Raw genomic sequence first — 474783 nt, 5'->3', positions numbered from 1 at the left:
CATTTTTCTGATCAACTTAAAAAGAGGAAAAAGAGGATTTGGGGTGGAGAGAGAGAATTAAAAGGAAACTTTCTAAGGAAGGGATAGAGACTAGAGGACAGAGATCTCGGAAGCAGGGCATCCAGTAGAACTTTCTATGATAAAGGAAATATTCTGTATCTGTGCAGCCCCTTATGGTAGCCAATTGCCATATGTGCCTATTGTATAAATCCTTGGAATGTGGCTAGTGTGACTGAGGAGTTGAATTTTTATTTAACTTAAATTTAAATATAAATAGTCACCTCATTGATGGTATCACCCTAGAGATTAGGAAAGAAGAAGAGAAAGGAGGGGGAAAGAGGGGTCCTAAAGAATCACTTGGAAGTGGCCTCATATATATATGAAGGGACTCAAATTTAGACTTTTGGCATTGTTCCCGAGAGACAGTCCCAGACAAGGGTATAGTCAGTTTGCAAAAATCGATTATCAAGCTATACACTGATGATATTTCTGTATGTATTCTGATGACTTTTCTATATGTATTTTACACATCAATAAAAATTTAAACAACATTTACCACACTTTGTGTTACCCTCTTTAGGCATTTTTCTGATTTTTAATTTAGCAGAAATCTCATAAAAAACATCGAGGGGGAGGTGACTCACTCTAAACATCTGAGAGCCTATAGAGGGCGCTCATCCTGCGTCACAGACTTTTTAAAGCTTTATTGAGAAAATGTACATAACATAATTCATCCCTTTAAAGTGCACAATTCAGTGGTTTTTAGTCTGTTCACAGAGTTGTGCAACTATCACCACTGTCAATTTTAAAATATTTTCATTACCACAAAAAGAATCTCTGCCTTTTAACTATCACCTTCCTATCTCCCCCTCCACCATCCCCAAGCCACCACTAATCTATTTTCTGTCTCTATATATTTGCCTTTTCTGGACATTTCCTATACGTATAATCATACAATATGTGGCCTTTTTTGTCTGGCTTCTTTCACTCTGCATAATGTTTTCAAAGTTCATCCATGTTTTAGCGTGTGTCAGTGTTTCATTCCTTTTTATGGCTGAATAACATTCCCTTGTATGGATAGACCACATTTTGTTTATCCATTCATCTTTTGATGGACTACATAGGAGAAACCCCTTCACTCCAAGATGCAAACAAGTTCTTTGAGAGGAATCCAGCCACATTCTAGTCATTCAAATCTAGCAAGAAATTATCAGAAGAGTATTTGGGACAGAAGCCATCATTCTTGATGCTCCCAACACTTCAATATTGGGGAGTAGCCAGTCCAGAGCACCTACTCAGGAGTTGGTGAATAATGCTACCACACTCTGCCTCCATAGAGAAAATAATCTCATAGATTTGTGACCTGTCCTTCCAGCTGCATGCCGATATAGATAAGATTTAAACTGCCCCAGATTCTTCTCTAGGGGATAGTCCTGCCTTCCCCTGAAGCAGGGTCTAATTAGAGGCTGTGAAAGGACTCCTTGCAGTGGTAGGACTGAGGCTTATGACTGTGTCTTAGAGAGACAGGCAAGATGACAGCTTTGGACAAAGCCAAAAGCCAAGGGACAGTTTGACCTACCTGGCTGGGGCTGCTGGCCAGGTACCTGAGTAGGAGAGGAAAATGTCATGAGGAAAACCACACAGTGTCAGCAGCATGGCTGGCCAGGGGCAACTCTGGACACTAGCTAGGCAACTCAGGAATTTGGGATTGGAATTTGGAAAGAGCCAATAACTTCTGTGAGTGATTGGAACTGAGGTGATATAAAGGGCAGCCATTTTCCACTTTTTTCATGAGCATGAAAAAAGCCAATTGGCAGAATGAGAACAATGAAGGAGAGACAGAGAGAGGAGGTGGCTCTGCTGTTGACAGCTTCCCAACACTCTTGTATCCTTAATTCATTTCCTTTATTGGATAGTATGAGATGGTGTCTCTGCTTGCAACCAAAAGAAAGTTGGATAAAGCAAGAAGATACATTGTGGAAGTTCTGTGTCCACTAATTACCATCTACTGAGAGAGACACACACACTCTACAGATGAACTACAAATGATATGCTAAGTGTGGAAATCAGAGCAAAATTCCCATTCCAACAAGAGTGACGAGCAAAGCAATAAAGGAGAGCCCATTGGAGCCAAAATTACACCTCAACAAATACGGTATGAATCCACTTATATGAGGCACCCAGAATAGGCAAATTTATAAAGACAGAAAGTACAATAGAAGTTATCAAGGGCTGGCGGACAAGGGAATGGGAAGTTAATTGTTTAATGGGCACATGAATTTCAGTTTGGGATGATGAAAAGTTCTGGAAATGGATAGTGATAATGATTGCACAATATTATAAATGTACGTAATGCCACTGATCTGTACACTTAAAATTGATTAAAATGGTAAATTTTATGCTATGCATGTATTACCACAATAAAAAATAATCACATACACACACAAAAGAAAAAAGAAAGAAAATAAAAATTGCACCTGAGTTCCTTCAGTTTTGAAGCCAAGGCGTTCACACTCCTGTGTCAGTCATTATCCTGTGTCAGTCAGGGCCACCCTGGAGGGCCGTCAGCTCCCAGTCCTTTCCAGTTCTCTGCCCAAACAGTGAAGTGGCTCCAGGAGCTCAGGGACAGTCCTCAGAAGAACTGCAGATGGAAGAAGCAAAGCACATAGAACCCTGCAGATGAGTACACAGAACTGGTAAGAGGGGTTGAAAGGAACAGGATGAGCACCACAGTGTCCACTGTACCCAGTCTCAGGTCACCTGCACCAACTGGTCAGCAAGTTACATGTTTTGGTCAACTGACCACACTACTCCATCAAGCAGAGTCTAGATGGAAAACTGAACTCCATGCCAGATAGTTTGATGAAGAGACGTGAAATGGGGGGAGTTAGTTACAAAGGTGTTGTATGCACCAAAAGAGCTCTAGGAGAGAAGAAAAGTCCTAATGCGAGCAACTGAGGAAGCCATCATCATGCGTAGGACTGGATGGACAGAGAGAGGAGGTTGTGACAGAGCCCAGGGGCCAGACCTGAGCGGCAGGAGATGCCCTGTCTGCCAGAGACACCACCCTCTCTCCTGTCTGCCACTCAGTCTCCTGCCAGTGTCTCCCATTGGATCAATGCAGCTAGAAGACAACAGACCAGAGGCCTGGGAAATGAAGCTGGCAGGAGGCAGCCCATCCCCAACCCCCGCCCTGTCAAGCACAGCAGAGCATGGGAAGGACAGAGAATGGATCTGAGGACAAAAGGCCAATAGCAACACACTTACCATTCTTCTATTCAACAAAGACATAGTAAGTGCATGCTATGTGCCAGGACTGTGCTAGATAGTTGGGGTGCAGCTTGGAATAGCACAGAGAAAGAACACAGTTTGGGCAAGATAAAGTTGCTTCTGTATAGCTGGAGGAAGCCTCCACCCCAGAAAGGCTGCCTCTAGCCCATAGTGTCCATTTGTGCAAATCAGAAAAAGTTGTCCTTACAAGAGGACAACAACCCCTTGGGCACACAGCTTGGCAAGGAGCTGGGGCAAGCTGCATATTCCTGGGCAGGATACTATTAATTTGTCCACAAGTGGGCCTGGCGCTTCTAATTCCTGTAGCAGGAGCCCTCAACCTGAGGACTTGGGACTCCCGGAGCAGGAGTCCTTGAAAAACACATCATTCATTCATTCAACAAATGACTGAGCAAGTGCTAGGTGCCAGGCATTTCTTCTCGGTCCTAGAAAAACAGCAGTGAAAAAACACAAAAACCTCTTTGACTTCATATGTGGTGACATAACCAATAATTTCTGAATATAGGCAGAGGTTATGACAGGTATTCACTGTACTATTAGTTATGTTTTCTTGTGTGTTTAACATTTTTCATTTAAAAGTTGGAAGGAAAAAACCTGCCTTCAAAGAGACAGACAATAAATAAGGGGTGTGTGTGTGTGTGTGTGTGTGTGTGTACAATGATGCTAAATGGTAAAAACATGAAACAAGAATGAGATTGGGAAAAGAGCAAAACAGATTTGCTCGTATATACGGAGATTTCAATTTTAAATAGAGTGATCTAGAAACTCCTTACTGAGGAGGTGATGTTTGAATAGAGTCAGGCTGCTACCTGGAGGAAAAGAAGTCCTGGCAGAGGGTACAGAAGAGGCAAAAGCCCTGAGGCAGGAACATGCCCAGCATTTTCCAGAAAGAAAGCGTGTGGGGCTGGAACAGTGAGACTCCATGCGCTGAGTTAAGGCTCAAGGTCAGAGAGGAAAGGGGAGGGAGGTGGGCAGATGAAACAGGGCTTTCAAGACCACTAGGGCTATGGTTTTTACTCCGAGTGACAAGGGTGTGAGCCCAAGAGGAGTGACTCGGGTCAACTTGTGTGCATCATTCCCGGTTGGAAGGGCTATAAAACTTCCCTCAGATTCTCAAAGGCGTCTAGTAAACCCCTACAAGACTAAGAACCGGTGTGGTGTGGTTTTCCCTTCAAATATTGCCGCTCCGTCTTTGCCTCTAGACAGAACAGCCTTTAACCCTCTCCTGGCCGTTTCGGCCATTGTACTTGCTCTGGGGAACCCCAGACAAGAGAGACGTGGGACAGTAACCTCCCGGGACACACCGTGGCCCACGCTCCGCGGATATCAGGGCTTCCCAGCTCGTCCAGCAGCCTTTGGCCACCAGACGGATGCACCAGCCGGCTCTCGACCTCCACAGGCCGGTAGACGTCCTTCCGCGGACGCCCAAGGATCCGCACCCTTCTCCACGCGCGGTCCCGCGAGCGCACAGTCTGGGCAGGAAGGGGCAGGCACTGCGCGGTGGCCTTGCAGGGGCCCCGCGTTACCATAGCGACCCTGGCCGCGCCCGGGACGCCGGAGCGCGCGCAGCTGGCTGCAATAGAGGCAGGAGGCTGCGACCCCACTGCTTCCGCCCCGAGACTCCGGATCCAGGCTGCGCCCCTCAGGTGAGCGCAGGTGAGGGTGCCAGGGGGCAATGGGCGAGGGCGCGGACGGACCACGAGCCCTGTGGGTGTGCCTGGCCCGTCCACCTTCCATTGTGCTAATTATTGTTATTCAGCATGTAAACAACCTTCGCGGAGTCCGCGCACCGCGTTGCAAGGCTTCCTTTTCTTGTCAGTAGCTCATGTATTAAGACTCTAACCTCCTCTTGAGTATAACCTATGCTCCCGAAAGTGTGGGACAGAGGATGAGTTTGTGTTACGCTGATGGGGCATTAAGTAACACCCAGTAACATCGTAAGAAGGTTATTAGATTCTGGGTTTTCTTACAATCCTGAGTAATTCAAGGAGCAAGTGTCAGTTTGGGCTAATAGGGCATTAAAATCTTTCTGAACACTTGCTAATCTCAATCAAGCTAAGACTTACATTGGTTTCTTTTTAGTATTTTTATTTTTATAGTTACCTTCCCCTTAGGGTACCTGATACTGGTTTTCCATTCATAGTAATTCTACCTGAAGTTTGTTTTTTGGATAAATGTATTGATTTTTAAAAGTGAATTCATTTAAATATCAAGATTCATCATAGTAGAGGTAGTCCTTGGAACTAGGAGAAACAAAGGAAAACACTAAATTTAGGACCTGAGACTGTTTCTTGCCCCTTCCAGATTTTGCCCTTGCTGTTTTTTATTGCCTGGAGTGACCGTCCTTATTTCTAGGTATAATTGTCAAAATATGTACCAGCCAGTATGGCTGGTCAGCCTGGTCAGACTCCTGGAGGCCCCTGCTAGCTCAACAGAAGGCGCACCTCTATGGGTGGGGCCCCGTGCAAAATGAAATGCAGGGCCCTTGCTCAGAAAGGATGAGAATTTCAAACCAGTGACAGATCAGTAAACAAGTATGAGCCCTTCTAAGGGCTGGGCTCTGTGTGACTGCTCAAGTTGCACACCTGGGACGCTCGCCCTGGGTGGGTGGATGCCTGGGACACCACGATCACCTGGAACCTGCTCAGCCTTGAGGTCATTCTGATTGGTCAGGTTCTCTGCATGCTGATGGTCAAATATTTCACTAGCCCCTGCTGCTAGCACTGCTGGTGAGTGTGTGCATGTATGTTCCCCAAACCCATGCACAGGATAATGGTGTGTGCTGCAGGGAGGGGACCCCTCAGCTTTGGAGGGGACCATCTTTATCACCTCGCACACATCCCACGGAGATAGACAGGTGTACATGAATGTCCACACTGGAGATCCTGGGGACAGGAAGAACACAGATGGGGGCTCCCAGACTGGGGAGAGGCCCTAGGTCACCCAAAGTCTCTCTGCAACCCCACCAGGCAGGGTGGGGAGGAGAGCTCTGGTCTGATGGAAAAACCTGGCCAGGTGATGAGGCAGACAGGTGAAGTACTCAGGCAGAGGTGAGAGATCAGAGATAGAAGGCGACCAATCCTCCTGGTGTGCCTGGGACTACCCAAGCTTCAGCACTGAAAATTCCAAGGCCCCAGGAAACCCCTCAGTCCTGGGCACACCGGGACACTTGGTTACCCCAGAGGCAGTATCTTTGGTTGGCTCTCCTGACAGCTTGCAAACCCCTGCAAAACCAGCCCCGGGGCTTTTCCACTACCCCATCTGCCTGACATGTGACAGGACCAAGGGGGCTGGGTGTTGGGCTGCTGTGTGTATAAGGGGGTGTCCTGTGGGCTTTTGCCATAGCCGCTGTCTGCCAGCCCAGAGCAACCAGGCTACCCCTACCCCCATGGCCCTGAGGTGGTTCTCTGCTCACCACCACTGGGAGCTCCAGGCCAAGCTCTAGCCTTAGGGCCAGCATCTACCCTGATTGGTCATACTGGTTATTAAATGTGTGACTGTCACCCGCTGCCCGAGGGCAGATTCTTCCTGATGCCATCACAAACCCAAATGCTCTACTGGTTTCCCTGGGTTCCCAAGCAATTGTGCCATCAGACCCCACCCCCAAGGGTTCCCTGGAGAAGCAAGCAAGGGGAGAGCTGAGGGTCAGTCCAGCACTAAAGGATCCCTTCCAAGGGCAGGTCACCTGCCCCAGGGACTCGGAACACACATGACTTACCCCACTTGAGCTGAGACAGGTGGCTCCCTGGGAAGCCCCAGAACCCTGGCATAACGCGGGGCGCACTGAGCCCCTGATGTCCCCAACCCTTTGCCAGCACCCTCTGGCCCAGCAGAAGCAGGAAACATGCCTGTCTCCAAGTGCCTGAAAAAGTCCGAGCCCCTGTGGAAGGAATGGGAAAAGAAGGCCCAGAAGAACGGACCGAGGCGCCAGGTATATGCGGTCAATGGCGACCGCTATTTGGGAGAATGGAAGGACAACATGAAACATGGTGAGTGAGGGACCATCTGGGCTGAGCAGCAAGTGTGGGGCCTGAGCCAAGGAAGCAGCGTGCAGAGTTCATTGAGGACATAAGATGTGTCCCTGAGGCTCCTCTCGGGGGAATGATGACCTGGACCAGCCAGGGGCCGCCACATGCCGGGGCTCTGGAAAGGAACTCAGCACTGACGTCAGCTGAGAGAAGGTCTCAGGGACCACCAGCAGGGCACAAAGCAGTCTTGAGACTCCAGCCCCAGCCCCAGCTGGGGTTCTGGAGACTTTAGCTCGGTCCCCACCCTCTGAGACCTGTGCTAAGCATGGGGCTGGCTAGCAGGAGGAAAAGGCAGATCCCAGAAACCAGCTTGCAAGGGGGATACTGGTCTTCAGACTCAGCTCTGACGTGGGGTCTGACCAACAGGGGGTGAGGGAGGAGCCCCTCCCTCAAGGAGCTGGGGCTCAGACTTTAACTGGACTGGGTTCTGGGTCTAACTAGCAGGGGGCACAGGGGTCCTTGTGATACAATTTAAGCCCTAGAAAAAAAAAGTTTTAATTTTAAAAAGGCGGCATGACTTCTCACTTCAGTCTTGCAATTCCAGATTCTATTCTTTTTTTAAAAAAGATTTTATTGGGGAAGGGGAACAGGACTTTATTGGGAAACAGTGTGTACTTCCAGGCCTTTTTTCCAAGTCAAGTTGTTGTCCTTTCAGTCTTTGTTGTGGCGGGTGCAGCTCAGCTCCAGGTCCAGTTGCCATTTCTAGTTGCAGGGGATGCAGCCCACCATCCCTTGTGGGACTCGAGGAATTGAACAGGCAACCTTGTGGTTGAGAGGACGCACTCCAACTAACTGAGCCATCCAGGAGCTCAGCGGCAGCTCAACTCAAGGTGCTGTGTTCAATCTTAGTTGCAGGGGGCGCTGCCGACCATCCCTTGCAGGACTCGAGGAATTGAACTGGCAACCTTGTGGTTGAGAGCCCACTGGCCCATGTGGGAATCGAATCGGCAGCCTTCAGAGTTAGGAGCACGGAGCTCCAACCGCCTGAGCCACTGGGCTGGCCCTCCAGATTCTATTCTTAACCACTGTTCTCTCCTGCCTTCCTGCAGGAAGTGCTTTGGAATACATAAACTTGGGTCAGAATCTCAGCTCCACCAGCTATGACCTTGAGTGATCATACACCATTCTAAGCCTCAGTTCCCCATCTATAAAATGGGAATGATACCTATCTGTAAAGATAAGAGATGACATCTGTCAATTATGTAGCCCAGGGTCTGTACGAAAGGGGAATTTCTGGAATATTCTCTGTGGGCTGAGCATGGCAGGGATGCTACTCAGAACCTTCCTGTCCAAGGTGCCCTCCAAAGCTGACCCCACTCAGTGCGTGACACAACATCCACACTCAGCACTCACTTAAAGTCCAGGCTTTATGTGGCTACTTAGAGCTCGGTGTGTGCGCCTGCGTGTGTGCTTCAGTCCTTGGTGGCAGCATGTGGTGTGGACAGAGCCCTGAACTCGGAGTCAGACCCTGAAGTTCTGAGCCTGGCCCTACCATGGAGTAGCTATGTGACTTTGGGTAAGTCATTTCCTATTCTCTGGATCTTGGCTGCTCCACCAGTGATATGACCTTGTGGGTTTTTGTGGCCTTCTGAGCCCTCTTCCTGTATGAGTCCTGCCTCCCTTCAAGCTAATGGGGCTGGGGCTGTAGAAAGCAGGCCTGTTGGAGAATGGAGGCCTACCCCCCACCTCCTTCAAGACACATCTTTTGACCAAGCTGAAGTGAGTTGCTATGGTATACAGAGTAGATTGGAAGATGTTTTAAAAAAAGTCACCATGCAGTGCAAGGAGAGGGTGGCTCCCCAGGGTCTCATTCATTCACTCCACTAACACTGTGCTCCTAGTCCATGCCACACCCTGTGCTGGGCATCTGGCATAATTCCAAGCACAGGGAGCTAACAGTCTCACAGAGAACCTGCACAATAGATAACGTCCCATTTTACAGATGAGGAAACTAGGACTCAGAGAGAGGAAGTGACTTAGTCAAGGTCATACAGCTGAAAGTGGTGGCATCAGACTGTGAACCGGACCAGAGGGGAGACACAAAAGAGGACATAATCAGAGAGGTGAAGTTTGAGCTGAGCCCAGGAGGGTCAGAATGATTATCCAGGCAGAGTGGCATGTCTTCTAGGTAATGGAATCAGAATAGAGGGATGCTTTGAGGTGTTAAGTCTTGTTCACTGGAAGCCAGTGTGGCTGGAGCAGAGAGAGCAAGAGAGAGAGAGTGGGCAGGTCACGAGAGCCAACCATATAGGGACTCACAGGCCATGGTAGGTTCTGCCTTTATGCTGCAGGAAAACAGTCTCATTGGACCAACTTGGTCATATTCCCTTCACTGAACCAATCATGGTAACTGGGTGAGTAGACTTCACTGATTGGCTAGTCTTGCAAGGAAGAGGAGTCAGTCCCATGGCCAACTTCAGGGATTGAGAGTGCCAGAGGGCTGGCAATAAAACTAGAGAAGGATAGGTACAAACAACATGATGTCCCCTACAATATGACTAGGCCCTACCTCAAAGGCAAAAATCATTTATATAAAAATAAAAAAAAATCATTGATATCATCTTTCCTATATGCATGCACTGTTCTAAGTGTTCTACACATATTAATGAATTTAATGATCAGAATAACCCCATGAGATATTCTTATCCCCATTTTAAAGATAAGAAACTTGAGACCCAGGGAGTTAAGTTACTCAACGAAGATCTAAAAGCTCACAGGAAAAATGTTACATTTGTTCCTGAGCTTCCAAGACATGATTGGCCCATGTAGGTAGGTACTGCACAAATATTTTAGTCATCCCTTTGGTCAACAACTATTGGTCATCTACAACATGCCAGGCACTGCTTTTCATTCCTGGGAATAGAGCAGTGAGCAAAGCAGACCAAACTCTGTGCCCTCATGGACTGCATACTCTCCTGGAAGAGACAGACAATACATAGCAAGTGAATTATCTGTTATGTTAGGAGTTGATAAGTGATATGGAAAGAAACAGAGCAAGGTAAGAACATAGGAGAGCCTTGTCATTTTAAATCAGATGGTCAGGGTGGGCCTCGTTGAGAAAATGAGATTTGAGCAAAGACTTGCAGGAGGTAGGGAGTGAGTGAATATTTGGAGAAAAGCGTTCCAGGCCAAGGAATGAACAGATGCAAAGGTCCTGAGGCAGAAGCATATCTGGTGGGTTCCAGGAACAGCATGGAGGCCATGGTGTTTGGAGGGCAGTCTGGCAGGTGGGATTGGAGGGCACAGAAGGGGCTAGAGTAGTACGAGATGGGTCTCCATGTGTGTTCAGGAGAACTGAAGAAATATGCAGAACATTTCCTAGAAAGTGTCAATGAAAGAAACTCCAAACCTAAAGAAAGGTTTAAAGAGTTGATTATGAGCCAAGAGTCTGGAGGCTAGTCTCGGAAGCAAAGTCTTAAAGAATTGAGGTAATGCTCCCGAGAATAGCAGTTTTGCTGCTTATTTTATACGTTAGAATCAAAGCAGAAGACGTAAGGCAGGTACATGAAATTCATTGGTGGTAGATTAGGGAGGCGGGAGAAAGCAAAGGGGGAAATCTCTAAGACTGGATAAAAAAGTAAGAGAGATACGTAGTACTTCTTTACATTGATAGGTGCAGGGTAGTGACATTTCACATACATAGTTTACAGAGGTTGCAGGTAAAAGATAGTGATGAGGAATGTTGAAGCTGTCTTCCCCACATCAGGGTCTGGAGATCATTTTGACATTTTAGTATGTTATTCTAGATGTGCAAAAACAATGGACAGGGCTTGTTCAAGATAGAGATTAATCTATCACACAGGCCTTCGAATGTGACTTACCACAACTTATTCAGTTAGGATTTTTTTTTTAATCAAAACATCCCTTGTGGTTACTTTTAGTTATTGAGCTTGTCAGGCTTGCCAAGATATCCCCTTTTTGTGCACAAAACCCTGGCCATCAGCGTATCCATTCTGTATTATTAAGAGATGAAGCTGAAATGCTGAAGCAGGTTTCTACTTCAGGTTTGCTATGTCAGTCTAGCTTCAGGGCAAACGGCTGGAGAAACACTGTTTATAGAAGTGGAACTTTCTTGGGCTTTTCCTGGGTGTTCGGGGTCTAGAGGCAAGGCACAGAACCTGTCCCAGCCCTCAAGAATCACCAAATCTAGGGGCCCCGGAGGCCCAGGCAGACCCAGCAACTGTCCCCCAGATCCATGGCAGCCATGTCTGCAGTGTTGGCCCATCTGTATGTCATCAGGAAAAGGAACACAGATCTGGAAGAAGAAAGGGGCCATCTATGAGGGAGACTGGAAGTTTGGAAAGCGAGATGGCTATGGCACCCTTAGCCTTCCTGACCAAGAGACGGGAAAGTACAGGAAAGTATACTCGGGCTGGTGGAAAGGCGATAAGAAATCGGTGAGTGGTTCCCATCATGCCCTGGTGCGTGGGCCAGGCTGAAGCAGGATGTGTGTGTGTGTGTGTGTGTGTGTGTGTGTGTGTGTGTGTGTAGGGGGAGCAGTCTGAGAGGTCTGGGAGAAAGGGGAGGTTTGAGGGGAGGAGAACAGGGGTACCTTGTGCATAGGAGAAGGAAGGTGTGGGGGAATCATCAAAGCTTCTCAGAACAGAACCCAGGAAACAGGAAGCCAGAGGAGAGGGCCCAGGGAGGAGCCTGTGAAACTCTGTGGCTATAAGAAGCCAGCCAGGCAGTGTGGGGGTGAAGTCTCCTCCCCCCTCTCCCCTACTCATTTCCTGGCTTTCTTTTCCCTGGGCAGCGCTGTCTGAGAATCCCCCTTCTCTTGGGCCAGGATAAGAGGAGGGTAGGAAAAGTGAGAGCAAGAAAGCTGAGGCCACACCCTAAGTAACAGGACTGGAGAGGAAGGTCCCAGGTGTGGAAGCCAGCCAGGGGCATGTCCTCAACCCATAAACATCTAATCCTTGCCATAGGCCGTGGAGACAGATACAAATCCAGTATCGCTATTGAACAACTGCTATTGCAGCCCTGGAACACGATATGCTGCATGATACATCGTCATCATCACCATCATTGTCATTCCCATTTTATTAATGGGGAAACAAGCTCAGAAAGGTGCAGTGCCTCACCTGGGGTCACACTGCTGGCACGTGGTAGAGCCTAAGATTTCAGAATTTCTGCTCTCAAATTGTTGAATGGCCAGTGGACAGAGAGATCCCAAAATAAATAATTTACATGTAATATGGTGTTAGGATAGAAGTTTGCACAGGCAGCCCAGAGGTAGATCGTTAAACAGTCAGGGCAGGCTTCCTGTAGGAAGTGACACCAAAAGATACAAAGCGGTAACCATGGAGAACAAAAAAGAAGAGGAAGTAGCACAGGAGGCAGAAGTAGCTAAAGGAAGGATATGTCTGCAAGGTGTGTGTGCCCATGGGTGAGGGTGAAGGGACGAGTAGGTGGGGGCCTTGAAGGGTAGATGGGGAACCAAAATTTTGAGGGACGGACTTGGGCTGCTTAACCCAACCTCCTTAGGTGTGATCTGCAGGGAGTCCATGATTCTCTGTGGTTGGACTCTGAATGTGGTGTTGATGAATTCATTCTTCTGGGGAGAAAGTCTATAGCTTTGATCTGATTCTCAGAGGCATCTGTGACTTTTCGTAGGGTAGAATCAGAGTTGGGGAAACCGGACAAACCTGATCAGATGGGCGATGTAAAGATACTTCTAGCTGTTGTATGGAGGATGCATGGGGGCTGGGAGAACGGGAGAGTGGAGGAGGGGACCAGTGAGGAGGGGAGAAATGATGGTGGGCTGCACGAAGGCGATTGCAGAGGGACTGAAGGAATTGGACTGCCTGGGGCAATTTTGCAATACACGCCCATCAGCTTGTGTGTAGAACTGAGGGAGGGAGCAAGCAAGAAGTTCAGGTGTGCGGCTTGCGTGCCAGGGAGGATGGAAGGGCTTTCCTAGTAGTGGCTGCGCGCCGTGAACATGGATACTTTCCTGCTTTCAGGGCTATGGGATCCAGTTTTTCGGACCCAAGGAGTATTACGAGGGTGAGTGGTGCGGCAACCAGCGCAGCGGGTGGGGCCGCACGTACTACAGCAACGGCAACATCTACGAAGGCCAGTGGCGGAACGACAAGCCTGATGGGGAGGGCATGTTGCGCCTGAGTGAGTGCCCCATCCCCCTCAACCGGCCCCGCCCAAATGGCCTGCTGGCCCCTCCCACCCGGCCTGCCCTCGAAGCCGCACTGCTCTTGGCCTTGCGTGGCCACGCCCCCTGGGCACGCCCCCGCAACTCCCCGCTTAAGTGAGGGTTAAGGTAAATGACAGGACCAGATCCCTGCCCTCAGGGTGCTTATACGCTAAAAGGGGAGTCTAACAATAAACAATTAAGACATTTTCTTATGGTCATTAACAATCAAAGCCTACACTTACACAGCCCTGAGCTCATTTAATCCTCACTACAATCCTATAAAATAGGTACTCTTATCATTCCCACTTTACAAATGAACTGAAGCACAGAGATGTTAAGTCACCTGCTCAAGGTCACACAGGAATTCCCCTTAAAAATAGGAAGGTGTGTTGGAGAATGACAAAAGAGTTGGAGATGGGCTATTTAGATTCACTTAGGGTCAGGGGTCAGGGAATACCTCCCTCAGGAAGTGACCTTTGAACTGAGATCTGAGGGAAGATAGGGGGCTGGATATGTACTGAGCTAGTGAAGAACATTGCAGAGGGAAGAGTAATGAGAAACCCCCATTAGTGTCAGAACTTAGTCCATTCTCTACATAGCAACTAGGGTGAACTTTGTAAATTGGACCTCTTCGTCGCTGCCCTAGCTCTGTGACCTTGAGTGCAAATCAAACTCCTTGAGCTTTACAAGCTCCATCTGTAAAATGGAATCCGGCATCCTTCACAGGGCTGTTTTTGTGAGGACTGAGGTCAGAAACATAGCATGGAACCAGACACAGAGTAAGTGCTGAAAAAACATTGCCAATTCATATTATTAGCTATATTATTTTACAAATAGGAAACCATGTTGCTCATTCAAATTCAACTAAGCAGTGGAGGCAAGACATGAACCAGGTGTGACTCTGGAAGTCGCTGACACCCCAGGGCTCTAATGTTTCTAGGTCAGTTGTCCCAGACCCTGCTCCACCCACCAGTGGCAGAAGGCCAGCCCAGGTGTGGTGGAGGGGCCAGCCTGGTGGTCTGGCTTGGGTTGCTATGCCCAGCACCCACACCTCCCTGTCCTTTCTTCCAGAGAATGGGAACCGCTATGAGGGATACTGGCAGCGAGGCTTGAAGAACGGGTCTGGGCGTTTCTTCCACCTGGACCATGGTCAGCTGTTTGAAGGCTTCTGGGTGGACGATGTGGCCAAGTGTGGCACGATGATCGACTTTGGTCGTGATGAGGCCCCTGAGCCCACCCAGTTCCCCATTCCTAAGGTAGGCAGCTCTCACTAAGGGCCCTGTGGCCAAATCCAGAAAGAGATGGCAAACAGCACCCCACCCCACCAGCCACACCTAGCCTGGCCCAGCCCAGCCCAACCAGGAAACAGACAAGGTTTTGTTTTCAGTCTCGCCATCTCCAGGGAGGTAGACAGCACCCCACAAGGCAGGCAGCACCACCCCCACCGAGGCTGGCAACAGCACCCCCAAAAGCAGGCAGCACCTTACAAAATTGGCGGCCTGGGACTTCTGTGCTGCTCAAACCAACCCCTGCTGCTTCCCTCCAGATCAAACTTCTAGATCCCGACAGCGTACTGGAGGAAGCCTTGGCCACGTTCAAGAAGACACAAGAAGATTGATGCCAGGTGAGGGAGTAGGCACGCCTGTCACCCTCTATGTGGACGATGCAGCTCCTGAGGTCTCCTTTGGCTCAGAGACAGGACAGAGAGGGTGGGTTTCTTGCCTCCTGCAGTCCAGCTGGTCCTTTTTAGTTCCTCCCCTTCAAAACTCATTTCCCTGAAGACCGGTTCATTCCAGGCCTGCCCAAATCCTCCCATTTGTACCCTGGGCTTCCAGGGAGCAACACTGCTTGGAGTCCAGTGGCTGGCTCACTTAATATCTTAAGGAAGGTGGTTTGCCTCAGGCCTCCACTTGCACATCTGTCCAGTGGGCCTCCTCCCGTCCTAGCCCCTCCTGGTGTGGGTGTATATAGGGTTCAAGGAGAGGGCGTTGGGACAGTGTCTGAATCGCCAGCTCCTACCAAGCCCTCGCCTCCGCAGAGACTACCAGAACTGCAGGAGAAAGTGAAGCCCACATCACCCAACTGCTCAGACCAGTGCGGCTCCCACTGGAGGAGTGAATGGTGGCTCCAGGCACACCCTTGGCACTCTCAGGACTCAGGCCTCCCAGCACTGGATCATTGCCAATGGGGGGGGCTGGTGCTTCTTCCCCCCGCTGGCCTTGGGGACCCTCTTGTTATGGCTTTCATTCTAGCACCTCATCCCTGAGTGCCTGATAATAAAGAGAACCTGGTGGCATTAGCCTAGGAACTATGGGGTGAGGGTTGGGAAGGATTTCAGGTAGAGAAGAGGGAAAACGTTCCCATGGATTGCATGGATTGACCTTGGGGGAGAGACAGGTGTCTCCAGGTCTCTGAGCTCTGAGGTACTCCAGAGAGGAGAGCAAGCCTGCATCTGGTCACACTGGTCACCAAGATTTGGATGAAAACCTAACCTGGCTTCTCAGTCTAACACGGAGACTCTCAACCTTGGAATCCCGTGGGAGCTTCAAAAGCTACAGACGCCCAGGTCCCACACCCAGTTTCACATCTGTCTGGGGTGAAGCCTGGCCCTTCAGAATTTCCCCAGCTGATTCTAATGTGCAGCTGGGGCCAAGGACCCCTGGCTCACTGGTTTGTGACCCTTAGCAAGTGACCTCCATGCCCACCTGTAAAATGGGACTTAGATCTCACAGGGGTGTTTTGAGGATTTGCGAACAGATGGAATCATAATGAATAACATGTATTGAGGTCAGTTGTGAAGCAGGTATCTGGGAAGGGCTTTGCGTAATTCTAATCTAGACAATATTTCTGCAAGATAAGACAAACTCTTATGTAATGGGTAGAAACATGAGCTGTGCAAACTGCCTGGGTGTGAATCCACTGTGATTTATTAGCTGTGTGTTCTTGAGTACACCACCCAACTTCTCGGTTCTCTAGCTTTCCTCCCCACTAATACGAGACAGTAACGGTACTTACTACCCAGCGTTGTTGTGGTTACAGTGAAGATGAAATATGGAGAAGGTCAAATAAGGCACGGTTCTGAGGATGATTTCATCCCCTCCCTCCCTGGGGACATTTGGGATGTCTGGAAACATTTTTGGCTATGACAGCTGGCAGGCAAGAATGCTACTGGCACCTAGTGCGTAGAGGTTGGGGATCCTGCTAAACATGCTATAATGTGCTCTACAAAATAATGATTCAACCCACTGTCAACAGTGTAACCTTGAAAAACCATGATGTTCGTAAAGGCCTCACCCAGTGCGTGGCCCATAGTAAAGACTCAATAAACGCTCACTGGCACTGCTGAGCTTCTCTCTGCCTTGACATCATAAGGTGGCCTGACTCAAGGCATGGTTCTCGGTCTGTGCCTCTGACACCTGGAAGTGGAAGCCGAGTCTGGCTACCTTGGGATGCAGCATTAACCAGGTAACACTCACTCAGTGCCAGGCCCTGTGCTGACAGCTTTACACGTGTCCTCTTTCATGACTCTATGAGATTTCTTGCTATTCTGAGGGCCATTTTAGAGGAGGAAACCAAGGTTCAGGGAAGTTCACAAGTCACCAAGCTAGAAAGTGACTGTAGTTAAACATAGGTCTATCTGCTCTTTTATTTTTGAGACTTTTCTATTAAATTTATGGGGGAAGGGGTGACAATGGTTAGTAAAATTACATAGGTTTCAAAGTCTATCTGCTCTTAAGGTGCAGAAATGGCAGTGTCTTGACGGCTACCATGTTCCAGAAAAAGTAGGGTGTGTGCTTGTTTATAAAATTTCTCTAGATAGGACCACAATAAACTGGCAAACAATGGTTCTCTGGGGAGAACTGGGAACAAGGGAGGGCAACTTTTCACTGTGTATTTGGAACCATGTGAATGTATTAGCTATTCAAAATATAAATAAAACTGAAATTAAAGAGGCTGTTCTCAACAACCAGTGTTTCCCTAACTTACCTGGGTTTGAGAGTTACCTGGAGCACTTGTTAAAAATACAGAATCCAAACACACCCAGGGGAGGGGCTTGGATATCTGCATTTTACAAGCCAATCTGGTGATTAGAGTCATGTCCAGAAATCATTCGAGCCAGATCCCAGGTCTCTGCAGAAGTCAAGAGGTGGATCTCTTATGGGAATGCATGGAAGGTGCCTTAGTCTTCTCTGGGGAGCAGTGGAGGGTTTCCCACAGGGAGCGGGGGAGGGGTAGGCCCTGGTGCCTGTGACGCAGGATGGGGGCAAGAAGCTGTGAGAGGAAAAAGGCAGGCCCCATTCCCCACTCAGCTCACGAAGCAGCTGTTGGCCATGTCCACATCTGCACAGGACAAGAGCTTAAGGCCACATTTTCCCAGAACCAACTTTCACTTCAGCCAGAGCACTGTGTTCATACAACCACTTTCTGTATTGGATTTCTGGGACAGACAGAGCTCTTAAACTCAAAGGCCCATGGGGGCCAGGCGAGTTAACAACAGACAAAGCTGGCCTGGTGTGACACAAGAGGGAGCAGTGGAGACTGTGGCAAACACGTCCTGAGGGAGAGAGCGGCTGCTACTGAGTTCCTGTCCATTGCTGCTCTGTAAGGTGGGCCCAGTACTGCTGCTGGGTCTTCCTATTTCTTAAGCAAAGCCAGAATCTGCCCATTTAAGATTTCTGTGAGTGCCCAGGCACTGAGCCAGACTTTCCAGGTTCTAATTCTGGCCAATTACTTAACCTCTTTGGACATCAATTTTGTCATCTGAAAAATGGAGATAAACATTCCTGCCAAAATGCACAACCTGATTGTAATAATGATAAAACATCAGAGAAACCAGACTAAGGCAACATTCTACAAAACCACAGGCCTGGTCGCTTCAAAAATGTCAATGTTACAAAGGACAAAGAGAGGCTGTTTCAACTCAATGCAACCCATGATCGCAGATGGAAAAATCACTGCTAGAAAGGACATGATTGGGACAAATCGGAATGTGAACACGAACATTCTATTAGATAGTAGCATGGTATCGATGTCAAGTTTCCTGAATTTGATCACTGAATTGTGGTGATGCAGGGGAATGTCCTTGGTTTTAGGAGGAAGTATTTAGGCACAAAGGGAACTATGCATATGGCTCAGGGAAAAACAGACAGCAACCCTCCTTGTTCATGGTTTCTGTATTTGAGAATTTGCCTGCTTGCTGAGGCTGAACAAGGAGACACACTGCGTTGTATCAGCTCTGGGAATAAGCATCCTTTTCATGGTCTATTTAGTGCCACGTTTTGTGCTTTTTGTTGATTTCATTGTTCAACATGGTCCTCCAGCATAGTGAAGTGCTGTGTAGTGTTCCTGAGTGCAGGAAGGATGTGGTGTGCCTTACAGAAAACAAAAAGTCCATGTCAGGTAGGCAAGCTTCCTTCAGGCACGCGTGACAGTTCTGTTGGCCCTGAGTTCAATGCTAATGACTCAACAACATATATAAGTTGTCTTTAAATAGAAACGTACATAAAACAAGGTAATGTATAGATCAGTTGACAAAAATATTGCGACCAGAGGCTCACAGGAACCTAACACCGTATTTCCCATAGGAGCGATGGTTTAGTATTGGCTACTTCATGTTCACGGTGACTTTCCAGAACAGAACTATTGGGATTAACAAGAACTGACTATATATATTTTAGTGGCTATTCATGCGACATTTTGGTAGGTTTGACATTTCTCAAAATGTTGAAAAAACAATTTGCTGAGAGGCTCACCTGACTGATGGGGGCACCAAGAGAAATAATGCCAGGCAGCCCAGAACCAACAAACAGACACAAGGAGGTGTCCCTTATAAGTATATTTATGTGTTCACACACACGCACACACTCGACGCTGAACAGGGTGGGCAGGTCAAGACGGAAAGGACAGGAAGAATCCAGGTGGCACTGGCATGGGGGAGGAGGAGGGACAAAGGGAGCTTTTGTCCCTGCTCTGGCTCCCACCGGTGGCCTCCTAACAGGAGGTGAACCTGGAGCTGGAAGAACAGGAAGTGCTTATTCTCTTAGAGGAAAGTTTCAAAGTGCAGTCATTTCTCTTTAAAAAGAGCCTCTTCCCTCTACTCTCTGCCCCATGACGAAAGCCTGGCCTCCCGCACAGGCTGTCCTTGAGGCTGGAGCAGGACAAGGTCATGGGGAAGGGCATAAGGCCAAAGCTAGGAAGTGCCCAGGCCTGAGAGGGCTTAGGCATAATGGCTGCCAGGTGTCAGGGGGCGGTCCCCTCTGTGGTCCAGCTGGTTCTGCAAGCGGGCGAACTCAGCCAGCTCGTTGAGCTCCTGGAACTGTCGGTCCGTCTTATGGCTGACCAGCGAGCGGTAGAAGTGGACGGCAAAGACGATAAAGACCAGGCCGAAGGGGACCATGATGGTGGTGGAGGCGATGGCGGCAGCCTGGCCCGGGGTGATGCCGCTACTGCTGACATTGGCAGCGGCGCCGGCGGCTGGGGGCTTGCTGGTGGGCCGTGGCTGGCCCGGCTGCTTCTTGAGGGGCAAGAACTTGACCCAACAGAGCAGCACGACCTCGGCCAGGAAGAGCAGCGTGCCGATGACGGTGGAGAAGGCCCAGGCCAGCTCGATGTGGCGGTGCATGCGCTCGTGGGGCGACTCCTTGACCGAGTTGAGGTTGTGCACGTTGCTCACCGCCTCGATGTTGGGCAGGATGCAGGTGCTGATCATGAGCGCAAACAGGTGCACGGCTACCAGCACCGTCGTGCAGGCACTGAAGGCAATGAGCAGGCCCGGCGGGTAGTCATGGTCAGCATCCAACTGCACCTCCACCATCGCCACCTGGGGGGGGGGAGGGCAGAGGTGGGCTGAGCACCAGGATGGTCACAGCTCACTGGGGCTTTCCTCTGTCAAGCTCTCGGACACTGGGCAAGTCACTTGGCCTCTCGGAGCCTCTGTTTCCACATCTATATAATGGGGATAATAAGACCCACCGACTTGGGGCCGAGAAGTGGAAGAAAGTACAAGTGAAGAAAGCAGGCTTGGAGCCCAGGCTGCCTGCATGTGAATCCTAATTCTGCCACTTACTACCTGGTTTCCTGGGGAAAGGCACTCAACCTCTCTGAGCCTCAACTTCAACTTTCTTATTTGTGAAACAGGGACATTGTATTAATTCATAGGGTTATTTTAACAATTCAGTGAGAGCTCCTGGTACATGGCAAACACCTCCCAAATAGTAACCACTTAGGTTACCACCCAGCCAGGTATTCAAAACCAATCACCACAAATGGTTAAAATGGTGTTGTGTATCTCACTAAAGTTGGCATTTAAAAAAAAAAAAAAGCCCCCACCCCTCTCCCTGTTGGCCCCACACTCCCATTCTCAAGCAGAGGAGTGGTGGGGGAAATGAAGGCCCTCACAGGTCATGTCCAGGCCCTTTCTCAGAACACAGTACACCAACCAACAAGGAACCACAAGAGGTTTCCCAGAAGAGATGGGCTCTCGCCCAGTGTGGTAGGACAGCCCTGGGGCCATCTCCTCCCCGGCTGCTCCCCAGTTCCTGGGGACCTGTGAATCCAGGGTCACCAGGGGCACACTCTGGGCGCACCGCCCGCTGCTTCTCACCTGGGCCTTGCAAATCACCCCCATGAAAAGGAGCCAGCTCATCAGATCTGCACCAGGAGCAGTGGGTGGTGGGCCTACTGCCAGGACCTGCCTAACGGGCCTGGGGCAGCGAGCACCGATGACAATACCATTAAGGGCCGTGACCCTTCATGAAATGTTCACCAAGTACGTGCCAGGCTCTGAGCGCGGGAGGTCTAATGCTGAAATGTGTCCACCAGCCCCAAGTCAGCCTGCCCTGACCCCTCCTTACTCCTGGAGAGGGCGGCGGGCTCCTTCTTTCCCCACCAGCTCTCCTTTTGCCTGGAATACCTGGCCCTGTTTGCTTGCTTCATTTCTTGTTCCTCTGTATCCTCCCTATGGCCTGGAAAGGCAAGGTGGGCCCATGGTTAGGACCCCCGGCTCTGGAGCCAGGCAGCGCGACTGAACCCTGACTCCTCTGCCCTTCTGGGCCTCAGTTTCCTTCTCTGTAAAATGGCAACAATGGCACACGGCTCAGAGGTTTGTGGTGAGGACTGAGTTAATCCCATGTAAAATACTGAGTGCTGGCACAGAGTAAACCCTCAGTGAAAGCTTTATTACTATTATTCAGTTTAGGAAGCTCACTCCCAAACTCACTGTCTATGTGAAATCGTCTGGGGTTTCTACCCTCCTCCAGGAGGGATATGCACAATCTAGAGCTGATTTGGGGTCCGACACCTTTGAGACGCTGGTGACAATAATGGACACCTTCCTTAGAATACCCAGGTATAATATATTCGTAGGACTTTTCAGGCAATTTCAATGGGACTCAGATTTTGCTCTGGATTTCCCACAGTTGATGATTATATGAACTTTTCAGCCTAGGAGTTTACAAAATGTTACAAGTTCCTATAACTCTGGAGCAGTGCCATTAGGATTTTGACTGCTTTTAAGACCACTGGAGGCCTAATGCCAACCCTGAGAATTCTTAGTATATGCTGGTGAGGGATATGGGGCATCAGGGCAGGCCACCAGGGCATGGGAATCAAAGGCCACATCCGGAGGCCCTGTGGTCTGTTCCCAGGGCTGCCCACACTGGAGAAGGGGGGCACACACCCTCTAGCAGTGGTACCTCCTGCCACCTCCCCACCCCCAGCACTTCCTCTTCCTGTTTTGGCCTGCTGCCCCGGAACCTGATCCCAAGAAGGGACAAGCAGGAAAGCCTGCTGCTTAGCTGCCCCAGGTCCACTGGCTACTTACACCCTCACTGGAAATGTCTGAACCCGTTAGGTGTGTCAAGCCCTGGTGGTGGTGAAAGTGGGGGCATATACAGGTAACGCTTCCAATCTGTTCCCTTCCTGGTATCTCCCCCTCTATATAGGTATTCAGCATGAATTGGCTCCTCCACTTACAAAGCTGGTGACCTCGGACAAATATTTCAACCTCTCTGGGCCAGAGCTTCTGCATCTATAAAAATAGGGGCCTACTTCTTATAGTTGTTGAGGCTTCAATGAATCCACAAATATAAAAAGCCCTTAGAATAAGACCTGGCATAAAATAAGCTTAACAAAGTGTCAATGATCATTAGTAACATCATTATTCTTCTTTTACAAATGAGGAAACTGAGGCTCAGAGAGGTGGTTGGCTGTCCCAAAGGGATCTGAACTCAAGTCCACTTGGCTCTGAAGCCTGTGTGCAAAGGGGGTAATGGTGCTTCTCTCACACAGTTGCTACGCTAGACAAAGTTTGTATCCCCTCTAAATGTATGCGTTGCAACCCTAACCCCCAATGTGATGGTGTTAGGAGGTGGGATCTTTGGGGGGGGGGTGATTAGGTCATGAGGGTGGAGACCCCATGATGGGATTAGCGCCCTTATAAGGCAAGACCCCTCGGCTCCCACCATGTGAGGACACAGGCGAGAAGAGGTGACCGTCAGCCAGGAAGCCGGCCTTTGCCAGACACCGATCGAATCTACGGGTGCCTTGATCTGGGACTTGCAGCCTCCAGAGCTGTGAGAAATAAATGTTGTTTATAAGCTACCCAGTCTGTGGTGTTCTGTTATATCTGCCCAGATGGACTAAGACAGTTGCCGGAGAGATTAAATGAGGTCTTGACATGTAAGTGTTTAACACAGGGCCGGCCCACAGGTGGTGCTCAATAAATCTTAGTTAAAAAGACAGGGCTTGAAGCAGAAGAGAAATAGCGCCTGGACACCCTCCGCTCTGGCTGGAGAGAGCTGACCCCATGTGCCCATGGTCACCCCGAGGCCTCATCTGCCCCAGCTACAATCTCTGGGCACAAGGAGAATGTTCCCCCAAACCACACCTGGCCAGACGGCCACATCAACAGGACAGAGACCACTCTTTCCACACCATGTGTCACACCCATAGGCTCATCGGCTGTTGGGACACACCTGGCCTAGGGACACCAGAACTGGCCAGCCTCCTCCGGTTCTTGGGCTGGGTGGCTCAGTCTGTGATGTGGTCCCTCTGAGGAAGAGCAAGGGGCCTGCTGCTGGGCTCCAGAAGAAACCCCATCACCCTCGCTGGACCCTACACTTCCTGGAACTTTCCACGCAGGCTGGTTGTATGTAGCGTTCCCCCACTGGGGACCAAGTTCAGTGCTGTGCTGCGTAAAGAAGTGGTTGGCACAAATCCTGATGGACCCTGATGGAAACTGTTCACGGGAATAAAAGCCACTGCCTTTTCCAGAATGCTTCCGGCTTGGGAACTCTCCCCATGGGAAGGAAGAATAAAGTCAGGGGGGCCCCACGGAATCTGGCAGGTGACTCCCAGGGCCCCAGCTGATTCCCAGAGAAATCAGATCAGATTGCAAGCAGCTTCACAAGGTAAATATAGCCGGAGCCCGTTAACCCAAAATAAACAGCTCCCAGCCAGCCACAGGCCTGCTTCAACCTGGCCACAGGGGTCCCAAAGGGATAGGAAGGGCAAGAGACAGCCAGCCACACCTCACACTGGTCCATGGACCACCCCCACGGGGGACACCGCGATGCCAATTTTCAAGCATGAGCCAAGAAGAAGCCCTTGTGATTCTGCAGGAAAGGGCCTGGCTGGCTTTGCCAGGTGTCTGCCCACTATGTCTCAATGCCAACCACCTCTCCTCACTCCTACTGGGCTCCATGGAGACCCAGGCCACCTGGTGAATGGAAGTCCAGGCCCTTCTGAGGCAGCCCTCCCATGACTGGCTCGACCCCAGCACCCACAGATGGGAGACACAACTCTCCTTTCCCAAGCCTGGGCTTGTTCACTTTGAAGAGGGTGGGTGGCTGCAGCCTGGAACAGGAGGGCCGCCAAGCCGCAGTCACCCAGGGTCACCACAGCTGTCTGAGCCTGCCGGCCCCACCTCAGATGCAAGCCGTCTATTAGGAGAGGATTGAGGCCTAGTCCAGCAGTTTACAAACTCTTTTGACCACTACAGTCCAGTACTCCAAATGTTTCTATAAATAGACACACACACATTTTAACAGAAACAAAAGTTCCACCAAATAATACTTATCCTTAAAAGCATGAATATGGTCTATTCTTACAATACGCGCAATATGCCGTGCACGCTATTTCATTCCATTCTTATTCCATTAAAAAAAAAAGTGCTGGTTGCAACTCACTAAATTGACGTCATAAGCCACTAATAGATGGAACCTGCCGAGCGGGGCGGGGAGGGGGAGAGAACAGGCCTAGACTATTTCTTCATCTGGCTAATCCGACTTCTTTAGATTTTACCTTCCAAGTCACCCATTCCATGGCCTCCCAGGTTAGGACGGGGCCCTTCCTTCATCCACGGAAGATATTTATTGAGAACCAACTATGTGCCTGGAGGGTCTTGTGATTCTGCTGGAGAGAAAGCAGCAAGTACCGTAAGACAGCAACTGCCTGCCCCAGGACAGATGGCAGGCACCAAACATTTAAGCAAAGAAGTATTTTCAGGCAGTGGTTAGTGTCCTTGAATCAATGCTCCTCCATCATCACACTGACCAACATGTTCGGAAGGTATAGAGACATGTCCGGTTTCCTCCACTCCACTCTATTTCTCTCTGTTTCCGCAGCACCCAGCGCCGGGACTGGCCCTCTAGGGGCCTCAGTAAAAGAATGTGGAAGGAATAAATGGAGGTAAGACCCGACCTTCGGGTATTTTGGCCCAAGGCCTCTAAAGTGTCCAACAGACAATCCTATGTGATCATATTAGAACTTCTGATAACATCCACTTGTTAGTGAGCGCATCCTTTCAACTTTTCAGTGTTGTATTTTTATGTATGTTTTCATACACACGGTTTTATTAGAGCACACGTACATAAGCATACCTAAGATGAATGTATAATGCACATAATATGCATACATATTCGTATACGTAAGCATACAAATACTGAGGCTAGCAATTTTTTGAGAGGCGTGTGCACTCAAGTTTGGAGACCACCATTTAGACCAGGGGTCGGCAAACTGTGGCCTGCAGACTACAGTTTTTGTAGTTTTGTTGGCATATAGCCACGCCCACTCACTTACCTATCATCTGAGCTAAAATGGCCAAGTTGAGTAACCAGCACCAAGATCTCATGGGCTGCAAAGCCAAAAATATTTCCTCTCTGGCCCTTTACAGAAAAAGTTGGCTGATTCCTGGGTTAGACCAAGGCTCCCAAAGAGATCTGTCACATCACAGTCCCAGGAGAGTCTCTTCTGAAGAAAAGAGTCTGTGGTCCCATCAGTTTGAGACATCACTTCTGGAGAGTGCATTAGAGGCCCCCAGAAGTCCCACCAGAGAAAAACCGGCTGGCTTCTGTCTAAACTTTCTCACTTTTATTTCTTCAAGGGAACCCCTCACCACACTGATAACCATAGTGCCCCGTTGGGAAGCCCTAGAGTTCTTTACGAGCCCTGGACCCAGCAACCAGCAGAGCTCATTACAGATCCCAACTGAAAATTCCAGAAATGTGCCACAGGCACTTGTGAAGTTTTACAAAAGGCTTCTCAGCTAGGCAAGGAGCGCCGTCCCCTTGGGGCATTCAGCAAAATTCCATTTCTGCACAGCCCCAAACTGGACATCTGGAAGACTTCAAAGGCCCAGTTATCAACCAGCTACAGGGGACGTGAGAGAGGGTAGTTGAGTAGAAAGGCTCCAAGTCAGACAGACCAGGGCCTGCATTCTACTAGCTGGGTAATTATAACCTCTGAGGCTTCGTGTTCCTATCTATGTACATACCTGTAGAGCTGAGGATTAAATTAGCGTGAAAGAAAAAGGCACATGCCTGGTGTTCAGTAAATAGTAACATCATCAACATTATTCTAGAACTCATCATGTGACTCCTCCGCTCCAAAACCATCCATGGCTCCCCAGTGCCTGTACAAGAGTTCAAACTTCCTAACAGCCAGCCAAGGCCCTGCACCATCTTGCCTGGCCAGATTCATCTTTCTCTACAACTTCCTACACACCCTCAACTCCAACCGTACCAGCCCCTCTGCCTTTCCCCGAGACCCTATCATTTCTCATCTTTGTAACTAATTGTCCCTGACACTTCCTCTGACCAGAGGACTCTTCCCCAAGCCCTAACTCTACCCCAAGCCCTAACTCTACCACCCTCAAGGCTTAGCTGGAATCATTCTTCTAAATCAGTGAAGTCTTATAAAAGTAGCCCCAACACCATGGGAACAGGAGTGAATGAGATTCCTGGATACCTGGGCCAGGTATATTCTAAGTGCTTTGCAAATACAGATGCCCCTTGATTTCTGATGGGGTTACATCCCAATAAAACGACTGTAAGTTGAAAATATCGTAAGTCAAAAATGCATTTAATACAACTTAACTACTGAACATCATAGCTTAGCCTTGCCTACCTTAAACGTAGTCTCAGATCACTGACATTAGCCTACATGGATCAAAACCATCTAACATAAAGCCTGTTTTATAATAAAGAGTTGAATATCTCATGTAATTTATCATGTATACCACTTTCACACCATCATAAAGACAAAAAATCCGTTACGTCAAACCTTTTAAGTCGGGGACTATCTGTACAATGAATGAAGTTGGTATTGCTATTATCCCCACAGATAAGGAAACTGAGGCCCAGAGACATTAACTGTCTTCCCCACTATGTGGAAGAGCCAGGATTTGAACCCAAGATGTCTGGCTCCAGAGTCCCTGTTCTTACTTTGCTTGAGCATACCCAAGCCTCCCAGCACTCTGATGCTTCCTCTGTCATAGCAGTGGGGCGACACCACAGACAGAGGACTCTGTAGCTTATCAGCCAGGTAACCTCGGGCAAGTCATTCAACCCTCACCAGGTTGTGTGCCGATCACACGAGAAGGTACAAGTCCAATACTTAGCACAAGCACAACGTCTAGCCTCTCACAAGGACCCAATCAACAACAGCAATGATAACTATTAGTAATTAGCACTATGAGTAGTAAAAGTCATGTCTTACTTATCTCTGTGCCCCTTGCACTCTGAATCCGTCACAAAGGCTCAAAATAATGTCTTATGATTTGAGCCCTTCCTTCCAACTCATTTTCACAGAAATTCCAAGCAACTTTTAAACTCGCTCTGGAACCTGGGAACAAAAGGGTGCTGGCGGGCCGAGAACTTGAGGAGGGAGATAATCCAAAAATAATTGATCCCAGGTCGTGGAAAGCATTTTGTTTACGGCAGCAGGCTGACCTTCCCAATTATCTTCTGCTTAGGCTAACGTTACAGCCTGCCCTCCCCAGCAAACCAACATTGCCATGTGTGCTCGCCACAGTCCTGCAGGGGACAGGGTCAGGCCAAGCCTGGCAGCCTCTCACTGAGGTAAACTGAGGCACAGGTGGTCTGAATCATAGCCCTGGAGAGTACCTTTGGCTCAAGAGCACCTCCAGGATGCTGATCATGTACTACATCCAGGGTCCCTGGCAGGTTTGGAGTATGGATGCTGAGCTCAGACACAGCACCTTGTTTCTAGAAATGCCAGCAGGAGAGGGAATCTTGTCTGCAGAATAGAGGGTCCAGCTAAGGTGTACGTCATCAGATCCTGAAAATTCCTCAACCTTTCATGGGCCCAACTGGGTCTCATAATGAGTCCTCACATACAAGTCCCTGGGATAGCAGGTTGTGTCCTGTTTGTACACATGAAAAAACTGGCCCTAAAGAGTAAAGCCGTTTGTCTGAGGTCCCACGGCCTATCTCCCCAACACATGAGGACACCTGGTCAGGCCCTTCCACCCATGAGGGGGGAGTTTCTCAATCCCTTCCATGCTCTTGGGAGACCCTCCCTCAATCACACCTGGAGACCAGGTGAGTCTGGCATCCCACTCATTTTCCCGCTCCTAGAGATCAAAGGTTGTGTCAGTTCCTCTGGTTTTCCAGGTCTCTAGGAAGTCGTGGGGGCAGGAAATTGGTAGTGCTGACTCACAGGACAAGGGAGAGTAGTCCAGGAAACTCCACTCACTTTGTTTCCATGGTGCTGGGCTGTGTGGCACCCCTTCCTCTCAGAGGCTCACTCACAAGGCTGGGTGTCTGTGGTGGGGTGAGGCACAGGCAGACCTGCCTGCTGAGCCCCCCTCCCCAACCCAACCCCATCTCTCCCATAGATTTCCAGGCACATGACAAACACAGCTACCCTCTTGTAACTGCTTCCCCAGAATGGAGATTGTCACAGGGTTCAGCCCTTGCCGGCCGAACTTTTGGGGATTCCATCAGTGAAGCCAGGAAGCCTTTGCCACACCGACCGTGGAAAATAAGGGTCCCCAGGAGACAGTCTGGGTGAGCCAAGACCCTCCCAATGCGGCTGGCTACCCCTGCCTCCAGACTTCCCTCACTGTTTTTAGCAAGAGGAAGAGGGAGGTGACATTTGATTAGCAGACCAGGCTTCTTCGGAAGAGAGGACTAGAGAAGGCAGGACAGTGTCACCCATGGGATCCTCACTTCTGGAGTGGGATGGGGCCTGAGCAGCTATGCATTTATGACCCCAAGTAAAAGGGGAACAGGCATCCCACCATCTTAAACCCAGAGCACAGCTGTGAAGAGCTGACAATCCCTGGTGTCACTCCCCTCCCCCAAACCGCAACATTTTATTTTGCTGAAAAGAAACTTTTCTGCTCTATTTCTCATTTCCTAAAAGGCCTAGTCCAAACATGTCCCTGGCTGGGCATCAATCAGAGCTCCACACACACAAATGACAAAAGTGCCCAAGAGAGTTCTGGGTGCCAACTGACCTGGGTTCAAATCCCGCTCCAGCAGACTAGCTGTGTGGCCTTGACAAAGTCCCATGACAAAAATCACCTCAAAGGGTGGTTGAGGAGTCAGTACGGAAGTTAGGAAACCTACACAATGCCTAGTGCATAGTGAGTGCTTGGTAAATGCCAGCTCTTCTTAGACATTCTTCAGGCAAAGGCAGAGACTGGTCTCTTATGATCTGGGATTGAAACATCAGAATTTCATCACATCAGCCTAAACTAAAAACTAGTGTCACTCCCTTACACACACACAGTTTCTTTCTTCTTTTCTCAAGGCTCCCTCGATATAATTCTTCAAGTCTGAGAAACTTCTGAGTAGCAGCCTTCATTTACCGATTCAGAAGTCAAGGCCCAGAGACAGTTTTGTCTGAGGTCACATAGGCAGCCAGTGGCAGAGCTGGGAGAGCTCTTCCCACCCCTAATCACCTGGTCTCTGCTCTGTGGCCCCCTGTGTTCTGGGTCTGCTCAGGGGCTTCTAAAAAGTGCAGGCTCCACTGTCTTGGCCCACTTGTTTGCAGAACACAGGGAGAGTACCAGACATACTCCCTTCCCAAGAAAACACAAAGGGTGCAGCCACTCCCTCCCTCAAAGCTAAGGGCTTAGCTCACTCACTGACAAGCAGGAGTACTCCGAGCTAGAGACCTTTTTTTTTGGCAAGGGTGGGGGTGTGTGTGTGGGGATGTGGGCAGATCCCATTCAAGCCGGCAGATAATCACGCATTGTAGTGCCCCGCCCTGGGAGACTTCAAGATTCCAGGCCTGAAGGCATCCCCAGGGCCACTTCCCTGCCCACCCAGCTGCCTCACTTACCCCACCCCTCAGAGGCTCCCTTCTCACTCCAGACCAGCCCTGCACTGGGAGAATAAACCAGGCCTACCCCCCAAATCAAGAAAGAGCCCATTCAACGGGGAACATGTCCCATCCTCCTCCCCCACACCCAGTGACTCAGTGGCAAGTTGCTGGAGAAGAAACTGAGGGTGGGGAGTGGCTGTCAAACCCCCAGGCTTGAAGCTCTCGGAAAATGTGGTAGGAGAAAGGGTGTCAGGAAATCCCCTCAATTAGGTGATAAAAGAACGCAGCCAATACCTCTGATCTCAAGCGTGGGTGCACGACAGACAGCTCTGGGGTCTAGCTCCGCTTTCCCACCTCCTGACACCTGCTCGCAAGATCCCTTTATGTCCTTTCTTTCCCCAAACATATGTGGGATCGTGGTCTTACAAATCTACTTGAAGGATCCTGCTGTTTCTCCCTCCTTGCTGCATCAAGCTTGCCCATCTGAAGGTTCCAGAGCCCCCCCCCCCAACCCCGGACATTTGTATGACACCTAATCGCCCACATCGGGTGTCACTCGTCGCCCACCTCTTCTCACGTCAAGCCCCTCTGGCGCCTTCCAGCGTCCACGACAGCCTTCTCCCAGCTCTTCCCCTCACCCCCGGCCCGCCTAGCTTGCTCCCCTGTGGGCCCCGTCGGGGCTGCGGGCGGGAGCGGCCAGGACAGGAGAGGGGGCAGGGCAGGGCGGCCCAAGCTCACCATGGCGAAGCCGGAGAGCAGAGCCGAGGTCCGGCTGGAGGCTTTGAGCTTGGCGCGACTCAAGTAGAGCTTGCGCCAGGACAGCGCCTGCATCGAGTGCTCGTTGAGGCTCATCACCTCGGAGTAACTCTGACCGATCCAGTCCGGGTAGGTGACGGCAGGCGGCGGCGGCGACCCCGAGGGCTCCCCGTCCCCGCTGCGGCGGCGGCTCCGGCGGCTGCCGCTGGTGGTGCTGCCGCCGCTGAGGGGAAGCTCCGGGCTGTTGCTGCTCGGGGGCGGGGCGGGCTCCGGATGCATGGAGCACGCTGCAAAGGCGCGGGCCCGCCCGGGCGCCCGAGGAGGCAGCGGCCCCCACTCCCCGCCGCACCTCCGCCTCCGCCTGAGGCAGCCGCCGCCTGCCGCTCGTGCGGGCCGGGCCTAACGCGACCAGCCGCGAAGGACTAAGAGGAGGTCGAGGCAGCAGCTGCAGCCTCGGCTCACAGGCCAGCAGAACCGCTTGCAAAAACCCGGGCGGCAGCGACGCGAGCCTGCGCGCGAGCCAGCGTCCCGGATCCCCCGGCCAGAACCCTCGGCGCGCGCCGCGATTGGCCGCCGCCTCAGGTTTATTTGCATGCGCCCCGCCCACCCTAGCACCCCGCCCCACGAGGGGTGGGTGGTGCCGGCGCGAGTCATGTGACCCGCCTCCTTCGACGGCACCACCCACAAACCCTGGCGCGACGCTGCCGGCGTCCGCGCCTCTTCCTGGAAGTGCCCCAGACGCCCCAACCCCGCCACGCTCCGTGTCCCGGCGCCTCCCATCTCCGCAGCTGCTTCGATGGCGCTTCTCCCGGATTTCGGACTCCTTGGTCGGGCTGCCTGAGGTCACCTCTGGGCGCTTCCTGAGGCCCGTTTACCCCTTGGAACAAGGTAGCTCAAGGTCTGAAGGAAAAGGCCAAGACCTTAGAGTTCATTCATTCTGTATTTATTGAGCACCTACTGGGTGCAACACTTCTAGGCGCCGAGGGTAAGATAGTGAACCAGACGGACAAAATCCCCCGCCCTGAGACACAAACACCAAGGAGTAAATTATAATAGTTTAGAGGTGATAAATGTATAGACAAAAATAAGGCAGGGTAAAGGGGGTGGGCCGGGCTTCAATTTTAATGCTCTGGGCGGGGATTTTTTGTCTATTTTGTCCAGTTTGTTCACTTAGAGTTCACCATCTGACACAAACTACACTGGCCGGTACCGGATAACACACAACATTCAGCAAGTGTTTATTGAGCACCTATTAAATGCTAGGCTGAGGGAGTCCAGGAAAATGGTAACTTTCAATGGAATCTTATTTTTCGTGTACAGAGGGGCACATATCTGACTTGGTCATATTTGATCTGAGACCTGAATTAGCAATGCGAAGAGCTAGCGACCTGCTTTCTATGGGGGAAGGGAACAGCAGGTGCAAAGACTCCGAAGCAGCAATCTCTGGCTGTTGGAGTGTTAGGAGGCCAATTTAACTGCAGAAGTGAGGTGGGGGTAGAGTACTGGGCTAGGAAATGTCCCCTCCGGATATCAGCTCCAGGAGGACAGCGATCTTCACTGCCGAACTCAACCCCCAGTATCTAGAATATTGCTTGGTACATACGCGGTGCTCAGTAAATATTTGAATGGATAAGTGTGGGAGAGACAGGAGTGAGTGATGCTCATTAGCCCAGAGTCAAGTCACAAGCAACTGGCGTTCCAGGTCCGCCAGTTGTGAAGTATAACTCTTGTCACCACTAGAGAGCGCCCCTCCACTCACCCATATTATGAAATAAAACTGAAGTCCCGCCTCCCTCCCCCCCAAAAAACTTTCTGGGATTCCCCAGAGGCCTTTCTGTTTTTATGAACACTAGGGTAGAGCACTTGGAATTTGAAATCTCACCCCACTGGACTTGTTTCTTTGGTGGCCTTTGTACTTGCCATCTGTGTCTCAGCTCAAATATCACCTCCAAAGAGAGACCTTCCCTCTTTCACGTTCTGTCACTTCACCCTGTTTTATTTCTTTTATAGCTCTGAGCGCCACAGTATCTAAAGGTATCTAAAGTCACTTTATTTATGTATTGACCTGTTGGTCCGTGCCCCCCCCCAACATGAGCGTCCTGAGAGCCAAGTTCCTGTCTGTTTAAATCATTTTGCTATCACCCCAGGGTCTCTCAGGGTCTCGCACACACCAGAGACTCCCAATGGAAAATGTTCAATGAATAAAATAATGAAATGTCCCTGGTTCCGAAAAGCCCCCAGTTCAGAATTGGGTACACATATTCGGAGGCTGATGGGGCCTGAGGGAGGCCAGCAGGTCTAGAAGGGGAAGACGCTGGAAGCTGGGAGGAGAGATTTGCTGATTAAGTAGAACAAAAGGATGGGGGGGTGGGGGCAGGTGCAACTCAACAGAGAGCTCTGGGGGGATGGGGCCAGGTTTCCTTTCTCCTGCTCCTATATCATGCTCCTCCCCCTCTCCTAATTCTCTGGGGTTTGAATGCCACCATCTGCACAGAGGAAAAAAAAAAAAGTGCTCTCCAGACTTGGGGAAGCTTCTGAACAACTTGTTACCCTCCCTGGGGCCTAGACTGAGCATGTGGTTACTAGCTTTTCCCCACCTTTGTTGAAGTCACCTGGAACAGAGAGATGCACCAACCCCATCCCAAACGCCTATTTAACAGATGGAGAAACTGAGGCCCCAGAGAGAAAGCACCTTACCCAAGGACACCAAACAGGCCAATGGAAAAGGATCCGAAATTGGACCCCTGGTTTCCCACCCCTACAGTGCCTCCAAGCACCGTGTGTGGCTCCCCCTAGTGGCCAGGGAGGTGTATTCTTTTCATTTTGGGGTTTATATCCCAAGAAGCCAAGTAGAATTTTTCAATCAACTCTGCGCATGAAGGTATAAAGATCCAATTGAAAGGGCTGTTGCAACCCGCCCACTGTGATCGATGGGCATAACTCAGGGCTGTTCAAAGATGGCATGAGCTGCCTTGATAGGTAGCAAGCTCATTATTGTATGGGGCGAAAAAAATAATTAACATTTTAATACTTGCAATGACAGGCACTATTCTAAGCTCTTTTTAATAAATAATGTATATATTCACTACAAGTAAATACATACTATAAAATATATTTATTAAATTATGTATCTATTATAATTTATTATATCTAATATAAAATAATTATATATTTATTATTTTATTATATTGAACTCAGAAATTCCTTACAACAGTCCATCTGGTTTTACAGATAAGAAAAATGGACAGAGCCGGTAGGTAGTAGTACAGGACATTAAACTCATTTGGTGGCTCTCCAGAGTTTGGGGCTTAACCACCACCAAAGTCTCCCCGGCCTCTGCATCAGAATCTCCAAAGGTATTTTGTTAAAATGCAAGTTACTACAAACACCCATCCAAGCAGTTTAGTTTTAACAAGTTCTTCCGGTAAAGTTTGAGAACTACCGCCCTAGATGAGCTTGGGTTTTTAAGTACTTTTAGTCTTTACTGTGGTTAAGGTTGGCTGTCCCCTTGGCCACTCAGCTGCAGTATGACGTTAACCTCGCTGAACCCCCACTCCTTTTGAACAAAAATCGAGGTCATTCAGGGCAACAGCCCTTTCAGTTGGATCTTTATTCAGGGACCCTGAATTTGAATACCCAGTCACCCATCCCCAGGCAGATGTTTAGGAGGGGTAAAGCCGGTGCCCAAGTGAAGAGGGACCCCATACCCCTTCCTGCCCAAATCAGGCCTCGAGGAAGTCACTACTTTCACTTCAGTTCAAAACGAGCATTTTGTCAGAGCCCATCTTGGTCGCTTGCCTATTTGCTCCCTTTCTCCATCCATGCCTCCCCTCTGACTGCCCTGAGGTTTGAAACCCCAAATTAATAAGAAGAACCACCATTTCTTGAGCTCGTGCCTTTACAGCACTGTGCTTGTATACCTCTGACGATGGGAAGTTCGTTCCTTCCAGAAGCCATGAATTTCTGTATCGGTTTTTTCCTAGTAGTTCAAAAGTTGTCCTTCTGTGGAGTTGGCATTAGCCTCCCTATGACTCCCTCTATGGGTCACATAGAATGTATGAAATCTCTCAGCTGCCCAGCCTTGCTGCCAACTCCACAGGACATCTGGGAGGCAGCTTTAGCTAGTGATCCACAAGGCTTTCACAGTCAAAGAACTGGGTGAAGGAAGCTGGAAACAGATACGGTCAGGGGACGGGTTGCAAAATTCAGAATTAAGGTTTATGTTGTTCTCAAAATGATTCTCTGGACTTGGAGCTCAGAGATCATGTCTAGGGGAACCCCCGTCTGCCTCCCTGCGCCCCAGTTCCTGGGCTTGTAGGGCTTACTCTTCCCCCTGCTCAAAAACCATTGCTGGGTCTATGGCTTCATGCCCAGGCCTTTTATGGGACTTGCTTTTCGTGTCCTGGCTAAGAAATCCTTCCAAACCCCAAGGTCATGAAGATATTTACCTATGTTTTAAAACCTTAAAACATAGATTTTTAAAAATCTTTAGTGTTTTTACTTGTATGTTTACTTGCATGGTCCACCTCAAACTGATTTTTGAGTGAAATCCATAGGTTTCCCCATTGAAATGCATGGACATTTTTGTCAACACTCAAGTGACTATACACGAGGGTCTGTTTCTTGACTCTATTCTATTCCATTGCTCTCTCTGTCTATTCCTCTGTCAGTATACACCGTCTTGATTACTCAAGCTTTAAAATAAATCTCGCAGCCATGTAGATTAAGTCTTTCAAGTTTGTTCTTTTTCAAAATTGGTTTGGCTATACGAGGTGATTTACATCACTCTCTCTATATATTTTGGAGTGAAACGTTGGGATAAATTTTGTCAATACATACGTGCTTTGGGAATCATTGCAGCTCTTAAAGGGGCGAGGTATCAGCAGAGTTAAATATCTTCCTGGAAGATCTGATCCTCCCTTAGCAAAACAGGACCAACTAGATCACACTGTAGGGACTGAGCACCTGAGATCAGAGATTATTATGGGTTGAATTGTGTTCCCCCAAAAAGATACATTCAAGTCCTAACTCCCATCACCTTAGAATGTGACCCTATTTGGAGACGGTCTTTATAGAGGTACCCAAGTTAAAAAGAGGTCATTAGGGTGAGCTCTAATCCAATATGACTAGTGTGCTTATGAAAAGGGGAAATTTGAACACACAGATACGCCCAAAGAAAAGATGATGTGAAGAGAAACAGGATGAACTGGGGAATGCCTGAGGCTCTCAGAAGCCAGGAAAGAGGCTGGCAATAGATTCTTTCATAGAGCTTTCAGCCAGAACCTGGCCTTGCCGAGACCTTCATTTCAGACTTAGTCCTCCAGAACTGTTAGATAATAACTTTCTAGTGTTTTCAGCCACCCAGTTTGTGATACTTTGTTACAGCAGCCCTAGGAAGCCAACATAAATACTCTGTAGTGAGTTGAGGTAGGGTCTTCAGCCAGCCAAGGAAGTTGAGGTCTAATGCGTTTATCAGGGGGCTTTGGAGCTAGGCCCACCTTGATTTGAATCCTGGCTTTGTCGATCTATAACCATGCCACTTTGGGCAAGCAACCCAACCTCTCTGAGCCCCACCTGTCAAATGGGAATAGTAATGACACTTGGCAGAAAGGGTTGTTATGAGTATTTTGCGAAAAAACATTTGTCTGGCAATTAGCACAATGCTCAAGAAACAGTGGTTACTATTTTCCTTCTTGTTGGATGTTCTGTGCTCAGTGAAAGGGGATCATCTCATTCCAAATCTAATGAATCAGCTAATCTGTGAGTATTTACAAAAGTATTAGTAAGACTCCAAGTAGGTCAAACAGAATAGAGGAATTTATACAGAGAATTGCTTCATAGGTAACGGAAGAAGTGTGGAAGAAGGCAAATGGGAGGGTGACTAACCTACAGATTAACGACGGCAGGAGGGCCACTACCACCCCTGGGGTAGGAGAGACAGCAGGAGGACACCGTGTTACTGGTACCCAGGAAGGACTGGAGTCTCCAGATAGAAGCTGGTCCCACAGTAAATGTAGCTGCTGCTGGAGAGAGGGAGAAATACCCCAGCTTCCTCCTGCCCCCCCCCCCCCCACCTCCCAATGGGCAATGTATGCAGGGAGCCGGTTGATTGGCCTGCAGGGATTGGCCACTCTGTGAAACAGCAAAGCAGAGGAAGGGCGAGGAATGGCTTTGAGGGCAAACACTTGTAAGTGGGGGTTACATTTAATCTCTCTGAAATTGGGGATAATGGTATCTATGAGTGTCTACTCAGAATAGTTGAACACACAAAACTATACAACACAGATAAACGGTGTAGTCCAGTGCCTGGCACACAGTAGGGAAGTACCTGCAAATGTGAAGGAACAATCTAGTTAGCTGTTTTCTGCTCAGAGGATGAAAGGAGGGAATGGGACAGAGGCCTGGGGATAAACTCACGGTACAGGAGCAGTGCTGGTGCTGGTGATATTTTTATCTTAGAAACGTGCCCCCCTGTCCCCTCCCCGTTCTAAGCTGGTGACTCTCAGTCTTCTTTTAGAACTCCTGAGTCAGGGCTGACCACATGAAGTGCGGGGTAGTTGGGAGTTTGGTCTCCACGCTCCTTCAAAAGGATTTCAAATCCACTCAATTTTTATTTGGTGTCTCTGCTTCCAACTGCTGCCAAATTTTCCTTGCCTCCTCCATCCCGGGCTGAGCCGTCTCCAGACTCTCTCTTTGTATAATTAAAAAGAAAAATAGAACAGTCGATGTTGCCAAACATGTGTTTAAAGTGACACCCTGGGTTCAGGGAGGAAAAAATAAAAACGTTTAAGGTTTAGATTAAAAGTCTCCACGCTCAGCTGTCTCCTGACCCTAGGCCACCTTTAATCCCTGGCCCTGGCTTATAAAAGCCTTTTAACTGAGGGCATTTATTTCCTAAAGAATGGTTCCAGCCTAATCACATAAAAATGCCCAGCCTCCCAGGAACAACCTGTCAAGTGCAATGTGGGGTTCTGTGAGGCCCTGGGGAAAGTAGGGAAATTGGGGTGCTGATCACCCTAGGAGTCACCCCTGAGTCCTTGCTTTCCTTCACCTTGCCCTTCCTCCACCACCACCTAATCCATCGGAAACCCTAGTCAATGGCAGTAACCCTTAACATTTTCCTAACATCTGAGCTTGTCTCTCCAGCATCTCTGCTTCCATCTTGTCCAGGCCACCATCATCACTTGCCCAGAAAAGTCTGCACTAACCTGCTCCCCATCATCCTGCTTCTCCTCTTGATCCTTCTCAGGCCGTTCTGTAACAGCAGCCAGAAAACTCTTAACAAATCTGATCCTGTCCCCTCTCTGGTTGTATTAGTTTCCCATTGCTGCTGTAACAAATTATCACAAATGTAGTGACTTAATACACATTTGTTCTCTTACAGTTCTGGAGGTCAGAAGTGCAAAGTGAGTCATGGCGGGGGGCTAAGAGTAAGGTGATGGCAGGGCTGGTTCCTTCTGGAAGCTCTGAGGGTTAATCCGTTGCCTTGCGTTTTTCAGCTTCTAGTGGCTTGAGACCCCTTCCTCCTCCTTCAGAGCTCATCAGTCCAACCTCTGCTTCCATTGTCTCATCTCCTTCCCTCTCTGACCCTCCTGCGCACCTCTTATAAGGACCTTTGTGATTACCTCAGGCTCACCTGGATAATCCAAGACAGTGCCCCCCTCTCAAGATGGTGACTTGATCACATCTGCAAAGCCCCTTCTGCCATCTGAGGTAACATATTCACAGGTCCCAAGGATTAGGGTGTGGACATCTTCAGGGAGTCATTACTCAGCCATCCACACTGCTTAAAGCCCTCCAGTGGCTTTGCATCTGACTTAGAATAAAACCCAAGCTCCTTACCCATGGAGGGAAGGTCTTACCAGGTGTAGCCCCTTCCTGTCTCAAGTACCCCGTGATCCCCGCCTCCCCTCAGCTTATTTGCATAGCAGCTGCTCACTTCCCACTGGCCAAGTCCTCAAGGCCTCTGCACACACATGCTGTTCCCACTGCCTAAATGCTCTTCCTCCAGACCATCACATGGCTAGCTGCTTCTTCCCTTTTAGACCTTAGCTCAATGTCACCTTCTCACAGAGGCCTTTCCCTGATTAATCCGTCTGGCCCACCCCTCCCTGCAGTCTCACACCACCAGGGTTTGCTTAATGTCAACATAAGCCTTTATCATTACCTCCTCGTGTTTTTTTAAATTTGTTTACTTATTTAGTGTCTCTCCCACTAGAATGTGAGCACAGGAGAGAGATAAAGCCGCCCTTGCCTTGTTAACCTCGCATCCCTAGTAACTGGTACCTAGCAGATCCTCGTTAAATGCTTGTTGAATGGGTAGATGGACATCTGGGGTGGTCCCTGGGCTTCAGTGTCCAGGATCCAGGCTCAGGATGGAGGTAGGTCAGAATGGCAGGAGTACTTCCTGTGTGCCAGGCCCTGTGCTAGTCCTCCCTTCATGGAGTTCAACATTTATTGAACACCTACTGTGTGCCAGGCCTGGCCTACTGAATGCTAGGCAGTGTACTTTTAACAAGCATCTACTGTACACCAGCTTCTCAAACCAGTACCTGCATACATAGTAGTTCAATAAATGCCTGAATCAATGCATGCCTTCCAGGAGCCCCAGTATTCCTTCTGGAGTGGCCTGCAAATAAACAAGTCTAACACGCAGAGGCAGAGATGCGGCTCTCATGTGGGCGTGCTCAGAGTACAGTGCCCCTTGTCACCTAGTACTGCCAAGTACATTTCCCAGACTCTTATCTCCTCACCTGGGACCAGCTCTTTGAAGGTCAGGTCGACTTGCCCCTCACATACCTGCCTGTCCGTCCCCTGGGCACCCAGGAAGGACTTTGCCTGCAGCACGTGTTCAGTGTCTGTTGTCTGCGCCCTGCTGCCGGTGAGCCAGAAGTCTCCAACAGACGACTCCTCTCCCATGTGGCCTGACTTTCCCAGCTATGAATGAAGGATTTGGGTCCCCCTCCTTGGTACAACCCCTTGCCTGGATGTCTTGTAAAGATTCAGACAATGCACAGAAGTTGTTAAAGGCTCAAATCCTTACCATAGTCACAAAGCTTTGCCTGATCTGATACTTTCCTTCCTAACCCCCCCCCCTTTTAATTGTGGTAAAATATATATAACATCAAATTTACCACTTGAACCATTTCAAAGTGTACAGTTTGGTAGCATTAAGTACATTGTGTTGTGTGACCAGGGGACTCTTGGGAAGTTATTTACTCATCAGGTGCAGAGTTTCTGTTTGGGATTGTTATGGCCTGAATGTTTGTGTCCTCCCCAAATTCATGTGTTGGGGCCCTAACCCCCAGTGTGATGGTATTTGGAGGTGGAGTCTCGGGGAGATGATTAGGTTTACATTAGGCCTTGACAGTGGCACCCTTAGGAGGGGATTAGTGCCCTTATAAGAGAGAAAGAGAGAGAGGGAGGGAGGGAGGGGGAGAGAGAGAGCGCGAGAGAGCTCTTTGTACACACCCCCAGGAAAGGCCATGTGAGCACACAGGGATAAGGCATCTGTCTACAAACCAAGCCTTCACCAGGAACGGAATCTGCGGGCACCTTGACCTTGGACTTCCCAGCGTCCAGAACTGTGAGAAATAAATGTCTGTTGTTTAAGCCCCCTAGTCTATTTTGTTATATTGTTATAGTAGCCCACGCTAAGACAGGGATGATGAGAAAGTTCTAGAGTTGGATGGTGGTTATGGTTGTACAACAATGTGAATGTACTTAATGCCACTAAACTATAGACCTAAAAAATGGTTAAAATGGTAAATCCTGCCTTATATACCGGGGGCTGCCAAAAAAAATGTATGCTAGTGGACACTTCGGTCAACGTTGCTCAAGCAGTAGTTCGCCGTCATCAGAAGTGTCTGGATGCTGATCGGAACCACTTTGAGCCCCTCTTGTCATTGCAGAAGTCAAACGTGACTTGTATTCATCTTTTGTTATCGGTATATGTTGAGTATTACAATTTTAATACAATTTTCCTTTCTTAAAATGTGTATACATTTTTTTGGCATCCTCTATATATTTGGCCACAATTGAAAAAAATAGTGCTCAATTCAGCAGTACATTTACTAAAATTGGAACAAAACAGAGATTATCATGGCCCAATGCACAGGGGTAACATGCAAAATTGTGCAACATTTCATATTTAATACAACAGCAAAAAACCATTATCAGCACCTTTCTTTGAAATTCTCCGTGGCTCCATCCCAGTCTCCTCCTAACTCCCCAGAAGTTTTGGATTTATCCCTTATTTGTCCCATTGCTTTACTACATATATACTGTTTTCTTTGCCCTGTTTTTGAACTTTATATAAATAAACTTTACTGTGCACCTACTCCTGCAACTTGTTGCATTTCAGTTCGACATTTTTTGGTCAGTCATCCATGTGGATGCATGGCGCTGTATTCTTTTTCACTGCTCTATAGTTTTCCACCTCGCAACATCCATATCCCGGACTTCTTCAGGTCCTCTCAGCCTCCTCTTCTTAGGTCATCTCCCTTGGCCACTTGTTCCATCCTGACCATTACTATGACAACATCCTGTGTGGGCTCTAACCAATTGGCCTCTCTCTGGGGTTTCTCTGTGTGGCTGAGGTGTGCCACACTGAGGAACCTCCCAGGTGCTTACATACGGGGCAAACCTTTGACAGGGAGCCGGTAGATCATTCTTCTCCCTTCTTCTCCTCCCACCCCAGAACTATCCTAAGAATCCATAGTAAACAAGGCCTCTCCTGAGCACCCTCATATTGACTCACCCCCTTGTCCTGCCTCACGCCCACTTTTCCTCCCTCTTGCTTCCTTGGCACTACGATCCCCAACAAAGTACTGCACAAACTTCTGACTCAGATCTGCTTTCTGGGGAACCCAAGAAAGACACTGCAATGTGTCCACTCTCCTGTTGACGAACCTTGGAGTTCTTCCAAGTTTTTGAGATTGCACACAGTGTGTCTAGGGCCGTATCCTTGTTCGTGCTTCCTGGGGCACTTGTTTCTGTTTCTCTAGACTGTTCCTAGCAGTGGGCCTGCTGGATCGTAGGTTGACACTCCTTCAGCTTTAGCAGGTATTGCCCAATGAATTCCCCAAGTGCCTACTTATTTTTCCAGTTTCTTTCACATCTGGCCCCTACCCTCATCTGACTAGGTTCAGTCACACGAGCCTTCTTTCAGTTCCATTAGCACATGGGCTCCCCAGCACAAGGCGTTTGCATCTGCTATTTTGTTCTGCTGAGAACACTTCCCCATACTCAGCCTAGCTCGGCCCCCCTCTTTCCACAGAGCTCAGCGCAGTGCCTAACTTCCTTGGGACAGCTTCATGACTTCCTCCTCAGCCCCAGGCCAGGTCATCCCCTCCCCCCTGCCCATGTTATGTATCTCATGACCTCATATACCTCCCTGTTGTCATACCATCAGGTGCAGTGCTTCATCTACCTGTACAACTATTGGAACAAAGTCTGGCAACTCCGCTAAGTTGCACCAGCCTGAAAGTAGTGACCTCCATAATCGTTGAAGTTTACTGCCATATCGCCAGCACCCAACACTGTGCCTGGCACATAGTAGGCAATTGATATTATTATTCTAATAGCTATTCTATGTTCTTACTCATATTTGAGTTCAGTGTGTACCTTTTCCAGCATTTTTTTTTTTTAATTTTTAAATTTTTTCAGGAGGGCACAGCTCACAGTGGCCCATGTGGGGATTGAACTGGCAACCTTGGTGTTATTTGCACCGCACTCTAACCGACTGAGCTAACTGGTCACCCAATCCCAGCATGTTTTGACATTAATTAGCATTTACTGGGGGCCAAGATCATGACCATGTAAACACAATCTCTTTCTTTGAGGAACTCATAGATAAAGGTCAATAAACATTACTGAGCTCACTGGACCCTGACGTGTTTGAAGTGCTTAGCAACTGTTGAATGGACTCAGAAGTCACCTCTAGTCTGAGCATTGCTATAATGAGTAGTGATGGCTATTGTTTATTGAGCACTTATTATGTGCCTGGCACTCTAAGGGCTTTCTATGTACCATCTCATCCTACCCTCACAATCTATCAAGGAGGTACTATTATTACCTCCATTTTACAGATGAGTAAACAGCCTTTACAGATGAGTAAATAGTCACTTGTTCCAGAGCACACAGCGAGGAAATGGTGCTGACAGGATGTCCCAGCCAAGGCGCCTAACCTTCTATCATGATGCTAAATTTCTCCTGCCCAAATTACACTGCTTTCAGATTCCAGAGACTGAGTTTGTAATCACAATGGTAAATTAATGGTATCTACCACTATGGGGCATTTGTTGGGTCCTAATCACTTTGCACCCATCCATGCATTTATTCAGCAGCATTACTGAGAACCTACCATGTGCCAAGCTGTGTTCGAGGAACACGGGGTTCAGTGGTGAACAAAACAGAATAAAACCCCTGCTTTGGGGAACTGACATCCTAGTGGGACGAGAAAAAAAACAAAACAAAACAAATAAAATATTATTTTGGTAGATGGTGATCAGTGCTACAGAGAAAAATGAAAGCAGAACAAGGAAATACGGAGCTTGATGACTGGGGTTTCTGTGATCTTATTTTATCCTCCTAACAATCTGTTCTCTTTTGCCATTGATAATGAGATTCAGAGAGGTGAAGTCACTTCCTCACAGGCACACAGCTCACAGGCTGAGAAGTCGACTCTGGAAGGACTGAGGATTCCATCCCGCTCATTCCTCTTTGCTGTGTTCCTACCAGGTGTCTAGGATTGTGGAGACAGAAGGAGCATCAAACTTTCTTCCATGAGTTTAAGATTTGACAGACAAGTAAGTTGACCCAGGTGAGTGGAACACACCTACAGCTATACGGAAGTGTCTACGCTGTACCCAGGGGCCATTAGGCGTGATCGCCTATGGGAAATGCTGAGGCTGGAGTCCAGGCTCAGGCGGAGGAATTGATTCCAGAGATAGGAGCAGAGGACTAAGGCTGCCTAGGGCCTGGGGCTGTTGGTGATTCACTGGCCCTCCAGTCCCTGCCCTGCCCCCACAGCCAGCTCTAAGCCTTGTCCCTTTCGGCCTTGATGACCTGCCTCCGGGCCATCAGGCCGAGAGAAAGTGGCTAGTGACCAAGTGATAAGCCCGGGCCCCGCCCTGGGGAAGCCACACTCATATGCAAATAGCGGCCACCCCTCCCCCACCCAGCAAGGGCTGCAAGCGCCCTCCCAGATGGGGTTCTGGGGCGCTGACAGCTGGTCCCCTGCCCCAGGTGGCCCTGCGACTCAGTTTCTGCCCAGCAGAACTCATGAAGGGGGGGAGGGGCAGTGTGGAATAGAGTGGAGGAGAGCCTGGGCGTTGGGGCTGCAAAGGTGGAGAGCAAACCCATCCCTCAGGCACACCACCTGGTCTGTTGCACTTCAGGAGGGCCTCTTAGAACATTTGCATTTCTTTAAAGAGGTACACTTTTAAAGGTTTAGTTCATCAAGCTGAAAACAGATATATTTTGGAGTCTGAGGAATTCATTCATTCAACAAACGTTTGTTGAGTATATTTTATAAGCCAGGCCCTAGGGGCTGAGGATAAGCAATGAAGAAGACCAAGGTCAGTCTCCTCTGGGCCTTTTCCTTTTAATGAGAGAGACAGACATCAGACTATTAACACATGAGTATTTTATAATAATTGTGAAAAGTTTTCTGAATGAGAAAGGGTTTTGTGCTTGGGTAAACTGGGCAAACTCACTTGTTCAGTTTCCAAGGGGTGGTCTCAGTGATTTCTCTCTTCAGACTGGGGTCAAGAGCCAACTGTCCATTTTGTTTGGGAACGTCCTGGCCTCACTAGGGCAAAAGGCCCGCTCTCTGCCCTGAACAGGTGCTGTGGGACGAAGAGGGTTTCCTGTGTTTGAATTTAGGCGGCTTTCAACAAATAACTGATGAATTAATGAATGCCATTTCAAGGAAGGTTAAGGGTGTATGGCCTGTTAAGAAAAAACATCTCAGCACCATTATTCCTAGATTTCTGGAAGAGGAATTTGGGGACTAGGGGAGGCACGGCAAGACTTGGGGGCTGGACTTCCACTCAACAGTAGTTGCTGGCACTGAATGAGACAGGCAGGGTCCCTGCCCTCCTAGGGCTCACAGACTGGTGAGAGCACAGGCAACCATAAGCTAATGCGACAAGCATTCTGAGAGGGCTGGAACGAGAAGATACCTATGCTGGTTCCAGGAGGATAAGAGTCCTTGAGAAGAGGGCTGGCAGGAGACGGGGCTCTGGAGGGAGGGATCAGCATATGCAAAGGCCTGGAGGAGACAAAGCAGGTTTATTCAAGGAACTCAAAATAGTTCAGCCTGTTCAGACTTTGAGGTAGCCCTTTGGGGAAAGGATGTTGGAGAGAAACGCAGGGCTGTTGCACCCATCTCAGGCAGCCTTCCCCCCAGCCTCATTCTTCCCCTTGGGGGACAACTGAATTTCCCCAATCTGCATCTCGTTAGGGTTATGACATCCAGGAGGTCGACTTCATTTGAATGAAGACACATCATTTACTGACCACCCTGTTATACAACATTGGCTCATTCAATCCTCATAGAACTCTGATACCTTCGATAATATGACTCCCATTTTACAGATGGGATGACTGCCCCTCGTCCAAGGTCATACTCGGGGATTTAGAGTGTTCCTTTATGTAAATGCTTCTGTTCTAGCAGTTCTTTTTACATGAGGTAATGCATGTAAAAGCTTTTTTGTAATAGAGCCATGTAAACATGAGGCATTAGTATTAGTTTCGCTGGACTTCTGGCTCTGTCCAGTTCAGCCTGCAGCATTCAGGGAGCCCAGGAAGGGGCAAGAATGAAAGCCAAAAGGCCCAACGGCCTTCTCTTAAAATTCCCCCGCAATTCCCCCGTGTCTATTCTGGTTCCCTCTCTGGGGCACCTCCAGATATTATCTTCTGCCAAATAGAGAGTTTGTTTCTCAGAAGTTGCAAGACGTGGGAGGTTTAAAAAAAAAAAATCAGCAGCATCAACAACTACAAAAACTGCAGCAGCCTGAACACAAAGAGTTTGAATTTTGAACAAAGGGCATGGTGAGACCCGAAAGTAAATGCTGACACATCCTCTCTCCAGCTGTGAACTGGGGGTCTGAGGGCTGCGGCAAAGGTCATCTGTCTCTACATCTTTGGGCAGGAAATGCAATTCAATCCTCTCAGTGACTGATGGTTCTGCAAGATTAATGGGATCGTCTCCAATCCTGGACTCTGTTCTGACAGCACAAAAAGTGAATCAAACTTCTCCCCTCTCCTCTTACTAAGCAAGGTCAGTTGATTCCCCATTTTTAAAAATCCGAAACTTTTCTCCAGGAAATTTGTTGCTGGGTGTTCCTTTGCCAGGCGAAATTCTGCCTTCTGTGGGGAGATCCAAAGGTGGCACTTAAAGATCTGGGGACCTTTCTAGGCTTTTCATCCGTCCTTACTTCGTCTTTCAAAATAAAATTAAAGGGCATGGCCATCCCTGAAAGGGTTAACTGCCAGCCCTGCTCCTCTGGCCCTTGGGGATTGGCAACCAATGATTATTTAGCATGATGAAGTAATGGTTGGGTCTTGATTTCCATTGGTTGACACACTTGTCCATCAATCCAAAGATGCAAGTTTTGAAAGTATCTTTGAACTTTTATGACTTGCCTGATGTTAACCCCTTAATAAACTCACCTGTTATTTTCAAGTTTCCTTCCAATGCTGACAAAGTAAAAGAGATACTAGAAAATGCAGACCTCTAGACATAAACTTGAGTCTTCCCCAAATGACCAAAGCTATGTGTAAGTCTGCTCTTATTCTGATACTTCACTCTACAAGGGACTGAGGAATAGAAAGAAAAACAAAAGGGGTTTTGGGGACTCTGGTCACTTTTAACAGAAGTAGTGGGTCTGTTGTCCCCCAAAGTATTTTTTTAATTGCAAAAGTAACACAAAATATGGCAAAACTACAGTTTATCAAAACTAGGTGCTCAATACACAAGTCTTTCCTGTATTTTTTGGTTATATTTATTTTCTCTGTCTTTATATTTGAAATATTTGATACATTTAAAAGGGCACAAAGATTGTTAAAAATGCAAATAATATTTAAGTAGTCTATAAAACCCTCTAAAAAATTTTCTCCCTCCTCAGAAGGAACAATGATTTGCTGCTCCATTCAAGTTTTTCTTTGTTTTGTATCTAGACATTATGTATATGTAGTTTGTTTTAAGATAAATGGAATCATAACATATACGTTATTTTGTGACTTCCTTTTTGTTTCTTAACCAGTCCTGAAATTCTTCTGTATCACAACATTCAAATTTACCTCATCGTTAAATAATATTTTAGAATGAGGCTGTACTACAAATAGTATATGGACCGATCTCCAAGACCATATTAAATGAAAAAGGGAGGGATAGGACAGTGTGTAGATTTGTGTGACACAATAATAAAAGAAAATATATGTAGATGTTTGTAAATGCATAAACTATTTCTGAGAGGATACCCAAGAGACTTGCTAACGACTTTCTGGGCTGGGGGTGTGTGGAGGGGAGAAACTTGAGTGAGGTGGGGTGGGGGACAAAGACAGAGCAACTTTAAAACAAGTTTTAAATTGTAGACTTTTATAATTGCAATAGAATTTCTAAAATATTGAAGTACAGTTTCAAGAATTGTATTTGGGTGCCCACCGTATAGATTCAGAAAGAAAATTAACCAGTACCTCTGGCTGTTCACATCCTCTAGCTCCAGAGTTGAGTCTTTTCCTGCATTTTGTTTTAATCACTCTTTTGCTTTTATTTCTGTTTTACCACTTATACATATACCTAAACAATATTTATTTGTTTTAGACATGCCTGATTTTGACCTTTAGAGCCTCAAAAAAGATGAATAAAATGAAACTAATTTTTGAATAGGTAATACATCTCCATCATAGAAAATCCCAAATGTACTACAGCATATAAAATGAAATAAGTCTATCAGGTTCAAAATCAGGAAACATGTAAAAATGTCACACTACCAAAGATTAGATTTTCTTCTCTTTTTTAGGTTCTTTTCTACTTTTGACTGTATTTCTTTCCATGAAAATTCTATGCATATAAAAATACATATGTAGATATCGATATATCCCCTTGTTTAACATAAGTGGTCAGCACAATTTTGGAATTAGTATTCTTCACCTTGCTTTGTTTTAAGGATATGAAATCATTCCACATCAGTACATATAGAGCTACCTTATTTTTTCAATGACTTAATAGCATTTCATTGGGCAGACAAATGGTCCAAGAATTATTTAATCAGTTCCCTAACTTTTAGATCGTTGTCCATAGTTTTCTGTTGCAAACAAGGCTACAATAGATTGCATCTTTGTATTTGCGTCTATCAGCGGGACAGACATATAGCAGGAAGTAGTTATCCATTTGTAAGGCTTCCTGCCCCGTCACCACTTACCTGTCCTTGAGGAGTTTGTCAGACAGGACCTGGGCAGCTGGGACAATCTTTTATCCAGCTGGCATCACCGGATGCCTACAGTGCCATGCCCTTGGCAGGCACTCGCAGTGAGTGGTGGAAGGGCTAACACTGCAAACATTCACATTGTCCCAGATGGCTCCTTCTGGGAAACCTGTGCAGCTGTCCGACCCCGTTCCCTCACCTCATCATTACAATACTTCATTTTTCTTCCTTCATTCCACATATATTTCCAGAAGGTTGATTCTGGGGACCTTGTGCCAAATCAGACCGTGAGGTATATATAGCCCGGTAGGTGAGTTATGGCAAATTCTGGAAAACACTCTAAGGTTGCACTGTCCAATCAGATAGACGCTAGTTACATAGAGCTATTTAAATGTAATTACAATTAAGTAAAATTTAACATTCAGTTCCTTAAACCCACTACCCACCTTTCAACTGCTCAATAGCCACATATGGCTAGAGGCTCCTGTATTAGGCAGCGCAGACAGAGAACATTTCCGTCATGTTCTAGGGACATGCAGGGAGGCATTGTGGTAAAAGCCTGGGGGCTCTGGATCCCTACAAGCACTGGGTTCAAGTCCTGTCTTTGCTATTATTTCACAGCTATAAATTTTGGGCAGGTAACCTGACTTCTCTTTGAGCCTCAGTCTAAAAGTGGGACATGACAGACCATCCTCCTTCATAGAACTTGGATGAGGATTCAGACATAATGATGGTGAGTGTCTTTGCTCATAGTAAGCTCTCAAAATCCAGCAGCTATTGTCATTATCTAAAAATATTGCAATAGCTTCAGTTCCTAACAGTTTGAAAATCCTGAAGTCTGAGTGTTCCATCCAGTATCAGCCCATCCTAACCCCCTTGGGAAGCCAGTGGTCCACTCCCTGTCCAGCCTGGAGTATGTCTACAATCTGAGCAGGTTCTTCTAGACCAGGGGTGTCCAAATTGCGACCCGCGGGCCAACTGCGGCCCATGATCCATTGTTAATTGGCCCGTAGCAAATTCCAAAAATATATTTAGTTTACTTAAATAAACCAGGTGAGGCAATACGTACTTCACCTCGAGTGAATGGCCCGGCTGTTTGTGTATTTTACCGCATATGGCCCTTGGTGAAAAACGTTGAAAAAAGTTTGGACACCCCTATTTTAGACTGTCTTAAAGCACAGAGCTGCTCAATCAACCTTTGGTGAATGAAGAAATGAATGAAAGGGACTAACACAGTCAGGATTTGACTGGGCCTTTTGTAAGAAAGAGCAGGAGGGTCCAGAAAGTCATTATGATGATGTTTCCAATACAGCTGCCCTGGTCTTTCTTCCTGCAAGAAAAAGTAGCTCTCTTGGAGAATTACCTTAACCTTCCCTTCCCTTTCTCACCTACTGCCTGCTCCTCTGGGACAATTAGCCAACACCAAGAGCTCTAGGGTCTTGGCCCTTCCCCCTTTGGCCCAAAATAACCTCCTCCCCCACTTTGAGCAAATGCCTGGAATTCTTTCAACAGGAGGACAAAGCCTTTCATCTGCCAATTACTGATAAAGGGAAAATGCAAATATCGCTGGGGAAGGTGATCCATCAAGGGCCCAACATTTATTGAGTGACCACTTAGGACCAGGCGGCAGGGTAGGCATTCTGGGGGAGTCAGAGGGGAACAAACCCTGGCTGGCCCATTCTTCTCTCTGGTCTGTGGTTTCCTTGAGGTTTGTAAAGAGAGGGGATTAAATTAGGTGACTACTCTACCCCTTCCCACTGTGACAGGCCAGGAACTCCCCATCGGAGTGATATATAGACTTAACTGTTTTACCCTAAGGTGGCTGTCATCAGGTATTTTCTTGACACCAGCTTTTGGGGGCACCATGAGGCCACATGAGGAAAGAGAAGGGTCTCTAGGAGGAAAAAATTAAGATTAAGCATTTATTTCACAGTTTTCCTTTATCCCACTTAAGTCACTTTCCAGGACCCTCCCGGGCCATGCGTCCTCCTTTGAACATGTTTATTTAATTATGTGGGAAAAGTAAATATGGTCAGTATCTGAAAAAGAAGCATATAATATCCTAACCAGGCTCTGGTTTGAGCCCCAGCAACCCACCTTATAAGCTTTGCCTTTCTGAGTTGTAGTTTCCTCGTTTGCAAAATGAGGAATAACGAGATTATTTCCCTTAAAGGGTTCTTGTGAGAGAGAAATGAATAAAATGGTCCCTGGTTCCTCAAAATAGTTTTTGAGGTTTGCCAGCTCGTGGACTTGGATGAAAACAAACTTGTAAGAGTAGTCTTTGGTGAAGGTGCAGGGAGAAGACAAAAAGACAGGACAGGAAACTTTAAGGTGAGTGGGGGAAGGTGTCTCATTGGGTGACCAATACGTAGCTGATGGTTCACATCTAATCTCTGATGGGGAAGCCACTTCCTCTCCGCATATCTGTCTGATTGCCGTGTTGATGTGGGGACAACATGAGGGCAGTGCAATCATCCAGATTCATAGCTTCTATGAGCCTCAGTTTCCCTAGCTGCACAATGGCGTGCTCCAACTATCCCACAGGGTTAATGGCAGAAATAAAATGAAAAGAAAAAGCCTGCTATAACCTTCCTTTATTGTAGTCCCAGTGCCATGTCATCTCACTGTGATCTTTACACCCAAGATCAGGCCTAGCTGGGCTACAGGAATGTCAGGGCCGGCTTTTCTCACAACCAAAGTCGACCTGATTGTTCGTGATGGAATTACAAGCCAACACATTGAGGATTCGTTTTGGGGAATGGTCACAGTGAATTAAGTATGTGGACAGGGAAACATACCCAGAGCTACTCCATGTATGTACACAGGGTGCCCATACCTCCACCAGGAAGCCCTATAGGAGTAATCATGGGGCGCCCAGAGTTCCCCACGTCCCGTCCATGAGCGCCTGGCATCTTTCTGCCCACTTTTCTCTTATTAACCGCCGATAAGGGCTTACCCTCCGCCTGTTTGCCAGCTGCGTTAGGAGGCGCCAGATCCAATTCTCTCGGTATTTCACTCTTAAGCATCTATTTCCTCCTCTTGGCGAGCAGAGACCTTTAAAAAATGTCCAACTTCTGTTCCAGGGCTCATCGCTTAGCACAGGACTCCACAGACGCGGGCAGAATGAATGAATGAAAGGCAACGTCTTCCGGTCAGCTCGGATCTGAAGTCTGTGGTCTGGCTGTATTTCCTGTACTTGTGTGTGTGTGTATGTGTGTGTGTGTGTGTGTGTGTATCCATATCTTTGAGTCCCGGAGTTTAAAAGTTAAGCAGTCCATACAGGAATGGAGCTACGCTAATTTCTTCCTGAGCCCCCAAATCCCTCCTCCCTACGGTAGGTCCGCATATGGGAATCTGGGAGGATCGCCCCCTGGAAAAAAAAAAAAAAAGAAAAGAAAAAGAAAAGACATGCAGCAGTAAAGAAAAAATATATATATACAAAATGCTTTGAATTTGGGTGGGCCCCGTAGGTAATGGGTGAGGTGGCTGAAGGAAGAGGAAGAGCAGTAGCTCGTGGGGTCTGTGGGCCATAGGGACAGGGATTGAGCAGGAGGGTCGTTTTCTGGGGGTGCCAAACCCCGGGGCTTTCACGCCAGCATGCTCGGCTTGCATTTCCGCGCCTCCCGCTGAGGCCAGCCGTGCAAATCTGCACCTTCCTCCCCACCCCCTCCTCCTTCCCTCTCCCTGCCCCGCCATCTCCGGGATGCGCCCGCTGCCTGCAACTCAGCCCTCCAAAAGTCAGCTCTGCACACAACTCCCGGGCGGCGGCGGCGCCTGCGTGCAGAGGCGCACTCGTGACCCAACAACAAAACAGCGATGCCAGGGCGCTAACGGCGCCCGGTGCCTCCCGGGCGCCCTCCCCGCCCCACACCTCCTCCGGCCGCCGCCCCCGCCCCCACCCCGGTCCCGGGCCGAGTGCCCCCCCCACCCCCCACTAGCCGGGCCGCGGGCTCTGAGCGCGGTCGGCAACAATGTTTACGTTCCGGGGATTATGACGTCGACGCCTCCCCCCCACAACTGCTGAAAATGGTTTCCTAGGACTTTGCAAACGGATCTGCTTAAGTGTTGGTGCAAAACTTTGTAGATCTCGGCTCTGGCTTGCTTTATTTATTTATTTTTTTGGTTTGTTTTCTTTGGTCTTCTCTCCTTCCCCCCTCCGCCAAAATGCAGGGGGCAGGAGTGTTGACAATTAATTGGTGAACTCTCCTAAAAAAATGGAGGCAGAGAAAGACTCTGGAAGAAGATTGGTGTGTAGCTTTTTTTTTTTTTTTCCAAATCTGTATCTGGTATATGATAGATCTATTTTTTTTGTTGTTTCTTGCTGCCTGTTCTTTCCTTTTCTGTATTTTTCAAGAGGGCCGGAAAAAAATATAATAAATTGCATGCAAAAGGAAGCCAGCAGCTTACTCCTCAGTCCCTTGTGAGGCTCAGAGTCTCAGACACTTAAGTGGGGAGGTGGTAGCCGGGAAAGGCTTGGAAGGGGGCTGAGCGGTCTCGGGGCTCACCCGGAATCTGGGGGGCTGCGGGGCCGAGCGCTGGGCGGTGGAGGGAGGAGGCAGGGGATGCGGGGAGTGGCGGGGGAGTCTCCTTAGGAAGTGAGTGTGCGCGCGCGCTCGTGGGGAGATGAGGCAGCTGCTGGTGCGTTTTGGGGTCTCGGATGGGAGCTTTGTGGCGGGCGGTCTGCCTCTCCCCCTCCCACGCCCCGAACCCCCCCTCCCACCTCTTCTTCTTACACTGGCGGGCGGTCGGCGGGGGCGGCTGGGGTCTCAGCCCTTCCATTTCAGCTTTCCAGCTTCCCCGGTAGGTCGGGGGCAGCTCCAGTCTTAGAAATGCCGCCGGCCTCCGGTTCCGGCTTCCCGGCTCTGCCGCCGCGGCCGCCAGGGCTGCTGTTACCGCCGAGCCGAGAGCTGCGGCGGCTCCTGCCGGGGCCTACAAATGCCCCGCCAGCTTGTCCGCGGAGCCCCCTTCGCGGGTTACATAACCAGGTTCCCGGCCGAGTGGGAAAAACTCAACACCTCTCGGGGGTGGAGGCAAGGGAAAGCCCCCCGATGTCCCTTTCATGGCCTCCAAAGACTCAGGAGGGGAGTGCCCTGTATAGGGCGCAGGCAGATCCTGGGGGTGCGGACCCCTCTCGTTATCCCCATTTTCAGCATCTTTGGCATTTGCGCAAAGTTGCTCAGGTCACAGTGGTGGGGTGCAGGGGGCGCGCAGCTTCTGCACCTGTTCGAGCTGGGCCCAAGGGTGAGAGGCAACCCTCAGTTCCCCCAATAACGTCCCGGGCTATCTGGTTTGGGTCCTCGCAGCGTCCGATTGACCGCCAGAGATACGACGAGAACGAGGACCTGTCGGACGTGGAGGAGATAGTTAGCGTCCGCGGCTTCAGTCTGGAGGAGAAGCTGCGCAGCCAGCTGTACCAGGGGGATTTCGTGCACGCCATGGAGGGCAAAGGTGAGTCGCCCCCTCCTCGGGCTGCCCTATACTCCACGGGCCGAGCGCACGTGGGGAGGGAGCTGCCGGTGGCTGGGTTCGTATTTCGCGCCCGCGTCCCCCATTCCAGGGGATCCGGTGACGAAACGAAGCCGAGCACTGGAGGGGGGTTGGGGGGGTGGGTGGGGTGGCGAGGGAGGAGGGCAGGCGGGAACCGGGGCTGGGCGTGGGCCTAGGCCCGTCCCGCTCCCACCACCAGACTCAGGGTGGTCAGAGCCAGGGGTACAGCGGACAGAGGGATCTGGGGACTGACGGGCAGACGGAGGGAGGGCCGTTGCGCGGCGTTCTACCCCTCCCGGAGCCAGCCCAGCTCCTTGCGCTGCATGAGGTGCGCTGCCTGGCTGTAGCCGACTGGGGTACCCCGTGGGGCATTGAAGTGAGGGACCCCCGGGCCTGAAGCCTCCCAAACCCCGTGTTATTTCGTGCCCTGCCGGTTAGGAGCTGGCACTGGGGGCGCCTGGGGTGCACTGAGTGACTGGCCTCCTCAGGCCTGGGGTCTGTGGAACCCCATCACCTGGTTGGCTGTGCCAGATTGGAACAGGGTCTGGGTGAGCTCCGAGTTGTTGGCGATAGCCCCTAGTTAAGCCTGAGGCCTCTAGCCCTGCAGCCCTGACAGTTTGAAGTGGAGACTGGGGATAAGGGGTACTCCCTCAAGCTTAAAGCGGGGTTCCTTGTCCTCTGGTACTTTGAAGCAAAGACTTGGGGTACTCCTCTGGGACATGGGGTCTCTTACCAGGCCTGAGACCTTGAGAGCTCTGTCCCTCTTGTGGACCCTGCCAGTTTAGAGCAGAAGTTGAGAAAGCCTCTAGGTTTTTAGGGTGCCACCCCAGCCTGAGACCTTCAGGGCCCAAATTTTTCCCTGGCCCTGGTACTAGGAAGGGGTGTGTGTGTGTGTGTCCTCCGGACATTGGGGTGATGCTCTGGCTTGGGTCTGAGGCCTCCAGAGGTCCTGCGTGGCCCCTGGTTCTGCCTGTGGGGTTGGGGTTTTGGAGGTGCTCTGCCTACCTATGCATCTCCTTTTGCCCTTCTGAGGTTTATAAGTTCATATTTTCCCTCAGATATTGGAGTTTTCTTTATATTCTTTTCGATTTTGTGTTCTTCCCCACCCCCCGTGGAAAACCCTTCCATTCCTCAGGGAGCTGATAACCGGGAAGCGCCTCTTGCTTCCAGGTTCCGGTTGAGTGGCTGGGCTGTGGGGTTAGCCCCAAGGAGAGACCATCCAGGCTTTGCATTTTTGAAGTTTCTCTTTTGTGGCCACTGTTTCCTGGGGCGCTGGGCTTCAGTGGTAGGGGGTAGTTGTGGGGGGAGGGAAGAAGAAATTTCTTTTAGCCTGCCTGGTCTTAAGAGCATGGTTGCACAGTCCAGGGGACATTCTCAACTGCATTTAAATTTCCTTAGCACAAATGGGATTTTAATTCCTCTCCTTTCTTCTGGTGGCAGTCAGTGGGCAGATCCTATGAGAAAACAATATGCAGACTCTTCCTAGTCATTTGTGAGGCTTCTCAGCCCAGGATCTCAGAGGAGGAAGTTGAAGCTGAACCCCGGGGGTGGGCTTTGGGTGTGTGTGGAGGGGGTGAGGGTTCCAACAAGGGAAATTCCTTAAATCTTCTGTCCAGGCTCCTTTCAAAGGAGAGGGCCTTAGGATTTTGGTAGTTAATTCTGATCTGGCCCCAAAATTCGAGGGAGGAGCTGAGAAACAGAAGGAGCCCTTAGCTTGGATTCCACATAGAAGCTTCTTAAACTTCTCTGCCTTTAGATCCTTAGGAATCCCCATTCACTGTGAGCCCCTGGGGATCTGAGCTGCTAAGGTCAGGGCTTTCCCCAGCTCTGGTTTTGTTCTCTCCCTCTCCTCTGAGCTGAGCTGCCTTGGCCTCCTCCCCCTCCAAACTCCCCCAGTGAAATGTGCCTGGGGCAGGGGCTTCGGTGGCCTGAGAGCTCTTCTGTCTCCCTTCTGACCAGCCAGGGAGGCCTTGCGCCCGCTCCTGCAGATCGCTTCTGGTACCTGAGGGTTTGGGGATGTGAGGGTTTATCTCAGCCTCCTTTACCTCCATATTTAGGGTTAGGATTTTGTGGCCTACACTAGACAAACCCCAGACGGAAAACTACGCTGTGAATTTTTTTAGGGTCTCACGGTGTCCCCTTTGCCCAGCCTTCCCCTGGGGAGCGGAGCATCCCTGTCGGTTATCCAGTTGGAGCAAGTATTGCAATGGCTGCAGCAGAATTTCAGTATTAAGACAACAAAGCTGTGCCCAGTTCCCTAGTTATTTTGGCACCAAATACACAGTTTCCAGGGAAACAGGCTTTTCCCCCCTCCCCTTCACTGTGCAGGATATTACAATAAGATCTTCCCTGATGTTCGGCTACAATGAGAATCCTCTCCCAGCCTCCTCTCTGGGCCTTCAGATCCTCCCAGGTGGCATTCTTCAATTTTGCAGTCCCTTTACTTTCCGAGTTCAGCCTGGATGTGCGTTTCTGTCTGTCCCTGTTTCCCAGCACTAACTGGGGCTCTTACTGTGTGGGGCTCTTTCATGAGTTTTCCTCCCCAACCCTTGCCAGCCTTGGGCTGGCTGTTCATTGACAAGTTCTGACCCGTGGGGCATGCTGGGAATGACAGAGTAGGCAGAAGAGCTGATAGTTGGCATGGCTTCTCTTGGGCTTTGCCTAATCCATTTCCCTGTCATTTTCCAGGGAGCTTTTGCCCTGGAGCTGGTGCCTGCATCTAGCATCATCCCTTCCCCTTCCTTCATCATTTTTCTTCCCCTAATCAATTGATCGTGATTCATTTGCTCCTTCATGACTTAACGAACTTGTTTAATTCCAATATCCAAACAGATTTCAACTATGAGTATGTGCAGAGAGAAGCGCTCAGGGTTCCCCTGATATTTCGAGAAAAGGATGGACTGGGAATTAAGTAAGTTGCTGAAACTAATAGCTTTTCCCCCTGTCTCCCTACTTAACACAGTTTATAGCTTGGGATGGATTTCTTCCATGCTTTTCCTCACCTCTCATCCCTGAGAAGGATCTTATTATCTGGCGGATAGTATCTTGTTATTCAAGGCATGACAAAAGGGGAAAGACTCTCCAAAGATTGGTATTTTTCAGAGAATTTGGGCAGACAGGATGTAAGGTGCTTAAACAGTGTTGATTTTTCCCCCCTGACCCACCCCAGTTATGTGCAGTGACTTCCTAAAGAGAATTGTGCTCCCCCCAAAATATCAGGAAACTGATGGAGGGCCTGGGCTGGGAAGGGATTGGCCAGAGGCCGGACACCTGGGTATATTTTCTACTCAGACTCCCACTTGTAGGAAATTGGTCCTTTTTCTGTGCAGGGTGTGGTTCCTAGGATGCTAAGCTCCCATGTTACCTCCTTTCTCAGCCTGCCCCAGCCAGCCCCTGCCTCTGCACTGGGTCTTGTTTGCTTTCTGTTCTCTTAGTGATCTGTCAGAGCTCCAGGTGGGGGAGACATCTGGGAGGCAGGCTGGAAGAACAGGTTTCCACCCCTCGGGCAGGGGTGGGGAGGAGGCTGAGGGTGTCATCTCCGCCTGCTGCCTTCTCCAGCATCTACTGCCAGAGTTGCTCAGGAGTCTCATTCCTATGGGTAGAAATTAAACCTTCAGCATCGATGTTAATTAATAATGAATGTCACCACAGTCATTATAGCTGTGTTACATATTCTTGGAGTTGGTGTGATGGATGTCTTTTATTTCCCTCTGAACTTAAAGGGGTCCCTCCCACCCTCCATACAACTCATTACGGAGAGTGTTTTCTAGAGGGAGAGACACAAAAAGAGCTCCCCACCCTAAAAGAAACAGGTGTTTGAATGCCTGGCCCTGGCCCTTATGTTTGACACCACACTTCCGTCTTCCCTGGAAAAGCGGGTGGACACTGGATGTCTCCTCTCTTTACTGTAGCAGTGCTAAGTTCAGGTGTTGGGGAGAGGGTCGGGGTTTGGTTTGCCCATTGGGGTGAGGAAGGGGTTCAGTGGTGACACTCCCTTGAAGCACCAGGTGGTCTGTCACTGTTCCTCTGGGTTAGCTCACGTTGGGTTCTCAAACTGAGAGCGAGGGAACCCTCTTGGAAAAATGGCCCCCGGCCCCCGGAGTTGGGTCTAAGTCCATTGTTTCTGGCTTCTCACCAAACGTCTGTGCTCCTCATTTTCCAGGATGCCTGCTCCTGACTTCACAGTCCGAGATGTCAAACTCTTAGTGGGTAAGTTGTTTGCTGGGTGTGTGGCTCAGAGATGCTGAAGCAGGAAGGAGGAGGAGAAGGCCTATTCCACCTGCCTGATTAGATTTTTCACTGCCTCTGAAAAGAAAGGCCCTGGGGGGTGGAGGCAGGGGCAGGTCTGAGCTGCAACCATGTCATTGTAGAGAATAGGTCAGGTCACAAAGTCCTAAGAAGCTGGAGCCGAGAGTATTTGCCAGGGCAGTTTGGATCCTAGCCTCCAGCTTGGGTGTCAGCGATGCAATCTTAGATCTCTCCTTTGCATTTGTTTGTGGGTTGCTGGGTACACGCTGTGTGCCTTGTGACCCCTGAAAGACTTTCAGACTTTCCAGGGGAGGGATCATTCATTCTTCCTGCTTCCTCAGGGTTCTAGGCAGGTCTAGGGTGGGGCTGGCCACTGAGTGGCCTGCAAATGCTGATTAGCTAGCTGTCTGAACCACCTGCAGAGCCTGGCTGCTCCCTCAGTGCTCCAGGCTTCTGATCAGGTAGCAGGCGGCATTTCAGATTTTATTGGAAGTCTTTTGGTAAATCCATTCTTTCCAGAAGAGTTTCTCAGGTAGCACCTACGTGGCAGGCAAGTTCAGAGCTGTGAACATGACAGACAAGATTCCTGCTCTCTTGGTTAGAGTGACAGGCAACAAAGAAATAAACAGTTTTTAAAAATATGTATCTTTCTGGAGGGTGTTGAGAGCCAGGAAGAAATAAAGCAGGGCCATGAGATGGAGTGTGGTGGAGCTGTATTTTAGGTGGGGTGCTCAGGGGAGGGCCTCAGTAGGGAGAGGGGTTGAGGACATTTGAGTAGAGATCTGACTGGTGAAAAGCTGGCTGTGGGGAAGAACATTCCAGATTGTGGGATGAGCAAGGGCAAAGTTCAGGAGGTGTGGGAGGAGTGGAATGAGTGAGGGGGAAAGTAGTAGGATAGAGGGGAGGTCACATGACCAGGTTCTCGTGGGGCCTGATAGGCTCTGGTAGAGAATTTGGGTTTGACTCTTAGTGTGATGGGAAGTCATTGGGAGTTTTAAAGTGCCGTGAAGGGGGTAATCTGATGATTTTCCTTTGGGAAGGGTGGGTTTAAACATTTTTTAAAAAATTGAGTTAAAATGCATATACCATAAAATTCACCATTTGGCCTTTTTAGTGTTTTTAATATATTCACAATGTTGTGCAATCATCACCACCATCTCATTCCAGAACATTTCTATTACCCCCAAAATAAACCCTGTACCTCTAAATTCCCCTCTGCCTCTATCCCCTGGCAACAACTGATCTGCTTTTTTGCCTCTGGATTTGCCTATTCTGGACATTTCAAGTAACTGGAATCATGTAACATGTGGTCCTTTGTGTCTGGCTTCTTTCACTCAGCATCACATTTTCTAGGTTCATCCATGTTGAAGCATGTGTCAGCGTTTCATTCCTGTTTATCGCTGAATAGTATCCCATTTTATGGATAGACCACGTTTTATCCATTCGTCAGTTGATGGACATTTTGGTTGTTTCTCCTTCTTAGCAATTATGAGTAATGCTATGAATATTCATGTACAGTTTTGTGTGGGCATACATTTTTTTTTTACAACTTTTTTTTTAAAGATTTTTTTTTTTTTTATTGGGGAAGGGGAACAGGACTTTATTGGGGAACAGTGTGTACTTTCAGGACTTTTTTTTTCCAAGTCAAGTTGTTGTCCTTTCAATCTTAGTTGTGGAGGGCGCAGCTCAGCTCCAGGTCCAGTTGCCTTGCTAGTTGCAGGGGGTGCAGCCCACCATCCCTTGTCGGACTCAGGGATTGAACTGGCAGCCTGGTGTTTGACAGCCCACTGGCCCATGTGGGAATCGAACCGGCAGCCTTCAGAGTTAGGGCATGGAGCTCTAACCACCTGAGCCACCGGGCCGGCCCTGGTCATACATTTTTATTTCTCTTGGGTATATAGTGAGGAGTAGAATTGCTAGGTCATACGTTCATTATACAGAGAGTGCCAAAAAAAAAAAAGTATACACATTTTAAGAAAGGAAGACTATTAAAATTGTAATACTCAACATGTACCAATAACAAAAGATGAATACAAGTCATATTTGACTTCCGCAATTACAAAAGGTGCTCAAAGTAGTTCCCATCAGCGTCCAGACACTTCTGATTACGGGCGAACTACTGCTTGAGCAACATTGACCAAAGTGTCCACTTGTATCCATTTTTTTGGCACCTCTGGTATTTAACCTCCTGAGGAACTGCCAGACTGTTTTTCAAAACAGCTGTGCCATTTTACATTCCCATTAGCAATGTATGAGGGTTCCAATTTCTCCACATCCTCGCCAACACTTGTTATTGTCTGTCTTTTTGATGACAGCGATCCTAGTGGGTGTGAAGTAGTGTGATCTGATTTAAGTTTTATAAAAGCCGACTCTGGTGGCTGTGTGGAGAATGAAGACAGCTGACTGGTGGGTGTGTCAGATAATCCAGCTTGAATAATTGGCCCAAAAGTGTGTTAACAGATACTCAGAAGGGTGGACCGATTGACTGTAAGGGGATAGTGCTGATGACAGAAGGATCTCAGTTAATTGGTAAAGACTTGCTCAGGAGATAGATTTTTTTTTTTTTTAAACTGGATTCCAGAAATGCTGAAGGAAGTGAAAAAGCAGAAAGGAGCAAACTTTCCGCCAGTGGGCAGATGGGATGATGGACTCCATAAATCTAGTCTTGGACCAGGCAACTTGCTCTGATGCCTCAACCTAGTCCCAGCCTTTGCTGGTAAACAACTTTAGCTTGAGGCCCGACTCTGCTAGCTACATGAGTGATTTTGGGCAAACTACTTAACCTCCTTAAGCCTCAATCTCCTCATCTGCAAAATGGAACTAATAGCAGAATCCACCTCAAAGAAGGAGCCTATTAGAATGATGAATGCTTTGAATTATGCTGGATGGTGGGTACTCCATGAATGAGCCTCATTATTATTTATTATAATGGAAGGACATGGAAGGAATGAGAGTCTTTTTATGAGCAAAGATTAAACCGGATTCTCAGGAGTGGGGTTCAGGCAACATCACAGTCTTAATAATGTTGCTCGTGGCCCTTTTGAGGAAATTTCAAAGCCTCAGTAGTTTTATTGGGCTTCGGTTGCATCCAAGCCACCTCTTCTTTCCTCGAGCTTCATTCTTCTCGTCATGGGAGCGATTAGATGGTCCCAGTATCCTTGCCAGCTCTCGGAAAGTCTAGGATGGCAAAGAGCAGGAGCAGCAGGACCTGCACTGTCTCTCCCTCGGCATTTCTGTGGTGATCGCAGGGCCTGGTGAATATTAAAGTCCTTTGTGAAGGTATAGCGAGCACTGACGCTGGGAGGGCTGCCTGTCATTGTGGTTAGCCTGGGGTATTATTACGCCCGTTTTAGTCTCTGAGAGTGCACACAGGCTTCCGGAGAGCGGCACAGGGCACCTTCGTTATAGTGACATGAGTGACAAATGGAACTCAAGCTGGCCTAAGCAAAACAGAATTCATTGGCTTACATAATAAGTCCAAGGGGTGATTTCCAGGTACATCTAGATGTAGGTGCGCCTAGAAGATCTCAAGTTGACTCATACTTTTCCTTTCTGCTTCCCTTTTTCGCTTCCTCTTTCTGCTTCATTCTCGGGTAAGCTTCTCCCATGTGGTGGCAAAGGTGGGGAACCAGCAGCTCCAGGCTTCCATCTTCAGCCCAGGGTCCTCCTGAGAGGCTTGGCACACCCCAGCCTCGAGCACGTGCTCTGAGAGTGGGAGGGAGTAATGCTCCAGGGTTGCCATGATGGGAGTTCTGCTTTGGAGGGCAGTGTATGCGGGAGGCTGCACCAACCCCCCAGTTAGTGTGGGGTCTCAGCCTCTGTCATCCTGCCCCCTCCCCAGGCCCTGTATCTTGGGAGGCGACTGTTTGAGAAGGTGGCTGGTGCAACAGCCAGCTCGCTATTCAGGCCACAACTTGGGCTACTGTGTTTCCCAAAAAATAAGACCGGGTCTTACACTGTATTTCCTCAAAAATAAGACTGGGTCTCATATTAATTTTTGCTCCAAAAGACACATTAGGGCATATTTTAACGGGATATCTTATTTTTTCATGTACAACAATCTACGTTTATTCAAATACAGTCATGTCATCTTCTTTTGGAACATCGTCATAACGTACTAAATGTGTCCACCTCGCTGACGATCTTACCTGGGGCGTATTTTGGGGTAGGTCTCATTTTTTTGGAAACTCGGTACAGATTCTTCTCTAATGTCCTAAAACCAGACCTTTCTCTATCAGCCCTATTTACCTGCCTGCTGGGAAGACAGGCATCTAGACTCTATCACTATCTCCCTGCCTTTAAAAAAAGAAAAGGCACTTTCCATTTTTAGGATGCCGTACACTGAATATAAAAACTTTTTATTGAAGTATATATAATATACACATAGAAAGAAAAGTGCACACGTGGTAACCATACAGCTTGATTAATTTTAACAAATTGAACAAACCAGAGTAATCACCAGCAACAGCCCCACCTTGTATTCTCATCCAGCCACTACTCTCCACTGTCATCTTGACTTCTAATAGTGTGAATGAATTTTACCGGTTTGCATACTGTGTGTTAATGGAATCATACAGGGTGTCCCCTTTCGGTTTCAGCTTCTTTCACTCAACTTTGTGTTTACGAGATTCATCCATATTGTTGTGTGTACTTGTAAATGATTTATTTTCATTGCTATATAGTTTTGCACTTTGTGACTATTCACAATTTATTCATTCTATTATTACTGGGCGCTTGAGAAACTGTCAGTTTAGGACTATATGTATAGTACATGCTACGAACACTCTAGAACATGATTTCTGGTGAACAGATGGATGCATTTCCGTTGGACACATACTTAAGAGTGGAATTGCTTGGGTCACAGAAAATGCATATATATGTTCAGTTTTTGTAGATACTGTCAAATAATTGTTCAGAGGGGTTCTCGTTCTGATCGCTTCACATCCTCACCCAGAGTTGGTGTTTTTGTCCTTTTCATTTTAGTCATGCTTCCATGCTGGTGGGAGTACAGTTGAATCTCACTGTGGTTTTAGTTTGCGTTTCTCTAATGACGAATGAAATTGAGCTCCAATTTCATTGTTTATTTACTATTTGGATGTCCCCTTTGTGAAATGTCTGCTCAGGTCTTTTCTCCATTATTTTAAAGGATTGCCTCTTTTTGACTGTAAGATGTATTAGTTTGCTAGGGCCACATCACAGAGTACCATAGGCTGGATGATTTAAACAACAGAAATTTATTTTTTCATAATTCTGGAGCTGGAAGTCAAAGATCATTGTGTCAGCTTGGTTGGTTTCTTCTAAGGTCTCTCTCCTTGGCTTGTAGATTGCCATCTTTTCTTCATGTATTCACATGGTCTTCCCTCTGTATCTGTGTTCTATCTCCTCTTGAGAGTATAGCAGGCTTATTGGATTAGGGCCCACTCCAAAGAACTCATTTTAACTTAATTACCTCTTTAAAGACCTTATCTCCAAATATGGTTACATATTGAGTTTATTGGGGGTTAAAATTTGAACATATGGATTTTTGGGGACACAATTTAGCCCATAACATAAAGATTCTTTCTATATTCTACATATGAGTACACATTCCAGAATCTTCCCCTAACTTTGTGGGTTGCCTTTTCATACTCTTTTTTTCAAAAGTAATTTTATTCGGGAACAGTATGTTTCTCCAGGGCCCATCAGCTTCCAGTCAAGTCGTTGTCCTTCAGTCTAGTTGTGGAGGGCACAGCTCAGCTCCAAGTCCAGTCACCGTTTAATTGCAGCGGGCAAAGCCCATCATCCCATGCGGGAATTGAACCGACAACCCTGTTATTCAGAGCTCGCACTCTCACCAACTGAGCCATCTGGCCACCTCGCCTTTTCATACTCTTAAATGTGTCTTTGAGTAAACAGAAGTTCTTTATTTTAACATAGACCATTTAGGTCATCTTGGTTCATTAGTTCTTTCTGTGTCTTGTTTAAGACATTTTTGCATACTCCAAGGTCACGAAGGTGTTCGTGTATTTTTCTCAAAAACTTTATTGTTTGAACTCTCACATTTGTATCTGTCATTCACCTGGAATTGATTTTTGTATTTGGTATGAGGTAGGGGTCAAGGTCCTTTCTTTTCCTGTATGACTATCCAGTTGATCCAGTACCATTATTGAAAGAGCACCCTCGCCCAATGGCACTGAACTGTTGTCTTTGTGATAAATCAGTTGACTGCATTTGTGTGGGTCTGTTTATGGATGCTCAAATCTGTTTCCCCCACAGGCTCTCTATCCTGGATAGTTCACTTAAAGAGACTGGGATATTTTCACAGCCCTGGGTTGGGAGTTGGGGCATAGGAAGACTGGGGAAGAGATAATTCTACTTGCCGTGAAGATGATTTAAATCCTCAGAAAAAATGTATCCATAAAGTGACTCATTGTTCATATTATGTCACTGAGGATTGGGATGGCCCACGGCTGTGGGGTCTTGAATATTATCTTTTTTTGTAGTTCTCGCTAATGAGGCTACCTCAGCCAACGGATGCTTCCTTTGGCCCCTTTTCTTGAAAAATCTTCATGGCACATGAAGAATACCTCATTCGGTATTCATTTTTTCATCCAATTATAGTAATAACCACCTATCGTTTACTGGATGTTTATCATATAATCTCATTTTGTCCTCACCAATAATCATATAAATTGTTATTGTTCGCTTTTCCAGCTGGGGCATCTGAGGCTCAGGAGAGAACAAGCCACACAGCTTGTGAGCAGTGGAGTTAAGCAATAGGTGTTTCCAAAGCCCGTGCTTTTGCTTTATGCCTTAGTAGCCTAACCCTAAGCTTAACCCTAACCCTCCTCCATTCTTTTTTCACTCACAGATTTAGTAGGTGTCTGTGTTGTGTCTGGTTAAGGAGACTCCTGATACCTAGGCTCTGCCCTTGATGGGCTGTGTTTAGGGAAAAGACTATATAGCATTACTCCTTAGAAATCAACGGTAGCTGACTTGTCCCCAGACCTTAAGTTGGTTTAAAGTCGTAGACTTAAAAATTTTTACACTCTGAAAGAGTTCTTGGAACTCTTGTAGTCTTGCTTTCCCATTTCACAGGTGGAAAAAACTGAGGCCTGGAGAGAAATGACTTGCAAGTTGCCCAGACAATAGATGGCACATCAGATTCAAATGTAGGTTTGAATTTCAGCAATTGGGAGAAGATGATGCTTGTAACAGAACCCTAGAGGAAAAGTAGACGTGTATGTGGGAGGGTGTAGATGAGTTCACTTCTGACCACATTGAATTTGAGCTCAGGAGAGAAGTCAAGGTTGGACAGACCAGGTAGGGGAGGCATCCAACTGGCAGAACAGATAGAAATGCAAGGAGGGAAAGGTGTGTGAGGCCAGGAGAGCTGAGGCTCATAAGCCCCAAGGGAGCAGGGTGTCGGAGTGGGCAGGTTCCATGATGTCCTCAGGTGTTTTCTTTTTAAGAGGAACGCCCATCTCATTGATTTGTTTTATTTTCCTTTTCTTAGAAAGCTAGTGCTCTAAAATCAAAATCTTGATCACACTAGAGGCCATGGGGAACTATGCTCGAGACTGCCTGCTGTTTGCCTAATACGAATCGCTTCCCTGTGGGGTAGCTCCTTTGAATATAAGTAATAGCATTGGCTACTGTTCACTGAGCTCTTATTAATAAGCCAGGGACCTCTCCTATATAATTTTGTCTGATCCACGTAAAACTGTATTTATCACTATCTCCATTTTATAGATGTGAAAACTAAGGCTCAGAGCAACCTGTCCACAGTCCAATAACTAGTGTGTGGTATAGCTGAGATTTGTGCCCATATCTGTCCCAACGTAGAGCTTCTCCTGTACCTTCTGCACAGGACTGTGGCTGGCACTCCCCATGTCCTCATCCAGAAGTGTTTGTTGTTCTTGGCTTGAGTGTCCTTTCCGATTTTCTTGGCTGATTGGGTTCTGCCCCGATTTGTTAGTCTGGGTTTGTATCTTCTTATACCCATCTGTGTATGAGGGTCAGAGTCTTGAGCTCAGGGCATAGGATAGCCTGGCGCTGATCTGTCCTGGGGAGGAGTGGGAAGATTAGTGCTGCTGGAAAACCTGGGGACCTTTGCAAGCATCCTCTTACGTCACATTGAGGAAACTGTGGCCGAGGTCTGGAAAGGGATTTGGCCCTCACTGTCCGACACCCTGCACCTTCAATTTGAGACAGTGTCCTTACTAGGACCCCTGCTTTTAAGTTTATGAATTTCTTTCAATAATTGTGTCAGGTCACTAGGGCAGGTCCTATTATCTCTACTTTACAGATTAGGAAACTGAGGACCAGAGCGGTTCAGGGATATAGCCTGGGCCTCACGGCTAGAAATAGCGGAGTGGGATTTGACCCGTGGCCAGTGTTCTTGCTGATACACACTGCCTCTGTGAGATGGATAAGGATAGACTCCCAAGGAACAGAATGAAAAACCGGTCCAGAAACCTGAGGATGATAGAGAAGGTTCCAGAACGATGATGCGGGGCCGTTGTGTGCACTCTCTGAAGAGCGGGCTCAGGGGAGTTTGGGTCAGGGCCCGTGTGTGCTTCGTATTAGTGTTCAAGGTGACTTTGAGCAGCCTCTCCCCGACTCCGAGCCCGTGACTCTTGGAGCTGACTGATGGGGCCGTCAAAGCAAGGGCCATGGGGCCACGGATTAATTTCTGCAGCTGGAATTTGTTGGATGTGTGTGCAGCCTGTGAGCCCAGAGAACCAATGAGACCGGGAGGGAGGGACGGGGGGAGGAGGGGCCGAGCTGTTGGCCTACTTAGGAACACCAGGCACTGCAGCTCCGATGTGGAAAATTTTTCCTGTCACCCATGGCCTTCAGGGGCCTGAACATTCCAATGCTGTGGGTCCCTTGCAGGCTCCAAACGGCAGCTTGTCCCTGTCACCTGCTCCAGGGGTGGTGGCTGCTCCCCAAAGCTTGGAGTGCCATGTTCCATCTTAGCACTGATCTGTCCCTTCTGTCCCTTTGGGCGCTTGCCTTCTCCCTGGGACTAGGCTTCCTGCTCAGAGACTGGGCACTTGTACCCAGCTCTCCTTTGCCACCAGTGGCAGATCAGACTGGGAACCTGAGAAGATGGAACGCCAACTCTTAATCCCCCAGCTTAGCCCGAAAGAGACTGGCAGGCCCCAAGTGTCCCCAGTGACCCTCAGGTGGGCCTCTGGGTCTCTTTGCCCTCCTCCTTCCCCCAGTTCAGGGATCTGATCTGAGGATTTTAGAACCAGGATAAAAGTCTGTGCCTCGGCCCAGGAAGGGGACATACAAATGACCTAACTTAGTGGTTTTCCAAGGGAAATCCCAAGAATCTGGGTCTGAATTCTTAGCGCTCCTGCCCCCTTCCTGCTTCAGCCTGAGCTGCTTGTTTTTATTTATGCATTTGGCTCTTGTCAAAGCTTCTGTTTGAAGAAAGAGTTGTGGCAGTGGGGGGGTGAGGGGGAGTATAAAGGTCAATTACTTCCTGTCTTTACACATGAGGCAGTTGAGGCCCTAGAGCAGGGTCAGGTGAGGTGGCTGAGACTGGAACTCAGTCCAGGGCTCTTGGCACTGTCCCAGGTGACCTTGAGGCACCCACCGCTCATTCCGTGGCTTCCTGTAGGCTGTCACTGACTGGGGAACAAGTCAGGCGTCTGTACCTCTACCTGGTTCTTCAAGTGAGAGTAAAAGCGCCTGAATGGGGCTGTGGCTTCCGGGTTAGAATTTGGTTGCCAGAGCAGTACACATATGAGAGAGAAGGAGCCCCCCTTTATCTTTCTGTTTGATTGAGACACCTCACTTCATATTCAGAGCCTCATGGTTCTTTCCACAGCCCCAGACTTGCTCAGTGGCTAGTGGCTGAGGGCATTGCAGACCCTACCATGTGCCAGACATCGTGTTAGTCTCTCTTACATTAATGGGCCTGTTTTCAAATAAAGAGCTTCCAAATCTAGAAAGGGTGAGTCCTCTGGAGCCACAGAGCTAGTAACAGAGCTGGAATTTATAAAATACTTTCATTGGAGAGAATTTAAAAAGTAACGGGATTAGACAGAAAGTATAATGAACTCCCATGTACCCATCACCAAGACCCAACACTCATCATCTATGGTCCTTCCCCACCAATTCGCTTTCTGTTCTCCTGCAATATTTGAAGTATTTCCAGACATTGTACCATTTCATTCATAAAGTTTTCAGTATATGGTTCTAAATGAGAAGGGATTCCGCCCCCTTCCTCTGCCCCATACCCCACTCTGGTTCAAGCCATTGTTTCTCAATTTTGTTGTGTGGGACACAGCTCCCTGGCCCACGCTGGTGTTATGAGCCTTGCTAGCCCATGGCAGCACACAGCAGCCCTTGGCAGCACACAGCAGCCATGGCCGCTCATGCTGGCTGCCGGCCACTCACGCTGGCCTCCAGCCACTCACGCTAGCCTCCAGTCGCTCATGGCAGCACAAGGTAGCCCATGGCAGCACACGCCAACTTCCTGTTGCTCTCTGAAGCACAGCTCCAGGGAGAGCGGCTATTCACAATCTTAGCTGTAGAGGGCGCAGCTCACTGGCCCATGTGGGAATCTAACCGGTCACCTTGGCATTAGGAGCATGGCGCTCCAACCACCTGGGCCTCTGGGTCGGCCAAGTAGGGATTTTAAAAAACACAATCACAATGGCATTATCATACCTAATCTTTTAAGAACAATAATTCCTTAACATTAGTAAATATGCGTATTCATTGTTCAAATTTCCAGTTATTTCATACATATCATAAATGTTACCTTTTTTTTTTTTTTGGCAGTGGTATGAGACAGAATGTAAATATGGTCCTTACATTGTGATTGATTGAGATGCCTTTTAAGTCTCTTACAATCTCTGGGTTCTCCCTCCATCTCCCTCCAAACTGAAGAAGTTGGGTAGTTTGACCTGTGAAGTTTTCCATTGTCTGGATTTTACCAAGGCATTTCCTAGGAGTGGTTTGACATGTTCCTCTGGCCTCTGTAGTTCCTGTAAATTGGTAATTGTATGTGGATGACACTTGATCAGATCCAGGGTCTCTCTCTCTCCACATACAATAATGCACACCTGTTCATTCTTTTGCTCATTCATTCATTCATTCATTCATATATTCTGGCAAGACTACATTAGATAGAGTTCTATTTCTCCATCAACAGACACAGGTCATATTCTCTCTCTCTCTCTCTCTCTCTCTCTCTCTCTCTCTCTCTCGTTAGCAGCCATTGATGTTTGAGGTCTAGCGCCATCAGTTTATTAGGGGCTGCAAAGTGGTGATGATCTAATCCTATCATTTATCAGCTGGGTTACATCTACGCGGAGAAGCTCCCTCTCATGTGCTGTTTGACTCAGAGCTGGCCCTTATCTCAGATGTTTCAGACTCCAAAGCCCATGGTCGTTTCTACGAGTATCATTCTGCCTCTTTAGGAAGTGTGCTGTCATCCCTGCATTTCTCACTGCCACACACTCACTGGAACCCAGCAATGTTGAATTTTCTGGTTACTGGTGCATTGTGTTCCCCTGGGAGTTTCTGGAGCCCAGGCACCCAATGGAACTGACTTCCTTACCTCCTGCCTTCTCTCCCACTCTGACCTGTCCTACAGACTGTGGAGCTCCCCGCACGCCAAGGGAGCTATTCTCAGAACCAAGTATCCCAACCTTCTGATCCAGATAGTCACTGGCTCTCCCTCCCTGGGGCTTCTCCCCTGCACATCCTACCCCGCCCCGGGTCCTCCCCTTCAACGCCACCCCAGCTGCTCTCTCACTGCTCTAACCACTCCAAGTCCTGACTTTCCGTTTCATTGGAGGCCGGAGCAGGCTTGGTAGGCGTCAGCTGGGAATCTGTACCTGGTTAAGAGTTGAGGGAAGAGGGGGCACATAAGGAGTCTTGGGTAGCACTCAAAAAAGTAAAAACAGGATTTCTCCACCCATATCCTTCTTTGTTCGGTGGTGGCTGTCCCAGGGGTGGGACTCCTGACTGCTCAGGACGTCTAGGTGTTTTCCAGGTTGGTTGGGGGTTCATCTTCCCTCATGTGGAGAGGGCTACACATACCCACCTCTAGGCGGGTCACCCCACGTCATTTCTTCAGCTGTCATTTATATGTGAAGTCCTGTGTCACGTGCTGGACGGCACATGAAAGTGACTGACACCCAACATGTACTGTTTCATTTCACAAATATTTCCTGCGCTTCTACAATGTGCGGGCTCTCCATTCTAGATAGTCAAGATAGAATAGTGAGCAAGACAGATAAGACTTCTGCCCTCTCAGTGCTTCCTGTCATTCAGGGATGACATTTTCCCCTTTGCAAAGCTACTAGGTAAACTATATAGCTTACGTTACACGGGGTGTTTGCCCTGTGACACCTTGTAGTAGGCACCTTTGGCAGACCTGGGGCACAATAGCCCTTCTCTGCTTTCAGATTTGACATTTATGGAGCCATGGACGTTTACCCAGTATTTCTCTCACCAGCCTTGATGTTCGTTTCTTGGGGCCTTCTGTAACAAAGTATCGCAAACTGGGGGCCTTCAAACCACAGAAGTTAATTCTGGTAGTTCTGGGAGCCAAAAGTCCGATATCAAGGTTTTGGTAGGGCCGGGTTCCCTCTGAAGGCTCTGGAGGAGGGTCCTGCCTCGCCGCTTCTAGCCTCTCTGCTTGCCGGTTTTCTCGGCGTTCCTTGGCTCATACATACATACATCACTCCACTCTGTTTCCGTCCTCACAGGGCTGTTTTCCCTCTGTGTCCCTATCCAAATATCCCTTGTCTTATAAGGACACCAGTCAGTGGCTTAGGGCCCACCCTAATCCAGTATGACCTCATTTTAGCTTGATCACATCTGCAAAGACCCTGTTTCCAAATAAGGTCACAGTCACCGGTACTGGGGTTAGGACTTGCACATTTCTTTTTGGGGAACACAATTCAACCCACAACAACCCTGGAGGTAAGTCTGTTAGCAGCATAGGAGGAACTGAGGTTGGGCCCAGGAGAGGAGGGAGCCAGCTTCTGGGTTGTATCTTCTATTTTATGTCGGTCATCTCAGTTATTCCACAACTGTTTTTTTTTTTTTTTTTAGTTAAAATTAAAATTTTTATTTCCTTATTTTTTAAATTATTACTAAATTTTTTCCCCCAAGACTAGTTTTATGTTTTTAACACCTTGACATTTGCAAGGTAAATATTTTCCGGGTGTTAAGCCACAATTTTGCAAATCATTGCATCCTGAACTGAATGATACTATTAAAGTAGATAATTTTAAAGCTATCCCTCTTTTTCACAAAGTATGATTTGTTGTTTATTCTTGCATTTACCAAAGGATAATGAATCCCACCCAGATGATCTTCATTTTGTCTACGTTTGGACTAAGAATGAAAATGATAATTTATAGATTATTATGCATGCCTGTGGGGGAGGTATATATCCATGGGATTAAATGTGAATTTACAAGTGTTGCATAAGCTATTTTACAAAACGTAAGTATGATGTATGCAAGGTGTACACTTATTTGAAAACACTTTTGTGCCCACATTTTACTCACAATTACATGTGGATAGTTATGTCCTTTAAGGCATGTGTTATGTGTTTAAAAAAATGGCAGTGATTTGTACATTGATGTGTACTGACCATAAATAACTGAATATATGACGTCTAATTTATTGTAAAGAGTTTCTCTGAATGTACATACACATGTATTGCACATATATCTATACTAATGTTTACTTGTATAATATATTTATATAAACATGTGTTACATGCATTATATGTATATCACACATGTATATATAATATATGCTAATAAAAGCAGGTAAATTTACTCTGTTTTAGGGGGATTTTTTAGAACTAGATTTGGGCTGAAGTCTTTTTTTAAATTTATTATTACTTTTTATTTATTAAATTTATTAGGGTGACTTCGGTTAGTAAAATTATATAGGTTTCAAGTGTAAGTTTCTATAATACATAATCTGTATATTGCGTTTTGTGTTCACCACCCAGAGTCAGTTCTCCTTCCATCACCATATATTTGACCCCCTTTCCCCTCTTCCAACACCCTCCCTTCCCCTTCCCCTTTAGTAACCACTAAACTGTTGTCTGTGTCTATTGAGTTTTTGTTTCTTTGTTTGTTTGTCTTGTTCCTTTGTTGCTTTCAGTTTTGTATCCCACATATAAGTGAAGTCATATTGTTCTCGACTTTTTCTGTCTGACTTATTTCACTTAGCATGATAATCCCAAGACCCATCCATGTTGTCATAAATGGCGGTGCTTCATCTTTTCTTATGGCCTAGTGCAATCTTTTTATTATAGTCTTTTTTGAATTGGGTTGTATATAAGTTGGCATCATACATAATACCAACTTTATAGAACACTGAGATGATGACCTACCATTCTGTGGTGATCCTAATTTTATGGTTATTTTGCAAGTTTGGGGATCAGGTTGGTGAGTCAGAATTTTTGGAAAGGGGCTTATGTATACAGTCTTCTTGTTTTAGGTTGACAGGGACGGGAAGCTATGGCTTGCACGCAAATCTTTAACTTCTGTGCAGCGAGATGCTGTGGCACTTTTGGTGTCCTTAATGGCCTTTCATTTGCCTCCAGCATTAGTTGTCTGAATATTAATTTTTTTCACAACTTTTTTTTGAGGTAGATTGTCTTATCTCCATGTTTCTGATGAGGACACTGGGATACCTTGCCTAAAAAATCTTACGCTATAAAGACTGGAATCTGAAACATCTGAGTCCTTTGACCCATTTTTTGGGGGGGAGGATGTATGTTAAATATCTTACATATGCCAGAAAGTTTAAAGGAGAATGGAAATGAGCACCTGCCACCCAGGTTGGAAGCATCGCAATTCCTTAGATGCTCCTGTGTAACTCTTCCTGCTCCAGAGGTCATCATTGTGTTATATTCCTTTCCTGGGGCTGCCACAACAAAGTGCCACACTCTGGGTGGCTTAAAACTACAAACATTTAATTCTGTCATAGTTTCGGAGGCCAGAGTCCAAAATTGAGGTGTTGGCAGCATTACTTCCTCCCAGAGATTCTGAGGAAGAATCTTTCCTTGCCTCTTCCAGTTGGTAGCCCAGGCATTGCCTGGCTTGTAGACACATCACTCTCTCTGCCTCTGTCTTTACATGACCTTCTCACGAGGACATTAGTCATTGGATGTAAGGCCTGCCCTAGGTCCAGGATGATCTCTGGAGATCCTTACCTTAATTACTTCTGCAAAGACCCTTTTCCCAAATATGTTCCTATTCATAGGTTCTGGGTAGATATATTTTTTGGGGGGGTCCACGGTTCTACACTTCCATTCCACTACATTCCTAAATTGTGTTGGTCATTTCCTGGCCTTTCTTTAGCTTTTTCCCTCTGTGCCTACATCCCTAAGCCCTCAGTTAGGATGGTAAGAACCGAGCCCCTGTGCACACCTGGCTGGGGGAGGGAAGGACATTGTGGCCAGTTTGTGGAGCTGAAAGAGTCCATGGTCCAAGTTCCTAGGCCGTGAGGACGGGAAAGACTCACATGACAGAAACAATTAGGTAAAAGGAGAGAAGGAGCAGAAGAAATGAAAACCTGATCTTGTCAGAGTGGAGGAAGTATATGAGATTTAAAATAGTGTCTTACACTGCTTTAAAAAAAAAATTGAGGTGAAATTCACATAACGTAAAATGAACCCTTTTAATGTGTACAGTTCAGTGGCATGTAGTACATTCACAGTGTGTGCGACCATTCCTTCTGCTAGTTGCAGAACATTTTCGTCACCCTGAGAGGTAACTCATACCCATGAGCTATCACTCCATTCCTGCACCCCCAGCCCCTGACAACCACGAATCTCCTTTCTGTGTGGATTTACTTGTTCTGAACATTTCATACAAAGGGCATCATGTAACACGTGACCATTTGTGTCTGGCTTCTGTCACTCGGCGTAATGTTTTTGAGTGTCCTCCATGTTGTAACAAGGATCGGTACGGCATTTCTTTCTATGGTTGAGTAATTTACATTTCTGATTATGTGTGTTTTGAGTTGATAGACTTTGGAAAGAAAACGATACTGGTAGCAAAACCAACTTTGGTCATTTAGTGCCTGAGGTGTTTTTTTTTATTGTTGTTTAGTCACAGCGTTATCTAGATATAATGTACGTATCACGTAATTCACCTATTTAAAATGTACAATTCAGTGGTTTCTGGTCTGTTCACAGATTTGTGCGAACATCACCACAGTCAATTTTAGAACATTTTCATCACCTCCTCTCCATAAAAACCCCTCACCCCTTAGCCATCCTGGGTATGTTTTAGGATCTTAAGAGGTTTAAACCGGCTCTGACTTCCCACTGCCTCCCTTTCTCCACCTGTAATAGAAGGAATTGGTTGATTACTGTGCCAGCCTACATGCAGGCACTTCTCAGGAGTGTCATTTTCACGTGCATTATCTCATTTCAGTCCCGGGACAACCCCGTGGGCTGGCTGCCCCCATGTGACAGATGGGGAAAGAAGTTGAGGGGCTTGAGGCCCAGGAGGGCTTTGAACCCACCAAGTCTTGCTTTGTCACTGCATTGCGCTGATGGGGGCAGAAGGGCTCCAGATCTTCGTTTCTGATTTGCAGAAATGTCTAGGGCTGTGATTCTCGATACCTACATGCCAGCAAACCCCCTTCCACAGGGGACTTCACAGACATGACCTTGAGCAAAGTTAGGGAGGAGAGGCAGGGGGAGGTAGGTGGGAGGCTGGCAGACAGGGAGAGAGGTTTTGGGGCCTGTTCTGCCCTCAGTTCCCAGATTCTAACAGCAGGCTCTCTGCCAGGTGGGCTTTCCGGAAAAGCTGAGCAGAGCCCACCTGTTCCTAGTAAGGAGCCAGCCAGGCCAAAAGCATGCCAGAATTTCCAGCAAAGTTCAGGGGTGCCCCCTGCTGGCTCTGTACTCCCAACGCAGACAAAACTGTTCTCCCATGCTTCCCAGGATCTGTGGGGCCAGGAGCCAGCCACTGAAGAAGGCAGGATCATTTTTCAACCTTCACACGTGATCAGGATTCAGTATTGAGTAGGACAGCATGTGAGTGGGGGTAGGAATGAGCACCTGGGCTCCAGACTGGACATTTTGGAGCAAGTTAGTTGTCCAAGCCTCAGTTTCTCATCCATCAAATGGGTGTAATTGAAGTTGTACCTCACAGAACTGTTCCCACAGTTAACCTGTGTAGAGAGCTTGCCTGTGCTGAAGCGCTCAAGAAACTATTGTAATCCGTAGAAAGAGTATGTTCTGGAGGTCTTGGGCCAATCACATTCGTCTCTAGACCTTGGTTTCCTGATTTGTAAAACAGGGATAGTCTGACTGAGCTCCTGGGGTGGTTGTGAAAATTAGATACTAAACCCCAAAGATAGTAACACCCAAGTTCTTCTACGTGCTTAGGGCATGCCTTTTATTGTCCAGTTCTTACTAGGTGAAAGGCACTGTGTATTTATTCAGCAAATAACTGACCGTGGGCCTGCCACGGGGCAGGGTCTGTGCACAGAGCTGGGCGAGTAGCAGTGAACAGGATGGGAATGGAATATTACTCAACATCAGCATGTAAGCTCCATGAGGATTTTGTCTGATTCAAGGGTCGGCACACTTTCTTTGTGAAGAGGCAGAGAGTAAATATTTCAGGCTTTGCCAGCTATTCAGTCTCCGTCAGCTACTCAGCTTGGCCGTTGTAGCATGGAATCAGCCAGAGAGAGGCATGAGAACCAGTGAGTGTGGCTGTGTGCCAATAAACTTTATATATGGATCCAGAAGTTTGAGTTTCATGTAATTTTTACGTCACAAAATACTATTATTTTGATTTTTTTTTTTTTTTGGCCCCTCCACCATTAAAAACGTAAAAACCATTCTTAGCTGTGGGCCATACAAAAACGGGTGGTAGGCGCACTCATTGCTTAGTTTGTTTTTAATTTTGGGGGTAGCTCACCTGCCACTTGTTCTTTTCTTCTTCTTTTTTTTTCCGGTTTACACATTTCTAAGTCTCCATGGACTGTATATTTGTCACTGAGCTAATGGGGAATTGGGGTCCTACCAGGTGGTGAGCTCTCATCCCAGTCCTAACAGACAGGAATTACCAGCTTTTATCATAAAGCCCCACGAATTTGGCAGTCTGCTTTGTCTGTCTTTGTTTTCTCCCCTTTCAAAGCGCATCCACTGAGCTTCAGTTGTTGCTTCCATCTTGGCTGAAGTGCCAGAGCCATGATGATTCCCATTTTACAGACGGGGAATCAGAGTCTCCAAAAGGGCCATGTTTCCATGAGGGTTTGTTGTCCCAGGGTTAGCACCGAAGGCTCCAGAACTCATTCCCTTCTTTCTGGGAAATAGTCAGAAGCATGGAGTTCACTGCTGAGATGAAGGCTGGACTTTCCTGAGGAGGGACATTCACTCTTTGAAGCTCAGTCATGCATATGAGAGGTCACATGTCACATGCTGTACAGGACAACCAATATTTATTGTTTATTTGTTCCACAGTATTTACTGAGCTCCTACTCTGTGCCCAGTTCCCCAGATACTTGGGGTAAAAGAGTGAGCAAGACAGATAAGTCTCCTGCCCTCATGACGATTACAGAGTAGAAGGAAGAAAGACAACAAAGTAGACAAACGTATTTAGGAGTTGTGACCAGTGTCGGAATAACAGAGGGACCCCATTCATTTACATACCAGCCCCTGTGCTGAGGACTTCTGTAAGCATCGTCTGGTGTACTGCTCACAATTAACCTGTGAGAAGAGATGGCAGGGTGAAGCCAAGTACCTTTCCTGGCCTCACAGACTACTGAATAGCTAATTGTCTGGGGAGAGAAGTCTTATCCTAGTGCTGAGAATAAACACAGAGGCCTTGAGTGCCGTGCAAAGGGACTCTTGTTGGCACTGAGGAGCCCTTGATATTTGAAGCAGAGAGAGGAGTGTCCATGGTTGGGTCTCTGTTTGAGAAAGCTCAGGTGGGCAGCAGTGTGGAGGGCGGGTAGGAGGCATGGTCTGGAGAACCTTAGAAGGCTCTGAGGTCACCGTGGAGGGCAGGCATAGGGGAGTGGACTAGAGTGAAGGCCGTGGTGTTGGAGGAAGCAGGTGGCTCGGCGAGATTCAGTGAGAACTGACAGGACGAGGTAATTGAGCTGACACAGCATAGGGGTGAGGTAAATCGGGAACCCCGGAGAAGGAGGTTTTGGTTTATGGGGGCTCCCAAGTAGGACCTGGATCCCCAGCCGGGAGGAACCAGCAGCGTGTGGATTCTGTCCCCAGGTAGCCGGCGGGTAGTGGACGTGATGGATGTAAACACCCAGAAGGGCACAGAGATGAGCATGTCCCAGTTTGTGCGCTACTACGAGACGCCCGAGGCTCAGCGGGACAAGCTGTACAACGTCATCAGCCTGGAATTCAGCCACACGAAGCTGGAGCACTTGGTCAAGCGTCCGACTGTGGTAGGGCCGGCCGAGGGCCTCCCCCTGACACCTTCTGCCTCCCGGCCTTGCCCTGCCTGCCCTGCTGTCTGTGCCCACCTGGGGAAGGTGGGAGGGAGGGAGGGAGGTGGTGACCGAGCCCAGCTTTGGGCCACCCAGAGACAGGATGTGCTGACGGTGGTCTGGCTTTCAGGTAGATCTGGTGGATTGGGTGGACAACATGTGGCCCCAGCATCTGAAGGAGAAGCAGATGGAAGCCACGAACGCCATTGCAGAGATGAAGTACCCAAAAGTGAAGAAGTAAGATGCCTGGCTGACAGCGGGAGCTGGGAGGGGGTGACTTCCCGCCTTGGGGGCGGGGGCTGGAAGTGAGCCTTGGCTGAGGCCACAGCACCACAGGGATGGGAGGGATGGGGGTCCTTGGTGTGGGCAGGTTGGCAACTTGCTTCCTTGGAATGCAGGGGTTCTGTGTTCTGCTCTGGGGCTGCCGTCTCTTTCCAGATGGTCCTTTGGCCTCCCTGCCAGCTCTCCCCAGGGGATATGACCTGAAGAGGAGGAAGAGTAATGGGGACCGTCTCTGTGCGCGTGTGTGCACACATGTGTGTCTGCACACTTGTCAAACTTTTGTCTGCTATCTCTGAGTGACAGCGTGTCCTGGGAGGGGGTGTTTTCAGGGAGGCTCGCCCACCATCAATGCTGCTTTTGCTGAGGGATGGGTAGGGGCCTCGTGTTTTTTTGGCTTCTTGCTGTCAAGACCCAGGGCCTCTGATCCAGAAGAACCTTTCCCAGAGCAAGCCCAGAGACCACTTCCTCACCAGACATTCTTTAAATGGTGCCCTCTAAGTGGGAGGTTGGTGCTGGGCTGGGTAGGTGGCCATATCCAGTCACAGGGGCATCACTACATGTGGTGTGACCAGCAAGTCCTGAGACCGATTGCTTAACACAGGCAGAGGCATCTCTAAGCCCCTGCATGTTCTAGAATTTGCGTGACGGACCCTTGCGAGGAGGAAGTCAGCTTGGGGCTCCTGCAATCTCAGGCTGTCTGTGTTTCCATTTCCAAATTGGGAAGGAGACGCTGGCTGTCTCTGGCAAGACTGTTGCTCTGGGCTTCCTAGAAGAGTTGGCTTTGATGCCCCAAATCCATTAGCATCTCTGCTCAGCCCCGCTGCCAGGACCGCCCTGAGGACCTTAGAGGCTGTGAACTTTTCATTCAATCCTCCCTTCATTCAGTTCATATTGAATACAGACTCTGTGCCAGATTTTGTAAGGGAGGCCAGCATGCTGGCCCTGGGCTTCTCAAGATTTTGCTTTCAAGCTCTCTCTCTTTCTCTCTCTTTTTAATTATTTCTCAGGCGTTTTTCCTTCCCTGAAAGCTGAAGCCCCGTACACTCCTTGGATCTGGGCTGCATCAAAGGCAACTGGGCTCAAGGAGCCCCTGGGACAGGGAAGTGATGAACAAGGCTAAAAGCCCCTACTCTCTCCAGAGAATGTGCCACGTTAACACAAGGCATAAGGTGTAGCTCTCACCCCAGGCAGAGGGAGACACTACAGGAGGGGAAAGGGACAGCAGGAATCCTTTTCAGCTGGTGGCACCCGGAAGTCCTCTGAGAGGAGCCAGTGAACCTGGGCTTTAAATGGCAGAGGAGATGGGAGGGAAGTGGGGAGGGATGGAGGTAGAGAAATGCCAAGGGCCCTGAAGGAACCAAGAGGATCGAACTTGAGGAAAGAGTGTGGGACTCAGAGGTTAATTAGAGGCAGACCAGGGCTCTCATTGATTGATTGATTCATTCGTTCATTTATTCAGTATACGTACTGAAGAACCGATGGGTGCTGGGCACTGGGCATACAGTGAGGAGAAAACTGGATGAGGTCCCTGCCCTCATGAAAATTACAGTCTATCTGGGAGACAGACGTTAATCCAATAACCAGAGAAACAAAACCTTGCAGCTGTGATGAGGCCACAAGGCAGAGACCCCTGGTGCTACGGGAGCACGTACCAGGGGGTCACTGGTCAGGGAGGGCAGGGCACGCGTCTCTGAGCTGGAGCCTAAAGGAGAGAGGGGTTACTTAGCTGAAGAGGCCTGGGAAGAGCTTTCCTGTCTGTGTGCAGAGAGCCTGGGGGGGCTGGGGCGGGGGGGCGGGAGGACTGCCGGTGAGGCTGGCAGTGCGTGCAGGACGGGTGGGCTAAGCTGAGCAGGGCCTGACAGGCCATAGTGAGGGGTCTGTTTCTCCTAAGCAGTCAGAAACCTCTCTGAGATTTGAATCTGAGAAGGATGTGTTCAGAGTTGCATTCTGCACATTTCCCTCATGCCGAGTGGATTGAAGGAGGTGGAGGTTAAGAAGGGGATGAGGACCAATTGCATTGTCAAGATGAGGGTGAATGATGGGCCAGGGGAGAGGAGAGCAGAGGACGAACTGGACATGTGTCTGGGAAGGTAAAATAGACAGCACTGGATGACAGAGATTTCAGTTAATTTATGCCTCTCTGCCTCCGTGAGACATTCAGGGATGAATTTTGCTTTTTTGAAAGATTTCTCTAAATAAATTCTTTTTTTTTTTAAAAAGATATTATTGGGGAAGGGGAACAGGACTTTATTAGGGAACAGTGTATACTTCCAGAACTTTTTTCCACGTCAATTTGTCCTTTCAATCTTAGTTGTGGAGGGTACTGTTCAGCTTCAAGTTGTTGTCCCTTCAGTCTTAGTTGTGGAGGGCGCCGCTCAGCTCCAGGTCCAGTTGCTGTTGCTAATTGCAGGGGGCACAGCCCACCATCCCTTGCGGGAGTCAAGGAATCGAACTGGCAACCTTTTGGTTGAGAGGATGCGCTCCAACCAAGTGATCCATCCAGGAGCTCAGCGGCAGCTCAGCTCAAGGTGCCGTGTTCAATCTTAGTTGCAGGGGGCAGAGCCCACCATCCCTTGAGGGACTCGAGGAATTGAACTGGCAACCTTGTGGTTGAGAGCCCACTGGCCTATGTGGGAATCGAACCGGCAGCCTTCGGAATTAGGAGCATGGAGCTCTAAAGAGCCATCAGGCCGGCCCATAAATAGTAAATTCTTAATACATCGAGAATCCTATGTAATTATTCAAAAAAGGTTCACACACAATTTTCTAGGACCACATGTCTTCGACCTATTGGTTGGCTTGTGTGGCAAATAGATTTACAAACTCTGTCAGTGGCTGTGGGAACTTGTTATAGGATTTGAACCTTGTTAGGGAGGAATTGTCACCTTGGAACTCGTCCATTTGTTCGGCTGAAAAGAATGCTGATTTCATTTAATAAGCAAGGTAAAAATCCCATGATGATGAAGTCCTCTTGGACTGTAGAATGGTTCTGTGGAGTTTAATTACAATGACACTGTTTCTAGAAGTCACAGAGCTTTCATGCTGGAGCTGCCAGGAGAGTGGAGACAGCTCCCGGGCCACCGGCATTGGGGGTTTGCAGGAGGGAAGACAGAAGTGTTACAAACCATCACTGCCTTCTCCTTGGCTCCAGATTCATACTGCTCAGTCGTCATGAGGGGTTAGGAATTTTAATGGGTTTTGGTTGAGATACTTAAGGTAAGGGGTGGTGACAGTTCTCGAGGGAGTAGTTCCAAGTGTGTAGTCGACAAAAGATTTGTCAAAAGCATGTTAGCTTATTAGTTATCTATTGCTGCATTTATTGAATGCCTTTTATGTGCAAGACACTATTCTAATTAGTTGGTGGACTCCCCGTTTTCATGGAGCTTCTAGTCTGGTAGAAGAGACAGGCAAGCAAACAAGTGAATAGTATACTTTAGGTGATAAGTGTCGTGAAGAAACATAAAGCAGGAGAAAGGGATAGACTGGATGAATGTCAGCTGCACTGTGCATTTCTGTTACTGCTTCCCCTCCATCTCGAGGCTGCAGAAATGGTTTGGCTGGATGGAATTGTCTAGGAAAATTCCTTATAATCATATAAACAATGATGATTATTTGGGAGTGTCCCTGTATTAGTTGTGTATTGCTACATAACAGATTACTCTAGTACTTCACAACTTAAAAAAAGAAAAGTACACCTTAGCAACATAAAACAACAGACATTACCTCACAGTTTGTGTAGATCAGGAATCCAGGAGTGGTGTAGTGTCATGGTTCTGGCTTAGAGGCTCTGATGAGCTTGTGTCAAGACAGGCCCGGGCTGCACTCATATGAAGGCTGGACTGGAGCAGGAGGGCCCACTTCCAAGGTGGCGCACTCACTTGGCTGTTGGCAGGAGGCCTCAGTTCTTCATCATGTGGGCCACTCCACAGGGCTGCTTGAGTATCATTGTGACATGGTAGCTGGTCCCCCTAGAGCAAGTGGTTTGAGAGAGCAAGAAGGAAGCCACAGTGCCTATTAAGGCCTAATTTTGGAAGTTGCATACTGTTTACTTCTGCCATATTCTATTAATTAAAAGTGAGTCATTGCATCTGGCCCACACTTAAGGGGAGGGGAATTTGGCTCTGCCTCTGGAAGGGAGGCGTATCAAAGAATTTTGGACATGTTTTAAAGGCTTCACAATCTCCTAGGTGTATGACATGGGCATACCTTTTTCATTTCGGATCATTATGTATTACAACTCATTCCAGAAGGAAATTAGCAAGTCTTTTCTCTCCTCATGTGCTCCCGGAGCACACAGGGCTGGCAAAAATGAGGTTGCTAGCCTAATGGAAATATGCTGTGGACTGAAAGCGCTCAAAAGCTCAGCAATGTTTGGCTCCCAAATAATTGAGAGCTGACTGTATTTTTCCCCCCGTGTACTTTCTGGGGGTGGCAGGAAGAACTGGGGAAATTTTGAGGTGCAGAGCTGAAACAGGATGAAAATGGGCACAGGATGAGCAAGTTTCAAGGGCTGCCTCTGCTACGCTGGTGGTCACAGCAAGTCTTTTCATCTCTTCTTAGAGACTCAGTTTTACCTTCTGCAAAGTGGGGATTGTATCATCTCTGCCCACACCATGGGGAAGACAGAGCCTGTAGCAGAAGGGGCAAGATACTTGTCCATGTGGCCTGGACACACAGGGCTCCAGCGGCCATTGGAATTCTTACATCCTCTGCTTTTCAATCTCCTCTCCCTCACACTTCCGTAGGGCATGTATCTGCAACCCACATTCACCTTTTCACTCTCATCAGCCGTGTGTACTGACATCGTAAATGATCATCCCTGTGTAACGGATCAGACAGGGACACTGACCTAGAGAGGCTGCTCACGTCACACAGGGAGGAAGCTGTGGATTCCTGGCTTTTCCTCACTACCTTTTTACCTTTAAAAGAGGAACAAATAAAGCCAGCCTTTTCTGTGTGGCCATGTATGGACCCCGGCACTGTGATAGACGCTTAGCGCATCCCTCAGCAGTACTGGAAGCAGGTGTGACTATCCCTCTTGTACAGACAAGAAAACTGGAGGTCATAGAGCTTCAATGCAAGGTAATTGGTGTAGCAACTGAGTGTAAGACAGTAGGGGCTGGTGTGGCTTGTGGATAACTGGAGAGGCAGGCTTTCAAAACAATTTTAAAAAAAAAAACAGTGCTGGCCAAACCAAGCACATCTAGGACTTGATTTGACGCATGAGGACCACCAGTGAGAGGCCCCTGACTAGTTAAACGAATGGGGCCACTGAGTTCCAGATGGGGAAGGATTTAGTCCAGTGTCACACAGCTGATGAGAATCATTATAGGACTGTTGTCAGGTGCTGCAATTACACAGATGAAGGTGACAGAGTTCCTGCCGTCGAGGAGCTGAGGCATTTGTGACTAAAAAAGGAGTGATACTTCTCCCATGTGGACAGCCTGGTCTCGCTTGCAGGCCCTTCTGTCTTAGCTCATTTAACTTCACCTCCGTTGTGTGTGTGGCAAAGCCCTTACTAAAGGATACCTACTCAATGACTGGTGCTCAAATCCAAGAAGAGTGATATAGTTCTGGTAATTACTACTTTTTCTTTTAAATAGGCAAAACCTACCTATGGTGAAAAATCCAACCAGTTCCAAAGAGTTCACAGTCTAACCTCATGGCAGGCCATCCCATAAACACCAGGAAGCAACACTCTGGCCCAGGGTGTTGACCACCTCGGAATGGCTTCAGTGTTCACTTCACTAAAATGGGGGTTATGGGGTTTTTGAAGGGTGAAAAGTTAATGTGCATGTAAACAGCTATTATTATGAGCACTTGATAATTGGATACATTGGTGGGTAGCCCCAGTGGGTGGTGTTTGGTCAAAGAATGGAGAAGCTTGATTTTTGCCCCTGCAGAGGTTATTATACACAGGTCTCCTGCCCCCTTGTGGTTTTGGGGAAGGGTGTGGGGACAGGGTGGGAGGCAGGCAGTGGCCCTGATGAGCATGCCCTGGAGGGTGGGATTTCTGATTTGAGCTGGACCAACTTCTTCAGCCAGAAGTCAGTGGTGGAGGTTTGGCTGTAACTGCAGTCCGATTTTTGAGAGTGTTGGGGTTTACCAGGTAGACCTGGGTAGAAGGGGCTGAGAAATTTCAAGACAGGCTGCTTGGGTAAGGACCACTACTGTAGGGTAGTGACCAGGGCGAGTCACTACCTGTGAGACTCTGCTTTCTTGTCTGTAAAATGGGGACAATCCTGGGAATGACCTCAGAGGGCTGTTGTGAAAATTGTGTTAAATATCAAAGTATCATAGTGCCAGGTAGGTGTTAACATGTATTTCCCACAATAATTCCGTGATGTAGGGTTGTACAGTTACTAAGGGGGCAGGTAGGGGGAGGGGCAGCAAAAAAGCATCTTAGAATGCAGAGTTGAACTTCAGGTCACCTCCCTGCTGTTAGGAGGAGGAAATGGCTCAGAGGGGAAGTTGTCCAAGGTCACATAGTTAGTCTCTCTTAGGGCCAGCGCTGCATCCCAGGTCTCTGGGCTGCCATACCCTGGATCTGACATCTCTCCAGCCCATAGCACTGGTCCTTTCTCTAGCCGTGCCAACATGGGCACATTTAAGGAAGGTGGCTTTGCTGGTCTTCACCTCCAGCAGCAGGACGGGGTCCACGTTCCCTGAAAACGGTTGCGGGGAACCTCGAGCCCCTGCCTGTAGAACGGGGTTGGGGAGAGCTACCCTGTGCCTGCACTCAGCGGGGCGAGGGGGCGGCGGAGTCCCTTGGCTCTGACCGGCGCGCTTGCTTCCCTGTCGCCGCCGTGGCCTCCCTCCGCCTCCTTGGCGGCCGCCGCGCCGCGCCGGTGTTCAGTTTCAGAGCGGGGATGAGCGCAGCCTGCGCCCGGCTTCCCGAGGAAGGAAGGAAGCGAGCGGGGGCTCCACGGTCCTTGGCTTGGGGCCTTGCAGCGCTGTGGAGGGGATTCGGCTCCGGTCGCCAGGGCTGGGCGCGCGTCGAGTCTCTGGCCCCGAAGGGGACACCCGGGACACCCGGGAGCCGCGCCTCCGCCGAGGGTAACCGCGGACGCGCCGGGCGGGGCCGGGCGGGCGTCCCCGAGCTGTGCCCCTCTGACGCCTCCGCTTCTTTGGGGCGCGCCTTTGGGGCGCGCCGGGGCGGGGTGGGGGTGGCCTCCCGCCCGCGGGCTGCACGGTGGTGTCGCGAAGCAGCTCTTTGTGTCTCCCGGGGCTGCGAGTAAGTGTCTAGTGTGTGTGCTCGCGTCGGCGCCTCCAGCCCCGTCACCCAGTGCTAGGCTTCCAGGTCCCCGCGCCAGACCTTTGCTCGAGGGGACGCCGCCTGAGCTGCCCGGGAGTTTAGTGAAGTTGGAAGGAAAAGGGCGGGTTGGGGCCTCCCTGCTCTCCAGGCCTCAGGCAGCACCCCAAAGTTGGTGCGGCAGGTGCAGCACCCCCTCCACGAAGCTCCTCCCCAGTCAGTCCCGGCCTTGGGAGGCGGGAACCCTTTAGAGGCTTAGCTCGGGGCTCCGATTTTCATCCCCCAACTCTCAGAGGGTGCTCTCCGACACAAGCCACTGGACTGTGGGTGGGGGTGTCGAGGGGCGCGGCTTTCCGGCCAGGGGGAGGCCTTGGCGGAAGCCAGGCTGGCTGGCCGGCCGCGGGGAGAGCTTAGCCGCCGTGGCACCGAGCCGGGGTGCCCATGTGACTGCGGTGCGCTTTGGAAGAGGAAGCTGTAGAGGTCAGTGCAAAGGCGTCACGCCAGAGCAAGCGAGAGCAGGAGTGAGGGGGGAGACCCTGAAGGAGCGCCTGGCAGCAGGAGGGCCGGCTGGGGTGACGGTTGGAGGGGCCGCAGGGGCCGGGACAAAGCCACCCTGTCACAGTCACCCTGGTCGTCCTAATGCAGCCTTAATGCATGCAATTGCCAGGCGGGAGGGGCAGCCCAGGCCTGGCGGCCGGGAAATGAGGGACGGAGGAGGAGGGGCCTCTCTAGGAGGCAGGTCTGGCAGTGGCGCCCCCAAGTTCCCAGGGACCTTACAGGATGCTGGAGGGTGACTGGGAGGGCAGATCAGACACAAGCTCAACTTGGAGAACTTTCCCGGCCCACAGCAGCTGCAGCTCACAGGGATTCTGTTTTCCACACGTGCTGGGAGGTTGGGGCTGGGGCAGGAGGTTGGGCTCAGGTGGGCGTTTGGCCTTGTAGGCCTGGGGCCTCGCCCATGTGGGCACCTGGCTGAGCACACAGCTGCAGACTGAAGGAAGTGCATCTCTTGCTCCGCCCCACACACACTTAAATTGTTTCCCTTAGACCATTCTGCTGAGGCCTGGAGGGGGTGGAAACCAAGGTTAGATTTAAAAAAGAAAGAAAAAATCTGAGAGGAAGAGGAGGTGGTTTTAGGAAAATGAGGACTAATATTTTGAAGTGGTGCTTGGAGAGAAGAGGCCAGTGTGGTCTGTGGAGTGGTGGTAAGGTTAGGATTTCAAACTCCCCCTACACCCCCAGTTCCTTGGAGAGAAGAGGATCACCCGGGTCTTCAGAGTGGGGACACGGCTGGGGCTGGGGCTGGGGCTGGAGCGGAGGAGAGAGGGTGTGGAGCCCCAGTCGGAGCTGGGACTAACAACCCCAGCGCCAGCACCGCAGCCCGAGCCCGAGCCTGTCTTCGTGACAGGGCTGCGTCCTGTGCTGTCAACTACACCCCTCCGATGGGGTTGCTAGGCAGCGGGGCTCTGATGTGCGGGAAGGCCTTCTGATTTGTCAGCCTCCTGCAGACACATGGTTAAGGCTCCTTCCAGCCTATCCGGAGGAGGGACACGGGGCACGCTGCCTGCATACTGCCGAGCCCGGGGTCCACCTGAATGTGAGGTGCACAAGGCAGCCAGAGGGAGGAGGCACTTGGAGCCCTCCAGCCTTCTAACCAGCTCAGCCCAGCCCCCACGCCCTTCATTATCTCCACTCCCGCTCGCTGCTGGCTCCTCCCTGCCCGTCCCCGCCCCATTCCTCCCCTCGTCCCCAAACCATGGAAAAGCAAAGTGCACCTGGGAAAAGAGGTCAGTGGGGTAAGCGGTGCGCGGGCCTCCGGAGGTGCCAAGGTGCATGAGCATGAGCCCTGGGGAGGCTGCCCCATCCGTGCCTCCGGTGGCTCTTGTGGGAAGGGGTGGGGAGGAGGGGGGACTCCGGCACCCCTGTCTGTCAGGCCTGGACTTGGAAGCCTGTGCTGTCCCCGCTCCTCCTTAAGGACTGCCCACCTCTAGGAGAGCAGCATGTCCAGGGAGATGGGAGGAGACTGGTGAGTTCCTGTAATGAAGCCAGGTTATCTGGCCCCTTGCTAGAGCTCAGAAGGGGGACTGCTGACTGGTTTCCTTCCCGCCCGAATGCACTCCCCCAGCGTAAGCCTCTGAGGCCCAGACTCTCCCTCTCGCCCTCTCCCCACTTCTGCCTTTCCACCACCCCACTCCCAGGGGCTTCTCTTAATCCCTTTACTATTTTTTAGCTGCTTTGAGATGTAAGTCATATGCCATTCACCCATTTAAAGTGTACAATTGAATGGTTTTTAGTATGTTTACAGAGTTGTGCAACCACAATCAATTTTGGAACATTTTATCACCCCAAAACGGAACCCCGTACTCTTGAGCAGTAGTCACTCCCCACTTCCTCCCAACGTCTTCCCCCCAGTCCCTGGCCATCACTAATGTAATCTACTCTGTCTCTGTCGATTTGCCTACTCTGGACATTTCATAGATGTGGATTCATACGTGGTGTGTTCTTTTGTGGCTGGTACCCCTGTACTTTTAGGTGCTTTGCTTACTTTGCCGTCAGTTGCAGTTGGTCTTGCCATTTAACTTTGCTTGTGCAGTGCTCCAAGAGTGTCCCATCCTGAAGGGCAGGGATCTTTTGCCTCGCTCTGAGCTGGAATGCTGGTTGGCTGTGCAGTTGTTGAATGAATGAGGAGATGAGTGGGGACCAGGAATTGGCAAGCTATGAAGGTGGTTTACAACTGAATTCTAGGGGACCCAGCTGCTGCAAAGGGGCCTGGCAGTGTGGGAGAGCTGCAGGTATAGGAGCTGTGAAGGAGCAGAAAGAAAGCTTCTTTCTTGGATAGGAATGTGAGTTGGCCAAGAGTAGAAACCTTCCTAGAGGAAGGACCCAAGTGGCCTGTGGGTTGCCAGCTCTCTCGTGGGAACCTGAAAACAGAAAAGGCTCCTTCAGCCCTGGGGGGCAGGTGGCCAATGCTTCAGATGGGTCACCTGACCACAGGGGCTTCCCCCATGGGGAACTCCAATTAGATTTGGGTTTAAAAAAAGCAAAGCAAAGAAAATTCCCCAGTGTCAGCGTTGATAAAAGGGCAGAAGATCAAGCATCTCAGAAGCTCTTCATTCACCCCCTGTGATTCAGGCATTGAGTTGTTTTTTTCCTGCTCCCCTGCTTCTGTGCTGCAGGTACTGTCTGATGAGCGTGAAAGGTTGTTTCACTGACTTCCACATCGACTTTGGAGGCACTTCCGTTTGGTACCATGTTTTCCGCGGTGGGAAGGTGAGTTGAGTCTCTTCCATTCTGTACATCTCTGGCTGTTTCTGCGTGGCAGGCTCGATCACCTTCCCTTTCTGCCCCCCTCCTGCAGGCAGCCCCTGGCCTGTGAGTACTCTCAGGGCCACTTGGTCCCCCTGGGGCCATCTCTGTCTTCTGGAGGGAAAGATCAAGGTCACCTCTTTTGCATCACATTTGGTCACCCATTTACACCTGCTCACCCAGTCTGATGTTCTAAGCACCTTAGGCCAAATTAGAGCTCCAGATGTGGCTCCCAAGAAACTCCAGCATTCAGGACACTCCTGCTTCATTTGCTTCATTTGCACATCCGCATGGAGATATAGGCCTCTCTGCAGGGATGTGGGTGCTCCCTGAGAATATATATGTGCCACCCTGCTTGTCTGGCTCTGTGTGTGTGCTTGTTTTAACCAAACATGGTGGAGGAAATTCTGGCTGGGAAGTCATCCCACTTGGTTCCACATGTTTTTCCTCCTTCTCCAGAGTGAGCACAAGCCGGGTTTATTTATTGGGCCATTTTATCATACAAGTTCGGAAATTGCCTTTTCTCTCCTTCCCCCACCTCACCAGCAAAGCCCGTGGCTCAGGAGAAAGAGTGTTCCACCTAGTCCAGGAAGTCTTCCCACCCTGGTGTTTCATCCGTGACAGAGATTCCCTAAAGGCAGGCTAGGGATGTCCCAGAAGGGCGGCACAGCCCTTCCTGCCACACCAGAGTCCCTTTGAGCCTGGTCCTGGTGGGGTTCCCGGGGATGTGTCCTCCCCCTTCCCAGGCAGGTGGAGCTGTGTCCTTGGGTTATGGTCGAGCCTGGAGAAAATCAGAGACTCGGTCTGGATCTTCAGCTGATTGCCTCCTTTTTCTCCCAAGATCTTCTGGCTGATCCCCCCAACCCTGCACAATTTGGCACTGTATGAGGAGTGGGTGCTGTCAGGTAAACAGAGCGACATCTTCCTGGGAGACCGCGTGGAGCGCTGCCAAAGAATTGAGCTGAAACAGGGCTACACGTTTTTCATCCCTTCCGGTAGGTTCCTGGGAGGGTGGCGCTGGGCTTGTGATCAGCTACTGTGTCCCGTGTCCCTGTGGCCTCAGCCAACGTTTTAGGCCAAGCAACTGGGTTTCTCTGGGCCTCCTAGCCATTGGCAATTCCTGAGAGGAGCAGACCTCTAGCTGCAGGGAAAATCATCCCTGTTTTCCTCTCACATCTAACCTGTATCGCTCTACCTGTGGGCTAGAATTCTCTCCTAGGAGAAAGCCTAGGCCCTCCCTAGTTTGAATGCCTTCTCCAGGACTTCCTGCTTGCAGAGGATGGTCCTGTGGGGAGGGAGAGGTAGGTTTACCCTGAGGACTCTGGGTGGCAGGCCCTGGGGGCAGGGGATTTTACAGAGGTGCCCCAAAGCTTGGTTAGAGGGGAATGTGTCATCAGGGAATGATCCAGAGTGACAGCATCCTTCCAGCAGAACAAGATGAAATGTAATTGGGATCAATGTCCATTCCCACACTTGGATTCCCCACTCTAAAACGAAAGTTAACTCCACAACTACAGCAGAGGATAGTAATGAAGGAGCACTCACCCTGGAGCCAGACTGGATGGCCTTAGTTTGAATCTGGCTCTGCTCCCTATAAGCTGTGGCTTCACCGCTCTGTGCCTCAGTGTTCTCATCTCTAAAATGGGAATAAGATTTCCCTTGGTGGTTGTGAGGACTGAGTGAGTGAACACGTACTTGCCTGCAGCTATTTGGAGATGGCCTGAGGGCTTGGGCTGGTTACAGGCTGAGTCACTGGTGGATGTGGCAGGTGACCTAGGAGTCAGGGGCTGCGGTCTTAGGCTGCATTAAGGGAAGCATTTTGTTTGAGATGAGGGAGGTGACAGTCCCACTGTACAGAGTGACTGTACAGGCCACATATAGGAAGTTGTGTTCCTCTTGGTTATTGTACTTTGGAGGGTAGGTTGACCTGGAGAAAGAAGAGTCTGGATACCTCAGGTGAGATGAATTTGGAGGAGGAATTGGGTTGTTTTACCTCGGGAAGTGAAGGTGTCTGGTAACAGCAGTCAGCCAATTGAAGGAGCATCTCCTGGAAGAAGAGGTATAGCCGAGTGGTATTGGAATGATTTGCTCTGCTAGGTAGTGAGCTCCTCATCACTGGAGATATACAAATAGAGGCTATACATGGTTGTGCAAGGAGCCTGCAGGGAATTTGCCACTGTGTGGAAGCTTGGACCTTATGATAAGAGTATCCTTTGAGGCCGCTAAGATTCATGGGGTGAAGCTGGTCATACTTTGGTTTCTGAGAGTTGGGCTGGAAGCTGGCCTTGGGTCTGGACATCAAGCACTAGTGTATGATATCAAGTGAAGTGGGGGTGGTTGTGGTAGCACTTCTCACCTGGGGATGGGATCTGCATACTGGCTCTTCCAGAAAGCTGGACAGAAGGTGGAGACTTCCCTATTAGGGAAGTGGTGGTGGGGTTTAGTGGGGGTGAATTTTACCATGGCCCCAGGTCCATCCTCGAACCTGTTTGACTCGGGGAGGGGAGGCACCCCTGCTTGGGACAGGAAGGGATTGTAGTTGGTGGGGTGTTTATGGTCCAAACCCCGATGATGTGGCATGGACAGTCAGGAAGGAGGTGGTACCCTAATGTGTGTTGGACGATTGGCTGTGGTGGATTCAAAGAAACTGGAATGCTCTTGGCCTTGGTACTAACTCTCTTTGTGACCTTAGACTGGTCTCTTCCCCTCTCTACAAAGGGGGAGGGGGAGGGCTGACCTTTAAGATCCCTCCCAACCCTGTCGCCTGACTGAAGGCCTCCCACCCTCCCTGGAAGGATGGGCCTTCTTCTCTCAGGGCTTCATGCAAAGCTCATATAGGAGGGTGTTAATTTTGGTGACTTAAGCAAGTCTGAAAATGTTTGGAGAAGCAACAGCTGAGCCACAGCAGGGGTGTGACTGGCGCTTGAAGGCAGGAAGTGGATTTGAACTTCAGCAAGCAGGCAACGACTTCTGTCTCTGTCCTTGTCCCTACAGGGTCCTGACTGAGACACCAGGACTTTTCCTGGATTATGGGGAAGTCAAAAAAGGGTCAGTTGGAAGTTGTCACCTTCTCAGACGCCGGGGTACATGTAGTTTCCAGGCACTAATTTCACGGACCAAGAAAATTAAAAAAAAAAAAAAAAGTTGGAAGCTGATACAGGGTTACTAGTAGTTTCGCGAAAGGTGGTCATTAATTTAAAAACAACAACCTGGAATCAACTTTTGCTGATGTTTCATGAAAAGAAGACTATTCTGACACTAAAAATGTCAGAAGTACATAATTTCAAATAAAGGGCAGTACTTTTAATTTGATAGCTTTGAGTTTATGAAAATTTACACCTTCTCCATTCATGGGCTCGGCCTCCCTCTCTGGCTGCACCTACCCAGGTGTACTATGGTTAATAATAATAATAATTGGTATTCCTGGGCAGCAAATACTTTATGTACATTATTTACCTTCTCTACAAGCATGGAAGAAAAATCATATCCCCCCTGCAGCTTTTTTTCAAATAGGGAAGTTTCCTGCGGCCCAGAGAGGTTAACAAACTAGCCCAAGGTCACACAGTTAATATGTGACAGGGTAGGGTGAGAACCCTGGTGTGTCTAGTTTCAAGGCCCACCTGGTTCCCTGTTAGCCTAGGAGTCGGTAGACTTGGGATCTGGTCCCCTTTCTTGGCTGTGTGACTTTGGGAGAGATATTTGCTCATTTAACAAACTTTCTTAAGGGCCCACTTGACAGTCTGGAAGGTGCTGTGGAGGACGTGAGCAAGTCCCTTCGTTCTGAGTGCATGTCCAGCCAGGCAGCAGTCAGGATGGTAGAGCCCAACATAGGGACCTGGGAAGGAACCTGGGGTCAGTGACTCGTGCTGGCCTGGAAGTATTTCCCATACTTACTTTGTAGTAAAATCTACCTAAGACCCAAAATTCATGGTAGCCCCAGGAGTTTCTTAGATGTGGGCAGGTCTGAGAAACTAACCAGTTGTTACTTAGTAATAGTGTAACAAGGCTTGAGCCTCAGATGATCCATCTGTAAAATGGGTACAGAGCAGGGAAACAGTGGCAGTGAAGCAGACTTGAGGTGGAGGGTGGGGGGACTGTGGGAAATGGGGCAACCGCTGCTCAGCTCCAGCCAGTTAGGGCGGGGCGGGAATGGGGCCTGGTGAGCCTGTCTTCTCATTTTTCCAGGGAAGGAAGCAATTCAGATGGTCTTGGCAAATTTTCCCATTTTTGTAACACGGGTGGGTCAAATTAAACACACCCCTGGGCCCCAATGCAGACCATGGCCTGCCAGTTTGGGCCCCTGGTGCCAGCTTCCAGGTCCCAGAGAGGAGAGGCCATCCTTCATCGTGGTAGCTGCAGTGCCCAGCCCCAGGCCTGGCCCGGCATAGGGAGTGAGTGGGTCAGTGCTCGTGAAGGAAGCAGGCTGTGGGCCTCTGTGTGGCACTGAGTCCTGTGCCCTTGGGTTTTACATCTGCAAAGGTGAAAAGATAGCCACAAAAATAGACAAACGTAGGGGCGGGGTAGGGGTAGGGGCCCTGGATTCCGAATCCTGAAGTCTGGGTTGTGGGCGAGACTCCATGGGCCCTTGCTGTCCTTCTGGGGGTGAGGGGGGCTCAGGTTTTGTGGGTTGCCTGCTTTCCTTCCATGACTGGCTCTGTCCCTGGTTGCTTGGCCTGAATAGCCTCTGTTAATGCCTTCATGTCGTTGGTGACTCTGGCCTGGGAGCAGGAAGCAGATGCCAGCCTCCCTAGCCCAGTCATCCACCTGGGACACCTGCTCTCTACTGCTTTCTGGGGTGCGGCAAACGAGATGCCATCTGTCATGCAGGGTGTCATGCAGGGTCTGTGGTCCCACTCCCCACATAAGAACGCAGGACATGGTGAGGCCAGAAAGGAACACCCCTGGAGCCGTAGGTAGGGGAGTCATGCCACTATATTCTCGCTGGCAGCTGGGTTGGAGACACAGGAAGCAGGAGACACACTATCCTCAACCTGCCATCCACTTCTCTCTGCCAACCAACCCCACTTGCTAGCTGCAATCCACCGTGTCAACTGCAATCCGCGCTTGCTAGCTCAGCCACCATCTTCTTGCTAGCCCCCATTTGCTGCTAGCGTAGCCATGGCAGTTATATTAGTGGCCAATGGTTCACTGGTTACAGCTGACGGCCAACTAGCTCATGGCCATCCAATCACAGTTGATGGCCATTTACTACCTGAGCCAGCACCTTTCCACGTGAGGCCGGGACCATGGAAACTGCACTCCTGGCTCTGTCCCCACACCATCGGATGGGGCTTACGAACAATATTAGTTCCCCTCTCTGGTTCTTCTGGAGGGAAGCGTTTATGTAATGGAACAGACATAGGGAGGGCTGGCGGGGTGCAATGTGACAGTGACACTAATCCAAGAAGAGGCTGTCTGACCCACCTGTGAGGCCCTGGCTTGGGGAGGAGAGGAGAACAGGTAGAAGCTTCTAGAACCTCTTGAATGGGAGTATTTATTACTGGGAGTAGATTCCCTGCTGCCCTATTGGCAACAGCACCTGTCTTCTGTTGCCCTCTGTGCTCACACATCAGGGTAACAGATGTAAGTCAGGTGTGTCTGTGTTGCCACCTGACAGGAGAGGAGGAGAGTCCAGGGCTGATAAATGCGAGTCACGTGGGTCCCGTTCTTTCCGAAGCCCTGCAGCAGACAAGGCCTAGGTGGCAGGTGCTTAGGTGGAGTGAGTTCTTGCTCACCAAGTTGTCCACAGGGGGGAAGCGGTCTCCCTCTTTTCACACGGGCACAGGGAGGCCAGGAGAGGGGCAGTGTCGCACCCAGGCCCCCGAACCTGGCCTTTCTGCAGGACGCTAGGGGGGCGCGTGAGGAGCGTGGGAACAGGACCCAGGAATCCTTGTCCCCGTTCAGGCTTCACCTGCCGTGAGCATGTGCATAAACCCGGGGGTCCTAGGTCCAGTCTTAGGAAACGTTGCTTACATACTGCTGATGGTAACAATCATAACAGAGTAGCTCTGCTTGGTGGACACATAAAAACATAGCTGAGGAAATCACGCAGCGCACAGTGGACGCAGAGGCTGAAGCAGATGTGGAAACTGGAGCGTTTAAGGGCAGCCATACTCATCTGCACAGAGGGCGTGAAGGGGGTGGGGACGGAGGTCCAGGTGACTGGACAAGGGCACACCTACTGGCAGAGCGGCTCCCTCTGCCACACCCGAGCCAGTGGCAGTGCAAGCAGATTACATAAAGCCTTCGTTCCTGTGCTCTTGGCTGGTGGGCTTGTCCTGGCCTCCCCCCAGGACCGCCAGCTCTGTCCCACCCAGTGCCTCGAGCCGGGGGAGGACCATTGGCCCAGATGTCTGCAGTGGCCTTGCAGCCTCCGCACTCTCTTCCCAGGTGGCAGCTTTGCTCCAGCAGCCGTGGCCACCCATGGCTGTCTGTGACTCCCGGCTGGCATGTGTTCAGCTCACGGGAGGAAAGAGGGTGGGACTGCTCGGGCGGGAGGAGAAGGGATGGTGGCGCCTGGCTCTGCATCTTGGCTTGTCCCTGCCTGTCCCCTTCCCCCTCTGCTCTTCCTGTGTCTTTCACCACGAGTCTCTCCCCCTCTGCCTGGCCTGTCTTTGCCTCCGTCTCTCGTTTCTCTCTGCGTTTCTCTCTGCCTCCCCTCCGTGTTGGCAGGCCTGCCTCCTGGGACTTGCAAGCCCGTGCTAACCTTTGATGTAGTGGCAACACAGCATAGCGGTTAAAAACGGAGGTGCTGTCACTTACCAGCTGTGACTTCATTCAGCAAGGGACTTAGCTTCTCTCAGCCTCCATTTCAGCATCTGTAAATGGGCGTGGATCAGGAGATTTATTACCTGTCCCCTAGCTCTGCGCTGTCTATGCCGGGAACGGGAGCCTTCTGTAGATATACTGAGTACTTGAAATATGGCCAGTCTGAGAGTCGCTGAAGGAATTAGGTGTCCTGCTTTGTCCCTAAGCTTTATAGACCAAGTGGGGCTGACTCCCTGGGTTCTAATCCTGATAAGTGACTTTACTCTCTCTGCCTCAGTCACCTCATCTGTAAATTGGGGTGAATACAGTATATACTTTTTAGGGATTTTGTGAGAAATAAGTTATGCCCTGCCTGGCACAGGGCAGGACTCAATAATCATTTTCATGGTTACTGTGCCAGGCTTTGGGCTAGGAGCTCAGGAGATGAAAAACCCCAAGGTGCCCCAAGCCATTAAGAAGCTGCATTCGGCACTAGAGAGACTTGTCAGCAGCTGACGGCCTGTATGGCAGAGCTGATGTGGGGTACAAGTGTCATGTGGCCATGGAGACCACCTGAAAATGCGCCTTGCAGGCTTTGATGGCAGAAGGTGGACTCGGACAGAGGAAAGGGGGGCCTGCAGCCCTGGTAAGATGTCACTTCTTAGTTGTGGCCCTGAACAATCCTTTGTGACCCTCCCTGAGATTGAAAGTCCCTGGGATATCCAGCAAAAGGCTCAAGGACATTTGAACAGCCAGAGTGAGGGGTTTCCAGCTTCCCAGCCAGCTTGGGACGGGGGACAGGCCTGCTGCAGCCAGCTCTGAAACAACATGAGGAAACCTTTGTCATCAAGGTCCTCAAGAGGAGGGGCTGGTCAGCTGCTCATCACCCAACTTGAGCTAGCCAGAGACACTGCCTGCAGTGGTCCAGCTGGCTGCCAGCCTGAGTCCTCTAGGCCGGCCAGAGCTCCACTTTCCCTCGGGCATCCCCGAGCACGCTCCGCCCCGGCCCTGGGGCTCATTTGGGCCGCTTATGCCCTCCTGCATGCTGGTATAGGTTGGGCCTATGGCTGACCTTGTCTTTCCCCCCCACACCAGGCTGGATCCATGCAGTCTACACTCCTGTAGACTCTCTGGTATTCGGCGGAAACATCCTGCATAGCTTTAACGTGCCCATGCAGCTGCGGATCTACGAGATCGAGGACAGGACACGGGTAAGGCGGCTTCTTTCTCTCCTCGTGGGCTTGCCGGCCCCTGAGCTCTGCCGAGTGCTCGGGTGTGCAGGCAAGTCACTCTGAAGTCCTTTGATGTCCCCCCTCCCTCCCGCTTCCTGCCTCAAGCCAGGTCTTGGTCCTGGTTCTACGGAGCAGGGGGTGACCACAGGAGCCCCTCCCAAAACCCCGGGAGTTTCTCTTCACCTCCAGGCCGGTGGCAGGTTGGTGGCAGCCAAAATCCCCTTGCCAAAGAGGAAGTGTCTTTTGAGAAAGCACCGTGAGGTGTCATGTACCCTGCATCTTCTTCCTTCTCACGTGGACAAGGGATTCGAGGGAGTGTGGGGAATTTCGTGGTGGCTGTTGCTGTGGTTTGCAGGGGGGCTGAGACCTTGGAAAGAAGGTCATGTCCTGGCCTCGTGTCCTCGGGGATGTGATGGCCCCCAGATGTGATGTAGAGCCCGAGGAGGCCAGTGTCTGTGCTTTTCCCAGGTTCTGCCTCTGAGCTGTCTCAGGTGATGTGTGACTTCCACTGTACTCCATGAGCATCCCCTGAAAAGCACTGGCTACTTGGGAAATTGCCACCCTCTTTCCCATGCTGGAACTTGATCAAGTGTTCCCAGGCATTTGAGACAGGTCCAAGGGTGGGGAAACGGGGGCAAAAAGGGCCCATATCTTTTCCTTTTTTTCTTACTGTTATTCAAATATTTCCTTTTTTCTTACTGAGCTAGAATGCACATACCATACATTTCACCATTGAAAGTGCACAATTCCATGGCATTGAGCACCGTCACTATGTTGTGCAGCCATCATCTCTGTCTACTTCCGGGACATTGTCCTCACCCAAAAAAAAACCCAGTCCCCATTAGCAGTCACTCCCCGCTTCCCCTCCCCCAGCCCCTGGCAATCACTAATTTGCTTTGTCTCTATGGATTTGCCTGTTCTGGACATTTCATATATATAGAATCATAATGGTGGCCTTTTGTGACTGGCTTCTTTCCTATAGCGTGATGACTTTAAGTTTCATCCATGTTTTGACATGTGTCAGTGCTTCGTTCTTTTTCATGGCTGAATAATATTCCACTGTGTGGATGGACAGACCATACCATGTCTTCTTGGGCTTTGCCAAGGAGATGACTTTTTTGCCCCAAAGAGGTGTTGCTGTGTCTGGACCTTAAAGAAATGTCTCATGGAGGCAGATTCCCATTGCTCAGAGTCCCTGCCTTTCCTGGTCTTATCTTCCGGCCTGGGTCTTCACGGAATCATGTACATAAGGCAGAGTCTTCGCCAGCATGTCTATATCTAACCTTTTTGCATCCTGATACGGAGGAACTCTGTTCAGGGGCGTCCCGGGGACCACGTTAGCCACATGCAGTGGCCAAGTGCACAAAAGGGAGAGTGCTTCCCTTCAGATTGGCAGGTTTGTTGCCCGGGATGCCCGGATCTGCAGACTGGGTCTCGTTTTGTGGACGTGGGTGCCTCTCTTCTCTGTCGCCTGCCCACCCTCCCTTTCCCAGGGTTGGGCTGGGGGATGTTATTCATGGTGTTTGGGAGACAGGCACCATTTGGGTGCAAGTGGTCATCTTAGAGTCTGGATCAAGTGCTGTCTGGGGCTCTGGCCAACTGTTCTTTGGCCGGCCCTGAAGAATGGGCCAGTTTGTGAGCAGCCTAGGAAGCGTGGCCCATAAGAAGTGTGGGATGGAAAAGGAGAAAGCTAGAAGGCAACGACTGAAAGCCGGAGTCCGGCTGGGATTTCTAAAGGCTTCGGCCACTTGCTTGGCAGCCGCCCCTCCCCCCAGGAATCTGGATCATACATCTCAGTGGATTTGGGTCCCATCATTTTTGTGAGGAGCCCAGCTCCCCTCCCCCTTAAGCGGGAGGCGGGAGGCGGGAGGGAGGTAATGGAGTGGAACTCTGAGCCTCATGCTGAGCGCCTGTGGACTGTCGCGCCCACATCCAGATGAGCGCTGCAGGGTCCCTTCCCCCAAGGCCCACTGTCCCTCATCTGAGTGGGCACCCCATCTGGTTTCCCTGAAGCGGGTTGATGGGCGGAGTCCTGGTGGCCAGGCTAGCCTGGAACCACTGGCAGGCTGTTTAATCTGCTTTGACTTCTGATCCTTGGCGAGGGCTTAGCTACAAGGCCCGATTGTTCATGTCTTAGGAGCCAACGCAGACAAAAGACACTGGGGACGGAGCACTGGAAGCCAGACAAGGTGCCAGGGCTCCTTGTCAGCTCGCTACAGCTTAATTCTTTACACCCCTGTGAGCTTCCTTAAGAAGGTTATGGCCATTTAAACATAGTTTTTCAAGAGTCCTAAAACATAGCTTTGCTTAGAAACCAAATACAGGGGGTGGGACAAAGGACGACACCAGCAGTCTCTAAGCCCCAGGGTGTGGTTTTGTCTTAGCAAAAGAATTTGCCTTTGTGGCTCAAGGTGGGGACACCCCCCACCCCCATCCAGACCAGGGAAACCCCGACATTCATCTGGGTTTAGGAAGCCATGTCTTGCTCTCATGATTTTAATTTTTCTGGGCCGAATGAGAGGTGACTTTATCTGCTGCCCCTAGGCAAGCACAAGCCGCTGCCCGCATTCTGGGACCAGTGGGTTTCCATTTCCTGCCCCCTTTGGAGATGAAATCTTTCCCCCCGTCATTCTAAAACTGTTCCAAGGGGTGCAAGAACTATCCAAAGAATGGATGTGTTGCATGTTTATTATTTGAAGATAACGTCTCAGCCATTAGCGCTGCATATTTTTAACTCTAGTTTGGTTGATGAGGGCTAGGGATGGTCCAAATGATCAATTCATTAAACTGCGGTCTCTCTTACTTATCTTCCTCCCTCCCCGCCATGGCGCTAGAGAAAGCAGCCTTCTCAGGAAAGGTAATGCCAGCACACCCCATTTCCTCTCAGCCAATGAATCTATTTGGAAATTGCAAATAATTTACCCTTCCTCTCACCTTTCTCCTACCATTGGATTTTATGCCCTCATTGAATCTTTGTTTTTGTTTTTCCAGGAGAAAAACAAATTTTAAGGCACTTCCACCCACCCTCATATTTTAGTTTTTCAAGTCCTCAAGACCTGGGAGTTCTAGATGCACCAACACAACTTGGGTTCTGATCTCCTGAGGTCACTCTGCTCTGAGGAAAGGCTAAAGCCAGGTGCCACTTGAATGGGCCTTTAGGAAGTCAAACTGACCCCTGGAGATCCGCTGAGATGTTAATGACCCCCCAGGCTGGGAGCATTGCATGCTTTCTGACTGCCTTGCCTTTTGGTGAACAACTCAGTTTGGTGAGGCTCCGAATTTGTCAACAAATAATGTTGAGCAATCGTGTGTTTAATGTTCCCAGGCATGTTGTGGCTGAAACCTTTTGAAGGCGAAGGGTAGAAGGCGACAACCTGTTTGTAAGTCAATTCTTTGCCAATTTTGTTTCCTGCGGTGCTCTCTTGGAAAAAAAAAAAAAAAAAGAAAAAGAAAAAATTGTAATTCCTTCATCAGCATTTGTCTTCACCCAGCTGGTTTCCTTTGGGCTCAGCAACAAGGAGGGGAGACTTATCTTCCTCTCCTGAAATAACAGCCAAAAAAACCACCCCTCCCTCCATCTAGAAAATTCTCAGGCACATCAATGCAGAGTGGCTCTGACGATCTTCCAAAATTTGAAAAATGAAAAGCAACTTCTAAGTTTTGCCAACTAAAGTCTGGAGATGTGAGAGAGGGTTTGAGATGAGGCGGGCCTGCCTGTCCTCAGCCTGCTGTAGGTATTGTCAATTTGTTTCAAAATCACTTGACCCTTGTTCTGGAGTGGGGGTGGGGCCGAAACCCCCAAACCCTTCTTCACAGGAGGTCAGGGGCTGCCTCAGGCTGACCTTTTAAAACTCCGGAGGGCACTGATCTGGTGACTGTGAAAAAATGTCATTATTAATATACTGTCCCAGCAATAAAACTGGGGTTCTCGGGAGAGTAGCTGGAGTCAAGGAAACCGCTAGATGATGTTCCCAATTCTGTGCATCCCCTGCAGGAGCTCAAACACATGTGGCAGCCAGGATCTCATTCCCAGGCATACCATCCACCCGAGCCAGGGAGGTCAAATGGACCCAATACACAGATGGGAGAAGTGAGGCCCCAATGTGGGAAAAGGGCCTTACTGCTGGAAACTGAGTCAGAGGAGCCTAGGGTGAACGGAAAACAGAGCTGGGACTCTCAAAGAAGGCAGAGTTGGCCTTTTCTAGGTGGGCACTGTGAGAGAGGCAGGGAAATAGTATTTTAGGGCATATGGAGGATCTGGATCTGCTTGTATTTGTCTTCATCCCACATGTAGAATGTTGCCTGTTGATTGTCAGCAGAGAGAGGTGGAGAGTGTGCTTGCTTAACTCTCAGCTTCCTGAGTTCCTGGGAGATAGGAGATGTGAAGAGGGGTCTCTGGCCCCTGCAGAGATCCCTCGAGGCAGACACACCTTGGCGACAGGGCAAGAGAGCAGGAGAGGAGTGAGTGTGCACGTGCAGGATCCCTCCTTGGAAATGAGGTGGGAGACAGGGTCACCCCTCCCACCACTTCAGTCCTCCCATGCCCTCTCGGGATGCAGTTTCTGTAAGGTTCTGTGCCAGGGCTGTCAGTGGTATTGCTTCCTTCCCATCTTTCGTTGCCATCTTATCGGTATAGACCCTGTGCTGCCCCGGGGTCCAGGCCTTTTCACAGTTCTGATACACAAAGCTATCTGCACCTACACTTCCTCCCCTATAAGAAACAGCTGAACAGGGATCTCCATCTGGACTCCTGCTCCAGACCTGTGGGTGTGTATTCCGGCGTTAGGGTCACACCAGGGACTTGTGTCCAAGGGTGTCCCCTGGGAATACAGGCTGGGCAGTGCCAGATGGTGGCGGAGGTGGGGGGCAGGAGGCAGACCTCTCTGAAGCCCCGCCCACAGAGGTAGGAGCGGCCACACCCCTCCATTCTCATTGGTCTGCCTTGGTGTGACCTCCCTCCTAGAATGCAGGAGATACTTGATTGTCTGCATATGGGTAAGGTATGGGAGTTGATTTCCGTTTTTCAAGGGGGAGGGAGGGATAGCAGAATCTGTGCAAGAATTTTTGAGAACGGCTATGAGCCGGTGTCTGTTGTAGCTAGAATTAGGCAGTGGCTCACATTTGTGGTCTCCGCACCCTCCGTCAGCAGGTCAGGAGACAACTCTGCATCTCACGAAGCACTAAGCGGACCCCTCCACCTTCCCCATCGGCATGTAGCTCAGGGAACCCTGAAATGATGCTGTCACAGGCCTCTTCCTCCCCTCTTCCTCCTTTTCATTCGTGCATGCTCCTGGCATCTTGCCCTTTCCAGCGCCTCCCTCCTGCCTTCCAGTCCCCCCACCCCCATCCCCCCATTTTTCCCTCACACCATTTGTGCTCTTGCTAAGATGATGAAAATAAGTCCCACCCCCAGGAATACCCCCATCCCCAGTTTTCTCCCTCCTTTCCCCTTGCTCTACAGAAACTGACCTCTGCCCCTGGGTCTTTGCTTTCAGGTGCAGCCTAAATTCCGTTATCCCTTCTACTATGAGATGTGCTGGTATGTCTTGGAGAGATATGTGTACTGTGTGACCCAGCGGTCCTACCTCACTCAGGAATACCAGAGAGAATCAATGCTGATTGGTGAGTGAATGGTGGGGCCCACCGCCTCAACTGCTCAGCAGGGGCAGAAACCATTTTTTCAGTGGGGCCCTTGAGAGTCCCGGGGTTCCAGGAATTCTTTTGAGCCAGAGTGTCAGGCAGATTGCTAGAGACCCCTTAGCAGGAGAAGCCATCCTTCTCAGCTTCCCACTTAGAATACAGGAGTCTAAGAAAATGAAATCATGACCCCAATAGAGTCACATCAGTGGCTTCCAGGTCTTACTAGTGACAATGCTGATGTGGGGAGGGGCCAGTCCCAGTCATGACTGCTGAAACAGGATCCCAATGGAGCAAAGAATCCTGGTTCTTTTTATTTCTTAGTAGCTGATCCCCTGGCTCCCTGCACCCTGGGGTTGGGTTTTTGTCTATATAGGAGCAGACCCTTCAGATATAGGCAGGCCCCCAAATACCAGGCCAGCTTTGAGCTATTGGGAGGGGTGGCCAGGGCTGGAAGATGCAAGCTTGGCAGAGCAGTGGGTGGTTCTGACAGAGGCAGGGAGACAGCGTTTATAGCCACAGCTGCAGCCCCACTGTTGTTACTTAAAGGGACATCATCCCCCCAAAATGGTTTGGTCCTTGAATCCTGACTCACAGACGCCTGCCCTGAAGTTGCATCTAGCTATGACAGCCCTGCTTCTTCCCCTCTGCCTCTGAGCTGTGATTGCTGAGGGGTTTTCCTAGATGCAGAGTCCCCAGTGCCTCAATCACTCCATCTTTCTCATCACAGGATAGAAAAATGCGATTGGTCTGCACGATTTTTGCCATAATCTCCAGGAGTTTTAGATTTTTTGGTTTTTCTTTTCTCACTAAGCCTTCTTCCTTTCTTCCCTTGAACTCCCATGCTTAGTGACTTGAGGGATTTCAGGCGGGCATATGATGGGGAACCAATTTTTCTGCTGGGGTCTTGATTGGGAACTGCTCCTTCACCTTCTGGGAACTCAGTTGTGTCTGGAGGTGGGAGTGGGGGTTCTGTTTTGGGTCCTGTTCCTGTCAGATGAGGAAATATTCAGGTGTGAAAAATACGGAAACCCTACAACCTGCTCTTCTGAAGCTCCCAGCCTGGTAGATAAAAATGATTCTGAACTAGTGTGGGAACCCCTGGTTGTAGTGGTAGCTACATGTTCCTGGGGGGATTGGAGGCTTGTTTTAGTGGTAGTCCCCAAACAAGGGAAGTGACCAAGAAACAAGGGTCACTTCCCTCATTTGGATACTTAGGGCTGTGGAAGAACGTTCCTGGCCTGGCAAAAACGAAAAACAAAAAGAACGTCCCCAATTCTGTTTCCAGGCACACGAGGAAATCTTAAGGCAGTGTTTGGGTCATTGGCGCCCATTTTTTCTTAAATTTTCTTGCCACTATTTTCTTCTGCCTCTCTGGTCCATCTGCCAGAGAGAAAGGGGGCGTTAGGGCAACGCGTCCTTTACTGAGTGCTAGTTGTGTGCCGGGAGCTGTGCTCGTGACGCCTTCCTTATTTAATCCTCACAACAAGCCTTCCAAGGAAGTAGTCCTTGCCTTATTTTATTTGTTTATTTCTTTGCCTCATATTTTTAAAAGAGCGTTATTGGGGTGTAGTTCACATGTCAGACAATTCACCCATGTAATGTGTTTAATCAGTGGTTTTCAGTCTATTCCCAGAGTTGTGTAACCATCACCATGGTCAAGTTTTAGGACATTTTCAGCACCCTAGAAAGATACCCATACCCGTTAGTCACCATCTCCTTATCTCCCTCGTCCCTCTGCAGCCCTAAGCAGTCACTAATCTGCTTTCTGTCTCTACGGATATTCCCTTCTTCCGGACATTTTATATGAATGGAATCATATGTGCTCTGTCTTATTTTTATATGTTGAAATATAAATGCCAGGTATGTTCAGTGAGGTGAGGCAGCCTATCTGGGTACACAAAACCTGGGGAAGCTGAGCCGGGATTTGAACCTATAGCTGACTGACCGTAACCTTTCTGGAAGCTGAGGGAGGCATAGACCTTAGAATTGTCCAAAGCAGCTCGATCTCCAGAGTAAAGGGGAGGTACAGTGAGTAGAGGTTCCCGGGACTTCCAGCAGGGAGTCTGGGGTGTTCTTCTCAGTCTTTATTGTGACACCCCCCACCCCCTGTAGATGCCCCAAGAAAGCCCAGCATAGACGGCTTCTCATCTGATTCCTGGCTGGAGATGGAGGAGGAGTCCTGTGAGCAGCAGCCCCAGGAGGAGGAGGAGAAGGACGAAGAGCAGGAGGAGGAAGGTGCAGAGAAGGTGCCCAAGCCACCCGCCGATGGCCCTGCCTCGCCCACCAGCACCCCCTCTGAGGACCAGGAGCCCCCCGGGAAGAAGCCCAAAGCCCCCGCCTTGCGGTTCCTCAAAAGGACTTTGTCGAATGAGTCGGAGGAGAGTGTGAAGTCCACGACGATGCCCGCAGACTACCCCAAGACGCCCACCGGCTCTCCCAGCACTGAGGTCTCTGCCAAATGGACGCACCTCACCGAGTTTGAACTGAAGGGCCTGAAAGCTCTGGTGGAGAAACTTGAATCCCTCCCGGAAAACAAGAAGTGTGTCCCCGAGGGCATCGAGGACCCCCAGGCACTCCTGGAGGGTGTAAAGGTGGGCAGGAAGTAGTGTCTGGGGCTGGGCAGCTGAGGGCTGGGCAGGTTGTGTTCACAGCACAGCTTCCCAAGGGCAGCTGGGCTCAGGGTGGCTCGGTGCAGACTCTCCTGGGGGTGTGTCTGTGCACGGGGAGGGTCCCTGGCTCAAACCAGCTCATCTAGGGTATCCAAGCTGAGGCCGCCATTGAGACCTCCGGGGCACCCCTTGGTGGAAGCTGGCTCTGTGGTTGACAATGAATTCTTTCTCATACTTGTTGAAAATCTGAGGCTGTACCGATAATAGGTGCTACTGGAGTAGCTGCTGTTGAGTTTGGGGACAGACTCCTTCGTCCTGGTCACGGAGGTTTGTGCTCTGGGCTGGCTTCCCCTGGAGCATATAGTTTTCACGTGAGCAGATTGTACATCTTGCTGGTCCTTGAGGTGGCCAGCCAAGGTGGGCCATGTGGCCATCCAGGGTTCAGAGGTCTCCAAGTAGAGCCTAGTTATGGAGCCAACTCTCACTGAGCACCAGCTGTGCTGGCTGTGGGGGGACGGAAAGTAGGAGGTGATAGTCACTGTTCTCAGGTAGTTCATTGTCTAGCAAAGGAAACAGGCAGGTGAAGAAATCAGGTGACAGGGAATTAAGTGCCACTGAGTGTGCTGTGCGTACCCAGGGCCTGGGAGCCGGCCAGGGTTCTGGGACCGTTATGCAGAGAGGGCATTCGAGCTGGGCCTTAGAGGCTGCATAGGAGCCCTCCAGGTGGGGAACGCTGTCCTAGGCAGAGTGCTCACGAGCAGTGTGTTTAAGAAACAGGAAATACACTGGGAGGCCTTGTCCTGTAGCCATCATAATCATAACGTCTGTCGGAAGCTCACTACCTGCCAGGTACCAGTGCTAGGCAAGTGGTCAGTACCCTCATTATCTGTACTTACCTGATGAGACAGTAGGCACAGAGAGGTTAAGGGACATGCCTGAGGTGACAGAGCTGGGATGAGGACCCAGGAATGCCTCCGAACTCCCGTGTGGACACCACTATGTGGAACGGCTTCCTGTCTCAGCATTGCTAAGGCTTTTCGGTGTGAGTCGTCAGGCGTTTGGGCTTTCTTCTCCAATATCTGGTTCCCAAGTAAATCTGGCTGCCTGCTGGGATTGGAGACCGAATTGAAGTCTCTTTTTTGATGCCTGCAAACTCTACCCAGGACTTGTTAATTAGTTCATTTGTTCATTTAGGAAATGTGTCAGGCGCCGGGGTATAGAAATATTAAGACTGTCCTGCCCTGGAAGTGCTTAGTGACCTGGAGTTTTGAGACCTGGGGCCCACAGCAGGTAGCCTGACAGGTACCACCAGCAGAGGGAGCCAGTGTACAAAATCATTCATCCAGGTATAGTTCATTTTCTGTAGTACGTGTGTCCGCTACAAGTGCTGTAAAATTAAGATCTTGTAATGCGGGAAAGTTGCCAGGCAAAAGAGCTCGGTAGTAAACATCCCTATAAAGCAAATCTTTACTTGCTAATGGGTCTTTTTCATTGATTCTTGACTTTTTGGAGGTTTCTGACTTCTCTTGAGTTTCCTGAAAACATGCTTATACACACAAAATTTTGCATGCCGTGTCAGGGAGTCTTGGACTCCTGAGCCTGTTCCTGGACCCCACGTAAGGGACCTCTAGTCTTGGCCTTTGTATGTTGGGTTCCTTAAAGGAAACCTGAAAGTTCTGTTATGTGGCTGCTTTTTTCTTCTGAGGTCCTGTAAAGTGAAAACAGGTATTTTCATCAGTAATTACATCTTGAATAGTATTAGGGTCCCAGAATATTGTAAATGAGTTAAGAGTTAAAAACACATTCGTTTGAAAGAGGAAGTGTTCTTCTGAATCTTATCGGAAACTTCTGGTGAATTGTGAGTTGCGGGTTGGGAGAGCAAGGAAGGGACAGGTGGCTCCTTCAGCATTAGCCTTCTCAAGCTTCTGTCGCATTGTCTCTGCCCGGCTATGAATGGTGCTGTGGGGGGTGGGGTGGATTCAGTCAGAAGATCTTGGTTCGACAACTGCCGCTTCAGGCCTTAGCTGACTGACTTGGTCTTGTCATTGAACTCCTGAGCTTAATTTTTCTCATTTGTATAACGGAAATAAAACTTCTACAGCATCTGCTGCCCAAATGTCAAAGGTCAAGTGAGAAAATGCATTTGACATCATTTGACAAACTACAAAACCAAACACAAGATGCGGTGAGGTGCAGGTCACTGTTGAAGGAAGGGCCTGATGGGAACTGAGGAATGTTATGTCGTAGGAAAGATTAGTTTGGGCATTTCTCCAGAGTGGACATTTGGTGCTATTTTATGCCCATGAGTTAATTCTGTTTTGCTGGGGGCTCAGATGGGACTCCCTGATGATGTGCCATCCATGACAGAATCAAAACCACATGGCTCAAGACGGTGACCCTTCCAGGATGGAACTAAAGGCGACGGACTCTTGAGAGGCACAGGTTTGGCTGACAGTTGCAAAGTCATCTGCTCAAGGAAACGCTGCTGAGTCCCAGGAAGCGGATGAATAGAGAAAACCCCTTTTTCCTAAATACTGTGCGGTTCATCTTCAACCCAGCTATCCGGTCCTCTGGGTTTTACATTCTAGGCCTGTAGGAATATAGTGTGCCCTCGGTAACTGGTGGTGCCATGCCCTTTTTCGAAGTTCTGAAATCGTCGGGGCTAGCTAAGAGTGAGAAGGAAAAAAAGGTGTTTTTTTTCTCTCAGCTAGCCCAGGAGAAAAACACTTTCAAGGGTCAAACTTAAAGGCCAGTTCTTGGAGAACAGAGAATGTAGTGTATTTTTTTTCAATTGTGGTAAAATACACATAACATTTACCATTTTTATATTGATTGATTTCACTTGCTAGGTCACCAGTTTAGAACCTTCAAGGAAGCAACACTTACCATTTTAACCACTGTAAAGTGGTATCAAGCACATTCACATTGTTTTGTAACCACTGCCTGTACATAGTTCCGAACTTTTCATCAGCCCAGGCAGAACCCTGTACCCATTAGCCATCACTTCCCATTTCCCCCTCCCTCTGGTCTGCTTTCTGTCTTTATGGGTTTACCTACTCTGGACATTTCATCTGTATAAACGTTTCAAGTGTAATAGTGTTACATGATCAATGTAAAAGAAATTAAACATTGCAGTCTAGAGGCTAGAAAACGTCCCCCTCCTCAGTTCTCATACCCTGGGGGTAACGCCTCGTTAAACATCTGGTGAATATACTTCTGCAGCTTTCCTCTCACCCGCGTGTATACAGACAAATACACAATTAAAAAATTAGATCACGTGCTCTTGCAACTCACCTTAAGTTTTCTTTTTTGTGCCCATTCCTGGAAGTCTAACTTATTCTTTTTTTGTGGGTAGAACTTTTGAAAGTTGAGTTTGTCCTTTATACCTCAGTGACCCCAATGGTTTCAGCAGGTCCCAGTGAGCTCATTTGGACCTTGAAAACTTACCTTGGGGTGGGGGTGGGGTCCGGATCTAGATTCAATTCAAAATGACCATCCTACTTAATTTGCTTTGTGAAAGGAAGGGAGAGTCCAGCATCTTGTAAAAGTCCAAGAAAGCCATTTCCCCCCTCATCTTTGTGAAACCCTTTGGGATTTGGCATTGAGGTGTTTTCTGTGACTCCCTTCTTTTAAGACTGTTGTTCTGCTGAAGGTGCAGGATATTGGCATGTACGCAATGGGAAGAACAAGAAATCAGGACATAAGGGACCTTTGAGTTCAATTTTGGTTTCTGAAATTCTTAGCTATTTGCTGTGTGGCCTTGGGCAAGTCACTCTACCTTTCTGTTTATCAGTATGTAAAACCAGGATATTGAACTAAATGTGCTTTGTTTTTCTGGGGACCAGAGTCTGTGGTTCTTTGGCTCTTCTGAAGTGCTTAATGGATTGAAACCTGAGTGTCTTCACTGTAAAGTGAGGATAATAACAGGGACCTGTGTCACTGAATTCTTTTGAGGAACAGTGAGGTAATGAACACCCAGCTTCCCTAGTAAGCCTTTCGAGAAAGATTAGCTGTTTTTAGGTAGCAGTCCAAGGAGAACCAGACTGGCTTTGGCCAGCTCTTCACGCTGCCCAAGCTCTCAGCTACTCCCATCCCTCTTTCTGGTTTAGAATTGAAATCTGTAGTCTCCTAGGGCTGCGTAACGAAGAACCACAAACTGGCTTGAAACAGGAGAGATTTACTCTCATGGTTCTGGAGGCCAGACGTCCGACATCAGTGTCCACCCTGAGGGCTCTGGGGAGGCTCCGTCCTTGTCTCCCAGTTTTTCGTGGTTTCTGGCAGTCCTTCGCTGTGGCTATATCACTCTAATCTCTTTCTTCACCTTCACATAGCCATCTGTCTTCTCTGTCTCTGAGTGTCTTCTCTTCTTATAAGGACGTCAGTCATTGGATTAGGGCCCACCCTAATCCGTATGATCTCATTTTAACATGCTTACATCTGTAAAGAACCTATTTCCCAGTAAGGTCTCATTCTGAGGTTTTGAATGCACATGAATTTTCTTAGGCACACTATTCAACCCAATACATCATCTTTTCTCTCTTCCCTCTTGGATTGGCAACCATTAATCTGTGGACAAAGTAATTAACAGTAAGATGGGCATCGCCCTACCTGCTGTCCCTCCCAGAAGAATCTATACTTTCAGCTAGAACTCAGGGAGAGAGCTGGGGCTCCTGATGGTAGGAAAGGACAGTGTGTGACTACTTGGGGACAGGTCTAGTCCTCGAATCGATTATAAATGACTTGAAAATAACCAGTGCATTGCAAGGTTGTGAAGGGCTCGGACCTAAATTGGCAGTGACTTCTGAGATTGGATGTGGGAAGGCTTTTGACAGATACCCCTTTGCAAGGCGATTCTGCAGCCGTCATTAAGATAATTCCAGGCTCTCTTTCCCATGATGCCACGCCTCCATGGCGGCCAGAGTGTCAGCTGGGGGTAGAAATGCCAGTTCACTATAGATAGCCGCTTTTTTTATTGTGTGGAATTATGGGACTGTGTAGAATTAGGGGGCCGCAGGGAATTAGGGGACCACATGGACTTAAGGGGCTTTAAGAGACAATAAAGAGCTAGTTTTAAAATGTTATCTTTTTTTAACACTAAAAAAAATATCAATTGTATTGTTCTTTCATCAACGCCCAAATATAATAGAAAATAATCCTAAATTAAGAGTATGTTATCCAAGCAGACGTTATCTTGTAAGACCAAAGGTTCCGGAGTCAGGCTGAATCCCCTGTGCCATCCATTAATCAGCTGAATGCTCTTTGGGGAACTCGACTTAAGATGGGGAAAGTAAGAGCACATGCCTCAGTGGATTCAGCGTGGTGACACTAGTACAGGGTCTTTTAAGTGTTCAGTAAGCTAGAGCTGATATGATTGTTTCAGACACTATCATGGAATGAAAACAGGCCCATTTACAGCCAAGTATGAGAGTTTGTGAAACCCACAACCATGGAAGGTGTGTCCAGCTTTTCGATCATGGGGTCCTCAGGTCCTGACTCTGAACACACCTGCTCACTTAAGTTGCCTCTCCTGGTCTTGCTGTTTGCTCTTGCAGCTTCTAGTGGTTCCTGGTGTCCCTTGGCTTGTGGCTGCGTCACTCCAGTCTCTGCCTGTCTTCCCATGACCTTTTTCCTTGGGTCTCTGTCAGATCCCCTTCTCCTTTCTCTTCTAAAGTAAATCCGGGGTCATTTCATCTTGAGATTCTCAGCTATATCTGTAGAGACCCTGTTTCCAAGTAAGATCACATTCAGAGGTGCTAGGAGTTAGGACTTGAATGTGTCTTTTTGAGACAGTGCAGCCCAAGCAGGCACAGATGTTGGGCTGGAGTGGATGAAGGGATCCTGGGACCTGATTGTAGGGGCCCTGGCCAGGTGGTGGGTCCCCCTGAGACTGTTGTGTCCCCCGAGCAGCAGTCTGAGCTGCTCCGTGCTGCGTTACAGCGTGTGGTTTGGTGATCTTTTTTGATGTCTGCCTCTGCTTTATTATCACAGTGGTGGTATTTTTAGTCACATATGGTGATTCTAATTATTAATGCTCCACCCCCCGGAAACAATGGGACCTGAATCCATTGTTCACATTAAGCTCTTTGAGAGAAGTTGTCATAAGGGGGAGCAGAGACCCAGCACTTCCATTGTCTGTGGTTATCTTGTTAGGTCATAAACAGGGCAGTTTCCAGCCGAAAGGGTCCAGTGGCCCCAATCTTTCTGTTTTTTACACCAGCCCTGGGCTTTCATAGTGAAGGCTTGTAGGGTGTAACTTGAACCGGACTGGGCTGGTGCAGGCACTGAGACTTCCTTGTCTCTGCTTCCAAGAGCCCCGGGAAGTGCATAAATTCTGGCAGAGCCTAGGAAAGCCAGTGACATGATTACCTTCAGCACAATTTATTTCTCAGAGAGAAAATCTCCAATTAGGATCATCTCTTCCTGCAGCCTGTCACATACAAATGAAAACATGGCCTTTCCTGAGGGGCAGAGCCCATGGCGCCCCCTGGTGGCCACTGAGGGCCACGCATGGGGGCGCGCCGCTTCCTGCAGGGAGTGTGTTTATAGGATTGCCAGACAAGTAGGCGCTTGGAGAGGTCTCTTTATTAACTTTTAACTATTATTTATCATTATTAATGTATTAATCATTATTAATATTCACACCTTCAGTAATAGTTTTTGGTAACCAGTCATCCCTCTAAAGAGGCCTCTCGCTTCAATGCTTGTGAGTTCCCGACTCCAGCTCTGATATTGAAATGACAAGAAATCTTGAGGTAATTCAGAAGGAAGCTCAGAGAAAATCGAGGGGAGTAGGCGTTATTTTCAGTCATATGTAGAGCAGCGTTTGTAAACCGGTGGCCTGTGGCCCAAGACAGCCCACAGATGTGTTTGCTTCATTGTGATTTAAAAATATATATATTTTCCATCAGTCGCCAACATTTAAAAGTGGAGAGATTTCAAATAAAACTGGAGCTTTGACTTCTGAGAAATCAGATAACTGTCAGGGCTTTCATTCCCACAGGAGGTTAGTAGGTTGGGAGTAAGTAGCATTTGTCCTCTTTAAAAGGGCATGTGGCCTCTGGTTTGCCACAGGCCACACCATTCCCGATAGCCCGAGTTCGTTTACATCTTTTACTTTACCTGACTGGTTCCTGGAAGCATCTGAGCTTGTCACCTCAGCCTAGAGACTGAGATAGGGATAAGGCAGCAGAATGTCCTGTGGAAGTGATGGGCCCCTGTCCCAACCATATGGGGACATATAGAAAGGCTTTAGGTAAACATGGAATGTCTTCCTGGAAAGCCTTTAAGTGACTTTTTTTTGGGGGGGGGGGCGACATTATTTTTAGAAAAAAACAAATCCTGATATGTTGTGGGGGAGGGTGTGAAATTCATATGGATTATTAAGAGAAACCACGAAATAATGAAATTTTGTGCTCGGGTAGGCCCACTTTAGGCACAAGTGCCTCTTCTGTGATGTGGGGATAGTTTGAGAAATGCCTTCTAAGGAGTTAGTGGCTGAATTACTCTCTGGCATATTTGCAAGGAATAGATGAGGATGGGTCACTTCTGTATTTGTTAAGAGAATGCTGACTGTGGTGCCTGGATTGTTTTCTAGGTGTCCTATTTTTGTAGGTCAGCTCCAGAGGTTACTGGAATGGTTTCCTGAGCCCTTGTCACCCTGTTATGACCTAGGCCTGTAGGCAGATAGACCTGGTCAGCACCAGGTTCCTCCCAGCTGTGTGACCTTGGGCAAGTCACTTGACCTCCCTGATATTTAGTTTCTGCTTTGGCGAAATGGGAAGAATTGGCCCGACCCCACAGATAGGATTATTTTAATGTCTAGAGCAAGCACTTAACAAACGCTCCTAAGCATGGTAGTAAAATCACCTCCAGCGTCATAGTGTAAAATCAAGGTGGGTGACACTGTTCTACACCCAGGTAAGACAACAAGAAGCTGCTGCTTACTCATGGTCACACAAGCTGTAAATTGCAGAACTCGAACCCAGATGTTCTGACTCTACAACGAGAGCTGTCCCAAGCATAACAGTGACAGTTTAACTAGTGAGATATTAGGTCCCTAACCTGTACTTTATAGGACCTCTGACTCTATTGCTTAGGGAGGGATTGCTTTGCCCCACTCCTTCCTCCCCTTTTTAAAAATTGTGGTAAATACCTACATAACATAGAATTTACCATTTTAACCATTTTTAAATGTGCAGTTCAGTGGCATTAAGTACATTCACGTTGTCGTTCCACGTTCTCCACCATCCATCTCCAGAACTTTTTCATTGTGCCAGACTGAAACTCTGAACCTGTTAAACAACAACTCCCCATTCCTCCCACCTCCCACCTCCCACCACAGGACCACCGTTCTACTTTCTGCTTGTATGAATCTGACTCCTCTAGGCACCTCATATAAGTGGAATCATACAGCATTTGTCCATCTGTGACTGGCTTATTTCACTCAGTATAATGTCCTCCAGGTTCATCCATATTGTAGCATATGTCAGAATTTCCTTCCTTTTTAAGGCTGGATCATATTGCATTGTATGGTTAGATCACAGTTTGTTTATTCAGTCATCCAATGATGGACACTTGGGTTGCTTCCTTTTGGCTGTTGTGAATAATGCTGCCGTGAACATGGGCCCCCTCCCTTTTCTAAAGGATAGGCTGAGTGATACTATGGTTAAAGAACACAGGTTGTGGGGTAGAGGAGTCTCCATCACTTACTGGCTGAGTGGTCTTGGACCGTTCCCTTCATACACACCCGGTTCCCCCAAGCCCTGGTTTCCTCATCTGCACCATGGAAATGATGATAGTCCATCTCACAGAGTCGTCAAGAAGATTGAATGAGAGAATGGATATGAAATAGTAATTAAGGTCCCCGGCACAGAGAAAGTACTCAATACCTCTGCCCTCATACATTCATTCAACAAAATGTGTGCAGTCGGCCCTCCGGCGTTTACATGGGCACCCCTCACCTAGCCAGTTCCACCTACCCAGAGCAGCGGACCAAGGTGGGGAGAGGGCAGTGGAATGGCCCACCTGGCTGCACATTAAAAAAGATACAATGTCTGCGGGATATTTAAACAATAATTAAAAACCAAAAGTGATGAAAAGTTTGCCTGCTTTTTATAATCATCAGGAACTGGCAATTTTAATCAATGTCAGTGATGAAATTCTCCCCCAGTGGTGAAATTCTTCCCACTGTCCCCAACTGTGTAGCCTCTCTCATGTCCCATGTGAAGCCCACACGAGTTGAATCATGTCCAATCATGTCCTTTCTGTTGTATTTCCTTTTAAATATGTACCTGTTAGAAAAATTGGCACCCTAAGAATTCTTATTTACATTATTGTGGCTGTTACTACTGTCTGATTGGCATTTTAAAAATTATTTTCAGTATAGTCAATGGAATTGTAACATCTATATATGATGTCAGAGGGGTAGTAGATTGGGGGGTTATCATTTTGTGAGGGGTGTAAATGTCTAACTATTATCTTGCTTTGTACACCTGAAACTATCAAAAGAAAAAAGTATTTTTTATTAATAGACTATGTTTTAGAACAGTTTCAGATTTACAGAAAAATTCAGCAGATAGTACGGTTTCCACATACCCTGCACACACCCCGTTTCCCTTATTCTTAACATCTTACATTAATATAGTTCATTTGTTAACAATCAACAAACCAATATCGATACATTATTATTAACTAAAGTCTCTAGTTTGTTCATCTGTCCTCAGATTTTACATCATGTCCTACATCTGTTCCAGGATCCCACCTAGGACATCATGTTACATTAGTTGTCATGTCTCCTCAGGTTCCTCTTGGCTGTGACAGTTCTTAGACTTCCCTTGTTTTTGTTGACCTTAACAGATGTGAGGAGTACTGTTCAGGCATTTTGTAGAAAGTCCCTGTTTGGGTATTAGTGGGGGTTTTATGTTGTTGTTTTTTAAAGTTATTTACTGGAAGCTTACTATAGGTTAGTCATTGTGTGAGGCTTTGGGGACACAGAAGTCAACCAGGACATTTATAGACAGCATTTATAAATCAGTGACACTGACGTGGTTTCTACTGCGTGTGTGGGTGGTGGTGGAGTGGTGGGCAGGCGTTGAGTCTGTGGAGAGCCCCGAAGGTTATTTTTTTTGCTGGGTTAGGTCTGGCCTCTAGCCCCCTTCAGAGACCTCCCCCATACCCTGGGCTAATATGGCTCCTTTTTTTGGCCACAGAGTGTCCTGAAGGAACATGCGGATGACGACCCCAGTCTGGCCATCACTGGGGTCCCTGTAGTCACTTGGCCAAAGAAGACTCCAAAGGTAAGACTGCAAGTTGCCCGCAGCTGGGAGACTGTTTCCACGTCCTTTCACATCTCCTGTAAGGTGAATGTCGGCACCTGTCTAAGGGGCACTACTGGGAGAGGGCACCCAGTTAAGATGGTTTTGGTGATTTGTTCATTCCAAGCTCTTGGTTTTGTAAAAGCTTTCTTTTCCCTCGTCATGGAAACTGCCGGCAGTGCCCCCTGGTGGTCACTCAAGAAACTGCGGGGAAGTGATGCCTCACTTTTGTCATTAGGTCAATTTTCTTCCCCTCCTTCCCTTTCTTTTCTTCCCTCCCTCCCTCTCTGCTTTCTTTACTTCCTTCCATCCTTTTTCCTCCAGCTGCTTCATGGGCTGTTTTATCTTCTTTAGAAAGTAACTTTTGTTCTCTTTGTACAACTGATTGATGTTCCCCATAAAAAAGTCTATAGTCAAACCGGAAAGGACAGCGACACTAGGAGGAGTACTAGTGAGAGCTCTAGAACTTATTGGATCAGCTCGTTTTGCCTAGTCCTCTCCATCCGTTGTCTTATTTACACTCCACCAACCCTGTGGGGTAGACACTTGTGACTCTCGTTTTACAGGTGAGGACACTGAGTCTCAAAAAGGCGAAGTCGCCCGTTAGTGTTACTGGGCAGGATGTGAAGGACAGTCTGATTGACAGCTGAGACCAAACTTTCAGCCAGTGCCCACGTAAAAGCCCACCGTCCAGAGAAAACCGATAACATTTTGGTGTGTCTCCTTCCAAAGGCTGGGCTAGGGTGGGATATCAACCCACTGATTTACCATCAATCAGTCTGTGCTCAGTTTCACCACTTTGTTCCTTTTTTTTTTTCCAACTGGGTAACTGTGTTTCTGCAGGGCCCATCAGCTCCAAGTCAAATCGTTGTCCTTCAATCTAGTTGTGGAGGGCGCCGCTCAGCTCCAATTCCAGTCACCGTTTTCAATTTTAGTTGCAGGGTGCACAGCCCACTATCCCATGCGGGAACCGAACCAGCAACCTTGTTTTTCAGAGCTCTCACTCTAACCAACTGAGTCATCCGACTGCCCCAGCTTCACGACTTTCTTGAGCAAGAACCTTACCTTCCTCGTTTGTAACAGGGGTTATACCGTATCTGCTTCGAATGGTTGTTGTGAGGACTAAATGAGATAATGCATGTGAAATCCTTAGGACAAGGATTGACCGATGGTTAGTGCTCTTTAAATGTTAGTTGTAACTCAACCAGCCTCCTCGTTGATGGGTATTTTGCTAATTTCTGATCCCCCCCACCCCCCCCCGTTATAAAAAAAACACTGTGACTAGAGCATGCACTCTGGGGTAAAACAAACAAACAACAACAAAAAAAACCACTGTGAGGAACATTCTAGATCTGTGCTGTTCAGAATGGTAGCCACTAAGCCGCATGTGTCTATTGAGCACTTGAAATGTGGTGAGCCCAAACAGATGTGCTGTAAGTGTAAAATACACAGCAGATTCCAAAGACTTATTCCAAAAAACAATGGTTAAAATACCTCATTATTTTTTATATGATTGCATTTTGAAATTAGGGTTGCCAGATTTAAAAAAAAAAGATGCCCATTTAAATTTGATTCATAAACAACAAGTAAAATTTTTAGTATGTTTTACACGGGATATACTTATGCTAAAAAAAGATTATTCATTTTTCATCTGAAATGTAATTGGGTGTACTGTATTTTTATTTGCTAAATCTAGCAACCCTAGTTGAAACGATAATATGTTGGATACATTGGTTAAACCAAATGGATTATTTATTTTACCTGTTTGGATTCGTTTTGTTCTACCTTTTAAAATGTGGCCGCAAAAATTTTTTTTAAATCTGTATGTGGCTCACATTATTTCTGTTGGAAAGTGCTGTTCTAGGTTATTCTTTCCACATTTGTTTATCTCCTTAGGGGATATTCTTAAATGTGGAACTGCTGGGGAAAAGGGCACCCATTTACTTATGGGTACTGGGTTCTAATTTCCTTTGAAGCTTAATGGGAATTTAGGTGGCAATAAGAATGGAAAAGGGTTCACCTCCCTGTCTTCTGCTTTTAGTTCCCCAATCCATGTGGGGTTTTAAAGTCGGCTTTCCCCTACTTGGGTAATAAATATAAGTGCCATTTATCAGACCACAAACTGTACTTGCAGATATAGCACCTTGAAACAACCCAGCCAGGCCCCACAGCTGCTCTGAACCTGAAGAGGAAACAGTGGCTTTGCCTCACTGCCTGCTTCCCTCCTAGCTGATGGATTGCTCTAGGGGAGAGATTAGGGTTTGCAGACCCTGGGCTTTTAAAAAAACAAACTCCACTACCCACTGTCATCCCAGTTCATGGAGGGGTCCAAATGAGCCTCTCTGGGGGAAATCAGTTCAGGACTACGGATGTGCCCTGTCTTTTCTCCATTCCTCAGGGGCTTTAGGCATTTGGAAAAAAAAAGAAAAATCAATCCTCTGTCCCCCTTCCTCCAAAGGCCTGCAAACAGGAAGCTGGCTTTTGCAGGAGTAGCCTTTACCTAAGAGTCCTGTGGAGGTTATAAGCACTGGTCTGCACATGAGTGTGGTACAGGCTGGTATCAACACTGGTGGGAGAAACTGGTGCCCTTAGGCTGGTTGGGAAAGACTGAGTGTGACGGAGAAGGAAGAACCTTTGACATTTAGCAACATTTATGGGGTACCAGTCCTTTTCTTTTTTTAACACCTATAATGAAACAAATATAATTCACATACCATACTCTTCTCCCAAAGTGTACAATGAGATGTTTTTAGTATATTGAAAATGGTCAGAGTTGTGCAACTGTCACCACAATCTAATTTTAGAACATTTTTGTACCCCCTAAAAGAAACCACATCGGCAGTCATTCCAGCCTTCCCCCAGGTTCCCTTCCTCCAGCCCCTGCCAACCACTAATCTACTTTCTGTCTCTATGGACTTGCCTATTCTGGACATTTCACAGAAATGGAATCCTACAGTATGTAGCCTTCTGTGACTGGCTTCTTTCACGTAGCATAATATGTTTAAGCTTCATCCAACTGTAGCATCTGTCAGTGCTTCATTCCTTTATATGGCTGAATAATATTCCACTGGATGGATGGACCACACTCTCTTTATCCAGTCATGTGGTGGTGGGCACTTGAGCTGTTTTTATCTTTTGGCTGCTGTGAATGATGCAGCTATGAACATTTGTGTACAGGTTTTTATGTGAACGTACGTCTTCACTTCTCGTGGGTAGATACCGAGGAGTAAAACTGACTGGTCAGATGGTAACTCTATGTTTAACTTTTTGAGGACCTGCCAGACTGTTTTCCAAAGTGGCTGCACTGTTTTCCATGCAGTGGATGAGGGTTCCAGTTTCTCCGTATCCTCACCAACACTTACTGTTTTCCATTTTGATTAGAGCCATGGTAGTACAGTCTTTTCCTTTTCAATGTAGTTTGTGTTTTCTATCATTTATTTGAATTTTATGAGTGTGCAAGGGCCGCCATAACAAAGTACTACAGACCGTGTAGCTTAAATGACAGATACTAGTTTTCTCACTATTATGGGGGCCAGAAGTCTGAGATGAAGACACCACTTGGCAGGATGTATTTCTGCTGACGACTCTCTGGCTTGTGGATGGCCATTGTCTCTGTCTTCCCATCATCTTCCCTTTGAGTGTCTGTGTTCTAATCTCTTCTAATGACACCCATCATAGACTGAATTAGGGCTCCACCCTAATGACCCCATTTTAACTTAGTTACCTCTTTAAAAACCCATCTCCAAATACCATCCCATTCTGAGGTCCTGGTGGTTATGAATTTTGGGAGGACATAATTCAGCCCATAGCATTTATTATAAATTATTTCAGAGCCACAAAAAGATATGAATAATATAGTAATGAATACCATGGCCCCCTACTTAGCTGTAGGAACAAATGATTACCAGTCAGCACAGCCCGAGCCCTCTGGGTGTTTCTCTTCAGTGTGTGCAGTAGTCTCTCCGTGCAGGTTTTACATCTTACTGAATCCTTACAGCAGGGCTAGGAGGTGGATAGTATCCTCGCCATGGTGTAGTGAAAACTGGGGGCTCAGAGAGGTACTCTGGCATGCTTGGGGCCACACAGCTTGTGAAGAATAAGGCACTGGTCCCCAGATCTGTCCCCTGCTATGAGGAACTTAGTGAAATGTGGAGGGAAGGGGGAGGGGAGGCTCACTGCTATGTTTATGCATTTCCTGGCCGGTGGGGTTAAAAAGTTAACTGAACGGAAGAAGTAAGTAAACGACTGAGTGCCTGGGCCGCCTGGGGTCTCTGGGTTCCCAGGTTTGCAGCCGGGCTTCCTCCCAATTTGATGCAGGTTGGGTTGAAAGATCAAGGGTGCTCACTGAGGTTGTCAGGATTTGAGGTAGGGAGCGGCATTGGGTCCGGGTCAGGTTACTTAACAAGCAATTAATGATAAATGATGATTAGCTAGAAATGCTTTGATCTCCCACCTTGCCTCCTGGAGGACAAGGTCCTTTTCTGGAACTGATTAGGTGCTGTGAGGTCATTTCTGATGTGGTGTCTTTCAAATCAAAGATGCTACTGAATCACCATCCATCACCATTCACCCGATTGGCTGTTTCCACCAGTGGTGATGGAGTTGTTTGATCCGACTACAGTCTGGCCGCTTCCTTTTATGACCAGGTGGCGGAATTTGGGGGGGCCTGTCTGTGACCTTAGAACTCAGCCGGAGGAATTGAGCTTATTTGAGGCCCGACCTCTGACCTCAGTAGCGAGTTGCCCTTCTGCTCACCAGTCAGACACTTCTATCCGGTTAGCTTGCTGGTCATTCACGGAGAAGGAAACTGAGGAAAGAAGGAAGGGAGGTCGAGCCACAGCTGCCTGTGGAAAGTAAGCCTGTTGAAGCATCCTGCTCCTTAATCCATTATCTCTAGTGACCAAGGCAGGCTGCCACTTGAATTTTAATTACTGCAATTTTTTTGGAGTGTAGAAGCAGAGAGGCGGGAGTGTGTATGAACAAGTACCCTGACAGGGGACATGGGGACAGCCCTTTTCAGCAGTTACTGAATCAGCTTCCTTATGGGGATGTTACGGGGCCACCCAGGAACCAGAGGAGGAAGCGACACATACACACCTGATGTGTGTGTCACCCTCAGTTCTGCTTTGTTTCTCTTCCCCTCCCTCCCCGGTTGGTCATTTAGATCTGGGAAGTCTGATAAGTCTAGTGTCCCTTGGGAGGGACACACACAGCCTTTCCCTGAAGGAGATGCATCTGATTCAGTGAGGGAGGCCCCCATGTACTTCTTGGTCCTACTCTGCTCGCAATTCCTGTCACAGCTGCAGTAGCTAAGTTGATGGTTTAGATTTGGGGAGGAGGAGGAGGACGATGACGGCGAGAGTGGCTACCATTTATGTTGCCTAATCAGGGCCAGGCAGTTTCCTAGAAAGACAGTATGGTCCAATGAGGACTGGTCCTCAGGCATCAGCTTTACCTCGGGAACGTGTTTAAAAAAATGCAGCTTCCTGGGCCCCACCCTGGACACTGTGGCTTGGTGGGTTTGGGGGGGGGGGGCAGGGAATCTGCACTTTCTAAACACTGAGCCGGTAATTCTTCTGCATGACTAGAGGGAGCTCTGGGGTCAGGTGCACCTGGGGATTGAATCCTGGCTCTGCCACGTACTAGCTGTGGGGTTGTGGGGGAGTCTGAGCCTCAGTTTACTCATCTGTAAAAAGGGCTCATAGTGCCCTTTCTTCAAGGCTGCTGTGAGATGCTGTCTGTAAAATACCTCGATTGTAGGCCATCAGTCAGTGATAGCAATTATAAGTTTTCATAATATGGTTTATAAGTCAGTGTTGACCCTGAATTGCCTTCCCACAAGGCTGGTGATTTTCTCAATAGAAATAGAGAACACAGAAGGAAGAGCCGCAGCAGAATGGGGTGAGTTGTTTAGAGACATTTCCCACCCCTAAGTTACTCTTGGCTGATACAAAGTCTTAATCTCCAACAAGGGCCTGAATGGCTAAATTTCCCTAACGCAGTCCTGGGTGGTGCAGAAATGGCTGGTGTTTCCTGCGCAGGGGCTGGGTTAAGAAAGTGCTGCTTCTTTATCCCTTTCTCACTCCCCTGAAGGGAGAGGGTTTGGTGAGCTGGGGAGGGTGACTGTCACCTTAGAATGTGACAGCCCCTGGGGTTTCAGGCAGCTGAGGCCACCAGCTTCGTTGCTGGGCCAGGGTAGGAGGAGAGGGTGTCGAAAGTGAAGGATGTCAGGCATGTCCAGTCCTTCGACCCTTCTGTGAGCAGGAAAAGGTGGGAGAGCAGCCGCTGGTGATGGGCACAGGTGGTGGTCAACAAGCAGGGAGGGGAATCCAGGGGAAACAATCTGTGAGAGCCTTGTCTGGAATCCCCAGGGTTTTCCTAAGTGACGACTAAATCGTTTGTGGACGTGGGAGTCCAGCAGGTTCAGCAAAAACCTCTGATGAAAGAATGCCCACAAAAGATGGCTCATTCTGAACAGAGTTGTAGACAACATCAACAACAGGAAAATCCAGTTGAAAGAACATTGTTGATGGTGCAGGAATACCATCATTTCTTATAAGCTGTGACCCAGGTCTCTGGCAGGTTTACGTGAGCTCCGATTCCAACATTTCTTGGTAACTGAACCATATGACAAGGATCCCATCAGAGCCCCCTGCTGACCCCCCTTTAGGACCAAACTGAAGCCAGGAAGTGGAAGTTTCTAGAATCATACCATGTAACATCTAGGCAGGACAGATCAGTAGCTTTGCCGCTGGCTTTTTGTAAGAGGTCTAGCCGTCTTCTCCCTGTCTTCCCTCTGTACGTGTCTGTTTCCAATCTCCTCTTTTCGTAAGGAAATGGATCACTGGATTAGGTCCCGATTTTAATTTCATCACCTCTGGAAAGACCGTGTGTCTAAATAGTCACCTTCTAATATACGGGGATTAGGACTTCATCATATGAATTTTTTGGGAAAATACAGTTCAGCCTATAAACTTGTTATCAAACCTTCAGTGACTCTCCATCTTCTTTAAAACCCCTATCCTGGCCTCGAGTGCCCAAGTCTCCACCTGTAGCCCTGCCTTAGCATCTCAAGATGTCCTCTCGTCTTGTCAGAATTGCAGGGGAACTGAATTATGCTGTGTTTTCTATTTACTGGCTGGCCTTGGCTTCGCTGAGCCTGTTCCCCTTTTGGGAATTCCCTTCTTACTTCCCCATGTACAGAGTCTCTACCTTTAAGCTAAACCTAATTCCTTCTTCAGCAGGAAGCTTCCTGAGCTGTTTTCTACTTGTCCCCCCAGAGCCCCTCTCCAGGCTTCTCCAGCCGGCTCTGTGGGCTGCATCAAAGGGCTTCCTGGGCTCTCTGGCTTCTGGTTGGGCTCAGTCAATGGGAGGGACCAGTAGGCGATAGGAAGGCAGGAGGAGAGAGGCTGGGCTATTTTTCCCTCCAGCTTTCTCTGCCTGAGATCATTGCAGGTTTGTTGTTTCCTTCCACTGAAGACCATGGCTCCCGTGGCCTTCTCCAACTTTTCTCTATGTTTCTGGTAACTGTTCCCGCCCCTAGTCTATGGACCAAAGGGAGGTAATGGCTTATCATTGTCAGGAGGCTCAGGGTGCATCACCGTGCCTTCTTGGTTTCTCTAACCCTACTTACGCTCTGTAAATTGAGCCTCTGTTAAACTCTTCTCCTCGACCAGGTGGGAGGGTGCCGGGGTGCCATCCATTTCCTGCCAAGATCCTCACTGATACACTTCCCCAATTTCTCTTTTCACTGGATGTTCACATTCTGCTCTGCACTGTCTTGCATATCTGTCCTAATCCTCCACTAGCTTATTGAGACTAGGGCTCGTCTTATTTTTTCCTTGTCCATTTTTGTTCCTGTCATGTGTGATTGCTCCCAGATAGCATGGGCCCAGGAGATTGTTGAATGAATGAACTTGATAGCAAGATCTTCCCAGAGCATCTAAAAGATGGAATTAAGTTCAATCAGTTTTAGTTTCTTTGGTCTCTGACCTGCTCTCCTAATGCCTCTGAGTCCTCTCTTTGGTGCGAATGAGGTTCTCTCCTTATTTTAACTTTTGTGTCCCCGTGCCAGCCAACTAACTGTTGAAAGAACGCTAAATAGAAGAGTAAGATGGGCTCCTTGGTGCTCCCTAGACCGTTTTGTCCCTCAAAGTTAGGCATCCCCTTGTATCCCACTGACTTAGAAAGATCTAATCTCACCTGGGCTCTTTCAGCCATCATCTATGTCATTGTAGAACCTCTTTATTGGAACTTTAAGACAGCGTTCAACTGAAATAACCTGTAATTAAAGTCTGTAGCCTAGGATTTCTTTCTTAGTCGGATAACCTGCTCAGCTGTCTGTGTTAATAATTCCAAAGACAAACTCTTAGAAAGCAATTGCGATACTGAGAGCCCCTGCCTTCGGTGGAGTAATTAGAAAGCCAGGAAGGCACTGTAAATGATTACTTTCCTTTATCATGGTTATATTTCTAGAACAATGGCGTATCCTTCAGACATTTTTTTTTTTTTTTTTTTGGTCAAACGTCATCGTATATTTCCCATTTTAAGAGGAGACACTTGATCACTGACACTGGGAGTAAGTTGTCATGTTCTCGCCCCGCTTCTCTATAATTTGGCTTTGTTAGAAAGATGGATGTGTGTGCAACCAAATGCTGTTGTCAGATAATCTGTTCTCCACATTCAGGTGATCTAGAGAAAAAAAGGGCATGCTTAGGTGAAAATGTTTGCATTGTTTAATTTTACTTCATGTGACAGACAAGGTGGGAAGGTATTTTTGGGGACAAAGAAAGTGGGAAGTGAAAGCGACAGTAAAACCTGCTCTAACCCACTGACCTTCTCCACCAACAAGTGTAGATGACTAAGCAGCAAAGCATTTGCAGTTCAGAGATAATCTCACGTGAAAAAATGATTTTTTTGGGGGGGGGCTTCCTATTTAGATTCATTTCTCTGTCAGTTAATGTTTAAGAGACAAAATGGCTAGAGAGGACTGGTTGGTTTGACTGTTCCCAGTTGATTGACTCTTCCGGAGAAGGGTGTTGTTTCTTTTATTTCTTTTTATCACTTTTTAATTGTGGGAAAATGTACATAATGTAAAATTGACTATTTTAACCACTTTTAGGTATACAATGCAGTGGCATTAAGTCCATTCACATTGTTGTACAACCATCACCATTATCCACCTCCAGAACATTTTCGTTTTCCAAAGCTAAAATTTGTCCCCATTAAACACTAACTTCCCAGTCCGCTCCTCTCCTCAGCCCCTGACCACCACCCTTCTATTAGGTTGGTACAAAAGTAATTGCAGTTTCTGCAATTATTTTTAATCTTTTAAACCGCGGTTACTTTTGCACCAACCTAATATTTTCTGTTTCTATGATTTTTGACTACTCTTAGCAGTACCTTGTATAAGTGAAATCACACAGTATGCCTTTTTTGTAACTGGCTTATTTCACTTATCATAATGTCTTCAAGGTTCATCCATGTTGTAGCATGGGTCAGAATTTCCTTCCTTTTGATGGCTGAATAATATTCCATTGTATGGATATATCACATTTTGTTTATTCATTCTTCTGTTGATGGATGCTTGGGTTGCTTCCTTCTTTGGCTATGGTAAATGATGCTGCAATGAATGTGTGTATAAACATTTTTTCAAGTTCCATCCTTTCTTTTCTTTTGGGCATATACCCAGAAATGGGATTGCTGGATCATATGGCTAATTGTATGTTTAATTTTTTGAGGAGCTGCCATACTGTTTTCCACAGCAGCAGCACCATTTTACATTCCCACTAACAGTACACAGGGTTCCAATCCTTGCCAGCACTGTTATTATTTTTTTACAATAGCCATCCAAATGGGTGTTATTTCTTTTTAACTCACTTTAGTTTTTATGCTGAATTATTTAAAAAAAAAATATAGACATCATGATGTTCTACTCCTTAATACTTAGGTTTACATCTTTGAAAAAGAAGAATATTTTCTACATAGCCGAAATAATGTTATTGCACTTAGCAAAATTTATAATTCTTTAATACCATCTAATGTCTGGTAATACTCAGATTTCCCAAATTGTCCTTTACAGCTGCTTTGCGCAAACCCGGATCCAAACCAGGACCACCACGTTGAATCTGTTATTAATTCTCTCTTTTAATTTAGACGTTTCTCAGGACAGTGATTTGTACAGAAGATGGAACCATTTGTCCTGCAGAATATGCCACTTTATGCGTGCATCTGATTACTTCCTTATGGTGTCATTTATCCCTTTTTCCCTTTTTCTTATAATTTCTGTAAATTAGACATTAGATCTAAAGCAGGGGTGTCCAAACTACGGACCGCGGGCCAACTGCGGCCTGCGATCCATTTTTAATTGCCCGGCAGCAAATTCCAAAAATATACCAGAATATGGCCCACACATGAAACCTGGGGGTATTGCATTTCTTGGTTTTAACTCTAGGTGGAGCTACTGAGTGGATCAAGGCAGTTCCTCTACAAAACAAAATTAAGGAAAGAAAAATTTTGCCACAGCGCACTGAAAATGACAACACCAAAGAAATGCAAGATAGCAAGTGAGTGTAGAAAATTTCAGACACGGTGGGAAAGTGAATACTTCTTTATGGAAGTCAAGGGGAAGTGTGTGTGTTTGATTTGTAATGAGAGTGTCGCGGAGATGAAGGAGTACAATGTAAGACGACACTACGAAACCACACATCAGACCTACTTGTCCTACCCTGGTGTGGAACGAGAACAGAAGGTTAAGCAGATGACAACTATCTTGCTAGCTCAACAACAGTATTTTTCCTGTGCCAAAAAAACTCAAGAAAATGCCACAATAGCCAGCTATGAGGTGGCTCAACTCATTGCCCAGCATGGGAAGGCTTTTTCAGATGGTGAATTTATAAAACAGTGCCTTACTAAAGTCGCAGGAATAACGTGCCCAGAAAAAAGTCAAGAATTCGACAGCATTAGCCTATCAAGAAACACAGTTGTGCGGCGAATCGAAGACTTGTCGGCCAACATAAACCATCAACTGTCAGACAAAATGTGTGCTTTTGATTTCTACTCCATTGCATGTGATGAGAGCACAGACGCCAGATACCGCACAGTTATTAATTTTTTTGCGGGGAGTTGACAATAACTTTTGCGTTACAGAGGAGCTGCTTGATCTCAGCAGTCTGAATACCACAACAACGGGTAAAGACATGTTTGAAGCTGTGTCAAATGCAATTGACAAGATAGGACTTAAATGGGACAAGTTGTGTGGAGTTACAACGGATGGAGCTCCAGCTATGCCAGGCGAGCGCAAAGGAATGGCCTCTGGTGTGCGCCCAGGTGCAGGAGAGCGGAGGTGAGGCAGTTAAAATGCACTATATCATCCACCAAGAAGCACTCTGTGCAAGACAGCACAGCTCAGCGACGTGATGAACACTGTTGTGAAAACGGTAAACATAATTCGAGTACGAGCAGTCTACCACAGAGAGTTTCAAACTTTCTTACCTGACGTTGATGCTGAATATGGGGACCTGCTCTACCATTCAGAAGTGCGCTGGCTAAGTCGCGGCTCTGTGCTTCGGCGGTTTTATTCTCTGAGATCAGAGATCGACCAGTTTTTGAAAGAAAAGGACCGACCTCTTCACGAGCTGAGTGACCCTCTATGGTTGGCAGACCTGGCGTTTTTAGTTGATCTCACTGAACACCTCAACACACTCAACAAAAACCTACAAGGCAAAGACCAACTTGTACTGCAGCTTCACACACACATGAAAGCATTCTGTGTGAAGCCCCGACTGTTTGAGGCACAGTTGCGCACCTTCAATGTCGTGCACTTCCCCATATTGTCCGAAATCAGATCTGCGTTTCCAAAGGCCGATCTCTCTGATAAAAAGGGGAAATATATGTCTGTGATCACATGTCTCATGACAGAGTTTTCTCAGCGCTTCCAAGATTTTTCTACCATTGAGAACGATATCAAGCTGTTCGCGACTCCCTTCATGACAAATGCAGAGGAAGTGGAAGCGAGTCTGCAATTAGAACTTAGAGAAATGCAGTGTGATGATTCTCTGAAGAATCAACGTCAGCTTCTCTCCTTACCTGACTTCTCCCGGAGCTTGGAAGAAGCCAGGTTTCCTCTGATGAGACGCTGCGCAAAAACAATGATGAGTCTTTTGGGTTCAACATACATATGTGAACAAACGTGTTCTCTGATGAGGCGGAACAAAAGCAGATTGAGAACCAAAATGACCAACAACCATCTCTGTGACGTCCTTCGCATCTCAACCAAAAAACTGACTCTGGACCTGCCAGCAATGCTGCAGGCCAAAGCGCAACTTCATTTTTCCTACTGAGCGCAACCGTGTTCCCGAGTTCAAAATACATTACACGTTCCATGTGTTATTAAGCCCTATTACTTAATAAATGTAATCATTTTATGTTGATCGCATTTTAAAAACAAATATTAGTTGATCTGTTTACAATCCAAACTTATTTGCATAACAAGCTTGAACTATAGTATATAATTTATTTTATATCCCCACCCCCTCCAGGTCTGTCAAGGACCACCATCCAGAAGCAATCAGAGGCAGCTGTTTTGAGAATGAACTGCCAACCTTTTCTGTTCTAAAAAAAAAAATCCCATTCATGAAAAGCAGTGTTGTAGGCTGATTGATTTAGTTTACTTAAATAAACCAGCTGAGGCAATACGTACTTCACCTTGAGTGAGTGGCCCGGCTGTTTGTGTATTTTACCGCATATGGCCCTTGGTGAAAAAAGTTTGGACACCCCTGATCTAAAGGCTTGGTTAGATTAAAGCTAAATATCACAGTTACTGGATTAGAGTGGTGATGGTGGTCTGAGTCCCTTATGTTGGTCGCTCTTTCCTCTGAAGAACAATCTGGAAGGGGATGCGTTTGTCCCCCTGCTTCCCTCCACCATTCACTGATAGTTTCAACACTTGTTGATCATTCTTTCCTGTATCAATAGTTTTATCAGGAGATGCTGAATGAAGCTTTGAGGCGTATCGCCCGCCTCTATGAATTGGCTGCCTTTCTTGCCCAGAGCTGCCCCTCATCTATCAGGGCTGCCCTTAAATACCGTTCCTCCTGAAAAGGTAGCATGCACGCTAATTCTTTCCCTTTACAGACCCATTTTCAAAGTAAGGAGTCGGTTTAATGGCAGCTTCAAATGGTGACAGATGAGTTTTGTCAGGCTTTTTCTATTTTGAGTGTCATGATAAACTCATGGATTCTCATAGATCCAGGGGGATTTTAAAGGAAAATTGGCCTGCTGGAGATGAGCCACTTTGAAAGAAAAGCAAGACTAAATCAAGAGAGGCCCCTGGCAGGAGAGAGAGATGCAAACCATTCCCCTAGTCACTCCAACCTGCACAAATGTGCATTTGTCAGGCCTGCATCCCTGTGAAAGTGAAAGGTGTTAAAGTTTGTCAGAGCCTATCAGCCCCCACAGTGACTGTTAGCAGCCCATTGAAGAGGTGGTTCAACTATCTGTTTGGTTTGGTTAGTTTCAACATGCCCCAGGGTTTAGGGCAAACATTCCCAACAGGTTACCTTCTAGGGATAGGAACGAACTAAGATCACTATTAAGTGATGGCTGATATACCGGGGGTGCCAAAAAAAATGTATACAGGTGGACACTTTGGTCAACGTTGTTCAAGCAGTAGTTTGCCGTCATCAGAAGTGTCTGGACGCTGATGGTAACCACTTTGAGCACCTCTTGTAATTGCAGAAGTCAAACGGGACTCATATTCATCTTTTGTTATCAGTATATATTATAATTTTAATACAGTTTTCCTTTCTTAAAATGTGTGTAATTTTTTTTTTGGTGCCACACACACACACTTTTTTATTTAGGTAAAATTTATCTACCATAAAATTAATCATTTTAAGTGTACAGTTCGGTGGCATTTAGTACATTCATGATGTTGTGCAACCATCACCTCTAGCTAAATTCCAAGATATTTTTGTCACTCCAAAAAGAAACCCTGTGCCCCATAACAGTCACTCCCCACTCCCCCCTGGCACCCACTAATCTGCTTTCTGTCTCTATGCATTTACCTATTCTGCACATTTCCTATAAATGAAATATAATATGTGGCCTTTTGTGACTGGCTTCCTGCACTCAGCATCATGTTTTCAAGGTTTTTCTACATTGTAGCGTGTGTCACATCCCTTTTTATGGCTGAGTAAGATTCCTTTGTGTGGATGGACCCCATTATTATATCTACTCATCACTGGATGGAATTGAGGTTGTCTCCACGTTTTGGTCATTGTGAACAGAGAGAGCTGCTGTCAATGACGAACATACTTTTACTCCTTTACCGACTGCTTCATCATCCCGTTTTGACTAATCTTTGTATTTGGTCTTTTCTTTTGAGTCTAAGATCCACACCCAGCACTTTACATCCTGTTTCTCCAAAGTTTGTCTTTGGAGGATGGTGGGATTGACAACACGATAGGTATTCCGTGATAGGTGCTCCGGTACCAGGAAACCCAGGAGGAGATCTGGTCTTGTTACGAGGAGTATTTTTAAATTCCAAAAGTCTTGGTTATAGGCTGGAATTACGCTGGTATTTCATGTATTTTTAGTCCCTTATCCTTTCCGGAGCTGGTGTGTTAGGGGGTGTTTGTAAAGTGAAACAATTTGTCTCGTCCAAATTGTCTGAGCACTCAGCCTTAGCCTGGATTTTTTTAGGGAAATAAATAAAGAAGGGAAGTAACTTTCTAAGGTCAGCGAATGAACTGGAAATGGGGTGGGTGGTGGGAAAACATTTCTCGGAATCAGTGCCATTCACCTGTTAAACTAGTTAATTAAAAAAAAAAAAAATCCTATACACCATCACAAACCTTCCAGTGAATGTGAATACCATGTTTCCCCCAAAATAAGACCAAACCAGAAAATAAGCCCTAGCATGATTTTCCTCAATGACATCCCCTGAACATATAAGCCCTAATGAGTCTTTTGGAGCAAACCTTAATATAAGACCCCGTCTTATTTTCGGGGAAACATGGTGTTTACTGGTTGATTTTGGTAATGTAAGGAGACATTATTAGAAGAACCCCATTTAACAGAAAGCTTGGTCTGTTTAAAGGACCCCTATGACCAGTATACGTGGTTTTTAAATGCTGGTGGAATGCCTTTCCGGGGGAAAATAAAAAGTTAAATTACATTAGTAATTAAATAACAAAAGCAATTAAATAATTAGTAATTAACAGAAATCACTGCAGCCCTTTGTCATAAAGTCACTCTTTGAACCATGGTTTTATCCAGGCAATCCTGGAATCAGTCCTAAGTTGCTATGTGACACTGTAAAAATTCCTCTTACTTACATTTTATTAGAAAAATAACTCTCCAAAAGACCTCCTTTTGCTACTAAGGGAGAAAAAAACCTATTGAAGAACAGAGAGACAAATGGTAAAATAATAGTAAACTAACTGAAGCATGCATTCTCTATTGCTTGTTAAGCATAAATTATTACTGGCATTAGGAAGCAACCCTTTGCATGCCTGCTCTGTCATTTCTGTTCCCTTCTTAGGGGCACGTTGACAAAAGGTGTCCCTTGGTTCAGGAGTGTACAGGCCAGTTACTGGTCTGGACACACAGAATCCATTCTCTTTTCCTACCCTGATCCTCTGGAAGATAATGTTCCCAGGCTGTAGCCATGCCCTTTGTGACAGGGGCACCAGGAAAGGAGCCACATTCAGGAGAAACTCTCAGTCTAGGGAAACAGAGTCCAGGGGCCACTTGCCCAGTCTGCCCTTTTCCCTTCCCGTTCCCGGAATTGGGGATGGAGAGAGAGGACGGCTTCCCTTGTCCTTTTACCTTCTCTTCTTGCCTGTCCCCACCCTGGGACAGCCTGCAGCACCCTTGGGTGGCTAAGTCTGGGCAAAATCTCTCGGCAGAAAGGGGTCGGTCTTTCCTGGTGTCTCATGATCTGATAGGCAGACCAGAAAATTGGATGACACTCAGAGAAGGCAGGGAAGTGGGTGATGACTGACGGAGGCGGACTTGGCTTCCACCGGTTTTTATTTCCTCACCACTTGGTGAAAATTCTGGATCCTCCTGGCTCAGGGCAAGTGCCAACTGCCCGGTGGCATCAGCTTTGGGGAGCACTTTCTAAGAAAGGAAGCCTAGGCTAAGTGGAGCTGGGAGAGAGTTCAGTTCTTCAGGTCACTCAAAGATGATGACGAGAGGGAGAAAGCACGAGCCTAAGGCACGATGTAAATGCTAAAATTTAAGGTGGCAATTCTATTGGGCAAGGGCTGGTGTGATGCATTTGATATACAGTCCAGCACACTATTAATAGAAAACAAATGTTGGATGATTGTACCAGTTAGCTAAAGGAAACTCGACAGAGGAAAGTAGAGGAGTGGGAAGCTCCTCGCAAATGTCAGAAGAGGAATTTTTTAGAGGCGTTAGGACAGTGGCCGGCCAGAGCTGCCTTCTTAGCCTTTAGAGAGAACCCACCACATCCTCATGTCTTAGTTCTGGCTTCCTACTTCCAGACGTGCTCCATCCCCCCGCAGCCCCCGACAGCATTCAGGCAGCAGTCTGGTTACCAAAACCCTACCTACGTACCTGTCCTGAAATTGGATTTCAACAGAGAATACAGAATGTGCAAAATTTAGTAAGGGACGGGTCATGTAAGTCGACGTTGTTCATTTGGATTATTGCATCTGCTCATTTGGCATCCTCCTGTCTTGTGTCTGGTGTCAGGCATCAGAGTGGTATGATTGACAGTCCAGGCTCCAGCCTCCAACTGCCCGAGGGTTCAAATCTAGGTCCATTCATTTCCTAGCAGCGACGTGTCTCAGTTTCCTCCTCTGTAAAATAGATGAACAATGCTACATACGTGATGGGGCTGTTTAAGGAATAAATGAGATAATGGCTACAGCACACTTAGCACCAGTCTAGCCCTGCAACCATGCTTTTTCGTAAATCTTAGCTGCTGTTATTGTCTGGATTCCCAGAGGGTCTCTGGATAGTGTTGTGAGGGGCTGTAGGCTGGAGAACTCTTTCCTAGTTTTCTTTGGGCCTCCATTTCCTCACCTGTGAAGTAAGGGGATCTGGCAAGGCCCCTTCTAGCTCTGAAATGATATGACGGAAGGAAGTTTGTGTTAGCTACAGCTTCTGTTTATCAACACTTTCCTGTTCTCTTCTTGGAGCCATAATTGAGAACTGTCTTTTTACTTTCTTAAATACAGAAGTGAGCTTTTGAGAATTTGCAAAAGAAATCAGCCGAATGGCTAGTTTAAATAAGCTTGCACTCCTGGTACATAATGAGAGAGACCTTCAAAAGTCCTCCTCCCTACTTGTCTCTTGATGCTACGTTATTTGGGTATCTCTGTACCCTTACAGTTTTGACCAATTACAATGAAGTGAGAGCATGGTTAACTTTTTTTTTTTTTTTTTTTTTAGCATGGTTAACTTTGTATCAGTCTCTCCCTACCCATTAAGGGGCTTCCTACTGGGTAGTGTCCCCCAAGACATCCTGAGATTAAGACTTCAGTCCAGACAAGGTAGCTTTTGCAAAGCTGAGTCCTTTGGGGGATGAAATGTATGGGGGGTATTCTTTTGCTTGTTTTTGTTATTAACAAAAACAATCCCTGAGTGGGATTGTGAAAAATTTAAGAAACTCAGAACAGATATGTTTCAGTAAAGAGTAAGTCTGCTGAGGTTCCCCCCCCCCCATAGTGTCAGTGGGTGTGTACATTTCAGACAGACTTTAAAATCCACTCAGTAAAACTGACATCCCTGTTCATTCACTCCTGTGGGGACTCCCTGCTAGAAGCCTCCTGAGTTTTATTTACAAGTTCTCTGCCACACTTTCTGCCTTCCTTGAAAGCCCAGGCCATGACCTGCCTGTGGGTCCCTTCTGTTCTCACAGTGGATTTTGGAGCTAGTGGTCTGAGCATGAATAATGGTTGGACAACATTGCAGAGCTGATCACCAGATTTCACAGCGAATGGGCTTTTTCTTGGGAAAGCCTCTGATTTCTTTATGGGAGATCATCCAGCCCTCTGTTAGGCAAACCTTCCCATGTGATAGATGAGTCTGAGCAGGTACAGGTATTCATGTTTAGTGTTGCCTCGGACATTTCTAGTTAGATGATAAGCATGCCAGCTGCTCAGCTGTGTCGTCCTGCTCCTTAGCTTGCCATCAGCTATGGTTTTGACGTTTATAACAGACAGCACTGATCACTTTAGCTAACGGTCGGAGCTCCTCCTCCAAAGTAAAGGCTGCTGGCATAAGTGCCCCAAAGACATTAAAAAAAAAAATCTCTAACTGGGTTTACAGTAACAATTTTCTGCAGAAGTGGATTGCTTTTGGAGTAAGCACTAGGAACCTTTACAGTTTAAGAATGTAGAAACCCAGTCCTTCTAGGCCAGCCTCTGGGGTTGTCAGTGTCCTAGGAGAACTGGGCTCTGGCCTGCAGCTCCCTCAACCCTTCCAGTTCGACTCCTGGGCACCGCGGGAAGGAGGGATTCCCATCCAGGAGGATGGGGCACCCACCTGGGGGGGGGAGTACTTTCAGGGCTTCTCTGTAGCAGCCTCCAAGTCAGCTCGATCTGAACTCCCATCTGCACTACTCCACTTTTGACGCTAATTCCCTCTCGACCTGGAAGGGCAAATCTGAGGACAGAGGGCAACGACAGAGGACCGGCCCAACCCAACTGTCCGAGTCTGGGAAAACTGGGCCCCCAGACTCTATTTAGCGCAGCGGGCCTGTAAGCTCCGGATACGGGACTCCGGGTTCGCGGACATTAGGTCCTGGTCCCAGAGCTTGTGCAAATCCGGGAGCCAGGGTGCCAGCCTTTGGGGGCACAGGGACCCGTGCCTGGCGTCGCGTTCAGGGCCGCACCCCGTGGCCCGTGCTCCCCGGGTCTCCCGCGAGACGCCCCGCAGGACACAAAAGACCCCACCCCAGGTCAGGCGTACATTTCCTGTTAGATTGGCGGTGGCGTGCAGCCACCCATGTGCATCCCGCGGCGCGCGGGCCGGGCGGGGCACGGGGCACGCCCCCACGCAGCCCCAGTCCCCGCGCGCCAGCCGCGAGGGGCCGCCCTCGGCGGGCCCGCCCCTGTGTCACCGCAGGCCGGGCTCCCTTTGTGTGCGGCCCGAGCGCCGCGGCCGCGCCATTGGCCCGCCGGCCCGGGGGGCCAGCCCCTTCCTGGCTCGCCTCATGCATATGCATGAACGCCCCGGCCCTCCCCCCGCCGGCCCCTCCCCGCCCCCTCCCGCGCGGGCGTGCGAGGCGCGCGGCGCGGCTCCCTCCTCGCGGCAGCGGGAGCCGGAGCCCGAGCCCGAGCCCGAGCCAGGGCGAGCCGAGCCTGCTCCGGGCGGGCGGCGGCGGCGGCGGCGCTCCAGCCATGTCAGCGCGCGCGAGCCTGGGCCCACCATGAGCCATGGCCATGTCCGTGAGCGCCGAGGACGACGACTATGAATCGGAGCCGGACCAGGTCGGGGGCCCGGGGTGGGGCTGAGGGAGGGACGCGCCACCAGACCTCCCGACCGACCGACTGACGCGCCCAGGGCGGTCGCGACGTCGCTCCGCCGCGATGAGGAGAAAGTTTTGCAGCCGCCGCCGGCGGGGCCGGCGGGGCCGCCAGGGCCGGGCCCGAGCGGGGCGTGGAGGAGCGCGGCAGGCCGGCGGGCGCCGTGGGCCCCGCAGCTGGCCGGGGCAGGGGGCGTGTGCGAGCGGCTGTGCGTGAGGGTGGCCGGCGGTGCCGCGGGGACAATGTGGGCCTCGCCGTCGGGCCGGCCCTGCCGGGCGCGGGCCAGGGCCCGCGGGCAAGTTGCGGCAGGGGCGCGCCTCACCCTCCCCTCGCGCCCTCGCCCGCGGCCCACGCGCGTGACGGCTGCCGCGGGCGCACCCGGACCTGCGGGCGCCGGCGCCTCCTTCCTTTTCGTTTGCAAAGTTGCACCGGGACGCTCGGCCTCTGGGCTGAAGGACGCTGCGGCCGGGAGGGTGGGCGGCCCGGGGCCCGTGGGCCCGACGGCCCGAGCTTTTGTCTGGGTGCCGCGCGCCCGCCGTGGGCTGACGGAGACAGGAAGGGGTGCGAGCCTCGGCCGGCGCGGGGAATCCGGAACCCGGCGAGTGCGCTCCGCGGCGGCGGCGGCGGGAGGAAGCCGTGACCCCAGATGGCAGTATTTGGCCTGGGTTGGGTTTAGAGGGGAAAACAACCTCTCTTGGGACCAGGGGGGGAGAAATCTTTGTATAAAACAAAGCCCTGGGTGTGTTTACGGTGTGAATTTACTACGGGAAGATTCGTGTGTAGGAAGCGGGAGAAGAAAGTGGAGGTTTTAGGAAGTATAATCTGCACAGTATTTGAAACAGGACACAGGCGACGTAGACTCGTCCAAGGAATTGAGCGTTGGATGGTTGAGTTGTCATGTGGACGTGGGACGAGGTGAATACGATGCTTACTTATAATCCTGGGTGCATTTCCTCCGTGGGATTAAGATGTTTGGAGAGTTCAGGCCTAGATGTAGGAACGTTTTTTCTTTCCATTAGACGTGATTGAGGAAGTACTGTATATGCTACACTTAAGTCATTGCACACATGTTATTAAGTGGTTTTATGTAACAGAGATGAAGTTAAATTGTATTGTTTTCTCAGTTTCACTGGACATCTTCCAGGCACGTGTACTTTAGGAGATATTCCTGAATCTCACTGGTCTTGTGGATTGGATTAACCCAGAGACAACCCAAGCCGTTTGGGGGCTTGGAACTTCTACCAAGTCTGTGGCACAGCCTGCGAATGAATGGTTCTCCTATTCTTGCCACTTGGTTCACACCTTGTCTCTTGGTTTGAAAGTTTCAGTTCGTTTTGGATCTACCTTCTCCCTGCCTACAGTTTATCATTTCTGTGGCACCTGGTTACTCATAAGGCACTTGTAAGACTCTTCTTCAGGATTGACTGCACTTTGGTATTTCAGGATTGAGGTTTCTGGTACCTATTTTATTTTATTTATTTATTTTTTAATTTGGCCACACCCCATGGCCTATGGTAGATGCAATCTTTGACACTGTATAAGATGAGACTTAGTATGTCTCTGGGCTTAAACACATGTTTTCAGGTCCTGCTACTGCTGAGAGAGGTCGACCTCATCAAGAGGACCTGTGTTCCCGGGAGCCAGATTTTGTTTCCCTCCTCCTCACTTCAGTTGGCCAGGTTGTGGCCCTTGGACTTGGTAGCAACAGTGCTCAAAGTCGCCCCGTTCACATTAAGATGATGTTTTCCACTCAGGTGCATTGAGATGACCTCTAAGCCAGGTCAACGGGCAGCAGGTTTTCCCCACAGTCACAACAGAGAAGATGGTTGTCCGCTAAGGAAACCTGCACTGGGGACACTCCAGGCTGTGTCTCACTGCAGCTAGCCTCCCTCCACCCTTTCCTGACCAGTTTCCTTAGCTCCCGGGATTGCCCGAAGACGAGTGGCTTCCTCCAGTCACCTTACAGGCAGTTGTGACGCAGGCTCTAGACCCCACTCTTCTCTAAGTCTCCTTCCAGTAGGGCTCGGGGGCGTGAGTCGCCCTCTTCCACCCAACCCGGCCCGGAAGGAGAGGCCCTTCCTGAGGTGTGAGAGTGTGGGTGTGCAGGTGTACACCCACCTGCTGCATGAGAGGACCCAGGGGAGGCCCCGTGGGAGGTTCCTGTAGCCTTGTCCTTCCCTGCAGCTGTGCCTAGAACCCCCTCACCCCTGCCCCTCATCAGAATTTTGCCTGCTGCTCCGTAAGTGTGCACTTCTCTCGTCCCCACCCGAGGCTGGGGTCCAGACCTGGGCCACATCAGGCTTCCTTAGGCCTGTTCCGCTGGGCTGTCCTGTCTGCCCCATGCTTTCCCACAGCAGCCTGGGTTTGCCCTTCTCCCGATGTCAGGCCTTTGGGACCAGAGTGAAGGGGTGGGTGGGAGGAGACCCCTCTCATGCGCTTTGCCAATGCTCATCTTTGGCTGGGCCTTCTCCCATCGACTTCATTTGCTTCTCCACTGCAGAATGTGCCTGAAAATTCTTCAGCTCTGCTTTTCAGTTTGAGGAGATGCCCCTTAAAGAGGGGCTTGTTAGTGAGAAGAATTCTTGTTCCATCTTGTTTATTTTTAACCCCTGAAGTGAAAATAGCTTTATTCCTTTTTTTCTATAAAAATGATTATTGCATATTGAGAATCGTGAAAATGTTAATTAGGAAATTATAAAGAAGAAAATCTTTCAGAAATTCATGCAGCCCTAACCACTCTGTTAAGTCATTATAGCTTCTTAAATAGTGACATTTTAAGACATGGGTCCCTGAACCTTCCTGGAATTATACGGAAAAGTTTTGTGACTTTGTACCTATATGTTTTCCTGGAGAAAAGGTCCTTAGCTTTCCTCAGACTCTCCAGAGGTCCTCCCATCCCCTGGGTTTCTGGTAGCTCTTGTGTTTTTATTCTCTGGCTCCTTACCCTCAGCATGTAAACAAACTGAAGCCCTCCCTGGGGTCTCCAGGTGTGTGTTAGCCCCGCCCCCCTCCACGCAGTGCTGCTGAAATCCAGCTTTTCTTGGGATGTCCATTATGCCTGAAGACTTGGGAACATACCTCGTGTTGAAATAAATCTCTTATTGCAGTAGAATGCAACATTAGCATGACAAAGGACTCCCCTGACGTTTTGGGGGGCACCCCCTTGTGGGGCTAAGTGTCAGTGTGCTACTGTTAGGGGTAGTTTGGTGGGAAACATGGAACTATCTTAATTGTGAAAACATCCGCCCACGTTTTACTGTTTTTCTCACTGACTCCGCTTGACAGATGAAACTCGAGCCTGCTCCCTTCCGTGATGCCACACCTCCTGCTGCTTTTCCTGCCATTCTGGCCATTCCTCAGCATGTTTCTCTTTGTCACCTGGCCTTAGGTGTTTTTAGTCTTGAAGGTAATTGTCCAGGACCCTCTTTTGACTCTGCCCCTTCTCCTTGGTCACCCTCAGGGACTTAACTAGTTTAACAGTATGTGATGCCGATTCTCAGCTGTATATGTACATATATATCAGCTCTCTCCCTCCTGCGTGCTGGCCGCCTTCCTTGGATGTCCCATGGGTCCCTCAGATTCCACGTGTCATTCCACGAGGAGTCATTGTTCTCTCTCCAGCCCTCAACTCTTTGTTCTCCTGTTGGCCAATCCAGAAATCTCCAAGTTTTCCAGGACTCTTCCTGCTTGCAGACCCATTGTTCACTCAGCCTCTGGGTCTTCTCACCCTGGGTTTGCTTCTAAATCATCTCCTGAGTTACCGCTCCTCTCATCCCCGCCGGGCCTCTATTCATGCCTTCATAATCTTCAGCCTGGACTACTGTCCTCCTGCCTGTCATCTTGCCCACTGCCCAAGATGTCATCTTCCCCACATCGTTGCCAGAATGTAGTCATGTTGCTCCTGCATGTAAGCTCCTTGAACTACTCTTACGGGGCCACCATTTCTCTCATGTCGCATCCAAAGCCCTAGGGACCACCTTCCTGCCACCGCAGGACTCTTTCCCAGCAGCCATATCAAGCTATTCCTTGAACGTGTGGCGTTGTTTCATGTCTCTATCTTACTCTGCCTTCTGCCTAGAATATCCACTCCCTAACCCCACCCCTACCCCTGGCCTGCAGAGTCCTAGCTCCCTTCTAAGGCCCCATAGTCACCACTTCCTGTGACTGACACTTTAACCTACCAGTAAGATGAGGCATTTCTTCTGGGTTAGCCTGCCAGGGTCCAGGCTTTAGAGGCACCGTCTGGGTTCATTCATACCTTGGCTTCTCATTTATTGACACTATGACACTGGGTAAGTTACTTAACTGTGCTGTGCCTCGGTTTCCTCATTTCTAAATGGAAATAATAATCTCCACGTCATCGATTATTGATACAAATATTGAACAGAATACTGCTTGGATGAGTGTTAGCTTTTGCTGTTCTCGTCATCATGTTGCACTGTGTTCATGTGGTTACATGGCTTTCTCCCCACAGGCTGGGGTGACTTTGTCAGGGAACCCCTCATACTCATCTGTGTCATCCCAGCACCTGGCACTGCCTCCGGCACGTAATCCACAGCCAGAAAACGGGTGGGTGGGGAATGTGTGAGTGAGGGGGTTAATGAATGAGTCTCTGGGGCACATCACATACTCTGGTGGCTACAGTGCTTATTGTACATTCATACGTCTGGTTTGGAGAAATATCTGTTTAAATCCTTTGCCCATTTTAAAATGGGATTTTTTAATTTTATTTTTTTTGAGATGTTAGAGTTCTTTATATATTCTGGATACTAGCTCCTTACAAGATGTATGATTTGCAAGTATTTTCTCCCATTCTGTGGTCTTTTTCACTTGATAGTGCTGTTTTAAGCACAAAAGTTTTACATTTTGAGGCCCAGTTTATCTTTTTTCTTCTATCCCCTATGCTTTAGGTGTCATATCCGAGAAAGCCTTGCCTAGTCCAAGGTCATGAAGATTTACCCTTAGGCTTTCTTCTTCTAATAATTTTACAGTTTTACCTCTTGCACTTAGGTCTTCAATCCAATTTTGAGTTGGTTTTGCATATAATATGAAGTAGGGGCCCAACTTTATTCTTTTGGATGTGGATATCCACTTATCCCCACACTATTTTCTGAAAAGACGATTCTCCTCTCATCCCCCCCTTCTCTCTCCCCCCCCCCCCCGCCAAATTGTCTTGATACTCTTTTCTAAATCAGTTGGTCACAAATATTGTGAGGGTTTATTCCCCGACTTTCAGTTCCATTCCATTGGTCTGAATGTTTGTCCTTATGGCAGTATCACAGTTTTGTTTCCTGTAGCTTCATAGAAAGTTTTGAAATCAGGAAGTATGAGTGCTCCAGCTTTTCATTTTCAAGATTGTTTTGGCTGTTCCAGGTCCCTTGCATTTCCTTGTGAATTTTAGGATCAGTTTGTCACTTTCTGCAAAAAATCCAGCTGGGATTTTGACTGCATTGAATCTACAGATCACTTTGGGGAGTACTGCCATCTTAACAGTGTTGTCTTTCAATCCGTGAATATGGACGTCTCTTCAGTATTTCGGGTTAAGCCAAGTAATTTTAATCCCAGGACTTTAGAGATGAGGAATTAAAGAGGATCTACCCATGAACATTCTGGAGAATCGGATCTGATAGGAGGCTCTCAGTTAATATTTGTGGAATGAATCAAAGAACTACTTTGATAGTATTCCTTTTAAGGATGATGCTTATGAGTTATTGATAGAAAAAAGGTGTTGGAATACTATGATTTGTGTGTGGGGTGTGTGGACTCTATTGTCCTAACCAGAAGACAATGAGGATATGGAACCTGGGCTGAAATAATGAACGAGTGGCTTTGGGGTTTGCCCGTGGAAGTGTGGGTCCCACCACTGCCTTTTGCGGAGAAGAACATTTCATGCTGAAATTAACAAAGAGGCACCTTCTGGGTTACTTGAACAAACAGAAGCAAGGGCAGGATATAGTGGAATTTCGTACTGGTTTATGAACCTTTAGATGTCACCCAAAAGATACGAGGACAGAAGCTTCAGGCCAAAATGAGAGGCTTGTTCACCTCCCTTAATAGAGACCCTCTGATGTCTTATCTTGCTTGTCGATCCTCAGTGGCCTTTATTAGGGTGCTACGTTTCAGATGTCACCCAACTGCCTCCTGACAAGCCCGCTGGTGCGCACGCCCTGCAGAGGCTGGCCCGTGAGGCTGCAGGCAGCATCAGCTTTTCCAGCCTGATTTGGTAGCCGGCTAGAAAGGGCCTGAGTCAAGGTCCTTAGGAACAGTGGTTCCTTACACCTCGTCTTTCGAGGTGTTGCCTGTTATTTGCTCTGTCATTTTCCAAGATGTCTTAGCTGCCATTGAAATCCAGGCAGATTTGTTTTTTGCATAGGTTGGAAAAGTGCTTCTTCAGATAGCAGTGTGTTTTGGAAAGCATGGGAAAGTGGGCTTGGCACAGTCACGTACAAGCTTTGTGACTCTGGCTGGATCTGCCCAACTCTTTTACTTCCAAGAGACACTGCCCTTGTGGGCAGAGGCCTGGCTCAGTGGCTATTTATACCTGCTGTTCCCAAGTGGGAGGGAAGAGCCACGTTTGGACTCCTGGAGGTTTTTTTTTCCTTTTTCCTTTCTTTTTCAGTCCTTCACCTAGGAAACTTAGACCTTAGAATCTCCTCTGGGGTCAGGGCTCTGGTTTTGTCGTTGGAGGCTGGCCCGTGTGCTGCCCTCTCTGTACCTGATTCGGGGCGCTGAGTCGCCTACCTCATTGCCCACACTGGTGATTTGAAGAGTGAATTGGTAACAGGAGGTGCGGTCTGTATCAGAAAGTCTTCCGGGCTGTGAGGAGAGGAAGAGAGGGAGGAACCTTCCTGGGTTCCCTCTTTCTGGAAGTACACATACGTGCCTCTCTGCACCTCATGTATGCGCCCGTCAAGGGCGTTGGAGCAGCCGCTGTGAACGTCTTCCAGGGGTGTGTGGTTGGTTCCACTGGACTCTGGGCTCTCACCCTACCTTGCCGATGGGTCATGTAGTTTGTGGTGTTCAGAGCATGGCTCGGGGAGGGGTGTGTGCGTGTCCTCTCCTGGCTCTGTGACCTTGAATAAGTCACTCAACCTCTAGCTCCAGTTTCCTCATCTGAAAAATGGCATCTCATGGGGTTATTGGGAAAATTAAGTAATATATGTAAACTGATCAGCATATAATAGCGGGCACTCGGCAAATATCCACCTTCGCTATTGACACCATCCTTGTCATTGCTTAGTTTTCAGGTCACGGTCCCTTACGTGCCATTCTCAAATCCAAAGGCTCTGAAAACTGGCCTCTTTTTTTTCCTGCTCCTCTGGCAGCAGGACCTGACCTGAGTTGACGTGTGCTGTGTAGGTAAATTTATCTCTCTGAAGGTGGTATCGCCGCAGAATGGGAGACTTGGGGCGCCCCCGGCCTCCCTGTGGTGCAGTATAGGGACCCGTGTGAGGAGGCCTGTGACACCCTTCGCTACGTGGTGGAGCAGCCCATTACTGAAGCAGCTGGTTGGTGTGTAGGCCTGCCTTTGGCTGCCCCGGGGCTGGTGGGCATGGCACGGCGGGAGGTGAGGACATGGGGGCCAGTGGAGCCGGGTCTTTACTCTTCCTCTGCGGAGTCGGAGCAAGTTGAGCTGGATGAAAATCAGAGCAGCAGAGGTGGGCGCCTCCTGCCGTCAGAGGCCTTGCCGTCTCCTTGAATGCTGTAGGCTGCTGGGAAAATAAACCTGGGGGAAGGATCCACTCAGGTGTCAACACCCAAAGGTGCGTGTGGGACAGTGCATGTGAGACTTGGAGCTCTCCGCAGGGGCCAGCGGCAGATCGATGATGGTGAGGCTCTATGCACGGAGCAAGGTGGGCTGACTGGTTTTCTTCCTGATGTGGTTGTACGTTTCTAGATAGCACCTGTGGTGTTGGGGGAGTTGCAGTGTGTGTTGTGGGGCGCGAAAGGTCTCTGGAAGGAGGTACACTGTAACCATCCTGCTGTCCCCGGGAGCTAACAAGAAGATGCGATTTTGTTTAAGGATCCAAGTATGACAAGCAATTTAAATGGAAAGGCTGGGTTGGACTGAGCTTGTTGAGAAGGGGCTTTGCGCAGTACATGCCGTTTAGATCAGAAGTTTTGGGGTGCGTAGTGTGTCTCCCTTACGGGGATGAACCATTTCTCAGCATACTTGTGCTACTCAGGTGCTTCAGACAAGACGTACTCTATCATCCTGGTCCTCCCTACTTCAGTCCTCGGGGGACAGGATACCTCTGCAGACAGGAGCTGCAGCACAGAAGCAGGTGTGCAGGGCGCTGAGGCCAGTGGCCCGGATGTAAGGAGCTCAGAGCAGGCCCTGCAGCTGGCTAGTTCCTGTGTAGCATTTACTCTACCTGTCGCTGTTTCCTTCTGAGTCACCGCGTAAGATGGATTTGGAGCCCATTTAGAGAAGGTCTCAGAAGTCAAGGTTCCTTAGGGTTACTGTCTCATTCTCCTGGGCTTTGTTTGGTTTCTTGAGCATGTCTTAATGTGCCCGTCATCTTATCGAGGGACAGTGGTGACAAGACACCCTTGATAACTGCCTTCTTAAGCTTCCTGTCTCAAAGGGAAGGCCTGCAGAAGAACAGACAATTATGAGAAGTGCTGTGAGGGGGCCTGGCAGTGCCGGGTGGTCAGGGAGGGCTGCCCGTAGAAAGCAGTGTGCACACTGGGTCCTGCAGGGTGAGGAGGTGTTAGCCCACTGGGCAGGGTGGGTATTCCTGGCAGAGGGGACAGGGCCTGGCCTGACTTGGGGCCGCGAAAGTGACTTGAGCCAGGGCATGCTGCCCTCAGAAACCAGGGTGCCCTCTGCCTTCGTTTCCTGGGGCTGCCATGATGAAGCACCACAAACAGGGTGGCTTAAAGCAGCAGAAACTTCATTCTCTCACAGGTCTGGAGACTAGACATCTGAGGTCAAGGCCGACAGGGCCATGCTCCCTCGGAGGCCCCAGGGGAGGCTGCTTGCTTCTTCCAGCTTCTGGACTTCCCTGAAGTCCTGGGCATTTCTTGGCTTGCCGGCATCACTCCGGTCACGGGGCCGTCTTCTGCCTGTGTCTTCACATATGATTCTTCTGCCTGTGTCCAAATTCCCCCCTTTCCTAAGGACACTGGCCATGCTGGATTAGGGCCCCCTAATGACTTGGCTTTACTTTGGTTGCCTCTGGCAAGAAGGTCACATTCTGAGGTCCTGGGGTTACCCCTTGGGGGGACACCATCCGCTGGGGGTCTGACCAGCCCTGCAGCCTGGAATTTCACCAGTCCTGTGTGTTCTCCCGCAGAACCGGGCGGTAGGGCGGCCCAAGGGGAAGCTGGGCCCGGCCTCCGCGGTGAAGTTGGCCGCCAACCGGACCACGGCGGGAGCTCGCCGGCGCCGGACGCGATGCCGCAAGTGCGAGGCCTGCCTGCGGACCGAGTGCGGAGAGTGCCACTTCTGCAAGGACATGAAGAAGTTCGGAGGCCCTGGGCGGATGAAGCAGAGCTGTATCATGCGGCAGTGCATCGCGGTGAGTGGGCGGAGGGTGCCCCCGCAGCCCTTTTCCTCCAGGACCCTGGCCCCCCTCTACTTGTTGGTCTCTCCAGTCCCTCTGCTTAAGGAGAGTGTTTCACCAGCAGAAACTCCTGAGAGATGCTCCCTCGGGAAGAGGAGTGCTGTTTTCAGATTCCATACGGACTCGGGGCGGGCCTGCCACGTGCTCAGGCTCCGTTTCCTTCATCGTCTGGTGATCTTACAACTCCTTCCTTCCCTAGATGACTGGGGGCTTTGAAGTGTCTGCCACTGCAGATGTCAGGGCAGCCTGTCCTGTCTGTGACCCTGTTGCCAACATTTATGGTCCAGTTCAAGACGGTTCTAGGCCCTCCCTCCCGCCCTTCCTTCCTGTCTTGTCTTCAAAGTCAGAGGTCTGGGTGGGAGGTCAGTGCCCCTCCTGGAGGGGCTGCCCTGGATCAGGGGGACTGATTTATGGTGCCCAGGACTTGGGCGCTGGAGAGCCTGGCCAGTCCCCTGACGCCTCTCCCCGCCACTCGTGCTGCCCCAGGACGGGCAGTGGGTGCAGACGCTGACAGCTTGGCATGCCCGGGGTCTGCGCAGACACCCCCACACACACTGTGCTTTCCTTGGGGCACTGCTTTCAGGGCTCCCTGCTCCTCCGTGTGGGGGGAATGGTGTCCGTGCTCCCATGTGAAAACAGGCTCGTTTGCAGGCCAACCTGGTGGGAGCTTTTCTCCCTGTCCGGTGCCCCTGCAGGCACAGGGCCACCTTCCCCTTCTCCCTCCACACACATTGCCTGTGGTTTTTGGGTGTGGGTGGGTAGTAAAAAAAATACTTAACGTAAAATTTACCATCTTAACCATTTTTAAATTACAGTACAGTCATATTACCTATATGCCCATTGTTATGAAAACTGATCTCTAGAACATTTTCATCTTGCCAAATGGAAACTGGGTCCATGGAACGGCTCCGCCTCTTTCCTCTTTCCTCCTCCCCCTCCCCCAGCCCTTTCTACTTTCTGTTTCTTTTCTGTTTCTCAGTGGGACTACTTTAAACACCTGGTGTAAGTGGAATCAAACAGGATTTCTCCTTCTGTGACTGGCTTATTTCACGCAGCATAATGTCTTCAAGGTTCATCCACTTTGTAGTGTGTGACAGGATTTCCTTCTTTTTAAAGGCTGAATAGTATTCCTTTGTATATTTGTACTGTGTTTTCTTCACCCATTCATCTGTTGGTGGGCATTTTGGTGGCTTCCACGGACTCTGGGCTGCTGTGACTAGAGCTGCAGTGCACATGGGTGTGCCAACATCTCTTTGAGGTCCTGTTTTGAATTCTTTTGTATATATAGCCAGAAGTGGGATTACTGGGTCATTTGATAATTCTATTTTTAATTGTTAAAAATTAAACACTGTTTTCCAGAGAGGCTGTTCCATTTTACTTTCCCACCAGCAGTGTACAAGGGTTCCCATTTGTCTGCATTTCTTGTTTATCACCACAGTTTCTTGTTATTTTCTGGAGTTTTGATAACGGCCATCTGTATGGGTGCGAGGTGATATCCCCTAGCTTTGATTTGCATTTCCCTGATGATGGGTGGTGTTGAGCGTTTTTTCCTGTTTGTTGGCCATCTTGTGTAGCTTCTTTGGAGAAATGCCTGTGGAAGTTCTTTGCCCATTTTTTAAAATTGAATCCTTTGTATTTTTATTGTTGTAGGAGTTCTTCATATAATCTGGACATTAGCCCCTTGTCAGATACATGGTTTGTAAATATTTCCTCCTACTCCATAGGCTGCCTTTTCACTTTGTTGGTTGTTTCCTTTGCTGTGCAGAAGTTTTTAAGTTTCACTGCTTGTGTTTTTGTTACCTGTACTGTACCCAGGTCATTTGAATGGATTTCAGAGAATTTGAGCTCTCCCTTGAAATTAAATACAGATTTTTATCTGTGTGCCTGTGTGTGTGTGTGCATTTTTCTGGAGCAAGGGTCCATGTGACTCGTTGCCTCGTCGGGATTTATGTGAGGTCATCTGTAGGGACTGTTGGTTTTGAACAGTGTCACCTAAAACTTGGCATGTTGGCAGTGACCCAGGACTCTCTCTTCGTTAGTGCTGTTGTCTGCCACCCCCTCCCTGCACGCAGTATCCGGGTCGTTACAGGAAACCTGTCTGCTGTCACCTAGTCTTTGCAGCTCTGACGCTAGGCCGCTGCCTGGCAGTCAGTGCTGGTTGAAGGAAACCTCACTTTGGTGTCTTTCCTCCACCCTGATGTGGCTTCTGGAACTGATAGCAGCTGCTGACTTGGCCTGACCCTCGGACCTTCTTACTCTTCTTCTAGCCTCTCCACTTTGTTGGGATACTTCCTGCCACGTTTTACCCATCTCTGCAGGCTCACTTCTCTTCCCTTTCCAGGCCCTTCTCTCTTGATGTGCCAGTGCCTGCCTCTCTCTCCGTACGCACCTTCCCTTTGCCCCTCCCGTCTCCACGAGGCTTCCTCCGCAGACGTTATCCCTTCCCACTGTCCAGCACCTGGGTCTCCCCTCGTGCATCTCTGCAGCAGCTTCACTTCTGATTCTACTTCTCCTCACCTTCTTCAGTCAGCCTCCTACCCCGGCGGAGACCAGTGCTCCCAGGGCCAGTCCAGCTGCGCTCCCCTCTTCTGCCGCCTGCGGGAGCCCAGATCCCCTGGCCTGTGAGTCCCTCCAGCAGCCAGCCTCTGCTGCTTCTCATTAACACTTGCTCACGACTTCTCCCTGTTTTCCTAGGATGTCAGGGCGGTCTGTCTTCCTCGTCCCGTACACCTTGAGGAAGCAGCCCTCTCTCTTGTCACTGTTCCCCTCTCGGCTACTTGCTTTAGGCTTTAGCAGATGTTTGTTAAGTATTTGTTGAAGGAACAGTTACTCTTTGACCTTCAGTGTTCTGTTTCTTTGAATTCAAATGTTTGATCCATTTTGTGGGCTTCTTCACTGGGATACGGTGGAATGTAATATCCCAGTTTATTTGAAGCTCCTCTCACTCAGATGAGTAAAAATTGCCTGTGTGTTTCCTCTGGATCCTGGGTCCTGTATCCGGTGCTGGGAGACAGGTGTGTATGGGGCAGAGAGGAAGCGTAGGGTTTTACGGCCTAGTACACCAGTTCTCAAACTTTGTGGTTTCAGGACCCCTGTACCCTCTTAAAAATCATGAAGACCCCAAAGACCTTTTGCTTATATGAGTTATTAATATTACTGTATTCAAAATTAATACGGGGAAATACAGAAAATGTTTTCCATTTGTTTAAAAATACTCACTACATGTTAACATTCCTATGAGAAATAACTACCTCTTCCAAAACAAAAGTTAGGGAGAATGGCATTGTTTACTCAGGTATTCTCGTAAATCTCTTTTATGTCTGGTTCATTGTAAAAGACCTGGCTTTTCATATTTCTTTTTATAATTCTTCTGTTGCAATATGTTGTTTTGGAGGAACTACCGTGGTTCCCTGAAAATAAGACCTAGCTGGACAATCAGCTCTAATGTGTCTTTTGGAGAAAAAATTAGTATAAGACCCGGTCTTATGTAATATATAATACATAATACTAGGTATCATATCATATCATATCATATCATATGACTGGGTCTTATATAACGTAAGACTGGGTATAATATATAATATCATATTGTATAATACTGGGTCTTATGTTAATTTTTGCTCCAAAAGACGCATTAGAGCTGATTGTCCAGTTAGGTCTTATTTTCGGGTAAACAGGATATATGAGTGAAATCTGGCCTCACTCAGGTAGTTAGAAAGGGAGGAGTATTTTACTAGCCCTTCCATGTAATTGTGGATATTCTTTTCTGGTACTCCCCCAGAAAGAAAACGATGGCAATTTCTTAAAGGTTAGTTGTAATGTGGAATCTGAAACTGTATCAACAAATTTTTCATACTGTTACATTAAAGTTCATTAGTCTTTGTTGCCCATTGAATAGCTCATTTGCTCAAACACAATGTTGTAACGTCATGCATCGGCCATTTGGAAACTACTGGCTCACCGGAGTTAGTACAGATTTTCTAAATACCTGGTGCATAGCATTGTACAATGTAAACCAAAACCAAACCACATTTCTTATCACCACCCGCCTTGTCAGAAAAGTCTTTAAGTATAGGGAAGCTGTCCAGGCGGCGGTGGCTAACGTGTTTTCTAAAATTCTAAGTTTTGTTTGAAAATTAGAATTTTATCGTTTGCAACACATGCTGTAAGCTATTTTTCTAGAAGTGATAGGCTTACTTGTTTTGTCTTTGAGAAAATATGCCAATACCCATGTTTTGTTTTGTGTTTTTAAATCAGTGCTTCTTCTAAGTAAAATGATGTTCTGTGGAGAAAGTGGCCAGGTCATCCCCCCAACTTGGCCACGCGGGTGCTTTTCCTTCAGATAGCCATCGTCCTTTGGTATGCTACAGAAGTGCTCGGTGCACACTTCCTCTTTTGTCACGCAGCATATTGAAAGGATCAAAGGTCAAAGTTTGAATGAAATGAATAATTTTGACTGCTTCATCAGAGACGCTCTTCAGTGAAACTGGTGATCTTTTTCATGAGTATGTGGCCAGGAGTTGCCCAGTGACTGCCATCATGCTTGGGAGCCCTGCCCCAACTAGTGCCACCAGCTAGCCATGCAAATGTCAGCACAGTGAGAAGGACAAGTGTCGTCTTAGTATTATTCTGAACGGAGTCTTCACCTCCCCGGCCTCCCTGTATAGGTCATGGGGACCTCTGAGTCCATGAGCTATGCTTTGATACCCGCTGGTGAGATGCAGCCTCAGCCTCCACAGATCTGGGCTCGGCTTATACCCCAGCCTCAAATGTGAGGCTGTCTCTACTTCCACATTTCAGATTACCGCACCCCCACCCCTTACCCCTGGCCCTGGCCCTCCTTGCTGTGTTTTTCTCCATTTCCCTTGTCACCATGTGATATACTGTGTCATTCCCCATTTTGTCCCTCCTCCACTAAGATGTAAGCTCAAGATGACAGAGGTGTTTCTCTCTCTCATTCATTGCTATATTCCCAGCACTTAGAGCAGTACCTGGCACACAGAGGTAGCAGGTGCCTGACGAGTGAGTGAGTGAGTGGATGGATGGATGGATGGCAGTGCCAGGCCAGTTCTCTGCTGTCTCCTGGCAGGCCCGAGAGCCACTTATGGCACTTGACCCATTGCCCACTGGGGTCTGGCCCCTGCTGACTTTTCTGCTCTCCCCGGCTCTCCAGCCAGTGCTGCCCCACACCGCTGTGTGCCTAGTGTGCGGCGAGGCGGGGAAAGAGGACACAGTAGAAGAGGAAGAAGGCAAGTTTAACCTCATGCTCATGGAGTGCTCCATCTGCAATGAAATCATCCACCCCGGATGCCTTAAGGTGAGCGGTCCCCGGGGATCTGCCTATGCTGCTCCACACCTCCACCCAGCGCCTCTGGGAGGGCCGCCGCTGGGCCCGGGGCAGGGGAGGTGCTTGGAATCTTTCCCTGGAAGACCCCCAAGTCTGGGGAATTCTGTGTGTCATGTGATGAGCTGAGGGTGAGAAGGGTCTGGATAGTTCAGACCTTTCGCTCGTGTCTTTGAGGGAATGGCCACCTCCATACCTCAGAGCCACTGAGAGTTCCCAGAGGCTGGCACCTGGGCCAGCAGGACAGACTGGGCGGTTAGGCTGCTTAGAGGACCCAGGCTCGGGGCTTCTGAGAGAACAGGGCTGGCCAGGTGAGGGCTGGTCCAGTAACAACGAAGGGTTGTGCTCCTGTTCCTGTGCGCCAGGAACCTGCCCTTGGTGTGTTCAGGGCCAGCCGGCCTTTTCCTGGGGACCGCCATGCTGGACCTGCCTGTCTTGGGGAGCAGGTTCTTCCTTTGAAAGGAAGAGACCGCTCTGGGTTGGCACTAGCTTCTGTCCCAAGAGAATGTCATCATACCTGTACCTTCCTGTCGGCGGAGGTGGCAGCCCGTGTGTGTCTGTGTTGTAGAGATCAGGTTAGGCCTGCCCCAGTGGTACCTCAGCTGTGAAGTGGTCCCTTTCCCTCTGTGGTGGCAGTGGGGGTTTGTTTTGACACCCCCACACACACACCCCGCCCACCCTGAAGGGGGCTCTGATGTCCCCCAGCTTTGGAAGTCACACCTTCATGTCTTCCTCACCTGCTTGCTTCTCTCTCTCCCAGATCAGAAGCGCCACTGGGGCCAGAACAGCACCCAGTACGGGGTGCGAAATGACTGAACAATTTGTTGGGTCCTTCTGGACCCCAGGCCCCGAGCTAATTGCTCTACTGGTTATCTCATCGCGTTCTCACAGGGCCCCGGTGAGATAGGGACTCTCCAGATCCAGGATGAGGGCACTGGCCCAAGGGGTGGAGTGACTGGCGCAGGGTCACTGAGCTAGTGAGAGGCAGAATCCAGGTTTGAGCCTGAATCCTGAGCCACCTGGTTACACTCTTGTCTCCTTTTGGCCAAAGGTGGGATGGCAGTGGCATTTGGGAGTGGGGTGTTGATGTTCCTGCCCCCTCCCCTCCCTGTTTGCTGACTGGCCTTGTCGCTTGCAGATTAAGGAGTCAGAGGGCGTGGTCAATGATGAGCTTCCCAACTGCTGGGAGTGTCCCAAGTGTAACCACGCTGGCAAGACCGGGAAAGTGAGTGTCGGTGTCCCAGTCCAGGGGCCAGCCCCGGAGGGACAGACCTTGGCTTTCCCAGACGCAGCCTGCCCCGCATCATTTGCCTGATGCCGGTAGGGTGCACGCGGGCTCGGGGAGGGTGCAGCTCGTCCAAAGATATACAGTTCGTTTGTTCCTTCTCTCTTTTTGGCCTACAAGCAAAAGCGTGGCCCTGGCTTTAAGTACGCCTCCAACCTACCCGGCTCCCTGCTCAAGGAGCAGAAGATGAACCGGGACAACAAGGAAGGGCAGGAGCCTGCCAAGCGGCGGAGTGAGTGTGAGGAGGCTCCCCGGCGCAGGTCGGACGAGCACCCCAAGAAGGTGCCCTCTGACGGTATCCTGCGCCGAAAGTCGGACGATGTGCACCTGAGGAGGAAGCGGAAATACGAGAAGCCCCAAGAGCCAAGTGGACGCAAGCGAGTACGGACTGGGAGGGGCGAGGCGCGGGGTGGCCTGGCCGGCCGGTCTGGTCCGGGGTGCAGGGCTGAGGGGGCGGGGAGGGGCCGTGGGGAGAACTCGGGACCCTGGCCTCTGGCTGCTCTGAGCGTCACCTAAGCCCTGAGAGCCCGGCCCCAGAGGAGGGGAAGCCAGCGAGTCACTCCTCTTCACACCCCTTTAGGCCTCGACGCTTCAAACGTCCCCCGGTTCCTCCTCTCACCTCTCGCCGAGGCCCCCTCTAGGCAGCAGCCTCAGCCCTTGGTGGAGATCCAGCCTCACTTACTTCCAGCAGCAGGTGCTCCCACGTCGCCCCGCCCTCCCGAGGCCTTGGGGACTTGGGAGCCTGGGCCTTCCGCACCCCCGCCCCACTGGTCCTCCAGCCCAATGCCGCAGCCGCTCCCAGGTGCCCGTGCCCCGGAGCTTCCCAGGCCTCAGCCCAGGTCTCTGGCTCGTGGTTCTGGCGTGAGGCCTGGGAAGCTGAAGCTGCGCGGGGAAGCCCTGCAGCTCGGGGAACCTCGGAGGATCCCGGTGGCCCAGCTCCGCCCACCGGCCCTTTCAGCATCAGCCACGAGGTGGCGCCTGGTCGTCGTCTCCCAGCTTTAGCCATTAAGGCTCGCCTGGGAATCTGCAGACTCTGCCCCCAGGACTGGCTCCCAGGGCCAAGTCCCAACCTGAACAGGCCACTGCATATCTGGGTCTGGTCAAGGGTGGGAGGTCAATTGGGTGGGAACAATTCGACCGCACTCCTCCACTTCCAGATTCTTAAAACCAGCGGGCAGGGCCCAACAGTCTATCAGAGTGGAGGAGATGGGATTTGTGGGGAAGGCGCCCCTCTAGCCCCTGCTCTAGAGACTGGGCTGGTGGTGAGGTTGGGTGTGGAGGGAACCACATCCCACGAGCCCGGGGAGCAAGCTCTGCATCCTTTCTTTCCTGTGGCAGCTAAAACCTGGCAAAGAAGATAAGCTTTTCAGGAAGAAGGTACCATCTGCCCCTCCCTTCACCCTAGGCCTGGTGCAGTGGGTCCCGGGAGAAGGGTTAGGGGGGGCTGGGTGGGCACAGCCCTAAGCCGGGGCTTACCTGCCCTCGCTCCGCCTCCCTCAGCGACGGTCCTGGAAGAACGCCGAGGACCGGATGGCTCTAGCCAACAAGCCGCTTCCGCGCTTCAAGCAGGAGCCGGAGGATGATCTGCCCGAGGCGCCCCCCAAGACCAGGGAGAGCGACCACTCCCGCTCTAGCTCCCCCACAGCCGGGCCCAGCACCGAGGGGGCCGAGGGCCCCGAGGAGAAGAAGAAGAAGGTGAAGATGCGCCGGAAACGGCGACTCCCCAACAAGGAGCTGAGCAAGGAGCTGAGCAAGGAGCTCAACCAGGAGATCCAGAAAACCGAGAGCAGCCTGGCCAACGAAAACCACCAGCCCATCAAGTCGGAGCCTGAGAGTGAGAACGAGGAGCCCAAGCGGCCCCTGGGCGTCTGCGAACGCCCCCACCGCTTCAGCAAGGGGCTCAACGGCCCCTCTCGGGAGCTGCGGCACCAGCTGGGGCCCGGCCTGCGCAGCCCGCCCCGTGTCATCTCCCGGCCCCCTCCCTCTGTGTCCCCACCCAAGTGCATCCAGATGGAGCGGCACGTGATCCGGCCGCCGCCCATCAGCCCCCCGCCCGACTCGCTGCCCCTGGATGATGGGGCGGCCCATGTCATGCACAGGGAGGTGTGGATGGCCGTCTTCAGCTACCTCAGCCACCGAGACCTGTGTGTGTGCATGCGGGTCTGCAGGACCTGGAACCGCTGGTGAGCGGCCGCGGGCCCTGTCAGCTTCTCGGCTGACGCTTAGGCTACACTAGGGATGGTGCAAGTGTGACATGTGTCCCACCTGAGTCACTCGTCACACTCTCTCCTTCTAAGGCCAGTCGACCTTAATTATCCTCCTCAAAGAGTTCCAGGCAGTTACGTCATTCCGGTCAGTCTGGTCTTGTCAGAAGAGGTGAACCCTATTTGCGTCCCTGATTTTGCTTCTTGGGAGATGAACTGAAGACCAGCTGGAGTCGTGTCCTTAAAGTGTCAGCCCAGGTTCACAGCAAGGGAGCCAGTTAGTGACCTTAGTGGCAGCTTTGATACTTCCTAGCTTTGTGGCCGAGTCATTTACCTTGATCTGTGAATGGGTCTGATGCCTGCCCTGCAGGCTGTTCAGAGCAATGGTGTGGAGAGGGCATAGTAAAGCCCCCAGTAAGGGCTTGATGGAGAGCAGGTGCCACTGCCTCCCATGGGCTCCCTGTGGCAGTGTTGCCCAGGTGTGGGCAGACGGGAGCTAAACAGAGAAGGTGCCAGAGAGTGGAGTAAGGAGCCACCTCCCGAGCTCGGTAGGCGGGGAGTTAGCACAGCCATGCAGGGGCTCCCCTCGTGAGCCTCCATCCTGACGGTGCCCTCTGTGCTGGCCTGGCCTCCAGGTGCTGTGATAAGCGGTTGTGGACCCGCATCGACCTGAACCACTGCAAGTCCATCACGCCCCTCATGCTGAGCGGCATCATCCGGCGCCAGCCCGTCTCGCTGGACCTCAGCTGGACCAATATCTCCAAGAAACAGCTGAGCTGGCTCATCAACCGGTTGCCTGGTGAGCACTGGGCTAGGGACCCCACATGTGCAGGAGTGGGGTCTGGGGTGTGTCGCCTGACCTGCCACCCCCTTCTCTGCCCTCTAGGGCTCCGAGACTTGGTGCTGTCGGGCTGTTCGTGGATCGCGGTCTCAGCCCTCTGTAGCTCCAGTTGTCCGTTGCTCCGGACCCTCGATGTCCAGTGGGTAGAAGGGCTAAAGGATGCCCAGATGCGGGATCTCCTGTCCCCACCCACGGATAACAGGCCAGGTGAGTGGCCAAGGGGGTCACATGGAGGGATAACTGAGCTGGATTTCACCACAGACCCTCCCTGGCAGGCGTGCGCATCCTCAAGCCTCCTCTGGCCTCAGCGCTTCTCTAGAGGACACAGACATGAGTCCCAGCTGCCACGTTCTCAGCCCCGGGTGCTGGGGTGGCTCGTGCACACCTCGGGCCTCCACATACATCTGACTGCCTCGGCTTCCGGTCCCTGAGGGCGTCGGGGTCAGTGTGGTTGGACAGGGTCTCACAGAGGGTCTTGGGGGTTATTGCTCCCTGCCAGCAGCTCATGTGAGGAAAGCGGGACCCAGAGCTGCTGTGCTGATGCGGCGCTATTGGCCCAGGACTGCTGGGTGGAAATGTGGGCTCTGTGTTTCCAGGTCGCCTGATTTTTCAAGAATCTAGAAGTGTAAAATTCAATGTGGAATCTTCTGACTTTTAATTGTTGGAACGACTTCTGATTTTTTTTGGGAAACGGCAAAATGAAACCCAAGTGTTAACACTTGGCTGGTAGGCCTTTCAAGTCTTGTCAGGCTGATGTGTTGCCTGCTCCCTGCCCCCCAGGTCAGATGGACAATCGGAGCAAGCTCCGGAACATCGTGGAGCTGCGTCTCGCCGGCCTGGACATCACGGACGCCTCCCTGAGGCTCATCATTCGCCATATGCCCCTGCTCTCTAAGCTCCACCTTAGTTACTGTAACCATGTTACTGACCAGTCCATCAACCTGCTCACTGCTGTGGGCACCACCACCCGAGACTCCTTAACTGAAATCAACCTGTCAGGTCAGTCGGGGGCACCCCCTGGGATGGGCAGGGAATTCCACATTTGTGCGCCTGCTGTCACAGTGGCGCAAGGTCAGGTGCTAGGACGTACCAGTGATCGAATCAGACACACAGCCTAACGTAGAGGGGAAACATATTAAACAAAGAAGTTTTTGCCGGATTTGTAATAATTGCTACCAAGAAAGTAGTGCTGGTAGCAGTGAGCGCGCATGTAGCTGTGGTTTCTGACCCGAAACACATTGCCATGGAAGCTTCTGTCAGTGCTGCGGGCGGGCTGGCACCTGGCAGCAGGGCATGGCAGAGCGGTGGGCAGTGAGGCCAGGCCAGGCCGAGCAGGTTCAGCAGGTGGAGTGAGCGGCTTGGTTCCTGTATGACTCCCGACCCTGCTGTCAAAGGGCCGGTGTCTGGGAAGCAGAAAACCCCACAGCTGGTGCCCTTAGGCTTCTATATCTGTCGCACATGCTGTGGAATCTGCTTGTTAGTGGGGCAGGAGTCGGTTCTTAAGGACCTGGGACGTGAGGGACAGTGAGGGGGACAGAGGCAACACTGTCCGTTCTCAGCCCAGCTAACCAAGTATTGGTCTGAAAGCATAGGGATGGCTGGATTGGGTCTGTAAGATTTAGATGAGATCAAAAACAAAAAAAGAAGAAATGAAACTTGCAGAAGTTTACCAAGCAATAATTTAATTGTCTCATTTAAATTACATTTGACACAATCCAGTCTTGTGTTTTGCTTCATCAGGACTCACGTGCTGTTTAGTTGTTTGCCTCTTTGCATCCTACGTTCATGCCTGACAAACACCTGCCTGTTGACAGTGCCACTTTCGAGCGGGAGCGGGGAAGTTTGGACGGCACGAGATAATGCTGTCCCTACGTGCCTAGGAAAACATTTCTCCTCAGAGTTTTGGTGGCAGGGTTGTCCCTCCCCCTGGAGGCAGAGGACAGAGAGCCATATTACAGTGAGGTTTCCCAGGATCCCGTTTCGGCTCGTGGTCTTGGATTGATGCTGGAGCTAGCTGCCTGCGCGACGTCGTGTTCTAAGCGCTTGGTAGCCAGTGAGCGCTTTTTATTTACTCCACTTGAGTGCCTGTGTATGCGGAGCAGAGATCCCAGGACGAACCCCCTCCCTGCAGCGTGGCCCGTGATGCGTGGCTGTGTAAATCCTCTTTTGCATTTTGTTTTCCACCGCAGTCCATTCAGGTCACCTTTTCATCTCAGGACTTACAGATCTCTGCATTCTTGTTGAGTTGTGAAGGCAAATCTCTTTATCTAGTGTCTTCCAGATTCATTTGTTTTTCAGATGTGTTCCCTTCCCATCAGTATTAGGTGAGTTAATGATAAAATAAATCTGCGCCACAAAATGGACGGCATGTGACACATTTCAGGGTCCTTGAACTTGGTTGGAGGGTCTGGCCTGGTGACAAAGTGAAGTTACAGTTGTCTAGCTTATGTTATTCGGGCTGAATTTCCTTAGAAATATTGATTGGACGCTCAAGGCAGCCAGCCCTTTGCCTTTCCCTCCCCACCCTGACCTCATCCGGAGGGAACTACCATCAACTCAAGTGCTTTCTGTATTTACCTCTATATTTCCAAATAGCAAACCTGCATTGCTACTTCTTGATTTTTTTTTTTTCCATTCAGACATTCAGTGTTTTGTATAACACACGGATTACTACTCTTAATGTCCCTTACTCCCTCCAGCTTTCCAATTTGTGGTTAAGTCACTATTATTTATAGTCACCTAAGTATTGTCCACTGTTGGGCCAATTGTGTATTAAGAGTATGTTTTCCTTTCTTGCTGTTTTTTCCCCTGAAGTTAATAATTGGCTCATTTTTGTTTGCTGAGTTTCTAAGCAGACTCTACAACAGACATGAGTACTAGTCTTGCCCCACTCACCGGGGCCCTGACAGTTTTATAGGAGACCATTCTCCTGGGCTTCTTTTCCTCCCCTTTTTCCCTTCTGGACTCCTGCCCCCTTTGAACAGCTGCTTCTGCCTGCTGCACAGCTGCCATCCCAGGGCTTCCCTTGGTCAGTCTGGTGCAGGGGACCCCTTTTCCTTGATATCCCATATTTGCCCAGAGTCGAAGTCCAAAACCATTTGATTGTTCATCCTTCAGTGAATCTCTTTTGGAAGTTTGTAGGAAGGACCCTTTATGTTTCTTGTTTTCTGCAGTTCTCGATGAGGAGCTTTGTTTTCAGTCTGTTTTAATCTACCACACTGAATACTCATGAACCCTTTCAGTCCTTCAGTTCTGGGAAATTTCCTTGAATTATTTAATTTCCTTCCCTTCAGTTTTCTCTTTCTTTACTAGTCCTATGATATCTTTTTTCCCCTCCCATCTTCTACCTTTGTGTCTTTTTACTCTATTTTCTGGGAGTTTTCCTTCATTTTATCACACAGTTCATAGAGTGAGGTTTTCATGTCTTCTGTCGTTAGGTTGAACCATAGGAAGCTGCTGTTTATATAGGTCAAAACAGTCAAATGTTGGCAGTTTCATGGTTCAACCTACATTTTTAATTTTACCGCTCTGTTTTGTCCTCTGAACTTTCGTAGAGTGGCCTGTTTTTTTGAATCCAGGTATTGTCCATCCTGAGGATAGTGATAGTTTCATTTTCTTCCTGCACAGATGGTTTCCTTCAGGTACAGTCAGTGGCCCTCCTAGATTTAGTGTCGATGCATGGTTGTCCACTCTACCGTAATTGGAGGTGGAGCTGGTCTGCGATGGACAGTTGTTCAGTGGTCAGCATGCATCGTTTCTGTGGGGAAATTCATACGTGAGGTCTTTCATTCTTTCCTCTTCAGCTGCTCAGGCTTGTCAGGACTGAGGTCCCCCCCACCTGGAGGGTGCAGGCTGGGTTGCCAGTGTTCTGGGGCTTGGCAGGGGATCTAGTCAGCAGGTACGTTTCCCCATAGCCTCCTGATTTTGAGTGGGTGCCCCTACCGTCCACGGTTCCTGGTTACGTCCAGTCCAGAGACTTTCTCTTACCCTTCAGAGACTAAAACTCCACTCTGCTGCTGGGAAAGGGAGTCTCCGCATCTGTTGCTCCTTATACACAGATTTTCACCCAGTCCTTCTGTGTCTAACCCCTGCACAGACGGTTTTCTTCAGCCCCACTTCCAGTGTACCTGTTGCTGCAGAACCTGAATCTTTGAGGTGTTTTGTAGAATAAATCTGTTTCTCTTCTTTCCCTTCAGCCAGTTTAAGGTTAAGTTTGCTGAAGTCTACTGAATTGTTACCTCTTCTCTAGCTTTCAAAATTAAAAAAATTATTGTGGTAAAATACACATAAAATTTACCATTTTAACCATTTTTAAGTGTACAGTTAATTAGCATATTAAGTACACTCACAGCAGGTACCACCATCCATCTTGAGAACTTTTTCTTCACCCCATCAGAAATGCTGCACCCACTATATAGTAACTCCCCGTTCCCCCTTCTCCCTGTCTCTGGCACCCACTATTCTACTTTGTTTCTGTGAATCTGATCCCTACGTACCTCATCTTAGTGGAATCACACAGTAGTTGTTTTTTTGTTTTTGTGACTGGCTTATTTTACTTAGCACGGTGTTCTCAAGGTTCAACCATGGTGTAGCCTGTGTCAGAATGTCCTTCCTTTTTAAAGCTGAATAGTATTCTATGTATAGATCACATTTTGTTTATCCAGTCTTACATCAATCGACACTTGGTTTGCTTCCATCTTTTGGCTGTTGGGAATAATTCCGCTATGAGCATGGGTGTACAAATACCTGTTTGAGTCCCCACTTTCAGTTCTTTTGGGTATACAGGCATATTTTGTTTTATGGTGTTTCACAGATAGTGCATTTTTTTTTTTTTTTTTACAAATTGAAGGTAACTCTCCACCAGCAAAAAGATTACGAATCGCTGAAGGTCAGATAACAGTTAGCATTTTTAGCAATAATTTTAAATTATGTTCATTGTTTTAGACATAATGCTATTGCACACTTAGTAGACTACAGCATAATGTAAACATAACTTTTATATATGCAGTAGAAACCAAAACATTTGTGTAACTCGCTTTATTGCGGTGCTTCAGGACCATACCCACAATATCTGAGGTCTGCCTGTACACCCAGAAATGGACTAGCTGGATCATATGTTCTGTGTTTAATATTTTTAAGGATTATTGTTTTCCACAGCAGCTGCAGCCATTTTACATTCCACTGTTAGTGCACAAGGATTCCAATTTCTCCATCTTTACTTTCTCTGTATCTTTATTATTACTTATTTTTTTAAAAATAGCCATTTTAATGGGTACGAAAGATCTCAGTGTAGTTTTAACTTGCATTTCCCTCATAATTAGTGGTGTTGCATATCTTTTAATTTACTTATTTGCCATTTGTATATCATCTTTGAAGAAATGTCTATTCACATCTGTTGCTCATTTTTTAATCAGGTTTTTTGTTGTTGAGTTGTAAAACTTGTATATGTATTCTTGATATTAATCCTTTGTCAGATACATGAATTTGCAAATTCCTCCCATTCTGTGTTGTCTTTTCACTCTCTTGGTAGTGTCCTTTGCACAGGTTTTTTAATTTTGATGAAGTTCAATCTGTTTTTCGTTGCTTGCCTGTGCTTTGGGTGTCATGTTTAAGAAATGATTGGCAAATTCAAGGTCATGAAGATTTTCCCATTTTCTTCTAAAGAGTTTCTAGTTTTAGCTCCGATACTAAAAGTCTTTGGATTATTTCAATTTTTGTATATGGTGTGAGGTCGGGGTTCAACTTTGTTCTTTTGCATGTGGATATCCAGTTTTCCCAGCACCATTTGTTGAAAAGTCTGTCTTTTCCCCCATTAAATTTTTTGGCCCCTGTCAAAAATTATTTGACCGTTTGAGGGTTTATTTTGCTATTCCATTGGTCTGTATATTTGTAAACATACTGCAGCTTTGTAGTAAAGTTGTGAAATCAGGAAGTCCTCCAATTTTTTTTTTTTTTGCTTTTTCAAGATTGTTTTGGCAATTCAGGGCCCCTTAAAATTCTACATAAATTTTATGATGGATTTTTCTATTTCTGCAAAAATACTGTTGGTATTTTATAGCAATTTCATTGAATCTATAGATTGCTATGGGTAGTATTGACACTTGAACAAAATTAAGTCTTCCAATCCATCAATATGGGATGTCTTACCATTTATTTACATCTTCTTTAATTTCTTTCAGCAGTGTTTTTAAATTTTCAGTGTATAAGTCTTTCACTTTCTTTGTTAAATTTAATCCTAAGTATTATTTTTGATGCTATTGTAAATGGAATTGTTACAGTTTTCTTTCAGAGTGTTCATCTGTTAGTCTATTGAAATGCAACCACTTTTTGTGTTTATTTTGTATCCTGCAACTTTGCTAAATTCGTTTAGAACTAGTAGTGTGTAATTTTACAGTTTTCACATATAAAATCATGTCATCTGCAAGCAGAGATAATTCTTCTTTTCCTAAGTATCACTTTATAAAATTTAATGCATTGATCTGTCTAGACTATATTTTGTAGGAGTTCATCTTTATAGGTCACATTGTTTGATATAGACCCTTTTTTTGTTTAGTGATTTGAACATTGCAAACATTGTGACACTTTACCCATAAACACCTAGATACTTCAGCATGCACTAAGTGTGACATTTTCCCCACATAACTACAATAATAGCAGTGTCACACCAAAGGAAAAGATTAAAGAGTTAAGACAACCAAATGTAATCTCTTATTCTAGAACCGTCCGTGTAGTCTTCTCCCGGCCCCCAACATTGACCTTTGAACTGACCTAGCATGGTTTTCTTATAGAATGTCCCACATTTGAGTTTGCTGTCTTCATGGTATCCTTTAGCTTGTACTCAAATCTCCTGTATTTCCTTAAATTGCCCGTTAGTTCCAGAGGCTTGTTTAGATTCTGGTTAGACACTTTTGGCAAGAAAACCACATAGGTGATGGTTACATACTTTGTCCACAGCGGGAGCGCTGTGACATGACATAACTGTGCTCATCTTTAGGGTGTTCTCAGCAGTGGCAGTGCTCAGTGTAGCCGCACACTCTGAATGGGCCTCCATACCGCACGGGCGCTCCCCTCCGCTGGCAGCCGTTTCTGGGTCCCTTAGGGACCCGCTGTAGGTCACGCAGGTCCTGAGTCTCCAGCTTCTCCCCCTCCCCCATCTCAACCCCTCCACCTGCCTTTATGAAATCGGGTTGTTTACCTTGTCTGAAATGTGCATCCAAGAAAGTGTGTGTGTGCAAAGATTTTGTGCTGACCTGAGATTGTCTGAAAGGGGCTACTTGTATAAAGGCGGTCAGTTCTTTGGTGACTCATGTGGTGCTATGATTTTACTTCCTTATGCCACCTCTTAACCTGCAGGGACTTTGATAAGACAGAGGGAGCACCAGCCTCGTATGCATTACTGCAGTTTGCCCTTACTGTTTTTATTCCTACTCAATTTAGTAGAAAAATGAACATGTGGATACGACTGATGACAAGCAAAGGTCTCGAGGTTAATACCATTGAGATGAACCATTCATCCTGCCCAGAGTGGGGACACTGAGCCTCAGTGAGATGCTAACTGGCATTGAAGCCAGTTGACTGTGGATTCAGTTCTAAAAAAGAGTATGACGGAATCAAAGTACAAATAGAAATCCACGGTTGTAGGGTGCATGACAAAGGATTCTGACTTCTGGTTTTGCTCTCTGTAGAGACTCTCCCCAGCCCCTTCTAGCACGTTGGTTTCCGGTGACCTTTCAGTAAAAGGGCTGGCAGGCTTGCCGTGCCTCACTCTGATGCATTGCTGCCCACAAGCAAAAAGGATCCCAAGATGACCAGATATTCTCTTTCCCACCTAGCATTTCTCCCCTGGAATGTATCTGAAGAATATAAGCAGATAAGTGCACACAATATAATGTGCAGAGAGGTCCTCAGCACTGTGACATGGGAAAAGCAAGCTAGTGAACATATCTGTGATCCTATCTTTACACAGCACACAGGAGACCTGTTTACATGAGACCATATACATACAAAGGTAGAAGATTCTAAGTGGTTTCGCTTGGAACAGTCTGAATGCTTTTCAAGTATATATTAACCTTTCTTTCTAATTGGTAGATGAAACCAGGTCCCCTTTGAAGAGAGCTTTCAAGGAAGTCATTTTCCTTAGGGCACCAGGGGCTGCAATATGCTCGAGTTCAGTCCCGTTTCTCAATTACTGAGCTCCTGGGCTTTGGGGGGACTTTTGGGCTCCACGCTCCCTCCACCTCACATTGTTTCCTCTTTCCTGTAGACTGTAATAAGGTTACTGACCAGTGCCTGTCCTTCTTCAAACGCTGTGGAAATATCTGTCATATTGACCTGAGGTACTGCAAGCAAGTTACCAAGGAAGGCTGTGAGCAGTTCATAGCTGAAATGTCTGTGAGTGTCCAGTTTGGGCAAGTGGAAGAAAAACTCCTGCAAAAACTGAGTTAGTCCAAGGACTGGTGTGTAAATACAGGGAGGGGAAGGGGGAAGGGACGTGGCAGGGGAGGATAAAAGACTTTACAAAAACTAGGGCTTTTATTTTCCATTTGGAACCTGGGACAACAGACAACAGAACGATTCCATTTTGCAAGTCTTGCTAAGGGATAAGCCGTTCCCCCACCCGGGGATGATGAGCCGGACGCTTTCCCTTGGTCTGAATCGTAACTGCACTGCTTCCTGGACCATTTCTAAGGCGGCCTTTACCAAGAAGACATTCCTGTTGAAGAGGAGGATAGACTTTGGATAACTTCTCTTATCAAAGCATGAGCTTAGGAGAGGTGTTTTTTGTTTTGTTTTGTGGTGGTGTTTTATTTTGGACACCTATTCCTTGCAACTCCAGGGTTTTGGGTGTCAATATAAAGTGGACCACACACCACATCTGCCATCTTGACATATTTGTTTGGTTTTGTTAACTCTTACATTACGCAGAACTATTTTTGTACAAATTGTTTAAAAGTTATTTATGCAAGGTCTGAATGCATACCAGTGTTTTTGTTTTATGATTGCCAACTTTCCTGATTTCCTTAAGGTAGGAGAGAACTTAACCTGTACTTCATCAACACAAATAATCCATCTGCACATGTGCCCAGATCTGGCGAAGCAGGCTGAGACCTTCCATTTAAAAGCATGTTTATCTGGAAGCTGAGAGGCTGCTTTGTATGTCAAGAAGTTACATAAGCATGTTGTGCATAGATGTAAATTATAGTCGACGTAAGACACTTTGCCAAGTTTCTTCTGTATAGAATTCACCTTTTTCTCAAATTTTGAAATTCCAACTTCAGCCTTTGCACTCAGGAGGGTTTTGCTCCAGCATGAGCTCTTGTTCTCTACATAGATCTAATTTAATATGGTGAGTCAAGAAGTAGAATAAATGGCCCAACATAGCCTTTCTTTTCCTGTTTTCTCTCCTTTGAAGTGTGAGTTGAGTTCTCGTTTAAGGTTTCTAACGGCTATTTCCCAGTTGTCCAGTTATGCATTCATAAGTGCCATTGTCGTAAGGTGTTGTTTTCCTAGACCTTCCCTGACGCGGTTTTACCTTTGTTGAGTTTGTATAAACAATTGTACAAAAAAACACTCTTGGACTTTGAGGGTTTCTGTTCTAGGAGTGGACTAGACATTTGACTGGGAAGTCAAGAGGCGGTCATCTCAACCCTAGTTTACCTTGTTTTGAAGCCAAACAAGCTATAATTTCTTATTCATCTGAGAAATGCAGTGGCTCCTTGGTACATGTCTTTTTCCATCTTCAGAAAGAGATCTTACTGTTTATGGCTAATAAAGGTAAGGAGAAAGAACTATGCTACACCAATGGCCACGTGTAGGAATTAGACACAAACTGCCTCAGGGGCAGGGTGGCTCACCTACTTGGGTACCTCTGACCACCCCTCTATAACATAATGTCCACAGCCAATTAGTATTTCCACTATAAAAGGTGGCTCCATTTCCTCGACCTCCACTGGAGGCAACTTCCCCAAGTGGCAGACACAGAAACCAGTGAGAAGTAGTTTTAGCTCACAGTATTTTTTTTAACGACGGGGCCCTGGAACCTCATACTCCATGGCAGAAACAACTGTTCCACAGTATCTGGAAATGGAGAAGATGACCCCGCTTTCCCCTCAGGAATCAGTAGCAGCAGAAGACGGGTCTCATGAGACAAGCCTTTTCCACTAATGGTAGTTTTCATATTTGCCATAGTTTCTCAATGGCAAAAAATGGTCTTAGATCCCATCCAGGTTCGTGCCTCCTGTTAATTTAAACCCAGAGATCTTTTCTGACTCAAACTGGAGACACCTGAAGATGCTGCACCCCAGAATTTAACTCAGGAGATGGACTGAACTCTGGTTTTTCATAAAACGTGGCCTACCTTTGCAAGCCTGATCATGGAGCGCCCCCACAAGAGGCCCAGTTGCAGTTTTCTTCACAGCTGAGTTCTCTTAACCTCCGAGTAAGAGTTACCCTAATGTCTAGTAGAAGCATCCTCTTCCTTGGAAATTGTTTTAAGGGTCATAGTGGTTTCCAGGTGAAGTCCTCAGGCTTAGAGGCCATTGATTTTCCTGTAACGTTTCTGGCAGCATGCAAGTCTGCTGAGAGAGGAGGCAGAGGAGGGGCTGCCAGAGCTGGGGAGCCAAAGCTACCACAGGGACACATCACAGAACCAAGACACACCATCTCCGGGCTTCAGGCAGGTTGCCGTAGTGCAGTGGTCACAGGTGAGTTTCTGCCCATCTCCCCAAGTGTACTGAAACGTCCAATTAAGATTTTACCCCAGCACAGTCTCTGTACAGACCTGTTATTTAAAAATGAGCTTTAGATAAGGCCATATAATCAGATGCTTGCAAACAGCTGACCTGAGCCCATGCACCACATCTGCCTATGTAAGGAAAGAACCATAAACCACGGGAGTGCTTCCTGTGTTGGAGCACAGCTGTTTAACCCAGAAAAGAGGACTCTCCTTCCTTCCATACCGTGAGGACAGGGAAAAGGAGATGCCATTGTATTCCATTTTGCACCTTCAGAGTTTTACCTGTATGTGATATGACCCATTCAGAAAATTAACGAGGCATGGCATGCCAGCTGCAAAATGCAAATTCCAGAGAGAAATCTGTGTCCTCTGCCACACAAGTAAGCACCTTGTAATCCAGTCATTCCAGTGTCAAGTTCGTTAGGCTAAAAATGTGTGTGTTGGCTTCTCACTAAAGGAAGGTTACTTCAAAACACCTAAAAAGATCCACCACTGAGTTGTTCTTTTGCTAAAAACAAGCACTTGAAACTTAATATATAAATCTAAGAGGAAACCATTGAACAAGTTATTTTAAGCTGAGACTATATGCAAATAAATTTCAATTTTCTAATTTAACTTTAGACAAACCAGCACCTTCTGCTCAGCTTCTAGTTTACTCTTGTCTCCTGGCCTGGATTTGAAGACTTCCCTCTACCAAATTAGCAATTTGTGGGGAAGGATGGCTTTCTGGAGTTCACTGTCTCACAAAAAGTACAGACAAGGTAAGTACTCTAAAGCTTCAGTGGGGGCTGAGCTTTTCCTGCTTCTGTAGGGAGGTACTGATCTGCTTATGCTGGTTTGTGTGAATTGTGGCCGACACCCTCCCTGGGCTCTAGGCAAACGAGAGAAGTGTATTTGAAAATATCCATGGGGCCCTGATTTACATGCTTTGACCCTCAAAACCAGAAAAGATAGAAAGGCATGCTTTTCTTCACACTGGCCAAACTTTCTGTCCTAAGCACAGGAGCAGACTATCTGCCGCCCTTGCTATAATTTTCAGGTCTGTTAACTCCTGGACCCCAAGTACCTGAAGGCATGTGTGTTACCACTGCAGAGTCAAAAGATAAAAACCCACCAGGAATTAGCTGAGAAATTAGGCATTTTTTCCAAACTCATTCTACGAAGCCAGCATTACTCTGATACCAAAACCAGACAAAGATATCACAAAAAAAGAAAATGATAGGCCAATAATCTTAATCAACAAAGATGGGAAAATTCTCAACAAATTAGCAAACCGGATTCAACAGTATATTAAAAGGGTTATATACCAGGACCAAGTGGGATTTATCCCAGGGATGCAAGGATGCATCTAAATCAACGTGATACATCACATTAACAGGATAAAAACCATTATGATCATCTTAATAGATGCAGAAAAAGCATTTGACAAAATTCAACAAAATGGGTATGATAAAAACTCAACAAAATGGGTATAGAAGGAATGTAATCTCAACATGACAAAGGCCATATACGACAAACCCAGAGCTAACATTCTCGGGTGAAAAGCTGAAAGCTTTTCCTGTAATATGAAGAACAAGACAAGGCTGCCCACTTATCACCACTTCTATTCAACACAATATTGCAAGTCCTGGCCACAGCAATCAGAAAAGAAAAAGGAAAGGCATCCAGATCGGAAAGAAGTAAAACTCATTATTTGCAGGTGACATGATACTATATAGAGAAAACCCTAAAGACTCCACCAAAAAACTATTAGGATAAATGAATTCAGTAAAGTTGCAAGATACAGAATCAATATACAGAAATCTGTTGTTGCATTGCTAAATACTAATAATGAACAGTCAGAAGGAGAAAATTTTTTAAAATCCTATTTACAATTGCATCAAAAAAAAAAATATCTAGGAGTAAATTTAACCAGAGGTGAAAAGACCTGTATTCTGAAAACTATGGGACATTGAAGAAAGAAATTGAAAGAGATACAAATAAATGGAAAGATTAATATTAGAATGTCCTTATTACCTAAAGCAATATTACAGATTCAGTGCAATTCCTATTAAAATACCAATGGCATTCTTCTCAGAAGTATTAGGTTGGTGCAGAAGTAAATGCGGTTTAAAAGGTTAATTGCAAAAACCGCAATTACTTTTGCACCAACCTAATAGAACTAATCCTAAAATGTATATGGAACCACAGAAGACTCCAAATAGCCAAAGAAATTTTGAGAAAGAACCAAGTGGGAAGTACTATGCTCCCTGATATGAAACTATACTCTAAAGCTACAATAATCAAAATAGTATGATACTGGCATAAACAGGTATGTAGATCAATGGAATAGAGCCCAACTTGGATGGACCTAGAGTGTGGTATGCTGACATAAATCAGACAAGGGACAAGACAAACACTATAATTTCACATCTATGTATGTTGAATCTAACAAATGAATAAACAAAATACAAACAGACACACAGATACAGAGAACAAGCTGTTGGCCGTCAAAGGGGAGATGGGAATGAAATAAAAAATATAAAATGTGTATGTGTACAACTGAATACTGTCCAGCAACTTAAAAAAAAAAAAACCTCAGTATTTACAATGCTATTTTAAGTCACCCCCCCCCCCAAAAAAAAAAAAAGACGTTTCTTAAAAACATACCTGCCCACTACCAGTGGTAATCCACAGTTGGTCTAATTTCAACCAAAAATAACCCACCCTATTAGAGTTAGACCCTAGAAGAGATTTCAGATCATTAACGTCCCAAGAAACTTTTTGCAGAAGCTAACGTCTCAGGTTTCTCATTTGATACGTGGTGTTGGAAGAATAAAGAAAAAACATCAGCGAGTCTATTCCCAAGCCTACACAACCAAGTGGCCAGGCTCTGTGCCCCGTTCCTGCCTCCATTTGGTTGTGTGCTGGGCCTGGGGCTGCGGCTCAGAAGAGCCTGGCGGAGCTGTGCCCAACACAGCGTTGGTGGATATCCCCGCTGTGTGCCTAGCACAGTGCCCAGGATGCAGAGGACTGGGCCCACCCCACAGCCTGTAGTGTAGGGGACACCCTTGGTGTGGCCTGGCTGAGGCTGCAGAGGAGTAAGCGGGCCCTTTCCTGTTCTTAATGGGTTTTATTCTGTCTTTCATCTCTTACACTTTTGTAAAGTACTTTTAAAAAATCTGTTTCAAATTGAAAAAAATTTAAAAAACATTGGCATCGGAGCTAAGTTCAAATTCTGACATGGCCACTTTTTCACTGAGATTTTAGGTAAGTTCTTTAACTTCTCAGAGATCAGGCTCCCCATCTGCCAGGGGAGGCAGGACCTATTTCAAGGCTAGAACCTTGAAAAAGCTAGAACAATACCTGGTCACAGTAAACAGCGATAACTTACCAGTCAGTCAGCAGCAAAGGGGGAGGTGCTCCCTTCTCTGCGAAGACACCCATTTATGCTGTAAAGTGAATCAGGAACTAACCAGACAATGTAAATAAAAGCATTTTTGAAAATCTAATTTTATTCCTAAAGTTCAAATCAGCTAGCGGTAGCACTGAAAATACACTTTCACTATACAAAACAGTGTAAACCAATTACACATTAATAAAGAATTTAACACACACACTTCTCTAATGAAAGCAGCTAGATGCAGCCCTTGCTATAAAAAGCTGTACCTGAACAGAAACGGACATGTTTAGTCTAAGGCCCTGGCAGTAGACTACAGAATGTCAGTTGTTCCCAATTACGTTTAAATGCAGAAATAGCAACAATGGGGAAACTTACATTCATCAAATAGCATTTGAAATATACACGACTAATGAAACTGGACATTCAAAGGTGCCACTGCTCACTGTACCATGTCGGTCACTTGTGGACAGCGATCTCACCCAGAGAATAGAAGTTTCAAACATCTGAGTAGTTTAAGTCAAAAACGGAAGGAGAAATAAGAGCATAACTGTCCTCCAAGGGAGAGTAGCTGATGCCATAAGCAGTCTGACTCCAGCAATGAATGGTCACAGGCGTGTGAAGAAGCCCGGCTGAACCTGGGAAAGCGAGCGAGGCCGCAGGCTGACGGCGCATGGCGTGGGCCAGTGCTGCGGTAACGTAGGATGGATCTTTGTCCCTAGGTAGTAGTGAAAATAACTTCTAAGAAGACCTTTCAACAGTAAGCTTCCAGTCCCTCTGCACTGAGCTGCCTGGGACTGAGCCTGGGGCAAGTGTCCGGTGGGGACGCCCGCCTCAGGACTTGAACACGTGCACGGCGCGCACCACGTACTGCCGGCAGATGGGACACTCGCTCATGCGCTTGCCGCACTTGGTGCAGGTGACCATGTGGCCGCACTCAAGCAGGACGCAGTCGATGACGGCATCCATGCAGATGCGGCACAGGCTGTCGTCTTCCTCGTCCTGCAGCTGCAGCCGCTCACCATCTGAAAGGCAACAGAGCTGGCGCTGCAGCAAGACACCCCCGCTCCCACCCCAGGCTCAGCAGCCACCTGCTGAGTGACGGCGCCAGGCCCAGAATGACCCCACTGCCACAGAAATACCATGTTTCCCCGAAAATAAGACCTAGCTGGCCCATCAGCTCTAATGCGTCTTCTGGAGCAAAAAATAATATAAGACCCGGTATTATATTATATTAGGCCTGGTCTTATAGTAAAATAAGACCGGGTCTTATATTAACTTTTGCTCCAGAAGACACATTAGAGCTGATGGGCCGGCTAGGTCTTTCCTTCACTAGAAATGGTGATAGTAGTAATGCCTACACCCCATAGGGTTTTGTGAAGGATAAATGAGAAATGCTTAGCTTAGGGCCATGTATGAAGAGCCTAACAAATGTTAGCTATTTAATTCATTTTCTATGTAATTCAGGGTTTTTGTCAGAAAGACACATTGCCTCTGTAAATAAAAACGAAGAACCCCTACGTTGTCCTAAACATGGACCTTGGAGTCAGAACACCATTGGAATTTCTAGCCCACCTGTGTGGCTTTGGGAAAGTCGCAGTCTCCAGGCTCATCTCAGTAGGAAGAGGAGCTGTATTTTCACACTGATGGGGAAATTATGAAGAGCTGTACATCAAGTAGCCTGCAGTTGGGGGTAGGCACCCCCCTCACATCCCCTAGCCTTGAAAGTACCTCAAAAGTCATCTGTGTTTCAAACTGGCTACCCTGGTACTGCTGGAGTCTGTCTAACTCAAAAGGGATGGGTCATCCTGGATCTTTGGCCCAGATTAGGTTGAGAAAATCCAGACTGAATAAGCAAGGTACAGAATGAGTTTGAGAAGTTCATCGCAGCCTGAGATTTGGCCATAGAGCTATGGACATTGAGGTTCCCTTCCTACAGATCATAGAAAGGATCGATGGGAATCATGAATATGGTTAGAAAGAAAAGAACAGGAATTCAAGCTTGAAAAGCCAGTAGTAGCAGTCCCTGGACTTAAGAGAAATAAACACTGTCCTGTCAAGAGATTCTTGTAACCTGGTTCACAGTCTGTACCACTACTGGGGAGTGGGCAGAAAGGATCCACAGGATAAGATGACAGATGAGCTGATGAAGACACTACAAGGCTCTTGAGAATAATCCGTCTGGGCTTTGGTCTCCTGCATGGAAGGTTCCTTCCAACTCTTAAAACTTCCGAGCATATAGCAAAGGAGCCAGAGACTATCAGGCTTCTGGGTAGGGCTATTGGGGTGAATCTCTGCATAAGTGGCTAAAGCCAGTCAAAGCAGGAAAGATTCGACTGGACCGGCAACAGATTGTGAGGCAACTGAGAAAGGTCCTTAGGCAGTGATGCGCGTCGTGGCCTCTTCTACCATAACTCCTTGAGGCTGGGAATGGCCCTGCCTACCAGCGTGTACTGTACACAGTGTGGCATTTATATTTACTGAGTAAACTTGACTTGCGCTCTCCCCTCACTCCTGGAATGCCATTTCCCAGCCATAGCCTACGACCTCTGAAGGCTCAAGGATTAAGATTCCTGTTATCTACCATTGTAGCAACAGCTAACCAGCTTTCAAAGAAAAAACTCAAGGTGATAAAAGTTGGTGATGGGAAGACTTTTTAAGTCTAGAAAAGAACACAATATTTGTCAGTCTGAACACAACTGAATTCTTTTTTCTTGCCTATAAATGTGGCTTGGTCCTCTTAGCAGCTGAGGATTTGTTCGATGCTTCATCAATAAATAGTTCAGAAGTTCTTAACCTCAGCTTTTTGTGACTTACACAGAAACCTAGTAATACTTGATGCTAAGAACTACTTAACATCTTGGCCCTAGGGAGTTTTTCCCCACTGTTAGGATTTAAAAGGTACAACTGAGGTAACGAAGTATTGGTATACCTGAGGGGTTAGTTAGAAAACAAGCATTTTTATAGACAAGGAATTTCATTACAGTTCAAACAAATTATGGCAGGAAAACCCAGACTGAGCAAATGATTATCTGCTTCACTTGGCAATCAGTGGTGGTCTCACAGCCAAAATCACATGATGAACTAACTTACTTGACAGATCTATAAACAGGTTCATATAACTAGTCCACCCAATAAAAGGATACATAATTTTCTCAGAAATACATTTGACTTAATTGTGACAGCAAACAGCCCAGTTTCTAAAGCCTAGGGCAGGATAGCAGAGGGGGGAAAAGAAAAAATAAACCTACATGACTTTTGGTTTTCTTCATTCTCTCTGTATAACCGGTTGACTTTCTCCACCAGCTCCCATTTTTCACAACAGCCAGAATAGTTGACAAAATTCCGAGCCAGGATTTCCTTCAGCTGGCGCACGCTCATCCCTTCCACATCTTCAAGGCTTGACAGGTCCGACAGCGAAGCTCTCACTCTCTTCTTGGAGAGGCCAGGCGTCTGAAATCAGAGCACTTTTGTGAAGACCTTCCACAGCAAGGAAAACTATGTGCTCCCCTCGCCCTACAGCCGTCACTGGCCCTGGACATTCTTCCCAGACTTCTGGTCGGTCCTCAGTGTTTTATATGTTGTGCTGCATCCAAAGCAGAAGAAAATCCTGTGCTAATCCAGCAAAAATGCACACGGGCACGTGTCCCGCCTGCCAGGCTGACACCTCAGGGACCCCAAATTTTACAGGAAATCTCACCCGTTCTTCCAAGTGTTCTTCATCATCATCATCATCATCTTCATCATCATCATCATCTTCTTCTTCTTCTGTGTTTGCTGAAGCTATTTCACTTTGTACCTATACACACAATGGATCTGGGTAAGTCCAGAATGACAGTTTCCTGCCAACCTTTCTCCTGTGGAAAGGAGCAAAGCCCAAGAACGACCTCAGCACTGGGAAGACTCCATGACTGCTTTGGATCCGGAAGGCTGCTTCCTCTCCCAAAGAGCCTGGCCCCACATGATTCAACAACTCACCTTCCATAAAGTTATCTCAAGAGCCAAATTCCTAGATGTATATGAATTTATAAAACCTAACCAGAACTTTAACTCCCAAGGAGGGTCCCATGGTGGAATTCCCAAGCCGTAAGCATATGGAATTGCACTGAGTCATTATCAAAGGACCTGCATGTAGCTGGTCTAACTGGAGCCTCTAAACTACAGATAGAAACGAAAGCTCTAAGATCAGCCCAAGTGTCAGGGATATTCAGTTGGAAAGATCTCATTCCTAATTCCAAAGAATGCTTTCTAGACTTCCTCACTGATGGCTAAAGCTAGTTCTAGTTTTTAGAAATCCTCAATAGCCAGAGGTCCTCTTTTCTTTAGGAAGGACAGAAATCCTTTTGATTTGGTTTATGTACCTTCCTTTACATCTTTCTCTTTCGATTTTATTTTGACCATAGCTCTACAACGGTCTAGGTCAGTTCCCAGTTTCAAATATTCCACCCCACTGGTTCACAGGCACCATCGGGTGGCATCCAAAGACCCACACCTCGCAAGTGGTGTCATAAACCCAAAAGTGGCACAAAAGTCAGAGGTGTCTCATGTTTGCCAAATAATTATACCAGCTCTCATTTGGAAATGATAAAACTCCTAGCTTGGACTTATCTAATTTATGACTTTAGAAGACAGACACACAAATAGTCCCGCAAATGTTTATAAGCTACTTTTCACAGTCATTATTTCAAGTTAGTATTTAACTATATAAAACAGGGAAACTGAGGTAACTAAGGTCAAGAGACTAACAAGTTATTTTGGTCCCTTCAGAGAGTTGACTTGGGGGCCACCTAGCACCTAAGCTTGGAGACTCACGTCAGGAGAGCCTGTGAGTGCAGGTCCAGCAGCGTGTGGAATCTCTGCTTCCGCAAGGAGACCTCAAGTCCTGCAGGCCCCCCCCCCCACAGGGCTGAGTGTAGACATGCCCAGCCCTCACGCAGTTACTCCCTCGTACCTGTGCCAGCGCTCCAGATCCTAAGGTCCGGTCTCTACCCGTAAGTTCTCCCTGAAACGAAGACATGGTAGCAGAGGGAGCTGTATAGTTTGAAAAAAATGAATGTGTAAAAAAGCTAGAATTCTGGGACCTTGAGGAATTCAGACTGCTTGTGTCCAGGTCGTCCTCAGAGCCCAGCCCATGATGGCACAATACTAGATCTACCAAGTCTTCTTTCTCTCGACAGGTATCAATTGGTATGTTTCTAAGAAGGAGATATTGCCGTAGATCCTTCACTTTAAGTCGCATTAACTGAGGGCGCTGAAAGGCCGTCTCTTGTAGTAAGTGACAAGTAGAACATCTACGAAGATTTTCTTGTAAGACCGAACAAACGGAGCAAAAATCCTTCTTGCAGTCACAACATACATGCTGAAGAAACAGAAAAGAAGCATTTAATGATAGCCAGATCTTAGCAGTTGTGAAAGCACTAGTTTTCTTTCGTTTTGCTTTCAATTAAATTCAATTCTAGTTCTTAGGAAGTCCTCTGTGGCACGACTATTCTCACAGGCATTTCTGTGTTCCAAAAGGCATGAAAATCAAAACAGTCCTGGCGAGGCAGTTGGATTCACAGAAGTTCAAATCAGCCCTTTAAGAAAAACATACACTTCTTGTGTTAAAGAATTACAACCTTTCCACCCCTTGGTGCAAACATGTAATTAGCAGAACAGAGCCGACTTGAACCACATGGAGCAGAAAACACAACCACACGCTCTTCCTGCTCTTTTCCTGTATGAACAATTTCCCCATTTAAAGAGAAGGGAGAGAGGAAACTGATCTCTCAAGGTCAATCCAAGCAAAAGAGGACCCCACTAATATATGTACCCTACACGGCCTTAATCACAAAGCGAAACTTAAAGACACTGAGATGTGGTCTGCCTGGTGCATTGTTCCCACCAGCCAACACCTTGTTCCTTAAATATTTCAAAGGACTGAATTGACAATCAAAGACTGCGAGAGGGCCTAGCAATAGGACAGTTCTCACAAAGAGCGACTTTCTGTCCTAGAGAAAATAACTGTTAACCCAAGTGTTTTATGTTGAATTTCTAAACAGTAATCTTAATACTTCCATTCATTTCTTCAGTCGAGTTAAGAATATGGATAGACACATTTTTTTTTTTTCCTGCGGGCCAGGCAGCAACTCAGAGACACATTTTTTAAAACTAGAGATCAGAGTTACAGTAAATCATTTCTGAACAAAACTGCAGACTAATTAAATCTCTTGCTTCAGAACATAAGCATCATCAAGAAGAATCAAAGTGTACAAACAGGTCAGAGTTCAGGAGAAAGGATGCCTAAGCAACATTACAAATAACAATATCTAGTCAGAAAACCTGAACAGTAGTACAGTCCCTTCAACTGAGGACTTTTCTAAATAGGAAATGGTTAACAGGACTAACTTTTTGATATTTTTATAAAAAGAAATGAAGATTCATTAGTATTCAAAATTACATACAATCAAGAATTTAGGTAACTATGTCTTTTGCATATAACATTTCATCCAACTCACCTTCTTTCTAAAGACTGAAAATGACAGTCCACAGGCTTTGCAAACTATATTAGGCCCTTCTGCAGGTGCTGGTGGGTAAGTGGAAAAATCAGAGTTTGGTGTAAATCGAAATGGACCGGTGCCTCTGGCAAACGCTGACTGCTGGCCCCTGACCGCTCCGGTGCCCATGACTTCATTCAGCAGCCCACAGCACGAAGCCCACATGGACGTAGCGCCTGCCTGGAAAGAACACAAGGAGGGACCAGTTTAAAGCAAGTGGAACCTGGGCTCTCTGGGATCCTCAGGGAATGCCATTCTGGAGAGAGATGTTTGCCCTAAATAACTTTGAGATTTTTCTTTTAAGCATCAAAATTTTAAGCTATTTGGAAAGAGAAAACTTTCTAGTATTTGCAAAGAATATTTGGCACTGGGGATACTTATGATATATTGTTAAATGAAAGGAATGGATACAGGATGAATCAAATTTTATTAAACAAAAAACACATTCATAGAGACAAGTGCACACGCAGAAAAAACAATGACTGGATAGAAATACATGTGCAGTATTTGGGATGTGCTAACCCCCAAAATTGTTTGTTTATCTGAAATTCAAATTGAACCGAGCACCCCGTGTTCTATCTAATGTTCGAGTGGTGACCACCACACTAGAAAGCAGTTCTACAGGACAAGGCAGACTTTCCCAGCTGTTGCTCAGCAGAAATAATATAAATACAAATTACTTAATTTCATTAAACTTCTGTTCTCTCATTCGTAGCTGGGCATAATAAACTATGGCATATATAAAAATGTTTTACTGTTACAGAATGACTGGGAAAACATCAAAATGCCAACTGAAGCTCTCTCTAGGTTTTAATGTATCTTGTATAATTTACTTTCTTGGATTTTCTCTACTTTCCAATTTTATAAAGAATATATTAATTTGACATTAAGCAAAATACTTTTAGAAAGCAGGTATCCTATCTCTTCAAACTGAAAATACTGAACACAATTTTTGATGACTTGATAACCATGACTTCCCAAAGTGGACAGGCCATTTGCCACTCCACTGACTGGCCTGAAACTACTGTATTGCCTTTCGTTTTCTCTCCTCTCTTTCTGTGAACCACCACTGCTATCACTATACCTACCGCTAGCAACCTTTCTCACTTTTTATTTATATTAAATATAAATATAGTTTTAATGAGGGCTCAAGGTATTTTCCCATACTTAAATTATAAAAGCTGTAGTATTTAGAACCAGTGGGCTTTGCCCGTTGTCCTAATTCTTAAGCATATTCTAAACTCTAGATAATGTTGACAGGTAACGGAAGTCCGGGGAGGTGAGCTCTTAGTTATGACGGCAGCTCATGACAGTGGCATAGTTCATTTAACTAACTCTGTCAAACACTTACTGTTTGTCCAACAAGCTCTTTAAAAAAACAGTTGTTTAACAACCTTAAAAGGCTATTTGGAATGCTACAGAAGGACCATGCTATTCTTGCTACTACCCAGAGTAATATGCTATATTAAATTTAGGGAAAGGAGAAGGTAAAGCAGCAAGAAACCACAATATGAAGTTCAAACAGTTTTAAGTATCAGGGTCACTGACTTATGTAGCTTCATACCCTATAATTCTCAAGAAATAGCAAAGCCTTTAAAAGTAAGCTTAAATTATAGTTAATAGTTCATGTCTTTAAGTAAAAATATACCTCACTCTAGTGCCATGGTTTGTGTAAACATAAAAGGATGAAAATCCAGATTTACTAACAGTTCATTTCAAGTGAGTGTTCTTTTACCAAAGGATTCATCTATAGTGCTTTGAACAATGAGCTCTTAAAAACAACTGAAAATGTTTTAAAAAATTCAATTTGCATGTAACATTTTTGGGGGGATTATACATCAACTGTAGAACACACCACTGAGATTATCTTTTCTTCATTCCAGGAGTTAAAAGTAGTTTTTGAGAAGCTTCAGCTTCCTGCTGACTTAGCTACTAAACAGTTAAACAGCTGTGTTAGCTTTTATTCCCCTTCTGATTCCTGGGAGATGTCTCCTCAGCTCCAGTGCAAGTTCCTTGTGGACGGAATTGCTTTCTTCCACAGCATCTAGTTCAACCATCACTACTGGTAAGTAAATACCGTGTTTCCCCGAAAATAAGACCTAGCCGGACCATCAGCTCTAATGCGTCTTTGGGAGCAAAAATTAATATAAGACCAGGTCTTATTTTACTATAAAACTGGGTCTTATGATATAATATAATACCCTGTCTTATTTTACTATAATATAATACCTGGTCTTACATTCATTTTTGCTCCAAAAGACGCATTAGAGCTGATTGTCTGGCTAGGTCTTATTTTTGGGGAAACACGGTAGCTGTGTAAAAGGTTTCTTTCATTGCCTCTTTAAAGGCAATGTAATATTATTTAAAATTTTCATGCTACCTAGAAAGTTCAAATTGTCTTATTAAGAAAGACTAATAAAGTAATAAACGATTCTGACCTAGCAGGCTAAAAATCTCAATGATAGTCCCTTCTAAAAGCAGCACTGTCACACATTTCTATCAGAAATCGGTCTTAAAATGAAAGTTAAGGAAGGATACAACTTTTCAAACCTGCTAATGAGTATGATCATTAAATTCTAGGCTGAAAATATTCACAGCTCTGGTGAAGGAAACGGAAGGATTTATTCTGGGAAAACAGGTGGAAGCTCTGTGTAGACATCAATATTGGAGGGTACAATTTTGTCCCATTCCTGTTTCTATAAAGGGCAGGGAATTTCTTCTTCATTCCCTAGAAGGGAAAATAATGAAAAGAACAATTCTATCTTCTTTTGGCCACCTCTTAAAAAAATAAAAAGGAAAGAACAGAGCCCAAGCCAACCCTCAGTGTTGTCGCAGGCAAAAGTATATTGCTATAACCTAATATTTGGTACAACTCAACCGACCATAGCAGAGGGAAAGAAGAAACACTGAAAAATCTAGGTTTCAGCCTCATTAGATCTGTGAACTTAAATTTGGACAAAATCTCCCAATAAGAGAATAACCTCCCAATAAGAAAATACTCTTAGCATCATCCTGAAGATTAAACCTACCTATCTTACCTATATTGTTTTCCTCTGACAATAGCATTTGCAACACTCCAGCCTTCTTGAAAGGTCAGCAATTTGAAACCGTGGAAGCCCCAGTCACTAGTTTTATTTAAAGTACCTTTCTTTCCCGTCAAGCATATTTTAAAAACTCAATTTCCATTCCCCTTCAATCTTCGTTTTCTAGCACTCAAGTGCTGAAACGAAGGTGATCTCTTTAGTGATTCGACCTTAACTTCTTCCGAACAGTTAGAGTCCCGTACCACAGTGGCTGCTGTCACTGCCTCTTGCTAAGGCAGTGCCTACTCCTGGGAGGCCACCCTTAAGACAGTGGCTGAACTCACCAGGGAGCCATAAAAAATACTGATGCCTGGGTCCCAGCCCCAAAGATTCTGCCTTAACTGGTCTGGGGTACAGCTTGGGCATCAGAATTTTTTCAAAATTTCCCATGTGATTCAAATGTATACCTGAGGTTAAAAGATTAGTAACTGCTCAGTCTAGGGGATTTCTTCTTCCTGCCTACTTCAGCTGGAGAACCACTCAGCAGATTCCTGCATGGAAGGGGTTGTGGTTACCTCTGAAGCCTGTGCCTCTAGGGTTCTAAGACCAACACTTTGGGGCCATGTGCTCATGACCTGTCTACATTCCCCCCCCCCCCACCCCGCCAAGTAGTGAAACATGCCTTTGGTGCTTCCTTTCCCTCTATAGTTTCTCCTAAACCTTTAAAAAGCTCAGCTGAGTGTTCACAACTTAATCTGATTCTTAAATTTGTTCATTTGTTTTTACCACATACCAGCATGGAAACTTTTGCTGGAATTTGGTGCCTTCATTTTATTTGCGCTTTGCTTTTTTGGCCCAAACTTTTTATTTTCTAACTTATTCTTCTACATGTTTTCTTGTGTGCAATGTCCAACATTGGAAAAAAGACAGTGATTACGGGGTCTGTCAAAAACAGACTGAGCTCTTGACTCTGCCTCTGTCATATTTCCTTGGAGCCCAATTACTGTATCTGGTCAGGTAATAACCAAAGTCTCCCCCTTTTGCACCCTCCCTTTAAAAGCTTTAAGACCCAAGTTCATGTTCTTTCTATTTCTGTCTTCACTAACCTCTAATACCTTCTGCCAGTTCAATCAGCCTGAATCCCCTTATTTTTATTTTATTCACTCTCTGCTCACCTTTTGGTAGTAAGATTGAAGCAGATTTTTCCCATACTCGACTTCCTCCTAGATTTTCTGAGCAAACCCAATTCCTAGACAGACAGCGTGCAAGGCACAGACCTTTGGCTTTTTGAATTTGCACTGAATTCACTGAGTTGTTGCTCTGCCTCAATTCCAAAGAGGTGTATTCCTTACACAGGGGTCACCATCCATCCTTTACTTACCTTTCCATGAATGAAGCCAAAGTCTGGATTGCTGAAAACTAAAACTGTGATCTGGGCTTATGTGACTAACAATTCTAAGTCCTACTTGGGACCACGGTTGAAAGCAGGACTCTACAGGCTAAACCACATGAATCTAAGAGGTTAGAAAACAACAATCTGTAAAGATGAATACATTTCCTCCCTTAACCAAGAATGCAGTTCAAAACAATAACTGAAAAAGGCAACTATCTACCTATGCCTGTCACAAAACTCCTAGCTGAAGGAATTTAGCTGTGTTTGCAGTTTATTTTCTAGCCAATAATTACTGAAAATGACTTTTCCTTCATAATCTAATCTCTTTCCTATATACACCCTTCAGCCAAAATTGCTCCTGAATAGATTAGTAGCCATGGGATAGACCATGGCCTGCCTGGCTTGTTATCAGTTAAGAACCAATTAAAAACTTACATGATCCATAGTAAGAAATTAAATTCTAAAGCCTCCTATCTGGACAGACACCTAGATCTCCTCATGTTACTCTGCTACCCAATCAATGCCAGTCCTTGCGTCTTTTTCCAAAGCCAGTGCACTAAGATTTTTGAGGGCTAATTACACCTTTCTTTCACTCCCAATTTGGAATTAATAAATAAGACAGACTTTAGCTCTGCAGCGAACCGGTCTTGATATAATATGACACCCAGGCACTGCCACAGCTGACCAACAGCAGCTTACCATCCAGACTGCCACCCCCCTTAGGAAGACAGATCTGAGATGGTCCCAGAAAGTGCTGAGCCAAAGCATGTTTAGCTCCTTTGCTAACGCTCACCAACATAAAAGTTTCTTTTTTTCTCTGGTAACAGAAAGGCTGAAAGTTCCTCCTACATTGTTCCTTCCTAGAGAATGAATTAGAAATTCTGTGCCCTCTGTAGAAATAATGAAGGAAGGGAGTGGAGTGTTACCCACAAACCTAAAAATTTTCCTGAGAATGGAACTGACAGTTTCCAGCGCTGTGACACATATTTCTGCAACAATAATAGACTACCAATTTATAAGCAGTCTCTCAGGTTCCTCAGTCCGATTCACAAGATATAAGCTCATTCTGGATCATTTCAGTCAACAAAGCAAGAGGAAATGTGTTGTTTCTTTGTAAGAGCAGCGGCCCATTCTCCTTTCTGGCAGAGTGCCAGTTTTCAAATGGCCTCAAGGTTCAGCTGTCTTTGATTGTGTGTGTTTGTGTATGATCTAATATGCTTTTAGAATCCCTGTGTGTGTGTTGGGGTGGGGGGGGAATACTTCCCAAATGGTCAATTTAAATAACCTACACAAAGTTTACTACAAATTTTGAATCCAATTCTAAACTACATCAGGATGTGATCCCTTCTAGTGATTACACCAAATGTAGTACTAATCAGGCAAACTAGAATGAAGGAGTAAGAAAAGCTATGGTGGTTTCCATGAAGATTAAATAACAGCCAAAGAGAGAGTGGATGGGTTTGAAAAAGCAGAAAACTAAATGATCGCAGTTCTAAATCATCTGCTTTTGATTAAACTAGGTAAGCAGCAGTGATCATGTTACCTCCTAAGAGTTGCTTGCCACAACTCTAACTTAAATATAGTAGTATATTTCACAGTTATTTTAAGGATAAACCTTAAGTTTCAAATTCAAGAACATAAATTTTCTTGGATGTTGTAAGAAGCTACAAGGACCAGGCAGAGATTCAGTGCTTCCGCTAATGAAAGTTTCCTTAGATAATTCAACCACTGGAGGCTTTGTTTTAAACTCCAAAGACCCTTTAGTTTGGTAAAACTCAATGTTCTTGTGCTAAACAATATGAAAAGATGTTTCAAATCTTAAAACCAGTAATATAAAACAGTAAGTTTTCGTTTAAATTTCAATTAGGTTAAACTTTCCTTCAGAACTTAAAACAGAAGAAACAGTTGTGATAATAAGCAAAAATCTTTACCCTATTTAGGGCCACCAGAAAAACATATGCTCCTTAAAATGTGAAAGGATTTCTTATTGAAACCACTGCTTCAATATGGAAGGAACTCTGCTATATTAATGACCAAATATCAGACCATATACCACAAAGGAGGAAATTCTACCTACATCTTAAATTCTTTCTTCATTCCATTTGGATATTAAGCAAGTTGCAAAAACAGATGCTGATATTGTAATATTTTCAGGCAAGACATTTGGTCAAATTGATAGTTTTACAATGTGTGCTGGAGATCATACCTTCCTCATGTTTGGGTTTTGTTTTCTTTTTCTAAACAGTATACTTGATCCTTAGCACCACTCCCCCACCTTTCAGAGAAAAAAAAAAGGAAATTACAGTCAACAGATTATTTTCTCCTTGATATCTCATTTTGAGCTTGTAAGAATAAACATGATTAGTACAATTAAGGAAGGGTAAGATCAACATAACTATGGAAAAACAAGCAGGATTAAATAAAATTAACATAGGATATCAGTTTTGATTTTTAAAAACTCCATTACAGGAGTTAATTAGATGCTACTCTAAGGTTAAACAGTTACTGAGTCTTCAGACATAAAACCAATTTCAAAACATCAGTTTCTAAACGAACAAATTAAAGAAGAAAGTAAATACCCATCCCACACGTATACTAAAATCAGCCTGCTCCTGGGTTTGAGTGATGTGCTTATCTGATGCTTAGCTTTTAAGGTAATTTTAATTCCACTGAAAGAAGTACTTGCTTAGATGAACATTCACATGTTAGAATTCCGTGCCATCAGGAAATCACTGACCGTGCACAGAAATCTACAGATGAGCATACCCCACACTTAAACAATTTCACTATAAAACAGTTAAATAAACAATAACCCAAATCTTAAAAAATTTTGTGAATCCAGTTTTCACAAAAACAAACAAAAAGCAGTATCTTCATAATTTCATCCCGCTCAGATTGATGTCTCTTTAGGTCTGCATTTTACTTCATAAAATATACATCTTTTCCACATTTTCAACTGCCACCAAACTGTTTCTAAAATTTCAACTCAGAAAGCAGTATCTTCCACCTAATTTCAAAAACACTTGTTTTTAAAGAACTTGATTAAAAAATTCAACAGTGGACCTGTCCCTAATTCTTTCTATCTACATTTAGTTCCTTAATGGACCACAAATTTAATACTCATAAAGATAACATTCTTTGAGGCAGTATACATAAAGATCTCTACTTTGTTTTTGGATCTTAACACAGTAAGATGATGGATTTCAGGACAAAAAGCTAGTTTTAGACATTTTAATAGTTATTCTAAGTTGAAATATTTTATAACTATTTAAAAATAAGCTCCTATGATAGCCTCATACTTGAACGATACATAGGTCAAAAGTTACCTATTCGAAAAAGCTTCCTTGCTTTCTGCAGCCAGAAATACCTTTTTGCTCCTGAGGGTTTCACATTTTTTTCATTCTCATAATGTGGTTACTTGAGAATCTCTCTTCTCTTTTGATTGGCACACTCTTAAAGGGTGGGGCTGTGTTGTGAATTACTCGAACTTACATCTCATGCTGAGCTAACACACAAGAAGAAAGTTCAACAAAATATTTGCTGAATTTCTCTAGCCACTTGACACTCCCTTATGGATCTCCCACAGGAAATCTTTGGGACTTTGTGAAGATGAGAGTTTTAAGCTAGTAGCTCATTCTTTCTCTTACCGACATCAAGCGCACCTCTTCATTGAAATTAATGAAATCGTCCGCGTCTGAAAGAGCATCACCTTACGACTCATCCCACTTGGAGTTCGGCAAGTGGAATCAATACCTGAATTGATTATTGTTGTACACAGCGCTCTTTAGAATTCTCAGTTCCCAAAAGTAGGCCAGACTCTCTCCCCTTCCCTTAAACTTCTCACTCAGTGATGCTCCCACGCTCTCACACCCACCTTGACGATCTCAAGCTGTCAAATTACTTGCTGCGTACCTAGTGACGATGGAGGCACAGGCAGTTTGCTAGCGCTCTAGGTCACGGCCCCAGTGTTAAGCCTACGAAGAAATCCTTCAGAGTGGGATCCCCGAAGCCTTTCTAACATGTTAGCCCGGCCCCAGCCTCACGACTCCCCGCACCACTCCTTTTCCCTCCGTCCTGCAGTTTCGTCCTGCGACAGTCCGGTGTCGATCCCGACATTTGGGTTAGTTCAAGGACTCGGGGCGGGAGAGGGCACGCTGTGGGCAACGGCACGGAGGACTGAGGCGAGCACGAGTGGGTCTGCCTCAGGCCCCTGGGGACTCGGACAGGGCCCAGATCAGAGAGGGGGCCCCCGGCGTGAGCGCGGGGGATGCCCGGCCTCTTCCCCCTCCTCGGGCTCGCTGATGGGAAGCAATGTGGGAGTTGGAGAAGTCCAGGAGCCCAGGATTTCCGCCCTGGGCCGGTCAGGGACCCAGATGCCGGCCGGGGACGCCCCTTAGCGGAGCTCTCTAGAGAGGTGCCGGCGGGGTAATCGCTGAGGCGAAAAGAAGGCAATTCGGGCGCCCCGGCCGGAAAGGAGAGGCGAGGAGGGACTGCCTTGCTCCACCGGCCCCTCACCTTCATGGCCGCGACCGCCGCGTCTCGGTCGGCTCTGCCCGGCAACTCAACACCATAGCAGATCCTCGCACAGACGCCCTCCTTCTTTCTGGGCAGCGATTACGGCGCCTCTGGAGGCAACCCAGCGTCCGGACGTAAGGGGCGTGGACACGCCCGCCGCGCGCCCTCGGGAAGAGAGCCGAGCGGCGGCCGAATCGGCCAATACGGAGCCGAAACTCGGGGGAGACGGTCACCAGAGCCAATCATGTGTTGGGAATGGGGCGGGGCCTCCGACGCGTCCAGGTGGGCGGAGGAAGACGCCATCCGGCCACGAGCGGAGGTGAGCGGATCTGGGCGTGACGGGTGGCTTTCTACCCGCGGTTTTCTTAGTTGGGTGGCTGAAATCGGAGTCAGCGCGCCCTGAGGAATTTCTGCGGCAGACGTTTGGCGTTAGGTCAAGTTCCCCGGGCGGTGAGGGCGGGATGGGGCGTGGTAAATTTGAAACGCCGATTGGTTTGAAGGCTTTTGTTATAACCGTCAGAGCAGGGCCTTCGATTTCCTCCCGAGACTTACAAGGCTCTCCTACTTGGTAATGACCTCAGGTATCGTCACTCGAGGGTAGGGTGAGCCGCCGCAGCTGCGCACGCAAGGACGCGGTTTTAAAAACAAGGTTTTATTGAAAATATTTCAACTAACGGTTCTCAAATCCCAGCTGCTCTTTTAGAGTGATGTTCGAAACAGTCAAATTCTAGCACAATGAGAGAATTCGGGTGAGTCCGTGGAGTTGACTTTATTTAAAGAGAGAAACTGAAGTTGTAAATTAACGTATCGATTTTTTTCAGCCCAACTGGATGACAGTTGATTTTCCTACACTTCTTCCTCTCCCCTCTAACTCAACCAGTGTTTTAAGTATTTACGAGTAAACAGACATAAAGATGTCAAGTCACTTGTCATGAGGAGCTAAGACTGTTCTATCCCTTTTAATAGATTTGTTTATGTATACTGTGTCAGATTAAAACAAAGCCACACCACTTACTTAGGTTGAAATGATACGTATTTTTTAGCTCCTTTTTCTTGCTTCAAGTACTGCTCAGATAACATAATTTTACTTCATATCCAGTATAGTCCTGGGTTTTCTTTGGAAAAATGCAAAGAAAGCCTTTCACCATGTTGGAGTAGCAGCTTAGCTTCACTGGAAGAGAAAGTATTCTAATGATCTAGGCACCAAGAAACGCAGTAAAACATTGCAAGTGATACAAAGCCGTATTTCTCATTACAAAGGAAGCTGGCAGATCTACCTCAAGAGTTAATAAATAAACACATGAGAAAAAGCTCAACATCATTAGCCATCAGTGAAATGCTAATCAAAACCACAATGAGATGCCACTTCATACCCCTTAGGATCAGTAAAATTAAAAAGACAGATAATAAGTATTGTTGAGGATGTAGAGAAATTGGAACCTTAATACATTGCTGGTGAGACTGTAAAATGGTGCAGCTACTTTGGAAAAGTCTGGCAGTTCCTCAAAATGTTAAACATAGAGTTACCATATGACCCAGCAATTCCACTTATAGGTATAAACCCAAGAGAAATGAAAACACATGTCCACAAAAAAACTTCTTTACTTGCATGTTCATAGCAGCATAATCATAAGAGCCACAAAGTGGAAACAACCCAAATGTCCATTATTTGATGAATAGACAAATAAAATGTGGCATATCCATACAATGGAATATTATTTAGCCAAAATGGGAGTGAAGTACTGACACACGCTACAATGTGGATGAACCTTGAAAATATGATGCTAAGTGAAAGATGCCAGTCACAAGCAGCCACATATTGTATGATTCCATTTATATGAAATGTCCAGTATAAGTAAATCCACAGAGAAAGAAAGAGTAGCAGTTGCCTAGGATTGAGAGGGTTAGGAGGAAATGGAGTGACTGCTAAGAGGCACAGAGTTTCTTTTTGGGGTGATGTTCTAAAATTGGTTGCACAAATCTGTAAATATATTAAAAACTATTGAATTGTATAATTTGAGTGAATTATATGGCATATGAATTTTATTTCAATAAAGCTGTAATAATGATAATCAAGATACTGAAGAACAACACAGAAAAAGAGTTAATGCAGCTAAAGAGTGGCCAGAGAAAAGCAATTATTAGGTTGGTGCAAAAGTAATTGCGGTTTAAAAGGTTAAAAATAATTGCAAAAACTGCAATTACTTTTGCACCAATCTAATGGACCAACAAAACAAAGGTAGGGAGAAATTTAAGTATTGGGGACCATTTTAAAACTGTTCTTGAGGAAGACTTGTCTTATTCTGTGCCTAGCATAAAGCAAACTCCTAATAAATGTTTGCGTGAATTCTTTCTTCTGGAGGACTGAGGATTATAATATTGAGGAAAAAAGAGTAAATAGACTACAGATGAGTTCACAATCCCTAAATACTTGAAATTGGGACCTCGTAAAGCTTGAGAAGCATTTTGTGTTAAACATACTTTTCAGTAATAGTGATATGCATTATGTTATCAAAATTTTTTCTTTGTTTCAAACTTTATGTAATACAATTTTTCAGTTGTGTACTAATTGTACCAATTGTGGTTCAGGAAAATGTGGTCTGCTAACATAGTCATAGCTGCCAAATACTTCGTATGTCAGAGTCAAAAAGTATTACCAAGACACGTGGGATAATTTATTGCAGCTCAACTACTTGCTTAGGACATAATGGGGCTGTTCTCTGAGTTTTGTTTTGTTTTTTAATCCCTCAAAAACATTCTTTTATTGAATTCATAATGTGCTGTAAGTCAATTAAGTAATTTCAAAACCTGTCTCAAATTCAAGAAGCAGCAAAAGTGTCATTATCTAAATTTTTTTAAGTTACTGAATAACCTTGTTTCTTTCAACATCACGTTTATGCATAAAACAAGAGGTTAGAAAGCTAGCTATTTTTATTCTAGCAACGGACTCTCTCAACAATAATAAATTATGGAAGACCATATGAACCTTTTGCAAAGTTGGTTAGCAACTTGCTATACTAAGCCAGTTCTTATTTTGGAAAATTTCAAACATATATGAAGCAAATAGAATACTGTGATGGACTCCCATGTAGCCATCACCCAGTTTTAACAGTTCTCTACGTTCTGCCATTCTTGTCTCATCTCCAACACTTGCATCTTTCCACCCACTCTCCACCCACCCCCCATCTGAGTTAAGATACATGACTCTGGTTGCTTAGCTATGAGCCAAATGAAAGGATCTGAGAATTGAATCTGGTTTGCTGTGTTGTGTTTATCCATGGTCACCTTCACAAATAAAACTATTTTACCTAGTCAAGGTAATCCATCTTTGTGGCCATTGCTTAATTTCATCACTTAAGAGACCAAAAGTATTCTCTCCTACCCTCATTCAACCTGAGTTTGCAAACGCCAAAGTTGTAGACAGGTCATAGAATCTATTCACGGACAGAAGGAAAAAGCATCTCTTCATTGGAATGCTTAAGCCAGGTCTTATCTGAATCCCAGCTGTCTGATTAACTTGTGTTACAGTAAAAACAGTTTCAACAGCACTTACTGTACTTTAGAGAGCCGTCTCTGCAGTTGGTTCCACAGAACCCGTTTTTTTTGGATTCAGAATCTTTTTGGAAGTCTGGTAAATTCTTTGCTGACTTGAACATATCACTCTCTTCTGCCCTGAGTTTCTCCAGCTATAAAATGGACATAATGATTATTAACTGGCAGCTTTGATCTCATACTTTGCTGAATGGTTGAAGAATTCTGATGCCGAAAGTGAAACAGAAACAGAACTTTAAACTGGTTTCCAGAGAGTAAAGCAAATAATGTAGGCCCATTTTATATTTCTCTGAAGTAAGATGGAGCACTTTACAGGCTGCCTCTTGTCCCCCATGATCTTCCTTAGTAGGCAGAAAGGGGACAGGATTTTCCTTTCATGGCTTGGGAAACTGAGCCACAGAAGTCATCTCTCTTGCCTGAGGCTTATGAGGTAGTGATGAAAGTTAGAATAGCTGCCAAGGCTCCTATCCCCAGCCCAGGATTATGCTCACCTGTATTACTATTCTTCTAATAAAGAGACAGATCTTGCAAAACAAGTTAATTCTTGTACATTAGATCTGCATTCACATATAACCTCTTTATGGCTATTGTAAACGAGTCAGGGCAGTTTCCCACTGGTATTGATACATCATTTGATATATGAGTATATCAAGTACCCACTATGTGCCAAGCACCAAAAAAGGGACACAGCCTTTCTCCTCATGGAGCTCAAATGGAAATGATAAAAGAAAAATGTCATCAGTGGTGTATTGGTTTCCTGGGGCTGCCATATTGAAAAAATACAAACTTGGTGGCTTAAAACAACAGAAATTTGTTCTCTCACAGCTTTGGAGGCCAGAAATCCTAAATTAAGGTGTCAGCAGGGCTGTGCTTCCTCCCATGTTTCTAGGGGAGGATCCTTCCTGCCTCTTTCTGGTGGCTCCAGGTGATCCTTGGCTGTAGTTGCATCATTCCAGTCTCTGCCTCCATCTGCACATGGCCTTCTCTGTGTCTTTTCTCCCCCCACCCCCGGTTTTAGTGAGTTATAACACTGTATTAGTTTTGGGTGTATAACATCCCTTCATCTGAAAGACATTGGTCGTTGGGGCGGGGGGGATGAAATGGGTGAAAGGAGTCAAAAGGTACACGCTGCAGTTATAAAATAAGTCATGGAGATGCATGGTGACCACAGTTAATAATACTGTATTGCATATTTGAAAGTTGCTGAAAGAGTAAACCTTCCAAGTTCTCATCAAAAGAAAAAAAATTCTGTGACTATGTATGGTGACGGATGTTAACTAGACATTGTGGTGACCATTTTGCAACATATACAAATATTGAATCATTATGTTGTAGTAAGTAGGAAAAAATGTGAACATTTAAACCAGACTTTCTCAGCTTCCACACTGTTGACATTTGGACAAGCCCTATGAATTCCACGTGTAGATCTGCCCATCATTCTCTTGAGCCACAGACCATGCACATCTTCACCTGTGGAAAAGATCTGTGTGCTCATGACCCACCTCCCTCCCACTCCTGCTCCATTCCCTGGGCGCTTGTCTTGGTACGTGGCACCACACTACACACCTAGGAGCCACCCTTAGCTTTGACTTCTCCCTCAATCCCATATCCGGGCACTCTGTCCCCTTCTTTCACTCAACTCCATCCACTTCCCCAAGCCCTTAGCCAGGACCCACACTCAGGCCACATCTTCTCTTTATTGCCGCTGTCTCCTAACTGCCTCTCGCTGTTAGTCTTACCCACGTCCAATCCTTTCTCTTCCCTGAAGACAAATTGCCTTTGTATACCGTGAGTTCGGCCTTGTCTCTTCCTCTGGGGCTTCCAAATGGCTTTATGATAACATCCAAACTTGTTAAAATAGCCTCACAGAGTGCCTTTCCTGTCCTGTTCCTTGCTCAGCCCTCCAGCCCCATCTGCCACCAACCTGGCCTAAACCTCCACTCTAACCGTGCTGAATGCTTGCAATGCCCTAAATAGGTTACCCTCTATGCTGCCTCTGGGCTTTGCCCATGCAATTTCTCTATAGTAGGAGCTCTTCATTGGCTTCTTCCCCTGGTTACCAGTAATCAACGTTTACATACCACCTCTGCATAGTTTTGCAGGGAAGCTTTCTCTGAACCCCCAACGCTGGATCGGGTACCCTGATATATGTACATCATACCCTACACTCACTCTGTTATAGCACTTGTCACATTGTATTGTAACTGCTTTTGGCAGCGGAGGGGGGGGGAGTGGCTGCTGCTGCTTTAAAAATGAGGTACAATTAAGATATAAGAAAATGCTTGGATCTTAAGTGTTCAGTCCAGTGTTTTGGTGACTGCATACACCCATGTAATCACCACCCAAAACAAGAAACAGAATATTTCCATCACCCCAGAAAGTTGTCCTCCAGTCAACAGCCCCTCCCACCAGCAAAAGCAACGCACTGTGTAACTTGCCTGAATAGTCTGGAAGTTCCACGAGGGCAGTGACCATGTCTACATTCTTTATACATTTCAAAACCTAGCACATAATTCGCTCTCAGTATATATGGGTGCACAAATGAATTCATGGACCATTGACAGAAGGGATAGAAAACTGGAGTGATTAATTTATTTGGATATCTCGAGGGTTAATATTGTTAACTGCAACAACAATAGTACCCGAGACAGTGTTTACAATTTCTTGGAACTGTGAGCTGCTGTGAGCTGCTATGAGCTGCTGTGAGCGGCCAACCAACGACCGGTGACCAACTGCCTCAGCGGGGGGGAGCGCAAGGCTCATAATACCAGCGTGGGCCAGGGAGCTGGGTCCTACACAACTAGACTGAGAAACAATGGCTTGAACCGGAGTGGGAGTGGGGGTGGGGAGGCGGATAAAGGGGAAAAAATTTTAGAACACTATTTCAAGTTGCCAAGTGTATGTCATAATATAACATCAAACAGCTACAGAAATGTGAAAATGCATTTCAGACTGGAGTATTTTCCAAACCACCAAGCAACCCTAATTCTCCTCATTGGACCCCAACTGGGTGTCCTACAAATTTAACTCAGTTCTGACACTACCTGGAAATAGCATTAGATCCCACAGGTTAAGGGCTCACGCCCACAAGACTGCCCGCACTTCACATGCCAATTTCAAGTCCAGGTTGTCACTTGTACTTCTGACCAACTGCCCATAAACTGGAGTTCCCACGATCCCCTCCTCTGGTCTAATAATTTGCCAGAATGGCTCAAAAGCTCAGGGAAACATTGACTACATTTACCAGTTTATTAGAAAGGAAATAACAAAGGCTACAGATGAACACCAGATGAAGAGGTACACAGGGTGAGGCCCGGAAAAGTCCTGAGTGCGGGAGCATCTGTGCCCATGGAACTGAGGGACGCCGCCCTCCTGGCATGTCTTCACCAACCCAGAATCCCATCAAGTCTTGTTCAAGAAATTTTATAGAACTTAATCTCCAGCCCCACCCACCTTCCCAGAGGTTGGTGGATGGTGCTTCAAATTCCAACCCTCTAATCACTTGGTCTTTCTAGTGACCAGCTCCATCCTAAGTCACCTTATGTCACCTCATTACCGTAAACTCAGGTGTGTGTAAAAGGGGCTCTTTATGAACAACAAAATACACTACCACCATTCAGGAAATTCCAGGGGTTTTAGGGGCTCTGTGCCAGGAATCTGGGGACAAAGACCAAATATATTTCTTTTTATACCACGGACATTCACCAATAGACATCACTGATAGGCTTCAGTTATCACATTCAGCATATTCTTCCAGGCTAACAATATATGAAAAGTAGATCAAATCAACTTTCCCCACCCTCTTGAGAAGTGCTGGCAGGATTAAGAAGGCAATAAATGGGACTAAGCCTCCTTCCAAAGGTCATAATAAACACATTTATGAAATCTCTAATAGTGTGTGGTGCTATGCCATGCTAAATGATTCACAGAGAGAATTAGCTAAACCTTGCGTCTTCTAACAGTTTACAATCCAAGGCAGACAGGCTGGCGCTCATTCACATTTACAGGCCAATTGGACAGACACAATGGAATACAAACATTAAGTCAACTCATAAATGAACAAGGTAAACATTCAGAGATTGAGATATTCAGATGGTTGAGATAAGGAGAGTTGTCTTGAGAATTTCCAACTTCAGGCTATGTAAGATAAAAAGCTTAGTACTTTTCTCTCTTCACCACCATTACATTCATTTACAATTATATAAAAATATCTGTGTGCCTCATAATTGTTCCTTAAAATGTCAACCTTTTGTCCATCCTTATCCCTTCTAGGGTCATTATGCTTGTAGTAATTTTGTATCAATCATGATTTCAAATGATATTCCCAAACACACATTTGGCTGTCTTTGCTAAAATAAAATAGCCTTTTCTTTTGATCACTATTGGAAAGATTTCCAAAACAGAGCTCTTTTGACCTTGCATGAAAGATTTTTTTTGTTTCAACTGACTTAATTCTATTTGATTCTTATCTCTTCTAATTCAAGGTAACTTTTGATTTAGAATGGCTTCTTTTATTTGAAAAGTTAATTCTTTCAACATTTGACACCTGAAAAAATAGTTTCTTGTGAAGTAGGACAAATACTACTTCACAGGGAAGAAGGCTAGATGTAAGAGAGGAATGTTATATTATTTGAGATACAGCATTTTGTTCAATGAGCCACAATGGAAGAAATACGAACATGACCAATGTACGAAACAGTCATGCTTGATTTTAAATTACTTATGATCTAGTGTATTTTTAATTAATTATGATTAAATTCTTTGGCTGTTTTGGCTTTTATAGTCTTTCCTCCTGAATCAGGATTCTTTAGTCACAAGTAACTGATCCAAATATGCTTGATCCAAAACAGAGGGCAGAAGGTACTAACTCGACTAAACAGGCCAATTTAACAAGACTTCTTTAGGCCAATCTAAATCTAGTGCTCTCACACTGGGACCAAGGCACATCTATTTCTCACCATTTCTCAGCTTCACGTTCTCCATATGGGCTCCATTTTCAAGCCAGTTTTCCCACTGAAATTTCTAGATGGCAGCTTCCTGCTCTGAGGCGGCCTCCTTTCGCCTGTCTGTCTAGTGGGAAATGGTTTAAGCAAATATCCAGAAACAATCTGATTGGCCTAACTTGGGTCATGTGCCTATCACTGAACCAATCACTGGCTGAGGAATGAGAGCCATCCATTGGCTGAAAGTGGGACCACCCCCACCCAACCACATGGCTGGGAATTTCCTACCCTATGTAAAGATTGTTAAATAGACACATCCTTCCCTGAAAAGTTACTGAGTTTTCTTTTCAACCACAGCAGGTCCTTGAATGATAGTGTGTCCTTCAACTTCCTTTCATTATGACATTGCTGAGGTGCCATAGGGACTTAACTCTTGTTTATATCAATTAGCCTATGGAAATACTGGTTTGTTATATGTCTTTTCTCTGAAGTTCCAAGAACCTATCAACGGTACTAAGTGAGGACTTAATGTAGATACATTGTGGTGACACCCAAAGCACAGAGCTCTTGTAGTGTGCTCTTGACGCTTTTATTTCTGGGTGTGAACATAAAGTTCCAAAGCTGGAAGCCAAAACTCCAACACTTAGATTGAGAAGGAAACAAAAAAGAAACCAACAAACCCACACATTTTAAGCCACTCTGAAAATTACCTTGGAAATGGCTTCAAATGCCTGGCTGAGTAATGAGTAGTTTCTAAGTTAGGCAAAGGGGTGTTATCAAAAATGTTGGCAGGCTTGATTTGGGGAGTAATCTTGATCATCACTAACTCTGTTGGGGCATCTTCTAGGAGGTCCCCCTTTCCCTCCATTTCTGTCTTTTAAAGTCAAATTATGCATGCTATTTGTAGAAATGCGGAAAATGCAAACACACATGGACTGAATGTGTCCCCCAAAATTGATGTGTTGACGTCCTAACCCCTAGTATGGCTGTGTTTGGGATAAGGCTTTTAGGAGGTAATGAAGGTTAAATGAGGTCATAATGGTGAGGCCCAAATCCTATATGGTTGGTGGACTTCTAAGAGGAAGAGAGGTCCCCTCACCCCTCTGTCTGTCCAGTGAGGACACAACAAGAAAGCAGCTATCTGCCAGCCAGGAAGAGTGCTGTCACCAGAGACTGCATCAGCTGTCACCTTGATCTTGGACTTGCCAGTGTCCAGAACTGTGAGAAAATAAATTTCTGTTGTTTAAGCCACTGAGGCTATGGCAGCCAGGGTGGACGAATGCAACATGTAAGAAGACTGATACTATTCCCAAATCTTCTAACCTAGAAGATAACTGCTGTGAACACCATTTCCTTCTAGATTGTCTTTTTCTTTCTCATCCAACAACTATCTTTGTAGTCTTGGATACTTGCCCTCTCATGCTTTCCCCTTCTTCCCAAATTATAACTCTTTATTGGACTTAAAATCTTTTCCCTGATCAAATTCACCGGACTCTGCCTATACCTGAGGCCTTTTCTGTCTGGATTCCATCAGCATGAGGTTGGAAGAGACGTTAGAAATCTCCTTGTTCAAATTCCTACAAGAGCATAAATCCACACTAGTATTTTTTTATGTAAAATTGCAAAAATATGCATCCATTGAGAAAATGCCTCTCTAAATTCATGAAAAGTCTGAATTATGATAATTTTGAAAACGACGTGATTTTAGCACATTCAAGTATATGCAATAACTGAATAAGCCAAACAAAATTTAGGGAAATTGAAATTCTTGGAAATTTGATTTTATGAATAGATAAATCTGATTTCCCCTGCATTCAATAACAAGTTTATGTTTGTATAGAGCTTTATCATTTTCAAAATACTTTGCCTTTATTATTTATTTTGATCCTCAGCCTCAGAAGTAGGAGAGACTGCTATTATATTTTTCAGTTTAGAGGTAATAAGAAAGCTAGTGACTGACTTGGAGTAGGTAAAAAATCACGCAACTTATTAGTTTTTTAAATGTAATAATAATAACAGCTAACCTTTATTGTGATTTACTAAGTCACAGGCACTATTCTGAGGACTTTACATCTATCCTCTTATTCAATGCTTATAATAACCCCTCAGGTTTGTACTATTTTTATTCCCATTTTATAGACAAGATAATTGAGGCACAGAGGATTAAGTAACTTGCCCAAAGTCCCATGATAGTAAGTGGTGGGGCCGGGTTCAAACCCAGGCAGTCTGATTACAGGGCCCACACCTCTAACCATGATCTTAAAAGTAGCAGGCTCACTACAGATACTTCAGAAGGGCAGAAACGCTGTATTTCAAATAGGTTAGGCGGTGCCTACTGTGGACTGGTGTGTGTGGTTCATTTACTTAGAATTGCTTCCCGTGCAGTAAGAGAAGACTCCTCAGAGCTGACTTTCCAATAAATTCAAGATCCATAGACTCTTGCTTAATGATGTTTAACTGTACTCCATTTGTATGTACACAGGATTTTGCATTTGCCAATACCTCATTTGTACTCAGGTGACAATTTTGTTTCCCAAAGTAGATTGCAGGCATTGAGGTGTAGATCTTGACCTCTGGTTTCTTGCCATCCAGTATAATGCTGTGTTTAAAATTGGTTTTTGCCCCATTGGTTGAGAGCAGGAAGGGCAGGGATTAGGAAATAAGGAATCTGGGCCCCATTCTGCCACCAAATAGTCCAGTGACCTTGAGGCCTCAGTTTCCTCATCCTATAGGCTTCAAATTAATTTTGAGATCACCAGCAAGTAGCTTTTATTACAAAATATAATCAAATATATGGTGATGGAAGGAGAACTGACTCTGGGTGGTGAACACACAGTGGGATTTATAGATGATGTAATACAGAATTGTACACCTGAATGAAATCTATGTAACTTTACTAACAATTGTCATGCCAATAAACTTTAATTAAAAAAAAATACTGATGTCCATATATTTTATTGTGGGAAAAGTCACATAACATAATATGCACCATCTTAACCATTTAAATTGTACAGTTCGGTGGCATTTAATACATTCACAATGTAGGGTAACAATCACCATTATTTAATTCCAGAACATTTTCATCTGGATATGGAATATCCAGAACAGGTAAAACCATAGAGGTAGAAAGTGAAATTGCTGTGCCATGTGGTAACTCTGTGTTTAGCTTTTTGAGGAACTGCCAAATGTTTCTTTCATCTTAAAAATGTCTGTTATTTTATACATTAATCAACACAAATTAAGATCTTGAATTTCCTTCCTTCCTTTCTCTCCTATACATACAATGAATAAAATACCTGTTCAAAAAACTTAACGTGAACAGGATTTTGAAGAAGTGCTCTGGCAACTTAATTGCTTTTGTGGTTCAAGGCCATTAAGAGCCTGAAAATAAAGAATGAAAGAATCACACAGTTTTTAAGATGGAATGAATAATGCTCAGAGGCTCCAGCAACTTATGGGAAAGATGACCATGACCTTCAAAGCTTTGGTTGGGAAGCATGAAAACACTGAATTTCCAACAAATCTGGCTTGACAAAGACTGGTTGATCAATATTTCAAGCTTTAGAGCAGGGGTGTCCAAACTTTTTTCAATGTTTTTCACCAAGGGCCATATGCGGTAAAATACACAAACAGCTGGGCCACTCACTTGAGGTGAAGTATGTATTGCCTCACCTGGTTTATTTAAGTAAACTAAATATATTTTTGGAATTTGCTATGGGCCAATTAACAATGGATTATGGGCCGCAGTGGGCCCGAGGGCTGCAGTTTGGACACCCCTGCTTTAGACCAAGTGTGGTTTTAGTAAAGTATATGTTATATGTTTTAAAAGTTTAAATAAGAATGCTGTGGATATGATTCCAATTTGTTCTGATCCATCTCTGAGACTTCAAAATTAAGTTCTGACTTTGATTTCTAATATTAGGAAGTTTTATTCATAGCTGGTCCCGATATAAAGTGAGAGATATATTTGGGGGACAGAATTAAAAAGGAATAAAGATCCTAAATCTAAAAATATTAAATTTAGTTCATACTATGGAGTAAATTGTGCCCCCCCTTCACGTGTTGAAGCCCTAGCCCCCAGTGTGATGGTATTTGTAGCTGGGCCTTTGGGAGGTGATTAGATTTAGCTGAGGTCGTGAGGGTGGGGCCCTCATGATGGGATAGATGTCCTTATTAAGAAGAGACACCAGAGAGTTCTCTGTCTCTCTTTCTGACATATGAGGACACAGTGAGAAGGTGGCCATCTATAAGCCAAGAGGGGAGCTCTTACCAGAGACTGAATTGGCCTGCACCTTGACCTTGGACTTCCCAGCCTCCAGAACTGTGAGGAAATAAATCACTGCTGTTTAAGCCACTCAGCATATGGTATTTTGTTATGGCAGCCTGAGCAACCTAAGACAGCCCAGCCATACTTCTATTTATGTAATTGTTTGGTGATATTAAACACACAAAAATCGGTCATATCTATTCCTCTTGGACCCAACCTTCCCTTTGCCTAAATACACTGAGGTTTAAGAATGGAGTACACAGGGGATGAGGATGGACTGCCTGCCTCTAGTAGATTGCAGTGTGGGCCCTGATTCTTTACCTTTTCCTGTATCCACACTTGTTGCCATGTGACTTTGCAGCTCCTTTTGCTGTAGAGGCAGAACCTATTTCCCTACATTGAATCTGGGCTGGCCTTATGCTGTAGTAAATAGAATGCGGCAGAAATACCAGTGTGTGACACCGCTGAGCTCAGGACTCTAGGACACCCTTGTTTCTACTTTCTCTCTTAATCCACTCTTACCCCATTCTTCTGGGCAGCCTGCTAGAGGAGAGACACAGAGAGAGCCACTCCAGTTGTCCCCAATTACGTCCATTCTAAATCATCCAGTCAGCCAGCCCTCAGATTTGTGATCGACCCCCCAACAAGATCAGCCTCCCATCCTGTTGTGTGAGCAAACATGCGTCTTGTTATACCTTCGAGATTTTGTAGTTGCTACACAGCATCCATGCTGCAGTAGAGGACTATACATCACCGCTATTTGGCACTAGATGTTCACCAAACATCACAGGTCCAAAAACTCTTGCAAACTGAAATGTATGCAATTTTTACAAACCAAGGAATTAACCTCCCTCCAAGAAAGAAAAGCAATGAGCACATGTAGTTTCTGCTTCTATTATTGAAAGCAGCCACTTCTACTGGAAACTGCCATTGAGTCAGGTATTGAGAGTGAGTCAGGGTGTCCACAAAGAAATGAAGACGGTGGGTATCAAATGTACTCATATACTTGTGAAAAATTACGTAATGTAAGATAATGTTATCTTTCGCTTACCAGCACTAAGAGATATGCCAAGCGGGATCAAGAAAACAAATGATGACAGTTGATAATAGAAATGTAAACTCAGCACCAATTAATTGGTTCATTGATCCTTCTAGCTGCAGATGGTGACATCTACTTTGGATGAAAAAGGAGGTCCAGAGATAATACCAAGAGTTTCTTTCCCCTGGGAGTGAGGTCAAGTCAGTTCGTGATCTTTGAGAAGCTGGAATGTTACCTTGGGTCTGGAAATACTTAGTGACGCTTGTCAGGCCAGAGATCGAGTTTCCCCAGCAGCTCAGTTAATTACCCAGAACTTTCTGTATTGATTGAGCCCTGAAACGCTGCATGACTCTTTCAGAGTCGGGCTCATTTTATTCAATAGAAGATATTTTCTTCCCTCTCAGCTGGATTTTTCTTGGAGTATCAAAAGAGACTGTTTATGCATGCACACAGGAGACCTGGCTCACACATTCTATTTCCCTTGTTCAGAGCCATCAGAGCGATTATCTATTTCCTCTAACACAATGTCTCAGAATTGCACAACAACCATGGTCAGGATTTGTCATTTCCCCAAGTTTTGGATCTGATCAGCAGGTAAAGCACGCATTCTGTGACACTGCTGGCTTTCTCATCTGTCATGGGAGCTGCAGGCAGATGAGGTGTCAGCACTTTGCTGCTGGTGAGCTACTGTCTGATGAGCAATGGGGAAAATTGGTTCTACTTGGCACAATTCTCCTTACGGTGTACAGTGTTCAGAGATTCAGAAAACCATGAGTATAGTCATCCACTTCTCACAATAAACGTCTTGGATAATTATTCAGTTCTTGCATAATCATGGCATTGCTAATCACGATTCCTGATAGCAAGCTGGGTTCCTGATCCTCATTGAAATGTAGAGGCCGCCTTCATTCACTGCTGATGGAAATGTGAAATGGTGCAGCCACTGTGGAAAAGAGTCTGGCAGCTCCTCAAAAAGTTAAACACAGAGTTACCTTGTGACCCAGAAATTCCACTCCTAGGTACATACCCAAGAGCACTGAAAGCATGTTTACAAAAAAATATATGTATGAATGTTCACAGCAGCATGAGTCACAGTAGCCAAAAGGTAGAAACAACCCAAATGTCCATTGACAGATGAATAAACAAAAACGTAGTCTGTCAGTACAATGAAATACTCAGCTGTAAAAAGAAATGAAGCACTGACACACACTACAATGTGGGTGAGCCTCAGAAACATGCGAAATGAAAGAAACGGACACAAAAGGTCACCTATTGCATGATTTCATTTACATAAAGTGTCCGGAATATGCAAATCGATAGACAGAAAGATTAGTAGTTGCCAGGTTTGGGGGGGGGAGGAATGGGGAGTGACTGCTTCTGGGGATGGGGTTCCTTTTGGGGGTCATTAAAATGTTCTGGAATTAGATAGTGGTGATATTTGCGGGCTTCGTTTCCCAGCACCCGAGTCAACTGGCTGGGTTGAACTAATAAGAGACTCTGGAGGGAGCTTGGAGGGTGGGAGAAAGGGAGAAGCCGTGGCATTTTTAGCCTCTCTCTCTACCTGAGGCAACATCCTCCTGCAGTGGCTGAATTTGCCTGCAGCTCCAGCTCCCACCCAGCGGCCTCAGCTTCTGGGCCCTGGTAACCGCCTCTTTTTTGTTCCTTCTGTCCTGGGAGTGGTGGCATCCTCTTGTTATTGCTAATCTCTACCTCCTGGTTGGCCTCTCAGACCTTTCATCACCTGTGGAGCCAATTCTCTGTATTAGTTTCCCTCTGTTCGAAACATCTAAAGTGGCTTCTCTTTCCTGCCTGGACCCTTATAAGGGTTCTACCAACTTACATTCCGTCCAGTAGTAGTTGAAACGGCCAGTGTCCTCCAAACCAATACTGTGCATTATCATCATATGAAGAATGGGGACTTATTGCTAATGTGTATGGGTTTTCTTTTTGGGGTGACAGTAACGTTCTGGTAGTAGGTAGTAGTGAAGTTTGGACATCATTGTAATGCCACTGCACTGTGCACTTCAAGTGGTTAAAAGGGCCAATTTTATGTTATGTGTTGTTTACCACAATTAAAGAAAAATTTAATGAAACTAAAAAAGGACTCACGAGTCATGGAAGTAGAGCACTGCAGAGGACTTAACACATCATCCAATCCAAACCTTTCATTGTTAACGTATCTGACCCAAGTTCCAGGGAAGATTAAGTGGGTGCCTGACTCACAGAGCTAGCTAGTTTCCAGGCCAAGACTAGAACCTGGGGGCTCTGATTCCCAGGCCAACTTTCTTCTTGTCTCATCAGTCATGACTATATTTGACTCATCTTTTCTCTGATTGGCAGGAGAGTACTTGGTGACCGGGAAGGAAGGGGTCAGTCACTAAATAATACATAAGATGAGATAAAGGCTCGTATAGGAACAAATCAAGGAGCCTGAAGATCTTTCTGGGTCCTAAACTATTCTGGCAGGACGAATTGCTTTCAGTATTTTCAATTATGTATTAATAAAGATGACATTGGTTGCAAGAGCCAAAAACCTTCATCAAGCTAAAGCAAAAAGCGAACAAAACAAACACCCAAAGCTAAACCAACAAATGTTTGCTAATTTTTGAGGTTGGGGGATTATATGCTAGGAAAGCTGATACAGTTGAAGAAATTGCTGCAAAGATCTATGGTCTCAAGGTGGAAATAGAACTCAATGGACCAGAGCTGTCTATTTCTCTCTCTTTCCACCCCCCTCAATTCTGCTTGATTCTGTTTCTCTTTGCAAATTGGCCTTGTTCTCTCTTCCTACAGGTAGCCTTTTCCTGGCAGCCAGGAATATGGCACCGGCAGCCTTGCCTAGCAACCCCAAGAGAAAGAGTACTCTTCTTTCTCTAAAGTCCACGTAGCAATCCCAGAGAAGGCTCTGACTGGCTCTGCTAGGCCATACGCCCATTCCTTTACTCAGAGGGCATGTTCTGTAACTTTGTTCAAATTAAAGACAACACACTTGCGGGGAGGACAGGGGAGCATACTAGACATGACAAAATGAATAAACCAAAGTCCACTACAAGTAATAAATCACCGGTTATTTTATTGGATTGGAGGACTGCTTTGAAATGTGAATGGTACAGGAGACGAGCATTAAGATTTCATTGTGAAAAGTAAGGGAGGGCAACTACATGTGTGTAACAGTGGGTACTTCTTAGTCTCTTAGAGACCAACTGGTTCATCAAAGGGATTTTTTGACTTGTGTCTGTGCCACTGTTTTCCTCTGTGAGGTTAAATAACTAGTTTGTATATTCACTGCTGTATCTCTAGGACTTAGCACAATACCTGACACGTAGTAGGTACTCAAAGATATTTGTGGAGTGAATGTCAAGGATTTGAAGCACAGCTGACTCAAAGAAATCTTGGCAATAATTGAGCAGATGCCAGGTGCCTGTGTCAGGAATTGAGGCTGCAAAGATTGAAAAACAAATACCTGGTCCTTGCCCGTAAGGCACTCACAGTCCATCAGAGGAGGTAGCTACTTATGGAAGTAATTGATATAAGATCATACATGTGATAAGTGAGATTTGAACAAAGTGTTATGGAAATAGTCACATAATCTCTAAGGAGATGATGGGGTAAAGCCCAAAGAGTTAAAATGTTTTTAGGATTTTGATAATATTTAGCCATGTTCCTAAAATCAGATATATACAAATGGAAGAATCTAAAACAGGAGTGTCCCATCCAAATGCTGGGTCAGTGGGTAAAACAGGGTATATGGGTGACACAAGCTGCCTTTTAAGAGACAATAATGAATGGCAGTAACTGGAGTGAATTTTTTAAGGAGGGCACAGTTCACAGTGGCCCATGCAGGAATTGGTGTTATTAGCACAATGCTCTAACCAACTGAGCTAACCGGCTGGAAATATAGACTTTTGGGGGGCTAAAATTTCTCAGTTTTTAAATGTTGGCAAACACTATGCAAAGCAAATGAAACATATCTGATGGGCCACATTTGGTTCAGAGGTCACCAGTTTGCAACTTCTGGTCGAGAAGTTCACCCCATTTTATCTCCAGCACCTAGAACAGGGCATTAAATATAGTAGGAACTTGGCACATATTTATTCAATAAATGAGCAAATGACTTGAAAGCCTTACCAATTTAGAGTAAAACTGTTACTTAGTATTTTATAAAAATTACTTTTCTCTTTACAATCAGTAAAGTGTTTTTCTTTTCAGGATTTTAAGGTTGACTAGAAGTTTATTCCACAAACATCCTTTGCCAAACTTTATGTTATACTATACCCACTATGCAAAAAGATCGCGAGAGAGCTGTGAAATTATAAGTATAATTTTTCAAATTATAAGTATGCTACTTCAAAAGGGGGGGAGACAAAAATTAACTGAGGCAAAGAATTAAATTTTCTGCAAAAAGCCAGTTTCCCCTTTCACAAATAAAAGACAGTTATATAAGAATTGTATGTGGTAAAATATACCAAGTTGTATGTCTAAAATATATGTAACTGTATGTCTAAAATGTACAGAGTTCTCATGAAATGGAGGTCAGCTCTTTTATTCCAAGCTATCAATGGCTTCTTTTCTGGCACTTAGTCTGTATGTATCTGCCTCCTTGTCTGTTTTTTTGTGAACTAAAACCACCTATTCATTCATTATTCATCAAACAAATAGTAATTGAAACAAACAAACAAAAAACCAGGCACTAGACACAGTGTGTGTGTGGGTGTGTGCGTGTGTGTGGCCAAAGTTAAACAGTACATGTTTTTTTCACTGGTCATATAGTCTAGTACAGAAGGCAAATCATTACTCATATAATTCAGGCTATAGAGAAGTGTCTTGGGAGAGGTACAAATGAATGAAAGGGTAATTGTGACAAATCAGATTGAAAATACTGTCTGGGGATTGATTATGGAGGGCTATGAATGCCAGAGGACGGATTTTGTTGTGTATTAGGAAGGAAACAGACTCACCACACGGAGGTATTATCTTCTATTTCACGTAGAAATACAAGGCCACTTGCAGGCTGACCTGGCTGTTTCCAAATGGCATTTGTGAATTCTGAGGAAAAATGTTTATTCATGTCTTAAAAGAGTTAAATGAAAATCCCAAGCTTTGAGTTTAAATATTAACATAAGGAATCAAATACAAATTTTAAAGGTGCAAATTTAATTTCGTTGCTTTTAAACACAATATTTTTAAAATTCAATTTTAATTGTTTTCAAATTAAATGAACAAACGATAAGGCCCCTTGGCGGTTCGGCCCTGGTCCCCAAGCTTCGACTCACTTATACTCGGTCCCAGTTAAAATCGCCCGGGAACCTGCTCTTCTTCTGCAAGAGTTTCTGTAGGGACTCAGTTTTTATGTGCACCGTCTTTGCGTGCACCGCTACAGCCCTCCTGGACATCCTGATTGGCTATAGCCCTCCCATGTGCTTTGATCTGGCTGCTCTGATTGGTCGACGTCATGCCGCGAGCGCGAAGAAGCCCGTTTCCTGAGATTCGGTGCGCCCGCGTGCGGAGGCGTAGGGTGGGTGCCCTGGAAGGGAACTTAGGCGCTAGTGGCGCCTGGGCTCCTGGGTTTAGTCCCGGGGCACCATGGCCAGCGTCCACGAGAGCCTCTACTTCAACCCCATGATGACCAATGGGGTGGTGCACGCCAACGTGTTCGGCATCAAGGACTGGGTGACGCCTTATAAGATCGCGGTGCTGGTGCTGCTGAACGAGATGGGTCGTACTGGCGAGGCTGCCGTCAGCCTCATGGAGCGGCGGAGGCTCAACCAGCTGCTCCTGCCACTCCTGCAGGTGAGGGGCCCCTGCCGGCTCCTGCTCTTTCAGCAAACCTTGACTGAGCACCTGCTCTGTGCCACACACCTACCCACGGGTGGTCCGAGGGTGCTCATCAGATAATTCTCTCAACCCTGGAGGGCCTCGGGGGGGAAAAAGTTAATACCACCAGCTAACAATGAGTGCTTAAGATGGGCCAGGCGCTTTACATGCTTTTTTGGTTTTTTTTCAGGCTCATATCAGGCTCTCGCATTTATGAGCTGAGTGACTGGTAGAAGAGGTGTTTTCTCAGATCCTCCGTCTTTTGTAAAATAGGGCTACACGTAGTCCTGCGCGTTAAAGACATGAATCAAACAAGCGCCGTATCCTAGAGGACCTTAATAAGTAGTGATACTGATGTAAAGCTAACAGTGAACATCGCTTGAACACTTACTGTGTGCTAAGCATTTCATATGTTTTATTTCCTTTTTGCAGACTCAGATTGTAGCTCTACCTCCTACTAGCTGTGCAACTCGGACAGATTGTCTTGCCTATTTGGATGGCTGGTTTCCGTAAAATGGGAACAATAATAGAAATTGCCATGGGATGGCTGGATTAAATTAGAAGATCCTTGGGAAGCACTTCACAGTGCGTGGCACATAGTAAACGCTCAATGTTAGCAGCATTTTAAGGTGTTTTCGTAGGACATGTACCTTTCCTTATATCCGTTTTTCCGTTTATTTGTGTAATTACACGACTGATAACTCTCCCCTACTAGACTATCTCCCGTATGAGGGCAGAGTGTTTTTGTTCACTCTTGTATCCGGGAGACCTAGTACAGCGCCTAAATAAATACGTGGGAAGAGTGAAATGTAATACACCGTTTTGTGGTGAATGGGGCCGACTTCTTACAGGAAGCGGAAGGTTAAGCTGGAGAGTGAAGGATGAGCAATTTGTCTGTTCAGGAATAGTGGCAGCAGAAACAAAGGTGTGGGATCCTGGGCCCCCGAATTAAGGCATCTGAAGAGGTAAATCTAATAAAATTAGTACCCATAAGTTGCATTGTTACAAGTCAATATAGTCCATAAAGGGCTTTTTTTATTCCTCATGTATTTGTTGGGGGGAGAAGGGGTTTTGAGGACTCAGAGCTTAACTGGCTTGCCCAGTTAGTTAAATAAAAGGAGTGGGGCCTCTATAATTTGTAGCTTCCAGTCCCATCTACGTTACTATTATTTTAAGTTCGTTTTTCTCATTCAGCTAAAAGTCATAATACTAAAAAATGGGTAAGTAGAGAAATGAACAAAGCAGTGGTGTCTTAAGGCACACACCTTTCTGCCTTGCTCATGATGTTTTTCTGTTTTGGATTCTTCTTTCTGGTTCTTTACCTGCCTAAGTACTATATAGTTTTAATTGACGTGTGGATAGAATTCATCTAGTAACGTTCCAGCCAGATCCCCAATTCCTTATTATTTGGCTTGAAAAATTAGTTAATTTTTAACTACCCAATTAATACACAAAAGTTCTTTGTACAAACTTCAAATGATACTAAAATTGATGGAATGAAAGGTTATGGTTCTTCATACCCTCCAATCCTTTTCCCTCTAAGATTATCACTGTGAATGGTCATTCATTCAACTGTTTATCGAGTAGCAGTTCAAAATGGATCTTTCTAGACCTTTTGCTATATGTATGTATCTATGGATAGGTAGATGTATATGATTATAAGTAGACTCATATACATGTATCCTTTTAATTTAATTTTGCTTAACTGTTTTTTTTTGTTTTTTTTACACTATTGCTACTTCTGTTCTACAGCTTGCTTCTTTCATTGAACAAGTCAGGGAGATCTTTCCATGTCAGCACACTTGAATAGATCTACTTCATTCTTTTTAACAGCTGCATTGTATGCCACAGTAAGAAAAGAATCATAATTTTAATTAATACTAAAATAAATTTATAATGTATTATAAATTAACTATTGATGGACTGATAGGTTCTTTCAGTTTTTGTTCATTTCAAAAAATGCATACTGAACATACCTTCCCTTGAAGTGGAATTGCTGGTTATCCACATGTAAAATTGGCATGTATACTGTCAATTTATTCTCCAAGAAAGATTCAGTTTTTGTTTTAAATCTCCATTAAAGTAGTCTTCTTGATAGCTGAGGTTGCATACTCTTGTCTCTAGTGATACCTTATGTGAACTTGGACCCGTAGCATGTCTGCCTGCCTTACAAGGTCTTGGGAAGGATCAAACGAGATTATGTTTTTGAAAAACGGGGCACCTGTGTTTGTATAATGTTTCCCAGTTTGCAAAGCATTATCTTACTTAATCTTTGCCACAAACAAGGGAGATGGTTATTATTATCTCCATTTTCCTGATGTAGAGCTCAGGGAGGCTATCACTTTGCCATGATTACAACACTAAGAAGGAAGGAATGGTGGATCCTGGGACTACAGATCCTAGGCTTTTTCTCCATTTGAAGCCATTCCACTGACTAAATGAGAATGCTGTGCAAGTGTCATGTATTACTGCATTGGGTTAGAGGGACAGGTATTTTTCCCTTCCTGATTTGAGATTTCGTGTTTGGAATAATTGTTAAAGCAGAGAGATTGATAAGTGAATTCATGTTTATAGCTGTTTATCATTCTTTACCTCTTTAAAATTTGCCCATAACCTCCCTATCTCTCCTTTACCCAGGGCCCAGATATTACATTGTCCAAACTGTACAAGTTAATTGAAGAATCTTGTCCTCAGCTGGCAAATTCAGTGCAGATCAGGTAAAGTTCATTTTCTGTATATATATATGAAAAGATGTCAAAGTAGATAAAATGTTAAAAGGGCACGTGGCAATTCTTTTAAAAAGATATCTTGATCACTCTATGTTGTTTTCCTAAGTACTTTAAACTTTTTTGGAAAAGTGGTTAACATTAAACACACTGCTTCAAAATTTATTTTTCTGTATAGATTTACCTTGTTCTTTTGAAACGTTGCTGAGCATTCCATCTTTACTTGCTGATGTGTTATTGTGACAAATTCTATGATCAAGAAAACATCAGTGATGATACTTTTTAGAATATGGGAGTGACATTTTGGATTATCAAGTTTGTTTTATATGCCGTCATTTAATATGAATCTCCGGATTGCTTTTAAAATAGATTTCTTTCGATAATTGTGGAATATGAAATGTGGGAAGGTGTTCACAGGGCCTTCCTAAAATATGCACCTCAATTTTCTCATTCAGGATCAAACTGATGGCTGAAGGCGAATTGAAGGATATGGAACAATTTTTTGATGACCTTTCGGATTCTTTTTCTGGAACTGAACCAGAGGTTCACAAAACGAGTGTAGTAGGTATGAAGCTCTTCTAAAGAGAGCAGAGAATGTTTTCATTGAAGTGAGCGACTTTCTAAATCACGTCTATCTTTACTCTACACTGAATAAACACTGGGGGAGTTGGACATGCTTTGGTTTGCTTACATTGCCTTGCCATTTTGATCTATATTTAAATAACTGTCTTGTGGAAAAGCGTCTTCTGTTTTGTCTATAATAGTCAAGGTATTAGCCTGGTCCCGGGGGTTTTTAGGGTTTCTCAGCTCTTTCTCACAGTCCTGGGGGTCACTTGACTGCATTGCACAACTCTAAGTCAAAGTCACCAACTAAACTTGTATGAAGAGAGATAAGTAAGAATATGTTAGTGATACAGTTTAGAAGGTGAGGGCGTACATGAAACTTCTTGATGCTGTTGTATTAGCTGTATACCCAGGCTCCGTCCATCTGGCTGTTTTTGCAAGGTCGTTTTTGTTATTCCACCTCTGTTATTTATTGGGCTCTTGTATGCCAGGATGTGGACTTACAAGAGAGGCACGGGCCTTCTTTTTATGGAGACTACAGTCTGGTGGGTGGGGCCAGATGGTAAAAAGTAAACAAATACGATAATTTCAGATAGTTATAACAGCCACGAGAAAATATATTGGGTGGCTAAAGATGATAGCGAGCAGGTGGGTGGACTGAGCCCTGAATAAGAAGAAACCAGATTTATAAAGGATGGGGGAAGAACATTCTAGATGGAGGGAATAGCTACCGCAAGTGTCTCTTTGATTCTTTTGAAGGAAGAATTGCAACAAATATTCATCAAAATTTGTGTAGCCTGATTTCTTTTAGTGCCTTCACCTTGTCTGTGTCTTACGTTGTAGGTTTATTTCTGCGTCACATGATCTTGGCCTACAGTAAGCTTTCTTTCAGTCAAGTGTTTAAACTGTACACTGCCCTTCAACAGTACTTCCAAAATGGTGAGAAAAAGACAGTGGAGGATGCTGATATGGAACTGACCAGCACAGAGGAGGGCGAAAGAAAAATGGAAAAAGAAGAACTTGATGTATCTATAAGGTAACTTGGGTTTTTCTGTCCGGGATCTTTTTCCTGCAAAACAGTGTAGTTACAGGTGCAGTCCGTCCTCATTCATTCAGAGTTCGTGTGCTGGCTGTCATGTTTTTGCCCCTCCGGATCTAGGAAGTTGGCCCACATGGGCTACGTCAGTGGGCTCCTTGCCCTCCGACTTCTGATTGGGAGGCACTGGTGGGAAGTCGGAGGGCCAAGGAGGGCCAAGATCAGGGTGGTGATTCGCTGGCTCCCTTCCTTCGGGGTCACAGTGGCCCAGCTTAAGGTCACAGCTCTGATCAGGTAGCCCTCCCTGCATTCCTCAGGGGTCCGGCAACTAGGGCGATTTCCCAGGCCTGGTGTGTAAGGTGCCCCGCTGTTACCAGCCCCGGGGACTGTGTGCCCCCATTTTTGTAAGTGGTAATTTATTAAACTCTTCTCAAATTACCCTGTGTGAATGTGCCATTTGTTTTCTGCTGGGACCCCGACTGGTAGTGTTCATTACATCAGAGTAAATGAACAGTTGATTAATTCAGTGAAAATTTATTGAGTGCCTACTAAAGTTTAAGTAACCGCTGGGAATGTGGTGGCACTGCTCACCTAGTTGTTCGAAACCTAGGGTGGCCTGGGTTCCTTCCTCCTTCACCCCAACAGCCAGTCTGTGAGCACACCCAGTCAGTCAGTCTTTCCTCCACAGTACTTTTGGAATAGTTCACTTCTGTCATCCCTGCTCCCCCCGTAATCTTTCTGGATGACTTCTCCAGGGTCCTGACTCGTCTCCTGGCCTCCACTCTTGTCTTCTGCAATCCGTAGGGAGCATGCATGGGCACCTGTATGGGTGTAAATCACACCATGGCCCGCTTCTACCCTAAACCCTCATTGACTGTCCTTGGAATTCAGACAGAAAGCCAAGCTTGCCACGGCCTCTGCCTGCATGGTCTGGCCCCTGTCACCTACCCCACCTTGTTCTCCTTACTCTCCCTTCACCTTCAGCCGTCTAGCTGCTCTGCTTGCTGTCAGTTTCGTGACTACCCCAAGCTGATTTCTGCCTCAGGTTGCCTGGTCAGCTCTGGCTTCTCACCTCGCTTGTTCCCTTTCACCATTCAGCTCTCACTCCCACGTCCTCACACAGGCCTCCCCCGACCACATAGCTGAAGTAACCTCCATCCCAGATACGTCCAGCTCTTTATTTCCTAATAGCTCTCATCACTAAGTAGCTTTTTACATTTATTTGCTTACTTGTTTATATCTGTTCCCTCTGCCTCTGCACGCCTTCAGAGCTAAGACCCTTTCTGTCTTGTTTCCCTGCATTTTTCCCAGCACTTGGTACAGTGTCCGGCTCAGTGTGTCTGTAAATAGGTATCGGATAAATGAGTGCAGAAAATTAAAATACATATTTTATCGCCCACGCTGGTATCTTGTCCCATAACACACTTCTTGTTGACTTCCTTTTCTTCGCTGTCTCTCTTCTCTCCCCAACTGTTACCTGGGATCACGTCCCAAATCAACTACTTGTACTTGGAGGGGAAAACGTGTGTGTGTGTGTGTGTGTGTGTGTGTGTGTGTGTGTGTATTTCATATTCCCTGATCTCAAGTAGCTGACAGTGTGGTGAGGAAGATGGACACGTAAACAGATCATCACAATCCAGTGTGTTCAGAGCTCTGATTTACGTAAGCCTCGCCTGCCCTGAGCAGCCTGGAGAGGCCCCTTGCAGGTGGGGGTGGGGTGGGGTGGTGACTGTGTGTAGACAGAGAATGCTTCCCTGCAGTTCCTGTGAGTTACGTGATTCGTTCAGTACATCCTGGGGGCAAGACTATAGTACCATTAACTCCTTCCCAAACCTCCCTCACTTAGCGTTGCTTAACAATGCTTCTCACGTCTTGGAAAGGAATATAGTGCAGGGCTGAGGGTCTGGCCCTGGAGTCAGACCACTGAGTTTGCATTCTGGCTCCTTCCCTTATTCCCTGTCAGACCTTGGGCCAGTCACTCATCCTCTCTGTGCTTCAATTTCTTTTAATGCAAAATGGGGGAGATGGCACCTCCTCAGAGGGTGGATGTGAGAATTAAATGATACAGCCATACAAAGTGTTTAGAACAGTACCTAGTGTTTAGTAAAGTCAACAAATACTATTATTCTTCTCTAATTTTTTTTACTACTATTCTTCTCTAAGGAAGGCTTCCAGGTAACAGTGTGATCTTTGTTCTAGCTACTTTCTGTGCTTAAAGTAGCAGAATGTCACTTATTCAGAAATGTTAAAATTCACACTTTTCTTACTATAATTTGGCTTTCTCCTAAATTAACCTGCTTTTATTAGGTCTAACTGCATCTTTTTTATTTTATCCTATTCTCAGAATTCATTAGTGTGTAATCCATTGTATTTAGTGTTAAGGTATATGGTTTCAGAAAATAGTATACATTTAGTCAGCTGAATTTCATCACTGAAATAAAAGAAATATGTTATTTAAATGTTATTCTAATTAAATAGTATAATCCTTTGTCCAAAAAGAAACAATTTTACTTGGTATGGGATATTGTTTATTTTACAAGATATATTTACTTATATTTCTTGATGCTTTTAAAAAAGAAAATTTCATGTTTTTCTTTGTGTGATCTTTTCTAATGTTTGTTGCATTACGAGAAGCTTCTCACTTTAGCCCTTTCTTCTGTTGTTTTTTGAGTTATTGGAATGTTTTTAGATTCCTTTTCTCCAGGGACAGGATTTTTTTTTGCCCTAGAAATTTGTACTGAAATTAGAAGAGGGAAAGTAATATTGAATAGCTTGCAAATCTCCCATCTAACAATGAAATTATTCCTATTTGAAAATGGAACCCAACTGTTAATTTAAGGAAGGGGATAGTCAGGCAACAAATGTTTATCAGGTGTCTTTAAAAATCCAATTGCAGAAGAAAGTGCAAACCGAAATTTGCCTTCAGCCTCCTTTTGCTCAGGGGCAGCTTTGTGTCCTGCAATTGAAGTCCAGCCTATAGGATTACACCACGTGAGCGTGAGTGAAGGCGGCTAGTCTGCAAGCTGCGGGAACTGCATCTTCTCGGTGCTTCTAAAAGGACCTAACGAAAGTAGAAATTCTCCAGTATTTCTTCACTTGCCAGTGATTTCATATAACTCCCAATTCATTAAATGTATTCAACCAATACTTACTGACTACTTCCTGTGTGCCAGGGACTAAGTTAGGTGCTGTGCTGTCAGTGAAAAGCGGAGTGTCCCTGTCCTCGTGGAGTTAGGTGGAGAGGGTCAGGTAATAGAGAGGTAACTATATTAATAAAGTAATGTAATTTCAGAGAGTGTCGGTGCAATAAAGACATGAAATGGGACACAAGGACAGAGAATAATGGGGGTACTGTTAGGGAAGGCCTCTTTAAGACTGGGAGCTGGGTGATGAAGCTAGCTGGCCCGGAGAAGAGTTGCCCAGACAGGACAGGCTGCCAATGTGGAGGGATGGGAGGGAGGGTGGTGTGGCCTGAGAGCGTAAGGCTGGGAGGAAGGGCTGGGTCACCCCCTCTGGCCACACCCCTCGGAAGGGCTCAGGTCCTTGTGGTCTCCTTGAATGTTTAGTAGCTGTTCTGTCTCAGTGCCTCCTGTCCCCTGCTTCGTCCTGTCACTACCCTGTTCAGAGAGCGCCAGAGATTCCACACATTCTCCCAGCCTGCTGTGGAAGGCCGTCCACAGTTGACCTTTCTGACCTTACCTTCTCAACTTGGATCCTTTACCCCGGCCAGCCAGGTCTGCTTGTCTCCCTGTAACATGCCCGGCCTGTTCCCATTCTGCCTCTTTCGTTTTCTTGTCCTGGAATGCTTTCTCCCGTCCTCATCGTTTCCCCCGCTCCTTCCCGACTTTCAAGTCCCTCACCACTCCAGCTGCAGTGGTTTCTCCCTTTCCTGAGTACAGAGTTTGGATTCATCCTTGGTGTTTGTCGTTTACTGCCAGCTTTCACATGGCTGGTCTTAGCCTTCGTAGCCTTAATAGACGGTAAGCCCATTAAGACATTGTATTGCCCCCGGCACCTCAACTAGTGTTTTATGCATTGCAAGTACGCAGAACAAAAGTTTGTTGATTGATCAATCCTATGTTATATTTTTAATTTTTCAATTGTAATGGTAGATCTAAGCTCTTTAGAAGAGTTTGCAGACTTGTTTTGAGAATCTGCTGAATGCCATGCACGACCTCCACATTAAAAATGTACATCCGTGCAGACTTTGCTTGTGGTTTTACAAGGTTCATGGACTCCTTAAAGCCCATCCATGGGCCCAGGTTAAGTGCCCTTGATTCACGGCACTAGTATGTCTAAACTTCTGTCCAGCTGAGAACTGGATTCATAAACAAAGTATACTTGAGCCCTTTTCCTGAAAGGAATGCCTCTGTGGCTTGAGAGTTACTTTCTCCTGCATGTATTTTGGCCTAGGAAGCAAAGGATGAGTCAGTAAAGCATGCTTTGGGCCATGATACTTTTATTCGCTCTTCCCAAGCTTGTTTATGTCGGCCACGGTTGCCACCATGGAAACCAGAGCCAAATGTGATCTTCATTTGTAATAACTGTATTTGCCTTCATTTGTAGCAGTTTTACGTTGCATGACTCTGATGATCTCTATTTTATTAAGCTTTGCTCCTGTGCTCCTCTGTCCTTTATTATACGCAACCCCAAATCTGTTTTCAGGACAGGGTTTAGGTAAATCAAGCATTTGGTAACACTGAGCATCATGGACCTTAGAGGAGGACGGGGCTGGTAGTGGTGTGTCCAGTTTCACTCAGACTCGCACCTGTCTCTAGCCTTTTTGTGGAGAGTCATATTTATTTCAAGCCTTGGGCTTATTTTGTTTAAGGACATGTTAAGAGAAAAGGGCTTGTTATTGCCCAGACACTTAACTGTTTTCCATTTGAGAACTTGGCCTGTGGCTTTTTTTTCCATTTCCCTCTGGGTCACTATTGTGTCACAGATCTTTGTTAGGCCTGGGTCAGGGCCGGTTCTTGGCAGCTGCGATGATACACTGCCTTAGGGTTGTTAGGTGATATTTATTGGAAATGAAACCAAGAGCGTATTAGAGCAGCTCTTCCCAGAGTGTTTTCTATGGAACACTAGTGCTTCTTGAGAGGTGTGAGGGAAGGACTCTTGGTACCAGTGAGTTTAGTCAATGGTGTGTTAAACAAAAGTCAAGTTTCTTTTGTTGGAATTCTCTAATGTGCATCACTCCTCTCAAAGTGAGACAGAGTATACAACTTTCCCCCAATTATTTAACCTCAGAAGCACTTTTTTTAGAATACCTGTTTACATATTGTTTGCATGAGACAGTTGGAGAACTGCTGTATTAGACCCAGGTGCTTATACAAGTGTTACTGTGAGTAAATCCTGATTTTTATACTTATCACAGTCCTTTATAGAGAAGCCTTTTCGTCAGAGTCATGTGGCAAAAGGGTAATATTGATACTTTGCCCTCAAAAGAAGACTGTTTGTCTTATTGACAAATGTACAGATTTGTCACATCTAGATTTACAGTAGTACATGTCTTGTTCATTGGTTCTTTGTAATCTAAACTTCCAGGCAGATGGTTATTTCTTAGGTGAAGCCTCTGTTTCCTGCTCTTGAATAGAGTACCATCTTGTCTCTGTAGCATGGAGTTAGAAACTCTTCATTCATTCATTTCCCAAACTCTGAGTGCCTGTGTGCCTGGGCATGGCACAGGGCCTGGCACTGGGTATTCACATACCATTGCGGGTAAGAACCACCATGCTCGCCAGTGGGGATACAAGTGCTGTGATAAGCATCCCTAGGAGACAGTGGCAGCTCAAATGAGAGGTTTCAGGAGAGATTCTTAGAGGGTATGACACTTGAGGTAATGTAGAGTGATGGCTGGTGTGCAACAGTCTAGCCGAGCGGGAAAATGGGCCCTGCATAGAGGAAGTCGGGGTTGGGGCTGGGGGGGGCTTCTTGTCTTGTCCTGATTGGAGACCTGGAAGGAGCTCATCAGGGCTGGAGTGTAGGTGAGGAAGAGAAGGCGAAGGAGAGAGGTGGGAGGTAGGACCACTGAGGAAGCATTGCACCTGCCCTGCTGAACATGTAGACTTCATTCTGGAAGCTGATAGGATCCATTGAAGGGCTCTAAATCAGGGACAGCACGATCACTTTGCATTTTAGAAAGATCACGCTAAGAGCTGGGTAGAATTTAGATCTGTATGTGTCCATGATTATATTGTTTGACAGGTCACAGTTTGTGAACTCTTCTCTTAAAGAATGTATTTGACTTTTAAGCATTACCATTTTCACTGTGCTGTAATTCTTTATATTATTTTTGTTTTGTTTTTTTCTAGAGAAGAAGAGGTATCTTGTAGTGGTCCACTGTCCCAAAAACAAGCAGAATTTTTTCTTTCTCAACAGGTATGTTTATTCTGTAATTTATCATGAACTTTCTTTAAAATTCTGTGACATTGTATAATATGGTACGGGATACGCCTGTTATATTAGTAGGTTTATTGGCAAATTATCCCCTACTCTTGCATTATCGCTTACTCTTGGCCCTCTTTCTTCACTAACAATGCAAATGTCACTATGTGGCCCTTCCTATTTTGTGAGGGATTTTATTTTTCTATTAAAGTTATAGTACAGGTTCTTTTAGTAATGGTGTGTGATGAATACAACTCCCAAACATGCTTCTAAACATGATTTAGAAGACTTACATCCCTTTCTCCAACATTTTATTATGGACATTTTCAAACAGAAAGAAAAATTGAAAAGCATTATGCAGTGAATACCCATATACCTATCACCTACTTCCTACAATTAATATTTTGCTATTAATCACATGTATCTACCTATCCTCTTTCCATTTCTTTCTTTTTTCCCTTCCTTCCTTCCTTCCTTCCTTCCTTCCTTCCTTCCTTCCTTCCTTCCTTCCTTCCTTCCTTCCTTCTTTTTTATGCATTTCAAGTTGCAGACATCAGTACACTTCACCCCAAACACTTTGCTGGTATTTTTGAGCCATGCTTTTTCATTTTTCAGTAATAGAAGCTGAACATTTTTCTCTCATGTTATTTTCAAGCATAGAATTTTGATTGTTTTTGTTGAACTTCCCAGTTTTCCCTAATTTTTATCTTAATTTTCTGTCTGCAGAAAATGTAATGTTTAGTTCTAGATAAAAGTGGTAGAAACATCCCTGCAGATGAAATTTCAAACAGATTAGAAAAACCCATCTAGACAATTGGTTAACTATAGAGGAGAAAATAGAGCTGGAGCCTCACACCTCAGTATATTACAGATGGATTAAAGGGATAAATGTAAATATTTAAAGCTGTAATTAAACTAGAAAGAACTATAAACTTTTAATTGATCTCTGGGTGGGGAAAGACTTTCTAAACATAAAAGCTGTGAAAGAAACACATAGGAGAGGATCATTTGATTTTCCAGCATCAAAATTAAAAATGTCTGCATGTCAGAACACGTTCTCACAACATTAAAAGCCAAACAACAAAATGAAGACAGTATTTGCAATAAATATGACAGTCAAAGGGTTAATACTTTTGCTTTAAAAATCATATTTTCAAAGACTTTGATGATGAGACAAAGTCTGTAATAATATTAAGTAAAAAGAGCAGGAAGGAAAATTATGTGTTCTAATTTTGTTAAAAATATCGTGTGTACATATATGTATACTCATATACATACTTATATAAACACACATACACAAAAGACACTGGAATAAGATACACTGAAGAATTAATAGTGTTATTTCTGGGTAGAGGGATTACAGGTGGTTTTTGTTGTCTGTATGCTTTTCCATAGTTTTGGAATCTTCTATAATGATATAATGAATTAAAGTGGACTTAGAAATTATTATCACTTATAAAGAAAAATTTGTCTAGATAGAATTGAAGTGTCTATAACCCAGTTAAGTGCTAATATTTAATTTGGAACTAGTGTTCTACATGTTTTATATAATCATTGCTGATACCATCCATTTGAAACAAATAACTACGAGTAGGGCAACTGGGTGCCATACGGCCCTTTGCAGCCCTGTAACACACTCTGCCGGCCTTGAAGGGGCTTACCGCCTGTGGGTGGGGTCAGACTGGCACTTTTTATATAGCTTGGTAAGTACTACAGGATGGGTTAGTGCAGGGGCTTATGGGAGCAAGTAGGGGCTTATAGGACCTTACCTAGTCTAGAAGGTTAGAAGTAGGTTTACTGTGTTTCCCTGAAAATAAGACCTAACCAGAAAAGAAGCCTGAGCATGATTTTTCAGGACGACATCCCGAACATAAGCCCTAATGTGTCTTTTGGAGCAAAAATTAATATAAGACCCAGTCTTATTTTCGGGGAAACATGGTATCTACATTGCGGCCTGAAGGATTAGCAGTTGTTTGCATGGGAGGAGTGTGTGGATGGGGAGGCTTACTGTTTCAAGAAGAGGGAACAGTGTTCTTTCTGGTCAAGAGGAGAGAGTAGCCGCAGAAAAGAAAAGAATCAGATGATGCTGTTTAGTATGACGTTTCCACGTTTACTGGCCGTTTCTGTCTACTGAGTTGTCATGTTTACGTTTCAGGCTTCTTTGTTAAAGAATGATGAGACCAAAGCCCTCACTCCAGCTTCTTTGCAGAAAGAACTGAACAACTTGTTGAAATTTAATCCTGATTTTGCTGAAGCGGTGAGTCTTTTCCAGAATTTGTTGCTGAGCGGAAAAGAAACAACAAGGCTACTCTCCATATCTGGGAGCCATGCAAAGGAGGATCGGTACTGGCCTAGATTCTTGGGAAGAAACCATGTTGAGGGCAAGTAAATAGCTCAGCCTGCGTGGCAGTTGTCCCTCCCGCCCCGACCCCTGGCCCAGTAGGGATTGCTTCAACCTAATGATGTTCTCTTTCATTCGTCGTCTCTCTGATGTTGTGAATAATGGGCGTGATAGAGGTGACCGAGTTTTTTAAGAATTGAGTTCCTAAAAATTCTTTCCTTTCTCCACTTTTGTCAGTGTAGTTTTTGTTTTGTGTTTAAGGTCAAATAACACCATTCCTTAATGGATTTTTACCCTGAAAAACTTTTCTTAATAGCACCTGGCTTTGGCATGTGACTTTATGCACATGTAGAAAGATACCTGTTTTGCTCCCTGGTAACTGGGATCTGCCTGTTTGGAGGGAATTTTAAATCAGAGAAATCAAACAAAATGAAAACAGTTTCAAGATAGAAAATAATTAACTTGGTAGACTAGTACAAGTATCACTGTGTTTTAACTTGGACATTTAGAAAAATTAATTGTATAGTTTTTAATATCAATTTAGGTTTTAAAATCTTTAGTTTTGAACTCTCAATATTCCTTACTCCCCGAGCTAGGTGAGTGGCCTCTCCATCCTCACATGTCACCTGGTAGAACCAGTGACACAGTGGATGTAGTTTAGGATAAAATGCTGACGTGCATACTAATGGCACTCCTGTTTTTCATTTGAGGTCTCCTTCTGGGAGGAAACAAACCATTGTATCTTGAACCTGTTTTCTCTGCCTGGGGGGGAAATATGAACCTAAACTACGGCTGTCTTGTTAGAAGGGTAGGGGATACCTGGGTGTCTGCAGCCAGTAAGTGGGACTGAATTTGTCTCACACAAGAGGAAGCGGTACATTTACATTAAGGGGACTGTTTCTTGTTTTAGCATTATCTCAGCTACTTAAACAACCTCCGGGTCCAAGATGTTTTCAGCTCAACACACAGCCTCCTGCATTATTTTGACCGCCTGATTCTTACTGGAGCCGAAAGCAAAAGTAACGGGGAAGAGGGCTACGGCCGGAGCTTGAGATACGCTGCTCTGAACCTGGCCGCCCTGCACTGCCGCTTCGGACACTAGTAAGTTTATAGATGGTTTATCCAGGCAGAGATTGAAGACATAACGTCAAATGTTAATTGAGATGATTTTTTTTTTTTTAATGCTGTATTAAAAAGAAGAAGAAAAGAAAGGAAGGGTGCTGACTGACTGACCTGGACTTGTCAATAACTTCCAAAAGGGAAGTTTTTTCACAGGACAGAAGTTAATGAAAACCTTCTACCTAAACGTTCTGCCCCCTGGTGTCACTACTTAGCATTACGGTCTTAATACGTGGCCTCTTTCTTTCATTACTTCTAAGAACAACAGCCTTTGAATTAAGAGGAAATTGGGTCATTAGGCCAGAGAGTCCCAAAAGGATTTTTCGGAGGTAATAATAGGGATGCAAAAGCTATTTACAGTATTTCAAAAAACCAAAAGGAAGTTGTGCCTTTACTGGATGAAAGACTGCACTGGCTTATTAAAAGTCCCATGTTTATGCTCAGTCAGATGACACTTGGCTTATGCCATTGCTAACATATGCCTATCATTTTAATGAATAAAAATAGAAAAACTGATCAGTTATTTAGTAAATAGAGTTAAATGGTAAAAAATTTTCAAAACATGGAGGCTCTTTTATAAACAATGAAATAATGTGAATAATGGTGAAAAGATAGAAAATCACTGATTCAAAGAGTCTCTCCACCCCCTGTGACTTTTTCCTATTTGAGAGAAATGTGGTTTCTGCTATAGGTATCTTTGAATCGGGACTCTAGGGTGTATTAATGGAAACAGAGTGTCCAGAGTTCAAGAATTGAGAGTTTTCCCTCTTGCTGTGTGGGCCAGGCAACACCCAGGAAGTTCTGTTAACTTCTGGTTATCACATTTTAAAAGGGACATAGATGAGCCGGAGCTTGTATGGGGGACAGTCTCATTGGAGCCATTCAAAGCCATGTCATATCAATTATATAGGAAGGTTGTGAGAATGTTTAACCTGAAGAAAAATGATTTGGCTAAATGCGTGTCTGACATATTCATGTAATAAAAGGTCATGTGGAAAGGGCTTGGTCGTGGGCTACGACCACGGTTACATTGGTCGTGGTTGTGACTACTAGAGATGAGCGAGAGATGGTAAGTGCAAGTTACAGGGCAAAATAGTTTTCCTCATTAAAAGAAAGAAGTTTCCCCTGCAGAAATCCTCTGAGAAAGATGCCAGTGGGGTTCTCAAGCCTAGAACAGGGGGTGCCATTAAGACAATTGAAGCATCAGCTTGATAATTGTACCTGGTAATGTTTGGCTACTCCACACACCATGATTTTGTGAGATTCAATATTATCTTTTAATAATCAGCTTCTTTTTGTCTGCCCAGCTTTAATACCTCTTGATCGGGGTCTTTCCTTTCTTACGTAGCATGATAAATAGCAACACCATTTGTAATATTTATCAATACCCTGTTTCTGTGTTCAAAACAGCTTTCCCTAGGGTTTAGAAATTTATATACAGCCTTCTAGATATAAATAACCTTTTGTACAAAATTTATTTGTATTTACAATATTATCAATGGATAGGCAGCTAATTGCATGGAATTTAATAGGTAATTAATTCCTGATGTACTCAAGTCCAGTCTTTGTTTCTAGTCCTGAAACTATGGGCCTGTGTAAATCTTTGTCACTTAACTAATAGAACTGTGGAGATTTCTTGAAAATCTTTATAGTTGTTTATTAAGCATCTACTGTGTACTGGGCACTGTTCTAGGTGCTGGAGATATAGCAGTGAAAAAAGAGGAAAAGGCCCCTGTTTTCATGGAGTTTACAGTGGGAGAGAGAAACAGCAAATAACACTAAACATATACCAGCAGTAGTAGGTCAGGTAGGGGGTTTAGAGAGTGAGGGTAGGGGGTGCTATTGTTTTCCTAAGGAACACTCTTCCTCCAGGTATACGCACAGATCTCTCCCTCCCTCGGTTTGTAAATCTCTAAATATTAAGGTAGCAGGTCAGCCCTCCCTGACCACTGCTACCTTAGTATTTGAACAGAAATTTAGGGAGTGAGTCATGTATCAGCTAGAACAACAGATGCAAAGGCCATGAGGCAGTAGTCTCCTGGGGGTGTCTGAGGAGGAGCAAGTACTGTGGTTAGAGTGCCTTAAGTAAGGGGGCGGGGGGCGGCACAGTTAGGGTCCTGTAGGCCCAGGTAGGACTCGGCTTTTCCTGTGACTGACGTGGGAAGCTGTTTTGTGGAGGCACCAGACCTTTCTGCCCTGGCATTTTGAAAACAGTAGACAGCCAGTGCATTTCAGATATTATAGCCATTTTGCCTCCTGCTCCGTTACTGAAAATTTATCAGAGGTTTTTCTACTTAGCAGCAGTGGAAAACCATCAAGTCCAAATCTTTGAGGATTTGCCTGACGTTAAGTTTCAGTGTTGGTGATAATCCACTTTTACTTCCAACCTGTGAAAAATAATCTCTCTTTAGTCTTGTTTTAGCATATAGTTCTCCCAAAAGCCTTTTTTCTAAATATAACGTGTGTTTGATCATCACATGTTTGATAAAGTTAAGTCAGCTGGTATTTGCTGAGGGCCTGTGTGTGTGAAGATATGCTTCCTGCTCTCAAGTAGTTTATGTTGTTACACCTCATTATTAAAAGGATGTGAAAGAAATGTAAAATGAGTAAACGTGTATCTGGTTTATTTATTCACACAGTAGTTGTTGAGGACCAATTCAGCTCTCCCAATTAAAATGAATTTTGTGAGGCTGGAGCTCACGTTGAAAGAAAATTCCTTATATAAATTTTTCCCTAAATAAGTGGCACCCATAGAATTTATTTGGAGAGCCTCAGTGACGCAGCATTGATAGAACTTCTATTTCGTGACTTGCCACTGGGAAACCCAAACTTTAAGACATTACCCAGGTCCTCTACAGGTTTATCAACTAGTTGAAAAAATAAAATGAACACAGATTAAATAAAGAGATGACCCACAGTAGTTTTTAATCAAGCATTGCAAGGTGGGGTACAGATAGCATTTCTGTGGGAATTTTCAGAAGTGAGAGTTCAGTAGAGCCAAGAACGTTTTGCTGAATTTCCTCAGAAGTTGAGAGATTAGGGGGAGACATCCCAGATGGAGGGGAATCACATGAGCAGGGAAAAAAAAATATCAGAAGTGGATCATCCTCAAAATACTTTTTAAAATTAGTTTTGGGAAAAAGTGTCAAATGCCATAGTAAAAAAAAAAATAATAAAAAAAAATTCAAATAATGCAGAAGGGAATACAGTGAAAAGTAAAATACTGTATTCGCTCCTTGCCCCTTCCCTTAGCCACAGACAGCTAAAATAAAACTCTTGGAGCTGATATCAAGAAAAGCTAATCCCTGATTCCCTTTTTAGTAGAAATCCACCTTAGAAGGGGCCTGTCTTCTGTCTCCTTTGTTAATGTTTCTTGCTGCTGGGGGAGGGGACTGCCTCAGGGGAATAAGCCCATCAGTACAGCTCCCAACGCAGAGGCCTGCACTCAGATGAATTACTGTACAGACGGTTTCCTGCTACTGTTGCTGGTGCATGTTTGTGATTGTTATTGAGATTAATGTTCATTCTTTCCTTAGTCAACAGGCAGAGCTCGCCCTGCAGGAGGCGATTCGGATTGCCCAGGAGTCCAACGATCACGTGTGTCTCCAGCATTGCTTGGTGAGGCCACCCTCCTGCCTTGGGAGTTCTGCCCATGGGTTGAGTTGGCCTTTGGAAGGCCCCGTTCGAATCGAGTTGTTTTGTCGTTGGAGCAAAGGTCCTTAGCAGTGACGGGACAGTAGTTAGGTAGTCATGGGAATGCAGGAAAGGCAACTGTATTTATCTGTCTTAATTCACGACATCTGTTTTGCTTGGGCGGTGTCTCTTACCGACAAATTTTAGTGCAATTTGCCGTGAAAAACTATCACATTAAACATTGGCATTAACAAAAAGGTGTATGCAGCACCTTGTCGCTGGTTGAGACGTTGTCCTGTAAAAGCATAAGTAAAAACCAAGCACAAGTAAAATGCTGGATTCATTTAACAATCACCTGAGAATCTCACTTTCTCAGTTAAAGGCCATATGGGGGCTTCATGCTTTTTTTTCTGGAACACTTGACACTCACTGCTGTCAGAAGTGAAGAAAGTCAGTGGCTTGTTTGACAGTTTTCCTGTGTTTGACAGGTTTACTTAAGTTCATCATTCATGAAAGAGCATGTTGGAGGATTTATTTTGTCCCTTGTTAATTATTTTTTGCAACCATGCTGATATTTCAATAGGACAGTAACCATTTCACTGTTAGGATATATTTTGATGATTTCTCTTACCAGAGCTGGCTTTATGTGCTGGGGCAGAAGAGATCCGATAGCTATGTTCTGTTAGAGCATTCCGTGAAGAAAGCAGTACATTTTGGGTTACCGGTAAGGCTCATCATCCTGTGACATTGTTTAAATAAATGGTGTGGTTTTATTCTTGGTAGTTTCATATGACCTTAATTATTAATTAAACTACTAAATTCTGTGAGATAGGTTTCTCCCTTTATCCTGGTAACACCTGTGAAAGTTCCATTTATCAATTTGATGAGTTTTTGGGTTTTTTGTTTTTTTTTAGTTTATTGAGCCACGTTAACTTTCACATATTAGAAAAATTTCAGGAAAGGCTTGATTTCAAACCAGGGATTGGCAAACTTTACAGCCTTTGGGCCAAATCTGGCTCACAGCCTGCTTATGTATGGCTCTTGGGCTAAGAATGGGCTTTACTTTTTTTAAAATTTTTAAATTTATTTTATTTATTTTTTAAAGATTTTATTGGGGAAGGGGAACAGGACTTTTATTGGGGAACAGTGTGTACTTCCAGGACTTTTCCAAGTTAAATTGTTGTCCTTTCAGTCTTAGTTGTGGAGGGTGCAGCTCAGCTCCAGGTCCAGTTGCCCTTGTTAGTTGCAAGGGGCGCAGCCCACCATCCCTTGCGGGAGTAGAGGAGTCAAACTGGCAACCTTGTGATTGAGAGCCCACGCTCCAACCAACTGAGTCATCTCTACACCCGGAGCTGAGCGGCAGCTCATTGACTTCACTCCAGTTGTGGAGGGCACAGCTCGCTGGCCCATGTGGGAATCAAATTGGCAATCCTGTTGCCTAGAGCTCGGGCTCTAACCAACTGAGCCACCCATCCGCCCCGGGTTTTACATTTTTAAACAGTTGGGGGAGAAAACAATAAAGAATAGCAATAGAGATAAAATGTGGTCTGCAAAACCTAAATTATTCACTATCTGGCCCTTTATAGCACAAGTTTGCTAATCCTTGTTTTAACAATAAACAAAGCCAGGCACCAGTAAACCTGATAGGCAGATTCGTCCTAGTGACAGGGAAGGACCTGAATTACAGTCCTCGATGACAAATACTGAGGGGCATCGGAAGGGCATAGTCTCTATATGTGAAGGAATAGTGAGTCTAGATTACTGTTGCACAAAGAACCTTATTCTGTCTCAAAAACATCTACTGAAAACGACTATAGGCAGTGGGACTGCTTAAGCATCTGTTTGCAACAAATTCCAGTAAAAATGAAAGTAATTGTATGTAATAATTTAAAGTATATGCTTTTCAAATTTGTAAATTGTCCACTGGACTCATTTCTGGAAAAGGAAAGTTTTATGTACAGAATTAGTTGTAGTGACAAAAGTAAGTGGCTCCTTAAAATAAATGGTAGACTTCTTAAGTACAATTTTTGTTATGGATTTAAGCTGATTGTTTTTTAGTTGAGTTTTCATCCTTGAAAATTTTACTAAAAGTTAATGAGAAGATAATTATGCTTATAATAGGCATCCTTTCTAAATCTCCTAATACATAATATGCCTGGCACTGTTTGACATATGATTTCATTTTAATCCTCACAGCAATTCTGTATGATAGGTTTGATGCCATTTTACAGATGAGGAAGCTGAGGCTTGGCTAAGAAGCAAAGTGACTGGCTCCGGGTCACATAGTAAATGGCAGAGGCAATGTTTAAGCTCAGGTCCATTTCATGTCAAAGCCCTGGCTATTGCCAGTATACTAGGAACTGGAGCACAGTGCAGGAACGCAGCTCTGTGGGTCAGGATCAGGCTCTAGGTGCTTTCCTTTTAAATAGTGCTGTCACTGTGCATGTGCTACAATGTAAAATATGTGAAATTCTGAAGAACAAATTCTGTTGTGTGATCTCTGTCTTGGGCCATGGGTGTGTCTGTCCGCCTAGTACCTCGCCTCCCTGGGAATACAGTCCCTAGTTCAGCAGAGGGCTTTTGCTGGGAAGACAGCAAACAAACTGATGGATGCCCTGAAGGACTCCGACCTCCTGCACTGGAAACACAGCCTGTCGGAGCTCATTGACATCAGCATCGCACAGAAAACTGCCATCTGGAGGCTGTACGGCCGCAGGTGGGTCTTCAGGCGCAGGGTCAAGGCCATGCGCTGTGAACCCTTTTATAGACAAACGGGCTGGCAGACTGGTTCTGTGAGAGACCAAACCTACAAGTGTTTCCGCCTTTGATGGAAGTGGTTCATGCAGGGGAGTAAAGACAGTGCTTTATAGTTTCAAAACATTTATTGTACTTTGCACAGGCTTTGCAGAGTTTTTGCCCCACCCTGTTCTTATTTACTCCTCACTGCTCTGAGATAACTGGTGGGTGATGTCCGCTCTGAGATGGATAAACCAAAGTTCACACATCTCATCTGCCCAGAATCACCATTGTGCTGACTAAGTGGCAGAGCCGGAACTCAAAGCCAGGCCCTCTGACTCCAATCACTGCCCTGCGCTCTGAGATAGGACCCTCTTCCTGTTCGCAGGAGGCATGGGTTGTGGTCGCTGAAGCTGAGCATCCCCTGAGCCCCAAAACTGTTATGTAAAGAAAGCTGCTCCCTGTTAACTGAGGTGTGTTCTCTGGAATGAATGTCTGTAGCCTTGTGTTTAGTTTCCATTTAGCCTGGAAGTAAACTTCTGAACCAGAGTTTTAATCCTGGAGCCCTGTCACTTACCTCACCTTTCACCTGACAATCTGCTGTTTGTAGGAATTCCATCATGAAAGGAAGTGCCTAGTGTGCCAGTCTTGTTTTTGTACTTGAGATAATTTTTTGGCACAGTGTGGTCTGAAACAGCTGCGGACGCTGGCCACAGCTTATACTGCGGGAGCAGCTGGTGCCAGGGTGGCATCGGGGCCGAATTTACCCGTGAAAACTAATGAACATGCTGTGACCATGGGAAACCAGAGGCGGTGGGGCGTCTGGAGCTCAGAGCTCCAAGTCGTGCGTAACCCCTGCCTGTTTCCTTTGGTGCCACACATCCAGGGCTCTGCTAGTCCTGAGGGCAGGAGAGCTGGCGCCCGGAGGCAGCTGCTCGCACGAAACCAGAGCTGGCAGAGGGCCTTAACTTCCTCCCATTTCCACTGAAGATAACTGGGGCGTGGGGAGGTGGGGGGACGCGGCCTGGGTCCCTTGACTGATGGGTGCCCCCGCCGTCTCCTCGCCCAGCACCATGGCGCTGCAGCAGGCCCAGATGTTGTTGAGCATGAACAGCCTGGAGTCGGTGAATGCGGGCGTGCAGCAGAACAACACAGAGTCGTTCGCTGTCGCGCTCTGCCACCTCGCGGAGCTGCACGCGGAGCAGGTAGGCGGGCCGGGCCAGAGCGCTTCCACAGCAATGGAGGCTCTGCGCTTTCTCCTCCAGTGCCTGAGAAAAGCACTGGTCGTGTCTTGTCCAGGCCTGGTTGGATGCAGGAGGTGGAAAGGGTGCAGTCCCGAACCATTGGAAATGGACTGGGTGTGGGGTCTGCAAAGTTTGTTGAACTTGGATTCCTTTTGGCGTCAGCGAAGGGAATAGGTCAGCTGTTTCCATGTGACAAGTGGAATAAAAAGGAGTCTTTGAAGTTTCTGGTTGTAGAGCTCTGTTTACAGGAGAGAGGGGAGCGTAATAAAAGGATTGCTAAAATGATAATATCTGGTGTTTGTTATGAACTTGTTCTGTGCCAGGCCCTGTGCTTAGTTTTTCAAATATATTATCTTATTGAATCCTTATAATAGCCCCATGAGGTCAGCTTTATTATTATCCCTATTTCATAGAACAAGAGAAAAGATCCAGGGAGCTAAGTCCTATATCCATAATCAGTACATATCAGTCAGGGCTTCAACCCAAGTCTGATCGACTTCAAGAAGGACAGTGGGAATTGGACATAACCTTGACTTAGAGCCCAAGTAGTTTTACATGGTTCTCTTTATAGGGGATTGATTAAAGGGTCTCATGCTGCTCTAGGCTCTCTCTGTCCTTTCATGGGCAAGAGGTCAGGGAAACTCTTAGCTAAGCCCTCTCGCCCACTAAACACTGCCTTGCTATAAGTACGTTTCCTTGCTCGTGTTATTTTTCTCCATCTTTGTGGTAGTATCCATTGTTTTTAGGTTGCATCAGAACACGCAGCATTCCCTAATCTGTAGCCTAAAGAGCTTTGTGTGTGTCCACCCCTTTCAGAAGTCTCCCTTATATGTTAGCGTTTTGCAGTCCTGTAGGTCGCTGTGTAAACAGCAGGTGGTGCGCTCCAGCTGGTGGGTTCCGAACGCACCTTCAGCTGCCTTTTCTTCCTGGAACTGGGGAGTATCACCCTCGCTTTCTGACCTCAAAGCAGCAGGCCAGCCAGCTGTGCTTGCTGTTTGTGTTTCTCCAGGAATGTTCATGTTCATCACTGTCTTGGTTTTTCCCCCCTCTTAATGGCACTGGAACCACTTGGACATCCTTCTTTTCCTGGCCTGGTGACGTGGTAACAGATGAGTCAGTGAACTTTCAGTTAGGTATTTGGTGTGAGCCTCATGCGACTTTTTTCCCAACAGTTTTATTGAGACATAATTCACATACCATATAGTTCACCCATTTGAAGGATCCCATGTGACTTTTTGAAGTTGGATTCTCCCCACTGACCCTAACTTTAAACAGTGGAATAATTTCATTCAGTTCTCTTTAAGTTATGTACAGTAGAAATCCTTTTTTTTTTTTCTGTTGGAACGGAAAAGTCCTCTAGAGAAATCTTGTTTTGGCCAAATTCTTTAGTCTTGAAACTTTTCTCTAAGGCCTATTGTTCTGTGATTTTTTTTCCTGGGAATAAGACCTTGAAAAGTAACTGTGTTCTTTGGATCTATATTAATATTTCCGTCTTCATCCCCCTTTCATCTCTGGGCTTATGTGAAAAACCTGCTAACCCTAACATTGCTTGGCTCTAATGGCCGGATGTGTTAGGGAATGTTTTAATTGCACAAAAGATAGTCAGTGACCTCTTTATTTTAGTTCAATTTATTTCACCCCTTTCTTTAACCTGCCTTAGAAAGACCTTTCTATGTTAGAACATCAACCCTGTAGATACACCCACTGGGCTGATGACTGTCAGTTTTAATTATACAAGTTAAACTGAACTGCAGTTTCCGAGCTTCCTCCTGCAGCCCGGAGGAAGTACCGCCCCGGTTGCTCTTTCTGCGTAATTCTGGTTCATCATGTGTCATTCCTCTCCTAGCCTCAGCAATGGCAGGCTTCAGTGGGAATGTTTGGGGGTGGGGCGGGGGGTATGTAGCATGCACACTGTTCTCTCTACCCGGCCTGACTGACGACAACCCATCTGGGTCCATGTGCCCCCTCCCCATGGCAGTCATGAAAATAATTGGCAGGATTGGTCAGTTAAAATCACAAGAAGAAAGAGATTGATGATCTCTTATTATAATTCAATGTAATTTCCACTTCAAATAGAAGTTCACTTGCAGTCTAATTGAGCTTCTGTGTAGACAGAAGATACATGACCTGATCAAAGCTTGGAACAAACTGAAAAGCTTTGGGAGTCAATAAAGTGAACACGAACATCCCAACAATATAAGAGTGTAAAAAAGGCACGAACATGCATTCACAGAAAAAGCATAAATGGCCAAAAAAAAAGAAAAATTTTTTAATTTGGTCATTAAATTCAAATTAATGCAGTGAAATACCAGTTTCACCAAACAGGCCAAGATGCTTAAGTATCAGGGGAGGAGAAAGCATAGAGTGCTGATGTGAAAGTGCTTATACTTTTCTGGAGAGTAATTAGTAATATGTATCAAAGCACTTACAAGTGCCTGTCATTTTGCTTAGCAATTCAACTTCTAAGTTTTTATCCTAAGGAAACATTTGGACAACCATGCAAAGATATATGCACCAAGATAGTCATTGTAGCATTTTTTAAAATGAAAAAAATCAGAAACAACCAAAATATCCCGAACTATGAGATTATTTTGGTATGCCATAATTTATTTACCTAATAAATATTATAATGATACAGATTTGTATTTACTAACACTGGAAAGATTTCTTTCATTGAGAAACTATTGAGTGCTTACCGTGTGGTAAACAGTGTTATAGGCAATTTACAAAAGTTGTATGTATATCTACTTTTGGAATATCTGTATGTTTTATATTTATGTTCATAAAAGAAGTCTAGAAGGATGTGTGCCAAAACATCAACTATGATTTTCTTTGGTGAGGTTGAAAGTAATTTGTCTCTTTCTTGTTTACATGTATTTTATGAGTTTTTTTTCTAGAGTGAATACATATTACATGAGTAACTTAACAGATAAAATATATTAGAACCTAAAAAAAAAGCCCTTTGATACTTGACGGTCTCTGCCTAGTGTCTTCCAGGTTCTGCTCCAAGAATGGATGAGTCATATCTGCATCCTGCACGTGGTGCAGCAGGTGTGGTTTCAACCCAAGTGTGCTCATCACATCTCGTCTTTCTGTTTAGGGCTGTTTCGCTGCAGCTTCAGAAGTGCTGAAGCACCTGAGGGAGCGATTCCCACCCAATAGTCAGCATGCCCAGGTAACCTGTCTTGCATGGCAATGGATTTATTTCTCAAAAGACTTTTTATTATAAGCTGTCTTCTGAAAGGCTGAGAAATAAACTCTGAGAAAAGATTTCAAGTAGGGTACTTTTTTTCTTCCCGTCTGAGTAATTCTAAATTAGTATTTGTTGTGTCTCTAACTGTGTGGGAATAAGAAAAGACATCATCAGTGTCGTTCTGATAGCTGGAGAATAAGGTCTCGTTTTGTTATTTTGTCTCAATACTTGGCAACTCTAATCTTTTCCTCCCCAAACTGAATGACCTTTTGGGAACATGTTGTACCCAGAAGGAATGAACTTTATAAAGGACTCCTAGGCCCTCTGTTCCTGATTGCAGTGGTTTTTTATCTCTGATGGGGCTGAGAAAACTGTTGCAAGGGGCCTCTTTCTCTTCCTCCCCTTACCAAGTTTAGTCTTCAGTAGGTTAGGGAATTTAAAGTCATAAGCGACCTTGGCCTGGTATCTCCTCCTGCTGGTCGCTGGGGCTGCCATTCACATGGGTTGTTGTCTCCCCCTCATTGGATACGACATGAGTGCCCATCTGCATGTGAACTATGCTGGGATCTGAATTCAGAGTACCCAGAGTGAAAGGCAGTATGCAAATAGGGTGTCAGATAGCACCCAAAGATGAAGTGTGGCTCTGTGGTGGTGCTATTGCAATGCAGTAGTTTGGGTTACAGTTCTAGCTATTTTTTCAGATAGTGCACAGTAAAAAAAAAAAAAAAGACAATTCACAGTTTACAGAAAAAAACACGTATGGCTGATAAATATGTAACAAGATACTTAACCTGGTTGGTGGTCAGGGAAATATAAATTAAAACAATAATGAGATATTTTATACCCATCAGATTGGCCACAAGGGAAGTATCTAACAATACCAATTGTTGGTGGGGTTGTGGAGCAACGAGTAATGTCATTACACTACTGGTGGGAGTGTAAACTGGACAACCCATTTGAAGAGCAAATGGGCACTATGTTAAGTGAAGTGTCTGTCCTACAGCCCAGCATTTCCACTGCTTGCTGTACACCCGAGACAGACTCTTGCACAAGGAGAGGTGTACGAAAATGTTTATTGCAGCACTATTCAGAAGAGTGAAAAATCCGTACTACCTATGTGCCCATCAGCACAATAGAAAAGCAGTCGTGTGTTAATATAACTGAAAACCATTCATCAGTGAACAGGAATGCAGTAGAAGTTCTTCTATTAACGTGTACATCCCCCAAAATAACGTTGAGCTTCAAAGCAAGTTGTCAGCGGATGCTTACAGTATGACGTTATTTATTTACACAAAATTTAAAAACATACAAGATCATACGGTATATTGTTTAAGGCTAAGTGTATATGTTGTAAAAGTATAAGAACATGAATGATAAATACCAAATCAAGAGCATGCTTTGGAAAAAGAAATTTGTAAAGGACTCCAATAGTACGTGAAATAGTATCTGAAGCGGATAAAGCAAAACGTGATTTGACAGTTGATGACTGGCATACATGTGTTTGTTATTTTATTCTTAGTACTTTTTCACATACCTGAAATATTTAAAAATATTTTTTTAAATTGCAAACAAAAAGGAATGTGTGTGAATTGTAAAGATATTTGCTAAGCAAGCCAGAGTACGTTTTTTCTCTGTTGAATAATGAGGTGAACACTTGCCATTTTGTCCCTAATTGTGTTTTTCTCTTATTAGTTATGGATGCTATGTGATCAAAAAATACAGTTTGACAGAGCAATGAATGATGGCAAATATCATTTGGCTGATTCACTCGTTACAGGAATCACAGCTCTCAACAGCGTAGAGGGTGTATATAGGTAAGAAACTTGGAAAACTCCAACCCAGACATTCTCAGATGGCTGTATTCTAACTTGTTCTGTGTGGATTGATTTATTATAATAGCTTTAGCTTAGGACAAAACTTTTTTCCATTTACTATGTATTTATTACAGGAAATGAGAAAATATAGATAAGCAAATGGAGAAAATAAGTACCACCCAGAGATAATCATTAACATTCTGATATCCATAGTTCCAGACTGTGTGTGTGTGTGTGTGTGTGTTTAAAAAAAAAATTTTTTCCCCCCCTCTTTTAACAAAAATCCTGTCAGGCACAGTTCTTCCCTTTGGGAGTCTAATTGAGGAAATAGGGATTCTAATCTTAACAGTGACTATACTTATAACCCTTGCAAAACCTCAGCATAACCACTTACGTGTACTTTGTTTCTCTGTCAGAAAAGCAATTGTACTACAAGCTCAGAACCAAATGTCGGAGGCACACAAGCTTTTACAAAAATTGTTGATTCATTGTCAGAAAATCAGGAACACAGAAATGGTGATCAGGTAAGAGAGGTGTCTCCTCGTCTCACCTACCGACGTACTTTGTGGTGGCTCCTCTCATCCTGTGTCTTCCTCTTTGGGGCAGTGTCCTGCTGTCCGTGGCAGAGCTGTACCGGCGGTCTTCCTCCCCCACCATCGCGCTGCCCGTTCTCCTGCAGGCTCTGGCCCTCGCCAAGGAGTACCGGCTGCAGTACTTGGCCTCCGAAACAGTGCTGAACTTGGCTTTTGCCCAGGTAAGCTGATCTCTGTTTTTATAGCACATATTTGTAGTCCAGAACTGGCAAGTCTGTTACTACGTTTTGGTTTTGAAAAGGAGAATGGTGCGCTTTCACTTCTCAATGTTGAAGTCTGGGAATGTGGTCTCCATGGCAAGCTGTCCACAGAAGTCTGGAGTTGTGAATGTGGTGACAGGCCTGACACCTCCCAGTGGTACTGGCTTCACCAGGCTGCGTGTTGTAAGGAAGACTTGCCTCTTCCTGGGGGCCACTTGCATTGTAGTAATGATTAGCTGGCCCAGAGCCGTGTTGCATTTAACAAGGGGGTGAATAGAAAAAAGAAATGAGGAAGTCATATGTTCACTAGAAGGTTTTGAAAATTAAATTGTTTTATGTCTGTTTTCTATCTCCCTCTGTAGAAACAAAAGACCACGAGAGAAGGGACTCTTGTTTTTTTCCCTACTGTATCCCGTGGTACCTCGTAGGACCTGCATATAATAAGCTTTTAATATTTATTGAATGAATGCTTTTCGAACTCACTGGAGGAATTTACTAACTAAAGCAGAGGTTCCCCAAATTAACCGTGCATCAGAATTATTGGGAAATTTAAAAAATATTTACCTGGCCTTACCTCGAAACTACTGAGTCAGAACTCTAGGGGTGGAACCTAGAAATCTGTTTTCCTTAGTGGCTTCCGCAATAATTCTTTCTTTTTCTTAATTAAGATAAAATTTACATAACATAAAATTTACCATTTTAACCATTTTAAAGTATATAATTCAGTGGATTTTAGAACATCTATATCATACCTACATATAGATATATGTTAATAGCTATAAATATAGACTAATTTACAATATCTACAGTGTTTTGTAACCATTACACTAATTCCAGAATATTTTTATCACACCAAAAGAAGGCTCTATGTCCATTAATCAGTCACTCCCCATTCCCCCTCCCTCCAGCCCCTGGCAACCACCAATCTACTTTCTGTCTCTATGGGTTTCCCTATTCTGGACACTTAATATAATGGAATCATACAATACCTGGCCTTTTGTGTCTGACTTCTTCACTTAGTGTAATGTTTTCAGGGTTCATTCATGTTGTAGTGTGTGTCCGTATTTCATTCATTTTAATGACAGAATAATACTCCATGATGTATACCCATTTCATTTATCCATTCATTGATTGATGGACAATTGGGTTGTTTCCACCTATTATGAATAGCGGTTCATTGATGTACAAGTCTTTGTATGAATATCTGTTTTCATTTCTCTTGGGTGCATTTAGGAATGGAATTACTAACATGATAATTCTGTTTAACTTGATTGATTTTTGTACATTGCACTTGCAATCCTGGGGTAAATCCTACTTGGTCATGCTGTATGATCCTTTTAATATGCTTGCTGGGTTTGGTTTGCTAGTATTTGTTGAAGGTTTTTGCTTCTATATTCATAAGGGATATTGGTCTATAGTTTTCTTATGATAGCTTTATTTTGCTTTGGTATTAGGGTAATAATGACCTCACAAATACTGGCCTCTTCTATTTTTTGAAATAATTTGAGAAGGATTGATGCTAATTCTTTAAACATTTTGTAAAATTCACCTGTAAAGCCATCTAATCCTGGGCTTTTCTTTGTTGGAATTTTTTTTGGTTACTGATTCAATCTCTTTATTTATAGGTCTCTACAGATACTCTGTTTCTTCTTGAGTCTGTTTTGGTAATCTGTGTCTTTCTAGAAATTTGTTCATATAATTGATCTAATCTGTTGGCATACAATTGTTCATAGTATGCTTATCTAATCCTTTTTATTTCTATAAGATTGCTAAGTCCCACTTCCATTCCTGATTTTAGTCATTTGGATCTTATTTTTTTTCTTGGTCAGTATAGCTAAATGTTTATTTTCTTGGTCTTTTCAGTGAACCAACTTTCAGTTTCATTGGTTCTCACTATTTTTCTACTCTCTGTTTTGTTTATGTTCATTCTGATCTTTATTATTTCTTTGCCTCTGTTAGCTTTGGGTTTTTCTTTTTCTAGATTGGTGGAAGTTTAGCTTACTGATTTTGAGAACTTTCTTTTTAAATGTATGCCTTTACAGCTTTAAATTTCCTTCACTGCATCCTGTAGGTTTTGGTATGTTGTGTTTTTGTTAATCTAAAAGTATTTTCTAATTTCTCTTGTGATTTCTTCTTTGACCCATTGGTTATTTAAGGTTGTATTGGTTAATTTCCATATATTTATGAATTTTCTGGATTCCTTTCTGTTGCTAACTTCTTACTTCATTCCATGTGGTCAGAGAAGATAACACTGTGTGATTTCAGTCATTTTAAATTTATTGAGTATTGCTTTGTAGCCTAACATGTAATCTGTCCTGGAATATGTTCCACGTTCACTTGAGAAGAATGTGTATTGTGTTATTGGGTGGAGTGCTCTATAGATGACTATTAGGGCTAGTTGGTTTCTAGTGTTGTTCAAGTCTTTTATTTCCTTGCTCATTCTATCCATTATTGAAAATAGAGTATCATACTCTCAAACTGTTATTTGCTGGACTCTATTTCTCTCTTCAGTCAGTTTTTACTTCTTATATTTATAATTGTACCTTCTTAATGAATTGACCCTTTTATCAGCAATAATGTCCTTCTTTGTCTCTTGTAACAGTTTTTAACTTAAAGTCTATTTTGTCTGATATTAGTGTAGTCACTCCAGCTCTCTTTTGGTTACTGTTGCGTGGGGTATCTTTTTCTATCCTTTTACTTTCAGCCTATTCATGTCTTTTAATCTAAAGTGAGTCTCTTGTAGATAGTGTATAGTTAGATCATTTTTTAAATCTATTCTGCCAATCTCTGTCTTTTATTTGGAAAGTTTAATCTATTTGCATTTAATGTAATTATGGATAAGAAAGGACTTACTCTATTTTGTTATTTTTTTCTATATGTCTTACATTTTGTTCCTTAGTTTCTCCATTACTGCTTTCTTGCGTGTTAAATCGATATTTTCTAGTGTACCAATTTAATTCCCTGTTGTTTCTTTTACTATATACTTTTGAGATATTTTCTTAGGGGTTCCCTTCCTCCAGTGATTCTACACAGCTAGTTCGACCCTTTGGAATCACCAATCTAAAGGATTTTGGTGCTGAATCTTTTTGTAAAGACAGAAACCTTTCCATAGTGTGAATAACTATTCCCTACTATATCTGTTGTAGTCTGAAGTCTGATGTCACACATTGTATTTTCTAAGAGTGTAGTACATTGAATAGAATGCATATCAGGGAGAAGGTAAGCCAGACATGGCCCTTCAGGAGAAAAGAGCCAGAAAGGAAGCCCTTCCTGTCGTGGGCAGTGGGTGTGGGTGTGTACAGTACCACCATGTTTCTTTTTCAGCTCATCCTTGGAATCCCAGAACAGGCCTTAAGTCTTCTCCACATGGCCATTGAGCCCATCTTGGCTGACGGAGCTGTCCTGGACAAGGGCCGTGCCATGTTCTTGGTGGCCAAGTGCCAGGTGGCTTCAGCTGCTTCCTATGATCCATCGAAGAAAGCGGAAGGTAGGAAGCCATACAAAGGTTGTTCGGCAATACTAGCACAGAAAACTTCAGAAATGTAGGACCCAGAAAAAGAAATTCTATGTTCAAGTTTCACGTGGCATTTCAAATGCTTTCACGTGCATGCTTGGTACAAAGGTTGAAGGCAAATGAATGGTTATTTACCCTATAGAACCAGGCACAGGGCTGGAAATCAGGATTAAAGACCTTTATTAGCCTTACTGTAGTGTATTTTTTTCTTCTCATAGAATTGAATATAAAGGTCTCTGGCGTATGTTAAGTCAATAAAAGTAGATATCAAGTTTTGTAAACTCAATGTGAAGTGTTGAGTCAAAACGTGGTATTTTCCCCCACTTTGCATCAGCTCTGGAGGCTGCCATTGAGAACCTCAACGAAGCCAAGAACTATTTTGCAAAGGTCGACTGCAAAGAGCAAATCAGAGACGTCGTTTACTTCCAGGCCAGACTCTACCACACCCTGGGGAAGACGCAGGAGAGGAACCGATGTGCAATGCTCTTCCGGCAGCTGCATCAGGAACTGCCCTCTCACGGGGTGCCCTTGATAAATCATCTCTAGAGAGAACGCGACGCTGGGCCACTGTGCAGAGTATAAGATTTTGGACTGTTTACACTCCCTCCTTCCACATAAATGATGTGTTTGGTGTCTGTCTTGTCAATAAACTGCATTCTGATTCGTTTGTCTTATTTTGCTGCTAGAATATACATATTTGTTTTGTTCTCCCTTTTCCTTTTGATGGCAAAGGACACCAACTTCTTGTTAATAAACCGCCGTTAGTGTAAGTATTAAAGATTATGTTCTTTCTGGGCAAAATTGCCAGTATCTTAGTAGAAACTGTGCGTACCCTCCTTCATTATGTAAATGCGTTTACGCAGATGCTCAGGCAAAACCCCTTTGGGCAGCAGTAGATCTCTGTAGGGGTCAGCGCAGGTTTCCCTGCGGCTGGAATTTCCTTCTGAAGCATCACCGCCTTGTTGGATCGCATGGTGCTTGTGGACCCGTGCGTGCTCGTGAGTACGTGTTGATCCCGGACTGGAGTTAAAAGAAAAAGCTCTGTTCATGGTTTTTGAATCAATGACAGAAAGCATATTTCAATCACTTTTGAGGTGTTGGCTTTCTTGTATCTTCTGCATGAGTATATTTTTTTCTGTATTTAACTATATAAATGGGGGACGACGATACCTTAAGTCTAGAAATTCATCATGAATAACGTGATTATAAATTAAGAAAGCGTCTGAAGCTCAGAGGTGTATGGATGCCACCACTCAAACAGTGTATATAATTGACATATCTCAGTGCTGCAATTAAGCAGAAGCTGGTTATTGCTTTGTTCAAGAACTTAACGTTATCCTTGATTGTTCATGGAAAAATCTCAAAACTGACAATACACCAACCAAATTTTGCAGCTTCTATCATTGGCTCTTTGTTAAATTCAAACCTTCTGATGAAAAATCATTTATCTCCAAAGCTCTTTGAAACAGTGTAAAACAACTCCCACTCATTAGGGTGCGTCTGCTAGCCAAGACAGCTGCTCGGGAAACAAGTGATACAAGGTAAAGATAAGAGACACTAATTGGTATGTTGATGTTTAAAAATTTTTCCTAAAATTTCTTTGAAAGGTTATATATGTAGAGGGTAAAAATTAAATATTCTTAAAGGCTGTATAGTAAACAAGTAATTCTTCCTCCCAGGAAGTTGCCACATTATCAGTTTCTTTTTATTCTTCCAAATACATTATTTTACCTGATGTCATTTTTGGTCAATGTATTTAAACTAAGATCCTTCTGAATGTAAGAAGTGATCTTAATCACTCTGCCTCAGTGTAAGAAGGTCCGGGAGATGGGACAGAGTTGCTCAGCTGACCCCTCAGGTATCAACATTAAAAACCAGAAGTCGTCAAACCTGGCTACATCATTTGTAGGACAAGTGCAAAGTGCAAATACAAGGCCTATATATTAAGCAGAGCCTTACACCAGGTAGGGGGCCCTTCTAAGCATAGAGCCCTGTGCAAATGCCGGTTGCACACCTGTGAAGCCAGCCTGCACCCTGCTCTCAGCTTATCCTGGAAGGACTGAATCCAAAGCTAATAAAAAAATCTGTGGCTACCTGCTACCTGCGACAGATTTGTTGTCTGGGGCCCATCTCTTCCTGGAAGGAATCGTGGGTTAAATGGCAAGTTTGAAACAGAGTGACCCCCAAACTCTGAACTGTCTGGGTTACAGATAATTGGCTTTTTTCCTGGTGGAGCATTTGGTGGGGGAAGGGAGAGTCAGATGTACAATTATGGGTGGTTTAATGTAGGGGTTTAAAAATTGATGATTTGGTTAAACAGGGAAAGGGTTTAGTGAAAGAATTGCAGCTAAATAGCCAGTGGGCATTTGGGTCTATGCTTGAGATCTTGGGGTACACTGCCAAAGAGGAAGAGAAGAAAGTTATGGTGACCTGAGCCAGTGGCTTGGCAAGGTGGGAACTCTACCTAGAAGATTTGGTGTTGAGTGTTTTTCCAGCCCTGGGGCAGGTGGGAACAAATAACACAGTGTGCCCTGTTGTAAGTTATTTAGGTACATTTAATCTTCATTACAATCCTAAGAGATAGGCAATAAGCATTAATCCCATTTAACAGATGTAGAAACAGGAATAAGAAGGTTCAGTGATTTGCTCCCCCCAAGGTCACATAATGAGTAGGTTGAGGTTGCAGAGCTGGGAATCCAACCTAGTAATTGGTGCTTTACCCTAGAGCTACCTGTTCCCTGAGTTTTGAGAAGTACTGCACTGTTATTGTGATTTTTTTTTTTTTCAGTTTGTGGAACACATAATTGATCATCTCAGTTGTCATTTGTGCATTATCTAGTGCCCAATATTGGCCAGACACAGTGCTAGGAAACTTCCCACCTACCGTCTCCAATGCTTGTAAGCTAAATGCCATTTTACAGATAAGAAAGAAGCTGAGCCCCAGAGATTTGGCCTGCGCCAGCCCCCACCAGTAAGGACCAGTCAGGATTCTTTCCCTGTGTGACAGGCTGCCCGACCTCCTTTCTCATCACCAGACTGCTGTTGTGTTCACCTACGTACCTTGACTACTTCTACCGGTTCAGAGTGTTTCAAATTTTGTCCTTATGTTTTTGAGTGGTTACACTAATTCTGTTCTTTCTTAACGGTACATCTAAGACAAATGAACTTCGTCTCTGCCCCAGCCCCTGACTTCCCCTTTCATGCTGTTTGTTGTTAATTTGGGGGACTAACAAACATATTCACTGCCTGCTGAATGGAAACTGCTCAGGGTCTATTTTCCCCCCAGCATTTTTCTACTGTTCTGTTGAATGGGAAAGAACTTAACAACTAAAGTACACAGTGTGATTAATCCTGACATTTCTACCTGGATTTTCAAGGTTTGGGGGGTGGAACCTTTCAGTGAACAACTTGAGTGGAACACAGAACAGTTCAGAAAGGAGAAGACAAAGCCTTGGCAGGAGCTGAGGATGCTGTCCTAATGGCTGAGATAATTTAAAAATCTTGGTCTTTTCAGCCCCTTCCCTGTACTGTCCAACTTTTCTTAAAAAGACTCAGATGCTTTGTTTACTTATTTTCTTGGCAATCTGTGTTGGCACAACAAAATCTGTTTGCCTAGAATAAGTTTTTCTGATATTCTTGGGGGAGAAACCTCAAAAAGCAAAAAAAAAACAATTCTTATTTTCATATCTCTAAGAAAATGGTCTCCTTGAGAGGGATGATTCGTATCACAAGAAGGGCGGAATATCAATGAAAGGCAATTGTGATGTTCTCTGCTTTGTTCTAATTCACTTTAATAAGAAAGGCACATCGTTGATGGGGTTTTTAGCTCTGTGCTAAGTATATTAATAGCACCTGTGAGCACTTATGTGCCAGGCACTGAGCTATTATCTTCGCACACAATTGTATGTAAACCTCAAGCCGAGCCTGTGAGCTAGGTTTATTATCCCCATCCAACAGCTGATGAAACCAAAGTCACTATCCAAGGCCACCGGGTGGTAACTAGTCAAGCTGAGATTTGAACTAGGCCTATCTGACTCCACAGTCACTGCTTTCACACAGTGTGGAAGGTAAACGCTTCAGATGTGGTACTTACCTTTACTACAGGATTGTATAGCTCTGGGCAAGTCAGAATGCATGAGTAAAGAGTCAAGAATAAAGAAGTCACAGTGGCGGGGGGAGGGGGGTTCACACAGTGTGAGGGATATAAATGATAAACGTCTAAGTTTTGCTTTGTCTTGTGCACCTGAAACTAATTAAAAAAAAATAAAAATAAATAAATAAAAAAAAGTCACAGTGGCTGAGCATCAGATAAATGGTATGGCCTTGCTACAGGAGATGAAAGAGGGCAAGGAGGGCCTGGGTCACAGCATTTCAGGAACTTCTTCCAGAAAGAAGTCGATTATGGGCTAGAATTAGGATTTGAATGGGTACTTTCTTACCATTCTCATAATTGGCTTCTAACTTTACACAGCTGTACTTATATCTATGTTCCTGCCTGTTAGCTAGTGTTCTAATAAAACAGGCAATTTAGTAATATGATATAAACATATGGAGTTGTATATTTTAACAAGTCACAGGAAAATACATCAACCAATATCTATTTGGTTTCTTTAGTAAAGCATGGGTTGTCAAACTATTGTCCATGGGCTGAATCTGGCATGCCACCTGTTTTTATATGGCTTTCTAGTTAAGAATGGCTTATACATTTTAAATGGTTGAAGAAAAATGAAAACAGTATTTTGGGACACATGAAAATTATATGAAATTCAACTTTCAGTGTTGTAAATAAAGTTTTATTGGAACACAGCCATGCCCATTCATCTACTTTTGTCTGTGGCTGTTAGAATGGCAGAGAGTAGCTACAACAGACACCATATGCCCGCAAACCCTACAATATTTACTATGTGGTCATTTACAGAAGTTTGCTGATCCCTGTCATAGAGTCAGAAATGTTCAAAATACCCCCATCAGACCTAGTACACATTTCTGGGGAGAAAATAGAAAAATACAGAACTAAGCATCCACCATTCAAAATTGTTAACATTTTGCCATTTGCTTCAAATCAATTTATCAATAAAAGGCAAAAAACTTTACAACATCCATCAAATGACTATAACACGTTTCATTTATCCAGTCCCCTGATGATCATTTAGCAGGTGTCCCCAGGTTTTCATTATTCCCAACAAATGCTTGCATGTTGAGTAACATCAGGACGGGGTGGTCATCCTAATTGGAACTCCCCTGCAGCCTGGAAGGAGCCAAACAGAAGGGCACTGAAAATCCACCCAGTTGATAGGAGGGCTTTGAACCTTTAGTTAATGTGGCCCTTGACTCCCTTCTCAACTCTTGATTCCCCTTTGGCTGTTTGGCAGGGTCGGTGAGACAGTCCCTGAGTAACTGCCGGTTCAGGACCGGGTTTCTTAACCACCCAAAGCCGGCAGGTCAGGCAGCCCTTGATGTAGGTCTTCTCTCCCCCACCCCCCCTGCAGCGCTGTTACCCCGCTGGGAGGCCATCCACACACTTAAGTTAGACTCCCGCAAAGTAGGGCACCCAAAGGGCTCCAATGTTCACACCAAGCATCTAAGCAGTCTTCGGGAAAAGCCTGACTTCTTGGGTTTCGTGTCGTTAGGTACAACCAGGTGGAGTGGGGATGGGGAAGGTACACGGTCCGCCGGCATTTACTGCGGGCCCTAAGCAGTGGTCAGCGGTTAGGTGTCAGCGCGGGGGCGGAAGGGGGTTTCCCCGAGTGGGTGTGCCGCTGCCTCGGGGGAACTTTCCGCGACTCAGCCGCCGCCCTGCAGTCCCCGCGTTTGGCTAAATTAAGCTAAATCAACCGAGGGTGGCGCGGCCGCCGCGGGGGGAACCCCGGCAGGTGCGCCCAGTTGCAGCGCAGCCTCCGGGCAAAGTTGCAGCGCAGCCTCCCGCGCCCGTGCGTCGCGGCGGGTCTCTGCCCACCTCGCGGCGCCTCCCCCACCTCCCTGCTCGCGGGGCCGCACTCCCCTCCCCTCCCCTCCGCCTCCTCCCCTTTCTTCCTTCTCCTTTCTTTCCGCCTCGCGGGTACTTTGGTCTCCGCCGGCTCCCGCCTCCCCGCCCTCCCCGGGGCCGAGCGGCGGGGGCGCGCCGAGAGCCGCGCGCGGCGGACGCGGGCGGGGCGGCTCCGCGCCTGGGTTTCCAGCGGCTGCGGCCAATCCCCGCGCAGCCCGCGGCGGCGTCGCGCCCCAGCCGGGACCGGGCGGCTCCTCCCGCCCTCGCCGCCCGCGGGGCCGCGCCGAGCTGAGCCGGGGACGCAGAGCGCGGGAGGCGGCGGCGGCGGCGGCGGCGGCGGCGCGGAGCCCAGGTGAGCTGGGGGGAGCCGGGCCGCGGGCAGAGGAAGCAGCCGCCGCAGCGTCAGCGCCCTCGGCCTCTGCAGGCGGGGAACCACTGCCGGGGTCGCAGACAAAGCCCTGAGGCCAACCCCGTGCTCCCTCCACCGAGGGGTCCCCATGTGCGTCTCCCGACTCCCCGCCACGTGGGGGACGAGGTCCCCTGCGCCCCTTCCTCCGCATCCTTGGAGTGCCGGGGCCTCGGGGTTGCCGCTCGGCTGGGCCGCGCCCGGCCCGGGATGGCAGGGGCGGTCCCAGAGTTTGGAACCGAGGTCACCGGGGACCGGGGCAGCCTGGAATCTTGGAGGCGGCCTAGGCCCACGCCTCGTGTTTGACAGGTGGGGGAAACTGGAGCGCGCAGGGGAGGAGAGGGCCCGTGGACTGGGTGCACCCCACCTACGCACCCCGCTCGCTGGTCTTGGGGGAAACCCGGCCCTGAGGGGATGGACACCAGGCGGCAGGACCCTAGGCCAGCCGCTGTGGGGCCGGGGACCGCAGGCTGCCTTTCCATGGCCGGCTCTTTGCTTTCGCCCCTCCCGCCTCCCCATCTCTCGGCCGGAACCTCTTAGGCTTGGTCCTTTTGACCTAAATTCACCTCGGGCCGCAGCACGCTGGGCATGCAGAGAGGTAGGTGTCTTCACTGGCACCCTCTGCCTGACTCTTCGGGCAAGGGGATTCTGGGCTCTACCCGCTCACCATTGGGTCTTGGTGCTTGCGGTTCACTCGCTCCATCCTCGAGCTTTTTCCTGGCTTTCCCACCCCCTCCGCTGCCCAGTTTGGGAAGCAGGGTGTTTTCACAGCTCTGCCAACTGCCCTGGTGCTGTCACTTGCCGCTGGAGAGGGTGCACCTCAGCCCCTCCTGTCTCCCCCAGAAGATTGGGCCCGGGGGGTGGCGTTTGGGGGGCGGGGAACTCAGTGCTGTCAGAAGAGGGGGGCACGCTGGCCTCGGGGTGGGACATTCAGTGTGTCCAGTTCCTTAGAGGCAACTTTTGCCTTTCTCAGTCTGGTAGTCCCCACAGCCACACACAGAGAAACTTTATGTGCCCTAACGCTGTGCAGCCATTTGTTACTCCCCTCTTCTGGCTCTGCCCCCAGAGGACAGAGAAGCGGATAGCTCTTTGTCCCCATAGGTGCCCCTTGTCCCTAGGGGGAGGCAAGGGCTCAAACAGGGGGAGGGCTTTGGGGGAGTTAGATCCCTCCACCCAAACCAGCCCTCAGAAACATGCAGTTTAAGAATAAACAGTGTATATGCTCTGCAAATGAAGCCTCTTGGTGAGCCTGGACCCTCCTTCCATAATGCTGCTCATAAACCTTTCCTATATAGAAAGCAGCCATTTGTGGTGAGAGCACATGTCATATTTTTGTAATAAAAATAGCTACCATGTGATGAGCCCCTAAATACTATGCTATGTGTTGCATGCATTCTCTCATTTAATGACTACCAAAATTCTGCGAGGCTGAGATTTTTATCCCCACTGTAGCGATGAGGAGATTGCGGCTTGAAACAATCCTGCAGTGTTGCTAGGAGTTAGCCTCATTTTATGGAGGGGCTCAGAGAGGTTAAGTAACTTGCCCGGGGTCACACAGCCAGCCCAAGTATGTTAGGTCCTAGAGCCTTTGCACTCTACCACCTGTTCTAGAGCAGGAGCCCTTGCTAGGCCACCCTCAGTTTCTTGAGTCCAGATTTGTTTGCAAAACCTGCCTATTAGGGCACAGATCTAAGGAGGCATGGTGGTGATGCTGAGCACCATAGGCTTTTCTTTGCTCCCTGGGTTGTTAATGGGCTGGTCACCAAATATATTTACTAATAATGACGTAGTAGCTCTCATCAAGGGTGGTCCTACCTTCCTGGCATGTGTTTGGAAAAGTGTGGGGGTGAGTTTTTGTTGTCAAAATGATGACTGGTTTTTTGTTTGGCAGGAGGTGGGGATGCCAAATGTCCTGCAAGCAGGCCAAATCCACGGCAGACGTGGAGAATTGCCCTGCCCTAGATGCCAGGAGTGCTCCTGTTGAGAAACCCCAGGAGGAATAAGTGCTGTGGGAATGAAGGAAGCAGAGGGCAGTGTGGGTTCTGGAGAAATCCTTTCTGGCTGGCTGAATCCAGGAGGCTCCCTGAAGGAGGTGTCATTTGTGCTGAGCCTTGAAGGATGGGTTAAAACGTAGAGATTGGATGGGAGAAGGAGGGGAGGGAGCTAAGACAGGATGACCTGGCAGAGGAAACTTTCTGCAGACTCCTTGAGAGCCTAAGCCTGGATCCAAAATGGGCTGGTGGGGGGGAGGCACCTCTCTTAGGCGAAAGTGATGGTCTGGGTGGGGTAGGCCAAGCCTGATTTCAAGGCATTTGGGCCCAGATGTTAACATGGACCACAGAGTCGCCCTTACCCCACTGTGAACCCATTTTATGGAAGGGCTCAGAGAGGCTAAGTAACTTGTTTAGGATCACTGGTGACTTTCTCCTGGCATGCCTTCTGGTGGCTGTGGGGAGCATATGGTTCCCATTTCCTTTCCTGATCCAGGAGATTTGGGGCAAACGTTATTTCAGATTTTCCTTTGTGTCAGAGGGCCTTGTATTGCTGGTTTTCCGCAGATGTTTTGCTCTCCCAGTAGCTCCTCCCTTTGGACCCAGTTAGAGGGGCCTGGCTCCATGGCTCTGCAGCGGTCTTCACCCTCACTTCTCTGGCTTCTTTTGTGGAGGTTGAGGAAATGACATTTCCCTTGTGGAATGGACTTTTCTTCTTTCAGGCTATTAATAATATGGGACCTTTTGTGTCTGGCTTCTTCCATCGAGCATAGTATTTACAAGGTTCATCCATGTTGTAGAATATATCAGTGCTTCCTTTTTAAGGCTGAGTAATATTCCTTTGTGTGGATGGACCACATTTTGTTTATCCATTAATTTGTTGATTGGCACTTGGGTTGTTTCCATCGTAAGGGCTTCTTAAGGTCACTTTATCCATTCCTCTGCCTCTGCAACCGCCAATCAATAAACCTCTGGGCATGAAACATTATTTTGTCACTCCATTTGCAGGAAGAGGGTGATGGAAGAAAGGTTCTCTAAAATCAGTGGGGGATCAGCTTTCCAGAACAAGGTTTTCGGGACTCCCTTAATTTCACCCTCACCTACTTCTATGCAAGAACCCTAGCTCCCTTCTAAGCCCCTCCCCCCCAGGGCCATGCACAAGCAGTACAGGTGTGATCTTCAGCGAAAATCTTGATCCCATGCAGTTCCATTCTCTTCAGACACCATGATTTGTTAAATGTAGGTCCCCATGTGATTTCAGCAGTGTATATTTTGTGAGACTTTTTCCAGGTAAGTAAATCCACAAAGCAAAGAAAGCCTCACCAGGCAGATGGTGCCCTAACCCTGTGGCCAGGCATGCAGTCAGCTCCGGTCTCTCCTGATAGCTTTGCCAGGAATGCCCACCAAGGACTCAGGTGCCCCTCAACCGCTCCCATTTGACCGCTGGGGGAGGTGGAGCACAGAAAGGAGAACAGGGTCTTTTCAGAGCATTGACTGTGAGCCATGCTGTGTGCTGGGCACTTTCATATAGAGAATGACTGTACAGCTACCCTCTAGGTAGGCTGTGGTGGCTCCATTTTATGGATGAGAAAATCAAGGCTCTGGTCCCCTGGGATCTGTAGGATTTCCTGACAGGCCTTGCAATGCTGAGTTCTTGAGTCTCCCTTGGCCTTCGCTTGCTGATAAAGGATACCCCATTTTCTCAGCGTGTGGACTCCGCCTTCTCCAGGAGGTTATGGCGTGGAAATAATTTCCAAATGGTTTTGCTCTCTGAAAAATGAGTTTGAATGCTTGGATCCCTTCCTTAACCAAACTGAAAAAAAAGAAAAGAAAATATTTTAAAAGGAGGTGAGTTTGGTGAGACTTCATAGGGAAAACCCCAGCTCTGGCAATCCCTGCTGGGGGATGTTAGTAACCAAAATGGGGAAGGAATTATTTTAGCCCCTGATGTTTTCCATTTCAGTCGTGTTTGTAGTTGCCCCTGAATTCTTTTTATTCAATTATGAAACATTTTAAGCACAGAGAAAAGCCAAAGTTTTGTTGACTGGCTCGTGTTTTTGGAAGGCTGGAAGGAGGCCCAGGAGGTGATGGAAAGAGGGCAGAGCAGGGCGCCCGTATTACTTAGCTCTGGCTCTGGCACCCTGACGAGCTTTCACTGAATCCACACTTTTTGGGGGCTGGTGACAAGCCCTGCCCTGGGAACTGAGGGTGTGGGGGATTGGTCCATTCCCCTGAGGAACTCCCAGGCAAGCGGTCTGTGAACTGTTGGGGAACGCTTTGGAAAAGATAAATGAGTCTAGCAATTTTCCCTTTTGAAAAGGAGAGAAAAAAAATTCCAAGAGTCCGTGGTGCCCCACCCCACCCCATCCTGAAAGCTGTTGGGAAACTATTTTTAAGTTGTCTCTTTTTATCCTGGTGGCTCCTGTAAATAGTTGAGAGATGGCTGTAGGAGAGAGAAAAATGCTAATTGCATCCTGTCCCCTAAGGAAATGGGGGTTGGGGGGCGGCCTGGACACAAGGTAGGAAGTGAGTGGGGGCGGGAAGGGGCGTTGGGGGTGGTATCAGAGAGAAGCCTCTGCTGGAGAAGTTTGAATGGGGAACCAGTGGTTTGTGTCAGGGGCAGGGTGTCGAGGAAATGGTACCTCCCTATGCTGCCGTAAAGGTACTTGGGCATTTTGCCTTCAGTTCCTCTGGCGAAAAGATTTCATTTGGATTCATCCCAGACAGTTCTCCCACCCCCCGCCTGGGTGCAGGTGTGGGGGACAGGGTTGGGTCCCCAGAGCCCGCTCCCAGCCCCTCTTTGCCCCTGCCTGTGGTTGCTTTGTGCTGGAGGCTGGGGAGGGAGGGAGCTAGATTTAGCATCACCTCCAAGCCAGCAGAGAAGAGGGTAGGAGGAGGGCTGTGGGTGGGCCGGGCAGGGTGCCTATAGATGTGGGGATGCCCCCCCCCCCCCCCCCCCCGGTTTGCTAAGCTGCAGAATTGTAGAGGCAGAGTCTTTTTCTTTTCATTACAAGTTGCAATGCCAGTTTTTCCCCTGCTTCTTCCTTGGGTTTGTTCAGTGAAAGATTGGGAGGGATTCAGTGGGAGAAGAGGAAGTAAGATGGTTCCTACCTCCCTTTTCCAAATGCCCCCACCCCCACCCCACCCACGCATTTGCACTTCCTCACTCTTCAAAGTGGGGCCACCAGCGCTCACCTGGCTTTAGCTACCTGGCTGTGTGATTGGGGCCGCGCTGTCCATCACTGACTGTACAGTAACTGCCTAGTGTCTTCAGATGGCTGAGCTTTTCTTGCTCCGTAAGTGGCCAGGGCCGCAGAGAACACAGGCTGCAGGGGTCAGGGCACCTGGTTCTCCTTCCGGCCTATCCTGGAACCTGCTGGGCTGCCTTGGAGAGTTCATCTCACCTCCCTGGGTCTCAGTTACTCCATCTGCAGCCCTCCTGCGCTGATTGTGAAAGCCACGTGACAGAGTGTGTGCAAATTCTTAGGACACAAGTAAGCAAGGATGTGAAATGATACTGGAGTTACATCACTCTTTCATTTTGTGAAAAGGGATGCCTAGGGATCAGATTTGGAGGGGAAGAGGAAAAGAGTTCAGTTAGCATGGTGGGATTAGAGATAACAAATGTTTGTGTTTTCCTGTACATTAAAACCCACCTGTGCTCTCCCAAAGCACTGTGTGACTGTGGGCAAGTTGCTCAGACTCTCTGTGCCTCAGTTTCCTCACCCGGGAAATAAGCATGATCACAGTACCTAAGTCCTAACGTTGTTGTGATGATTAAATGAAATGATACACGCAAAGTGCTTAGAACCGTGCCTGGCACTTGACAGGCATGAAAGAAGGCTAACCCTCACTGTCACTGCACTTAAAACTACCAAGGCTGCTGCTGCAATGATGCAATTCTTGTGTTGAAAATGCTGGTTGGTTAGTTTCTTCCCTTCACTGTCTTGTTCATCAGCCTTTCCCCATCCTTGATTTTTTTTCTTTAAGATTTAAAAAAAGAGAGCAAGAGAGGGACTTTGGAAGTTCTGGTTTCTGCCTGGCTGTCAAGGTGAAGGCTTTCTGGGTAGCCAGGGGACTTGCAGGTGCCTGGCCTGTCGGCCTGGTTGGGAGCCTTATGGTGTAGGGACTATCTGGCAGGGAGATTAGTGGAGAAGATTTTTCTGTCACTCTGCCCTGTGCCATCTGTTAGTCAGGATGCTTGGTTGGAAGCGACAGAAAACCAATGGCAAACTCATTTAAACAAAAGTGAGTTTATTGACTCTTGTAGTTCAAAACTCCTGGGGTCACTGGGCTTCAGGCATGGCTGGATCCAGGTGCAAAACAATGCCTTCAATCTCAGTTCTTCCCCATCTGTTGCCACTCTTCTGTCTCTCTTGACTTCATTCTAAAGCAGGGTTCTCCCCAGCCCCTGATAACTCTATAAGTACCGTGTTTCCCTGAAAATAAGACCTAACTGGAAAATAAGCCCTAACGTGATTTTTCAGGATGACATCCCCTGAACATAAGCCCTAATGGGTCTTTGGAGCAAAAATTAATATAAAACCTGGTCTTATTTTCATGGAAACATGGTATATCCTCGTAGCTTTAAGTTCCACAGAAAGAGACATTGTTTTTTCCTAATACTTCAACAGAATTTTAGAGTAAGGCTTGGTAGACTACTTGGGTCACACATCTACTCTTGACTCAGTCACTTGACCGAGCAGTTGATGCCCAGTTGACCAGCCTTGCGTCCTGTGGGGACCTCTGAAGCGGATGGTGCAGACAGCTCCGTGGAATCACCTTTCACACGGGAAGACGGGTTCCCAGATACAAATCAGCCTGTTATCACACTAAAGGAGTATAGATTCTAGGTGAGCTAAAGACAGCTTCTGACTTTTGAATGGCCTTGGAATGAGTGAAATAAACAGTGACCTCTAGCCAATGTTTACTGAGTGCCAGTAGTATACTAGAAAGTTCTAGGTCCTGGAGTTTAGCGATAAACAAGAAAGGCCAAGCTGTGGCTCTTATAAGTTAAGTCAAATCAGTGTTTCCATGTCCAAATCCTGTGCATTTCTTTCTGAGCCCTGTAAGACCCTGCCTTCACTCTCTCGCCTCTCACACAGGAGGCCGTCTCACGAAGCCAGAGGAATGGCTATATGCTTTCCTTTGTTAGAGATTTTGTTCCAGCCTGGACTTTATTCAGGACACAGTACGTGGCCATTGCAAGACTACATGGAATTTTCAGTCCCTTCCTGAAAAACTCAGACCAATTTTAGCTCTGCCTAGAACTGCAGTGTGACCTTGGGCAAATCAGTAAATCTTTTGGAGCCTTCATTTTCTCATTGGTGAAATGAAATGGCTGGAGCAGGTGACCACGGATGTGTGCTCTTTTTAGCACTAACATCTAATGCATCTCGGAGTAGGGCCTGGTAGGGGTGAGACAGGCCGTGAGGTGTGAAAAAGGGGCGGGCATGTGAGCTGGCACTCAACCTGTCCTTGATGCTCAGTGTGTCCTGGTGTTGGGTAGGCAAGGGGGTGTGGTGGGGACGGTGGCGTGCGGTCCAAAGATGCAGCGAGTTGTTTTCAGGAGAGACTACAGGCCCAGTGCTATCCGTGTCCAGTTCTTGAAGAGACTGGAAATTTTGATTTCAATCTGAAATCTCCCAGCTCTGAAATGTTGGCATCTTCTTCTGATGGTTTTTAAACACAGTGTAGGCCAAGCAAAATACACTGGTGACCAGATGTCACCTGAGATCACCGTTTGCCATCGTTTTGCTTTAAGAACTGTGATGAGGATGGGGTCTGCGCACTCGGAAACCAGAGCTCATCCTCCGCCATCTGCCAAGGGACGGCTTTTGTCGATGGGGAGACCGTCAGGTTCAGGGCCTCCAGAGGCAAGAGTGTTCCAGGAGAGACGGTTGTAAGAGTTGGTGTCACTGAATCTGATAAGATGGCTTGGCTGGGCCACGGTCCTGAATTTGGACTATTCCAGCTGGTGTCAAACCTCAGCGCTGCGGCTGGTCCCACTGGGCTCCCACGTCTCCCCGTCAAGCTCTGGGAAACTCCTTTGGAATCATGGCCTCTGAGGCAGCCAGCCTCGCTGGTTGGGTGGGGAGCTGTGTTAGTTTGCTAGGGTTGCCGAGACAAAGGACCACCAGCTGGGGGGCTTAAACAGCAGAAATGGATTGTCTCTCAGTTCTAGAGGCCAGAAGTCCAAGGTCAAGGTGTCAGCAGGGTTGGTTCCTTCTGGCCGTGAGGGAGAATCTGCTCTAGGCCCCTCCCCCGGCTTCTGTGGCTGGCGGGCAGGCTGTAGCGTTCCCTGCCTTGTAGGTGCAGCAGCCGGCCTCTGCTTTCCCATTCTCAGGGCGTTCTCCCCGCGTGCGGGTCTCTGTCAGAATTTTTCCTTTTGATAAGGACACCAGTCGTATTGGATTAGGACCCACTCTACTGATCTCATTCTAACTTGATTAGATCCGTAAAGACCCTCTTTCTAAATCAGGCCACTTTCTGAGGGCCTGGGGTGAGGACTGTAACATCTTTTTTTTTTGGGGGGGTCACAATTCAACTCCTAACAGGCGCTGAGTGGGGTCTCTGTGGCTTTGCCCAGGGATGCCCCTGCCACTCTCCATTAGCTGCCTGCAAAGCTCTTGCACTCTGGCCCCTCCTGCCCGCTCCCTGCCTCTGCTCACGCTGGCAGTCCCAGGGGCCTTCTTTCTGTTCCCTCCAGTCAATCTCCCACCTCTTTCCTGCCACAGGCCCTTCTCAGAAGCTATTTCCTCAGCTGGAACAACTTCCTGCCCCCTACTCCTGCCCACCTACTCTACCTTGGAGCTCTCAACCTAAGTATAATTTCCCCACATGAAGCCTCCTCCCTTACCTTCAGATCTAAAGTGCGCCCTCTGTTCTCTTTGATCTCATCCTGGTTTCCTCCCCCATTGTGCTTGTAGAGTCACTTGTGTGCCTACTTTTAAGAAATCATGTCTGTTTTGTTTATCCAGCACATGGTAGGTCCTCAGAAATTACTTGAAAGAACACATAGGTGAGAGAATTTCCTTGAGGACCTCAGTTTCCCCACATGAGAGAGAATGTGGCTGGCCAAGGACGACCTCCCGGCCTTGGCAGGATCCTTGCAGCTGTTTGGGGCCCCTTTGTTGTTCCTTGGTGCCTGGGACCTCACGGGACCCTGCACAACTGCACAATGTGTGTCTCAGGCCGGGCACGTCCCTGGCATGCTGCAGCTCCCGTGGTGGCGCGTAATTGGGTGAGCAGGCACGGGCTGGAAACGGCTCCCAGGAAATGGGGACGTGTTTCCTAGAGACCTGTGCCACTTGGCTTCCTGCCAGAGGAAGGAACGTTTCCTTTCATCCTGGCCCTAAGCCCCAGTCCATCTGCTCCAGGAAGGGTCTGCTGGCTCCGTTGAGCTGCCCTGTGAGAGCAGAGGCAATCTCGGGGTTGCCAGCCAAGGGCCATGGGGGAGGCTTTCGGGGCCAGGAAGGACCCAGGGCTGGAGCTGGAGGCTCAGGGGAGAGGGCTCTTGGCATTTTGTCAAACCCAGGCTTCTTTGCAGAAAGGTCCTCTTACTCTGGGGCCCTGAAATCGAAATCGAATGCTTAGCCTTAGCCTTCCCCGAAGAGGGCCTGTGAAGATTAAATGACCCAGGCAGAGCAGTTAGCTGTGCTTGGTGCCTAAGTGCTCAGTCGGATGTTAACTACTGCTGTTATTATGCAAACCATTGTCCTGTACAATTTTTTCCTCTTGGTAAGAGTGTTGATAGGTTTCATCAAATCCTTCTAGGGCCTGTGACTTTGTAGGGTATGTGACCCCACAACCTGTCAGAACATTGGCTTGGACTGTACAGGGGACAGTGGCAGAACTTACTCCTCAGACTGACTGGCCATTCCTGCCAGGCCCCACCGCAGACCAGCGGCCTCCAGGTGGCCTTGAGGTCTGAGCTCTCTTGTCTGAGACCTGACGGCGCCTGCCCCCACTGCACAGAGGCACCCATCTCAGGCTCAGCCTGTGCATATCTCCTCCCTACCCTCCTCCAGACCTTAAGGGCCAAGGCCTGGCCAGATGCCAGCTTGTCAAGGAGACTGATTAAAAGCAGCTCTGCAGGAGGCGGATGGCTTGGTGTCCTTGGCCTGGAGTGGAGATCAATAAGCAATTGTTTTTCTTTTGGCAAGAAAAAGAAATTCTCCATTAACTTTCTCAGGTGCTGCCAGACTTGTTTTCTTTTCAGGAACTTTGCAGCCCTGTCAGAGGTGGCTGTGGGAGGGAAGACTGGCCAGTGGAGTTGCTCCCCAGCCTTGGGGGAGGCAGGTCCACATGGCCAGGGCTCTGGAACCTACCCAAGAGCTAGCTGGCTTGCTTGGCCATCAGCACCTCATAGCGACATTCTGGAACACAGCCTGGCAGGCAGTAGGCATTCAACAGGTATTTGTGGAAAGAATACCTTTTTGAGCACTTAACCATGTACCAGACTGAATATTGAGTGCTTAGCTCATTTAATAAAATCCTCGTGACTATCGGTGAGCGCCCATTTTATAGATAAGAAAACTGAGCCCGAGAGAGGCTAAGTCACTTGTCCATGGCAGGCCCAAGCAGTCGAACTTCAGGGGCCCTGCTTTTCCCCTCCCGAGAGAAGGACCGTAAGAGGGATGTGTAAAGTAACAGCAGCTGGGGCCACAGAGAACGTTGAAGTGGGTTGTATTCTTTCACTGATACTGAAGCCAAGACAGGGACACAGCTAGTGATTTCTTTCTCAGATACGGTAAGGGTGGGGTAGAGGAACAGGAGATGGACCCACTGCTCCCTCCCCTGCCTCTCACCCCAACTATTGTGGCGACAGTGATCTTTCTTTTAAAAAATTCATTTCTGAATTTTTACTTTTGAAGTAAAAGTAAATACAGTGAAACGTAAGTCCCTCCTACCCTGTCCCCCAACTTCTGCAAACCAGTTCTTACCTCTTGAGGCCACTGTTACCACTTTCCTGTGTACCTTTCCAGAAATATGCTGTGTACATGCATTTATGTACACAGACACGGCCTTCCCCCTCCGCCAATAGCAAGCAACATCCTGGTGCTTAATTAATGCTTTGGTGTTTTTTCCATGTAGCCATGCGTCTTGGAGCTAATTCATATTAGGAAGTATAGCGTCACCTCTTTGAAAATAAATGCATGGTTTTTCTCCTGGGATGCATGCACCTCATTTTATTTACTCAGTCCCCTACGGATGGTCCTTTCAAACCAGATAATCTTGTATGTACATCATTTTTTACATGTGTGAGGTTATTCGTAGGATAAATACTCAGGTGCGGAGTTGCCAAGTCAAAAATCCTTGCATTTGCGATTTTGCTAGATATTGGTGAATTTCCCTTCGTAAGGATGGTACCAATTCCTATTCCTCGTTGCCTCCCCTAAACAGTGTTTTTATTACATTTTTTTGTCTTTGCCTATCTGATAGTTGAAAACAGTGGTTTTCACTGGAGTTTTACTGTTATTTGTATTCATTTTGGTAATATGTGCATAACACAAAATTGACAATTTCAACCATTTTTAAGTGTATGATTCAGTGACATTAGTTAAATTCACATGTTGTGCAACCATCACCACTATTTCCAGAACTTTTTCATCACCCCAAACAGAAACTCCGTACCCCTTAAATAATTATTTCCTAGTCTCCCTCTCTGCCAGCCCCGGGTAACCTCTATTCTGCTTTCTGTCTCTGAATTTGCCTGTTTTAGGTACCTCATGTAAGTGAAATCACAGAATATTTGTCCTTTAATGTCTGGCTCGTTTGACTTAGCATGTTCTCAAGTTGTAGCACGTGTTAGAACATCATTCCTTTTTATGGCTAAATAGTCCACTGTATGGATAGATCACATTCTGTTTATCTGTCATCAGTTGATAGATACTGGGGTTGTTTGCACCTTTTGGCTATTGCGAATAATGCTGCTGTGAACATGGGTATATGTATATATCTGTTTGAAACCCTGCTTTCAATTCTTTTGGGTATATACTCGTACTTAGGAGAGAAATTGCTGGGTCATGTGGTAAGTCTGCATTTAACTTTTTGAGGACCCACCAAACCATTTCATTGTAGTTTGAATGTGTACTTCTCTTACTATAACTGAGGCTGAGCGTCTTGTCACATGATTGGATTTTGTGGTGTTCTTTCACCATGAACTGTATTCATAAATTGTGCCTGTATCCGGGCCGGAATGCTGTGGTTATTTCTTTAATGCCTGTCCATTGGTATTTCCGTGCTCCACGGGAGCAGGAACCTCATCTATCTACGTCATTGTCCAGATTGTTCCATAAATACTTCTTGCAGGTCTGTCCCAAGAGGGCAAGTGGCCTTTCTGTGTCCCTCATCCAGTTTCTCCAGGGAGCACTGGCTTTCTGCTCCCTTCTATACCTTTCTCTCTGTCCCCTCACTGCCACCCATTATCATCAAGAGATGATTTTATTTACTCATGAAATCCCTCTACTCAGCATGTACCGTTTTCCTGGCACCTTGGTGATGTGGGTGATTGGCACGAAGCTGCCACCGTACACATCTGCAGATGGTCTCCCTGAATTCCAGTGGCACCTGTGACATTTGTTCCGAAGAATTTGTCAAATACATGAACCAAAATTGAACATTGTGTCTGAGAGACGGAAGGAATTGACAGTCTAAGGGTGTGTGTCAATCTTTTTTTTTTAAATTCACGTAACATAAAATCAACCATTTAAAAATATACAATTCAGTGGCATTTAGCACACTCACAGTGTCATGCAACTACCCTCTTTATCTCGTTCCAGAACATTTTTGTCACCCCAAAAGGAGACGCTGTCCGCATTAGCCGTCACTCCTGTTCTGCCCAGCACCTCCTCAGTCCTGGGAAACCACTCATCTACTTCCTGGCTATGGACTTGCCTATTCTAGAAATTTGTATAACTAGGATCATACAGATGTGACCTTTTGGGTCCGGCTTCCTTCACTCAGCATGATGTTTTCGAGGTTCATCTAGATTGTGGCACATGCCAGCGCTTCACTCCTTTTAGGCCGGAATCATATTCCACCGTGTGGCTCGACCGGGTTTTGCTTATCCATTCTTCTGTTGGCGGATGCGGAGCTTGTTTCCCCTTTTGGCCGTTGTGGGTGATGCTATTTAGGTATATACCTAGGAACAGAATTGCTAGGTCATAGGGTAACTCCCTGTTTAATTTTTTGAGGCCCCAACAAGGTATTTGATAGAGCGTTTTTGACCTCACATTTGCTTTACATCTGGTAGGCACCAGCTGGGGGCTGGCTGAACTAGGGAAACTTTAGATAGAGGTGTCACGCCTGGCTCTTCAGACAACAGGAAGTGTCCTGGCTCACACCCTCTGGGCGCGCCTGCCCTTCCTCCCATGTGACCCCTGACCCCACTTCTCAGTTGAGGCTTTGCATTAGACCTTGGACAAATCACTTTCCTTCTGTCAAGCATCAGTTCCCCCACTTATAGAATGGGGGTATAATAGCAAACCAACAACCTAGGGTGCTTGTGGGATTATGCAGATGTGTGGAAGATGTTTTGTAAACTGAAGTGCTGTCTGAATCATTGCCATGGTGAAGTGGTGCAGCCCAGTGGCCGCCACGCAGAAGGGTTTCATTGGGCCTGCCCAGCTGTCAAAAGTATTTGAAATAATTGCTAATGAACAAGAGGCGATCAAGACATCTCATTGAACGTCCTGGGTTTAGGGCTTCTCTCTCTCTCTCTCTCTCTCTCTCTCTCTCTCTCTCTCTCTCTCTCTCTCTCTTTTTTTAAGGAAGGCGCAGCTCACAGGGGCCTATTCGGGATGGAACCGGCAACCTTGATGTTATTAGCACCACGCTCTCAGTTAACGGGCCACCCCAAGGGCTTTTCTTGAGGAAAAAGAAAAAAAAGGGACAACCAGGTAGTAGGAGGCCCAGATCCCTGCTTAGCAGCAATTGGCTTGAGCTGCAAGTAGCTGTGGCCTCTCTAGGAGGCATGTGTGCTCTGTTTTGGGCTTTTCTCATATTGGTTCTCACTGGAATGGAACTTGGAATTCTTGTTTTATATGTGAGGAGGGGCTTTTAAAATTAGAAAATATGGAGTATGCTCTTCTGTGTGGACTAAAAGCATAGCACATGTTTTGCAAGATTTGTTTAGGGTGTCATCCCGAGGCAGGAATGAGGCCCCAGCCTGGGCCCACGGGAGAGGACCCCATCCCTGGCCGCGCACCCAGGGTGGGGTTTGCTGACTCCTCCTCTCTCTGCAGGTGGCGCCGCTGCCGGATGGCAATGCCTCCGCGTGTCCGTGTTGGCTGAGGTTGGCGCATGCACCATGTCATCATGCGCCTCTAGCCAGCCCAGCAGTGGCCGGGCCGCCCCCCAGGATGAACTGGGGGGCGGGGGTGGCAGCAGCAGCGAAGGCCAGAAGCCGTGCGAGGCCCTACGGGGTCTCTCGTCCCTGAGCATCCGCCTGGGCATGGAGTCCTTCATCGTGGTCTCCGAGTGTGAGTCGGGTGGCGCTGTGGACGGCGGCCTGGCCCTGGCCCCGCCCCTGGAGACGGATGGTCCGGAGGTCGCCCTGGACGCCGGGTCCCAGGCCCGGCCCCACCTCTCCAGTCGCAAGCTGTCTCTACAGGAGCGGTCGCAGCTGGACGCGAACGGACGCTGCCTCCACTCGGTCCAGCCCTCCTCGCCCGTCGCCTCCCCTCAGTCCTCGCCGCGGCTGCCCCGGCGGCCCACGGTGGAGTCCCACCACGTCTCCATCACTGGTATGCAGGTGCGTGAGCAGGCGGGAGCTCGGCCAGGGTCTCCCCGTGTTAGGCGGGCTCTTTGGGAGGTGACCCCAGGAAACCGAGGCCAGGGAGGTGAGCACGAGGGAAGGGAAGTCAACGGAAAGGTGCAGTCATGGAGTGGGTTACCACGGTGGCCAACTGGGGCCCTGTCTGTCTGGCAGAGACAGGTAGTACAGGTTAAGTCTTCGAGTTATCTCACCTGAGGCGGAGGGAGTTGGGACTTTTCCTCCAACTCCTGGCTGTGTCAGGTGAGGGCTGCTGGGGATGGGTGACTTGCCCTGACTGAGGGCAAGGCAACTCTGGGACCAGAGAGAGGCTCTAGCAGAGAGATGCAGGTGCCAGCAGGTGGAAGTTGTGTGTATGTGGGGGGCTCTGAAATGGGGATGGCGGGTCACAGAGGCCTCACCGTTTAGCAGCATGACTGACCCCTGTAGCCAAGTGTGTGCCTGCAGCAGGCACTGCGCTCAGCCCTGGGAGGGCATTTCTCATGTGATCCTTTCAGTAAGCTGGGGGTAGATTAGAACCCAGACCCTGACGCGGTTCACAGGGCCCTGCATGATCTGCCCCCGCCCCTTCTGCCGCCCCGTTGCTGACGTTTCTGCTGCCGGGTCACAGAGCTCCATCCATCCACTTCCTTACACACCTCAGATACCCACGCTCATTCCCTCTTAGGCCTGTGTCTTTGCTGTCCCTCTGCTTGGAACCTCTCCCATCTTTGCAAGGTCACCTCCATCTGACGTCCACTTGTGAACTCAAAGGTCACCTCCTCCAAAAGGTCTCTCGACCTACCCTCTCCTAAGCAGCCCTGAGCCCCAGGCCCTGTCTGTCCTGATGCCCTGCTCATCATGACGGTCATCACCATCTGATCATCTTGTGTGTTTGTTTAGTTGCTTATCGCCCATCTCTTCCCAGTGGCAATGTAAGCTCCGTAGGAATAGCCTTGGCTACCACTGTGTCCCCAGCACCTTGCACTGTGCCTGCCCATAGTAGGAGCTGGAAAATATTTGTTGACGGAATGAATGAACTTATTTGGGAGAAGCCAGGAAATCAGGAATGGTTTTCTAAAGTGTCTGATATTTAACTACATTTGGAAGTCCAGGTAGAACTTTCACAGTTGGAGATGGCTACACATAGAAAAGTTCACTGCAGGGGGAGGGTACAGCATGTGCAAAGGCCCAGAGGTAAATGGTGTGATGTGGGTGGGGGGAGGGCAGTCAGGAGCACTGTGGCAACAGGGATGGAGGAGAGTGTAGGTTTATAGCAGTTAGAACTGAGTCAATTTAGAAAAAGAGACCCCTGCCCCCCAAAACAATGGCTTTAAACAATAAGGCTTATTTATCATGTAAAACAAGGCTTATTTATCATGTAAAACTAGGCATTAGGGATTGGAGTGGTGCTTCTTTTGTTGCTTTTGCCCTTAAAACCTGATGGTCTCAAGATGGCTGCTGTGGCTCTAGCTTTCACTAGGGCTTTGGAAGGCCGGGCTGTGCAATCAGGACTTGACCCCAGAAGCAGCAGGGAGCTGGGGCTGTCATGGTCAGAGGGGACTCTTGGAGGATGAATTCAGCCCTGTGTGGGGGTTGGATTAGGAAGCAGTGAGACCCCTTAGGACAGTCCCCCCCACCCCCATCCCTCCAGGACTCAGGGAAATGAAAGCAAGACTGCAGAGAAACACTGAAACAACCTAAAATGACTACCAGTGAGGGTAGGGCTCTGTAAGCCATGGACTGCTGGACAGCAGCTCATGTGTACACTATCTGTGTCTAGTGAAAGGAAGCTGAGAAATGATTTAGCGTGACACCATTTATGCCTCCCCATACCGCGTTCCAAAGCAATACACTGGTGCATGTATGCGTTCATTTACATAGAAAAAGGCCTGGGAGTTTATACACCAGACTGATATCAAGGTTTGGGGAGGAGAGGGTTAGATTGGGGTGGGAGGTGCAAGGGAAATGTTGGGCTAATCTGCCAACATTCGAAGGTCTGTCTTTATTTTGTTTGTTTTTTTTTAATTAAAATTTATTGGAGTGGCAATGGTCAACAAAACTACGAAGTTCTGTTTTCTGTCATGTTTCTTTCCTGTTTTACTTCTTGTATCACTTAGCATTTCCCCCTAACTATATTGAGGTGTAATTGAAATAAAATAAACTGCACATATTTCAAGTGTATGATAGGATCAGTTTTGACGTATGTGTACATCTGTAAAACCATCTCCCCATCACAGACTTTTCCAGCACACCCAGCAACACGTCTGTCCCCCCACACCCCCATTCCCAGGTACTCTGGCCTGCTTGTTATCATTATAGATTAGTTTGCAAGTTCTTGGATTTTATGTAAGTGGAATCGTTTAGGACGCACTCTTTTGTAGCTTCTTTCACGGTAAAATGATTGAGATTTTTCCATATACCAGCAGTTCCTTTCTTTTTATTGCAAAATAGTACTCCATTGTTCAGATATGCCCCAGCTCGTTTATCCATTTACCCACTGATGGACATTTGGGTTGTTTCCAGTTTGACTTTTACAGATAAAGCTGTTAGGAACATTTATTTGTATATAAGTCTTTGCCTGGACACGTATTTTCATTTCTCTTGGGTAAATACCTAGGAGTAGAATGACTGGGTCATATGGTAGGTGTTTGTTAAGAAACTGCCAACTTGTTTTCCTAAGAGGCTGCACCAGTTTAAATACCCACCAGTGGTGTATGAAGGTTCCACACACCCTACCTTCTGACCACATCAAGGGTTTCAGCTAATCTCATGGGTGTGGTTTTAATTTGCATTTCCCCATGATTAAGGATGTTGAGGACCTTTTCATGGCTCATTGATCATTTGTATCTTCTTTGGAGAAAGTCTTTTCAGATCTTTTGCCCATTTTTTAAATTACGTTGTCTTCTTATTAATGAGTGGTAAGATTTCTTGATATATTCTGGATACCAGTCCTTTGTTTGATACATGTGTCGCAAATAGTTTCTTTCAGTCTGTGGCTTGCCTTTCATTTTCTTAGTAGTGCAAAAGTTTTAATTTTGATGAAGTCCAGTTTATCATTTGTTTCCTTTGATGTTTTGTACTTTTTTGTGTATTATCTAAGAAACCTTTGTTTGTCCCAAGGTCACATAGATTGTCTCTTATTGGATCACTTTGTTTTTACAGGGCAGCATAATCATGGATTACATGTTTAATTCAAAATTAACTTTTTATCGGTGGGGACAACCTTTTAAAAATGGGTATTAAAAGTGTGTACACTGTTTGATTACATTTTTACGACATATAAAACTGCTGTTAGAGGTTGGGACAGCGGTCCCCCTGGAGAGGGGCCAGCGGTCCCCCTGGAGAGTTGCTTCTGGGGAGCTGGGAATGTGTTCTTTCATGATTTAGGTCCTGTTTACAAGTGTTTGTTTCATTTGTGCAAATTCTATCTAGCTGCAAACTTACAATTCATGTCCTATGTGTGTCTCTACTTACTTTCCAGGATTGTGTACAGCTGAATCAGTACACACTGAAGGATGAAATTGGAAAGGTAAGTGTCCTAGGAGCCAGGCTGGTTTCCACATGTAACGGGGGCTGGGGAGGGGAGCCTGCTAGAGCTGGGAGTGGGAGAGGAGTCTTTGAAGGCAAGGTTAGGGTGGAGTTTTGTGATCAATGGCCCATTTGTTTTGTTTTTACATCATAATATTAATGTATTTCTGCAGAAGGACTGAAAGCCCCCAGGTAAGTCCCGTATCACTAGGATGATAGTTATATCCACCCCCATTAGTGTTGGTTTTTCCCCATAAGGCACTCCCACATCCATTTTTGCTTTTGTCTCAGCCAATGGTCAGTGCTTTGCAGGAGTCAAAGGCTTGCTTGCCAGTAGAGAGCGAGAGAGTAACATCAGTGAGCACAGCATGCTAGGGCTAAGACAGCAGGGAGTGGTGTGGACTCCCCTGGAAATGAGTGCTTGTGAATGAAGCAGGCAGGGTATCCGTAGAGAGAAGTGAGGTCTGTGGCAAACTGGAACATGGAAATGATTATGGTTCCATATGGTCAGATCTTCCGATTTTTCCAAAAGAGGTTGCGAATCTGGATTTTTATATCCAAGCTTTCCGCTTTTAAATGTTGGCAACTAATGCAAACTTTCTAAAAACTATAGATCCAACGAAATACAATTGCAGGGCCGATTTGGCCCATGGTCTGCCCGTTTGCAGCCTCTGTATTAGGGTCCTCATTTTGCAGACCATAACTCTGGATAGAATGTCATGGTCATCTCCCTTTATCTAGGGCTCCTATGGCGTGGTCAAGTTGGCCTACAATGAAAATGACAATACCTACTATGTGAGTACCCACACCCCCCCTCCCCGCTCCCGTCCTTGTCCAAAGAAAATGACTTCTTTCCAGCACTCAGCTTCCTGGAAGGTTTTCTTAGCTGTTGTCTTATTTTATTCTTAGGTCACATTCATTTTGTGCATTTGGAAGGAAGTGATATTCCCATTTTACAGGTGGGGAAATGAGTAAAGTGATGGCTGAGGAAGAATGAATGCATAAAGAAACTGAGCAAACATCTTAGATAGCCTTACTCTGGGCTACCAGTTCTACATTCTCCTACCGAGAACCAGGCGGTAGTGAGCCAAATGGCCCTTATTGCTGAGGCTTTGGAGTCAGTCCACTGTGGGCTCTCCCGTGTGCCACCTGCGTGACTTTGGGCAAGTGACCTAACTGTTGAACCTCAGTTTCTCCATGTGTGAAACAGCCAGCCATACCCCTCCCTGCCCATCACTCCAGCTTACTCGTGTCTTGATTCAGTGGCAGTGAGTTTCAAGGCTTGTGTTCTCCCAGCTGGGAGAGCTGACCTGGACCCTCAGATGCACCCTCAGAGCTGGAGGGACTCCATAAGTCCGGCCTCCATGCAGCAAGTGGTTGCCTGACCCCCTCTGGTGACGAGGCGTTCACTGCATTGTCCTAAAACTGCCAGGGGTCCAGGAGCTTAGGCAGGCCTAGGAGTGGCAGGAACTCGCCCTCCTCCCTCCTGCCTGCTTTAACTGGGATGTGGGGTCTTCTCTCCCACAGGCGATGAAGGTGCTGTCCAAAAAGAAGCTGATCCGACAGGCGGGTTTTCCACGTAAGTTTGATGAGCCAGGTGGGACCTTGTTCTTAGACAGGCGTTAGGGCAAGGCAGAGAAGATGCCACTGAATGGTGTCCCCTGCAGAGAATGCCCCGCCTGGCTAGATACCCCAAAGACAGTGCTGGGCGTCCTAGTGAGGTTTTTAAATTCATTTTCATTAAAAAAAATATTTCTTAAAGTATTATAGGTTTCAAGTCAAACAAGCCATTGGAGAAAAACAGTTTGACAGTGCCTCAAAAAGTTAAATATGGAGTTATCATATGACTTAGCAATTCTCCTCCTAGGTATATATACCTAAGAGAATTGAAAACACATGTTCACACTAAAGCTTATACACAAATGCTCATAGCAGCATTATTCGTAATAGCCAAAAGATGGAAACAGCCCAAGTGTCCATCCGTGGATGAATGGATAAACGAAAGCTGGTCTGTCCATTCAGTGGACTGTTATTCAGCCATTAAAAAGGAATGAAGCCCTGATAGATGCCACAACAGGGATGAGCCTTGAAATCATGATGTTAAATGAAGGAAGCCAGACACAAAAAGTCACATATTATATGATTCTACTTATAGGAAATGTCTAGAATACATAAATCTGTGGAGACAGAGAGCAGATTAGTGGTTTCCAGGGGCTGGAGGTGAGAGGAGTGGGGGAGACTGCTAACAGGTATGGGCTTTTTTGGGGGATGGGGGAGGACATGAAAATGTTCTGGATAAGAAAGTGGAGATGGTTGCATAACCTTGTGAATGTACTAAAAGCCATTGTATTATATCTACATTTCAAGATGATGAATTTAAAACAAGTACCATGAGGTATTTGAATTATATCTACCTAAAAAAGCAGTCAAAGAACAGGAGGGCTTACAATGGAGAACCACAGGTTCTCACTGTCCTCCCACTCCCTCCAGGCAGCCCCCACTTTTCACTCTTTTCGGAGCTGGTAATTACAGCACGTGACCAAATGATAGCCCTGCTGGTGAGCAAATCGGAGGCTGCTCCAGCGTAGCTCCCTGCTGGCATTGCTGGGGGCCAAAAAAGAGAAAGTGGACAAGAAAAAAATGTAAGCCCCATCCTGTCCCCAGGACCCTGGTGTATCCTGCGTAGCTGAACGCCAAGATAGATATCTTGTGCCATTATTTCTTGATTGATCGATGTTGGACATTGACTTCTGACTTCCTCTGAAGACAGGAGGATTTTGCGTGCTTTGCTTAAACCACACTTTCCCTCCTTTTCCCAACCAGGTGATGAAATGATACCGTGATGTTTAGCTCCTTTGTTATTACTACACTTGTCACTTCCCTCCGCCTTTCGGCAGCTGTGTCTCCTGACTCCTCCCTTTGTAGGAGGAGGCTGTTAGTGCCCCCGCCTCCTTTCCCTAGAACTTCTCCCTCCTTTCATAGCCCACTTCTGACACTTACACCTTTGCTCTTACTTTTCCAAGGCTGATCACGTCTACGTCCAGTTTTGTTAATCCCACTTAGATCCTCGCTTACATATGGTGTGTGACATCATACGTGTTTTAACTGTGGGCCTTTCCATCATTGTGACCTTTGACTCAACCTCTGCGAGGCCAAGCAATGCACGGATTGCCTTTCTTTTTGGCATCGTCTTTTTTTTTTTTTTTTTTTGTCTCATTGACTCTTACTTAGTTTTCTATTTCTGACATCATTTTATATCTCTGCTATATCCATGAGTTAAGGAGAAGGGAGTAATGTGTTTGTCCATCTTATGGAGTGGGAAAACTGATCCCCAGAGAGGAGACGTGGTGGGCTAACGCTGAGATGTTGAGATTGCCAAGTCAAACCCCAGACTTCTTTTCCCCTTGGTGACCTGACTCACTGTGACCTGGGGCATAGGATGGGAAGGAGGGGGTTGACAGAAGGCTGAGCAAGGGGACTGTGGTTCCAGCCTCGCTGATTTTCAGTGCAGAGGAGACTGATGGGAAGGTGGTGTAAAGCCCCTGGAGGCATCAGCCACTACAAACCCTTTGCAGGAGAAAGTCTCTTTACCCTGACCCTGAGATGGTTTGTGTCTCCTTTAGGTCGCCCCCCACCCCGAGGCACCCGGCCAGCCCCAGGAGGCTGCATCCAGCCCAGGGGCCCCATTGAGCAGGTGTACCAGGAAATTGCCATCCTCAAGAAGCTGGACCACCCCAACGTGGTGAAGCTAGTGGAGGTGAGGTGGGGGACCTGGAGGGGGTGGGGGGAGGCTGATGGTGGTCGGGCTCTGGCTCTGTTATTACCCAAACGCCACACCACTGGTTTCCAGGGAGAACCACCCGGCATCAGACCGCTGACTGCAGGACTGAGTGGTGGTTAATTGCTCCAGGCTCCTTCACTCCTGTTATTTCACTAACCCTCACCCCTCCCTGAGACTATTTATCACTCCTATTTTACAGATGAAGGAATTGAGGCTCAGTGGGGTACTGAGGCAGCCCTTCCCCCATTTCTGTCTCTTTGGAGCTGGTTTTCTTTTTAATGCACACGTGTAGTTGTAGCACAAAAGCAGCCACACACATGTAAACAAATGGGTGTGGCAGTGTCCTGATAAAACTTTATTTACAAAAACAGGTGGAGGCCTGGATCTGGTCTGTGTGCTGTGGTTTGCCAACCACCGCTCTTGATCGTCAGTTCTCAGACTTTCTGGTTTCAGGACTCATTTATGCTCTTAAAATTTATCGAAGACCCCAAAGAGCTTACGTGGGTTACGTTTATTAATATTTGTCACTTTATAATTTAAAATGGAGAAATCTAAAAATTATTAGTGCATTTAAAACAATAATATTTATGTTGGCATAAGTGATATCTTTTTATGAAAAATAACTATTTTCTGAAACAAAAGATGTAGTGAGAAGAGTGGCGTAGTTTTACATTTTTGCATAGTTTTGTCGTTAATATCTGGTTTCATAGAAGATGGCTGGATTGTCATATCTGCTCCTGCGTTCAGCCTGTTGTGACATCACATGTCATTGTGGTTTCTGGAAAACCACACTAGTAGAGAACGCGAGTGAAAAAGGCAAATATTGTCTTAGTTTTAGAGTGAAAATAGTTTTGACCTCGTGGACCCTGAAAGCATCTTAGGGGCTCCCCGAAGCCCCGGGACCGCATTTGGAGCACCTCCGGTCTTGATGACAAAGACTTGTAAACCCCCCTGTGCGATAAAGGACTTTATGGACACGTGTTCGTGTTCAGAGTGCTCTAGGAGTATGAAGTGGGAGCAGCCAGCTCGGCCTGAAGGAGCTGGGAAGGGCTTCTCAGGGGAAGTGATGTTTGAGATAGTCTGGTTGTTCCTCGGATGGGGAAGATGGGGAAGGGCATCGTGGGAAGGAACAACATGTGTAAAGGCCTGGGGGCCTCTTTTGGGGGGGTACATCCCCGCCTTTGGTAGGTGGGAAGGTTAGCAGCCACACTACCTGGGGCCCATCAGGTGCAGAACTGTAGGTGTGCCAGGCCCTGGCACAGGGGAAGGCTTAGGGCTCCAGCTTGGCTGCTCCAGGCCTCTGCCTAGGATGCAGCCCTTTCTCAGGGCTCTTGTCCTGGGGCCCTTGGGTGGCTGGGGAAGGTGCGTGTGAGGCGGGAAGAGGCAGGAGGACCATCTAGCCAAGGAGCCTGCCTTTGTTTCTCCCCAAAGGAGAGATGTGGCTGCAGGTCATCACTGTCTCAACTCACAGAGGCTTGAACGGGCACCTTAGAGGAAGCCGAGGGCGCTGGTTAGTGAGTGGCTCTCAGTCCTGGAAGGGTCTCCCTTCTCCCCGCTGCCCTGTGACATGTGGCTTCTCCACCCAATGAAGTTGTTTACCAGCCCGCTTGCTCATCAGACATTTTCTGAGCTCCTACTGTGTGCCTCAGCCTGTACACGGCACCACGGAAGCAACTGATGTGGATGCAGCCCGGTGCCTGCCCTTTGGAGAGAAGGAGAAAGATAGAAACAGTGCTAAGATGGAAGCAGGAGGGTCATGAGAGAAGAAAGCCAGAGAGAGGAAGTGCTGTGGCAGTTCCAGGCCAGGAGACATCATTTCCTGCTGGTGGTGGGGGTGGGATGGGGACAGGATTTGAATTTTCACCGTGTGGACCAGTTGTTTTCTCCTAGACGACAGGTGGGATTTTTATTAAAGCTGAGACATTTGCCAGAGAGGAATTTTCCCCTTCCCTTTTGTAACCTCCTTTCTGAGTGTTTTGGACCCTTGCGGGTTGGGCTAGAAGGTGCTGCTTTTCCAGATGGCCATTTGGATCGCACAGGCAGGGTTTTTTCCGGTGCCCTGCATCTTAACTAGGAAAAACAGTGGAAAGCACAGCCCTGCCGGTAGCCAACGCAGTCGTGTGGCTGCTGCTTCCTCTCTGCTCATGTCTTTTCTCTCCCTTTTCTCTCCCTGCTCCTTGTCTCCGGCCTGTTCCGCGTGGCTGTGCCAACAGGTTCTGGATGACCCCACTGAGGACCATCTGTACATGGGTAAGACTCGAGCCTTTGCCTTCTGCCATCCTCGCTCAGGCCGCTGTGCCTGCCAGAGCCCAGGGGTCCTCTCGAGGCAGGCCCACCCCCTGGCATCTCCCACCCAGGACAGCTTCTTCTTTCCTGCTCTAGCTAGGCCCCACAGTGAGCCCACAGAAGGCGGCACCCCTGATTCGAAGCAGGAGGTGGAAGGGAGTTCTTGCTGGGACTTGCTTTATCGGGATGGCCTAGTCATTCATCTGCAGATATGTATTGAGCACCTGCTCTGCACTGGGTGCTTTTCTAGGCCCTAAGGATGCAGTGATCAGTATGAATGATGAGGCCTTGCTCTTGTGAAGCTGACAGGCTAGTTGGGGAAGACACATAGTCAACAACTAAATAAACCAGATAACTTCAGATAGATGCTCTGAGGAGGGTTAAGTAGGGTGATGTGAGAGAGAGCGATGGAGGGACCACTTCTGATAGGAGATGACCGTTCAGTAACTGAATGTCAAGGACACAATCCTGTAACATCCACGGAAGAATATTTCAGGCAGAGGGAATGGTAGGCACAAAAGTCCTGAGGCTGGTGGGAGCTTAGTGTGTTTGAGAAAAATGTGGCTGGGTCAGGGAGAGTAAACCAGAGAGGAGGATGGAGGGTCCGGGAGGCCATGGTGGGGCATTTGGAGCCCTGAGGGACCATCAAAGGGTCTGGGCACCGCACACGGAAATGCAAGGACTCGGGCATGTCCTCAGAGACCTCATTTTAAAAAAATGGTGAGGACATGGGGCAGCCCTCAGTCAGATCTCAGCATAAGTGCTGATGAAGGAAGGGAGGGCAGGACTAATTCAAAACTGCACGGCAGACTGTTGGGCCCAGGAATGAGTGATTGACTGGTCACACGTCCTCGTAATGTCTGGCTTGGGTGGGCATTCGGATGAGTCTGTGCATTTTACACAGGCACAGATGACAGCCAGGAGGGGGATCAAAGAGATGAGGGAGGTGGCATGGCCAAGCCCAGCCTGGAATCCAGAATCTCCTGAATGAGCACGGGGATGATCCGTTGCTGCATAAGGAGTGACGGATCATAAAGTCATGAACGTGGCTTGAAAATAGAGCTCTGAGTTCACCTTCCCCTAAAGTCATTGCTATGGTTCGTTTCCAAGGATACTGTTGTTGCTTAGGACATTGTACTTTCCATGTGTCCCCCGGGTTTTTATTATGAAAAACGTTAAGCCTACAGAAAAGTTGAAAGAATAGTGTAATGAATACCTGTATCCCTACCACCCAGGTTCAGGGTAGTATCTTCTTGTCGTTTGCTTGATCTGTCTAGACACCCACCCATCCACTGCTCTGTAGTTTTTTGCTGAACAGTCCAAAAGTAAAGTAGAAGTTTACACCGGTTCCCTGAGAGCATCTAGTGTGAAGTCCATATTCAAATTTTAAAACCTCCCTCGACAAACAATTTAGACGCTACGCAGTAAATAACATTAGATATGTTAACTTCAAAAACACTATGAAGGAAACATAAAAATGTGAACATTACGGAATTGCGATATTTCTCCAAATGTGCTACCGTCACCACTTTAAATATATGAGATGATTTTAGGTGGCATATGACAGACATTTAAAACAATTTTTAGATTTAATTTACCATTACATAAGAAAAACTATAACCAGCACACTACAAGCATGATTTCATGGATATCATTACACAGGGTAAGGCTAAGAATTTAAAAACGGAGTCAATTTATAGAAAAATACCAAACAATAGTTTACATGGTATATAGATACGGCCAGATTATGAACATTGTAGGCAAATGAGTGAAGTCTGGAGAAATACAGCAGAAATCACAAAATGTAACAACAGATAGTTTTTGACTCAGAATGGCGTCTCCAGCCTAATGCTCCCACTTAGGACCCCAGACCTGACCCTCCATAGCTTTGGGCTGTTTCTAAGGAGGTTGTTTGTTCATTCAACAAACATTATAGTTTGTCAGACCCTGTTCCAGGTTCCTTAGGAAATAAAACTCAAAACTCCCTGCCCTTGAGGTAGTTTATTGCTCTAGTGAGGACAGACGGACACACAGGATGTAAGCTTTATGCATTGCTTGGAAACTGTCAACGCCACGGAGAAAAGCAAACCTGAGCAGGGTCAGGGCAGCCAGGAGTCTGGATTGGGGACTGGCTCCTTGAGACGTCTCACTGAGGTGGCATTTGTGCAGGATAGTGGGGACCAGATGGCAGAAGACATTTTATACCATTGTAAGACCTTGCCTTGTAATTAACTCTGGGCGAGAAGGGAGCCATCGGAGGGTCTGAGCAGAGGAGTCCACTGAGTACAAAAAGAACATGACCCAAGTTCTAAAGAGGAGCTTTGTACGTCTGAACCAGGCAGCTCCCTGGACAGAGTATTTCACCTCTTGAGGCGCCAATGTGACAAGGAGCCATGCTGACCTTTGGTATTTGATTCTGGTGGTTTGGGGAATTTTTGCAGGGTAGCACGCGAGGCCCATAGCAGGTATCAGCAAAGGTCCTACCGCTGCAGATCTGACCATCAAAGGGTGGAGAACACGATCAGTATTTCTAGAGGTTAAAAACTTCCCACCCACTGCTCAGTCCCAAGCGTGGTTAGTGACTGAAAATAGACCTGTTTCAGCAGGCCAGCTTCCTCCATGCCAACTGACTTATGGTGCTTGGGTGGGTGGGAGGGAGGTGCAGAAATTCACGAAGCAGCTCTTGAAAGCTGACACTTACATACCCAAGTTGTGATAGGCCAGAGCTGAGGGCCCAGCGCTCCTATCTGTGAAAGCCTTAGTTTGTTTTTGGCCGCAGCCTGAAGCCATCGTGGATCTGCCCTATGGCAGGTTTGCCCAATGCTGGTTGATGAACCTGATGAAGGCAGGGAGGAGCCCTGGGCAGTCAAGTTCCTTTTCTGGTTAGAACCTGTAAGCCGTTCTTTTGTCTGAGGAGCTGGCTCTTTCCTTTTGGCTACCTCAGCCCTTGGAGACCTTTGATAAACCCTTTGGTTTCTTCCATACACTCACTGCAATGTGGGTAGATGATTCCAGAATAACTCCAAAGTCATTCTCTCCTGGATGTCAAAATCCACCGTGCTAGTCACTTTCCAAACTACAGCTTCTTATTTCTAGTTACGAGTATGTTTGTCCAAGCAGAACAAAATTAAAATATTAGGTTGGTGCAAAAGTAATTGTGGTTTTTGCAATTTTTAGCCTTTAACACCGCAATTACTTTTGCCTCAATCTAATAGCTATGCCCCATGACCCAGCAATTCCACTCCTACATAAATACTCAAAAGAATTGAAAATGGGGGCCGGCCTGGTGGCTCAGGCGGTTAGAGGTCCATGCTCCTAATTCCGAAGGCTGCCAGTTCGATTCCCACATGGGCCAGTGGGCTCTCAACCACAAGGTTGCCAGTTTAATTCCTGGAGTCCCACAAGGGATGGTGGGCTCCGCCCCCTGCAACTAGCAATGGCAACTGGACCTGGAGCTGAGCTGCGCCCTCCACAACTAAGACTGAAAGGACAACAACTTGACTTGGGAAAAAAAAAGTCCTGGAAGTACACACTGTTCCCCAATAAAGTCCTGTTCCCCTTCCCCAATAAAATCTTAAAAAAAAGAATTGAAAACATAACCATACAAATACTTGTACATAAATGATTCACAGCAGCATTGTTCACAATAGCTGAAAGGTGGAAACAACCCAAATGTCCATCAACTGATGAGTGGATGAACAAAATGTGGCCTAATTCAGCCATAACAATGAAAGAAGTACTGACACACGCTACAATGTGGATGAACCTTGAAAACATTACACTGAGTGAAAAAGCCAGTCACAAAAGGTCAAATATTGTCTGGCTCCATATATATGAAATGTCCAGACTAGGCATATCCATAGAGACAGAAAGATTAGTAGTTGCCAGGGGCTGGGGGGTCGTGGGGAGATAGGAAATGACTGCTAATGGGCACAGGGTTTAATTTTGGGTGATGAAAATGTGCAGCTTCATAGTCCTAGTTACGAGTATGTTTGTCCAAGCAGAACAAAATTAAAATGCCCATGCCATATGACTCAGCAGTTCTACTCCTAGGTATATACTAGGCAGAAGTGATGGTTCTACAACATTGTGAATACTAAAAACCACTGAATTCTATACTTTAGAGTAGTGACATTTTATATTTTGAAAAATCCACCTCTATTTTTTAAAATGCAAAAAAAGCACTCCAAAACAAACAAAAAACCTCAACCACAAAAACACTGCGTTTCCTGAACGCTTGGTTTAGTATGTGGTGAGGGTGGTTGTCCGTTGTATGCACAGGGCTGGGAGGAAGTGGACGTGGTAGGAGGCATTTGTGTGTCATGTGTGAATGGGAGTCAGGAAGAGCTGTGTTTAGGAGGAACAGGAGGAGCTGGCCTTTGAGCTGGTGGGGAAATCCTCGGCCCCACCACTAGCTCCAAGTCTTGCTTTGGATTGATTGAGAGTCGGGAAAGGGTCCGAGGGCCAGCAGACCACAGAGTGTTGAGGAGTTGGAAAAATATTATTATTGGACTGTTCTTGTTCTGTAGCCTTACACAGCCTGGCAACTTGGAGAACTAGGGAGGGATTGTTGAAACCTGCTCAGGCTGTTCCTTGAATCGGAACTTTCCTAGGGTTCTGAAGACCCTTAGGGCAACTGATGTTTGGGTTGTGTCCCCTTACACCTGCCATAGTTTAGCATCAGTCATCCCTGGAACCCTGAGGTACGAGTGGAGAAATGAGAGGGGCCCATGAGCTGTCCCCACCTGTGTCCTTTCTCCCTGCTTTGTTTTCTCTGGCTGTTGTGAGGACTAGAAGTCCAGCCAGGCTGGGGTCGCAGGAACATCAGAAATCTGACCGCCAGCCTCCTGATGGGAACTTAGAACAGCAGGACTTAGAGCGGGTTTGGTTTGGTAGACTGTTCCTCTCTCCAGTCCAATATTAGTTTGGGAGTTGGGGACGATGGGGAGGGAGATGGATTTCCAATTACCCAGTGTAACAATTCACCCCTTCTCTTCCCTACAGTGTTTGAACTGGTCAACCAGGGGTGAGTATCCCCATGCCCGGTGGGTGTGATGCCTGGTGCTTCTTGGGCTACAAAGCTGAGCAAGGTGGTGCTGGGCTCTGCTGTGAGAGGGAGCCACGGCCGGGGCCTCTGGTTTGCTTCTCATGCATGTGTCAACCTTTCAGGCCTGTGATGGAAGTGCCCACCCTCAAACCGCTCTCCGAAGATCAGGCCCGTTTCTACTTCCAGGATCTGATCAAAGGCATTGAGTACTGTAAGTGGGGTCTCGGGGAGGAGTCTCTCCCAGGGGTGGTTGTCGTTCCCAGGTAGTGGGTGGAAAGTGGGAAGTTTCTTATTTCACTTTTGGAGCAAAAGGAGGTGGGTGGGAAACAGAATCGTCTGAGAGGCAGTCACGAGCAGCTGCAGAGAGCCCTCTGTGGCCAGGCCCCAGCAGCAGGAACCTTCCTTCTGCCACACAGGAAAATGAGCAGTGGCAATAGGGACTGTTTACCCAGCACTTTCTGTGTGTACCAGGCACTGTTCAGGGCTCCTCCTGCACCGTCTCTTATTCCCAACTGCCCTGGGACGGGGATCCTGTTACTCTCCTGGAACCTTAGTGTCCTCATTTCTAAAATGGTACTAAAGTGTCTCTCACCAGGCCTGAAATCGGCCAGTACACACCATGTGTCCTTTCTGCTTCTGGTTGTTAAACATTTTGACTCTTACCCTCGCCTTAGGATTGTTGGGGGATTTAAATGGGGTAAATGGGAAGCACTTACAGGGCTAGGCTCCAGACTGGGCTCTCACCTCAGGGAGCTGCTGCTCGTATTACCCATGTCATCATCTCCCCCCGTCGTCGTCATCCTCCTCCTCCTCCTCCTCACCGCCACAAAAATGCAGTGGGAGCTTCCAGACGGTAGGGCTGCCCTCTCTCACGGGCTGACAGTTAGCCAAGTCCCCAGTCCTGCTTCGTTGTCCACACTTCAAATCGACCTGCTCTGTCGTTATTGGTTGGGTGAGCAGGTTGAGTGTTGGCATTGGTAAATAAAATATGTTTGATTTCCACAAGTCCTAAGGCTTCTAGCCAAGAGTCAAGCTGCACAAAAATGCTCCATGCTCGGTCACCGGTGACTTAGACTATAGCAGGCGGTTTCTAATCACAATTGGTAGTTTGTGTTTCACTCCTCATTTCGGAGGACGGGGAATGTCCTTAAAGACACTCTTTCCCCCTTATCTTTCAGAGCTGTGGGTGTCCAGCAGGGCTGGGAGGGGGAGGCTGGGAAGGGCCTGGGGCCGTGGGAGAATAGAGGGGTCCCTGCCTGTATCTCGGGCAGTGTAGGCCACCTGGAGCTCCTCACGTGGGTTTTCTGCCCCCTCTCTCCCGTCCTGTGTTTACCCCGTCCCTAGTACACTACCAGAAGATCATCCACCGGGACATCAAACCTTCCAACCTGCTGGTCGGAGAAGACGGGCACATCAAGATTGCTGATTTTGGCGTGAGCAACGAGTTCAAGGGCAGCGATGCACTCCTCTCTAACACTGTGGGCACGCCTGCCTTCATGGCGCCCGAGTCGCTCTCAGAAACCCGGAAAATCTTCTCTGGGAAGGTAGGTTTGGACCTGCCTGAGATGCTGAGTACTTCCTGTGTTAGGGTCCTCTCAGTTGTAAGTGCAAAAATCCAATTCAGACTGGCTTCAACAGTGAATCCATTAAATCATGTAGGTGAGTGGGATATATTTGGCTTCGGGATTGGCGAGATACAGAGATTCAGATAGGAATCTGTCTCTTCATCTCTTAGGTCTGTTCTCATGAATGATTTCCTCCCCTGGTGGGTTGGTCTCTTCAGCTCCAGTCTATTTTCTATCATTTTACCAACCTCAGTAGAGAGACCATTCCTCTTCCTGAGGAGCTCTAGCAAAAATCCTGGGATTGGCTCTGATTGGCCCAGCATGGGTCATGTGCCCATTTTTGAACCAATCAATGTGGCTGGGGGAGGTGGTACTCACATTGGTCAGTCCTGGGTCGTGTGCGCATCTTTAGTTTTTTTCTTTTTTTCTTTTTTTTAAGATTTTTTTATTGGGGAAGGGGAACAGGACTTTATTGGGGAACAGTGTGTACTTCCAGGACTTTTTTCCCCAAGTCAAGTTGTCCTTTCAGTCTTAGTTGTGGAGGGCGCAGCTCAGCTCCAGGTCCAGTTGCCGTTGCTAGTTGCAGGGGGCACAGCCCACCATCCTTTGTGGGAGTCGAGGAATTGAACTGGCAACCTTGTGGTTGAGAGCCCACTGGCCCATGTGGGAATCGAACCGACAGCCTTCGGAGTTAGGAGCATGAAGCTCCAACCGCCTGAGCCACCAGCCCGGCCCCATGTGTGCGCATCTTTGAACCAATTACGATGGCTGGGAGAAATGGTACTCTCCTTGGTCAGGCATGGGGTATGTGCTGACCCACAGGCTAGGGGCAGGATTAGCCCCATGGACTGAGAGTCAAGGAGAGGTAGTTCCCAAAAGGCAAGCTGGAGGATTGGATGCTAGACAGGCAAAAGCAGTAGTCACCCTTCACCGCCCTTTGTGCTCTCACACGAAGCTCTTTCTTTTCTTGCAGGCCTTGGATGTCTGGGCCATGGGAGTTACACTGTACTGCTTTGTGTTTGGCCAGGTAACAGGGTGAGGGTGTCCTGCTTCCTGAGTGTGGCTGGGTGGCCCCCTTGGATTAATACTTACCTTTGCAGGGGAGATAGCACTTATTCATTAAGTTACATAATTTTATTTCCACAGTTAGATCTGAATATGAAAAAGGATGCCTTCCCAAATGTGCATATCTGTATATGATAGTCGCATCTGTTAAAACAGAAGGATTGGCAGAGGCTCTAGAAGTTACAGATAGTTGACAGAGCAAGGACAGCAAACGTGTCACATTTGCCCACTCCTAAATGCAAGACAGACATCACTAATCAATAACTGCACTCTTTTCTCCTGAGCCTGACACTGCTTTGATATTCTTCTCAACAATGTCCCTAGAAGCTATTGTTGGAGGGATAGAATTGGAATGGAAGTTAAAATCCATTTAGCTTTATTGATTTAGGGTGTGCTGGTTTGTCTTTTTTTGTTGTTGTTGTTGTTGTTTTTATGTTATTGATATTTAGGGCCTTCTCTTTTTAACTCTGAAGTTCAGATTAACTATGAGCAGTAAAAGTGTGGAGTTTTCCTTTTCATGAGTATGTGTTCCTGTTGAGGAAAGCTTAAGAAACTGGTCCTGTGAGGATGTAAAGGAGTTTGTAATCTTCTCCCCCCAAGATTCGATTAGAAAATTTTCAATCACATAGCAAAGTAAAAGGGTTGTACAGTAAACACCCATGCCGCTGCTACCTGGATTCTACCATAAACATTTTATTGTACTTGCTTTATCACATGCTTATCCATCCTCAATCTTTTTTTTTTACACATTTCAGAGGAACTTACCAACATCTCTATACTTCTTCCAAATGCTTCAGAGTGCAATCATTAGCTAAAGCTCACTATTTGTTTGTGGATCTCTTTTTTTTCTTTTGTGGTGAAATTGACATATAATAAAATGTACAGACAGATCTTAAGTGTACCATTTAATGAGTTCTGTCAAGTGGCTATACTTGTGTAATGTAAACTTCTATCTCAAGTTACTGCTCATAATGAAATAATTTTCCTTGGACAAGACTGGGCCAGGTCACTTTCTGAGATTTTCCCCAGCCTTCTAAGCACCTCACATAAAGGTTTCTTTTTCCTACACAATAGCTGAGCTCTTCCTCCTGGTTGAGGCCCTATGCTGGGTGAGAGCATTGATTTGTCGCCTGGAAGGTGGTGCATGAACGGGCTGCAGATTCAGACCCGGCGAGGCTTAAATCCCAAGTTTGTACATTCCGGGACACATCACCTCTCTCAGCTCTTGTTTTTCTTTTCTGTCAAATGAGAATAATACTTATTCTTACGGGTTCTGAGAGGATCGACAGAAATAATTCAAGCACTCATTAATTCCCCAGGTAATTATTGAGCTCCCACTTGATTCCCAGGCACGGGGATGTTTCTGGGTACTGGAGAGCAGTGAGCAAGACAGATAAAAATCCTGGCCCTCTTGGAGCTGACGTTCCAGTGCAGGAGTTAAACAGTGAACAAATACATACGCGATATAGTAGCAGGGATAGGTGCTATGCTGAGAAGTCACGTGGTGGTGGCAGTGGGTGGGGCATGTCTGTTTCAGACAGGAGCTCAGGAAGGCCTCCCTCAGAGGGTGAGCTTTGATAAACACCTGAATGATGGGAGAAAATAAGCCAGGCAGATGTTGGTGGGAAGAACACTCCAGGTAGAGGGAACAGCCAATGAAACGTTGGTCATGAGAAACCTCAGTACAGGGCCTGGCCCAGGCTAAGCCCTCGTAAATCTCTGTTGTGGTGACTAAGGTTTCCAGGCGGGAATTCCTGCCCATTCTCAGGAATTTTTTTCACTTTCCCGTTCCCGAATCCTGAGGAAAGTTGGTCAGGAAATCGGGAAAATTGGCTCCTTGAACCCAGGTGGTTGGTAGTAACTAACGGCTGTCACTTTGTGGAAAAGATTCATCGTGGAGAACAGAAACCAGTTTATATCTCCGGATTCAGGAATGGGAAAGCAAAAAAAAAAAAAAATCCTGAGAACGGGCGGGAGTGCCCGCCTGGAAACCCTACCTGTGACATCTGTTGTATTGTTCTAGCTATTATTATTGTTCACCTGGCAGGTGGGTGAAGAAGACTGTTTGCTTTTGTATAAGTAGGTAAATTAAATCACAGCTGCTGAGGAAAGCCGTGATGTGGTGGAAAGGGCTCTAGCCCTTCTAGCAGGACATTCCTGGTCCTTCTAGAACTTTGGGGGGGAGGGGAACTGCTGCCTCCCTGGACCAGGCCACAGACTGGGCTGCTTATTTCTCTGCTGTAACCCATGTGAAATGATGCCAGCACCAGGTGGCCGTTACAGGACAGGTATGCCGGCCATTGACAGCTGCTCGCACCTCTCTTTGCAGTGCCCGTTCATGGATGAGCGGATCATGTGTTTACATAGTAAGATCAAGAGTCAGGCGCTGGAATTTCCAGACCAGTGAGTATCGCCTGGCTATGCTGAGCCCCCTCCCTCTCTGAGCCCTCGGTGGTCCTGCGTCTCCCACTCCTGATGCGTCTCTCACCCCCAGGCCTGACATAGCTGAGGATTTGAAGGACCTGATTACCCGCATGTTGGACAAGAACCCCGAGTCGAGGATTTTGGTGCCGGAGATCAAGGTAGCTGGGGGCCTCCACTGCCCCGTGGGGCGTGTGCTGGGGGCTTGGCCTGTGTCCTCTGCTTGGAATTGTTTGGCTCAACCCTGTCTTGGCCAGGTCCCTCGCCCCATGTTCACAGTGCCACACGCTCCTTGGCACCACTGCTCTCCCATGGCCTGGGGCCTCTAGGCTGTTGGGGGCTGGTGGGGGTGCGGAGGAGGATTTGGGGCTTGTGTTCATGAGACTGTGTAAGTGGGATCTGCTGCCAGCCAGGCAGTTAGCGCTTGCTCTGATTGGCTTGGGCTGATGGCATTTATCCTCCCCGGACCAGACTAGTCCGGGGCCTCTGTGTGTTCCGCGTCCTAGCCTGGGCCCTTGCCTTGACCCTGCCCATCCCTTTGAGAAGTTGCAGTGAGGGTGGGAGGAAGTCAATGAACAGTTTGACCCCACCGCCCACCCTGGCCTGCCTAATTCCACCCTGTTGTGAAAAAAAGCATGTTAAAAGAGACCCTTGTTCAACCCCAAAACCCCAACCAATGCCACACACACACACACATCTGGCCCTTTAAGAAATCTAGAGATTTGCTCTAGAAACTTCCAGGTACCTAGCTAACTAGTATTCAAAGAGGGGGAAGTCTAAAAGGTTACGGATAAGGGCTTGGACCCCAGGGGTGAGTAGTGGGGGTCCTAGCCCTGCCTGGGTCCTCGCCTGATTGTGTCCTTCCAGCTGGTTTGCGATCTCTGTGCCTCCCCGTGCCTCTGTTTGCCCTTCTGTGAAATGGGGAGGATGCTGCCTGCTCTGAGTTGAGCCTTCCGGGCATTAGGGAGTGTTGCTGAGGAGTGATGGGTGCTCCTTGGGCAACCATGTGAGGCAGATGTCAAATTATAGTCACCTCTGCCAAGACTTGGGGCCAGAGGGAGAATCCAATCCGCGCACATCCCAGCCTTGTAGCTCCCTCCCATTCTCTGTCTCTTGTCTCCACGTTTCCTCCCATCTTGCTCACCCGCACTGTTTGCCTGGCTTGCCAGCTCTGTTGCATGCCTGACCTCAGGCCACTGCCTCTCCCTTTCTGCATCCCCTCCCTGGCTCCGCTCTCCTGCCTCTGGGAGCCAGCTGCGCCTTCCCCTCACCCCTCCTGTCATTCGTTGAAGCTGCACCCCTGGGTCACGAGGCATGGGGCGGAGCCGTTGCCATCGGAGGACGAGAACTGCACGCTGGTCGAGGTGACCGAAGAGGAGGTCGAGAATTCAGTCAAACACATTCCCAGCCTGGCGACCGTGGTAAGGCAGATGAACCACTGACCAAGAGCAGGGACAGAGAGAGCCTGAGGCGGGCCTGGTGAGGAGAGGCCACGACACAAGCGGGCGTCTGAGAAGCAGGTGTTGGGCCCGAGAGTCAGGAGATGGCTGGACCTGCCCCTAACCCATAGCCATCAGCCTCTGAGCCATGGGCACACATCAGGCCAGCTGGCCCCTGCACCTTCTAGCTTTAGTTCTATCTACAGCCAGTTCCCGTGTTACTGTAGAGAGGACGAGCCCCTCTCTAAGGATCCTTCTGCCCCTTCCGGAATTCCTGCTTTCAGAGCATATCAGGGGGAGCTGGAAGATGAGAAGGACCAAGGCAGGTGCCAGGAACGAAGCCGTAGTGAGGTCTCTCTGACAGGGTTCTCACCTGGCTCGATGTCCAGTCTCCAGAGTGGACAGCCTACCTTATCTTGTGTGCCGTGTGGTCAGCTCTGGGGCTTGGGGCAGGGGCTCCGACGTCACACACCTCTGAGAATTCTTCCCGACTCTGGAGAGTGGGAGTTAGCTCACGAGCCACCAGGCCCCTTTTATGGCCTCACACTTGGGTTGTGACCCAGGTTGAAGGAACCAAAATGTGGAGTCTTCAGGCCTAACCCCGGAGATTCTGGGAATCACCCACTTGCCAAGCCGCTGCCCTGGAGGGTGTCTGGCTCCAGGAGGGAGACCAGGACCCTCAGGGGCCGGGGTCCAGGCAGCAGTCCTAGGGCAGAATCCTGCTGGCCACCCCACCATGGCCACCTCCAAAGCCCTGGGCTGCGCTTGGCCGGCTCCGGCCCCAGCAGACACTCAGGGCACTGGGCTTTGGAGGGGATGGTGGGACTGTCTGCAAAGACACACTGTCCAGCCTCAAGTGACTGCCCCTTTAGGAGCCCAAATGCTGGCTGCTCCTCTCCCAGCTTTGCACGTCTCCCTCCTGCTTCCCCACACACTTTCTCTCTCCTTCTTCCAAACCCTGAGCCCCTGGGTGGGGCATCCATTCACATCTTCCTCCTCCTCCCCCACCTGGGGCCTCTGCATGACCTTCACTGTTGGAAACTCACCCACACCCACTCACTCTTTCTCATCTACCCACTGCACTCACATCTTGCGCCGATAGTGGGGGAGGCAGCTGGCATCGGACCCTGGTGCCCACCGTGGGTTATTCTGTTCCAGATTCGGGATGTCCTTGGGAGAAGGCGTCTGACCCTAGAGGTCTGAAATAGTCATTGGTTATTCAGGAAGCACTTGAACACCGAGTGGTTTCTCAGGCCTGTGCTGGCAGCGGGTCTACAGTGATGAATAAAATCATCATGGAACCTGCCATCCTGGAGAGGCAGTTGCTGGGCAAACAACCAGCAAATAGATGTATAGTGTAACTGGGGGGCTGCATGGCGTACCCCAGAGGGAGATGTGACCCAGGTGATGGGTTGGAGAAGACCTCCCAAAAGAAGTGGTTTGAATTGGGAGTAGCGTGATGAGGGTTGGCCTTAGAAAGATCCCACGTCAACAATGGACTGTGGCGGCCAGGGAGGAAGTGGGGGCTACCGCAGCCGTCTGAGAAGGGGGGTAGCTGGAGCTCGGAAGTCCAAGCCCCCTCCTGGCACCCAGCGTGGGCCAGGCATGTGATTTCAGAGATGAACAAGGTACGGTGCCAGCCCTCCTGGGGCTCCCGGCCTCCTAAGAAAGACGGACCAGAAAGAATCACACTCTCGTGCCATCACATGGTGACAGGCCAGCACTGAGGAGCAAGAACAGCTCCTTCCGTGGGGTCCTGAGGGTGGGAAGTGTCACCTGGTTTGACAAGGGCACGGAAGGGGCAGGGCAGGGTGGTCTTTCCAGGGGAGTGACACCTCCAAGGCCCAGAGGAGAGGGGCTGGGATGGTCTGGGAACCACAGAGCATGGGCCTTGGCAAGGGAGGGGCCGCTAGTGCCTGGCCGGGGGCACGGTCTTCATTCTTTTAGTCAGTGTTTTTCTTCTTTTTTATTGAGTAAAATTCATGTAACATTTTAAAGTGAACAATACAGTGGCATTTATAACATTTACAATATTATGCAACTATCACTTCTATAGTTCTGGAATATCATCACCCAAAAGAAACCTCGTCCCCATTAGTGGTCACTCTATTCTCTCCTCCCCCATCCCCTGGCAACCACCAATCTGTTTTCTGTCTACAGATTTGCCTCTTCTGGACGTTCCATACAAAGGGAATCGTACATATGGAACCTTTTGTGCCTTTTCATTTAGTATAATGTTTTTGAGGTTCACCCACATTGTAGTATGTCATTCCTTTTTGTGGCTGAATAATATTCCACTGTATGGACAGACTACATTTTGTGTATCTGTTCTTCGGTTGGATATTTGGGTGTTTCCACCCAAATGGTAAATCAGTGTTTTTTTGAAACATTTATCTTCTTATCAGCAAACCCTTAAACAGATCAGAATCTCAGTCAATACATGAAACAGCTTGAAGAGGCGCCATGCTCTTCCTGAGGCAGGGAGCAGGCCAGCGCCTTACGGGGCGTTGAGGCCATTTTCTTGCACATTCCTTCATGAGATACAGCATCCAAATGCATCACCAAAGTTGACTGGTTCACTCCCTTGCTCCAGAACCTTCCACGGCCCCCCTGTTGGCAACAGGATACGTTCCAAACTCCTATGGGTGAGAGATTCTAAGTCAGGGAGTAAGGGAACCAGACCCGAGTTTCCGAAAGGATTGGGGCAGATTGGCCGGGGGACGTGGAGGACTGGGAGGCAGAGGGAAACTGAGGGCTCTTACCTTTTCCTAAAGGATCTTCTCCTGAAGCAGGTATTTCCCAACCAAGCTGCAGAGCCAGTCTGTGTTAGAGTGGTTGAGGGGGCGCACCAAAGTGTTCCCACCCCTGGCAATGGACAAGCCAGCCCCCAGCGCCTCTCAGACTTAGAAGGACCTTCGGGACCTCTGAGCTCTGGCGCCCTCACACCCACCAACCTGTGGACTGGCTGGGCTCAGTGTCCTGGGGTGTTTCCTCGGCTCCTTATACTTAGTCAGGTGTTTTCTATTCTTGACTAAAATGCAGCTCCCCTGAGAAAATGGTATCCTTGGATGTTGCTAGTGAGAGTGGAAAATGGTGCAGCCACTTTAGAAAACAGCCTGGCAGTTCCTCAAAATGTGACACATAGAGTTACATGTGATCTAAGAGTTTTACTCCTGATTATACACCCAAGAGAAATGGAAACATTTTGTGTTGAAAACATATGTCCACACAAAAACTGGGACACAAATGTTCACAGCAGCACTATTCACAATAGCCCCCAAGTGGAAACAACCCAAATGTCCACCAGTGGATGAATGGATAAAGAAAATGTGTATCCACACAAAGGAATATTATTCAGCCATTAGAAGGAATGAAGTGCTGACACACATGAATGAATCTCGAAAACATGCTGAGTCAAAGAAACCAGACACAAAAGGCCACATACTGTATGATTCCATTTATATGAAATGTTCAGAATAGACAGATTCACAGAGACAGAAAACAGATTGGTGAATGCTAGGGGTAGCGGGGAGGAGAAATGGGGAGTGACTGTTAATGGGGACAGGCTTTCTTTTGGGGGTGATGGAAATGTTCTGAAATTAGATAGTGGTGACATGAATATACTACACAACGTGGAATTGTACATTTCAAAATGGTGAATTTTATGCTGTGGGAATTATAGTTCTGTTAAAAAAAAAAATGCGTCTCTCCCCCAGTTACACCTGAGAAGCCATAGTTGGCTCTGGTTGGGGTGGTTGTAGATGGCTTTCACTGAATATAAAGACCTGGCCTTGAAGATGAGACAGGTTGCGGAGCCAGGAGGGCCCATCTAGAGATGGCTCAGGCGAGGAGGATGGTACAGGTGTACTGGAGGAACTGGGGGCCAGCTCTCCTGCAGCACAGGGTCCTCTGGTGTGAGGGGATTATGACCGACCTTGAATGTCAGACCAAGAAGTTTGGACCTTAGCAGCCAGGGAGCCATGGAAGGTTTTTGGGAGAGGACCAGTCAGGCCTGGTGATGGCTTTGACTGCTATATCCTGGGTGGAAAGCATGCTGGCCAGTGTCTCCCAAAGGCCTGCCATCAGCCACAAGCCCTGGCAGCTAGCAAGGGGCTGGGGGAGGAAGGAAGAGGGAGACAGCCCTTGTGGAGCAGCATGAGGGAGGATGCTGCCTGGAATCCCTCCCTCCCAGGTGGCTGAGCTTCTGCTTCTCTCCTTCAGATCCTGGTGAAGACTATGATACGGAAACGCTCCTTTGGGAACCCCTTTGAGGGCAGCCGGCGGGAGGAGCGCTCGTTTTCAGCGCCTGGAAACCTGCTCGTGTGAGTGTCTGCCTGTCTTTCTGTGGGGTGGGGAGCTGGAGGCTGAACACAGGGCAGCCCCGCTCAGCCCACTCTGCCTGGGCCCATCCCCGGAGCGGTACCATCTGGAAAGACCCAGACCAGACGCGTGGGTACACTGGGGAAGTCAGCAGCTGCTGGCGGTGGTTTCACCCACCCTGGGCTCAGCCTTCCTCCTTTTGCTGATAGCTCTTCCACCCTGAAGTTTTTCCTTTCTCGGGGGACTTGCACTTTAACCGGGGCTCTCAACAATCAGAAAGCACCTTTGTGGCCCCAAAGCAGGCTTGCTCGATGGTGGGGTTTTCGGCCCTGTGCTGGGTGAGCAAGCCAGTGTCATTCATGGGAGCCTACGTGTCATGGCAGAGCAGAGTCCTGCTCACAAGCGCCCTGGCAACAGGTCTATGATGCTGGTGTTTGGGGTATGAGTATCTCTGGGGTGGAGGTCTGGCATCCCATGGATCCCAAGTGTCCCTTCTCACTTCCCTTTTCCCTCCCCTCTGGTGATTCCAGCAAAAAACCAACCAGGGAATGGGAGCCCCTGTCTGAGCCCAAGGTAACACCTGCCTGCCTGCGCAGTAGCCTCTGCCGGGGCCTGGGGGCGGGGGCAGCTGCAGAGCACGGGGCATCCCCACCCAGGCGGACATTGTTTCCTGCTGTGCCCAGGTCCACCTTGGGCCTCTGGACACAGGATGAAAAAGAGGGGTATCCAGGGGCTTGGACCCAACAGTGGGCCGTGCATGTGAGCTGGGCTGTGGGTGCATGGCGCTGCACCCCGATGGCCTGTGAATTCACCCAATCAGGCACCCACATACGTTCAGTGCACGTCAGTGGCATTGAACTCTGTCACAGGACCCCTTGGCTGCCGCTGCTCTGGGTCGGTGTGGTCAGAGCACAGATCAGGCATACTGCACTCTGTGGCTGTCCCTTATGGCTCTCCAGCTTTGCCCTTTTCTGATGGGTTAAGGCCTAGCAAACAAGTCCCCTTCTAGCCTGCTGCAAATTAGTGTAAGAGCCCTCTGTCCCAGTCAGCCATCGCTCTTCCAAACTGTTACCAGCACCTCCCAGACAGATAAGCATGTTTGTCCCTGTAAGACTGAGGTGACACATACGTGGCACCCATTCTGCCACTCGTCCCCCCAGGGCCTGTGGCAGGGTAGCAGCCCCAGCACTGTTCCCACTGAGCCCAGTTTGCTACCTCAGCCTCAGCTGGGAGCTCCAGGCAGCCGTTTCTATGATTTAAAAGCAGCTTTATTGAGACATAATTCACATCACATACAATTTGCCCATTTAGAGTATATAATTCAGTGGTTTTTAATATAGTCACAGAGTTGTGCAACCATCAGTACAATCAATTTTAGAACATTTTCATTAGCCCAAGAAGAAACCCTGCACCCTTAGCTATCACTATCCAACTCCCCCATTCCCCAGCTACCATTAATCTAGTTTTAGGTTCTACAGATTTGCCCATTCTGGACACTTCATATAAATGGAATCGCACAGTATGTGGCGTTTTGTGTTTGGCTTCTTTCACTCACCATCATGTTTGCAAGGTTCATCTATGGTGGACATGTCAGTGCCTTGTTCCTTTTTATGGCTGAATAATATTCCATATCAAGGGACCACATTTGATTTCTATTCATCTGGTGATGGACAGTTTCTACTTTTTGACTGTCACGAATGAGTAACGTGGCCATGAACATTCCTGTACAAGTGGCAGCTTTTTCTATGTGTTAGCAGTTGGCTTATGAGAGGAAATTTATTAGCTCTCCATACCATAGGAGTTGGGGCTTATACGGTAACATAGGAGGAACGCTTGCTTGGCGATTATTTATCCTCTTCTGGAGCAGGGAAAGCAGTAATTAGCAATCCGTGCCAGTCATTGACAGCCTGAGAAGGCAGCCAGATGCTCCCAGACGTCTGTGCAGCCAGATAACAGGGTGGTCCCGCCTACAGTTTGAGCCGCACAGGGTGACGGGGAGTGGAAATGTAATGGGCTGGTCTTTACTTGGCCTTTGTCTTCTCAACCTCAGTTTTAGGGTTTGCCTCCCATCTGTGAGCCAGGCTGGCATTTTTGTTTTCTGTTTTTTTCAATGAGATCAAAATTGCAAGATACCAACAGACTGAGATTGGCCCAAAGAGCTTTATTGCCCTTTTATTCCCTTACCTGCAATCCCAGCAACACTTGGGGCTTACTTGCTCTTGCCCTCAGCCCCTGAGTGGGATGCTTTGGTAGTCCAGATGGTCCAGCACTCTGGAGCTCGTAGGCCTGAGTCAGTTGTTGGAGGCCTTGGTCCCACGGCCACCATCTGTCTGCAGCAAGAGCAGCCGGTAGGAGCAGGCAGCTGCTAGGGCAGAAACTGAGGACCCGTTTGGGCATCTAGTGACACAGCTCTCCTCCCCGGGAGACTTGACCCCTTCTTCTCTGGCAGAAACATAAAGCCCATGAGTGTGATTTTTAAACAAAGAGGGCTTTCTTCCTAAGAATGTACAGACATCACGTTTTCCTTTCTCTCGTGCAGGGGCAGTTTCCCTTCTGGCTAGGGGCACACAGTGCACATTTGCCCTGTGTGACAAGCCCAGTGGCTTCCCTTTGGGGAGGCAGCTTTGCCTGATGGTGGCAAAGGGTGTGGGCCTCTCCTTAGGGATTTTCCTTCACATCTCCCATCACTGCACATGTCTGTCACCCAGGCATCTCTAGCTGGGGTGCTTTGGGATATGGCTTCTCCAGGACACAGGGTCACCTTTCCTCCCACCACCTTGGTCTGTCCTGCACTGATGATTACATCGCCGAGAGGAGGGCCCTCCTCTCTATCCAAAGTGTCCCTTAGGCATGTGTGCTGGGGCAGTTCTGTTGACAGCTGTTTCCTGAAGGCTAACTATGTGCTAGGCCAAGCCCAGGCAGTCCCGCTCGCTGCCCCCAAGAAGGTCACTTGGTGACTGAAGACAAGTGTCATGGTTCCTGCCCTGCAAGAGCTTATAGCCTAAAGGGCACATGTGTGTGTGGGGTGGGGAGTGGGGGTGGGATGGGTGGGGCCGGGAGGGAGTTGAGATACCTAAAAAAAAAACCAGGCCGCAAAGTGGGGCCCACACAGTACTTACATGTGCCATGATTTTAGGTGTTAGGCAGATAGATTATTTTTATAGCTCCTTGCTATTTTTGGCAAACGATGTTGGTTTTCCATTTACAGAGGGGATACAAAGTCTCTTTTGAAAATTATATGTAAGGAAGAAAAAAGGGGACAGAATCTACAAGAAGAGGTTAAGTAAAGAACACTCCAGGCGGTGCGGGAACACGGAGACGTTGGGGCAGGGCTGCGCCAGTACTGCCCCAGTCCTAACGTAGGTTTTCTGTTCGCTGAGCAGGAAGCGAGGCAGCGAAGACGGCCTCCGGGGCCCCGACCCTCCCCCCGTGGGGGAGGAGGAAGTACTCTTGTGAAAGGCGGTCCCTGCGTGCAGAGTTGGGGGGCCCAGGCCCCCGGCTGCCGCGCACGCATGCATCGGCCGGATGAGGCGATGGAGTAGCCGCGGGACTGCGTTGACCTCGCATGCTGGCGTCTCACCTCTGGGGGTGCGCACCCTGCGTTTCCATAGCAGCATGTCCTACGGAAACCGAGCACGTGTGTAGAGCCTTGGCCGTCATCTCTGGTTGTGTTTTCGTTTTTCCTTTGTTGTTTTAAAGGGAACAAAACAAACAAATAAAGACTTGACTCCATGACGTCGACCTTGGCCGCTGGCTGGCTGAACGGGCGGGTGTGAGGAATTGCAGACCCGGAGTCCTGTGCATTGGGGGACAATTGCTTTTTAAAACGTTTTTATGCCAAAAATCCTTCATTGTGAACTCAGAACCATGCCACATATACCACGTGAATGTGTGTGGGGTTTGAAAATCGTGAAGAACTGGCAGAAAACTCCGGGGGCGTGGTCTGACACCACAGAGTGAAGTGGCTGCATTTGAAAGCCAGGGGATGCATGCGGTGTGACTTCTGCAAACCCCAAACGTCAACCCTCAAACCACACCACCTTCCAGAACCATGGACTCAGGAGTCAGGGTAGGGCTAGCCCTCAGTAGCTGCGTGGAGCTTTGATGCAACTTATTTGTAAGAAGGACTTGAACATTTTTCTACGACTAGAGTTGTCATCAGGAAAACGGAAAGGGCTTGACTTTTAATTGTTTAACAAGGGGGATTTTCCAACCCGAGAAGGGCATTCGGTGGTTGTGGTGGGAGAAGTTTCACGTTTGTGACAGCCACTTAAAACGGGTTTCTGAAAGAGTTGATTGAGCTCTCTTAGTAAATCTCTTGTTAAATTACAAAAACTTCAGGGTAATGTCTACACTTCCATGTACATTACATGGCTTAAGAGTAAACACAATTTTTCAATTCTCCAACTAGACTGAACTCCAGAGTAGTTCAGAAATTTAGAGCTTCCAGGATATAGTCCACAGCTTTAGGCATGTGAATGGAGTTAAATGCCAATGAAACCTATGCTTGTATATTAGCAGCTTAGCTTGTTTATAACCTGTGTATTCTAGAGACTGCTAAGGTTTTGTTTTCTTCTTAAATACTAGCTGAGTGCTATAGTTAGTGAAACACTTAGTCCAGTTCCTGGAGGGCCAGTTAGAAAATACTTTCATTTGACTGAAACACAAATGATCATCCTTACCAGCAAAGCTCTGTTAGGATCGACGTGAATTTCGGGTACCCATTGAGAGAAGGCTGTTGAAACCCAGAGCAGTCCTTAGGGTCCAGGGAACCAGGGCTTGGCATAGGGTGTTCCCTTCTGTAGCCCAAAGTCCAGAGAGAACAGGTTGATTTTTTTGACTTCCACCTAATATTGGGAAGTTTGGTTGCAGTTCAAGTGCAACTTCTTCCAGAGCCAAACATGGGTGAGTCTGAAGTTCAAGCGGTAAGAAACTGGAAGGACTTTGCCCCAGGAGATTCCCAGTGCTTTGTAGAACCTGGCTTGGCGGAAATAGTTACTGGGCTCGGATGTGCGTGTCTGTAGTTTCTGTCTGATCAGCGTTGGCACGAGGACTTGCAGAGACAGAGAAGGAAGGCCGTGGGCTCCCATGCCCGGTGTGTTCACAGAGCACCGGCGTTCGTGGCTTCCATAGATCTTTGTAAGCTCTTGAATGTCACTGGAGCCAGACTTCCTGCTATCTTATAAACAGTACAGAATTAGGGACTGCTGGTTTCCTAGAGCAAAGGCCACCGTCTGATGAAGGTTCCTCTCGCCTGCTGTCTTTCTTTTTGTGACCTAGTACTTCCTCTTGCCTTCCTGCACTTGTTTAAATTTATGGGCTCCGCCCCTTCCGGGAGCAGAGGGGGGTCTGGTTAGTTTGCAATAAGCACCTTGCAGTAGTTAAAGCCAGGGGGTCCTTAGTTTTGGTCCCAGCCTGTCTGTGTGGACTGTGGCCTGGCTGAGTGGCTCGCCCGGGGAGGCTGGGCAGCACGCAGAGCTTCTGCAAATCTCCTGTGTTTACATGACCGCATCGGGCAATGCTATTTTTCCCGCACGACACTCTCCAATAAGGTTTCCTATGTGGAATGCCAGCCATCAGGCAGCATCCAGCTGTTCAGGTGGGTGGGTTGAGGGAGGTCCAAGTTCATAATGTTTTTGTTTTGTTTTGTTTTTTTACAAAGAAAGCTGTGGAAAGAAACCGCCACCCCCAAAAAGTATAAGCAGAGCGGGCTGTAACACAAAGCATTAACTACCACTCTCTTGGAGCACAAACATTGATTTTATAAAAGCCAGCTCTATCAGGAAAGGGGAGAAGCTGTTAGGAGCAGCTTTATCAGGTGAGCAAAAAGGGACCCATTAGTTTCTTCCATTGCTGGCTTATCTGTGGGTCCAATTTGGTGTAAGCAACCTGTGGCCTTGAAGGAAGCACAGGTGCTCTCCACATCTTTCCTCTGCACTGTTCTACTTCCCCCATCTATTCCGTAGGCTTACCAGTGGCTCCCATAAAGCCTTATCTAGCCCCTTGTCAGCACTAGGGGCTGGAGAGGCTGTCTCCCCACTGGTCCAGCCTTTCCCGTGAGTTAGGGCTCCCATCCTCAAAGCCTTTCTGGGAAAAGAAGGTGAATACCTCTGCATTTAGACACATAGGCTCGACCTGTCACTCTCACCCATCTTCCAAAGGGGAGCTTCACGTTGCCAGGGGGGGAAGAACGATGACCTCCACTTGCTTCTAAGGTGCTAGGGATGGTTTCAAGGTTGTCAGTTCCCATCCTCTCCCCAGCTTTACGGGCTGAGTTTTGTGGGGCTGCTGACTGCTATTCTGTGATTGATTGATTTATTGCCCGATGCTTCTGTTTATTCCTGATCCTTTCTACTATGCATTTTCCTTTTATCAGGTGTACAAAGTTAAATACTGTGTATTTATCACTTAAAAAAATACATGAACTTAAGAGAAAAATAAGCCTTTGGTGTTTTTCCACAGATGTTTAAGCTTCTCTGTAAACTTGAAATAAACAGACAGCAAAATGGTGCAAAGCCTGGGCCTCTGGGATTTTTCTGTGGGTCGTTGTTGAAGTCAGTGCTCTCTAGGACGTCTGTCCTCATGTCTGTTTTCCTTCCTTAGGCTGACGGCGAGATCAGATGCCCGTCAGGGCTACTGTACCCAGCATTACATTATTCGTTGCTAATTTAAGCATGTTCTAGTTCGTGTCTCGCGACTCAAAGTGTGGTCCCCGGACCAGCAGCAGCAGCATCACCTGGGAGCGGGTTAAAAATGCAGATCCCCAGGCCACACTTGAACAAGATTTCCCAGGTGGCTCACCTGCACGCTGAAGGCTGAGGAATCCTGCTCTAGCGGGCAGGTAATTGCTAGATTCTTCATGAGGAGACCAAACCTGTCGGAGCAGTTTTAATCACACATTGAACAGGTCCTGTGGGCAGGCATGCTACATGACCCTTCATCCCATGTGGTAGGTATTAACCCCATGTTAGGGGGCCTCTCCTGTAAACACGCTCAGAAAAGTGAAGTCCTTTGTCCTAGGGCTCTGTGTGAGTTTTGTCAGCAGAGCCAGTGTGCTGGAGCGCCTCAATGGGCACTGGTTTTCATGGCGTCTGGGGACCGTTTTAGAATGGATGCTCTCTCTGGACGAGAGGCTGAGTGGTTTCCTGCGTTCCACTGTCAGTTTAGCCCTGGGCATCGCCTCACTGGCTTCGCACCCGTTTTCAAAGGACAGCAGATGCAGTCTGCAAGATTCTGGTTCCATGGCTGCAGAAACACAACACTGAAACTGGCCTCTGCGAGTTAAGAGCAGGTGTTCCTGTTAGAGACCCCACTGGGAACCTGATGAAAGCTAAAAGAATGCACACAGGTACATCGCTGGGCAGCGTTCTGGAGGTTTCAGAGACTCCCAGAAGCCCATCCCTAGATGCAAGGTGGAAAGACCCCTACTTAAGAGGCAGCGCCAGGGAGCCAACAAGTGGTGCAGCTGAACGCAAGATGATTTTGGTGAGTAAAATACACAATGCCACCCCCACCCCTCACCCCATACTGGCGTTAGCGTTCTATCTTTCAAAAGGGGAGGCTAAAAGGAGTCTCCCCCACTCCAGTAACCATCAATCCTTTGCCTGCAAGATCAGAAGCCATTTCTAAAAATTCCAGCTCCATTTGACCAGTGTGTTCAAGCAGGCATTATTTAAAAAGCCAGCATGAATCAGATTTTTCAAAAGGGTTCAGTAAACTCCCCCCTCCCCCCCCAAGCAACAAAAGCCCAGGTTGGTCATTTATCCAACAGAAGCAGAGCACTTTAAAAATAAACGTTCCTTTAGTATTTGGAAATGAATTCGTGATGAAGGGGAGGGCAAGCTACTTTCTTAGGGGAGTTCCTGAACACCTGGTGCAGAAATAAGTTGGTGTGAAGGCTAAGCTAGAAATAGCTTCATTAACCTTTCAAACTGGTGACAAGGTAGGTGTAGGTGGTGCTGCTTTTGGATGGAGACTTCTGGAAAGCAAATGGGGAGAGGGGAGGATAAGCCGTGTTCATGTTACCTGAAATTGTGTTCCACTCCCTAGAGTGGAGCACAGGTGAGGCAAGTTGTCACAATAGGAAAAAAATCTTGTAAACTCTACAAGAAGACCAAAGTTCTTCAGCCTTGAAGAGAATGTTAAAAATAGGGGGGAAAATGCCTGAACTCCAGCAACGAACTGTTTCAGGAACCTTTTCTGAGCACAGTGAGCTGGGACAACAAATGGATTTACGGTCAAAATAAAAGACAGTAGAAGGAAAGTTGTAGCTCATGCTATGAAACCACACAGACAAAGATGAAGAAAATCATTTGTTTTAATGTTTGGTCCTCTGTTGTCTCAAGGTAGCTCTTCTCAAAAGAGAAACACGAACTCCGCCTCCCGGACACAGTCTCTGGGGAAAAGGAAGAGCAGCGCTTTTTGCTGCTGCGAGTCAGGTGACCCCCAGGTGTCCTTGCTTTCTGTATAAAGCACTGGAACGAAGCTGCTGGGCCTGTCTTGCAGGGTCTGTAGAGGGGACCTTGAGGAAAGCCGGCCCTGGAGAAGGCCCCACCATGCAGTCACAGCAGTCACTGCCCTCGGGCCTTAGCTCACCGGAAGGACCCCAAGTTGAGAGAACAACAGAGTCAGCCAAGGACAGACCAGTAACCCACTGCAGAGTGCTTTCCTATGCAAATCCTACAACACAAAATGGGAAGAGCTGGGCAACCTGGAAGTACTTGTGGAGTGGAGACTGACTCAATCTGGAACTTTCTCTGGGTTGCCATGGCAGCCTTTTCTCCTTTCTCTTTGCTCTCCACTGCTGTGATGAGAGCTGTGAGGAGCACGGCTGTGGGGTCAGCATCACCGGTCTGTCTCACTGATGATAGACTGCAAAGAACGATCAGCTTATTGTTAATTGACATGGATAAATGTACATCTACCTTGCACTGCGCGCAGGCAAGCCTGGAGCACTTGGGGCAGGCGAGAGCCAGGCGCTTTTCCTGAGGATTTTGGACAGCCCTTCCTAACCGCGTGTCCGCAAGTGGGTCCTAGTGCAGTGGTCTCAAAGCATGGTACCCAAGCCCACTTGTTATGTGAGGCAAATTTAAGCAGTATGTGGACATAGATTTTGTCATAATATTCATTATCATAACTAAGCTGAGATGTCACTCATGAAAATGAGGCTCAGTTTTAAAGAGGGAGTCGATTTGAAGAAATGTATGAAGTAAACACTAGCACAGATGGTCTAGAAATGGAGCAGATGACAAGTGGCGTGTGACTGCCTGGGCTGATGACACACCTCCGTAGCACCAACCTGTGTATTTGGACTGTCCTGCCTGCGGAGTTCAGGAGGTGGCCTACCTGCTCATAATCTTCCACATATTTGTATTTCTTCTCCCGATAGTAGAATCTTTTCTTCATGCAGTAGAGGACTATGATGTCACACAGCACTGTCGCCTGCGTGTAGCACAGGGTGAGAAAGAATGAGCCAGGATGCTTTAGTCCATTACTCCCACAAAGTCTGGAATCTTTCAAAGAAAAGAAAGCCTCCGCCATCTCCCGGGAGAAGGCTAGGCCCTGAGGGGCACGGTCTTCAGGAAGGGAAGGTGGGCAGGCACGATGGGGTAAAGGGAACAAGCCCAGAGGGTAGAGGGGAAGAACCAGGCAGTTAGCTGAGGGGCTCAGTGCGCTGTGCTAACGACCGCTGAGGAGGCCCCAGCCCCAGGGGCACAGACGGAGACGTCCACGTCACTCACCACGCCTAGGAGCGCCAAGCCTGAGCCAACGTTGATCATGGTTGGGATAATGTCAAATTTCCCAGCCTGCACATGACGGGAGAAAAAAAAGAAAGAGTTGCATGGGGTGGGCGAGAGCAGATGAAGCGTGGGGACGGTCCCCTGCCCCCGGCCAGCCTAGAAGAGGACTAACGGTCTGCACGACAGGACTCAGTGGCCAGGCTACCTTTCCAAACACAACGATGTCAAAGCGAATGCCGTAGGCCTTGATGAGCGTGCGGTGCTCGTTGCCAGTCAGGTCACTGTAGTACTTGGCAAACCTGGGGACAGGAGGACAGGTGAGAGGACAAGGCACAGGCCAGCGTGAGACAGTGGCTGGACCCAGCCTTGGGCCGGATGAGGGATGTTCTGGTGGAAGCCTCGCCAGGCCCTCGCAGAGTTGGCACTGGCCACAGATTCACTCTGCCTGCTGGAGATGACCCTTGAGCATTTCGGGGACTCTCCCGGCTCACAGGCCAGGCAGCAGCAGGGTAGCTCTTGACAAAGAGGGTGCCAGGGCCCCAGGGCACAGGACGAGCTCCCTGCTATTATCACGATGGCTTCAGCCAGAACTTGCTCTAAATGTCCTTCCTTCCTGGCGACTGAGCCACCTGCCTCTCTCAAGGACAAGAGGACGCGGCCAGCAGCAAGTTCCAAGACTGGGGGGGAGGGCGCGCACACCAGTCATGAAACACAGCATCATCATCGGACATTTTCTTTCTTAATGAACCAGTGATCCATCCCTGGGTGAATGGATAAATAAAACGTACATTTTCACAATGGGATATGATTTGACCATAATCAGAGATGAAGTGCTGATGAGTGCTGCAAGGAAGACCCTCAAAACATGAGGCTACGTGAAGGAAGCCACACAAGGCACCTTTTGTATGATTCTGCTCACATCAAAGACCAGAACAGGCAAATCCATAGACACAGAAAGTAGACTAGTAGTCGCCAGGGGCTGGGGGAGATGGGGCAGCTAAAGGGGTGATGGGAATGTTTTGAGGTGATGAAAATGTTCTAAAATTGACTGGGGGTGGTTGCACAACTCTGAATGTACTAAAACGATTGAATTCCACACTTTAAATGGCTGACCTGTCTGGTATGTGAACTCCGTATCAGTAAAGCCATTACGTAAAAAACACAAGGGGAAGTGGTGGGGGGAGGACCATAAAACCTGACACTATTTGTTGCCCTGTGTTACGCAGGGGATCCACCAGGAGCCTAAACTCTCGCCCATGATCAGTCCTGCCCACAACTTCCACGTTGTGGTCCAGGCCTGGGGGACTCAGGTGGGCCTGATGCTAGCAGAGGTCAGGGAGATGGGTGTCCTCGTGAGGGCCCCATCGGCTTCTCTGTTCTGGGGTTCCAGACCAAGCTTGAGGTTTTCCACAGTGGCTTCCATAAGAACTGTGTAACAGCAGAGATAGAGCAACACAGATCTAACTCCCTACTAGGAAAAAATTCAAGTATCTGCCCTTCTATCAGTGACCAGATGGTTCAAAAAGAAAAAAAAAAAGACAGCAGATCCTACATACCTGCATTTGATTCCGTGCGTCACCACTAGAGGGCGACAAATGCAACATAAAAGCACCACTGACCTCCAGTGGCCCCTCGTGGGGCCTACTTTTAAGACTGGCTATGCGTGTGAAGGACACAAAAGGCATATGAAAGTGTACGTGGCTACAGATTTTACTGCCTCAAGAAAGTGGCAGATGTGACCCTGGCCCCTTGCCCTCTCATCAGATTACCAGCTGTACTGGGTTAAATATTATCCCTCCAAATTCATGTCTATCTGAAACCTGTGATTATGACCATACTTGGAAATGGGTCTTTGCAGATGTAATTAGTTAAGATGAGGTTATTAGGATGGGCCCTGAATCCAATATGACCAATGTCCTTATAAGAAGAGAAGACACAGAGACAGACACAGGGGGAAAGGCCATGTATTGACAGGAGTGATGCGTCTACCAGCCAAGGAATACCAAGGATCGTGAGGAGCTACAAGAAGCTGGAAGAGGCCAGGAAGGAGGCTGGTCCTGCTAACACCTTGATTTCGGGCCTCTAGCTTCTGGAACTGTGAGAATAAATTCCTGTTGTTGGAGCCACCCAGTTTGTGGTAATCAGTTACAGCACCCTAGGAAACTAATACATAGCACTTTCAGCAGGAAAATACCAGCTGAAGGCTTTTCCTGAGGCTAAAACCTGAATCCTCTGCACATTGGAGATTCCGGGGGGCAGTCTCAGTCTTTGAGAAACTAATTCCTGGGTCAGGCCCCAGACGCCTTGGGGCTGGAGGGTCACAAGCTCACCCACTCCTCAAAATGAGTGAGCAGACATGCTGGCTGAGGCTGGCTCGAGAAAGCTAAAGCAGCCAGCCTATCTTGGCTGCTTTGAAAATTGTCTCAACCTGTTTCTTAAGGAAAGGAAGACCCTCGCAGGCCAGGATGCCACAGGCACAAGACCCCGCTTGGAACACTGTCCCTGACACATGGCTTTGCCACCTGCCCTGGGAGGCTGCCTGAGTGCTGGTCTTTGGTGGGCGTGGATTCCCCCACTCGGCAGTGATCCCACCACCGTCACCCCAAACACATGAGGGCCCAGGCTCACACCCACCTGAAATTGTAGCCGGGGGACACATTGTGGTCCATGTCCCGGGTGTCCAGGCGGCGGAAGGAATACTTGGGCAGGCAGTAGGAGGCGGCTATGTCCAGGTTGCAGTCCCATCTGATCTGGATGCCCATGATGCCTCCCTGTGGGTTGCAAGCAGGGGCAGAGGAAGCTTTCCTCAGAGCCCGTTCTAGAATGGAATGCGTCGAAGGCTGTGTTAGAAAAGCCAGGGCCTGTGTTTACCTCGACAGCCATGTCCTGGAAGCTGTGCCCTGCCGCCTCCACTATTTTGCCAAGACGGAATATGGGGCAGAAAGGATCTGTTGTCGCATTATAAATGCATGATTTGAGGTAGGTGGTGGTGATGTTGGGAAGAATATTCCTCCTAAAGTCGGGAGGAAGCAGAAAATAAAAGCAAGGAAAATCTTAAAAAAAAAAAGAGCCAGAAGTTTCTCCAAGACACTGGTGAACCCCCACCGCTGGCCACGACTTACTTGCTGAAATTAAATTTGGGATACCAGATGTTGTTCTTAACCAAAAGGGTGAAGTTTTCTGCAGCCTTTAAAAAAGCAGGTCTGAAAAAAAAATTACACTGTTAATTATAACATAGTGTTATTGTTACTATAAGTACAAATACATGTACACTCACATACCTATGGAATATTTTTCAAAAGCATGTACATAGGTGTCTTACAATGTCATTGTCAAAAAAACAGTGAAACATTTCTAGCATTTTCTGCTGTCCTCTGCATAAACACTAGGTCAAGAAAGGAGACTACAGACCAAGCCTTCCGGATTCTTCCTCTCATGGCCTCTTGCCCAAAGCCAAGGGAATTGAAGTGCCTGAGGAACTGCTAAGGAGTGGCCTTGCTGGAAGTCACTCAGCTGTTGGGGTTCAGGGAAATGCTCAACAGACCTGGTAAATTCACCTATTGGCTGGATCCTGACCTCTCAAAAATATACAAAAAGCGGTGTCCGCTGGCCCACAGCTTCCTCAGAAGTGCCACATCAGTTCCTGGCTGACAATACGAGTGGAATCTGTCCCCAAGGGGACCCCACTTCTTTGATGGATTTCTACAGGAGAATCTGGCACTGTAGGCTGACCCCTCAATGGGGGAGGCCTCCCCTGACCCAGATGCAATCTTTGAAAATTAGAAACAAATCTTCCCAACCCTGAGACTGGAGCAGGGCCAATGACAGGACCACACAACAAGGAGGGGTGAGTTTGTCAGCACTGCTGACAGCTAAAGACCGTGACCTAAAGACCAGCTAAACACACATCTCTGGGGGCTTCAAATTCTCTCATCCTCGTATCCAGGGGATGGATTGTATCAGGGTTTTTCAAACGTTTGTCACCCCTCTACCATAACCTTTCCCCTATGTCTGTGCATCTCGCATGCAGTACTTTCAGTGGCATTTAGCACATTCACACTGTTGTGCAACAATCACCTCTATCTCATTCCAGCACATTTTCATCATCTCAGAAGGAAACCGCGTACCCATTAGACAGTTAACTCTCTGTTCTCTTCTCCTCTCAGGCCTCTAGCACCACCAATGTACTTTTCTGTCTCTGAATTTATTCTGGATATTTCATATGAATGGATGTTTCATATGCGGTCTTTTGTGCCTGGCTTTTTTCACTTAGCACCATGTTTTCGTGGTTCATTCATGTGGGAACCTATTCCTTTTTAGGGCTGACTAATATTCCATTGTGTGGATGGAGCACAATCCAGCTCTTCATCTGTTGATGAACATGTGGGTTGTTTCCACCTTTAGGATCAACTCACTTTTTTACCGACATTCATTTTGAAATGAAACTTTCCATCTTGGCCATAAAAAACATCATTTGCCACAAGTTAAGAGATCATGGTTCAAATAAACATAGCAAAGTCAAAACAGTGTTACTAACAGTTGTAGTTAAAATTATTGTCTGTCCAAGGTGCTGATGAGGGTGGGGGCTTGTTCTTTATGAGGAATCAATTTAAGGCACTGAGAACTATTTCCTGTTAGTGAGTTGCAATTGACAGAGTCCTAACACAGAAAGTTTATCAAGACAAACACTGACCCACCTCACCACTGATGGTTGCTGCCTTGTGGTTGAGAACCACCCCAGGGAAGCCCGACTCCAGACACCAGAAGCACAAGACCACAGCGCACAGGCTTCACTCACACCCCTGCTGCCTTCCCTCCGGCCTGAGAACCAGAGTTTAGGGCACTTCTTTCCCCTGGTCAGGACTCACTTGGGTACATGTGTGTCATTCTCCACCGGGCACCAGGCTTCCACCTCGCACGTCTTCACAGTCTCATCGAACTGCACGCATCTTCCTGTTGTGACTCCTACAGGGGCAAGGAGGACCCAGGACCACAGGTGGGCGCCTGTTTTCTACTTTTGTGAAGTAGAGAGTGGAAGCCTCACCGTAGCATTCTATGCAATCAGTCCTGAGCTATTCCAACTCTGGGATTTTGTGTCCAAAAATTGGAATTGGAGGACAAGGGCTGCCTGAGTTCTAGGCACATCTGTTTTGCCGATTGCTGATACCAAGCCACAGCATAGGGCAAGATCTGCAATGGCTTCTGGGGCACAGATGGCAGATGACTGTCGAGACGGTCCTGCAACATCTCAATTTGGATATCAGGCTCCCCCAGGTCATGTGAAGGCACTGGGGGCACAGGGGGGATTTCTTTATCCTGAGATTTCTCTACCAGGGGAGCCCACAGGTAAGGTTGGGGCTGCCGTCCCCAGGCTGAGCGTCTGCTGAGGGATTGCAGCCACGTGTTCCTACCATTGCTGTGGGTGCCTGTGGAGCCCGCAGCACAGTCAGCATCTGACTTACACACCGTGGTCTTATCTGGAATCTGGAGAAAGAAGAATGAGAGGAAACAAGTTCTACGTGGTCCGGCCCCAGTCACAGTAGGTCAGGCGTGGAGAAGGGGGTGTGAGGCCAGAGGTTCTTCCCAAGAAGCTGCCTACCTCCGGACAGAGGCCCTGGGTCTGGTTCAAGGTGATGATCATGTTGGTCATGATGAAGAGGGAGTTTTCCTCCTGCAGAGTGGGCAGAGGGGGGAGAACGCTGCTGTGTTACTTTTGGAGGAGTCAAGCGAAGCCACAAAGAAACCAGGACGTTCACTTAGCAGGACCGTACCTTTCACTTCTCCCACATGCCATGCAGAAAAGAATGAAAAAAACTGATCTTATGGTCTCCCCTGCTCTCCTAGGAGAGTTTATAACCGAACTGAAAACGGGGACTCCGACAAATACTTGTGTACGCATGTTCACAGCAGCATTACTCATCCGAGCCCAAAGGTAGAAACAACCCGCATCTATCGACAGACGAATGGATACAATAATTGTGGTCTGTATCTATACGTGGAATATGAGAAAGCCATCAAAAGGAAGGAAGCACTGACACGCACTACAACATGGATGAACCTCAAAAGCGATGCTAAGTCAAAGAAGCCAGTCACAAAAGACCACGTGTTGAAGGATTCCACTGCTACGAAGTATTAAGAAGAGGCAAATCCATAGAGACAGAAAGTAGATTAGTGGTTGCTGTGGGGTGAGAGGGAGGGTAGAGTGGGGAGTGACAGCTTAATAATAACCAAAGGGGTTTCCTTTGAGGGAGATGAAAATGTCCCGGAACTAGATTGAGGTGATGGTTATGTGCCTCTGAGTTTTTCACTTTGAGATGATTAACATTATGACATATGAATTTCACCTCAATTAAAAAAAAAGTCTATCATCTAAAATGTTTCCCTAATAAAGTCTGACTTGTTGAAGGAAGAGCCAACAAGTGCTCAAAACATCTTCTGTCAACTGGATGATCTCGGAGGCACGAAAACAGGAGGCTTTAAAGGTCTCACATTTGGCTGGTTTTCTTCCCTAACCAGAATTAAAATAAATAAAACATTCTAGAGAAGACTCAGTCAGGGTCAGCAACTGACACTTGTCCCTTTGAGAAGGTTCCATTTTTCTCATAAGTAGGAAGGGGCCAGATGATTCATTTATTAGAATTTCTAACAAATTCAAGAGCAATTTGCTGAGACTAAAGAATTGCTAATCATGTCTTCCCAGTATAAGGAGTAAGACAAAGACCCCAAAGATTCTAGCTGGACTCCCCCTCCTCGGGCGCTTCCATTCTAAAATGAAATGCCAGGAGCTTTCTCTGGGCATCTCAAAGTCCTGGGAAGACAGGAGCCAGTGCTGGGAGCCACCTGGGGGATCGCAGTAACTCGCGTACCAAGGGGTTTGTAGGTATCTCCACCCCCAGGTCTGACAAGGTGGTGGAAGCTTTGGGAATAGCTGGCATTTTCCAGAGAAAGACCCAGAACAAACCATGTTGGGAGACGAGGAAATGACCACCAGAGGAGGCGTGAGGCCCGAGTTTCTCTCTCCTGGCACCTGTTAGATTCCCAGGTGTTCCATATGTAAACACACTATTATTTACCTGGTGTTTACAGAAGGCTGCTCCTACGCCTCTCCTGAGTTAGATACGGACAATTCAATATGGTTTACTTTTTCTTAAGTTTAGGGAAATTTCAGTCTGGAAATGAGACAAGTAGATGTGATACAAACAAACGTTTGTGTTCCACTTTGCAGAAGCCAAGGACGTCATGAAAGCTCATGAAGAAAGCCTTGTGGAACTCACACAGCCCCCAGCCCAGATCCAAGATGGAAGGCAGAGTTGCTGCGTGTTCCTTGCCACTGAGGGGCAGAAGCCGGGGGCCCGTATCCTTCCTTGGTTCTAGTAAATAGACTGAGTGATATTCCCAGAGCTTGCCAGGACGAGGCCGTGCCTGCATAGGAAGCAGAGGTCTCTGTTGAGACAGGTACAAGCCAACAGGACCAGCTGCCTCCCGCCAACTACAAATCCCTTGTTCCATTTGACCTTTGTGGCTCATTAGCTCTGTCTTCTCTCTGAGAAATCCTGCAAGACCCTTCTCTTGAGAAGGCAGGGAGAAAAGAACAGAAAATGAACACACTTGAAGAAGGAGTTGCTGAAGTCCTTGCTTTCCCTTGCAGAGCCGTGCTGACAGCTTCCCTGCCTTTAGCCACCGTCACCCTAGCACATAAGCCTTCCGGAGGGGTATGTTGGGGTTTGGCCGTGTGGACCACAGCCATTACCAAGGTGAAAGAGAGTCAATATTTAACTGGGAGCTTTGTGGACTAACAGACTAGAGCCTAAGATCCTGCATCAAACATTTTCTTGCCTTTGTTCCTGATGGAATCCTGTGCGGGTATGTTTGTTTCCTTCTTGTTTGGCTTTTGCTCTCTAGTTGCTGTGAAAGTTTTCAAGACTATCTGAAGAGGTTTACCTTGTGGCTTTACAACCAGAAAGCAAATACAAAATGTGGAAACGTGTTATTTCCACCGGAATTTTTCCCAGGAGTTAAGACATTTGTCTTTTCACCTTTCAGGGCTTGAGACAGACTGAAATATCCATATGAAAAGCTTTCTGTGTTTTAGGCCAGCCATGTTCTAGAGCTAAAGAAACATAGCTGATTGAACGTGACCTCTTAGATCGTAAGCCAAAATCTATCTGTACTGCTTTCTTGGATGAAAACAGTCTGGGCACTGGTGACGTTAGAACGCTGGCCATGCCAATCATTAAACAGGTGTGCAAAGTCAGCAGCGAGAAAGGAGCTAACGAGGGGCTTTAGGATTAAACAGATACAGCGGGCAGCATACCTGAGCTGGAATTACGTAATCGGCCACATCCCAGATCCGGAATCCCAGGTCAGAAGTGTTGGTCTTAGTCACGCCCTTGGCTTTGGTAGTAACTGAGCTGACAACAGAGTCCATTTCCTGGTAGCCCTTTTCCCACACAAACACCCACCTACAAAATAAAACAGGCCTCTTGAATCGCAATTAGGATTTGATGTATTTAAGTTGATGTTAGGGAGCTTCTGATAGCCAGAGGCTGAAGGTACCGCATTCACTAATTATGTGACTTTGCAAAAGCTGCTTAACTTCACGGGGGGGTGGGAGTCGGGGCTCCATTTTCACTTCTGTAAAATAGGCAGAGCACCTAAACCACACGGTGGTTTGTGGGAAATTAATGAGATGATGCAAGTAAAGCACTTAGCGCAGTGATCAGCACAGAGAAAAATGCTCAATGAACGCTGTCTTTATTAGATATTTGAGCACTTTGAATGCACTATGACCTGCAGAATCACGAAGAGATAATATAATAAGTTATAATAATAGTCACCATTTGAGTGTTTCTAGGTGCCAGGCACTGATCTAAATTCATCATCTGTATTAACTAATTTAATTGACTACTTTGTAAAGCAGGCATCATTATCTCTATTTTACAGAGAAGGAAACAGACACAGAGAGATTAAGTCCCTTGCCGAAAGTCACACAGCTAGTGAGTGGCAGAGTCAGGATTGGATTTCAAGCCTTCTGACTCGGAAGCCTCTTCTCTTGCTCTCTATGCAATTCCCCCCTCTAGCAAAAGACACCTTTCAAATAGCTTCCTTCATTTTTTTTTTTTTAAATTGGGGAATACTAGGGAACAGTGTCTTTCTCCAGGGCCCATCAGCTCCAAGTCGTTGTCCTTCAATCCAGTTGTGGAGGGTGCAGCACAGCTCCAAGTCCAGTTGTCGTTTTCAATCTCAGTTGCAGGGGACGCAGCCCACCATCCCATGCAGGAATTGAACTGACAACCTTGTTGTTGAGAGCTCGCGCTCTAACCAACTGAGCCATCCAGCCGCCCCTCCGGCCGCCCCTCCGGCAGCTCAGAGGCAGCTCGTTGTCTTCAATCTAGTTGTGGACAGTGCAGCTCACTGGCCCATGTGGGAATCGAAACGGCAACCCTGTCGTTCAGAGCTTGCGCTCTAACCAACTGAGCCATCCGGCTGCCCCTCAAATAGCTTTTTAGAATCGTTATTTTTCCTCCATGAATTCAAGTCACATGTATGCTTCTTTCCTCTGAAGTGGGGACATTACTATTAGTATGAATAATTAAAAATCTAAAGGCATTGACACATGATGGTTAGGACACTGGAAAACAGGCTGAAGCCAGGGGATCTCCAGTTTATGTCTCAGCTCCACCACTCACTAGGCATAACTTTGGCCAAGCTGCTTAACTACTCTGTGCCTCAGTTGCTCCCATCTATAAGATGGGAATGATAACAGGACTTCATACACAGGAGTGTTGTTGGGAGGTTTTATAAGTTAATGCATGTCAAATGCTTAGAACAATGTTTGTGAGTCACCACCTGATGGGGGTGGGGGGCTGGGGGGAGGGCTGAAATTGGCCATGATGGGAATATCCTACACCATGGAAATTGGCCAATACTTCAAATCAGAACTCTTCCCCACCAGAGCTATTGATAATCATCTACTAGTGGCTAGTATTGTTGTTATTTTTCTACAGTCAAGAAATGCTAGCATCCCTCTCCCCGCCTTATAAGCCCTAGATGCTGAGACTTCAGAAATTCACTGGTTTTGGTTACTTTTTATGGGTTTGTCTGATCTGAGCAGTCTCCAAATTCATTGCCCATCCTAGAGATGGCCTTTTCCCCTACCAAGTCCTCTTCTTCAGGGAGTCTAGGAATTCAGCTGCAATATAAGCTTCCCTTGAGTTCTAGTTGGATACATCGAAGTTTAGGGCAGGAAGGTCATTATTATTTTACTACTAGTACAGTGAGTTGCTAAATCAGACACATTGTTTCATACAATTTCCTTATCGTGTGATTATAACAGAATTAGTTAACTGAGAAATGCATGTTCATCTTTGTTTGAGGAAGGACTGCTGTAGGTCATGAAGATGAACTGGATCCGGAAATTAAGAGATGAGTTAAAAAAAAAGCCCTTAATTTAAATCCTGAGTCAGTTTTGATCATAGCAAGATGGATGAAAGCAAAGCATTTACCACTTTAAACATTCTCATCATCCAGGTAGATTCCACTTCATGGGAACCCTAGAAAGCTGTGCTGCCCAAGAGAAATATAACACGAGCCACATATGTAATGTAAACATTTCTAGTAGCTATGTTAAAAAAACAAAAAGAAACATGTACAATTAATTTTAATAATATATTTTATGTAACCCAATATATTTTAACATGTCAATATAAGATATGTTAGTGTGATATTTTACTGAGGTTTTTTTTTTCGTACTATGTCTTCAAAATCCAGTGTGTATTTTACAGTGATACCACATCTCCATTTGGAGTAGGAACATTTCAAGTGCTCAATAGCCACATGTGACTAGTGGTTACCATATCGCACAGTGCAGATATAGATACAGTACTCCCCCTTTATCTGCTGGGGATATGGTCCAAGACCCCTAGTGGATGCCTAAAACTTCGGATAGTACCGAACCCTGTATATACCATGTTTTTTCCTATAGATACATACCTATGATAAAGTTTAATTTATAAATTAGGCACAGTAAGAGATTAATAAAATAGAACAATTATAACAATGTACTGTAATTAAAATTATGTGAATGTGGTCTCCCACTCTGACAACCCATCTGATAACTGAGATGGCTACTAAGTAACTAGCAGGAGGGGACATATATAGCATGGAGACCTTGGATAAAGGGATGATCATGGCCCAAGTAGAATGGAGCAGGGCCTTTGAGATTTCATCATGCTACTCAGAACGGCGTGCATGCAATTTAAAAGTTATGAATTGTTTTTCCTGAAATTTTCCATTTAGTATTTTCAGACTCTGGTAACTAAAACTGTGGAAAGCGAAAGCATGGATAAGGGGGGACTAACTGTAACTTCTGCAGTCTAGAACTTTGTGGGTACCCTAAGGGAGATGTAAACTGATCCTCCCATAAGCATCAAAAGCCAAGAGGAAAAAGCTGTATGAGAGCGCCTGGTTCCAAACGCTTGAGGTCCAACTCAGCAATGTGAGCTTCGTTAACCAGCTAGTATTGGGTCTCAAAATTTAAGGGGTCATCACAATCACTGGAGGGGTGAGGAGTTCATGACAGGACTTAATGAAACTTAAGTCCAAACCTAGGGGTTGGCTAGGTGGTTCTGATGTAGCGTCCACAGCTGGAAATCCATTTTATTGAATACTGTCAGTATCTACTGCTGCTGGGCTCAGAGATGTTAGAGACCAAACCTGCCTGATCAGGTGAATTCCCTTGGGCAATGTTAACAGATTCCAAGCACCCACCCCCAGGTTACTTTTAAACAATTCCTCAGGTGAGTCTCTCATGATCAGGTAGATCTGGGAAACACTAGGACGCTAGTTCCCCAACTTTGCTGCACATCAGAATCACCTGGGTCGTTGGTCATACTCTATAGCAATGAAATCAGAAGGCCTGGGGATGAGAGCCAGCAGTCGGTGATTTTTAAAGATTCCCAAATGGTTCTATGTGTAGTTTGGGGACCACTGCATTAGGCCTTTTAAGAAAAGGAAAGACTGAGCAGATAACATCTGTCAGCTCAGCAATTGTAGACACCATAATACCCCAGGCTGACCTTGAAAGCAGGCCCAATTGGTAAGTTAATTTCCACCTCCTCTCTCGAGTTTTATTAAATTGTAAGAGGTGCATTCAATTACAATTAAACATTTGGTGAGGAATGTGATGGCAGGGCATATCTACGCTAAGAGGGCAGCATCGGGAGTGATGAGGCTAACGGCAGGTACGTACCTATACCAACAACGCCACAAACCGAAGGAAGTGAACGTTAAATGCTTTTTGGAAGTATGACCTCTCGATTATCTTGGGTTACCACATGGTGCTGAAAGGACAGAACCGGAAGCCACAGACCCAAAAGGAACCATGTGGAAATCACAAATCTTGGTTTCTGTCAGCAGATCATCAGAATGGGAAGTGAGTCACAGATTGAGACGTTTCGGGGGTGGGGGGGAAAGCGCTCCCCCCATTCCCAGCCAATGGACATCATGGAGCAGATCAGAATGACAAGAAGCAGGAAAGGTGAGGATGAAGGTCTAGCTAGGCTTTGCCCTTAAAATACAACAGCAAAGCAGTCTCCTGGCACAGAGCCAGTTCCTCCGTGGGGTCCCAGGAGGGGTGTCACCGGCCTCGGGTCGCTACCCCCTGGACCCCACCTGGAGGGCGCCCGCCGGGCTCACCCGATGACCTAGGTGAGGATACGCAGGCGCACGGCGAGGACCCGAAGGGGGCAGTCCCCCGCGATCGGGTTACCCTGGTCCCCGGACCCCACGGGGTCGCCGCCCACCGCCGCGCTCACCCGATGACGTAGGCCAGGATGAGCAGCTGCACCGTCCGGTTCATGAGCCCGACTTTACGGCTGCGGATGAGCACGATGCGCGGCGTGTCGTACTCGAACAGGAAGGCCGCCAGCACCGAGCAGCAGCCCGCCATGGCTGCGCCCGCCGCTGCCGCAACGCCGGGGCTCGGCTCTCTGGGCCCAGCCTCGGGACCCGCCGCCTGGCTTCTCCCGGGAGCCCCGCCCATGCAGCCCAGGCGGCCGGCGGCGCCATCATCCGCGGGGGGCGGGGCCGGAAGGAGGCGGAGCGGGCCCTCGGGGGAGGGGGCCGGGCGGAAGGCGTGACGTCCCCCTCGGGTATGAGCGATGCCTCTAGCGGGCCCGGGGAAAAGGGGCGACGAAAGACCCTCTCAGTGGGACTGGGGTCCGTGGGGAAGGGGTGACTTCCCCGTTGGGGACGAATGACCCCCCTCAGGAGCCGGGTGGGGGAGTAATGATTCCCTCAAGACGGCCGGCGGGTATCAGCGACGCCCCCAAGTGGGATGGGTTCTTCCGGGAAGGAATGACCTTCCTTTCGGGTACAAAATTACCCCTTCAGGAGGACCGGGGAGGACAAGTGACCCGCCCCCCTGAGAGGGGCCTGGGGACGGGATCACTCGATCCCCTCAGGAGGGCTGGGGAGAATGAATGACCCTCTTTGAGGAGATGGAGCCCTCAAAGAGAGTGACCTCTCCCTCGGGAACGGGTTACCCCCTCAGGGATCTAGTTCGAATCAAGGGTAATGCGCGACCCCCCTTAAGGGGTCAAGAATTTACGGAGGATGGAAGCGGGGGCGTGCGGCGGGCGTGGGGGCAGCTCAGGAGAAAGAGAGATCCCTCTGGAGGTCCAAACGTCAGGCTTTTTATAGGGGACGGGGAGAGCCAGGGGCAGCGCTGCCATCTCAACCTCTGGGGGGAAAGCCTACATACCAGGTGCCCTAGGAGCCCTTGGCTGGAGCCACACAGCCTGTAAAATGCCCCTCTTGGTTTTGAAGCCAGGCCACTTCCTACTCCAAATGCTTCCTTAGTTACAGGACAGGGAAGGAAGCAGCCAGAGCTAGGGAGGGTGTTTCTGTGGCCATCCTTTCAACTGAAAAAGGCTTATCACAACTTTAGGGAGAAGTGGAAACTAGAGGGGAAATGGAGAAACAACTCGCTTCCACTTCCTGAACATACTTTCCCACGTTTGTTCACTTCCTTCAGGTATGTTTTCATAGGTATGTTTTTCACTTAGCAAGTATTAATCAGCACCTTCTATATGCCAGGCACTGTCCAATAATCAGAACAAGCCAAAAGATCTTGCCTTCATGGAGTATAAATACTAGCAGATAATTGTGTATAAAATTTTAGTTTGTAATAATAGTCAGTGAGGTGCTTTTCATTTCCTGATTCACACCACTCGTTTTCCATGTTACTGCAGACTCATCGTAATTATCATTTTAAGTCTATGGACTGTTTCTTCCAGAGGGTATGCTGTGATTTCCCTAACTGCTTTCATCTGATGGCTTCTAGTATGTGGATCCTATGCGTAATATTTGATACAATATTTTAGTTCATTTCTTGGATGTGAGATTCTTAAGCCACATTACCTTGTTTTTCCAAACATTAAAAATTGAATAATAAGAAAATTTGCAGAAAACAGCATCTGACTCAAGAGATAGAATTGTTGAGTTAGAGGGAGGAACAGAGCTGCCACCTACCTTAGGCCAAAATGGTCTCAGCACAAACTGGTGCCAGGTTAAGTGGGATTTTATTCATTCATGTGGTAGATATTTACTGAGTGCCTGTTGTGTGGTTGGCCGTGTTCTTGATAGGAATATGAAGGTGAATAGACATGAAGTCTCTACCAAAGTGGAGCTTGCTGCCGTTGGGAGGGCTTACATTTTATGTTGAAAAAGAAAACCCAGTCTCTAATTTCTCACTGGAAGGAGACCTAAAAATGCTTTTCCTTAAGAGTCAAAACACATTTCCATCTCTCATTAATTCTTATCCCATAGTGATGAGTTGGTCCCAGCCTTACAAATATTGAATTTAAATGGTTTGCTTACATTTTGAAACAAAGCTGGTTAAGAGAAATATAGAAGTACAAGTTTTCCTAAATTATTAGTTGGTAATATAGCTTTAGGTCCAGAAAAGCTGCTCCTAAAAATTGATTAGGAAAAGAAGTTATTTCATTTACTCTCTTGCCCTTAAGTTATCTCTTTAAAAAAACAAAGAAATAAAAACCAAAAGTACTTGAGGTACAATTGACGTACAATAAATTGAACATATGTAAAGTGTACAATTTGATAAGTTTGACATGTATACACCCATGAAACCATCACCACAGTCAAGATAGTGAATATATCCAATGCACTGTCCAGAATACTCTTAGTTTATATAAAGTGAAATTAACTGATGATTGCAGTTGGGACTTTTCACATACACACATCTTAACCTCATTCAGTTTATATTGTAGTATGTTTGACTGAGTGTAGTCAGTTATTGAGCAACCTTGGGAATTTAGTTTAAAAAGAAATAAGATTTAGTTTAAAACATAAATTAAGGTGCCAAGATGATTCAGTGAGGAAAGAATAGTTTTTTCAACAAATGGTGCTGGAGCAACTGGATATCCACATATGAAAAGATCAAATTGGACCCCCTACCTCACACCATATATAAAAACTCAAAATTGGATCAAAGACCTAAATGTAAGAGTTAAACTATAAGACTCAGATGAAAATATACGTGTAAATCTTTGGATTAGGCAATGGTTTTTTAGATATGACACCTATAGCACAGGTGACAAAAAAACACAGATAAATTTGACTTCATCAAACTTTAAAACTTTTGTGGTTCAAAGGACACCAGCAAGAAAGTGAAAAGAGAATCCACAGAATGGGAAAAATATTTGCAAATCATATATCTGATGAAGGTCTAGTATCTTAAATATCTAAAGAACTCTTACAACTCATCAATAAAATGACAACCCAATTAAAAATGGGCAAGAGATTTGAATAGACATTTCTACAAAAAAGAAACACAAATGGTCAATAAGGACATGAAAACATGTTCCGTAGTCACTAGGGAAATGCAAGTCAAAATCACAATGAGATACTTCATCCCACTAGCATGGCTATAATCAAAAGGGACAATCAAAAAGATGACAACGCTGTGGAGAAATTGGAAGCCTCATACACTGCTGATGGGAAAGTAAAATGGTACAGCCACTTAGGAAAACAGTTTGGCAATTCTTTAAATACAGTATTACCATATGACCTAGCAATTCTACTCCTAGGTATATACCCAAGAGAATTTTAAAGATATGTTCATGCAGAAACTTGTACATGAATATTCATAGCAACATTATTCCTAATAGCTAAAAAGTGGAAATAACTTAAATATCCATCAACTGATGAATAGATACATAAAATGTGGTATATCTATACAATGGAATATTGTTTAGCCATAAAAAGGAAAACACCGATACATGCTACAGTGCATGTGAACCTTGAAAATGCTTTGCTGAGTGAAAGAAGACAGTCATAAAAGGTCACATATTGTATAATTCTGTTTATATGAAATGTCCAGAGTAGGCCAATCCACAGAGACAGAAAACAGGTTAGTGGTTTCCAGGGGGAGAGGGGCATTGAGAATGGGGAGTGATTGCTAAAGAATATGAGGTGTCCATTTAGGATGATGAAAATGTTCTGGAAGTTTAGTTGTAGAACCTTTGTGAATATACGAAAAGTCACTGAATTGTACACTTTAAAAGGGCAGATTTGATGGTATGTAAATTATATATCAAATTACGAAAAAGAAATGGAGTAGACAACCAAGTCCTCAGGAAAAAAAACAAAGTACATGCCACAAAATAATGGGGCCAAACCTCATGTTCTTTCTTCATGGGGGAACACTGCAGGCCCTCACACAGGGCTTATTTGTCTGTTACATAAAGTTCTAACAGTCTGGCTTATCCAGTATCGTTTGTTGTATGTTAAGCCAGTTCGCTGCAACATCCTTCCTCTAAAAACTGCCCTTCGTCAAGGAGATGGCCCCAGCAGAGGTTTTTATTCTATGGGACCTTATCAATTGAACCACAGAGGGAACCTGACCCAAACAGGGTCATTCTGATTCTCTCCTCTGGGACTATTGTACCGGGAGAGAGGCAGCACTTTGTTCTCTGCCAATTACTGGAACTGAGTTGAGTAACCTCAGAGATTGTGGCAGAGTCATGTTTGTAGAGAAGCCAAGACAGGGACTCTGCAGAAGCAAAAGAATGAAACAGACGGCAAGGGAGACAGAGGTGAGAGAGACTAAGGAAATGGCCTCTGGTTTTTGCTGAGTTTCTACTTCCTGGTTATCTTCTCTTGGTTTACCTTGGCTCTTAAGATACCTTCATACCCTTATAATAAATGTTCATTTTTTTCCTTAAGCTGGTAAGCTTCTGAAACTGGGAATTGAAAATCACTTTGGGTACAGTGCTAGTTTCCAAGAGATGAAAAATGTACCCTCACCAGCAATGTAGGTGTTAAAATGAATGTTTGTTGGAATGTAGCAAATTAGAAAGAGCCGTGGGAGGCACTGTCGGAGGCTTCCAATATTAAGAGCTGCAATAATGGCCCATAAAAATGAATAAGCTCTATAAAAAGCAGAGCCAAGAATTCCATAGAGCTCATCAGTCTGGGACCATTTAGTTGCGAGGCCAGCAGTGGCCTCTGTGCCTTAGGGTGTCATTTGGTTATAACATCTTGCAGTGATGTTTGTCACCGTGGCCTTGAGCCACAAAAGGCCGGCCAGATGAAGCAGTACCCTTTATTCAAGATCAGCTTCAATGGAAAAAATGTTTAAATTAAATGTTCAGACATTTAAAGACATAAGAGTCAGTTATCTGGCACTCATTGTGAAATACATCATTGTATAACATAGTGACAGGTACATGTGGTCCAAATGTATAATTATATATACCTCCAGAAATAGCGCATCCCCTAAATGAAGAACAAGTTGGTAGCACAAGTGAGGAATTACAAATTATGTTATCATTTTGCTGTTGCTTTCCCCATGGAATCCTGGAGGGTGAAGCTATTGTGGAACATAGAAGGAAAAAAACAGACTCTTATCTAATAAGCCATCTGCTGATCACAGATAATCCTCTGTGGTATTTGCTAGATCAATGGATCTCAGACCTATGAGACTCAATGTCCCTTTAAAAAGCAATATTTTCTAAAACCCGTTAGTAGCCCTGAAAGAAATTAATATAGAATATAATCTTCCTGAACTCAATTAAATATGTATGCATATAAATGTGTATATAAATATGTTGGTTTGCATTTTCATAATGATTAATAATGTTGAGCTTTTAATGTGCTTATTGGCCATTTGCATATCTGGAGAAATGTTTGTTCAGCTCCTTTTTCCATTTTTAAATTCGGTTGTCTATTTTAAATTGTAAGAGTTCTTTATGTAATCTAGATAGAATTTTTTATCAGATACATGATCTGCAAATGTTTTCTCCCATTCAGTGGGCAGGACAAATTACAGATGATTGAAGTGGAAAAAATGAGATGTATGATATTCTTGCAGATGAACTGGACCTATTTTTGTAATTGTGTCTTGAAATCCCAGCACATTTGGCATTGGGTCTCTAGGATGTAAAAAGAACTCAAAGACCACATCCTTTGATAGGCAATGGAGAATAGAATACAGACAGGGGAAAAAAGCCATGAATACAAGAAGTGATGGAGCAGTTGTGAGGTCAACCTGTGGGGACTGTGTCTGATTTTAGTGAAAACAACAGGATTCAGGAGTGGATACTCTGTGTGCCAGGCTGTGTGTGGATATAGGTAAGATTATTTACTAGTTGTGCACGGCAATCTGTTTCTTGATATATAAAATAGGGATCAGCATTGTTCTGAGTGTCAAGTATGACATCTTTATGATAATAGTTGACACACTGCTAAGTGCTTCATAGGCTTCATTTCATTCAATCTCACATGAACCGTGAGGTCGGCTCTGAGAAATAGAACTGAGACTTACAGAGATCATACAAATGGTTAAGTCAAGATCTCCATCCCTGTCTGTCTCATTCCAGAATCTTTGCTCTTTTTATTATGTAGCCTTAAAATGCTGCGAAATCATTTTGTCTCCTCTGAAACATTGTATAATATTATGTGGGACTATTTTTATGGTTCCCTTGCTTGGTGTGTCCCAAGATTAAGGATAATCAGGATCATGGGGTCACCTTGAAATGGGAGAGATCTTGCTTGTGGAGATGATAGTTATTGGAACTCCTATACATTTCAACGTGTTTCCTGACATTAGGGTACAGTGTAATCAAATATTTTTCAAATTTATTTAGAAGCTGTTAGATACCTAAATATTTGGAAGGATTACCCAACAGACTCAGGAAAATAAGACGCAAAGAAAAAGTCCCATTAGTGTCAAATCTGATAACTTTCTAAGATGGTGTCTTAATTACTGTGGTAGAATAACAACCACCACCCTTCACAAGATATTCATGTTCTAATTCCCAGAATATGCCATCTTACCTGGCACTATGACGGCCATGTGATGACAGTAGCACAGGTCAGAGTGATGAGAAAGCTAGCTAGGGCCATGAGCCAAGGAATGATGCTGGAAAAGGCAAGAGATGGGTTCTGTCCCAGAGCCTCCAGAAGGAACGCAGCCCTGCCAACACTTTGATTTTAGCTGATAAGACCCATTTCAGACTTCTGACCTCCAGAACTGTAAAATAAGGCACGAGTGTATTTGTGTTGTCTTAAGCCACTAAATTTGAGATAATCTGTTACAGCACTGACAGAAAACTAATACAGTTACTAGCTCCATAGAAATATTAGAAATATAAGATTATTAATTCAGATTAAGCCACAAAGAATGTCATTTACTATCTTTAGTCTTCTTTAATCTTGGGATAGCTTGATTTGTTTTCATTTGGGGAGATTTTGGTTTACGTTTTTCTATGTACACTCAAATACGTGGCAAGAGACCAGGGCTTAAGGGAGAACTACAAAGCTAACTCTAATAGGTACTTGATTTTTTGTCTATAAAGTAATTTTTATAAGCACAGAAAATTTCTTACCCAGACAAAATAAAAACTTAAAAAAATTCAAGATCTGGGTGGCTGGTTAGCTCAGTTGGTTAGAGTGTGGTGCTAATAACACCAAGGTTGCTGGTTCGATCCTGCATGGGCCACTGTGAGCTGCGCCCTCCTTAAAAAAAAAAAAAAATTCAAGACCATTTGTGTGAATTTAGATTTTTTTTCCCTTAAAAATTAAGTGGAAAATAAAGATTTTTAACAGCAGAAACGTTTGCCTCATTTAATGTTCTTAATACATTTTGGCGATAACTAGGTGGGAATTATATTCAATGGTAGAAGAAGACTGATGCTGTGATATGTAATAGACCAAAAAGACAAAGGCTACAAAATATATCGATTTAACTTGAAAAGCGTATAGCAGTTTGAATGCCACTCAGGATGTCTTGTTTGTGTATGGTACAGCTTCAAGCCAGGGAGGTAAATCCTTAGATGATCAGCTGTCCTGTGTTGCTGGCCCTGACGTTTCCCAGAATGTGGAACTTTCAGTGCTAACACTGGGTAAGTTCCTTGAAGCAGGAAGAGTGGGTCACCTTCAGAAGGATTAAGTTAGCTGGCTTCAAGATGGTTATGATACCCTGTTTCCCCCAAAATAAGACTTAGCCGGACAATCAGCTCTAATGCGTCTTTTGGAGCAAAAATTAATATAAGACCTGGTGTATTATATTATATTAAGACCCGGTCTTATTTTACTATATTAATTTTTGCTCCGAAAGACGCATTAGAGCTGATTGTCCGGCTAGGTCTTATTTTTGGGGAAACACAGTACATGATTCTGGATTCTGAGCCAGGACCCCACAGGCCATCGACACATTTCCTCACTCTTTGTCCACCCCAAGCTTCGCACTCTAGAGACTTGTACTGACTAAACTTGAGGTAGATCTGTTAAAAAACAACAACAAGGGGTTGTTGCAAGAAGTGGTCTAATGTAGCCTCGTAACTGCACTTCTCATCTTTTATCAGACAACTTCAAGCTTACTTAGATGTTTGAATAAAAACAAAACAACAAGTAACATAAAGTTGTAGTTTTTATGGGACTTGTCCCATTATGAAAACCCATCTGCTTTTTTCTCTAGTGAAGACAGTTTTCTGGAATACTGTGTGTTCCTCTCTCCATACCTCCCTTAACAATTATTGGGTTATTAGCCAAATAAACCATTTTTAGCAGATCTAAATCCAGCACAGTGGGAATCCATGTTTCTTCAGCTACTCACAGCAGTTTCTATTTTGAAAACCACCTTCATGTAAATGATACTCAGAATCCCATTTTACAGTTGGAGACAGAGCTCAGCCTCATTAGTGTTTGCTAAAACCTTCTGGGTTTTCTTGCATTTTCTAGTTATCTTGCCTCCCTCTATCTGTCGTTAAGAGAGTTCTCTTGATAACAGTTGGTAGCTAAGAGAACAGAAGCACAGAGGGTTGACAACCCGATGATAACATTTTAAATTTCCATTTTCGGGGTGCCGATAAGAATGACCTCTAAGTTCACGTAAGCAAATCCCAAAGCATTCTCTTGGGATTTTCCCAATTTCCTGTCCTTAAGTGTAGCCCCTGAAAATCAGCGGACACTGTGCACCGGAGTAGTTTTATAACTCTCAAGTGTTAGGCGTGTGTGACGTGAACCATGCTGAGATACATGAGATGTGTGGCGTGCAGTTGTAAGTTAGCACAACCAACAGGAAATGTTTGCGGAGCATAGCGTCCTGTCCTTTTCTTTGGTTGCTTCCCTTTTTCTGGTTTTTCCATTTCTTAGTCAGTAGAAATTCCATAGAGAAGTGTGGTGACAAACTGCAGTCACTTTCTTTGGGTCAGTTGAGGGTAAAGGTTGCCTCTTCCCTGCCCTGAGAATTATCCAGAATGCTCATCTCCTCCTGCTCTCTGCTGCTGACCACTTTACTAGGGGTGAGATCCCGTCAGCCTTAGTCTTCCGTTTGACCCAAATCTGCCATTTGGCTTTGGTTTTGGTCCCAGTGCCCGGAAGGCCAAGCAGTCAGATGCCTCCATCACCATCAGTGCTGCCCTCTCTTTTTCTTTTTATTTATTTATATAAAAGTAAAATAGTTTCTAATCAATGATTATTTTATTTTAGCAATAATAATTCTCAATGTATGCTTAAACTACTGATAGAAATTCAACATGTAGAGTATCTAAAGAGATTTTTTTTTTTCACTGCAGTTACAACTAGAATGCTCACCTACATTCAGAGGTGAATATCCACATATTAACAACAAATCCCAATGGCAGGCCTCATTTCTATCACTGACATTGGTACTCTGACAATGGCTACTTACGTGACCCCACAGTCACTGATCACGTACAAGTTCAGAGAGGCCAGAAGTGATGTTGAAGTAGGCATGTCACAATGTTGGGCAACCACTGTTCCAGCTGGTTCCAAAACACTTCCATTTCCCTGAAAGGAAACTCCAACCGATTATGCATTCACTCCCCATTTCCCTTCCCCCCCAGCCCTTGGTGACCACCAAACTGCCCTCGGTCTTTATGGATTCACCTAGTCTGAATAGTCCATATGAATGGAATCAGGTGACCTTTTGTGTCTGGCTTCTTTCATTCAGCATGGCGTCAAGGTTCATCCGCGTTGTGTGTGTTAGTACTTCATTCCTTTTTATGACTGAATCATTTTCTGTTGTATGGATAGGCCACATGTCGTTTATCAACTTGTCAATTGATGGACATTTGGGTTGCTTCTACCTTTTGGCTATTGTGAACAATGTGGCTATGAATATGCGTGTACAAGTATTAGTTTGAGTTCCTGTTTTCAATTTCTGGGGGTGTGTGCCTTAGAGTAGAATTGCTGGGTCCTATGATAATTCTATGTTTAAGTTTTTGAGGCGCTGCCAGACTGTTTTCCCCTTTTACTCTTTTTTTTTTGTGTAAGATTTTTTGTTGGGGAAGGGGAACAGGACTTTATTGGGGAACAGTATGTACTTCCAGGACTTTTTTCCAAGTCAAGTTGTTGTCCTTTCAATCTTAGGGGTGGAGGGTACTGTTCAGCTTCAAGTTGTTGTCCTTTCAGTCTTAGTTGTGGAGGGCGCAGCTCAGCTCCAGATCCAGTTGCCGTAGCTAGTTGCCGTAGCTAGTTGCAGAGGGCGCAGCCCACCATCCCTTGCGGGAGTCAAACTGGCAACCTTGTGGTTGAGAGGACACGCTTCAACCAACTGAGCCATCCGGGAGCTCAGCGGCAGCTCAGCTCAAGGTGCCAAGTTCAATCTTAGTTGCAGGGGGCAGAGCCCAGCATCCCTTGCGGGACTCGAGGAGTTGAACTGGCAACTTTGTGGTTGAGAGCCCACTGGCCCATGTGGGAATTGAACTGGCAGCCTTCGGAGTTAGGAGCATGAAGCTCTAACCGCCTGAGCCACAGGGCCGGCCCCCCTTTTACTCTTCATACCCAGGATGTGCACACAGTTGTAGCCAAAAAGTCTTAGTTTCTTTGAGTGGCTCAAGAAATATCCAAGGTGCAGTAAACTGTGCCATTGGTATGATCAGATAACACAGACCGTTACCGGGATTCCTTTGCAGTTGTTTTTGTACCTGAGTGAATCTGCTGAAGATAAACCAAAACATCTGTGTTGGGAAGAATTATCTGACCTTGTCTTGCAGGCTCTTTGAGGACATTCATTTGTGCATTCATCAAATAGTTATAGTGCTTGGTGTTTATCTGTAAACCAAACAGACAAATAGCTCTGCCTCCAGGAGCTTACATTCCAGGGCCAGGAGACAGGCAATAAAATAATAAGTAGGGGCAGTGAAGGAAAGCCATGGAAATTTATTAACATTTGCTTGTCTGTAATAGTCTTACTATTTAAAAAAAATTTCTATTGTGACCGTAGTTACCTACTACTTTTTTGACACCTCTGGCGTGTCAGAAGATAGAAGTATCTTATTAGTGTTTCATAGAACCCACTTTTGTTTTGTTAGTTGTCTCAGTTGTTCTGTATTTCACTGATTTCTGCCCTAATAGTTATTATTTCCTTCTTGTTTCTTTCAGTTGGTTCTGTTGATCTTTTTCCAATGTTTTGAGTTGAATGCTTAGCTTATGTCTTTTTAAACCTTCTTGTTTCCTGATAAATGTATAGAAAGCTATAAATTTCCCTTTAAAGTAGTGATTTCACTGTGCCTCACCAATTTTGACATGTAGTGTTTTCTATCTTCCAGTTCTAAATATTTCCAAGAGTCATTTAGCAATATTTTATTTGATAGTCAAAAAATTTGAAATTTATCTCTTTAAAATGAATTTCTAATTTCATTGAAATGCAGTTGGAGAAGCTGGTCTCTATCATATTGATCACTGGGAATGTATTGAAGGAAATACCTGGCCTGGTGCATGTCTGTTTTTGTAAATGTTCTATGTGGACCCTAAAAGAATATGCATACTTGCTTGGGTGTTGAATTGTCTATATATTTGTTAGCTCAAGGGAGGCCTAGCTCAAGGTTAGCTCAAGGGAGAAATATACTTCTCTAAGGAAGTATATTTGTGCTGAGATCTGAATGTCAGGAAGGAGCCAACTCTCTGGAAATCTGGGAGGAAAGGATTCCAGGAAGAGGGAACAGCAAGTGCAGAGGCCCTGAGGTAGGTACGAGCATGGTGTTTCCAGGATCAGAAAGAAGGTCAGTATGAATGGAGGGAGCCTAGTGGGTAAGGAGGAGGGTGAGGTGAGCTAAGGTCCTGAGAGGTAGTCAGGGGCCAGATTAAGTCGGGCCTGAGAGGCCATGGTATGGACTTTTGATTTTTAAAACCGTATATTCATTTACCACTTACTAGGTAATGTGCTAAACACTTCCTATAAGATTAATGTCAAGTTCAAAGTGATCTTATTTTATACAATGGAGGGCGCATTTTGAGCTTAAAAGTACCTTAGAGATTGTATTGAGCCCAGTGCTTTTCCTTTGAAAATAAGGAAACTAACAGGAGGTATAGAGGGGGGGGTCTCACAGCTGGTCAGTGGGAGCCAGACTCTGGACATGCTCCCTGTCTCTTTGATAGATAAGCTCCTAAAAAGAAGGAGTCCATCTTTATATAATTTCATCCAAATGTTATAGAAAGGAATCTTATCTTGTTATGAACCCTTTTGTGAAGCAAAAACCACTCTCACACATCCTATTTACTTACTTTATAAATCTAGATTTTTATAGATTGGATTTATTTAAAGTGAGTTTCCCACAAGTATTCCTTCTTCTCCGAAAATACTCTGCTCCCTTTACTCTGACTCCTCTCTGTTTTACTTCGCCATTTGGATCTGTGTCCCTGTGAGGCAGCAGCTGCGTTCTCTTGGGAGCCACCTTCATGTCCAGGACAACCTGTCCCAGCCCTTTAGATAAGGTCTCTGTGGCGCAGTCAAAAGCCTCCACTTGCAAAGACACTCACAGTAATTACCCATTGGCACAACCTGGCTGCACGTGGGTTTTCCCACCTGACCCTCCTGGGATTGACACGGGAGCAAACCTGGGTGTACCCTGAGCAAGCCAAAGCTGATTCCAGGCGCGGCCCAGTGCAGGGTCTGCCTGCGTGTGACCTGGCTCGACCTGATGAGCAAGTGCCTTTGTGGACCTGTCCTTCAGTGCTTTATCTGAACTGGAAGGCAGATTTATTCCCATCAGGAAAGTAGAAATTTCTTTCCTGATGATGGATGGCAAAGTCAGTGCCGCAGGCAAGGTCAGTGCCTCACATTCCACCTTAAGAAAGCCAAAGGTAAGACTTATATCCGCCAACTATTGGCTCTTCCCTCCTTCCATGCAAATCCTCGCAGATATTGTTCTGGCTTTCTGGCCATGCTGGGGATCTCCTCTGGAGCATTTTCTTACCAGACACATTTATATGCACTTGGAGGACACAAGGAAATACGAACAGAAAGCTGACCCAAGCCTCTAGTTTTTGGTTTTGGCAATTTAAAAAATTGTGGTAAATATATATAACATAAATGTATGATTCTAACTATTTTTAAGTGTATAATTCAGTGGCATTAAGTACATTCACATTGTTGTGCAATCATCATCATCATCCCTCTCCAGAATTTTTTTATCATCCCAAACAGAAGCTCTGTACCCATTAAACACTAACTTCCCATTACCCCCCTTTTCTCAGCCCCTGGTGACCACTGATAACTTTTTGTCTCTATGGATCTGCCTATTCTGGACATTTCATATAAGTGGAATCATACAATATGTGGCCTTTTGTGACTGGCTTATTTCACTCAGCCTGATGTTTCATGGTTCACTCATGTTGTAGCTTGTGTCAATCAATAAATACGTCATTCCTTTTTATGGCCAAATAATATTCCATTGTGTGAATAGACCACATGTTGTTTATTCATCTGCTGATAGACACTTGGGTTATTTCCATCTTATGGCTGTTCAGCAAGGCTGCTATGAACATTTGTTTTCAAGTATCTATTTGAGTCCCTGCTTTCAATTCGTTTGGGAATAGCTGGAACGAATGGAAACTCTATATTTAAGTGTTGGAGGAATTGCCAAGCCCAAGCGTTAGATTTTGTATTCAAAATGTATTTGTCACAATGAAAAAGAAAGAAGAGAGGTTGTATTTGGTCGGGCTGCCATAATGAAGCACCACAGATAGGGTGGTTTAAATAACACGTTTTTCTCCTAGTTCTGGAGGCTGGCAGTTAACATCAAGGTGTCGGCAGAGTCTGTTTCTTCTAAGGCTTCTCTCCTTGTCTTCCAGGTAGCCATCTTCTGCCTGGCTTTTCTCTGTGCTTGTGTCCTAATCTCTTCGCACAAGGATACGAGTCAGATTGGATTAGGGCTTTCATGTTAGTTACCTTATCAAAGGCTCCATCTCCAAATACAGTCGTTTTTCTGAGAGAATGGGAGTTATGACTTCGCCAGGTGCATGGAGGAGGGGAGTGCAAAATTCAGCCCCAAGCAAGAGAGATAAAGCCACCCATTTACCAACTCTCAATTGACTTTACCCAAAATAAATCACGTAGAGAAAAACCCAGAAGATGGTTTTCAGGGTTGATTTCTGGGTGTTAGGAAAGGCCTTTGACTTTTTCTGGTATCTCTGAATGATTACATTTGTCAGTGTCCATGGCATGTTCCCGTAAGGAATGAGGTGGTTCTTCTTTGTCTCCTTACATGTGCATTCAGGGTTAAAAGCTTTTAATAAATACTAATCTTTGTAGGGAAAAAAATGAGCTCGAATTGAAGGCTCACATTATCCTTAAGGAAGAAATGTCACGCAGATTGTGTTCTGCCTTGAACATCTTTCCATGTCATTTGCTTTCCTTCTAGGGCGTCATTTAAATAGCTGCATACAATTTGTCACGTGAGGGTGCCAGCATTTATTTAACCAATCCTCTGTTGTTGGACTTAAATGAATTTTTAAAATTCTTTCTCAGATTCTTCCTTTTCTTTCTACCACCACCACTCAATTAGTAGTCCAAGTGCTGATTGAGTCACTCTTATATGACCCCAGCTGACCTCTAAGTAATCTTTCTTCCCCAGGTTTCCCCGTCCATCCACATTCTCATGTCTGTCTGAAGGATGGCCTAACTCACTGCTTTCCTCCTGTCTCCTGTCAGCCCAAGAATGGTTACATCTTGACTTTGTAATTTGGCTAAACATTTGAGCCTTTTTTTTCTTTTAAGATTTCCCCAAATCAGTGTCTATTTGACCTCCATCCACTGTCTTTCCAATCTGGGGAGCCAGCCAAGTCTATTTGTAATCTCAGCACATAACTTACTCGTTTCCTTCTGGACCTGGCTCGTGCCACTGGTCCTGTTTGGAATAGCTCATCTCCTGCCACCATGTTTCCGGTCTCTTCATGTGGCGAGGGCCAGCTTACGAGCTTCAGAAAGCCCTTGTGATTACTCTTGCCTGTATGGATTTGGCCTTTGCGTTTTTGTTTCACTGAGATGGGACCACACAGTTCCTGAAGATACAAGAAAACAAGGAAGCCTGTGTCCCTCTCTGGATAGACTTATAATGTGGCGACTATGTCCTAAAGGTCCCCGTCGTGCTGGCCATCTGACAGTTCTTGGAACACACGCATTTCTTTCCCACTTGAGTTCTCTGTGCTGGAATGCCCTTCTTCCAACTTGTCACCGCCAGCTGCTTCTTGACACTGAAATCAAGCTTAACTGTCACTTCCTTGGAGAGGCGATTCAGAAGTAACTCCATTGTTTCGATCACAGCATTATTGCTTGGTTCTTTTATTCCAAGCTGTTCTCTTCTCACTTCTTTATTTGTTGCATGTCTGTCTTCCCTACTACACCTTACAACCCGTCTTGTTCACCTGTTTATCCCTAGCACCTTCACTGTGCCAGGGTGCTCAGTAAATCTTAGCCAAATGAATTAATGATATTGGATGGAATGGGGAAGAAGGGAGACGGGACGTGAAGACTGTCTCTTGGATTTCTTGCTTGGGAAACTGAGCTGATGGCAGCTGGTGCCACCAACTGAGCTTGGTAGTTCGGGACGGGCACCTGTGGGTGTGGTGGAGGGAGCAGGGATAGTGATTTCTCCTTTTGCTTTGCCTCTAAACTATTTAAATGGAATATCCTGAGGTGGTTAAATATATGGTATGTGGGCCTGGAGCTTAGGAGGGATGCTTGGGCACTGTCCAAATAATAATAATAGCTAGCATAGTTAGACATACAATTAATACTTTAATAATAATAAGAAGAATAATAGTATTAATAATAATAGCTAACATTTATTGAGTGCTTACTCTGAAACAGGCTGTGAGCTAAGTGCTTTACAAACATTTACACTTACAACATTTAAGACTTAAAACAACCCTTGGACACAAAGATACAACTGAAGTGTCTAAGGACTGGATAAGCTGTCTGAGGCTGCACACAGCTCATTAGTGGGCGAGCCAGGATTTGAACCCAGGTGGTCAGTTTCCAGCGTCTCTTCCCCACTGCACCACTGTGCTGGAATAGGCACGGAAGGGACACAAAACCAAGACGAGCCCTTTGCCTTTGAGGAGCTTATTGTTTGCTTGGAGAAGTAAAACATAACTTGTCACTCTCTGTTCTCAACAGGCTTGCATGAGGCCCTTATCCAAGCCTGTCAAGTACAGCAATTATTTCGTTAAAATGGCCAGGCAGTGTTGGCCCCCTCCTCCTCTGATTCTTGAAGGCTCAGGCTGATGTGACCTTGATAATTCATTAAGAAGAACTAAGGATGTTTGAAATGAAAAATACCTGCCATAGATCATCATTTATTTTAGAAACATGATTCATAACCCTTCTGGGACTGCAAAGAGGAAACTGAAATATCACAGTAAAAGCAAAAGAAGGTAGTGATGTCTGGATCTATTCAAAAGAGAGCAGAAGGAGATGGGTCAGGAAACCACTCAGGGATGACTGTACAGGATTAGAATATGGGTTGAGAAATACACAAACCCCAGAAAGTAAAACCACACCCAGTACACTCATGTGGCTAAATTGAATAAATGGTGTGTGTGGGGGGGGTCCTCAGTTCCTTGTGGGTTCCCTGAAGCAGGGCTTTGTGTAGACACTGACTACAAAACCCAAGCCTCTAATTTTTGAGGGCAGCTGGTTAGCCTGGAATTAGGGGTGCATTAATCACATCCTCGTTACCCCTTTGGTGAGGGGGGGATTCCCAACCTAGGATTATGGGGATGGCCAAGCACATGACAGCCAGTGCTGAACAGTTGAAGCTGGCAGTAATTTATTAGTCACATATCCTCACAGCTTTAGGGAATAGGACACCACATGCCTTGCAGGGTCACATGGGGTTGCATTTGGGAGCAGAGCAAACAAGCAGAGGCAGGGAGACAAGTTTACTTTGTAGTATCAAGGAGGTGAGGTCCCCTGTGATTCCCACAGGAGGCTGTGATTGATTGTTTTGGATAATTTCCATGGACTGGTGGGGAACTCAGACCCACTGTTCAGGTGTCAGCAGGAATCACATCTGGTCCGTTTGATAAGGAAGGAGCAGATGGGGAGAGGAACATGCAGTGAAGCCATTTTAGGTCCTCCTGTATCACCAGATGTCAGGCCCGCATGTGCTATTAGTCCTGGTATCAGACCTTACAGGCCTAACACTACAGGGTGGAACAGTCAGCAGGCCCTGATGACTGCCCTCATCTCTAGATTTGGCACATTCCTGCCCCAGACCCGAAGCTCAGCAAGAGGTCTCATTCTCACCCATGTGGGACAGGAGATAGTCTAAACCCAAGGCACATTAAAGCTTTCCCCTCTTTTTTTCTGGTGGCTGATCTTTTTGTGACTTCCCAAGAGGAAGAGGAGAAAAGAGAATCAGTCCACTTTGCTGCGTATTTGGGGCAAACGTTTCACAGAGTAGGGGAAGACTGAAATAAAAATGAAAATGTATGTCTTCCACCACCCCTAGTTCATTCTCCACACAGCAATCAGAATGACCTTTTAAAAAGCAACTATAATCTTACCAGGCTTCTACTTAAAACTATTCAGTGGTCTCCGTTGGTCTTTCTCAGGTTAAAGACCAAAACTGCTTGCCATGGCCTACAAGGCTCCATGCAGTCTGGCCCTTTCCTGCCTGTCCAGTCTTAGTTCATGCCTTTCTTCCTCCTACTATTTATGGAACAGGCAACATAGGTCTCTTTTAAGTTCTGCAAACCTGCTGTGTTTTTTCTGCCCCTGAGCCTTTGCTCATGCTGGTGTCTCTGCCTAGAAAGCTCTTTCCTCCCCTATTCACCTAGTTATCGCCTAGTTATCCCTCAGACTTTGGCTGAAGGACTTCGTCTTCAGGACTTCTCTGATCTCCTCAAAGAGGGAGAATATCCCTATCGTAGGCTCTCGGAATCATTTGTCTTCATGCTGCTTCTCACAAGATGCAAGTTTACATTTGTTTGAATTAGACGATTAATGTCGGTCTCCTCACATCTTTATGACAGCAGCAAACTTCTGTATCGTTGGCCTCCAGTGAGTGCCTAAAAGAAAACTCCTGTTTGCCTTTACTCATAACGCTTCTGACACCAAGTGTGTAGGGGTTCTTTCCACACCAACCAACTCGCCAACACTCCAGACACCAACTGGGTGTCCTACAATTCAGTTATGACATTAACGACCTGGAGTCAGCACAGATTCCAGAAGTTAAGGGCTCAGTCTCACCAGATGGTCCCCCATTTTAGATGCCAGTCAAAAGTTCCAGGTTGTAACCTGTATTCTGACCAATTGGCTACAAATTGGGCGTTCCCATAACCGCCTCCCGAGGTTCAGTTGTTTGCTCTAACAGCTCTTAGACCTCAGGGAAACCCTTACTTACATTTACTGGTTTATTTTAAAGGATATAATAAAAGGTACTGATGAGCAATTGTGTGAAGAGTTACATAAGGCAAGGTCCGGAAGGGTCCTGACCGCAAGCTTCTGTATCTGTGAAATTGGGGTGCACCACCTCCCAACATGTGGTGTGGTCATCAACCCAGAAGTTCTCTGAACCTCATAGTGTAGGCATTGTTATGGGGGCTTCATCACATAGACACAATCAATTACTAACTCAATTTCCAGCCCTCCTCACCCTGGAGGATGAGGGGATGGGCCTGAAAGTCCCACGATCCTAACCATAACTTGGTCTTTCTGGTGACCAGTCCCCATCCTGAAGATATCCAGGAGCCCACCAGGAGTCACCTCATTAGAGCACAAGACACTCTTGTCATTCAGGAAGTCCCAAGGGATTAGGAGCTCTGTGTCAGGAAACGGAGGCAGAGACCAAATATATATCTTGTTATGTCACAGCGCCTCAATGGAATGAATGTCAGTGAATGAGCTGTGATTTGGGGATCTTCTGAGAAAAGGAAATAAAAGGAACACTTCAATAATCATGAATTATGCATTCTTTTTATTATCAAAACAGTCAAGTTAAGACATCTACATTGGGGGGGAAAAAAGACACCTACATTGCCAAGCTAGAATTAAGAAGTGTTTTCAAAAAATGGTTCCTTCTAAAAAGAGAAATGCGAGTCCATTAGCAGTTCTGCTTGAAATCAGTCAGTGTTACAAGAAAGCCGGTCTCTGATACACAGATGAAGCAGTGAGTACTGTGCAGTGACCATAAAAGAAGAATAGATTTAAGTATAGGATAACAGATCCTACAAAATGTGATTCTCTTGGGCATGCCTTTGGCCCTGGCATCATTTTATGCAGCAGACTAAAAATAAGAATACAAATATGATGCATGTTGTTATTGTAGGAAGTGGCAGACATTTTACACACATTGGCGTAACACATCATTTTCTCACCTAAAACATCTGTGGTGAGGGCGAGGGAAAGCAGTGGGTGGACCCAGTGATTTCTTGTCATTGCAAATTCTGACTCCATCTGGGGCCTCCACAAGGTGATAGAAACATGCGAGTAATAAGGCACCAAAAAATAAAGGTTTAAAGGCTCAGAGGTCATCAGAATGGAAATCTGTAGTCATTACCTAGAATTCTAGGTGTAAGCATTTCAATTCTGAAGGAGTCATATATAATCCACTTTTCAAAAATATCTCGGAAAGGTAGTAAAAATGAAAGTTCAGTCTGGCCCAATTAACTTGATTCCTGAGTTGAAAGCCAGATAAAATCCTGGGTCATAAAAAGATGGGTTTTGTTCATCTTAGTTTACATTAATACAGTGCAAAGCTGCTGGTTTTTAAAAAGTATCAAAATGGTAAATCTTAAGAGTATGTGTGAAAAACAGATCCTTCATCAGTCACAGTGTTGAATAATGGCCTGTATTTCTTATTTAAAACAGTTGTTTAGAAATAATCCATTCTAGTTCCAAAACCATGAAAAGGAAATCCTGGAGGAGGATCCTAAAACCTGCGACATTTTCATATTCTTAGCGGTTGACGTATAGAAATGGTAAGGGTTTGGGTGTGGCTTGCTTTTTAAGTAGCATCTGGACTGTATCCACTCTAATTGGCTGCAAAGTAGAGGATGTTAAAGGCATAAAGGCGGGCTTTTCCAGTTTGAACAGCAGTGGTTACTTCCAGTCAATAGAAATGTGATGTGATTGGCATGTATTGGGTAGCTCCGCAGTTAGATTTGATGGGATTCCAGGGCTGGGCTGGTGCGGTACCTGATTTGGTCTGCAGCCCTCCTAGACTGCCCAATAGAAACCTAGGCTCCTGAGGGGCTCCAGGGGTGCTCCACGCTCCCTAAGAACCTTAGAACCAGGGAAGGTATGGGCTGAGTGTGTGGCCCCATGAGTCAGGCTTGCTCTCTTGTCTCAGTTATCTGTTGCTGTGTAACAAACAACCCAGAACTTAGTGGCTTAAAACAATTTTGTTCTGTGGGTTCACTGGGCAGCTCTCACTTGAGGTGTCTCGTGAAGTTGCAGTCAGATGTTAGCAGGCTCTGGCATCATCTGAAGGCTTCTTCTCTCCCACATCTAGTGACTGGGCTTGGATGGTGTGACAGCTGGGGACTGGTGTGGCATCTCTCCTCTCCACGTGGCTGCTTGGGCTTCCTCACAGCAGGGTGGTCTCAGGACAGTCCGACTTTCACCTGTGGCTGGCTTCCTTCACGGCAAGAATGTCAAGAGACAGGGAGTGGAAGCTCCCAGCCTCTTAAGACCGAGACCTTGAAGCTGCCACAGAGTCACTTCCACTATTGGATAAGCAGTCAGAGCTGCCCAACACAAGGGGAGGAGACATAACCCTCAGGTCCTGAGGGACAAGTGCCAAAGAACTTGTGGTGACTTTTGATTCTCCGCATTCTCCAACCAGGACCCAAAGGGTTTCTTCATAGTTGGCCGTTATCCCAGTCTGACCTCATAATGAGCTGCTTTGTATTCATGTAGCTCTTCATGCATTAATAAGAAAGTTCATGTATCCTGTCTCAGTTTTTCTTCCCAGTATCTCTGTGAGATAGTAGATTGGATAAGGAGGTGCCTGAGGTACAGAGGCTCAAGGCCTGGGGTCACACAACTCCCTGGGGACAGAATCGAAACAGACTCTTGTTCCATGCTGAGGGATTCTGGTGTGTGTGTATGTGTTTACCCAGGTCTCTGTGCTCTGACACATACAGAGCTATAGCAGGGGAAAGCACATTTCCTTTTGTCTGAAAATCTGGCCACAGATCTTTGCAGGTAAAGCTCAAGGTGCAAGCAAAGGTGTCAAAATGATGGCTCAGCCCTGTGCCATCAGTAAGGACTCTTGAAGCCACTGTACTGGCCGTCACTCTTGGGAAACTCTCTCCGGATCCTCCAGCGGCAGCAGCTGGGCAGGATCCCGAAGTCAGCCAGGTCCTGGGAGCCGAAGCGCCAGGTGGTGTAGCACCTGTAGGCGCAGTGCCGCAGCCGGCTGTTGGTGGACTCCACGTCCAGCACCAGCAGGGGCTCCTGGTACAGCAGGAGGAACTGCAGGGCACGTCTGGACAGGATGAGCTTCCCAAACGGCTCTGAGGTAGTGATGCAAGCGCCCGGTTTTTTCCGACAGCACAGCTCCTCCAGGCTTCGGCGCCTCTCGGGCAGTTGGGACGGGAGGCAGTTTCCACACTGGCACCAGCCCGGGCTATTGCCGGGTCTCGTGGTCGCCTCTGCACTAAGCAGCTGGATTTGCTCTGGTTGTCCCGGAATGGGGGTTGGGTCTTGGAGAGACAGCGGCAGCCTGGACAAATCTGTAAAGTCCATCAAGGGTCTCTGAAAAAGTCAAGTTTCCATAACCATCAGCAGGGACAGCCCCTGGGGTTCTGGTTCTTTCATTTTATTATTAATTTATAAAATTACATTTAATATTACATCAATACGAGTAGCTATCATTTATTAAACATGTATCAGGACTGTAAGTCTTTTCCAAGCATTGTCTTATTTAAGCCTTTGAAGAACTTCGTGAGATATGAGAATGTGTCCTTATCTCCACTGTTCATATTTAGAAAGTGAAATTCAGAATAGCCAGGCCTCAATGCATATGTCATCTCTTCAAAGAGACCTTCGTGCCCTGACCCCCCAATCTAGGTAGTCCCTGTCCTCCCAGGTCCTCTTACTGCATCATCAGATTTCACGTTCTTTATAGTACTCGGTACTATCTGTTTCCTTGGTTATTCTCCCTCTGCATGAAAGCGTGGGCCCTGTCTACTTTATTTCTTGTCACATCCCCAATGCCTAGGACAGGCAGTACCCAGCACATGGGAGACAGTAAATAGTTGTTGACTTCACTCCACTCTCTCCTTTCCCACCAGGCTCCCTCTTCTCACGAATCCATTTGTTACGCTCCAAGAGAAGTTGCCATAATTGCCATCGTTTATAAATGTCTATTCTTTGTGACATATACCTTCATTCACCAGATAAAGTCTGAGTCAAGTACATTACAACTCAGTAGTTCTTGTACATGAATGTTCGCAGCAGCACACCTTGGTTTCAGACTTTTAGCTCCAGAACTGCGAGACAGTAAATTTCTATTGTTTTAAGTTGTTTTAATAAATTACTTTGTGGTAATTTATTATGGCAGCTGTAGAAAATGAATCCGTTAGTGAAGATGTCCACCCACCAGAACTGCTGGGGAGAGTGCGAATTAGAACAGCCGCTTAGAGAACGGTTTGGTCGTATCTGCTAAAGCCAAACGTATGCCTGCCTCGTGACTCAGCAGTTCCACTTTTAGGTGACATATGTTTACCATCACTGGCATGAGCCCCAAACTGAAAACTATCCAAATGTCCATCAACAATAGAAGGGATAAATAAACTGGATGTTTGTAAAATAAAAATTATACGAGAATGAACTGTTGCTATATGCAATGCCATGAATGACTCTTCCAAAAATAATGTTGAGTGAAAGAAAGCAGACACGCAACAGAATATATGTACTGAGTATATACTATAGGATTCAAATTTTATAAAATTCTAGAAGAGGTAACCACTGTGCCGTACACCTGAAACTAATATAATAGCGGATGTCAACTGTAAGTGAAAAATAAATACATTTTTTAAAATTCTAGAAGATATCAAATTAACCTTTGGATACAGGATAATGATGACTTTTAAGGGAGAGCCGGGATTGGGTAGAAGCATGAAAGAGACCTCTGCTAGTAATAATACCCACTTTTTTAACCTGGGTGCTGGTTTGCTGGTTCCATGTGTTTACTTTGTTAAAATTCATCAAGTGTGATTTGTACAAATTTCTAGATGTATTTATATTTAGTAGTAAGTTTTCTTACACACACACACACACACACACACACACACACACACAACTATATGTTTTAACTTACTGGGACTTTTTCGCCCTTGACATCTTGCAGGCTTCTCCCAAGTAGCTGCTGATCCACCCTCCTAATGTGGAGTTCATCCACAAAGGACACATATTTTAATGTCTAGGGAAAAGAAGGTTTAAACGGTTACCTATTTTTGCATAGAATTATCAAGAATTGTCTCCCTGAACATATCTAAAGGCAAGTATTATTCCCATTTACCAAATGACAAACTGTTAAACAAGTTAACCCAAATGTCTTGCTAACCAAGAATGTAAGATTTCTGAGTTTAAAGGAAAATCAGAAACGGAACCCCATGCACCTTAATTTGTAGACTCAGAGTATCCTCAGCCTAATGCCTAATGTTTATAGGTTCCCCAAGACTATTGAAAATTTTTTTGTTGTGTTCCCTCAGTGTCAGCTTCTCTAGATTGAATATCTCTAGAAAATTATACATTGCTACTTATATTATTTATATTTTCATTAAATTTCATCCTATCCTGGGCCATGAAATAGTGGTGATTTTTACTTGCAAAGATGAACTTTTATTCCAAATTGTGTATACACGTACAATGGACAATGAATGGTGCATTCAGCTGCTGGGAAAGAACAGTGATGTTCGTGGCTCAGGGAAAGACAAAGAAACCCTCTGTTGTTTTTAAGGTCCAGAGATTTCTCGTTGATGGGGGGAAGTCAAGTGTAGAGAACCTGCTTAGTTAAGTCCAAATTGAGCAATCAGAACAATACAGATGAGCTAAAATTCTCTTTGACTAGTCCCCCATGTTAGACTTCATTCCAGAAGGAATCATTGTTACCGCTTTTTTGTATGTGTCCAATGCCTTTTTGTATACATACATGTTACCCACCCCCTGCATGTGTGTATAATACATGTAGAAAATATATAGAATGTATATGTATGTGTTTGTGTATATATGCACATATGTAATATACATGTAGAAAACACATAGAATTAATTTACATGTGTAGTTATTTTTTAACCTATATATTGTACCACATATGTTCTTCTATAGTTTGCTTCCCCCCACCCCCAAGAAACTGTCTTGGATATTTGCTTGTGCCAGTACCTGTATCATAGTGGTTATGAACATGGATTCTGAAACCAGCCTGCCTCAGTTGGGATTCCAGCTCCACCACTTACTAGCTGTATGACTTTGGACAAATCGTTCAACCCTCCTGTGCCTCAATTTCCTCAACTATAGAAAGACATAATAGTAGCACCTATCTATAGGGTTGTTGTGAAGATTTAGTGAGTTAATATAGATAAAACACTTCAAAGTGCTATATAAATGTTTCCCATTATTATCTACCTCATTCTTTTAACCTGGTGCCTGCCATTTCTTGCTATAGATTTATCATAGTTTCATGTACCGTCACCATTTGGGTGGATGCTCTTTCTTCAGTTACTAACAGTGCTGTAGTGGACGTCTTGTGCACGTGTACTACTTGGGTACTCGTGTGAGCGTTGCTCTAGGGCAGGTATGGAGAAGTGGTAATGCCAGGCTGTACGTATGTCCCATTTGTTATTAGATACTGCCAAATTGTTCTCCTAAGTCATTATGCTATTTTTTTGACTGTCCCAATTGAGTAAATCTGACAAAACTGACAAGTCCTAGAACGTAAAAATTTGTTCTCCCTACATGTTGCCTCTCCATTTTTGTTCCCCTTCTTCTCTAAGACCACAGGATTCATCTGCGAGATGGTGGATCAGGGTAGAGTCCAGAGACGTGTCCGCCATGAGGTCACACCTGTGCTTCTGGCCTGTTGGTGCCCATTTCTCAGTGATCTAACGGACTGCCCAGGTATTGGGTGTCTGACAGACACAGGGCGCCTTACCGGCTTCGGTTCCACGATGGATTCACATTTCTTCCTGTAGTAGTACTCATTGACGGCGCAGCACGCACAGCACTTGCAATAGGGATACACGTGGGATCGGCAGCACTTACTCGAGTACGTGTTGATGAGGAAGTCGATGAACACAGTGGCCTGGGAAGAACCCCGACAAGTGCCGTGTCAGTGAAACTTTTTTTTTTTTTTTTTTTTTGCCAAATCCTTTTCATAAAGCATGAGAAAGAGAACGCCTTACCAAACCAAAGTAGGAGAGGGTTGAGCCGATGTTCAGGATGAGCTGGATAACGTCAAATTTTCCTCCCTGAGAACAGAGAGGGAAAGGTTACTCGGCTGAAATTCACAGCCATGTGCTTTTGCTCCAACGTGTAATTGTTAGTTTCAACAAAGGGGGGAGTCTGGTGCTGTGACTTTGATAAGTGCCTCCAAGGTGTTCACGGCAACAGAAACTGCAGAGACTGAAAATGTGCTTCTCATCGTCCTGTTTCTGCCTTCCCAGATGTGCTTGAAACCATGATTGTTTTAAATAGAGAAGCACTGGAACCCACACATTGAGAGGAGAACCACTGAAGGTTGTTTTTCCATACACCTAGTTTCAGGCAAGCTGTCCCTGAAAGTGGTTTGAGATTACTTTGGAAGCAGAGGGAAGGAATGTCTGCACAAACTTTTCTCTTAGGCGTCCTTGTGGTTTTTATTCTCAATGGTCTTTCTACCCTCTCAGCTAAAGCTCGTTGATTCTTGTGATGCTTCTCACCATGTTACATAAATAATACGCTGTCCGACAAGGTGTTGGGGGCATCTTGATTTTTCCATGCCCACCATGTCCTCCTTCCTTCTTCCGGAGACAGCACCCCAGTTTTCCTTTGGAGAACTATCTGTGCCCGTATTCAGTGTGCAGGAAAGACTGTTCCATGATGTGACCGCTGTCTGACTCGAGAGCTGGACCCGGGCCAGAACGGATATTGCTTACCACAACCCCCAGTTACAGACTGTCTGATGGTAATCGATGTTCATGCTGACAAAAATCAGCACCCCTCCCTGCCTCCTGCTACCTGCTGGTTCCTGGAACAGGCCGTTGTCCTGACCTGGTTAAGTATGTAATTTCCCATACCTGGTAGCATTCATGCACTAGTACCTGTGACTGTCCCCCTTTTGCCCTGTGTAATTCTTTGGTGCCTGTTAAGTGACGCAGGGATCCATTTTGTTTTGCAGCCACCCAGGATGCACTTTGGAAGTAGTAAGTTCCCTTAATAAACTCTGTTAATTACCAGACTGGAGTGGCCTGCCTCTTTCTTCGGTCTTTTCCTTCCCTCTGCTTACAGAGGTAGATTTTCAGTTCCTGGATCTTTCCTTGGGTCTGTGTGTACTAACACTTGGATCTTGTAGTTTTTGGGGAAGGGGCCGATTCAGGGTTGGTCTAAGACCAGCCATTTAAAGTATGACATGACCCTGATCACAGTGATTAGTTGAGGTTGGTAAGATACAAGGAGCTGCCTGACACCACCAGGTAGAGGTGGACTGCTGAGGATAGGCCAACGCAGACGAGAACAGATGTAAGAGATGAAGGGAGGCAGATTCCTGACAACGCGTCGTTCGAGCATCTGGATCCAGCCATGTTGGAAGCCTGAAATTGCCCCTGGGTTTGTCAGTTATGCGAACTGAACAAACAAACAAACAAACAAAACCCTTTTTTTTCCTAAGGCAATATGAGTTGGATTCCGTTACTTACTACTGTATTTTACAGAAGGATTTCTTTCTTTTTTTTAAGCGTCGGAATACTTTTAAATTTGACTATTAGATTTTTTTCCTCCCACTCTCACTCTTGTGTTCATCAGATGACTTGTTCATGGACAGAACCTCAAGGACACCTCTTCCCCGTCTCTTATCCCACAGGTGAGATGCACAATACCAGCTAATGTCTATCACCCCAGCATTCACCCCTTGAGGCACGACAACAAAAATTAGGACATGGTCGTAGGAATGGAGGTGCCAACGGCTGTTAGCAGAGACTTACGCAGCCAAAAACCAGGATGTCGAAACGGATCCCAAAGACTTTTATCAGAGTCCTCTTTTCAACATTGTTTTCCTTATAGTACTTGGCATATCTGTTGGAGGAAAAAGATCCATATTTATAAAGATCTGTCTGAAAATGCTGGTATTTTAGGAAAAGAAAAATCAAAACCATAGCTAATCTAGTCTTCTTTATCCATCCTCTGGCTCTGCGGTGGTTGGCGGAGGGAAGAACACAATCCAAACCTAGGGCTTCCTCTCTGTGACCACCTGGAACCGAAGCGCCAGTTGCCCACATCACCGCCTCCACTTTTGCCATCACAGAGTAATGAAAAATTGCTTATTGTTGAAGATTAAAAGGACCACTTTTTAACCAACACAGGATTAACAAAAAGCAGAGAAATTGAAAAACTTCAAGCAATCGGATTTATTCCTTAAGAGGGAAAAATAGGTTTTCTAGAACCAAGTGTTGGGGGGGGCGGGGTGTGAATCTTAGATAGTAATCGCTGGATCGGGGACAGGTGCCCCTCAGCAATCTCTTCTAACTCTATTTTCTTAGATTCTGTATTTATCTACTTGGCAGCCATAATCACAGGGCCGAACTAACAACTAAAGTTGTTTACATGTCCCCTGTAATCCAGCTTTTGCGAGTGCATGAAAATCACGTTACAGACCCTCGGACCATATCCCCAACCACCTCTTTGATGTAACTCTCACAGACTCAGTGAATGAATCACCCAGGACCAGGTATCAGACAACTAGAGATCAGGCCTATAGCCCAGAGCCTTCCCACATGATTCAAACTAGCCAATCCTAAGCTGTTTCCCCTGCCCTGCCTTGCCTTTCCCACAAGGCTCTGGGCCTTGCTTTCCCCTCCTGTCCAAACTGGGTGCTTCCCTCTGTGGCCCTGTGTGTGCTGGCGTGCCTGTCCTCTTTGGGAGTGGAATAAAATTCTTATTTCAAAGGCATTCACCTCTCTGTTGTCACTCAGTCACCTTTATAAGTGAAGACTGGGCCACAAATCACAGTCACCCCAAATACACATCTTTCACCAGTGCTGCAGTCAGAAAAAGTGGTGTGTTTTCTTTTTTGTAAGTAATTAAGGAAGCTTAAACCACATGCCTCAAGAAACTCTTAAATCTGTCTATCCTTCTTACCATCTCTTGGTGGTTGTTTTTAGGTAAGGGTATATATATTTTCTTTCCGAGTTATTAATTCACAGTCTATTTACAGGTGAAGGGAGAAAAAAACAACAGGAGACAGATGCTCTGCCACAATACAGTATGGAACATCTGAAACTCTTTTTTTTTTTTTTTTTTTTAAACTCTCAAAATCTGACGTTGAGATGGGTTAGATATTTTCAGGCGCGGGTTTCCGGCCAGAGGGGTTTCAATATCTTTACATCTGATTGTTCTCATTTCATGACAGTTCCTTCTTCTACTGCTCTATTGAGTGACTTGTTTTTTAATACACGGAGCAAGCATGGGCCACTCCATGCCCGGGGGGTGTATTATCGTTTTATGCAAGATGGTTTGACTGGGAAGGTTAATATTATGAGATAATGTTGAATTTCTGCCTTCAAGGTCTTGGTACAGTGGTTCTCAAACTGAGGGCAAGAATCACTTGGGAAGTGTGTTCAAATTCAGGTCCCTGGGCATTGCTCTCAAAGGGTGGTTTCAGAGGGTCTGAGGTGTTTCTAGGAATCTGTATTTCCAGGAAAGGTACCAGGTGGCTCTGGTGCAGGTGTTAAGTGGGCCACATTCTGAGAAAGAGTAGGTCGTGAGCAGGCATGCTTTTTGTACACTGTAATGAATGGGTTGAATAGCCCCCTCCAAAAAAATACACCCAAGTACCTTAACCCCTCTACCTGTTAGCGTGACCTTATTTGGAAATAGATAAATTTGTAATTTTAGAATCAGATGTCATTAAGGATCTTAAGATGAGATCATCCTGAATTTAGAGTGAGCCCTAAACCCAATGACTGGGGTCCTTGCAAGATAAAGGAGAGGGAGAGTTGAAACAAACACAAAAGAGAAGGCCATTTAAAGACAGAGGCAGAGATTGGAGTGATGCAGCCACAAGTTAAAGAACACCTAGAGCCACCAAGACCTGGAAGAGGCAGGAAAGATCCTTCCCTAGAGACTTCAAAGAGAGTGTGTTCCTGCCAACACCTTGACTTTGGACTTCTGGCCTCCAGAACTGTGAGAGAATACATTTCTGTTGTTTAAACCAAGTATGTGGTAATTTGTCACAGTAGGCACAGGAAACTAATACAATCACATACCCATTCTGAACCAGAGAAGTGTACCAGGCACTCTGTGTGGGTCTGCCCCACCTACACATGCTGTCACTAAGCTGAATCGCATGTTCACCTAATAAGGACCTTTTGCCAAGGACATCTTTTGGTAAAGGACAAATTCTGTAATATGATCAACTTCTTTAAATTCCTATGTTTTAGAAAGTTATATTTTTCTCATATATCTCATACCACAGGCAATTGCCATTTCTTTTGTGTGGCTATTTGAAAATAACTTGGCCAGTTTTACCCATCAGATCTGGACAGTTTATTTTTGGCCAAAGGTTTCTTCTGGTGCTTATTCTACACAACAAATGCTCAACATTTTGTTCTAAAAAACTTAACATCATAACAATTTCAGTTCTTCAGAAAGCTCAGATCTCTCCGGGAGCTAATGTTCTTGGGCTTGACTCACTGACTTGAAGGACATTTGCTAACATCTGGTTGGTACATTGCCATGCGTGCTTCTGCTGATTGCTGAAAAAAAATAAAAAAACAAAAAAGCAGCCTGCGAGGGCAGTCAGGGGACCACTGATCCCATCCTTTCTTCTTGCTAATGGCCATAAGCCTACTCAGTAGAGCAGCAGGGGATCAAAACATTCCATAAACTAGGAGCTGGTTTCAAAGCCCTGGATGAAACTATGGTGACCTAGAGGAGGCTAATTTCCCCCCCCCCCAAAAAAAAAAAAGCCTCTTGTGTCTTGATCTCAGCTAGCCTTAGGTCAAGGCTCTCAAATTCAAATTCCTACAGAGGCCCGGCACATAACAGAAATAGGTCATGCAGGCCAGGTATCAGGCAATAAGGAATGGTGGGGACAGTGGCAAATAAAAAAACATGCCCCTTCTAAAGGGAACCACTAATAGCTCTGGCTGAGTGCTGCTGTATAAGTTATAAACCCAGAGTTGTCAAATGGTTTAATTTCTTTTTTTCCAAATAGTTTAATTTTTCAAGAAAAGTAGGAAGTCGAGATTTTTATGGGCAAAAGTCAGGTCAGGATCAGAGGAGTGAATGGTGCAGAGGGTCAAAACAAGAATAAATCAGCACCAAACCAAGCACCAGCCAGCTTAAGAGTGAAAATGAACCAGGATTCTAGTGAACTCATAGGGTTGAAGTCCAGAAGCCAGAAGCACACACGATACACTGCAAAGCACCTTGAAAGTGAGACCAGGCTGCAGTGAAGAAGCAGCGTGGCCCAGGGTGTCAGGAGTCCTTAAGATGTTCTTACCAAAAGGACTTCAGAGCAAGATGGCAGCCTGAGCTAGTACAGGGAGACCACCTCCCCTCGCCCCATACACGAAGAAGTGCAAGATAAAATATTTAAAAATCATATCAATATATCACTGACCTCAAAACAGCAAGGCATTTTCTAGGTGCTAGAGATAAGTGGTGAGTGGAGACTGAAGCCCTGTGACCCCTAGGCATGCTGGGGCCAGGTCTGTATCTGAGGAGCTAGAGTTTTAACACACTTTCAGGGAAGGGAGCTGAGGCTACGGAAGCCCTACATAGCAAGAGAACAGGGGTGGGAGACTTGTAGCAGACGAAGACATCCAGTGCCCACAGATTAAACTAAAACCTGGTCATAATGGCTAGATACCAGACAGTTCCAGCAGGGAACTACAAAATGATATAATCTCCCCAGAGGAATGCCTCCATGCCCCACGGCACACACAGCTTTACACAAGATTATTCCAGCGGCAGCCCACCAACACAGATGCCAAAGCCCCACGAGCAGAAATTCCTTCCATGTTACTGTGGGTGACAGGTCAGTGTGAAAGGGGTTATACAGTGGAAAGGACCAGACGAATACCCTGTTTCCCCGAAAATAAGACCTAGCCAACAATCAGCTCTAATGCGTCTTTTGGAGCAAAAATTAATATAAGACCCGGTATTTTGTATTATATTACATTATATTATTATATTAATTATATTATAGACCCGGTCTTATAGTAAAATAAGACTGGGTGTTATATTAATTTTTGCTCCAAAAGACACATTAGAGCTGATGGTCTGGCTAGGTCTTATTTTTGGGGAAACACGGTAGGATCCATGAGGTAAGAATGGGCTTCACTGAAACAAGAATAGATGGCTTTGAGAAAGAAACAAATATAAATCCGACAAGTGAGAAATATAGCCATAGGGATATCAAATCAACTGTGATATGATCTCATATAAACCTCACGAAAGAATTGGTTACACGAAGGAAAATTCATCAGAGGGTTATCGATTATCTCGGGGTAGAGGAATTGTAGGTGATTTTTGTCCTCTTTTCTGTTCTTTTTTCTGTTTCCAAAGTTTTGTTGTGTTTTCCTAAGAGTGTGCATCCCTTTAAGAATTAAAAAGAAAAAAGATTCATACAAAAATTCAATCACCACCTAGCTCTGAGAGGAAGTCCTTTTCACTTATCTTGTTGCCTTGGGAACCAAATCTGGTCTTACTGACTGTTGGAGATGATGCAATTCAGCCAGGCCTGGGTCCCTGGGGCGCCAAGGGCGGCCTTTCTGACCTGGAGCACTGTTACCTGAAGTTGTAGCTAGGACTCCTTGGACTCATGTACGAGGAATCATTGGCTGTCCTGTCGTCAAGGCGACGGAAACTGTATTTTGGACGGCAGTGATGGAACCAACTGTCCAGGTTGCAGTCCCAGTGGATCTCAATGCCCATGATTCCTCCCTGGGGAAGACAACAAGAGGCAATCTCTGAGTCCTGCTGGGATGTGGCATGAAGCCACCGGACCTCTCCCTGCATAGCGGTGATCACTGAAGGGAAGGTTTTCTTTTTCAAGGAAAGATGCCCCTTAAAGGTCTCAGAGCCATGAGCGCAGCCCTGTCTGACACACGCAGGTATTACTATCACTGTGGCAGCTGCAAACAGCTCCCTGCTCCTCCCGTCATCAAATTGTAGGAAAAAATTAGATCTGTTTTCCTACAATGTAACTTTCAACAAACCACTCCCATAATCAAACACCTTTAACAGCTCCCCTATTAAAGGTTAAGTTGAAACTTGTTAGACTGGAATTCAGGGAGCTCCATCACATGTCTCTTCTGCTTTATCTGCCAACACGCCCCTAAGAGAAAGCTCTTATTCCAAACTGTGTACACTTTTCCCTGAACACATGTCATACTTGCATTTCTTTTTAAAATACGTCTTCATTGACATACAGTTCAGCCATTTAAAGTGTACAATTCAGCACTTTTTAGTATGTCCACATGTATGTGCCACTGTCATCACAATGTTGACGTTTTCATTTCCTCCGAAAGAACCTTTAGTCATCATCCCTGTATCTCCTCTCCTGGGCCTAAGGGACCACTAGTCTCCTCTCTCTCTCTCCAGAGTTCCTTATTCTGAACTTTCATATGAAAGATGTCGAATAATATGTGATCTGTTGTGTCTGGCTTCTTTCACTTAAAGTTCATCCACATTATAGCATGTGTCCTTTTTGTGGTGGAAGACTATTCCTTTGTACGGATGTGCTGCATTTTGTGTATCCATTCATCCTTTGATAGACATCTGGGTTGTTTCCACCTTTTGGCTATTGTGAATAATGCTGCTGTGAACATTTATGTCCAAGTTTTTGTGTGGACATATGTTGTCGTTTCTCTTGGGTATATACATAGGAGTGGAATTGCTGGAGACATTTTGAACTTTTAAATCTTGGCCCTCACCCTTTTCTCCCAATGAAATGTTTCTCTCCTCTCCTCTAGCTAAATCCCCTTTATCTTCTGAGAAAGACCCAGCTTACCTCTTTCCTCAGCCACCCCTGTCCTCCACCGTTCCCCCCCTGAAATTCTAAGGAATCTCTTAATCCCTTACCTGTACTTGTACTTTTTTATATTCTACAAACATTTTGAGCCCTGACTATCATATTTCATTTAATCTATGCCACCATTGCTTGTCAGACATAGAATTTATTTTATGTTCCTCTAAGAAGAAAATACTGCCGATTAAACTGAGACTCCATCAACTGAAGGCATTTCCTGATTTCAGAACTCTTAAGATGTGAAAAAATGTCTTTGAATCATGAAATCCGGCATTTCCAGACAGTATGCTGGATGCTGGGGATACAGAGGAGTAACAGGCAGGCTCTGACTTGGAGAAAGGGGAAATAATACAGAAGAATCACAACTGTCACTTATTATCACACACTAAGCCAAGCACGCTACATACTATAGTGAATATCTAATGTTTTTGTCACTCAGCAGCTAATTCTCCTTCTTCTGCTAAGAGGACCTGGACTTTCCTTTGAGAAACACCCCTCCAACTCTCAGTGTTTTGACTGGGGCTGCCCTCTCTCCCAGCTCCAGGAGCGGGCACATGACCCAGGCCCAGTCAGGAAAGTGTGTCCCTCTGTGCCTGGTGATTGGTTCAGGGATAGGGATGTGGCCCAAGGTAGACCAATAAGAGCCCTCCCTGAGACATTTTGCCAGAACCATAAGAAAAGAGGTCCTCTATTGGCTGGAACCACTGGCTATTAAGAATGGAAGTCTAGACAAGCATTATTCAGTAGAATTTTTGATGATGATGGAAATACTCTATATTCATGCTGTATAAAACAGCAGCTGCTGGTCACATATAGCTATTGGGCACTTGAAATGTAGCTAGTATGACTGAGTAAATAAAATTTAATTCCACCTCATTTTAATTAAATTATTAATTGTAATTTTAAATATAGTAGTAAGGGAAAGCTTCACTGAGCTTATATCTGAGCAAATATTGGAAGTACGTGAGGGACACAGCTAATGCTATGTCTGGGTCAAGAGTGTTCTCGGCAGAGGGAACAGCAAGAGAAAATTCCCGAGGTAGGAAGATGCCTTGGGTCTCTTAGCAGGTCTGTTCCCCATGGCCTTTTTACACAAATATGGTTCCATTTTTTTGGCTTAAGCCAGTTGAGTTTGGTTTCTGTTATTTGCCCCCAAAAATTACTTTTTAATTTTTTGCGAACATCATTTGAGTTGGATTTCTATAAACGGCAACTAGAAGAATCCTGACTAATCCAAGCTTGGGAGTCTACACAATAGCCTCCAAAGACATTCCTAACCTGAGGTCCTGATCCCCGGAACCTCCAAATATGTTACCTTATATGGCAAAAGAGACGTTGCCGCTGCAATTAAATTAAGGATCTTGAGATGGGAAGCTTGTCCTGGATTATCTGGATGGGCCCTAAATGCTGCCTCTTATATAAATGGAGGCAGAGGGAGATGTGACACAGCATGAGAAATCACTGTGACCACTGAAACAAGATGCTATGCTGCTGGCTATGAAGCTGGAAAAAGGGGGCTATGAGCCAAGAAAGGCAAGGAATGCAGCTCTAGAAAGTGGAGAAGGCAAGGAAATTCTCCCCTAGAGCCTTTGGTGGAAGCAGTGGCCCTGCTGACAACTTGATTTCGCCCCGTGAAAGTGATTTTGAACTTCTGACTGCAGAAGTATTAAAAAAAAAAAAAAAAAGTGGGTGTGTTTTAAGCCACCAAGTTTGTGGTAATTTTTTACAGCAGCCCTAGGAAATTAATACACCATGTATGTCACTCATAAGGTTGTATGTCACACATAGATGAGGTAATGTACTGAAAGTCCTTGGCACTGTGCGTGGATTTACTGAATGCTCAATAAAGGGAACCATCGTATTAAGACCCAGTGGCCCAGCCTCTTGGCCATTTGACATCTTCCAACCCAACACCCACGCCTCATGGTACAAAGGCACCACCAACCTGAATTGCCATTTCTGAAAAATTATCTCCTGTTTCTCGGAAGATATCTCCCAGCCGGAAAATGGGACACAGTGGATCCTGAATCTTGTGAAAGATGCAAGAAGTGTTGAAATCTGGCAAGACGTTTCTCCTGCACATAATGGAAAGCAAACAAACAAACATCTCTATTGAAAACTGGGATCCATTTCTCGTAGGATTGAGCCCGTGTGGTAACTGGGCTCCATGAGGGCCCCCCAGTGACCTCCACCTCCCGATAGTCACCCCTTGTGTAGTCCCTTCCCATCTCGTACCAGGGTGGGTCTGTGTGGCCCATAGCATATGGCAGAAGTGATGGTGTCTTAACTTCCAAGGTTAGGTTATAAGAGACTACTGCTTCTATCTTGGTTACAGTGTTGCTCACTTGCTCTGTCTTTCTTGGATCCTTTGCGCTGGGGGAAGCCAGCTGCCATGTCCCAAAGACACTGAAGCAGCCCTAGGGAGAGGTCCACGTGGTGAGGAACTGAGCCGTCCTGCCAACAGCCACGTGAGTGGCTGGAAGAGGATTCTCTAGCCCCAGTCAAACCTGGAGGTGACTCCAGCCTTGTTGACAGCTTAACTGCAACTTGAGAGGCCGTGAGCCAGAACCATTCAGTGGAGTCATTCCCAGAGTCCTGATCCACAGAAACTGAGATGATACGTGTTTGTGGTTTTAAGCTTCTAACTTTTGGAGTAATTGGTTACACAGCAGTAGATATCTAACATGGCCAGACATTCACTTACGTGGTGTAGTTGTGGCCAGGAAAGTCAATATTATTCTTGATGAGCACAGTGAAGTTTTCAGCACTGGTCAAGAGGGCAGGCCTGAGAGAGATACATGCAAACCGGAGTCAGTGACCATAGGGACCAAGGGAGTCGGCGGCCCAGGGGGACCAGAAGCTTCTGGTTTCTTGCTTGGGTCACTGTGAGGAGTGAAGAGAAATGCAAGGTAGTGGGCAAAACCTTCTAAAATCCTCCAGCTTCTCCAGGAAGAATTTCTCCCTTCTTGAGACCTGATGGCATTTACTGTGACACTTCTCATACTCTGATGTAATTATATGTGTAGGTAAGTGCAGTGGTGTGCTGGTAAACGTTTACCAACCAGCTCTCCAGGGGGAAGAAAAAAAGCCCTCATATGTAGCATTTACTGATTATTGTGGTATAAATACTCCCGCTGTGTCTGATTTCAAGCTACCAATGGGACATCATTGAACTTGGAGCTGGGAAGGGATGAGCATAATCGACTCAGAGCCAGTACAAGCCAGCTCCAGCATACCCCAGCTTGTATCTTTCCCAGTAGGCTTGGCGTTCCTGCAAGGCTGGGATGATAGGTTTCTTATCTTGACATGCTCATCCTTTAGCATGGGGCCACTCAGGCCGTTTGACTCTATCAGTCATTCTCTAGAGGCTCTGAGTATCATAAAATTCTGCATGAGTCAGTTGAGCCCAAATTCTAGACTGCAGGAAGGTCTACCCACCATCCATCCATCCATCCATCCATCCATCCAGCAAATACTTATTGTATGAGGCATGGGGCTGGGCATTGTGGATATAGTGGTACAGTCAAGGTTTTTAACAATCTGTTAAAGATGGAGAGAACTGGCTGTGGATAAAAATGTACAGCCTGTACCCTGTTGACTGAATAGGTGGCCGAATATGTTGGGAGTAGCACCAAAAAAAGGTGGAGGGAATTTGGAGTGGGGGAGGCACCAAGAACGACCTGCTTTTCATTCCAGGACTTCCAGAGCCCAACTTTGGCTCTATTTGGGACATAATTATAGAGAACAGTGTAATTTTTGCCTGTTCAGCATCCATACCCCTTCTGTCAGTAGCCCCTCACTTTTCTCCCTTTGGCGAAGCTGGGTCTCTCAGACTAGAGGGTTGGGTGGGGATGAGTCCATCTCCTGCTCATCCCTACAGCTGCTGGTGTGGGCAAGTGACCCAGAGGTGGCCAAACAGTGTAATCCAATCCCCTTGGCCATAGTGATTGGGTCACAGATTGTCACATGACTTAGGCCAATAAGAACATTCCTGTGCTTTTATAGGAACTAGTGGGAAAGAAAAATTAATTTTCATTTGGACTGTTAGTACTAAGGACAGTGTAAACCTGGAGTTCCCCAGACCACAGTGTGAGGACAGCCAAAATGAATGGAAAAATAACTGGGGGTGGGGGGAGGAAGAGAGAGAGAATCTTAATGACATCACTTGAAGCCTGGATCAAGCGTTGCCTGAAGCTATATTTCTGGACTCCTCATTTAAAGGAGTCAAAAACACAAGCCAAAAAGTAACATTCCTTTGTTCCTGAAGCCATTTTAGGTTATATATCTGTCACTTGCATAAAAGAAAATCTTATTTATGACAAATGCCTGCTATGTGCCAGATTATTTGCCTTTAGAGCATTCTAAAGCTCATGCTTCCTACACAGCACTCTAAGAATCAGAGGACTACAGGACCCCGAAAGTGTAAGGGTCAAAGCGCTTTATTCCTCTCTCATGACACTTTCGAGTATAGTCTTCTGTCTTGAATTACAGCTCTCTGTGCATATATTTTATCTCTTCTATTAGATTGCAAGAGCCCTGGCACCTGATCCATATCTGGTTTTTTTGGTATTTTACATAAAATTTAGCACAGCCTGTTGTGTATAGTTACACATGAAATAAACACCTGACACCTACTACATGGTAGTGGATGTGTTGAATGAATGAATGAATGATTACATGAATGATTCTGGTGATACCTTCATATAATAGATGAGGAAACTGACGTTCAGGAAGTTGCTCGCCCAGGGTCATGTACAACTGCAGTCCAGAGACCAGCACATTGGAGATACACAGTATTTATCTGATGAATGAGTTGGTGGCAGAGCCAGGACTGAAAACCACTGACAATAAAGAGGCCCCTTGCCTTGAACTAGGGACTCCTTGAGTGTAGGCTACTGTCCCTGAGCAATTCCTTCTGTGACAAACTTCCTTGACCTAGAAATGAACCTGGGTGGTTCCATGAACTGATTAAGGGTCAAACAGGCTAATGCTGCCTGGTGCTTCCCACCCTGACATTGAGAACCTTTGCCTGAATCTTCTAAAAAGTCAGTTTGAGGAAAGTCTTCCCTTTGCCCCACAGATGCTGATGGGGTCGCTGAGTCACATTTTGCCTAGAGCTGTGCTGTCCAGGATAGTCCAACACCCCCTAGGCAAGTGTGGCTAATTAAATTTAAGTTAAATTTCGTTGGGTTTCATTTAAGATACAGTTACTCAGTTGTAGTAGCCACATTTCAAGTGCTCAATAGCCACGTGTAGCTGGTGGCTGCCATGTTAGACGGTATAGGCACAGGACACTTCCATTATTGCGGAAAGTTCCATTGGACAGTGCTAGTCTAGAACCACCAAACTTCTAGGGGCAGATTGTGTGTGTGTGTGTGTGTGTGTGTGTGTGTGTGTGTGTGAGCACTTACTATATGCCAGGCACGGGGCTCACGTTGCAACCACTATACAAGTGTCATCTCATTTGATTCTTACAACAGCCCAGTGAGGTAGGCGCAGTTGTTACCTCAGCTTACAGATAAGGAAACTGAAGCCCAGAGAGGTTAACCCACTTGCCCAAGGTCACACAGCAAGGAAGTGTTAGAGCCAGGCTTTGAATCCAGGTCTCTAGTCTCTGCTGAAATGCTTCCGTCCCTATGGTTTCTGAGGTTTAACATCAAGTTCTGCCTTCTGCGCCTGACCTTGTGTGTTCAAGAGAAGAATCATTACAGGGACCTCCAAATCTATATGTCACTGTGACCATTTAATTTAAGCAAACTTCCCTTCCCTTCCTTCCATTCCTTTTCCTTCCTTCCCCGTCCCTTCCTTTTTCCTTTCCACCCTCCCTTCCCATCCTTAATTACTCAGCATGGACACTGACTAGTCAGCGTGGACCTTGCTGTAGCTCTGGAGGAGGGGTCTGGAGGAGCCCTGGGACGTGCTGGTGCAGAGGGGGCACAGGGGCACCCCAGAGTGCTCAGGCTAGTAGCTATTTACCAACCAGTCAGAATTATTTCAGTATTTTACCAACTAGCATGGCCCTCCCAGCGGCCACCAGTGTGCCTGGCACAGGGGCCACCAAGCCTGTAGGACCCAGGTCTTTGCAGGACTTCCCTGAGAAGAGAAGCTAGGGCAGCGCCTGGCAAGGCCGCATCTGCTCACTGCTGAGGGCGACCGTATGTGTCCCCACCCTGCCACTCACCGGGGCGCGTCTTTCGTTGCCTCGGTGGGACACCAGGCAGAGACCTCACAGGTCTTGTGGTTCCCTTCATACACCACACACCTTCCGGTCTGGATTCCTGTGGGGTCAAAGGGTCACAGAAGCACATGTGTGAAAAAACTGCAGAGGGGGAAGGAAACTCCAGGAGGCTTGTCACTTATTCAACCCAAGCGAGAGACTGTTTATTCTTTTCAACCTGAGCCGTTTCAGTTTCCATGAAACCTCAAACTGATATTAGGCCAACCAAATACACAACAAGGCAAACATGTTTTTTGTTGTTGTTTTTTAAAGCATCAGAACACAGAAAGAGCATGGATGCTTGTGGCTTTTTTGCTTCATTGCAAGAAAAGAGTCCTGAGAGGGGACCTGGACAGAGTGTATTCTCTCGCCTGCAATAAGTGAACTAGAACTTGGCTTCTCAATGGGCATTTGTGTCCCTTGAAGAGTGTCCAGCGTGTCCATGGATGTGCAAACTCACAGAATAAACATGGTGCATCTTCCTGGAGCATCAGTGTTAGAGATTTCCAAGGGGGAAGTAAAATGGTAAGTCATGTTAAAATTGTCTTTATACCAATTCCAACACACATGTATGATGGAAAAATGTAACATCCATATGGCTTTTTGTGTATGTGTGTTTTATAACCACTGATGTTTTCTTTTGTAGTTACTTATTTTATTGTCATGTGCCTCTTTAAGTTAAACAATAGATATGGAAATTCTCCAGGTTGATGTAGGGATGGCCCCAGATGTCCTGGGGGTATAAGTTTAAGCTCCTCAATCTTTGGGGAAATTCAAGAGAGAAAGTTTAAAATGCTCAGGTGATGCTATAGGTCATTTGATTTTTCTGTCAGATGCTATAGGTCATTTGATTTTTCTGTCAGAACCTTGAAGGTGCTTATTCGGCAAGGTTTTTAGGAGCTGCCCTCACTGGGGAATTAGAGTCACATTTATAGTCAGCAGCTGGTCCTCTGGGGACAGCCAAGGCATGAGGCAGACAATAGGCTTGCCTATGGCTTGGTGAGGGTAGGACAGGGCAGCTGAGAGCCAGAGCTAAAGATTTGAACTTTAGAACATTGCGAATGTCACCAAGATGCCAGACCATTCATCCCCAGAGTCCCACCCCAAACCGGAGCATACCTTTGCTCTGCGGGTCCATCCATCCCTCTTTACAGTTGCGGTCAGAGGAACAGTGTGTCCTGCGGTCAGGATGCTGCAGAGAGAAGGACAGGATAGTGGGGAGTAAGCATTGTGTGTCCCTAAGGTGCAGAAAAGCAGATGTCTATAGCCACACAAAAACTTGTACGCAGATGTACATAGCACCACTGTTCATAATAGCCAAAAAATGGAAATAGCCCAAATATCCATCAACCAGTGAAGGAACAAATAAAATGCAGTACATTCACACAATGGAATATTATCTGATCATAAAAAAGGAATGAAGTACTGACACGCGCTACAACATGAGTGAACCTTGAAAACACTGTGGAACGTGAAAGGAGCCAGACACAAAAGGCCACGTATTGTATGGTTTCATTTACATGAAATTCCAGAATAAGCAAGTCCATAGAGACAGAAAGTAGGTCAGCGGTCGCCAGGGGCTGACGGAGGGGGGCAATGGGGAGTGACTGCTAATGGGTACGAGGTTTCTTTCTGGGGTGATGGAAATGTTCTGAAATGAGACAGTGGTGATGGTTGCACAACATTGTGAATATACTAAAAACCAGTGAGTCGTACACTTTAACGTGGTGGGTTTTATGGTATCTGAAGTATATCTCAATACAAAATAAAAATCTAAGAAGTGGACATCAGGGCAGCCTGGGAACACTTTCAGGGACAGTGCTGGGGTGGAGCCCAGATGGCCTGGCCCACGCAGCCCTGTGGCTGAAGAACTGAGTGAAGCGAACAGACACAAAGGCTCAGCAGGAAATGTGGGAATAGGGGACAGCAGTCAGGTCTCAGCACTGAGGGCCGAGGACGGAATAAGGAAGAGAGATGTGTGGTTTATGCATACTCGACTTCCCATTTTCCAGGGACCAGGTTTAATGGCCAGTCTTAGGGAAACCAGAACATGACATAGGCCCTGTGAAAATGGCCTCTGCTCCTTATCTTCTGTGCAGTTTGTGGCTTTTACAGGCATCCAACGGAAGGACTTAGGGACACCTGGTTTGGGCAGTAGCTGCACCGTTTTTTAGCTGAGAGACCTTGGCCAAGTTGCGGCAACTCTCTGAGCCTCAGTTTTCTCATCTGTCAGAGGAGGATGAACAGAGTTGTCTTAAGTGGTTATTGTGAAGATTAAATGAGCGTTATTGAGATAGATACCAAGGGCATGTTAGCTTGGTTCCAAATTTAGGTAGAAATGACAGCAAAGGCTGTAGTAGGAGAGAGCACGTCTACTCGGAGCTCTCAAGGCCTTGTCACCTGAGTGGGCTGATGAGCAAGACCCACGGGCAAGGCTGGTCCTCCCATAGGCAGGAGACCCGCTCGATGGCGCCACAGTGCTGTGTTGGGATGTTCTCTGGTGAAGAGCAGGTATGTTACCTGAGAGGGAGAGGGCGGCAGGGTGCGAGCAACAGGTAATGCCTAGTATGTAACACATCGTTCTAGATATACTTACCAGAGTAGCTAGTTATCATCTTAAAGGGCTGAGAACAGGACTGGGAAAGGACAGAATAGGACCAATACATTTGGATAGGGAGGGAAGTTTTCCAGAAAGAGACAGGGGAAGGTCACGAGTCTGGAGAGGGCGAAGCCAAGTTGGGAAAGACTGCATGCGTGGTGGTCGTGGGAGGACGTGGAACATTCAGCTGCTACTAGAGGCTAAAACTAAGATTGGGCTGGAAAGGCACACTTGAGCTGTGTGACAACCTTCCCAGGCCTGGCCCTGCAGACAGTTCTCAGCAGACTGTGCTACCCTGTTTCCCCAAAAATAAGACCTAGCCGGACAGTCAGTTCTAATGCGTCTTTTGGAGCAAAACTTAATACAAGACCCGGCCTTATATAAGACCCGGTCTTATAGTAAAATATGACTGGGTCTTATATTAAGTTTTGCTCCAAAAGACGCATTAGAGCTCATTGTCCAGCTAGGTCTTATTTTTGGGGCAACACGGTAAGAGAAATTGTCAAAGAGGATACCTGGGTTCGAAGCTTGGCTCTGCCTCCAGCAAGCTGGGTGACCTGGGGGAAGTACTTAACCTCTCTGATCTGAGTTCTGACCTGTAAAATAGGGCTGGGAATGCTGTTACTCTCCTAAGGTTGTTGTGAGGCTCCACCTAAAATGTGAAATGCTGCCCAAATGCCAAGGATCAGTTGCCATGAGCTGCACAGGAGCAAGCGATGGAGAAAGCAGGCCTCGAAGCCTGCACTGGCTCTTAAGGCCAGAGCTGGAGACCATGGGTACAGACACAGATTGGGCGGCTACAGAGAGAGAACTGCGACGTCTTCTCACCCTTCTTCCACCCAGCCCAGCCCTACTCCCCACAAAAGAGGCTCAGTAAGCATTTGTGGGCTCGAAGACACCCCCGACCTCAATTTCTGCTTCCTCTGACCTGTGCCTCCTCCAGCAACTCTGATCACCCATCCAACAATTCTGAGTCCCCTCCTTACCTCAGGACACCGCCCCTGCTTCTGACCTGTCTCGAGAAAGTTTGTCATCACAAAGAAGGAATTCCCCTGCAGAGAAAAGGAGAGAAGTCAAGTGCCAAGCCTTTGAGAACAGAACCACTTAATCACAATAATCCAGTTTGCTAAGTGCCGGGGCGAACTTTCCACTCTTCTAAGCTTCAATCTAGAAAATCAGGGTTGAGAAGCCACTCAGGACTACATGGAGAGCTGAATAGCAAAGCGGGATGGGCCACCCTGCTGAGCCAAGGGGGAGCAGAGGCGCATTGAAACCGATTGAGTCTTCATTTCCATTCCAGCCTCCAAAGCAGCCTTTTCATTTTTTGGACACAAAAATCCCATTATACTGAAGCTTGAGAGACCTGGGGAGGCAGAGGCGGGGCTGTTGGCTTCGTCACCGTGCTGCTCAGATTATCCAGGTTGTTCATGAAAGGGCAATAGGGCATCCCACCACTCAGGAAGTAGCTGCAGATTTTAATGGCTCGCAGTTAGAAACAGACAGCAGCTTGGGTTTTGTGGTTTTGCAAAGCGGTCCAGCTCTCACAGGCTGCATGTGTGAACCTTTGCCCCTCCCGGCCCCCCTGTCTGTTCTTTGGTGTTCTCAACCCCACTTGGACTTCTCCTTTTTGACAATTCTAATTTCAAAGATAAACAAACAGTCACATGCCCTTTCTCTGTGACCCACACCCTTTCTTTTTTTTTTTGTCATCTATTTCCTTCCTTTGTGCAAGAACATACCCAGGAGTTTTTCTGGAGACATTTTTATTGATAAAATGCCACACAAACAATATAGAAGGGTCGGTCCTCTCTAGGCAGGAAGTTCTTTGCCCTTTCGTGCTGACTTGATGGCCCTGCTTCTAAAAAGCGGTGTGCGAATCAGAGTGTGAGGGAATTAAATCGTGTTTTAAATGCACCAGGACATCCTGCTATTTTGAGAAACCCTGCAGGACTCAATAAAGCAAAGAATCATCTCTTTTGAGCTGTTGGACCTGACCCAATTTTGCAATTTTTAGGTTTTCTCAGTTGGGATTTTCACAGAGCTTTTCAAATAGGGCCAGTGTTTTTCTGGAGTAAGGCTCTAGGTCCCAAGGGATGGACTGGGCAAGCCCTGGTGACAGTGACCAGAGATGAGTCCTGGGAGGATGCTGCCAGGTGCTCACCTGCAAAAGGAAGGTGTAATCCGCAGTGTCGAAGACCCTCCGCACCTCCTTCTTTATTCCATTCTCCAAAATCTCCTCTCTCACCTCTGCTACGCCTTTCACCTTGGTGTGAACAGAGCTGATGAGAGGTTCCTTCCGTTGGTACAGCTTGTCTTTCACCAGAGCAAAGCTAAGTGGCAAACACAGAAAAACATCAGTGGTTTGCTCCAGAGAGGCACAGAGCAGTGGTTTTGAATGCAGGTGACAAAAGCTGCCTCCATTCAAACCCTAGCTGTGCTGGGTGACTTTGGGTAAGTGACTTGCCTTCTCTGGGACTCATTTTCCTTGCGTGTAAGATTGGAAGACTAGTCATACCTACCTCATGGGACTGTTTGGAGGATGAAATGAGCTATGTATACACACTGCTTAGTATTGTATCTGCCACGCAGTGAGCACTCACTATGTGGAAACTATGGCCCCCGTGCCAACCTCTAATACTGCCTAATATAGACCCTCGTCTACAGGACAGCTTCTCAAATGCCCGAGTCCACCCCCACGTTGTTCACCAGCTTTGTTCTGGGCCTCCGTAAACACATCAGCACCTATTGAAGGGTGTGTCCGGCAGGTCAGCCACCTGTTTGCCAGAAAGACACACCTGGTTTATAAATAATATTAATAGGAGCTACCCTTTATTGAGCTCTTAATAGGTGCCACATGTTCTGCATGCATCATCTCCTTTAATCCTCACAATAGGAGATAGTTACTGTAGACGAGGGAATGGGCTCAGAGAGGTGAAGGAACTTGCCCAAGGTCACACAGATTGTGGCAGCACTGAAGTCCTCACTTGGTCTCCCTTATAGCCTGTAGCCAGACCTCTAATCATTTGCTCTATTTGTTCATGCGTGAGACGGCTCTGCCTCTGGTTTCCAGCCTTTTGGTCAGTTCATTACCTTATTTAGGATATAAGTGTAAATTATTAAGGTGGGGGAACTGGCGGGGGAGAGTGGAATTGATCATTAAAAATGGTAGGGGCGGCCGGATGGCTCAGTTGGTTAGAGCACGAGCTGTGAGCAACAGGGTTGCCGGTTTGATTCCCATATGGGCCAGTGAGCTGCACCCTCCACAACTAGATTGAAGGACAATGACTTGGAGCTGATCGGCCCTGGAGAAATGCACTGTCTCCAAATATTCCCCTATACAAATTGAAAAACAACAAAAGTAGACCCCATCCCAGGTATCTGTGTTCCCGGTCTCCCATTGCCCTGAATAGTTAAGTGTGTATTCTAGATGCTTTGTTATTTGTTCAGCTTGTATTTATTTGGTCTCTTCCCTCTGTCTAGCTCCTAATATGTTATTAGGACATCTAATCCAATGGCTGCCCTCTAGGAGCTGATCTTGGAAAGCAAGACAGAGGAGGGGCCGAGACGTGGCCCGAGCTGCTCTCAATGTTAGCTGTGATGCGTAATCACCCAGGGAACTTTCAAAATTGCAGCCCCCCAGGCCTATCCTTGGAAACTCTGATTCAATAGGTATGGGTGGTTATGCAGGTATCTATATATCTTTTAAAAGTTCCTCAGCTGATTCTAATGTACAGCCAGGGTTGAGAACTCCTGGGAGATGCATGAAAAGACAACTCACATTTGGCAATATGAAATCCGCTTGAAGAAGTGCATTCCCTACAACCCAACAGTCCCACTTAGATGTATGCCCTAGAGACACCCTCATACGTGTGCCCAAGGAGTTCTGTACAAGAATATCTATGGCGGCATTACTTGTAAGAGGGAAAACTGGAGATAACTTAAATGTCCTCGAATACCGAATGGGTAAATAAATTGTTGGATTCATACAATGGGCTGTTCTACAGCAGTGAAAATGAAAGGAGAACTGCTTGTTTCAGTATGAAAATGACATGATGTTGATCACACAAAGCATCCCACAGTACAAGGTTTAACGAAATCCAAAACAACATTATACACTCAGACAAATACGCATCCATGTGGATTCATAGCAGCACTGTTCACAACAGCCGAAAGGTGGAAACAGCCCAAATGTTCGTCAGTAGAGGAATGGACAAAACAAAATGTGGCCCATCCATATGATATTATTCAGCCGTAAAAGGAACAAAGTACTAAGTCCTGCTATACTGTGCATGAACCTCGAAAACATGACTCCAAGTGAAAGAAGACCGGGGCAAAAGGTCACATACTGTAGGATTCCATTGATATGAAAGATCCAGAAGCGGTAAATCCAGAGACAGAGAATAGGTTGATGGCTGCCAGGGGTTGGGGGATGGGGAAATGGGAATTAACTGCATGATGGGTGTGGGGTTTTTTGGGGTGAAAATGTTTTGGAACTAGATAGAGGTGGTGGTGGCACGACATTGTGAAGGCACTAAATGCCACTGAATTGTACACTTTAAAATGGTTCTTTCATGTTGTATAAATTTCACCTCAATAAAAAAAGGGAAAATGTTTTTATAGATATAAACATATGTTGTAGAAATATAAAAACAAACAGAATGACAAGCACCAAATTCAGGATGGTGTTTTTAAGCGGAGAGGAAGGGAATGGGATAAAGGCTGAGTTTGCAGGGAGCTAAAACTGGATTAGTAATGTTTTTATTTCTTAACTTGGATGGTGGTATATGGGTGTTTATCATATTATTCTCAATATATTTTAATATCTCTATAACATCCATTAAAAAAGAAAGCTCATCAGGAAAGACATTGGGCTAGAGATTCAGATTTGAGATCCAATCAGCATATATGAGACTAAGCTATTAAATATAATTCCGTAGACAAATAGAAAACGCTTGTTCAACAATACATTTCGGCCTCGCATCACAATGTGTAGTGTATGTGCCGTGTTTTGTGTGTGGGATATTGCAGCGCCCCCAGAATAACACTGGGTTCGTGTGGCCCACCATTTGGGAAGCTCAGTTCTGATCTCTCGTATTCATTCCAGAATGCACACGTTAGAGATTAGCCTTAATGGAATCCAGCCCTCTCGTAAATCAGAAAACTTGTCTTTGTATTATAGTGAACATGTCATTTTAAGAATTAAAGTGCTTCAGAGCCTCATCAATGGAAGAAAAGAGGAAATGAGTTTGCAGTCCCCTGCCCTATGGAAAGAACAGTCTAACGACTGTCCCAGCAGCTCTCTTCCCGACTCACTAAATGAGATAACTGCCTGGCTCCCTAACCCTTAGGACCTGTCAGCTCTAAGAAGCTACAATCCTGTGCATCCTGAAGCCTGCAACACTGGTCCCTGGAGCAAACAGGCACAAAGGGGCTGGGGGTAAGCTGGGCCTTGTCGGATGGGTAGAGATGATGGGGGAGAGGAAAGCTGACGAGAGTCTGAGAAGGTGGACAGGGCTAATGTGAGAGGAGCCTGGGCGCTCACAGGCTGAAGAGGAGGGCAGGGAGGGCAGGGAGGCAGGGGTGGAGGGAAGGATGGAGAGTGAGGTCAGCCCACGGAGCCCTCAGGCTGGCACACCGCACCCACTCACCAGATGTAGACGACGATGCCCACTGTAAAGAGGTTCTTCAGCGTCCTAATCCACACGCTCTGAATCTCAATGACTTTCGTGATCTTCACAGACGGCCATATCCAGGATGATTGGCCCCCTGCCAGCATGGTGAGAGTGCCCTCAAAGTTCAGTGGGGAGGAAGTGCCTCTCCGCAAAGCCTGGCTCTCCCTCACCGAGTCTGAGCGCACTGAACAAAGGTAACTCTAAAGTGAAAGAGCATGAACTGAAAGTGAACTACCTCCCGTCTGGCTCACCAAAGCCTAGCCCCCGGGGCAGCAGGCATTTTCATGAGCCCCTAGAACCGTGGGCCCGTACACTGTGCCTTCTGGCCTCGTGGAGAAGTTGGGCCTGCAGACCTCTGCTTTTTGTGTGTAAAATCCCAAGAAAAGAATCAGATTACGTCCATCCCTGGTCCACTCAGCTGTGGGGAGAGGTCAGCAAAGGGCCAGGGCAGCAAGAGATGCACAAAGAAGGAAGTGGGAGAGCGCCTAGACCCTCAGGGCGAGTTAAATACCCATTGTATTAGTTACCCATGGCTGCTGTAACAAATCACGCATTTAGTGGCTTAAAACAACACTGGTTTATGCTATTAAAATTCTGGGGGTCAGATGCTTAAAATCAGTCTTACAGGGCTAACATGAAGGTGATGGCAGGGCTGGTTCCTCCTGGAGGCGCCACAAGAGAGCCTCCTCCCCACTTCTTCCAGCTTCTAGAGGCTGCCGGGACATTCCTGGGCTCATAGCCTTGCCACTCCAACCTTTGCTCCTGTTGTCACATCTCCTTTCTCTAACATGGACCCTCCTGCTTCTCTCTAGTAAGGACTCTTGTGATTACATTGGGGCCACTCAGGTAATCAAGGATAATCTCCCCCTCTCAGGACCTTGATCTTAATCACATCTGTGAAGTGCTTTTTGCCATATAAGGTGACATTCACTGGTTCAGCGGATTAGGACCTTAAGATTTGGGGTGGAGGAGGTGAGAGTGTTACTCAGCCTGTCACAGTATATATATATATATATATTTTTTTTTTTATAACTTTTTTTTTAAAAGATTTTATTGGGGAAGGGGAACAGGACTTTATTGGGGAACAGTGTGTACTTCCAGGACTTTTTTTCCAAGTCAAATTGTTGTCCTTTCAATCTTAGTTGTGGAGGGTGCCGTTTAGCTTCAAGTTGTCCTTTCAGTCTTAGTTGTGGAGGGCGCAGCTCAGCTCCAGGTCCAGTTGCCATTTTTCTAGTTGCAGGGGGCACAGCCCACCACCCCTTGCAGGACTTGAGGAATCGAACCGGCAACCTTGTGGGTGAGAGCCTGTGCTCCAACCAACTGAGCCATCTGGGAGGCAGCTCAGCTCAAGGTGCCATGTTCAATCTTAGTTGCAGGGGGCGCTGCCCACCATCCCTTGCAGGACTTGAGGAATTGAACCGGCAACCTTGTGGTTGAGAGCCCATTCGCCGATGTGGGAATCGAACCGGCAGCCTTCGGAGTTAGGAGCACGGAGCTCCAACCGCCTGAGCCACTGGGCCGGCCCCACAGTATATTAATGGTAGGCCTGTTGCAGCTTTATCTCTAAGAGCCCCCCTCATCCCCCGTTACCCTCTGCCCCACCTTCCTTGAGCTGCCTGAGGAGGTTTTCATTTCTTGTCACCCACAGCTTGACTAAGACATTATCTTCTCTTCTAATTCCCTTTGGCTCCTGTGCTTCTCCTCTGTCACCCAGCACATCTGGAAAACTCTTCCCAGTCATACTTCCTGAATTCTCTGTCTCTCTCATTCAAAAGGCCCCTACCCCAGAACACAGTCTACTACACTGTTCTACTATAGGGAGAGTAGGGAGTGAGTCTAACCTATTAGTTAATGGTTACCAATTAGAGGAAATATCATCGATACATGGAAAGTCCTGGTCTTGAGCCAAAAACTTAGTTACACAAATGCAAGCCATGAGCCACCCAAATTGACAGAGGTTTATGTCACAGGCTCGAAAATTTTAGATAACCCTAAGCTCATATGAACCAACATTGTGTTATATCATCCAGGAAGGAAAAAAACAAACCAAAACAGAAACAAAACCAAAACCACTCATGTGATCTTAAGCTTCAGTGAGAGAGAAATAGAATATTCACCTAAGGCGGGGTTGTGATTATTGCCAGCCAGTCTATTACTGATGGATATTGAACGGGAACTTTTGGTCAGTTTCCCCAATTTTAAACATCTTTTCTGGTAACCCTGACACAGCTCTTACTATGTGCCAAGCACTCTTCTAAGCGTTCATGGATAACATATATGAACTCTTTCAAACCTTACCTCGCCCCCCAAAACAACCCTGTAAAGAAGATACTAGTATTACCCCCACCTTATGGCTGAGCAAGCTCACACAGAGAAAGTGAGCCTAGGTCCACATAGTGCTACAGACGGAATGTTTGTGACCCTGCCCCTTCCCCACCTGCCATCAAATTCCTATGATGAAACCTAACCCTCAGCGGGTAGGGCCTTTGGGAAGTGATTAGGTCATGAAAGTGGAGCCTTCTTAATGGGATTCATGTCTGTATGAAAGAGATCTCAGAGACCCCTGCCTCCTACACACGAGGGCAGAGCAAGAAGGTGGCCATCTGTGAACCAGGAAATGGATTCTCACCAGACAACGTATCTGCTGGCTCATTGATCTTGGATTTCCCAGCCTCCAGAACTGTGAGAAATGAATATCTGTTGTTTATAAGCCATTTAGTCTGTGGTATTTTGTTATAGTGGCCCCAACGGACTAAGACACATAGTAAGTAACAACACTGGCTCCACAGCTTGCTTACGCTCTTTGAGATGCTATTGTAAATGGAATTTTTTTTTTTTTTTTAATGTCCTTTTTGGATTGCTCATTGTTGGTGTATAGAAACACAACTGGTTTTTGTGTGTTGATCTTACACCTTGAAACTTTTTCTGAATTGGTTTATTAACTTTAACAGGTTTTTTGTGTGTCTGAATTCTTTAGGGTTCTCCACTTACAGGATCATATTATCTGAGTGTGGTTTTACTTCTTTATTTTCAGTTTGGATGCCTTTTATTTCTTTTTCTTGCCTCACTGCTCAGGCCAAAACTTGCAGTAGTGTTGAACAGCAGGGGTGAACAGGCATCCATGCCTTGTTCCTGATCTTTTGGGGGAAGCATTGAGTCTCACCATGGAGGCTCTGTTTAGTCTCGTAAGCACTGTGCTTCATTGCCTCTCCCCTCTCCTCTCTCATGTGCCACTTGTACAAGAATCTGTTCACACTTGAGCTAAATTTAACACCTTAAGATAAACTTCTGGATGTGGTCATTTTATCTGAAACCACAACATGTTGAATTGTTCCATGCTTCCACCAGCAAAGCCAGAGTGCATGCACCACTTTTTAAGAGGGCCTTGACAAACAAGTGTGGTTGTGTGGACTTGGCTGAGATAGTAAAGGGTCTGGATACCGTGTTGGGGACACCTGGCTGGAGGGATTGGGGCTACTGTTTTGAAGAAGAGGAGAAATACAACAGCCAAGTGTGAGCCGTTTGAAGAGTGTCAAGTAAAAGAGGGAACCACAAGGCAGAACTCTAACCAAAGGGGAGACTTGCAGGGAGATAGATTTTGACTCAATGTAAAAAGAAATGTCTAATCATTAGAGCAGTCCCAGAACAGAACAAGCTTTCCTTGTGCTTGCTAGTTGGTGACAGTGATGATGATAATTTCCATTTATCGCATCATCTCCCTCTCTCCTTCCCATTGCCATCTGCATTTCAACATCATTTCCCACCTTTAAAATATACCCTCCCTGGACTCCACATTCCTCTCCTGCCACTACTGATGCCTCTCTTCTCTTTTGTAGTCAAGTCCCTGAAAGAGTGAGTCACCACATCCATTTCTGCCTCTCCATTCACTCCTCCGCCCACTCCGGTCTGGCTCCCACCCCCATCACTCCTCTAAAGCCTGTCTTGCCAAGTAAACAACTTCCTCTTCACTAAATCCGACAGACACCCACAGACCTGATCTTCCTGGGACTCTCAGCAGCATTTGCCACCAATGATCATGCACAACCTCCTTCCCCTTTTTTCCTCAGCTTCCCCGGAATCCGCATTCTCCTGACGTTCTTTGGCTCTCTGTGGCCACCCTTCTGAGAATCCTTTGGGGATTTCTGTGTCCCCCATCACTTAATGGTTAGCGTTCCTCAGGGGTCTGTTCTGAGCCCTCTTGCCTTCTCATCTACATCTTCTCTTGCTGGTCAGTCGCAGCTCCTTCCGTGGTTCTAGTTACCATGTACATGTATGTGTATCACATATATGCTGATGATACGTAAATGTACGTCTCCAGCTCCGGTTTCATACATCCAACCACCCACTATGGCCCTACATTTATATGTCCCATAGACATGTCAACTCAGTGCCTTCAGTTCTGAACTCATCTTCCACCCCAAATGGGCTTTTTATCCCATATTTCCTACCCCATTAAGTTCTTCCACTACCCTTCAGTTGCCCAAGCCAGAAACATGGCACATTCCTTACGGCATCCTTCCCCTCACTCTCCCATAGCCATTCCATTGTGTTATCTTCCCATATTATTCAAATCCCTCAACTCCTCTCCTTTACCACTGTCACCTCCTCAGTCCAGGTCACCATCACGCTCCGATCACCCAGTAGCCTCCTACATGGTCTCTCTTCGTCCATTTGTATTCCTATGTCCTCTGTGCCCACGCTCCCTCCATCCCCTCCACCTGCATGCCCATGGGTACTGTGGTCTTCTCTCAAGAGAAGAAATCTGCGAAGAGGTTCAGAGCCATTTGGAAGAGAATTCTGCAGCCCCAGAGCATGGTGGGGTGGGGGAGTGCAGCTCTGGATGGGCACGTTCTGCCCCTGTGGCAGGCAGACTTCTAAGATGACCCCAATATTTCCTACATCCTGGCGTATACACCCTGCCTAATCCCCCAAACTTTGAGTATGATGGATATTCTTCCACAATTAGGTGATATTATACACTTGGCCTTAAGATGATGGGAAGGGAAGATTATCTGAATGTGCCTGATGGAATCACATGAGTCCTTTAAAAACAGAAAGTTTTCTTCGGCTGGTCCCAGAAGAGAAGCCAGAGATTTGAAGTTTGTGGTAATTTGTTAAGCAGCAGTAGAAAAGTATACAGCCCCACAGGCGCCTTTCTCCATGGGGAAGCTTACAGCCAGCAGAGCAGGGTTTCGAAAGCATGGGGTCCAGGGAAGTCGTCCCCAGTGTGTAAGTCAAGGCTGGAACTGCCCCCATAAATTCCTAATGATGAATTCTGCTCACACCCAGCACCTCATGCTATTCCCTGTGTACTAAAGTGTTGCGTGGCGCTTACGTTTGAAATACTTGGGTCTCATGCCTGTGTTCTAGCTCCGAGGGAGTCTGGGAAAATAAGGTTATGACACGTAGTCGAGAAGTAGAGTCCGTAATATGAGATTTCCTCATAGTTATACGCTGTTCAAATCATGATTACCCACCACGAGACATTGTAATCGATGTTTGTTTTTTGTCTGTCTCTTACCACCCCCACCTGCCACTTTCTTTGCCCATTTCTCCTGGCTACAGAATTGTTCTTTCCTAAGGAAAAGCTGCTGGATATGGTTCAGGTCAGGTTCATTCTGCTCTGTTCCCCTCCACCACCCCCACTTCTTGTGTGTGTGGGGTGGGGGTGGGGGGTGCACATGACCCAGGGCTGGCCAATCAGGTGACACCATGCCCCTACCACAGCAATTGGTTGAGGGATGGATATGTAACTCAAACTCAACCAATCAGAGTCTTTCCTGGGACTTTCCTGCCAGAGCTATCAGGAAAGACTTGTTTGTTCCTGAGGGGTTGTTAAAAGGGGAGGATGTGAGACTCCTATGACTCCTATCTTGCTACACAGAGAGCCTATTCGAGAAGAAAGCCGCATAGAACCAAGACGTGGGAAGAGAGACCCGGCCCTGATAGCACCATTTGAACTTTTATAACCATCAATGTCTGTGGACAGCTCCATCTCTTCCTCTCCCCAGTGACATGACAGTGAATCCCCCTGTGTGGCTTGGCAGCTTACTTGAGTTAGGTTTCTGAAATGTATCCAAACAATTCTTTCTAACACAGACCTACTCAGCATCCTGTCTACACACTCCTGCAACCCTGAAAGCTGGAGCCACTTGACCCTGCCTGCAGCTGCAGCCCCTGCCCTTGACTCTCAATCTGAACTTGGTTGCGAGGGACTCTGAGAAGCTGATCAGCCTCTTGTCTGATTTCCTCTATTGCCAGCCCCTGCCTTGTACCCCAGTCTCAATAACTGATGCACTGTCTTATTTCATTATCCTGGCTCTTTGTCTCTTCAGCCCTAGTATGGACAGCCTCTGAACCCAGAACCCACCATCTGCTTCTGTATATCCTGAATTATCTGGATAATTATCTGGTCCACACCAGTCCTATTTGATGCTGCAACCTCCCCTAGTCCCTGTGCACCAGGGGTCTCCCCAATTTCACAGATGGCCAACTTGCAGTCATATCAACTTGAGGTCTCACAGTACAATTAATTTAAGGCAGTATTTCCCAAGCTGTGTTCTGCAGGACTCCATTCAGTGAGCTGTAAATCTTCTGTGAACATAGTGGGGCAAAGCAAAGCTGGCAATAATTTCTCTTCAACTTTATATTTTAAAATATAAATAATGGAGAAGCATCTTACATGGGGTTACCTTCTAAAGTCAGCACTGGAAGTAAAAATTGTGTCTGGTCAAAATTGCCTTTGCTAAACAATTGCGTTGTGCACAAAGCATAGGAAACAGACCTCCCACCTCCCAGTGATGCCATCAGAGCCAATTTTCTTTCCAGCTCTGGGACAAGGTGCTGTTTTTCCAGTTTTGCTCCAGGTGAAAGTGAAGGAATTGGCTTATTTTAGTGGACATGTTGGGTGGAAATATGTATCTAGATTCATAGGTAGGGCAGCAAAATGCTCCCTCTGTGAGAAGCGTATGGGAAGAGACTGAGGGAACCCCAACTCAGCATCCCGTCTCACACTTAACGCTGGAGCACCCAGTCACTGAATCATTGTCCTGTTTAAACTGCACTGTCTTTCCGTGTCCCCGTGGAACATGTATAACTGAATTTGAAGGAATTAAATGCAGGTAGGGTTAAGATGCCATGATATGAAAGAAAAATATCACTGCAAAGTGTTTGCATAATAATCTGTTCCTATACGTACAGTAATGTGCTTTTAAGAAATCGTGTGCTGGACCCAAGAATACCAGGAAGTTCCATCATCTCTTACATGGAATTGTGACATGTGATCTATGTATTGATGCAAAAGGGAACATTTACCAACTATGCTCTTTATTATCAGTTCTATGATATATGGTCTAAGTCATGTGTCTTTTTTTAGAATTCTAACATGTTTAGTCAATATTTGTTGCATAGTAAACATGAATCAAATAATGATAATCCTAATAATTAATATCAATAAGAATTAACACTTAGTAAGGGCTTGTCATATGCCAGGTATTTTTCTAGCAGCGCTGCATTTATTAACTTATTTAATTCTCACAACAACCATCATCCCCATTTTACAGATAAGGAAACCAAGGCTCAAAGAGGTGAAGGGTTTTGAATCCACATTCAGATCTCACACCCCAAGCTTGAGTGTGGTTACTTTGACAGTCCCAAGAGGGGATGTACTGTATATGAAAGTACCTGTTAGGTTCAAAAAGATTATTTTTAAAAATAGCTACCATTTGTGGAGCTCTTATGCTACGTCAGGCATCAATCAGGGCTTGCGTGCCTTTTCTGGTTTAATTATCACAACAATTTTATGAACAGATGCAAAAATGGAGGCTCAGAGAGTTTAAGTGATTTGACCAAGGAAACTTATCCAGGATTATAAAGTAGGTTGCTCTAACCCTTAGCTAGCCATTAGGGAAATGTGAATCAAAACCACAAGGAGATACCACATCACATCTCAAGGCTATAATTCAAAAGACAGACAATAACAAGTGTTGGTGAGGATGTGGAGAAATTGGATTACATTGCTGGTGGGAATACGAATTGTTGCAGCCGCTGGGAAAAACAGTTTGGTGGTTCTTCAAAAGGTTGAAAATAGAGTGACTAAATGATCCACCAATTCCATTCATAGTTACATACCCAAGAAAACCGAAAACATGTTCATGCAAAAACCTGTACACATATGTTCATAGTAGCATTATTCATCATAGCCCCAAACTGGAAACAACCCAAATGTCCACCAAAATGTGGCACATCCATACAAATGAAATATTACTCGGCCATGAAAAGGAATGAAGTACTAATACATGCTCCAACATGAATGAACCTTGAAAACATGATGCTATGTGGAAGAAGCCAGACACCAAGGACCACAATACTGTATGATTCCATTCATATGAAATGTCCAGATTAAGCAAATTCATAGAGAGAAAGCAGGTCAGTGGTTGCCTGGGGCCTGCGGGGAATGACGGCTAAGAATGGGGCATTTCTTTTTGAGGTGATCAAAATATTCTAAACTTGTGATGATTGCACAACTCTATGAATATACTAAAAACCACTAAATTGTACGCTAAAAATGGGTGAGTTGTATAGTATGCAAATTATGTCTCAATAAGCCGTTAAAAAAAAGCAAGGGGGGACCATCCTGACACGGGAGAGGCCTAAAGTCACATTTACAAGTCTGGCCCTGTTCCTCCCCCTAAGCAGTGATGACTCAGGTAAGTTGCCTGCATTATCGCCAGGTGGGGCCTGATTCCTTGCCTCTCCCTGGGAATCCAGGGTGTTGCCCTGCGTTTTCCCACTTTCCCCAGGCATGCTCTGCCTGGCTCGTCCAGGCAGGCCTGGGATAGAACCCAAAGTGTCACACTCGCCTCCTGTGGCTTCTGTCTGCAGCAGACTGGCACTGCTTCCTCCTGCCTGTACTTCCTCACCATTCCCTCTCCCTGCATGCTGAGAGACACACAGCTCATAAGCACTGAAAGCTGCACCTTGGGGTTTCCTAGGCTGTCAACCACTGCAGAGATTTGGGGTCATCCCCACACCCCACTTACCTAACATAGGAAAAGACGATCATGTGAAGGAGCCACTTAATCGTGCCATAGTTCATGCTCTCGATCCGGGTGACTTTGTTCGTCTCATACTGGAAAACATCACTGTATATACAGCAGGCTGGCATGGTGAGGGGCTTCCTGTCTGCTACGGGCTGGACCAGGACTCCACCCCCCGGCACGGGTCACAGCAGGCCCACCAGCAAGAGGGAAATGAAACAACCTGATTCTTAGCAGGAGCCTTTAAGTTTGAGTTTCTCCAATGATGGCAGAGTGGGGGCGGGCCCTGGCAGCTACCCAGATGTGGCTAGGGATAAACAAGAGAAGCCAAGTCCTACAGGCCTGCCTGGCAGATGACCTCGCCCCAGCTGGCCTCCCCCAGATGCCTGCACAGAGATGGTGTTCAAAGGAAGGGCATGTTAAGAATTCTGCCTTTTCCCCTTTTCCTTTCACTTTTTTTACTCATTTCAGTTGGGGGGGAAGGGGTAGCCCTTCAAATGTCAGGGGACCCAGTGCTTCCATTGTGCTTTAGTAAAGGGCCTCAATCTTTCCATTGCCTCAAGCCCCACTCAGAGATTGATTTCTACAACCCTTCATTCAGCCCCAGATGTATATGAACACTGGGTGAATGAAGGTCCCTGCTTCCCTCTCTCCTCCCCACTCGGTCTATAGGGGGAATCAGACTTGCTGAAGGGGGTTAGGGGGAGGATTTCATTCCTATGCTGAATATTTCCTGTGTGACCCTCTAGATCCCTCTCTTCCTCCTGCCCTATGCCCCGGGAGGTCCACCCATGACCAAGGCCGATCAGCCTAAGACCACCAGGAACAAACTTGCCATCCAACAAAACTAAGTTTTGACCCATTCGGTGAGGTTTTACATAAAAGCAGGTTTTATATGCAACAGTCAATGTCAGATCTGGATTGCAAAATGGAGCCAGGGCCCTGTTTGCTTGGAAGCAATGAAGCTGAGATAGCTCTAGAATGTGGTGTCCAGGAAGCCTTGATCCGACGCTCTGCACCTGAAGTGCACACTGAGGCTGCTTCTTGGCGGCAAAGTGACTTAGATCCTCCAGGCAAAGGGGAGTCTTTGGCTCTTACTGGTACAGTTTCAAATAGCAATGTTTCTGACAGTCTGTGATTTTAGAGGGTGACATTTCTCAGTGAGTAAGAAAGCAGGAGTCCCTCCCTCAAAGATGGGAGGCATCACTTTATAGCTCCAGAGAAACATTGTTTCCTCTTGTTTTTGCAGCTGACTTTGTCCATTTCTGCTCTTCCAGCTTGCTAAGTGGCCAGGCTGGTTTTCACTTTTCCAGTCTGAGCTAAACATTCCTGTCTCACCCACGTGAACTGCCTCAGGCGCTCCCTTACCTCCCGGTTTTCAGTTTGGGTGACTGGAGAGCAGGAGGACGGTGAGGGTGAAGGTGCGTTTTCCCGCTCCTCTCCTCTCCGGGCACCACTCCCTCTTCGCTCCTCAGGCCTTGGGGTGGTAAGGACCTCCTGCTGTTGCCAGTCCCAGGGGACTCACCATCCCTTACTGCGTTTTCTTAATTCTGCCGACTTCTTTATAAATGCTTCCCACTGTTAGTTACCCCATTGGAGTATGCCATCACTTGTTTGCTGGGACTCTGAATATACTGTCATCTTCACCAGTAAAAAGAGGAGCTCCACAGGCCTCCTATTAGGGCAGTAAAGCCTGACGGTTAGAACACAGGCCCTGTGGGACAGGCTGCCCAGCTTCCAATTCTGGTGTCACACCTTACCACCTTGGTGACATTGGACAACGCTGTTTATGCTAGTCCTTCATTCATTCCCAAGAACACCAGCCACTAGCAGACATAGCAGTGAACAGGCAAGACAACCCAGATGTGTATCTACAGATGAATGGATACACAATACGTGGCCTATACATACAATGGGATATTCAGCCATAAAAAGGAATGAAGTACTGACACACGCTACACCGTGGAAGAGCCTAGAAAACATGCTCAAGTAAAGAAACCAGACACAAAGGCCACAGATGGTATGATGCCATTTGTAGGAAATGTCCAGCAGGGGCACATCTGTCCAGTACTCCCGTGGCACCACCCAAGGACACATGCTTTTCCCTGGGCTTTCGCTGAACTCATACACCGATCGCTCGTGCTCTTCCATCTCTGCTGCCTTCTGAGCTCCACACCTATGGACTGTAAGTCTAGGAACCTCCAGACCTAAATATCCCACAGACACTTCAAATCACATCTTCAGAATGGAATACCTTCTGATGAAATGCAAGGAAAGACTAGTGAGAGGGAGAGAATGCAGACAGCAGATGTGGACGCTTTTCCCGCTGACTCTGAGGGGAGAGAGGTCAGGGTGATTTTTTTTTTTTTTTAAGGTTTTATTGGGGAAGGGGAACAGGACTTTATTGGGGGAACAGTGTGTACTTCCAGGACTTTTTTTTTTTTCCCTAAGTCAAGTTGTCCTTTCAGTCTTAGTTGTGGAGGGTGCCGTTCAGCTTCAAGTTGTTGTCTTTCCGTCTTAGTTGTGGAGGGCGCAGCTCAGCTCCAGGTCTAGTTGCCGTTGCTAGTTGCAGGGGGCACAGCCCACCATCCCTTGCGGGAGTCGAACCAGCAACCTTATGGTTGAGAGGACGTGCTCCAACTGACTGAGCCATTTGGGAGCTCAGCGGCAGCTCAGCTCAAGGTGCCGAGTTCAATCTTAGTTGCAGGGGGCGCTGCCCACCATTCCTTGCAGGACTGGAGAAATTGAACTGGCAACCTTGTGGTTGAGAGCCCACTGGCCCATGTGGGAATTGAACCGGCAACCTTTGGAGTTAGGAGCATGGAGCTCTAACCGCCTGAGCCACCGGGCCGGCCCCCAGGGTGATTTTTAATGGGGGATAGAGTCGAGGGAAGATTGGGGGGTAGTTAAGATGGAAACATCTGAGCCATTCAAAGATGCTCGAAGTGGAATATCAAGATTGGTGGTCCCTTGTTTCTTTGTGAAGTAGGAAGCCAGGTCATGAACGGAATTGGGGGTTGGAGAGGCTTGGGTGAACTTCTTAGTCAAGGGGTGTGTGTGTGTGTGTGTGTGTGTTTCTGGTTACAGGGCAGAAAATCAAGTGATTTTCTTCAGTGGAAGAGGGAGATTTTTAGAGAAAACACTGTTATGTCACAGAACTCAAATATAGGAAATGTGGCCCAACCTTGCAAGAACCTGGTGGTAGGATCAATCAGAAGCTAAAATGTCCTGCATTGAGGTTGCTTGTTCAGTTTGTCTGAAGCTGTGCAGTCTCGCCTCTGCCTGTCTCCCTGTGCACTCACTCTGTGTGTGACTTCCCTGCTTCTCTGAGGGCACATGGCCCAACACGTCTATCATGGTTATGTGTCCACGTGCCAAGTGAAAGCTCCGGATCACTGCCCTATTCCAGAATCCCAGAGGAATGAATCTGACTGGTCCAGCTATTTATTTCTGGTCCCATCATGTATGGCCATGGGTGGGTTCACAGAACAAACAAGGCATTGGGGCTGCTTTTGTGAGGAGAGGGAGGAGGAAGAGCTAGGAGGGAGGAAGGGAGGGAGAAAGGTGTGGCTCTCAGAATAGAGGCTCCAAGGCTGGGGACTCTAGTTAAATACCCCAGCTCCTCTGTCCCAGGGGACACGACACTGAGGCAGTCTGGGCGGTCTCGCAGAGGTCCCTAGTGGCATTGAGGCCCTGATGCCCACAGCAGTGACCTGCTCTTGAATGCTTCCTGCATTCACTGCCTTCCTGTCCTCACTCTCCTTCTTGGCCTCAGCCTCCCAAATAATCTGCTTGCCCCGGAATCCTTGTCTCAGGGTGTGTTGTTGCAAGGAAACCCAATTTGCGTCGACTTCAGTCTCCTGTGCTGTTGTGAAGGAGTCTGGAATTTATCCTGAGAGCAATTGGTGGGTTTATAAGCAGAGGTGTGGCGTGATCTCATTTGCACTTTAGTAAAATCACTCTGGAAAATGGAAGGGGTGAGGGTGGAGGAGGGTGGTCTGCCCAGAGAGGGTGTAGTGGCAGGGAGGGGGGCTGAGGGCAGATCCCTGAAGGACGCTGACAAGCCACCACACTCACCTGGCCGGAATTTTGTTCTTCCTCCCACTCAGACTCCATATTGCTCTCAATAGCAGCTTGGATTTGCAGCGATACAATGATACCAGACTCTTACTGTCCTTCAGGAGTTCAATGTTTCAGCCAGGATTCACTGTGCTTTCTTCCTTGGGAACTGGAGCTACTAAAACAGCTTGTCAAAGTAATGTTTTTTTCCTCTATATTTCTCCATGGCAATTTCTCATGAACATGCGTTTCTCACCCTCTCTTCCTTGTTTCTCATCACTCAATTCAGAATTCTTATAATAAATTCGTCAGCTACTTAGGGATGTCACAGAGTTAGGAGAAAACCCAGTGACCTGGTATCCAAAAATGGTTTTCCTTGAGTTTTAGTAAACTAGTGGTGTCTGACAGTGTGACTACTAACCACATGTGACTATTTAAATTTAAATGATTAAAATGAAGTGAAATTTAAAATTCAGTTTTCTGTCATGCCCGCCCTTTTTCAAGTGGTCAATATCCAGAAGTGGCTAATGGCCACCCCACTGGGTGGTGTAGAGAACATTTCCACCATCATAGAAAGTGCTGTTAGACCGCACCACTGACAAAATATATGTGGGATCGAGGAAAAGGGGAGTGAGGCTGCAGGTAAATGAGGAAGCATAGGGTGGGCGCAATCCGATGGCATCTATTTTCTGTGTGAGATAGGAGGCACAGCTGCCTGATGATAGAGAAAGCGAAGGCAGAAGGGTGGGAGGTTTGATGAGAGTGAAGAAAGTTCAACACAGTTGCTATGGTGAACAGGAGAAGAGAGCCAAAAGGGAAAACGGGAATTCCAGGGTGGCGTCGACAATTAAAGACCCTAAAGTTATCATTGCAACAGGCTAGTGACTGAGGTTACGCCCGGACGGCAGGGGGCCTTCCCACCTCCCGGGTCCACCTCCCACCTCCACACCCAGAGACCCACCAGGTCTTGCCCAGTGGTTCGAATGGTTTCAGAATTTGTAATCATTGGTATGTACTACATTTATTGTGGTCTTCTGCATTTGTTTCTGCAACCGTAAGCAAAGCTACATGTCTGTCTTTCCCTCCCCCTAAAGCACCCTTCCCTGGGAGCTCGCATCCCTTGCCAGCCCCTCAACACAGGGCAGGAAGCCCCTCTGTGCCCCCTGACTCAACCCGGGCACCCGGAATGCCTTGTTTCACTCACTTTATTCTGGGTATAATTGTTCTGTCCTTCTTACGGATGCTGGATTTCTTTTCATCCTAAGACCTCCCCTCTTTTCCACTCCATCCACGCCCAAGACATATGTTCTCCTTGGGAACTTTTCAAATCTATTTCTGAGTCAAGACAGTGGACCACGTCAGGTAATAACTGACGTCTTCTGCAATTCTAAACCCAGAGGCTGGGGATGGTGTGTGCCTCCGGGGACGTTTGGCAATGTCTGGAGACATTTTTTGTTGTTGTGACTAAGGGCATGCTACTAGCAATAATGACGAGGGATGCTGCTAAATATCCTACAGTGCACAGATCAACCCCCCATGACAAAAATTGTCTGGTCCAAAATGTCACTAGTGCCAAGGCTGAGAAACCCTGGTCTGCACGGTATTGGCACCTCAGCTGTAAATTCAATTGTAAACTGAAATCAAGGGCCACAGTGCAAGGCACATAGTGGGTGCTTAATGAATGTTTGATAATGAGTGAATGAATGAATGAATGAATGAATCGTTATATCTTTCATTTGTAATTTGGCCGTGTGCCTGGTACAGGACTGTGTCAGAGTAGCTGTTCAGTAAAAGGTTATTGACTGGTTCCCACAAATTTTCCCCCTTGAAGAGCCACCTGTGCACAGCTGGGAATGATGTCCTCCTGGCTGGGGAACAAGATGGCCTGACAGCTGCAGTTTGGAGTCACAATACATTTCTGTGGGAAGCCACCGAGCAGAGGGGCAGACAGTGTTTCTCCACATTGTGATGGATTTATTGTCTTCTCTAAAACTCTCAGCAGAGAAGGGTTTAAAGGCTGAGCTGAGCAAGAGCCTGTGGATTCAGCTTTCTAGGAAAAAGGAAAAAAGGAGCCCAGACTAAGGGTAGTTGTTAACATGCTTGAGGATCAAGAGCCCTTTAGGATGAGAGAAGGGTAGAGGGCTGGGGCAGGACTGCAGTATCACCACACTCTTCCTAATTCATTCACGTAACAAATATTTACTGAGTGCCAGGGACTCTTTGGGGGATATGTGAGTTAACAAAAAGACCCAAATCCTTACCCGCTTGGAGCTTATATTCTAAAGAAACAGGATGAACAACAGATAAGTAAGTCTGGTATAGAGACTGTGAGAGGGCCATGTACACTATGGAGAAAAACCAAGCAGGGAAAGATGTGTTTGGGGTTGAACTTAGTGGTTAAATTGAGGTGAAATTTACCTGACATAAAACTAACCATTTTACAGGGTACAGTTCAGTGACAGTTAGTGCCTTCACCATGTCTATCTAGTTCCAGAACACTTTCATCACTTTAAAAGGAAACCCTGTGCCCATTAGTTTGTCACGCCCTCCTCCCCCGCAGCCCCTAGCAACCATCAATCTGCTGTCTCTATGGATTCACCAATCCTTGGCAACCACCAATTTTCTTTCTATCTTTGTGGACTTAACTATTCTGGGCATTTCACATAAGTAGAATCATATACTATGTGGCCTTTTATGACTGGCTTCTTTTACGTAGTGTAATATTTTTTGAGGTTCATCCACGTTTTAGCATATATCAGTAGTTCATTCCTTTTTATGTCTGAATAATATTTTGTTGTATGGCTATATCACATTTTATATACCCATTCATCAGTTGATGGACACTTAGGTTGTTTCCACCTTTGGCTATTGTGAATAACGTTACCGTGAACTTTCTGGTACAAGTATTTGAGTTGCTGTTTTCAGTTGTTCCAGGAGAAAACTAAGAGTGGCATTTCTGTCATATGTTTAAAAAAGTCATATGTTTAACTTTTGGGGAACTGCCAAACTGTATTCCACAGTAGCTGCATCCTTTTACTTTCCCACCAGCAATGTATGAGGGTTCCGATTTCTCGCCATCCTCGCCAACACTTGTTATTTTCCATTTTGTAAATAATAGCCATCCTCGTGGTAAGAAGTGGTATCTCACATACTTTCAATTTGCCATTCCCCTAATACCCATCATTGGGTGTTGAGCATTTTTTCATGTGCTCGTTGGTTATTTGTATACCTTCTTAGACAAGTGTCTATTTTAGTCTTTTGCCCACTTTTGAATTGGGTTGTTTGTCTTTTTGTCATTGAGATGTGAAGTGGGGGTTGAGCTTTTAAATAGGGTTGTCAGAAAAGGCTCCCTGAGAAGATAATTTTTAATTGAAGACCTTAAGAGGGAAAGGGAGTGGGTACCAGGATGTCTGGGAAAAGCATTGCAGGAAGAGAGCTCAGTGAATGCAAAGGCCCTGAGGCAAGTCCCTTCCACTTGTCTGTAACTCCGTTTTCCTGTTTGCAAATGGGGAAGAATAAGACCTGGAGACAATGTCTCCTAGCATGTTAGCAAATCATCAACACCTAGGCTCACCCATGTTCTTGAGGAAGATACTCAACTTCTCAGAGCTTCAATTTGCTTACCTGTAATATGGGGATAATAATCGTATCTACCTCACAGTGTTCTCACAAGAATTAAATAAAAAAATATACCCAGCCAGGGCCTGGCACATAGCAGTGGTCAGAAATTTGGGGTTCGAACCCAGATCAGGAGGACGTCGAAACCTGAGGCCTCCAGGAAGGTGATGGTTTACAGGAGAGTCAGAGGGGTGTTGTAGCAGAGGCCTGTGGTCTAGCCTGACCCAGGCTACCGTATACTTACTCTATTTATGTTTTGAAGAGCATAGTTTATTTATATACTGACACCAACAGGGGGATTACAGTCTGAATGGCAGCTTTCACCAATGACCTTGGCCACATTTCTTAACTTCTTTGAACTCAGTTTCCTCCTTTGTGCCTCCATATTGTAGACAGGATTCAAGATCATATATGTGTCAGTAGGACAGGTGCTCAAAAAATTTCCCTCTTGTGTGTCTGCCCAGCGAGTACCACTGTGGGCATTCCAAAAATACAAGGTTACCATTAATTATCTTTTCAACACAAGTTGATGTTTTACTTAGTTTTGTTTTTTAGTGGCAGTTAGAATGTGGGTTTGGGGGTCTCCGGCTAGAGTTCAGATCCCAGCTCCTGTGCTTACCAGCTGTTGGACCTTGGGAAAGTGTCTGAACCACCCTGATCTTTAGGTCCTGGTCCACTTTACAAAGCAGTTGTAAGGATCCGAGTTCATTTTTGTAAATCACCCAGCAACCATCAGAACTCTGGCTACAATGGTATGAATAAAACGGCAGGAAGTCCAAGCAGATTGGATGGCAAGGGCGGGCAAGAAAGAAAAATCCTAGTAAGATCACCTAGAAAAGCTCCTGAGAGCCTAGCAGAGTGAAACCATAGTGGGTGACTTTCCAGTCCTCATTTTTTGCCCTCTAGAAAGAGTGAAGAGTAGGGAGTCTTAGACTCGAGACTTTGCTCTGTCCACAGCTAGCTAGGTGCCCTCGGCCAAGTCTCTTCCTGTCTCTGCGCCTCAATTTCCCAGGGGTCCCTCTCCAAAGACGGTCTCCGCTCTGAAACCACCTGTGGCACCGCTACTGACCACCAGAGGGCAGCGATGCACCAACATCCGTTCTGGAGTCCACCTCAAAGTTCAGTTTTTTTCTGTTTTGCTATCTGCTGACTTGGGACAAGAGAATTGTGAAATGATAATAGTGGTATAGGTTTCACTTTTTCAACGGTCCTTGTTTGCTACTCCGTGCACAGTCAGAATGAGGTCTTGCAACAGCATACAGATGAGGAAGCAGAGCCTCAGAAACTTAACAAAGCCACATATAAACAATCCACAATTCACTGACAATTTTGGTCACACCATATCCTAAATTTAGACTGAACGCTAGGAATGCATTGCTGTATGTCTGGGCTGCTTAGCATTGATAACCCATTACCCGCTTTATGCTTTGTGAAGCACTTTCTGATTCTCTGTATCAGAAAATTCTCTATTCTATCCAGCTTACAGATGAGTAAACTGAGGCTTCTAGAGGTTATGCCATTTGACTTAGCATTTTCTTAATCAGCTCTATCTTAGAAGCTGTTTGGCGGATTCCCAGAAATATTAGCTTAAAAGCTACACAACTTGTTGTGATGGGATATAGTGGGGTCTAGTCCAAATATTGCTCCTTGTTTTGCAAAAGGAATTAAGCCCTTCTCTCTGTCTCAGCATCTGCCTGGGTTATTAGCATTCTGTGTGGAACTGGAGTAGCTTCAGATCAACAGTGGTACTCAAAAGGGACTGTCAAATGATACACCTGTCCTGTCCCCAACTTCAGATTCTGATATCCACCCCCAACCACCCAAAGAACCGCTGTTTTTGATGGTCATTCTACATGTATGTTTGAGCAATGTCTTTATCAGACCCCGGGGTTGGTTAAGATGCTGTAAAGGAAAGGCCAACTCAAATTAGCTTAAACATTAAGGAAAATTTTACATTATCTGTGTAAACCCCAAGCTGGTTCATACAGCAACTGAACCACACCAGCAGAATGATCCTGCCTCCGGCTCAGCAGTACCACGGCTGAGATAGACTGACCAGGATCCACCCTCTAGTGAAGGGTGGGGCTGGGGTCTGCTTCAGTGGAGCCCATGGCAGTGAGAGGAGGTGGGAGGACACCTCACAGAATGTGGGTTCAGAGTCTGAAAGAGGAAAGGAGGACTGGCTTCAGGAAGGGAATCAACAGTTTCTGTTACAAGCCCTGAGGCTGTAATTGAGCTCCCAGTGACTAACTAGCTCTTTACACGTTGGTGCCTGTTGCCAGGAATTAGGAGACAGGACAGAATCAACACTTGGCCCTTGTCTTCACCTTGCTTGTAATCTCGCTGCAAACCAGACTCACATTACTTCCTTTTTACTAGTATCATTTGTGTTTTTTTATTGTAGAAAATACTGGCAGGAATAAAGAAGAAAAGCCAGAAGCGCCATAACCCACCACTCAGAGACAGCTGCTGTTAACACTTGTGTTTATTTCCTTCTAATCTTGGCCCTGTTTTCTAATTATTGCAAATCATACATTCGTTCATTCATTCAACAGCTATGGAGCTGAGTGCTGGAGTGTGTGGTTCAGGTTCTCACTGTACTAGGAGTTCCCAGAAGAACCCCTTCATTGTTGCCTGGAGTGGTTGAATGGGGGGCTTGACCTGGGCCTTGAAATCCATTTGAATGAGGAAAGAGGATAAAAGGAGTGCCTTGCAATGAGAGGAAGGGCATGTCCCAGGAACAAAGGCAGGACAGGGCTAGGGGAGAAGACTGGTGCATATTGGAAGGTTAGAGGGAAGGAGTTAGTGATAGGGAAGATCCTAGGTGTTATGCGTATTTGCTCTTTTTGGTCTGTTCTACATTCATTCCCTTTTCTGATAGCAGCACCCGGTTTTCCTTTGGGGAGTCACTTCTTCCCCACTGTCAACCCTCAGCTCCTGTTTGGGTGAAGCTAACTTCATACCCTTGTTTGGAGGTGGTCATATGACCTAGTCTGACCAATCAGAACACTCCATCCCTCTGGTCAGTGATTGGCTGATGGATGAGCACATGCCTAGATCAGGCCAATCAAGACCATTGTGACTCAATTCCATTTGTTGGAACTGTCTGGATTTCTGGGTTTCCTTGAAAATTTCAAAAATCTGAATATGCTGTGTAGCAGATGGCTACAGCTGAGAAGAGGCTGCCTGCTTCAGATGAGACATACTGTCCAGTTTGCCACAGTCCCCACCACTCCCTATTGCTAGGGACAAAAGTTTAGCATTCTGTGAGCCAAGTACAACTTGCCTGTCAAATTTAGCCCTGGGAAGCTAGTTTGCTGTCCCTGTGTAGGTGCCAAGTCGAATCTTAGTTAGAAGGATGAGAGGGTGGCTAACAGGGAGATGATCATACAAAACCAAGTGATGGGCAGAAAGTTCATGCAGGAAGACCTCCATCTTCTCCTGAAAAGCAATTCCATAAACATTTGTTCAGTCCTCACATCAACCCTATGAGATAAGGCAGGTTCATTCCATTATGCAGATGGAGAAACTGAGGCTCCGAGAGTACTCACATCTACAAGCTACCACGTCGCCCCTCAAGTCTGCACTCTGTACCTCCTTGCTCATGATGCCCAAGTTGGAGCTGACTGAAGATCACTGAGAAGCTCAGGTCAGTGCAAGGAAAGTGAACCCTTTGCTTAAAGGATGCCAGCCTGGGTCTGATACCCAACGGCCTCTGTGGTGCCTTTTAAATCTCCTTGCTCTGAGGTGAATGTAACTACTGGGCAGCACTTCTCTGACGATGTGGTAGCCACAGAGTGACTCACTCATCACTCAGATCTCCTTCAGGAGAGTCTGCTGCAAAGAGCACGGTTGACTGACAGCCCTAGTTCCCATCCCTCTGGATGCCCCAAGTTCATGCCAAGGCCATACTTCCCCGGGCTGCCCACAGCCAATGACTGAGCACAGTGGGAGTGCGCGTGCAGCTCCACTGCTGCCTAACCTGGGATTCTTCTTACAAGTGACTTTGGCTTAGGAACTCCCCATCAGCATGGCGGAAACGTTCTTAGCACTGCACTGCTGTCTGAGGTCCTTCCTACCCAATCCTTCCTTCCCCCTCTCCTTCCACAGGTATCAGATGAGCATCACAGACAAGACTCTCCTGCCTACTCTTCCTCTCTTCCCCTTTATCCTTCACAGGCATGAATAAATAAATCCCCAGTAAATCTTTTGCAAGTCTAAGCTAGCCTTGGTATCTGCTTCTCAGAAGATCTGAACTAACACAGATGACGTCCATTTTGTAGAATGAGCTAGTGAAGTCTACAACCATCCAAACCCACAATAGTCGGTTGTCAAGGAAGCAGGGTTTAACATTGCAATGGTCAGGCCAATGGGCTTTGGAATTGGAGCAATTAAGGTGTGAGGTGCTCCTTGCCAATGGATGACCTTTAGGACATTTCTTAACCGGCCCTGAGCCTCTTCTTCCTCATCTGTTGAATCAGTGATTCTCAACCAGGAGTGATTTTGTCCCCCAGGGGACATTTGTCAATGTCTAGAGACAGTTTTTGGTTGTTACTCCAGAGGAACTGGAGGGAGAGGGGTTATCTAGTGGGTAGAGGCCAGGGATATTGCTAAATATCCTGCAGTGCACAAAGCAGCCCCACCCCACACACAGACACCAAAGAATGATCCAGCCCAAAATATCTGTAGTGCTGAGGTGGGGAAACCCTGTGTTAAATGGAAATGGTAATGATAGCTACTTCAAAAGGCCGTTAGGAGGATCCAGTGGGATCTTCTGTTCTATACCTGTCATTTCTACTCATCCCGCCTTGTAAACTCCACAGGTCAGCGACCAGATGATTCTAGATTAGTGTTCTGTATCGCCAGTGACTAGAACATGGAAGGTGCTAAGTAAATTATTATGAATTGAAATATTTAGATGAGTGCAAATCAACAAATGGTAACATATCACCAGCAGCACGGTCTTCCCGGTCCCTGGCTCAGTGCAGACTTGGTTTTCTGTATTTGTTGAATGAATGAATGAATGAATGAATGAATGAATGACAAATGAAGGAGTATTTACTCATTAACCACTAATTTATGTGCTTTAGGGAGATACTGGAAACTCTTGGGAAATAGGCCCAGTCTTTTCCTTTTAATTTGCAAAGAGGAGTTTTGTTCACCCAAGAAATGACTTCAGGGGATTGAGACCTCTGCCAAGCCAAAATCCGGGCCTGGCTCAAAGTCCTGTAGTTTAGGACACACATCTTGCTCGGCTTAGGCAAAAAAGGAAACGGGGCCAGGCTTTGTGCAAACTCGCTGCGAAACAAGAGCTGTTTGCAGGGCCCAGGAACACGCTCTGTCCCATGTTTAATTTCTTCCATCTGTCTGGTATCTGACCTCTGCTGCCCTCTAAGCCATTGCCACACATTGTCTGCGCACGTTCCCATATAAGGTGATCTCTCTTTCTCTCTCTCTCTCTTCCTCTCTTCCCCTCTCCCTCTCTTTCTCGGGGTTGGACGGCAGCAGCACTTGCTTCCTCCACCCCGCTGTCCCTCTTTCAGCCTTCCCTGGCAAGCTATGCTGTGAGGATGGATGGCTAGAGAGCGGGAAGGGGCAGGGGGCTGCCAAGGAATGTGGCAGGTTTATTTTTGTTCGGGCTGCATTCTTTGCCAGGCCTGCAAGGCCCCAGCCACTTGGGGATGTCACATGCAGATAAGACAGTAGGGGTGACTGAGACCTGTGGCTCAAATCTGCAACACCCCAGGTGTGAGCTGTGGTCACAGACTGGGGGTGGGAGGGGTGGGCAGGGACTCTGAGGTCATGGAACTCACCTCATCGCACTAGCTCGTGTCTGATTCTGAGAAAGTCAAGTTTGATGCTTCAGAGAAGCAATGGCAGGAACTGAGATCTGTAACCACTTAGGCCCATTGCTGGGCAAAACCCAACATTTGCAGCAGAGTGGAGAAGAGCCAGGTGTCAGGGTGAAATTATTAGCTGTGCGACCTTGGGCAAGTTGCCCGACCTCTCTGACTCTGTTTCCTTATCTGTCAAAATAGTAACAAATCTACTTGATAACTATTGTAGTATCACATTGAAATGTGAACTCTGCGATTATTGTCTGTTCTGTTCACTGTTGTTTCACCAGCACTTAGAATAGTGCCTGGCACACAGTAGGTGCTCAAATATGTGTTGAACACAATAAATGAGATAATGCTTTTAAGTGCACAACACCAAATAAATGATAGCTGTTACTATCTATTCAACAATGGCAGATGTTTATTAAGCACCTATTAAGTGCCAAAGTCCTGATAGGTGCTGGGGATAGAGCAGTGAACAAGACAGACCTCAGGGAGCTTATAGTCTAATGGGGGACATACACAATCAAGTAAATTAAGTTCAGACAGTACTCAACTTGTTATGGAAGAAATTTTAAAAGGGATGTGGAAGAAGTGTGTTTTTCCAACCTGTGGACTATGACTCACACAGCAAGAAATGTTTATTATGTGACCCAATGAACACACATGCATGTTTACGAAACTGAAATAAAATTTTCCCAAAACAATTGTGGTGGATTGCCTGCAAAGATGTCGACCAACAATTTAGCTGGTATGCACATGCCACTCGCTGATGGAGAGGTAGAGTCTGGTTCTCCTTTCTTTGAGTCTGGGTGGGTCTTGTGACTTGCTTTGGCCAATAGGATGTGATGGAAACGACGCTGTCCTTGTTCTGGGCCTGAGCTTTAAGAGGCTTGATGGCTTTCACTTTTGTGCTCTTGGTACTGTTAAATTAATCAAACAAGGAGGCCATTAGACTAATGTGGTTTTACCACCATGGCAGCCTATGTAAGCAAACCAAAATCTAAGCCTATAAATGCCTCAAGGTTACAAAATCAAAACACAAAGGACAACCAATCACAAACAGCCAACTAGGCTCTTAGCTATAGCCAATCAAATAATTTCTTTTCTTTGCTTCCACATTTTTCTCTACAGAAGTCTTTCCCTTGGCTCCCGTCAGTGGAATACACTCCTAACCACTTCCGGTTTGGCACTGCCCGCCGGTAATCAATTTTTTGCTCAAATAAACTCTTAAAAATTTTAATATGCCTCAGTTTATCTTTTAACAGTACTTCAATGCCAGGTAAGGAAGCTCAGGGTGGACCACTGGATGATGAGAGACCACAAGCAGAAAGAGAGAGTTCACGTGAGGGAGAAACGGCAGCCAGCACTGAAGCTGGGGAAGGAGGGAAGCCTTCTCGGATGTTCTAGCTCCAGATGAGCCCCCAGCTGAACTCAAGACACATGGTGATTGATCCCAGCAGATACCAAGTTGAGCAGAACTGCCCAGCTGAGCCCAGTCACCCCACAGGTTTGTGGGGGGAAAAGGTGTTGTTTTAGGCCCAATAAAGTTGGTTTGTTACACAGCAAAAAAATGTGTATTTCTGGCACAGAAGTATTTACCTTTATTCTGTGTGATATTTTTTATTCCACTTCATTTTTTAAAATAATGTTCATCAAGACCTCTCAAACTGAATTCAGTACCCACTAATAGGCCCTTACCAAGAGTCTGAAAAACGGTGATGGAGGGTGACTGGTAGGTGGGTTACTTTAGTAAACGGGTCAGAAAAGGTCTCCCTGAGGAAGTAACATTTGAGCTGAGACCTGAATGAAGAGAGGGAGCCAGGCTGGGGAAGATCTGAGGAAAGAAGAGCCAGGCAGAAGAAAGAGCAGTGCAAAGGTCTTGAGGTTGGAATGGGTTTGGTGTGATTGAGCAACAGAAAGGAAGCCAGTGGTTGGGGAGTAGAGAGAGAAGGGAAGCCTGGAATGAAATTAGGCCTTACGCCATGCCACGCATGTGACCTCAGCTGTAGAGAGCAAAGACAGCTTGGAAGGCTTGGGGAGCACGGCTGACCTCCCAAAGCCCTGGCTGCTGTGGTTTGTTTTAATTGACGTGAGAGTCATGTAATATAAAATTAGCCTTTTTAGAGGGAAAATTCATGGGCATGTGGTCCACTCACAATATTGTACAACTACCACCTCTATCTATTTCCAGAAGATTTCCATCACCCCAAAGGGAAATCCTGTACCCACTAAGCGGTTGCTCCACATTCTCCACCCCTCCCTGTCCCCTGCGCCCCCAGCCCCTGGCAACCACCAATCTGCATTTGTCTCTATGGATTTGCCTGTTCTGGACATTTCATGTAAATGGAATCATACAATATGTAGCTTTTTGTGTCTGGCTTCTTTCACTTAGCTTCATGTTTTCAAGGTTCATCCTTGTTGTAACATGTACCTGTACTTTATTTCTTTTTATGCCTGAATAATATTTTGGTGTATGTTTGCACCATAATTTGTTTAGCACCTCATCTGTTTGTCCATCAGTTTGATTCTATAATTCCATCTATAGCATTCTTACAGATCTTGATTTGACGTCGTCAGCCCAGGAGGGAGAAAAGGCTTTGGCAGCATGAAGGAGAATGCCCCACTGTTCCTGGCCTTTTCTTGTCCCCTCCCATCAACCTTTTCCTGCATGAGCTGGAGCTTCCTGATGGCCCAAAATGCAGCTCCACTGCTGCTTACCCTTAAATACTCCCCCTGAATTCTATAAATACACCAACACTCAGCTGGGAAAAAAAGAACTTGAAAGGCATCTGAAATGAAAATACACTTTTTTCCCATCATTGGCCAAGTGTTTTCTCTCCGTCTTCCCCCCCTTTGATTGCGGGGTAAGCACTTGGATTTTGAACCATTAGCCTCCATGGGTAAGAGAAGTTTCCTTGACAAAGCCCTTGTAGGCAGGCAGAGCCAAACAGCGCGTTAACCCTGGCCATCCCGCACAGAAAATCCCTTTGCTTCCTTCCTCAGAGGTCTGTTACAGTCCTTCATCCAGACTCTGCTGAGCCAGGTTTCAGCCAGTTTAGGAGGTTGATTGAATGGCTTTGGGATTGGGCAGACCTGTGTTTGAGTCTCGACTTAGCCAGCTACTAGCTGTGTGACTTTGGGTCCTCTACTAACTCTCCAGGCCTCAATGTCCTGAATTATAAGATGGGAAAAAGCAATATTGTCCTTTTAGCATTGTTGTGAGGCTTAAATGAGATGATGTGGGAGGCGGCAGTGTGCTGAAATGAAGTTAGGCCTCACTCCATGCGATGCTTGGAATTCGGCTAGAAAGCCAGGGCGGCTGGGAGACGGGCGTAGTTCAACTGACTTCACAAGGCCTTATTGCTCATCATTTTTGTAATTCAATAGATAATTCTATTCATAATTCATTCAGCCTGCCCTTCCAGGTCCCCATTCTGCCATTTCCTTCCCTGGGAGGCCAGTCTGCATGGATGACCTCAAGGGGTTGCCTGCCCCTTTGGCGCCCTGCTGGCTTTCGCTAATGGGAAGCCAGTCTGGGTGATCAGAGGGTGGGAGTGACGTGAAGTCAGACTGGCTGTATCTAAAGGCTCCTCATACTGGGCAGCCTTCTCCATACTCTGCTCTGTTGGGCTTCTGGTGCCTGTTCTCTTCTCTGGCTGCTTCAGGCTTAGGGCAGCCATGGCTGGTAACCTTGTTGGTTTCCCTAAACCCGGTCCACACTTTTATAAATAGTCCTTTATTAAGTTCTCTTCAATTGCCCAGAGTGTGCCATCTTTATCCTGCCAGGACGCTGACTGATACAGAGGTTATCCATTTCAGTCCACTACTCAGATTTGCAAGAGGAAGTATATGATTTTAAAACCAACTGAAAGCCAACTCTGAGCCTCCATCCTGTCATTATTTGGCATCTCCCCCTCATACACATCCTGGGAGGTGCCAAGTCCCTGGGCTTTGTTGCAGTGGGAAAGCTTTAGAGAGTCACTTGAAGTCTTCTGTCAATGGCCCATCCTGGTGACTGCTCAGTCACCCACCCATCATCGCAGGCTGCCTGGCCCTTTCAGATCCAATGGCATTAATGCTTGCATGTCAGGCCTGGGACAAGGAAAGCTTTGGCCACAGTGGAAGCCACCAGACTCATGGTGTGGCCTTGGGGTATTTCCCCCTTCTCGGGAGCTGGCCTGGAATGATCAACCTGTGACCCTTTCCCAGTCTTCTTAGCATCTCCCTTCTCTCTTCTTACTTTATAAGGAACCCTTTTCTCTTTTTCCCCCACTGAGGACAACCAGCATAATCTCCTCCAAAGACTTCAAACCTTTACAAAAACAGGAGGTACAGCTTCTGATTCCAACCTGCAAAACTCAAGACAATGCAAATTGTTTCAAGAGGAGGGAAAACAGAAGGAGTACACACATAAATTAATATTTTAATAAATTCTGATACACATGTGTTGTATTTAACAAAGTTCCTGACATACAGTAAGCACTCAGTGATGAAATGGATTATTATTTGAGCCCAGTAAGCATGTTAGGTGCTTCCTATTTTTCAATCCATATTTATAACTGAGGAATTAATATGAATTGCATATTATCTTGACTCTTTGACATTGCTCATTAATCTCACAAACCCATTAAAAATACAATTTGACAAAAATGTAGTACCAAGCACATATTGAATAAGACCTCTGCCATGTCATCCATTCAGGTGAAAATTTCACATATTATTTCTCTTTTTTACCTTTTAGGAAAGCACACTCTGCAACTAAACATACCCACAGGATTAACTTGCCAGAGCAGAGACAATTTGGGATATCTGCAAAACTCAATTCAGGTTTCCATTTAAATTTAGTTTCTTTCATCTCCAAGTAACCTAGATGGCTAAGGCATTAAATGACAATTAATGGATAACAGAATAACCCACTTCCGAATTTGTTCCTGTGTCTGGGTCATTTTTCCCAGTTTTAAAAGAATGAGATAAAGTGGGCAATGTGCAGAGTAGCCCCAGATGGGATAGCATCTTGAAAACTGGCATTCGCTGAATACTCGTGCAGAATCCAGAAATATCTCATGGTCAGGATGAAAGGTCTAAATTTAATACCAAAAACAGAAAATTGGCTTGGCTTCTCTGTACTCTGCACAGGAAAGTTCTTGTTTGGAAATTCTGAAATGTGAAGGGGCAGGAGACATTATGTTCACAGCATCCTCAGGTTTTTGTGGGGACCTAGAGGGACTGCTGTTATCCCATGATACCTTTTGGCCCACAATTGAAGAAAGATAATTTGTTGGTAGGAAATCAGGGAGAAAGTTCACATTGATACAGATATTCCCCACAGTAAGTATAGGCTCATTTCTTTCTCTTCTGGTTTTGCTTTCCCAGCTTTTAAGATTCAACCACCTTCCCTGACCACCTGTACAGGACATCTGTTGTTCCTGTTTGCATAGCATCTCTACCTCTGGTAACAGAATTTGACCCTTCCTTTTCAGGAGTCACCGTCACCCAGTCTATTATTGTGTCCACCAAAGTATAGCAATTGATTCAAGAATGGTCTAACACACTTCAGAGCAATGAAAGTTAGCCCTGGGAATTTGCTAGAACTATTGAAGAAAAGATTGTACTTTTACTGAGGTTGCTAGGCTGGAAAAATGTAAGCCCCCTGCTACTAACAGCCCATTCAGAGGAAAGTGGGGATAAGAGACAGCGAGATGGATGGAGAAAGAATGTCAAAGCATCTCTGAGCTCATAGATCCGGCCATACCTGAAGGTAGTAATATCCTGGGACTTTACAATTGCATGAAATAATGACCCCTCCTTATTTTTATCTTGTATTAAACTGAGTCTTGAAAAATACACTTGACCAGCAGTGATTTTTTTCCCCCTCCCTCAAAATAACCAGAGCAGAGGTTCACAGATGTGTATGTTCCTTCCAGTATCTACAAGATTAAATTAAGGGAGTTGGAAGGGGCCGCTTCCAGTTTCTCTTTCACCTCCTCCACACCCCTTCCCACCCTCTCCTCCACTGGAGGCCGGTGAACATTTAAAGTTCATGTCTACATAACATCATTTTCTTATCAGAGGGCTTCTGGTGAGAAGCAGATTGGGAATTTTAGTGCTTTGGTAACAAGGGATGAGTAGGTTTCAACAAGTCTGTTGTTACAACCAAAAACTGCTGAAGAATCCACATCTTGGATCCTGTAGTCTACAGCCATGAGCACCCAAGAGACCACAAATTAACAACAATTGAAAGAAAAACACAAACCCAAGAATGAATGGACACCCCCCCCATATACACACACACTTACCCATATCCCCATTACTCATACACACCCTGCTCACCTGACTTAGTCAATGGAAGTGCTTTACTCATACGAGAGTGGAGGTATGGACACCAAAGTTCATAGCAGTATTGTTCATTATGTTCAAAAGTGGAAACAATCCAAATTTCCATCAACCGATAAATGGAGGAACAAAAATTCATACAATGAAATATTCTGCCATAAAAAGGGATGATGTACTGACACACACTACAACCTGGATGGACCTTGAAAACATTGTACTAAGTGAAAAAAGCCAGACACAAACAGCCACATATTTTATGATTCCATTTAATAGGAAATGTCCAGAAAAGGCAAATCCATAGAGAAGAAAAACAGATTAGTGGTTGTCAGGGCTGGGAAGTGGCATTATTTTGTTTTTATTGCAAACTGGGAGATGATGGCTAAAGGGAACGGGGTTTCTTCTTGGGGTAATAAAAATGTTCCGGGATTAGATAGTGGTGATGGTTGCATAACTTTGTGAATATGCTAAAAGAAATTGAAATGTATACTTTAAATGGATGAATTGTATGCATGTGATTATATCTTAAGTCTATTAAACAAAAAGGAGAGAGAGGGTAGAAGTAGGAATCTTTCCAAAGGGCTGTCTCATATGACTGGGACTTCCGTTCACCTATTAAAAGTGTGTCAAATATAGTTCAGCCAAGAGGAATCTTTGGAAGCTTGCAAGGAAGACAAGATAGCATCTAAGGAAAAGCAAAAGTCTTCACATGGGTGGCTTGACTTGGGATAGCGATGCCTTCACTGTTGTGAAACTTGCTGAGAAGCTCTTGGACATCTCATTGAGTCTTTTTATCGTAAATGAATCGGGATGGTAGCCCGTTGTCATGCAGGGTGTCATGTGGGGTCTCAGCTCCTGGCTCTGTCCCCACACAGGTCTTCCTTTGGCCTGTGTTTGGGCCCTAAATATAGGTAGGGACCCAACAATGTGCAGGCTTATGTCTCTCTTTTTTGCTTCAAGTTGAAATATAAACTTCTCAATATATGGATTTCAGGAAGCGTGCTTCACATTCTTTCCCATGTTCCAGAGCAATCACATTAAGCATAAAATCCATTCAAGTTTGAGTGCAAAGAGTGGATTCCATTGCTTACTGGAATTTACACAGGACTGTATTCTCATAACTGAAATGTTATGTTTCAGTAATAGCAACAACAAGCAGAGGAGGAACCAGAAACTACTAGATAAACCAGTATTATCTTTGTATAGCCTACATCTGTAGAGTCTATAAAAGGAGCAAATCTAACTATCTCCTTTTTTAAAAAGGAGGGGAAGAAAGGTTAGTTTTTAGCTCTTCCAATATCAGGCACTATTCTAATTGCTTTACCTGTAGCAACTCACTTAATCCTCACATCAACCCTTTTGAGGAAGGTTTTATTATAGCCACATTTTGTAGATGAGAGAAGCTCAAAGAGGTAAGGCCACACAATGGCAGACCCAGGGTTCAAATCCGGGCAGCCAGGAGAATGTCCTAACACACACAGTAGGATTAATTAATTATGTAACTCCTTGTATGAAACTTATTGTTTCTCCCAGAGTTATTTAATTTGTCAAGGTTTTAAGTGTTGCCTCCTCCTGGTCATGAGTATCTATCTGTGAGCTGGGACTGCTCTCGGTTTCTCTCCAAGCACCCTGCAGAGTGTCTTCACTTGATAGTTCAATGGTCAGAAGGCAGCCAGCAATGGACCCATCTTGGAGTGTTCTGTTCCCTCTGCTTGATAAACTCTCCCCTTTCCTGTTTGGCTAGTTTTTACTGATCCTTAAACATCACTCTGTCTGATGGAATCTCTCCTGATAGTATGGTCTTTTCAGCCCCCAGATAAACTTCTGGGCTCCCCCATCACTGGGTCCTTTTATATTTATCGCAGTTGCTTAGGTGTTGCCCATTCACTTGTCTCCCTGCACTAGACTGTCAGCTCCAGAGGACAGGGGCCAGTAATTCCTGCTCTCCCCTGACTGCATCCCCAGCCGCCAGCACAGTACAAGGCATATGGAAGCCTAACGGGGAATTTGTTTTGTTAGAAGTCTGATGCTAAATCTATAGTTGGTTTCTTCCAAGATGTTTGAACAAGCAACTAAGTTTTCAGGGGGTGAGGAATTTCATTTCCCCCATTTTTTCATTGCCACTAGGCATCACAAAGTTCAGTGGTCTCCAGTTTAATGGGGGAGGGGTTCAAAATACCATTCACCAAGTAAGGCCTCTCCCAAGCCAGTTAGTGCTTTGGGGGGTGGGGGGAGGGGGGTTCTGTTCCAGTAGACTTCCTGGCCTCATCTGTAATCTGGGCAGATCTTTCTTCTGCTTACCTCATAGGACGTGAGCTCCATGAAGGCGCAAGGAGGACTTCATTCATTTCTGCAGGTGCCTAAAAAGAGGCTCTTAGAAGCCCTAAGGAGCCTTAGGCATTTCCTTTTTTTTTTTCCAGGCTCTCAGCCTATTAAAAAAATGACTGGAATTAAAAAATTTAATTCCCAGTACAGGCTACTTGGCCCAGTAATGTGACAAAGAAACTGAAATCTATGATGAATGTATCTTCTTTTAACCCTGCCAGAGACTACAGTTATTCCTATGTCTGACCTAATTTGGAGATGCTTATATCAAAAACCTAAATATGAAGCTCAGGCCAAATGCTTCCTAAACCTAAATCCCGCTAGTCCTTTTTGGAAGCAAGGAAGGGAGGAAAAGAGGGAAGGGAGGAAGGGGCAGACTCATTTAACTTGGGTCAATGAAGAGAATGTTTGTAAACGCAAACTGCAGAACGTTCGGAAAGGTTTATTACCGGTAACAACCCCAAATTCTCTACGCTGCCCACAGTGGCTCAGAGCCGAGGAACCCACTCGGCACGAGGGCCCGGCATCCCTCATCCCTCCCTCCGCCTTTCGCCCTCTAGGGCCTCGGCCGCTGCGCGCGCTCCCCTGCCCCGGCCCCCGGAAACGCGCCGGCCCTCCTTGCCGGAAGTGACGCGCGCCACTGCCTAGCAACCGTTGCCAAGGAGTTCGTCTCTAGGATCCTACTAGACCCCCGGATACCTCCTGGGGGTGGGGGAAAGTGGTTCCGTGAGGAGAATTTGAGGTAACTTCTCCAACTCGCTGTCGGAAATCTCTCCGAACCCCGAAATAGGAGAGAACGCCCTTCCCCTCCCCTTCCCAGTGCAGCATCTCGCCAGTGAAGGGGTCGCAGCAGTTAAAGCCCCACATCGGGGGTCGGCCACTGCGGCGCCTCACCGTGATCCAGGCCTTGCCCCGGGTCAGATGTGGGCCCCCTATCTCCTCTCCTGGGCCCCGGGGTCGGGGGCACTATTTTTGGGAATCCTACGAGTCTGCTGGTCCAGCGGCCGTGCCAGCCAGAGACCAGGGCAGCGTGGTTTCTGTCCCGAGTTGTGCCAGATAAACGCTTGTCCTGGTTTTAATTCTTACCCCTCCCCGCCCCCTCGGGTTCTTACGAGGGTAAGTGCTTGTGAATTAGTATGGCGACTTTCCGCTGGAAGAGGGAGAGTAATTGCTTTTGCTAATTTTAGAGCACAGAGCCCGTTGGGCATAGACAGCCAGTACCTGTTCAGGGCATCTTTGTCCTTAGTGGGTGACCATCTCTGGTGGGCAACCAGCGGGAAACCCAACTAGTTTCTTGTCCTCTCCTTGATAACGTTTTACTCGTTTATTCAAATGTTTGTTTTGAAAGGGAAAAATTGATATATATATATATATATATATATATGCATATATATATAATTTCAGAATCACTAAAAATTATATAGGTGTGTGAGGGTTATGACATGGACTTTCACTTCAAATACTTTTGAAAACTTGTATCTCCAATGTGGGTTTTAATTTATGTAAAGGTTTTCTCTTCACAGCTTAAAAAAACCTTCAAATTTATAACCTACATTGATTATCCTTTCTACTGTTTTTGACTTATTTTTTAACAATAATAATCATTTACTCATAATTTTATGATTATGGAGAAATGCTAATGTCTTTACATTTTAATGTTTTCTAAATATCCATCTCCAACCACCGAATTTAAGAAACCTATTTCAGAGCAAGATGCATGCTGCCCCAACTAATGCCTTGGATAAAAAAATAACATGGTTAAAAATTATTAAGGAGTACTGAAGTTTTTTTTTTCTGTTTTTTTTTTTACCAGTTCATTTTTTAATTCATTTTTTAACATTGCTGGTTAAAAAAATTGCCTGCCTGCAAAATTTCTCCTACTTTTCCCCTCATTAAACAAGTGATACCTTCATGCAGGAAACACTAGGAACGTTGGTAAAGCTGTTTCAGCAATTAAATAATCAGATATTCCTTTTTTTTAAATTAGTTTCAGGTGTACTGCATTTTTTTTTTAAGTATGATCTTCCTCACTGCTCACCTACTTAACACTTACGTGTGTTTTTTTACCTTGGGCCTATGAACTTCATTGAGTCTAGCGGAAGAAGTCACTATTTTAGATGCAGTGTATTCAAAGATGGAATTAGGCACAGATACATCCTCATGGAATTTACAATTTAGTAGAGAAAAGAAAATGGACATAAGTAACTAGTACACAATAGAAAAGTGCGGTCAACTTGGAGGGCAGGCGCTGTTATTCTGATGCAGAACCTGGGGGATAGCTTGAGAAAGATTTCCTGGAGGAACGTGCATTTGGATGGCAGAGCTTGAGAAACAGTTAGGATTTGCACTACTGGAGAGGGAAGAAGGGAGAGCAGTTCTAGGCAGAGAAAACAGCATTAACTGAAGGCAGAGGTGGAACAGCTGGAGAGCCGTGACCATTTCAATCTGCTGAAGTTTGAAAGGGTGAAAAGTAACGATTTGGAAATAAAGTTGGGAAGGGCTAAATCGAGCTGATCTTGAAGTGTCTCAAAATCCAAGAAGTTTGAACTGTATTTTGTAGGCAATGAGAAACCTACAAATGACTTGGAATGGGAGAGGTGGGGACCTGGAGCATGAGCCTGTTACCTTATTGAAGGTAAAGTTAATGTAGGCCTGACTTCCTCAACGGTGACAGAGCCGATGCCTATGAGTAGAAAGTGCTGCGTGGAGGAAACCAAAACAAAATAAGTGAAAGGTTAAAGCTGCAGCCTCTACTCAGCTTCCGCTGGGTGTGGCCACGCAAAACTGTGGGCCCAGGGCTGCCAGATCTGATTTTTCAAGAGATAGTGGAAATCTGGATTTTCACGTAAAAATATCTCCCAATTTTTAAACATGGGCTACTACTAAAAAATAATAAATAAGTGAGTGGGATTTAGTATTCATTTGTCCGTGTTAATTCAGGTGATTACTATCGCACCAGATATATGTACAAAAACATCTGGCATTAAATATTAACAGTATATATTATAGCATTCATAGTAAAGTCTTCACACTCTGATTTCTTTCAACAAAATAATCCTGGTCACAGCTTTTGTATGTTATGTAGAATTGTATTTTTCATGCTCACTTCCTGTAAACTTAGTATTGTTTTTTTCCTGAATATTGTTGTCAATATTGAGGAATATTTTTTTCTCTACTTTTACTCTTTAAGTTATTAGACCTAATTATGAGTGATCAAATCAAATCCATTGTGGACAGTCTCAATAAGGAGCCTTTTAGGAAGAACTATAATTTAATCACATTTGATTCCCTGGAGCCGATGCAACTGTTACAAGTTCTCAATGATGTTCTGGCAGAGATTGACCCAAAGGTAAGAGTTTTTCCTTCCTCTGTGATGAAAAAGGTGGCAGGAAAACCAGTTTCTGCCTCTAAATATCTGTCTTGGGCAAATTATTTAACCATCGAGGCCTTATTTTCATAAGATCTTATTTTACAGGCCTTATGCTTGCAGTGCAATAGTAAATGATCTTTAAGTTTTTTCCATTAGTGCAAAAATTACAGTATCTACTTGTACCTTAGCGACTCTACTTCCAGACATACATAGAGTGGGTCCTGGAATGAAAATGCTTTCATAAAAGGTTTTATTGTATTGCAAGTCAGCTCATGTCTCTTGTCTACCGTTTTCCACTGGAGACTTTTAAGCGTGACATTTTTAATATGAATCCTGATCTGACTTGTATGCACTGTCACATGGAATCTGGGGACCTCCATACTTAATCTGTTCTATGAAGAGACCATTGTGCCTGTTACGCTCCAGCAGAACAATTTTGTGAGTTTAAATATTGTTCTTTGTTAGACATAATAGCAATAACCTATTTTTTCAATTTTTTTCTTTGTTAGCAAGTTGTTGATATCAGAGAGGAGATGCCAGAGCAGACAGCCAAACGGATGTTGAGCCTTCTTGGTATCCTTAAATATAAACCTCCAGGAAGTGTCACGGACATGTAAGACTCTCATCACTTGTTGCTTTCTTAAAACAATGCTTTACTATCCAAACCTTCCTAGGGTGTTATCAGTCTTCCTTGACAATTCCTGGTCTCCCTAAGCCAATGGCCTCCAAACATCATTGACTTTCAAAATAATCTTGAACTTTTCGTGTTATTTTGTCATGCAAATTATTTAACCATCGAGGCCTTACGAGGGTCCGTTTGTTCTCCTAATCAAGAAAGTCAGGCAAATCTATTACATTTTGTCATCTGTAGCCATCCTAGATAAAAACAGTACCTTAAACCTGCCCAGTCAATGAAGTGAAGTATTAAGGCTGACTGTCCTAGTTAATGGTTCCAACACAACCTTCCCATATATTCTAGTGATACATATGTTAAAGGCCTAATTTTATGTTTATTGTTGATGTACAGACTGATTTTAGAATAGCTTTGGTTTTATCTTTTTAAAATAGTCATGGAATGCAAGCAGCATATTGTAAATCAGATTTTGAGTAAATGTGACTTCTTTTCAAGGTTTACTTATCAACCTGTGTGTGTGTGTGTGTGTGTTCTTTCCATAGGAGTACTTTTCGTCAGGGTCTGGTGATTGGAAGTAAACCTGTAATTTACCCAGTGCTCCACTGGCTTCTTCAGAGGACTAATGAATTGAAGAAAAGAGCATATTTAGCCCGTTTTTTAATAAAACTTGAGGTACCCAATGAGTTTCTTCAGGATGAAACTGTGGCTGATACCAATAAACAGGTAGTCAATATATAAATATTATTTTTTAACTGTAATGGTGATTTCAAGGTGCACATGTTCAAATATGTGTGAATCTCTATTTTCTGTCTCTATATTTCTAGGTAGCACCAAAAAGTAAAGCAGTTATCAGCTAATGTTCAACTGTAATCATGTATCAATATATTGACTTTGCACCAATTCAGTGATAGGGGTTTGTGGATAGAAAAAAGAAACCTTTTAAGTTAGGATTTGAAGATAATCTATTACTTAAGAATTGTGGGTAGACAGGATCCTGGGTGTGGGACTGCAAGGCACTTTGCTGATCAGTTACGTGACTGTACAATTTGTCACCCGAATCAGAGAGAAAGGGGCTGTCATGACAATTACACCAGGACAGAAGGTGTAAATTGACACTATCTCAGATAAACTGGCATGTACGAGTCCCCAGAAAGATTGTATATAGATAAAGAAGCTAGGCTTGCAATCTCAGAGGACTTTCCAGTCAGGCAGAAGGTAGACAAAGGGCCAGGATTTTGAAATTTCAGTACACTTTTCTCACTAGAGTTTTGGGGTTAATACTGGGTTTGGGCCTTAAGGTCTTAAAGCTCATTACTGCTAAGGATTCTGGCTGGTCTGGCTCCTGTGTCCTGGGATTCAAAGTACATTGCTGATCAGAGACTATGGAAAGAGAGGATTCAGGGCTAAGATTCCAAAGGCTTTTGATTTAAAAAAACGAAAAAGTGCCTGTGTTTATCACTTTGTGCTTTTATTCCATAATGTGTACCTAGACTGATTTGTGCCAGTTGTGAGTGGTTTGTCAGTCTGTCTCTCCCAATAGACTGTTAAGTCTATGAAAACAAGTATCATGTCTTATCATCTTTTTACCTCCAGGATTTTGTAGAGTTGCTTCTATATGGTCTCTGCTCAAAATTTGAATTGCATCAAAATAACTACATGTTTTTTCTTCCATATTTTTTTTATTTTGGGTAGCCATGGCAGTAACTCAAAATAGAGCCAATGTTGATCTCTTAAGACATTTCTGGGGTTGAAAGTTTTATGCAAACATTATATCAAATATTATATTAGATGCCATTGGAGAAATATAGCAGAACGAGACCACCCCAGCCCCTACCTTTGAAAGCTTTATATAATGTAGGAAATAGGGAAGTGTAAATGCGAAATATTTTCTCCTCCCTATACTCCTCCAACAATAAATTTGATAAAAACGAATTCCTCTGAAGGCAGTTTATTAATAGTTTTTACTAAATATGCCCAGCTAATTAATGGAAGAATTAATGATAATAAAGACATATTTGTTCTTGAAGCATTTCTGAGGTGTGTATATAAAATGGCTTACACCTTAGCCACTCATTTAGCCAAGACCTAATAAAAAAATGAAGATGATCTCTCTGAATAAAGAATTTTAGAATGATTTATAGATTTGTAGGATATGATCAGTCAAGAAAAATATTAATTTCCTGTCATTGCCCACAAAAAAAATACTATTTTTTTAAACTTTTGGTAAGAGTTGACATTCATTAATCTATTTTTTTATTGAACACTTATATGAGTTATGCACTGTACTAGGCCCCAGGGATACAAAAGTATACATGATCAATATGATTCTTGTCTTTTTAGCTCTCACTATCTAAGGGAGGGAGACAGACAAGTAATTAGACAGTTATAATTTTACGTTTTATCTAGTCTGATATCATGATATAGGGCTAGAAAAGCCTTCCGTGAAGGTAATGGTATCTACGCTGAGACCTGAAGGATGAATAGGAGTTACCCAGGATGAGAGAGTCATACAGTATTCTCAGAGGGAATAGTGTGTGTAAACGGGAGGGGAGAGTGTGGAATGTTCCAGGGGCTAAAAGATTAATGTGGCTAGAATATAGAGTGTGAGGTAGGAAAGTAACCAAAGAGGAAGCGGAAGAAGTATTTAGTGACCAGATTGTACAGACCTACTTTTTTGTGTCCTATATAAATGTTTAAAGATGTATTTTTAATTCTGTTCTTGTAATGATTTAAGTAATTACTGTAAGTTAATAGATAACTTGATGAAGAAAAGTCTACTGGTTCTAGTCATTAGTTTATAAGTTTTTTAACTTGTTCTTTTAGTATGAAGAATTGATGGAAGCCTTTAAAGCTTTGCATAAAGAATGTCAGCAGCTTAAGACATCTGGATTTTCTACCGCAGAAATAAGAAGGGTAAAGAAAAGAAAATACAATATTTTTTAATTTGAATAATACTAGCTTTATCATTTTTGATTTTAGTTAATTCAGTATGAGTTTTAAGACAATATGGAAACTTAGTGATAGCAAAAGACAGGTTTTGTTTTGTAGGACCTCTGCTAGTTCTTCACTGAAGAAATGAATGAGGCCAGAGTAAATTCACAATGAGTCCTTGTGTACTATAGACCACTACTATGGATATAGATATAGATATCTGATATATATTATAAAAAGTAGGGAAAAGAACAACAAGGAAAAAATTCTCCAGTTGTTAACATTTTGTTGTATATCCTGTCAGGCATGTGTGCATGTGTGTGGTGTGTGTTTGGGATCACACTGTCCATGATTATTTGTGTTTTGCTTTTTAAATCATTATATCATAGAATGTTATCTTTCTACAAAATGATGATTTTTAGTGACTAAATAGTACTCCATAGTATGGATAGTTTAACCATGTTTGTTTTTTTGTTTTTTTTTTAATTTTTTATTTTTATTTTTTGCTATTATAGATAATGCTATGATTGTCTTCTACATAAATTTATTTTTGCATATCTGTGATTATTTTCTTAGAATACATTTCTAGAAAGGGAATTACTTTTTTAAAGCACATGGAAAGTTTTAGGACTTTTGATGCATGATACTTAATGTTCTCCAAAAAATGTTTTACATTCTCACCAGGCATGTAAGTTCTTTCCCCAAATATTTGCTGATTCTCACTTTCATGGACGTTGTATTTTTATGATTCCTGAGTTATCAATGCCATCTTTACCTTCTAACTCAATCAGGAAACACTGGGAGTTGCTTCTGCAGGGAGGCCTTCCCTGATTCCCTAGATAGATTAGTTCCCCCAGTTCTTTTCATTTTATAACACTCATTATACTTATAATTACTTTAATATCTGTCTTCCCAACTGTATTTAAGCCCTATGAGGCCAAGAACCATGTCTCTATATCTTGTTCACCTCTATATTCCCATTGCCTATCATAGTGCCCTGCAAATGGTGGGTTCTCAGTAAGAGTTTGCTGAATGTATTAGGAATGAAAGATGAACTCACATCTCGTGGGGGAGAAAGACCTGTAAGTAGACACTTACAACGTAGTGTGGAAGAAGAGTGATAAATGTCCATCTACTATTTCTCTATTATGTCATATGAGTAATCAAAAATGATAACATAGGGTCTGTAATTTTAATTTCACTAATTATTACCAAAGAAAGTATTTTTGAACATATTCTTTATAGAAAACATGATTAAGTAAAAGGTAGAAAATATTTGGGGTGGCCAGATGGCTCAGTTGGCTAGAGTTCGAGCTCTGAATAACAGGGTTGCCGGTTCGATTCCCACATGGGCCAGTAGCTGTACCCTCCACAACTAGATTGAAGACAACGAATTGCCACTGAGCTCCCAGAGGGGCGGCCGGATGGCTCAGTTGGTTAGAGCGCAAGCTCTCAACAACAAGGTTGCCAGTTCAATTCCCTCATGGGGTGGTGGGCTGTGCCCCCTGCAACTAAAGATTGAAAATGGGGACTGGACTTGGAGCTGAGCTGCGCCCTCCACAACTAGATTGAAGGACAACGACTTGGAGCTGATGGGCCCTGGAGAAACACACTGTTCCCCAATATTCCCCAATAAAATACATGAAAAAAAAAATAAAAAGAAAAAAAATACTTCACTTATAATTCCATGCTCTAGTGATAACTGCTCTTGACATTTTAGTGAATCTATTTAAATCTTTTTCTTGGTATTATATATAAATGTTGTAATCTGCTGCTTTCAAGTAATGTCATATTATGACTTTTTCTCATGTCATTAGACATTCTTCTGCATAATTTTTAATGACTTTCATTGTATTATATACTATAGTTCCATTTGACAATCCTCAGACATTTGGGTCATTTCCAAATTTTAGATATAATTAGCATCTATGAGAAGCCTTATAGCAACTCAGTGACCTTTCGTGGATATGTTATTAGGACAAATTTCCAGAGGCAGAATTACTGGTCTAGAAGGTATACACATTTATTTTAAGACTTTTGATATTGTTCTTTCATACAATGAGACCAGTAGTGAGTAAGAATGCCTATTTCCCCAAATTCTATCAATACTGACTACTATGTATAGTTTTCCTTTTTAGTATTACTGTGCTAGTTAGGCTATTAGTTTTTTAGGTTTAGGAAGGATTTTTTTGTTTGATTTCTTTAGAAAATATTATGGAGCTGGTTAAAAGGAAGGTAGCTTATTTTTGAAGTCTTTATTTTTAAGAAGGGAATTGGTTAATTGACAAAACCAGATACAAAGTTATGTCTTGAAAATACCGTAGTCTTAAAAATAATTTTAATGGAAAATTGGCAGAATATATAGTTTGGTACTTAGCAGAGCAGATGGGATGTCAGCAGCTGTTGTTCATGTTTTTAGACCTACATACTTTTCATTATAGAAGATTTTTGAAAAGTCATGTGTCCATATTTGGAATCAGAACACAAATGTGCTGGCTGGCAACTTTACCTTGCTACATTATAACCTGTTTTAGTTGCTTTTCTTGATGAACACCAACCTGCCAAATAAATTACCATGTAAAGAACCCTGAGGGGAAATAGAAATGTCCTTCATCCAAATGAGGACCTTTGTTCCTTAATGCTCTGGTTATAAGTGATGAAAATGGTAGATCCATAATCACATGAAATTCTTATCTGAATTCTACAAAAAATACTTTTTCTTATCATGTCTTCTTGACCATTTTTTTTAGGATATCAGTGCAATGGAGGAAGAAAAGGATCAGCTCATTAAGAGAGTTGAACGTTTGAAGAAAAGGGTAAGGCAAGAATTAGCACTATAAGACTTTGGCCCCAAGTCCCAAGCACTTGCAAAGACTTAGGAATGCAAATAAAGATTAAGCAAGGCATGGTGTACATCTGAGGATGAACTCAAATAACACTGAAAGGGAATCTCCCTAGGCAGTAGCCCAAAATGTTTTTAAGGAGCTGGGGTGTGGAGCTTTACTGGAATCTCTAGGGAGTATGGTTTACCAAAAGGAACGGTAAGTGGATGTCTGAGTCACGTGACATGCTGATTTCTTTCTTAAACCTGACAGTAACATGTACTACTTATTTCCTCACTGTAGGTGGAGACAGTTCAGAATCATCAACAGATGCTTAAAATAGCAAGACAACTTCGAGTTGAAAAAGAGAGAGAAGAACTTCTTGCACAACAAAAACAGGAACAAAAGAATCAGGTATCCACCTAAGAGTTTATATTCTCATGATGAAAGAAATAGTTCCTTTTGGTAATTCAAATGTGAAGAAAGAATGTTAGAATTGTAGTTCATGTTTCCCATTGTGAACACGATGAAACACTTTTTTAAGAGTATTTTGTGGTGCCACCAGCAACAATACCACCTTTTGGGTTTTATACTCCGTATGTATCTGTAGACTATCCTTTTGGCCTATGCTTAACTCATGTTGTTTCAACATTACAGAATATTCATTGCTGTTGATAAAAGTTCTAGAATCTCTCAAGGGTGTCCTGAGATTCTGGGGCTATGAGAACATCCTTTCTATTCCACTGATCGTAGGATCCTTTACACTTCACTCCAGTGGCAAATAAGTAAACCATGGCAAGGCTCAAAAACACCTGTATTCCATATTCTTAGACTTTGCCTTAAGGAAAAAATAATTTGGCCAGAAAATATTACTTTTATTTTGTTCGCAGTCTGTTTTAAAACCGAGTAGACTTATGCATTAAAAATATAGTTCAAATCGTCTCCATTTCCTTCTAAATGGACAGTTTAGGTGTTGGGCTGTCTTAGAACTTGACTTGGCGTCATAGTAGTTCCACTACAGCAGTAAACTGCATTGCCTGGGCCCGGAATGGTTGCTTAGCATCAATTTCTGATTCTGAGACATCATTTGTGAGAATGCTTATATTCCTTAAAGTTAAGAAAAACGTTTTATAATAAGAAGAGCCTGGTACATATATTTCTTTGACAAAGTATTTTTCCTTGATCACCAAATTCAACAAATCATTAAAGAAAAAATTTTTTTTTTTTTTTACATGACAAGGTACTGCTTTTATATCACAAGAATTGTGTGGAACTTGTATTTTTCATTGCTTGTCTATATGAGTGGTAGGTTTTAACAGACTAAGCAAGTAATGGATCAAATTGTATTTTAAAGCTATTTCATGCAGTGCAGAGACTGCAAAGAATACAAAACCAGCTGAAAAGTATGCGTCATGCAGCTGCCGATGCAAAGCCTGAAAGTAAGTGGAAATTAATATATGGTCTAGATGATCAGAGAATATTAGCTTACATCAGTCATCTTTCGTAAAGCAATTAACTAATGGTAATTTTGGTCAAGTGATATTTCAGCATTTAGAGCACCATTTCCTAGCTAGTGAAGACACTCTTAAGTTTTCACCTGGGTTTTTAAATTCCTGTTCAGTGTTTTGTAGAGAGTGAAAGGTAATGAAAGGTAATGAAAACTGTTGTAGATGGGGGCTCTGTAGTGTGTGCCATACTTAAGATGAATGTTAAGAAAAAGATGGATGGAAGAATGTGAATCATCGTTTAAGAGCCAGGGCTATAAAAAAAAAAAGATAAAATGCTGGACCCTTAAAACTGAGTGCTTTTTCATATTTGGGGTCGTGCTAATATATAATATGAGTATCCCTGGCTCTGTTGTTACATTAGCTTTACATAGAGAATAAATTGTTTTGCTATCCCAGATTACACCCCGAAATCCATCCTAGGCATTTTTAAAGTGTTTTTGTTCATCGGAAGGGAGACCACGTAAAGTGGAAGAACAGAGCAAAGCTCCCACTGGAAGTGGAGAAATACTCCACTGTGAATACCCAGCAATAGAGAGTTAATTCGTTTCTCTGTAGTAGTCTATGAAATATTAACTCTAAGATACAATACATAGAATGGCTATAATAATGAAGACAGACAATCACAAGTGTTGGTGAGAATGTAGAGAGGAGTTGGAGCCCTCATGTTGCTGGTAGGAATGTAAAATGGTGCAACTTCTTTAGAAAACAGGCAGTTCTTCAAAATGTTACACATAGAATTACCATTGACCCCGCAATTCCATTTCTAAATATCTAAATACCCAAGAGAACTGAAAACATATGTCCACACAAAAACTTGTACAGCAATATTCATTGCAGTATTATTCATAATAGCCAACAAGTAGAAACAACCCAAATGTCCCTAAACTGATGAATGAATAAACAAAATGTGGTCTCTCCATGCAATGTAATATTATTCAATAATAAAAGGAATGAGGTATTGATACATGCTACATGTACGAACCTCAGAAACACATTAAGTGAAAGGAACTAGTCACAAAAGACCACACATTATATGATCCTATTTGTATGAAATGTCCAGCAAAAGCAAATCTATAGAGATAGAAATCAAACTAGTGATTGATGGCCTATGGTTGGGGATTGTAGGGAAGGACATTTGAGAGGGGAAAGGAAGTGACTGCTAACGGCTTCTTTTGGAGCTGATAAAATGTTCTAAAATTGGTTGTGGTGATGATTGCATAACTCTGTAAATACACTAAAAGGCATTGGATTGTACACTTAAATGGATGAATTTTATGGCATGAAAATAATATCTCAAGAAAGCTATAAAAAGAGAAAATACAGTATTTCCTTGATTCTAGACACGTATTCTTTCCCGTTGTAATTGGGATGTATCTTACATAATATGTACATTTAACATGGTATTTGTGATTTAGTTGATGGTATCTTAAAATTGATGACATCGTATAAATCAAGGGAATATGTTATATTTAATTGATATTTAAGAAACCAATGCAGTACCCTCTATAAGACGGTTAATACATGTTAACTAGTGGCTTTCCGTAGAATCTTCACTCTCAGTCATTATGAATTGAGATTCAAGCAATACCTGGGTGTTGCCATACAGTTAGTTTCTGGTGTCATTTGATTCTTTTTTTCTTTCTTTCTTTGATCAACATGTTTAATGCCACAATTTTCCATATTGTTGTGCTTTTTTTTTTTTAATTTATTGGGGTGACAATTGTTAGTAAAATTACATAGATTTCAGGTGTACAATTCTGTATTACATCATCTATAAATCCCATTATGTGTTCACCACCCAGAGTCAGTTCTCCTTCCATCACCATATATTTGTCATTTGATTCTTTATTCATTAAGTTTTCACTTTTTAGTGGAATGTTAATTTTCAAGACAAAAGAAAATTTTTAAATAATTTTTCTCCTTGGTGTAGCATATATCTTTTTAATATATGTTCTTTGGATTTGATGTGGATTCCTTCACATCTTTACTCTAAAAACATTGAGGTGAATCTTCAAAAGAAATCCATTAAATTATAGCCATTTAAAAATTAATATCAATAAGCAATTTGTTTGTCTAAGCCTACTCTTTCTAAGAAATTATTAGAACTTACCACTAATAGTGAGTTTTGGGAAATGAAGGTAATGTATGTAAGAATTGAAAGATTTTGGTATGCAGAAAAATAATTGGTTGATCAGTACAGTTTGATACAATTTAAAATGTTGGCTTGAACATGTGTTTCTGTAATATCTATTATCCTCAATTTTATTAGTTTAAATATTTCTTGCTATTATGTTTTAATTTTGACAACTAAACAGAATATCCAAAGATATTTCCAATATTAGTAATTTTTATTTGAATTGATAGTCTTTATTTTGCTTTGGCTTTCTAGTGTAAATAGAACTTGGGCCAGGAAATGCAGAATTATTTATTTAGTAACAAAATGGACAAAGTTCTGTTTGGGGCATCTCTTGGGATGTTGGTTTAAAATAGTAATGTAAGTAACATGTTAGTAGATGCTGCTAAACAAAATCAATGGCTTAATTAAGTAGTAATAGAAATAATTGGCTCAAACCAACAGTACATTAATTCAGTATTTATTGATCACCTACATATCAGGTATTATGCTAAGTGTTAGGAATAGAAAGCAAAAATATTCCTATTAATATTTTTAGGAAAATATTAATTTTTATAATTAATTAATTATAAAAAATTAATTAATTCCTACTCTGATGGAGGAGTAACAAACAGTGGACAGTTATAATGCAGCGTGATGAATTGCTGATGGAGTCTCAGCACAGGGTTCTGTGAGAACAGAGAACCAAAGCAGCAAACCCTAACACCGTGTTAAATGGCTTCCGGGACATGGTGGCCACTGAATTAAGTTAAAGTTGGAAAGGTGAGGGAGTGGAAGACATTCCACGCCAAGGCGCTGTGACCGGAAGGAACTTAAAGATAGTGGGCCGAGCAATGACGGATGAAGAAGTAGAGATAAAAGCATAAGCTTCTGACTGCTTGTCTTTGAAAAGAAGGCAAGAGAGAGAGTACCAACGAGAGACAGCACTGTGCCTACGTTGAGGAGGGTAGTGTGGAGTGGTTTTATATGCGGGAGGAAAGATACAGGAAGAAAAAGTGAGAATTGATTACCTTTCCTGTGTGCCCCCATTGCACTCCCTGCATTGCATTGAATGTTCTGTAACAGTTACCACAACATTTTCATTGTTGGTGTGTCTGCCTCTGACCCAACTCAGCTCCAGGCCCGGTCACCGAGTAGGAATTGGTCTTTCTGTTTCCAGGCCTTAGCACACTAGATTACACTCAGCAGGCATTCAGTAAATAGTCTGTTAAGTAGATGGGAGGTGGGAGCAGAGACCTTAACCCTGGATAGGAAGAAAAGGATCTTTTCCACACACAGGTGGGGAACCAAGAAAGAAAAAAAAAAAATAGTTGAAATAGAAATAAGATACTATGTACCTGTATGTATGTGTTTTTTGTGGGTGGACAGGCAGTGGGGAGCAGGAAGTTAAGGAGTTCTTGCTTTGTTTGACATCTTTCTGGGAAACTATTTAAGGGTTGTATTAAGTAGCCTAGGAAAAGAGTAGATTAAATAGATGTTAATTGATCCAGGTATTTAGTTTAATAGTATCTATCTAAACTCTTTAGTAACAAAAAATGGCTTACAAGAAGTTTCAATTTACTTAGATAACATAAAAAGTATTTTTAGTGTAACAATGTAGTTTGTATTCTTTCAGAGTAACAGCCATATTATAAAACATTCATCTTTATACTCTACACATTTGTGAGATTTATTACATAAAAGAGCCTACTCATTTGATTATACAGTAGGGTCAGTGAGATGTTTTCAGAGGGTTTTTAATCAAAAAGTTTCTGAGATCTTAGTGACCTTATATTTAATTTCACCAGGATTTCAAAAGATAATTTTTTAAAAACTGCATAGAAGCATGACTTCTTTTCAAGGTCTAAGTTAAAATATATATATATATATTTTTTTAAGTTAAAATTTTTAAGAGAAGAATTTAAAATGTGTTGGGAACTCTTTTTATGTTTTTTAACAGCTTTATTGAGGTGAAATGGACAAATAATAAACTGCATATATTTAAAGTATACACTTGATAACTGTTGACATATGTATACACTGATGAAACTGTCAACCTAATCACAATAACAAATATATTCATCACTCCAAATATATCCAAACATTTCCTTATGCCTCTTTGTTGTATCTCATACCTGCCCTTCTCTGCCCTCTACCCATCCCCAGGCAACCATTGATCTGGCTTTCTGTCACGATAGATTAGTTTGTGTTTTCTAGAATTAGAAACTTTTTCTAAAATAGGGAAAAGAACATTTAAGAATTTTAAATCTTTTCTCAGAAGCATTTAAGATCTTGCTCCCCGGCATATGTCATCAGTTTGGCTCAAATAGACTCATAAAAATTCTCTAAAATTTTTTAAAAAAACCTTTTAAAACATTTTCGACTTTGATTCCTTGCATCTCTGATTATATGCAGTATGTTTCAGAACTTGAAGATGGAAAAACTAGCCATCTAATAGCCAAAGAAGCCAGGATGTAGATTTAATCAGAAACCACATAGGAATGACTGCCTAATTATAGTATGATTAATTAAACACTTTCTCTTCCCTCTCTTTCCCCAGTCCCTACAAAAGGGGGGAAATTGTAGGGATGAATGGAAAATTGGTGAATTTGCCATTAATAAATTTTTTCATGTTAATATATGGTTAGCATAACAGAACTAAAAATAATTTTAAGGCTTTGGGCCAGGTTTATTAAGCAATCTACATACGTAGATTACTTAAACCGGAAATCCAGTGTTTTAAAAAGTCAAGCCAGAATTTGTAAATGTGTAATGGAAAGATCTGAAATAAACTTTTAAAAGCTCTCTAGGCTGGGAATTTATAACAAAACCATTATTCACTGAAAATCTGTGGTTGTATATTTGTGCACTCTGCCAAAATAAGAAAACTATTAAATCTTAAAGCTATAATTTAAATTGCCACTTACCTATAAACTAATACTTTACAAAATCAAAACTACTAAACATGGAAGACTGAAAACATTTATGAATGTAGACAATTTCTCTTTTTTGGATTTTAACATGTACCTTTAGTGATGTCTTCATTGCTTTGAAGCTGACAAATTATAATGTATTACCATTTATAAAGTATTATAATAGAAATGTAAATCACCTCAGAATTATTACAAAAGAAAAAGAGTAAATGACCACTTACAGAAGAAAGAACCTGGGTTAGATTTTTGTCATTTGGTTTGTGGATTTCTTAGAAGGCAAAATATGACCCAGTAGTATATCTGACTTTGCAAATGTTATTTTTGCATATTGTGGAATATAAAAGAATTAGGTGGCAATTTGGAAAGATCATAATATTACTTTTCCTTTAACTATTTAAACACTTCTTCCATGTAAATTGTCCTTTTTTGTTATCATTGTAATTAACATCAAAAGACTTCAGTGGCCAATCTTTTATGGTACTATACTTGATATTATACATATATGATATTATGCAGATAGATATACTAGGTATGTTGACAGATACATCCTACTATACGGGTCTCGTATTTTAAAGTGTACAGAATATCACTATATCTATTCTCTTTTATTCATTTATTTTATTTTTAAAGGTCTAATGAAGAGACTAGAGGAGGAGATAAAGTTTAATTCATATATGGTGACTGAAAAATTTCCTAAAGAATTAGAGAATAAGAAAAAAGAATTGCATTTTTTACAAAAAGTGGTTTCAGAGCCTGCTATGGACCAATCTGATCTTCTTGAACTTGAATCTAAAGTAAGTGACAATCATCTTCTTTTTATAGCTCCCATATCCTATCACCAGTCCTGTAAAAATTATGTGAACTGCTTTCTATAGTGTCCTATTCTTGACTCTTAAGTTAATCTGTGCTAAGAGTTGACACCTCTTATAAAGAGTTGTTCTTTATGAGATATTATAGCATGAAATGCTGGTGCTTAATATACATGATATTATAAAAACCTAGTCAACTGACTAGGAAACTAAATAACTTGGATATATAAATTAATGCATATAATTGACTCATAGGTTTATGTATTCATAATACATAATCGATGCATAATAATTAACAAATTTAAATATATATATTTTAAATATTAATTTTTAGTTCTAAGAATAATATTATAACAATTTTATACAAAAATAATATAGTTATTAGTCTTTTATGCCAGTTTTGGAATTACTAAACTTTCTTGTAATGCTCATTGAAACCTGGTGTCATATTATCACATTTTTGTTCCCTAGAAATAAACACTAATCAGATATGTATATTTTTAAATAACAGTTAAATATTACGAAAATTGATTGAACAGTCTTGACGTGCTAGTCCTTTAATGTGCTTAATAAGCATTACAATTAAATACATAATTCTGATCAGTGTATTCTTTTAATTTACTTATAGAAATTAGATGTCCCAGTCAGATTTGGCTCAAATCTAATTTCATAGAATTAACAGAAGAATGCTAGTCTTTTCAAAGGACATATATATATTGAAAGCCATGTAATTTTTTTGATTTGTCAAGAGACTCCATGCTTCTATTGGCTTTATTCAGTTTTATTTTATTGCATTGGGAAAGGTTTGGATTAATGAGTAGGATAGATGATAGCTATGGTAGAATCGCAGATTATTAGAACAGGAAGGGTTTTTAGATGTCATTCATGTCAACTCACAACTGGGTTCATGAATTCCTTGTACTAAATCCCTGAGGAATGTTAGTCTGGATTTGCTTTATCACTTGCTGTGATGAAAGTCACAACTAGGTGAGAGGATAACTTCCGAGTTTTAGAAATTGTCTTTTTGATAATGTATAAATATCTCATGTAGAATACTTCAGGATAATTTAGACATGGGTGATTAAATCCATATAAGTAATCAAATTGTGTAAATATATATAATGAAATGTTCATTATTTCTGAAGTAATCATAACAGTCCACTCATAACATTAATGGAACTGTTCCTTCCATCAAATCACGGATGATAGGAACTGTAAATTCAAAGCTTGGTTTGCCTATATGTCCTTTCCTTTGTGTAATCATAGGGAGAATTTGAACCTTTTTTACTTTCATACTGTTTTAGATAAATGAAATAAACACACAGATCAATCAGCTGATTGAAAAGAAAATGATGAGAAATGAGCCACTTGAGGGCAAACTCTCACTGTACAGGCAACAGGTAAGACCATTCTTATTTAGATCTGAACATGTTCATAAACACCATAGGCTGTATTATCTATAGTGTTAAAGTGAGAAGGAAGTAAAGAATAAATGTTCTTCTGTCATTGCTAATCTCCAGATTATAACAAGGAATTTGGAAAAGCCACAAAAGACGCATGTTCAAATTTGAAATGCAATCCACCTGATAATGCTTAGTTTTCTTAGTGTCTGCCAACTGTGGTGATAAGAGCTGTTTGTGTCTATATCTGTGAGTGTGGAATTTGATTGTTTAAGCGAAAGCTTACCTTAAGTGATATAAATCATAATATTTATAACCTTTTATGAATTAAAAGCAATATACTGTTTCAAGTTTTAAAGTTCGTTTGCAGGTATAGAGTAAATTAAATTTTAGTGCAAAGGCCTTTATCATTTTATCCACACTATTAGATTATGAGGGTATATGTGTTGTTATGTATTTCTAGACAAAAGATTCAAACGAAAGCCATGGGTTATCTGAAAAGAACCCAGGCAGGAGGATTTTAGTGTGAAGAGTTTTCTGTAACCTCAGAAAATACATAACAGAGCTGCATAACAAAGCATTATTCAAGGATGTTAGGATTTGTAAAACCCTTTTTATAATGGAAAATTTCAACTCTATGCAAAGCTAGAGAAAATAGTTCAATAAACCCTCTTGGCCATTCTTGGTTCATCAACTGGTATACCTCCTAGCCCGTTAACTGGATTATTTTGAAGCAAATCTTAGACTTTATATCATTTTATCTATAAATATTTCAGAATGGAGCTCTGAAAAATAAAGGCTTTGAAAAAACTTAGAACAACATATCACAGGTGAAACTTTTAGTAATTTCTTAATATTGGCAAATATCCAGTGTTCAGATTTCTTTGATTGTCTCTTTCTTTCTTTTTAAGTTGCTTTGATTTAATTAGGATTCATACAGGATATATACACTGCATTTGGTTGATATATTTAAGTGTCTTTAAATCTATAGATTGTCTTTCCCATATTATTTATTTATTTAATAATTTTCTTGTAACTTATTTACTGCAATTTATCCTATTTACTGCATTTCCCATAGTTTGTATTTTACTGATTGTGACCCTATGGTGTCCTTTTAACATGGTCTGTTTCCTGTATTTCCTATATATGACAACTAGAAGCTTGAACAGATTCTGGGTTGATATTTTTTTGGCAAGAATACTTTCTAAGTCATATTATGTACTTTCATTTGGAGATAATAATGTCTGGTTGTCTCTTTTTCTGTGTGATGTTAGCAGCCATCGATTATCCTTGCCTATCCATTAATTTTATTAGGGATCACAAAATAATGACATTATGATTCCTTCTTCGTTTATTAGCTGGACTACGTCTATAAAGAGAAGCTTCCTCTCATCAACTATTAGGTTGGTACAAAAGTAATTGCGGTTTTTGCAATTATTTTAACCTTTAAACCACAATTACTTTTGCACCAACCTAATATTGGTTGACTATTACCCTGAACTATGGTTCATATAAGAAAGGCAGGGCACATGCTTGATTTTCACCTTTATTCAAAATAATTGGTTTCGGGCCGGCCCAGTGGCTCAGGCAGTTGGAGCGCTGTGTTCCTAACGCCGAAGTCGCTGGTTCGATTCCTACATGGGCCAGTGAGCTGTGCCCTCTACAGCTAAGATTGTGAACAACGGCTCTCCCTGGAGCTGGGCTGCCATGAGCAGCCAGAGGTTGGCATGAGCTGCCATGGGCTGCTGTGTGCTGCCGCGGGCTAACATGTGCTGCCATGAGCAGCCAGTGGCCAGTGTGAGTGGCCGGCAGCAGGCGAGAGCTGCCATGAGCTGCTGTGAGCAGCTGACCGACTGCCTCAGCGGGGGGAGCGCAAGGCTCATAACACCAGCATGGGCCAGGGAGCTGTGTCCTACACAACTAGACTGAGAAACAACGGCCTGAACTGAAGTGGGGGGAGGAAGGGGAAGGTGGAAGAAGGGGGGGAAAAGTATTTTATTTATTTTTTAAATTAAATTTATTGGAGTGACATTGGTTATTAAAATTACATAGGTTTCAAGTCTGCTTTTCTATAATACATCATATATATATCACATTGTATGACTGATTTTTAAAAAATTCTTAATATATGCTGGTATATAGTAGAATAATCTTTATTCCTTCTTTTGTAACAGATAAATTCACATACCATACAATTCACCCATTTAAAATGTACAGTTCAGTGGGTTTTTTTGTATAGTTACAGAGGTGTGCAACCATCACTACAGTCAATTTTTAGAACATTTTTATCACCCTGAAAAGAAATCCTAAACATGTTAGCACTCACTTTCTATTCTCCTCAAACCCCAGCCCTAGGCAACTACCAAATTGTGTCATGGACATTTCATATAATGAAATCATACAATTGTGGTCCTATGTGTTTGTCTTCTATTACTTAGCCTACTGTTTTTAACATTCATCCATGTTGTAGCATGTATCAATACTTCCTTCCTTTTTATTACTGAATAATATTCCATTGTATGAATATATCACATTTTGTGTATCCATTTGTCAGTTGATGGATGTTTGAGTTGTTTCTACTTTTTGGCTATTATAAATAATACAGCTATGAACATTCTCGTACACGTTTTTGTGTGGAAATATATTTTCATTTCTCTTGAGTATATTCCTAGGAGTGGAATTGCTGGTTCATATAATTCTGTATTTAACATTTTGAGGAAATACCAAACTGTTTTCCAAAGCAGCTACACCACTTTACATTCCCACCAACAGTGTATGAAGATTCTGATTTCTCCACATTCTCACCAATACTTGTTATTATCTGTACTTTTCATTATAACCATCCTATTGTGTATGCTATTCCTGTTCGCAGTCACATGGTACTCTATTGCGTGGGTATACTTCAGTTCATTCATCCAATCCCCAGTCAATGGACATTTGGGTTGTTGCCATTCTTTTGCTGTTACAAATCGTGCTTCAATGAATAGCTTTTTATTTACTTCTTTGCATATTTTTTGCCAGTGTATCTTTGGGATATAGCCCCAGAAGTAAGATTGCTACATCAAAGGGTAAATGCATATATAAGTTTGCTAGATGTTGCCAAATTCACCTCCATAGGGGTTATAGCATTTTTCATTCCCGCCTGCAATATATCAAAGTGCCTGTTTCCTCATAGCCTCACCAATACCGTGTTTTTAAACTTTTAGATTTTTGTTAATTCTTGTAGATAAGAGATAGTATCCTATGATAGTTTTAATTTTCATTTATCTTATCATAAACAAGGTTGTACATCTTTTCACATGAGTAACAGTCATCTTAATTTCTTTTTCTGTGAATTGCCCCTTCATATCTATACCCATTTTTCTGTAGGGTTATTGGACTCTTTTTTCCCCCCTAGTTTTAGAAACTATATATATTAGGAATATTTACTCTTTGTCTAGTTTATAAGTGTAACATTCCCCTCCCCCCTCAGTTTGATATTTGCCTTTTTATTTTGTTTATGGTGTTATTTTGCCATGGGAAAGTTCTTCATTTGTATGAAATCAACTTTATCAATTCTTTGTCTTCTTATTTCAGATTTTGAGTCATAGTAAGGGATATTTTCTCTCTTGCAAGTTACAGAGAAATTTACTCAAATTTTCTTTTGGGATTTCTATGATTTTATTTTTTTATATTTAAATCTCTGATCAATGTATAATTTTTCTGATGTATGGTATTTGTTGTATATGGCTATCCAGTTATCCAGTTGTCCCAATACCAGTTAGTAAAAAAGTCCATTTTTCCCCTCTGGATTTAAAATTCTGCCTTTATTTTACTCTGAATTTAAAAATGCTATTGGATTATTCTAGATTTTCTATTTTTCCATTGGCCTGTCTGTTCATGACCCATATTAACTGTTTTATTTATAGAAGCTTTATAATCAAGTTGTGATATCTACTAAAAGTAGCCACCTTCATTTCGAACTGCTTTAATTTTTCAGGGTTTTCCTTACAATTCTTGTTTGTATGTTCTTCCAAATAAACTTTATTACCAACTTGTCTAGTTCTAGGGGAAAAAAACATAATTTTTAATTTGGGGGGTTGCTTTATATTTATCAATTACCACAGAACTTACATCTTTGCTATATTCCGTCTTCCTGTCTAAGAACATAGTATACCCCTCTGTTTGTTCAAGTTTATTTTTGTGTCTTTCAGGAGCATTTCATAGTTGTCCTCATAAAGTTTGGAATTTCTCTTGTTAAATTTATGCTTACATATTTTATTTTTTACTTTTATAAATGAGGGCTTTTCTTTCCTTATGTCTATCTTCTGACTGATTTATTTGTCCATGAAAGCTATTGATTTGTTTACTGTAGTTTCCTCATAGGTTCTTTTGGCTTTTTAGGTCCATAATCATATGCTATGAAAATTCCAATTTTTCCTTTCAAATTCTTATGCTTCTTTTGCTTTCTCTTGCCCAATGTTATGAGCAAATGCTTTCAACACAGTGTTAAATTGTAGTGGAAGTGGTGGTCATTATTATCTTGTTCCAGACTTTAGTGGGAGATACCCTCACTTTGCTCTGTTAGGTAAGATCCTGGTTTGGGCAAAGTTTATATTTATTTTATCATGTTAAGGAAGTACGCCATCAATCCCTGGTACTCTTATTCCTTCTCTCTCTCTCTCTCTTTTTTTTTAGCTGGAATACTTCCCTAAAGAGAAACATTCCTTTATCACCTGTCTTTTCATGTTTTTAAACAGGAAGGACAATAGAACTTTTTAAAAGGTTTGCACTGGAGATTCCCCCTCTCCTGTCAAATTTGTTTGAAGAAAATATTTGTACTGTTTCACTTAAGAAGACAGTTTGGCTATCGTTTGTCTTAAACGAGTACAACCATGATTCATTTAAGGAAATCCCCCGAGAGTCGCTAACTAATATAAAAAGCTGCATTCATGACTAAGAGCAACCATTTGGATTATGCAAATATTTACATAATTCTAGTGAGTTAGATGTGTGCCTTTGAACCTGCATTTTATTTATTAGAAGATCCTAAATGCATATATATAATAGATGTTTTAACATTTCATTTTAAATGTATGGATACAGAATTTAGATTAAATGACCTGTGTTGCAGGTTTGAGAATAAAGTGTTCTTGTTTTCTTCCAATGAAAGGAAACCCACCATGCAGAAAAACAATAGACTTAGTATTAGCTTCTGTGTACTCACCTAGAATGTTTGAGTGTTACTTGACAAGATTTTAATATATTGTTACTATTGCATTTTCGTTTCTTTGCTAATATGTCCTGTATTTTCAGGGCTTTGGGCTTCCAAAATGTTCTTAGGTTGATATTTAGTGTGCATTGCATACTCATACTAAATGTGTAACTGGTGATGATAGGCAGCAGGGCAAGTTACATATAGGTCAGGGGAAGCCAACATGATACTGAAAATTTAGCATGGTAAAATCTAAACAATAGATAATTTCACAAGATAATAGAAAGTTGATGGTATGTTTTATTTTACATTCATATTTAATGTTCAATTAGGCATCCATCATTTCTCGTAAAAAAGAAGCAAAAGCGGAGGAACTTCAGGAAGCAAAGGAGAAGTTAGCCAGCCTAGAGAAAGAGGTGTCAGTGAAGACAAATCAGACCCGGGAGTTTGATGGCACTGAAGTTTTGAAGGGAGATGAGGTAAGTTGAGGAATCTCATGAGACAAGGGTAGGACTATTGTTTTTGTTTGAAGCCATTAATGTTTTTGACTTTTTTATTTTCAATGTCAATGATGGGAAGTTAATCTCATTTTATAAAACCCATTTATTTAAAACTGAAAACTCTGTAGTAATATTGAGATATTTGTGATGTGTAATGATAGATAGAGATCTTAGTGATTTTATGAGCTAATGTTCCAAATTTTCACTTTTTAATTAAGTGGGTTTATACTGGATTTATTTGAGTATTGTTATAAAAGTGAAACAAAATGAGTAGGAACAGACAAGATAAACATTTGTATTTGTTGATAAATGTAATTCTATAAAGGGCTGAGAAAAGTCATCACTAAGTACTTTGTCAGTAGTGTGTGTTTGACCAGTTGCTCTGACACCATTAAAATGACTTCATTGTTGATGCTTACAAATTTTAAAAATACACTTATAACTTGTGTTGCTATGTACTTAAAATTTTGAACAATGCTTAAACAGCTGTTATTTCATTTATCCTTTTGTCAGACTCATGAATCAGTAAGAAAAGTAATATTGTCCTTCATGGATGGCTAACCTTAAGCACCAAAACTATAATTCCCCATCGCCTTTTCATTAAGTTAGCTCAAGGAAGAGTGAATGAATGAATGGAGCAAAATATGTTCTCTTCAGCTCATTGCTTTATTTTAGCAAATCAAGTGATAGGTCATATTTTAATTCCTAAACATTGCCTGTACTTCCCTACCTCTTACAGCTTTTTCAATTTTATATTGGTTACTAGGACTCAGCAAAGCTACTTTGAAAAGCTGCTCATGTCCAGATTTCATTTTGGCTTTGGAAAGTTGCTGAATTCACTGTTACAAACTGGCAGAGAGCCTTCACTGCCACACACTTTTTTCTGTGGCACTTTGGATTGTGGCCTCCCAATGCGCCTTTTAGCTTAGAGGGAAGTGGTGGATTTCAGAAGTCAGCCTTTGATTGAGACATTCCTTTGGTATCCACTTCCAGATTGCTTTAAGACATGGGAGTATTCAAAATGATACTTGGAAGCCGACATCATATACTTCATGCATGACATCCTTGTTATTCAGGGGGAAAAAAGATTAATTATGCAGCAATTTTGCTTCATGAGAGAACATGTTACCTCCTAGCATTTTTTTTTTTAATCTTTGTCTTAAGAAAATGATGCTCATCTGAAGGAAATACGTAGCCCAGTTGCTATGGCCACATTTGGCATGAGTAGTGCTTATAATTCACTATTAGCTATTCCCTCTGTAAATTTGAGGGCAAAGAACCTAGTGCCAAGCTGTTAGCCTTTATGTTGGACAAATTGTAGTGAATAGGAAAAGTGTCTGATGACAGAAAAAGGCATGCTTTTTTTTTTTTTTAGGGAAGAAAGATAGCTTTGGAAATGATAAGGTCAACTTAATTTTTAAATAGTGGTCAGAAACTAGAACAGATCAAGTAAACCATTTGGCAGTCACCTAAAAGAACAGAAGGTATTGGGGAACACTAAGCATAATTTTATGAAGAACAAATCTTGGTAGACCAATTTTATTTTCTACTTTGATAAAGTGATAGGCCATATGGACAAAAGTGAGGAAGTTGATTATAATTATATAATATAGCTGGACTTTACTGAGGTTTCATTTAAAATCACATGGTAATCACCAAAACACAGTTCTTTGCCACCCATCTGTCAACACAGTTGGTGAGAGGGTATCGGGATGTAGTAGCATGAGGTTTGGAAAGAATTCTATGCCAGGAGTCACAAATAGGAGAACGAGGTGGGGCTAACGTTGATTGAGCACTTTTTATACAAGGCTCTGTGCTAGATATTTTGCAAACATGTACTCCTTTACTTCTTGTAAGAGATGTTATTTCCATTTTACAACTGGGTGAAGCTCAGGGCCCAGCCGGGATCCAGGTCTCTCTCACATGACCTTGAGCAAATAAATCACTTCCCCGTTTGTAAAATGGGGGTGATCGCTCTTTGTTGTCGTTAGGAAGGACGCACGAAATAGTGGATGTCACAGCTTCCGAGAACTCAAAGCCTCCGTCAACATATAACATCTGACGCCTGAAAACAACCATTCCTGTGGGCTGCGTGTTACTGCCTGTGTGAGAGGCAGGGTGTGGAATGGTGAAGGGCACGGGCTCCAGAACTCGGTCGTTTGAGTGCATGTCCTGGCTTTGTCAGTTTGCCAGCTTGATGACCTTGGGCAGATTCCTTAACCTCTCTGTACTCAACTGTGAAATGTGACTGCTGCTAGTATATATTAATATCTCCTGGAATTATTACTGTGCAGATTAAATGGGTGAATGCATGTAAAGTGCCTAGAATAGCACCAGGCACATACAGGTGCTCAGTAAGTGTTAGCTCTTAACAGTTTTATATTTTTGTCATTCACTTGAATGAAGAATTTGAAAGCTAGGAATGTAGTTGATAGCTTAAAAATTGAAATTAGTATTTCCCAGATTGGGGAGCAGTTCTGTAGAAAGAAATACCATGTTTCCCCAAAAATAAAACAGGGTCTTATATTAATTTTTGCTCCAAAAGACGCATTAGGGCTTATGTTCAGGGAATGTCATCCTGAAAAATCATGCTAGGGCTTATTTTCCGGGTAGGTCTTATTTTTCGGGAAACACAGTATGAAGTAGTTTCTGTTGAGGGATAAATAATTTACATAGATTTGAGATGGTTTGAGAAGATAGCACTAATGAATTATTTTAGCTGAGCAGTTCCTGTGCGCTCAGTCTTGAACACTTTAAAAACACATCATTGGTGATGTTTGTATTAATACAACAGTGTGAATGCACTCAATGCCACGGAACTGTATGCTTACAAATGGTGAAAATGGTAAGTTTTATATTCTGTATATTTACCCACAATAAAACACACATACAATATATTCTAATTAATCCCCTTAAAAAGCCTATGAGGTAGATCCTAACTTCATTTCATAATTGTGGAAACAGGCATAGGGGAATTCAAGTGACTTCCCAAAGTCACACGGTGAGTTGCAGAGCAAGGATTTGAAGCCACATCTCAGGACCTCTGCAGCTGTGCACGTGAGAACACTGCGAGGCTCTCCAGGGCGCTGTTAGAATGAGTTCATTTCAAGATTCAGACTTGACTCCAAACAGGACTGCGTTGCAGGCAGTCATTAACCGAAAGTGTTAGCTCACTAGAAACCGTGACAGTCATTTGTTTGGATGGAGACCTTCGTTCCTTGGTTATCCATATGTAGTTGCTTGATTAATCTTTTCCTGGGGAAATTTAGGAATGTGACTGTGTTCCTAAGGATAAATGTAATGATACTGTACTTATAATGATTTTTACTCCTTTGTCATTTTCTTTTTAGAGGTCAGTTAGTAGTTTTTGAAGTTCAGTGTTAAAGTATGCATTTTGATGCTTCCCACCGCCATTAAAGTTCCATTTGGCTAAGAATTTGAGCTTTTCTGGTTGCAGAAGACAAGTGTTATAGGCATTTGTTCTTCATAGACTTTTCATTAGCATTCCTTTGGTTTTTCTTATTAATGAAAGATGAAATGTCTAAAAATGCTTCTTTTTTTCATTATACTTTGTTATCTATCACTTTAACATTTTATTTTCATTGTACTTTGCTTAAGGCCATAAGTAGGAGCAAGTACAGGAATACGTGGTATCTTATTCTGCCAGACTTCTGACATAGGGAGAAATTTCTTGAGTAGTTGAAATTACGTTCTCAGTGATAGAGATTTTCTTGCCAGTCTAATCTGTCTTGATTTATTTCTCTTCACACCAGGTAGGTGATAAAAAGGTTAAGTTGAGCTGCCACAATCTCAACATAAATACAAATTGATAATAATGACTATCTGACTTTTATATCTACATTGATTTAAGTATAAAATACTTAAGCATAAATCTGGTTGAAATGATATTCTCAAAGAACTTTGATTGCTGTATCTCAGAATGAAGTCACCCCAAAAATGCTATGGAGCTTGGTCTTTGATCCTGACCTGTTTATTAGTCTTATCAGTAATTTAGATTAATAATAATAATTAATGTTTATCATGCAATTATAATGTGCCAGAAACCACACTAAGCTTATTATATCCATTATCTCATTTATTTCCTTAAACAGCTCTATGAGATAGATAGGATTATTATTTCTAGCTTTTATAGGTAAGGGAACTGAGGCACACAGAGGACTTGTGCCAACTGACCCAAGATCATGTTGGTAATAAGTAGTAGGACCATGATTTGAGTTGAGGTAGTCTGGCTCCAGGCCCCTTCATTATTTGCATAGGACAGGAAGCTAGAAGGAATAGTCGGCCTGAGACAGATGATAGAATTACGGTTCAAAATTATCTTGGTAGGTAGGAGCCTTGTGCTGAAACAAACAAAATGCCATTAATGGGATTATATTCATAAGTATAATATAGAATTCAGGTTTTGTCTGCCAACTCAACATGTCATTCATTAGTAATGCAGCTTTAAAAAAATAAAATATTATACTGCATTCATAAAAATGTAATACCCTATTTATCATGAAATTATTTCTGGGATTTTATTTTACATTTTTAACTTCATGTTTTAAAAGGCACATAGTCCAGTTGAGGGTGACCAAAATGGATGAAAAGTCTGGAAACTTTCATAGAAAGAGTTGATTATGTATTAACTGAGAACAACAACAACAAAAACGAAAGAAAGATATAATAGAACTGCATTTAAATATCAAAAGGATTGTGGAAAGGATGGTGTGCAGGAAAGAGTTAACATTAGCAGGACTGAAACTGCTATTCTTAGAAAAGCTTGTTTGCAAGGTTGGCCCTTGGCTGGCATCTGAGATCTTGGATTTTACAAGGATGCCCACCATTCCCTGATAAGAATGGTTCACTGTACAGGGAGTGTGGTTTATGTTGAACGCCTGCTTTCCTTCTGGGAGTCTGGAATTTTGGTATAGGCTTCACAGAGTGTGCCTCCGTGACCAGCCTCCCGTAAAAACGCTGGGCACTGTGTCTCTAATGCACTTCCTTGGGTGGCAACATTTCACAGGTATTGTTACGACTCATTGCTGGAGGAATTAAGGGGAAGACTCGTGGAAGCTTGCCCTGGTTGCCTCCAAACTTCACCCCCTGTGCCCTTGTCCCTTGGCTGGTTTTGCTCTGTATCTTTTCACTGTTACAAAGCATAGCCATGAGTATGACCAGCTGCTGACTCTTGTGAGTCCTCATAACAAATCACTGAACCTGGGGATGGTCTTGGGGACCCCAGATACATATGGATTAGTGTTACTCTTGTTTGACAGAAAGCAGAATTAGGACCAATGGCTGGTGGTTAGTAAGAAACACTGAAGCTTTCTTCAGTAGTAAAGCAGGCTGCTTTGGTGAAATAGAGTGCTCCACTATTTAAAATAGTCTCACAAGCTGGACAAGCCACATTTTAGAAGTAATGTGTGCATTGAGTAGAAAAAAAAGATTGGCCTGGATCAATGCTTTGGGGTTTTTAATCTTAAAAATCTGATTATACAAATACTACCTGAATCCATTATAATGGTATGAAAATCAAACAATACACATAAAACAAAAGTCCCCCTGACTACCACCTACCCCTAATCCCAGTCCCTCGGTCGCTTTTCCAAAGAGAAACCACTGCCACCAGTTTGGTATATCCTTGCAGTTCTTTCTCTGGCAGTAAATACAGATATAGGTAATACTGTTTCATGGGTTTTTAAAAATACAAGTGGTATTATGTAGTGTGTATTGTGCAACTTGCTTTTAATAACATGTCTTAGAGATTTTTCCATGTCAGCAAATTAAGAGGCCATTCTGTAGAGGTGAAGAGAATCAGCTCTGGAGCCTGGACGTTTGTGTGCAGATCGCTGCTCTGCCTGCCACCTGTTAGCTGTTTAACCTTAACAGGGTACCTAACTCCTCTGTGCCTTAGTTTCCTTGTCTATCAAGTGGGGGTAATAACAGTACTCAGGTTATAAGGTGATTGTGAGGGCTAAATGAATTAATACAAGTAAACCACCCACAACGGTGCCTGGCTTGTAGGAAACAATCAATGTTACCAACAGTTATAATAACAATTATCATGTGCTTCTTTTCAGTTCACTGCTACATTGTGTTTCATAGAATGAAAGTACCAAATTTATTCCAACTACGAGTGTACAAGAGTATCTATTTCCTGTTACTTAAAACTCTCACCAGCACTTGATCCTCAGTCCTTTAACTTTTTGTCATTCTGACAGTATTTTTGTTTTAATTTTCATTTTTCTTGATTAGGAGTGAGAGTGAGCACCTGTCCACATACATGTTTGGTCATTTATAATTCTTCTGTCATTTGCCTGTTTATTTTCTTTCTCCATTTTTTTTCTAACAGATTGAATGTTTTTCCTTATCTGTTTATCATATTTTTACATTTATTTTGGTTATTAATGATAATTGTTTTCTTCTAGTCTGTCATCTGTCTCTTTGTATATTGGTGTCTTTTGTCACAGAGGGTTTTTTTCAGACGGCTTTATTGAGATATAATTAACACAATAAACTGCATATACTTAAAGTGCAAATTATTGCTGTTATTCTAAGGTATGATACTTCCAATACTGGGACAGGATTTTAATATTAAGTGACCTTAGTTTCCCATAATTGGGAGTGTTTTAAAAATGTTTGCATAGAAATATCTCACTTTATGCAGGATTCAGTATGAGAGGACATAGAAAAACAGTTTTATAGCATAATATAATAGTTAATGGTCATAATTATGACGCTGAGTTATCAATAAAAGGTTGCTGTGAACAGTAGGATTTTTTTAAGATAACAGAAAGAGCTTAAGTAACATCTCTTTCAGGAAGCACAGCCTATTACTGTTTTCCTAGCTCACACCCCACAACCCTGAAATGTATTCCCATAGCACTCGATTCATGTGTGTTGTAACATATAGCACACTTGAGATCACTTGTCCAATTTCTGCCTCCCCTGAGAAATCAATAGGCTCCATGATGACAGGTAGGTCTCATGTTCGCCACCATTTACTTAGACCTGTCCTGTAATAGGCACTCGGTAAATGTGTAGAAAACCCAAACGAAAATGTATAGTCTAATGTAGATACATTTTTTTCATTAGAAAAGTGATACTACCATGTTTCCCTGAAAATAAGACCGGGTCTTACATTAATTTTTGCTCCAAAAGACGCATTAGGGCTCATGTTCAGGGGATGTCATCCTGAAAAATCATGCTAGGACTTATTTTCCGGTTAGGTCTTATTTTGGGGGGAAATATATTAAAAATATTTTGGCACTTCAGTTAATAAGAAAAATGATTTATATGTAACTCTTCATTCTTACCATAGTTGTTTATTTCATTGTATAGATAAAGTAATTTCTAAAAACCTGGCCACAAACCTAAATTTGCCATTTAATATGGTAGCCTCCAGTCAATTTCTTTGGTATGATTTTTTCCCCCTTTCATAAGCAGCAGTCTGAGCTGGATGACTTTGTTTCACTTAATGGAAGAGCAAAGACAGAGCCTGTGCTACTTGTGGTAGTGCCACCTAACTGCTGACCTCTACCATCTTAGTCACCTTGATATCTCCGAATCTCTGCTTTAATTATTTGAGAAGCAAACAAAAAATCAGCCCCAGTGGTGCAGCCCTAGTACCCTTCCCAGAGCTGTCATTCAGATGAATGCGTGCCTTCTGGGTCTGAACGTGATAGCAACAGGTGAACCTGTGGTTAAAGTTCCATTGGCACATCATGCATTGCAAGGTCACTCCAGGTTTATGGTGCATGGGTGTTGAGTCCATTATATTTTCTCCCCTAACCATTACAAGAAGATCAGCTGTTTTGCAGTTAATGGCTACTTAAAAAAATGGGCTTGGTCAAATAATATTTATGAGCAGCTTAAGGCCTGACCAATTCATTCTACAGCTACTGAAAGAAATCCTAGTGCTAAATTGCAAAGATTATGAAATCTTCTTTAAATACTTCAAAGAGAGACACAATGAAAACAAGGGAATCCTGGCAAGATTTACTGCAGTTGTTAGATCCCAAAAAAATTAGGAATCAAATTTTGACACTGGTAATTGAATCATCCACCCTTCTCAGTGAGCCTAGGAAAAACTGTAATATTTTTAGAACTTTTCAGATCATATTACCCTCTTAAGAGTTCACAGCAGGACCTGAGGCCCCTAAAATTTCCTAGGAGATGGAACAAAACAATTAAATAACTTTGGCTCAATTCACTGTAAGAGAACCAGTGTATTATGTATGCAATCTAGGTAATGCCACCATTTTAACTCAAAATTTGCAAACTTCTCACAGGAATTTGTTTTTGAGAGTGAACTGCTTGGACAGCAGTTGGAAAACCCATTAGAGATATAGCAACAGTTGTGTGGTGGTGACTTGATTTATAACAGAAGCACAGAGACCTTGGATGGTATGATTAACTGTTTCTCACAGATGGATGTTCCTGTGTGCAAGTTTCTATTAAACCAGTTTTCTACCAGCATATATCACATTGCTTATCACAGGCTCTCTCAAAAGAATTAGTTAACTATCCACTACCTTAGTAGGTAATTACATTGTTTATGCTTGGCTTGGTGATATTGTCTAATTTAAAGTAAAAATGTAATACTAACAGGTTGGAAAAGGTTAGAATTGTATTTGTATGTGTGTTTAGCTATGTGGTACTAGTGACGATGGGTGATTTGAAAAGACTATCATTTTAGCAGAAAACAAACGTTGCTTTGAAATATTTTTCTTGCCTTAAAACAAATAGCAATTCTAAGACCAGACTTCAGGGAATCCAAATGATTTATGACATGACGTGTGACGTGCAAAGATGGCCTTTTCAGGTTTTCTGCAAGTTTGAATTCAGACAGAATACAAGACACTGACAAGTGGGCAGAAAAAAAATGTGGCCATTGGGTGTTTTCATGCTACTCTTGAACAGTTGGTGTTATGTCATCTCATACCTAATTCTTGGGGGCCTATTTTTGTGGGTTTCCATGCTTTAAAATCTTTTGATGAAATCACTGACAAAGATGTGATTTAATTAAGAAATGGAAAAGAGCATGGATGTTGAACTAATAGGATAAAAGTACTCATTCTAGTTCAGTTTTTCTAACTTGCTGAACTTTGGTGAGTTGTAGTAATTTCTCTATAGGTTTCCTTCTCTGTAAAAGGGGAATAGTGCTTTTGAAAGAGAAAAATAGCTCTTTGTGGTTCTTGACGATATGAAGTCCTTATTATAGTGTTGTCTTGTAAAGTCCTCACAGCTGATTACTGTGGAAATATTTTCACGCCAGGTATTGAGGTATTGAGGTGGAAAATTTGCAGCAGGAGCAGAGATTCTTGTTTCCACATAAATATCCAGAATGATGTCTGGAATCCAATAATACTTTTGAGTTCCAGATCAGCTTTGAAAGCATTTGGAAATGGTTACACACTTAGGGAAAGAAGTTGCCTTGTCCATTTAAAATAGCTAGCCCAGATTTTAATCATTTCTATTGAAGGTTCAAAAACATGTTAAGTGGACAAGAGGAGAAAGAACATCTGTCACATTCCCTTTTGATCACAAAGGAGCTGTGTCTGTAAAACTGGTCCCAAAGCCAGAAGCTAGCACTAGAAAGCATTAATCTTACTGATCTCAGCATCTAAAATGATGGCTGCTCTTTCATAAATGACAAATTTAGATTACAAATGTATATTGGTCTACATGATTAGTAATGGCTGCTATAATGGGCCTTCCTGTACAGTGACAAGCTTCGCAGGTCATTTTAATGATATATTTACTTAATTGACCTGCCGTAGTGCACTATAGAAAGCTTTTCCCTTAATGCTCCAAGCATTCATCACACATTTCCTATTCCAGAGTTCCTTCAACAATATTTTTAAATTTTTTAAATACTTAAGAAATAAATATCAGATAATTCACTATAACTCTGCCTGCCCAACACAACAGCTGTTTTAATTTCTTAATTCTCTCCTAATCTTGGTTTATAGACATGTATACAAAATTTTCACATAGTTGTACTCAGAGTGTGTAGACTGATGTGTAGTTGCTTGCAGTAGGGATTATTCTATTTTAGTTCTAAGGAGTATTCATCACACCTAGATCTTTACTTTTCTGTTTATTTGAATTACTTGACATTTCTTTAGTACATAGAAAGAATGGTGATTATCTCATTTTCTAGGTACTCTTTAACTGTATTCAAACAGAATGACAGACATTATTAATCATTATCCATTATTCAATTTTTATAGAATTTTAGTACATTTGTAGGTCTTATTTAAAAACTATCTAGTTTTATTATAGACAAATATTCGTTGTATAATGTTTAACATATGTTTTGATTCTCAAAGGCTATAAGAACCCTTTACACAGTAATAAAGGATATTCAAGAATTGGCGACTAAACAGTAGCAATTATGATTGTTAATAATTGCAGACACTTAGGTCAAAATTTTGTTTCATTTGATTAAACTATTATTGGCATAATTGTTACAATGATAGCTTCTGTTGCACTAGGAATTGTGCTAATTGCGTTACATACAGTTTCACATCACTCCAAGCATTGTTAGCTCCTTTTTTTTTTCAGTTGAAAAAATTGATATGTAAAGACGAAAAAAAAGTAACTTGCCCAATGTCACTTTAAGTGGGGGAGCCACGATTTGAAATTGTGTTTCTCAGACTGCAAAGCCCATGATCTTAATAAGTTTCTGAACTGCCTCTGTGACTGTTGTATTGCTCCTAGGACCTTTAGTGACTAAGTTCTAAATGAAATTATTGGTGAATTTTTGTTCATAGAAGTTATGCAACACAGAATTATGAGTACATTTAATTTTTAATACTTAAAGTCTATTCAAAATGAAATCTGTCAGCTGTTAGGTTTTGTTGGTGATGGGCTTTTTGAGTTGTTCTTTTAGTTTAATTATAGTTTCTTTGATTCATACAAATAAGTAGTTTAAAAAATAAAACAGTACTATAAAGCACATAATGAAAGTAATGGTCCTTTTCCATACTTCCAAGTTTGTGCTTCCTTGAGGCAACTATTCCTAATGCTTTTAGTTGTTTCTTCTAGAATTTACCTGTATGTTTCTAAATAACATGTTTATGCCAAAATTCCTTGTTGGTTTTTTTTTTTTTTCAGTTTTAGACACACTTCCATAGGTAATGAGAATTTAGCCCTTTACTCCTGTTCCCCATCTACACCCTAAACCCATCCATCCATTTTTCTATAGCCTCCCAATATAATTATAGTTTTTTGTTAAATCATTATTTAATATGTTAATTATGGTGATTGTACCAGGGGTGCCAAAAAAATGTATACACATTTTAAGAGATGCTATCTATGCTCAAACAGTAGTTCACCATAATAAGAAGTGTCTGGACGCTGATGGTAACCACTTTGAGCACCTCTTGTAATTGCAGAACTCAAACATGACTTGTATTCATCTTGTGTTATTGGTATATATTGAGTATTACAATTAATACAGTTTTTTCCTTTCTTAAAATGTGTATACATTTTTTTATAAATAAACCTTCTGTATAAACATATTATATATAGCTGAGCCACGTAGTATACTATGATTATATATCCTTTCTCATACTTTCGTTTTTTTCCCTAAATTGATACTGTAACCTTACTTTATTTTTGTTTGGTTAGTTTTTTATGTATCTATCACTCACTCAGCTCCAGAGAACTGTACTGTTTCTCTTAATATAGCATATGGTCATACGCAGTAATCTGTTAGTTACATTTTTTAAACCTTGGATTCATTCTTCCTGGGGCCATTCTCATCCTTCAGTTCCAGTCTGAGGAGGTAAATTACTAGGCTTGCTATACAACTGTAATCTGGAGCTTCACTGTCATTATCCTGGGAATTTCTCTTCCTACTCTCCTGTTTTGGACCCCCTACTTTCTACATCCCAAGTCTTCTGCTTTTTTGGTTAATTCCTTGTTGTAACAGAGAATGTTCTTTAAAAGGGATACTTGGAAGATAAATTTTTGAGAATCGTGCTTGTTTGAAACTGTCTTTACTCCATTCTCATACATGATTGATAGTTTGACTAGGTAATAAATTCTGGTTGAAAATCTTTCTCCCTGAGAATTTCGAAGGTGTTCTCTTGTCTTCTAGTATTCATTTTTGCTGTCTGAGGCTGTTCTGATTCCCAGTCCTTTGATGTGCACTCTTATTATTATTGTTATTTTACTTATTCTGGAAATTTTGGGATCCTCTCTTTACTTCTGATTTTCTAAATTTTTAAGATTATGGGCTTAAGTATAACTTTTTTTCTTTCATTGAGCTGGACATTCCACTGGTCCTATTAATTTAGAATCTTATGTCCTTTACTTCTGGGAATTTTCTTGTATTGTTTCTACTTTTTCATTTGTTTGTTTCTGTTTGCTTTTCCTGGGACTCATTGGTTAGATTTGGGACCTTATAGATTGATTCTTTAATGTTTATTTACTTTTTTAAGTGTTTGATTTTTTTATATTGTGTTATGTAAGTGTAGGTGAAATTGTGTTTATAAATGTGTTTGTGTGTGTATTATATGTAAAGAGTAAAGAATAATAAGGTCATGAAAATATATATATTTATCACTCAGCTTTAAAAAAGAAACTTTGAGATTCCCTGTGTGCCTCTCCCCTATTCCATCCAATTTCTCTTTTATTTACTGTTTGACGACCCCCTTGTATCTGTACACAATATATTATTTAGTTTATCTAAGCAATACTAATGGAAGCATACTCTCTATATATTCTCTATATATTCTCTATACTATAACATATGAACATACATGTGTGAATATACATGTGTGAATAATTTGTTGTGGCTTGTTTTCCAGTTTTTTGCTATTGCAGTTTTCTGTCAGCACTCTTATGTATGTCTCCCACTGACCATGAACAAGACTTTTTCCAGGGCAGTGTTTCCTAACTATTTTTGCATGTGACACATACAGAAAATGATCATTGCTTAGCATACTGAGGTAAAAGGACAAGGCTGCTTATAGCTGAGCATGACCAGTTTGAGAGTGCTTTATAATATCTTGCCCATATGCTGCTGCGAAGTCTGAGTGAATTAATATCTTGGCACACATATAACACACATGAGTATACTGGATAGACCCCATTTAGGAAGCTCTGCTCTGGAGTAGTGCTACTCAATGTGTGGTCTGAAGACCAGTTCTAGTCCACAAACTGTTGGTTACTAATCCACAACCATTTAAGTTGAGAGGAGGCATTTAGAAAGTTATTTGATATTATCTAAACATTTTTATTATCTTATGAAGTATCCAGTTCACAAATAATTAGAAATTTTAAAAAACTGGCCCAACACTATAGATAAGTTTGAAAAGACTTGCTATTCCTAGGAGTGGAGTTGGTGGGCATAGGCTGAGCACAATGTCAACTTTAGTATCTATGCCATATTGTTTTCCAATCTATTGTTCTAAATTCTATATCCACCACTCCCACTGGTGTATAGGCGTGCCACTTCCTCCGCATCTTTACCAAAATTAGCGTTGAAGAACTTTTTCTTTTTGCTGATTGTGAAGGTATTAAAATGGTATCTTATTGTGGTATTAATTTCTGTTACTAATTTGAATACTAATGAGGTTGAACAGTTTTAATATGTTTGTTGGCCATTTTGGGCTTTCTCTTCTATGAAGTGCCTATTCAAGTATTTTATCCATTTTTCTATTAGATTATCTGCTTTTCTCTCATTGATTTGTAGGTTTAATTTATATATTTTGGATACAAATCCTTACTGTATTGTAACTATGTTCTCCCAACTTATGACTTATAGTCTTAATCTCTTAATATATATTTTGATGCACCAAAGTCCTTAATTTTAGGAAAGTTAAGTTTATCAATCTGTTTTCGGTGTATACTTTTTTATGTGTCTTGTTTAAGAAATCTTTTCCTATCTCAAAATTGTAGTGATATTTTCCTATATTCTAAAAGATTTTTAGTTTTGTCTTTCATATTTAAGTTTATAATCCAATTGAAATTGATTTGTATATGTTATGCTGTAAGGGGTCTGTTAATTGAAAATTTAATTATTTTCCCTTAAATTTGCCATGCCGGCAAATCTCATAAATAAAGTCCCTTTGAGATCTTCAATAATTTTAAAAGTATATAAAAGACTCCTGAGACCAAAAAGTTAGAGAGTTGCTGTTACAGACCCACAGGAAAACGTCAAAGACTTAAATAAAAAAGTGAGCCAAAGACAGGCATATCATTACAAAAAAAATCCCCACATATGCACAATGAACATGATGAAAAAGTGAAGTTCCTTCATAAAGAAATGCAAATAAAAAGTAAGATACTATTTATAAAATTGACAATTATAGAAAGTACTATAAATCATCTTTGAAGGGCATTTTCTCAGGATGTATCAAAACCCTATTTCCTTTTAACCATTTCTGGAAATATGCCCGATAGAAATGATTAAGCAAACATGTCTGAAGATTTATCTTCAATATGTTTCTCATGGTTTTATTTTTATAATTGAAAATTCAGAAATAATCTAAATCCAAATTATAGTTAGAAGTGTTAACCAACAAAGTTCAACTGAGTATATTTTTTAAATGTTACTGGCTTTATTCAGCAATTCATGAATCAGGCAGCATCCCATTTAGCAGATAGAGAGGAGCTCGAGGAGCTTTACAAAGTGGAAGACTTTTACAGGCGGAAGGGAACAGACGAGGAAGTTATACTAGCAAAAAGTGGATTGTTTGTGGCAAGGTCACCTTCCTTCAGGGGATGTCGGGGATCTAGCAGATTACCTTATTAGTGCTGACCAGGTAATTCCTGATTGACTGGTTTAGGATTCCATTCCTGGGAGAGGCTGAAACTATAATTAAGTTAGGTATTAAGTCTTAGTTTGGTGAGTGGGGCTGAGCACAAGGGACTCCTTTTGGGCCTGTTGTCTGTTTTTTTAACTGAAGAAACTTCCAATGAAAGAAACACATTGGTAATGTGTTTTCTTTCCTCCATATCACTTGGGGTATAATAGTAGAGCCCTTCGAGTGCTTTGATGGCCACCTGTTGCTTGATTGTATGGAACTTCATTAATCTGACCCCAACTACCCTTCCTTTAGGTAGTTCGTCCAATGAATGTCAAGTAATAACCAATCAGCATAGAGCACATTGAGTAATTGGTGGGTTTTGTTCTTTCACCAAAAACGTTTATAGCTTTTAGCTTTTAAAAATAGTTCTGCAGCATGCAAGATGGAGAAGGAGAAAATTAGCCTAGATAATACAGAGGATAGCAGATGAACAGGGTTGATTTCATTCTGGGCATTTTGCCCAGGACACTTTTAATAGAACATATAGTTACTCTAGGGATTCTAAGTCTGTGGTTATGTCAGGCTTACACATTTATTCTTTAAAAGGAAAAATTGCAAGTTATTAGGCTCTAGGTACATTGGTATGACTAAAATTTTTAAAACCGTTACTGTAATCCAGCCATTGATAATTTACGGTGTGGGGGCTGGATTCCTTAATATTAAAACTAACTTCATTATGGATAGAAAAATATTTTGAACTTGGTTTAAAACACAATGTGTTCTTTATTTCTTTCAAAGTATAAGTCAAGTTTAAAATGATGTCTAAACTAGGAATTAGAAGGTTATTTTTATGTGAAGAATTTTTAATCTTAACTATTTTTAAGGATATTCTGTGTATACTCAGGAATGAGTCAAATCTTTAAGAAAATAAAGTACCTATATTTTAGAAATGTTGTATTTTCTATTTTACTACCTTACAAATTTAGAATTACTGACTGGAGATTTAGCCTTAAAATTAAAAAAAAAAAAAATATCTGGCAGGGGAGGTGGTGAAAGGGTTGGGCAAGCACGAGGACGAGACGGAAGGGGGTGAAGGGCTGAGATTAGCATTTACAGTCGGCTTGGCCAAGCTGAGGTTCAGGGTCAGACTTCTGCAGGAAGAGTCTTGTAGAGAGGACGAACTGGGCTGAGAGTGATGTGGGTCGGGACGACAAGGACAGTTGAAAGGTAGACAAAGAAAAAGACTGAGGACAGTGCCAACGTCTGGGAGGAGAGCCGCAGGGATATAAACAGGCTCCCCAGCAGGGAAAGAGGACAACTGCGCGTGGCGTCTAGCACTGTGGCATCTACCTTCTCCTCTGAAGGTGAATCCAAGGATGCTGACAGGTGCTGCTGGAAACACAAGCAGTGCACCAGGCACCTCGCCCACCCCTTCGCCACTGGCTGTGGCCACCACAACCTGCATGTGCCTGCACTGCAACTGGGATTCTAGGGGGAAGGAGTGTGTAGAGAAGACAGAAAGCAGTGGCTCCTGAGATGTAGGCCCAACCTCCTCCCGAGAGGTGGGCTCAACCTGTTTCAACATCATCCAGACCCCTTCCTTTGAGCTCATCCCAGGGGTAGAGTAGGTGGAGTGGTTCTGGTATGGTTGGTGCCAAAGCTACAGGCAGTGACCCACCCCCACCCACCATAAGTGTGGGGCAGATGACCTAAGTGAAGAGAAAGGTGAGGAGGAGGAGGAGGAGGAGGACGAAGAGAGCAAGCCTCCCATCCCAACCCAGGTGGGCCACCACACCCCCCGACGCAGGCATAGGCAACGGCACAGTCACGGGTGCCCAGACTAGGCAGCTCCCATCACCATCTGGCGCTCTGAGAGCCCCACACGGGAAGTCCCAGGGCAGCAAGGTTTTCAAGAAGGAAAAGGAAAAAGAGAAAGATGAGGAGGAGGACTTGGAGGAGAAGGCAAAGCTGAAGAAAAAAGTCAAGAAGGGCAAGCTGACTAAGAAGAAAAACCCAGTTAAATCGGAATCTTCACTTCCAGACTTGAGCAGATCGATAAGGCCAAGGGAGTTAGTTGGCCAGGATGTCAGTCCAGGCCTCACAGCTGGGAAGACCTGGAGAGTGAGGACAGTTACAGTGACCCCAGGCAGGAAGCACCTTCCAGTGAGGACACGATGGACTCTTCATCGCCCAGGATGAGACAGAACACAGTCCAGGCCAAGAAGCCTGGGGCAAAGTCCTCTCCAGTCAAGGTCAAGAAGAGGAAATCTCCCCCAGCATCAAACCCCAATCTGAGTTGAGACCAGGGCGACCAAGGTGAAGAATAAATGTGATCAAGGCTGTAGCTGAAAAAAAAACCAAAAAAACAACAACCCAATATGGCAATAGAGCTTCCATTGGGATAGTGGCTTTGAGGGAATTTTTCCTTTTTTCTAAAATTTCAGAAATATATCCATTACTTTTATTATTTATAAAACTATTTATAATACCCCCCCCCAAAAAAAAAAATTAGCCTTTAGAAGGACTGGGCATTAAAAAGGCTAAGATTCACAAAGAATTATCGTATATTAGGTAATATGGGGTAATACGGAAGCTTTTGTTTTCAAGTGATGCGTTTAAACCTAATAGGCCGGATTCTTACTATGGACATTTTCTTTATAATGCAGTTAATAAAATGACGGTTAGAGCAGTAAAACTTATATAGTAAACAATATCTGAAAATCATTAGTACTAATATTACATAAGAGGAAGTGATTTTTTTAAGTATTATGTTCTGTTTCAGAAATACCAGAAATTTCTCACATTTGCTTCTGGCATTTGCTTTTCATATTGAGCCAGAGCCTCACGACCTTTACCCCTGCTGTTTTCTTTACCTGGAATGCTCTTCCCTGCCTCTTTCTCCTTCCTCTAACATGCTCCTACATCTTTAGTCTTGGTTAAAATATAATTATTTTGAGAAGATTGCCATAACCCACATCCCCTAAATCCCAACCCCACCTTTCCTACCTTCATCCCAACCCATGTTAAACTCCTATTATTTATTTTCAGAGCCCCTTTACTTCTTCATAATGTTCACGATGGTTGTAAATACCGGTTACCCACTTAATTCCTTAAGCTTGATGAGGGCAGGACCTGTGAGTATCTTGTCTGGGTTGTACTCTCAGTGTCTGGCACAGGACCTAGTACCTAATAGTTAATAAGTAGTACTTATCAAATGAATTCCTTTATTTAATTTATTTGCTTTTCCAAACTCTGGTTGGTTTTACTTAATAATGGGGTCTTTCCATTTCAATAGAGCAATTATAACTTTAATATCATTAGTAGGTAAATAGCTGAATTAAGCAACTATGGGTTCCCACTAACTTGGAATATTCTTAGCTTTTTAACATTTGGGATGAGTTTCACCCCAATCTCAGATGCTTCTGAGAGTAAATAGATACTCACAGTACATTTTTAAATGATAAATAGTGGCTACAAATATTGACTTCTGGTTGGCGCTGTTAATCCCAGTAGATCCAACGCTACCAAAATAATACAGTACATAAGAGATACCGTGATTAAGACCACAACCAGATTGTTATTCCTCTTTTTCTTTTTCTTTTTTAAACCTTTTTACTTTTGGAGGGTTGAGTTTGTTTTCCTAATCTTTATTTGTAAAGCCCCAAATGAATAGCTTTTACAAAAGGATTTACAATATTTAAAGAGGTCCAAAAAATGAAAACATACACAAAGTATTTTAATTGAGCAATTAGTCTTTCCAAGTTTTATTTTCTTATTTTTTTTCTAATTAAAAAAAAATTATTAAATTTATTGGGGTGATATTGGTTTATAAAGTTACATAAGTTTCAAGGGTAAAATTCTATAATACATCATCTGTATATTGCATTGTTGTGTTCACCCAAAGTCAGACCTCACATATATTAGACAATAGAAAAGAAAAATGTTCTAATATACTGAGATAATACAAGCTATTTAGCAATTACATTTCTACTCATTAGACTACATTTTGTATTCTTTTACAGTTCAAACGATATGTCAGTAAACTTCGAAGCAAGAGTACAGTTTTCAAAAAGAAGCATCAGATAATAGCTGAATTTAAAGCTGAGTTTGGTATCTTGCAGAGGACAGAAGAACTGCTTAAGCAACGTCATGAAAGCATTCAACATCAACTGGTAATACAGTATTATCTTTGGGTACCAAAAGTCCAAATGCCAGGAGGTTTATGGGTTATAGCCTTATAATGAAGTCATTGTTTCTGCTGGAAAAAACCATGAAATTAATTTTTTCTGATTAATTAGAGATGTCATATGAACTGATTCATTTATTTTTAATGTAGCAGTAAGCACTAACTTTTTTATGCATGCTGACTTTGGTGGAATTAAAAGTTGAATTCTAAGTAGTTTTTTCTTTTGACTAGCTAGTTAATATGAGCAAAATTATCATACCAAGAGATTGACTGTAAAATATGTATTTATCATGGCCTGCTGGACAGAAATTTCTAAGCAATCACTTCCATGGAGCTTTGGAAAGAAATATCCAGGGAAGGTTCTATATGGAAGTTTGTCTGCAGGCTTGTTCCATATTTGTTTGTGCCTAGGTTGTCATAGAATAGTTAAAATCAAAGTAATCTCTCAAACAGCAAAGCTGTTTCCATTGTGGGTGCCAGTTCATCTGAGTTTTCTTGGTTTGACTTTTTTTATTTTATTTTATTTTATTTTATTAAATTTATTGGGGTGACAATTGTTAGTAAAATTACATAGATTTCAGGTGTACAATTCTGTATTACATCATCTATAAATCCCATTGTGTGTTCATCACCCAGAGTCAGTTCTCCTTCCATCACCATATATTCGATCCCCCTTACCCTCATCTCCCACCCCCCACCCCCACCCCCCTTACCCTCTGGCAACCACTAAACTATTGTCTGTGTCTATGAGTTTCTGTTTCTCATTTGTTTGTCTTGTTCTTTTGTTGTTTTTGGTTTATATACCACATATCAGTGAAATCACATGGTTCTCTGCTTTTTCTGTCTGACTTATTTCGCTCAGCATTACTCTCTCAAGATCCATCCATGTTGTCACAAATGTTCCTATATCATCTTTTCTTACCGCCGAATAGTATTCCATTGTGTATATATACCACAACTTCTTTATCCATTCATCTATCGAAGGACATTTTGGTTGTTTCCATGTCTTGGCCACTGTAAACAAAGCTGCAATGAACATTGGAGCACACGTGTCTTTATCTCTAAATGTTTTCAGATTTTTTGGGTAGATACCCAGGAGAGGGATTGCTGGGTCATATGGCAATTCTATTCGTAATTTTTTGAGGAAGCTGAGTGGATCCCATTTTTGACACCTATTTTTATTCTTTACTTTTAGCAAACTACTGAGGAGAAAAAGGGTATATCTGGATATAGTTACACTCAAGAAGAGCTAGAAAGAGTATCCGCACTGAAGAGTGAAGTTGATGAAATGAAAGGACGAACACTGGATGACATGTCTGAAATGGTGATTACACATTTTTTTTAGGTTTTTTAAAATTTTTATTGTGTAGCTAGAATGCAGATATTTTTGTGTTTGTCCTGTTTTCAGTGAAACATTCAAATTTTCACTTCTGCACATTGTTTATATTCTTTCATCTCTTTATATTCTATCAATCTGTTTTGAACTTTTCCATTTTAGTAAGATTGTTCAGCTTATAACAGTTTATATATTTTGTGTTTTTTGAGGTGTGTAAAAGTTATACAACATAAAGAAATATTCAAGATAAAAAATAAGTTTTTCCAAATCATACTACCCTAACTAATAAAATCATTTTATTTTTATGTATGTCCTTAGTCTCTTTTTATATTCAAGGCTGCTATTTAACTAGAATTCACTGGTACAGCCTCATCAGACATTAAAATGTTGAAATCTTTCCTTACTTACTGGTAAATAGCTCTGCCCCAAATTCTCAGAATACCCACCTCTGCCTGTCTTGTCCATATTGGCCACTCGCCCAGAACCCCCTGGATATCACTACAGTCTTAACTCCTAAAAAGATGAACATTTAGCACAGCAGAGGCCTCCGAGACCCTGTTCACCTCTATGGCTGGTGTCCATTGTGATTGGTCATTCCTCATGCCATTCAGGTTATTAACCGTTTTTAATATCGCTTCATCCATGTTTGTGTATATTTTATATAAACTACGTAATTATGTGTTTTTTACATAATATAACATGATTGTAGTTGTATATAGGCAATTTTGTAATTTGTTTTGGTTATTCAATGTTAGATTATAAATATTTCCCCATATTGGTTTGCAGTCTTAATAACTGACATTTTGAATAGTTAAATGGCATTCCATCTTACTAAGGAATCAAGATTTACTAAATCACTTCCCCATTGTTTGGCACTGAAGTAATTTATAGTTTTTTTACTCTTACGTATATATAACACTTCAGTAAATACCTGTTTGCATGGAGTATTTTTGTTCTTTTGAATTCTGTTTTTAGATGTGATATGTTTTGTTTAAATGACAGGTAAAAAAACTGAATTCACTGGTATCTGAAAAGAAGTCAGCTTTAGCCCCAGTTATAAAAGAACTACGACAGCTGCGTCAGAAATGTCAAGTAAGTGAATTTGACATTGTGATATTTTTAGTATTCTATCTTGTTGAGATGTAGTAGTTAGAATCCTGAATATTTTACTTAGGTAATTTATAGAAAACATTATTATTATTATTACTACTACTATCATATTGATATTATTTTGCAAAAGAGAATGAATAATATGACCTACAAAGGTTTCTGTTTAATTTATGCTGCTTGTTCTGTCATATATTATTGGGGGAAGGAGAAGAAGGAGTTTTAAGCTGAAATCACAAGTGCAGCCAGATGAGCTTTTTGCTTTAAATCATATGCATGTCAGAACTATAAATATGAAGTCACATTCTTCTGTGGCCAGGTAAAAGCTCAAAGTCTGCCGATGAGTGGTGACAAGTTAACTTCAGATTAATGAACTTGCTTTGCCAGGGGGCAAACTATGATAGCTTATGATAAGTGATGAAATACCATGACTTGGAAGCTGGTTCAAACCACTGTTTTAAAGATAAACTGTTAGAAGGTAATGCCCTTCACAAACCCAGATCAGGTGGCTAACTGACGTTAGCAGTAGTTATCACTCTCCGTGTGGTAGTTTAGGTTTGCATGTGAGCCGTACTGCATGTGCCTGAGGATGGAACTGCAGAACTCTCCGTGAGTGGCATCCGTCAGTCAGAGAAGCAGAGTGAAAAATCACATGGGCTTTGAAATCAGATAGGCATCATTTCCTTTTTATAGAAAATACCCTGGAGTCTGAGACAGGTTTTAGTGACGTATACAAACAGAGATGTAGGAAGTGAGAGTTAGGGGCTGGCTCTAGCATCTGTATCATCTTATTTCAAACCTCCTGCTTGTTCCATTACGCACCAATGCCATCACAAAAGAAATGGAAGAGACAAGTCCCTGTTCTCTGGAGTTCATACTCTGATAGGTGAGATGGGACAAACACATGAAGAAATTCAAGAAAAACAAAAGATAACCCAACTGGAGAATAATATAGAACAAAATACAATCAGAATCTTATACTTAACTGATAAGGAAAGAGGAAGCCAATGAAGTGATTGTCAGAAAGGAAAGGTTTCAGAAAGGAGAATTTTGAGCAAAGTGTTCAGATTGAGGACATCAACAATTATTTTCATAGTTACTTTCTAATTCATTGATTTTCTTAATGCTTTTCTTGAGTGAGCAACTTGGAGACCCAAGGGACCAGATATGTGTATTTCTAGTGATGATAACATTTCTCCCTAATAGTAAGCTAATTAATCTGTTTGCAATTAGCTCTTTCATTAAATCCAAGAATCAGAAGCATAGTCTATCTGGAACAGGTAGAAGTTCTGTAACCACATAGCATTTTGGTTCAGGGAAACTTCAGGAACCTTAGCAGCAGGAGCTTTTGGATAATGATGATGCAGAAGATAGTAATAACATTTATTGAGTGCTTTCTGTGTGCCAAGCGCTATTACATTCCTCATTCAGGCCTCCCAACCACCCAGTAAGATGGGAGCTCCTCTTTACACAAATGAGCAAATAAAGGCGTGGGGCGGTAAAGGACTACTTGCCCAAGGTCCCACAGCTGGTAAAGGGCAGAGCCAAGTCCTACACGCTAATACTACACCAATAACATGACTCGGTGAATCTCTTTGCATTGGCGTCTCCCTTTGTTCCTGCCACCAGCCAGGTTTTTCACTTCTGTTTCTTGTCTCTATCTCATACTTTCTCCCTGCTCTTTGTAATTGGCAGACTGGTAACCTCAGCTTGCTCCTGGCTCCTCGTCATTAATGTCTCACACTATGGCCTTTCTCACCACATCCTCTGTGCGAAGTTTTCACTACTACCTGCCCTATTTTCTCTACATTTTCTAATTCAAATTCCTAGTGCAGCTCTTCTCTTTTGGGGGCAGTTTTTCATGTCAGACTACCTGAAAGACTGTTAGGCTATCCTCAGGTCAGGTCAGGGGTCCATCCTTAGTTTAGCCTGTACTTGTGGATAAGGGTGGGAAGAAAGGAGGGTGACATGGCTGCCTCGAGAATTTTCCCTCAAGAGAGGCTATGCGTATGTCAGGTACTTTAATTGGTCTCTGTAGTAAACCACCCAGCCTCCTATTACTAACAACTGAACCGTGTTCATCTTTGCATTTTATCCTTGTCCTCTCATGTATACTTTTGTACCTGGTTAGAATGTGACGTAGTAGCATATATTGCATTCAGTTACTTTAAGGTCCTGTGCAGTTACTCTGTCATAGTGCCCTTGTTTGCCAGAGTCTTTATAATCATGTGTGTTACATGCAGTCAGCTTGACCCGTGCAACCCTGTGAATGAGTGATGTCCACAACGCCCTGTCCTCAGCAGGATGTTGAGGCTCCTGTAGGCGCGTGCCTACGGTTTCTTTTATGGAGTCCATCCACCTCGCATTTGGGCCTCCTCCTTCCCTGCTGCTTTCTATTGGTCCCAGCATTATTGTCTGTTCCAAAGAGCCCTGCCTTCTCATGATGTACCAGAAGCAGGACGGCTTCAGGCTTGTCATGTTTGCCTCCAGCGATGTTTCAGGTTTAGACCCCACGCGTCCATCTTTCCGGCAGCCCAGGGTATCTGTAGAGCTCTCCTTCAGCAGCACCTTGCAAATGAATGAATGGTTTTCCTGTCAGTCTTCTTTCTCATCCACACACAACAATTAGGAAGACGAGGGCGTGGATGACCTTAGCCTTGGTCTTCAAAGACACCTCTTTGCTGTTGGCGATCTTTCCTCATCCTTCCAGTGCAGCCCGTCTGAGTCTCAGCCTTCTCTTGATTTCTTGGCTGCCATCTCCATTTGAATTGATGATTGAACCAAGGTCAGCAAAAGCTTTAACAATTTCCATGTCTTCATCGTCTATGTTAAAGTTGTGTGTTTCTTCTGTAGTCATGATTTTTGTCTTCTTGATGTTCAAATGCAGTCCTGCTTTGGTACTTACTCTTTCACTTTCATCAGAAGTCATTTCAGGCCATTGCTACTTTCTGCCAGGAAGATGGCGTCCTTTGCATATCCTAAGTTATTGATATTTCTTCCACCAATTTTCACTCCTCCTTTCTCTGAGTCTAGCCCAGTTTTTCCTATGATGTTTTCTGTGTACAGATTAAACAAATAGGAGATAAAATGCACCCTGTCTGACGCTTTTGCCTGTGGGAAGCCATTCTGTCTCCATCTTCTGTCCTGACAGCGGCTTCCGGGCCACCACACAGGCTACACATCAGGACAGTCGGCTGCTGACGTGTGTCCATTTCTTTCAGAGCAGCCCATGGCTTTTCATGATCGATGCCGTCAAAGGCTTTCCTGTGGGCCATAAAATGTAGACCAACCTTCTTCTGAAATTCTTAGGACCACGCCAGTATCCAGCAAATAACTGCTATTAGGTCTGAAGAGCCTCTTTTTTTCCCTTAATCCTGTTCAAACATCCAGCATTTCTTCTTCCATCTAAGGTAGAAGCCTTTGTTGCGTCACCTTGAGCATTACTTTACTTGTGTGGGAAGTTAGAGTAATAATACGATAGTTATTACGCTCCTTGGCATCTCCTTTCTTGAAGACTGAGATGTATTGAGCCTTTCTAGTCTATAGTTCACTGTTTTCTTTTCCTTATTTGTTTGTCATATTCTCGTTAGGATTTTCACAGGTTCACTCTGTGGCTTTATAATTATGCTTTCAACAAATGAAAGCAGCATCAAATGTCTTTTGATAGCCTAGGTTAGAAGTAATGAGGGTGGAAGAAATGGACGAGAAGGAATAGATCTGAACAGTACCAGGGGCACCAAAAAAATGTATACAAGTGAACACTTCGGTCAGCATTGCTCAAGCAGTAGTTTGCTGTAATCAGAAGTGTCTGGATGCAGATGGGAACCACTTTGAGCATCTTTTGTAATTGCAGAAGTCAAACGTGACTTGTGTTCATCTTTTGTTATTGGTATATATTATTGCAGTTTTTCTTTAATTAAAGGTTATTGGGGTGACAATTGTTAGTAAAATTACGTAGGTTTCAGGTGTACAATTCTGTATTACATCACCTATATATCACATTGTATGTTCACCACTCAGAGTCAGTTCTTCTTCCATCACCATATATTTGACCCCCATTACCCTCATCTACCAGCCCCCTATCCCCTTACCCTCCGGTAGCCACTGAACTATTGTCTGTGTCTATGAGTTTTGGTTTCTTCATTTGTTTGTCTTGTTTCTTTGTTGTTTTCAGTTTTATATACCACATATCAGTGAAATTATATGATTCTCGGCTTCTTCTGTCTGACTTTTTTCGCTTAGCGTAATAGTCTCAAGATCCATCCATTTTTTTGCAAATGACACTATTTCATCTTTTCTTATGGCAGAATAGTATTCCACTGTGTATATATACCACATCTTCTTTATCCAATCATCTATCGAAGGACACTGGTTGTTTTCATGTCTTGGCCACCGTAAATAAAGCTGCAGTGAACATTGGAGCACATGTATCTTTACAGATAAATGTTTTCAGATTTTTTGGGTAGATACCCAGGAGAGGGATAGCTGGGTCATATTCTAGTCTTAATTTTTTGAGGAACCTCCACACTGCTTTCTATAGTGGCTATACCAATCTTCATTTCCAGAGTATTGCAATTTTAATATAGTTTTCCTTTCTTAAAATGTGTATACATTTTTTTGGCACCCTTTGTATATGGAAGAACATTAATTGTGGACAAGGGAACAAAAGATACCGTGTTTCCCTGAAAATAAGACCTAACCGGAAAATAAGCCCTAGCATGATTTTTCAGAATGACATCCCTGAAAGATGCCCTAATGCATCTTTTGGAGCAAACCTTAATATAAGACCTGGTCTTATTTTCAGGGAAACACGGTAGCAAAAAAATTTTTTTGAGGTTTGAAGCCACTGACAATGCAGGTTAGGGATGATGAAGAGCTAACTTTGATGGTGGCAGGGGGTGAAGAAGAGGGAATGATGAATTCATTATAGACACACAGACGTTAATACCAACAAGAGCTCAGGAGGAGCTATCAGGGCTCAAGTTGAAGTGTGTAAGCATCTGCCTAGATCCAATGTTTGCACAGCCCTGGAGAAGGGGCGATCACCACAGAGCGTGGTGTGAGAGTAGATGAAGTCTGAGGAGAACACTTCAGGAAAGACCATGTGAATTTTGGTTTAACACTATGTAATGCAAATGAAATTACTTTGTGAACTAAATAGAGGGGTTTTATGGAATAATAATAAAAAAAAAAGCTATGTCCCTTTTAAGATCCTTACCATAATCTCTACCAGAATTGTAAGTGTCTGGTTTAGAACAATGTAGGTGCTCAATAAATATTTGTTGAATTAATAAACAGAGCATTTGTAAAAACTCAAATCAAGTATACATGTGTCAAGAGTCTTCTAGAACTAGAAGCGGACCTCTACAGAATTAAATGATTACTGAGCTTTTGCAATGTCTCATTTACACATTTAATATTCACAATGTTAGATATTTTCAGATATTCTATAGATGAGGAAATTGAGGCTTAGAGAACTCAAATAACTTGTTTAAGATGGTATAAGGGGTGGCACAGGGACTCAAACTACAGTCTATGTGAGTCCAAAGCCCGTTTTCTCTACACTAATCCCTTCTTCACCATACTTGTTCATTCTTTTGAACTATATCACTAATTTATTAGTTCAGTAAAAGAACCATTTGGTGTATGTGACTAAACTGTGCCATCTGTCAATACAGGACCAATAAGGGCATATGTAGCATGGATTTAGGATAAGCTTTACAACATGCTATGGTTGGGAAACACTTCAGCAGGTGAAAGGCAAATGACACCAGTTGCACTAATTATAGGGAGACAATCTGGATAGAATGATTCAGAACATGGGCTGCAGAATCAGGCAGACCCTACATAACCTTGGGTAAGTGACTTTATAAACTTTAGTTTCCTTCTCTGTAAACTAGTCCCTTCTTAATAGGGCGGTTATAATGAGTAAATAACACATATAAGGCACTTTGCAACAATGACTAATACATAAGAACTTTTTTAAAAAAGGTATTTATCCTTCTAGTTGCCAAAAATAGTTGTAAAAGAAGGAATATTGCTGCTTTTCAACCCAATTGTTTTCTAAGTAAAACCATATACTAGACCTTAAATTCTATAAAGTCATTTATTATAATGTAACCAACACCTGACATTCATTTTCCCGTGATGTAACTAGATTTCTCTCTGTGTGAAGCACTGCCTACCTTTCCCATTACAAGGAAATGTAGCTATCTCACCACCATTCTCAGATAGTACAGCTCTCCAGTTCTTTCCATATTCATCAAGTCAGAGGGGTGCCTAAGCCATCTAAGAAGCATTTTCATCTGTCTTCTGCCATGTTGAAAAGACAAACACTGTATGGTTTCATTTATATGAGCCACCTAGAACAGTCCGATTTGTAGAGACAGAAAATAGGATGGTGGTTGCCAGGGAGCGAGAAGAGGGGGAAATGGGAGTCAGTGTATTTAATGGGTGTGGAGTTTCAGTTTGGGGAGATGAAAAGAGCTCTGGAGCTGGACGGTGGTGATGGTGGCACAACAGTATGAATGCACTTAGTGCCACTGAACTGCACACTTAAAAATGGTGTAAGTGGTGATTTTTATGTTATATATATTTTACCACAATGAAAAAAATCTAGAGAGAGTGTAGGATTTGCCTCCCTTCACATTAACTGGTTTGGTTCTTTTGTTTTAATGTTTGAGTTCAGTGCAGTTGGTGGGTACCTGATGCTCATTTTGCCACTCGCCTACATCACATATAGTTCTGTTTTTACCTAGAAATGTTTTGTGATAAAAAGTATACTGAAAAAAAGTCAGCCACTTCATTTACTTGAACCTGTTTTTAAATATTAACCGAAATTCTTAATTGTTCTCTACTTTGAATACTATTTATTTTTAACTTGTTTAAGTGTATTTAACACTCGGAACTACATAGATGTATTACCATGCATACATTAAAGGACAGGAGTACTTAAAAATACTTCATACTTCTTGCTTTAAGGGACAAATTTCAAATATTTAAGAAACTTTATAATGAAGTATTATTATATTTCCCTTCTTTTGTACTTGCATGTTGTTCTAAATATGAATATTAACAATTGTTTAAAATTCGAGCATCACAACTTAAGATGTATGACTTATGTTTACATCTTTTATAATTATCTAAAATTAGAGTAGCACCTACAAAAATTTCATGTTTGTTTTCTTAGGAGAAGTTCTATAAGTCATGTAATTAAATGACATAAGACATATACTTGCTAATATATGGGAAAGGGCTAAAATACTCATTTTTAAATATACAATCTGATAATTACTCATTTCTTATTGATTACTGTTTCTTATAAAGGTAAAACCATGCTATTAGCAAGAATTCAAACAGTAAAGAATTGTTTCAAAGAAAGAATAGAAATTATTTCTCTCTCTGCACCCCACCAGCACACTCCCCAGAAGTAATAACTGTTAACAGTTCCTTACGAATCTTACAGTAAGTTCCTGAGAATTAATGAATAGGTAATTATTTATGAGCTACCAAAGTTTGCTCTCCACACTTTTGTTCTACTTCATTAAAAAAAAAAGCCTTTCTTTTTTGTGGCTAGAATTCAACTCTTGATTGATATTATGATCAAAATGCCTGCTTCCTTTTGTTTGCAATTGCCTGCTATACTTTTGCCCATCTTTGGCTTTCAACTTTTAAAAATATTACCTTGTTTTAGATGTGTCTCTGAATAGATCTTGAATTGGGTTTTGTTATGTGATGTAATCTGAAAGGTTATTTTAATAGATAAGTTTAGCCCGTTTGTATTTACTGATATGCAGACATATTTGGCCTTAGACGTGCATTTTATGTTTTGCTTTCGATTTTGAAGCCTATGAAGAAATTCTCTGTTCATTCTAGTTCTCTCTCTCTCTCCTCTCCACCGCCATGCTGTGTGTGTGTGTGTGTGTGTGTGTGTGTGTGTGTGTGTGTGTATTCCAGCTGGTGGTTTTGCTCTAGTGGTTCTGTAACTCCACCATTAATCATCTGTTTCTGTAGGTAGTATCTATTGACCCACACTGTGAACAGAGCTGAAATTGGTATATGTCCCCTTCCTTCTCCCTCCCTTCCCTCTCCATTAGCACCTGATTCTAGTCCATTGTATTCTTTCTTACTGTTTGCCTATCCTTTTAATATGCGTAGGCGATGCCTTGATTCCTCAGCTTCGCATCATATCCTTTGACATCCCCCACCTGTGTATCCCCAGCAATTAGAGACGGAGGAAACCAGCTTTCTTATTCTGCCTGCCACTTTCTTTTCCCCCGTTTCCTCCCCGCAGGTTTTATTGTAGGATTTCTCCATTGTTAAGAACATTTCCATTGTTCTTTTACCCTTGTCCCCTCTTTTGTTTTTAGTATTAGGTCTGTAATTATTAGATTCAATGCTCATTACCAATCCTTTCACGGCCCTTTCCCCTACGTTTTTTTTTTTTTTTAAGATTTTATTGGGGAAGGGGAACAGGACTTGATTGGGGAACAGTGTGTACTTCCACGACTTTTATTTTCCAAGTCAAGTTGTCTTTTCAATCTTAGTTGTGGAGGGTGCCGTTCAGATTCAAGTTGTCTTTTCAGTCTTAGTTGTGGAGGGTGCAGCTCAGCTCCAGGTCCAGTTGCCCTTGCTAGTTGCAGGGGGCGGAGCCCACCATCCCTTGTGGGACTCGAGGAATTGAACTGGAAACCCTGTGGTTGAGAGCCCACTAGCCCATGTGGGAATCGAACCAGCAGCATTCGGAGTTAGGAGCATGGAGCTCTAACCGCCTGACCCACCGGGCCGGCCCTCCCCTACTTTTTATTGTCTCTGATTTGTCCTCTAGTAGAGTCCTCAAAACAGGCTCATAAGAACAATATTCTCTGATCAGTTCTTGCGTGTTCTAGAATTTGTTGCCTTAAATATTTCAACAACAGCTTGACTGAGCATAAAATTCTTACATCATGCTCTCTTTCCTTGAGGATTTTTAAAGTATAGCTCCACGGTCTTTGAGAGTTAAATGTGTCCATGGAGAGATCTGAAGCCAACCTACTTTTTTTAGTGACTTGATCTTCCAAAGCATGTGTTTTCCAGTTGTTGAGTACTGGGTTCTCCATGTGGTATCACATCAAGCTTCTTCAATGTGTTGTTCAAGACTTCCTGGTGAATGGAGAGTTGTTGTTTAATGGGTCCTGAGCTTCACTTTTGCAAGATGAAAAGAGCCCTAGAGATGGATGGCTGCATAACAGTGTGGATGCACATAACACCACTGTACTGTACACTTAAAAATGGTTCAGATGGTAAATTCTATGTTATTTATATTTTACCACAATGTTACATAGATTCCAGGTTTAAAAAAACGTCCTGGTAAATTATCTGTTTTATCATTATTTTCTGACTCCCTGTGTTGTTGGTAATTCTTTTTGTCTAGGTGTCTTTGTTTTGTCTGCGGTTAATGTGAGTGTGCCAGCTTTCTTAGGATTAGTATTGCTTGATATATATTTTTATTTGTTTACTTTCAGCTTTCTATGTCCTTATTTTTATCTATATATGTCTCATAAATAGCATATAGCTGGATTTTGTGTGGGTATAGATTTTACATTCAATTTGAGAATCTTTTAATTGGTGACTTTAGTCCCATTTACATTTACAATTATTATTGATACATTGGGGTTTATTTCTATTTTGTGCATCCTATTTACTGTGCTTTTTTCCCCTACCCTCTATTATATCAATCCCGTTCTCTTTTATCTTCTTTTTCCCCTTCATTTTCTTTTTTCTGTCTTCTATTCTGATAGTGTTTAATTCTTAAATTTTTACCATATATTTTCCTGACTTAAAGTCTAAAGTTAATCAGCATCTCTCAAACAATACGGGGACCTTAGGATAATATAACACCCTCTTCTGCTACGTGTGTGTTGTTATTGTCTGTTATTTTATTTCCATTTTGTTTCTTCGTTTCTAAGAGTGATTGTCACGGTGGTCGTTAATGTTATAATTACTACTTCGTCATCATTTCCTGTTTAGGTTTACCAACATATTTCGCAGTTCTCATCGTTGCTTCTTGTATTTTAATCCTTCCTTCTGGATTCAGTTTCCTTATTCCTGAAATTAAATTTCCTTGTTTTGCTTTCTTTTAGTGATTCTCTCAGTAAAGAATCATTATTACCGGTATGAGTAAACCATCTTTTTTCTTCTTCTTAAGTAAGGGCTTGGTCAGGAAAATATTTCTTTCATTGCTTTCTGATTTCTCTTGTTGCCTTAAAGGGTCTACTATCAGTTTAATTATCATTTCTTTTTAGGTAGTGCCCTCCCGATAATCGGTTTTAATATTTTTATCTTTGTCTTTGCTGTTGTCCATTTTCACCATCATGATCTAAGTATAGATTTAGTTTCGTTTGCCCTGATGGATTTTGTGCTTTTTGTCTTCCATTAATTACGGAAAAATTCTACATAATATCTTCAAATATTCTTTCTCCTGGTCTTTCTAGTCTGTTCTCTAGCAATGCCTATTAGATGTATGTTAGGCATATTTATATCGTTCCCTATTGCTTAACCTCACTTTCATATTTTCATCTTTTTGTCTCTTTGTGATGAATTCAGGATCATTTCTTCAGCTCTATTTTCTTTTGTCTCCTGAGCTGTGTCTAATCTTATGTTTATGCCACTACTTAGTTTTAATTTCAATGACTTTTTTTTCATTTTTGTCTCTTTTTACTCACTGTACCTTTTTTTAATCTCTTGTTTTTAGTTCCTGCTTTATAACTTTAATTATTTTAAGCATACTTATTTAATAGGCTTATCTATAGTATTCAAAGTTTCTGGAGGTATAGTCCTGTTTTGTATATTTTCTGATTCTCACTTCTAATGGATTGATTGTTTTCTTATATGTTTATACTTTTGGATTGTGAGCTTATCTTGAGCTTTTGTCTCTTGAATTCTGGCAGCTAGGATGGAAGGTGTGTCCCTCAAGACTGGTTTTGCAGTTGTTCTGCCGGGTGTCTTAGGAGTATCACAGCTTGGAGCTAATTTTGAGTTAATGTGTCAGCTGGGGAGTTCTCAGATCATGTTGGTGGGTAACATCGGACCCCAGACCTGCCTCAGGGTGGGCGCCTTTTCCACCTGCCTCTGCAGCAGTATAGCTGCATTGACTGAGAAGTCTGGCCATCAGACTCACAGACAGAAAAGAAGGCTTTCAAGTGCAGGTATCTTCATCTCAGAAGCTCCCTAAGCACACAGCCTCTGGTGCCCCTTCTCCCACTTAGGGTGTGTATGACTGTCCCCCAGGAGAGCCTAGATGTCTGTAGGTCACTTTGATATGTAAAAGCCACCTCTCCTTTTTTCTACCAATCTTATACTATGCTAATCACCCAAACCAGATGCATTCCCACGCAAGGAAGGAAACACCCACAGCCTTACCCAATTATGTTCACTCTGGTTCCCAAGGAGACTGTGCTGTGTGAAACCCAGGTCATTCTGAGGCTGGCCTGCACCAGTCCAGGCCTGGGGTTGGCCCTTTACTCACAGGTTCCCCGGATGAAAAACAGTTTGGATTTACTGTGGGTCCTTGGTCCTAACCTCCCACTCTGCACTGGCCTAGGGCTTTGTCCTCCGCCCTGCCCGGACATTATAATCACTCTGGTAACCAAGAGGGGCGGCTCCCAGCTCTCCACCAAGGGTAGCCACAGAACGTCATCCTTTGTTCCTGGCCCTAGTAGTTCCCCTTACTTCCTTGAAAGTTCAGTTCAGCTCTGGATTTGAAAGGATGTTTACTCTACCTAGTCAAGCGATTGTAGATACTTTTGGCATTTCTAGGTGTTTGTAGTAGAAGATTTTCAGATTATCTAATTCTAAATATTACACTAGAAGAAAGTTTGAAACCAACAGACTGAATTCGCATCCCGGCACCTCTTTCAAGCACTATACTCTTTGGCGAGGTGTTTGGCCTCCCTGAACTTTTTCCAAGCAGGATCTGCGGATATTAATACCTCAGGGGGGTTTAGTGAGATTTAGTTATCGTCAGGGGTAAAACTCAGATGCCCCAACATGGTTTACAAAGTTCCGGTCAGGCCCCTGCTGAAATCGTCAACCTCTTGTCACACTTCCCAGATGCGCTCCAGCATAAGAAAGTACGTGTACATCCTCAATTGTTCTTCCCTCTAGCCCAGGCCTGGATGCACAGTGTTCCTTTCCTATGAACATTCTCCTCCCCTGTTCACTTTCCCCCTAACTATTCTCACTAGTCCTTCATACCTCAACTTCGATATCAGTTTCTCCAGGAAGTTGTCCCCATTGATCCCCAAGCTTGGGTCAGGTCCAGTGACAGTCCCATGTGCCCCTATAACACCTCACATTTGCCCATCACAGCACTGAGCAGCCTGTTTACTTGTCAGAACATTACTTGAGGGGACGGGTTGGGGCTGTTTTGTTCACTGTTGTATTCCCAGCTCCTAGCAAACAGCCTGGCACACAGCTTAATACATGGTAGCTATTGTTTTTATCAGCACCTTCATCTGTCACAATTCTCAAATGTCTGATTGTTTTATAAATAACTCTTAAGTATGCCAAGAAGCTTAGAGTTAAGTTACAAGACTGACAAGGGCATGCATTATGTCAGAGCCACATTTAAGTCCTTTGTTTTTCACTTATTCAGTCATTTCCCCTTTTTATACTAGGAACTGACCCAGGAGTGTGATGAAAAGAAATCCCAGTATGACAGCTGTGCAGCAGGCCTCGAAAGCAATCGTTCCAAATTAGAACAGGTAAGAAGACAGTTTTTACTTTAACAATTGAGCAGAAACTGCATGTGTACGCATATTTTCACTACACCAATGTCAAAGGAGCCCCAAGTCTTTTCCCTCATCCCCTGAGTCTTTCTCCTAAGTTCCAGAGCTCTTTATTTCTTCAACCTTCATGTGTACACCCTGAGTTCTCCATCTGTACCACTGCTGCCAAAGTCTAGGCCCCAGAATGTCTTTCCTAGAATCCCACAGTAACCCACTACCTGCTCTCGCACTTCCACTCTTGCCTTCCTGCACTTTATTCTCCACAGAGCAGCCAAAGAAACCTGTATAAAACTTAGGCTTCCCGTTGTACTTAAAATCTAACTTCCACGCTATGGTCTCCAAAGCCCCCACACACACACACCCTCACACACACACACACCCCCCCCGCCTCATAAGCTTCACATGCATGTACTCTGCTCCTCCCCCATGGGGCTCCGGCCACACCGGCCGCCTTCTTGGACTTAAACAGGCCAAGCTTGTTTTCACCTCAGGGTCTCTGCGTGTGCTCTTCTCAGTCTGGGATACTCTGCCCCCCACTCTTTGCTTTGATCTCTCCTTTTCGTCTAGCAGACCTCAGCCTCAATGTCACCTCCTCCTCGAGATCGTCTCTGATCACCCTGTCTGACGCTGCCCACTCAGTCACCCTATCCCATTCTACTGCCACAGCTTCTTCATAGCGCTTGACCCCATCTAAAACCTCATTATGTGTTTCCTTGTTCATGTGTTGAAGGAGAGCAGGGCCCTGTCTTGTTCACTGCTGTGTCTCTAGCACCTAACACAGAGCTGGGCATACTGGAGTCCTTAATAAATCAATAACAGAGCCTGTGGTTTGAGAGTGATATGAGTAGTCTCTCGGAAAGATTGCAGGCTACTCTGTTATAGTAGGTAAGGTTCCAGTCACAGACGGGGAAGTGACTGCTGGTATTTCTGTTGTGCATCTAGTCATCCTCGCTGCCTCTGATTATTCTGTCAGTAATGGTGCCCGTTTAAAATTATGTATTGTAGGAAGTCAGAGGACTCCGCGAAGAATGTCTTCAAGAAGAAAGTAAATACCATTATACAAATTGTATGACCAAGGTAAGACAAAGGAAGTGGATCAAAAACTTAGCTCTGAGATTTTTGTGTATCAAGGACTGAACCTGAAACGTACTCTTTCCACTTAGAACCTACAAGTACAGCTTCGTCGTGCTGCTGATGAGATGAAGGCGTATGTCTCTTCCGATCAGCAAGAAAAAAGAAAGGCAATTAGGCAAGTCATTCACTGTTTTTGTATTGTTTTATATTGCGTTACTTAATGTTTTCACCTATGGAAGTTTTAAAAATAAGATGAAATTGTAGAATCTGGAGTACTTAAATAAGCAGATACTAAGGTATTATTTAGGTTTAAATCTTATTAAACATCTTCTGGATAGTCCAGCCGGGCTAACTCAATAGGCATACATATAATTTTCTACCTTGCTTACTTTTTCTATAGTGGCAAAAGATCTGTAACATTAAATTTTCCACTGTAGCCATTTTTAATTGTACAGTTCATTTACATTGATTACATTCACAATGTCATTCACCCGTCACTATTATATATTCCGAACATTTTTATCACCCTAACCAGGAACTCTTGTAATCATCAATAACTCTCCATTCCCCCACCCTCAGGAATATATATAATTTCATAGTTGCTTTTTTATAAGCAAAAAGGTTGTCTGTTTTGAAAGTCCCACGTGGCCTGGACTCCGGTCATCTGCCTGACATTGTACAGTGTTTGAGTGACTGAATTTCAGCTAGAAACCGTGTGATTGCTGTGTGTCAGCCTTCAAAACAAGGAACGGTGTGTAAATATCACTAGTCCTTAGACGGTGACTTTGTTTTTTTTGTTTTTTTGTCTTTGTTTTTGTTTTTGTTTTGTAATCCCAGCTTGCGGAATGCTGTAATAAATCAAATGATGCCATAAAAACTACATTTATAGTTGAATTGCCAGCTGTGATAAAATGCAGTAATTGAACAAGATAAGCTTTCTTTACCCCTTACCACACTTCAGATGTTTTGCTTTTATCATCCAGGAAGAACTCAAAGTGTAGAATTCACATTTATTCTAGATTTCAGTTGAGATTTTTAGTGGCATATACATTGATGTTACAAAAAGGAATCTTAGATATAATGGGATATTACTTGGCCATAAGAAAGAATGAAATCTTGCCATTTGTGACAACATGGATGGACCTAAGAGGTATTACACTAAGTGAAATAAGTCAGAAAGAGAAAGACAAATACCATATGACCTCACTTATATGTGGAATCTAAAGAACAAAATAAATGAACAAACAAAACAGAGACAAATACAGATACAGAGGACAAACTGATGGTTGCCAGAGAGAAGGGAGATTGGGGATCTGGTGAAAAAGGTGAGGGATTAAGAAATACAAGTCAGCAGTTACAAAATAGTCATGGGGATTTAAAGTACAACATAGGGAATATAGTCAATAACGTTGCAACAACAACTATGTATAGTGCCAGGTGGGTACTAGACTAGTCAGGGGGACCACTGCATAAATTATATAAATATCTAACCACTATGCTGTACGCCTGAAACTAATATAAAATAATATTGAATGTCAATTGTAACTGAAAAAATATATAATTTTTTAAAAAAGGAATCTAAGAAATAACAATATCTTGCAGAGTCTAAGTTTTTTATATATACTCATATAATACACTGGAATGCAAGCCAGACTGAAGATATCCTATAAATAAAATATTTTTTCTAATGCTCTAACATATTAAACATATTAAATGTACTTATTCAGATTCTTTCATTGACTGTAAACTTAGCTCAAATAAATCTATATGGTCAATGCTAATATGTCACAAATGTGAGTAGTTACTTTTGTTCTTGAAAAATAAAAAGTTTTAGAAATTAAGTTCCATTTCTTCCAAAATTATCAACATAAATAGTAAAGAAGGAAACAGTGCTCCTGAACTATTGGTTTTCTGAGTAGTTTTCTAACCAGATGTTCATCTTCATCATTTTAAAAATTATTATAAAATACCTTTATCATTCCTTAGTTTTCCTATAGAAAAATACTGGGCCCTGGCTAGAGTAGTACATTATAAGGCTATTAGGAATATAATGGAGTTAATTATACTCTAAACTCACTGATACGTATTTAAAATATCATTACTATTATAGATACAATATTTTTATTGTTACTGCATTTTCTGCTTTTGTGATACTTTCTGGTAAGGCCAAAGGTCTAAGAAATTAGTTTGGTTTTGACAGATCATCTGCAAATTTTAATTTTATTGAAAGAGGCAGCCTGTTTTATTTCACAACACTAGAGCGGGACTACAGAATTTGTTTCTAACCTGGTTTTTCTAGTTCCTAGTTTTGTGACCTTGAGCAAATCACTTCCTTATTATAAAACAAGGTGGACAATATATACTACAGAGGATCAAGTTAAATACAATGTATGCAGCAGTGTTTTAGAAATTACATAGTGTGAATTCCTGGAGAGCAAGACCCAGTCTGTCCTGTTTTTTTCTTGAAATCCCAGGGCAAGCTTGGTGCATAGTAGGTGCTCCATAATTATGTCTTGAATAAATTGAAATTATATATTAGTGTTACAGTAAAAGAGTATGAGCCTATTGATTTCTTGATAAAATATAAATGGAAATTCTAAAACAATTTAGACATTTCTCAGGCCTACGGTAATAAATGAATTTTTGAAAGCTATCTGAACTATAACCATACATTCTTCTTGAGCCAACATATCATTACATCCTCCTAGCTGTTTTTCATTGGAGAGCTGGGAAGGCCAACAGTTTGATGTAGGGTCTCATACATTTTAAGAGCAAAATGAAGGTTCATCAAGATTGTGTTTATTTCCTTCCACCCTCATTCCTGTGCAAAATTCTACCATCACTTCAGCTCTGTAAGGACTTTGGTTACTTTCAATTGACATTCTCTCTATTCTGATCACGTGTATCTTCCTTCACTTAAGCTGCTAGGGTTTCTCTTTGTGGTTCATGATTTCTCAGGTTCCCAATTTTGTGTTTCATTTCTTCTTAAATACTACAGTGTAGCTTTACACAGAAACATGGTCTTTTTCCATCCAAATTTGAAGTCTAAAGCCTCTCTTCTTTGTCATTGGTTCTTTTGTCCTCATCCTTCAATCTTTGTCCTTAACACTTTAAATTTCACTTTTTGTCTTATGTAATATTAAAATGCTTTTGTTTAAAAATACAATACACTGTGATGGTAGGAGAACTGACTCAGGGTGGTGAGCACACAATATAGGTGATGTAGTATTATAGAAATGTACACTTGAAACCTATGTAATTTTATTAACCGTTGTCATCCCAATAAATTTAACTTAAAAAAACACAATACGTTATTTGTATTTGTATTTTTACATTAAAAACTTGTGGGATTTTTTTCAATTACAAAAGAAATACTTATAAAAACAAAAAGTGACCATTATGAAATATGGTACACAAAAATTCAATGATATCCACATTGCCATGCTTCAGAAATGTCTACTGTTAATATTTTGGTGTACGTTATTCCATATTCTTTTCCCATTCATTTGCTGTGTGTGTGTGTGTGTGTGTGTGGTAACATATGCATAGGAAATTTGTGTGTATATATACAAAAATAAAATTATACAGTTTTTCTCTTCATAATTTATTTAGAATTATCTCCACTTCAGTATTTTCAGATCTCCCTCATTCTTTTCTACAACTCTAAATTAGTCCTTTGAATGGATGTTCTATAATTTACTTAAACATTTCCCCATCTATCAACTTTAGTTTGTTTGCAAATGTGCACTGTTATAAGCAATGGTGAAGTGAATGTTTTTTGCTTTTATCTTTATTATGACTTTTTCTGTAGGATGACTTCCTAGAAGTGGAATTCCAGGGTTAGATGCTATCTAATGTTTATTTAAAATGTGTATCCTTTCTCCCTTCTGGAAACCTCTTCAATAACAAAGTGTAATTTAAGCAAATGGATTGCCATTGTTTTAAGGGTAGATTAACCAGAAATAGTACTTAACATTTTAATTCTCTTAATTTCTTATGCAATGTTTTGCCTCTTTTCCCCTTAAATTACTATTTACTAGATGAACTGACTGAAAATGGGGAAAGAGAATATTTAATAATGGGTTTCATTCTGACTCCCGTACTCTAAACTATATTGTTTAATATGTTTAATAGGTAGATAAGTTGATTTATAATTTAGTTGTATGATCAAATCAATTGAAGGAAATTGAAGCTAATCATTGTGTTGACTCCCTAGGGAACAGTATACCAAAAATATTGCTGAACAGGAAAACCTTGGAAAGGTAAGAATGTATTATTTATTTTTTTAAATGTGTCTAATTCAGGCTTTCAGTACATGGTTATGACATTGTCATTCTTTTTAAAAGGTTATAGTACAGTTTCCAAGGGAAAATTGGATCCTTCTTAATCCCTTTCAAAGATTAAGATTCTTCCTTAGGAATTTAGTTTTATAAAAGTGAAGGCACATGGATTTTTGGAGAAAAAAATGTATAGTTTTAAGTAGCAAAAAGTCATGAGAAGATTCTGCACAACAAACAAAAATGCCATGTGTAATGAATTACCAAGTTTTCAGATTATTCTCAGGTGTCTCTGTTTATGAGATAAGTATAAATGTACTCATCTATTTTATTGAATACGCACAGGCTCTGGGCTAAGCCCTTTACAAACATCGATTCATTTAATACAAATAATCAGAAAACCTTGAGATAATCAGCTCCCTCCCTGCCAGTCTTGTATGAGGGCTGCTGAAAATAGGGGCATGTGAGTGAATCTTGTTTTCTCAGTTCTCTGAGCCACTCCAAGTAGAAGAGGTAGTAGACAGTAAGGGCCTGGACCATCAGGACATATACGGCCAACTAGTTGTTTATCCTAATTGACTTCATAAAGCAACACGATTTGACAGTCATTTTAAAGACACCATTTCTGTCATTCTCTTTTTTTTAAAAAGCAATCTATATTTATCAACAACTCAGGACTAGGCTGGCTTCAGTCCTAAGTTTGTGGTTCTGAATAAACCCCTTAACCACTTCGGAGTGCATTTCCTCACATTTAAACTAAAATAGGTAGATTAAAATTTTAAATTAAATTATCTACGTGAGTTCCAAGATCATCCTCAGTTATTTTAAGTCCGTGTTGCATAGTGCAGGCTAACTGCGCTTCCCTGTGCACCATTTTATCTGTTTCTGACTTAGTTTCACTATTGAAAACTGAGGTTTCTTATTAGTTTTTCTAACAAGAGTGTCAAGTTTATAGCATCACGGGTAAGGGTTGTTTAGCTGCAGTTTTTCTTTAAAACATTGACTATATGGGTGTCCAATTTCATTGTTTAAATATTCTTGAGTCTGCAACCTGGAAAGGATTATGTATATATTGAAGTTTGTCCATTCTGAAAGTACAAATGAAAAATATGACTTTGTTTTAGTCTTAATGCATTGCATAATTTAGCTCTTGGTCTGACTCTGTAAATTGGTGATGGCAAAATTATTCATTCTTATTTACATTTTTCTGGTTTGAATCATTATTAGAAACATACATGTATCTATGCTTTTACATAAAAATTGAATTAACTCCCATAAACCTGTAAGTAATAAAGGCGAACTTCAGATAAACCATGGAGTAATTGTTAACTAGACTTTTTAAAAGTCTTTTAAAGAAAGACTTTAAAAATTTTTATTATGAAAAATTTCAAGCCTACATAAAAAGTAGAGGAAATTATGTAATGAACTCACATGTAGCCATCACCAGTCTTTTGTTATGTATAATCCCACCCATTTCCCAGCCCAGATCATTTTTAGGCAAATCTCAGAGATCTTATTATTTTATGTGGTCATATTTCAGTATGTATTGTAAAGACTCTTTTTGAACATAGCTACAATACCATATCATGCCAAAAATAATTTAACAATAATTGCATAATACCCAATCGATGTTCCAGTTTCACCATCTGTCTCGTAATTTCTTAATGATTTATTTGTTCAAATCAGGATCCTAATAAGAGTTCATACGTTGCTGTTAGTTGCTGTACCTAGGTCTCTTTTTCTCTAGGTAACTCCTCCGTCTTTCTTCTTTACAATAGATTTGTTGGAAGAAAAATTATACATGATCACTTGTCCTGATGGGTTTCCAACATCCTGCACTTTTTTGATGGCATCCTTGTGGTGTTATTACCATGTTCTTCCGTCCTTAGTATGTCCTGTGAATTGGTAGTTAGATCTATAGGCTTGATTAAACATGACTCAATATTTGCGAAGCATCCTTCATAAATGGTAGTGTGTGCTTCTATGAGGAGGCTCTCTTTTTATAATGTTGGCAGCCATTAATAATCACTTCCTAGATCCAATAATTCATTAGATGTTGCACAAAGGTGACATTCTAGTTAAGTTGACCCTTTTTCATTTAATGGCCTGAATAAGTCTGTAAAGAGCCACTTCTTATCAACTATTTAGTTACCCTAAGGTACAGTTCATATAAGAAAGGCAGAATGCTGCTGGATTTGCTTATTTGCTGGCTTTCAAAATGATGCACTGGTTCTTTATCATCCTTCAAAAGTATCTTTATGACTTGTAGATTTAACATATTCGATGTTTCAATCTACTGCAATTATTATTCCTGGCCGTGGGCAAATTGCCCCATCTTTGGCCAGTGGAAGTCTCTTGAAATCAGCTCCTGAATCCCTTTGAAACAATCCTGCTAGACTTTGATGGTTCCTTTACTTTCTGGTATGACAAAATGTTCCAGGCTTATCCTGTACATTTTCTGTCCCAAACATGGAATCCGTCATTTCTCTAAAAAGTGTCCACCTGTTCTTTCTGTACGATTTGTGAATAAATGTCCATCAGTAATGCAAGTAAGTAAGAAATAAAAGGAAACCTTAAAGCTTATTCCTCCATTTTATCAGAGAATTTGTGAGTTCTAGGTGCCTTATTCCATTCATGGGATGACATGCCATATTCAAAAGGAAAAAAAGAAATGGTCTACATTTTTGAGACAAACAGAACACACCCAGCCTTTCAGCTGGATGGTAGCCTAAGCCTTCCAAACCAGCATCGACTGGACATCCATAGACCTCCTCAGGCCAACTGAGTTTCTGAAACTAGGCCAACTAGCAGTGCTACAATTCCAACTGTCATACACTAGCGCTTGCCTGACTAAGGACTATGGAATGTTGTACTGCGCATTGCTGCTTTCCCCCCACACTACCACCTCCCCCTTTAAAGAACAATGGAATCTGTGACAGGTATATTTTGTACATTGCAACTATCAACAAAATGAATCTGTATTAAATGACAGTAACATTAAAAATAAATTATATACTAACGTCAGTTGCATTCATAAACTTAAAGGTTTCAAGCACACGTGGTTGTGAAGCAACTTAAGTTTAATATTTCTGACACAAGACAGTGCCCACATCCTGTCTTTGGTTCTTTAAATAACTTTTATAGGTTGTTAGAATTTTTGACAAGGAAATTATTCCAATAATATAAAAAAAGTTACATTTAAGTAGTACCTTAATCTTAAAATCATGCTCAAAACTCTTAAAATTCTTGATCTGACTCACTCTTTTGTTTTAGTTTATGAGAATAAAAATATTTGCTCTAAGATACTTTATTTGTAACACAAACTTAAATAGATGTATTTGCATGCCAGGTATTATGTCAGAAATTTGCTGGTTATATTTAAATTGTATTTTCTTTATTCTGTTTTGTTTCCTACTGCTGTTTTCTATTGCCTTTGCTTTCATTAGCCATTGCTGGGGAGGGCAGTTTTAAGTTAAGTGGTTTGAATCTGGTCCTCAGCTTAGTTTAGCTTCTTATTTGGGCACGGACCGATGTTCAACCTTCTCATTTATGTCCTTAGATCAGCTATTAGATTGACAATATACTAAAGAGGAAAAGATGGGGACATTTCTGTGTACTCCGTTTCTGTGTCTTTTCTTCTTTTTTCTGTCCTTGATGATTTATCACACTCAATGTCAGTGTATGTATTTCGGTCACACTGTGTTTCCTTATGTGTACACTATCGTCTTCTGTTTCCCTTTTTCCTTCCTTCCTTTCTTTCCTCTCATTATCTCTAACTTCATGCAACTCCTCCTTTCAGTCCCCCTTCCTCAATTTGTCATAGTATAGACCCAAAGTATATTTTTGCAATTTATTGAAATATTTCCTTATTCCTGTTTATAATTTTGGAGTCAGTGAGTAGAACAGTTTTGGCAGGTGGAACCACATAAGCCAGTAGTAACAACAACAATTCTAATAAGGATTTGGGCCTGTTTAATAAGTGTACTTTCTAAACAAACATTACACCTTCTCTGTGAGAAATACATGCATACAATTCGATTTATTTGGGCTTACATAGAGCATACACTGAGTGAGGAAAGAATACAATATTTAATAATAGTAACACATGTAACAAATGATAATTTATTATATATTCTTATATCAATTATGTTGTGGGAAAAACTAATTTTATAAGGCAGATACTTATATAAGTATCCCCTCTTATTAACCTTAAGTGACAGTTAGAAAACTGAAGTCCAGAGACATTAAGTATCTTACTTAGAGTTTGTTGCAAAGGCAAGGTTGAAACTCAAGTCTTCTGACTCCAAAATCTGCATTCTTTTTCTACACCATGGTACTGTTCCACTTCCCTGATTCCCTTTATTTTTTTCTGTTCTTTTTAACTTCAGGCTGTCCTATGTCTATTATAAATGTAATTAACTTGTATAATCTAAGTTTTCATTCATCACAGAAGAACCTGGTTTACTTAACTATTATTCACCAGTTGTACAAAGCATACCACATTCTTCTGATTATAGCAGTAGAAATAAATCCCTGTAACTGAGATTTAATTATTCTCTCTCTTTTTTTTTTATGATAGCAACTTCGGGAAAAACAAAAAGCTGTACGAGAAAGTCATGGTCCAAATATGAAACAAGCAAAAATGTGGCGTGATTTTGAACAATTGATGGAATGTAAGAAACAGTGCTTTCTGAAACAACAAAGCCAAACTTCCATTGGTCAGGTAATTCAGGAGGGAGGAGAGGACCGGCTGGTACTCTGAATTCATGTGTCATTATTTGGGGTTTTAGTTGACACAACCAGCTATGATCATAATCCCATGATGTATTTCTTTTCTTGAAAGTGGTTTGTATAACATTTTGCTTTTAGATTAACCATTCCCTATTAAGCCTTCTTGGAAAATAATGTTAAAGTAGATTTTGGTTTCAAAGTTTTTTAATATGAAAAAAAAGGCTTTTATTTTTGCTTAGTTTAGACATCAGTGGTGTCTTCTGACTTTTATGAGACAGGAGACTAAGTTTACTATCTGTAAATGTAAACATATTTCCATTAAGAAACATGTAGTTCTTCTTAAATGTAATAAGCCAATGGCTTAATGTTTTTCTTAATCTTTTTTAACTTTAGAAGAATCTTTTAGGAAATAATATCTCTTGTTTTGAAGAAACATTAATCTGAAGTTCAGCAATTCCTACAGTTTCACTTCAGTTTCTTTTTCTTCTGTAAAATTCAAGAAAATTTAATATTTTGAATAACATTTGTTCTATTTGTATTATTTAAAGGCAAATAAAACTCAGTGCACAAACCATGGCTATTTATTTAAAGATCATATAGTTGTGTCAAAATTTATTTTTCAAATTAGTATTCATCTTATAGTATTGTATTAAATTTAAGGATTACCACTTATTTTCACCAAAAATCTAATAGAATATTTAGGTCTTGGGGACGGTTATCTTAAATTCAAAAAATTGTCATAGAATATAGATGTTATCATGTGCTAAAAAGTTAGCACAGTATTCCAAGTAAAATTCAAGAGTTCAAAGTGCTTCTGATCTCTGCTTCATTTGTACAAGGTATTTGAAGATTTTTTTTAAAATTTTTCATTAAAGAAAGATAGTAAATTTATATGCCACCATTTACTTCATTTCGGTGTTCAGATATATTTCAAAATGTTTTTCATTTAGATCTGAAAACTCAAATTTCACATTGTTAGCATGTCCATTTGGGTTAGTTCTTTTTAGCTATCATGGGGGAAGAATTAATGAAGAAAATTGTTTCTACCCACTGTAAAATATACAAACCTGATTATGGCTTTGGATCTCTTTGTTCCCAAGTGTGTTCTACTCTTAATTTTTGTTTTAAAGCTCCTTTCTTGGTAATAAGAGAAACTAACTAGCATGGAGATTATTGGTAATTCTAGGAGCTATTACCAGAAGAGATGGGATCCATCAGAACAAGGAAAAACTTACCAGGAAAGTGTAGAAGGAAAAATTTTTAACAAATTTTAAGAAGAAAAGCATTTCAGTGTTATTAAGTGGTTGGAATCTGGTCCTCAGCTTTAATCTCTTATATGGGCAAGTATTAACTACCAGTATTCTCATTTGAGCCTTTAGATCAGCTGTTAGATCAACCATATACTAAAAGAATAAAGGCAGTGTTTCAGTATGTGGAAACAAAGCCTTCTTAATTCAATAATCAGTTTTTGAACATTGAAGTAGCTGTATTTATTCAGTGTTGGCTACTGGCTTGTTATTTTTAAGCCAGTAGTAAGTAATGTCCCTTCATAACCAGAGTATGAATTCCTTTGCAAATATTTGAAAAAGACTAGATGCCCTTTACAGAAAGAGCATTTGATTCCCCAAAGGAAAGTCAACTTGTAAGATTATTATGCCTAGTATTTAAATTTTTTAGCGTTTACTATCTTTGGTGCTCTTCTCTTAATTTTTAAAATTGTTAACAACAGATACTCCAAGGAATGCTTTTAATTCTGATTTGATCATTGCTTGCCATCTTTATTCCACACAGAAAGAATATGTGGATTAAAAACTAAAGCAGCTCCAAAATTACTTTATTAACTGAAGCAGAACATCATCATTACTTCAAGAAAAGCAAATTGAAAAAAAAAATAAGCCCCAAAGTACAAAGTTATTTATAGTTTTTATGTGACATTGGACATTTAGTAATGCAGTTTAATGGGTTTTGTACAGTGACTTTCCACTCATTTTGTGATTTGATTGTGACGTTAAAAAGCTTTGACTAACTCTAACAGTTTTTGACAGCTGGCACTAACAGAAGAAGAGCTTATTACATTTTTTTCTTCAGGATTGACACTCTAGTTGGCTGGTTGATGAGAGTACTTAATCATTTTAGAAAATAATCTGTCTTCCACATGATGGACCAAATAAAGGAGAAAAATGTAGCCTGTGAAATCTGCTTCTGTGTTCACAGATTTCCTTCTCCTAGGACTCAGTGTTGCCAACTGTTGCATGGAACTGACTGTATAAACTGTAAATTTCAAAAGGCCACTGCTTACCTTGCTTTCTGCATTAGTTCAGGAAATAATCCAATTTTAAAGGTTGTCCTTTAAGAAGAATCTTACAAAATAGATAATGTCTTTTCTGTTATAAATCTATTGACAACTGGGGCCAACCCGGTGGCTCAGGTGGTTGGAGCGCAGCGCTCCTAACGCCAAGATCGCTGGTTCAATTCCCACATGGGCCAGTGAGCTGCGCCCTCTACAGCTAAGATTGTGAACAGTGGCTGTCCCTGGAGCTGGGCTGCCGTGAACAGCCAGAGGTTGGCGTGAGCTGCTGTGTGCTGTGTGCTGCCAGGAGTGGCCGGTGGCCAGCGTGAGTGGCCAGCAGCTGGCGAGAGCTGCCATGAGCAGGAAGGCTCAGAGACCAGCATGGGCCTGGGAACTATGTCCTACACAACTAGACTGAGAAACAACAGCTTGAACTGGGGTGGGGTGGGGTGGGGAGGCGGAAGAAGGGGAAGAAGAAAAAACCTATTGACAACTTAATCTAAGATCATGTATTTTCCAGGTCCAGACTAGCGGAAGGGTCTTAGAACATTGTTCAAAGGCATATGGAAACCAAACCTGATCTCAAGAAATTGCAGAACACTTACCTTTCTTCTTTAATACTTTCTATCATTTTCCTTTAATTCAGCAGATAGCAATAAAAACAGAAGCCATTTCATTAAACTATCAAATAAATCCAAATGTATTATTCTACCTAATTAATTTGTATAACATATATAAATTTTTTGGAAATTTTTTGGCTCTGTGCATTTTCCAAATAGTTTTGTTTCTTACGTTTTTAGGCTAACATGATACCAGAGTACTTTCTGGTAATTTGAGTAAAATAAGAGATTGACTATATTGCTCAAACTAAAAATAGTATAAATTTGCAGAATTCTTCTGAATTGAATTTGAAAATATGCACAAATGAGTAACTAGCCAAATCTACCTTTGTGAGGGGAAAATCAAGTTTGTATTGAAAAATGACTTTGTGTGGAGATGTGTGTTTTATAGAATCTTCCTTGTCTTACAGAGGCACTCACTAAATATTATTGTCTAATGAGTGAATCAAAGACTTGTTTCTACAGAGGGTTCTAGGCGCTTGCATCATACGTCTTGCTTGGCACAAGGAGTGTTTAGCCCTAGGGACTGGGTAAGTTAGTACCCTGATGATTAACCTTCAGTAAACTTGGTTATCAGTAACTTCTCCATTGGTAGTGAAGGTGCGATCCAGATTATATATACAATGAATCTTTTTTTTTTAAAACAATTCATGGCAGCCAAAAGAGAAGTAATGTTGCGTTTTATTAAATATGCAATTGTTTCTCCACTCAGGAGGAACTGCTGGCTTAGCTCCTCCTCCCTTTCCTTCTAACGAGAGCGGTTTCATCAGAGCTGATTGGTGTGTGGAAGCCAGGCAGGAGGTGAGCGCGTTGTCTGGGGAGGGCAGAGAGGGATCATTCAAAGTTCTCTGGATATGTTCAAGATTTGACCCTCGGATCTTAAGACAACCTCGAAAAGAGAAAGTTGGCTGTAACTGTCGTTTAGTCCCATTTCAACCTGGCAAAAGAAATCAAACACTGAAAACACAGAATCCAAATAAGTATTTTTTCAAAGATTGGGCCACAGACTCTTTCTGCTCCTGTGCTCCCTCTTTTGGCCAAGTGGAAGTACTCTCTCAGCAAGCAATTGCACCATTTCCTTTCTAGAACTGCTGAGAGACTTGAGTCACCAAACTTGGTTCACTGCTATGGAAATTCACTATTCAGAGCACAGGAGGAAATGAAAGATTCCTGTTTTGCAGTGAAAGTCCTAGTTTCCACCTCAGTTCAGTGTCACAGCAGGTTCTGGAAAGGCCCTGCTTAGCACGGCACGTGAAAACCTGATCAACAGTCACAGAATTCCAAAGCTTGAAAGGAACCCCAGAATGAGGCATGTCCTCATTTATTAGACTGGGAGCTTTGAAGGATCTCTTTCAGCCTCTCCACAGTGCAGGAATCGGTACTGTAGGGCTCGTCACAAATCACCTTCCAGGCTTGGTAGAATAACCACAGGGCAACTCACTCCCCATGAGGGAGCCTGTTACGTTGGGAAAGAGCCCAGTCGGACACGTTCCTTGGTCTGAAACTGAAGCAAACTTACAGAGGAAGAAAAAAATGTTTAAACTGCAGTTAGGCAAAGCCAGATGGAACAAGCTGCCTCCCTGTAGCTCTGTAACCATAACGGTCGTGATCAGGAGGAGGCTAGCAGCTAACCCGTCACTGAGCACTGAGTACATAGCAGACCCTGTCCTAAGTGCTTCGTGTGTAAGAACTCACGTAACTCTTCCAATAAGTGCCTGAGGTAGGTGCTATTATCCCATTTTATAAGTGAGGAAACTGAGGCACAGACAGGCTTCCACAGTATGACACAGCTAATAATTGTGGCAGAGCCAGGGTCTAAGACCTGTACCCTTAACTACTGCACTGTATGCAGTGTGGTCCATGTACATATGGTTGTATATGTACAGACAGGTTCAAGTCCATTTATGAACTGTAATATGTGTGAAGTTATTCTTAATGCGTCTTACAACTTTTTTTTTTAATGTGTTCGCCTACCACACCTGAAGAACAAATTTACTAAGTGATTAAAAATAAACTCAACCAACCAGATCAGGGAATTATACTAAAAATGAATGTCAAGTAAATGCATAAAAGAAATGAATAGTAGTTTTAGATACAGAGCAAATGGGAGCTTTATAGTTATAGGTTATAATCAAATCTTTCTCTACGAAAATGTTAAAATCACATATGTCTCTTGTTGCTGGACATTCAGATCAATTCCAGTTTTTTTACTTTATGGGTAATAATGCAATGAAACTTTTAAAAAGATTGAAATACGATAAAATATTAAGCAAAACCACACAATTAACTTGGTCAAATCCAGAACCCATTGAACAATTTTGTTCACATTTCTTGCCTTCTCCCTGTGAACATGCTAGACTAAGGAAATTAGCAAGATACTGCTTGATTAATTGGAGAATGAAATTGTAAGTTCATTTATATGCGTTTATTAATTGAGTATCTTCTGTGTGCCTGATACTGTGCTAAGTGCTAAAATATAAAAGTTTTGCTCTCAAAGAGCTTACTATCTAGAAGAACTTTAATATCCTGTAGCAAAAATTTAAAAGGTTCTCTTTATGTATAAAAAGAGCAAGGATCTCAGAGGAAGAAGCAATTAATTCTGACATGGGGGCCTGAGGAAAGATGGAAGAGGTAGGACTTGGGCTAGATTTGTAAGGGTGAGTTAAGAAGTTGACAGGCATAGGAAAGGTGGAAGCCATAAAGGCATTAAGAACATGGCATGTTCAGGAAATGACAGAAAGTCTAGTGTAGCACAGTAGGTTACCCAGGTGCATGCGGGAGGGAAGGGGGTTCCAATTGTGTGCCAAGCTCTTATGCCTCGTAGTTTGATGTGCTGGGCACTCAGCTGGACTCTGAAAAGGCACAGTAGCATATAAGACGTGGCCCCTGTCACTTAACAGGGCTAACAATACATTGGACAACAGCAAATATATCAAAACCTATAAGCCACATGCTCGATTTTGTGATGCTATTGAACTTCAGTTGAAGCGGAGATCTAGGGAAAACGAAAGGGTCAGGGGAGAGTCCAGGAGTCTGTCAAAGTGGGAGAAATGCTCTGGACATGGGAAGATGAGTAAGGTTTGGACAGGGGCATGGGAGCGCATGAGAGGATGGACAGCCGGAATGAAACCAGCAAGTTCTCATCGGCCCTCTCCTGCCTCCAGCTCTGTTTCAAGCAGGTACAGGCATGACTCTGCCTTTGAGGGAACTTAGAGTCTAGCTATCAAGATGAAAAATGTAAGCAATGGTCGAAGCACTTTCTAGCACTGGACTATCCAGTGGCACACAGATGCACCCTGAATTTTCTGAAAGTGTTTGCTATTTCAGAATTCAGAGAAGTTTTCATTAGAAAAAAATCAGAACTCTGTTGGGCTTCCCTACACTCTTTTTGGGGTTGAGGGTCTCCAAAAAGTTTCAGTTTAGCTTGTTTGGAATGGGATCAAAAGTTAATAGTCCTAAGGCAATTCAAAGGAAAAAAGGGCTGGAGCAATCTGGGCAGTACAAATTAGAACCCTTCTGTAAGCATGGGTAGAATTTGGCTCAGAAGAGGAAGCCCCAAGAAGGGACCACACTGAGATACGAGCCAGACCAGACTGGAGCGAATAAGAGAGTTGAAACTGGAAAAGGAGTTGGAAACCAAACTGCTGCAAGTTTTGAGTTGCTGCAGTTGTGAATCACTCTCTATTTGGTATATAATAATCAGAGTTGTCCTTAATATTCCTGCTTCTTTTTGGACCCTTGATGAAATGAGAGATACAATACATTGTAGAGAATGCCAAGTGATCGTCTCCGTAGGAGACTGCTGTCATGGACTACGTTTGGTTTCTTTTTTATGACAAGGGAGAGCAGTATAGACAATAAGCCAGTTATTTGTTTCATTGTATTTGGGGGGATATTTTTTACACTAACTCAGAGAATCAGCATTTTAGTCGTCAGTTCAGTTGACAACTCTATATCACTATGCCATCACTTTTTTGTTACATATAACATTTTCAGATAGGTGAAAAGATTTGATAATTCCAAGGAATTTAGCTGGGAAACAGAATATTTAAAAGTCCTATTTTTGTCAGGAAACATTTTTTATATGTTTATATGATTTCCTATATATCAAAAAATGTGAGAAAAAATTCAGAGCTGTTTTTTAACTGTGCTTGATTTCTTCTTCTTGATAGTAAGAAAAAGAACCCCTTTTTGTTGTAATAATTGCCAAGTCTCCAAGGAGAGCCTCAGCCCTTGAAGGGACCCACTTGCTAGGGAGTTGGCAGTGTCAAACAAATGTTCAACTTTTATTCTGACACTTCTTGAAGAATTTGATTGAAACTATATATGTCCAGATAACACTCAGCAAAGTGCCCTTCTTGCATTTGTTTCAAGATATATTTGGAAACAAGAGAGATGACCTTGGACTCAGCTGCTTTTCCAATTTAGGACTTCTCTCTGGGTCTACTGAATAATATTCCCCAACATTGAAAATTCAACTAACGGAGAAACATTTTAGTTACTATATGCCATAAGTCGTATGGCAGAGGGTTTTCTCCCCCCAGCAGTATGTTCTGCCTCAAAAAGAATGATATATTTAGACCACAAACTCTGTATTAGCTTTCTAACCATCCACTTCAAAATACATCTAGGAACACATTGGCTTTTCATCAGAGTGCCTTTTAGTAATCTAAATTGAGCTGTCCTTTCTTTTTAAAACATTTTAGCATCTAAGAAATGAAAAAATAACAAGCAGTTAACCCTTCACCTTTGCTTTCTGGCATTCAAAATTTATTTCGAAGCCAGGGTTCATTGTAGCTTGATGCAAGATCTAAAAGAAGACTTTGGAGGCTGACATCCCCGTCTGAGGTTATTGCCACCTGTCCAGATGACAATACAAGTCCTCCTAGTCTAACCTCAAGCCTGAAAGCCAAGGTTAGCTTCCAATTGTATCTACATTTAGCCCCTGGAGATGGATGGTTTTAACTATTATTAAAGTGACATTCTTTCAGTTACCATTTTGGAGGTTTAAGCAGCTCCATTTTTAATTTGTTGTCTCAGTCACAGAAAAAGAGTTAGGTAATCTTTTAGATAAAGGGATTTTACTTTTAAGCAAATAAATAACTAAGAATTACAGTATGATCATTGTCCCACATGGCATATTACCAGGGATAGTAACATTTTCTATTTTCATATGGTTTCCTAAGATGTTAAAAGTTAATCAGAGCACTTATAGAGATAATTATGTTGTTAGCAACAGTCTCCAGCATGGGAAATACATTAATTCCCAATAAAATGTTGTGTTACTTACATGCGCACATACACAAGCACATGTAGAAATAGAAAAACACATCATATTTTAATACTTCAAAGGATGGCTTGTTCTCAAGGATTCCTTGTTGCTTGATTTGGAATCAAGTATTACATCAACTGTTAGCCACAAGGTGAGTGATTTTTGAAGAGATAGTTAACAGATTTTAAAATTATTATTAATTTATACTTTTAAAGATGACCTGTTCCATCAGATAACACCGAACTTAAGTTTTTAATTGTTATAAATTATCGCACCAGCATTACTTTGCAATTTCCTAACTGAAAAACTGGTGACTTTTATTTTCAAGCTGACATTTACTCCTTTATAAAAACAGGTTTTGCATAGGCGTGGCTATTCTGTGTACATTTCCATTATTTTATTGCTGTTGAACTAGAGCAATTGCTACAGTCACCACTGCCCTAATTAAGTAAATAAGAGCTCATAGAACCCAAGTTAATTGATTTTATAGGATAAACAGTGAAGATCGATTTTCCTGGTGCCAGAGACTCCTCCAAATACACAGCTTTTGAGCTGTGCTTTTTAAAGGTATGAAAAAGGAAAAATAAAAGTGATATTCTACAAAACGTTCCTAAGATCTGTAGTGCTCAAGGAAGGTTTTAAATGAGGTAAAAGTCTCAAAGTATAAGTAATTTTACTTTAAGTAGCAGAGATTAATTATGAGTCCTGCTGAACGTTTTCATAAAACATTATCTTCCAGATGTATGTTTTCTCATCCTTTTAAAAACATACAAAACTTGGAGCCAAAGAGTCAGACTATTCCTGCATGGTGTGTGCTGAAGCTTGTCAGTGTGTTTTCAGGTGCCCTTTTCTCTCTATCCAGCTCTCCTGATAGTCTCAGATACTCTTAAGCAAATCCGAGCATTACTGATGTTCATTAAGCACTCTTTGCTTGAGAATTAGTATCTCTCTGGCATCCTCCCTAAGACAGGGGAGATTTCTAGCAACTACAAAGTAAATATATTTCTCTAAACTCTTTTTATCTGTGTCTTCTGTAGACAGCATTCATATCCAGCTGTCTGCAGATTTATATAGACTCCAAATATTTGCAGTACCATCAAATTAAGAGTTTCTTTATTTTCTTTTCTTTTTCTTATCATACCCAAATATCTTACCTCGATCTTTGTTACAAACTCCAGATGTGTTTATTTAGTGAAGGCAGATTTAACATGTTCCTCGTTAAAACTCATTTTAACATCTTTTTTTTTCCGTCTCTGACCCTCTCCATCTTCTTCTGTTCTCATTTTTTCTTCCTGTTTATGGATATCATTCCCTTACTATTCAAACTTATTGTGATCATATCTCATGCACACATTCTCTTGCTACTTTTGGAGCATCTTTCAAAAAATATTTTTCATTAAAAAAATACATGCTGTGGAGATGATTGTACAACTCTGAGTATACCAAAAAACATTGAATGTGTGAACACACTAAGAACCACTTTAAGTTGGTGAATTGGATGGTATGAGAATTATGTTCCAATAAAGCTGTTAAAAAAATACATGCTCAGTGTAACAAAATTCAAATAATATTAAGGAATATTAGTTTTAAAAAATGAATAACCCTCACCTACCTCAGTCTTCTCACTTCTCACAGGTATTTTCAATTAGGTTTTAGAATAATCTTCCAGATGTTTTAACTGTATATGCAATTGTATATACAAACGTCACTATTTAATTGTATATAAAAAGTCACTATCCTGCAATTTGCTTTTTGCACTAAACAGTAAATTATAATCATATGTGTATATATAGAGTTGTCTTAACAGTTGTAGAGGATTTCACTCTCTGGATATAGTACAATTTAACAAGTTCCTTATTGAACATCCTTCTACATAATATCTTTGTATCCTTATGCAAGTATATCTATAAGAGAAAAAAAATCTTAGAAGTAAAATTGTTGAGTTCAGAAGTTTTCATAGATATCTCCAAGTTGCCCTCCAGAAAGCTGGTAATAGTTTGTAATCCCATCAGTCGTGTATGACTGTCTAGTTTCTGTCCCCCTGCCTATACTAGTTATACTGGCTTTACAACATCTGTGTCAATGTGATAGGTTTAAAGGATTATTTTAATTTCTACTTTTAAAATTATGAGCGAAGTTGAGTTTTTTATGGCCTATTTTAAAATGTCTTATGTAACACTTGTCCATAATGTTAACTGTAGAAAATGTGAATAACAGAAAATAATTAAAGTCACCTATAATCCCAGCAACCAGAGGTGACCACCATTTACAGTTTTACTTCTAGTCTTCCATGAAATTTATCTTCTGATTGTTTTTAAGAAATAATTAGGAGTGGTAAAGGAGCTTATTTTTGTATTTAAATACTGCGTATTTAAATACAAAATATTTATATAACCAAGTAGCTGAGGCTATAATTCAGCTACTTGGAATACTGCTTTGAGCTCTTTTAATCAAGGTGCTGTGTAAATATTCAGTGGGATCAGTGAGTGGAAAAATCATTAGCATTCTTTCCTTGGCACTGTCCTGTCACTACCAGAGCTCAGGCTGGATGGGATTTCCTACGAGCCAATAGGTCTTTTAGTGGAGAGAGAGCTCTATGATCCCTACTGGCATGGACGATAGAATTCTGTAGCTTAAAAAGTGAACACAACATGTCCTTTAAATATATGTTTATGTTAGATATGTATGTGTTTATATATCACACACACACACACACACACAACGGGAGATGAGATCAGTGAGCCAGGACAGGAACATGCAGAAAGTGTGGTGGCCACCTGGGAGACAGTAAAGTGACTCACATACAGGGTCAGCTATTCAAAGACACAAGTCTTGTATGGTAACCATGTTTCCTTATCTGATTCTCCTCTTGTCTTGTAAGAGCATAGAGTGCAGGATTGATTTCTGTTCGCTACCGAGGCACACAGGCAACTTTGATCGATAAATACTAGTTAAATGAAGAACGAATGAATGAAAGTGAAAGACTGAGACCTTGAGGAAATTACTTAATTGCTCTAGACCTCAGTTTCTTTCTCTGACAACTTCAAAGAATTATTGAAAGGATCAAATAAGATACAGTTGGCCCTCCATACCGGTGGGTTCTACATCTGCAGACTCAACCAACCGTGGGTGGAAAATATTAAAAAAAACAGTTAAGTTGTTACTGACGTATAATATGTAGTTAGGCTATGGTGGTTGATCGTTGCATCTGTACTGAACATGTACAGACTTTTTTCTTGTCGTTATTCCTTCAACAATGCCATTTATTTACATAGTATTTACATTCTATTCAGTATTGGAAGTAATCTAGAGATGATTTAAAGTATACAGGAGGAGATGTGTAGGTTCCATGCAAATACTACGCCATTTTATATAAGGGACTTGAGCCTCCGTGGATTTTGGTATCTGAAAGGGTCCTGGAACCAATCCCCCATGATGCCAAGGGACAGCTGTAATGTATGAAGTTCGTGGGTCATATTGTGAGCCCTGTCCAAGCTGACTGCCTCATTATTTTTACAAAGCTAAATCAGCTGCCATTCAGGCCCTAGTCAAGGAAGCTATACTGTAACAACTGCCTAAGGATCATTTTGGCTAACCAAATAGAGAATAAAGTAAATATAATGCAGCTTTATAATTAGAAATAATCGCCAGTATGTTCTGAGGACTTTGACATCTTAACCACTGCCTCATTCTCAGTGTTCAAAATCCAATACTAGAACACCCATCAGGCCTAGGATAAAGTTTATAGAAAGTGAATGTTATCATGCCTTTAAAACACTTTAGACATGCGTCTGTAGGATTACTTCTTAAGAACAGAGATGACAACTCAGGAAAGCACGTGGTATATGTATGGAATAGTTAGTAGCTGTTCTCAGAGTGACATTATTAAAATGAACGTCTGTCCTTTTTGACTTACCTTGTGTCAAATTATCAGAGAAATTTCCAAGCAGTGGTTACACTTTGGAGTTAATGTGATCAAATAAAAAAATCAGTGAAAGATTTTATGTATTACTCAAGATAGATTCTATGAGCTTTTAAGTTTGTTGAAAGAGGAAGCGATTGTAAAGTGTATTGTAAAATCAGTTAGAATACGCTTGGAAATATAAAATAGTATCAGCTCATAGCCCTTTAGGAAGATAGATTACCCTGTGGCCCAGGCCTCAATATTCCAATGTATTTAGAAATAACCTTTTTTAAACTTGACATAAGTAGGACTATTTCTCAATCTAGTCCTCTTTAATGTAATACCATAAAAATAATAGGCTAGCATATGAAATTTACTTTTTTTCTATTTGTAACCAAAAGCATTACATAATCAGGCAGGAACCAGGAAGTAAAAATAATCACAAAATTAAACCAAGGATCTGTTTTCATTACCCCAGCAGGAATAAAAAGTAAAGGTAAACACAGCCAGCAACTTTTTTTGTCAAATTTGAAAATTCTTTCCATGTCAGTCATACCGTAATAGCAGAATAAAAATGAAATTTTTATTAAGGCTTGTAACTCTGTCCTTTTGAAAAATGGTTTTTCTAATTGTGAAAAAACACGTAATCTAGAATTTACCATCTTAACCATCTTTAAATGTACAGTTCAGTAGTGTTAATAGGTTGACATTGTTGTACAGTATATCTCCAGAATGTTTTCATCTTGCAAAACAGAAACGCTATACTCATTAAACAACTATCCTTTCCACTTCCCCCATCCCCTGGCATCTATCATTCTTCTTTCTGTCTCTATGATTTGACTATTCTAGTTTCCTTATATAAGTGGAATCGTGCAATATTTATCTTTTTGTGACCGGTTTATTTCACTCAACATAATGTCCTCAAGGTTCATCCACACTGTAGCGTGTGACAGGATTTCCTTCCTTTTTAATACTGAACACTGTCCTTTTTAGTATCATTTTTATGCTGCAGTCTCTTTTAATTTTAAACATCTTTGCAGGCATTATCTATTTTAATGTCTGAGAGCACGATCAAATGCAGAATGATGAGAAGCAAGTTGAAATTTTGTCCTTCCAAATTCTCTTGTCAAGAAATCAAGAGGTTATAAAGTAATTAAAATTGTAGGACTTCCTCAGTGTGAGAAAAACTATTTGATGTTAAATTAGCAACCAAGTCTTTTGCAAGATCTTTTGCAAGGCCCTTGTGTTGAATGTTTTGAGTTGTTTTTGTTTGTCTGGAAACATGTTTGACCTATTACAACTTTTTTTCAAAGTAACTTCTAATACCAAGGGTGCTAAAACAATATATACAAGTGGACACCTTGGTCAACGTTGCTCAAGCAGTAGTTTGCCGTCATCAGAAGTGTCTGGACGCTGATGGGAACCATGTTGAGCACCTCTTGTAATTGTAGAAGTCAAAGGTGACTTGTATTCATCTTTTGTTATTGGTATATATTGAGTATTGCAATTTTAATACAGGTTTTTCCTTTCTTAAAATGTGTATACATTTTTTTTTTAGCACCCTCTGTATATCCCTGCTGCTGGGTTATTTTTTCTCTCCACACCTGCAGACCATCTTTCTAACTTCTTCAGACTGAGTTAGCTGTATTGTTTGTGAATAACACTCCTCCCCTGTTCTGTCACAGCAACAGCCTCGTGCTCCACGACTCCATGCTCCAGAGAGGGCAACCGTCAACTCTAGGTATTGTTATGTCACAGAGACGAACCATAGTAATTCTTGAAAAACAAGTTCATTCAGTTTTCAGTCTTCCTATCTTAATTTTCTGACAGCTATATTGAGATATAATTTTGCTTACCATATAATTCACCTATTTAAAAATTCAGTGGTTTTTAGCATAGTCCCAGAATTGTGCGATCATCACCACATTCATTACGGGAATATTTCACCACCCACAAAAGAAACCCTGTACCCATTAGCAGTCACCCCTCATTTACCCTGGATCCCCCAGCCCCAGACAACCACTAACCAACTTTCTCTATAGATTTGCCTATTCTGAAATTTCATAGAAATAGAACTATATAATATGTGGTCTTTTTTTAACTTTTATTTATTTTAAGTGTGTGTTGCCAGGACCCATCAGCTCCAAGTCAAGTAGTTGTTTCAGTCTAGTTGTGGAGGGCACAGCTCACAGTGGCCCACATGGGGATCGAACCAGCAACCTTGTTGTTAAGAGCACGGCGCTCTAACCAACTGAGCTACCCGGCTGCCCCAAAATGTGGTCTTTTGTGTCTGGCTTCTTTTCATAGCATAATGTTTTCAAGGTCATCCATGTTATAAAATTTATCATTACTTCATTCCTTTTTTTTTAATTGTGGAAAAATACACATAATATAAAATTTACCATCTTAACCATTTTTAAGTGTACATTTCAGTATTTTAAGTATATTCACATTGTTGTGCCACCAATCTCCAGAAGTCTCTTAATCTTGTAAAACTAAACTCTATTCCCATTAAACAACAAATCCCCATTCTCCTCTTCTCCAGCCTCTGGCACCCATCATTCTACTTTGTCTCTATGAATTTGGCTCCTCGAGGTACCTCACATGAGTGGAATCATACAGTATTTGTCCTTTTGTGACTGGTTTGTTTCACTTGTCATTCATGCTGTAGCATGTGTCAGAATTTCCTTCCTGCTTCATTCCTTTTTATGACTGAATAATATTCCATTGTGTGGTTGGACCACATTTTGTGTATCCATTCACCAGTTGATGGACAATTGGGTTATTTCCACTTTTGGGTTCTTGTGAATATTGCTACTGTGAACATTCATATTCAAGTTTTTGTGTAGATGTTTTTAGCTCTTTGGGGCATATACTGTGGAGTAGAATTGCTGTGTCATATGGCAACTTTGTGTTTAAATTTTTTGTAGAACTTCAAAACTTTGTCAAAGCAACTGCACCATTTTCCATTCCCACCAGCAAAGTATGAAGATTCCAGTTTCTCCACATTAGACTCATTTATTCACTGTTTTTATTGAATACCTGTTCTGTGCCAGACACTATTTTAGTCACTGGGGATCCCTTATAGAAAAGACAAAGTCCCCTGCTCTTATGGAGCTTATACTCTAGTGTGATAAGACCCTCAAATAAGCAAAAAAGAATCACATAGTAAGAAATTACCTCATGCCCATGTTAGATGAGATGTGCAGAGAAAGTTTCTCTGAAGATGTGTCGTTTAAGCCAAGATATAAATCAGGAGTCAGCCATGGACAGATACGTGGGATGAGTGTTCCAGACAGAGTAAACTACTAGTGTGGCGGCTCCAAGGTAGGAAGAAGCTCTGTGTGTTTGCAGACGAACACGATAGCCTGTGTGCTATAACAGAGTTGGGGAAGAAGGATACAGTTGAAGGAAGGAAGAGAAAGAAGGAGGGAAGGAGGGAGGGAGGGAGGGAGGGAGGAAATGGAAGAAATATACAGAGTCCAGATTATGAAGTGTGTGGAAGCTAGGGAAAGGAGATTGTATCTTATTCTTAAAGTACTGATAAGACCTTGGAAGCTATTCAGCAGAGAAGGAAGTGATGCAATCTGATTTGAATTTTAAAAGATCACTGACCACTGGGTAGAAAGTGGATTATAGGGGTTGTGGAATGGCAGGAGGGAGGTCAGTTAGGGAGGCCATGATAGAAGCCGAGATGAGAGACGATGACGGCTCCGACTAGGACAAGGGCAGTGGACGTGGAGAAAGTGGACAGGTTCGGGGATGTGTTTTGGAGGTGGAGTCAATAAGACTTTCCACAGGTGAGAGGGTCAGGGAAAGGGCTGTCAAGGATGACTTTCAGATTTGTGCCACGTACTGAGTGAGACAAAATGAAGAGAGAAGCAGATTTAGGTAAGATGGATCAAACTAAGAGCTCTGCTCTGTCCGCGTTAAGTTTGAGGTGCCTTTCGGACATAGGAGAGGAATTGTCAGGTAGGAACTACATTTATTTAGAAATCTGGTGTTCCCGGGGGAGTCAGGGCTGCAGATAAAGATAAATAAAGATGTGAGAATCGAGGCCATGTAGGTCTCACCGCCCCTTCCATCCCCCCCTTCGTCCCTCTGTGCTCTCTTGGGTTACCCCCCAACAGTCTTCCTCAAGTTATTTCCTGACAGCTTTACAGGTGCTCCAGACCAGAGAGTTTGCCCCCTTCTCCAGACCAGAGAAGTTCTACATCCACTTCTCCACAACAACCCCATAAGGAGTCTGTTGCACTTTTAAGATACTTAAACCAAATCACTCCATTCTCCTTTGTACCTTAAGGAAAAGAGAGGGGCAGGCATCCTTTCACGGTTTTTTGAGAATCCCCCAATGTGGGTGGCAAGAAATGAGCGTGGCTCTGCAGAGCCCCCTGTGTGTGAAAGGGCAGTAGAAACGCAGAGGACGTGGGGAGCGTCTCAATTCCCGCAGATCTGTGGGCAGGAGAGTTCTGGCCCTGAGGCCTCCGCAGCTATTCAGTGTCAGCCAGCTCCATCCCCCTTGCAGTGAGCCTGGGAAGCGGTTAGTTTTGCTCCTAATGTTAGATCCCAGGCTCTGAGAAGAATGGTAGAGGGAAGAGGATGGATGAATGTGAGAGAATCTAGAAAAAGATTTGTATTGATGCTGGAAAACAATGAGGGCTCTCCATGGGTTTGCTTATGCAAGGTAGAATGTAAATACCTTTGCCTGGCAGTCGTTTCTCACCCCTGCCTACCTCCCAGACCCCCCCCACACACACACACACACACACACAGACATACACCAGACATACAGCAACTCAAAGCTCTGGTCTGGAACGTCTTTACCCCGGGGCGTCAGGAGCTTGCCTTGTGATGACAGGTTTAATGGTTTTACATCTCTGCATTGATGGAGACCACCTACCCAGAGGCCGCACCCTACTGACCTGGTTAGCCAGGGCCTGAGACAGCCTGAGAACGGGAAGGCAGTGCCAGTCTGGGAGTCGGGAGGGAGAGCTGTGTTCTGGTTTGGCCGAATTTCTCAGCTTTGCTCTGTGACTCTCCCTGTTGTTTGCTCTTGCTGTAATTCAGGGTCCCAAATTATACCATGGGACTGATGGTTCTTAGCACCTAGAAATGTTATGAGAACAGAGTAAATCATGCCCGTCACATGCTTATGCTTCTAGGAGGCAAGGAACTAGGGAAACCCTGTGTTTTTTCTCCTTTTTTGTTGAGATAGGTTTTGCTGAGGCTCTCTTATGCCAGCCCCTCGAAGACATTTAATCAGAAAATAGTCTGGAAAAAAAAGCAAAACTGCTCTCAAAAGAAGAGAGCCTTGAAGTTTCTTAAGAGTTTCCTGCCAGACAGAAGTTCAAGAGATTCTTCGGCAGTTTCTGGCCAGCAACCTGGAGTGGGAGGTGATTTATTTTTCTTTCTCCCAGTTTCCCTTTCTGGCCTGATCTCTCTCTGACTGACACTTGTACGGTTAGGGTGGGGCCGTAGGTTATGGGAGAAAACAATATCCCAGCTGCTCGAATCTGTCTATCGGGTAATAACATTGATCAGCCTGCCCTGTCAGTGGGTAAGAGCAAGAGGAACCTTTTTATTGATTTGTGTTTATTTGATTGTTTAAAGGAAACCATGATATGTGACAGCAGATCAGCTCAGCTGATGCGGTGCCCTCTGATGGTCTTGTAACCCATGGCCAGGTGCATCAGGAAGGAAATACCTTGGCTTCCCAGTCATCTGCCTGCGATGCTAGAGTACAGAATGCCCCAGAGCTCCCCGCAGGTTTCTCGTCCTTATAAAAGATCCTTGGGTCTTCAGTTGCTGTATTAGTCTCCTACTGTTGCTGTAACAAATTACCACAAACTTAACACCATACAAATGTATTTTCTCACATTTCTGGAGGTCAGAGTCTATGAGGTTAAAATCAAGGTATGGGCAGGGCTGGTTCCTTCTGGAGGCTCCGGGGAAGAAGCCTACTCTTTGCCTTTTCCAGCTTCTGGAGGCCGCCTGCACTCCTTGGCTTGTGGTCCCTTTGCCTGCCACACACACCGCTCCAGCCTCATTTCCGTCGTCACATTTCTCACTCTGACTCTCCTGCCCTCCTCCCTTGTACACGGATCCTTATGATGAGGTCGGGCCCTGGCCTTCCCCTCCCTTGGGTTTCCAAGGACTTCTCAGGAACAGGAGTTCCAGTCGTTGTCAGGACTGGGAGCCAGTGAGAAGTACGTTGGTTAGAGTCTTTGCAACTTAACTTAGGACAGGAGGCAGCCCGACATAAAGGCCTTTTGAGCCCCGTCCCCCAGAAGGGGTTGATGACCCTGAAGAACTGAGTCCCAAAATAAACAGAAGAGGCACCCAGGGTGTCTGGATTATAAGACACGCGATTAACAAGAGTGAAAGCAGCCTGGTTGATAGCCTTCTCCTTCACCCTGATTTTGGAATTGCTTCACCAAAGCACCACCATGCTTCCCACTCTTCCGTGCCTTTATTTTTAGTTTGGGGTATTTTCTATTGTTTGAAGGTTGCCTTGCAACCTGTGTGCCTGGAGGGTTTAAACAATATAGAGTTTCTTTGCTGAGCAGCAACAGTAGCTAAGAGAGACCGAATATAAACTTTTAAGTCTATTTTCTCAGAGTTCAGACATCAGCAAGGGCTTTAAACAGAATAGCTCACCCCCACTGACTTGGTTCTCTGTGGGGGAGGGGAGAAGGGTGGCTGGTGGAGAACATTTTGTGTTCTCTTATCTTTCGTCCTCGTGGAAGGGGATAAGCACCAGAATAGGAAAACAAAATATCTGGCTATTAATATACCCTAAGTCCTCTAGCACATGGATTGGGTTTGTTTATTTGTGAAAGAGAAGGATGCTTCTCTCGGACCATGGGCTCCCCTGCCAGCTGGAAGGGAGCCAGCCGGCGCAGTGCCCTCCATCAGGTGAAGGGATTAGGGAACCAGGGCCTATCTTCCTACATAAAAGAGAAAACCCTCAGACTTTTATCAAGAAAGGTTGCTTTTCTGGCTCAACACGCCTCAAGCCCCAGAAGCATCATTCAGGAAAATTAAGAAAAAAAGAAAGAAAAAAATTTTAAAAGGATTTGCCATGAAAGAACCCGAGCGTGTCCCTACCTCCCTACCAGACAGGTGTGTCCATCACCCTCCTAGTGTCCAACCTGGGGAACCGGGGACACTTCTCTCTCTGTCTGGAGAATGTGCCAGAAGGAAGAACATACAGGTTCCTCAGAATGGCCACCTCATTGGCAGTGAGCACGGTGGATACAGGGGCATTTACCCCCCCCCCCCCCAGGACAAGCCTGCAAAGAGGACAGCAGCCCTGCTGATCTCAGACTCAGGGGTACTGTCCTTTAATATGTTCCCTTGGACCCCTTAGTGGTTTGAGGGAAAGAGTGCCCCAGAGTAGACAGAGTCTCCTAGAGGGGCGAACGGCTAGTTAATGATAAGCCTTCTAGCTGGGGAAAAAGCCAGAAGGGAAAAGATTTCTTTTGGGGGCAAACATGCACCCATGCCTGTGAGCTCTGCGCCTGCCGTGTCTCGAACGAGATTCTGAGCGCCCTTTGCCTGAAGAGGTCTCCGCCTGCCACCCGCCAGGGTCAGGCCTTCTCCCCGAGAACACTGTGATTAGCCAGGAGTCCCAAGTGGACATGGAGAGAGGAGAGTGGCACTGGCAGGGCCTGCCCTTGCCAAGAGCAAACAGGTACAAAGGTCAGTGTACTTAAGGCTGCCTCTGCCTGCCTGCCTGCCTGCCTGGCAGGCAAGATGCCCCAGGTTATCCCAGTGTGGCAACGTGAGGCAGGAATCTGTCATCTCTGTGCCTGCTGTGTCACCCGTTACCCCAGATCCAGTTCCCGGGCCAGGAAGGTTAGGACACCTGGGCAGAAGCAAAGGCTTTGGCATTCAATAGCTTTAAAACAGAAGTGCTATCGTGTCTTTACCTGTTCAGTTGGGAGCCAAACATGTTTGTTATGCATGTTATGATGCTATTGTGGAAGTATGTGTGAGAGGAAAAGATTTGTAAGTTAGCGTCCCTGCTTGTCTGAAAAATGGGGGCTCTCTGTGCACACCCCAGCTCTTCAGGCACTCAGGACTTCAGCAAAATGTGCCTTGTGATGATTTCTTATACTACACGCCACCCACAGTGTGTCTGAATTTGTCTCTGCTTCAGTAGGTCTAAGTATCTGCTGGGATTCTCTGTGAGAATTTAAACAAGTTGGAAGCCACCGAGGTTGCCTGGTATAACCAGGTCTGGCACAGATTTGGCGAGAGAGCCAGCAGGAGGAAGAAGCTTTGTGTATTGTGAAATCATGGAGGCTCTGGCACACAGCTCCTCTTGTTTGGGATTAGACTTCGAAGTGGTAATTTTGTTTTTTGTTTGTTTTCCTTTGTCCCTGGGAATGAATGGCCTTCAGCCAATGATATAGCAGCTAACATTCACCGAGGTACTGTACTGAGCCCTCTACGTGAATTATCTTGTTTTAACTTCCACCTCAAACCCACAAGGTAGACATGACAGGATCCCCATTCATAGGTGAGGACCTGGGCTCAGAGAAGTTGAATAACATACTTAAAGTAATCTGCTGTATTCATCTACAATGAATACTTGCTAGCACCCTATCCTGAAAGTGCAAGAAGAAAAACCACGAGGACAAGTATTTCTGAGGGCTGCCGTTGTGTACAGGTTTCTTAGAAGCTAAGGCCCTGCTGATTTATATTCCATGGTGCCATCTGAGGAAGTTGTTTAGCCTCTGAGGTGATACATGAGTGCTGGGTCTTTTCTGTTTGCGGAACATGGATTGAAGGGTAAGTCAGGACAACCCTTCTCGGGTCCACGTCAGGGACTCCACAGGCCGACTCCTGTGGCTGTGTTTATATCATTATTTTTAAGGCACCAGCAGCTCTAAGCTCTCTCTTCCTTTAGCTGTCCTCCATGTGGAAAGAAGCCAGATGGGAGAACTTCCCCAACCATTTCCCCCCCATGCAGCTGGTACCAACTCGAAACCTAAGACACGTAGCTCTGCAGCCCAACTGAAGCCTGGCTAAGCCCTGTTACTTTAGACACAGCAGGAAGCCATTCCGTGGTCTAGGATAAGGAACCATCTGAGGGCCCCAGGGGGCTCGGCTTCCTTGGTTTGAACCCAAGGGGTCAGCTGGCTGATGAAGCCCGTATAGTAATTCTACAGATTGGGACTGTCAGTTGCAGCTTACAGAGGAGAGAGAGGAGGGTGGCCTGGATTTGTGAATTTAATTGGGGGCCTTTTTTTGAAAAGTGGCCTCTGGAAAAGGAAGACGGTAGAGGAGTTCCTGTAGCATGGAAAGAGCTCCCTCCCTGTGCTGCTCTGGGAGGAGCGTGTCAATGCAATGCCTCGTCCCACCCTGACTAGGAGTCCTCCAGCTGCCCTCAGAGCCGTCTATGGTCCTTCATCCTGCGGACGGAACTCTTCCGTGGACAGACAGTGTTGGCCTTGAACCCCCGGCTCTCCTGGCCTCTCTCCTAGGTCACAGGACCCTCCAATCTGATGCTCCAGTGTGGTGACCAGAGTCTGGTTCCATCCTGCCAGGCCACCTCTGTCACATAGACTGCACACATCAGCTTCGCCCCACGCACTGGGAACCAGCACCAACTCTCCTCTCCCAGCGTCCTGATATCCTCTGGTTAATAAGCAGCTCACATAAAGACACCAAGAACGATTGCAAGAGGGGGAGAAAGGCCGAGGCTGTCTGAATACAGGCCAGGCAGCCTGGACTTGGCCCAGGAACTGGGTGACTGTTTCTGTTCTCTGCCCTTTGGGAGCCTTCCCCACGGGTTACAGAAGGAGGAAAGGCAGGAGCGCTTTATCTAAAGCTGCAGTGGACCCAAGGCAATGGGGTATTTATTAAACAAGGAGACGCTTGCTGAAGCCTGACATCCCTTCCTGGAGGATATTAGTTCTCTCTGGAAGAGACCAAATTCCTGCCCTTTATTCTTTCAAACCTATTTTAGGAAGAGTCTAAGGCCTCTGTTAATTAAGCACTAATCTCCCCGCTTCTCTCTCTGTCCTGTCTTTCTGAGCTGCCCAGTTGGCACGTTTCCTGCCACTCCCCACCCCTTTCCCCACCCATCTCCAGTACTGTTTTATCCCCCAGGGTTTGGAGATGTCCTTGAGGTGTCCCTGTGGAAGGAACCAGTGGGGAGTGTGTGCCAGACCCTTGCCTCGTCACTTTGGTCTGAATCCAAACCCACAAGGGGAGCTGGAGCCCTCTCCCTGAGCCTGCCCATTGTCAAGGTCCTGGTCACCTTTAAAGCCTCCTACAGGGATCCCCACTGCCAACGGAGCCTTTTCTGAAGCCCTGCACCGTGACATTTCAGACTTGGAAATCCCTAAACAAATATGTCTCACTTAATCCTCACCAGGCTGGCCCCCAGCGGAGACTCACTTGGCCAAATTTATCAAGTACCACTAGTTCTTTCAGCAAATGTTCCCTTCATTCCAGGCATTGTGTTCGGGGCTGGGAATACAAGATAAACAAGGTAAGGTCTCTGTCATTGAGGGGTGACCAGACACACATAAAACAGGGGCCCCTCTCATTCGGAATGCCTCAGACCCAACGTTCTTTTACTTTCCCAGGATCGTCTAGACGCCACCCTCTCCCTCTGTAACTTCAGCTTGATTCTAAGCATCAGGTTGCCCATCTGTAAAATGGGGTTATTAACAGTATTCAATCTCGTAGAGACCTTGTGAGGATTAAACAAAACCACTTACTCGTAAGGCACTTGGGGCGAAATAAATGCTGACTGTTATTATTTTCCTGCTGAGGATAATATTTGGCAGGGAGAGTGGTAGAAGCAGGCAGAGCTGGATTGGAACCTCAGTTTCTCCACCCAGCACTGACGGTATGCTTTCAGGCAAAATAATCATTTCTGAGCCTCAGCTTCGTGAGTGATAGTAATTTCCTTCTTTGGAGTGAATTAGCTGGCATATGTGAAAGTACCTAACACATAGCAGGAGTCCAACACATTCGTCTCTTGGAACTTCTTAAGGGTCTGAAGACCCTGAAGCTCCAGGAAGCCGGGAGAGACTCGGGAAGATGCCAGCGCCTCCTTTAGGAAATGTCCCCCCTTCTCTTGGTTAATCCTTAAAGCCTGACCCTCCCTGATTTGGTTCTCATTCTCCCAGAGAGGCGGTTGCTCCGTGATCAGCTGTGTCCCCTCCCTCTGTCCTCTGCGCTTCTGTACTGAGATCCTGGAGGCCCTTGTCCTGTCCACACTCAGGCGTCACTCGGCCCGAGATAGCCATTCCGCTCCTCTAATCTTTCCCCATAACTCAATCTCCCCCTCTCCTCACCCCCCACTTCATCCCTTGTTCCCCTAGCTCCTTAATCAAATTAAGGGAAAGAAGGGGATTTAGATAGGGTTACTAAATATATTTCTGTTCAGGGGAGGCAGAAAAGGAGAAGAGTTTGGATGAGGAGAAGGCAGAGTGTGAAATTCCTTAATGGAATGTGTTCTGAGGGCCTCCTTTCTCTAGAATAAGCCCAGAATCACCTATCTGGATAGAGTTTTCTCTTTGGCAAAGTGCTTTCACAGACATTATCTCATTACGATACAGGCCCCGGTGGCAGAGTGCCCACTCCCCGGAAAGGTCTACCGAGGCCATCATGCCTCATGAGCTGGTCTGACCCTGGTCTATATATTTCACAGGACACCCTGGCCCCACAGGGATGACTCGGCTTTTGTAGAGCATGACACCGACAGAGGGGCCGCTCACACCTGGAGGTCGCAGTTTTCCCTTCTGGGTTCTGCCCACAGCAGATTCAGAATCTTCTGACAATTTTTACTTCTTAAAACGATAAAGTACTTATTGTAGAAACTTTTGAAAATACACTAACACATAAAGGAGAAAACAAAAATCACCCATGATCCACAATGTAACCACTGGTAATATTTTGAGGTAGCGCCTTTAAGTGGTTTAAAATGCATGTGTGTATCTGTGCGTGCGTTTGCAAATGTGGAATTATATGCACGTGCATCGTTGGTGTTCTGCTTTTATATTTAGTATGTTATTTTTGTGTTCTGTCTCATCAAACATTCTCCTGAAATATTTTTAAATAGCACATTGGGATTTTTTTCCTTATTAAAATCATATCCAAGTCCATTCTACGTAATCATTGCTCACATTGATTGAGTCTTATCATAAGCTGGGAACCCTGCTAGGAGTTAAATTATCACACTTAATTCTCACAGCAACTCTTCCAGGTACATACTGATAAAGGGAATGAGGCCTTACAGAGATGAAGGAACTTGTCCTGCCTAATAAAGACTTAAAATGCCCACAGGATTTCACGCATATTTTTAAATCAACTTGCCTATTTA

General features: G+C 44.6%; 9 protein-coding genes, 3 long non-coding RNA genes, 1 other non-coding gene and 1 pseudogene across 60 annotated transcripts in view; 8 read left to right on the top strand and 6 right to left on the bottom strand.

Moving 5' to 3' along the window:
• The first annotated feature begins 4540 nt into the window (after positions 1–4540).
• MORN3 (MORN repeat containing 3) lies at positions 4541–17419 on the top strand. 5 transcript variants are annotated; one of them, XM_019734084.2, is made up of 7 exons: positions 4547–4947; positions 7107–7280; positions 11559–11716; positions 13283–13442; positions 14539–14723; positions 15014–15091; positions 15506–17419. In XM_019734084.2, exons 1-6 carry the CDS (start codon positions 4662–4664, stop codon positions 15083–15085), a joined length of 1035 nt encoding a protein of 344 aa, XP_019589643.2. In that variant the 5' UTR covers positions 4547–4661; the 3' UTR covers positions 15086–15091; positions 15506–17419. The 5 variants fall into 5 exon arrangements, with proteins under 5 accessions (XP_074177136.1, XP_019589643.2, XP_019589642.2 ...); XM_074321036.1 differs by having other exon boundaries at positions 4798–4937; XM_019734083.2 differs by having other exon boundaries at positions 4548–4947; positions 15014–17419.
• Positions 17420–19288: 1869 nt separating this feature from the next.
• LOC109448588 (calcium release-activated calcium channel protein 1) lies at positions 19289–31341 on the bottom strand. Its single transcript, XM_019734086.2, has 2 exons — positions 30778–31341; positions 19289–20287 (listed from the first exon to the last, which is right to left on the bottom strand). The coding sequence occupies exons 1-2, from the start codon at positions 31072–31074 to the stop codon at positions 19685–19687; spliced, it is 900 nt and encodes a 299-aa protein (XP_019589645.1). The 5' UTR covers positions 31075–31341; the 3' UTR covers positions 19289–19684.
• A 220-nt stretch (positions 31342–31561) lies between these two features.
• On the top strand, positions 31562–163122 carry KDM2B (lysine demethylase 2B). Of its 14 annotated transcripts, XM_074321537.1 has the most exons (27): positions 31562–31683; positions 43537–43618; positions 45953–46081; positions 48852–48963; positions 51314–51381; positions 53534–53678; positions 56550–56628; positions 57880–57926; positions 77203–77381; positions 77554–77660; positions 88134–88227; positions 89105–89258; positions 96106–96221; positions 101738–101864; positions 103995–104473; positions 114700–114786; positions 143609–143833; positions 149052–149195; positions 150361–150448; positions 150620–150888; positions 151088–151201; positions 151846–151884; positions 152008–152690; positions 153347–153510; positions 153598–153759; positions 154333–154551; positions 161816–163122. In XM_074321537.1, the coding sequence occupies exons 5-27, from the start codon at positions 51358–51360 to the stop codon at positions 161995–161997; spliced, it is 3927 nt and encodes a 1308-aa protein (XP_074177638.1). In that variant the 5' UTR covers positions 31562–31683; positions 43537–43618; positions 45953–46081; positions 48852–48963; positions 51314–51357; the 3' UTR covers positions 161998–163122. The 14 variants fall into 14 exon arrangements, with proteins under 14 accessions (XP_074177638.1, XP_074177640.1, XP_074177644.1 ...); XM_074321539.1 differs by lacking the exon at positions 45953–46081; XM_074321538.1 differs by lacking the exon at positions 31562–31683 and having other exon boundaries at positions 43469–43604.
• Positions 40845–40949, top strand: LOC141569306 (U6 spliceosomal RNA). The gene has a single exon (XR_012492808.1). It is a non-coding gene; the product is annotated as a U6 spliceosomal RNA (small nuclear RNA).
• On the bottom strand, positions 48609–53527 carry LOC109448557 (uncharacterized). 2 transcript variants are annotated; one of them, XR_012492702.1, is made up of 4 exons: positions 52964–53527; positions 51187–51600; positions 50035–50124; positions 48609–49560 (listed from the first exon to the last, which is right to left on the bottom strand). It is a non-coding gene; the product is annotated as an uncharacterized LOC109448557 (long non-coding RNA). The 2 variants fall into 2 exon arrangements; XR_012492703.1 differs by having other exon boundaries at positions 50043–50124.
• A 4639-nt stretch (positions 163123–167761) lies between the features above and the next one.
• On the bottom strand, positions 167762–183285 carry RNF34 (ring finger protein 34). 7 transcript variants are annotated; one of them, XM_019734097.2, is made up of 7 exons: positions 183134–183278; positions 180825–180893; positions 174164–174382; positions 172618–173025; positions 171367–171465; positions 170918–171119; positions 167762–168691 (listed from the first exon to the last, which is right to left on the bottom strand). In XM_019734097.2, exons 2-7 carry the CDS (start codon positions 180831–180833, stop codon positions 168501–168503), a joined length of 1128 nt encoding a protein of 375 aa, XP_019589656.2. In that variant the 5' UTR covers positions 180834–180893; positions 183134–183278; the 3' UTR covers positions 167762–168500. The 7 variants fall into 7 exon arrangements, with proteins under 7 accessions (XP_019589656.2, XP_074177653.1, XP_019589658.2 ...); XM_074321552.1 differs by lacking the exon at positions 183134–183278 and adding an exon at positions 182493–182587; XM_019734099.2 differs by lacking the exon at positions 183134–183278 and adding an exon at positions 182531–182587.
• Positions 183286–183788: 503 nt separating this feature from the next.
• LOC109448516 (uncharacterized) lies at positions 183789–202266 on the bottom strand. Its single transcript, XR_002137531.2, has 4 exons — positions 202208–202266; positions 201893–201980; positions 186687–186819; positions 183789–184304 (listed from the first exon to the last, which is right to left on the bottom strand). It is a non-coding gene; the product is annotated as an uncharacterized LOC109448516 (long non-coding RNA).
• A 147-nt stretch (positions 202267–202413) lies between these two features.
• On the top strand, positions 202414–234522 carry ANAPC5 (anaphase promoting complex subunit 5). 3 transcript variants are annotated; one of them, XM_074321742.1, is made up of 18 exons: positions 202437–202724; positions 204501–204598; positions 205386–205465; positions 205930–206039; positions 206882–207074; positions 213389–213455; positions 215617–215718; positions 216713–216903; positions 220458–220539; positions 221189–221278; positions 223089–223270; positions 224360–224495; positions 227635–227709; positions 229420–229541; positions 229958–230065; positions 230148–230295; positions 233659–233821; positions 234183–234522. In XM_074321742.1, exons 2-18 carry the CDS (start codon positions 204539–204541, stop codon positions 234392–234394), a joined length of 2121 nt encoding a protein of 706 aa, XP_074177843.1. In that variant the 5' UTR covers positions 202437–202724; positions 204501–204538; the 3' UTR covers positions 234395–234522. The 3 variants fall into 3 exon arrangements, with proteins under 3 accessions (XP_019589646.1, XP_074177843.1, XP_019589647.2); XM_019734088.2 differs by lacking the exon at positions 204501–204598 and adding an exon at positions 203600–203713 and having other exon boundaries at positions 202593–202724; XM_019734087.2 differs by lacking the exon at positions 204501–204598 and having other exon boundaries at positions 202414–202724.
• Positions 234523–239996: 5474 nt separating this feature from the next.
• Positions 239997–286959, top strand: CAMKK2 (calcium/calmodulin dependent protein kinase kinase 2). 4 transcript variants are annotated; one of them, XM_074321757.1, is made up of 17 exons: positions 240004–240186; positions 254480–254988; positions 258473–258520; positions 259261–259314; positions 260047–260098; positions 262143–262276; positions 264514–264550; positions 269591–269612; positions 269756–269844; positions 270978–271177; positions 272172–272225; positions 274593–274666; positions 274758–274845; positions 275977–276105; positions 280345–280445; positions 280974–281016; positions 283827–286959. In XM_074321757.1, exons 2-17 carry the CDS (start codon positions 254545–254547, stop codon positions 283983–283985), a joined length of 1728 nt encoding a protein of 575 aa, XP_074177858.1. In that variant the 5' UTR covers positions 240004–240186; positions 254480–254544; the 3' UTR covers positions 283986–286959. The 4 variants fall into 4 exon arrangements, with proteins under 4 accessions (XP_074177861.1, XP_074177860.1, XP_074177859.1 ...); XM_074321759.1 differs by lacking the exon at positions 275977–276105 and having other exon boundaries at positions 239998–240186; XM_074321758.1 differs by lacking the exon at positions 280974–281016 and having other exon boundaries at positions 240003–240186.
• A 1783-nt stretch (positions 286960–288742) lies between these two features.
• Positions 288743–303225, bottom strand: P2RX4 (purinergic receptor P2X 4). The gene is made up of 12 exons (XM_019733952.2): positions 302999–303225; positions 298498–298645; positions 295783–295854; positions 295595–295667; positions 295052–295148; positions 293306–293386; positions 293055–293196; positions 292818–292954; positions 290389–290482; positions 290184–290249; positions 289789–289884; positions 288743–289314 (listed from the first exon to the last, which is right to left on the bottom strand). Exons 1-12 carry the CDS (start codon positions 303223–303225, stop codon positions 289288–289290), a joined length of 1260 nt encoding a protein of 419 aa, XP_019589511.2. The 3' UTR covers positions 288743–289287.
• On the top strand, positions 302585–450922 carry IFT81 (intraflagellar transport 81). 16 transcript variants are annotated; one of them, XM_074321747.1, is made up of 22 exons: positions 302585–302721; positions 304132–304218; positions 310514–310609; positions 342684–342935; positions 385082–385240; positions 385771–385874; positions 386438–386618; positions 388719–388808; positions 391577–391642; positions 391952–392062; positions 393003–393087; positions 398833–398996; positions 400316–400411; positions 405938–406084; positions 424896–425045; positions 426255–426383; positions 427398–427487; positions 440159–440245; positions 441275–441346; positions 441433–441518; positions 445560–445605; positions 450200–450922. In XM_074321747.1, exons 4-22 carry the CDS (start codon positions 342933–342935, stop codon positions 450380–450382), a joined length of 2049 nt encoding a protein of 682 aa, XP_074177848.1. In that variant the 5' UTR covers positions 302585–302721; positions 304132–304218; positions 310514–310609; positions 342684–342932; the 3' UTR covers positions 450383–450922. The 16 variants fall into 16 exon arrangements, with proteins under 16 accessions (XP_074177848.1, XP_019589500.1, XP_074177854.1 ...); XM_019733943.2 differs by lacking the exon at positions 302585–302721 and adding an exon at positions 303199–303334; XM_074321748.1 differs by lacking the exon at positions 302585–302721 and adding an exon at positions 303356–303555.
• Positions 321912–360066, bottom strand: P2RX7 (purinergic receptor P2X 7). Of its 4 annotated transcripts, none has more exons than XM_019733948.2 (13): positions 359723–360066; positions 347171–347339; positions 345996–346061; positions 343530–343602; positions 342375–342471; positions 338898–338978; positions 338139–338268; positions 334955–335106; positions 330144–330234; positions 328368–328433; positions 328118–328267; positions 326285–326386; positions 321912–324717 (listed from the first exon to the last, which is right to left on the bottom strand). In XM_019733948.2, the coding sequence occupies exons 1-13, from the start codon at positions 359845–359847 to the stop codon at positions 324220–324222; spliced, it is 1800 nt and encodes a 599-aa protein (XP_019589507.2). In that variant the 5' UTR covers positions 359848–360066; the 3' UTR covers positions 321912–324219. The 4 variants fall into 4 exon arrangements, with proteins under 4 accessions (XP_019589507.2, XP_074177855.1, XP_074177856.1 ...); XM_074321754.1 differs by lacking the exon at positions 359723–360066 and adding an exon at positions 350658–350909; XM_074321755.1 differs by lacking the exons at positions 347171–347339; positions 359723–360066 and adding an exon at positions 346373–346567.
• LOC109448534 (protein PROCA1) lies at positions 422069–423173 on the top strand (annotated as a pseudogene).
• A 19232-nt stretch (positions 450923–470154) lies between the features above and the next one.
• Positions 470155–474783, top strand: part of LOC141569143 (uncharacterized) — a 12503-nt gene continuing 7874 nt past the window's right edge. Inside the window, exon 1 of the long non-coding RNA XR_012492564.1 lies at positions 470155–472941. This is a non-coding gene — a long non-coding RNA (uncharacterized LOC141569143). The remainder of the gene's footprint in view (positions 472942–474783) is intronic.

This window comes from Rhinolophus sinicus, linkage group LG16, assembly GCF_036562045.2.
Source record: "Rhinolophus sinicus isolate RSC01 linkage group LG16, ASM3656204v1, whole genome shotgun sequence".
NCBI classification, from domain to species: Eukaryota; Metazoa; Chordata; class Mammalia; order Chiroptera; family Rhinolophidae; genus Rhinolophus; species Rhinolophus sinicus.
The sequence above is the reverse complement of the archived record's forward strand: the minus strand, read 5'-3'. Positions and strand labels throughout refer to the sequence as shown.

Excerpts from the sequence above, each read along its gene's own strand:
- IFT81 (XM_074321744.1), top strand. The coding sequence starts at position 382,813 with ATGTGGGCCCCCTATCTCCTCTCCTGGGCCCCGGGGTCGGGGGCACTA. Across the intron at positions 406,085-424,895 it reads AAGTTTTGAAGGGAGATGAG|TTCAAACGATATGTCAGTAA; the intron begins GTAAGTTGAGGA and ends ATTCTTTTACAG. Across the intron at positions 427,488-440,158 it reads AGCTGCGTCAGAAATGTCAA|GAACTGACCCAGGAGTGTGA; the intron begins GTAAGTGAATTT and ends TTTTTATACTAG.
- P2RX4 (XM_019733952.2), bottom strand. The coding sequence starts at position 303,225 with ATGGGCGGGGCTCCCGGGAGAAGCCAGGCGGCGGGTCCCGAGGCTGGG. Across the intron at positions 293,387-295,051 it reads AATGACACACATGTACCCAA|ACCTGCTTTTTTAAAGGCTG; the intron begins GTGAGTCCTGAC and ends TTTTTTTTTCAG. Across the intron at positions 290,250-290,388 it reads ACATCGTTGTGTTTGGAAAG|GCTGGGAAATTTGACATTAT; the intron begins GTAGCCTGGCCA and ends CGTCATGTGCAG.
- CAMKK2 (XM_074321757.1), top strand. The coding sequence starts at position 254,545 with ATGTCATCATGCGCCTCTAGCCAGCCCAGCAGTGGCCGGGCCGCCCCC. Across the intron at positions 269,845-270,977 it reads GATCAAAGGCATTGAGTACT|TACACTACCAGAAGATCATC; the intron begins GTAAGTGGGGTC and ends CCCCGTCCCTAG. Across the intron at positions 276,106-280,344 it reads TTCCCAGCCTGGCGACCGTG|ATCCTGGTGAAGACTATGAT; the intron begins GTAAGGCAGATG and ends TCTCTCCTTCAG.
- RNF34 (XM_019734097.2), bottom strand. Across the intron at positions 173,026-174,163 it reads TTTCAGTCTTTAGAAAGAAG|CATGTATGTTGTGACTGCAA; the intron begins GTGAGTTGGATG and ends CTGTTTCTTCAG. Across the intron at positions 171,120-171,366 it reads AAGAACACTTGGAAGAACGG|ACGCCTGGCCTCTCCAAGAA; the intron begins GTGAGATTTCCT and ends CTCTGATTTCAG.
- KDM2B (XM_074321535.1), top strand. The coding sequence starts at position 52,445 with ATGGAGGCAGAGAAAGACTCTGGAAGAAGATTG. Across the intron at positions 89,259-96,105 it reads CACGTTTTTCATCCCTTCCG|GCTGGATCCATGCAGTCTAC; the intron begins GTAGGTTCCTGG and ends CCCCCACACCAG. Across the intron at positions 149,196-150,360 it reads TCCACCCCGGATGCCTTAAG|ATTAAGGAGTCAGAGGGCGT; the intron begins GTGAGCGGTCCC and ends TGTCGCTTGCAG.
- P2RX7 (XM_074321754.1), bottom strand. The coding sequence starts at position 350,785 with ATGCTGGCAGGGGGCCAATCATCCTGGATATGGCCGTCTGTGAAGATC. Across the intron at positions 342,472-343,529 it reads GATGGACCCGCAGAGCAAAG|GAATCCAGACCGGAAGGTGT; the intron begins GTATGCTCCGGT and ends TTGACCCCACAG. Across the intron at positions 338,979-342,374 it reads GCAACGAAAGACGCGCCCCG|GCCTGCCCTCTTGACCAGTG; the intron begins GTGAGTGGCAGG and ends TATCTCTCTCAG.
- MORN3 (XM_019734084.2), top strand. The coding sequence starts at position 4,662 with ATGCACCAGCCGGCTCTCGACCTCCACAGGCCGGTAGACGTCCTTCCG. Across the intron at positions 4,948-7,106 it reads CGCCCCTCAGGTGAGCGCAG|CACCCTCTGGCCCAGCAGAA; the intron begins GTGAGGGTGCCA and ends ACCCTTTGCCAG. Across the intron at positions 13,443-14,538 it reads GGAGGGCATGTTGCGCCTGA|AGAATGGGAACCGCTATGAG; the intron begins GTGAGTGCCCCA and ends CCTTTCTTCCAG.
- LOC109448588 (XM_019734086.2), bottom strand. The coding sequence starts at position 31,074 with ATGCATCCGGAGCCCGCCCCGCCCCCGAGCAGCAACAGCCCGGAGCTT. Across the intron at positions 20,288-30,777 it reads TGCTCTCCGGCTTCGCCATG|GTGGCGATGGTGGAGGTGCA; the intron begins GTGAGCTTGGGC and ends CCCCCCCCCCAG.
- ANAPC5 (XM_019734087.2), top strand. The coding sequence starts at position 202,518 with ATGGCCAGCGTCCACGAGAGCCTCTACTTCAACCCCATGATGACCAAT. Across the intron at positions 227,710-229,419 it reads CCAATAGTCAGCATGCCCAG|TTATGGATGCTATGTGATCA; the intron begins GTAACCTGTCTT and ends TTCTCTTATTAG. Across the intron at positions 229,542-229,957 it reads AGCGTAGAGGGTGTATATAG|AAAAGCAATTGTACTACAAG; the intron begins GTAAGAAACTTG and ends TTTCTCTGTCAG.